General features: G+C 35.1%; 3 protein-coding genes across 4 annotated transcripts; 2 read left to right on the top strand and 1 right to left on the bottom strand.

Annotated features, from left to right (window-relative positions):
- The first annotated feature begins 100,102 nt into the window (after positions 1-100,102).
- Positions 100,103-425,216, top strand: MGAT4C (MGAT4 family member C). Of its 2 annotated transcripts, XM_036401628.2 has the most exons (8): positions 100,103-100,352; positions 182,623-182,716; positions 221,953-222,043; positions 276,489-276,537; positions 394,667-394,797; positions 413,343-413,496; positions 417,718-417,865; positions 419,602-425,216. In XM_036401628.2, the coding sequence occupies exons 6-8, from the start codon at positions 413,356-413,358 to the stop codon at positions 420,756-420,758; spliced, it is 1,446 nt and encodes a 481-aa protein (XP_036257521.1). In that variant the 5' UTR covers positions 100,103-100,352; positions 182,623-182,716; positions 221,953-222,043; positions 276,489-276,537; positions 394,667-394,797; positions 413,343-413,355; the 3' UTR covers positions 420,759-425,216. The 2 variants fall into 2 exon arrangements, with proteins under 2 accessions (XP_036257521.1, XP_054370921.1); XM_054514946.1 differs by lacking the exons at positions 221,953-222,043; positions 276,489-276,537; positions 394,667-394,797.
- Positions 425,217-450,972: 25,756 nt separating this feature from the next.
- Positions 450,973-463,524, bottom strand: NTS (neurotensin). The gene is made up of 4 exons (XM_036400364.2): positions 463,295-463,524; positions 459,158-459,219; positions 452,811-453,035; positions 450,973-451,341 (listed from the first exon to the last, which is right to left on the bottom strand). The coding sequence occupies exons 1-4, from the start codon at positions 463,353-463,355 to the stop codon at positions 451,195-451,197; spliced, it is 495 nt and encodes a 164-aa protein (XP_036256257.1). The 5' UTR covers positions 463,356-463,524; the 3' UTR covers positions 450,973-451,194.
- An 18,213-nt stretch (positions 463,525-481,737) lies between these two features.
- Positions 481,738-508,223, top strand: RASSF9 (Ras association domain family member 9). Its single transcript, XM_036401660.1, has 2 exons — positions 481,738-481,973; positions 504,525-508,223. The coding sequence occupies exons 1-2, from the start codon at positions 481,927-481,929 to the stop codon at positions 505,798-505,800; spliced, it is 1,323 nt and encodes a 440-aa protein (XP_036257553.1). The 5' UTR covers positions 481,738-481,926; the 3' UTR covers positions 505,801-508,223.
- The last annotated feature ends 68,493 nt before the right edge of the window (positions 508,224-576,716 follow it).

Raw genomic sequence — 576,716 nt, 5'->3', positions numbered from 1 at the left:
TTTGCAGTTCAAATTGAGGGAGGAGAAAATCACTCTTCAGAACCTTCCCTTCACATTTTATATCACCACCAAAGTATAAAAAAAGATGGAGTAAAAGAGTTTCCACTCTCTCAGAAGGACCAAACTGCAGAAGAAAGCTATATGTATAATTCTCCATTCAGTGTGTTAATTTTATATGAATATACTTCCCTGTGCATTCTGCTGATGGTTTGAGCATGATGAGCATCTTATTTATATAGACCTTGTTTACATTAAGAGTAGAATGAGCTGAAGACTGAATTGTTTTTAAAATATTTTGGTTCTCATTAGTAATAAAATTAGAAAACAAACTTTTATGCAATAGTTTTGCAATAAAAGATTAAAAAAACTATAATTGTTTTTTTCAAATTACCAATGATAATGGTAATTTAATAAACCCTTAATTTCTTCTGGTATCTCATCACAGACTTGTTCCAGAGACATTAGATAACTTTCATTTCAGTGAATTCCAATTAGAGATGCACAAAGGCATTTAGAAGAGAAACAAGATTCTAGTGAATAAAAGTATCCTCGTTGTTCAAAACAATGTCCCCCGGCCATCTCTTTGTCCCCTTCTCAGAATTGTAGAGGCTAGATAAGAATATAAAATGTTTTTCCTGAAACTTCCTCTATTTTTGAAGGACTTTTTATAGAGAATTTTGATATGTTTGTCAAAATAGGAAGCTCTAATTTTTGATTTATTTGTAAGTAAGTTACCTAGAATTAGAGTGACCAGAAAGGGAAAAACATTAGTGTGGTGTTAGATAGCTCCAAGTTTCATAAGACATGTTTACACTGAGAGTGCAAGGGGAGAGGAAGGGATGACACTGGTCTCCTTTCTGTGGTGACCAGGGACAGTGAGGCAATGGCCTGAGGCTGCGTCAGGGAGGTTTAGGTTGGATATCGGGAAAATGTTTTTCTCCCAGCGGGTGGTTGGGCACTGGCACAGGCTCTCCAGGGATGTTGTCACAGCACCAGCCCTGCTAGAGTTCAAGAAGTGTTTGAACAATATTCTCAGGCATACTGAGCTATTCTTGGAGATTCCTATGCGTGCCCCAAAGTTGGAGTTGATGATCCTGTGGGTCCCTTCCAAATCAACTGATTCTGTGATCCTGTGATTCAGTGTAGGGAAAAGCTTGTAATTTCTAAGTGCAGGAAAGCTGTGATTATATGTATGGTAAAATCATCTCACATACAGCTAATTTATACTGCGGGGTAAAAAAGGGGGGGAGTTACCTGTCACATAGGGACAGATTTTTTTTTTTTTAAGTTTATCTTTATTTTTGACATTTTAAACTGTACCTCTGCTGGGGGACTTCATTCATTTACTGAGAATGCCTTCATGGTATTGGTCTAAACCATCACTGAAAGAGATTGCTCTCTTGTAAAACTGGAAAAACTGCAGGAAAAAAAATGTGCTCTTGGAAGGTCTTAGAAATTACAAGGATGAGCTAGCTTTCATGAATTTAAATTAGTGATGGGGAGATACTCATCCAGCAATAGCCTGTTAATAAAATTGGTGCTAGAACATGCAGCATTAATTAAACACAGTGTCTGAAATGAGAGGTTTCAAGGCTACCAACAACAAATGCAGTTGCCCAGAGCTTTGTGAGAAAGTGTCAGCTACTTTAATAACAGTTCCTGAAGATGTGTCTGACTCAGTTGTTAGCTACACTTAGTGCTGCAGCATGCAGCCCTTTGTAATTTCTATAATTTCAGTTTTATCTTTTGTATTTTATATTCTCTAAACTCCAAATAATGTACAGATACTAGATAAGTGTTTTAATTACTTTTTAATTTAAAATCAGAGACAGAAGTCCCTACAGAAATCAGATTATAGAAAAAAACTTAAAGTCAATTTAAGGAACACAAGCTCTGAACTCCTGTATAATGCCATTTTACTGCTTGTAATTAGACTTACTTTTGTTCTTCTGTTATCAAAATTAATTTGTAAGTCCTTAAGGATATTGATATGTCCCATTTCTGAAAAAAATAGTATATCTGACTGCCAAATTAATTACTTGAACAGAATAGTAATATATTAGTAACATGGGTTAAAATACAGATATTTCAGAAAAGTTTGTTTGCAATATTCTTCTTGTAAGAACATACATTTGTAATGGACACAAAATTAATCACATAGTGTGATTTTTTTCAGTGGATCAACATAAATCAAAATCTTTCAGACTTTAAACAAAACTTCATCTTCACAGATTACATTTTCCCGTAAGATTTAGGAATACCAGCCTATAGCTCATGCTGATTAGCCAAGGGCCGGAGATAATATTTATATAGTCCATGACAGAGTGTAACACAGAACAGTCCTTCACCTTCATGTATTGAAAACACCAATTTGGACTGTGCTTTGACAATTTGTCATTAGAGGTAATGGCAGGGTAGCATCTGTGATCCAAAACCACTGGAATGACTTGGGCAGTTTTTACAGCTACGCTAGCTTGCAGTTCAGCGAGCATGATAAATAGTTTATCTTGAGCTACCCAAAAAAAAATTCTTTTATAATTGTCTCACATGGTACATATGAAAAATGGCATTTTGACTAATTTATGACGTAATTCATTGTTAAAGGAATTGCATGTACTCAAGTGGCCGTTTTGGTAAATAGTGAAACTCTCTACATAAAGTGTGGCAGTGGTCCAGAAAGGTGAGTTTAAGCCTATGAAACATTTTCCTTATCCATCTAAACTGTGAACACTAGAAATAAGCTCTCCTACACAAGTGTCACTGGAAATTTTTCCAGGAAGAAACAGAGGCTCTAATTGATAGTTGAAAAGTGCAACAAAAAAAATCTATCAGTGCCAGTAATTAGAAAAGTTGTTACAAGCTTTCAGGTGCTATAGATTACAGAGTCAGTTTTTTAGATATCTTCACTATTGCATTGATGTTTGCTAGCCACAAAAGTTTATCACTCTATAAATGTATGTCAAAATTAGCACTGATTTTTCTCTCCAATCTCAAACTAAAGCAGCACACTGAGAAATATCATGTGTTTTTATAAATTTGGCTGTTAAGAGCAGATGTTCTTACAATATTATTTAAAAAGAAAGAACTGAGTATGATGAAAAGTGAATATCTGGATGAATATTATAATCTTAAGAAAAATAAGCCTAAATTATAATTTAATCAAGGATTTTTAAAAATAAAATAACTACAGCAGTATAATAAAAAGAAATTTATAATGTATTTGCATGTGTGATCTTGTCAACAGCTGCTCTGCTGCTGAAATTTAGATTATAAGGCACTGAACAGCCTAAAAAACTACAAAGAGAGCAATATTAATCTAGAAGGTATTTACAGATTGCTGGTGATCCTAGAAGCAATTTTTATTTGTTTTGTTTTGGGACTGGAGTTTGGGGTTTTTCTCATCTAATGTCCAGTTTTACTGTAGAAGTTAACTTGTGCGTTAATCATCCATTCCTGGACAGCCTTTTGTTCAGGTCAAATCATGAATTTGGGATCTGTATACTCATGCTTAGAATAAAAGGCAAGTCTGAACAAAAAATATCAATTGCAACCCATTTGAAATAGAAAATGTCAAGTCCAACCCTCACAATCTAGATTCATAACCCACGGCTGTGAAAAGCTGTGTATTTTTTTTTGCTTGTACTGTCCTGACGCCCTGTCTATATGAGGTCTTCTACTGAGCATTAAGGAAAAGCTGCAGTAGAAAGATGAATGCAGCATCACTCAGTGGGCAGGGTAACAAGATATCACATGGTACACAACTTCAAAGGGTCTTATAGTACAGGATCTTGAAAGCAGGTTGGCTTCTGAGAATAATAATGGGAAAAAAATCAAAGCTGATGCTGAGACGTTTATATACCGGTACAGAAATTTTAAGCCGTGTACATGGAAATTCTAATTAAAGTGAAACCTATAGATGCATGCCAAATTAGCTGCACTTATGAAATTTAAACGTAAGCAAGAAGACCTAGTTTGTATAAATATACAACACTGTGGAGCAAATGTAATGCCATTTTTAAGTACCTGTCACTAGACATCTTAAACCACACTTCCAAAAACCCCTGCTCTCTTCACTTGTACTAACTTTAATAAGAGCTAACGTTGTCATTTTTTTGTATGTACATACACCAGAGAGGTAACGTAACGTGGTAATTATCAGGATGAATTTTCTAGAGCCACATGCTATAAGGAAGACCATGCTTCAGCTGGGAGGTTGGATCAGACAACCCCACCAGTGCTCCCATCCAACCTTAACCATTCTGTGATTTTGTGTTTCTACATCTTGCCAGCTAAAACAGCCACTCAGAAGATGCAGATGTCCACTGACTGTGGGCTTATAGAGATAAACATTGATTTCTGAGTGGAGAACACAGGCAGTGTGTTCTCAACACTAAAATGTCTAAAGAACATTCCATGTTTACTTTTCTTCAGCAGACTCACATTTCAACTTGTCTAAGCCAACAAGGGCCAAAAAGTTCAGTATGTCTGAAACCTCTGTTCACCAAATACTTCCCGTGGGTTCTGAAACCTCTACAAACTTTAGAGTTTTCTATCTTCACTTTTGGTATGTAGAGGCAAGTGTTGAAAGATTGAACACAATACTGAAGGCAGTTTTTGTAGAATTCATAAAAATTGAAGCAATAAAGCTTTTCCTTTAACTTTCATATGTATTTTTATATGAATAGGAAATTAAACCTTTTATCTTAAATTATAGAGAGCTAAATTATGTATTTAAGCTTTCAAAAACTAGCATGAATGGTTAAGAATTCAAAGAATCTCTTTCTAAACATTTGATTCCTATTATTAATATGATCACCAAATAATTGTACTAATTGTCATGCCCACAAAGTATTTCAAATATTCTCATTTCAAACTCTGGTTTTTGTAGGCCTCTGCATACCTCCTGAAAACTAACAGCTCAATTTTCCCTCTTTTCAAACAAAGTAATTAAGAAGGGCACCAAATAAATGTGTGATCTGCAGACATTCTAATGCCTTTAACTCCTGTAATGTTCTTTTTGCAACAAGACCTTAAATAATTCTTCAAAAATTAGTGTATTTTTCAAGGGTCTTCTGTTGTCGCATAAAATAGGAGTGCACAGTTCTTTTCAGAGAGGACCTGCAGAGACAACCTGTTTTTTTCTAAACTAAAGCATTTGTTTCTACTCAGAATTCATAGATCCAATATTCATCACTACCCAGAAAATAGTTTTTGCCTTCCATCGAATGACAACCAGAGATATGGAGTATGGACTTTGTTCTTATATCACAGTTCAGGGGAAACTACAATTCCACAACATGCAGTTTTCCCACTGCATATTTTAAAACTGATATAAACCTTCATCTTTTATCTATAAGGATTATGACTACTAGGTCAACACAGAGACAGCTGAATATATTTTATTTGTATAATTATTCGCAAAATTGTTTTAAAGAGGGAAAGAAAGCATAAGAGAGAAGCTATTAAGAGACGGTATATAGCATGAGAAAAAACCAAAATAACTTCTGCTAGTATTCTTCTTCAATTTCTGTTTTGTTTTTGTGAACAATTGCTAGTTAATATAGAAACTAAAATACTGCTTGGCTTAGGCATAAGAACAGCCTGGGTAAGCACCCTGATCACTGGGATGGAGAGCTGTGGTAATTTATATGATGGTTTTAGCTCTGTTCAACTCTATTTGTGTAAGAAGAGTCTGAAATTTTTACTGCCAATCCCTGCTCCTAGCAATATCCTCTTGCAGAACACATTATTTTGGAGTGCTAAGAGAGTTACTAGAGAAGAGCAGGAAGCCTGCATCATTTCAGGCAAAGAAAATAATTGAGCCCTCATTTGCTACCTCTAAAAACCCTTGTGGTCTGTTTTAACAGGAAACCTGATCTTCTACATCTGTTCAGAACACACCAGATTGCCTCAAGCTACTCTGGTTGATGAATAACTATTCCATCCATTTTAACTGGATTTATAGAAGAAACAGGTGCAACACTAAGGAATGTCTGTGCATGCTCAGAATAGCAATGTCTTAGGCATCTGGGAATCTCTGGACATTACATGTGTCTGTAAACAGATAAAACAGTGTGCACAACGAGAATGGATTCATTTTATGCTGTGCAAACTCTTATGGAAGTTTGCAGCCAACTACTCAGTGTTTGAGCAGCAGGAACCACCCAGGACGCACTGTTCTTTAGTAAATGGGTGGCTGAGCCCCTTTCATTCCTGATTAACTGAAATGCAGCCACAGGGGCTATATGTGAGGAGGTGGATCTGGAGCTGAAGCAGAACTTTAGCAGCTCCAGAAATTCCAGTAGAAAGTCTTAGATTCAGCAAATCTGATGTGCTTCCCACGTAAAGGCACTTAGAAATCTCAAGAACATTAGACACAAAAAATTAGCTAGGTAGTGCCTTTTTGCCTTTTATTCTGGAGGAATGACTTACCTTTTAATGGAACAGTGGATGTATGTCAGTCCAAAATTAGTTTAATAACCAGTTATATGGAGGGAATGACTGTGCACTGATTAAGATTTAATGCCAATAATTCAAATGCATATGTCTGGATTAGTAATTTTTTAGAACTATTTGATGTTGAAGACTTGCCAGACTCCTTGTTAGACTGGACATATATCATATAATATGACAGAGATAATTACAAAAATATGAATAGATGTGAAATAGAAACAGTTGTCTGTAGTTGGTTGGTTGGGGCTTTTTTTGTTGTTTTTGTGGTTTTCTAGTACAAACACATTTTAAAAGTTATAAAAGACTAGTCTACCATTTTATGCAGATGATGCAGAAATCTTTGAACTATAACAAATAACTATAATTAGATGTTATAGAAGTACTTTGTGTCTGTGATGCTCAATGCTCTAGTGATAGGGAATGGTGGGGTTTGTTTATTCGTGGCTTTGTTCATTTTGTTTTTAAGGATATTTTCTAGTTTTATTAGCCCCATTGAAGTATCTGTAACCCCCCCCCCACTTCTCCCAGGTTCTTACAGGTTTCCTGGAAAGGGATGTTTGGGTTAATTAAAAATCAAAGAAGAGGCTATGATCTTTTTCAAGTTAGTTTTAACCAATGAAAGTATTTCAGTAACAGGAGCCAGAAACTATTTGGGAGTGTCTATATCTGACTTAGAGGCTTAGTTCTTTCAAGTGGTTGGTTTTTCTCCCCTATGATATTGCAAAGCATACATAATGAAATTATCCTTTCTTTTAGGTGTCTAATATCAAAGAAGATTGTTGGAGCTTTTTAATGCAAATTATAGTAATTACTGCACTTTGATACACATCCAAGCCAGGAGATAAACTTAATTAATGTGTTTTTCCTTTATTCTACACTGTGAACAAATGTGGTTCCTATATTTTTCACTCCTAAAGTAAACATTTTCCATCCAATCTTGGTGGTTTTTTTTTCTTTGTTAAAGTGTCTTAAATAATCTTAATAAATTATTTGTTAGAGATTCATTTTCTATTTTTCAAAAGGCTAATGAGCATCTGAATGATATGGTTAGAACTAGTAGATTTACTTGTATAGCATTTGAAACTTTTTAAGATAAGTACCAATATTAACCAAATATTCTAACTAATATGTAAAGATTAAAAGCATCAGTTTGATTAGATTGTCAATTATTATCTATAAGTAATCAAAGCTAACAGATAATATAGGGATAAAAATGAGTTGGGAAAACAATAAAAAATACAGTAATCATATATTTGAAACCTTTGAATGTTATCAAAGTTATTTTATTATTCCAAAATTTATTTAGCTAAATTCAGGAAAAAATCAGTTTGTGTAAATTGCTCCTTTGTTCAGAAATATTAAAGGAATGAGCACAACTGAGAACTTCTACTTCACAGTATTTCATGGAGCTTTTGGACGAAAGTAGCAGATCAAGAGTAATGACCCTATGTGAAATATAAGTGAGCATGCAAAGATCATGACATATTATTGAAGGAAAAGCTTGGATCTCTTTGTAGTCTGCAAAATAATCTGTATTTTACTGTGTTATTGCCATTTTTCTTCAGACTGTGACTGAGCTCTTCTTAGGCTGACTGATGCAAATAGACTCTTCTATCTCATTGTCATCCAAATCAGTTGGATGAATTCATGGAAAAATTGTATTTGAAGAAACAATAAATTGTAGGGAGGAAGACCCATACAGTTATACTTTTTCATTTATTGCTCTTAAATGACATGAGCCATACATACATATATTTTCATCATACACAGCACCATGGGGCCAGGATGTAGACCTGAATATTAATCCCAAATATCTCATTGTATCAGAACAGTTTATAAATATTCCTTCCTCTAAAACATGAATATAATGTCCCAGTAATTACAAATGAATTGAATTCTCAAACAGATCAGCCGTTTCTCTTTTCACTACAGTCTTTTGCTTTTCCTTCAGCCAAGAAGTTCCAAAACTCTGATCCCAAGAGATGGAATAAAGTAATCAATCAATTCTTATCATAAATTTTACATTTAAATTATGGATAAGCTTTTAACTCTTCTTAATTTACTTATTATTCACCATCAAAATAAATGGCTGCCTATGTAGCAGCTGTCAGATTTTAAGTATTTTTTCACTGTATAAAAACTCCATAATTTACTTTTGCTATGTTATGAGTAAAGAGAAAAAGAAGAAGCTGGAAACTTTTCTGTCTCTGACTTCTCAGGAAGGCTGTTCCTAAAACAATATGAATAAATTTTGCAACTTTTAACCTTAGTCAGTCACTTCTGTTCTTAATATCAAGGGCAATGAAAAAACAAACAACAACAACAACAAAACCCCAGAATTCTCAAACTAAAAACAATCAAACAAACAAAACCCCCTTAAATAAATAAATGAGATAGTAATGAAGTTTTCCTTTTCAGAAGACTTAATAAGTAAAATTGCCTCAAATATCTGGTTCTTTAAGACCCTGATGTTGTTTTTAATAACTGACTGCTATTCACATCATGGCTAAAAGCATATGTAACTGTAAATGAGGACTTATTTAAAACAGTTATATAGGAATAAGTTTATCTGAAGTGGACTTGTTACATGAAAGGAAAATAGGAGTTGTTCTTTATATTCTATTTCTTAGATACTGAACTGTTTCTCCATTTGTTGGGTTTTCTCTTTTCTCCTTTGGACAGAATGAATTATTAGGTCGAGATCTCTGCTATTTGCCTTTATCTCCTGGAAAGTTGCATCCAGCTCTCTTTGTTGAGGTCCAGTAATGCTAGAACCTATTCTCTTGAGGCTTGGTCTGTCCTGAAAATTGTATTGTGTTCTATATTTTATTTAGTCATAAGCAGAAGCTGAGATACTCTCTCAGTTGTTTTGAATTTATTATTTTTAATAAATCACTCTATTAAAAAAAAATTGAGATCATGGTTACTAAATTTAGAAATTAATAGACTGTGGTTTATGTAAATGTACATACATGAACAAATTGTTTTATTTTTGTCATGAACTCTATTAATTATGAGGCCTGCATATGATGGCATATAATTTTTAACAGTCACCATTGAGACTCCACATTTGTAGTTTATCTCTTCATTTGATAATTCATTGTTCCTTTTGGAAGCTTCAAAAATATGTATCAAAGTCCCTGAATAATAATTTAAAAATCAGGGGGAAAAAAAGCCACAGAAATACCTCTCATTCAACTAAACAAAAACTCCAAATCTGTAATTTTTCTAGTCTTCTTAGCGTTCTAATTAGATAATATATAGCTAGGGAACACATTTAATTATCTTCACCTGAATTTTTTTGTTCCTCTTTATTTCTTCACTAGTGAAAGAAATCAGTTGGAGCAGAGCTGGTGACTGGAACATCTACAGAGGAACAGATCATTTACAATTCCAGCTTCTACCAGAATGGAATAATTACTTAAAATACTACAGCAGGTTTTGGAACAGAAAATGGATTTTCTTTCTCATATGAATGTTCCAACAAGTATCTGAAAAACAGTTCCTATTCTCAAACTTTGGCTTAATAAATGTGTAATTATTTTCTCATTAATGATATGGTTTCAGCAAGCCAGAGTGAGTGTGTCTAACAGAATGATACATCAGTTACTGTGCTTAATATGGGTTTAATTCCTCTCAGGTCAAGTGGAGGAACTGAACTGGATAATTACATATCCTGGGCCATTGTGTGAATGTGGCTGCCCAGAGATTTAGGGAGGGCTTTCCCTATGAGGGCTAAGAATAATGCTAAATTGTCACAGGCATGAACAGGATGCTTGGATTTTCTTATGCTGAGAACTAAATGCTTGCAAGGAATTTCAAAGAGAATTGTGGGCTGCAGGGAAACTGTAATGTCAAGAATTTAGTCAAAGATAAAAGTTGAGATTTTGAATTGGCACTAAGGAAATATTTAATAAGAACATATGCAGACAGGAAAAAGATACCAACATCTTTTGATGGCCTTGATACCTGGTTTTACTTGAACAAACGTTCTTTTCTCTTATTTTAATTTTTTTAATTTTAATGAAGTTTTATTTTTTTGTCTTTTCTGCTACTTCTCCATATCCTTTGTTTATTCTTTTATCATTTTTTATCTAGTCTGTTTATTAGGGTTACCAAAAGTGACAGGATATTAAGAAGTCATGATTTAAAAAAACTACAAAAGGTTTACAACAGGCATGACTGACTGTTACTAAGCCATCCTTTATGTGCTAAATGGACTCTGCTCTACTAAGGACTGAAAATACAAGTTTAGACACATCACAGAAACAGACCTACATTTCAGCATCTTACCACTGCAATTAGTTCTTGTGCTGAGCAAAGGACATTTTTGTTGAAAACATCTTGTGAGAGAAAAGGGGGGATAGGAGGTAAAAGTTTCAAGATGACTACAGCATTTAAGAATTCAAAGCCAGAGAGATGTCATGACTGCTTAAATGCCTTTTCTAAGTCAGATCATCTCTTTATGTCTGGGGCAAATTCATTCCTCAAACAGAGTCAGAAGGAGTAGATGAACTTGATTCTTTTGTACTCACCCAGTCAACCCAGATGAGCAACCCTATTTTTTTAAAACATTCTTTTGATGTAAACTGGCTTTGTTTTAGTGGATATTATTAAGTAAAGCAAAGTTCTCCTATAAAAAGTTGTAATACAAATATGAGATAAAACATGTTGAAAGGTTACCATTGAAATATAGAAAGCTCTCACAGATTTCCATTTTTAATTCACGACAATTACATATTTTTTCTTTCATCAGCAAAGTTTGTTTTGCTCTGTAAAGCCCATTAAATGGTGTCTCCTCAGTTTCTACAGCACTATATACTCTCATATTTCAATCTACAAGTCTCAAAAGTATAGCACAAAAAAGATCATGAAGATTAGAACAACATTAGGAGTAAGCACTTGACTCTGGAACATGCAATTGTATCAAACAACAAGAATAACTAGAAGTAAACTATCCTGTAACATAAGAATGTGAAATGTCAAAGAAAAAAAGGATAAAATTGACTGTCAGTAGTGTATAATTTTTTTAAAGATTTATAGAAGATTGTACTCAGAAGTCACTGAAATCAGTAGGAAGCCAGTATTAAATACTTCAATCTAGTATTTCAATAAGTCATTGGCAAAATAGGATTTTTCATTTTTAGGGCTTCTTACACCTGCTGCTCTCTCTTGAATGCTAGTGATGCTATGAGTGGTTACTAAGGAAACAGACATCCTTGGATTTAATTAAGACTTGTCAGGTAAAGCTCTTTAGGTTGTTTGACTGGGGTTTTTTTTCAGGAAAAAAACCAAGTTTGAAAATAATATAATTCAAAATCAATCTGCACAGATCTTTCTACTGATAAAAGCTCCCAAACAGATTTAAAATAGCCTGCAGCACTTCTCTCTTATTCGTTTACTTAGCAATGAAAATGGCCACTTCTAATTTACACCACATTTTGCACTATCCTTTTAAAATGAAAATAAACTATACATAAAATAGCATTTGAGGTACATTTAAAGTCCATGTGTGTTGCAGCTTCTATCACAGTATGAAATAATATCTGCTTATAGCTCACCTTGATAGCACTACTTCACATTTCACTGATAGCTCAGGTTCCATGATTTCATGTAGAATGAGTTTGTTATATTGAATAAACTTTCCAAGGGGACAATTATATGGCAGCAGAATTATTATCTGTCAGAGGTATCCATTTCCTCCTCTCCATGGTAGGTAAGGGTTTATATGATGAAATAAATGTAGCCTGAATGAGGTCTCAGTAACAGTGGAGCTATTGAAAACTGCTTAGGCTGTAAAGTTGACTGAAAATTCACAGACAATGAATTCTAGGCAGGCATCTGTCCTACAGAAAATCATCAATAACATGCTGAAAAATGTGGAGAGAACAATTCTTCAAGGGAAGATTTTTAAATTAATAGGTTTTTTCATTTGAATGTAATACACATTTCTTATATGTGTATTATAAGATAAGCTGGAAAATTAGTCAATTTTCCTGTTATTTCACTTTTTAGTCTTTCTTTTTGACACTGATCTTCTTCTTAGTTGTTAAAATTAACTTTCCTGACAATACCAAAAAATGTAGCCAGAAAAAGGAAGGAAGTGTTTTATTTGTTTGTTTGTGATTTGAGGGTGTGTATGGGTGCGTGTATACTTTTTTTTTTCCCCTGGTCATTTTGTCTTGTTATTCTTCTTTTGTTATATGCTCCTGAGGCTTGTTCCCAGGCTTATACAGTTCTCTGAATTGTTTCTTAGCTAATCTTATGCTTCTTTAACCAGATGCTGTTTTTTTCAATGCCTTGTCTCCCTCTATTTCTACCTTCCTTGGCATTTACTGCAAAACTAACTTTGACCTCAACATCCTCTTCACTCTGATGTCTTAATTTTATAACAGGCAATAATGAGGCACTGATAGTGGGCATTAATATCTTGGGAAAACCCAGAAATTCAGAAACAGGAGTAGTTCTCTCCAAGAAACAGATAGGGACCCTAACATACTAGCATGTTAAGCATTTGCATAGTCCTGTTTTGTGCTTCTCTCTTTCTTAGAATTTTTTCTTTGATTTTTCTTTGAGTTTTGCCAAGTAAACAAGCAACAAATGCAAATAGAAGAAATTTCTTGGGGAAGAAGAGAATACAATAATACTGTTCATTTAGGCCATCCTTTTTTTGCAGATTGAGATGGATTTGGATATTTATTTTCATTATCCATAGATCCATAGATTCTACCATGTCTACATATTGGAATGCAATTTACCTTGTTACTTGGATTAATGCACTGCTAGAGTTAGACTGTATGAGACATCAGAAGCTTACATAGATGTTATTTCCAGTGGCATTCATTCCCATTTCTCAAGGTATTTTGAAAGAGTTGCTTTAGGATTTGATTTCATCACTATGTGATAAGATATTGCTCAGAATTTCACAAGGAACTTCACATCAGTTCAAATAAATTTGATCTTAAATAAAACAGGATATTGGAAAGTAAAGAGAATGTAGATACATAAAGTACAGCATGATTTATGTCTTTAGTTTTACCTAAGTATTTAATTTTGGATGAGGTTTCTAAGGTAAGTGCAATTGAGAAAATTTAGCTATGCATTAACTTAGAGCTCTGCTGTCACACTGAAACCTACAATCATTCAGGTTGGGAAAAACCTCGCAGATCATTCCATCCAACCTAACAGTGCCAAGTCCACCATTAAATCATGTCCCATCTAATGGCATATGCTGGTTTTTTTAGTGATTTTATAACACCAGTCTTCCAGCATGCTGATCCACTACTAATACTGAGGAATAAGTTGTCCACAATAGTCACTGTTAATGTTATACTGTGCATCAAAATATTTCTTTCTGACTCTATCCTGTCCAAGTTCCATCAAAACCATTATAAACCAATATTTGAATGGTACCTCAACACTATGAAATGTGCAATAGGAATATGTTGTTACTTAGACATATTGACATCCCTGGTGGTGCAACAGTTCTGAAATATACATTAATTTTGAGACCATTTTAGAATAGATAGCAGTTAGAAACAAATCTTTCTATTATTTTTTTTTCTCGGAGGCTAGCTGGATTGTCTGATACTGATAGTTTCAAAACTGTAATTCTACTAGAAATTGTAATACAGCTTCACATACTCTTATTAAAATTGTTATTAGAGCATTATTTAAAGAGACTGAAATGTCAAAATATCCTGGTTAGATAGACACATCAAAATTGCTACTAGAAATCTGCCATTTTTATTAAATTATTAGCACCTTTGATATGGTTTGCTATGATTTGTCATGACTTTTTGTGATGGAATATACTTAGTCTCCCATGCACAATTTCTGAGGTGATGAATGGATACTTTGGTGATTCCAAATACAGAAACCTTAAAAACCACAAAAGGCACATATATAAATTTTAATTTTTAATTTAGTTTAGATTGCTTTTATTTATAACACAGTGATATTCATTTTCTCTTCACATCCAACTCTCAAAAATGTTTCCCAAACAACCAGAAATCTGATTCACTTGTAAATGTTTTCTTGAAGGCATCTATGATCACACGTAATTTAAATACTCCTCCCTTTGAGCAGTAAAATGCTGAAGATAAACAAAGAACAAAACAAAACAAAACTCAACAAAAATTTAAAATAAGTTGCAGGAGCTTTGCTTATAAGTTGAAGGATAAAATAATTTCCCTCATGTATCTATAGGCTTGGCATAATGAAATATGAAACTTCTTATGCAGTATAGTTTCACAAATACTTGTACAACTTTTAAATGCTGCTTCAAGGATCTTAGTATGGAATTTATATTCTGTTTAGTGACTGCACTGCAATGCAATTGGAAAGAAATTTATCTGCACTTAATACATAATGGCTTGTCATACATATTTCAATCCTGGCTACTCTTTATCAAAGATGGACTGGTCCATCTATCTTGCAAAAGGAAAGTCTGAGAGATTCTTTAATAACTTCTCAAGTAGGACAAGACCTTATCATGTAAATAATCCTGTAACACTCCATTCCAGATGCACAGCATAATTCAGTTTGCTGCGTAATGAAAGTCTATACAAGATACAGGTCGAATAATCTAATTGCTATCTTAATTGTAAGCACAGTAATTACCTGGGTTGTAACCTTAATCCTTGCTATTTGTTGCTCTTTGAAAATGACTCTGACTGAGCAGCATTTCTCTTGCAATTAAAGGTAACCTATAGTTTCATAATCTTTCCTGTTGTCAAACAACAAATACTGCAGAAATTTTTAATGTTCTACAAGTCAGGGTCATAGAACTGATCTAAAATATTCCAGAGGTTGGTGATAAATATCCCCTTTTCAAAGTGGCAACCTGTCACACTTGGGATCCTCCAGGGATTGATATTGAGCCCAATGCTGTTCAATATCTTCATAAGTGATCTGTACAGCAGGATTGAGCGTACCCTGGTAAACTTTACTGATGATGCCAAGTGAGTGGACACTTCGGAAGGGAGAACTACTCTGCATAAAGACCTGGACAGGCTGAAAGCATGTCATGAAGGACCAAGTGTAAAGTCTCGAGCCTGGGAAACGTAACCCAGGAGTGCAGAACAGTCTGGGATTTGCCCAAATGGGGATCTGGGGGTGCTGGTGGACAAGCTCAATGTGAGTGAGCAGTGCTCCTGCAGCACAGAAAGCCAGCAGGATGCTACATCAACAAGGGCATCACCAGCAGTGATAAAGTCATTATCCCACTCTATTCAGTGCTCTTAGTCCACACTTGAAAAACTGTGTTATTTTTTGGTCCCTGCTATTCAAAATAGCTGTGGACATGCCAGAGAAAGTCTAGAGGAGAGCCATAGATATGAACAGGGGGCTGGGAAGCCTGCCATGTGAGGAAAGGCTAAGAGAACTGGGTTAACTGGGTTTGTTCAACCTTGAGAAAAGAAGACTGAGGGGACACCTTATCAACATTTTGCAGTATTTAAAGGAAGGCTACAAAGAAGATGGAGACTCCATTTTTCTGAGAAGTCACATGGAAAAGAAGAGGGATAATAGGTGCAATTAACTCATGGAGAGATTCTGACTGGACAGAAAAGGAAAATTTTTTGCAATGAGAACAATCATCAGTTGGAATAATCTGCCCAGGGAAGAAGTGGATTCCCAATATGGGACACTTTTAAGAGTGTCTGGACAGGATGCTAGGCCCCCATCTCTAGATTGTGCTTTTGCCAAGAAAGGCTGTACCAGATGATCCTTGATGTCTCTTCCAACCTAGTATTCTATGATTTTCTGATTCTGTGATTCAAATAAAATCACATTACAAATTATCTTCCTTTCTAATCTCACTCAGATAATCTCACAATAATAAACTTCTAAAATATAATTACCATACTTATTTTTGGTATTCACAGTTCATATTTTAGGGGTATTAATAATATTTTATACTATTGTATTACATTTCTGCGTATACATGTGGACAATGACAGCTTACTTTCCCATGTGCCAAATAGTAAGGTAGATCAAAATGTCATGTATTTATCTTAGATTTTTTAGATCAGTCCATGTGGTCATTAATGTATTTATTATTTATGTGGGAAAGTAGTATTATAAATAAAAGATACTAATCAACCTGTAAGAGAACTGCTGTTTTCACATTTTTCTTTCTCTCTCATAAAATGAAATCTCAGGGAGTCAGCTTTTGTTTGTACTGACATAATATACTACTGGCCTTAGTGCATGCATGCAGTCAATGAATTGGAACTCAGGTTTTAAAAAGAGGAAAATAAACCAGGAAGTGAGGCAGACAAGATGAGAAAAACAGCACCATGTGAGACCACCAATGGGCACAATTGACAAGTGAATGTCAAATACTGTTTGCTCGCTTCACAGAGGTACTGCAGCATTGTAAAATTAAAAAATACTTGGAGTAATAATTTCTCATGTAAGAATGAATAAATCAATAGCTAAAATGAAATCTACATTGCCAAACAGAAATGTCTGTTTTAATGTAATGGAAGAAATCACAATATTTTAGAGAAATATATTTTATAGATTATTATCTCATTTGGTTAGTTTTCAGGTGATACTTCAGTAAGTTTGTCATCAAAACTATTCATGGAACTATTCTAGTTTCAATTGCATTTTAATCAGTAAAGACTTTTATATTAGTTGAGCTCATATCAATCAGAACAAATTTCAAAATGATTGGTATGACAATTAGGACATGTGAAACGTTATTGTGTGTCCTGTTCCTTATTAAGTAAAAGAAAAACTTAGTACATAGGTAGCCTGAGTTTCTCCCTTTACTCAATTTGAATTGGACTGGGCACCTGAAAATTATTATCAGCTTCCCTCTTTTTCTATGAGAACTTTGAGAAGTGTTTTACTTGTAGCAAAGTGTGACTGCTTGCAAAAAATGAAAACTAAGTTGTTTGGAAAAACACTCCCCAACGTTATTCCCTTCGTATCATATTTAGGAATACTTTTGAATAATTATAGCCTAAAATGTCTAAGTTATGGATGTGGCATCCATCTAGGGACAGTGGAAATGGCATGCTTTATTGATGTTCAAATACAATACTCCTATCATAGTTTTGAAGGTGGAGATGTTGTTTACGTGTCTAAATATGCAAAGGAACCACCCCCACTCCACCTGACTGTCCCCCCCGAACCACCATTCATATTTAGTCATATCCTTTATTTCTTTGCTTTGGCCAATATTTTTTTATTCCCATGACAAAACAAGTAATCAGATTGTCTAGCACATCTTTTTTATCTAGAAAGGAATGCATTGAAACATCAATATGTATATTGTTCTTTGGATATAAAAACTTTTGTATTGCTAAAAGATTTCAATTTCTGTTTTCAGTCTGTTTTTCTACTTGAAAGCTGTCACCTCCACATCCTGGCACTGTTCTGGGGCAGCTGATAATCCTTGGCTAGGAATTTCAAATGGTCCTATTGCTTTGGCTTTGTGAGTCATTGTTATGATTAACCCAAGGAAAGGAATACTTTCAGTCTCTAAGACTTCCTGTCTGCCCACAGTCTTCCTTCTGCCTTGCTTTATAGTTTCAGATTCTCACAGTGCTCCCATCTTCTCCTTCACCATTCTATCTGTAGACTTCTAAGTTGTTGTTCCATACTACAAATATAAAATAGATAATAAGAAAAAATATCAATTTTAATATACAATATATATTAAACAATAATAAACACATTTAAGACAACCAGGGCATACATAACAATTGTACCTAGTTAAACATCAGTCCCAGCTGTGCCATGAAACAAAGATCAATAGAAACGTTGAGTGTCAGTAGAAGGTAATATTGTATAGAGGAAAAAGTGCCAGGGTATTTCTTGTTTGGATTGGATGCTATTTCAATTCCAATTCTCTTGCTGCAGAAAAGAGGAACCCCAGGAGAAGCTTCATATTGGAAGGCCTTTGCTGCTTCCCATATGATCTCTTCTCATCCCTATTGTTTTTCAAGATGACCTTGAATTGGATATATCCTACTAACAGAGAACTGGGAATACAGCTTTGTGCATATCCACTTTCCTTAATCAACAAGATTATTGGTATAATGATCTATATAAGGGGAAATGAAATTCATGAAGTAGAAATATGAACCTGTGTTACTTTCGTAAAGCCTGGTGGAGCAGAAATAATAGAACTGGCTCTTCTCTTATTTTGACAATAACATTTACTCTTTTCTAAATGAGCTCAGAAGACTGTGTTATTTAAATTCATGTCAAAGAAATCATGGTACTAAGGTTTTTAACCATCAGTGGAGTGAAATGATCAGTCAAATTGATATTGTTCTGAGAATGTATATTCCAAGCAATATGTTTTGAAAATATTTTAGGTGAATAATATTGTTCCTTTGTGAGGTGAATAAAAACTTTTTACTAGATAAGTATGTAACTAATTTTTTTTATATATATTTCATAATGCAGGAGAAAATTATCGCTCTCTATATATAGGCAATTATATATAACTTTTTATTTCCACAGAGGTTTGTAAAATCTATATTATTTCTATCTTAATGTTTATATTGTGAATGAGTATTTTTCTTCAGAGCCTGAATGGGGTTTTAAGCCACAGAATCCATGAAGAGATCTAGAGCCATAAGTTTTTGCGTGATTCTGGTACATGAATGAATTTTGTAGAAAGAGTATGGGATTTTATTTATACAGCTCTCACAACAGTAAATTTTTGTTTTGCTCTTAAATTTTTGGTGTATGAAAGTCCCCAGACTTAAAGAGTAATTTCCTAACATCTAATACACATTTATAGTTTTTTGTTTGTAAAGTCTTTATCAGGATTCATTTTATTTTTCTCATGATTTTAGATCCTGCACACCAACACTGAACTCTGTATATAGACTTCACCATTATGCTCAAAATAAGCAGCACTGTATGTTTGAGTGTTTAAAACCTTAGGTACATAAATTTTATTTTAAATAGTAGGTGTTCTCTATTTAAATGTAATCTTAGTTAGTTCCTCAGATTTTTCTTTTCATTTGATATCAAATTCATTGTTGAGACTGTATATAAAGGGAAGCCTTGGGAGTGATCATGAGTGTGCTGGCTACCTGGATCAGTTTCCTAATCAGTTTATGCCTGAAACTGTCTGTTGAACCCAGGATAAGGTTACAGTTAACCTCAGAGTTATTGCTTCCTCCAAATTTACATTTTAACTCACAAAAAGTATCAAAATGATTAGGCAACTTCTCACATTGCTGTAGTCTCTGGTAATGTCGTGTCCAAAAGATGTGGAACAACTTCAGAAAATTTGTAACACAATCTGTGAAGAGAAGAATTAGTTCTGAGTTTCATTATATCTGTACACAGAGTGTGCGGATATCTTCTAATAATGTTGTCCATGTAAGACTTCTACTAAAGAAAAGATCATTTGGAATTAGTTGTGGTAGCAGCTATCTCAGCACATGTGTTCTGATAACAACACTGAGAATTATTTAGTAAGGGAAGCCTTTTGGTGCAAAGATGCCTCAGTTTCAGCTCTTTGCATTTGGCCCTGGTTCAGCTTTCTAAAATTTTCTGGTAAAATTTGGAATTTAGATTTTAATGCAGAGCTATTTTAGGTGGAGTCCTGCTATTTAATCCTTTCAGCTTTCTTCAGATAGCATGTAATTGTCTATGGACAAAAAATATCATTGTGCTCTTTGTTCTTGATTTTTATGCATGAAGTTTACAGAAAAAGGCCATATCTCGCACATCTTATTCTATCAGTATATATATATATATGGAATTTTTTCCCATAAAAATCCCATTAATTGCCTTGTTTTCTTCATTCAGCCATATACATACAATTCAGACCAAAATTGCTTCTGTACTAAGGTAGTATTTAAATATTTCAAGCATATGAACAAAAAAATTTCTGGAAAAGTTAAAAAATACATCTATTGTACACTTTTCCTTGTCGATGAAGTGAACAAGGTTGAAACAAACAATTAAACTTTTTTTATACTTTTTAGTACAACAAGAACAAAATATAAAATGTATTTTAAAGAAAAAAGTAGAAAATCAATCTTGCATTGGGTTTTCCAAAGATAATTATGTAGACTTAATCCTTTTTTCCCTTAGCCATCTCATTCCAGTGGGAATAAAAACTCTTTCCATATAAAGTTTTATGTAAAATACCTTCATTTCCTCTACTTTGCAAATCAAATTTTTGCATTCAAAGTCATTACTAGATATAATGTATGCAACACAAAAAACATCTATTTCTCTCTGAAATGATTTAATATTTCCTACACTTTTTTTCCTGTTTTAGACACAAAAAACCAGCTATTAATTGAACAGGCTGTGAAAAGTTTTTCATGGGTTTGGAAATTTTCTATGGAATTAAATCACCATGACTATGAGTCATGACCATGTTTATGCCACCTCTTGCTCTCTGCTACAATGAAATAGGAAGTATTTTTCCTGAAGAGATGAATTCAAAACTAAGGACTCAAGTAGAGTAATCTGTTTTCTTATGTTAATAGAATTCATATTTGAACTCTGTACAGCAGATACTAGGTATTGAATGGGGGAAAGGGAAGAGAGGTAAACACCAGGTGGTTATGTCTTGTTGAATGCTTAAGTTTAAAGGACTGTATATCAAGCTGGCATCTTTTTGCTATGTTAAGTGAGGCAAATTTACTCTAGAAGGGCGAACCCACAAATGAACCTGATGGAGTAATTTGTCACATCAAAAGAGTTCTTAGTTGATACAGCAAGGACCTTAGATGTGTACTGTGAAGATTTGATCATAAGGGCAACTAATTCTCTATTTCTTGCTGTTATCCTAAAAGAGCATAGAAAAATCCTGTTACACTGATGCAGGGATCTAGCAGAATAGTTATACAGTAAATGAGTTCTGAATGGAAAATTTTGCTTAAGCAATTTATATTTTCATTGTTTACTTTATATAGAGTCTTATCCTTTGGATAAAATATTTCAATATTAAAATATTTACTGCTTGATGGTGAAATCACTGACATTACATATTTATATACCTGATCTACACTTTTGTTTCATTTCTTTTGGGGTTTTTTGGTTTCTTTTTTTTTTGTTGGTTTTTTTTGCTGTTTTTTTGGGGGGGGGTTGTTGTTTGTTTGGTTTTTTTTTTGTTTGGTTTGGTTTGGTTTGGTTTTCGTTTTTTTGTTTTTTTTTTTTTTTTTTTTTTTTATCTGAAGCATTATATCACTTGGGATAAAATATTTCTCCTAAATTCTGTTAAATAAATCTATGATACCTGTAGCACAAGTTGTATGTGAAGCCTGTCCTAAAGCACAGCACTTGTGCTGATTTTTTTCACAGGAACAAACAGGTAAGGATTGCTACTTCTTCTCCTAAAGGCATTTGTTTGGGCTGAAACATTCTTTCACCCTGCAATTCAAATGTAGATTGGAGTATAATTAGCCATGAGATTTATTTTAAACTAGAAAACAGGCAGTTAATTTGTGTAGCCAACTCTGAACAGAACTAAATACAAACAAAATGTTCTAGTGCCTAGGTTGAATTTTCAGCCCACACTAATCCTTATCTCATCATAGATAAGCTATCATTAGTCCCTAGGGTAACTCAGATATGTCTACAGAAGGGGTAATCAAAGATCTGAACTGTTAGATCAACATGTCATTAGTCACATTGACCTGTAATAGATGTAATTACTGTGAAGCTAAAATTATGATCGGCTTATGAGTAAGTTTTTCTTGGAACATGGAAAAGTATAATATAGCTTATGCTAGTGGTGTACTGCATGCATGTGTAAACATAAAGTTACTTGATGAATTTCTAAAGGAGCTAAAACTAATATACTATGGATTGAAAATGGATGAAGAAGTTGCTACATGACAATAAAACCAAAACTATTGCTGTGTACAGGTATTACTTGTCAATGTCTTGCTGTACTGATAAACAAAGTTTATAACTGATGATTGGTTGTGTTCAGATAAGGAGTGAAAGAGGTTGGTACCATTCATAAATATTTTGATGTGCTGCAATATGGAATTTGCACTCGAATTGCATAAATCAGGATAGAACATGCAGGAATTAGCACACCTCCCCAATGTGTTTGACAGTGATGCAGAGCTATGAAAATAAAAAGAGGTTATAGCAGAGCAAGGTAAACTCGTTAAAAAGTGAAAAAAATGTTTGAATTCAGGGTCATTTTTTGGAAATTATGAGAAAAACTGCTTCTCAGGACTGCTCCTCTCAAAAATTTTATTGTTTTTCTTGAACATGGCTGAACACTAGCTTTCATTTCTAATACCAAGGTACAAAAAGTGTAAGTGTGGAGAAAATATGATTATTGCATTTTGATTAAAATATCATAGTTATGGTCAAGATGAAGATAAGAACCTGTGCTCCAGTTTCTCTGATCAGTTTATTATATATGCTTTTTCTTCCAAAACCTTTCATTTATTTCAAAGGCAGAACAATTTTTGTGAAATGATGTGGTATTTAGATGCTGTATAAAAAAGTGCCAGTCAATTACTAGCCAATATTTTAATATACTCTTTGCAATACTGTTGCTGTTTATTTAATTAGTACATTTACATTTCATTGGCATTTGAGTGTTTCCTTGATTTATCTAATGAAGTCATCTGACTCTTCCCCATCTCCTGAGACAATGGAAATTTCACTGAGTCTTGAAAAGGAACAAAAATTTTTCTCTTCAAATTTGTCTTTAAAATCACCAAGGAGTTTTCAGCAATTCTGCTCTAATCCTGTTGCAGCTGTCATGTACAGATCTTCAAAAATATTTACAGCCTTTTTGTATTTCTGTAAGAAACAAAAAGAGCAGCTATGTTCTGAGCTAATTTGTCATGATTCCTCTAACAGCAGAGAAGAAAAGCATTTAAATGTTCAAAACAACCATTTCCTTCTCTCTTACTGCTTTCTGCTCTTTTTTCCTTCTCCTCTCCCTCATTAAAATCCAACATTGTCAACCTTTTTAGCTGGAGGTTAGAGGCTATGTGTTAGCCACAGGTGAAATATGATCCAAAGCAAATCTTGCAGTCTAGGTTTACATCCTTTCACGACTATCAGTCATGATGAATGGGGCTAGAATAATTTGTTTCAAAATATAGTCATGCTTGTACAGAGTTGATACTATTTTCAATTGCTGGGAAAATCTTTGTTGTGATAACAGGCTTATGACATTTCACATTTGCTGCGATGACTGTCAAAACTGTTATTTAGTCCTTGAAAGATAATAGTAAACAGAATTACCTTTGATTTTGTTAGCTTTTTGAAATCTCATTTGCTAGTGACGATTTTTCATGATTACTGCTTTAGTAATCTGTAAGCAAATACAGAAAAAAACTGTTCACAAAAGGCAGAATATTGAAAAGGGTAAAGTAATTAATGCAGATTTCAGATACCATAGTCTCCCTACAATTTTAAAATTTCTGTTCCCATGACTGAGGCTACACTCCAGTGAATGTTCTATCTTTATCTAACACCATTATCAGGATACCTCATCTGAGAAAAATATTTTTTTGTGTGTATCTTGATGCCCTTTCCTTTGCTTTCTTTCCAATGCATATTTTGAGAAGCAACAATAAATGATAAATTCCTAGTCTGGATATAGAGACATTCAACAGAGCCAGAGGGGACTTAATGAATTCCTTTTAGGCCTTTTTGCATCCAACGTACACTCACATATGAGTGATAATTTCAATTTTTCAGGGCTGCAATACAGAAAACTTTGTCCATCCATCCTGTAAAGAATAATTATGACTTCAATGAATTCTTAGGATATGACTGAGTCCAATATCAAATGAAAAATGTATTGTAACATTTTTATGATCTTCATACTGATCTGTTGAGGCCATGACTGTCCTTTTTTTACAATATTAAATCACCACTGTTTCTGTATATTTCTTTCATTTTCTCTTTTTTATTTTCCTTATATGTCAAGATTTCTTTCTGTTATGCTGCAAGATCTAGTAAAATAGTCAGAGCTCTAGAATTTTAGGTCACTATGTATATCATTAATGGAATTATAGCCCACTAAGTTGATATTGGTCATAATTTTCCATGCTTGCATAGCATCAGACCTTCATGTCTGATACTTGCTGGCACAGTGCTTGACAGTAGGGACCCAGGGAATTCAGAACAGAATTTAGCTCATCACTTATCATTCTTTAAGTGAGATTTTAGTTATCGGTGTGAAATGAGGTCTGCTTTAGTAAATGGCAGCAGTGCTCTGCTGAAGACATAATTAATGTCTGTGCTAAAATCCCTAGGGGATGAGTATCATTATCTGGGCACTAGATGCTGGCTTGTTCATGATATTTATTAGTCTTCTGCCTTTCATTTGCTTTTGGTAACAAGGATTTCTATTGTGCGGCTGCGAGATACTTTGGAGAGTTGTTGATTTACCTTGGTCTTTAGTAACAAATTTATTGTGAGCCATTTTATAGCTTTTGCTTGTTCAAGTGGAATACAGATATTGCAATCTTGTAAAGCACCTGGTTTCAATTCCTAATCTTTGTCATAAGTCACTAGAAGTATGAAGCTTTGTGGGGTTTTTATTGGTTGGAGGTTTTTTAAGGATTTGTTCAGCCTTCTATATTACAAACATAATGTCATGCAAATATATAGTTTTGGTGATAGTGTTGATATATGATAAAGGTTTAATGGGAGTGAAGGTGGGAAAAATATAGTATTCAATGTGGAATCTTGCAAATCCATTGTCTGTGGTGTCCCCAGTTATGTTGCCAGGATAAATTTTCTGTTTTCTATTGCTGAGTGTTTTAGTGATGAAAGAAAAAGGGAATGATTGTGATTTCAGACACAGATAAGAAATCAAGAAATATATTTCTTATCTTTTTACTTCTCTTGGTTTGTAGTTATCAATGCCACTATGTAATCACATGAACAGCAACAGGATTTAAATCAAGTTTGCAGAACTGGACATCATCCTGAAAGACTGAATTAAATTACATGGGAAAAAGAAAGAATCAAAATGAAACAGAAGGAAAAAGAAAAGAAAAGAAAAGAAAAGAAAAGAAAAGAAAAAAGAAAAGAAAAGAAAAGAAAAGAAAAGAAAAGAAAAGAAAAGAAAAGAAAAGAAAAGAAAAGAAAAGAAAAGAAAAGAAAAGAAAAGAAAAGAAAAGATTTCTCAGACTTTATAATTTGTCCTTAAAATCAGTATTCAGTTTTCTTTGGGCAAGCCTAGGGATATTAGTCAATTACTTGCTATTCTTCCTATTAAAGCAATACTGCATTTTCAATTGATCAACAGTGGGAATATTTCCCTAAAAAGTAAATAGATATTGAAATAATTTACTTTGTGTTGGCTTTCCAAAAGCTTGACAAATTGAATGCTGTTAAGTTAGTGGAAATAGATAAGTACCCAGTGCCTGTGTGAATGATGTTCCTAATGATTTTCAGATATCAGATTTTACTAAATGTGCAAACTATTGTGCATTATAAAAGGTTCTTACCTACATTGCTACTTTGGGTAGTCCAGTTTTATTCTACAATGCAAAATAGATATTAGGCATATAGTAAACTGTCCTGAATACAAAAGTATGTACTTATTGTTAGCATAAAAAATTATATTCATTTGTACCTGAAATTAAGTATTCTTGTAGATATTGACAGAATTTTAATCCAAAATTATGTTTGGGATGTGGAAGAACTTCACGATCCATTTCTTATTTGGGGTAAAACTACATGGCTTCATAGCTTCACTGGAGCTGTGTTGGATAGTCTGATGATATCTACTTCAGCAGGAAACTTATTGTGTCTTATCATGAATTCTTCTGAGAGGCTGTTAGGCCTGTGACACTCCTTACATTCCTTACAACAGCAAGTCTCAAAGCATTAAAAAAATAACTTTGTTAGGGACACTATCTCTGTGATGGATGACACCACCTTGTTCTTGATGCCCATAAAATTTCAAGAAAAGCATTTTGAGTTGCAAGATTTATCGGTTAACTCACAAGATTTATCATTTGTCTGTGTATAGAAAAAAAGATGTGGGCATAAAAATTACCTCTTTAAGGTCATAGTCCACCAAAGCTGATAAACAGACATTAACTTTAAGCAGCTGGGTAGGTCTACTGATGTTAATTGGGCTTCCTTACATAATCAGGTGTTTAACTATTTACTTAGGTGAAGGATTAACTGCACTGCTATATCTTTTATGTATTCCTCTCGTTCAATTTCTGCATTGGAATGAGAATTTAATTAGGATGAAAGTCAGTCATGTTCTTGTAAATTAAAAATTCAAATGAGCTAGAGTCATAGGAATTCAGGAAGTGGTCCTTGATACACCAGCTCTTTCAGTTTCACACACAAAATGCTCACCACAGAGCTTGACCCAACCCAACCTCAGCCATGCTCCTCAACCAGAAGGAACCCTTTCTCCCTGGAAGAGATCCCTCCCTTCCTTGCTCCCCTCCCATCCCCAGCAAGTGACATGAGGTGGCATGGAATAATCTCTGGGTCCTGGCTATGCCTTCTTCTGGATACTGCAAAAATTAACAGAACCAAGTCTCTTGTGTCTGGCTAGAACCAAGAGAGTCACATCACTGTTCACAGTCATTGAATAAATAAAATTTCCCTGTATCTATTCTGCATAATTTTGGACAGAGACATAAATTAATAAGAAAGGTATAAATCTTTATTACTAGCTGCAAAGATTATTCTTTGCTTTCATTGTGTTCACGTTTCTTATGATGATTTAGTTGGAGGTTGGAATACTTTGATGGCTGTTACCTGGTAAGAGCAAGAGGCTTTTTTACTTCAGTGCACATGAATTGTCTCACAGCTTTATCTTTTTACATAGTTTTTACTCTTAACGTACTTGTATTCTTTCCAAGATTGTGAGACTAATAAGGAAAAAAACCCTCATTTCTAATTATTTCAATTAATATCTTAGTCCCTTTTGTATGCAATCTCTCTGAAAACTCATAAATAATTCTCCTGCAGTTTAATAGGACTTAACTTTAATAGGACTTAACTTTAAAGGACTTTAATAGGACTTAGTTGTGGATACTAATACAGTTATTACTCAGACTTTAATTTTATCCATCTCTATAAATCTTTATGGAAAATAATGAGTCAAAATTGCTAGCTGTTAACCCATGGATTCATCTTATGCCAGTTTTAGAGTTTTGTTTGTTTTAAAATAAATTAAACAGTACTACAATACAAAGAACTGCACTACTTTAAACTGTTTTAAGAAGAAATCAAGATTTGGATTTGGCATTATTATGGCTGAGGACTGTGATTTCTGTATTCTTATTAGCATCCTTTTCCTCCAGATTCTCTGCCCATGGAGGAGGCTACAGCAGGCAGCAGATTCTGTAACACCATGATGGTCTCCTATTCTTCTGAGGTGGAACAGCCTCCCTTGCCCTCACTGGCCACCCCAGTAAGCATTGCCTCCAAGACTGGCTTCTGTACTTGGCCAAAGGAGAGGCAGGACTACTGCCAACAAAGGGAGCCCAAGGAGCAAGTGGCCCCCAGACACTGCATTCCCATCCCCACTCTGGTCGTGTTGGACCAGGTTGGGATGGCAGCACGTGGGAGGGAAAAGGGAGAAAGGCAGTGCTGCAGTGCTAGACTGAAGTAGCAGCAGGAGTGCAGAAAAAGCCATAACTGATCAGAAATATGGAAATACATTTATATGAAAAAGATCCTTCCCCACCTCTCCCTCCCCAACTGGCCCAGAATTCCTGAGAAGGGATGCAGGAAATATTAAAGCCATGTTTTGTACATGCATCCCAAATAGGAAACACATTTTTAAGTATGTCTTAACTAGTACATTGGAAATTTCAGCAACATCCTTTCAGGTTTACAGATTCCTTAACAAAACAGTATAAAATTTGAAAATAAATAATGAGAGTATTGAATATACAGAAATCTTTCTGTGCTGTCTATAAGAAGCTACTGGAAAGCAAACTGGAATAAAAAAGAGCCTTCTTTTGTTTTCCAGCCTTTCCTTTGAAGTATCATTATTGATTATTTGCTACTTTATTCAGGGCAGTGCTCTTTATTATCATTTGGGTATACACATGTTTAATTGTTTCAATTACACTTATAAAATATCATTTAGAATTTTTTCCAGGATTCACTCCTCTTTTTTCAGATGCTTCTCTCGCATACCTCTGATGACATAATTGTTTTCTTTGAACTGTTCCTGCCTCCAATAAACCAAAGTTATTTTTTGTCTATTAAAAGTCAATAGTAAAAATATTAACATAAAAATGCTAATAAAGAATTTAGCTCTCAGTTCACCCTTTACTTTATCTGGAATCCTTAGTGCTTTAATGCACATTTCTCTGAACAATTGCTCTTCTATGACCTATCTTTGCTCAAAGCAAGTGTTTTTGGTTGCTGAAAAGTCGTTTTATTAGTGCTGAGACTGCCCTTTCCTAAGTAGTCAGTAAAATGACATGAGCTGGTAAAGTACCTCTCAGCAGCAGATTTCCTGAAATCTTCTATTTAAATTAATCCCAGTGCAACTTTCAACGTTCTTGATCATTCTGTCTTTTAGGGCAAGTCTATTCTACAGTTAGGATAGTTCTGCTAATTAATGACGCAAATTTAAAGAGCATTAAATTCTTGCATGGAAGTCTCTTCCCTTCACTCAAAGTGATGAAGCTAAAGCAGATTAACACTACCTGTCCTTTGAATGAGATAATCAAGGAGGTATTTAGTACATTTCATATTCACATCTTTACTTACCACAGATAAATTTTCTTTAGAACAAAAAACAATGTACTTGTAAATTCTGAACTTTTAATCACATTATGACTTCATAACGAACCATTTTTCTATTACTTTCAATTAGAAAATGTTCCTAAACTACATTCTCTATTTTTTCAGTTTTGTTCCAAAGGGATATCAAGATGCTACCAGCAACCTTACTTGATGTGAACAATGAACCATTCTATTATTCTTTCCTGAACTCATTTGCTTGTTCCTAAAATTTTTCATATCAAAAAGAAATAAAATTCAGACAGTGATTGGATTAGAGAAGGGCAAATGAAGAGTGTAGTATAATGGCAAAAAAATTGCAGCAATCCAAAGGGTGAATACAACAAGTATTACAAATAAAAGGAAAAAAAATGAGGCAATTTTAATTAAAATCAAAAGTATAGACAATCTCAAGACAAAGATTATATTCAATATCACTTTTATTATGATATCCTTGTAATGTAGGATTTTAATATAGAATGAGGCATTTAACATATGATGTATATTATGTCACATTGGTCTGAAAGCAAACTAACAGAAAATATTAAAGTGATACATTATATTAAAAAAAAACCCCTTATTTATTTACAAAATGTTGTGTCTCTGTCTCGGACATATTTCTCACTGGTGACAGGAGATTTTTTACAGAGGTGTGCACAGACCTGAAAAGTATAACAAAATCAAAGAGTAAATGGAAATGCAAGCACGTTTTCCAATGAAAATGAAAAAATGGAAGCAGGCACTAGGATAGGATGAAGACAAAAAGAAAGCCACAGTACCAACATAATTTTTCTGAGGCATTTGTTATTGGATACAAAGTTCTAGAGATATGTTGACACATATTAGCTTTGGAAATAGGTTTCTTTCTTTGGAAAGAATAAATTATTATGCATTGGAACTGATACTGACACTTCTATGTTTCTTCTTTTTTTGTTTTTTTTCTCTCTTTTTCATTCCTTAATCATTCATGAAAGGAATTACTTAATGTAAACCTTCTCGCTCTTTAAAAAATAGATTACTAAATTTTGTATTTATTTTAGAAGCTAAAACAGCTTTAGGAGAAGAGATAAAACATTATTAAAATTGCTGTTTTGATCAGATTCCTAAGTAAAGAGAATACTTAAATTAATGAATACATTGGAAGTTTTTCTCATAATAATTTCATGGACCCCTTTAAAAGGTGAATGATGATGGATAGATATGGTATCAGAGTAGTTTCAGAAGTTTCCACTGCAATGGCTTTCCTGCAAGGGTAGGACCATGTTTTATGAGTTGTTCACATACTGCTGTCTCTGTGGGTTTTTTTGTGCTCTCTCTCTCCTTGTTCTTCCTTTCTAGATGAGACCAGCATTGCTTTCTCTAAATTCTCAATAGGATTTTGTAATTTAGAGCTGTACATTTATAGAGAGAACTGGTATAATAAGAAGAATCTTCTTATTACACCAGTTGGGATTCGTTTAAGTTAAATTGGGATTCTTTTAAGAATCCCAACTTTCTCGATCTGGTCAAGCATGGAAAATATAAGTTTCATTGAAATTCAAGGGGCAAGGAGAAGTAACAAGGTACTACAGAATCAGTTTCCAGGGACAAGAGCAGTGTTTTGCACAACTAATAATTTGCATAACCAGTTTCCTTTTTTGGCTATAATAATAATTATAAGCTATAATTTTTCATTTGGTGGCAATAATAATAATTATATATATATATTTAGTTAATTTAATTAAATTGAAGTAATACAACATTGTATGGAACCAATGCCATTTGGTGAAAATAAGTTATCCAGTACTTATTGCTTATTTCTACATTGGTAGTAAATTTAGAATGTGCTTATTGTGAAAGCTTTAAAGCTGAATAGAATCAAAGAAACTAATTTTATTCCAAAACTCTTCTATAATTGTTCAAAGTGAAATCTCTTTTGTTCCCTGCCTATGTATGATTCATGAAGGCCTAAAACTGGCCTTCTGTGACCATGAAGACTATTCTTTTTAAATTCTAATGTAGTCCTATTCTTATGTATTGAGTTATGGTCCCATCAGATCAGCACCCAGGGAGTGAAGAATTTAAGATGATTAGAATTCTGAATGATTAGCTCCACAGTGCAAGTTCTACTTTGGCTCATTGGGATGGAAAAATACTTCTGATACTCAGCAAATACCCTAGTGTTTTATTTTAATGAACTGAATTTTAACTTCATATAGTTTTAAAAATCTGCCATGCCTCCCCTCCAGAATTTTTAATAGAAAAAGGAAGGAATGAGGATTAAAATTTTAGCGTTCTTGTTTGAATTCAAGAAAAATTGCTTCACTAAGGGGGCTAAATATTAAGGCCACATGTCACTTGTTTAGACTTGGTAAAAAGGGTACATTCCTAAGTTTTAAACACTTCCACCAAGCTAGTTTTCTATCATAAAATGCACATTGGTGGCCTGTTTTATTTAAAAAATATTGATTTTAAAGCATTTGATATTTCTCCTTTTCAAAAAAAAAAAAAGCAAAGTAATGCTTAATTGGAGGAGAAAAATAGATATTTATCAATTGTTTTTCCATTTGTGTGTATAAAAAGTATAAAAATGTTGATTATATATATGTACATGAGGTTTTCTACATATAATATATATCCAAGTAATAGATTTAATTTAAAATTTAATGTGTCTCTTATGTAATTATCATATATAATATTCAAAGTAGACTAAATGGCATAAAATTGTCTTTTTTTCATCCACTTCAGTTTTCCTATATTAATTAAATTATTTCTTTCTCTAGGTTTAAGTTTGTACTAAAAAAAATAAATCAAAAATAAGTTTTCCTTTAAAGAAAGGTCATTCTCTGAATATCTGAATCTACTTGCCCTCATTTATGTCATTGCAATCCTAGAGTTAGCTGATTTGCATCAATGAATAGAATAATTGACTAAAGCAATTGAGAACAAAATTTCTTACCCTAACCTTCCTAGAAGTCAGTTCAATTTTCCAGTGTTAGTAATTTTATGCCCCACATATACTTTAACAGTTAGAAATATTCAATTAAGTGTATTTCAGTGACTGTGATTTTACTTCTTAGTTTCATTAAATTATCTTTCCCTTCACAGTTTCTCCCCCCGCCCACTCCACTTCAAGATTTAATCTATCCAGAAAGTACTGCTGCACCTATTGACTCACAGATCATGCAGGCTGTCAAATGCTGGGTTCATAATCAAGTTAGGTGTTCAATGCTTGTGGGGGAAGCAATCGTTTGCTGATATAAATAAATGCTGAATTAGGCATTCCTTTCTGCCCATGAGACTTATGCTTTTGTCCAGCCTATACACAGTTTCCAGTGATGAGATCATGCAATAACAGCATTAGGACTGTGTAAAAATAAATGTGATGTGTTTTGTGTAACTTGATTTTTGCTGTTCAGCACTATAAAGCGGTTGGGAAGCTAAATATTCAAGAGGAAGAAGTGCACTAGCAATGCTAAAAAGTGAAATAGGGGAAAATTACAACCTTCAGATAATCCACTGAGCCTTTGGAGTTCTTGAATTAACTGTTTCAAAACTGAATAAGGAAATAGTTTCTATACAGAAAGTCCCGTATGACTCCTGATAGTAAAGAATATTATATGAAACATTGGTATATCTTTGTGTAGGTGCTTTTATATAAACAAAGGTCTCTATTCAGTTTTTTATTTGGGGTGGGTTGACCCCAGCCAGCACTTATGCAACCACCCAGACACTCCCCACCTGTGCCCCAGCGAGATGGAGGGGAGGATCAGAAGGAGAAAAGCTGAAAACTTGTGGGTTGCAATAAAGACAATTCAAGAGATGAAGCAAAGCTCTGAATGCAAGCCAAACAAAAGAGGAATTTCCTTCCTGCCCACCAGCTGGCAGATGTTTAGACATTTTTGGGAAGTCATGGCCTTAGTGTGGGCCACTGTTACTTGGAAGAATAGTGGCCTGATTACTAATAAGCCCTTCATTGGGTTTTGTTGAAAGGCCTACTTATAAATGCACCTACTGCAACATGAGGCTAAAGAGTTGATTCAAACACAGCTAAAGTACGGACACCTAAATTTTCTATTTTTAACCTAGATGTGAGTCCTCCTAAAGAAGATTGATATCTGCTTTTAGAAACTGTATCAGTGAGAAATTATATTGACTATAAAAAAATATTTCACTGCATAATTTACAGAAGAAAGGAGCAGAAATAAGAAAAAGAGAAGATTGTATTTTAACAAACTAAATATTTGAAAAGTTTAAGTATGTAAACAAAAAGATTAGACATGCATTTTCCTGATTTTATTTGCAAGATCTAAAATGTATCTCAGAAACGTTATGGGGTTTTCTTTCTCCACATTCTCAAATCTTTTCCTACTACTTGACCAATGGAGAAAAAAAAACTTATACTGAAATTGCCATCCATTAGTGGGATATTTTTTAAAAAGTTGCTTATGTTTTAGAGCAATGGGCTATGTAAGCTACACAACTGAAAATTTAGGTGTCCTTATGCAGAAAAAAACCCTAAAATAATAACCTCAACTTTTTACTAATCTATATTTTAATAAAAATTATTCCACTACTTTGAATTTTATTTAACCTTTTTTGTACTGTCTTCTTTTTTTATTCACATAATTTCTTGTCTTCTGTTTCCTAAACACGTCTCATTATAAATTACTTGTCGTCTCTATTTGTTTATTTTTTATTATTTTTTGTTTCTGTTAAGTGTATATTAGTTTCTTGGATCTCTTTTTGTTTCCATGTTTAAGAAAATTGTTTCTTTTTTTTCCAATTTCAATGGTCTCTAGCTATTTTTCCTTTTAATCTCTTCTCTCCCCAATATCTTTGGTTGTGTTTCTTCATTTCTCTGCTTTCAGTCTTCTTTCCACATGCAGTTCACATACATATTTATACAGATAATATCTCCTTTTTTTCCCCCTTGGGTACTGTCTCTATTTTTCTCATTTTGTTTTACTTCTGATGTGTTTTCCTGTGATTGCTCTTTCCACTAATGGAGAGATCATGAGATTGTATGTTGAAAGTATTTAAATTCCAGTGACCCTTTTTCAGTCTTGTACCTACTGAATACTAAATTGATTCAGGTCTTGCTCTCAAATTCAAGTTCCAGTGGGATTCATAAGCTGCAAAATAAAGAACAGAACCTGATGGAACACCTAGCTGAGTTCTGACATATAAGGAGGTAACCTTTGTAGATAGCCTATTTTAAAAGATATTTTGAAATATTTTTCTGTGATTTTTTAAAGGAATGGCATGCTCATCACAGTTCTACAGCTTAATATCTTGATGCAGTAAGAGAAAAAGAGACCCAGGATATCCAGCTATCTATTACTTTGTCAAAGGGAACTTTTCAAAAAGATGAAATGTCTGAACTCTGTGGAAGTCTACTTTCAGCTTTACTTTTAAAAGATAGGATCAAGCATCTGCCAAAATACATTATTCACAGTGAAAAATTTCCCTGGTTCTGTACTGGAGATACCTTGAGGCCGATATCTTCTGGCAGTGTTACTGCAGCAGCAGAACTGACAAGAGGGAAGGGTTATTTACAGTCATTGGGAACAGCTCTTCCCTGACGATGGGCAAGCTTTTGAAACTGAACTTGTATATTGGAAAATTGAGAGAATTTCCTATGCATGTTTTATCTCAAAGGACAGCAGGGAGATGCAGTGAATTTTTTTCTTTCTCCAATTTTGTTATCTGTTGACATGACCTATTTAGTTTATTTTTCTTTCTTAAAAAGGAAAAGACCATTCAAAAATCCCATCTAAAAACAAAAGCAAATTTCCACCTGAATTAAAAAAATAAAATAATTAAAAAATTAAATCTACATATCTTCTACATATCTTGTAATATCTGCATAAATTTACCTTTTTGCTTTTCAGTGCAGAAAAAATTCAGTGAGATGGAATAGACCTCCAGCTGTGTCTAAAGCTGAATTTAACTCTTGGCTATGGTGGATTTTCAAAATTTAAGAAACAGGCAATATCTATACATACTATTAAAACATAAGTTTCCTCCTGCTCTTATCACCTGTGTGAGGTGTCATCTAAGACCCTAAACTCTTCAGGAATTTGTAGAGAAACCTAGAGATTGAAAAGAAATAACTACCCCAAACCCTTAAGCATCTGGGGAAGAGCTAGTCATTGAATCCTTCTCTGGTTCTTCTTGGTGGGTGTGGCACTTCTAGAATGGGCAGTCCTAGGCTGGTCAGGCAGCTGAGATTATGCCACTTAAATTTTAATGCTCTGAAATTGGTTTTCTGGTACTTTGTTCTCACTGGCTATCATCAGATTTTGTTTTTTCAAGAAGCATTGCTTGAATATTATTTTTATGTTGAATAGACATTAATTGCAGTGTTGAATTTGCTCAGGTAATCTCTATATGTTGATTATACTTGGGGACAAAATCAACTTTTGTGCCACTTCCTATACCAAGATTCTTCACAATATTGACGATTTTTATCCTAATATTTTTATCTGAAATGGAGTAGAAGATGAAACAAACTCTCACAGAGCAAGCACAGTTAACATTCTAATAGAGCCACCCTGTGAATGCATAAAGCTGGGTAAGATGAAAAATTCATCCAATAAGTAGCCATAATATTACTGAAAAATACACATATAAGCTTTTTGCCACACAATGATGCACTTTAACAAAATAATCTCTTTCTTTAAGATAGCAACATTTATCATTGCTTAAAAAAATCCCCAAACACCATGGCATAGATCTTGGAATAAGAACTCAGTGTTAATTATGGACTTGTGTGTGTTTTCCCTAGTGACTAATGATGTGATTCTTTACATTTTTTCACATTAATTAGTATTTATATAGCTTGTATTTTTTTTGGTGAACAAATAATACTCTTATTAAGAATTAAAATTTACAGCCCTGTGTGTTATAGAATGCAGTGTTCATTTTCCAGAAGCAATGTTGTAGCTTTAAACATTTTATAGGTATCCTACAATCATATATTACAGTGTAAATTGTGCTCAGGAATATAATTCTCCTCACATGAAGGTTGCTAGGCAACAGCACTCACAATATTTTTGTTGACCACAAACTTAGCTCTGTGTGTTCTCTGAAAGAAGAATGCATTTTCATTTTTCTCTTTAAGACAAGGGAAATATTAACTTTAATCCCCTTGGAAAGAGATATAATGAGACAAAACTAACAGATATTTATAAAAATTTGTTCACTTAAGATACACTGCCTTTACTCCATAACAATGCTACAAGACCATTATTAGTGCAGGAAGGGCATGCTATCAGAAAAATGCACCTCAAGTTTATGAGCAAAAATTTATTATATGTTTGACTGTTTGTACAAGTCAATCTTTCTAAAATTCTTTGGTCATCCAGTGTGGTGGGAGAGAAAAAACAACTTTGGATTAGAGTATGGCTAGCTGTTATGGAAAAGCACATTGAAAAATGTGTAGGTAAAATCACCCAGGCACACATAGCTTTTAGAATTACCTCGACCCAGTCCTCCTGAACTTGGAAGCTTTGTGGATCACCAAATCCAGAGCTGACCCCAAACTTTACCCTGGTTCTGCGTTTGATCTTTGACAAGAGTGAGATCTGCCCTCCATGTGGAACTGATCTTTGCCTTCATCAGCCTCTGACTGCTCCTTGCAGATACCCTTATAATACCATATTACAGGACAGGATATTTAGAGACTAGCTGACACTATAGCTACATTTTAAGGTGCATCATTTAATGTGTAAGAGGTAATCTTTTTAGTAGATCAAACGATTTTGAGTAAGGTTTTTACTTAGCAATAGGAGTAACTTCATATAATAGCTGATTTTTGTGTTTTGGGGTTTTTTAAGTATACCTTGAAAACACTGCAGTTTAGGGATTTTGAAACATAATTTTGTATGATACTTTCTGGATATATAGTTTCAGGCTAATACATGTGGGAGTATTATGATATTTTTGTCTGTAGATGATTTACAAGTAGATATGCTAATGTACTGCTAATACCCTGAAATATTCATATAGTGAAACTAAAAGTAGTATAATGGAATAAAATATACTAAAATACATTAATATTATAGATAAATACAAACAATACTTCCTAGGTTATAAGAAACTACTAATTTAAGCAAATAGAATGAATTCTTTATGTATTGTTTTCTAAGTACAGCATGAAAACATTTTTTACCAGTTTAGTTCTACAATAACTAAAACGTTTTCCATTTTTTGGGGGTTTCTGTTTTGTATATGGAATATTAGATACCTGTGTCTACCTAGTTTAATACTTCTTCAATAAAGCATTCATGTTTAATGTACATGCAATGAAAATACTTTATAATTTTAGAATGTTTACTGGCATGCCATATAACATTAGTTTTATGGCATGAGTGAAGCCATGCAAAAAATCGTATGCAGAATCCTATGGGAAATGTAGAATGAAACAAGCATATTCTGCTTTATTGAAATTTCCAGAAAAACAGTTATGTTTTGTAAATGCTCACACTTGGTATCTCATGAGTGAGAAGTATTCCAAATTACTTTGAAAAGATTAGCTTGAATGAGACATAGGAATAAAGCAGGAAACTGAGGCAAATTTACAATGGTTACAACTAAGAAATTAATACTAATATTTTTTGGAAATACACAGATATTATATTTAAGGTACTGCTTGTTGTTGGAGATGAAGATAAAACAAATAGGATAAATATAAAGCAAACTTTAGCATCTGGTTAGATAAAAATAATTTTCACTGCATTAGAGCCACAGATGACTTGCAAGAGTAAATTTTACATTTGTGTATGGGTATTTCAAAGGTTGCGTGAAATGAAGTTTCTCTTCTGATCCATATCAATTTGTAAAGGTAGGCAATTCAGCTTGCTTTACGAAATATATTCTTATGAAGCATGACAAAATCCAATTTACCAGTAAAATCCATTTAAATTAAAATCAAAGTGTAATCTTCATCCAATTCACTACTTGTACCATAACGATGAAATGAGATCAGATACCTATACTCTACAATTTTGTACATTAATTTTTTTCAGCCATATTCAGCAGAAATTATCCTCAATGCAAAAATGAAGAGAAGGTCACAGTATTTGATTTTTTACTCTGCCAAATTGTTCAAGCACAAAGCTATATTAGTGGTCATTTGATAGATTTGCCTGGAAACTGCTGGTGTTTGTGTATCTGACCAGTGATATAACTATACATACATTCCTCAGAGAGGGAATTCACCTTTCTTCCTTCTCTCAAATTTCACTCTAAAATAATTTGAGAAAAAGTGCACATTACTATAAGAAGATATTCTGGTATGCTTTAAAATACTCTTATATTTTTTAAAAAACATCATCTTCTAGATTCATGGAATGATTGGAAGAGACCTTAAAGATCATCTAGTCCTAACCCCATGCCACGGGTAGATACACATTACACAGGTTGCTCAGAGTCCCATCCAAGTTGGACTTGAACGCTGCCAGGGATGTGCCACCCACAGCTTCTCTGGACAACCTGTTCCAGTGACTCCTTACCCTCACAGTAAAGGATTTCTTCCTTATATCTAATCTAAACCTGCTGTCTTGAAGTCTAAAGGCATTTCCCCTTGTCCTGTCACTACATGGCCTTGTAAAAAGCCCCTCTCCAGCTCTCTTGTAAGTCCCCTTTATGTACCAGAAGGTGCTATAAGGATTTCCCAGAGCCTCCACTTCTCCAGTCAGAGCAATGCCAACTCTCGCAGTTTTGCTTCATGGGAGAAGAGCTCCAGCCCCCTGATTATCTTCATGGCCCTTCTCTGGACTCACTCCAGCAGGTCCATATGTTTCTTATGCTGGGGATCCTAGAGCTGGACACAGTACTCCAGATGGGATGTCGTGAGATTGGAGTAGGGGTAGGGAGTTGCCTCCAAAAGCACCTGCTGGCTGCTTTTTGCGCAGCACAGGATGCAATTGGCTTTCTGGGCTGCAGAGCACATGGCCATGCCACACTGAACTTCTTGTCAGCCGACACCACCAAGTCCTTCTTGGCAGGGCTGCTCTCAATCCATTGTTTTCCCAGCCTGCATTTGTGCTTCAGGTTTCCTCAAACCACTTGCTAGACCTTGTTGAAACTCCTGAGGTTAGGTTCATAAAGGTCCAGATCTCAAGGCTGTGATGGTCCCTCTGGACGTCCTCCCTTCCCTCCAGTGTGTCAGCTGCAGCGCACAGCTTGGTGTCATCAACAGTTTGCTGAGGGTGTACTCAAACACACTGTCCATGCTGCCAGCAAACAAGTTAAACAGTGTTGGTCCCAGTCTTGGCCTCTGAAAAATACCTTTCTATTAAGTATTTGATGCAGTATTATCCGGCAGAAACAATGTCATCCCCTATTACGACCTGATTTTTCAGAGGATTTGGGGACATGTAATTTCAATTAAAGTAAGAGAAGCTGAAAATCAACACCGGTCCACCATGCATCTGGTCAGTTTTTTGGTTTATGATGCAATATTTTCTGCAAAAGTTCATACTTATATTAAAGTTTTGACAAAAATTCAGTTCTGATTCACCAAAATGTTTAACTTAGTATTGAAATTTGTAGTCAAGGAAAACATTCAAGTTTGGCCTACTTAAGTTTATTTTATATGTGTACTTAAGTTTTTTGTAAGAAATTCAAACTAGTGTTTGAAATTATCATCATTTGCCTACTCAAAATGAAGCAAAAAAAGACTAAATTGCTTTCATTTAAGTAGAATATTTCTAGACTACCAAGAACATATTGAAATACAAAACTGTTCATGTTTAGAATGGACCCTTGAAACTTCTACCTAAAACAAATTCAGTGTTGGAGATTTCAAAAGGTTTTCAAAACCACTAATTCCCATCAGACACTCATTAATGAATTCCTATGTGCAACTTTAATAATTTGCTCTGATTATGGTCAATCAAAAAGAGGGATTTTCAGTAATTACCTGCAGTAAGAACATAGTTACTTAAGACATAAAATTTTTTCCAAATAAAGCTGTTAGTACATATTAGATTTAAGAGTGTAAATTTTTTTTAAGGAGACAGAAGTGCTCATTCTGCTTTATAACAAGACAGTAAAAGCAGTATAAAGGACTTGGTAGTCTAATACTTTCCATTGTAAAATATTGAGGTTTGTTAGATGAAAAATGGGGGTGTGGGTGTTTCCCCAAAATAAAATGTCTTCATTAAATTTTAAAACTCTTACGTTGTTTAAGAAAGGATTTAAAAAGAAGGAAAAAAAAAGCAATCTGGAGTTTCCGTATTTATTCTGGTGTAAATTATAAAGAGCAGTGATGTTTTCTTCTCTAAATTTCAATATTTTTATAAAATTGCAAAGGGAAGAAAAATAATTGCAGTTGTCAAAAACATAGTATGCCACTGCAAATGCATTAGTATAATAATTCCCCAATAATTCATTTTTGGGAAATGCTAAGCAGTTTAAAATTTGAATCTGCATGTCAACTAGATTCAGGAGGATTAAGTAGCTAAGAAAGGAACTCAGATTGATTTTCATATGTCTGCCCTTTGATATAGATTTCTTGTTGGGTACATCACTGAAAAAGATTTTAATTGCTTATTGATTTAATTTAGGAGGTCAATTACCTGTTTTGATAGAATCAAATTAAGGAGTTCAATCAACAACTGGCCTAGATCTAGTTATTCAGTTAGATCATCATGTAGGTAGGAGAGGGTTTCTGACGAGGGTTAATCCATCATGAGATAACTTTCCAGTATTAAATGTCCTCTTGAAACTGAAAGTTTAAAGAAAACTATCTTTTCATCTGGGAGTCTAAATAAATTCTTAAGAGATTGGACTGAATTGGTATCACTTCTTATGGAAGTACTTGCTTAATATTGTTCTCTAAATCATCTCACTGATTTCAATACTAGGAAAAAAAGCAGAATTTAGATCTTGAAAAGTCACATAAATGGAATGAAAAAAATTAAATAATTGTTGTGTGAATTTTCAGAATAAACTCGCATTGAATTTTCACTGATTTTTTTTTAACGTAAATTGTGAAAGTTCTTAGCTCTGCATTAACTAATATGCTGTTTGCAGCACAATCCTGGCTGAGTTAACCCTTTTGGAAGGTTACTCATTGGTTGAGGAACTTGTTTTTAAACATTGTTTTTGGTGGAGAAATTAGTTGTACATCTCCAAAAAGTGTCTTTTTTCTTAGGGTTTGCCTACTCTCACAGTGTTGGGAAATAAATTCTTTGTATCTACAATTATCAATTTGAGTGTCATTGGAGTCATAACTGAAAGTAATAAGACTAGAGATGCAAATTTACTCCAACTCAGATCATGATTAGCAAAGTAATAGCTGGTTTGGTGATTAAATTATGTTTTTTTGTAGGCAGAGACTTCATTTTTAATGACCATATAGTGCTCAAGCACGTGATTAGCCAGCCACTACCTGAGGAGAAGCAGAGCTGGCAGGGACACCAAGGTCAGCCACAGCCTGATGTGAGCCGGATGAGAGCACAGCTGCAGCAGACAGCATCCAAAGTCAGGCCAGTTCACATCGGCCAGGCCAGGGATAGGGGTGGCCTTGGCATGCCTGCAACACAGCCCCAGCCAGGGCAAAGTGCTGGGTGCCCAAGGCACAGGACAAAGGCGCCCAACTCAGCTTCCTCACAGGGATTTCTGCCAGTGGTCTGACCATGGTGGCTCTGCTGCGCTGTGAGCAAAGCTGGCCTTGAGCAGAGCCATAGCCCACGTGGGTAAAAGCTGCAGAGACATGCTCTGCTCAAGGCCCTGAAAATAACAGTGTTTCAAGTCCTTTTCTTCATTGACATGACTTTCTTTCTTTGCTTATGAATATATTACTCAAAAAATGGAAAATATGTTTTGTTGATTGACATGCAGTGTGTGGAGTGCCTCACTGGTTGTTCCACTGATATTCTGTGTACACTGAGGGGCAGATTATGTACATTTCTCTTACCAAAAAAAAACCACCAAAACCAAAAACCTGCACTGGAGAAAATTGTATTAATTTAGATTTGAAAACTCAAGGAGAAAATCAATTCTGTTAGCTGTGTTTTGTCTGAATGTGCTTAAATAACCCCAGTTGTTAAGTAGTCAGATATAAGTTTAACAAAGGAACTTGTAATTACTTCTTAAATGCATGCTGAATTGCATTTTGGAGATTATAAACCAGACTAATTTATATCACCTCTCAGCAGTTTGTATCAGAAGAATAACAAACTATGTATCTTCAATGAATGATAAAGGATCTGGTAAGGCCTTTCATTTAATGTCCCGTCCAATACTTGTTTCCATCAGTCAATGCAGAATAAATCCTCTTTTTCAATTTACTAGCACTTAAAATCTATTACTTTTCCTAGCAAGGAATGTTAACCTGCAAAAATGGAATCCACAGTTTATTCTTAGTTTTTGTTTTTTTTTTTTTAACTTTGTTTTATTTCGTGGGTGTTAAATTACCCAAAAAGCATGAGAAACAAGAACATGATTGTTTATTCTGCTTAACACTTCTCACTGTGATAGCATAAATACAATCTCACCTGTTTTAATGACAAGATTAGTTTATTTTGAAATGTATTTAGGAAGGGGGGAAAAATTACTAAGACTTAAGATGAGTAAATGAGTAAAATGCATGTTTATATGCATTTTCCTTGTGTACCTGTGGAAGAGATTCATTTGACTAAAGATATAATCTTAGATAGGAAGAATTACAGTTTTTGTTCTCCCTCTAGAGGTAACTTCAATGTAAAATTTAATGCTAGTTCTAGAAATAGTACTGTCAGACTATGTTGTATTTTGAAAGACTGTTTATGAATTTTACAGTAAATGCAAGAGATCTTTACCTCACTTTTCAGGTTCACATTGCCAACCTATTTCCTTTTGTAGATTATTTAGATTTGAAAATTGTTTAATTTTGATAAATTCTGATTAAAGAGCAAAAGTTATCTTGTCATCAGTATAACGTTTCAACCAGGGAGAAGGTCAAAAAATTATGTATTATATTGTCAATGTAATTCAATGAATTATAAAAATTAGCACAATGACTGATTATGTGTTGTGGTTTAGCACCAGCCAGCAACCAAACCTCACACAACTTCTTACCCACTCCCCCACCAGAATGATCAAGGAGAGAACCAGAAGGGTTAAAGGATGGAAAAGTCCTGGGTTGAGATAAAGACAATTTATTACACATGTAAGTAAAGCAAGACAAGGAATTCCTTCATCTCTTGCTATGGGCAGGCATGTGTTCAGCCATGTCCAGGAGAGCAGGGCCCCAACACACCCAACTGTTTCTTGGGAAGACAAATGTCATCACTCCTATTGTATGCCTTTCTTTGTTCTTTCCCCCACTTTATATGCTGAGCATGATGTCCCACGGTCTGGAATACCTCTTTGGTCTGTTGGGGCCACCTGCTCCAACTGTGTCCCCTCCCAACTCCTTGTGCACACCTAGCCTCCTCTCTGGTAAGGAGGAGTAAGGGGCAGATCATCAACATATATATTAAAGAGGGCTGACCCAAATACTGAGCCTTCAGGAATCCCACCAGTGATTCTGCACTAACTGGATGCACAACAATTCACTGCCACTCTCTGGGCTTAGTCATCCTGTCATCTTTAATCCAGCAAGGGTTTCACCTTTCCAAGCCATGGGCTGCCAGCTTCTCCAGAAGAATTCTGTGGGATAATCTGTCAAAGGCTTTACTGTCCTGGAAGGCAGCATGCACAGGCTTTTCCTCATCCACCAGGTGGGTCACCTGGTCATAGGAGAATAGGTTGGTCAAGCAGGACCTGCCTTTTCTGAACACATGCTGTCTGGGCCCTATCCCTTCTTTGTTCTGCACTTGCAGTGCAATTGCTCTCAAGAAGATCTATTCATAATATTCCTTGGCCCTGCAGTCAGACTGGCAGGCCTGTATTTCTCCAGATCCCCCCTGTGACCCTCATGGTGGATGGATGTCACATTGGCCAGCCTCCAGTCATCTGGGACTTCCCCAGTTAATCAGGACTGATGATAAGTGATAGAGGGTGGCTTGGTGAGCTATTCCTCCAGCTCATTTGGTACCCTCACTGAATTCCATCTCACTCCTTATGTTTGTGAGTGTATAGGTGGCTGAGGAGGTCAGTAACTATTTCCTCCTGGATTACAAGGGAAGTTCCTGTCTACAGGCTCAGGGGCTGCTTGCCCTAAAGATGATCATTCTTTAAAGATTGATATAAAGAAGGCATTAAGGTGTTGATACAAGAAAGGCTGTATGGATGTTTTAAAAACTATAATATGATATTTTTTTTCCCATAGAGAATATTTTTACGATTCTTACAATTCTACAGTTCTTAAAGAACAGATTTTACATTTTTTTTATTTCTAGTGTATTCTTATATATTAAGTGTTTATAGCTCTTAATTAGAGGCAGTGAGAGAGATGAGATACCTGAAGGTTTTATAAGAGCTTTGGGAAACATGAGTCATTCAAAGGGACAAAAAACTTGGCACATCCCAATCCCCCAAAGTCCCTGCAGATGTACCCAGAATTGTAGGTTCACTACCACCTCTTAACAACGAAAGATTGTACACCACATGATGAGATAAGAAGCTTAAATAACTTGAATAAAAAGGACATGAAAAACCTTAGATAACAGAAAAATGTGAAAGAAATAGGGATGTAAATATTTTGGAAACTGAAACAGGAGACTTCATTTTTTCAGAGAAGAAATGTTTCCAAGAAAAAGAAACTGACACCCTGCCTCAAGGGAAGAGTACTGGAGTCAAGAGATTTTATATAAAGAAGCCTGAGAATAGAGTAGTTGTTGATGAGGTAAGATAAAAACTAGATTTACCTAGCTGTGTCTTTAAATCACTGAACACACATTCTTAGTCAGGCAAGAAAATCAGCATCTAAAGCACGCTGTCTGAAATGAATTAAGTTAATCTAACCAGCAGGAAATAATTCTGGAGTTAACCTAATTCTCTCATCCTTCTTACAAAAACTAAATTGCTGACTTTAGAAATGTAAGAAAAGAAATACATGCAGAGAATTTTAAAATATTTACTCATTATAGAAGCATGATAATCTACAGTGCTGTTGCAGACATGGAATTTGTCAGTTTCTAAACACCTCTTTCCTCCGTAGGCTCACCAGGGTGACATTGGCTTTTCAACATTTTTATTATTTCAAGAGTAGATTGTAGTTGAAGTAGAAAAACCTCTAACTGTCCTGTTTCATTTAAACACTGCCATACATCTGTCCATCTGTGAGTTGTATCAAGTATGCTTACACAAGTTTCAGCCAAAATTTCACTGATGTGTGAAAGTAGGTGTAGTGAAATAAAATGCTTTAAAGCTTTGAAGGCTTTACATATTCCAGGAAAAATAGTCATCTTGGGGAAAGAAGAAACATTGAAGCTACTACCCCCTTTGGGATTTATTCTTTATCATATTCTAAAATGACAAAATAATCTAAGTTAGAATGGATGTCTGGTGACAGACATCCTCTCTGTCTTTGACAATCTAAAGAATTCTAGCTTACTTTTTTCATTGTCAGAAGCCTTTTCACACCTTTCATCATTTGCAGTGATGCCATCTAGGTCTTTTTGAATGCCATTTTAGCCTTTTTGAAATAAAGGGACCAGAACTGCACACAACGCTTAACGGTATGGGTAAACCATAGATTGGTACAGTTATTTCCTGTATTTATTTTATTCTTCATTCCTTTCCTGCTAACTCATTACACTTGTTTCGTTATAAATGGTCCCCACTGAATGCTAAAATGATGTAATCCCATAGATTACAACCAACTCTAGGTAGTGGTAAATTAGCAAAGACTATTAGAAGACTGTAGATCTATAGAAATGAAGGATTCATTAGTTCTGCTGTTTTGTGAACTAGATGTCTAGAGCTAGGCAGAATTTCCATGAGCATGTAATATAAACTATCCATGAAAATAGACTAAGCTGACTAATTAGAGGAGAAATTCCCATTTTCAAAGGACCAACATTTGAGAGACAGTTAACAGCGGATTGCCTGTGTCTTTGTTTCTATCTCTATAGTGTAGGATTCAATTTGTGAACTCTAATTCATACAGAAAAAACCAAAAGCAGCAAAGCCTGCAGATGTTTTACTTATGTAAAGGGGCAGCAAGTAACAATTTCTGTTACTTTCTTTAAAACTTTCTGGAAGGAAAAAATTGACCCACTATTTTATATTTTAAATATATTGAAAAATAATTTGGAATCACATTTTTTGCGCAACCACAGGAGTGGAAGATCAATATTTGAAAAAACATCCTTTGAAGGCTTAGGAGTAAGGTAGCACTTCATAGGCAGTTCCAGTATGCTTCTATGCACACATTTTCATCATCAACCAAAAAATCCCAAATGAATTATGTCAGGCGAATCCTGCTGTTCAAACTGCTTTTCATTAATCCTAACCTGCAGATAAATATACAAGGAGGCTGAGATTTAGAGACTGCATAAAAGATTACCTTTGAAAGTCGCCCTTCTCTTTTGAGGTTTTTGCATAGGCTGGAAGGGGCTTTTCACTCTGCTCTTAAACAGACACCTTTCCTGAGAATTCATTTCTCAAGCACCTAGATTCTATCAGAAGTAAAATATCTTGTAGACAAATAAGTGTATGCAACTTCTAGAATACGTTTAAAGCAAATAACAGAAAATGAGACAGAGGGGAATAGAGGGATATTATAGAATTTTGCAATGAAACAAAGATTAGTAAGAATCATAAATGTAGATTTTTTCCAATTAAAGAAAAACATTAGCTTGAGAAAAACAGTTTATGAAATTGGCATTTCCAAAAGACATCTATCTCCACAGTCTTCAGCATCTCATCTGCTCAAGCTTGGGACTGAAAATGAACTATAGTGACTCATAACTTTCTTCTGCACGTCAGCACAGCAGACAAATTTCTGTAATTTAGTTTTATGCAGAGTTACTCAGGACAAATGAAAATGTTCTCAGTAGGCTCCCTAACCAAGTGAACTGCCTATTTCCTGAGTAATGATAAAGACCTGCAAATTGCAGTCCTATCCTAGAATGTGTTCCTCCTTCAGCTAGGTACCAACTGCAAACTGATTTTCACAAATGTGTCTTCTTTGAGTTTGATGCTAGATCTGATTTTTTCCACGCGCAAGAAACCTAAAGAAGGTAGAAAGGAAATGTTTGGATCATGAAACATGTGATTTTGAATAACTTTTCACTTGAAGAAAGCTGAGTTGTTTTTTAATACCGCATAAGTTTCTTTTTCTCCCCCTGACTTTCTGTGCTTTATTATTACTTGCTTATAGCAAATTTGCAACTGGAATTTAAAGAATAATTAGGGGTACTTTTAGTCAATAATCATAGATATTTTTATTGATGTTTCCAGTAAGTTTTCTACATTTGTTTACTTCACATATAACATTTTTCATCTCTTCATAGAAGATTATGGCTATAATTGAGGGATGGAGCCTACATTTAAGAGTATTTTATGTCCTTTCAGCTACTTATATGAAGTCTGAGTTTACATTTCTCTTACTTTTTGTGGAACTAACCATATGAGCTCCTAGCTCCTGGCCAATGCCCTATATATTATCATATATAGAGACAAAAGAGAAAAATAAATTCAATATAATTAACAGATTGTGTAAACATAGCTTAGCTTTAAATGTTCTTGCATGAAGAATCCATGGGTGGTAAGTTGAACAAATAGTTTTACTTTAATATTTCCTAGTTTGAATGCTCTTACTTAAAATATTTAATAACTTTTATATTTAATAATGGAAATCACTGAAGTGGTACCAGCATTTGGGAGGCAATGTCTCTCTTGGAGTTTAAAATTCTGATCATTTGTATTGAAGAATGAAATGCCTGCATTTTCTTTTGAAATTAATCCAATTGAAAATATGTATTAATATAGGACCAGTACATTGACTTGACAACATGAGTTAAAAATTACCTTGATATATAAATATACTTGAAAACACATACTTGAAAACCTAGTAGAATGATGGAACATTTATTATAGAAATCAATAGAATGTATAAAAACCGAGCAAAGAATGGGCCAAAATTACTATCTCAACAATGTGACATTTGTTTCGGCAGCAATATGTATGGAAATTAGTATTTGCAAGGGGGAAAAAACCTCTTCTTTTGCTATCAGTAATCAAAACCTGAAAAGTCTGACATTTCCATGACTGCAATTACTGTATATTCAGTATCTTCTCCATTAATGTGAGATAACAGAAGAGCATAAAGTGTATTGCAAAAATTATCTGTAGATTTATTTTAAACTAAATTAAACTAAACTAAATTATTTTCTGAACAAAATTGCTGTGTGATTTATTTTGGTTTCTTCTTTCACCTAAGATAAGCATGTGACCATGTAAAATAATATTTTACCACTTTGAAGAGATCAACATGAACAGCTCACAATAAACTCACTTATTTGTGTAGAACTATATTTTTATGATGTTTAATACTATTTAGCAAGCATTTCTTTATTTTAGTTGCAGATATAAACCTTATCAGCTATCACAATATAATGGTTATTTTTGATAGATTCTTGCTGAGCTCTGTGTTTGTGTGTGTTTTGTACACAGGAAGTTTCAGGGCTTCCTGAAGATGTGAGGAGCGCTGCTTAATTCTAGTGAAACCCGTAAAACAGTCTGTATAGGCCTTCAACATTGATATCTATGCTTCATAAGAGGCCAAATTTTGAAGATCTTTTTCCTCCTATTTTTGTCTTTGACAGGCTGATATTTCTGACATTTTTGTCTTCCAGCAAAACTCTGGAAAATAAGAATTGTCACAACTGTCCCCCTTCGCCCCTCCCATTTTACTCTTGGTATTCTTACTCTGGTTTTTCACACCATATATTGCATAATATAAGATTAACATATAATATAACATTTTTTCTTATTCACCTAGGATGTGAATTCCAGCCCATGGTTGTGTGGAATACTATTCTAAAATGTTACAATCCAACAGCAGGAGGAAGATGATAACTTTTGGTAACAGATCAGAACAGGATGGCAGATTTCCAGAAAGAAGATACAGGTTTGACTGCATTTCAACTGTATGTCATGGCCTTGGACTTGGAAAGATAGAAAATCACCTCAACTGAACCAGTTTCCCATTCTGGAAGAGGAGTTCTGACATTATCCATGTGCTAGCCATCAGAGAGTTAGCTAGGCTGCCAAATGGTAATTAAATGCAAATATAATCATTCAAATCCTTTTGCCTGTTTTTATCCAGTGTCTCTGACTATGTTGGAAAGCAGTTTTATTGACCCTGGTCCTTACTTTACCCTTACAGAAAATAAATTGGATTTTCATTGTGACTATGGTTGGAGGACATGAAAAGCTTAGAGCTGGAAAAAATCTGAACACATGGTTTATTCTGGTACATTCAATTCTGGTGAAACAAATTTTAAACTGCTTATATATAATTTTGGAAGCAGTTCCATTCCATCCCAGGAAAACAGGGTAGGAGAATCTTCTTTAATTACATGATAAGATCAATATTGATAAAGTATTAAAAGAAGCTTATAAAATAATAATCCTTTTATATAGCTTTAGAGATGTCTGGGAGATTAAAACCAATATATTTTGCCATGCTTACTCAGGAATTTTTCTATGTTAGGCAGCCTTAAATAGATAACAGCCCCTGAGGATACAACCAAATGATGTTTCTCTTTTGCTTTGCCGTGTCAGTACTGGGAGGAAAGCTTTCAATTAAATAAAGTTTTCTGAGGGATATACAGTTCTTCCAACAAAAAATTCAAATACATATATAGATTTAGATATGTATCTCCGCTTGTGGTTGTGCACATATATATATATATATGTATAGTTAAAGGTAGTAGTAATTTGGAGATTTCATAAGAAAAAGTGTAAAATATAGTATCCCCTTTTATAAAACCATCATAAGCTGTTTACAGAACTATAAGTGGACATTTTCTCAAATGCCATGATTTAGGATCAGCTTCCATACATATTTAAGCAATATTACAATAGACTTACAGTAGAAAAACAAATGGTACAAAACGTACGATAGAAAAATCCTGTGAGGTAACACTGATTATTTTATAGATTTCAGAGGTGTTATGTAATTGAGATATAATTCAAGAATTCAAAATTTCTTATAAATAGTTCCTAAATTCTTGTCAAGCATACTCTCTCCTATTTTACTCCAAAAGTAGTAGACTAAAAGAATAGTATAATCCAAGGACCCATAAAATGAAATCCACATATACAAAGTTTGATACTGGAGCAGGGTTTTGACCCTATTGACTATGAAAGTTTATGCAAAATCTGATAGCTCTTACATGCCTAATTCAGCTACAGTTATTTGAAAGTCTTTAAAATATTTCATTTTATTTATAATTTGACCCAGATTCTAGTCATATTACTGAACAAGTTACTGATACAGGGCATAGAAATACCCTTATGGGAGCAACCCTCCTAATTATGAAACAAACAGCAGTAAAGCAGTTTAAATATAGGCCACAATAAAAAATCACTATAAATATTTCATTTTAATAAAATCAGTATTTTATCTCTGAAAAACCTGACACATTCAATAATCTTGGGGTTTCTTGGTAGTCTTTTGAGAAAAGTTTAACATTAGGAAACTTATTTGGATTTAGAATTTAATATTTCATAAATTCCAGCTCTATGTATATTATTTCTCCATGGAGTGAGCATCACCTTCTTATCAATATTAAAGAATATTCTAAGTGCTGAAATTCCTTGGGTATTCATCATATTCTTTGATGAATGCTACTCAAGCTGTGCAGATTTATGTTTGCAATCATTTCTCATTTAAAAGACAGTTGCACATGTAAGTGAAACACAGAAATGGTGAATAGAACATTGAATTCAAGAGCAGCTGAATTTGGTTTATAAGAATGTTCTCTCATCATTCATAGCAAGGTTATATTCATTTACTAAAACATGAAAGCAATCCCCTTCTCTCCTTTGGTCTGTGCTTTTTAATAGTCCTGTGTTCTTACATCGCTTACTCATACTTGGAGGAATGCAGCAAGTTTATAGATCTTTTTATACAACAGACGAAATGGCATGGTCAAGATATATGGATACTAGTCACAGAACTCATCACATTCAGTAACTTAATTCTTTCTGGCCAATTAATTTTTTACTTCTCAAGTTTTCAATGAGGTGCACATGGAGATAGAAGTAACATGGTAGTTTTCTTCAAAATTTTCCCTTTCACGTCACAAGCCATTTCAAATGTTTCATATTTAAATTATTTTCTTTTAAAAATCCCTTCATGATCATGAATTAAAACTTCTTACAAATTTTCCAAGAAATCTGCAGCTGAAAACTACACAGAGCAGAGAAAACAGGTGAGGATCTATAATCAAAGTAGTAACATTTAGGACAGCTGAATAGAAGTGAGTTTTTGCTATATTAAATTAGTGCTCTTCCATGAGAAAACACTCTCAGAGAGCAGTAGGAATTTTTTCACTAAAAAGAAAGGAAAATGAAGACAAATTATGAATTAATATCAATGTCTGTATGAAAAAAAGTACAAAATGGATGCATATTTAAGCAAACAATATGTTTTTAGGATGCTTGTGTTAGTATTCCTGAAAAGGAGAGAGTTTAAGTGTATCTGGGTTTTTTGCAAGTTAAGTAGTCTGCTTATTTTACATACCCAGAATTTAGTGGAATGTAAATTCCTAAGGAATGTAGTAGTTTATTGGTAGAATAATTTTATTTGTGGCATCTTTCCCAGATTTAGAAATAAAACAGAATTTTTATGATAATTTGGTTTGACCTATTGCATAATGTGACAAAGAATTCCAATTGAAGAAAAAATTATATAAGGCTGTGTTCTCTATGAAAAATGACCATGTTCTTTCAAATAACATTTAATTTCTCTCAAGAACTGCAGCAACAGAAAATTCATAAATTCCTTTGTAAATGATTCCACTTCTATGATTAGTCCCACTCTTTATAAGTTGGCACATTATTGTTAACCAAGTTTTACCAGTGTAATTTTAAACGTTCTTTAATGTGATGCTCCTTTCCCTAGGTTAAAAATCTGCATAGTCTCATAAACAAAGATCATAAATTACCTCTACATTTTAACTTCTCTACTGGGAGGGAAGATTTGACAATTTTGTTCCATTTTCACCCTGATCCGAGAAGATTGAGACAGTACATTCCAGGTAATACATGCAAAGAAGAAAATGGTATTTGCCTTTCACTTTAAGATTTTTAGATGTGTCTAATTTTTCAGGTTAATTCCTAATGGAAAAAAGTAAAGAAATTTAAAAAAAAGGCAATATGACATATATAAGTGTCAATTCCATTGAGGAAAAGAGTCTAATTGCTTTTAGTCTCCTACAGAGTTACACTGGCCTAGGTCTGTGTTTGGTTTCATTGCCATTTACACACCAAAATTTTGCTGTACTATATTCTAAGCACAGACTTAAACACCTGGTTGTTTTTAAAGGAAGTGGGGAAAATTAAACAAAACGAGGCTTAGGTATTTGCTGTGAAATCAGATACATGATAGCAATGGCCAAAATCAGACAATTTAGAGAAATAAAGAAAAGATTCATAGACTTTATGTACTTGTGTGTTACATATATTTGCATGGAAAGAGGAAGTTAGGAAGGAAAAGGAAACAAACAAAAAAAATATTTAACATTTATGGATCTGGTAAGAAACCAAATGTGGGGAGATCATTCCACCAGAAGAAAGAGGAATCATTTATGCTGGAAGTGTATTTTGTGGTGTGTACTGGGGTGGAGTGAAAACTTTTCCCATTGACTCTTATGGCAAAATTCCTCTTACCTTTAGTCTGTGTAAATAGGGTTCAAATATTTTATAAACTATAAAGAGCAGAGTTAAGAAACATTACTCACCTTCCCCAAGGTAACTTTACTCTGCATTAATAACTGCAGAGTAACCTGGAAACAGGTGGTACAATGCAGTATCTCATAGTTAATAGACGTTTTTATAGAACATATGTCCAGCTGTAGCTCTGCATAGTTGTCATGAGCCATGAATTCCACAAGAAGAGATCAGTGCTGGCAGTTTTCAAAATATGACAAAGATGGACTTCCTTTCCTTAGCTACACATAAGTATGAAAATACAGGGATATGAATGACAATTAAGAATGGCAAATGAAGAAAAGAGAAATACAGAAAGAATATAAAATGGAACAGGAAAAAATATACATTTCTTAATCATTTTCTTCTTCTTGTCTGCTGATATCAAATTGTTTTTCTTTAAGTAACATCTTGCAACTTCTAGTCTGACCATCCAATTTCTCCAATAGCCATCTCTTAGATATCACATTATTCTTTTCTTTTATGAAACCTATATTTAATGAAATAGCTGAGCTTGATAGTCAGTATACAAACCAAAGCTTAATCTGAAGTGAGTCCAAGAGGTGCAGAATATTTGTTAAAGAGTTTGGGTTAAACTCACTAGTTTTGGGGAAGAGGTGAAACACCATGGCTCCACTAAGACCAACAAAATCAAATTTGTAGAGCAATCTCTTCTGTCCCAAGAGCATCTCTTCACTCACAACTTTGAAATGCTGGCATTTTTCATAATTGTTTAGTTTCCTTTACATTATTTTTTCTGCTCCACCAGAAGCTTTGGATTATGTGATGCTAATTGTTAGTCACAGTGGCAAACCTCCCCGACTGTGTGAGTTTCACTCCTCTCTCTTAGTTGTGACTCTCTACAGTTCATAGCTTTTTTTCAGAATATATTGTGCTTGAACTGTGCTGAATGGCCTTCGAAGTTATGATAAAATATAGAAATATTCTCAGCAATCAAATACCGGATTTTTTCTTTTTTAGACATAATTTAGAAAAGAGTCAAACATATCTTTAAGGTGTTAAGAGAGACATCATTGTGTACAGATGAGAATTTCATACCTGAAATTATATCCCTCTTTAAATAAAGATTTAGTGATTTCAGCTTACAATATATTGTCAAAATGAAAGTTTGAGAGAGTGTTTCATTATAATAATTTTTGGGCTTTAATTTTTATCAATTTGAATGAGCTCAGGCTATTACTATTTTTGTTGTTTTAAGGTAAGAGATAGATTCCATTTACGGTCAGAGCAAAGTTTTTAAAGAAAAATCTCCTTTCACTGCAGCTAACCATGTATGAAAGAGCAGTGTTAACAGACAGGCTGCACATAAACTGGGTTCAGGCCACATTAGGAAGCTCCTTTTGAGCTGTGACACTTCATATTCCATGGACATGGATGGGCATGGACAGGCAGAACTGAATTATCTCCCTATCTAATCTTTCAGCAGAAGTGTAGTAAAATAGGGACAGCTAGGAAAGTAAATTTACCCCTACCCAGTTCCACCCAAGATATCAGAAATCTTTTTCTTCTAAGCATAGGTAACTGGGCTACATAAAATATATCCAAATACACAGTACAGAGTCTTACCATCTGGTCAGTTAAAATTGAAAAAAATTTACATTTCTTATCAGTGTAAGGATAAGAGTACATAAAGCTAAATAATATTTTCTTTTATAATGTGGCCTCTCTTTAGCAAGCGAAATTTATTTATTCATCCACAACTAAACTATGCCAACAGATGGAGAAGAGAAAATCTGTTAAGTCTGTAGACTTTTATAAACTTTTATCTAGTAAGAGAATACCTTCTTCTGGCATTATCTTTCTTTGATTGAAAAAATTGAGACCATGATTGCCAAATAAAGTTAGAAGCATGAAAATATAGATTTTTACAATTAAAAAACTAGTTAAAATAATCCAAAATTCTAAATTTACTTCTCTTTTCTTTATAATACATCTCCCTAAAGAAAAAGTATTTAAGAAGATGTATGAAACAGTGTAAATATATTACTATAAAATTTGTTTTAAATAGTTCACACAGTTCTTTGAGGGTGTTTTTTGCTGGTCTTTGTAGCCCCCTGAGAAGCATGTATTTCTTTCAATTTGGATGATATGTTCAAAGAAGCCAACTAGCTTAATAAAATGCTAGCTAGCAGACTTTTAGTCCCAGGGTGATCATCTGTGTCATGTGCAATAAAATGAGTGAAGTTTATTAGATTGGAAATTATATACTTTACATGATTTTTTTTCCTTCCTTAGCTTTTCTCCTTTTAAAAATTCGTGGCAAGCATTAACAAATGCTTGCATTTTCTTTTTCACTTATGTAGCCAAATATATTGCATGAGTACATTAGGAATATGCTTTGCCAAGAAAGGGTGTAAAACTGATGACATTAAAGGAAAAGTACAGTTCTTTAAATTAGTAACATATTCTTTTTTAAATTATTTTTTGATATATTCATAAAGTACTGCATAGAATTATAATGCAATTTGATTTTTTCCAGTTTGTCTTTACTGATCAGGAGCCAACTTCTCCACCGAAGATTCTTTGTAAGGCAATGGACCTGTGATGTACAAAAGTAGGAAGCAAAAGCATTCTGGTAAGACAATTGAGTATATATTTAAATTCCAGAAAAGCCTGAAAAAACCTTGTACTTAGACCTTCTCTGTTCTCTGTGACTTAATAAAATAATGAATTGATGTGAAATAGTTTTTCTATTGCTATAAGATATGAAGTGCCAATTAAAAAAAAAAAATTAGGCAATTCCTGGGAATCTTGCAAAACTAACAAAAAATATTCACTGAGTTCCAACGAATTTCTATGTGTGCTATGGAAAACGTATGAAACAAATTGTCTCTCTGTACTAAAGTGCTACTTTAGAAAGCCTAATTTGTTGCAAATCAGAGTAAATTGCAGCTCAAAATGAGAACATTGCTACCTTGCACTTCACGTTACAATGCTGCATCCTAACAGCGTGTAAGCCATCACAAGATTTAGAGCTCTGCTCAATCAGGGACAACAAAATTAGAAATAAATGGAGAGGGATCAATACCAAGTGTTGTCTGGCATAATGAAACAGCCCCTAGGTAGAAAATCTATTTTATTTCTCTCTCAGCAGCTGTACTCTTTGACAATCTCTGAACCAGTCCAGTAAACAGTCAGGTTATTTATTTTATTGAGTAAAAACATGGAGTTACATGCCTTATATTACACAAATACAATTATGTTGATCAATAAAGCGGTTAAACAATTTACCTTTTATTGCTAAAGATACTTGTGTTAACACTGCTTTTATTTAATACAAGATTAAGAATTACCTTGTATTTTATGCTGTTATGGCAATCAATGCTTAGCAGGTAATACCATCCACTGTGCCTTTATGCAACATCTGACTTTGTGGCAGATGTTGTTGAGTAATGACAGAAATAAAAATATTCCTTATATGACTGAACACTCAGTATGCAGTGTGGATTGCTCAGAGCCTACTTCTTTCTTTTCTTTTATATTAATATCATGGTCTAGGAAAGACTTGCCTATATGCATTGAGATTTCTAATACATAACATTATGGCACTCATGCCTCTGTTTCTTTTTTTTCAAAGCTTCCCTGGATGCGGAAAATACCGCTTCTGCACATGCTCATGGGTAGTTCAGTCAATAGGGATACAGATCACAATTTCAAATCTATTTTTATGGGAATTAAGATGTTCTTAACACTTTCATCTATTCTTAAGTGGATGACCTTGGCAGTCTCTCCAGATTGCTATTGACTGGCCCTGTTACTGCACTATCAACACCAAAAGCAAAACCACACAAAAAAGGATGTGAGCTATAGAAGTGTCTGAGTACACAAAAGCGCTCTGTGTTTATAATGAAGGCATAATGACGCTGAGTTTGGAGTTTGAAATCTGTTCCATCTCCTTTTGACAAGCTCAAGAATCTTCACAGTATATTCCATATCTTGTTCCAAGTGTGAACTAATTTAGATTCTGTTCAAAGCTGCTGCAACACCAGAGATTTCATTGCTCATTTATGCAGGTAATACTAAGTAAATAATAAGGTTTTAAATGAAATGCCAAGGGCAGGATAAAAAAGGAGAAAAAAGTAGGATCTTGCTACCACATTGATACATTTCACTACCACACATATGCTTTTTTTTTATAATTACTACGTAGAGCTTAAATAAATCATTAAATTCTTGACATTTAGAGCTCAGAGCTGCCATAACATCCATATTATGAAATCTGCTTACACAGGGAAAAAGCTTTCTTTATTTTTAATTCTTTGCTCCATTAAAGTTAATAATGTCTTGAGCCATTCATAACAAACATCAGTTAACCAAAATCCCATTACTACCACTAATATCTGAAACAAAAGCAAGGAACCACGTATTTTGTAAAATTTTGTAAGGTTTTGATAGCAAACTGTGACGGTGTTCACAGGGGTTCTTGGATGAGGGAAGAGACGAGAATGTTGACTCCATGTTTCAGAAGGCTTGATTTATTATTTTATCATATATATTACAGTAAAACTATACTAAAAGAATAGAAGAAAAGGTTTCATCAGAAGGCTAGGCTAAGCTAAGCATAGAAAGGAATCATCACAAAAGTTTGTGGCTTGGACAGAGAGGCTGAGCCAGCTGGACTGTGATTGGCCATTAATTACAAACAACTCTATGAGATCAATCACGGATCCACCTGTTGCATTCCACAGCAGCAGATAACCATTGTTTACATTTTGTTCCTGCCTCTCAGCTTCTCAGGAGGAAAAATCCTAAGGAAAGGATTTTTCATGAAAAGATGTCTGCGACAGTAAACAATCTTTCTGCTTATAGAAGAGTTTGAATAATTTATTGCTGCAACTGTGTCTATTTCTATATTCAGGCTGCTATTATTTGGAAGTCTAGAATATGGTGGAGTTACGTGTATATGCTAGATTAGCAACATTAAAGAGTCTATCTAGCAAATCAGAACATGTGAAGTTTCTTAAAGAGAGCTGAGGCTGAACTTTGTGAGTATGAACTTGTAAAACTACCAAAACAGATGATAAATTTCCATCTAAGAGTAGAAAGGACAGTTTTCATATGCTTGTTCTAACTCTTTAAATTGTGTTTCAATAACAGTGCTTGGTTTACATAGTTCCTATTCAATAACAACTAAACAATTTGATTTTAGAAAATGGAGGTGCCAAAAAAAAATCACAATCATATTCAGTTAAAGATCTGATTTGGTCTAACAGATGAATTTTTTTTTTTTTTTTTACTTCTCTATAAATTCTATATCTTTCACTAAGCAATCTTATGTAGGGAACCAGAGGCTGAAGAGCAGCATTGTGGAGAGAGACCTGGGTATCCTGGTGAACAGAAAGTTGAATGTGAATCAGCAGTGCCCTGGCAGCCAGGAGGGCCAATTTGGGGTGTCCTGGGGGCATCAGATCAGGCACAGCATCACCAATCAGGCAAGGGAGGGGATTTTCCCCTCTGCTCTGTGCTGGGGCAGCCTCACCTCGAGTGCTGGGGCTGTTTTGGATTCCACAATATAAAAGAGATATTAAACTATTAGAGAATGTCCAAAGGAAGGCAACAAACATGGTGAAGGGCCTTGAGGAGAAGCTGTACAAGGAGTGTCTGAGGTCACTGTCTGTCTAGCCTGGAGGAGACTGAGGGGAGACCTGACTGCAATCTGCAACTTCCTTGTGAGTCGAAGACGAGGGGCAGACAGTGATCTCTTCATTCTCATGAACAGTGACAGAACTCAAAGAAAGGTCATGAAGCTGAGTTGGAGGAGGTTTAGATTGAATATTAGGAAACAGTTTTTTATCCAGGTGGTGTTTGGGCACTGTAACAGGCTCCGCAGGGCCGTGGTCACATCACCAAATATGACAGAGTTCAAGAAGTGTTTGGACAGCACTCTCAAGCACAGAGTGTGACTTGGGGCGTCCTGTGCAGGGCCAGGAGTTGGACTCAATGACCCTTGTGGGTCTTTTTTGACTCAGCATAGTCTATGATTATAACAAATCTGGATGAATTTTAATACTTACTGCAAATATGAAGATTAGAAAGCAACAATATCTGATACTTCTAATATCAAATATTCAGAGCAAAAGGTAATATGACCAGAGACATTGAATTTATTTTATTCTGCTCTTCACAGAATCACTAAAGGAGTAGAAAAGGTGCATAAGTACTGTTTCAGCTATAAATTTGTGATGACATAATATTACTGTAACACCTCAGCTCTGGGTGAAAATGGACACCATCTGTCTAGTTTTAATTCTCTTAAAAGAAGCCCCCTGAGCTATCATCTCTTCCTCTACTGTTTAGAAACAGGTCATTACTTTATCTGACATCTCAGCCACCATCTGCTAAGAAATTTTATCTCTTCGTCTGCCTGATTCTTTATATCTCTTCATTCCATAGAAATGGAAATGCAGGACAAAACAGTAAAAAATATCTATCAGAGGTATCTCAAAAATCTTGTATCAGAAATTAGAAATCTAAATTGCTAAGACCATGCATTTTTTCATTTTATGGCTCAAAAATTTGTCTCGGGATTTACTATTAAGTTTGCATGGTTAAAATTTATTATCAAAACAGTATATTTCTACCATATTACATTCGATTACCTTATTGTTCACATTCATTGATCACGTTAATCTCTCCCATCTTAAGAATTTGAGTTTTCTGTTCTATAACATTGGCAATGTTTTGGGTAAACTTGGAGTTCTCTTCTATTTAATATTAGGAAGTTTTAACATACAGTTTTGTTTTTTTTTATTTTTGAACATTTATTCACTTTGATTTTTGTATAATTTAATTTTTTTTTTAATGTAAGTATTTTATAGGAATGGAGTCCTGTACTGCCTACTTGAATCAGAATTTATATCAATTTTGGTTGAGGAATGTGACTTAGTATGCTCTGGCTGTGAAATTTTAAGGTTTTTCCTGCCAGTATATTTATTTTCACATGAAATGTTTTTTAGAAATGGAATAATTGAAGAAGTTCATGAAGTGTGTTTCGAATATGCAGAGCCATTTGGGAGAAACAAAACAAAACAAAACAAACCCCAAACTTAAAGCCAATACCAGGACTGAAAATATTAGGAATTATTTTGAAAAGCTACATGGTAAATTACAGTTCTGTCATCAAGAGCTAGTTTGCATTCTTTTATCTCAAGTTGAAGAGAATACCAACCAAACTGAAAGATTGCTGTCAAAAGAAAACAATAAATACTTAATTGAGTAAGCACCAGAACTTGCTTATGAAACCAAAACTTTTCACTGGTACGTTCCTAAATATCTTTGAAAGTTGACTTCACAAAGGGATTGGTAATACATGCGCACATAGACATAATCCGGAGTACTTAAAAACACAGCACCCAACTAAACAGACATTAAAAAAAATATTTGGAATTAGTATGAATTCTGCTTGTTCTAAAAACTAGTGACCTTTAAATGAATGGAAGCCTTCTTTAGAAGAGACCTTTTATAAGCATTTTCCAGGATATTTTTCACACAATCTCCTAATAAAGCTGGCACAGGCTCTTGATGGAGACAAATAACTGGACTAGACAGATGGGTAACCTGGCCCTGCATTACTAATTATACATTTCTCACCAGGACAATTTTCTATATTAGTACACATTTTTCAAAACATTTTTTTTCCCTTCTGAATTTTTATTTGCCCCTTCATTCAATACAAAATGACAATGCTAAACATAGAACAGTTCTCTAAATGTCTTGGGCTATTTTTTTTCTTTTAATGATAAAATAACTAAGTTATCTACAGACATTATTTTGTACTTTTTCTTCTTGATCCTTAATATTAACAGAAGAAAAATTTTAGTCTATAAAAAAGATAATACTAATATGTACAGATTAATCTCTCAGATTCATTTTACCACATATTTTCACCATAATCTGTGGAAATTTTTTTTTTGTAGAGTGCAGAATCATGCTTAATGAAGATATGCACACTTTGTAGTGACCTGCAGTCTTAATGTCTTTATGGACATTTTTGCCCTATCCTTCAAAATTCAAACTATCTTGGAACTTCTTTTGGGTTTTTTAATTCTCAAATGAATTACATTTGTATATCTTTTCTTTCTGAAGAACAGGACCTTCCTAAGATAGTAATTAATAAGAAAGTTCATAGAAATTTAATAACAATCATCTTCATAACTTTCTTCTTTTGTTCCTTTGATGAAATTTGTGTTATGTCACATTCTAAAATACAGATTTTGCATAGTCCTGACCCTCCCTAAGTCTCTTAAAATCTCATAGTTTTCTTTTTCAATACGACTCAACACTCTTAATTGTGAGATATTTTTCTTATTTTAAATAAAATACTTCTGTTATTGAGAGATTTCTAGAGCTCTATTGACCCAGAAGTTCACTTTCTTTCTGGTTTTTGTGCAAATTTCATCTGCATTTCATAACTTGCAGATGAGTCCTATGAATGCTTTTATTATTTTTTTTTAATTTGCTTGGTTTGAAATTTTGATATTTTATATCTTCTAATTTTTTGACCTTCAATATGTCATAAGTATTTTCATAAATTAATACGGTTTACAAAAACTGCAATTCTATTGCTTTCTTATTTTTTTTTCAAGGTGAACATATATATGTCTTAGCAAAGTGCTTGAATTAGATATTTAAAATACACTCTCAGTGACATCATTGAGACCATCATGTTTTTTTCAGCTGGCTCGCTAGAGTGAAGAAGCCCTAGAGCAGATTTGTTTTCAAGATAGTGTGAAGTTAATTTCTTCAGCATTCTGTGATAATTTTGATTAAAAGCTTATGCCAGGAAATTCATAAGCCAGGTGTGAATATTTGTAGAGAGGCAACATGTTGTTTATCACCTATCTTTCCATCAAGGACAGATTATTTTGTACAGATTAAAAATGAGGCTATAGATTAATGCATAAATTGTTATGAAAGGTTTTTACTTTTGATACCAATTAGGATTGGCAGGAAAAAAACCAAACCCATCTTGCTGAAGAGATTCTGGCTTTAAAATCCATTGAATATAATAATGAAAGTAGGATTCTGGACAAGACAGCTAAGCCATAGGACTTTACATAGCCAAAAGATATGTCATCCTATGGGAATCTAATCCAATTCTGTAAAGGCAAGGTTGTGCTTGGTGTTGGGAAACTGAAAGCAGCTTTAGAGTATACATTCTTTGATGTACAATGTTTTCATTGTGGATTTGGGCAACTTGGTTTGTTCTTATGAATAAAACAGGAAATTACCTTTTTTTTTTTTTTTGCAATTTGAATGCCATATAGAGATAGCAAAATAGTAGTTAAAAATTGGGTACTGTCCACTCACCTTTCAACATTGTCACAGTAGACTGCATTTGCAAGTTCTGTAACTATAATAATGTTGTATCTATCTGACCACAACTAAATACCTGTACCCATACCTTTGGATACTTGACAGTTACAAAAAATACTTGTCCTTCACATTTCAAATGTACTTGATGAAAAATTGCTTTATTTTTTTCTTTCTGAATGAATATATTACATTTTTGCTCATTGCTCACATTTATAGGTGTCCCAATGAAGGACAGAACAATGGAAGCTATCAAATTAATGATGTGTTATCACCTGGTAACATAGGGAAGGTGTAACATTTTTAATAGGAGAGACTAGATTAATGTCATTTCAGCCACCAGGAGCTGGGAATCAATTTCAATGCTAATCAGTGGTTTAAAGAATAGATTAGCAATGCAGTAACTGCCATTAACCTTTCAAGCACTGCCTCTACATGAAGCTTCCTGCAGAGGCATAAAGCAGTGTGCAGCTGTGACACAATCAGAGCAAATACAATACAAAAAGGTATTGAAGATTTTCTTAGTCTATTTTATGATGAACAAGTCTTGCTTACAAAATAGAAAAGCCTTACCTTGTAGAAAATAAACCCAACCCAACCTAAACAAACAAAAAAAACCCCCAAAAAACCCCAAAAAAACCAACAAAAAAAAACCCTAACCCAAACTCCAACCATTTTAAAACAAAATACTTATTTTAGCTGGAGCTTCCTGAAATATAAAGCAACACACATGTGAGATGATATATGCAGGTAACAACAAGACTGCCACAAACCATAGCTGAAGTGTGAATAAAATATTTATTCCACTACTTCACTGGCAGACAGGCACATTACACTACTAAGTTAACTCAAACTTTACAGGCCCATTCCCTGCTTGGACGTTACATTGGGCCTGGCACATGTATATTCCTTTGCAAGGCTCTGATTTTACAGCCCCTGAGTTTCTAACCTCTCTCTTCCCCTCCTCTCATACAAGGAGGCCTAGGCCTATGGAGAGTGCTTTTTACTTCTTTTGCAGCATTCTATTATCTTTTACAGAAATTCTACTTCTCAAGTCAGAAAGAAAACAATGAGAAATTTTCCAGACTGGATATTCTTAGTATTTCCCACCTGCAAAGTCATCTGGAGTGAAAAGAATTCTAAAAAACCTCTTTCTCCTCACTAGTCTCCCATTTTTAACCCTTTAATCCCAGGAAAGGTTTTTTGCACATTATATAATATTCACTAGTAGGAAGCTTGATTTCCAACACATTATGTGTTTTTTACAACTTCAAATTTAAATTGTGTACAAGAAAATTCATATGTGGCTTTTTAAACAGCTGCACAAGCATGATAATTGAGAGATATTATATATTATTTACAAATTTTCTCATCTGTTTTAATGAAGATCCTGAAGTCAGTACTGAGAGGTACCATGATCACAGTGTTCCCCTCAACAACCTCAGCAAGAAGGAAAACCACATTATTTAACTCTGTAATGGTGAAGAAAAAATATACTCTTGCATGAGAACCACAAACTCCACTGGTACTGGAATAATTTGATTTCTATTTGTAGTGAACTCCAAGAGTGATGTGAATGATATCTTGAACTTGGTAGTACAATAAAAGATAACTCATGAGATATTTTTCTGTTATGCTCATTAAATGTTGTACTCTAAGTAGTTGAAGTGTTATACTGGTAGCAACATATTAACTCAACTATCATCTTATTTCTAATCTCCAAGGGTTAAAATTACAAAGGTATTTCACAACAACACACATTCTATATGTAAGAAAGTTCTGTGACCTTGTAGAATAAAATAGAAACTAATTCCCCTTGTATATGAGTAAAGACCTTGGAAATCTAAGCTTTAATTTCTGATATTCTCTTGTTCACTTTTTAATGTTCAATCAGAATGGTGAAATGATGATGCATGTTCCCCAAGTGTTCTAGTACTGGTATTCCATCATTTTGAAAGCAATGTTGATACAATCAATGATGATAAATGATTCATCTCACTTAATTAGGCTGAGAAAAAAGTGAGATACTTCAAACAAAACTATTTTTAAAAGATTTAGCTCCTAGAAATTCCTAGCCTCCTTCATTTTTATATAGGCTAGCATCTTTTCTATCCCCATTAAGATAGACATAACAATATTTCATATATCACAGATTAAGACAAAATCAAATTAATTTCTCAAGTTGCAGATTGTTTCCAACCACAGTAGGACTTTTTTTGGTTGGGATTTTCTTTGTGCATTTTTTTTCCCTGTGATGTGACTAAGAAAATTTTATTTGGTTGATTTGTTTTATTGTTCCTAACAAATGGTTATGATAAATACCAACTTCAACAAGCAGTCTCTATATTTGTTTGGGGAGGATTACAAGTCAGCACTATTAAACAACAAAACAAATGGCTAATGATGCACTGACAACTAGAGTTAAGTTTATAAAATGTAGGTAGCACCTTTGGAAAACAAAGGCTACCTTGTATGAATTATTAGTCTTTAAAAGATAGGAGTAAAAATCAGTCATAAAAAACTATATGACTTATCTCAAAAAACAACTCTTTTGAAAAAAAAAGGCTAGAAATTGGAATGGAAAACATACTCTAAGCCACTGCTAAAACCTTGCCTATAACCATTTCCAACATTAAAAGAGGTTATGTTTAGTCAAGAAAAGCTGGAAAACATTGAATTGTGAAAGAATAGTAATGAAAAAGAGAAAGAAGAATAAAACCCTAGAGGAAAAAAAAATTGTGCACAGTACTATTGCTGGCTGGCCACTGACAGATGGAATGATCATATCTTCCTGGCCAACTCTCCCAGTTTATACACTGAGCATGCCATATTTTGATATGGAATATCCCTTTGGACAGTTTGGGTCAGCTGTCCTGGCCATGCTCCCTCCCAGCTTTTTGTGCATCTCCTCACTGACACAATGGCTGGTGATGCTATTTATATTACATGAGGTTCTCCCAGTGAATAGTAGATACTGCAAAGAGGAGTTCCGTGGATTTGAGATGTCAGTACGAGATGAGGTCTCCTCTTAATGGATGGATGATGATTAACTTCTGAACAGCCTTCATTGTTGCAATGCAATACATTTCATTCACTTCCCATGTTCATCAACCGAAAAAATGAATTTTAATGTTGAAATTAAATTAAGGGGCACTGGTATAAAATATACTTGAATGTTTCGGGGATGTCTCAAAAAGATGACTTAAGAGTTGATGCATATTAATGAAAATACAGCTCACCCAAGCGCTCTCATCTTCCTATCTCCCTGTAAACTGAGTCTGAGCTTGTGGGGTCTTGAATCATTTGAACTAAATATGTGAAATATGTGAATCAAAAACTAACCATAAATAGAGTCCAGGAGAAAGCAATATATTCCATACTCTTAAAAGATGCTGTGTTTTACATCACATATTTCATCATACTTCATCAAATACAGCAAGGATTTCAGTCAAAGTCTGTCTACATCACTTAGCAGCATTAGTGAATTTTGGATTATATTCTAGGATATTGTTTTACCAGGAGCAGCACCAAGGGAAGCTCCTCACTGAAATCTCAGATATAAATTTAAATAAAACAGGAGGATATTTTAATGTTGGCAAAAAAACTACTGGATTTTAAACTCCATTGATATAAAAATGTGAGGTGCAAAATATAGATGAACACTTCGTATACCAATGGTAGGAGTGACTGAAAGTGAATGGCAATTTGCACCAGCTGAGGGCTCTGTCCCTTTTCACTATTAAAGGTGAGTACCAGACAGTGAGATTTGTGTAACACTGGTACACACATTTCAAGTTTAATATTAGTTTTCAATGAGAACCTTGTAATAATTCTGCTAAACTAAGAGTAGAACACAAAAACATTTTTATTCCAGTATTCTCCTATGCAGTGTCTGTAGTCTGTTCATGAGTCTGACCATTTTTACACTATTAATGCACTTTAAATCAAGAACATTGAAATTATTATTGTAATTTCTATTGATGAAAACCAGTTTCTCAGAAAATATTCCACCACAAAAAATTGTGAGCAATTGATTTTAAGCACTACTTTTCAAACTTTTACAGTTTGACTCAATAGCTGTAGGAAGGAAAAGCTTTATTAAACATGCTGCCAATGATCCTACTGTTATGTATAGTCAGTGTTGTACACTACTTAAGTTCTGCAAGTATAGGCATATCATATCATATCATATCATATCATATCATATCATATCATATCATATCATATCATATCATATCATATCCTGAACCTTTATGAAAAGCTGTTTCATACAAAAAATTCTGTACTTCATGGTTCCCAGATATACCTGTTACCTATTTCTTCTCTTTATATTCATAAAAGTGTGACAATCTGTCTGGAAAGAGAAAACAAACAAAGCTACCATAAGTTCAGATAATTCCTCAACTGGGGAAAATTTTACAAAAGACTAAAAATGTTCTGCTTCACCTTCACCTGATCTGCATACTCTTTTCTTCCTATCCAGCTTTTCCTTGAAAAAAATAACAAGAAATATTTTGTAATAATCTAAGTTGTCAGGAAAAAAAAAGAAGGAAAAGTTAATTTTATATTAATTCAAATGGATGTACATGATCTTCATATTTATGGATAGTGATACATATTTCAGTAAAAGAGACTTTTCCATAGAACAGACCACTCATTAGTCTCCATTTTGTCGCAGTGATACTTGCTGAGGTTCTTCTAATAAAACCCAACCAAATCCCAGATAGAGATCTTTTTAAACTGTAACAAAAGCTTCTAATCAGTTGCTACCTCCATCAAAATCATCAGCTTGATTCTTGTATAAGTGACTCTGACATACCTCTCAGGATTTTTACATTTCCCTCATTCTTTATGGTAGCTATTCATTATTTCTAGAAGACTGGAAAAACATTAACAATGAGAGAAGAGCCACAAAAAGAACATTTTGTTCACATCCAAAATATCCCTTACCTCTGGTAATATTTTCTGCTTCTGAACAGAGATTCCTTTCATGAGCGCTTATTTCAACAGTATTTTGGATCCTATTAGCATTCATAGTATTAGAAAAAAAGATCTTGTATGGTTTCAGAAGAAAGGATTTAACTCCTGACACTTTGATCCCACAGAAACTGTGTCATGGGCTTTCAATGTGAGATCTCAGAAAATCAAATTCTTTCATTTTTCCAGTGCTAAGTTTATAAAATGGTTCTATTTCTTCCTTACATTTTTCAAAAGGAAAGGCGCAGAATAAGGAAAGTATGAAGATAATTCTCCACGTACACTGAAAAATATGTAAAACTGCATTTACAATACAGAAAGTTCACATGGCTCACAGCTTCCATTCATGAGTGTCTGATCAAATCAGCGTTATGCCTCAGAAAACTGCACTGTCTTGTACTCAGCAGGTGTGCCTGCTGTTTCTTCCTCAGGGGATGAGGCTGATGGCTCTCCACAACGGAGGTGACACAGGGCTGGAAGGGGGTTGATGTCATAATGGGTAGCTGCAAATGGCACTAAATCCTCCTTCACTTTCAAACCTAGGTAAATGCAGCACACTATGGGTTTGTTCTACATTCAGGTCAAAGGTTTTATAAGTGAACATGAAGGCTATCACCGCTGTATTTGTTAACAAAATAAAAGAATTCAAGATCTATCCACAGTAGATGAACAGGTAATTTGTCTGTGGAACTGATAACAGTGGTCAGATAAGTTTTAAATAAGATAGTTCCTGTAGTTCTGTTTCATCAAGCAGCCCCAGACATAACAACAAGACATCACAGTTGTATAACAGCAATCCAGCATTTTTGAATGCACAGCCCCCTCTGTGTCTGCCTTTTATGTCATTGTCCATACTCTAGTCTGCAGTCATTTGGAATCACTTCCATATGTTGCTAGCATATAAGGTAACTACGGCTTATAAATTATTTAAATTATTAAATTATATTCTGTCAAATTATCAGCATATACCATATTGTCAGAAAATCATGCTGTCTTCCTTAATAAACAAAATCTTTTCTTTCTACTGGTTGATATACCCTAACCTTAGCCAAACGACTTCTGTTTTTCTTCCATAATCTACAGGAAAAAATCATCACAGCCTCTGATTCAGTAAAATCTATCTTACATAGGACAATACTTAAAAGCAATTTTCTAATGCTAAGCTGAGGTGTTAGACCTAATTTTTGTCTTCATTTTTTTTCTAATGGTTAAACAAGGAAAGAAGCATAAAAGTTTCTCACGCGTGGTACTGATGCAGATGCATGTCAACATTTGCTTTCAAAATGTATTCCCAGGCTAGATTCCATAGATAATTCTCTCAAATCTAGAAGGTTCTATAAGATGATAAGAGGAGCATTAAACTGAATTGGTAGACCAATTTTATTTTTTCACTACAGAATAAGAAACAGAATGTTCTTTTTAAAAAAGATAAAATCTGCATTATTTTTCATAAAATTTTTCAATTTCGTGGTTTTACACTTTATTTCATCCCATTTTCTTAATCTCCTTATAATTTACTGTTTTAAAGAATACTAAGCAAAAAAAAGTCAAGAATAATTCTAAAATTAAATAGTTGGAAGTCTTAAAAAAAGTCTTTTTTTCCTCTACTTGAATGTTCAGACTTTGTTATTTCTTCCCCAGATCCTCCCACAGTTAAAATATACAGAAAAAAAACCTGATTATTAAGCAGATTAAGTTTAGAGAAAATTTTTTTCACATGCTTGGTGACTTTGTTCATGTCACAAAGTAGACCACAGTTTTGAATTTCCAGTAGGGTGCAAAGAAGATATTTCTTTTCTGTGGTTGTCTCTATAGTTTCAAAACTTAAACTCCCAGTTTAGTAGAAGTTGATATTTTTATTAATTTATTAAGTTAAATACATATCCACTTGACTCTTAGTACATTTCCTCTCTGGCTATGAGCAGAAAGCATAAATAATTTTCTAAATAGATTTAGAAGAAACATTTTACAAGACAGCAACTACACTGTTAGGAGTTCTGGCAAGGAGATTCTCCTTTCAAAGCAAAATAAGGTCTCTGATTTATGAAAGTAATTACTTCAGTTGACCAAGATGGTTATTTACTGGTCATTATGACAGAAACTTTTGGGTTACGTTTTTGTCTTTCTTTTACAATGATAAACCTCTTTAGAATTGCTGCACTTAATCCAGCTAGTAAATTGCGCTCAATCTGATGAGTTGCAACAAAGTGTCCACATTTGAATGTTCCAAGCATGCAAGTTCCATGTGAATGGCTATGACATTCAAGTCCTTTCTGATAGTTCTGTAAGGAATGTGGTTTTAGATTATGTATTTACTGACTTAAACACAAAGCTTTGTGTTGGGAATCATATATTCAGATACCTCCCCTAGACTATTATTTTGGCTAAGATGCATTACAAGATTTTTACTAGATTCAAATGATTTTCCTTCACTTTTGAATGCTACTTGAAAATAATGAAGAGGAAAGCAAATTCCCAATTTCTAGAAGAATTATTTTTTTCCAAAAATATATGTTCTATAGACTTTGTCTAAATTCTTTCTATTAATAAAAATGTTAGTGTATTAGTATTTGGGGGTTTTGTTTCTTTTTATTCTGATTTTTTTCACTTCATAGGGATTGAGAATTTAAATATTGATATACAACAAAGTGAAAAGAATGATGCAGTGAAACAAATTATTCTCTCTTCAACACTCTGGTTTTATAGTATTCATATGGATAATACACGTTGAAGACTTTCAGTTACAGTTTAGTTAGTATCACTTATCCCCAGCCTAATTCCTGAACACAGCAGTCAGCAGAAAAACTTGAAGCATCATGCATTTTAGAAGTAATAAAAAATCTTCTGCGGTGCGCTTTGAATTCATCTTTGACATACACCTACTACAGATTTGCAATAATTTATCTTGGTGCTGAATAAGCCTCTTATTTTTCACACCTCACCACACCACTATTGTGAGGCTTAATTACAATGCTGTCTCTTTTCCATTTAAAAGTGTCAGAATTTATATTATAACTTTCATACTTAAACCAGTTAGCACTAAATAGTCATGCCATCCAAAACCAAGTTCCACTGAAGCTGAAAAAATTAATTTTTGTTGCAGTTAAGTCCAATCTCCTCCTGGTTTCTCTTTCCCCCAGGAAGAATATGTCACTATAACTTAACAACCAAATTATTGCTAAAATGTGTAGCTCTGAAGAATTGAGATAAATGTATTTTAGGTTTTTTTGCCAATTAATAAACAGTACCTTCATCTTGAAAACACATTCTGAACAGTTTGGTGTAAGCTGACTGGTATTTAGGAATTTTGCAGAACAAATCAAATGGTTTCCTTGTAATGTGAAATTTTTAATGATATTTTTGTTAAATTGTGAATTCATAAACTTTTGCTTCACAGTAATTTTAATGTGATGTACTCAAATCAAATGGGTGCTTAATCAGAATCAAAAAGTTGTTCTATATTTAAGAACTACATATCAACCATATTAATGTCTGTACTGTATGCTTTATTTCTTCAGAGAATATCAAGTTCGTGAATTCCAGCACCCACACGGGTCCCTGAAGACATTGCGGTTTAGAATGTATTTCTTCATTTTAATTAATTACAGAAAAATTCTCCAAGAAAACAGATCAAAACAACATTCTTATCAGCTCAAAAAAATCTGTCTTTAGTGGAATAAACCCACACATTTTTAAAGGAAATTTATATAACTTTAAGTAACCTTTTTATGGCACTTGTGATTTTGTGCAATTTTCTTCATCATGGAATATGTTACAATTTCATTGAAATATACCTAGTTATCAAAGAGTTGCTTTTTTCTGATTCTTCCTAGAGAAAAGCATTCCTGCTCATAAATATTTTCTTGATAATACTACAGATTGCATCAGCTGAGTTTCTGGCACACATCACAGCCCAAGATGCTTTTCCCTGTCACTCCTGTGACAATCCTGTGCTACACACTAAAGCTATTATCTCCTAGGGATCAGAAAAGGAGGTTACAGATACTTGGTTTGCTTACCCACTCTAGTCTAGCCACTCAGAACCAAATGTGCTGATTGTTTCATATTTATTTGGCAGTGTGCACTTTCATTCAAATAATTCTGGATTCTTCTCAGGAAATTTTGTTGTATGGAGTTCACTTGTATGAAGTAAGGAAAACATGCACTGGGAAAGCACGGGCAGACTTTGCATTTGTTTAATTTAACCTTTAAAACAGACATCAGTGGCATTAAACAACATTTCATTTTCTAAACTCTATTTCCAGTTCAGTCAACAACCTCAGATTTACAATATCTCAAAATCCTGCCCGAAGGATTTCACTATGGACATAAAGAATGTTGCATGCCATATAAGGTGAACCTCCTAGTGTCTGTATGAGGAAACGCCAAGGAACGAAGGTGACAGGGACAGGAAGTGTAGCTGTGAACTCTGGCCTGCCCCAGACCTGCTGTAGACCCCCTGTACAGCCAGCACACAGCTGAAATACCTGTACTGTTCAAACCCACCCAAAACCTACAAGCATTCCACAGAGGTTTTCTTCTTTTTTGTTGTAGCATGATATAATCCAATGGATTCTCTGGTCAATGATAAGATTTAAGTTAGGCCACTTTGCTTTCCACCCCACCACAGATGATGTTAAAGGTGATCTCTGTATTTTAAGAGATTTGGAAAAGGAAGCTTTATATAAATAAAAAATCCGAAGTGTTTCCTTACAGTATGAAGTACACATTTAAAGTAGTATCAGAGACAAACACTTCTATCTGAAATGGTCTGACATTACAACTCTTTGAGCATTTCATTAGCCTTCTCAGGTGCATCTGCCAAATTCAACTGACTTAGTAGTGACGGGTATGTCCTAAGTCTCAAGAAGTCTTTGATTGTAAATATAGAATTTTAACTACAACAACAAGATGAGAAATAGACCAATAAATCTTTGAACACTTCAACAGTTCAGAAGGTCTTAATTTTTCTGTAAAATGTGGTTTACAAATAGAAAGAAATAATGTGCTTTGTTCTAAATTCTAAATGGTTTTATTTTGGTTTCTATGTATACAGATTTTTTTTTAAGGTTGATATATCAGAAAAAGAGAATCCAGCTGAGCACTTGAAGATGCCCTGCTGTTTGTCTTTGCAAATGTGCAGTTGCCTCTTTCCTTGCAAATAGATTTGAAATTCACAGAATAGATAGTCTTGGTGATCATAAATACAAATTCAGTGAATAAGATGGAAGGTTTATTTTATTTTCTCTTGCCTCCTGTCCAAAACATGAACACATCAACTACCTGGAAGACAATGTGGTATATATCACAATATTGTGGTTCCAAATGAACCCACTCACTGAAGGGTGTGAGAGAAAAGGTACCAATTCAGAAAGAGGGAAAATTGATTTAAAATATGCAAATACAGAAACGTGCTTCTATTTTATAATATATCTATGATAGATTATTATATTTTCCATACTAAAAGCCGGAGTTGTAGTCTCTAATGTGTTATATTGTGTTTCTTTGACTATCCACTGAACATAACTGGCTAAGTAATAAGTTGCTTAAAAACCTGATACCTTTTGTTAAAGAATAAGCTGTGCTTATTAAAAATTCTGAATAAGTTCTTCCTTGATTTTCTTAATTTTCTTTTTAAAATATAAATTACTAACTCAACTATAACGTGTGTTTGACAGAAATAATTTGAAAGTAATTATACAGAGCCAAGCATTTAAACTCATGGGTAATTTGAATGCAGCTTCTTTCACCCTTTATAATTATGTACTTCTGGTGTTGTGCTATTGAGTGAACATTACCCTTTAAAAAATGCAGAGAGAGATGTAAGTGTTCAAAATTCACTCTGCAGTATGAGACTTCAAGATATGGTACAGTAAAAGAATGTAGAACAAAGAAAGCCTTTCAGTGAAGTAGAGATGTATTTCCAGCAGGGACTTAGAACTCTCAAAACAGGTATGAGAGATTTTTTTCCTGTTATAAAAACAAATTCACTACTTTGAAAAAAAGAGCTGTACAGATTGTGTGTCTATAGACAGAGACCTGTCATCTACAACCCTAAGATAAATAATCTTATTTAGTCTTATTCTGATTTTGTCTCTGGTTGCTCATTGGTATATTGAGTCAGATGGCTAATACTTTAATTTATTTTAAACTTACATATATTATTTAAAATGCAGAGATGATGTTTTACAATCAGTAGAATTGTTTTTGACTTAGTTAGATGAGAACACAATTTTATAGTAATAGCTCTTCTCAAGTGTGTTTGAATTCTAAATTATAAAGGTCATGTCTCCTTCCTGAACTTGTTAAGTGGGACAACATAGCATCCTCTGGTACTGTTCATTTTTCAGTGATCATCCACTGAAGTAATGGAAAAATCATAAATACCAACGTTTTAAGAATGACATGACTATTGACCTTTGAGCTCCACAAAATATTGGAAGTTATTATAATACAGTGAGATTTCCTCATTACCAGTCTGTAGTGTTGACAGACACAGCAGAGGCTACATATAAGTTTTTTATTTGATTCTGAAGTATTAATATTAAATATTTAAATACTGTGGGTTATTTATTTGAAAAAAGTACTATATGTTCATTTCATATTAGTAATCTTCTGTGTTGTCCCATCAGAAAAATTTTTAGGCAATAGGGAATTCCTAAAGTTTAAAGTTGCCTAGGGATTATGTTCATTTTTTCAGAATGCAAATAATGACTCTCTCATTTTGGAGAATTTATACTACACTTATTATTTTACATTGTTTTTCTAAGTCATAGTACTTTCTTAGTCCATACTTTTGCAAATTCCATTGAGTTTTATGCAGTACCTGTAAAGGCCTCAGAATTGTATCATCATAATGTGTTTTGTAGCAAGTAATTTCTGAGAAAACCTTGTTTAAAGTTAGATACTGCAGAACATTAGGGAAACTACTAGAATCCTTATGGTTAGTAATGCTCTCTAATAGTGAAGGAAAAGCTGGACCATTGGAAGTTGATGGGAAAACAAACCCTACTCTCTCAGAGACACTGAACAAACAGAATATATTGGAGACTGGCATAATGCACTAAAAAATCATGTGAGCAAAATATTCTAAGTTGCTAATAAAATTGGATGTTAATTGCAAGGAGATAATTACATTCATCCACCTTAGGAATAAAATGATACAATCTAGTAAACAGATGTAATTTTGAAGTCAAAAATGGCTAGCGTTTCCATCTCTTGCATGGGGTATGGCACAGGTCATCCCTCTGCCCATTCAAGTCTATGTTACAATGCTACACCATACTGCTTATGCTGTTGAACGAGTGTGCTGTCATAGTTACTGTCATAGGGAGTAGAAGGCATTTTTGGACTTAGTTGACAGCTTTCTACAGTAAATATGGAATGGCTTAGGTATTTAAATGTTTGGAAAAAAAACAGAGACATGTAATATATCTCAATTTTTTTCTGGAGTGTTTTGGCAATACATTTATCAATCGCCTATATATAAATTAATATGCTTATCATTGCTGTTTCTGAAGCTGACAGATGTTCATGGTAAGGTAAAAGTTTAAATTATGCTTGGTTTTCTTTTACTGTTGTTTTTTCAATGATTTGAAAGCATTCTACCAGTTTAAAATGTAGAATTAATTGCCCATAAGGCACATGATGAATTGAATCAATTTTAATAATGGTGCCTATGACTAAGTAGCAACCAGAATCAAGTGGTTTGATGATGATTCCTCTGTCAGTGAAGATATGCAGAACAGATTGTCAGACTCCTACTGTCATTTTTTTTCAAAGGAGAAATACTGTTACTTCCCAGGAGTTTGTTATTTTTAGTGACTACTTACAAACTGATGGTTTCTTCTTTTTTTTTTTTTTTTGATGCTTCATTTCAAATTGTACTTGGGAGGTGGAGTGACTGCTACACGGAAGGCCTAGAAGAGGAGCATGCATTGCCGATAGATCTGTCATATCTTTTGGCTTCAAATGAAAACATAATAGGCAATCTCCCAGTTCAGTTCGCTCTGTAGGCTCCCAAGTACACCAAACATCTATTTACTTCACAGTAATTTTGTCTTTGATCTCATTTAAGAGAGTATTAAGGTCTTACTCAGTGATATGTTCTGAAAATGAGTAATAGGCGAATGTAAAATACTTAATTCCACTGTCAATCAATTTTAAGTTGTTTTTTGAGGTTTACAAAAATGTTATGTTATTAACAACTATGTCCTGGTATTTGTTTAACAAACAGTCCCCAAAACTCTGGGGAATTAATACACCAAAACTCCTTGGTCTGTGGTGCCCTTGGCAGACATGGCATAACTATACTGGTAAAAGCATTAAACACCAAAACATTGCCATTATCATTTAAGATAGAATCAGAGCTTTATGTAGAATCAATTAGATTGGAAAAGTTATTTAAGATAATGGAGTCTAATAGTAAACCTAACATTGCCTAGCTCATCACTCAACAGTTGCATATAGGTAAAACCTTAGAATAGAAAGGCCTTGTAAAACATAATTCAGCTCTTGCAATTTTGGCTAAGCTAACCTGTTAAATTCCCATGAGAAAAGAATTATAAAAATGAGAATCAGTTCATACAAAAATCTATTCTTCTAAAAAAAAAACAAAACAGTTCACATCTGTGAAGATGATTGTATCCATGAGAATCCACAAGGAAAAAATGTAAACATCTGGGTAAAGAGAGAGCCTTAGCACGTACACACAAGCACCTTCTAACCAATGCATTGAGTGGCAAAAACATTACTAACCAAGTAGAATTAAACATGATAATTTTGAAACTGTATAAAAATAGGCTGTAACATTGAAGCAGAGGCTTTTTGCCACTTTGAAAGTGTCTTACCTGTCATACAGTGTCTTTGTCGCTCTATTGCAGCACTCAAGCATGCTGCTAAGTGCCTCATCTACCTCCAGGGATGCTGATTCCTCGGCTTCCCTGGTGAGCCTGTTCCAGTGCTTGAGAATTCTTTTGGTGAAGAATTTTTTCCTCATATCCAATTTAAACCTCCCCTCGAACAATTTGAGGCCATTTCCTCTTGTCTGATAATTCTGAAAAGAGACAAACTCCACCTGGCTACAACCTTCTTTCAGGTAGTTGTAGAGAGGGATAAGGTCTTCTTTCATTAACTCTGTATAAGACTTGTGCTCCAGATGCTTCACCAGCATTGCTGCCCTTTGCTGGACTCTCTCCATCAAATCAGTGTCTTTCTTGAAGTGAGGGGCCCAAAACTGAACACAGGATTTGAGGTGTTGCCTCACTAATGCTGAGTACAGGGAGAAAATAATTTTCCTAGTCCTGCTGGCCACACTATTCTGATGGGGTCAGTGATCCCACTAACTTCTGCATACACTGCTAGCTCATGTTCAGTTACATTTATATATAACACAGTGACAGTTTTTGCATATTCCTTCAACTTTTTTCTCTTTTCTCTCAATTATTTTCTACAGAAAGCTACCACATACGAATGCCATAGAAATTGGAATTTTGCTCTCTGAAACTGGTAATTTGTGATCATGCATAACAATCTACTTACAGTTATTTTCTGACTTCTTTTGTACAGAGCACTAATGATAATTTCAGAAGTTTTCGAAGGGCAACTCTCAACCCTGTGGGTGGTGATTGTTTCCTCCTTGTGTTGCATGATCCCTCGTCCCTTCAGCAAGAGTTGTACATTCTGCTTGCAGAGACACCTTTATGCAGTATGAGCAGTTTAAACATACAATCTGTCTCTGTCTCAGATACCACACTGCTTCTTCCCTTCACTTAGCAGGCAAATCAAACTGATCGGAATGCAATGTTCCATTCTGTCTTCAGCATTTTGCCACATTTGGGGAGTTATGTTTTTTTTCCACTAGGAGGCAAAAGTAAACATGGTATTTCTTTATTGCAATCCTGTTTACAAAGATATAAGATATAAGATATATATATATATCTTATATATATATATCTTATATATATATAAGATATAGCACAAAATGCTATTTCTCCAAACACAATGGGAAGCAAAGGAAAAACAGATGAAATGTCTAGCACCAGAGCATTTTTCGGAGCACTTAGTTCACATCTTCTTTTAGATGTTGCCATTCCCTGAGCTAATGGTGCCTGTGGCTTGTTTCACTACTTCTCTTCTTTAAGAGTGTGCATCTTTTTTTCCTTCCCCTTTGCATGAAATAAGCAACATGCACAAATCAGCACCCAATGAGAATCTTTCTATCAGCATTACTATTCTTAAAAAAATAATGCAGTATAAAGATAAGGAATTTAAAATGGACTGAAAATATAATCTGAATCCTTCAGATTTTTAATCAAATCTGTAATGAATTCTTTCTTAGTAATGAAAATTTCTTTCACCTTGTAAGATGAACTTTAATGAAGATGACATTTTGGAACTTTGTAAAAGAAACTACACCTTTATAAAAATTAATGGCAATTAAATTTATTTTCAAATTACAATCTAATTAAAGTCACATAATCTTGTACTGCTGACAGTTTTAGTTAGGTTCCTTTTCAATAGAAGCAGTATAATTTCACAGCTTAAAGACTACTTGTACAGTAACATTTAGACTGAGGCTACAAAAGCCTTTATTCGATTGGTATGTAAATTAATTAAGAGGATTAATGTGTGACTTTATGCCACCAGACATACAATATGACCTTATACTTTGCCATTAATGACCTTAGAATTTGCAAGTAAAAAGAATGCTAATGTAATGATCGCGTTGGCAAAGTAACACTGATTAAAATGAAAGCACATATCAGATTTCAATTTTTATTTTAAGTTTTCAGGAAAAATATTTTTCTATAAAAGAATACTGGATGTTTTATACTAACATCTTAAGACACAGAGTCTTTAAGAAAGTTAATTTTTTTAAACTCCTTTGGACTCACTCCAACAGGTTGATTATTTCAAGGCCATATTTTCTTATCTGACAAAAGAGAATATTGTGGGACATAGTGTCAGAAGACCAGGAGAGGTCAAACTATAGACCTTTCAGCCCTCTGCTTTATCCACATGGCCAGTCTTGGTGAAAAAACAATCAGTTCATCCAACATAATTTGCCATTGTTAAATCTATGTTGAGTATTCCTGATTACTCACTTGCCTGCACATGCCTGGATATATATTCCAAAGTGACATGCTCTCCTCCAAGGAGAAAGAAGAGCTTGTGCAACCCACAGTTATTGAGGCACTCCTTCTGGCATGTCTTAATGAAGGGAATAACATGAAGTTTTTTTCCCAGTCATGGATCCCTCCTCCAGCTGTCATTCTTTTTCACTGAAGACATACAGGCACATTACAATCACAATCCACCAACACTTTCAGCACTTTCACGCTGAAATAGTTGATGAAATGTTCCTGCTGTTCAAGCTGGTGAATTTAAATATATCCAGTTTCTCTAGGTACTTCTAAGGTGTTACTCCCAGATGATAGCTGTCTCACTCCTCAGACTAAGCTGTTACACACAGAGGTGTGAAAGCAGGCAATGCCTATGAAGATCAAGATATAAAGGCATTGAGTTCTTTAGCCTGCCCCATGCCATCTCTCATTTGTTAGTTCCCCTACCCATCAGCAAACCACCTTTTCCCTGAACTTCCTTTTGCAATTAGTTTAACTGCAAGAGCCTTTTTTTTCTTATCTCTAATATTCCTTGCTAGGTTTATCTCCAGCTGGGCTCTGTTTTTGAATTTTTCCCTAAGTATCTGAGAAATGCTATGTTACTCTTTTGCTGTCTGTCATTTTCATCTCTTATATACTGCTTTTTACATCTTAGTTCAAAAGTTATTAATATATGTGCAAAAAAGTAGGTCATACTCAGGATGAATAAGTATTAGACCAGGATAAAAACTTGCCAAGTTTAAAGTTTCAGGGATGTGATTATTCTGGTGAGGTAGAAATTCTAGACTACAGAGGAGATATTTTGAAAAGGAAAAATATTACAGATACATCGATGTGTTTTACCGCCCTGTATTTTTTGGCAGCTTTTAATTAACACAACAACAAAACAAACCAACCAACCAGAAAAAAACAACCCAAATGACAGTCTACAGAAAGATGTGGTGAAAATGGAAACTCTGCACACAGATAACTTAAAAAGCCCAGATTAAACTACTACATCTTCATCAACATGTTACTTGAACATAATATTAGGTATTGATACCATTATTTTAAACTAATTCCTTGTAGTTGGAAAGCATGTCAGACTCCTACATTAAGGTAGGGAGCAGCAGGGATCAAACAAGTTGTTACGTGTCAATTCATGCAGAGGAAATGTGCCAACAGAAAAGTGGCAAGGTCTGTTTCGAGATATTATTGAGGGTCATAACTCAATATATGTATTTATTCTGTACCTGTATCTCAGGGCACAGAAAGGACACAGCTTTTTATTTTTGCCTGTGATTTCTCTTACATTAGTGTGCTGTTCTGTATAGGCTGTATTATGTCTGTTGGGAAAACATAAAAAATAGATTACCACACCATACACCTGAAAAAGTTGGCAGAGCACATACTAATAGAGGTGACAGAAGCCGTAGCAGCAGGTGATGCAGAAACTTCATCTTGAGCCATGTTGTACTTTAAACTTTAGCCAGTTTACCCAGATTAATTTCAAAGTTTTGGGACAACAAATGCACCCTTGAAGAAAAGAGTTTTTAAAAAAAAAAATCACATTAATAGGCCATTGATGTAATAGCTGGCAGGCTGGCTGTCTTTACAGAGAAAAGAAACTGAAGTGGGTAAAGGATTTGAGGATGGGTCTGGAAAGAATTTGCTATCAGGCAAAATCGAGGCCACAGAATCAAAATAAAATTAATCATCTCACATGACTGAAAACTATTTCAATAATGCTTTTTCTTTTCTTTCTTTTCTTTTCTTTTCTTTTCTTTTCTTTTCTTTTCTTTTCTTTTCTTTTCTTTTCTTTTCTTTTCTTTCCTTTTCTTTCCTTTTCTTTTCTTTCCTTTTCTTTATAAATATCCAAAAAAGTAAAATGTGGGCTAGTAAATTTAACATATTATTCTTTAAGTAATTCTTTATATTTTATTTAAATGTAAAAGAAAAGCAAGTTTTACTTTCTTTATTTTCTCTCAAAATGACTAATTTATAGAACTAAATTTTAAAAAGAGAGCATATTACTGGGCAAAAAAGCAAAAGTAAAACAAAATAAAAGCAAACAAACAAAAAAGTCCAAAAAAAAATCCCAATGGTTCTTAAAAACTCAAATTAGTTTTGATAAACTTATTTTGTGTCACTAAATATCTAAAATACAAAACCCCTTTCAGAGGTTTATTCTTTATCCTCTGCTGAGTGGTCTTATACTAGAAATACTCTACTTTTGTAAGGGTTTAACTCCCCTGAATTGGACATCATGTGGACATCAGTTCTTAAACAATGACATGCGTAATTCTATAGATAAACAATTTTAATGTACTGCTTACCTGTTACAAAACAAATGCCACACAGAATAACAATGTCCTTCATGCTCAGTTCACCCCATCACTCAGTCTTTCTGATTACAGAGGCTTTTCCCTGTGGTGGGCAGAATCTATTTGCTTCCTTTAGGTAAGCTGGCTGTTTTTCACTCTCTCTTCTGTGACCCTTGGGGGTGAAGTCTGGACAGATTGATTGATTAGTGAAAATTAGTGCAGAATGATGAGGATATTTTATGTATTATGTGTTTGTGTCTGGTTTGCTTTTCTCTTTGCAAGTCCACAGTCTAGATTCACCAGAAGTATCTCTGGTTTTTTGTCAGTCTGATACAGATATTGATGATGAATTCTGATTAAAGAAATGGCAGTTAATTAAACTTCTGTGACTTCATATAATTTATACAATTCCAAGACTACACAAGGCTCTTATAATCCAAGACTACACAAGGCTCTTGTAATTCTTCTGTGAAAATCCATAGCAGAATAATAAAATTTTTAGTTCTGGTCTGAGAATATTGTTGTTGGTAGAAGGAAGCATAATCTTTTTTAATTAGGACAAAACTTGTTGAATCTGTCCGTTGATTAATCTGTCCAATGCCTAAGTGGCACTGTTATTTAATAACTGTTCTAGTTTTGCTAAGATCTATCCTGTAGAAGTTTCTAGAGGGAGAATTGGAAGAACAACTCCTTTATTTCTTACTCACCAATTACTCACTCAAAGTCTTCTTAATTAATTATCTCTCTTTTATATCTCCTATGGCCTTGCTCTTCCTGCTGGCAGCTGGCAAAGTCTGCAATACTTAGAAATATTAACACTGAAATTAACGTAAAATACTGGCTTGTAGAGTACCACATTATGTCGTCATGCTACTAGACAAAGATTTTAGTCTCAGTTGTTGGTGTCAGCAAAACATGGGAAATCAGAAAGGCAAGATATTAGAAATAAATATGTAAAACTCCATATGTTTATTCCATTGTGACTTTTCAAATGACTCACTGTGGAGTTTATGTAGAGGTAGAATACTTTGTGTCAGATCAAGTTCTATGTGTAGCTATCTTGTACAGCCAGCTGGAGAACAGGGAAGAAACTCTCATACCAACTTTCCCTGTTTGGGAGTAATGTTAATAACTTTTTGCTTATAAAATTATACAAATGATATTATAAATAGAAAGAAAAAATTGTAGCAGCTCAACTCACTTTTACATCACCCCAGGTACAAATTATTGCTAATCAGAGCAGCTCCCAGCTGCATTTCTTCAACATTATCTGAACTGCATGAAGTCCAAAATCAAAATATATTGAATAGCAACAGCTGGGCTTTATTGCTGAGCCAGATTTCCCCAGAGTTTTAGTAGCACAAACAAATTATTTTTAGTGGTACATTATAGCCTAAATAGTTTAGCACCCTCAAAGTGGGCTTTTGTGGCTACCCTTCTCAGGTTTTTCACAGTATAAGACATCATTCAGTGTAATAGTACTCCCCCAAGACTGATGTTCCTTCCTCTTGGCTGAAATCTCCAGAGCTCTGGTCAGTTTTTTCTTGCAGACCACCAGACAGGATTAAAACTTTCCTGCCTACATGAAAAATCAAGTGTGGTGTGTGAGATGCCAGCCACAGAATGCCACAACTATTCCCTACTCCCTTTCCCTTCCCCATACACCAATTTTAATTGTTAGTGGAGGAAGAAATGAAAGTGTAAATTCCTTGTGAGAAACAAGTAGTATCTCAAAACCTTGGCTAATTCCAGCCTACAAACACAAGCCTTTAAGGTATGCTTACTGTTCTAGCAGCTGATCTTCCAGTCTCTGATAAATGGTAGCTCACTTCACAAAAATAAACGGAATATATGATATTGATTTTACCATGGCTAGCTGAAAGGTCTGTTGTATAGGTAATATTGTGGAATTGCAATATGATAAAGTGACTACTGGGCAGGAACATTCTATCTCCTTGGTTTTCTCCCACTTTATCTCTGCTTCATGGGAATATGCAATCCCCTAGAAACAATATATATGTACTATATAATATTTTTTTTGCAATCAGGTGGAAAAAAGTTGAATCAGCTTTATACTTGAATCAGCTTTTTTATATTTATTATATAGTAATAAATATGTTCAGTTTATATAATTTCTTGATGTTCCTAGAGCTCCTTGTATATGTTAATTTAATCATCAACCTAAATATTTCCGTGTCCAAGTCTTGAATTTCCATGACAGCTGAACATCTTATTTTGAAATGCATTTCAAAAACTTGCATTTCACAGCTGCCTTTAGTATCTTAGTATAATACAGATGTGGATGCATGCCCTGGCATAATTTCAGAGCTTTGACAAATATAAGGTTTGTCATACAGATACAGGTATATGCCTAGCCGGGTTTAGTGTTGAGAGGAGCTAAAGAAAATGAAGAATGAGTACTTAATTGCCATTATTTTCTTTCATTACTATTATTCTTTTTCTTCTTATGCATAAATTGCAAGGATGAAGCAGTATAATAATAAACCAGAAGTGGTCAGAGCTACTAAGGAGCACTGAGTTTAACTGACATGCTTTGTAGCAACTGTTGAATAATTCAACAAAACTTGTGGTGAACCTTTATTTGCTTTTGCTCCTGTCCTGGTTTAGGGCAGATTTGGGAGGAAACTTCCAAAGGGGTCCCTCCAGAAAGCAGATTCAAGCGGCCCCTCCCCCAGCCGGTTCAGGAAAATATTTCCTTGGAGAAAAGTGGAAAAAACTGTTTAACAGGCAAAGTATTCACAAGAATTTTAAAAAAGAGTAATATTAAACAGTGGTACCTCTAGCTATTCTGAAGACATGGCAAATTCAGAAAGTACTTTTCATGGGGTATAGCTCAGCTCACTCAGTCTCTTATCAGTCCTCTTGGTGCTGGAAAATGCCACATCCAGGTGCACCCACAGGTGTGAGCTGCTGCTGCTGTTTTTCTGGGTTTTAAGTCCAGAGCAGGGCCAATCAGTTCCAAGAAAAAGAAAATTCACAACCGGGGGAACTTCTCTGCCTCAGCTAGATTAAAAAAATTACTAAAAGCAAAGGCGAGCTCTCTTGTGCTGTCTGTGCTGCAGACAACATGCATGGAGAGAGAGATGAAGCTCTTATGTTTTTAACTACATCCACCTCAGACATTCCACTTCTCTCTTCTCCCTCTCCTTCACTCTCAGATCTAGTTCTAAAGTTGCAAAACTTAATTCTAGGCTAAACAGACGAATGGGGATACAGATCAGCATCATAAAGTCACACCAGGACAGCTCCCAGTAGAAAGTGCATAGTTATGGGTGACATTTCTAAAACAAAATTACTCTACCAACAGTAATTTCCTGTTGACAGCAATAGGGAGCCTGCTGTAAATAGAGGATTTTATAATGCCAAAGTCTTGCCAAACACTACCTGAAGCACGTTATCTTCCCCATCTCGGAGTGAGTACAAAATAATTTGTGGTGTATAGTTTGTGATTAATTGGATCCAACTTTTACTTAGCATCAGTCTTCTTGTTATAGAAGATATAATAGAGCTGTGGTAGCTATGAGGAATAATGAGAAGAGGAAATTAATATAAAATAAAAATGTCAGAGTAATGGATCATGTGTGTTGAGAGGAAAAATGGAAAAAAGAGAACAAATCATTCATAACAGTGTGTGTTGCCACATGATGATTGAGCCCTAAGATAATCTCTTGTTTTTATTCACCGTGCTATATGCATTGTTTACATTTTCAAGCAGAATTTTGAGTGACATCCCAAGTGAAATGTATACAAGTGCTGGTGTAAATAGTTTTACTTCTGTTACCTTCTGAGGCACTAAAGCTAACTTCAGTTAGAACTACACATGTGGGGAATTACTAAAATAGATGTAGATGTAACAAGTAACTCATAAGTCCTTCTGAACTTGTGCATTTCTAGTACTGCTCTTTTCCTTCAGTCTTGCTTTTCATACAGCAACCTTCACTGATTTTTGTGGTTGCAGGAAATTCTATGCAGGTACCTCTGGGTGTCCAAGAAAAGTCTTTTCAACCTCCCTGAAGTCTGGCTGTGTATCTATTCACTACTCTACTCAGGATCACCTGTTCTCTTTTCCCACCCATATAATTTCTCATTATTTTTGTCATCACTTTTTGTGATCAGGAACCATCCTCAAACTGAGTGACCTTCCCTTGAGGATTGTATGATCATCAAGTTGCATCTTTTTGCATAACATTCCTTTTTCTTCTCTCTTTCTTAAGACTGCTTCATAAAAATATCTAATGGTTTATGTTTAACAAAAGGATCAGCTTGAAGTATTTTTTTGTTGCTGCTGCTGTGAATTCCATTATTTTTACATTCAGAAATTGGTTTGAGGGAAAGAATGTGTATGTGGGTTCACAGACTTAAATCAAAATGCCAAAGAAGATTACATATGGAAAAAAATTGTCAGCCTCAGAAATCTCAGCAAATGATGCAAGTACCAAAGTTATTCTTATGGTCATTGTATGCTCAGTGTCATCTGCAACTTGAGTGGGTGGATGGAACCTTTCTTTTCTACTTCTGCCTTCATGGGTTTGGGCTTCCAGAGAGCACAGAAATAGTAACAAAGTTAAATGATTCATTTTCATTCTATGTACACATTATTTTGGGGATAATTAATTAGGAACGTTTAACTACCTAAGAAATTAGCCACAAGCAAGATCTCTACCTGGAAGTGTCAGATAGTCATGAAATACTTTTTGAATCTGAAAATTCTGGAAGAAGTCATGAAATACTTTTTGAATCTGAAAATTCTGGAAGACATGTTTTTGAATGAAAATTTTTATACCAGTTTTAGGAACTGTCAAAATTGTCCTCAGTGCATCTGACACCATAGTGGAACACAGGATTTAAATAAACATCTGTGCTTTGCTATAGACAATGAAGATCTGGCTGGATGTTGCACAACATAAAATAATCTTAAAGTAATTCCAAATGCATTAATTAACAATATTTTCCAAAGAACTTATAAGTTAGGTGAGGATACAGTCATTCAGAAAGTGACCTTGCTGCATAGCCCCAAAGCAAGCCTGATGAGATAAAAAGAGTAAAATCACACATTGATCAGTCAGGTGATTATTTTCTTATTCTAGAATTATTTTTTACTTTTAAGTGAGGTACTCCCAGCATAACAAATTCTAAGTTTAGATAATGCACTGGTATATAATCTGTGATGTGCAATACAAGGGAAATGTAGTGTTCCAACTTGCAATATGTTTTTTTAATATTTTTCAATAGTACATACCTAACTAAAATACTTTCAGAAACAATGTAGTTCTTTTTGTTTATTATACTGAAAGCCTTATACTGACTATAATCTACAGTAAATATTTCTAATTGCTGTTAATCAAATGCTATACAGCATATACCACAGCTTAAATACATTGTATTAATACTCTTCCCCTGAATCATAGTAAAAGGTAACATATGGACTGAGAAAAAGAAAATTGAAATTCAGTACCAGCTGAAAAATTATTTCATATTTTTTTTCTTCAAAAGATGCATTTCTAAATTTAATGACTTATATGTATGTGTTAGTAATGGAATGTCAAATATTTTGTGGCATAAGTTACAGCCAAAAATATATGCTCCATTCTTACCCCTAGAAATTTTTGCTGACTAAATGAGTAGGAGTAAATATTAGTAAAGCAAAAAGGAAGAATAAAGAAATCTTCATTGGTCATTGGTATAAATTCTGTTGTCCACTGTGTTTCGTGTTGAAATGAACCACCCAAAAAAGGTTAATTACATGGAGTACTGTATTTTCCATTTCAATCTCAATGCACTGTACCTGATTTAGAAGTTAACTCCAAGATACCACTGCATTGTAGATTTCCTTCTGCTGAAAAGTATGTGAGCAACAAGAGACATTTTCAAATGAATATTACCTAGTTTTAAAAATCTGCATATGCAGATATTTTTAAGCAAGAATGTGGAATGGGGAAAGCATCAGTAGAATTCTTTTTGTTTGTGATTACATATGATCCAGTTAGATGCATTTACATGTAAGTAAAAAATTAATAAATTATTCAATGTCATGTACTTATTTTAGTCCTTTATTGCCCAAAGAACTCAATTGCAAAGCATTCAAGAACACTAAGATATGTTTACATCTACCTATAAAAAATGTCTGGTTTAAATTTTTTACATTTATATTTCTTTTGGGGACATAATCTCTGATATTATCTGGAAATGAATAGATTTGGTTAAGAAATACCATGTGGGCTGGAATATGATTAGCAGCTTTAATGACATTTGATTTATCAGATACATTAGCACTCAGGTGAAAAAAGAAGATCTCCCACACAAAGCATGCTGCATTAACTGTAACTAAATGGGGGAGGGGGGAAGTTGCTTTGAAATAGTAATAATCTAAGCTATTAAATGCATCAAGAATATAACTTGCTGTGGCCTTATTGTATAAAATGTACTGCATGAAAGGTTTCAGAATAATGAAAGCTAATAAAATGAAAATGATCACACATGTAACTTCATTGAATTTATGGTAAATACAGTATATTTGCTCTTAAATATTTAAAATAGACTATCATAATAAATGTAGCATTAAAAGCTTAGGGCCTATTGGGGTTGTTTTGGTTTTCTGTTTCTTTTTTTTCTTTAATAATACCGATAAGAAGGTACTCCAGAGATGAAAAAGAAGGAAAATTTCTTTTTTGTTTCAAAGGGAATGGTTGGATGTCTTCAGATAAGGTTGCTTAATATTAGTTGCTTTCATTTATGCATTTTGTGCAGGCATTCCAAATTATACTAGAAATTGTCCAGAGGAACAAGACAGGGAAAAGGGAGGTGCCAGAAAGAAAAGAAAGAAAGAGAAAATAGACATGAAAGAATAGATTTACCTGTAATGTTGTAGCTATTAGCTTAGTGCTAAATAAAGCAGCTGCCTCCAGGACACAGAAGATGGGTGCTGAAGAGAAAAAAAACCACAACTTACACAGAACTTTTATTCAGTTTTGCTTTCTACACTGTTGATGGATGTTAGTGTTGTGTTTGATTCAGAAAGGTGAAAGCTGTTTGGCTGGAAGTTGGAGCCCAGAGGAGATGTACTTTGGGAAATGTGAAAGTGAGCACACTGCTAAGCCTATCACTTGTCTGGACCTTTGGATGCTGGGGTCTGAGAATGCTGTGTGCTGGAGTTTGTAAGAGACCATAGTCTCTGGCACTGCTTTGGGATCCACACCCTGGGCTTTGAAAAAAGCCCTTGAAAGGTGGTATATCCACCAGGAAGACCTTTGTCCTGTTCTCATCATCTTTGTGCCCCACAGACAACAGCCAGCATGAACATGCTTCTAAAGAGAAGTTGCTGCCAAACTGCTTACAGCTGCTTGCCTAAAAACCAATTTGTTTATAAGAAATTTTTTCTAAAAATATGTCAAGACCATGATTCTAAAAATAGCCCAGTAATCTGTAGGGTGGGGAAGGGCAGGGCAGTGAGCAATAAGACCTGTGGAGTAGTTATGGTGGGGAAGTATTTTAAAAAATCTGTGCAAGTACAAACAAAATCTTTGTCTAAGGAATTAGTTCCTTTTTACGTATGAGAACTATTTATGAAAGAACCAATATTGTTTTCACCACTGAGAAGGAAACTGCCACATTAATTATTTCACAGTAGAAAAGACACTGTGAGAGTAAAATAAGCTTTGCTCTATGTTGGATTTAAATGAATATATGTTCATGTTTCTTTGGAGTATGTATATATTTTGTTGTTATTTTTCTTCTCTCCTGTCCCCCCAAATTTCTCAAAGAGAGTTCCATTAAGGCTAAAATTGGTACATAAAAATGTACTTGGTACAGGGGAAAAAGTTATATAGTCAAGCTGACATTTGTGGGGGAATTAATTACAATGAAGGTTGAAAATCAATGATTATGTAGAAATTTTTCATTTTACCTCCCAAAGAGGGAGGGAGATTCTGACCAATGAACTCTTCTTATAGTGAGGTAAAGATATGTATTGTAAATTATTTTAAGTTCACTCACTAGATTCTTTGGAGAGTGCATCAGTGTCTACAAAACCATAACCAGTATACATCAAATCTGCAGTTCAGTGTACAGGAGGCTTTTTGAGACTGAGTTGTGTAAGTACTGCCCTTCTCAGATGATGACATACTGCAGCAGAACAATTAAAATATGCCTGAATTAGACATCTGGGAGACTTTTTGGTGGTACTATGATGGTGAGAGGTCTGCTTTTTATGCAAAACAATGCATCAAAATGAAAAGGATGTAAGTGCAACAGTTGTCACACCATCAGCCATCAGGATGAGTAAAGGAAGCCTTAGCAGCTGTTTAAGCAGAGACATGCCAGTCTCAGAGGGAGACTGACCTGTAAGTAATTAATTGGCTGCTTTCTAAAATCCATAAAATACAACTGGACTGATCAAGCTAATTTCCTGCATAAACATGTACAACAGGCCTGCTTAAATTCTTATTGATAGAAATCCTAAATACTTTAGGCAAACATTAAAGGACTTGACCATCTCATTCACTTAAAAGATGTAGCCTGTCACCACAAAAAAGGACTTTGCTATGAATTGGCAACAAGACATAAATCACTAAGATTTATTTTAGGTCTGCTCAGTTTTTCTGAGACCCATTTTAGGTCTCATTGCATGTTACAATTCTTAGGGGAAAGAAAACGTAATCAGATTACATTTAATTTCTATTAAAGAAAAAATTTATGCTGCCCACTGCATGCATCACGTTGACTCACATGCACTGGGGTTCCATTTTTTCAGAAATATCTTGAAACAGACAAGCTCATTTTAAGGAAAACTTTTTTTTATTTGTTTGTTTGGTGAGTTTGGTTTTCCCTTATCAAAAACTTGTGTGCCATTGTACGAAAAAAACCACAGTCCAGGAGTCAAAGTCTGAGTTCCAGCTGGTTGCTACTCCAACATAGAGACCATTTTAGAAATCACATTTATCAGATTTCAGACTAAAACCTCCATTTAGTACAATAGAAGTTTGAACCTTCTTTGAAGCCTAAATTGATCTCCTAGAAACCAAAAATGTTATTTTGTGCAAATTTTGAAAAGTGAGAATTGGGACCCATATAGTCAATTTCAATGGCTTTGCTTTCTTGAGGATTTTTTGCTTTTGGGTCTTTTTATCGATTTCTTTGGACTGAAATTCTTGTGCAACATACCATTTACATATATTCTATAGCTGATTACTCTTATCTATAGAGTCATATAAGAGGGTTATTTGATGTTTCGGTTTTTTGATTTTTTTTATTTGATTAAAAATAAATTCATTGCATTCAAAATTTATTTCATTTTCCAAACATGCATGTATTCTTCATGCTTGGAGCATATCTATCACTGGAATTTTGTGCAACAGAGTTAGTTGTGCTCATAGAGCTCTCCAATATGAGAATGCATTAGTGCATTAAATAAGATTTACTAAGGCACCTTCATATCCATTACTGGAACAAATGATAATTTCTTTTTGGCATGACAAATGCATAGAAAGCTGTGCTTTTGTGACTCTATAAAGGTGTTTTTCTAATGAAGACAAAGACAAGGAAACTGAAATGAAGCTTGTTTTGATTTTTTTTTTCATTTATTCTGATTTGTCTTAAATTATAGGTCTATTGAGAATTCACATGTGTTCTGTTTAAACTCAGCCTGGCACTTTGCATTTGAAATGCAAGTCTCTGAAACATGTTTCAGAATCAAATCCAGGTACACAGAACATGGAGAACTGTGTTCAATGATAGCAAAAATGGTTTATTTGGAAAGATTTCTTTGAAATCCAGCCACCTTCATTCAATTTCCTTTTTATAATGTAATCCTCTGAAAAATGTGTATAATAGGAGATAATTTATATAAGAAATTAGGTTTTATATCCTGAATTCTTGTCCATGAAAGAATTATTAGACAGTTCTCAGTAATGGATACATCCAGGGATATCTCATCACCTCTCCAATATTTTCATTAGACCAGTTTCTTATGTCACAGTATTGCTATTTCACAGAATCACAGAATTTCTAGGTTGGAAAAGACCTTTAAGATCATCGAGTCCAACCCATGTTCTAACACCTCAGCTAGATCATGGTACCAAGTGCCACATCCAGTCTTTTTTTAAACACATCGAGGGATGGTGACTCCACCACCTCCCTGGGTAGATGATTCCAGTATTTGACCACTCTTTCTGTGAAAAACTTCCTCCTTAATTCCAGCCTGTATCTCCCTTGGCACAGCTTGAGACTGTGTCCTCTTGTTCTGTCTGTGGTTGCCCAGAGAAAGAGACCAACCCCCAGCTCACCACAGTCACCCTTCAGGAAGTTGTAGAGAGTGATAAGGTCACCCCTGAGTCTCCTTTTCTCCAGGCTGAACAACCCCAGCTCCCTCAGTCATTCTTCATACGACTTGTGTTCCAAGCCCCTCACCAGCCTCGTTGCTCTCCTTTGGACACACTCAAGCATCTCAACGTCCCTCCTAAACTGAGGGGCCAGAACTGGACCCAATACTCAAGGTGAGGCCTCACCAGTGCTGAGTACAGGGGAAGAATGACCTCCCTGCTACTGCTGGCCACACTATTCCTGATACTAGCCAGGATGCCTTTGGCCTTCTTGGCTCTCAGGACACACTGGTGGCTCATGTTCAGCCGACTGTCAACCAGCACGCCCCAGGTCCCTTTCCTCCTGAGCACTGTCCAGCCACACCATCCCCAGCCTGTAACGCTGCAGGGGGTTATTGTGGCCAAAGTGCAGGACTCGGCACTTGGACTTAGTGAACTTCATCCCATTGGATTCTGCCCATCCATCCAACCATTCCAAGTCCCTCTGCAAAGCCCTCCATCCCTCTAACAGATCAACACACGCTCCCAGCTTAGTGTCATCTGCAAATTTGCTAATGAAAGACTCTAAACCCTCATCCATGGCATCAATAAAAATATTGAACAGAACTGGCCCCAGCACAGACCCCTGAGGGACACCACTGGTGACTGGCCACCAGCTGGATGCAGCACCATTCACCACCACTCTCTGGGCCTGGCCATACAGCCAGTTCCTAACCCAGCAAAGAGTGCTCCTGTCCAAGCCATGGGCTGCCAGCTTGTCTAGGAGTGTGCTGTGGGAGACAGTGTCAAAGGCCTTGCTGAAATCCAAATAAAAAACATCTACAGCCTTCCCTGCATCCACTAGGTGGGTTACCTGGTCATAAAAGGTGACCAGGTTGGTTAAACATGACCTACCCCTCCTAAACCCATGCTGACTGGGTCTGATACCCTGGCCATCCTGTTAATTCTGTGTGATGGCACTTAATATAAACTGTTCCATTATCTTGCCAGGTACTGAAGTAAGACTGACTGGTCTATAATTACCAGGATCCTCCTTTGCACCCTTTTTGTGAATGGGTATCACATTGGCCAGCTTCCAGTCATCCGGAACCTCACCAGTGAGCCAGGACTGCTGGTAAATGATGGAGAGTGGCTTTGCAAGCTCATTTGCCAGCTCTCTCATTACGCTGGGGTGGATTCCGTCTGGTCCCATAGATTTATGAGTATCCAAGCATTTCAGTAGTTCTTTGACTGCCTCCTCTTGGATAATGGGGGAACCATTCTGCTCCAAAACACCATCAACCATTCCAGGCGGGCAGGTGTCTTGAGGGCAAGTCATCTTCCCACTAAAAACTGAGGCAAAGTAGGCATTAAGCACTTCTGCCTTCTCCTCATCTGTAGATGCTAAGTTCCCTCCCTTGTCCAATAAAGAACAAAGGTTGGTCTTACCCTTCCTTCTAGAAATAATGTACTTGTAAAAACATTTTTTATTATCCTTTACAGAAGTCACCATTCTAAGTTCAAAATCAGCTTTGGCCTCTTAATTTTTTTTCTGCATGCTTCAGCAGCCTTCTTGAATACTTCCTTAGAGACCTGACCCTCCTTCCAATGCTGATACATCCTCTTTTTATTCCTAAATTCCTCCAAAACCTCCTTGCCCAGCCAGGCTGGATGTTTACCCCCGTTGACTGATCTTTCGGCACACAGGGACAGTCTGTTCCTGTGCCCTCAAGATCTCTGTTTTGAGGCATGCCCACCTTTCCTGAACTCCTTTGTTCTTAAGGGCTGTTTCCCAAGGGACGCTCTGAATAAGTCTCCTAAACAGGCCAAAGTCTGTCCTCCGGAAGTTCAATGTAAGAGTCTTACTGGTGCTCCTCCTGACTTCACCAAATATTGAGAACTCTATTATTTCATGATCACTCTGCCCCAAGCAACCTCCAACCACCACATCTCCCACAAGCCCATCTCTATTGGCAAACAGCAGATCTAACATAGCCCCTCCCCTGGTGGGTTCACCCACCAGCTGCAACAGAAAGTTGTCCTCCATACATTCTAAGAATTTCCTGGACTGCCTCTTTACTGCTGTGTTAAGTTCCCAGCAGATGTCTGGTAGGTTGAAGTCACACGCAAGAACAAGGGCTGATGATCTTGAAACATTACCTAGCTGCTTATAGAATAAGTCATCTACCTCTTCTTCCTGGTTGGGTGGACGATAACAGACTCCCAGTAGGATGTCAGCCTTGTTGGCCTTCCCCTTAATTCTTGTCTATAGACATTCAACTCCATTTTCCTTAGTTTCAATTTCTACGGCATCGAAAGTCTTCTTAATATAAAGGGCCACCCCTCCTCCTCTTCCTTTCCTGTCTCTTCTGAGGAGCTTGTATCCATCCAGTGCAGTACTCCAGCTATGTGAGTCATCCCACCATGTTTCCGTGATAGCTCTGCAGTTGCACCATGCACTACAACATCTTCTTGTTTGTTGCCCAAGCTGTGCATTGGTATACACGCACCTCAGCTGGGCTACTGACTTCGCCCTTGACTTAGCTTTGCAACCCTTGGGCCTGCTTCCAGATAGCTCAGCTGCTCCCCCTTCCCCCTTCAAACCTAGTTTAAAGCCCTCTCAATGAGGTCTGCCAGCTCATGAGCTAAAAAACTTTTGCCATTAACAGAGAGATGTACCCCATCTGGTTCTAGCAGAGCAGATGCTGTAAAAGTTTCCCCATGATCAAAGAATCCAAAATTTTGCCGATGACACCAACCCTTAAGCCACTTGTTGATGATGCGGATTCTCCTGTTTCTTTCTTCATTTTCCTCCACCACCAAAGGGACTGAGCAGAACACTACCTGTGCTCCTGCCCTATCAACTACCCGACCCAGTACCCTGAAGTCCTTTCTAATTTCCTTGACACTCCTCTTTTCAATCCCATCACTGCCAGCCTGGAGTATCAGCAGTGGGTAATAATCAGAGGGCTGAATCAGCCCAGGAAGTCTCTCAGTGATATTTTGTACCCGGGCCCCAGGAAGGCAACAGACCTCCCTGTAGGATGGGTCTGGTCAACATATGGGGCCCTCAGTTCCCTTCAGAAGGGAATCACCTACTACGATTACCCTTCTTTTCTTCTTGATGCTAGAGGTAGTGATCCATCTTACAGATGAATCATAACTGGGGGGTTCATGGGCAGACAATTTTCTCCTAAATCATCTACTTGGGTTTCTAGATCCAGGACCTCATACCTATTCTGAAGTGGTACCTGTCTGGATGATGGGGATGGGAAGGAGTTTTTGTTATTACCTCCCTGAATAGGGACCCATTTCCACTCCTCTTCATCTACCAGGTGCCCTTCTATTGCCTGAGAGAGGGAGGCATATAAGTCCTCAGTCTCTTGGTCAGAGGCCTTCCTCAAAGATGGAAGGGTCAAGCTCCACCAGTCTATTTCCCTTTCACTTTCCCTGATACTCCTTAACCTTTCAACTTCCTCCCTAAGCTCAGCCACCAGTGAAAGGAAGTCGTTCACTTGTTCACACCACAGGCAGGTCCCCTCCACAACACTCCCTGAAGCCACCGATAAGCTCAAACACTCTGGGCACGGATGGGTCTGTACAGACACATCCTTTTTGGAGGGCTCGACTTGGTCACTTACACTTGTACCAGCCACAGTTTTTGACCATGTAGAAACCATTACTAACAGACACCTCAAACACAACCAAATTTTCTACAAATTTGCTATAAATTCAAAATGTAAGCTTTTAATCAAGATGGACTCTACTTTTTCTTAGTTTTTATGATTCATATCTGTCTATGTTCTATATGTAAAACAAAACATGAAGAATAATGCCTTGAAGTTTTGAATAAAAGCCTGAAATAGTCATTTTTTATGTATAATATATAATCTTTTTTTCATTCTTCTGTTTTGATGAGGGTACTGGAAAAAAGATTTGAACTCTCCCATTATTTTCCCTACGTTATCCTTAAACAATCTGCTTGTGATTATGAATATGAAATTATAAAACAAGATAAATGAGGGGGTTTTACTCCTTACACCTTATTTTTACTCCTTACACCTTGTTTTTACTCCTTACATGTTTTTCATAAGGTAATCTTAAGATTAAAGACAATTATTCCATTTCAATAAAACAAGTAGCAACCTACGGCCCTTTTAATCTTTATTATTAATATATATATTTATTATTTATATTTTTATTGGTAATCAGGATGTTCAGGGAAGGTTTATCTAGATTTATCACCATAAAACCACTCAACAGTACCCCAGAGCTAAGGAAAAAGCTTTCTGAACAAACTAAAAGGCTTGGACATGCTTGAACGTGCTCTGAATTCTGCAGTGTACTCCCACAGGGTACATGGTGTTTATATTATGGGTTTTTTTTCCATCTTGTTTTTTAAGACATTATTTTTCTCGTTAACTGTTTAATTATATTATAGTAGTTTCTAAATGCCCTCCCCCATTTGTCTTCTGTAACAGGGCTTTTGTTTTGCTTTATTTTCCTTTAGTACCTTAATTTTTTGCTCTCTGTTCACACAGAGTTGCTGAGACTCTTTGAGCTGCATTAACACAAGTTCTGTGGGTTTCAAGAGAGAAGTAATAAACTAGCCCTGAGTTTTTGAGATGAAAGTTGATGTATAATTCAAAGTAGAACCCCATTCACTATAATGCAAATAACGGCTGAAGGGAACAAATATTTAGCTAAAAGATTGATTCCAGGAAATTTGAAGAACCTTTCATCGAATGTTGAAATTTTAGAAGTACATATGTCTCCTTACTGTTTAACAGTACATGTTTCTGCATGTTATTATTGATTTTCTTTCTATTGTCTTTAAAATGCAAAATGAGGAAGGAAAGAAAACAGGAAGTTTACAGTAATCAAGAAGGAGAATAAACATCAGCATGTTAAGGTCATCTATTTTCATCCTTCTTTCCCTCACTAAGTCTCAATTTCTTCTGGAAACCACATGGAAGACAACTTTGAAGAGAGGCTTGAGTAAATTCTCCCACAGAATTTGGCAAGTGGAACCCAAATAGCACATCTAGGACTCAATTTTCTCTTCAAATTTGCATACTTCTATCTGGAATCTCATTTCCCCTATTAGAAGTGGTTACTGTATGAAAACCACTGGGAGAAGGGCATTAAGGTGCACTCATAATAGAACCCAACACTTTCAACTATTAACTCTTAAGATTAGGCAAAATATTTTTATGTTTTATTTATTTTCATCCAGGCATATTCCTCTACTAATCTAAGAGAGAAAAAATAGCAGCAAGCTATGGCCCAAAAACATGCAAACACTGACCACAGGTATTCCAAGAACAAACAGTGAAGAAACATATGACACATCTAAAACTAAGCCAGGGTTCATTTCACAACAATGAAAGAGAGACTTCAAAAGGTTAACTGTTTATATGCATCCACATTGCATATGTTTTTTCAGTTTTTTCAGTTATTACATATGTATGCAAAATACAATATACAGTAGCAACAAAGTCTCACTTTCTGTCACTGAAGTTTTCATCTTTGAATTTCATATCTCTAATCCCACTGGAGTTCCCCATTAGAAGTTTTTCTCTCTTATGAAATTCAATGCAAGACAGTCAGGGTAAAGCTAGGAGAATATATTCTGAATTTATGAACCAGTATTTTGTCTGCAGTGAAGAATGACAGAGAAACAGGTAATACAAACATTTAAGTAGATTGAGTTCCTTTACTTAGTAAGAATCACCAATTGCAGGAGACTAGTCATTTTAAAGATTTAGCCAAATATATATATTTTGGTGCGTCCTATTATATAGAAGAGGTTTCAATATTCTATAGAAATCTGCCTTGTAACTGTGGAAGTCATGCTACTATGTAAGTTTAAAAATTAAATAGGCACAGTATATAACTGTGGTTTATAGAAATCAACTTTCCTAAAATTTTGAGGTACCCAGGTTAAAGTACTCTTACCACAATTACAAATTCTGTCGCAGTGTTACAATATGTACCACTCCACCATCACCTTTTTCACCCACTGCTCATTGGGATCTTGCTGTCTTTTGAGGTATTGAAACAAGTTTTCATAACTGCATTACAGCACACCAAAAATATCTAGCATGCTAAGCCAACAATGTCACCTCTGCTTCCATCTGGGTCTCTCTGATTGATTCCAAAAATATATTAAACTAGATAACTTCCAGTAGATGACTTGGAAAGGAAAAAAACCCAAACAACAAGCAAGCAAACAAAAATAAACCCCATCAAAACTAAACCAATCCAAAATAATTAACCAAATAATAAACCAAGTCCTATAAATTTTTGTCCTGGAAATGTCTGAGAAATTCTTGTGAATCTATGTCTTGTTCTAATACTCTGCAAACCAAGTGAGTATGCTTTGCTGGGTGTCTTGGACCAAATCCCTAAACATCCTCAAGGATTATTAAGCCTTTTTTCCTGGGAAAAAAAAAATTGTTACATTCTCCCTTTCTTCATCTGATGCTAAAAAAAAAGGAAGCTGAGAAGAATATGTAGTCAAAGGTCAGAATTTTACTGAGGCGTTTTGGATTACTGTGTTTTGCTGCTAATTTGGTTTTCTATTTCCTTCCATGTCACTCCCCAAAATTCATCAGAAACCTCCTAGAAGCTGACATGCCAATGTTAATTATTCAAACCAGTGAATATGAATGAATCATACCTTCTAAAATAACAATACCACTAGAAATAGTGAATGACAATTATTATATATTTTTAATTTGTTCAAGATAGTAGATTTTTATGAATAAAAACTTGAGACATTGGTATTGCTGTTTGACCCAAGTTGCTGAGGCTCCAAGAAATGAGGCAGATTGGCACTGATGGCGCTGGCTGAAGCAGTAGACGCTGAGAGCAGGGAGACATGAGTTATTCTAAAATTAATAAATAGCACACAAACCAGCACTGTCTTTAAGGCTAGCAGGTGGCTTTCAGCTTTTTCTTTATTGTGATGAGAAATTGGGAAATTTAGGGCTGGGCTGCTGCACAATGAGGTCTCAGCAGTTTTATTAGTTTCAGCAGCAGATGCTGTAATTGTATGAGCAGGAGAAAAGAGGAATCTAACAATCTAAAATAATTAAGGGAAGATGTTTTGAAAAATAAAGGCTAACAAAATTAGGAAACATTTAAACAGAACATCACTGGAACTGTGAACTGAGGATTTTGGTGGTTCCTAAACAATAGTGAAAATTGCAGAATTATTGAGGTTGGAAGGGATTTCTGGAGGTCACGTAGACAAAATTCCCTGCTCAAACAGGGCCACCTAGAGCTGAGGGGTTTGGACTAGAGGATCTTGAAAGTCTCTTCCAACCAAAACCATTCTGTGATTCTGTGGTATTATTCTGTGGTATATCTATGACTTGTGGTATTATCTGTTTATGTGTAAAATGTACAAATATTAATGACAGGAACTGTAACACAGCCACTGTCACCTAGAAGTGTGAGTGTTACAAAACCCTAAATAATCTTAGAGCAAGGCAGCATGGGGAAATTCTTAATCCCTTTGGATTATATGTTACTTTGGGGTATATTTAGGTGCATTGTATGTACTGAACAATTGGATCTTGTCAAGTGCTTGCATATGCTTCAAGGCGTGGTAATTAGGACACAGGCCAAAGGAGCTTCTGTTAAAAAAAAAAAAACATAGGCTGGGCATAATGCCTTCAGTGTAAAACACAGAGGCTCTGTGGGGCTGTGGCTTTAGTAACTTAAGCTCCAAGGAAATTTGTAGGTGTTGATCATGCCTTTTCACTTCACCTGGTAGAGTTCTGTTAATGTGAGTGAATGTTTTACCCCAGGGCATGGGGAAAAAAATGAGGCGTCTGCAGTCATGTCCTATGGATTTACAGTCTCTTCATGCCTGTTTGAAGGAAGCAGGGTTAATATCTTTTACTTGGCAGTATATTTATCTATCATTCTCAAAATGCTCTGACACTAATTCATATGTATTCAGCTGCATCTCTGTTTATTTAGAGCTTAGGGTGGGGGCCTGAATTTCCATGATATTGAGAAATCAAGTCTGAGAAAGTTGTTAGTGGTATATATCTAGGGCTTCAGAAAACTAGATCAGTTGAAACTAGAGAGAGGATTTGCAGAAATTTCTGCTTACTAGGGAGCACGACTCTTTGAAATTAAATCTTTTTTTATTCATTGTATCCAGTGTTTTAGAGGATAAAAATCTTCATTTGATATGTTCAATGAAAAACCCCTGACCTAGTGTTTTCAATGTAAAAACTTTTTACATAACAGCAGATATTAGTTACTTTGTCAAATAGCTTTGGCACAAAAGTGATATTCAGAAAACTTCAATTCTATCTCTTTTTGTGAAATAGGGTGAGAAGTGGCTCATAATTAAAAAAATGTTACACAATGTTTTTTAGAGGTATGGCAAAATATCAATCACTTTTATTTGGAGGATTATCTAGGATTAACTACTAAGGCTAAAGATGGTGATTGTTCAGAATTTTAGCTGTCCCTTCATTTTTTGCCAACAAGGGGAAAATACTGCTCTTTCCTTTCTTAGAACATTGAAAATGAAGAAAATTGCAACAACATGATACGTATTAAAAACAAAATAGAAAGAAGAGATAGTGGAAGAATGAACTGAGTACAAACAGATAAAGTTTTTGAAATGGTGATAATTCCCAACACTTGTATTTTTGGGCATAGTTATGAAATGTGTTGCCTTTTATCAACTTTTAAAAGTTTGAGGGTTTTTTTTTCACATAGAAAAATCTAGGGTGGTGCTTTTATGGTTTATTGTGGGTTTTTTTTGTTGGGTTTTTTTTCTTTTCCTTTCTCTTTTTTAACCTGTGGCTTGAAAGAAAGCAGCAGTGAGAATAATTTCATGCTAGTAGACACTTTTAAGACTAGATTTAGCTGCAGTCACATTAGCTTAGATAATGGGAGAATTTTTCTTCATTGAAAATGCTCCCTGTCGCTTAAGAAGAACTCACTGAGGCAGCCTGCCATCTAGCTTTTTCACAGCAAAATAGGCTTGCAGACTGCAGATGAGAGACTCGGGAGCAGAGACAATTTTAACTTAGCCATCCCTAATTTATCTCAAGCTTTTTCAATTCATCTTCACTGCTCTATGCACACTGGAACACCAGATTGTCAACCCCTGGGAAAAGAAAGCAGCCAGGGATCTAGAGAGCTGTCACATCCTGAGAAATATTTAAATTGTGCTGATTTTCTTCTGGAGTGCTGAGCAGAGGGAATGAAACTCTCCATCAAGTCATAGCTTTGCGGGCAATAGATCAGAGGATACTGCCAGTTTTCCTAATGGATTATTGTTATCGGGCAGGTTCTTCCTGAAGGTATGTAGTTACTCTCTCAATTCATTACCCACACTATTTATCAGGTAATGATCTAATGAACTGGTAATCCAGATACATTAAGAAAAATGTTAACTAAGTAGTCTGTATTGATTGAATGATGGCACTTTATTGCAGCATGTTTGCAGGTAAAATACTCTGATCTACTTACTGTAGATGTGTTGTACCTGCTGCCAAGTGCTTTGTCAGCAATCCCCCCAAGCAAAACCAATCCCTAACCTTTAAACAAAAAAGCAAAAATCCATTGTGCTGCATGTAATATTGCCACAAGTTTATGCTGACTGTCCAGAGAATGCTGTTTTCTGAAACAATAAATAATCAATAGCAAAATCATATGTCTGATTTTAGATTTGTTATAGATGAGTATTAATTTTGCAAAATATTTTCCAACCTGGATATATGCAGAACTCCCCTTAAAGTACTACAGATTAATTCTGGAGTTAGATATTTGCTTGTTTACTATGATGTTCCAACCTTTCACATGGGGAGTTACAATATTTAATTCTGAAAATCTCTGACAGATATGTGACACAAGTCTGTTGTTTCATCTGTACTGCCACACTCCAGGTGCTTCTTAAAAAAGCATAAGGACTATATACCAGAACTGGAGATTTAAAAATAAAATCTGTAAAGAATTTCTTGCTTTTTAAACTTCTGTGTTTATATGAATTCCAGCCTGTTCCTCTTAATCTGAATTGCTTACTGCATGTCTGTAGCTTGTGAGGCAGCCTGACCTGAAAATGAAAGATCTCTAAATTGCAGAAGCAGTCAGACATTTTTGAACTCTTCCAAGCGCGGGAGTTGCTGCAGAGATGGAAAAAGCACTGCCACGTTTAAGTTAAAGTCCTGGCCTTGTTTTCTTTCCAAGTTGGCACTCTACCTGAGTGCAAGCTCTGAGACTTAAGTACAAATTGGCAGGTGCAGGGCTAAGCAGGAGTTAAGCCCTGAGAAAATAAAAATGCTTATCTGTAGCTTCTTGTCCAGTGCACTGGCTGGGCTGCTGTCATGCTACCAAGAGTAAATGATGTATGAGCTTGTCTGTGGTGTACTTGATAGTGCAGTGGATATGCTGAACTGGATTTTTAGTCACAAGACAGATGTTTGTCATATTTTTGAACATTCTGCTGAATGAAAGCAATAAGGTAGAAATAAATACAAAGCTGGGGTATGAAGGAGGTATCAAAAGCCCATATTGGTTAAAAGAAGTAAATGTGAGACAAGAGCATTTTCTAGTATGTTTATCTTCCTCTGTTTAAGGAATATAGTATGTTCAAGGCATTAATAAAAATTACAGTAGTACATGTTGCTTCTGTATGTAACACCTGAAAGTTCCTTTCTGCTAGTGCCTTGGAAAGGCTGAAGAAAAAAGTGGAGAGATTGATTCTATTGCATTTCCAATGAACTCCCTTAAAGTACTTCCTTTCCTATGGACCTCAGAAAGACTCAGGAAAAGAGGCTTCCATTGAGCTCTCCCTAGAGGGTCCTACCATCAGTAAGATATTTTTTAGAGGAAATGTGTGCAATAGCTGTCTTTTCCCCAGTCTCTCAAACTTTTCACTTAAACATACAGAGGCATCATAATATGTTTTTGGATATCCATGGATATTTTAGCATTTTGTGCAATCACTTCTGAATGTCACAATGTAGAGGGTAATACAGGCTATTCTTATTATATATTGCTCATATGAAAAACTAGCTTTTCCAGATCACATTCCATTTTGTCTTCTTTGGGTTCTATTATATGTTTAAATGTTTGGCTACTTTAACCACTAGCTTTTTAAATATAATTGTTTCTGATATATGTGACTGGGGAGTAACCAAGAGCAACAAAAAAGTATCTTGATCTTTTCTCTAAAGCAAGATGAAACATACTAAAACTAGATTTAAATGGGAGGGTGATATTAAAGAATAGAAAATAAATGAAGATTAATAGCTTTATGTTCCATTTTTACCTTTGCATTTTGGTTTCTTTTCCTTTTTCCTATCATGATGTGCAGTAATAGTTCTCCCCCATTCTCTTGATAGAGAATTCTGATGTACCCACATATTATGGCATTCTCATGGTGGATATTTCTACTGCCTTCTGATATCATTTTAGACTATTTTTGTAAAGAACTGTATTACAAACTGTGGAATAGCATAAATGGATGAAAATAGTCTGGGAAGAAAGCTGAAGCCCAAATTGTTTGTTATAGTGTTAAATTTATAGTCTGTAGTCTTCTGCCCCTCCTGGTTCCACTAGTATTCCTGTTCCACCTTTACTGTTCTTTCTTCTTTCCTACATTAAGTTCATTAAAAAAATAATAGTTATGCATAAGAATTTACAGCAATGTAACAAATACACCTATTTTATTTACATTCTTCGACAATCCTTAGCCAACACTGGCTATCTCCTGTGCCAAATTTTGCTGAAGTAAGCTTATATGTTGACTCTATTCCTTCCTTGATACCATAGCTTCTACTGCTTCCTGTTCTGCTGTGTTCTACACAGATCATAAAAACAAAAGGAAAAATTTTGACCATTTTATGCAATGCTTCTGGTTTTCCCTTGTGCTTATATACCATCTGTTTGAGGTTAGTATTTGTTCTTCTCCCAGAGTGAGCCTCTAGAATGTAAGGATATTATACTGAACTGATACAAAAAAGGCAGCTTCTTATTTGTGTCATTCTTCTTCCTTCTTCCTTATTTTAGATTTGGCACTATGTTTGTGATAACACATAATTCTATGCAGTGGATAAAAATAATATTTCTAGGAACATTTTTTGGAAAAAAGCAATTCATGGCTCTTTAAAATCATCTGTTCTTTGAACTCTAGCAGGTAACTTGTGGGAAAAGTGCTTAGAAGAAGAAAGACCTAGGGGCATGGATAATGACAAAATGAATGTTCTCAGGCAAAACCTGGGTATTTGCAAGATTAGGATGTGCTATGACCTGATTTATTTCTTCCCTTTGTATGTCTTTCTAGGTTTCAGGACTGATTCGCTGCTGTTTAAGCATTTATTAAATCAAGTATTTTCTTTCATATGTATCATTTACACAGGCCATTAACTAGAGAACATATTCAATTATATGTTAATTCTGCTAAGATTTAAGTAGCCTGATGACCTACAGAAAATCTGTGTTTTCACACACACAATTTCATAATTTTGAGTGAACAAGAGTGAAAAGATGGTTTTCCCTGAGAATCATGTTTGATTATTGTCAAGAAATTCAAGAAACAGTGATGGAAAGAAGATACAAAGCTAGTTCACATTTGACAAGTTGTCTTATTTTGATTGAAATGCTTCAGCATGCTCTCAAAGTGTGATCCAGCTCCTTAAATTGTGGGTTACCTTGCCTAGCTACAGGGACAAGTCCAAGGCCTCACACAAGTTTTGTGTTGTATCTTTTAGCCCATTATTTTTGTTATGCAAAATATATTAAATTTTAGTAAACATTAATATTTGACCTGAGTAGATATATACGTTCATACCCTAATAATTTTTTAAAGATAAATAGGCACCAGAATTCACTTCTGCTTATTTACTTTGTCTCCATCTCTTAAGAGAATTCAGATCAAATAATAGCACAATTTTCATGACTTATATTGTCCTAATAGATAAAGTGTAAAGCAGCTGGTACTCCGGTTGAAAGGGACATGCCTCACAAAAATATTGACAAGTCTGTGATTAAATGAATTAATTTTGACTTACAGGTAATATCTTTCAGATTATGTATTTTTAAGTTAATTTTAAAGTGTACACTAATTCTCTTGTTCTATGATTACCTTAGTTTAACATATTTTAAGTAAAGCATTTTGTTTTGAAACACTTGCAAAGATTTGGGGTTTTCTGTTTGTGTGCCCCACCCACTCTGCACCAATGAAATGCTATGAAACACATTTGAAAATCTGTAATAACTATCCCTATTACCTTTCTGGAAAACCCAAATTTTAGAGCAAGAAAATCTATAAGTATACGGTTCAAAGGTCATTTAAAAGAAACTTTTTACTGTAAATTTGAATCTTGTTCCATCTTTCTATGCAGTAGAAAGTAAATATGACTAAAAAAGTAAGAATATATTTAATCTTTTCTTGCACTTTTTCTTTCTTTTATGTATTGATGAGCATAGAAGTTATTCTAAAATATCTTGGGCTGGTCTCTTCTTCTTGTCAATAAATATGCAAAACTTTCTGCAGTATGTATTTTCAGGTGCAATTAAAATTTGGTTTGTTCAGGGGGATTCAATATTGCTTTTCTTACTTAATGCTGTCGCTACAATTACTGTATGACATAGAGAGATAAATAACATTACTGAAGAGATTATAGTGATAGATCTTGTTCTGAGTGTCATTTAATATCCAATTTTCCTCTTTCTTACACTTCTGCAAGTCACTTCATTGAAGGCAATGGAATAAATGACAGTGGATTCAGATTCCATATGTTTAAGTATTCCAGTTGCCCCATAATATCCACCAGCGTGAAGTTTCTATCTTAAATTGTGTCTGTGAGTAAGGCTTTGAAAGGTACATTATTTGTTTGAACATAAAACTGCTTATGCTTTGCTTTTCCAGCTGCTGCTGAAGACTGGCAATACTTTTCAACAGTCCATAGCTTCTCAAATTTTGAAAACTACTTAATCAGAAGTTAAGGCAGATGAAAAAATTGTATTTCAAAAACTGTGAAGAGTTCCTTGATTACTTCTTATTGCCCTTGATGCCCAAAACTTTCATTATTTGGGTAAAATGTGTATTTCATATGGATAGTTTGAAGGACACTTCTGAGGTGTGTTGCGATCACAAAAATTTGTATTGAAACACTTTTAATGTTCTTATTTGGCTATTTTAGAGCAGCAATTAACTTTAAAAGAGATTGGTAAGCATGCAAATTTTTGTGTGAAACAAAAAGCATTTCTAGTTTGTGTTTTTAAATGTGTCAAACATTATATGGAAGAATAGAAGAATTCTCTGTAAAATGAAATTACACTATTAAAAAAAGGAAGAGTTGCTAACTGTCTTTAGTGAAGATTTACCTCCTTTCTCCCCCTCTAATCCTGTTTCATCAACTTTCATTTTTCAGGTTGAAATTTTCTGATATTATATGACAAAAGTTAGAGAAACTCAAATTTAAGAGGTTTTACTTTTTATGACTACTATTTTTGAAGAAATAGAGGGACCAGTAGGCTTTCCCTACCTGTTTGTTCATATACAGTGTAGGAATTAAAGAGGTTCATATTTTATCTATTCTCTGCTTGCAGTCATAAAGAATAGAGAATAGATAAAATGGGCAAAATAAAAAACAAACAAACAACCAAACAACAATAAGAAAAAACAGATTCACAAAATATTTTAAGACACTAGGAAAAATATTTTGTTCTGTTTTCTGTGTTCTGTATTCTCAAGGATATTAATAAACTGTTGCGAATAATGTAGCACAGTCTCTGGAATTTAGGGATGATTTTTAGCACTTTGAAATTACTGAAATATTACTCCCATAAATGGCCTTTCCCACTCAGCAGTTGATTCCCACCCTCCTATGATAAAATCTATGTTAATCATCATATGGTATGCTTTACTATTGTTTATTGTAATATTATGACTTTGTGCATGAGTATGAGGCAACAGCAGCCACTTCAGCATCTTGCCAACATCAAAAGAAATATCATGCTAGGCCTTTCCTCTTCTGGAATGGCTTTGACTCTGAAGCTCTGGCCTCCAGCCAGTAAGAATAACTCTGATAAAAAAATAGCTTTGTAGAAAAAAACTGAATAGTTTTTCAATAGTTTAGTAATGTGAATCATAAGGATCTGATGAATCTGAGACCTGAATCACAGCATCAAAATACCAGGGAGACTGAGGCTGTCAGAGTAATGAGGTGGAAGGAGGAATTCCCTATTTTTTTGCAGCAGTAAACTGTTAAATTACAACAACCATGACATTTAACCTCACCTTAAAAGTGCCTTTCACTCTTTGCTTGTCTCCCCTACAATAAAATGGACTCCTGTGCTAAACAATGAAGAAACTTGTCTCATCTGGTTCTCCTGCCTTAGGCTATGGCCTCCTTGGACACAATCTCATCTTTGTAGCCACACGCTGCTACACCCTACCTCCGGTCAAAAAGTGTCAGTGAAGGAAAAATGAGGAAAAACTCACTTTCAAAAAAGAACTTATTTCTCTGGTGTGTTCCTCTCGGGGGAAAAGCAGACTGGTAGCCAGACAGGCCAGTTGAAATCACCTAGAGCTCTGATACTTCCCTTGCCGCCAAAACACCTGCTGCAATATTAGTCAAACTACTGAGTCAATAAGGATCTTTAAGAGTTGTAAAGATCTGTACAGTTTACCTGATCTAGTGGAGCAAACCCCAGATCTGATCAGTTTTATAAAAGTACTTCACTCCATACTTGATAGTGAAGTAGTTTGTTCTTGGTTTTTGTTGTGTTTTTGTTGTTCTTGTTGTTTTGTTTTGTTTGTTTTGGTTTTGTTTCTTGTGTTGTTTTTTTTAAGCAAGTTTTTCTAAAAACTTCTTTGCTTGTTTTTTGTAATTTGGATCTGTCAGCCCTCTGTGAGAACTTCAGAGTCTGGTGATTTGATTGGTTATTTGGTTTGTTGGTTTTTTAATGTTTTTTTTTTCTTCTTTGTTTGTGGCTTCCACAATGCTGGAGATCAAAGGCACTGGGCACACTAAACTAAACCTGTTCTTACAGTGTGTGTTGCTGCATCTTAATCTTTAGCTTGATCATGACCATCTTTCTTTCCATGCATCTAGACTAAAGGTCTTGAGTGGAATTCCTAATACACTAAAACAGAATTACAGAATCAGAAAATGAGTGAGGTGAGAAGGCACTTTTGGAGGTAAACTGGTCCAGTCTCTCTGGGGTGACCTAGAACTGAAGTCCAACACCATGTGCTGTCAGCTTCTGAATACCTGCAAGGGTAGAGACTCTACATCAACATTGTGTGAGTGCTCGTGTCACACTCACAATAAGCAAGTGACTCCCAGTGCTCAGAGGATACCTCCTGTGCTTTAACTTGTGCCCATTGCCTCTGGTCCTGTTGGTAGACACCACTGAAAAGAGCCTGGCTCCATCTTATTTATACCATCTCTTTGAGCATTTGTACACATTAGTAAAATCTGCCTTGAGGCTTCTCTACTCCAAGCTGAACAGTCCCATTTCTCTCAGAATTTTCTCACAGAAGAAATGGTCCAGTCCCTTCATCATCTTTGCAGATCTTCACTGAACTGTCTCCAACTTGTCAGTATCTCTTTTGTACTGGGGAGCCTGGAACTGGATACAGTATTCCAGGCATGGCCTCATCAGTGCCGAGTAGAGCACAGGCATTACCTATCTCCATGTACTGACAGTGCTTTGCCTCATGCAAGCTGGGAGCCTCCTTACGGCAAAGGCACATTACTGCTTCATGATTAATTCAGTATCCATCAAGACCCCTGGTATTTCTCTACCAAGCTTCTTTCCTGCTGTGTGTGTCCTGTCATATATTGTTGCATGGGTTGCTCTTCCCCAGATACATGACTTTGTACTTCCCTTGATGAAATAAAATAATACATTGCTTAAAAAGACTATAAAATTTTCTTTCTTTATATATAGATCTAAAACTGTTTTGAGGACCCCAGGCCTCATTATTTAATTCATTTTCCTAAATAAATTTTAAAAATTAAGACACTAAGAACTATGATTTCAATCAGAAAATCAAGCTGTTTGTTCCCTTTCGTCTTATGTTAATGATTCCTAGGTCCTCTGCAGAAATATGATGTCACGAGTGATCACCAGCAGTGTTCCTCAGGGTTCAGTTCTAGTGATGGTTCTATTTGATATATTTTTCAACAATATACAAGCTGAAGTTTAATATACTATTAGCAAGTTTTCTGATAATACCAAACAAGGAGATGCTGAAGAATTTGCCTTGCGAAGGAATCTAGATAGATTAGAGCACTCAGCTATGAATATTGGCATGAATATTAACAAGTCTAAAATGACTAATTCTGTAATTCTGCACCTGGGACAGAGTATTGCCTGGCTCTAGTATAAATTGCAAGAGGAGCGGCTGGACAGCAGCCCTGCAGGAAGGGATATGAGGATGCTGTTCAGCAGCAGGTTCTACACTGGTCAGCAGTGGTCCTTCACAGCCCAGAGGACAAAATGCATTCTAGGGTTCACCAAACAATGCATGACAGCTGAGAAAAAGAGGTGATTATCTCACTGCACTCAGTGCAGCCTGACTTTGAGCACTGTGTGCAGCTCTGGGCCCCACGATTTGAGGAGTGAGAGTCCTTTAATGCCTCTGGAGGACATGGATGAAAGGGCTGGAGGGAATGTATTGTGAGCAGCAGATAAGGACTTTGGCTTTGTCTGCTTTGCAATAAGGGAGTCTGAGGGGTAAAGATAAAGACATTAAACAGGACTGACCCTAAACTGAGCCATGTGAAACCTCACTAGTGACCATCTCCCAGCCTGATGTAGCCATTCACCTCTATGACGATACCAAAGCAGAATTTTATCACATATAAGTACATATAATTATCTTAGTTGCTTCATTTAGTTTATTATTAAAGAAAATTTAAAAAAAATTTAAAAAATAAAAAACATAAATGAAAGAAAAAATCTTATTTAAAATTAAAATTACCTGGATATATAAACATAACACTGACATACTTTCTCACACTGATTTTGTCTAAATATTGATAAACATTTACATTAACTGAAAGAGTTCAAATTCCATACTGGAAGTATCTCTACATATGAAATGAAGGAGTGCAGAAAAAGAAATGGATAGGAACCCCAGAAAAACATGTGAGCAGAAATACTGAACACATGGCAACATTCACTATAGAGCATTGTTTCACAATGATCTTGGTAGAGAAAAATGCCAGGGTGTATGGATTGAAAGAGCAAGCAATTACATTTTGAGACAATAAAGATCACTTACTGCATGTGGTGCATTTATTCAAAATAAAAGTACTGCAAACAGTATCTCTAATAGTATACGAATGGCAGACTTCCAGGTCATTTTGGAGAAATTCTTGGTCTCTCTATGCAACAGCAGTCTTGTAAGTACATGCAGATGAAACCTATTAACTCTTTCCTAGAAATTATTATGAAAAAGAAGTTCTGTATTGCTAAATCAGTAGACAAACTCAGTCAGGACTCAAACTCAGGAAAAAATTTAAAAAATGCTCAAAAACTTAATCCACAATTCCATGCAGGTAAGTGACTATTCTCCTGAACAAAATCTGTAGGTTATCTTTTCCAATCCAGTATTTTTATGAACACATAAGGGCAATTTATTTATTTGTAATAGCTTGAAACTTCCCAACCTCAGGCATACTTAACTGAGGGAGTGAATCTTTTCTTGTGAGTGTCCCAAAAAGATGTTCAATAGCACTAGATCTTCTTTATGTTAAGTTTGTTCCATACCCAGAAATTTCTGTTTGAGATTTCCTGTAGGTTCTCTACCTGCTCTGTAATGGGTAGTTAGATTTTCCAGTATTGTCAAATGGTGTAGCAGAATCTCCAGAATGCACAGGCCATTCCCAGGCACAGATACAAGATCTGCAAGTAAACACCCTTGGTTCAGTGCCAGTACTGTGTGTCAAAATTCTCAGCTTCAAATTAAACCCATCTTACCCAAGTAAAACATACACAAGGGCTCATGCAGATGTTTGAAAAGCCTTAAAAAGGATTTTAGTTTTCAATTGTGTAGATTTTTTTGTTGTTTGTTTGTTTGTTTTTAATTTAGATTTAGTTATACCTAATACAAAACACTACTTCATCATAAAGAGAAAATCTGTTTGGCAAAGAAATTGAAAAGCATAATTGCTGAAATTTACCAGTACATCGTGCCAAATTGAAGTAACGTAACAACCTGAAATTTTATTCCTTGTCATTGAACTATTAATCCAAAAAAATTGTTACACTTTTTAGAGAACATATTACAAATTTACCATATAGAATTGGTGTGTTCAGTACTATGTCTCTAACTTTATTTTAAAGTGCATTATTTTCAGTGTCTATGACAAAGGATTATGCATCTTTTATGAGCTGTTAGTTTGTGTCCTCTGCCTTCTTACTTCAACTAAGGCTCCATCCTTATTTAAAAGGGAAACAAACAAAAATGGGTGACCAAAATAGACTTGCTTCTAATGTTAGATGGCAAGAATTTTTTGTGTGTATGCTTGTGATAGATAGATAGATAGATAGATAGATAGATAGATAGATAGATAGATAGATAGATAGTAATATGGTAATGAAAAATAATATCTTGTGACTTTGAAATGTAAATGGAACATTTTAATTTCTTTTGAAAATTAGTTTCAAGATTCACAACAATCTTAAATATAAAACTATGCAACCCTCTTGTTTCTGTAAACTTTACATATAAACATTAAACAACCTATCTGAAACATAAGATGCTCTACTTAGCAATTAAAAGACTGGTTAGCTGTGTTCTGATTAGTATTCTTAGATTGAGAGATAACTGTTTTATATAATAGACTGTTAAAAGACTTACTTTTCAGAGATTTCTGGTATGATTTACAAAAATCTTAAACAGACTATTTTGTAAAACACAAATTATACTTATTTGCCTAAATAATGTTTTTTCTGAAAAGTGGAAATATATTTCAATGTACATTTTTGGGAGTCAAGAATAAGATCCAAAAATAATTTTATGGATAAAAAAGTTTTCATTTTCCCTAGAAGCCTTTTTTTGCAAAGGATAGGATGAAATAATTTCTTACATATAGAAGCATTTATACCTTCTAGCGCAAAATTGCTGAAATTCTAACTGGTCTGTTTCATGCAACACTTGTCTGTTGTCCTTTCTCCTCCATATACCCCCATTTCTTCATTGAATCATAATTCAGCCACCAACATAATTTCTAAGATGCTGGGTTAGGCAGCCTTCTGTCTCTCAAGATTTTCCCCTGACATTGCTTCTCCTATCAATATGGCAAAAAGGGATGTACAGATGGCTATATGGCTAACTAAACTGAAAATATCAAAGAAAAAGTGCCTTTCAGAAATATTTTTCCTTTCTATTTAAGCCATCTAATTGGAGAAACTTGTGGGATAATGGCTTTGAAAATAGTCTGCTTTATTAGCATTCTGTCTGTTCTTCACTCTTTCCTTTCACTATAGCAGATGCTTAAAGGGGCAGTGACTAAAAGCCCTTTGACCTTTGTAAGGGTTTCTCCTGTTGAGTGGTTCATTGACAGAAACATCTTCTCTTTTTAATGTAGTACAGTGCAACCAGGAGAAACTCCATTTTGTAGCATGGAGGTTTGGTCGCTCTCCAGAAATTGAGTAGGTTACCATTCAAATTCATACGGAGTCCCACATCACAGCTCAAATTCCTCCCTGTTACCAAACCAAGTTAAAAGTACCTGTGTTTCACATGGCAATCTTAATGTAAACATATATCACACCTCCTTAATGATGTAATGTTGTTACTGGACCCTTGCTGTCCAGGTGAATCCTGAGAACATGAGAGGTGAGGTAATGTAAATGTGATCAGCATCTTGCTTAGTGTTTGCGGTATTGGGAGACAGGGACAAGTAGTCTGGTCACTCCTGCCAGATATTTTATACAGATTTCTACAACAATTGACTGGCATATCTTTACTGAGAAAATTTATTTTAAATTTTTAGCCCTGAAAACACTTTGCTCATACCACAATCTTGCATGAGTATTTAACATTTAACAGAAGTTTTATTACTGAAATACCAGCTTCACTCATGGTTTCAATGAAGACCTGTGCTGCTCAAAACTCAAGCTCTATGTTTCAATAGCACATGATTTATCAAATGAAATATGTACTGTTCCCAGAGTGTTGACATGTAGAGTGAGTGTTTTAATGAAATTAGTTTTTACAGTATGGACAGAATGCTCACACAGCACTGTTTAATCAATTAGCAGAGAAAACAACAGAAATATATCCTTTCAGTAGATCCAATTGCTCCACACGCTGTTGTGGAAGCAGATGATGGATATTTAATACTAAATAGGTACCCTGGTCTGTTTGCTGAAATGTTATCTCATTACTTAAAGAATGTGCTTATAGAACTGATATATTGCATTACTTGGTCATACTGTGTCAAGTTGAATTGACTTTTAATGTAAACTATGTAACATGATATGACATCCTGTAATTTGCCATAATTTGATATGGCATAATTGAACAGGTCAGAAATGTAAAAGAAACAAAAATTTGTCCATGAGGAAATTCATGCTGCTCATTTAGGCAAGTTTTTGCCAGAAAATTAAATGGAAACATATTTCATATGATGAAATTCCCTAGAATTATTCCCTATACAAAAGGGTAGAATTTTTTCACCAAAAAAGATTTTGGAGATGATAAATATTTATTTTTACTGAGTGTAGGTCTAAGTAATGTCTTGAACTGTTACCATTTTCCTCAAAAGCCATCAGAATACAGGATCTGGCTTTCTAGTAATAATATAGTGCAGTGAATGACAACTTCTCTTCCCAAGTCATTAGCATAGACATGTTAACAATCATACTGAAGCAGAAAAAATATTTTTGTGTGTAGGAGTTGATGGACTCATCGCTTTGTATCTGATCATTGAGTCAAGGGATTTATGTTAACATGAAATCCATGTCAACCAGAGCTGATGGTGTCAGGCAGGTGTCACCCACAGTATCAAACAGTGATTGACAGAAAATTCATAACTTGATTTGGGGCTTAATTGTTTTGCTTACTTGAGGCAACTTATCAGCTTCAGGCACTCAGCAGGGCATAAAGCTCTGGGGCTATAGAGAAAGAACAAAAACAAGGTGAATAACACAGAAAAAAAAAGACAAAGCTATTCCATTTGTCAGGAGCAATTTATATTTCTTAGGCTGTCCATATACATGGGAGAAAAACAGTGCTTGAAATAAAGCAGAAGACAATCCTATGTGTTATTTCAAGTCATCTTTGGCAAAATTACTTCAGTAAGCTACAGCTATGTGAAATAATCTACAATTGAAATTCATGCTGAGCTTTGAGATGCAGCAACATTCTAGCCTTGCTTTCACCCAAATCTTTATAATGGCCAATCAAAGAGTAATATATGAAAAATACTAAATACTATCAATCCATGGCAAGATTGTGCTTTTAAAGCTGTATTGTAAAATTTGCTTTTTATTTAAGATGTAAAAATGAAAAAAAAATCTAACTTTATTTTATAAATATTTTATATTATACATTGTTAAAAGGTACCAAGGCTCTTGATACCCATTTCTTTAGTTAAATATCACTGTATTTTGGATGAGAGATTTTCTGGAAGAAGTAAAATATTTCAGAAACTTTCTTTTTCAAATATCAAATATGCTTTGATTCTTTTATCTGTTCAGTTTAGTAGTTTCTTATAACTCAATGACTTAAGATAAAGGACAGAGTAAACAAAATTTCTTATCTTTATCATCCCACATACTTATTTGGAATGAGCTAAAGTGATGCTGGACAAGAACTAACAGAACCACTTCTTTTCTTAAGAATATCTCTATCCAGGAAGCCAATAATTTGGAAACTTCATACTTGTATGAAGTATTGTGTTTTTTATAAAACTGAATCAGCCACATAATATTTTACAACACATTCTAACTAATGATATGAAGGAGTACCTGAGGGAAATGGGCACCTTGATAAATAACTGTGTTTTCTTCCAGACCCTTTTGAAGAACTGGTGGCACAATCACTTTAGTTTAGCCATATAACCTCCCCTGCTCTGACTGGGGAGGTTAAGTCAAATGTCATTTGTGTATCCTTCCTCCCTAAATTAATCTATAAGCCTCTGAGTCTATGTAATAAAATTATTTGAGCATGTATACAGCTTTAAAAGAGTGTAAACACAAAGAACAAAGAACCAATGTTGCAGAACTGCAGAATGACTGAGGTTGGCAAAGATATCTGCAGATCATCTGCTCCTACTCGTGTTCTCAAAGCATGGCCAGCTAGTGTAGGTTAAGGAGGTCTGTGTCCAGTTGGGTTTTGATCATCTCTAGGGATGGGGATGCCACAAAATAAATGACAAATCTTCTGTGTTTGATCACCCTCATAGTGAAAATATCTTTATTATGTTTTAGAGGAATGTCTTGTATTTGCCTCTTGTCCAGTCACTAAATAACAGCAAAAAAGAGCCTGGCTCTGCTTTCTTCACAGCTCTCTTGAACATGGATAAGGTGGCCTCTCTTTTCCAAGCTGAAAAGACCCAGGCCTCAGACTCTCTTTATATGAAAGATTCTTCAAAGCCTTAATTATCTTAGTTATCTTTCTGGTATGTTGATGGGCTTGCTCTAGTAGGTCCACGTCTCTCCTAGACTGGGGAATCCAGAACAGGATGCTCCAGGTGTGTCTCCTCAGGGCTGCGAAGGGGGAAAGGATCACCTAACCTGGTGGCAGTACTCTTAATAATGCATTCCAGGGTGCTCTGGGACTCCTTTGCTGCAAGGCCACATTGGTATTTCATGGTCAGCTTGTTCACCAGTACTTCCAGGACCTTCTCTGAAAAGCTGATTCTTAGCCAGCTGACCACCAGTGTGTATTAGAGCCTGATGTTGTTCTTCCCTGCACACAGGTCATTGGTGTTTTCCTTTGTGGAACTTCATGATCCAATGTGCACATTTCTCCCAGCTTTGAGGTCCCTCTGTGGTCCCTTTGTAAGGCAGTGCACCCATCTCATGCGTTCTTGACACTCTGCACAGTTTTTAAAAATCCTCCATGTCATTAATGAAGAAGTAAAAAACCTTTGCCTCTATTATTGGCCAGTGATCACTGAAGGCATATATAACCAGCAAGGACAAAAGTGAAAAAGGCATATGATACCTCAACATTTCCCATGTTCTTTGTCACCAGTTCTTCTTCTCTAATCAGCAGAGATGATCGTGGGCCTTCATTTTTCCTCACCTTCCTTTTGCTGATGATACATTTGGAGGAGTCCCTCTTTCCCTGCATGTACCTCAGCAGGTTCACAAGTCCAGGTGGACTTTTTCTTTCTTTGCACGATCCCTTTCATTTTTGGACAAGTGCCTTTTATATTCCTTCTGGTGACCAGGCCCTGATTTCACTTCTTGTATGCTTTCCATTTATGTTTAAATTTTGTTAGGTTCTCCTTACTCACCTGCAAATGTCTGTCGCCTTTTCTTGGCTGTCATTTTTGGCTTGATATATTTTTGGAGTCTGAAGAAGCTTGATCTTTGAGAATCACTGACTGTGTGATTTAGATTCATTCTCTGCATAAGCTGTTAGATAATAGACAGCTTTGTCAAAATTATTTTTTCAGAACAGTGATAGTTTGCCTTGACTTAGAATATACATAGAATAATATTAAAGTGTCACTAGGTAGGGAAAGCGACTATTTGAAAAGATGTTGACTTTCTTGCAAGAAATGATGAATTATAATCAGCCCATACCACATACAGAATGGTTACTTTTTTAGCTAAATAAAAAACTTTCTCTAACGGCTTCCTTTGTCAATGTTAGACATATCCTAAAAGAAATATCTTATTCTGGTAAACAGCTGAAAAATTATGTGTAACAGAATCAGAACTGTAAAAGATCCTTGATACATTTTCTGACAATAGAAAATATAATTGTTCAATTTTAGGGGTGTGATGTTACATTTTTCTGGAAATATCTATATTAGAAGGGAAAAAAAAAAAGAGCCACAACAATGTAGAGCATTTTTTCAAGCACAGATAATTTTATTATCTTGTCATAAGTGTTTACCTATACAAATAGAATGTATGTGTAGTATATGTGTTATGTGTCGTATAAAATACTTATGTAGAATTGTCAGTCTTTACTACCACTTGCTTTATCAAGCAACGAAATAATTTTTATGTAGCCTAGTTCATTAATATCTCATCTTCCTTTTAGTTATCTTTATCCAAATTCCTACCAAAATCTTCAGTGTTTTCAAAGTAAATATGAAAACAGATACTAAATTAGGTGCCGTTGCAAAGAGTATCACTGTGGAGTTTGGCAGAGCTTTGTTCTTTAATGCCCACCTGTCTTGTTGCTAGGTGCTCAGACACAGGAATCCTTTCTGAGTTATTCAGGCATTCCTGGTAAGAGGAGAGCCAGAATCTTCTCAGTAGTAAAAAATGTGCACATGTACAATGAGGTTTTTCCTCAGACAGTCCCCAAATAGCAAGGGTCACGTCAATGAGTGTCTCTCTCTCCCTGGCAGCAGCTGACAAGACTACAGTTGGGGATTTATGCGCTGATTACACACCTTTAGCAGCTAGTTCTTAGGCAGATCACATTCCAGTCAAATCCTAGCAGTCTCTCTTCTAGAGAGCAAATTTCCAAGTTGCTTGTTTAAATTCATTAATATACTTATGTATCAGCCCATAAAGATAGGGGTGGATAATTTTCACACTTAACAAAAAGGACCCTTGGTTGTTTGGGGTATTTTTATCCTTAGCATGATAAAATATTTCTGTGTAGTATTTCAACTTATACAGAAGGAAAAAAATACTTTCCATTTATAGTTATATTCATGGTAGAGCAGCTTTTAAACTCTATTGTTAGAAATGTACCAGATAAGTACATTTTTTCAGTCTTATTGTACTGCTATGCTGCTAGTATCTATAAAAATTAGAAGAGATTTTCTTCCTCAAATGACTTCTATTAATTTGGATACACTTCAATCATCTGAATTTAAATTCTTATTTGCTCCTCATTTCACAATAGTTTTTTTTATTATCATTACTGAGATTTTTGAGAAAATGAGAATCCAATATTAACACTATGCCTAAATTGATATTACTTGCACAGCATTTTTCCTAGTTGGTGCAATAATAGAATTTCATTATTTTAAGCAATTCCTAAGATTTTAAGGGACAGTGTGTCAGTAAACCTATTAGTTTTGGTAATAGATAAATTTTAGACTCCTCCAGAGCTTTTAAGTGCTAACATTATCCACAAATTTAGTTTTCATTAATTAACTGCATGTTACAGTATAAGAGTCAATGATGAATCCAGGGCCTGATCAAAGTAAAAGAAAAATTATAGCATTCCTTCAGCCAACAATAATTCTACCAGTGTTACACAGATCTGTTGCATTTTTATGCTTCAGTTAAGTCTATAGCCAAGTCTACAACATGGAATTTTACATAAGGGCTCTGCTCTTATTTAGCAGACTGACAATGATAGTAGCACTTAAGGTTTGAAGCATTTTGAATTATTTCTGCTCATTCAATGTCCCAAAATGTAAATACTTAATTAGAGAAAGCAAAATGGCATGTAATCAATTATTCTGTGGTGCTAACAGATGGTCTAACTGCCTAGCTTGCTCATTCAGTTTCTTGTATACGTGCTTTTTTGGTTAAAAGGATGTAGCCAAGTAGCAGAGAGGAATGTTCCCTGACTGTGGTATTTTCACTGATTCCAATTTAAACAGGAGCAATTTTTCATAGAGGAGAAAGTTCTCCTTCCCTGAGAATACACAACATTGACTTCAGGAGAACTTCTAGAGTATTATGTGAAACATGTACAGAACATGAAGAAAGTCTGAAAAATTGGAATAGGTGGGAGATTGCTGAAAGGAGCAGAGTAGTTTTTCAGATAGAAAGTCACACGCACAAGAAACTTTATTTGAGATTTGCAGGAGGGACATGGAAATTATTCCTCTGTAAATCAAAAAATGTTTCTGAAATGGAAGAAAGAATCAAGAGGACGACATTTCCTCCAACAAACCATTGGAATGGTTACAATTGCTTATAAGATACTTAATTTAATTTATTTTCTTCAATATCTTATTTTCTGTGCTTTGGTAAAACCTAATTTAAACACCTTTTACTACCTATTGTCAAACCTACATGAAGAAAAAACAGGTAGTAGGATGAAAATGCCCATCTCAAACTTATGACTGACTCACAAATGTTTGAAAAATTTCATTTGTAGACATTTTTCCAGTACTTCTCAGGAAAGATGAAACTGTGAATGCATCTTTACAAGGAATTTTAGACAGAGTGTTCATGGGAAAAATTCTCTTGTTCTGTAATGATATCTGAAAAATGAAGTAATTGTTTGCTTCTACACATGAATAAAATTAAGATCTTGATTATGGTAAGAAGACTCCTTCATTGCCTTTGAGTTGATGTGTCTGTAATCCAAACCATACAAAGGATGTTCAAACCCTTATAAGTTAGGAACTTTCCTTAGTATTTCCAGGATTCACACAGTACTGTGGACATTGGCATTGAGAATAAAGTGACTCTGGTTCAAAGTAAAGAAAAATCCTGTTTGTTCTAAATTTATTGTCACTGAAAAAACTAATGGAAGGAGCAGGGAACAAAACATGAGTGCTTTAAGGAGATTTTTGTGGTTCTATTAATTTAAAAGGTAACATAGATGGATAAAGGAATGCTAAAATTATTTTGTTGCAAGTGTGTGCACATGCTTCAACAAACAGCAGTGACAAAACCTATGTCAGTGAAAGAAAATGAGAGTTTTTTTAGGACAAAAACAGTATAAAATCAGTTGGTTTTTGTTTTTTTTTCTTCAAAATGGTAATATTTTTCCTGTATTTCTTCCAAAATAAAACTACCAGGAGAAGTGCGTGCTTATACTGCCGTATATGATTCATTCGCAAGAGATGAAAGGGTCAAAGACAGCTATTATATTGATTTTTATTTCTTCTTTATAATTTTGATTTTTAACCATTGTTGCACAAGTTTTCAATGCAGAAAAGTGCCTATTTAGTGAAGGTGATTTAGCCCATGGATTATGGGTGTAGAATTTCAGAAACTTAAAAGTGAGACTTGAAAATTCAGTCAAAATAGCAATGGTCAAGATTCAGTGAAGACAGCTTATTTCAGTGACTCAATATGACAAATGCAGTAAGTTGTTTGGTGTGACTGTGCAACCACTACTCCCCTAAGAGATGAAGTTTAATCTGCAGAACTACTTCAATTTCAAAATATTTAGCTGTTAAGATAAGAAAAGTTTTTATAGGTAATATAAATTGGAAGTGTTAACTTCAACAAAGTGTTGGTCAAAAATAAGGTATTAATTTCCAGAAAGAGCTATAGTTCTTCAACATGGCTTTCTAAAGTGTGATTTCTTATCTGAAATTGCTTCCTATTAAGATTATATCCAAGTACAGGACTGAATCCTTTTTAAAAGATTTAAACAATTTGCATTTTACATGGATGCATACAGCAAATATTTCTGATACATTTTGAAGATCTTGAGAAATATCATTATGACTTCAGAGAAGAATGATGACTTGCTGTGTTTTCAGAACTTTTTGAGACTAACTGAACTGACAGGTAAAAGCTTTTGCTCTATACAAGAAAATGCAGGTTAAATTTATGTTTCTTTAATCTATTGCTTGAATGACAAGTAGTTTGCATCTAGATTAATGTCTTGTATCTAAAGTAGTCTTTTTTTCAGTTTTTCTCTTGATACTAGAATGGAGAAAATTAGCTCAAAGAATAATCATAACAGGAAGTAATTTAAGCACTTTCTAATGCATTTGTATTCATTTTCTCAGCAAATGATTCAATTATGTGTTTTGAGATTTTTTTAAATTTTATCTCCTGTTATTAATACCTCTTACTTTATTGTTGCAACTAATTTAAACAAGAAATTTAATAAATTTCCTTGAGATATGTTTGTGTTGAGTGCTCTGAAACAGATACATGGTTGTTTCACTGTAAGATTTTTCCAGTGTTATTGTTTCTAAAGAATGATACCACTTCTTGTTTACTAAGTAAATTATTTTTTCATTCAGTAATACATTATTTTGTCATTTTCAAAATATGTAATTGCCTAATTCCCTTTGTGAATAGAAAGTAATATTATGTAGAACTGCTGAAATAAACATCTGAAAAAAACCCAATCTTTTCGCATTTTTCTCAATAGACCCTACATTAATGGGTAGATTTTGCAGTATTACTTTGTGATGTTATCTCTTTCTAATGTACTCTGCCAGTAGAAAAGTGCTGAAAATTTAAGTTTCAAGCTTTGAAGTATCTGGAATATGTTAACAACTAGAAGTGCTGAAGAGAATCCTCCAAACCCAGAATTTCATAGTTTTCCTGACACTCAAAAAGATTATTTTAAATATTGGTTCTGGCAGGGGAAATTTGGCAGTGTGAATTTAATTTTAAAACCAGCAAACATAACTGCCCCAGATTTGCAATAACTAAAGTTCAAGGGTTGTTTTTTTTTAATAACTGCAAATCAGTGAAGTTATTGTATGTTATGTTAGAATTCTCTGTAATTTCTCATTTGAATGATATGCTTCTTAATATTTCTTTTACAAAAGAAAATTCTATTCTGCCATAGAATACCAAGGTGTATCCCTGTTAAAGAGAAAGATTATCAGACAGAGGCATATTTTATTTCTTTAATAGCATAACAAAGAAGTCGTAGTACCTTTTTAGGTTTTCTTTATCATATTACATTGAGGCTTTTGTGGTTAAAAAAAATCAAGATTGTAATTGCATTTGACAAAACATACTGATTTCATTTCTTCATTGCTTTATTTATTAATAATTTCTTTTGATAAGATAAAGAAAAGTATCCAGACTTGGTTTATCTTTATTTTTAAAATTTTTTTGTTTATATTGGCACCTATCATATGCAGTCCTCAAACAAAAAACAGTAGTAAAGATACCTTCTTTTTTTCTTTTAGGTGAATTTCACACAATCTCATTTAAGATATCTTAAATGTTCTGAATTGTCCCCTTGCACAGTTCTGTTTTCTTCCACTTTTTCTCTTCTCCTCCGAGTCCCACCATACCTAGCTGAGCTATACAAGGACACAGGCTCCAGGCTCTGACCTTCTGACTCTTCAGTTTGGTCCTTGTTGCCCCCTGAAGCCATCACGGGTGAGGCTATGCACAGGCACTGGAGGTGGCTGGGCTCTGCACTCCGTGCCTGGGCAAAGGTTGAACATCCTGTTAGAACCAAAGCCGGGCCTTCCTTAGCACTGAGATGTGAGGAGCAATGCAAAATTAAATCTTCTCCTGTCATGGAGCTCAGGCCAGAATGAGGGATAAGGCCACATACAAGACTTGTAAAGTGCTTCCATTTCCCACACAAGCTAACCATACATCTTTGAAACTGGTACACTACTAAAGAAATACAGTCAATAATGTTTTCCTAGTTCCTTTTCTCCTGCATTTTAACTTCTGAAGAAATAGCTATCATTGATTGTTCTTCTTGGAATGCTGCATAAAAAGAATGTATGAAGCAGAGTATTAATTTGGGCCAGATACTAGTATTTATCATTAGAAAGTCAATAGAACTATCAGTATTTGCAAGAGATGTAGGGTGTTTCTGCTACAGTTTGCTGCTTTCCTGTACCTGAATGCAATTCATGCTGGAAATGATTGTATAGGTTGCATATCCACCAGTTCTCCCTGGCAAAAGCTGATCTTTCATTTTTAAGAAAATGTGAGTGGGAAAGTGGTTTTCCAAAAAGGAACACTTAAGAGCAAATAAGATTCTGGCAATAAGTTTCATATTTTTTTAAAATATGAAACAGGTGCTGTGTAATAATTTATCACTACAAAATTAAAAAAATAAAACAATTGGTATTGATACCATAATTAAAAATGTTGCAGGCACCAGAAACCTTCTTTAATAATTTAATATTTTAAATCGGACCGTGGAGAAGTAACCAAGATTGATAAGTACCAGTGAGGGATATTTTCTCTTATCCACATTAAACCTTGTTTGTACAGAAATGGCAGTGACAGATTTAGGTAAAAAAGAGACTGGACACTTCAGAAGAGATAAACAAGCAGAGGAACAGGAATGAGTATATTGGAGAAATATCTGAGTTACAGATTTTATTTGTTTTTGATAATCCTAAATCAGTAACAATATTAAAATTAATTATTCTATGACTATTATGATGCTGACTAGCTAACTTACATCAGAAAATAGAATTAGGAAGTCAAAATTGCTTTTATTGTAAGAGAAAATATCTGCTTTTAGCAAGTGACTTAGGACTAGATTCTAAATCCTTGAGAAAAAAAAAATCATGCTAATGTTATATTCTTTACAGTAAGACACTGGAACAGGTTTCCCAGAGAAGTTTTGGATGCCCTATCCCTGGATGTGTTCAAGGCCAGGATGGATGGGGCTCTGAGCAGCCTGGTTTAGTGGAAGGTTTCGCTGTCCACAGTAAGGTAGTGAAAATTACATGATTTTTAAGGTCTCTTCAACTTAAAACATTCTAAATGTTTTTATGATTCCTTGAAAAATAATTTTCAAAAAGTGCGTCTGTGGTTCTTTTTGGTTATTACTAAGGATTTATCCAGAGATGGGTATAAATTCAGAGCAGGAATGTTCAGTTTGTGTAATTTGGTGGGCTTCTAAAAGCATTTATCAAAATCATGCCGCACCTCATACCTGCATTATCTTGCAGTCTTTATATTTCCTCCTGCCCACTATAATACCACAAAATTCCCTACTTTCCATTGTCTTATTTTTGGCTTTGACAGGATAGTGACATTCAACACTGCTTAAGAGACCAAAAGTAATTTGATTTACTAATGACAAGTACTGAAGTTTCTGTTATCTAAAAATTTCTGTGTTCATATGCCTTTGTTTTTACACCTATCTCTCCTTCTTCTGATTGATCCTTCTTTGAAAATTTGAATATGAGTGGCAATTAATGAGATTGATGGTAGGATGATTGGGTGATAACCCTATAAATATATGGAATTATACTTTTTGATCTAGGAATAGATTCAGACTTACCATTTAGGAATTTAACATTACAGGATTTAAAATGCAGATACCTGGAACTGACTCTCCTGGAACTGATACCTGGAACTCACTCTCCTCTACATGGTCAATATAGTAAAGAACAATCTGTGACAGTAAGCAAAGAGAGGCTGTGAAAGACGATGACAAGAGAAACCAATTTTGTTAGAAATGGGTGTGTAGACAGCTAAGTAGGGATGAAAACTGACACATTGTAGAAAATTTCAGTGAAAGATTTTGAAGGAGGGAGAGGTGGTTTTTATATTTTAAAGCAAAACTGATTTCACTTATGCACATTTTCACAGTCAAATGCACAAACTCACAAGCACCAAAATGTGTGTGTATGTAGCAGGCAGACCGGTAAATTTTCAACTGCTCCAAAATGCAAAAAAGCCCATGACAACTGGTAATAGGAAGATAAATAAGTCTGTTTTTGAAGAATAAGAGGACAGAAAGCTGATAATATTCAAAATAATAACCAGTTGATACTTTTATACTTAAGCTCTAACATTATCAGAATTTCTCTTAAAAAGGAGAAAACCCAAAGAAACTATGAGATGAACATAATTATAAACCTCAAAGAGTCCAGAAATGGCTCTATTGCAAGATAGATAATTTTTTCAAGCAAAATAAGAAATCTTCCCTCATTACCCTGTTCAATGTTATGGATATACAGCACTAAAGTGTATCATTTAAGTAAAAATCTGTTGCAGGCAAATTGACAAAGTAATTTAGGAGCTGTCTTTGTAATTATCTCAGCCATGGTAAGCAGAAATTACACCACAGAGAAGTTAGGGGATATGAACACTGTATTAGACCCTTAATAATCTATATTATAATGAGTGTTATTGATTTCAATGAACGTCTACAAAAAAATTGAAAATATTGGATTATCTGTCTCAAAAGATTCGGCCAAAACTTTCAGACAATCACCTGTTTTGGGAATCTTCTAAAATTGCCACATTAGGAATCTTGTAAATAGGTGGGGGAAAGAAGCTACCTTCAGTTTTTATAGTATTCAAAATCTAGATACCTAGAACTATCAGCTCACAATGCCGGTGAAAAGGACACCTTGGAGGTCCACTCTTTCCTCGTCATGGGAGTACTCCTGTACTTTGCCTCAGATGGTACTCAGTTCTTGGAGTTAATTTTATTTGAGTGAGCGGGAGTCCTCTTGCTGTGATCCAGCACACCATGTTCTTGGCATGGGTTGGGTATGATCAGACTCCTGCTTGCAATTGTAAAATACAACATGTGGTAGTGTTCAAAATTTATTTCACTGAAACAATAAGAAAAATGCATTGTTTTAAACAGGTGGATAGGAAGTTGCAGCTGTGGAGCTGGTCCTTTCCTGTACTTGGTAGATGTGATTCATGGCAAATGTTTGATGGACTCTGTGCTACAACAGCATGCAAACAGCTATTGTGCAGGCAGTAGGATTTTTTTCTCTGTGTGCTGCTTGCAGACTTTTCCAAGGGCTCCTGCTGCAAAGATGGACATGCTTTGTAATGTATGAGGCTGCATGGTAGCCCTGTACCACTTAAGGAAAATCCTTATTAAACAGGCCTTCAGTAAAAAGATCCACAGACATAAATACTTTATGTCTAATACTCAGAGCAGAACTGGGACTTCATCTCACATTATGCAATGTAATTCTTCTATAGGCAAATGTCTAAGTTGTAATTTACTATATGATGGAATGTATGAAATTGAGACTTTTGAATACGCTCATGCTCATGTTGTTGATTGTCTTTTAAAGAACCATAATTGTCAGAAAGTATATAGAAAATTGCTTTACTATTCATCTCTCTAAGTGATCAACTGACCTTTTGCTTTTTACATTTATAAGCATCAGCCTCTGAATATGAGAATACTTGGTAAGTTTTAGCTTTTATCCAATTAATGAAAAAGATATTCTCCTCAGCAGAATGGGCTCTGTGTTAACTGTTTTTTTTCCTTTCTTTCTTCCTTCACCTTTTTTCTGTCAGTCCTTAATTTTTAATTGAGTAATTAGTATTAAGTAAAACTTGTCTTTCACCACCTCTGTTCAGTAATTTATAATAGAGGGAAAGAAAAAATTTGTAACAGTCACAACATCTTAGAAAATTAGATTACAGAAGGCTAACCTTACCTTGTTCTATACCAGCAATTTTTAAGATGCTTCTGCTTGTAATTGTCATGAAGGCAGTGAATGCCTTCTCTGTTGAGTAGAGAAGGTATCTGCTAAGATCTTTAGAGTATATGACTAAGTGCCTGAAGTTATATGATGTGCACTCATCCTTCACCTGGATGACATATCAAGCAGTACTCAAAAGTTAAAACACCATTTGTGTAGTTTCCAGGTAAGGCTTTCTCAAACAATTTCCTTTGAGGCATTCAGAGAAAAGAGGTAAAAACCACCACTCTCAGGACTATGTTTGGAGAAGACACCTGCATCCTGTTTGACTGTCCCCACATTAATCCAACCTCTCTCAGCAATCTCAATCTCTCCTCCATAGCATTAAGTCACAAACTTGGACATTCAACACGTACATTCCGTGCAAACCTCATATGAAGTTCAACAAAGCCAAGTGCAAGGTTCTGCACCTGGGTCAGGGCAATTACCAATTTCTATGTAATCTGGGGGATGAATTGATTGAGAACAGCCCTGCAGATAAGGATTGAAGAGTAAAAATGGATGAAAAATGGGTATGAGCCAGCACTGTATACTCTTTCAGCCCTTCAAAAGAAGTGTGCCTTGCAGGTCGAGTTTATTCTCCTCTGCTCATGTGAGACCCCATCTGGAATACTGCATCCAGCTCTGGGTTTTCCAGTACGACAAAGATATGGACTGGTTAAAGGGAATACAGATGAGTTCTATGAAAACAGTCAAAGGGATGGAGCACCATTCCTATGGAGAAAAGCTGAGGGAGTTGGGGTTGTTTAGTCTGCAGAAGAAAAGGCTCTAGGTGGATCTTATTGTGGCCTTCCAATACATAAAGATGACTTATAAGGAAGATAGAAAAAGGTTATCAACCAAAGCTTGTAGTGATAGGAAAAGGGGAAATGGTTTTAAACTGAAAGAGGGTAGATTTAAAGTGGACATAAGGAAGAAATTTTTTATGATGAGGGTGATGGGGCACTGGAACAGGTTTTGCAAAGACTCGGTTGGGTGAGACTTTGAGCAACTTGATCCAATGGAATGTATCCCTTCCCACAGAGGTAAGGCTGGGGTAGATGATCTTTAAAAGCCCCTTCCAACCCAAACCATTCTGAGGTTTTCTGATTCTGTGATCACACTGAGCTCAGATGAGCTCTCAGAGCAAATACTGAATAGGGAGGATATGAACAGGCCATATCATTTGCAGAGGAGCCAGAGAACAGTTTATCAGTACAAATGCGGGAGGAAAGTCTTCTTCCTTCCTTCCTTCCTTCAAAGATTTGTTTTCAAATATAATTTAAGTAAGTTGAGGTTTAAGGGAATCAATTTCCACAGAAAATTTTAGTACTACTGTTCACATATTAGACAAACTTTTGCAGCAGCAACCTGCAAGCTTTCTGCAAGAAAACTTTCAGAGATAAATCTCTGCTTAGGGTATAGGTATACCCTATGCTCCAGAGCCATCTTGGGCTAGCTCTGTCTTCTGCTTTTACCTATATTTAGTATCAAAATTAACTAAGAATGAGCCTTTCAGTAATTGTATCTATGTGTTTTATAAGTAGCACTTTTTCTTTCACTGAAACTGTTTTGTGAAATACTGATTTTTTTTTTACCAAATATTTTAATGTGTTTAAGAAGTAACGATTTTTTTCCTGATAACCACAAAAAATAGAAATGAAAAAATAATTTCAGCATTCTCTAAGCTTTTTTTTTCCTTAGTAGAAAATTCCATCACGGGGATTATTGAACTGTAGAGGAATAAAAGGAATTCATGAAGATTGGAATGACACTTGGTATATGTAAAACAGAATAGAAAATAGGACCATGCTATTGTCTTATAGTACAACAGTTGGTAGATTCCTTATATTCATTTCTTAGAAAAATGACTCCATTCTGGCAGAATAATAGAACCTAGTTTTTGTAGCTAAAACATATTGAACTGATATCAGAATATAATTGTTTTAGAATTGAAAACTTATCCCATGTATAGAAAATTTTATGGATATAAGAATCAGCTGAGAATATTTCATATTTGGACAAGGAGATTCTCAGAGTGAAAAGTTTTCCAGAGAGAGACTCCTTCCAAGGTTTGACTGTAGCTAGGATTTTTCATTTTGAAGGACAACTTAATTATCATGCTATGGAAAATATTGCTATAGATGGTGTGTAAATACATTATTGTTTTAGTGTGGAAAAAAGAGAAAAATATAAATTTATTTACACAAATAAGCCATTATAGTAATATTAAAGGGGTGGATGAGACTCTACATAATTTAAAAAAATTAAATAAGGATCAGGATAAGATAATACTTTATTTCCTTCACTCTATTTTTTCTAGTGGTTAAAGCAGATTGCCCTGGAGTTTTACTCTGTCTGGATAATTTTTTTTAACTTGACACATACCACCTACTTATTTTCACATAGACTAACAGTGGCCAGTGAGGTTTAACACCATTGCTATCATGATTTATTTCCTGCCAGTCTTGTTCTGTATAAATGGCTCTGTTTAAAAACAACAACAAAACCAACAAAGCCAGGAAAATACATGCTAAGCTTTATGTTTCAGAAATTATCCTTATGAACATTTTCATTGATTTCCTGGATTTAGGACTCTGCAGTTAATACAGCAGTTATTGCAGGAGTCTATCACCATTGACTATTTGAAAAAATAGGAAAGAACAATTAATGGAAAAAGGATATACTGATAAACCTGACCTGAAAGGGTGGAAAACACGTGAAAGTACCAAATGTGAAAGATTTGTGCATTATAAGCATCTCTATTTAACTAAAGATAGACTGATATAAATCAAGGCTTAGGAAAGAAAAAAAAGAAGACAAACTATAGGAAGAAAAAATAATCTCTTTTGATCTGCAAATAAATGAGGAATTTATGCTTGAGTACAATTCACTTTTTTGTGTTTGTGGATTGAAGTTCTAAGCAAGGTAAAAAATATAATCTTACAATTTTTATGGTATCAGGTGAGTTTTTTATTCTCCTTTTCTATTGCAATTTTTCTCTCTATGTATAGAACAGATTTATAAACCAAAGAAAGTAATTATTTTTTCTATGTATACTTAAAAATCTCATTGAAAATAGGAATCCAGCCATTTCCCACAACAGTAGGCCAGTAAAATTTTGTCATTACTTTAGAGAACTGGATACATGGCATTTAAGCAACACATACAGCTTGTATTATGAGTTCCTCAAGTTTTCTAACAACTATATACAATATTTCTTCTTCACTTTCAGGGGCAGATGATAATTCTTCTTAGCTTAAACACTGCATATGCTGTATCTTTGATATACAGTGGCAGAGTTTATCTTGCTGTTTTCCACTCTGGGTATCTGCTACTGCATGAGTGGTCACTCCTGACTGACTCGTGTTCCTTCTGAAGAGATTTTCTTCCTGACAGCATTTTCTCCCTGCCTAATATTCCACTCTGTTACCTATTAAATGATATATTTTTGTTAGTATATTCTTGCTTAGTTCTCCCTTCCTATTTTTTTCCCAATAATTTGTAACTCATTTTAATTTTGGATTAGAAATTTATGCATGTTCTAACATTAAAAAAATATATTTTCTTATATTGGCTTGAGCAGTATCAAAAGAATCCTTTATTTATCTAGGAATGGAATGTCAATTCTAAATATCTCTGCTTACACCAGCAGAAATTTTATCTAATATCTTTTGCTTTAAGAGCAAAAATACATGAAATAGCTTCTAAATGGATTAAAAGATGTTTAACTATTTTTACTAAAAAGATTGATGAATAATTTAAGGATGCCTGGGGGAAGGTCCAATTTGTTTTTGGTAATTTGCTCGTGTTTTCCTGACTTTTTGAATCACAAAGTGAATTATTGAATTAAATATGAGCCTCTTCAATGTTACAGGGGTTTTTATGTTTATACATCCACTAGTGAGATGTGAAATTTGGCTGATATCCTTGAATGGCTTCTTTGCCTGATATCCTAAAATGTGGCATTGTAATCAAAGTTCAGCAAACATTCTACAAGAGGGAACACACTGTAGATACTTTGATACTTGATAGCATAAAACAAACAAAAGTACTTTCTATGTGTACATGAGCTTGCTTTAGAGGGCTTAGAAAAACCTCCCTAGAGAGTCCAAAGCTGGTTAAAACTGTAGGAAGGGTCTTGTTGCTTGCCAGACACTTTACTTCAGCATCCTGCATTCAGGTCACAGCAGGTGAAAGCAAGTACTGTATCTATGCATAACAATCACCTATTCTAGCAGTCTAAAATGAAAAGAAATCTGTAACTACTAAAGCTACTTTGAACAGTTAGTGGTGTTGCAGCATAATTTTTTTATGATACAAAATTCATTATTAACATTTCATTTTGGTATTGTTGGAATTATATCTTTATTAAACATCCATTATCTAGTATATTTTTTAGGATCCTGAATTTCAAAAGATATTGAGTGTTTCCTTTCTGGCACACATGAAAGTTTTCCATTATCTCTTTAAGAATTGCCTATGCTTCCACACAGAGTAAATAATACCACACAATCTCTCATTTGGAGCTCTGATAATACACTCTTGAAGTGCATTGACTCTTACAAGCCTATCTATCACTACAAGGAAGAAATATCCTTAAATAAAGGATAACATTTCCCCCACACTGTAGTTGTTTTGCCTTGATGAATTGACCACTGTGCTTATTCAGACTAAGAAAAAGTTCAAAGGGAGAGACTATTACATTTAGCTAGGAATTAAAATTACATTCTAAATGGGGACAATTTTATTTCATCTAACTTAGAAAAAAGAAGAAAAATAATTAAGAAAGAAATTGTTAAATTTGCTGATTTTAAAGATTAAAAAATAATATTTTGGGTCATAGAATTAAATATTTTCTGAAAACACCTCTCTTGTAATTTATTCTTTACTATTGCCCTCCAGCAATATTCTGTTCACTTTTTCCCCCCTCCATGCTTTTTAACTAGAAATTAAGTCAAAATAAATCTCTGCTGGGCATTGGCTTTTTTACTTTTTTTCTTCTATTTCAGTCTGATTTTCTACAAATTCTAGATTTTAAAGAAAATCCTCTTGTTTTTGGATATTTGAATCTCAGCTATCTTCTTTTTTTTCAGCTATGGCTGATTTGCTAGATTCTAAACTTAAGAAAGCACAAGGATGACTGTATTTGTGCTTACATGCACATAGAGCATTTGTTCAAAAAGACATATCTGCTAAGTCAGCCCCAAGCCTCATAAGAACACTACCATTTCAACTGAAATACTGTTTCTAAACAATATTTCCAAAAGGATTTACTCAATATGAGTTTTTTCTTAAAAGATAATGTGAATACCTATTGTAGTGTTTACAAGGCACATTCAAGGTCTTTCTATAGAATTGATTTTTTTTTTAATAGGAGTATATGTGTGTACCAGATTTAGGACAATGATAGCTTGTCTTGTTTTCTGGGGTTTTTTTTTTGCTTGTTTGTTTGGTTCTTTGCTTTTTTTTTTTTGTTTTAATTTTTGTATGTGTGTGTATGTTTGTATGTCTATCTGAGTTATTGTTTTATAAGTTTTTATAAGTTATAGAAACATAAAATTTACTTTTTATTTCTGTCCCATTTATTAAAAAAACATTTCATGTTATTAAAATCAGATATGCATGTGTTACCTGATTTCATTCTCTCTTTCAAGTTTCATTGATAAAAGAAGCAATGTTTTAAAAAAACCTCAAACCTTTCTAAATTCAACATAGCAATATGGAGCTGTAATAAATGTTGGCTCTCGGTACAATATGCAACAAAGATGTATATGTATATTTCAATGAAATAAAAGTCCTAAAAGTCACAAAATCTCACTGTCATCAGTATGATAGTGCAGCACCACAATTAAGTTTTCAAACACTGTTCTCCAGCACCAAGATTCTGTGGCTGACAGGGCTCTGCAGTTGCAAAGCAATAAGTAGCTAATCAGTCTCTTGTGTGCAGGTAGGTGGAAATTTGCTACTGATGGTTTTGTGCATTTTGGGTTTAAATTAACTCCAGAAAGGTGTCTGTTGGTGGTAGCATAGACTCAGTATGTCTTATTTTAATAAATATCTAGCTGATTTCTCACTGGAATGTTAAATATATCTGGGAAGTACGTACGGAGATGCTGTACAACAGAACATACGGATCACTTCCTCAAGCATGCTAAGAAAGGCAACCTGGTGAATGAGAGCCTCAAGTGTTCCCTTTCTCAGTTCCTATTGAAAAACAGCATCTCTTTTTCCTTTGTAACTATCACATGATTCACAGAGCAAAATAAGGATTTCAGAAATGCTTATTTCAGAAAACTAAGTGTTTCAGTTTCGGGGTGTCTCTAGGAGAAACAGGGAGACATTTTATTTGGCAAGTTAATTCTTTGTGTATTCTTCTGTGACTCATATCTCTGACCTCTGAAGTGGGGAAAAAAAAAGAAAAATATTATTTTCCTTCCATTTATTTTGAATTTTTCAACTTATCTTACCAGTTTGGATGCTGGCTGGGGTGTGTGATACTTGCTGATGGCCACATATGTCCATTCATTATTAAATTTTTCCACAAGTCTTGGCTAGCCTTCTGTTAGTCTGTGTGATATCCACACAGTATTTCTCACTGATTTTGAGCCAGAACACACTGAGGAGCATGGGATTCCTTCAGAAAAGGACAGTGCATGATTTTATGTTTGATTTAAACATCAAGACCTCTTTAGGTTTCACTATCTTTCTGAAAAAGAAAAGTCACAGTGGAAATTTACCCAGTTTTCTTTCTAATTGTTAGACCCCTCTGTTGCTAAGGAACAACCTAAAATTCTGCAGCCTGGCACCTAAACCAGGTGACTGCTCTGTAAGTCCCATACAACACACCATTTTAATTTTACTAATTGAAAAAGTAATAGACAATGCAGAAGATGAATGGATTTATGATAGATATCCTCAGAAAGAAAACAATTAATTGGAATTATGTCATACAAGAATGAGATTAGTGCTTCGCCTATTTCATCTACTATGAGTCGGAAAATTATCCACAAACAGCAAGAGGGCTTCTGTATCAAGGGCATCACAAAATAATTGGTAAAGTATTGAGGAACATTTGTCTCTATTCTGTCTTTGAACTAGAATACCCAAAAGACCTAGGCATATATATTATGGAAATCCACGATTTTAGTGACTCCTTTAGAGTAGTTATCTCTTAATTTTCCAGTGTTTATTTGATGTCTCCCTAAAGAAAGGGATGGTTAAGGGCATCACTCTTTCAGCAGGGACAAAATTATTCTGTACTGTTGGATTTTGTAAATGGTCAGAGGAAAATACCCAGTTCAGGTCTCGCTCTGCATATGAAATTTTCCATTTCCACTTGTGATCAGAGCTTCTTGACTTTTTAACATGACTCATATTCCACTTAATTTAAAAATTGCTTGTTTTTTTTTAAGCACCTGATGTATTAATTATATAACAATATACAAAATTCCTTTAAAAATGGAATCTCTGCATATGAAGTTAAATGAAAAAAAAAATCCCTATGAGAAGTGTAACTTGTACAGTGGTTGCTTCGGTATTTTAACTGTTCTTTAATGATAATGACATTAAATATACTGTAAATCTTTCTATTAATTGTAGCATTATGATCTACCAAGCCCATTAGTTTATGTTTCCATTTACATCTGGAAAGAAACATGGTTTTAGGGTCATGAACCCTCTCTGAGTCCTCTAACTTGTGACCTACATCTGTGATCTCTTAAATTGAATGTATTACTCATTTATTATCAGCTCTTTTTGAATTTCCTCTCCAACTAACTCTGCAAATAAAGGGCTTCTAGCTGTTTTAATTTTCTCTTCTGACAGCAAAAGACATATCTGCATGATTAAAATGCCAGATATCTTTATAACTGTTATGAATTACATTAATTAATTGAAAATAGCAGTAGAATTTGCATGGGTAAAGAGTATTACTCTAAATCTTAGTTAATTCACAGTTGTCTGCAAGATGCCATTTCTCCCACACCCCTCTTATTTTTTACCCTTATGTGTATTCATTGTTAATAAATACTTCCCTAACAAGGATGATGTATAGTTGTTGTTTGTATCAATATGAAGTATGGTCCTATAGTGGTTATATTTCTCAAGTTGAGAAGAAAAGGAAATTTCTTTCATAAAACAGAAAGGCCTTATTAAGAGCCTAAATTATATAACAACAAGCAGTCTGTATGACAATTACATATTTTTTAATTAACTGAGACTATAGGCTGTGGGTTTGTAGAGTAATATATTTTTTCAGTCAGAACTTTCCCTAAAATTAGTTTCTCCTCTATTCATAGCTTCTACGTGGAAGTTCAGGTCTTATATTAAATGTGCTATTCTCAAAGTGAGCTCTTTTTGTGCGAGGTGCAGAAGCAACATGTAATGGTTTCACAGCTAGACAGCCTGACTTGGAATGGAGTAGAAAAGCAGGTCTCAGTGATGACAGGACAAAATGTTTCAGGACTTAGTATTTGGCTGAGGTTTCAAGTGTATCTTTTAAACTTTCTGTTGTGGGCAGGTAGCTGCATTTACGTTAGTGAAGCTTCTTCCCCCCAGAGAATTGCCCTGTGAACACATTAATGTTAGGAAAACGTCATGTGCCTTGCTGGAAAGCATGGTATGGATTTATTGGTTATGGATTCAAAAAGCATCCCTGTAGGAACAGAGGCTTTGCCTAAGAGGGGACCTAAGGATATTTTACATCAGTTCTGAGAATGCAGGTTTCTATTTACTTATATGATTTTTATAACTACAACCTTCCTCTGGCTCTAGAACTCAGTTGTTTCGGTACCTTTGGCCTCTTATCACAGACCTCAGCCAAATGATCTTCTGGTCTGCAGCCTGGAGATCTCCAAGAGCCCTTGAGATCTTCCTGTGTTTGTCATTTTCTCCATACATGGAAGGATAGGCACAAATCTTGCAGAGATTTTTGAACTGTACTGTAAAATGTATCTTCTCATTTGTTGAATTCTGCACCATATGAGCTTGAACATATCTGCATAAATCATGACTTATAATTTTGTAGAAACTGAACTAACCCTTTTATTTTATTTATTTGTTTGTTTCAATTTGTCCTGATGGAATTTGGAGTTTGGTTTACCAACTATTTTAGGTGTACTGTAATAGGCAGTTTAAGAGGAACACAGTGATTTTTTAAATTTCTTAATTAAAAATTCGGGTCTTTATAAGAATCCTCAAATAAATTTTGGCATACGTCTTTTATTTTATAGCCTCACATTGTAGGAAACCTCCAAAGTGCTTCAGAGAAAGGGACCTGAAGGAAAAAAAATCCAAAACAATCTATCTCTCCAAAGCATTCTGTAGCTAGAAGTGGAGCTTTTCTCATCTTTTATTCCTCTACAATTCACAGAATAGCTGTTTGTTGCAGATCAAAGACAGAAATTGACAAGGATCAGAAAGAAAACCAAGGACTCTAGCAGGGCTTCTTTCTTTTTGTTTCCATACTGCTGCTGCAATAGGTTACAATAAACATCTCTTCTCCTTTTTTCTTGCAGAGGAGAGTGCATGATAATGCTGCTGTACTTTCCCTGTTTACCTGTACTTAGGAGAGAAATCAGAGCCTTTCTGACAGTACCAAAGAAGAGAAATGCTATAAACAGCTCACCACTGAGACAGTTCTAATTTTCAAAGGAAGTTGATACTTTTAAAAGAAATTTTGAAGTAGATAGTAATTTCTTAAATTTTAAATATATCAAATGTCTTTTATACTTAGAATTCAAGAAGAAAAAGGTTCACAAAAATCTTTCATTTTGTAAAAAACAAACCAGGAATTGTCATGTTATTGTATTTATACAACACTTTATGATAACTGTATTTACCTTAAAGAGATAATCTGTCATTTGGAACAGATGGTCTCTTTAGCAGATTTGGAATATTAAGGAGATATTTTTTATAGGATTGTATATATATCTCAAAGAAACAAAATAAATATCAGAAAGTTTTAAAGGGGGATAAAGTCAGGATCCCCAGCTGTTTATATTGGCTTATTGTCTGAGTAGATTACAGTGCCCATTCAGTCAAGGAGAACATTGCTTTTAGGAAAGTGTTCCATAAGTAGTTTTTTGTTTCTTTTCTTCCCTTAATTCTAGTTAAATAAAAGTATGTGTTACCTTCCCAAATATTAGCTGGTATTTAAAAAAATAATTTAGTTTTTTTTTTCATTAATAATTTTAAAATATTTTAAATTGAAAATTAATAGAATAATGCAAAAAGTAGTTGCAAAACAATCTATGGCCATCAAACAACATTCTGGCCATCTTTTGAAAATAAGTCAGTCAAGAAATCAGTTCCCTAGTCTGGGTCACTGTTTTAGTAACAGGGTATTCTTTTCTATTTTTAAATAATGAAGGCATAACTTTATTCATGTGTGTACAATTCCAGAATGTGAGTGATCTTCCAAATACAATTTTGGTCAAATTAATTTTCTATCAAAGTTTATGTTCTATATTTTTAAATCCATGAAAAAAAGATGAAGAAGGTCTTTGGAGGAAAGTCCTCTCTTGTGTACCAAGAAATGCTTCTATCTTCTGTGAAAGTACATAAACGGTCTGCCTGACTGAAAATCAGTCTATATTTTTATTAAATTTAACTGAAAGTCTGATTTTAGCTACATTCTAAAATACCTGCCTATGTAGCTGGTGGATTTTTATTTTGTTTTGGTTTTACTGCTAAAATATTTTCTGAGAGAGGTTTGTAATAAATAGCAAAGGGAGCAAAATTCTGTGCTTTTATTTTGCAATTGGTACTTCTAATTAATTTCAGTTAAGCAACCTTGATATGACTTAGAATCACACACTCAAATGGTTTCTAGTAATATTTCCAACAGAAAGAGAAAAACTCTAAAAACATCAGCATTCTGCTTTGGGTTCTTTCTTCTTACTAAGATTAGGGACATCAACTACACTTTTTAGAAAGGAGTTTTGTTTGATATCTCTGTTGTCACATGCATTATCTGGGCCAGCTGAACCCATTATAAAAGTCCTGAGTGGGACCAAAGAACAGTATTTGAAATTAATAAGTTCAGAGCTATTATAAACTGGAAGAAAAGTTAATTCAATGCCAATTAAGGGTGATTATTCAATGATTAATCTGTAATGAAGAAAGCATTATTCTTAACCTTGTGTTTGACTCATTTCATAGCAGTGCAGCTAATAAGTGACTTTGTAAATGTGAGAATCTTTGGCAAGAATTATCAGTCTATTTCTTGGAAGACTGTAAATATAATTTTGGCTTTATTGAAGTTAATTTAAAAAATCATGGTGGAACTTACTAGGATGAATGTTTCATATGCAGCACTTAAAGGATTCAGAGACATTAAAGTTGTTACAGGAAATGGATGACATACATCCTGGAAATTGCATTAGAATCAAAAATCTTTTGAACTTCTACCAAATGAGCAGCCATTTACAGACACCTCTTGACACATAACTTAAAAGTCCTGACATAAGCTTTGTTCATCACTGAGGTAACAGTGAAAGAACAATGAAAAAAAATAGCTATTTTCCTTTCTTAGGATAAGGAATAGTAGTCTGATGGGAGAAATGGCTGTCACTGCTGCTAGTAAAAGGAACTCTCAATTTAAATGCATTTATGCTCCCTATTCCATCTCTAGAAAAGGAACCAAGGAATTCCAAGAATTCAAAGCAGCTCACCAGTGCTGCTAATCATCATTTGCACAGTAAATTGCTTTGACTTTAATAGACATTGTTGCCAGAATACCCATCATGTCCACTAATCATATGGCTGCTATAGCTGAGAAGACAGAACAAAAAAGTACAATTTTAGACATGGCAGCTTAGTAATTATTTTACATACTTGTCTTTCTTGTGTCAGGTACCTTTTTTCATTTGGAAACACCTTCACCATATAGCATATAGATGGGTCTATTGATTATGCTCTGATGTATTTTCAATATGAGCATAATCCTTGACAGATTACTTATTAATTCTTATGTCCCATGTAATTTTCAGTATTCATTTTATATCTTCCTCCTAACCTATCTTTGTGTCTTTAGCTCTTAAATTTTACCTACTGAAAAATCAGCTTGGAATTTTCCAAGATTTTTTTCTTCCTTTGTGAATGTTTTGTACAAGAATATTCTTATTGGTGATAGAAAAAAAAAAATATTGCTTTCTACTGTGCAGTACCATGTCAATACAACATCTTTGTAGCTCTTAGATGAAGGATCTCTGTATACTGTCCCACCAAGTGTTACACTTTTTTTTTTTCCTTAAGATATAAAAATAGTTAGTGCTGTTCCACCAAGGTTATTCTAGTACTTGCTGAGAATATGATGGTTCTCTGGACTGTTTCAGTTAAGACACCTGACTGTCTGAATACTCTCAAATCATAGCATCAATTTGTTTAATTGATCTGTTTATAGTGGAGAAAAAGTCCTTCACTTTTAATGAATTTACTTATTAAATAATTCAATACTTTAATGTCCTTCATGAAAGCTACTTTTTATTTTCCTTTCCTCCTGAAGCTTTAAATCACTGTTTTTCTTTTCTTTCATAACTGCTAACAACCATCAGTTAATCACAAACAGATCAGCAATGATGAATTAAGCATGAAGCTTCTTTCTTTGCCTCTGGCCATCCCTCAAGTATCAACCTTTTGAGGACTTGCAGCTTCACATCCTCATGTTTCTTGAATTGAGTCTTGGAACTGTATGCTTTCAGTCAGTTTGCATAAGTCATGTATTTCAATTTGGGACCCTCAGCATGGCAACAAAACTTATTTTTAACCTGGCATAGCTTAATAAAATTATTTTCTGAAAAGATTATTTTAGTGGCATGAGAGTTGCTCATCAGAGAGCTCACCAATATTTCGCATTGAGCAGAAAAACTTCTACTTTTTAAGACCTTCCCTGCTTTAAGTTTGTCTACAAGAAAGGCAATTAATTTTATTAGCAACAACCTCATTTAGATATTGACTAACTTAATGACAAATCTCCGTTTTGGTTCTTGATATATAGAAAACTTGAATTTAAGGATCCACTTAAGGATCCACTTAAGGATCCAGACTTTTTTTTCTGTTGTTATTTTTCTGAAGTGAGTGTAAATATGACTGTTTAATTCTAATTAAAATGTTATTGCTTCTTGAATATTTATTTCAAAAGTACTTAAGTGGTGTACAGTAGGTGTGCTCTTTGCCTTGACAAGTTTTTTCTGAAGTATCTTCTGTAGTTTGGTTAAGGGACTTTATAATTACTTTGATCTTTGGCTAATATGAATATAAACTAAATAACAAATGAAAAATTAATATTATCAAAAATGTTGCACATTGTCTTTTTCTTTTTAACTGGCCTTGTTTTAGTAGCAGCACTTCTTTTCCCTCACATTTAAATTGGAACAGAAAAATAATGCAGAGAAAAATGCAGAAAAATGCAGAGAAAAAAGCCATGAAGCACAGTTTATTTTTTCCCATATTTCTAGGGTTGTCTCTGGATTGAATACAACAAGGATACTGATGGTAAATATGTGATACATGGCATTCACCTGCCTTTTATTTTTTTTTTTTAATTTCAGTGAATTTGCTATATTCACCTACATTGAAACACAGTACCTTGGATTTTTTTCCTAATTAGGTAAAAAAGAAAAGTATAAAGTGAGTATACAGTTTTAAAATATCAAATGACTTTGCAAGATGTGGGAAAAATTGATTTTGTATTATTGTGCATGGAGTCTAACTCCCTAAGGGGAGACAGAAATGAATACTTCTATACTTATGAACAGTATAACAGTGAGTAGACATGACTTTCATCTCAACTCTACATATTTGCCTTATTCTTAACCTGTCATTAAGAAGTCAAAAAAATTTAGAAAATCTGATTAAAGGAAAGGTAAAAAAAAAGAAAACTTCACATCAAAGAATGAATTTTTCAATAGTTTTACACAGTACTATGTGGTGACAAAATAATAATAGGATGTTTCTTTTCTGCCAAGATTTGTTAATCGTAGTCCACTGTAATCACACTAATGAGGCACTCCTCTCAGCTGGAATGAAATTATCCTTTTGCATTAAAAAAGAGTTGCTCTGATGTACATTAAAAAATCATTTTTATGTTTATTTGGAGTATTGAATCCACATTAAGTTGTCTCAGGACCATAACATGCTATAGTGAGGGTATAAACATTACACAGCCTACTTTCTACAAGGTTTATGTAAAAAAGACTTGTTAGTTTTTTTAATTGTTATTTCTGTCATGGGCAAACAAAAAGACACAGGAAGTCATGCAGATATGCAGATTTTGTGGTGGTGGTTTTTATGGGTACATTGACTATAAGCCTCTCCGTGATCCTTCAGGTGATTAAAAAAAAAAATAAAATCAAAATCAAACCACTGGATAAAGTGAAGAAAAAACCCCAAAAATCTGCCCCCATGTATTTCAGTCAAGTAATTGTTGTAGATGTTTCATACATATATACAATCTATCAATGGAACTTACTTTATCACTTATCAACCTTTCGGATAGATTTCCTTCAGTTACTTCTATAATTTTTTTTATTTTTATTTTTTATCTACCAAACAAATGAGTAGCAAGTCAAGAGTAAAATCCAGCCTGATGCAAGGATCTAGAGATTTGTGTACAGAAAATATTATGTATTTTTACTTTTTTTTCTGTTGTTGTAGATAATAACCTTTTAAGAAGTGTGAATTAAGTTTTCAGAAAGCTTTTGTGGCTTAGAAATATTTTTTACAAGCTTCCAAAGTTCAGAAGCCTGTGAGCAAATGCTGAGTCATTGCATGAGTTGTTGATTTAATGTTATGATTATATTCTATGTTTTGAAAATAAAAATTCTCTGTAAGTGGGAAAGTTTGCTGGAGATATTTTGAGTTACTGTTGATGCTTGCCTTTATGCTTGTTCACTGACATAATTTTTGAGACATTCCATCTGAAAATGTTGAAGAGTTATAAATTTAAGTCATCATTATATTAGAAAATATGAGATGTAAGTATTATTTTTCTTACTATGCTTTTAACACCTCTGAGACATGATTTCCAGTTTTTCCCCTTGTTATGATAATATAATTTTGATTCCTACTTCTTATTGCCTGTGAGGAGGTAAACCACATATAAATGCAGTATTTATTAATAGAAGAAAAACTAATCCAAACTGCACTTCAGTGATGCATTGTTCATTCTTTTACAAGATCTAAAAATATGTCAAATAACATAAAATAAGTTTTTTTAATCTCAAAAAACCCCAGTCTAAATATGACTTTAATACTGCACTTCTGCACCAGTCCTATATCCTCTAGGATCATAAAAGTGCTGAAAGATAATAATATCAAGAACAAATTCTGATGTGCACCATCTCTTATTCTACGTTCATGAAATAACTGGAAAATATAGAAAAATGTGGAAATAAAAAGAAAAAATTCTGTACAATTTTGAGATAGAACTCAGCAGACCAAACAACCCATAAGACCTCTTTCTCTGGCAGTTGTCAAGAATCTTATGTGAAATGTATTTTTTATGATTATGGGATCTTTTATTTAGGAGTTCTAAGTGACTTGCCCAGTCTTGATAGGAGTTTTGCCATTTATTTCACTGAAAGGTGGATTCAACTCTAGATCTGTTTTGGACCTTAGAGGCTTTCAAGCCTGTTGGTGAAGGACAGATAAGATTTAACAAATCATATTCTTTTGGTACTCCAGAGAAAAAAATGTACTGTTTCTAGCTTGTTTTGACACTTGCTGTTTCAATGTGATGAATTTCTTTCCTTAAATACTCAATTGAAGTACACTGCACCAATTCTGAGAGTATTAAGAACTATATTATAATGGTTTTTTTGGGAGGATGAGTAATGTGTATCATAGGAGAGGTAGTAAATGCACAAACTGTAAGTGTCAGTTATTTTAACAGTGTTTCTCCTCTGTTATGTAAGATAAAGGTAAAACTTGCTGTGAGGACCACACTTATACGTAAAAAATTCTCACTATTCCAATGAAGACGCTTTGGTTAAGAGATATGAAACACAAATAATGCAGATCTGTATTTCACTAACAGCACCAACATTAAAAACATCATTCTCTTACCCTCCTTGCTCCCCTTTCCACCATCCCCATACACCCCCATCCAGCCCTCCACTTCCCCCCAAAATACTTTTCATTTTCTCCTAGTGTGCTTATGGAAGCTTCAATTTTACTCTTATTTCTGTTCAGAAACTTTCATTTGGAAAATGTATTTTATGGAGCACTGTACATAGAGCATGGATCCACTTAATTTTCAGTATCAGATGGTGAAGTTGGTTTGAGTTTGGTCCATCTCCTTCTCTGCATTTGCTCTTTTCAATATTATTGCACACAACACTTGCTCTCCCAGTCTTTACAATGAAACATCTAGGCTTTCAGTAATAATAGGTGATACTCAAGATTATGTTCATTAGTTCAATTCCACATTGTAAATGCTTTCCACATGCAACTGTTCAGCTGATTTAGAGTGAAATGTTCCTCATTTACAAATATTTTTTAAAAATAGAAAAATCCTAAATCAGTAAATTGGATATTAACTACTATCTCATTTTATTACTGTTTAATAAGTATCTTTCTAATATCTTTCTAATATCTTTCTATCTTATTCTTTGAAAAATTAACTCAGTTGCATTGGGAGATATTAGCACACTTCTCATGTCATGTTATATCAGCCCATACTGTATTTTTCTGATATGATGGCATAAAGCTTGAAATTACCTTATCTAAGGATTTTTTGCCTCTGAATTTTTTTCAAAATTGTCTTCATATTCACTTACATGTAAGAAACCTCAAAACATAAAACCAAATAAAATATTTCAATGCAGTGTTAGGTGTAAAAAGACAACAAGTTAATTTTCTTGCAGTGGAAGATTAGAAATATTTGTATTTGCAATTTCATTTCCTGTCCTGCCTTGATTTCTTCCGTCCTAAAGTAAATATTTTTTTCTTTTCTCTATTTGACGGTACTGAACACACACACACACACACACATTTAGATGTAAATTAGAAAAAATATTACATTAATCTGATTACTTATTTTGATTTTTTTCCAAAATACTACCTTTGGCAAGAGTATATTCTTTGGCTTCTAATGTGAAAAAAGACATTAGAGTGGAGGTTGCTAGGCAAAGATGAAACACCAAGCTTATGAATCAGAAGGAAATTCCTAACAATTTCCAATGAAATAGGAATTTTATCAAGTTCCAAAAAATTTTTGTGAGTTTTTCTGTGTCTTTTATGTTTTGCTAAATGTAGCATAGTTGCCTTATCTGGATTATATTTAGAATATCTCTATTAAAATTATACCTAGATATTTTTATATATCTATATCTATTAAAAAATTATACCCAGATATTTTTAACTTTAAATGTAGTAGAAATGATGTATGAGTTTGTTTTCTTGATTCATCCTGTCCGTTTCACGAATTCTGAGTGCAGCAGTGATTTGTAATAAACACTGTGTAGTGGCATGAGCAGATATCATTTGTATGCATTGTCAGTCAAGTGGCAAAGGACCCTGGATTTCTGCAGTGAGCAGCTTTATGTGCTTCCTCCTCCTTGAATTTATTTTCATAGGTTCTCTTGAGAGTAATCATTTCATAAAGTAACTTTCCCACCCTTGAGTCCTAGTAGGGGGCAAAATTGCTGCTAATTATTATAATTGCATGTTTCAATCCATTCTGGGGCACCAGGAATTAATCTTATATGAAATGTGATCCGCAGACAGGTCCCCTAGCTTGTTAATTTGCTGTTAAACTAAATCAGTATTTTGTTTTACTCTTGATGCTTGAATAGATTCATTCCATTCTTGGCCTCAATTAGAGTTTGTTTGAACTGTGTCCTACTAATCTGTCAGATTGAAAAATCAATTGTATAATTCCATTTCGTAGTGATAGTAGTTGAAAAGGTATTTACCTGCTCTGATTTATATAAGAATTGCCATTAATTTAATGCAGATACAGTTTTAACAGAACATGATTAATTGCAAAACAAATTGTATCTCCTCTAGAGACTGAATTCATCAATACAAACATGAAAATTCTGAGGATTTTCAGAGAATGTATGAATTCAAATGTCAGAGAAAGCCGTTCAAAACTGAGAATTCTTACTTGGTGTAAAAGTAATACTACCTAAAAATGGCTATAATAAAACAGCAATTCTTGTGCTTTGAGCACCAGGATCAATACATGGTACTGTCAGATGTACAGTAGAATTAAAAAGATTTCAAAAATATCAAAGGCTGTTAAACCAATGAATATGTTGTCTGAAAATGTTCCTTCCAAGAATATGAATTTGTTACCTGCTTTGATATTGATGAAGATGTACATTCTGTGTACATTATATGTTTCCGATTTAAATGTTGGAATTAACATAATAAACTTCAGTACAAAAAAACCCTTAAATTTTCTCCCTAAATTTGTAAACCAGTGATCCAATTTTTCAGGGCACTGTCAAACATCCTAAAACACCATGCTAGACAAATCCACTCATCATCTATTCTTATTTTTTAATTGCTTCAGGTTCAGAAGACCAGATATTTTCAAATACCAGTCCCTCAGTTTGGAATAAGCTTCTTTAGTCAATAAATTTATTTTCTTAATCCTAACATTTCTAATTGTAAATTTCAGGTGACATGCAGGTGCTGAACATGGTTCAGTGCAACTCTGAATTCAAATGCAGCTTTGGGGATGAAAGGATCGAGAGTACTCCCACTGAGAAGGATATAAAATTGAACATGACCTGCCAAAGTGCACTCACAGCCCAGAAAGCCAGCTGTATGCTGAGCTGCATCCAAAGAGGCATGATCAAGTTGAGGGAGGGGATTTTGCCTCTCTGGCCTTGTGAGACCCCCATCTAGAACACTACATGCAGCCTTAGGGTCCTCAGTACAGGAAAGACATGGGTCTGTTGGAGCAGGTCCAAAAGGGGGTCATGAGGATGATAAGAGGGATGAAACACATGTGCCTCAAGGAAAGGCTGAAAAATTTGGGGTTGTTCAACTTGGAGAAGAAAAGGCGTGGGTTGGCCTTAATGCAGCCTTTCAGTACTTCAAGGAGGCTGATAAGAAAAAGAGCCTGTAATGACAGGAAAAGGGATAATGGTTTTAAACTAATAGAGTGTAGCCTAAGACTAGATATAAGGAAGAAATTTTTTACAGAGAGGGTGGTGAAACACTGGCACAGATTGCCCAGAGAGGTGGTAGATGTACCATCCCTGGAAACATTCAAATTCAGGTTGGTCAGGGCTCTGAGCAACCTAATCTAGTTGAAGATGTCCCTGTGCATTGCAGAGGGAGTGGAATAGATGATCTTTAAAGGTTTCTTCCAACCAAAACTATCCTGTGACTCTATGGCACATGATCCATAAAGACCTTGTCTTTCTTCACAACAATTATTTTAACACTTATATGTTTCCATCCACAGGAATTGAGCTAGTCAATTAGTCAAACATTTTTAGTGCACATAGTTGATACTATTTGAAGGCAAGTGGACAGAATAAATTACTAGTGTTTTTTTTAGAATTTGTAGATAAACATTATATATGCTCACTTAAATTACTAATTAAAAAAAAAAATTAAATACCTTGAAAAACAAAAGCTAACATTTGGTGTAACGATTATCAGAGTTTTAGATGCAGGCCTTTGTGGATCAACATTCCAAAAATCTAGCTAAATATTGCATTAGATTTTATAAATCTTTACTGTATATTTTTTTATAAGTAGAAATAATAAATAGTTTCCCTGTTAAAAACCCCAAAGCAAACCCAACAGTTCTGACATCTTTGAATAGGCATAAAAATACAAAAGCTACAAGAATCATATCTATTCTCTAAGATAAAAACTAGTGGTGTGGAAAATAATTCCATAGGATGTTGCTGAAGAAGGAGTTCATATGTACTGTGCGTGTGAATAAGGTGCATGAGTATATAGGATTATTTGCTAGAAAGGTCTTTTTCAGGAATGATGTGATATGGATGTACCAGTCTTGCTTTTTCACAAGTTCATTAACTCCTGTGACAAGAATACCATGCAGTTAAGCAAAATCACAGAGGTATAAAATAAGAAATAATTTATTTAGTGGTATGACTTGGGGAAGAAGAGAACTAAACCTTCTACTAAAATATTGCATTACAGTTTGCAAATTTTTACTGCATATTACTGAATTTAAAAGTATAAATAAGACATGGATTTGATGGATGGACCACTCAGTGGAGAAAGAACTGGCTGGATGGCCACACACAAAGAGTGGTGTTCAATGGCTCATTGTCCACGTGGAGAGCAGTGACCAGCAGAGCCCTCAGGGGTCAGTACTGGGGCCAGAATTGTCCAACATCTTTGTTGGCAATGGGCACTGGGATGAAGCAGACCTTCAGCAAGTTCACTGATAACACCAAGCCATGTGGTGCAGTTGAGAGGCTGCAGGGAAGAAATGCCATCCAGGGGGACCTTGTCTGCCTTAAGACGTGGGCCCATGTGAACCTCATGAAGCTCAACAAGGCCAAGTGCCATATCCTACACTGGGTCATGGCAGTCTCAGGCACACCACAGGCTGAGTGGAGAAGTGATTGAAAGCTGCCCTGCAGAGAAAGACTTGAGGGCGATGGTTGATGAAAAAACTCCATGAGCTATCAGTGTGTGCTCACAGCCCAGAAAGCCAGCAGAATCCTGGGCTGTGTCAAAAGCAGAGCAGCCAGCAAGTCGAAGGAGCTGATTCTACCTCTCTACTCTGCTCCTGTGAGACCCCACCTGCAGTACTACCTACAGTTCTGGTGTTCCCAAGATAGTAAGGACATGAAACTTTTGGAGCAAGTCCAGAGGAGGACCAAGAAGTTGATCAGAGGACTAGAGCAGGTCCCTTTTGAAGACAGGCTGAGAAAGCTGGGGCTGGTCAGCCTGGAGAAGAGGAGGTTTAGTGAAGACCTCACTTCTTCACTAAAAGTGTTATTGAGCACTGGAACAGGCTGCCCAGAGGAGGGTGGAATTTTCCTCCCTAGAAGTGTTAAAAATCATCTGGATGTGTCACTTGAGGACATGGTTTAATGGTGAGCAGGAGAGTGCTGTGATAATGGTTGTAATGGTTTATGTGATCTTAGATGTCTTTACATTTCTATAATTCTTAACGACGCTATGATTCTATACTTCTCTGATGCCTTTAGTTAAGGCATTTGGCATCTTAAGATGAGCTCCAGATAAAATACTGGTTTTGTCTACAGATCCTGTAGCTTCTGTTTCTGTCCCTATAGTTGTTTTCATTTACCAGTGAATTTTTTTCCAGAGAGAATGCATGAGTCAGTCATGACTCAATTCATTACACATGCTTTGAAGTGAAAAAAAGGAAATAAAAGGAAAAAGAACAATTTATTTTCTGATTACGGTTGTCAATGACACTGCAGGTACCCTATTTTCAAGTGATGATCACCTCTCATTGAGAAGAGCTGCAGATGTGCCCTCATGATAATTTTATCACAATTAATAGGGGACTTGTTGCATATGTTTATAAGTGTGGCTGCGAAGGTGCAGAGGACTAGTGTGAAGAGAAAAAGAGTTAGCTCTATGGTTTGATTTAGCAATAGGTGAAGAATATACAAGGTAGAACATTAGTATGATTAGCAACTAAAGTCATAACTAGTATCATATAAAAATATGTATGCCATGGTATTCTACAAAATGATGGATTAAAGACTGAAAATGGAGGCAATACACGCTGTGAAAAAGATGAGTCTTGGAAGTGTGTTAATGAGTTCTTATTATTCAAGATTTATTTTTTTACATGATCGTTGAAAAAACTCAACCTCTGAGGTAAGTAACTCATGAACTGAAAGATTTTTTTTCTTTCTACTTAACTACCTGCTCCATTCCACTAGTCTATTGTAATAAGCATAGTCTTGCAATTGTAGCCGTATTTGGTGGTTTTTGTAAAAACATGTTTTATAAAATCAGTTATTTCTATTACTTTGTGTGTTTTTCCAATAGTAATAAATATTAAAAAGAAATATAAACAGAAAAAAATAATCCCAGACATGCTAAAAAGAACTTTTCAAAGAGAAGATGATACTAATCCTAAGTACAGTCTATTTTCCAGCAATGTTTTACTGATTTTGCCTATTCCTGATATCATTTCAAATAGATTAACCTACCTGAGTAATTGCACAGAATTCCTTTGTTTTTGATTTTGTTTTGGTATACGTAAATATATGTTTAAGCAATTAGAAATAAGCTTTTTATTTACGAAAAAGGAATCATTCTTTGCAAACTGAAAGGCTACTACTTTTGGGGATTTCAAAGATTATTCCCCACATTGTGTAAGAAGATAAATTAATATTTTGACTGTGATCTGCTATTAATAAATTCTTATTCTGTATTTACTATACTGCATAAGATTTTCTGTTTGCAAGTTTTAGATGAAAATTTAGTCAAATAGTGCGGTTGTGGTAATCAAAATTTAGATAAATTTTAACTGCTTTTATGTTATTTTATACTTGATTTATGTCAGAGGTACAGTTGAGAACTATAAAGTAAAATAGAAAAATGTCAGGTTAGTCCATATACATCCTTTCATTTTAAAAAAAGTTGTTTTAATAAAATAAATAATTGTAGAAGTTGTGGAAGCTTTCCTGAGACTGAATGTCTTGTCGTATCTGCATGCAGACAATGACAAGGAATCTTTTCTGTCTGTAGGGGTTCTAGACAAAAATACTGCTCTCTCTGTTTCCCTCCTCCCTCTTCCAATTTTTGGAATGAGTTCACCTTGGTTCACTTTTGTGATATTCCAATCCAAAATAAAAAAGATTTGTGATTTTTTTCTAGCTTTTCTATCACCTTTGGAATATTTGATAACATAAAGAAAATAACATCAAAAAGAAGAAGTAGATACCTTTGCAACATGAGAGGTAGATACCTTTACAGCAACTGAGTCTCTCTCTTAATAGGATGAGAGAGATCTTGAACTTTCATTTATCCAGAAGAAATCAGCCTGTTCAGTACAACATTACAGGAATTGTTATTTTCATTTTCCTTTCCCACAAAAAATTATCCACTTTGTTTATTTACACAGAAATGGTGGATAAAAACGTATGTCAAAATTTTGGAAATTTTTTGTTTCTCAGCCAGTCATAAGAAAGAGAAATACCAAAAGGTTACAAAATATATGATGGAAACTGTTAGTTTCCACGAGCAGTCTAAAAGTATAAGAGGGAAAAATATAGGCTGATTTACTGTACACAGAAATTTACTATTTAAGTCCAACAAGATCACAAGGATAGAATGCATCTGAGGAAAGATATATTTCCAGCAGACCTGGGAGCAGATTGGAAATACTTGTAATCTCTGGGAGGTGGTTCCAAGTCTAAACATAGGACTATAAAGGACCATAAAGTTATATGTAATTCAAAAGATGGAAAGAGAGTGGATTAAAAATAGTGAAGGAAGATATCAAATACAGAAAATATAACCTAGCGAAGGCTTTAAAAAAGAGGCAAGTGTATTCAGTCAATCTAAAATCTATTAATATGTCCTGAGATATATTAATTAGTAATAACTTTAAAATAACCCCTTGTTTTCCCACCCAATCATTTCAGTTGAAGTAGATTTTTCTCTTTAAAATGCTGTAGTGAAGACTAAGAGTTTAATTTTATAATATGGTTTTAAAAGCAAGCTAAGATTCCTGGCTTTGATGATTGTATTTCAGATGTTTGCCATAGGCATTAGGTGCTTAGGACTTTACTCTCTATCAGGAGAGAGTAGTTTTGATTACATGCATGGGAAGCACATTTTTCCAACACACTGATGTCTTTTTAATATTCTGGGTCTATTTATTTTTCAAACACCACTATTAGCCAAACTCAGTTATTTTTTTAGGAGCGAATCATGCACAAGATGTGGACCATCTCATATGAAATGAGCTTCCTTTGCTCTTTTTTTCCTAATTTCTTTTTCTTCTTTTGTCAGTAACCTATCTACAACTACTTACCTGTCACTATTAATTCATAATTTTTAACTTATAAAGGTTCATTAGTGAACTTTCCTATGCAAGCATTATTTTCTCTTATTAGTGTTCCTTCTAACATTTTGCCAGGCTTCTGTTCACTGTTCCTTATCTTTTGCTTCAAGACTTAAATTAAAAGGTGTCCTGTTCAATTGCCTTCTACTTTAAATGACATTATTATTTAATCATAATTCATTGGTTAATTAATAATTTCAATTAATGTCTCTTGATTATTTTATTTCTCTATATTGTTGATGTTGTTTGCCTCCAATCCTTAGCTTTGTAAGGGCTAAAATTTAAGATTAATTTTAAACATATACATACCCATGGCCATTACTCACAGGGTAGTTGCTTGAATTGAAAAGTTGTGGGTTTGTACATTTATTGTTAATCCAAATTCTCATCTATTTTGACAAAGAAGAAGAAAAAGTAGTCTAATCAAATGTCTTCTTCAAAACATAGAAATGTAGGCTTAAGAATTTAAGAAATTATCCCTTAGATTATAGATACAGATTGCAGTAAAAATGTGCGTAAGACTCATGGATGACAAGGTGCCAAATGACTGAAAATATTTATTAGGAGAAACATAACTTCTCAAAATCTTGCAATACCAAAATATTTTAGATGTGAAGAACACAGAAATTTCATCCAGGAAATGTAGAAGACTTACAGATGACTATGTATTTTCTTGTTTTAATTTTCCACCCTCTTTGAAGTCAGCATAGAGCTTCTATATCACAAGATGAATTATTGGATTGCTCTTAGTTTTAGTTATATATATATAAATATATATATTTAGTTATATAAACACACAGATATAGATATAGATAGATATAGATATAGATATAGATATAGATATAGATATAGATATAGATATAGATATAAAACAGTCCAAATCTACTTTAAAAGTGGATCTGATCCTAATCTTTATTTCTGTAAAACATGTGATTTATGAAGAATTGCATTCTTGTGCAGGATAGATTTCTCATCAACACTTTTCTGACATGACTCATGTAATTTGCAAGTGGCAAAATCTGCAAATTGCTTATGCTTACCTCCCCTTTTTAGATCTATAGAATATTTTCACATGCCTACATAGTCATGCAGCTTTTACTCATTTATAAGAAATTATTTTATACTTCTTCACATCCCTACTACTGCCATTCTATCTCAATAACACACTCTTTGTTTTCCTCCCCCTACTTTTCCACATATATGCCACTCCCCTCTTTATCGCATTTCTTCCTATGCTTGTTCCACTTTATATCTGACTTCTCATACATCCTGCCCAGTTGTCCCATATTTATCAAAATTCCAGGCTACTTTGCAAAAAGAACTTGCTTTTAAATTTTTTTTATTTCAAATTTATTTTCTGTATTCATTTCTTGAATTTGAGTTGTTCCAGTCTGCTATGTAACTAAGTACTGTCCATCACAAGTGTATATTCAAAAGAGAAATAATTCTGTGGCATTTAGCTGCAAGGTCAAGGCAATGTCTTATTCATTTGAGCCTGCAGTGTATGCTTGCATTGAAACTAGCCACAATAAAGTTCTTCCAGATCATGAACATGACCTTATAGTTATAACAGAGACAGAGTAAACCCCTTGCTTTGAACATTCATATGTGGCTTCAAAATCATGACCTAGACCCTAATTGTAAAAACTAAATGGAGGTTTACAGATCATAAAGCAATATTTAAGTAGAACTCAGCATCTGTATGATTGGCAAGTATAACAGCCTCAGTAACAAAATAAGAGAAAGGATATAAAACCCATGGATTCAAACTGCAGTCTCTATTCTTACAATGTACTTTTTTCTCCTCACTCTAATCTCTGGAAGTGCTTGAAATGTAATATGTAATTAATAGGCGTATCAAAGGATGCTTTAATTAGAGACAAGATTTAGTATTCCAGTAGGCTTTCAGCTAAATATGTAGGTTTTAACTATGTTTTTATAAAGCTAATTTAACCAACCACATTTCTAATAGAGATTGAAAAGTATATATCCATATAAAAAAGCACCTTTAAGCAGAATAACACATTACCCGAGTCTGTCAGTATGTTTATTTCTTTTGGAAATGGACAGATTATTTGAGATATTAAGCATTTAAGTAAATATATTAACAGCACTAAAGGCATTAGCTAAACTGCCAATGAAAATGAAAGCAGAGAAATGTAATTCACATGTTCCAAAAGTGCCCTGGAAAGAGTGCTAAACAAGGCTGCTCCTCCTGGCAGGAAATATTCACCAACAGGTGAGTTCAGTAGGCAGTTGCTTTTGCCACTAATGGTATGTGTGAGTCTGGGCTCATTTCTTCCATTCCTCCATAGAGGCAGTTTGGCACTATCCATGATTTATAATATCCATATTTTAAAATAACTCATGAGAGAGGAATACTGTACACAATGTCATGACTTTACACAGTCCTGTTTCTGCAGTCATTAAGATTTGCATTAATAATCAATTTTAATTTAAATTTATGACCCATCATGTTCATTTGGAATTCTTTGTGCAGGCGGTAACAGATGTGCTAATGAATTTTGTGCGATACTTTATGAATAAATAATTTTCCTTGCTAGTCTTGCTGAAAGAATTAGCCCTATATTACTGACATTTGTTTAAGAGTATATCAAACTAAAAAACAGTTTTTCACAGTATTTAAAAAAGCTGCAGTACTATGTAAGATTGGTGTAAATGAAATACAAAGGAAGTAGTACTATATATGAGTGATATAAATGGCATATAGGTCCAAGAGTACATTATAGAGCAAAGAGATGAAGTATCAAACAAATATTAAAATATTGAATCTACATGCAGATTCAAACAAATATTCATAGCAAAAAAACATTCTACAAAACAATACAGAAGTGATTCACAACATGATGGCATTTTGTCTTGATATGTATTTTGCATAAGAATAGGAGAAGGTTTAGAAATACTTTTGTTGCTTATTTGGATAGAAGGTGAACCAATTTTTTGCTGCCTAGATAATCTAGAAAGCCCTTGAGGATGTGCCTGTAGGATTTCTGCATCCTAGACAAATTGAACAGAAATTTCAATATCCTTTTTAGTGAAGCCTCTCTATTTCTATGGTCTAGTATATTTGAAACTTTTGAAACTATTTTGAAACTATTTTGAAACTATTTTGAAACTTTGAATATGGGAAGCTTGAAAAGTCATTTTTATATTTTGTTGACTGGTGGTAACTGAGTTTTTATTTTGTTGGGGATTTTTTAAATAAAGGCATTGTGTATTGCTGTTGATCTGAGATAATGATGTAGTGTTTTTTTCTTCAGTTAAATAGAAATAGTCTTTCTTTTCTTTTTCCTGATAATACATTAATACATTATTGTATCAAATGAAGATCAAGTTTTAGAATAATTATTTAAGAAAAGTCTCATTGGAATACTATTTTCTGAGTTACATCAGCATGAATCTGTAATACCAGTACAGCTCAAATCTTACAATGAAAGCAGAAATTGATTCACATTTCAATACCTACTGAAATAGAGTAGGAGTCATTGCAGTTAAGCAGAAAAATAAGATTAATTCTTTTATAGAAATATTTATTAAATTATTTGATACATCTAAAGTTCCATATGTTTAATGAAAATTGCTTTTTAAACATTTTTGCCATGAATGTTAGCTGGATTATTTTACTAAGTATTAGTTCTTCACAAATACTATTGAAAATAACACTATATCTGATGTGTTAAATCTTGTAAAAATGAACTGCATTTTTGTTTCTCCTGGGTAACAGACTGAACTTCTTCAATATTTGAGAAAATTCCAAGGAAGATCATCAGATGCAAAATTCTGGATTAGGAATTAAAAATTTAGAGAACTTTACTACTATCATACTACAGTTTTCATGGATTTCAGAAATGTGGTTGTGTATAAGCAGGTACTGAAAATATAGTAAAACAATTCTGAAAAAAAATTTGTAAATTAAGTCTGTAGTTGAAATAATAATATTCAAAGCGCTCTTCATTTTTTACTTGTGTTATTGTTAAATACCAAAAAAATCAAGTAGTAAGTGTACTCACTTTATTAAATTTTAAATCAGAAACTTAAAATTTTATTGGATTTTAGCAAGATATATACATCTAATTATCAACATATTCAGGCCAAGGCAGTCAGTGTTTATGTAGATATTCTGGCTGGCATTTCAAAGGCTGCAGACAATATAATGTAGTTATACAAACAGAAACCATGTTATTCTCAAGAACATAAATTTACAGATTTTATCTTGGACTTATACCTGGGAGAACAAATGGCACTTCTGAAGTAATTTTATAACACAATTAATATTTCCAAACTGTAGAGAAGGTAATATAAGTGCATTAAAGTTTGTTTGGAATGCTAATGCAAGAGGTTAGTTTTCAGTGTCCTCGTGATGTGGCTTCAAATGTTCTTCTTTTTGCCTTAATGAACCCAAGTGGTTTATTGATAACATATTTTTTATTAGTTTACTAACAGCATAATGGTTAGAAAGAGGTTGGGTTTGCTTGTTTACTAATTGATTTACTTTACTTAATTCCACTTGTTTTACATGGTTGGTAGTTTTGGAGAAAACTAATACAATAAGCAAGTTATACTTCTCACCTGTGACGCTCTTTCCTTATCTCTGTAAAAGAGAGTTAATGCTAGAAATAAATCTGGAAATAGGTGTACTGTGCTTAATCCCAAGAATACTGAAAAACCTTTGAATACTTTCAGCAATTTGCAAATGAGGATGCTATTGATTTCCCTACTGCAGTACCTATAATTAAAGTTTTTAGATCAGTCCTTTCTGCTATGCTAAAATGGATCAATGCAGTCCCAGTCTCTGCTTTTAGGATATATTAGAAACTGCTTATGTGGTGCTTGACTTGCTAACAGTTTTCTCCTGAAAAAAGCATCAGATATTTTAGGATATCTAAAGTGAAAACTTTTTAAAGTGTGGCCTTCATGCTAAGAAATTAGTGAGAGAAGTTTTTAATAGTAGTTCATCTAAGTTATTAATGATTACCTTAATGATAAGTGATTACCTTAATACCCCTGATTGAAATATCTAAAGAAATGAAGATTTGCAAAACTACAAGAGAAAAATGTGGTGTTTCCCGTATATTCAATAGTTCAGGACCATAGGTTTCAATTAGGGGAAATTTTACTTTCCTTTACCTACAGGAATCTGGATCTGTGCCTCACAAATAAAAGCTATAATGAACATTCTGGGAATAAAAAAGGAAGGAAGGAAGGAAGGAAGGAAGGAAGGAAGGAAGGAAGGAAGGAAGGAAGGAAGGAAGGAAGGAAGGAAGGAAGGAAGGAAGGAAGGAAGGAAGGAAGGAAGGAAGGAAGGAAGGAAGGAAGGAAGGAAGGAAGGAAGGAAGGAAGGAAGGAAGGAAGGAAGGAAGGAAGGAAGGAAGGAAGGAAGGAAGGAAGGAAGGAAGGAAGGAAGGAAGGAAGGAAGGAAGGAAGGAAGGAAGGAAGGAGCTACATAGAATTAGCTGATAAGAGCAAGATATTTCAAGTAACTGAATTGACTCAGAAAATTCTTTATATGAGGAAATGTAAAAAAAGAATGAGTGGGGTTTTTTTCACATTTTAATAAATTAATTTGCAGTCTTGGTAGGGGATGTCTAAGCTTTTGGCTTTTAATGGACTTCTGGAAGTTCAGTCCATTCATTGTAGCTCTGCTGGAAAATATTCTTTCCATCAGGTTATAGGGAAGCAAGAAATAGAGTCACTTTTCTGAATGTGAGTCATGATCTGAGCAGGCTAGGGAGAGAATAAAATATAAATGTCTTGTATCTGCATTAATCTGTGAAGGCTTCCTCTGAGAATGGAATTCTTTGATTCTTGTGTGCGTACACTTCTGTCCTCTAACTGTGGCTTGAAAAACAGTCTGTCCTTGAATGCAAGAAAAGAAATGAGGCTTTCGTGATGCAAAAGGACTCCCCTGCCTATTAGATATTAAGAAAAACATAGATCCTGTGTCAAGCTTGAAAACCCCATAGCTCCAAATTCCTGCTGCTGGGATGAATATGATAGTTAACTGCCCTAAACAAGTTTGCATCAGAAGCTCTAATTACTACAGGAATAATTAGGAATAAATATTCCATGTTTTCTGAAACAAAACCTGAGGTTCCTCTGAGAACTACAGATATCAGTTTCTCAGTGTTCCCAAGATTTAGTGATCTAGGGTAAAAAAGAATCTTCCTTATTTGTGCGAGAATCTTCACCTGTTTTTATTTGAAGCTTTGTAAGCTTCTAACTAGGGAATCTCACCCATGAATTTACTTCCCCTTCTACTCATGTCCTTCACCTACCTTCTCAAAATCTGAAAATTCCAGAGTATTTATGCTATATTCCTTCTGTTCAATAGTAATGAAGATTTCTAGATATCTAGTATAATTGCACTGTTCCCAAATTTCAATATGAAAATGAAATAGCTTTTAAGAAAATAGTTAATAAACACTATTGTCACAGTATATACATAACTTAGAATTTTGAATCCAAAGAAAGATGCATGCAAACCTTTAGTCTTGAAGTAACTTAGGCCTTTCCAACTCTGCTTCTGTCATTCATGATGGTTGGTGTGTAAATGAGTCTTACTTGGAATATAATCAGAAACATGAAAAATATTCACCTTCACATAAGTTTCAATACTCATATTCTTCACAATGAAAATATTCTTGTTGTCATGGGTTGGATTTTCAACAATCTATGTTTTTAGATAGAGCAACTAAACATGTCTTCAATGCTGGGCTGTCAGAAATACATAACTTAATGAGAATAAGAATGAATGGGAGGTATCTTAGCACTGTGTGTTTATCTGCTTACTAACAGCTAATTTTTCATTAAAAGTATCTTTTAAATGGATTAAGATACCTTTAAATAGGAAAAAAACCCTACCTCTTCATATTAATTTTTACTTTAAATATGAAATATTATTCAAGTCAAAAGCAGAAAATATAACTTAGTTATATTTAGTTTATCAGTTTATTAGTTTATTTAGTTTAACTTATGTCCAGAGTGTTTCATGCTTAATGCCATCATACTCAGTAACTACAAGCACACTTTCCCCCATCCCCTCCCTCCCCCTACTTGTTTTTCTAATCAAGGACATGCCTTTGCCCCTGAGGCATGTGGGAGTTTAACAATTACTTGCAGCTCTAACACCAAGCAATTTCTTCAGGGACTGCAATCTGTTAGAGTTCAATTTTCTCAGCCATAGATGAAATGATCAGAATGAATTTGTTCCTTCAGACTGAAACAGAATGAATAAACTAAATGTGATTGAAATGAACTTCTGTAGCACTCATATGAGTGCAGACTTCTTTTGCACGTAACCGTACTGTCACGTACAAATACAAGTGCTGGAGTTTCAAATAGCTGCTTTCCTTCTTTCCTTCTGCTGCTTTTTATTGCAGATGTGGCTTTTAAACACATAATTTTTACCTCCAGAGATCATTAAGAAAACAATTAGGGATATTAGAAACAAAGTCATTATAGAAACAAGGGGGACATTTTTGTGAAGAGGCAAAACAATATATTTAACAAGAAATTGATCTACAGAAGAAAGCCTAAAACAACTCAACAGCAATTCAAAACAAAGACATGTACAAACCCCCATCAGAATTATATCTCTGCATTTACTTACTAAATAACCATAGCCCCGAACACACTTTCAACAGAACTTCTTTTTATTTCATCAAGGTTTACAAAACATGCAAGAATCTGTTTATCCTAGGAAAATCCAGTCAGCTTTCTGAGCAGACTTAGAGTTGAGACTATGATTGATATTTAGATTTTTGATTGAATTTGATTTTATTTAAATTAGTTTAGTGAGTTTAACAAGTTTCATTTGGAAATTATATGATATAAAGGAGATATTCACTCCTGCATTAGTGCGCAGTTTCCTTCCATTCTTTCCAGAACCACATGAGGAAATAAAACTACTTGTGAAGATTTAAACAAACCAAACTACATCTTTAGTTTACTACTTGCTTCTTACTCCTGCTTTGTGCTCAAATGTCACAATTTTCTTGTCTCAGACTTCCTTGCGATTCACAACTGTGGCTGATGTTGAAGCATTGTAAACAAATCGAAATGGTGTCACTGTAGGGGATTCTCTTTATTCTTGAAGAAGCTGAAGAGTAACAATTCAATTGTTTGTATTTAATCATGTATTGGTTTTTCTCACAAAACAGGCACAAATTTAGATAATGAAGTGTTCAGAGACTTCCTCACTTGCCATTATAAGCTGTAAAAAGCCCTGAAATTATTGCTCTTTTGCAACAGGTCTTGAGATTTAAGTCCTGTGAACTATTGAGTTTTCTACACTAGTTCTTTGCAGGATAAAAACCCAGAGAGATAAACAATAATCTAAAGCTTTCTTGTGTGGTTTCCCATATTTCATCTGTGTCAATGTGGAGTGTGTAGGGAGCCAATGAGGCACCCATTGTCTCACTGTAGCAGCCCTTTGCAAAGGGGCCTTGGTCCCAGTTCAGGTGGTGCAAGGGAGTCTGTCAGGGTGGCTCCTGGATGGTCAGACAGTAAAGTTTCCTCAACACAAGGCTGGATGATACTGCAGGAAAAGGGGCATATGCACTGAATAAATAAGTATGAGCATAAAAATATGCAAATTCTTCTTGCAAACAATGAACAAATGTTCTAATTGGACATTATTTTTAATCTTCTTTATAGTATTGTGCAACATTTGTGGTAGGTGATGAGTTATATCTTAGATAGTTTTTCTATCTTAGGACCTGAGGTGACATGCACATAATTCAGTCTGCATCAAAATTCTAATAAAATATAGGGGTTTAAATACTATAGGAAAAGATAATATAAAAAATTAGCTACTTTTCATTTTGTGTTATTAAATATGAATTAATTTTAAAGTGATTGGTGTTCAGAGGCTCCCTTTTGTAGCACAGCTGAGCAGAGTGGAACATGTGAACTAGACTAGTGCTAATAATTCTCTCCTATATGTGAAAAATAGACTGACTGACTTTTAAAATGGCTGTGGTAATCAACTGTAGTAGGACTTCATAAATTCTATTAAGCACTCCTTCCTTAGTAAAATATATAAGGAATAAGTCCAAATCCCTGAAATTTTTAAAATAAACATATTGGGAATGCAGAAAACCAACATGAATTTAAATGGCAAAAATGACAGATCTGTCACTATATGTTTGTCACTTAAAATTGAAGCACTGCTGGTGTTAATAGATTTGTGAAAATATCTGTTCATAACTCAGGACCCTATCTTCTAGATGCTGCCAATATGCTTTGAGGTAGCTGAGCAGCTATGATACTTTGTTAATGGAGTGTGCTCATATTTTGGTTTCTAGGTCTGCTTTTAAATAATACTCTGAGGGTGATATTTCTGATATTTATGTATGTGTATATGATGGGTTTCCCTTTAAGATGGCCGTGTAGACAACACACAACAGAGCTTTCCTGCTCTCCCTCTCCTCCTCTCTGTTCTGCTAGAATAAAGTTGTCTTCTTACAGGTCCTTAAAATGTGTCTCTGTAACCCACAAGAAGTCACATATTGTGGCAAGGAAAATAACATTCAGAAGAGCTACAAAAAGGAAAGAGGGAAAGGCTAAGCTACAAGCTCAGAGCTTTTTCTTCTTTGAAAACTACCCACACACACAGAGAGTAAAAAAGTATGATTTTCAGACTCATTCAAATTAGTAACTGAATTCCTGGAATGTTTGCATGGATTAGCAATGAATTAGGACCTTTATACTACAAAGTATATTTTATTTTTTTAAAACCAAAATTTCTGCTGTTGATCCTTGCAAGTTTCTCATGTCATGCAGTGTTCAACAGCAATAACCCCAGAATTTTGGAGGTGATCATAAAACTGCATGCCTTATGTATTTTAAAAAAGGATTACTTCCTGCTTGGTATTTATATTTTATGTTTCTACATTGAAAAAAAAAAAAGTAAGACAAAACACAACTCAAGTATTTTGAAATGTTTGGATCAACTGCAGACACTTATAGACCACCTGCTCCACTGTTCACAGTGACCTAACATGCTGACTGCTAAAACAATTCAGTATACTGACACAAAATGCAAGGGTTAAAAAAAAAAAAAGAGGAAGGGAACATAAAACTAAGCCAAAAGTCAAAGAACTGAAGTGTTAGCAGAAAACCAGGTTATGAATAATAAAAATTAATAAATACAACTGGAAATGAAAAGGGATTCTTAATTGCATATGTACATGTTCAGGGAGTCTGAAGAATATAAGAATAATAATTATTTATTTTATTTGTGAATGTGGAATTTAAAATTAATTCGTATTCCTAAAATCTTCTTGAAAAACTGCATGACTAGAAAGTTAAATTAATGGATTTCAACTAAAGTAGTGAGAAGGTGATGTATGCAAGTTAGAAGATGGGAACTGGGTTTACAGTATATTCTTTTCAATAAAGTAAAAAAGTCAAGGTGATTCCTATGACTATAAAACCTCACCTGTGTAGAAATGTTCCTATTTCATGCTCTTTTTCATTATACACAGCAAAATCTTGTGTGTTAAGTGACACTGGGTTTAGACATTTAGATAAGACTGTGAATGGAAATAGACAGTACCCAAGAGTTTGAGACTCCCAAGTCTGTCCTGTGTTAGTGTCCATAAGTTTTAGAATAGCAGAGAAAATCAACAGAAATGAAGCAAAAATAAACTAACTTTTTAAAGAGGGAGAGAAATAACATGCTTGATATCAAAGTTGAGTAATATACTTATGTGAACAAGCAAATATTAGCAGGTTAAAGAAGGGGGAACAATGAACAGATGTTTAAAATAATTCATTCTGATTAATACAGATCTGAGAATTATAATTTCATTAACTTTCATTTTTTTATTAATAAAAACTTGCTACAATTTTGATTATAGAAATTTATTTAAGCTGCTTTGATACGCTGGAATTCACATGGTAAAGCATCTAAAAAGCAAAATCATATTTAACCCACAATTTGGAGACCATCTGATACATCTTAAAATGTTTTCCTGGGTAGCAAGTGGCTGATGTTTTTCTATATTATTTCTATAGAAATCACTGATAGCTTTTGTGGTATTAATCTAGTTTTTATTTCTTTGTTGATAAGGAACACAGAAGTGTCACTGACAAAATTTGAATGTGAGATGAAGACTGGTATAAGTGTAGGCAATTAAACATGACAGTTATCTGAATTGCCAAGCAGACAGAATTAATACAGGCAACAAATGCATCACTGCATCCTAGTGTCAGCTGACTGGTGTAGAAATTAAGAAATCTAAGGAAGCACAAAATGCAGGCATCTTCATCTTAGGAAGCAGTGACCGGGAAAAAACTTAGACCATGGGAGATAAGCAACAGACTACAAAAGGACTTCATTACATAAATAACATTGGATTCCCAGTGAAGAATATGGCCAAAACCAAGAGTTGCACTAGGTATTTATATAATTTCAGGTGTATTTCTTTGTCTAGCTCTGGCACCCAGAATTCAAAAAGAGGATTAAAAGATTGAGGGTGCTCAGAAGAGCCACAGAAAAGATGAAGGTTTAGAAAGTGTACTGCAGTATAAGATAGCCAAGAGATTTTTTAAAAAAAGTTTTATATGCACTATTACCCTTCAGAAGTCATACCAAAAAAAAGAGAGGAATTTTCTCATAAAGCAATGACTGACAAAGCTATCTTAAGCTAGTGATAGGTAATTTAGAATTAAGAACTGGGCCTAGATTGAAAAAATAATATTTTAAAATAAAATTAATTAATTAAACCTTTCACAACTAAATTCTGAATTATTTTCTGTAGATTTAGCCAGAGCATATCCAGTTTTCACAGAAGCACATTCATTTTCTGCTTAGGAAGCCCATGACCAAAGAAAACAAATTTGATTAATGGAATCTCTTCACTTTTTTCCCATATGAAATTTTTTAGGGATAGTTAAAAAGATTTTGAAAGCAAAATATTACTTATATGTGAGATATTTTCAAATTTATTCCTTTGTTTTCAGCTGCCAAATATAAGTGAGGAATAGTTGCATTTAAGCAGGAAGTGCAGAATGAAGTTTCTTCCTAAAGTTGAGACAATAATTTTTTTCAGACTGTGGAATTCTGTGATTTTTTAGTTAATTTGATTGGTCTTTCATACCCATATCAATGTTATCTAGTTATTGGCCTGCCTTATGCATGGTTTCATTTGTACATTGAAAAGCTTCAATTTGAAAAGCAAAAAAAAAATCTTACGCACAGTTAGATTTTTTGGATCAGTAAGCATTGGCTTGAAATTGAATTTTATTCTAAATACTTTTTTTCAATAATCTATTAGAAATTCAAAGGATTTTTTTTCAGACACCTATGTTTCATTGTTGCATTGGTGTGAAGGTAAAAAAAAATATTGAGCAGAAGATACTGAAAAAAAATTTCCAAATCTGTTACATGAAAATGATCATTTCAGAGAAAAACACAGTATGAAAAGATGACACTCATGCCTATTCATTGCAAGCAATATAAAATTAATATTATCTGTTCATAAGTAGGATTAATTATCAGTTAGGTGTTTTGTCCATTTAAGTGGCAATGAAAAAGCAGGAGGCAATGGTCAGAGTTTCACTGGACTCGTGGAAGTGGAGCTGATGGCCAGTCAGTACAAGGAAAAGGAGCCCAGCCAGGGATTGGTTTGATAGCAAAAAATTTGTTATACTGTCATAGTAGTTCATGTATTTGTAAAATACAGGTAAGAAGAAAGGGATCAAGACAAAACCTCTGGATTATTTGCATAATTCTGAAGGTAAAGAAGGAAGGTGAGGAGAGAGATTAGAGAGAAGAGGATTAGTGAGGGGATGACCAAGTCATAAAGTCAAGGAAAGTTTGTTCTGTGAAGAAGTCAATTGTATTGCAATTGAGGACATCTCAAGAAGGAGGAGGCTGAACTCAGCTTTAAGGGAGTGCATTGTTGCTTTTAACAATGTGCTTACAAACACAGGAGCGCTTCATCAAAAGATGTTTACTGCCTCTGAATTAATTTCTTTTTTGAAAATTGAACATCTTTCATTTATACAAGTATGGTTTGTATATTTTCTCTTAATATATCTAACACTAACTTGGTAAGATCAGTTGGTCTCTTCCTTTGCTACCTATCTGAGGAGAACAAGATGACAAGCTATGAGCAATGTCTACCAATGGTCTGGCCTTATACTTGAATTCTCACCTTCAGGTAATTTATTTTTAAAATCATGTCACAAGCATAATTTGTGTGCACTTTATGGTGATTACAAAACATAATGATTTTTTCTTCTTATGTACTTGAAGTGAGGCTTTTCTCACTCTATTTCTGATCTATAATATTTTTTGTTATTTTGGTCTTGATTTTTTTCCACTACTTGTTTCTATTCTTTCCCTTCTCAGCCTGCCATCACTGTGTGTACAAATGATTTTTTACTTACTGATGCAGAAGAGAAGTGGCATTGTGCCACATTTAAACACATTGTAGAGCTTTTCTTCAAAATACAGGACTCAGAGTATTTATTCCAAAATTGTCTTTTATGAAAGAAATTTACCATTTTCTATAAAGCAAAAGCTTTTCTATTGATTGGTGTGTTAACCAAATAAATTAATTTCACCCTGTACTTCTTAAATTCAGTTATAAATGAAATAATGAAACTTATTTTTATTTAGCTCTACCCTAAAAATGTTTAGTTTTTAATAGCAACTTTTCTTTATGAATTATCAGGCTTAAACTTAGCCTAAAAAACAATGAAGAAAAACCTTGGTGGAGATAGAAAATCTTCAGTGGAACCTCTTGGTTTGCTAAGGATTTATTTTTAATTTGAAGTCTATAACTTTTATTTCAATAGTGGGAAAAGGAAGAATGTAAGCGGTCCAATTTAGATTTCATGTCGAGCATTTAGTTAATCAACAAACACATATAGAAGTGCTAAGCTCACAAGCCAAAAAGTGGAGAGAAAATTGATTAATAACAGATAAGTTTAGAATTACTATCAGATTAAAAGCAATTTTTTAAAATTAAATTAAAAATGGATACATGAGTTATTCAGACTTAATATTTGTTTATCAGAAACTCAGTGTCTTACTTCAAATTGCAAAGAGCATTGCAGTGTTGAGAAATGCAAAGTTATCTATGATTTGGGGGGTAGGAAACCCAATGAAAAATGTTCTTTTGACCCTAAAATCCAAAAACTTTCCATCATTTTGGCTATATGGTGTAAATTGGTAGATTGTAAGAAGCCATTTACAGAGCGGCCAGTTTTTCCATGAAGAAGGTTTTCTCTCTTAGGGCACTCCCCTGCCCAGGGTGCCATGAGGAATATTTTTGCACAGAGGCAAGAGCTCCTGTGGGCCTGAGCCATAATACACTTGAGGAGTGTGGAAGGCAATCTCATTGCCAGTTTCACCTGGTTTGAGTCAGGCATTACTAAAATTGAAAGCAGTAAATAGGCATTTCCTACACTATAGATCAGTAAATTGTTCTTCAGCTTCTCTTAATAAAATGATCATGGGCAAACACTTTCTATTGTTAATACAATTTGCTGGCATGTATAAGGCATGAAGTATAGCTACATAAGAATTTATTGTTTCTTCTTTCTTTGAACTTGTAAAACATAATAATACTTCTCGGAAGGATTGCATTGCCAGAAATCACTATCTTATTGGACATGTTTGGTTTGAATACCAGGAGTCTCTCTTAACCAGATGTCTCAATAAATGAAAATGTGTGATTTTTGCTCATTGAAGTCTTTTGAAAAGTCTGGGTTATTTTACTTAGAAATGCAAGATATATTCTTTAAATTTAAAGGAATCAGACTGTAAAATTTGTTATTATTATTGTCTTTATCATTCATAAAATTATTTTAATAAGACTAGTTTCATCCCTAACTTTTGAAGAAAGAGGTGCAATAATTTCAGATTTCTTATGGGATGAAAGAATTTGAATGATCAGTTATTCATGTCTAATATTCTGTAACAAAAGCTAAGTGAAAACTTACGAAAGCTAAATAAATTCTGGCTTTATCTAATCAGTATAAATGTCTTATATTTATTAACTCATTTTAATAAAGTAAGTATTCTAAAGTTTAGTTATAGATTCCCTTTAAGTGGAAAAAAATACAAGAATATATCTCTGCCCTAGAAAAATGCCTCTTTATAAGTTTAAATTAAATGTACCTTCCTTAATCAAATCCAATGACAAATCACTATTAATCCACTAGTGTTATTAATATGACTTGCTATTGTTAAATTGCAAATATCACTTCTGTTGTCAGATATTCTAAAGAAACAAAGATATCAATTAATAATACAACACCCTTGTCGCTCTTGCAAGAGGCAGAACATATCTGATGTTTCTGGTAGGGACTTTAGACAGAGCTATGCTTTCTGCAATTAATCCTGGTTTCTTACATTCCATGTTTTTCTTATACTGGCAGACATTTTTTAATGAAAAAGAAAAGGTAAACAGAAGTATGTGCTTTGGCAGCAGAGCAACTGTCAGGCTGAGATTCCAAAGTACCCTGAATTTTCATGCAAATTAAGTGTTAATGTGAGTTGCCTGAATTTTTTCAGCTGCTTAACCAAATAATGTAATGATCTCCTATAACTTTTTTTCTTAATCCTCTCTAGACAAATCTCTAATGTCAGTAAAGTATTCTGTAACTAGAACTGCTTTCAGAAAACAAAATTATTTAGAATCTTTGACAAATGGCAGGAGAAAAAAGAGTCAACATTCTTACCTCTGTTCACACAGACACAGTCTAGAGATTATTTCAGCTTTGGAGCTCATGGAATGCCAGCATTATGGAAAGATAATCAGAATTATATCTAAAAGTTTCATTAAACATTTTATATAATTATGTTAGTTGTCATTTCAAGGAAATTAATTTTGATGTTACCAAAATAAGCCTGTCCAGTAATCAGCTTTCTCTGTTTTGAAAAGATCACAGCAATGAAAGTCCTGTAGATCCTGAGGGAGGATTACAAGCTTCTTCAGACATCATCTTTTCTTGGATATGCATCTTTTCATTTGGAATTGAAGACGGCCACGAAATCCTATTAATAGATTAAGAGGAAACTTCTTTAAAACTCCAATTGTAGCTTCATAGCACCTTAGAATTCAGATGTGTGATCTGTTGGGTTTTGTCTGGGTTTTTTTCCTTCGTGTTCAGGATTTTTTTGTTTGTTTTATTTCAGATGAAATAGTTTCATCTTCAGTCCCATTTGCCTGTTTTCCTCTGAAGCAGTCATTCCCAGGAGATATAATTTAATTTTCCCCTATAATCAGGACTTTCAGAACTTCTTGGCTGGAGTCTCAATGTGATTATATGAATAGTATTTCATCTGACTGAAGATCTGCCAGCATGAGATGAACAACCATTGTTTATCCAATGATTGCTTCACAAACCTTTTCGATATTTTCTCTCTATATATACATGAAGAAAAAGGGATAGCAGAGAGGAAAACAAAGTAGAACTTTTAACTAGATTTACATTCTGGATGTGCAAGTGTTGCTAAAAGTGAGAAAAAAAAGTTAGGTGCAAACCGTGATTTTTCCAACACATCATAAGCAGCAATTAAATATTGATTTTAATTATTCAATATGCACTTGAAATGTGTGAAGGTTTAATTCCAGATCATTTTATTAATGAACATATGACTGAAAATGAATTAGATGATTGCCTTTAAGCTAAATTTGAAATTATGCTTTTTAGTGTTGCCTGGAGGGTAAAATTATACTAATAAAAATTATAGGTATACCTATATAGTTATATTATGCTAATAATTACTAGCTTATATCTACTTCTGAGATATAGTGGGAGAGGACAGTCTTGATTTCTACCAAGTGAAAATACATATTTCTAACATCAAATGGGATGAAAAATATCTCATCTAATTATGCATTTGATATATAATTTAAACAGCAGTAAAATCTGAATGAAATTCTATTGTTACATACTGTGCTTGTATAAAGTGATATTAAACATTTCTGGCATTTATTATATATGCCACTAACATTTCTGTAGTGTTTAGGGTCTGTCTATAGGATGATATTGCTATTGTTCCATGGTTATTAGTTTTGTTTTTTAGAAGAAGTTTAGAAATGAGAGAAAATGAAACTTCTGAAGGAAACTTAGAATTCAGGCAGAGACTGATTGAGATATTCCCAGAGTGCGTTTATGTATATGATGGACAGCAGTAAAAATGGCAGAAAAAAAGGTGGGTGTGTAGAAATTGACATGTCAAAATCTTAGCTAAAGTAAGGAGGACTGCTATGGAACTTGAGGGAAGAGGTGAAAGTTTTTTGTTTTAAAAAAATAACAGTCAAAGAGGCTCCAAAGCTACCCTTATATGTTGGGTTTATATCTAAATATAAGCAGTGGTGAAAGTTGCTGACCAGGCAGAACACTTTTCTAAATGTAAACAAAATTTAAATAAATTCAGTATTATGTAGCAACTCCCCAGTGAGTTTTTGCTTATGAGCATTTCCATTTTTGTGGAAAAAGGAGTTTATTAAGCTAAGGCCTAACAGCTGTAAAACGACTAGCAAAGTGTTTATAGAACATAGAACATTTTCATTGCTTTTGGCACAGCTGTAAAAATTCACCTCTTCTAAAATATAAGGAGTATAGATAGCAAGCAATGCTTTTTTCCACTTCCACCTAAAGGCTGCAAAATAAAATACTAGTATGGGTAACATCATTTTTTCTTTCTGTTTTCCCTGCTCTCCTATAAAATAGTTGGAGCTGAAAGGGCATTGATGAGAACAAACTAGAATTTAACATATAGGAGGGAGAACCTTTCAGAACTGCATTGGACTGTTTCTTCAGTAGCCTTGTATTTTAAGTCACCTCTCCTACTACATATAAAATTAAATCACATGAAAGTCAAGATTTTAGCAATTTTTTTTCTCTAATTGGCTAGAAAAAGAATTATTTTTATAGTAAACCACCACAGAACTAAATCCCTGAGATTAGCTCAGTTGATTACAGCATGGTGCTGAAAACAGCAGGGTTATGGGTTCAATCCCTGTACAGGCTGCTCACTTTAGGGTTGGACACAATGATTGTTTAAGGGCCCTTCCAACTGATAACATCCTGTCTGTGCATTGTTTAGGTCCTGATACAACAGTTTTGGTTGCATTTAGCGTAATTCCTATGACAAGATTTTCCTGTTTTCATTTACTGGAAGGTTCACCCAATGCACACATACATATATCTCATATTTTCTAATTAATTATCTTTAAAAATACATCATAAAAATAAAAAAAGAAAGGTAAGCATTATGTTAAAGATGAGATATTATGAAAAAATTACCATGGAGTCTGCATTTGTTAATGCTGAATTGATGAATTTTTGTCTATTTTTAGAATTTTTTTTTTCTCAGTGGCTTCATGGAGTCATAAAACTTCATGCTTATCATGTAACCTTATTTCTTGCATAATGAGACAAAGACCATATTATTGTTATATGTTTCATACTGCTTTTGAATAATCTAAAAAAATCTTGATCCAAAAAATTCCCATTGTGAAGAATTTAGCTCAGCCTTACTTAATTGTTCTGAAGAAAAATGACCTTCTATTGTCTATAAAAACTCTTTTTATTTGCAGTATTTGTAGTTTACTCCAGCTTGATGCTTTATCATAACTTTATATGATAGATTGGGAGCTCCCTATTGGGAAATTTCTCTTTCCTAGAGAGGTATTTAAAGACTGCATGAAATTGCTCCTGATACACCGAGTTGACTGAGTTCCTTGAAACTGGACTTGAATAGTAAACAAACTTAAATAGTAAACAAAATATATATATATATATATATATATTCAATTTTTAATGCTACTTATACATGTGTTTGAATACTCCTCAGTATTTTGCAGTTTTTTGCAATTTTTTTGCAGTCTGGACAGACACACTCTGTGCAATAATCATGTCACTGGTTGTCCTAGGGTGACGTTATGATGCTTGTATCCCCATTCATGTGTTCTGTTAATGTTGGATATTATCTTCTGTACCTTTAAGACCGGCTCTGAAGAGGGAAAGTTTTGTTTGGGTTTTCTTATCAGCCTGGCGGGACACAGAGACTGCAGCTTTTGCTTTTTGCTTTTGCTCTCTCGCTCTTGCTTGCTTCGCTTCTGCTTGCTTTTGCTCTTTAGCTAGTTTAGCTAAACTGTCCAATTTCTTCCTGGACGGTTTCTCCTTTCCTTTTTCTGACCATTTCGAACCTGCTCCGGACTGGGACCTGAGAAACACCAAGATCCTGCACCTTGCGGCCTGCAGCAGCAGCCCCAGCGCCGGAGGGACTGAGAACAGAGTGACCACCCTCCAAGAGAGACTTTCTGAATTTGTCACCTTTTTTCAGAGCGGTGTCATCTGGTATTGTTCATTTTGTGTGCTGGGGGGTGCTGTGCCTGTTAAATAAACAGGTTCTTTCCACTCCTCTCCGAGAAACCCTTCCCGAACCGGTTGGGGGGAGGGGCTGTGTGGGTTTGCTTACTGGAGGAGCCCTAATTTGGAAATTCTCCTCCAAATTTGCCCTAAACCACGACACTGGTGAAGAAAGTAACTTCATGGTTGACCATGGCTGGACATCAGGTGCTCACCAAATCTGTCACTCCCCTCCTCTGCTGCGAGGTGAGAGAAGATACAGCCAAAGGTCCCTGGGGCACAGCTGCCCCTCCACAGTCTTCAGGGCTGCAGGGGAATCCCTTGCTCCAGCTCCCAGACCACATTCTGCCCCTCCTTCTTCACCCATCTTGGTGTCTGCAGGGTGTGTCTCCCACATGTTCTCACTCACCTCTCCGCTTCCTAATGCCTTAGGATTTTTTAACTCTTTCTAAAATCTATTATCACTGAGGCACTGCCACTATCACTCATGGGCTTGGCCAGTGGTGAGTCCATAAATAGTAATTTTAAAGTAATATTCATTACATCTCATGAACTTAATACAAATTGGACGGGATCCCTTGTGGGTAAGAAATTACTGATTGTAATCTAGCAGTCAGTTTTTGTCTTTCAACTGGAATGAAGTTATTCTGAAGAAATGTATTCTGTTGCAGGCTAGCAAATATTTATATGTTTCTGTTTATATCATTATTATATTACTACACATTACTATAATATTACATTATAGTAATATGTAGTAATATACTATATTACTATAATATTATATTATATTACTAATTATTGAAAGCATTCAGAGGGTTTTTTAGTGCTGGAGGCATCTTGTCTATCATTTCACCCTTCACTCACTCTGAAGTCCTACAAACCATCTCACGTTTTTTCTTATCCTATATAGAAGCACCTGAAGTGTTCAATCACATGTTCTTTGCTGTGCTTACGGGTTTGTAGCTCATAGTACAAACAAATAATGAATAGGTTATTTTATGTAGATTTTTTTCACTAAGGAAGATAAACTGCCTTCTTTGAACTGTAGCATGTATTCAATACACCAGATATAAAAGATAATTTAGTTGTCATACTTAATGGCTGATGATTATTCTACAGCATTGCATACACATAACTTTTTAAAGAAGTGGTAGAAGTCCAAAGCTGAAACATGTGAATATGTTCCTGCTTAGAGTGACACCAGGAGCCATTGTAGTCCAGTAACTTATGCTGAAAGTTAAAAGCTAAATAACTAGTTGCCTCATTTTCTTTTAATCAATTCACCCCAAACAAATGAGCATCTAACCCAATTCTGAAGTGGTTACATGTAGCCAGAAATAGCACTCATGTCTCTGCTCCAGGTAAGTTACTTCTCCCATTTTTACCCTGCATAATTAGGTTGCGTATGAAAAATAGCAATTTGTAAGGATTTGGGTTTTTTTTAAAAATAGATTATACTCAGTGAAAATTTTACTTTTGATGGCTTGATGGCTTGACTCTCCAAAGGAAGTATTTGCCATAAGTAGGAATTCCATGGGCTGTGCAGGAGCATTAGATGAACTGATATGACTCTTTTCCAGTAAACCACTTTTTTCTTTGTCTCATCCAGCACTCTGTTACCACTGATATCTTGTCTGATTGGATGTTAGCTACCTCAGCAGCTGTGTATCCTTGAATTGAGGAAAACATCCACAGTAAGCTCAAAGGAAATACAGGTGTCTGTTCTAATGAAGATCAATTTACCTCAGGATTAAGACTTTGAAAAACAACACCAAGTTCACCTTCCTCCAGTCAAGACCTTTGGAAATATAATAGACCTTTTATCTGACAGGAAGAGGGTTGAGGAAAACAAAAGATTTGCTTTGCACACAGAAAGCGTTGTGTCTGTACATGCTGAACCTCGCATTACACACTACACAAGCCTTGTACATCATGACAGCTTTATTTTAAACACAAAGGTTTAAAAAAAAATATAGGCAAGCTTTTCTCTTGGGAAGGTAATGCACTTGCTGCTACTTGTCTGGAAATCAAAACTAAAAAACCATGAACAAACAAGCAATAAATTAACTCATTTTTTCTTCTATTTGATAAAAAAAGGTTTCCTAGGACAAAAGTAAAGAGGGCTTTATACAATTCAGCTTCAGAAATTTATGATAGATTTAAATCACTTTGGTACTGGAGACTTTTATTGTAGATGTAAAACTTTTTATAAAAGCAAGTAGATCTTTTAATATTTCCCTTTACAAGGTTTTGTAAAATCCAAGCTGGTCAGACTGTGTAATATATTAGTACTGGTTGCCTTTATAGGCTTTATGTTTTCATTGTATTGAAGAAAGAATTACTTGCCTAAAATGTAACTCTTCTCACTTTTCACTCAATGTGGTCTCTTAACTGAGTTTTAGTTTTCTGACCCTTAAACCCACAAACTAAATGGAAAATGTGCCTAATCTACTTAAAGGAAAACATCAAAAGCTGATTCAGTTGCTAATATTACACTTCTCAAAATCCCCTAAATGCCCAGTGCTTCTTATTACCCCCTTAGCAAAATACCAGCAATCACTGAAAATAATTTTAAGAGTTCTCTCATAGATGGTAGAAACTTAAAGTGATATTAAATCAGGCTTGTTATTTCAAGTGTCAATAAAGTCTGCAGGCTTTGCTGGCATTTAAACTTTTTTTGGAATCAAGTCTAACAGGGATTTGGTATGAGCTAAAAGGGAAGTCTCAGAAGAGTGTCTGGTATTAGAAATTCATTCAGTTGCAAGGTTTTCAGGCACTAAGAGCCAGGCCATAATTCCATGGAAGTATCAATTTGTATTTGTGAATGTATCTGTCTTTTTGTGAGTGGTGTTACACAGCCTGGTAGGCTTTAGTCTTGTCTTACGGATACTTGTAGGTTTTTTTTCTCCAGAGCTGACAAAGATTGTTACCAATTTAAAAATAACTTGAAATATCGCAAAACATATTAATGAAAGTCCTACAAATACAGTTATGCTACCTTTCCTGTTTCGGTAAATCCCTTTTGCTACCAAAATGCATCTTGTCTGGGATTACTAAAAAGTCAATCTCTGTCTCTTTTTTCCTAAATGTAAAGTGTAGTCACTTAGTATTTGCTACAGTGTTAGTTTTGGTGTTGGGAAATCCTTGCCTTTATCATTGTTGAGAAGGTAACTCAAAAATCTGATTTTCATCACATCTGTGTACAGAATTTTAAAATACAAAACACAGGAAGCATATTTTAAAGTTTAAAGCTCAAAAGCATAGTTTAATTAAAATTTTGTCCTCAGATATAGCTCTTATCAGAGACTGCCTTTTTCAATTTTCCAGTCTGATGACTAAGGAGCAGATGGGCAAATCTTGTGACACTGACTTAAAACATTTTTGGTTTTTAATGTATTTCAAGTTTGTGTGCTTTGTTCTCTTTTAATGTCTTGGAGATCTTCCTCTATAAATCCTGATGAATCTATGAAAGACACTGGGGTTTGAATTTTGTGACTTGAGTACTTTTACCATCATTAAAAGTCCAAAGAATTGCTCAGCTTCTTGCAGAAACTTTTGAATAATGTGGAAGAGAAGTTAAGTAAATAAAATAAAACCCAAATACACTCAGGGATACTTATTTTTTCAGTGGTGATTTTCAGTAATTCTGTGGCAATATGAACATAGATTTTCTTGGTACCCTTCAGACTTCATAATTTACACCCAATGAAGTTCTAGAGAGGAAAAGTATAGGAAAAGAAACTAAATTATTTCTTTTAGCTTCTCCATTAAACTTTCCTTGCTATGATTGTTCCATGGTATCTACATGACAAGGTGCTGAGGGATCTATGGGATCTATGATGAAGACACCTTAAAGTAGGGTTTGTTGGATGTTGAGTTTTTCCCCCCTAATTTTCAGGAAATAGACCAATTTTCTTTTCTTGAAGATTTCACTTTTGGGACTGGTGTCAATCACTGAATGATGGAGGGTTCAAAAACCTGTCAGTCTGAGGGGTGACTGACCACTACTCCATTCCCCAAGTCACAGAGAAACATAGTTGATGATGAATCAAATTTCTTATTTTCTTTTTACTTTGTTTTTTCACCACATAGTGTACTCTGAGAACACAGATGCTCAAATAATCCCAAAATCATTCCCAGGACTGCTGTGATTTTTTTCTAAATCATTCTAGTACATCTGGACTGTTGTTTCAATAGTTTCATGCATCAAAAACAATTTTAAAGAAATCTAAGGCAGTTTAAGACTACATTTTAGGCAATTCCGTAATAAGGGGAGTGTTTGTGTATGTGTGTCTATTTTTAAATGCTTTTGAGAAACTACAGGGTGCACTGTTTATCCAAATCCTGCTGTGGCATGTGTTGATGAGTGAACATGTGAGCCCAACCAGGAGAAAATTCTTGATGTAAAGTTTCAAAACTTTGGAACTGTGTTTCTGGTTTTGGTTTTATGAATTACTTGTACACCCTCAATTTAGGAGCGTTAAGATTTTTTACAGAAATACAGGGTTTCATGAACTGTGAGAACTACTGAAATTTTGATATGGATTTTACCAAAGCTTTAAGGATCAATTCATTCAAGCTTCAGATATGATATGACTCACTTTCTTCAGAGTGAATTCATGACTGACTTTCATTAAAACACCAAAGAGACACAGCATCTAGAAAGTAAACATACAAAAGAGAAATATCCATAAAAGTTGTCACCTACCGTTACTGTCAGTAACTTTGGGTTTATGAAACTTCACAGCTTTGAAATTATTCTAAACATGTCAAAAGGAAGTTTCCATTATTAGGACTTATGTCAGAAAGAAGTTGCATATAGATAACAAGAATTTGATGAAAAATTAATTTTTTTTTCTTGTTTCCCCTATCTTTTCAAACACAAATCTCTTTATATAGTGTTTTTATATGTATATTCTTTTACATATAAAAGTTTAAGATGAATATATAAAATTACACTTTGATAAAACTTGTAATTGTTTTGTATTTTGTTGCTTAACTACCCCTACATAGGTTAATGTGTTGAAGAGCCTATTTTTTTATTTTATTATTTTTTCTGCCTTACTTATTCTTAGAGTAGTTTACAATGTGAAATGTTTCCAGCAACATGAAAACCTGAAACATGCACGGGAGCTAGGTCTTGATTTTGAAAAAAAAAACCCTGTAAAAATAATGTTATTACCTTATATATCTATGGGGATTTAACAGACAAGAATTTATCCTTGTCTAGTATATATAATTTGTAGTAAAACTAGGAAGACTTGTGATATCATTGAGAGCATGAAATTGAATGTTCTTCCAAAGACTTTCAGATTTGTTCATATTTCTAATAAACAGAAAATTTTGCTTCTCATATAATTTATGACATGAAGACACGAGTAAACAAATGTGCCATGTAATGAAAACTTTGTTAGTATCGAAATAATTACTGCAGCTTATCTAAGAATTAAGATACAAACCCTCTGTCTTTTAACAACTTGATATTCTTTTTTGTTTTCCCAGAAATGTCACCAAACCTGGTTTTGTTTTAGTGTCATTGTTTTTCGTCATGTCCCATTTTCTCTAATTTCACATCTCACAGCCTGTGTAGCACAGTGAATGTCTTTCCTTTTTAGTGATTATTTTGTTAAATAGTCTGTGATCTATAATTGATGTTTACAAAAATAATTGCTTTAGGTTTTGTTTATTTGTTTCATTACACTGCAATATAGATTTCTAGGATAATGGAAATTTTTCAGCATGCTATTTCAGCAATGTATTTTCATTATATGCCAATGTTTATGCATAAAGCATCCTGTTTACTTGTTGTTGGATGACAAGCAGCTTGTCAAGTATGCATGACTGACTTTCTTCTAAGAATATTTAAAATTCTTTGTATGAACATCTTTTTATGACTAGATCTCCTCAACTAACTCAGTGAAGGGAAAAGAAAATTTATTGTTTTGATGGCCTAAGTACTTCTTTATGGAATTTTGTTTTCCTTTTTTTTTTCTTTTTTCCTGGTCTTTAAGTATGTAGGTAATTTTTATATATTAATAGTGTATTGCTAATATTAAGCCTTTATTTAACTCTTGGAAAAGAGGATTTAGACCTTGGAGAGATAATGAATCAGAGATCAATAAACCTGAAGCATCTAACTCAAGGTGTTTCCCAGGACCTAATATTAGTCAAATTATTTTGATGCAAAAAAGTGTTGTATTAGTGCAACACTTGAATGTAATGTATTCAAACATGTGTCAGGTTATTGTAGTTATTTCTCTGTTGCTTTCTTTGCCTTGATCTGTGCTGCATTAGGGATAGGACCATGAAATGTCTAAAACCACCATCACTAACTGTAGATCTTTATGAAAAGATATCTGACACTCTGAACATGCAATTGTAACAAAGCTTACTGCAGATTTACTAAGCTCAGCTCCTCAGCAATTGTAGGGCACAAAGGAAGCCTGATTTAGCTGACTAAACTAACTCTGTGCGATGCTTTGTTTATACTCCTCTGCTGGCACCTTTAAGTACCTTTTTTGGTCTGGTCATATAGCTCTCTTTGTGTTAAATGTACTGGCATCAAAGCAAAAATTAAAGTATTGAAGTTGATTATGAGTATAACCGTAATATTTTAATAATGATCACTGTATCAAATGCAAATAATTTAAAACCAGGAAACTCACACTATGTTGCCAGGCATCAGGATTGTCTTTCTTCAGCAAGCCCTTGGCAAGGAAGGGATCTTGGCTTTGTTTTTCTGTTGCAGTGAAGAGTCAGAATGTAAAAACCTTTTGAATCTTATGGCCAGTTCTAAGACCCTTACAGAGTTATCAGAGTTTTAGAATGTAAGAGCTCATCTTTTGCTGGTGAGGATCTGCTTACAAAACAGGTTATGTTGTATAGTAGATGTTGGAACACTAATGCACTGAAGGATTCTTATTTATTATCAAATTAATTCCTTTACTGTTGTGGGCAATTTTTTCCTAAATATGCTAAACCCTATTTTACTATTTCTTTAATAAATTTAGTATTCCTTTTCACTAAAAGACTTTCACATGTCCTTCCAAGGTAAATTTTTAAAATTTCAAAACACTTCATGTATACCAAAAGAAAATATTTTCTATGAGCATAATTTTTGTTTCCTATCTTGATTTGCATCTTTATATGATATTTTAACACAAGGTATTCATCTATACCTATCTCTAGCTAATCAACAGTGTGGATCCAGATGAATGTTTCACTTTTGCTGACTGGCACTTAGTGTGGTGAAAGATATGTAAACATTTCTAATGCAAAATAGACAACAAATGAACAAAGAGGTGACCTTTTTCTTTCATTATACAATTGTCATTCAGTAGTGCATTTAATGAGCATCCAGAATTCCTGAGAGCCCCTACTAGAAATGTATTGTCATCTCTGATGAACATGCAGGTGGCTAAAGTAGAATTTTTGATAAATGTGTATCTTTATCAGCCTTGCTCTCTGGGACCCATTAGGAAATCTTTAACATTGTGAATCATCTAGGCACCCTCAGATGTAGAAATACAATGAAATAAAAATGGCACTGAGCTCCAAACTTAAATTAGGGCCATACTTTTGCATATAAAAGAAATAAGATATAAAGGTCATTTAGGCACTCTAATGTGTTATAACTACAGCACTTTTATTTGAGGGTTTCAGAGACCTCTTATTTTTATGAACCATGTTGACATTTTCATACACTTGGCATGATCCATGTGAAGAATAGACAGGTTGGTGTTTTGATGCACAAATATCTATCCACCAGTTTTTTTGGGCTACAGTGTGATAGGAAGAGCATAGTCTGTAAAGAATTCAAAGGAAGATTTTTGCCAGTTTTTGTTTGCATCAAAACTGAATGCATTCTCTCAGGATCAGAGAGAACATCATGTAGGAGGGGGCTGATGCTCAAAATCTTATGACAGTTGCAGCAAAAAAAGTGACATAACTTTCACAATGGGGAAGATACGGGTTGATTAGAAATATTTAGCAGAAGTTAAATATCTTGTATAAAAACTTTTCATGAAACAAAAGAATATCTCCAAGATAAGTGAAGGATAGAAGATAAAGCTGACCTGTAACAGAGCTGGGAAAGCAAGAGTCTAAAAAGTAAGATGGTAGGGGTCAGTGGACAGGCAGCAAATGAATAAAGTGCTCATGCAGTCTCTCACCCTAACAAAAGAGTTTTGAGGTAGAATAAGAAAGAAACTGAAAGGAGAATGATAAAAGACAAGTGATACACATCTTTCCTTAGAGGCCTGACATTAATGAGTCTGTAATAGGCTTATTAGACTAAGTTATCTTTGCTGAAATATGTAAAGTTAAGCAGTTATGCTAATAAGAAAAGGAGTAGCAGGACAGATTAAAAAGAGAAGAGTGAAAAGTAAAATACGGAATTCTGCATTGCTAGTCAGTTTACATGCAGTTTGGCTATTAAAAAGGTATAATTTAGGATTATAGGACCTTGATATGTTTCAGCTGTGTAGTTTGAAAACTAAATTATCTCCTACAAGATGATGTATTTCTTCCATAAACATTACCCCCAAAAATACTGGTTATAAATGAGCACACACATTCACATTAACTCATGTGAAATATTTATAATTTTTTGTACTGAATATAAAAGGTTAAGATGCTGTTTTCTTTTTAAAACAGGTTGTCTGTTGATTACCTGTTAATGTACTTGAGAAACTCGTATGCAGGACATACGAGTTTTGTTTTGGCTCTTGAGAAAAGCATGATAGCATAAATCAAATCACGTCACTGATCTATATTGTGGAATACATTTTATTAAATAATAAAGTACTCTTTAAAGGGCAGTGCAGATGGTTGGAGGAAAAGTGTTTTGGGTTTTCCAAAATATTTTTCAGTTTGATTAGTTTTATGAAACGTATGGTCTGTCTTTATTCCTACATAGTTGCTATTTGCAAAACAACATACCAGCTTCATTAACTGAAGTTTAAACTAAAGTGTAGCAGTTTAGGATGTGGTTTAATTTGGTTTGGTTTCATCTTTGAAGAGTTTCACCCAAAATGATTTGCAGAGTACTTAAATTCAGAATAACATTTAGACAGGCCACTCTTCCTGGACCACCGGATGCCTTGCCAGAAATTGAGGACCCTCCCTGTAGAGAATGGAATCCTGGCCATGGTGTGCAATAACTGCCTCCTAGCATAACTCTCAGGATTACAAGGGCCACAGTTTGGGTGCACTGACCATGTTATAGGACTTCTAGGTCTGTTCCATGAAATCACAGAACAGCAGGGAATGGCACTGATCTCTGGGCATCTTCTAGTCCAGCCCCACTGCTCATATCAGAGTCAGTAAGAACAGGTTCCTCAGGGCTTCAGATAACAGGCTTCCAATATCTCCAAGGACAGACACACACAGGCTAAGCTCTCTCAGTAACCTGGTCCAGTGCCTGACCATTCTTACAGTTAAGTCACTTCTCATACTTAAATGGAATTCAGTTTGTGTCTAATGCTTCTTGTCCTGCTGCTGGGCACCACTGAGGAGAGTATGACTCTCTGTTCCATATTCTCCCATCATGTGTTCATATTGGAGCACCTGCTTTTGCAACTTGGGCTGGCACCAATATATGCAGAAGGAAAAATGATAACAATTTTAGTGGTTCTTGATGAAGAGCTATACACTTTAACCTGGAAAATCTGTTGGTTTGGGCAAAAATCTAGAAGAAAGAGCAACTGGAAAAACCTAAGATATTTTTCATCATGCGAAGTTTGAGAGAAACATTCTTCCTTTCATTTGAACCAAAATCAAATACCTGAAAAGAAAGAACTTAATACCTGCATGTGGCTCATAATCCTTACTGGTACTTTATGCGCCCTGCCCAGACCAATCCCATTTATTTATTTTCCCACCTTTGATGCATAATTCTGCCTGTAATTTTATTAAAATAGTTAACTGTATAATTTAAGCACAGCTGAAAATTGTACAAGCATTTCAATAAAATGATTTGTTTCGGGAAACTCTTATTGAAAAAATGCACTCATGCACAGAATGGAAAATATGGAATGAGATTTAAATGGAATAAGCATAAGAGACAACTGAGTTGTTTTTCTAACTGTTATTTAGTTCTGGGTTTTCCTTTTCTGATCAGTAGGATTGCAATCTCTACCATTTTTTTCCTAATACATTCATTCATTAATTTTGGCTTGTTGCTTAAGACCACGATAAGATTTATAGCTGTATTTGCAAATCAGCTATGCTAATTCACATCTTAGCCACATTTTGCATTTGAATGCTGATCAGCATGTTGTTATATTTTTATTTTACTGCTCTCCTTAAGACTTAATTTTATTGGATATCCAAAAACTATTGTGAACTCCTAGCATTTAGGAGATATTTATTTGGCACTGAAAGCATGTGTGTTTATAGAATAGAATTTATAATAGAATACATTTATTTACATATTTAAATGAATATTTATCAGGGTTTTTTTTTCAAACTTGGAATATGCTCACTGGAATAACTTTGGGTCAGTATTAATAACTGTACCATATGTCTCTAAATTTCTGAACCAGGTGGCTGGCAATCATGTCTCCAGATGAGCAGCGGTTCAGTGACAGCAACAAAAAACCCTCTTGTTCTGTGCAGACATTGCCATGAACAATCCCTGTTTTCTACTTAAGTTTTTGTTATTTCTGAGTGCTATTTTAGTATCAAAAATTCTGTTCTTTGATGATAATTCAGTATTGGATAGCTAGAACTTCTTTCATATGTGATTGAAGGACAAATGTTGCTAAACAAACACCTATATTAGCATTAGCTTCTTTGCAGTGTTGGTTAAGTTACTAGTATGGTACATCTCTTGCAAGAGTACCTGGCCTAGTAGGTGCTATATTATATATTTTCTAAATGTATAGGTTTCTCCATAGTCAGAATAAACCTATTTCTATAAACCCTATTTCCTACCTATTTTGTAGAAAGAAAGATTTTTCATGTTAATTTATCAGTCTGTACTTCATATATATGATTTCTTTCATTCCAACTTATATTTTCTTTCCTTACAGTCATAGAAATTATTACAGCCAGTAGATAGAGTTGGTCTAATATTTTCAAAGATTTTCTTCAGTGTATTTTCTGACTTTATATATACTAATACTTCCCTCACAGTATTCCACTGCAAAGAAAGTGGTAAGGCAGTTTTCAGTGTTTTTTAGTTTGTGTGCCTTTTTTTATTTTTGGAAATCTAGTAAGTATTGTGTATAATGTGAATTTTTAATGCATATGTTTTCTTAAGTGTCTTAACAAAAAAAGCTTAAATCCTTTCACTGGAAGTTCCATGCTAAAACCAGCACACTGCTATAAATTATAGTATGTGGAGTTGTTTATATCCCTCAAAACTTGAGAAGTTCAAGTGACACAGAGACACTTTACCTAAGTTGGCCTGTTGCTATTTTTTGTATAGACATACATACAGAGAGAGATGTTTTGAAGAATATGGAGAGTTCTGGCTTTAATGCAGCTTCATCCAGAAAAAGATCATAGTTTTGTTTTGCTCACAAATCTTGAACTTGAACATAATATCTTGTTTCAGAGGGGAAATTTTTCCTTTGTAGATAAACTTGTATTAGGACTGGTACAAGTATAGGCTGTTTCTTTGAGAGACTCCCATACTGTTTTTGTTTTGAATTTGTCTTCACTTTGACCATGTCCCTTTTCTTTCCTGTACTTTAACCAAAAAAAAGACAAAACTCCAACACCATGATTGCCTTAGTACTACATAGCGTTTGTCATATTACCTGGTGATCCTTCTCTGTGCTGTATACTTTGATAAGAAATGTGTAGCAGCTTATATTATTTGATACTGTCACATGAGCAGATGTCTGTTATTTCCAAGGATATTTTCTACACAAAATGTTATGTTCAGAACTAATGGGTGAGTGAATGCTGGACAAATTTGACCTGTTCTATTTTTGTGGAGACAAAAATAGTAAGGTACTATTCAAAAAAATTTCAGCTGAGCAGGTCAAGAGGAACACCTTATGTAACTTTTGTCACAGCAGAAGTAAAAGTCTGAAGTTCTTTGTCTCTTCCACAAGTTCAGGAAGCTGTAGGACAGAGAAAGTGTCAGGGATTTTATGCATGTTTAAACATGAAACAAACAATTGAATTATGCACACATTCCACTAGTGTGTTGCAGTAATAAATGCTTGGTTTTGATACACATCATCTTCACAATCAGTTATTTTGCCTTGTTTTCTGGTAACAGTTCCTATATTAGGTAAGTGACTTTATATTCCCCACAATCTGAGAGAGTATAAGAAGCGGCTAAGCGCAGGCATACTCAAACAATAATGGTTCCTGTTAATTTATCAGGTATTCAGGAGTGTTTACTACATCTCTTCTCTGAAACAGAATATCAAATACACAAGCTGAACAAAGGACATAACAGAAGAACTGAAAGCTAACAAATCATCCATGTTGTTTTATTACAGATATATGGTGGAACTGCTGAAAGTGCTTCTGTCTATTGTGCGCATTCTATCAATTGTTAGCTCCAACAGGGAATAAGAGCTTTAAGTTCTCCACCAAAATTCTCCCTCTTACCTTCTAAGAGAATTTGTGAGAAACCCAAATTCAAAGTACCTCAGAAACTGTGAATTGATGAATTATCTCTAACTTGTCTTTTACAAGCTTTGAGACATTTTTCCTACAAGTTTCTCTTGTTATGCATAACAAAAATTTTAACTAGACTTTAAATACCAACCTAGAGCACTCTGTCACAGAGAATAGGATAGATTGATTATAGTACTAAAACCTTCAGTCAATTTTGTTATATCACTTATCTATATTTTAGTGTCTGTTTATTTTAGATTTTTTTCATTGCTGGATGGTGAATTTTCATCTCATAAAAAGACATATCTAAGTGCAATATAAAGGGATATTTCCTCTAAAAATTATATTTACAGAAATTATTTTGTTATACATTTAGAAGTACACTTTTATAGCTAAATCAAAGTTATTCAGTTAAGAGTTCCCAAAAGGAAAAATAGAACTAGATGTGTCCAATCACTGGAGGTAGTAGGCTGAACTATAATATTTTAGCTAAATATTTTTGCTGAATTTTCTGATAGAAAATAAAAGCATTTCTCCCTGAATTGCATGCCATCTTATGGAATGAAGTTTCTGTGCATTACACCCCCAACTTTCAATACAGTTTCCAAACTCTGTAATTTAGAAAACATTTATAAAAGAGAAGATGGTGATGCTCCATGGCTTCTGTATGGCATTATTTATGGTATGCTTGCATGATATATTTAACTTAAGCAATCTTGTTTCAGTAGACATACAACTACTGATATATGAGAAGCGCTTAAGAGCAGCTTAATTCATAACTTTCTGTGACAACTTTTTGACTCCAGAATCCAAGTCCTTCTCTACAATACAACAGAAGTATTTTTTGTCCACAAAACCCATCTCAAATGTCATTTCTAATTCTAAAAGCAAACTAAAATTTGGCAATTTGCCAAGAAATAACCAGAAGGTTTTTGAAGGTCTCTTCTAACCCAAACTATTCATAATTCAGAATCCTAATTCTGTCATTCTAAATGGACTGTGTGCAACTGCTTTTCCACTACACTACTGAAATACTTCATCACACAGATGAGAAACTGTTGTTCTTCTCTATTCTAGCTTGAAAAAAGGCTCATTCAAATTTTGCCTTGCACTTTTGCATATGGAAATGTCTATGAGACTATGTGTATGAATTCTCCCAGAACAGTCACTACATGTAAGGAATGCAAATTCTGTGGTTCTGTCCTTAGAATATCCATTTATCTCTGGAAAGTTTTTCCCCTCAAGAATTACACAGTCAGTGTGTGGACCAACCCATAAAAAGTAAGGAATGTCACCCTAAGAAAGTTTAGCTATTTTGTACGCAATAGGATGATTTTATAAAGTAAACCACTGTGTAAAAAAGAAAAACAAAGAAAAGATATTCCGAAATATTTACATGGATTTCTTTTTTCTCTACAGATTATTTTAAGTGAAGCAGCCATAGATTGGATTTCATTGTGTGACCTTACACCTTAGTGTCAAGCTCTTCAGATAGCTACTATATTTGGCAAAGGTAAGTGAAATATTTAATGCTAAATATTTATTATTAAAGTGAATCACTATAAGAAAACAGAAGCCCCAGTATTTAGTAGGCATTGTTATTAATATTAGGCATTAACATGAATGACATCCATACTGTAAGGGGCTCTTTGCAGTCTCTTTCAAAATTTATTGCTTTTTTAAAATTTCTCATGGTAGTTTTTAAGTTATAAGTTTAAAATAAAACACCTACATGAAGGAAATAAGGAAGTGAAATTGCAAACATATTGTCTTCTATTTAACTTGGTATCATTAAAACAAAAATTCAGGTTTTCAAATCAAGGTGTGACATGAGGGCAAGTGTAAAAAGGGTATAAAAACTGTCATGTACATATTAGACAAATGTAATTAACTGTTGATGTTTTTGTTTGTTTGGGGATTTTAGTGTTTTTCTTTTTTCTTCTTCTAAAGCAGAAAAAAAAACAACTGGCCAAGTGTAACTGAAATAATCAAGTGGAATGGAAAGAGTTAATTAAGCACACAGGAAACAAAGCTGACTTGTCAAGTCTTGGTCATTTACATGATGCTGAATGTCTTTTGTGAAATAAGATTCAGTAAAAGCAGTGTCATCAAGAATACCTATTTTGCTATTTTACTAGACAGAGTAGAGAAAGCATATCTATTTAATCAGTTCTTTACATTAAACATAATATGTAAAATGCTCACTTAAAACATTAATTTAAATCAAGGGGAATTAAATGAATGCTATATAAATCAGCATTTCTTTTATCTCTAAGAGAGACATTTTTCATCCCTTACATATTTGTGGGTCAGATATTGCCTGAAGGAGAAAGGAGGTTATGAATAATTTACGAATCACCATTTTTGCTTCTGATGAGAGCAGTAAGACCTGCTTTCAAGGCTAGTTACATGCAACATATTCCAGGGAATATTGCTTATTAAAAGAAGGCTTTTCTCTTGTATTTGGGAAGGACATGGATCTTTTCGAGAGTGTGCAGAAGAGGGTCACAAAAATAATGCAGGTCAGGGAACACCTGACCTGTGAAGACAGGCTAAGAGAGTTGCAGTTGTTCAGTCTGTAGAAGAAAAGACTTAAGGGGCACCTTATCACAGTCTTTTAATATATATATATAGAGGAACAGTTCTAAGAAAGATGGAGAGAGGTTTTTAACCAGCTCTTGCACAGAAAGGACAAGAGGCAATGACTTTCATTGAAAGAGTGTAGGTTTACATTGGACATACTGAAAAAAATTTTTATATTGAGGGTTGTGGGACATTGAAGCAGATTGCCCAGAGGAGTTGTAGATGCCCCATCCCTGGAAATATTCAGGGTCAAGAAGGAGGAGCTTCAAGCAATGTGACCTAGTGAAAGATATCTCTGCTCATGGCAGGTAGGTTTACTAGAAGGTCTCGTAAGGTCCCTTCCAACAAAAAACACTCTATAATTCTCTTGTGTGTCTGGAAAGAGAGTTTATACTTGGAATTTTAGGGAATATAATCAAACAAGTTTTTTGTCTGAATCTCATAAGCAGAGTAAAAATCATCATAATGACATACTAAAGCCTAGAATAATAAAAGGACTAATTGTACGTTAATATTATTGTCGATAAATTCTGGGGAAAAGTCTCTAAAGAAAAATATTATTCCTACTGTATCAAAATATTAGGAAATTCTAATGGAAGATCTAATACAATGATGCTTGTTTTTCCATCCAGACTACTGTAAATTAATTATTGCACTTACCTTCATATCTTTTTTGAAGTACATGTTAAAAACTCCTGTCAGAACTGAGCCCAGAAGCTAATAAGACTTTTATATCATTATATTTATGGTCCAGAAAAATAAAACAAGCTAATAAGTGGAAAATAATTTGCTAGATTAAGAAAAGGTAAGGATCACTTAGGAACCAAGCATACATTAGGGATTAATGGGTATCATCAGTGATTCCACCTCTAGTGCCTGTGGCCACCAATACAGGTAATTTTTTAATGAGGTGATGGCAACAAGTTTTTACTCTGTATTACTTCTCAAAAAAAAGCTTCATTTCTATTATTAGTAGCACATTCTTCAGATAATATTGTTAGAAAATACATTCTTAATATTGATAAAATTTTTTCTTCAATACTTGAATTAAATATCACTATTAGCAATATGCTGACACGCAGTTTATGTAGTTCATTGAATTTCACTGGAATTTGACTTACTATTTTTTATTAATTAAAAAAGTTATAATTTAATAGAGAAAACTATTTTCTTTAAATAATTGTCAGTATAAGAATATTTTAGCAATATCTGTTTGGTACTTATTTGTCAAGAATGTGAGATAAACTTATTCAGATGATGAATTTTGCAGTTCAGTCCTTGTACCTGACAAAACTAATTGCAATTTATGCTTCCTCTGGTCACAAGAAGAAACATGACAAGTCTATATTCTCTATACCTTCAAACCAAACAGTGTTCCTAATGTCTAACTACCGTGGTCTGCTTTATCTGTCTCATGGTATTGCATTGCACTGCATTTTGCAGAAAATAAAATGTTTCTAATGCAACCGTAAATTAATCTTTTTTTGTTGAGCTCAGAAGTCAAATCCTTAACAAAGAGGATTTGACATATGAAGTCACTTCTTGGTTTCTATTTTGATGAGCTTATATATAGTTGCTAATAAAATCATTGAAACCTACATGCATGTAATACTGTATACCTAAGAGAAGAAGATATAGAAAGTAAAAATGCACAAGATATTTTCCTTGATTGACTATAAACTCTCTGATGTATTTCAGGAGGTGAAAATAGTGTTTCTTGATGTATGTCAGGAGTAAATCTTTTATATCTGATTAAAATGCAGATGAGCAGCACAAAGTATTGTAATTTGTAAGGGTTGATCTCCTGATGCAATCTTCTTCCATCTGCTTCAGGTGTAGAGTTTGCAGAGAATTTGCTACAACTACTGAATGCAATTTGTGTGCAGATGGAATCCCCAACCTAAAACTCCCTATGCAAATGTAAACTCCTTTATACTATTTTGGATGATATCTGCTATTTAAAAAAACAATCTGCAACTTTATAATAAAAGAATTGATAGAGATGAGAAATTATAGAAGTGCTATGGAAAAATTGCATGAGAACACATGGAAATTCTGAGATCAGGATCTAATCTCATATTTCAAATCTTACAGTACTAGTAATGCTAATTTGTTTTTTTTTAGTTCTTCGGTTGTTTACTTAGTATTCAAGGAGACAAACAAGACAGAAGTCAATTTAATTGTCTTAAATACTTTTATGTCTGTGTTTTGCAGATTCGATTTTTATTAACTGTTTACTAGGGCTTTTTATTAAAGAATTGCATTGCAAGAATTATTTAGGGAAGGGAAATTACCCCAAAATCTCTTATCTCTTAACATGGTTCTTTGGCTGTAAGATCTCAGAGTAAGTTTTAGACATTTTATCACATACAAAACAAGCAATAAATGTGAACTTTACCACACCTACACTTATTAATTAGTAGAAGGACATAAATTTCTTGGAGTAATGGTCACTAGATACAGCAGACTAGGAAGTGAAGAATTGTGTTCTTAAAATGTGTCAGAGAGAAAGGGAAATGTTACCAAAAGATAATTTTCTATTTAACAGATGTTGCATAAAGAGATGTTGCATTATTACTTTAAAAATATTTTAATTTTTTGAATTTGGTAGAAAGAATAACAAACCTGCCGTTTCAGTAAAATATTGTACACAGCTTCTGCAAAACAAATAGTCTGCTTTGAAAGCTTGCAAGGAATGCAGGATCAGCAATGATTTGACATTGAGAAATTAAGCTGAGATATTTAGTGGCAGGAAAATGCATTCAATGAGCAGAGAAAAATATGTATAATACTTTTCTTGCAAAGAACAGTAATACTCTGCAAAATGGTTGCCTGTCTACAGGAGCTTTCTTTATAACTTTTTTTAAATTGAAAAAGTAATTGAATATTCAGTTCAGTCTCAGTTGATTTTTTGATATGCTGTGTGTCATCATATGGCAAAGTAACTTTTAAAAATGCTATCTTTAAAAATGCTATTTTTAAAGTAAAAATGCTATCTTGCATAAGTAAAAATCAGCAAGATTTTTTTTTCCTCTATGATACCTGGAGTTATATGGCCATGCTTATGTCCTGAGCAAGAACTCTCCTTGCTAGAGGACTACACCCTTGAAACCTAGAATGGCATATCTTGGTCTGCTGGAGTGAAGAGATAAGTAACATGGAACAAGTTGACAGTAGATGAAGACAGTAACAGAAACATTCTTAAGGGTGAAAGAAATTAAAGACTAAGTGATCATAAAACGTGGGGTTTAGAGTGTATTTCTTAGCGGGTACGTGTATTTTTATTACAGATAATATAAAAAAGCTATCTCTCCAAGAGGAGAGAACAACATCTATGTGAAAGAAAAAACAACCAAAGATCTAGAAAGTAGATTGTGATAATTCAAAAATGAAGGGAATGGCATAACTTTATTAATTTCTATGACTATGTAGAAAGAGCCTGACCTTCCTGGCCTGTAACTATTACATATGAATGAAAATTGGCAGTGATTGTACAATTAGGTTAATTGCTGATACTATGATGGAAATTGCAAAGAAAGGGTGAAATGTAATGGGTAAATTGCAACTGCATAATTTCTGATATATTAGAAAGGCTTTGACCTAAATCAGGCTAAGTTTACCAAACTCTGAATATGGTAGAACAACTGCCAGCATAATTGTCTAATGGCAATTTTTTCAGCTTCCTAATCTGAGCAAGAAATATTCTCTCTGCAGTTTGCATCTTCATAACTGTCATAAATTTGGTGTCCAGTTCTGGCTTTTAATATCTTTGTCACTTTTTATTTTTAATATTCTGTGGCTCTTACTGTTGGCTTTGTGCTCTCAGATTCTATAAAAAGAATTGGAACTCTGGGGAGCTTTCTGTTTCCAAAATAATTGTGTGGAACTGTAGAAATAAGGAAGAAATGAAGAAGTTAAAGCTCCTCTTAGAAAAAAGACACCTTGTAATCGTAAGGTTCTTTTTGCCTACTGAGGAGATGAGCACTTTCCTGGTGGTGCATTGGAGGGTTTTCAAAATATACAAGAATAAAATATTATTTTTTTCTTTCTTTAGAAAGAAAAAAAATCTCTTAAAAAGGATTTAAATATTTTTGAAAGTTCTCTTGTTGTTTTTCTATTCTCTTTATCACAGACAGCCAATATAGATTAAATACCTCTAAAAGCAATAACAAAAGCAATAACTAATGGCTTTAAAATGCTTATTGTCCCTCTTTGATGTCATATACAACCTCCATTAATATCAAGCATAAAATCAAGCTATGCATATATATATACACACACATATATACACACATATATATACACACACACACAGATAAGACCCCCCAAAATTACCTGATTGCATAGTGGTGATATAACTGAGGAAATCTCAACATATCAGTCCCTTTTCCTTACTTCCTTTTCTATTCTCAGCTGAATATTACTTCTAGCTCTGTTGCTCCATAATGTGCACATATTATCCCTTCACAAATTAATTCTGCCTAGTAAGCCTAGATCATACCATAGGGGGAAAAAGAAATAAAAATTTCCTGCATATTCAGATCTCAGAGGGGTCACTCTAATGACAGAATTGAGGAGGCAACACTATGGCAGGAGTGGGGAGGAAGAGGAATGGGAAAGATGTGAGAATTGCTTGTTTTGCAACAACCATTAGGACTAAACATATTTAACACTGGAATGCACCACCAATTCATTTTTTATGAGGGAGTTTGTTTGGGGTTTTTTGATTGTTTCATTTTTTGGATGGTTTTTGTTGGGTTTTTTGACGATTTTTTTCCTCAACTCTGTCAAACGAATATATTTTGTTTCAATGCTAGATTAAGCAGCCTTTGGCTTTCCTGAAATTCCAGTCGTTCTAATATACTAAGAACAGCCTACATTTTCAGAGTTTCATAACATGACTATTGTTTAATCATGATTTTTTTAGCAACAACAACAAAATGTAATAATGTATTTCATTTTTTCCTAGTAATTATTACATCTATTCATATGCTATGGAAATGTGCTACTAGTGCAAAATAGCAAATATTCACTAAGTCACTAAACATATACACTACTAGAATTTTCTGCCTCAGACAATACTGTACTACTGTTTTGTTGACTTGAATACTTACTGAAGATCTAAAAAATTTCATTTTATAATTTTATTATTTCTATCAATTGCCTTCATGATGATTTCTATTTCATCAATATATATTAATGAAAATGGAATCTGAGAAGTGGAAGAGATATTAATTGCGAACTAATCTGGGAAGTGGAAGAGATATTAATCAATAATCAATTGTGCAAGTAAATAAGAATTTCAGCTGTTACCATGCCTGTAGATGTATGTTTCCCTAAATAATAAAGACAAAGATCACCACCACACCATCATCATTATCACCCCTTGCCTACAATTATTTCAAAATTCTTGAAAGTTTGTCCCTGGGGAAGTTCTCATTAATATTTTAATTTAAATGGAAATTACTTATTCAGTAAAGTATTACTATCTCTAATTTGATCTTTAAAATGTATTTTGTTTATATTATGCTTTCTCATTTCAATTTTCCAAAGTTCTTCCTCGATTGTTCTAATTTCTGAAGTGCATTTATGCCTAGCTGTGAAAGGACTTTTATTAAAAGAAATAGATCACTAAGATCTGCATATATTTTCAATAGTTGATAAAACGAACAACTATTCTCACTTAAGTAGTGAGTTTTAATTAATAAATGTTATAGCACTAGTTAGAACTCCAGCAGAAAAGCAGCATTAGGTTTTTCAGAGTTTTTGTACTAATATATGCATAGGACTTTGAGTCTACCTTCCTTGCTGGGAGAAATTTTCTTTTGAAATCATTGAACTTAATTTAGAAATGTTATCTTGTATTTTAAACAATAAGGCTTAGTAAAGTGACATGAAAATGGGGCTTCCAAGTGACCTGGCAAAAATTTAATTTTGATTAGAGCATGGAATAAAACTTGCAAATCAGGAAGAAATACAAAGAAACTCAACCAACCAACCAAACCAAAACACCACCAAAACAGAGTAAAAAAGTGTAAAAACTTGAGCTCCAGAACCCAGAATACCTGTACACTGACCAAAGTGTAACGACTGACTGGGTTTGGTGCATTGGGATTAACAAATTGTCTTTAAGATAAAGGTGGCAATTTTCAGATGTATTGTACTGGTTACTAACTAGTAACTGTTGAAGATCTGGCTAGTACCATCAAACTATAAAGGAGAACATACATTTAATAATTAGTGAATCGTTCTAAGATTACATGAAGATTTTGTCTGCCAACTATTGTACCTCTCTGTTACAGTTTTAAAGAGTAGACCTCCTTTGAGTGGATTTTTTTTAAATAAGAAGAATCTCACATTTTGAAACTTTTTAATCCACATATTAGTTCTTTTTCTATTAATCTCAGTTACAAAGAAGGCTATTTTTTAATTTTTCCTTATTGGCCTATAACATATTTGAAAACTATTTTGTCTCCTCACATGCCCTAAAACATGCTTCATTGTTTTAAATTGTCTGTAAATAGGATATTTCTTCTTACATTATACAAGTATTTTATTAAAATATTGAACAGATCTAGAACCATCACAAATTCTGCTTGACGCATCATCCACCTCCAAAGGGTTCTCACCAATGTGGGTTATGCCTGCAAACTATACCCAACTACAGTATTCTTATACTAGTAACATGTCCAGAGAACTTGCTCCATTCCTGGAAGTTTTCAAGGCCAGGCTGGATGGGCTTTGAGCAACCTGCTCTAGTGGTTGGCACCTCTGCCCATTGCAGGGGCTCTGGAAGTAGATGAAAGTTCCAGTATTGGAACCAGACCATTCTATGGTTATATAAATATCCCTATGTTTAATTTAATTATGTTATTTTCTACCTCCTTCTTACCGATGGGTTTTCTGTGAATGAGATTTGTATTGTAGAATTAGAGCCCTGGAGCCTATGGTGCAACAGTCTTCATGTGGCTGCTTGGAGAAGCAAGGAAAATTATCTTGCTTGGCTGTTAGGCTAGTCATAAAGTCTTAAAAATAAATGTGTAAGTTCTGTTGTAAATTTAAAAAGTGTTCCATCAATTTAGAATAAGCATGACACTTACTAGTTCTGTATTGCTAATTACCAGTGAAGTACAGAAACTTTGGGATGGGAAAACTCAAGTATTTGTTTCTTTTGATTTTTTTTTACTGTTATTTTTACACTTCTAATTCAACCTTGTCCCACAGAAATTGAAAGGTTAACCCAGTTAATGAAGTTATTCATTGGTAATTTGGTTAAAAGTTGTTAACCAAGTTAATTACTTCTTCTGAAATAATCTGAGTCTGAATCTGATAATTCTTAGTCATAAAACATACAAAGAGCATCAAGGTTTTTCCATGATAAATAGACTGACATTGTAAATAAAAGCAAATATTTGATGAAGGGAGAAATTACTGTGTTTTCAGATATTGAGAGTGTAAAAAATTATGCATTTCTCAATTATATATGATAATTATTTTAAAATAATGCCTCTTTCTCCAAAACTTATTCTCATTTTCAATGGAAAAGTTTTTATTCCATTGTTTTAAGATGAAACAGTATTATTGTTTCTGCTTCCATGTAGTTGTGTATATTACCAAAAATAATAATGCTGGTATTCAATATGCTGAAGAAATCTGATTTTCAAAAGGCACTATATGAGACTTGTTTAAGTGAAAGCCCATTTTCAAATAATCTTTAAGAGTGCATTATAAAGAGTTTGTCTTTCTGAGGTTGTAGGACAATATAAAAATATGGAATTATGATGACTAATCTTTTATCATTCAGAGTACTAAATAATGAACATTTTATGCTCCATTACCTTACAATTTAGAGCACTCTTTCTTTCTTCTCCCTTCTTCACATGAAAGAAGACCATTTACTAAGGCTTCAACTGCAGCCAGCCTTAACAGAGAACACAATTTAATATTTTAACAGACTAAATACAGCACTCTAAATTGAGGAATAACTTAAAAAATTCCAAAACTTTTAAACTTGTGTGAGCTTAGAAACCAGCAAAAGCAAAATGGTTGGATTACACACTGAAAAGGAGAAGCTCATTTCAGATTCTTACACTTTCACAGATAAGGTCAACTATTATTCAATGGCTGTATATTCATATAAGATCTACAAATAAGTGCAGTCAGTGGGGAAAAAAAAGCTAACTTTATAATGTTTCTGTAATCAAGTGGTGATTATCATTTTTGTTAAAGGAATATTATTGTCTAGTAGGCACAGAGACATATTTTTCTAACTTCTTTAACGTCATAAAAGGCAGGTTTAGTGCTTTGAACAATTATGTCTTTAATATATATTTGTTCTGCAATATGAAGTAATATTACATGTTTACTCATGACTGAGGGTGGTCTGCTAAATAATATAAGAATACCTCTGATAACTTCTCTTTCTATTTTATGTTGAATGTTTAAAATTAATCCAGTTTAGATTTTGTGCTCCAGGTGTGGTTGAATTAGATTTTAGTTGGGGGTAAAGTTTATGCATTTGAGAGAGACAACTCAGTCTGTTGATTTCCCAGAGGCAATCTGGTTGGCACATTTTCTGTAATGGTGACTTGTTTGCATGCAAATGCTGCAGGTGACCCCTCCTGATCTCTGGCTGATTTTTCATTCCCTTCCATTCACATCATTTCAGACCCTCTGCTCAGCAATCCTGTCTGCCTCTCTCGCACAGCGCTGTTCTCAACTGTCTTCCTCTCCCATCATCACGAGGTTAAAATCCTCCTTACCTTAAAACATTAAACAGTTTCTAAAGACTTTATCACAATATACTGAATTATATGAGAAGATGGAAAACAGCCATCAAAACCAGGTGAGGGTCTGCAGGTTACTGAACTTTGTTAGTGAGACTGTTGGTGAGTTCTGGAGATATTAATACAGGGGCTCCAGCTGTAAACTGAAAACATATGCATCAAGACTTCCACTGCTTCCATGATTATTGATTTTAAACCAACATCCGTTATCAAAGAAGATTTCAAAACTTGATGCAAAAAATATAAAATTAAACTTGATCAATGCAAACAAGGATGTCTCAGCTGCACAAATTCAGGATCAATCTATAAAAACTTATCCATATGCCAATATTTTCTTATCTTTTTATTTTATATATATATTTCTTTGAAGTTTCTTTTTCCATGTTTCATTCCCTAAAGACCTTATTTATTTCCAGATGTTATCAAGTAGTGCAGAATAGTCCATTTAGAACACAAGTATATATATAGCACTTGAAAATATCTGAAATACTCTTTCAGCACTTAAGTACAAATTTTTCAAGCTTGACAGCAGGGAATAAACAAGAAAAAATACCCAATTTGTGCTCATTAAAACTGGCTAGTGTTTGAAGAGCAGTCACAAATAATTCAGCAAAAGTCATCTAATTGAAGAAAAAAGTGATGTACAGACAAATGTATTTGTTCTTTAGCACATCATCTCACTCTACTTAAAATCAGAGGTTTGAGAAATCTAAGGACTTTGATTCAATTATCTAAAAGATAAGATTATTAATTTGAGCTTTGCCAATTAAATTTTTTTATAAGGCTGTTTAAAAAATGCTTTATCAAATTGAAAAAATACTTCTAAGCCAAAAAAACCCAGTGTAATAGGTTTAAATTCAGCCTGAAGATTCACATCACCTTCAAAAGAGAAAAAGAGAGAGCACTTTAACTTTTATATTAACAAGTACTAAAATTTCTCTTCCCCAACAATGAAATACCTTTTTTTTTGCTTGATATTAAAATAAAATAAATACTTGTAAAATATTGTTGTCTTTTAGATTTTGAGTTAATCTACTATTCCTTTAAATTCTATTTGACTGCCAAAAGACAAATACCAAAAATTTGCACAGCATAAATAAAGTCTGTGAAGTTTTTAGAATTCTCTTTCCGTTAAACAGTCTAAATAATAGCATCATTCACTTGATAAACCCTTCTTAAAAGCCACTCTTTTCCCACAAATGTATGTAATTTTCTCCAATTTAATTAAATATCTATGAAAAGATATTATGTATGTTTTTATATTCTCATAAGGCATGTGTTTAATAAGATATGTTATATCAAGAGGTTTATAATTGCTGTCATATTCTTTTACTCCTAACTATATGAACACCATGGGTTGCAGTTTATGGCAGGATGGGTAGTGTACAACATTTGTAAATTAATTCACTCATAACTTCTCACATGCTTTAGTCACAATTTATTGCATTTCTTACCCTTTCAATTATCTGTTCTGAGGCTAAGGGTTACTTTATAATAAGCTTAACACAGGCACAAACAATACCAATCTATTTTTAAAAATGTAATTTTTTTATACAAAATCGTTTTATAGTCTCTGTAAATGTTAGTACATGAAAGAAGGGAGAAATATTGTAAAAGTATAGAGCGTCAACATCACATATAATTGCCAGATTGGATGAAAGCCATTCAACCCACACTGACAACATACTTAGATATAAGAATGTATTATTATAGTACTAAATAATCTTTAGAAAATTACCATATGTGTCAAGGATTTGCTCTATACTTAAAGCTACAATGTGAAATCTTTACTTGATACATTCATATTCTATCTTTATTTCAGAGTATCTTGAAGTATAAATGCAATATCAACACAAGCACAAAAATATTTGTGCAGGCTTGTAAAAAGGAATAGTAGAGTTATCATTGACTTCAGAATTATTTTTAAAATAAAATTAAAATTGAAATACCAACTTCTATCCATGTGACAGTAAAAGAATGTAACTAAGACATATGTTCGTAATGGAACCATGGCAAATTTTCATTCATATATACATGATTAATTAGATATTTTCTCAAAGATGTAATATTTTATATTCTTTTATACCCGCCCATATTACAAAGATAACATGTGCTTTTAAATTGGGATAAAATCTAGTTATCTAACTCATATAAATGGAATAATTAGAGCAACAAAAATATGATTCAAGATATATTTTTTTATGTGCATCAAACCCCATTCTAGATTCATTGGAAGGCTTCTTCTACAGTAGAGTTTACAAATTATGTTTAATGAAGAACTGCAAATGATACCAGAATTAGTCACAAAGTACTGATATTGTTCCTACTCACTTATCAAATGGCAGTAATTGTATGATATGGGTGTAGATACAACTCCACCCATAGTGACACCACTGTGACTTATCTTTTCCAACTTAATGAGCCCTGGAAAGAGAAAATGTAATCGGTGGCATAATTTCTTAAAATAGAGGTAGTCTGCCATCCAATTGTTTTTCCATCTTAAATCCCTTAAATTCAGTCATGGTCAAGGTCCCTTGGCTTTCAGGAATGGTTACTGAAGGACAATAAAAGCCCCCAGGCCTTTCCATCTGGAATCTGGAAACTGTGCATGTATTTGGAATCTTTCCCCACTTAGAGAGTTTGTCAGACCATAAAGTCTAGAGTTATTTGCAAGATGAGGCACAACTTAAATGCACAAATATTTGGACTAGTTGATATACATGGGGAATTTTATAATTTCTTAACTTCATATACAGCATTAGAGCATGGTAAGCCTTGAACACATTTGAAAACAGAAAACAGAAAGTACAAGTATGCCACTAGATATTTGGGTTTAATTTTATTTAATTTTTATTCTCCAAAAGCAACAAAACTGAAAAAGAATTTAAGTTAAGGTATCATGGACTTGGCACAGTAGATGGACTGTCTCAAAAAGGTTAAGCATGGCACAAGTTAGGAACATGCTTTAGTCCTATTACTGCTCTTTTTTCATCCAAATAATTTCTCTCTCACACATAGCTAATACAATTACTGACAATACATAATTTTTTAAGTTAAATCTCTGGTAGAAACCTATGAGTGTCTCTAAGCACTGCAGAAGGGCCGGAACTCCTTAATCTCATCTTCTGTCAAGAGAGAATTGTGCAATTTCTCATGAACTAGAAATTTTACCTTTTTTTTCTTTCTTTTTCTCCTTTCATTTAACATGCAATTGAGACTGAAAATGACTAAACAATCCAAAACACCCATTAGTGTGGTTTTTTTGTTTGTCCTTTCATGTAACAGGGAAGGAATCTCCACACAAAAACAACCCTATAAAATGCTTCTGATTGTAAAACAAAATACTTTGAAAAATTAATGTATAAATAGTTCACTAGAAGAAATTAATAACTAGAAGATAAAGGGAAAAACGTGATAGAAAAATAAGATGCATCTGGTTATATACAGACGTGTAATTAATAAAAGCTTTTTATTAGTGAAAAGCCTTTTGTCAATGAAATAAATGAAAAATTTATTATCCATTAATCAAAAAAAGTATAATTTCTTTTTAAGCTACGAGTGTGTTTAGTGAAACGTCAAAAACCCCCAAAAGACCAAAAAAAGCATCTGCTATTTGCAAGAAATTGTCTCCTGTATGGGTTTTAGCTAGGACAAAATTTGTGGCTTTGGAAGTAAATTAATCTGCATATGAAGAATTGTCCAGATAGCAATTTAACACTATGCATTGTTTTCTGTGCTAATTGCACTGCAATCTGCAAGCTCTGGATCTCCCTAAGAAAAATGTTAGGTAGATCAAGTAATGAAGAAAGAAAAGCAAAATGAGTGCACTACTTTCAGAGACTGGTTTTCAGGGAAATCCAGATGACACTCAAAATTATCCTAAGAGACACTTCTACATATCCTTTCAGCCTCGTACTTGCATTTTGACATCATACATTTAGGAAGCATTGAAGTGAAGAACTGAGGGATATCTAAGATCTTTCTTATTATAGATTCTCAGTGTATTTAATAGTAATTTTCTGTGTATTTTATTCTCATGCTGTCCAGTATGTTTGTCTTCACATAATTATCTAAATTCCTGAAGAAACTATAAGTCTAAATGATAGTTTGCTCTTAGAAGATCCTTGATTTCCATAACTGTATTTGTAGGAAAATTCTCAGATAGGGCTAGCATCTCCTCCCTGACATAAAAGTAACATTAAAATTGACACTGATTTCACTCAGCTGAGACAAAAAATGTAAATTAGTTCAGCCTCCACCAGACAGAATTTCTGGAAGCATGTACTATTGTAAACTTATCCTCAAGGTTATACATTGGAATGAAAAGGTAATGATTATATTTTGAGTGTAAGTTTGCAAAAATTAAATTAAATGAATACCCTCATGCATTCAAAGAAATATTTCAATAAAATGACAATGAAAAGGAATCATGGACCTTCTTGGAAAATTCATCCAGAAAGATTAGAACTATCTAAACAGATTGAACCCTGTAAAGTAAAATGCACATTTTCACCCACATTGTGTGGATATGTATTGTATGTAGACCATTATCCGTGCAAATGTAGGGTGTTTGCTTGTAGAAAATGCAAATTTAGAGATAAAAAGCATTAATATACACTAATGTCTTATGGAAAATGTACATCAAAGGTCCAGAGAATCAAATGTTAAATCACTTCCCCAGTAGAAATGGAAAGTAGAAAACATCTATGTGATTAGGAGGAGTTTCTGTTTACCTTTCAAATGACTCTTCTTGGTTTATTCTTCGAGAAAAAAAGAACAAGTCAAAATGGTGGTGAGCTGGGATCAGAGAGGGATAGTGGACTCCTATTTAAAGAAAAAATCCGTGTCTTTACTATTCAATATAATCAGGAAACACAAGTCTTCTAAGACTTATCACAAAGTCAGCATCAAGATCAGCATCTTTTTCCCCTTCCAGAGACAATGTTAATAACTGGAATCTTATTTTTGGAAACACCAGTCAGGCATCCTAGGTTTATCATAGTTTTTCAGAGTTTATAATAATGAATGAGGATGTGCAACAATCACAGTAAAACTTTTTCTATTTTTTTCAAAGTGATAAATGTTGTGATATGTGGCCCTAAAGGTAAACCATGTCTCTTATTTCTGCCAAGCAGATTGAATTTCTGTTGCAATCCCCAGCAGATCATCCTTGCCAAAATGAGTCAACCCCTCTAGGTTATTTCTGATATATGAAAACAATTGACTGGCTGCTTTTTTTTTTGAGCCCCAAACATGGAATTCCTCACAATAGCCCAAGATGAGTAGTTATCTCACAGACATAATAAAAACTTGAAAGACAGAGTGTCTAAATCAATCCCCACTGAGGGTAAAACTTTCCAGTCTGTAGTCCTTTCTCAGCTGAAGTACTTGTATTGGGAGAATACATTTGTCATTTGACCAGGTGTTAAAACAGTTGTTTGAGAAAGAAAATACTCCCAATAAATCTGCCTATAGACTGTTAGACTGTGAAGAAAAATATTACTTCTTGGCAGAAAAAAGAGTGGTTAAAATAGTCTTGTACAGAAGCATGATGGCTGCTAAGTACTTTTCTGCATTTACTGTGGAAAGAGGGTAGAAAGGCTAGTCATTACTCCATGCACCAAAAAAGAAAAAAAAGGACAAGGATGACATAGCTTTACTTCCACACTTTTTTTTTTAATGTGAATCTCCCTCAGCCTCCTTTTACCAATAAAATTTACTGAATTTAGAGTCAGAGCAAAAATATTTCTCCCCTTCAAATTTAAACACTTTTATTTCCACTGTTTCGATCCCCCCCACCTTGACACAGCATAGTATATATCTTTCCCAGTAGATTCTGCACACACTCATCCCCTCTTGACACAGCATGGTATATTTTTTTCACAGTAGATTCTGCAGGCACTCAGATTTTATGCTTGTGGCTATGTAGTACAGAACATGATGAGATGTCTTCTTTTTGCTTTTGTTCTATTTAAGCCATTACTCTTAAATGCAAACTAGCATAATATATTAAGACAGATTTAAGCACAACAGTACAGCTCCCTGGTTAGAAATGGTTTAATATTATTTACAATTTTAGTGTGTTAGGAATTTAATTTTGTATGTATCAGTCTGTGTAAGAGATGTGTCAGGAAGATTGGTCTCTTAATAAAAACAAAGAGAATAAATATTGACTTTATTAATCATTTGGATAATTAAATGTGTATTAACAGATATTTCATTGAGTGAATACATTATGATACTCTCCACTTAGTGACTTTCCTTCTTCTAGTCTAGCTACACTAAATGAATAATATTTACAGAAAATAACAGCTACCTTATAATGGTTTCCATCTAGGCAGACAGAGGTCATGTATTTCACAATGGCACTTAGTTGACCCACATCTTACTATATAGCAGCATCTCAGTCACCACAAGATACCAATAGAAAGCAGTGTTAAAATAGCAATAAATATCTTACATTTGATAACTAAAAAGAGGAAGAAGATGACCCATAAATCCTAGTGTCACTAAATTTGTCAGAAGCCAGTAATACTTATTTTCCACAAAGGAGGCTAACATTAGCTTGGACTGCATAATATTTTTGGGAGTCCTGCCAGCAGGTTGAGGGAGGGGATCCATCCACTGTACTAAGCACTGGATCTGAAGAGATATCTGGAGTACTGTATCCAGTATTGAATTCCCCAGTACAAAAGAGACTGACAAAGTGAAGCAAGAAAGTCACAAAGATGATTAAGGGACTGGAGCATCTCTCCTATAAGATGAGGCTTAAGAAGCTGGAATGATTTGATCTGGAGAAGAGAAGGCTCAAGAGAGATCTTAGCCTGAAATGTCTGAATCCCAGAATCACAGAATAAGCTGATGGGACCCAGAAGGATCATTAAGTCTTGCTCCCAGCTCTGCACAGCACCATCCCCAAGAGTCACACCATGTACCAGGGAGCATTGTCCAAACATTTTTTGAACTCTGTGAATAATGGGATCACTTCCCTGGGGAGCCTATTCCAACCAACCCTGGGTGAAGAATCTTTTCTAATATCCAACATAAACCTCCCCTGACATAACTTCAGGCCATTCCTTCCAGTCTGGTCACCAGAGAAAAGAGATCAGTGTCTTCTCCTTCTCTTCCACTCTTGAGAAAGTTGCAGACTGCATTGAGGTCTCCCCTCAGTCTCCTTTTCTCCATGCTGAACAGACCAAGTGACCTCAGACACTTCTCATGCCTCATCCCCTCTAGTCCCTTCACCATCTTTTTTTCCCTCTGTTGGATGCTCTAGAATACTTTAATATTCTTTCTCATATTGTGGTGCCCAAAACTGCCCCCAGCACTCGAGGTGAGGCTGCCCAGTGTAGAGCAGAGTGGGACAATCCCCTTCCTTGCCCGGCTGGCAAAGCTGTGCCTGATGTCCCCCAGGACCTGTGTGGCCCTCCTGGATGGGATGGTTCTGTTGATTCATGTTCAGCTTTCCACTGAATATTTAAAAGAATTCAAAGAAGACAGAGTGAGAAGGCAGGAGGCAAAAGACAAAGAAAAACACTTAAGGGTCACCATGAATATCAGGAAAATTTTGCTGCGAAGGTAACTGAACACTGGCAAGGGCTGACCAGAGTGGAGTCTTATTTGTCAAAAGCTGCCTGGACATGGTCCTGAGAAACTGGCTCTGGATGGCCATGCTTGAGCCAGGGGGGTTAGACTAAATGACCTCCAGAGGTGTCTTCCAACTTCAACCAGTCTGCAATATGATGATTTTTTGAGTCAGTGTTTTCAGGAATTTTCACTGTTATTTTTTTCTGCTACACAATTGCATTCTTTAGAGAAAAATAATTATTCAATGTCCATATTCTCCATTATCAGTCTTTACAGATAAGAGGAAATCTCCAATGGTCATGATCAATGTCCTCTTCTAAGTACTTTTATTATGGTTTTGCTACAACTCCTGCTGCAATATAATAGAACTGACCAATTTATCTATTTTGTTCTTACTGTTCTTTATTTAATTTGGAAAAAACACCAGGTTTAGCATTTCTCTTTATTTGAAAGGTATCTTGTAAATGAAGAAAATAGTCTTAAACTGCAAACAGTCAATGACAGGCTACTGATACAATCCATTCCTGAAAAAGTGTTTACATTTTAACTTAAAATTACATTTGTTAGAATAAGCTTACAGTTTATTTTGGTAAAAAAGCAAACACACAAAAAAAACAAACAAAAAACCCAAACAAACAAAAACAAACAAACAAAAAAAAAGCCCCACTCCTCTCTGTCTGATATCCATATCTCTCTTAGGCTAGACATAGCAAAAATCCTCCATAGTTCATTGTGATACATCTGTTTTGTTTTTTTTTTAATTTTAAGGGATTTATACTGAAACCAAACATACAAAGGATTTTCCACATATTTAATAATAAGATGGAATCTGAACAGTTCTGTGTTTACAGAGTAAAAAATTGCTAAACCATTCTTTACTTTCTTTTATGCTTCTAGCCAGAGCTCATAATATGAATAGGGAATAATTTGGTGGACCTAGGAAAAAAAAATACTGAGAACACCAATGTACACCATCCTCTCATGCACTGAGACATTGATCTACTTAGTTGCCTGCATCCTGAGAAACTGCTTTACAAGATTGTAATTTGAAATAGTGTTTACTGGGAGGATTTCTCCATAACCTTTTGACACTTCACATTTTTTACAAGCTGCAGAATAAATTTGCGCTTACCATTCCCCTTTATTTCCAATGCATTATTAATGCCAGAATATTGCAGTCTGCTCTGTCCCTGTAGAAAACTAAAAAATACCCTTGTTTCACAAGTAAATAAATCAATATTGTTTCTCTGAAAATAAAATGCAATGTCTCTGAACATTTAAAATTCTTACATCTTGTGATGTATTTTTTAACTGATTCTTCCCACTATGAATGGCAGTTGATCATTCCTTTATTAAAATAAAGACAATATTTTAGTGAATAAGAAATTCTATTGAAGAAGTTAACTACAGATGGGTTTGCAAGAAAATGCACTAACCTAAAGTGGAATATTCCCACAGGATTTGTTTATGTAATGTGCTTGCATTACTTGATGCCTTAATAGCAACTTCAATAGAAAGCTTCCAAAGGATTAATTGCTTGGTTTTGCACAAGTTCTTTATTTATCATCATTAACAGGCTTGTTTGAAAGAGTTTTTTCACGGTGTAATGTATCATTTACTGAAATTCTCTTTCTGGCCAGCTGACAAAAGGAGTATATTAGATGTTATGCTGTCTAATTACATGGCTTGATTTTAGCAATCATTTCCAATTTGTTGGTCTCAAGACACAGGAAGATAGAGGAGTAGAATATTGTAGCTCAAAGCTTACAACTCTTCCCATCAGAGCTGTATCTTAGATAGAATAAAGATGTTGGGAGAATGTATTTAGGACAAATCTTGTGCCAAAAATAATTAAATTATTGGAGAGATTTTCTAGGTTGACCAGAGTGGGGGATGAAATCATTTAAGAAATGAACATACCATAGAATCCTTGCTTTGAATGATGGTAGAACTATGTCAAAAATTCTATTCTAGTCAAAACTGGTATTCAAGGCAATTGAACTTTTCAAAAGTAGATAATTATATTCAGATTATTTTACAGAGTTAAGATTATTTTTACAACTTTTGCATAAAGATATCCCTGTAAGTAGTAACAGCAATATGTTACTGTAAGATAATTAGATGCATAATTAGTATACAAAACACAATCATTACACTGAATTTTTCTTATAAATGCTATTACTTTCCTTTATATATGGTGGAAATATTGACTTCCTACATTAATTAAGCATCTGTCATTTTAATAGACTTCTTATGTTGCAATTTATCTAAGTTGCTACTTCACTTAAACCACTTAAACCTTTTTGAGAATATTGCTACAGCAAAAACAAGGCAAATTTTTCAGTTAATGAGCTTTTCTGTAGAGGTAATTATTTCTAAATACCAGTTTTTTAGTGTGTGGCCATTACCAAATTAAATTAAAATAATGAACAAATGCAGTGCATTTAAATAATACACAAATGTGCGTAATTTGCATTACTGCCACTTTAATCTGAAAAAAATATATGGTTACCTATTTTCATAAAAATTTACATAGAATGCAGTGAGGAAATTAAGAGAGTTAGTTTTTGTTAAACAAAGGGCAGGAGACTGGCTTTCTCTTTACTATATTTTATTTTTTTTACTTCTAGCCTCCAGAAAAAAAGTATTTCAGTTAAACTAATTGCAAATTAGCTCACCTTCTCAATATTGCAAGCACTCTGTTCAAACAGATCATGTGTGCACAATTTATGTTGGCCCTACTTGTTTCCAAAAGTCTGTTTGTGATTAATCTCTCCAATTTACTTCTGAGTGGGTTTATTGGAATTTTTAATTTTCTTGTCTTGTCTTGAATCATGGCTGCTCTATATAAAACAGCAGGGTGGAGTTTTGATATCTGAAAACACGATTTGAGGAGATAAAAAGGATATTTAAACTAAAGGGCAGAAATCCTATTATAGGAAAGATGGCTACTTATTTAGAAGAAAATAGCAAATTCCTTACAGATACGGAATTCTCAAAAATCTTTCCAAAATCAACACTTAAGGCAGCCTTTTCCCTGAGGTTATCAAGTCAGCAACTGTATGATAATATCAAAACATAGGTATAGTAGGTCAAAACAATCTCATTCTCTCCTCTTCACATTTTTGTATAGTGAGAAGATTAGAAAACATTATAGATATGCAGTGATACTTATGCAGAGTCCTTATAAAGCAGCACAGAATGATCTGGTTTGAAAAGGAGCTTCCAAATTATCAAGTCCAACCCACCTGCCCATGGGCAGGGACACCTTCCACTAGAAAACATGTCCCTGTAGACATTGTCAACAATTTTTATTAGGCTGTAATTGACTTTTAACTTCAGCTAATTAAGATTACAGACATGTAAGAGCACTTATCAAAATATGCGTAAGCTGATATATTTATAAAATACATAAAAACATAGGAGGAAAAGCACTCCATCTATTTACATTTGATTTAAAACTGTAAAGTCTTATTCTGTTAAAACCAACTAATTAATGATAAATTATTCTCTGACAAACACCTCACCATGGATCCTCTCTGTACATATATCCCACATATCAGATGATATCAGATACACTTTTCTTCTACAGGAGGAAGTCTGTTTGCACAGCTCACATACTTTTTGGAGTCCTCTAAAAAACCACAGAAATATATTTCACACTTTTCTGCCAATCCAGTGTATTTTTTTCTCCCCCAAGCACATCTGCATCTATACTTTTTCAAAGAAAGAACCAAGTTAAGTCTTGTTTCATGCTTTTAGGTATACATATAAAAATACTCCTTTGTCAGAGGAGATTACAGCTTCTGATCTTGACTTTAGCATAACAATTTCTAGACTCGACAAGTGGTCCTTCATAAGCAACTCAAGCAGTACTTTTCAGTATAACTTGACTACATTGACAGTATTTTATATCAGTCCATACATTAAGTACATTTTAAAAAGTTTTTAAATGGGCTTCATACAAGTAGCTTCTTAAGACACAGCACATAATAAAATCAATACTTGGGACATTGGCTATCCTTATCCATATCTCTGTATTTAAGAGTTTAATTAGAAAACTAACTAAGTTCCTGGAAAAAAAGGGGTTAAAAACAGGTGTTTTAGAAGATATCTAGTCATTGTCAGTGTTGTAGGTGATAGTTTTTACTTTCCATCCCTTTCATGGTATAACTGTTGTCTGTTAATGTCTGATTTTGACAAAATCAAGACACACAAAGAGAATCTAAAACTAAGGGATCTTTCCTTTGGATATTTTAGAATGTCAAAATATATACCTAGACAAAATTTAAGGAAAAAGATTCTTCTAAACATCAAATTTGGTATTAAACTTTTTAAAAATTATTATTTTAGGTAAAAAAAACCTGATTGGTCTTTAAAATTTTAAAGACACAAGTATATAAAATGGACTTTAAATAAGTCTTGCATTCCAAGTTCCTGTTGGAAAAGGGAATGCTTATTCATATTCCTTGGGTCAGCACCAATGTTTCCTTTAAAGATATTTCTACTTGAACATATGGAAAAATACTTTGATTTTCCATTTTTATACTTTGTTATTTCTACTTTCTGGAATGAATAAATTCATGTTCTGTTGTAGAACTACTCTGTCAAAAATGAATGGCTGAAACATAATGGATATTGTCTATCTAGGTTTTGCAGACTTCTGTGGAATAGATGATATTTAGAATTTCTGTGAGTTACTCAGACCTATTTGACACCAGTATTGTATCACTGAGGATTTTAGAATGGCACAGACTAGCCTGGATATTGCACAGTTTTAAATGTATTATCACAGTCCAAAACACTTAAATCACATGCATCCCTAAAATGCTACTACTTCTTTTATATAACATTGCAGTGCATTCTTTGCAAGGATAATCTTATTCCAAAAAGAATAGTGCAGGTGAGATGGACTGTGCATACCGAGCCCTCTGACAACCAGCTGCAATGTATCATATATCCTCCTAACTTTGCATAATCCTTCATTCTTCTATCTCTGATATTTTTTAGGTCATATTTGAAATCATTCACCACAAATGGTGGCAACACTACACACAGACTAATATTTTATTTTTTTTTTTCATGGAAAGATAAATAACCTCATCAACCTTGTATGTTGAGGGGGGTAAATTACAAGATAGGCTGTCTGTTTCTCTATGAATTTATAGAGAAATATCTTTGAGAAATGACACATTTAATAAAAATGTAAATAAAATATCATTGTGTTTCTGAGATAAATTTCTGAGTGTTCTCACAGATAACTTAGTGAACGAGTGAAGGGCAATTTAACAAACTGAAGGTATCATTTTATTTAAATTTTTACATGTACTTTCATTCCAAAGACTGTTTAAAATATCAGACTTCTTTTATATATTCAGATAGCAAAATGTTTTGGTTTATTCTCCTTTTTTTCTAAAATACATAGAATGCTACAGTATGCAGCAATAAATTCTTTCTTAGGTCGTTTCATCATAGTAAATCTCATGGGTAGAGATCAGACAGGCTTGAGCACCCAGCACTGTCTCCTGTGTACCTTAGTATTTTGTGAACTCATCTGTTTTTCCCAGGCCTTCAAAAACAAGATCTGGACATGAGCATTAAAAAATCATTCAAGCTGGCAAGAAAATGAATTTGCAAGGTTTTTCTCAGGAAAATAAAAAGATTTTGCCAGGCAATGTCAATTTTTCCCTCTCTTTCCTCATTTATAATCTAATCTCCTTAGCTTTATTGTGACCATTCTGAAAAGAAAGATTAATGCACTGTTTTCTTAAATACATAGTGGAGACCAACATGAGATGAGCTGAAAAATAGTCAGATTAAATCTCAAAAAGAAAACCAGAGGTATTTGAAGTTTGATACATTTAACCTTTCTTTTCCTCCTTTAAAATAAAATCCAAACAGGGGTTTTTACCACTATTGTATAATCAGAAATAGACATGCTCTAACCCTAATCTACAGACCAATCACAAACGAGAACAGCTAACTAGGTTAGATGAACAGGGAAACAAAGGCAGCTACTTCATAAGAGTCTCGCGAAGTTTAACAAGTCCAATTACAAGGTGCTTCACCTGCTTCTGGGCAATACCAGACATGCACACAGAATGGGAAAATTCACTGAGAGCAGCCCTGTAAAGAAGGACTTGGGTGTTCTGGTAGATGAACAGCTGAACAAAAGCCAACAGTGTGCACTCACAGCCCAGGAAGCCAGGCACATCCTGGGCTGTAGCCAAAGAGTGGCCGGCAGGTTGAGAGGGGATTCTGCCCCTCTGCTCTGCCCTTGTGAGACCCTGTTTGGGGTACTGCATCCTCAGCAGGAGAAAGACATGAATCTGTTAAAGCAGGTCAAGGAGAAGGTTGTGAAGGTGTTCAGAGGGATGGAGCACCTCTCCTATGACAACAGGCCGTGAGAATTTGGGTTGTTCAGCCTGGAAAAGAAAAAAGGCTTCAAGGTCACCTAGTTGGCAGTCTTCAACTACCTAAAGGAAACCTACAAGAAAGGTAGAGAGAGACTTTTTCAAGGGTATGTAGTGACAGGACAAGGGGAAATGGCTTCAAATTGAAAGCAAGTAGGCTTAGATTATATATTAGGAAGAAATTCTTTACTGTGAGGTTGATGAGGCAGTCAAACAAGTTGCCCAGAGAAGGTGTGGGTGCCCCATTGCTGGGAGTGTTCAAGACCAGGTTGGATGGGGCTCTGAGCAACCTGGTCTGGTGGGTGGCATCCCTGTCCACAGAAGAAGGATTCGAAGTAGATAATCTTTATGTTCCCTAACACCCCAAATCATTCACTGCTCCTGTGATGTAGGGACAAACTGTTGTTCTTTCATTGGATATCTCTATGCCTTAGAATGTTTGCATTAGAACTAGATTTCATAAAAATACCTTTAAAGTTTATTCCCCAACCTTTTTTCCACCACTATTGCAACTGGAATTTAAAGGATCTCTGCCCAATTTCATTATATAAGATAGATAAGTAATGGGAAAACTATTGTTTCAGTTAAAGAATATTTTTTAAAGTATGAAGTATTAACACATGAAGTAATGCAGAAAAAAGTGAAATTTTGCTTATGTAGAAGTAAACAATAATTATTTTTCATCTAGAAAGACCACAAATCTTTTCAAGTCATGCACAAATTTTACTTTCCCACTGTGAATAAATAATTGACCCCAGCAGAAAAAAACCCCAAAAAACAGCAAAACAAAACAAACCAGAAAACAACACTTGACATAAAACAAAAATAATCAATTACTTTCTTAATGTGATTTATACCTAAAGGGTAATTACTATTACTCAGTGCAAGGCGGGGTTTTTTTGTACTTCAGACATGATATTTAGACTGCCTTGTGCACTTTAAATAAATTTTAGTTCGTCTGCTTGTGTCACTAAAAGGAAAGACTACTATATAAGTTTTTTTAAACGTACTTTCTTTCAAGGCAAGACTTTTTTTGAAGTTATGTAAATTTAGTGTTCATAACAAATCAAGCTGTTGAAAATTGCATTTACTAATTGTATGCTATATGAGTTCTCTCTCAGCTAGTGTTACTAACTCAAATAATTTCATTGCTTGAATATATTCCTCATCTAGCACTTTAGCTCAGACTTAAGATAAGCATCCTTGGTCTCAAAAGTGAATGAGTATCTGTTGCCACAAGTGTGTAAGTCAGACCAATTTTAGGGCATCTTAATTATTTGTGTTAGAAAGTAAAGTTGCCAATATTTCATAAACTTATTTCTCCATTTAGATTTTAAAAGACCAGTTACTTCAATGAATTTCATGTGTAAAAAATGTGCCATTTGACTTTTTCTATATTTTGCTATATGTCATTTACTCCTATGTAAATATTTTCCTGATATGTAAAATTTCTAGCAGTTATTGTGCTTGGTGTCAATGCATTTCCAGAGTAGTATGCTTTTGTAGTGGACCCATTTTCATATCCACTTTCTGGGTTGTGGGTGGGCTTTGTGCAGGTGAGCAGATTCCCCTGACTGAAAACAGAGGATGAGAGCTAATCAGGAGTTTCTTTAATGGGGGAAAAAATGGATCAATGATTGGGCACAATTTTCCAGAATGCACTAGCTCATATGTGCTGACAGAAAGTTTTGAACAAATTAGGATCTCAGCCCACACTTTGGAGTTCATCTTATGTGATATAAAACACATGTCATACATTTTTATATTTGCTGTTGCACTCAATTTCCTTAGTAACTCCTCTTGTTCTTTCCTCATCGATCCCATCTTCCTCTTGTCTCAGTATTCTTTTTTGTCTTTACATGCCCTATGTTCAGTTGCCCCTTCTTGAAAGGATTGTTTGTCCCTGATCTCCCCTTTTGATGTTTTCAAAAAGACATTCTACTGTGATGTCACAGGACTCCAAGGAAATGGAACATGTTGCTCATCAATCTTTATCGAAAGAAAAAAAATCCAAAGACATTGATGTACAGCTACATTACTTTCATCCTATTTAATCTCCTTAACACACAGATTATTTCTTGTTTTGAAAGCACACTTAATGGAGTGCTATTCTAGGCACCCTGACTCCTTGCAGATTATGTGGATATCTGACCATATAGCTCCTGAGAAAACTGGGTCCTTACACTTCTGGTCTGAATAGAAAATTTCACCAGAGACTGTGCACGAAACATCTGGCACCCATAATTAGAAAACACTGAAAATGCTGGTGTCTGATCTGTTATGTGAAGTCACTTTGCACTCGGGCAATCAAAATCATGTTTTACAGCCGTGTGACATGCAAATAAATGTCACAATATGTTCTATCATCATCTGTTCTATCATCAGTGCTGCTGGAGTATAGTATCTCCCCTAAACAAGTTGATACTGGGGATGAAAATGTTTGTGAGAAAGGTGTCATCATCTCCTTTGATTCTGGGGCAAAGTAACAGAACTCAGCTGTTTTGCATTCTTTCTGGGAAGCCTTTCAAAAACTGTGCTTTATGCAATCATTGATATCCTGGAGTGGGCTCATCACTGAAATTTGGAGCTTGTCAACACCACCCCCACACCAGGAAAGCACAGAGAAGAAAAGAGATGAGCAATGAGAGGAGATATGCTTTCCATATTTGGATGGTGTCATCAATATCTCTCAAATACTTTATCAAGGAGGAAATCTGTAAGGTGTCCTCTCTAACTGATCATTCATTAATTGATAGCTAGTGGGGGATTAAAAGCTCCACCTAGTCATTTTTTTCCTCTACATTTAAAGATCCTTAAAGACTCCTATTTAAAATAAAGCTGCGCAAAATTGCATAAAATAATTATATCAGAAGGCTTCAACCACGCCCTTCTGCATTTGAAGGTTCAAGAGCTGGTAGAGGCTGTCTCTTTCCAAAGAGAAGGAAATTAAACCAATCTGTTGATGAAGTTGTTTCCAGGGATCATACTCTGGTCATAGAAAGTCCAAATCTAATGAGGCAAAGACTCAGAAAATTACTATCTGTATCCTTCTATTGACATAAAAGTACAATCAGCAAGTTCAGGCCAAATCATCCAGGGGGACCACATGTAGTAACTGCCATAACCACAAAAGCAAAGTCTCTGTTTCATGCCCAGCACACAGAAATTCATGAACAGACAATGAACCTTTTATGACCATTTGCTTTGTCAGTGGTGATTCTCAGAGGCAGGGGTATCTTCAGGTAGCAGGATCAGTGACATAACTTGTGTGCATGTTCAGCTGGTTGCTAGCTTTCCAGTTACACATTCTGGCTTCACATTTCCATCCTTGCCCTCTCTTCTTCTCTAGTTCAGTTTCATCTTCTTCCTCATGACTAACTGGCTGGGAAATGGGCGTGTGAAGGAGCATGTGCCTTCATGCACATGGATAAGGGAGGAAGTAGGTTGAGGTGAGATAAACTGCAGCAAGAAATCCTTTTCACTGATTTATAATGTGTTTTATAAGCACAACAGAAAGAAGGAAGCAAAAATATATACACATTTTTCTTTCTTTTTTTTTTAAATAAAGGTAATTAAAGGGCAGGAATGCAATTGACTTAACTGACAATAGCATGGGAACAATTTTCTATTCGGGGTTAAGAAAAGGTACAACAACTATGGTGGAGAAAGAGCCAAGTGTATGCTGTTAGTCTTGCCGAAATACTTCAATGTAATGATAAAATCTGACTAATTTCTTCATAAGAAACTTCTGTCAGTACACAAAGACCTAAACAGAATGAGGTGCTAATGCCTAATTCTAGTGTCACTTGAGTGCTTCAGAAAAAACTGAGGAGCATAATGAGGAAATGAAAGAAAAAATATGCCTATCTAGAGGACATTTCTGATGCTGTTGTTTCTCTAATTTGTTTGGTTTTAATTGCTTAAATGCTCTTTCTGGCTTTTACTTAAACTGTGGTCTTCTCCTGTTGCCTAGATCAATGGATGACAGTCTCCATCACACAAAAAGCCACACTGGCAATTTTTCAGGGACTACAGGGCTACAGGTAATTTGCATAATAATTTACATGAAAATACTTGAAGTTTGCATCAGTTCATCTTCTGCCTTACTCCCCAGTGGGAATAAATAAGGTTTGATTAAATCAACAGTAGCTTAACTTCTCACACTTTCTGATTTTTGTTGTTGTTAACTTAATTTTATTTTATTTTTAATTTCTTCAAGATTGGACATAGTGTTTGAGCTTCGCCTTGGATCTTAACCATCATATTTCAAATCTCTGTACATCCATATCTTGATCTGATTGACTCAAAAGGAAATTATTTAATACTTCAGAAAATCCATCATGACTGCAGTTTATCAAGTATTATTATTATTATAAGTCTTCAGTTTAAACACTGTGCTTCCAATATGTATTGCTCTTTTATTTCATTATCATACTGAAAGTTTTCTTTTCTCTTAGATTTAATCCAGTCCATTCAGCGAAAATAATGTGAATAATTTAAATGCAGTAAATTAATCTCCCTTACACTAATGTCTTATAGTCAAGGATATTTGAAAAGAAAGAATTTGATGTTCTTATGATACCTTTTTATTACTAATGTATTTTGCACTTAAATATGAAAAGTTTACAAATAAGAAAATCCCTTAACTTCAGCTTGTGGCACTTTTACTGGAAGGTTAAAAAATTATATTGCAAAGTCCTTCCATTTATGTATGAAGGAATTTTATTTTTCTTTTCAAAATGAAGTCAGCTTAAAGAAATGAGACTATAGCTGTGAATTTTGTATTTTTTTTTCAATAGAAATGAAAAAAGAAAAACAAACAAAAAACCAAACAACCGCTCTTAAATTTTGAAAATTAAGTTTTAAGGGATACCAGACTTCACTGTATGGCCAAGAACATGATTTTATTTGCAAAAATAATTTGGACATTTTGTGTGTGTATGTGTGGTTGGATTGCCTACTGCTCTTCCTGTTGCTCTTTGGCTTTTTTTCCCAGTTTCTTTCTTCTGATGTGAGTTCATTTTTGTGTTGAGAAATGCTCATATCACAATAGCTTTAGAATACTATACAATAAAAATAAAAATAGAAGAATAAAAAAAATCCCCTGAGAATACCAACAGAATACTGATATAGGGGCATATGTGACCAGTTACCTTTAAGCAAGATCTAGCCCTCAAGATGTAAACAGCTGAAAGGACAGTCTACAAAATTTTAGAAATATATGTAATCTATTTGCAGCTTGATCAAGAGAAATAAGGATAACATGTTCTTAAGAACATGACTGTGGTACAAAATCCTTCTTAGTTCTAGTCCATTAAAGTTTTTGTTCTTTTCAATCATCTAGGTTGCAGTGGGCAGCAAAGTGCACGTTACATTTTGATGAAGTAATCTTTCGCATTAAGTACAGCCACGGTGCTTCTATAAATGTATTTGAATAAGCTTTATGATCAGAAAAGGATTAATAGAAAAAGCAGATTTATAAATACCCGACAAAAATATCTACTATCTCGATTGATACATGATTAAAACACATATTGTACATCTTTTTTCTGTTTATTTCATTACATTTGGATTACCTGAAGAGACCTAATAAAATCTTGGAACATAATTTCTCTGAGAGAGAGGGTGGGGAAAGTAAGGAAGGCAGGGTCGAAATGCATATTTTTAATATTGTGACAGGCAGGCTGAAGCTTTCTCCTTTCATTTTTTAGTCACCCTACACAGGTACGAATCATAGTGGTTGCATTGCTGACAGAACAGCTGTACTGGATTATGTCAATTAATGTGGGTCAATGACATTTTATTTTATTGTTGCTGTCAGGCATTACATTGAAGTAGAATGCTAAATGTTTTAAGGTAAACTGAAGTGCTGAAACAAAATAAATGCCTACTTTTCTTTCAGCTCTATTTCATACTTGCTATTGTTTATTTCTACCTCTTTTAGCATTGTTGTTCACCCATCTTTCCTATAGATCCACTTCTTTGACATAGTTTCTGACTTTCTTTTTTTTCTAATTCTGACCTTTCCTTCACTGTTATCTTCTAGTACTTCACAATTTCTATTGGTAAAATTGTTCATTTTCCTCTGTTTTTCAAATGCTTTCATTCCATTGAACTAGTGTTGCATCAATAACCGGCTATGCCAGTCAATGACAATGATTTGTGATTCACTACATATCTCTCTCTTTTTCTCCTCTCAATATGTCTAGAACTGTGTTCTGGTTTCTCTTCTTTAGAATTTTTCTCACCACTCCAATTGAAAGAAAAATTTCCTCTACTGTCTTATTCAAAACCAACATAATAGGAAGGATATAATATTCTTCTACTCCTCATTATTAAAGAAAAAAAAGTATCTTGAGATATTTTGATCAATAAAATCTATGTTTTCACTGCAATTTTATCCTAATGAAGTTTCCTTTATTCCTGTGGGGTTAAGTTTCTAAAAATAAAATAGAATAATTGTGGGATCTCAGCACATCGTTCCCGATGTCCAGAGATGCCAGGAGAACACTTGGGGGTCTCTAAAATCCTGGAATGTTGCCAGAAGTGTTTGGTGGCTTGATTTTGATCCATCCACATAAATAACAAGAGTTTGAGGACAAGAGAATCACTTTAGAGTGAAGGGTGTAAAAGGGACACATTTATAGGGTGAAATATAGACTTCAAGGTTTTTGGTACAGGGGGGTTATGGAGACAAGATGGAGGGATCAGGGCGTGTCTTGTCCTTCTTCTTCCTTCTTCTTGTCCTCCATCTCCTGTGGTGATGTTGGCACTTGGGGATTGGTTTATGGTGAAGGTGCACTTGCTAACATGGGTGAAAAGCATTGGGAAATAAAGGTAAATATTATGTACGTAGATATTAGTATAAAAAGACATGACCGCCCCGTGGGTGGGCAGAGAGTGCCTGTGACTGCTTGCAGGTCAGACCTCTGTTGGGCAGACAGAAAATTTTGTAGATAAGAAATAATAAACAATCTGAAGATCGAAAAGCTGAAGAGTCCAGACTCATCCTTTGAAACGCGTGCCACCCAAGAACCACACTACCCGTGTCGGGGCAGAGACAGACAGCCAAACCCGACAAATAATAGCAGAGCAGCCTACAATACTATTACTATGGAAGGCCGAAGCAATATCTAACTCAGATCAATACGCGTGCTTCAAGAAGTTAGTGAAATTTAGAAATTGTTTGCAGCATTCAAGAAATTCTTATTCCTGTGCTCTGATCCAGCAACCATATAAGGCAATATATAATGTCTTTATTATGGATAGATTATTACATCAAACTCTAATGCAGTATGTTTATATGGAATGATATGCCATGATTTACATACCACCAAGGTCTGAGTCCTCTTCCTCTTTGGGTGTAACCAACCACATTGTACCCATGTTGTTTGTGTATATTGTACATGACCATAAATATAATGCTACCACATGTACAATTTTCTACAATATTTGAAACCTAAGTCCTCATTCTGCCTGGGTACATTTGAGAAATTGTTTTATGTCAATGTATTTTCATTTCTGCAAATAAAAAAGACTCAATACAAGGAATAAGTTCTTCCTGATCCTGAGCTATTTTTTGACAATCTTGACATCTTCCCTACAATATGGTATTTCTAAACCTGTTCAGCAAGGCCTCTCTTTTAGACCCTGGCATATTTGTTACACTGAATAACTTATAGAATATCCTGTGTTAAAAGGGACCCACAATGATAATTGAGTCCAGTTCCTGGCCCTGCACAGGACGCCCCAAGGGCCACACCCTGTGCCTGACAGCATTGTCCAAACACTTCTTGAACTCGGTCAGGATGGGGCAGTAACAATTTCTCTGTAGACCCTGTGCCAGTGTCCAGCCACCCTGTGGGTGAAGAACCATTTTCTGATTTATGTTGACATCTAACCTAAACCTCTCCTGGCACAGATTCTTGCCATTCCCTCAGGTCCTATAACTGGAGATGTGTCAAACCTGTCATAAGGATGCTGTTGCTGTGCTTAAGGGATAAATCGGATAACCTAAAAGGAGGTACTTATTTAGTGTAAAAGGATTGATAAGTTAACAGGACTTGTAAACTCTTAGAGTGTACATCACCTGTGTGGAAAAGCTAGATCTAGGTGATTCTTGTTTTTCAATAGATGTGGTAGCAATATAACTTATTTGTGTAGCTTAATTGTGTCTGATTTTTTTTTATTATTATTATTTGTAGGCAAGACATTTTCTCTCCTGACTCTTGATGGAAATATATTTCACCCTTTATTTGATACAAAGCATCCATAATATCCTGTAAATTAGTTAAACCTTCCTCTCTGATATCTTCCAATAAACCTTGAACACCTCTGGTGTGGCTTGAGTACTGCGTTACTTCAACAATATATAATTTTTTAGCTTTGGTCCATGAATATGAAGTTACTTATCACAGGCTGAAGATAAAATTGTCTTATGCTTCACACATTGCTCTTGCTATATATTTCCTATAGATTTTTTTCTTTGTCTAGCCAATTTTCTTTCTGTAATATCAGAAATCAATTTTAAAAGTTTGAACATTAAAAATTTAGATTGTATTTCATACTTTTAAAATTCCTTCACCTTTGAAAATTTCATGATCTCAATTAAAAATGCTTACTTTTAATTTTCATATGCCATCTCAGTTGTGCAGGCAAAGTTAAATAATTTTGGCAATATCTCAGTAGATCCATTTTCTTTATAAGATGCATAGAAACGATAAAGTTTTGGTTTTTTCCAAAATTTCTGACCTACAGATTCCTCATATCTAGCTCTGATTTTACTTGGTTGCAGTTTCCTATTGACAAGGGACAATTTTTACTTTCTTGAAATCTTACTCTGGTTTTCTTTCTCCTGAAATTTCTCCCCTTTTGTCCAAAATGTAGACATAAAACTGAACAGGCTGGAGCCTTAGCAGTTCCATGTCTTCCTTCTATTATACCTACAGCCAAGGTCACTTCTGTTACCTTAATGACATGGCTCTCGTGAAGAGATTGCTGTCATGTCACTTATATATTCATTTCCTGTATAAATGGCTTTTCTTTTACCTCCAGATTTCAAGCTACAGATCTTTTGTATGATGTCAGCAGATATATCAGAGGTTGGCCCCTTTCTGGGGACACATTCTATTCCAATTCTCTAATTTAACCTTCATGAGCAGTTACCTGTAAGTATCACACATTTTAAATTGCTCTCCTTGCAATTCAGAATAAGAAAGAATTTGAAATACTAGTACTACTTAATATGCTGCCAATTTTGATGCTCAATAACAACAGCACCCCCACATTTTCTGGAATAGCTTGCATTTTGCACAAGGTATGTTTTATATCTTTTGGATTGAGTAGCTGCTCAGATGATTGAGGTTATATCTTAGTCTGATGCTTGTAATGGAGCATCACTCCAGTGCTTTATCATTTCAGGAGCAATAGCACCACATGATCTACTCTGTCTTGGCTGCAATGTGTTCACATACATGCACCTGCTAATGCTTTCCTGCTGCTATTTGAAAGGTTGATTTATAATCAGCAATGCTTATGCCTTAGCTCACTAGCCTAGTGAGACTAGCAAACCCACTTACCTAAGACTGTTCATTTAAAGCACTTTGTGCTATTTAAAGTAAAGAATACTTCTGGCATAATTATTACAGAAGTGAAAAAAAACCCAAGTACCCCATAAGGCATATATTGAGTTTCAGATTTCTTACCAGGAATAGGAAGTGATTTAAAGAGTAAGCAGTGTCCAGATCTCAGATGAACTGCCTCATCCATCTTTACCTAGTACAACACTTAAATGATGAGGGAGAGTAGAATTCTGTGTGTGGACAAGCGCTAGACACAGATCAATAGCTATTGAAGGTTAAATTACTATCCTGTAGTTTACCCGATGCAAAGACTTACAAGCTAATGTTCAAAACCATTACTTTATTCTAAGTGCCATTCTTTGAATTGTGTGGGTGTGAGAATAACTTTCCAAAACCTAAATAGAGCATTGTATGTTTTCTCCTGGGTGAAAAAGTATTAAGAGCTTCTTTTACAAAGTAGGATGCTCTCTGCCAAAACTACTGTTACTGAAGGGTTTTACCCCTCATTTTTCATATAAGACAATTCAGTACTCCTCTTCATCATTTGTGTCTGTGAATACCTACATTATTAATTATATCTGTGGAGCTCTGGGAACAATTCTTGTTAATTAACTTCCTTTCCCTTTGGTGACTAGCTGCCTGTGCAAAATATAGATTACTGAAGAAATTAAACCCTGATTGGTTAAAAAACCAATCATGCTCAAGTGATCATGCTTATTTTAAAGTTTGTAAGTGGATTTTAGATAAAGTAAAACTGAGAGTTATATCTATGCTGTTTGACATAATTTGATAATTTATTCCACAACTTGAAACCATCCAATATGTGAACTGAGAATTGTGTCTCTGATCATCTTAAAATAATAAGGTGTAAAATAATGCTTTTCTTTATATTCCAGTATGTTACATATGTTATGGAAATATATTTTTAACTGAAGGGACATACTGCTTTTGCCATAAATCATTCCACAATATCACTTCAACCAGGACAGTTTTTTAATTAAAATTCAGTCTGAAATTATTCCTTCTCATCAAAGTACTTGCAAGGTGCTCTACTTCAGCCCAATAAAATGGCTCTTTTGGGAGATGGAGGTGAGGTCACTACTACATACATTTTGCGTGGTTTTAGTTTATATTGTATTTTGTTTACTCCTCTTGACTAAATGAGAGTTTTGACATCATTAGCTGTGCTTTTAGAAAACATAATCTGGTTCTGCATTATCAAAACCAAACTCAAAATCCAGGCTTTATATCCACATCTGAAATTTGAACCAATATACACTAAGTGGGTATGACTACTGCAATACCTCACTCCTGGTATGAACTAAAACACTAATCTACATTTTGCATGGCAGGCAAAGCAATCATGATGATCTCCTGTCTAGCTTTCTTTCTGACTGTTTGGGAAGGCTGACAGAGTACAGAGATTTCAGATAGAAAGGTTTCAAAAGGTTTTAATATTTTGAAAGGTCTTACTCTAATGAGTACATCCCAAACACCTTAGAATGCACACAGCACTCATTATCCTAGTAGAAAATACAAGTCAGAAAGGTAAGATGAAGGATGACAGAAGAGAGAACTGGCTCAGAAATTTCTGTGATGCAAGGAGCACTGCAATTCTGCTTTAGTTCTATGGACCATTTAATCTCTTTCTGAAACTCTTGTCAAAAATTTTTCAGCTGATTTTATATCATCTTTATTCTGCAATCAGTTTTATATTAAGGAGACAATTTCCCCTGCACCTTATGAAAGCTCTCAATGGAACACCAGAAAGGCAATGGTGCAGTGCTGCCAACAAGAGAGGCAATGCAAGTCTAGATGGAGCCATATGATGATGGATCAACATGCTGTGATTTATAGATCTAGACCTCTGAATAGTTATGAATAATAAAAGAATTATGAATCTCTGAATTCATAGAGCAGGGGATTGCTTAGCATATGGGGAAAACCTAAATTTATAAACCAGAATATTGCATGTCTCATTTTCCATTCATCTAGGAGAATGATTGAATTATAAACCTGAGTGCTTTTTAAGTTTAGAAAAACTACAGTGGTATGTGCTTCCTATTGCAAAATAGCTGGAATAAAGTTTTCATTTCACTTACTTCAATAATTTTCTCAGTAAACAGGTTCTCTGCATCATTTGGACATGAATGAGAGACAAAGTGCAATCACTGATAAATTCAAACCTCAAGCACTGACATTCTTGGTAATTATACAGTTTGGAAGACAGATTACCTTTGTTTATGTTGCTGTTTTCATTGTCTCTGCATTAGATGATCCAATTATTGTTTTGTATACACTAACATGGATGTTTTAGATTAAGCAGTGATTTTTAAAAGTTTTCATCATAGAGAGGACTGCAAGTCAACCATCTTTGGTTTATACACTTTTCCCTGAAGTTCAGAGTACCTAATTGTCTGCAAACAGTCTCATTTGTAATTACTAAAAGCTAATCCATTTTAAATTTAATATTCTCCATTGCTAGCCTTTCCAAATTCTCAAGTACTTTTATAAACATTTAAAAAACACTGTTAATATAAGATTAATCTACATATCTAAAACTATATTCCCTCTAATGATCTGGTTTATAAAAATGCATGTCACACAGTTGTTCAAAGAATGTAATAAGTAATTTTGCATTTTCATTTGCAGAGAATCTAGTGCTGGTCCAGGTTAAATAATTGGTTATTCAGTAAAAATAAAATGGTTATTCAGTGCTTTATCCAGCACAAAAAACATTGGTTATTTTGTTACTGTTTGGAAAAAAAAAATGGTACTCTTCATATTCTTCTTTTATTGTAGGATCTATCTTGTACATTGGTTACATATTGGTCATTTTTGTAAAGCTCATTAGTACCTTTCTTTCTCATATTTTTTTTTTTTGTGGGCAAATTTAGGTGTCCCAACTGACATTCTCTGAATGTTACCCATAATGCTGTAGAAAGCAGGCTGAGCTGTGTCTTTAGTACCTCCTAAAATAACTAGAAAGAAAAATCTTCTGTCACAGAAGAAAATTCTTATGTCATAGAAGGAGGGTTGTGAATATTTTTTAATTAGAAGAATCATAATAGAATACATTTTTTAAATGAAAAATTCTCTGGAAATGTTTTGAAAACTTTATAATGTAGAAATAATACTACTACAGAACAGTCTATATGGGTAGTTCTTCAGTTAAACATCATCACTGGATCATTGTATCCTGAAATCTAAGTAAAAATCTCATTGAAACTGACAGTTCTATATCTTTATTATTATCATCACAAAACCTAATAACATTGAAAAGGAAGAAGACCATTTGCACTGTTTTCAATTGCAATCACTCTTCAATTCAATGAAATTGAATGCAAATTAGATATTTAGATTAAAACTTTTAGAGGACAACTAAAATACCATAGAAAGAACAAATCATATGAAAGAGGCTGGTGAGAATTGAGAATTTCATAAAAGACCAAATATATCTATGATATTTTCCTATAAGAATAAAGTGTCATACTTTTTTCCTTTTATCTAGATAATTTACATATAGTTTTCTAAATAATATTAATTTTTTAGTACATATTATTCTAATAAGAATCTTCATTCTTTCTTTGTAACAAACCCTTTTCTTATTCTACTTCCATTTTGGATATCTTGAATATTTTTACAAGTTGTCAATATACATTGTTGTATAAAATTGTACGCATAAAGTTTTGATTGATCTGTAAGTCCATTTTAATTCAGTACTTGTCTTCTTTTCTCCATTTCACAGAAGTGGTGTTTGATGTGTTATATTCCATTTCCCTTTCCATGTTTGTACTGAATATATTGTTAAGGATACAGAAATATTAATTGCTCTCTTGCAAAACATATGTGGACTGCAAACATAAGTTCCATTGTACATTGTAAACTAGAAGGTAGCCTACATGTTGAAAAAAAAAAAAAAACAAAAATACAGCACCAACAAAAATATTACTCCAGATCAAATATGAGAGAAAAGGAAGTAAAGGAATTATTACAGAAATCCTTTAATAATAAGGGTTTTTTATACACACTCAACCCCTTATTTTCTGGTGTTAGACTTATATTTTTGCTGCCTTTTTTATTCCCAAGGTCAATAACTATCATATGAAACCATAAAACAGTCCATTTTAAAAGGTGTTCTTCCAGTTCCAAAGCTCTATATTCTATATAGGAATGCTATCCTGCATCAAAAAACCTTTACTTTATGTGAGTTTGCCTAAAATTTTCAATTGATTATGCAGGTTGCAAACAAGAATAGGTAACATGATAATATTTTAGCTAGTCCATGATTGTCTTTTTTAAGAATAAATTTTTGTGTCTTTTATTAAAAAATAAGGGATTATTTTGGATTTGGGTTTATAATTTTTAAGACAGTGACTGGTGAACAATCCATGCTGAAATGATATATGAAGAAGGCTGTTGAATTTTGATAATGTCATAAAGGAAAGCAAAATTAGATCTATTTTTGATCCAAAATAAACTTTTATGTGTCTTTTCTTCTCCCAGTAGAAATTCCTGGAACATTTCTTTTTCTTAGCATACCCTTTGATTTTGAATCACATATTCATTCAAGGAATCCCTCCTTTTCCTATGTTTTCCTTTACCTTTCTTAATTCTTTATTTCTTTTTTATTAAATTTGATACTAAAGCAGAACAAATCAAAACAAGAAGCTGCATATTAATATTCTGTCCTTTCTCTTAAATAGTAGCTTTGTGCCAGGGTAATTACAACTTTATTTCTTTTAAGACATGTAGTTGAGAAAAAATATGAAACCTATTATGACAGGAGGCATAATAAAATAAGATCCATAGTTGTGTAACCACAATTTACTTGTTTCAGGACAGTGTACCCATCTATTTTCTCTCATAATTAGATTGTAAATTTCAACAGGGAAGGCTCTTTGTCATAAATCTATCGAATACCTAGCAGCATATAGTCCAATTCTGCCTGGAATGTCTTAGAACATCTACCATAAAATAAAATAAAAATAAGCATTGAGGAATTATTTATAAATATTGTGTTCTATTTGTCTCTCAGCATTTCCCTAACACAAACCAGCAAGAGACATTACAGTACATAATGATTTTCTTCACTGTTCTTTCTCCATGAATGATATAAATTCTCAAATGATGCATGTCTACCTTCCTGTTTGTGACAGAGAGAGAGACACACTGTACACACACATTTTTACTAAGAATTAAGAAGTAGGGCATTCTGCATGCTGCTTAATCAGAAGACTCTCTTTAACACAGGAACATGGTCCTATGAAGTAACTTTACTGTTATGATAACAGTTTAAGCATTTGCATTTTTCCTAGGTGTTCTTAACTTGAGCTTTCAGACATGAGCAAATGTGAGCAACTGCATTCTCTGAACTAAGATAGAGAACTTTTGTCTTTCATGTGACTTGGAGATCAACATAAATCTCCCCAGAGAAATGTCTGCATATCTATAACTTGGATACTTAATTAATTCTATCCAAGAGGGAAATGCCTTTCTCTCTGTGTCCTGTCCTGTTTACCAAAGAAACATATCTAATTTCAGTCTGCCCTAAAGTGAAGCAATATGTGTTAGTAGCTGGGAGGGGCTTTGCCACTTCTTCAGTCAAAAACACAATTTAAAAAAGGAGGAAGTAATGATATTATTTACAGCATTAAGGAAAAAAATGTGTTCTTCCCATTGTGATTCTGTCAATCTTCCACAAGTTAATTTTTTTTAATAGTTTCCTATCTCAGAAATACTCACCAATTGAAATTGAAAGTACTAGCATTTTGTTTCTTTTGTTCTTGTGTATTTCAGATCTGTCTTTAATTAAGATGACTTTTTTCAATTCACTGTCTACCTGAAAAACCAGTAAGATAAGGCAGTTTAATTCTGCTGCTTCTATAAGGTAACATGAGCTATTCTGTAACTTTCATTCATTTGATGGGATATTAATATATATTAAATATATCTATATATTTCTTTATTTTATATTTATTTTATATTTATATCCTTATATATTTATATAATATGTTTATTTTATATATTTATATTTATATTATTTAAATATATGAAATATATTAATATGTCTATAGTATATTTAAATTTATTTTTATATGTTTGAATTATATAATTTATATATTTAATATATTAATATATATTAAAATTAAGTCAGTAAAATAGTTAACATCTCAATAATCAAGCCAGAAACTACTAAAGTCACTTTAATCTGATGAGAATCTCAACAGAGAGGTGCAGCAGATTTTATATTTCAGTTAAAGCTTTGTGTTTCAGTGTTGTGGTGACAGGCTTGGTGCCAATATCTGCTTTAGCTATTCTTAATAGAGGTATAAAATAAGATTTATACTTGAAGATCTAGTGGGTAGGGACCCTACTATTCTCAAATTAAAAGCCACCACTCCCTGAAAGTATCATTTTGTTAAAATAAGGTCACTCTGAAATTACTGATGCAATATTCATTCACTTAGAAACCAATTTTTTGTTTCTATTCTTTTTCTTGTGGTGTCTAACAAAAAATGCCGAAATAATCTTGGAACCGACCTTAGGAAGGAACACAAAACCTTCTATCTCCTTCACCTCCACTTGATCCTGTCTCCACATTGCAATCATAAATATGTCTAGTATTTTTGCACAGTATTGTTTTTCTTCCTTTCAGCCTCTTTATTTGCTTTCCTGGCTAGATAGCATTGTTGAGAGGTGAATAGCAAGCATCCTTGTTTGGGAAAACAATGAATTAAGAGTACTTGGGCTTCAGTATGTCTGGTTTGGGGCTTTTCTTTTTCCCTAGAGAAATATGCTAGTACTATCTGTGGAATGTCACGTTTCCAGGGTTTTTCAAGCAAGTACACAACTAAAAGGCAGACTGAAAAAAAACCTATGGAGGCAAGTGCTTCTCAGACAGCAGTCTCATAACAGAGACTGAGAGTAGCAAGAATGCATTAAGCTGGAACTTTGGTCAATCATTTCATAATGTGGAGCCATGCTTCAGGCAAGAGAATACATTAGTGCCTTTTTCTGAATCACTCCCATTAATTTAAATAGCTGAAATCCTCAAAATTTTTACTTAAAGGAAAAAAAAACCTACTGAAAATTTTATCTATTGAGAACAGAAATACGTATATTTAGCAATTAATTTGAATGCATCATAAATTCACTTCCTAGTAAACTAAACTGCTATTATACTGAGGTCATTTAAAAGCCAAAATAAAATAAATCTAAGTGTTTCACCATCTGTTCTATTCAGTCTGAATGAAAAGGAGCCCCATCACCCAGCAGCCTTAAGGAATAAGGTATAAATACATAAATACTGCTGTATATTAGACAACTTTGGAATGCAACTAAGAATCTCGAGTTACATGAGTTAGTAACAGGAAAATATGCTTACACCCAAAGAAAGAAATGATTGAAAGACAGCTCAGTGTGATCACAAAAGATTCAGTTCCCTGCTCTTTTGATTAAAAATAAAAATACCTCTCCATCTCAATAATTTTCATTTTAACACGGAAATATTTGAAATTCATTTTAAAGGTTTAACTGCAGTATTTTTTGCTGCTTTACTATCTGTTTGGTTGTTTCTTTGGCTGACTGATTGCCACGCAGCTGTATTTCTGATTCCTTCATGAATCACCTATATCCCATCTTCAGTCTGAGACTTCTAGTCAACAGTTTTCCAACAGGGGGCTGGTGACAAAACTTAAAAGTGTAAACCCGTGACAGTTCACTTCAATGACATTATCATTTCTGAAATTAAGTTAATATTGCAGAATTTGGTTTTTTTCTGAGTAGATGGGTGTTAATCACAAAGTTTACTAATGTAGCATTTTTCACAAAGCATTTCATTTGAGATAGTAACATTATTGAGAAAGTGTAGATGATAAAGTAATAAAAGTTTTCAACCAGGAAAGGTACTGTCTGTGACATAATTTACATGTGAGACTATAATTTGGCTAACCTCAAGTCCTCAATGTTTTTTTTTTTCATTTGCTATTGTTGTGATACTTTCCTGTAAGTTAAAATTGTGTCTTTGCCTCTTGAGAAAGGCATAAATAGCATGCACTGTCCTATTACTCCAAATGTGCATAAAACTCCTTCCTAATTTCATGCACACCTTGAAGTCATATTTCTGAAGATGCACAGTTTATGCTACTCATTTACAGTAACTATCATCCGGGAAATTAATTTTCGTCAGGAAATTCACCATACAACCCCATATTCATAATAGTCATCATTTATCATCTTTGAAATCCTCATTCTTCCAAAGGACTGTCTGTAAAAAAATGTGCAAACCTGACATTTTACTTTTATCAGTCTTTCTAAAACTTCTGATTTACATACATGGATTTTTAATGAAAAGAATAGACAGACTTTGAATGCCATTACTGAAGATATTTTTTTAATATCCCTGCTATTTCCAGTAGATCAACAACAGCCATAGAACATATACACTGCCTTTAAGATTTTTGAACACCCTCCTAGATGTATTATATAAGTCAGTAACTTCAGAATATGCTGAGGACAGTCTGCTTCTGAAACCCATAAATTACAGTCAGAATCATTCAGACCAAAACCACTATTTCCCTGGACAACTGCTGAAGTCAAGTATATACTATTAATAATTCAAACCGACTCCTGTGAAATTTCTTAACTTTACAGTGACTTTGACAAACTGCATAATTCATGCTTTAAGCAACTTCATTTAATCCTAACTTCACCATTTCTTTTAGATTAGCATTTTAATGACATGTGCCTAACAAGGCTGCTTAAGCTTTGCAAATTTTCTTCATACACTTATATATTTATGTTTGATTATAGAGTTTTGGTTTTCCTCTGGTGTATTCAAAAAAGTGAAGGACACAGTATTTGTAATTATAGGGAATATTAACCAATGGTTTAGGGGCAGCACAGTAAAAAAGGAAGCAAATTAGAATCAGCATTGGAAAACAAAAGAGTAGAAAAAGGTTTTTGCATTGTTACATACACTTTTTACATGTATATGTTGTACTATTACTAATGTTAATAACCTTTTACAGCCTGAGAAAGATGCCAGCAAACCTATGATATTTATCTAAATATTGGTTGCATTCTAATTTCTAAACAGAATGAGTAGTTGTGTGATGTGTGCACGTACAAAACCATAGCTTGTTGTGCAAAACAGAGAGTTCATGTCTTCTTATTGTCAGAGGCATGACCAAAGAATCAGGTTTTGGTTTTGTTATTGTTCTTTTCATCTGGGTTTTTTATGTCTTGTAGTTATTCAGGATTTTGGGGGGTTTATTTCTTTTTTTTCTCTTCAGCCGGAGTTATGACAGAATTGTGCTGCTTCCCAGATTTTATAAGTCAAATAAAAGCTAAGAAATAGTTCTGGTACTGAGTTAATTCTTTGGTTAGAAGTTCAGAGCCAGGTAAGTGCTGGAAAAAAATTTTTCTTAGATGAAAAGCAGCCACTGTTGACTTTTGTACTGTATTTTTAACGAACTTGAAGACAGTGATTGACAGACCTACTTTGCTATTTCCAAGTTTTCAAAGCTGGATTTCTTTTTCATATCCAATTTGGACTTTCTTTCAATTATTTTGGGACCTAATAAATATTCAAACAAATAATTGCATACCTCTTCACAAAGAATGATGAGATGGAAATTTGAAAAAACACCAACATTTCTTCTTCCTTAACAAAGTTTATACAGTACAAATATGTTTTGATTTTATCAGACATCTTCATTCCTTTAGGAGTGAAGAAACTCTAGCAAGGTTTTGACAGCTTCATCACCAGGAAGAACCTCTAGAGTCTGAAACCTCTGTCCAGTATGTCTGTGATGGAATAAATTAACATATCATTTTCTTTCTCTTTGAAGTTATGGCTGTATTTGACTAGATATGATTGAAAAGAAATTGTGACAAAATAAGATGCCTATATTCTCCAGAGCTTGACCTTAAAGTGGAGGTGCAGCAATTAGTCTGGAAGATTTTTCTACTTCTGTCTAGGACATTTTCAAATTCAATTTATAAAAACAGCAGACAAGTAAGATAAAACTTTTTCTTAAATAGGATTTTAGTCAAACTAACTATAGCATTCAATAACTTTTTTATTGCTTTTGGGTAGTGCAGTTATCTTCATGGAAGATTAATAAATGTATTCAACAATGTGCTTTATCTCTGGTAGAATTTAGTTTCATGTTAGTCCTATACAGCTGCTAATAAGCTTCTGGGTATATCCATGACATTTATGAATCTTAAACTGGAGATCTGTAGTAATTGAAGAATTTCCTCTGTATTGGACAAAGATGTGTAGAATTCTCTTTTTTCAGAGAAATATCTCAGTTCAGCAGAATCACATTTTGGAATGGGAATAGTAGTTGCATTAAATTATTGCCTGAAGGTCCTCGGCATGTTCTCATCTTCAGAGCTTAAGACAATCCATCCTTGATTAGTACGTACAACTCCAAACTCCATGAATTTATAGAAGCACTCTAATTCAAATATCAACTTCCAAAAAATGGAGAAAGGCAGTGTTAGGAGTGAACATTGCCTGATTCCAAGAAGAAAAGGACTCTAAAAGTGATGACTTAAATTTATGTTAATTTGAAACTTTTACTGGGAATTTTTGCATAAGAAAATTGCTTACTTTGCATCCAAATTTGACATTTATCAGGTTTAGTATCTTTAGTATTGGATTTGAATTGAGTTCATTACCTACTTTTACCTATTTTCTTTCTTCAGTTCATCTTTGCAGGAAAAACCACTGAATTTTTACCCTCAAAACTCAAAACTGTAAGTCAGAACCAATTCCACATTTATAAAAAATATTTTAAAGATAATATTAATTTCCCATGTCTTCTCCTTTTTTACTTTGAAAAGATTTTAAAAGACCCTACTCTCAGAGCAATTGCAGGCAAACCATGCTTGAATTTCTCAGACAACAGAAATTCATAAAACTGAATTCTGTCCCCTGGGACTGTTTTAGATGGCTTGAAAGGGGGTATTTCTTATTCAACAATAATTTTAAAAGACATTTTACAAAGTATCTTGGAGTTTGAGTGCTGAAGATATAATTTTGAATGTCCACAAAATGTAGAGGTTTTTTTATCTTTTCTTCTTTTTAGTCCAATTTCATTAAGAAGAGTTTGTGCAACCACTTATCCATCTGTCTTTCCCTTTTCTCTAATAACCCTTTACCTGCTGGTCAGTTTAAACTAAATTTGACACAGAACTACAGAGCTCAAAACAAATATATGGTTCTGAGTTTTTAAAATTCACAAATAAGTAGAAAGAAAAATATATACCATATTGAAAGAAAAGCTTCTTCAGAAGCTCAGGAATTATTTATTCTTTCTGAATTCTAGGATGACTTTGGTTGACTTGAACCCTGGCAATTCCTGTTCACTCCTGCCAAGGTGATAGGTGGGAAAAGGGCATAGAAAGAACCAGAATTACACACAAGGTAGGCAAGAAGCAAAGTGGTAAACTGAAGACGCCACAAAGCAGATGTGTCGTAGGTAGAAACACAAATCCCTGGGAAAATAGTTCAATTTGCTTCATTGTTCACTAAAAGAGAAGTGACAAATCAAAGCTATTTTTTAACTTTCCACTCTCCTAAATGCTTTTGAGAAAATACTGAAAAAAAAAATAAAGTGAACTGCTTAGAACTTGACAGGGAGGAAGAGCTGATAAATTCAAGAGTGATGTGATTATATAAGGTGTCCAGGTACAACGTGCTGTGATCCAGGGCCATAATCAAACTTTGATGTATGTTAGCAAGAGGTCACTTATGAGCTGAAATTAGCATCTCTATTTCAGCACTGCATTTAAAACCTTGACTCACACTAGATTTTGTGATTTTAAAGTTGCCTTAAATTCTTACATGTGTGCAGATTTTTCCTACTTGAAAGATGTGTCTAAATTTTGTACTACACTTTTCATCTCTGAGATCATGCCTGGTTCTGGATGGGGAAATGAATGAATAATTAATGCAGTCTTTAGGGCTCTAATTTTTACACCAAATTTTTAAGATTGTAGGCCTTTTGCATCCTATACACACATGACTGTCTGTCTCTTTCTTCAGCACATGAAGCATTGTTGAAATCTTTGGAAAAAATCTGGATTTGCAAGCTGCTGAAAAAGCACTTTGTTGTATAGCAGGTGCAGGTGAACTGAAGGTCGAAATCTGTTTGATGTGCACTGCACTTTGTTATGATTTTATGTAGATACAAACAAATACATTTGAGCAGAATCTAGTATATGATCAAAGTCAAATGCACATGGGCTTACAGTTTCTGAACCTCATATAATCTCTTTGGAGTTCATAAAATCTTAAACTTTTTTCTCCTTCTGAGAATTTGGTGTTTTCATAGTGTTTATTTGTTCTTCTGAACCCATCTTTTTGATTCCAGTTTTGTTATTCCCAAAAACAACATCAATAAATCATTGCAACAAGTTATTTTTTTTCCAATCTGTCTGACAAATGCATGAGTTACAGCTTTGTTTGGATCTCTTTTAGGTTAGGTGCAATTTGATTAAAATCAGCTTTTCTGAAACAGACAATAGCTTTACATTTTGAATAAAAAATATTACTGAGATAGGATTAACCTCACCATTTTAGGTCTAGAACCATAAAAATACTATGGCAGGCAGATACATCTTGCTGTTGTATTTGGGGGATCATCTAGGCCAACCTTTTGCCCAAAGAAGGGCTGAATTCAGAGCTAGAGCCAGATTTCCCTTGGTCTTTTTCGGCTGAACTTTCAGTTTTTTAAGGGCAAGATTTCACTCCATCTCTGGAGAGGCCGGTCCATATTTAATGACTCATGGTGTAAAGAGGTTTTTCTTTACAGAATCACAGCATGAAAGGTTGGAAAAGACCTTTGAGATCATAAAGTCCAACCTACAATCTCAGATCTCCTCATCAACTAAACCATGACACTCAGTGCCACATCCAGTCTTTTTTTATATTTAATTGAAATTTTTACTCTGCCTCCTAGTTCCTATTGCATTGTCTTCTGCATGTCTGTGAGAAAACTGGCATCTAATACTTGATTTTCAAGTTTTAACAGCTCATTCTAATTCCTTCCATTTCTCGGACTGCTGCTGAAATTCAGCTTAGTTTTAAATAACTTTCTGGTAGCACAGCTTTAAATTAAGATGAATACTAATGTTTCACTGGGTTTGGAAAAATATCCACATTTATTTCTATTTTTATATCTTTTTACATATTTATGCCTTTTAGAATTTAATCATTCATGTTATATTAGGATAATGAGTAACACATTTTTTATTTGCATATAGATTCTTTTACATATTTTATTGATTTTCTCTTTTTTGAAAGTGAGTGTTCTGATTCTTTTTAAATATGGTCTGTGAGTGTCTTGTCAACTTTGTGTGAGGGGTCAACTTTTAATCAAACTTAATGATTAAAAACTCAGAAGCTTAGAGGGGGAGTCTTGCCATAAGACTTACAAAATCTTTAACAAGGCTACAAAGTAAATAAAAATATGTCAGTCTTCCATTTTTGAGTATTAGAAGACTGTAATGCTTCAATAAAGGGCCTTCACTTAGAGGCAAAAAGAAATTTGGAATGGATCTGCTTTAGTTGGGAGAACCTAAAAAGACCTGTTTTGATGATGAAGAAGTAGCCATCGAATTCTCATGTCTTCAGTTAGCAAACTGGATTGTCACAGTTATTGTGCCATAGATAAATTATCAGTGATGCATTGGTAGTCAGTGAGTGCATTTATGGGTGAAAGGTGATTCTATTCATTAAGCACAGAAAGTATCTCTTATTAGCCATAATAAGAAAAAGTACTAGTTTATATTAATTTGATTTTTTTCTATTCTCCTATATGTTTTCTTTAAAACTTCTTCTGAAAATGAAGAGCATATTACAGGGCAGGAAATACAAAATATCTGAACCAAATGAAGAATATTAAAAGTGACTTTTGATGGTTCTTGTCAGAGTATAGATTCAATTTTCAAATACTTTTATTCAGTATGTCCTAAATATGTCAGATCCAGACAGTTTACTCAAGTTATGGTATTTTTGGTCTGCTGTTTTCTAGTCTTACTAGTATATTGGCCAAGATGAACCTAAAATAGGTTAGAGGAAAAATCTGAACTATTTTATAGGAATACATCTTCAAAACCACTGTGGTTCTCATACTAAACAAAGTAATGGAAGATTCTTTGTCACAGTAAACTAATTGGTCTCTCAAAACATATTGTATTTCTAGGAAACACCAGTAATTTATTTGCTTTCACTTCAAGTTATAATTTTTTGGAAAAAAACCTCTGTATTGCCATACATCCATGAAAGGTGCTGCCTCTGTTGATAACTTCTGTAAAGATGTTTCATGGTCACAATACATAATATACGCCCCTGCTTTTGCAAAAGGAATTTTATAAGGGTTCTTTTTTTTTCTTTTTTTTCTTTTTTTTTTATGAAAGACATAGAATATGGGACATATAATGCTTTAAGTGCGCTAGCAAAAGATTTTATCTATCCAAAGAAAATTTTTCTTAGTAAATTATTCATTCAAGGTAAATGATGGGAAACGAAAGTTAACATTTTTATAGGGTTTACAAACAGAGGTGTCATGCAAAAGATATATGATACTTTACAGAATCTGAGTTTAAAACAGTGTGAAAATATCTACATGCACTCAGACTATAAGTTTGTATTTTTATGTGTGTAATAGTGAAATAATTTTTTTAAAGAATACAAGATATGGGTTTCAGCATTTCATTTTAGTTGAACTTTTACATTTTTCTATATTATTTTTAAATCCTCTCTTGAGTTTGCATACAAAAAAAAGAGTGGAAGATTTTGCTTTTGATTAAAAGAGAGTCAAATAAATATATCTAGGTTTATTTTTTCCCCTGTTTTCCTGTAGGTTTAGTGGAATATCCAAAGTAAAACAATAGAGGAAATGAAAAATAGAAGAATGACTAGAACTGCAATCATTGCCTTTGTCACCTTCCTTAAAACTTAGGCATCTAGCATGGGGAAAAACCTGGCTTAAGTTTTCTCTTCCACCATAGGAAATATGAGTGTTTCATATCTTTAACATACATTCTCCTGACTGATCTCACATTTTCCTCCTCATTTTTCAGTTCAATAATTATTGCGCTTGTAGCCCCTTGGAAAAATGAAATTGATTCCAAGAAAACTATCTGGAGAAAATTATTTGAAACTGTCAGTGATTTTGATGATACTTAAGCTGCAGTGTTACAGAGCTAAATTTTCTTCAAAACTTATTTCAGGCTGCTATGCTGGAGCTTTTGAGAAAAAATCAAGCTTTAAAAAAAATCCTAGCAATGCAATAAAGTTCAGGAAACTTAGAAGTGATTGATTTTCCAGATTCTGCTGTCAACATGATATTCTTCCTCAGAATTCTCTCTATGTCCTGAATTCAGGTTTGGTAACTGATATAAGAACAGGGGAAAAACTACACTAAATATCCAGTTTTGGCTGTGGTTTCATATTTTTTTTCTGTCTTTGTCTGAAGATTTATTTAAAATATAATAAACCTAGATGAAGCATTAACAATGCAGAAGAAAATTAATATAGGCTAGAATATGAGTCGATAAGAACGTCAGACTAGAGAAGAGTATCAGATTAGAGAAGCACTTAATTCTACTAAAGTAATTGAGGCAGTGTTTTTGTTTCTATTTTCAATCTAACTTGGATGATATTTTGTAATTTCCAAGAACAGGTTTACTGAAAGTAGTCTCAATCAATCTGCCTGAAGTTATGTCATGGGAGGTTTATGTTGGATATTAGAAAAAGGCTTTTCACCAGAGGCTTGTTAGGCAATGGAACTTGCTCTTGGACTGCCTGGAGTCCTTGTGGGTCCCATCCAACTCAGCATATCCTGAGATTCTCTTGAATTCTCTGCTGTGCTACAGCTATCCAAGTAAATGTTACATTTCTGGATGCATTTTCTAAATAATGGAATTGTCATGGCTGTAATTGTGTTTAAAATTTATACAAAATTCAATTGGAAACTCCTAATTCAGAATAAAAATAGGAACTTTAAATTGGAAAAATTTGCTTTGTTTACTGATTAAATTTCAAAGTAATGAATTAAAAAACAGATTCAAATTCAGTTGAAAACTGTTTCTATAATTCTGTGAAAGGTAATTCCTAGATTCTACACCACATAAACACTTTGAAAGCACAGAAAACCAGTGTTCAGTTACCTAATTAATTTTGTATGCTGGGAAAGCACAAACAATGGGATTGTCTATCTCTGTTGCTGCTTTTGTGGGGCTTGTGGGAGAAGCCTTTGTAAATATTTCAAAATTGCCCTGTTATAAATGATCAATGTTTAAAATATAAATTTTTAAACTGCTTAAATGTTAGTTAGGTCCACAGATAATATCTTTAGAACAGATTGGACCTAAGTTAGCACAAGCAATAAAAACTTGAAAAAAAGACATTGGAAAACAATTAGAAATTCAGATGGATACGTGATACGCGATTGTATTTCTTTTGAAGTTAGTTTCTAGATTACTTTCCATAAACAGAGCTCGGGATGGACTTGTTGCAGTAGACATAATACAGTTGGTTATTAAGTTAAAGCTTAATAGATATGATTTGTGAAAGTCAACACTTCTGCTAATCTTCCCATACAATGTCAAAGCCCAAAATGCAAACATCTATTACTCATTGAAGTAAATGAAAAAAGATGTGGCTTTATGCATTAGAAATTAGGTCCATAAATAATTTCTTTAGTACAGAATGAGCTTTAGTTAGTAACAAAACTAGCAAAGAGATTGTTCAGGAATCCTTAAGTACTGAGATACTGCAACTGGATTCTTAGCAGATGTCATTATTGCATTGAACAATTCACAATCATGCACTATTAATATCTTCCTTTCCATTGAATAACTAGAAAAACAATGGAAAGAGCAATATATGCAATTGTGTATTTTTGGCCTGTTAATAAGGATGTTCTTTGAACACATTAATTAAATTAAATGTTCTTTATGTTGATAGGATCAACTCTGATTTTACATATGCAATATATTTTATATTGTCCCTTTATACTTGTCAATGATAGACAATAACCATGGAAATCCAAATCATAATTTTTTTAAGAACATGTGACAATTTAAAAGAAAGCTACCTAACAAATTTTGTTAGTACTCATTTGCTCCAAGTTATCAGACCCACACTTCTGCAGTGTTTTTATGCCATGTATACCAGCTGTTGCTATTGTTGTGGTCATGGGTCTTCATTATTAAAACGTTTGCAATAGTTAAAGTTGCTCCTTCTTAAAAATCACCTTTAGCTTTCATGCCATTTCCCAATACTTGAATGCAGAAATTTTTCAGAATGTTTTCTTTCATCATTGAAGATGGCCTGATTCCATGGAAACTGTTAGAGTTTTTATATATTTGTGAAAATTATTTCGTATCCACCCTCTTGCCAGCCATTCAGGTGATATGGGGATGGTCAGAGGGTCATTTAGAGGTGATTTAAAGGAGCTGATCGAGCAGCACTTGCCCTCTTGGGATATGAGATCTTACCAGGACACTCCCTGAACTAATTCATCCTCTGATTATTACCCACTGCTGGTTGTCCAGGTTGGCCGTGATGAGATTGACAAGAAGGGTACAAGAGTACCCTTATTAAAAGGACTTCAAGGCCCTGTGTTGATTGGCACAGGAGCACAGGTGCTATTCTGCTCAGCTTCTTTGGCAGCAGGGATGAATCATGAAAGGACCAGGAAAACAAACCCACATTATCAGTAAGTGACTTAAGGGCTGGTGCCACCAGTGAAATTTTGGTTTCTTTCATCATGGGGCAATTTTTTACAGCACTAGGCCTGCTAGGGTTGGATGGGCTTCATCTGTCTAGGAAGGACAAAAGTATTCTAGCCTGTGTGTTGAAGAGCTGATTGAGAAGGTTTTTAACTAAGTTTGAAAGGGGAAGGGAATGAAACCAGATTCTCCAGAAATAAGTTGAAAATCAAGCTTTATATAGCCATCATCATGTGATTTATTTATTTCTCAAAAGTCTCTATGTGGTCTAAACTGGTATCACACTAGGCAAGTCCATAAATATTGATTTAAAGACAACTAAAAATTTTGCCTCTAGTGCAAGCATTTAATTTTCTTTTAATTGTTTTGGTTTAAACTGTTAACTTTTAACTTGTTTTGGTATACTGTATTTACAAAATATGACAGAATTAAATACATACAGGTTAAAATGAATAAAATATCAGAGAAGCAGTACAAACAAATGATATTTGGAATGTTGTATAGAAACAGACATAGAATATAATAGAAAAAATATTATTTATAAACCAAGCAGAATTTTACAGAATTCTTAAGGTGATATTTTTTACAATAGCTGTAAGAATAATTTTTGTGGCTGATTCAATTAGTTACTGATGACACAACCTTTTTCTATTTCTTGTTATCATCACAGTGAAGAATAGGCCTTTGCATCTCTTACAAAGCCATCAGTCGAGCATGCATTTCACTTGTGAGCCATACAGTAGTTTTTGAATTGTTAATGTCTTATGAAATGTCAGTATGATGAATTGCCGTTTGAAAGATGTAGTGATGTCAACTTTAGACAAACAAAGCTGTAATGTATATTGCACAATGGTATTTGCATAGTGTTTTGCCATCAAGCAATACTTTAAATTCAAGCATTAAAATCATGGAGCAAAACAAATTTAAGGTTTATTAAAGCTGGAATAGATTCTGTAAGAATATCTGAAATATTGTAATTAGTTTTACATAGTTATTGCAAACACATAAGCTATATGTTTCAGATTATTCTTGACTCTGCAATATCTCCTATGGCTGAAAGTTTAAATATTAATTACTGGCCTGTTCATTAATTGTATATATAGGATCTCTTAGTGACCGACAAAATTCATTCTCATAATTCTTTAACTAGGAATGAACCTGCAGTGAAAAAGGTTGGAGTTTCAGCAGCAGAAATCATGCCTAGTCCAGCCAATTGCATCAGGAAGACATTATGTTCAGTGGTCACAATGGAGGAAAAGAAAATTCTTGGGTTTTTCTATGCTCAAGGATCTGTGATTACTGGGCAGCTGGAAGAGTTCTAATACGTCTAAGTTTGCTTACTGGAAATCTCTCTGACAACACAGATTTCTACACCCTCAACAAAGCAGGGAACCTTAACCCTGGAGCAATTTTAAGGAAAATGTGGACAATTACATGACGGGATTCAACAACAGACTCCAAATAGATTGTTTTAACATTATACAGATATAAGCTGTAGAATTTATCTGTAAAGCATGCCTCAGTGAAGGATTTCTGGCACATAAGCTTTGATGAAGGGAAGACAAATTCTATTAACACAAGCAGAAGAAATATTGAGTAAACTAAAAGGATATTTAGCTTGCTTATTTTAGTCTATGATCATCAAGTTACAAGCATCCCCTTGGCAATATAGATTTTCCCACAAAGAATCCAGCTGAAGACCCTCCATATGTTTTATTCCCTTGTAATTGTTGAAGACTGGGTCTTGTGCTCAAAGTGATGTTTTTGAATCCTCCAATGGGACAGTTCATATAATATTTAAGGCTACATAGCCCCCATTAAGAAACAGCATACCAATAGAGAAGGAACGTCACATTTTTTTCAAGTAGAAGTTTTATGAATTACTTGAGATTAAGCCTTCTCTTCCAATTAAAACAAACAAACATACAAGCAAGCAAAGTCTAATAAAAGGAAGGTAGTTTCAAATATTTGAACTTAGGATACATAGTGTGAGACCAAGGCTTTCCCCCCAGACTCAAAATCATTCTTCAAACTTGCTGAATAATTTAGGATACACTGCACACTGCAGTGTTAATGACATCAGCATCTACATATCTTTGGTTGTAACTGAATAGCAAATTATTGTCATACTTGTTGATCTGAATTCTCTTTTCAGTAAAATTCATGGAATGGCTTATCTTCTTTTGTGTCCTAATTGGTTCATGTGCCTGCCTCTAAAAATAATTTTTTTGTCAACAATTAGGCAATTGCAATTGCCAATGTGAAACTGTGCTACAAGGCATTTTATTTTCTTGTAGTTCCAGTTGAACTGGTTTTGGAGCATTAAAGCAGCATATTTAGAAAACATGTTTTCCCGTGTCAGAAACACTGATCCCTCTTAAAATACAGTTCAAGAGATTTTTTCACTTTAATTTTTTCCTCCTAGAAATAGTTCTTGGAAGACTTAAAGAGAAAAATGTGTGATTTCAATGCATGGGGGTGAGAGGATATGTTTACAGAAAAGGGAATGAGTATAGGGTATAATATAAACTTTCCATTTCAACTTTCTACAAGAAAATTGTTAAAACCTTCAGTGGCTAAATATCTGTTAAGACCTTACAGATGTTCTAAAGACTGTTTTATTAAAAATTATTATAAAAATATGCCTAACAGTCCAAGCCTCTTTATGATACCACCATATTATTTTCTTTACCATTTCTGAAAATACCTGATATTTTAAATTTTTAAAAATTAAAGAATTAAATAATAGTGCAATGGTAATAATATACTTAACATACTGATGATCTATTTTTTATTTTGGAATATTTATAGCTACTTTATAAGATAACTTTTAGCAAATTACATGTTAGGCAGAAGACAAAAGAAAAAAATATTTTAAAAAAATATTTAGTTATGAATTACATTGCTTCACCACAATACCAATACAATAAATTAAACCTAGGTTTTATGAAAGTCTTTCATATGGGAAATATTTTATTAAAGTTGTACTTTTGACTATATATCTACCTTGTTATGAATTTATATGTGCCAAATCTTTTGTTGCCTGTAAGGCTGCAGCCTCCAGAGGGCCATTATCATACGTGGGCACAGAAATGAAGCAGTTTTTCACAAAGTCTTTTCTCCACAGTACTGTTACATTGTTTAACATAACTATGTCACCTACTTGCCTCAGCAATAAAAATGTTAAAAATATCTTACTCCTGTATAATTACTCTTGCTATCTCCTACTACAGAAAGAATAAGCTTTTTCTGAAGGTACAGCTGAAATCCACCTAAAACCACAAAGCCTAGCTCTAAATTCAAAGATACAGAAGTTTCAGGTTTTCTGCATTCTTTCTTCTGTGCCATTCTTCAGTGTATAAATTCCATTGTATTGGTGTGCCGTAGTTCATGTCAATATTATAAAGCAGAAATATATGTGACTATTCCTTTAATATCTGAACATTCTTGATATATTTAATTAAGCATGAAAATATTTAAAAGACACTCTAATCACTTCACTTCTAAGTATTTCTTCTTAATTCCTGTTTTATTGTTAAGTTAGCCAGCAAAAGAAAGCAGATAGAGCCATTGGTAAATTCTTGAATTACTTGTAATACAACATAATTCAAAACTCCCGATCTTTAATCTTAGTGGTACCCAGTACTGGAACCTAGTGGTTCCAGTAATAATTGTGAATTTTAACTTTAAATAATCTCATTGATTATAAATGCATATTAGAAATAAAAGTTTATCATATGATGAAGCCTGTACTGCACTATGCAAAATTTTCAACAAATTTCATCAGCATATGTTATAAGGATAAAATCAAAAGCTAAGGAATTTTTAAAGAAATTAATAGCACTGAATATTTTGAGGAAAAGGCATTACTTGTAGGATACTCTGTTTGTATTGTATCCAGTGACCACTTCATACTAGGACTAAGTCCAGGATGATGGGACCTTTTTTTACAGTTGAAAGTAATCTTTACTGGATTAAAGTGTGTTAACCTCTTTGCTCTTCAGCTTTGCCCATCTTGCCTTTCTGCTACATTGAGATATATTCTCTGGTATGAAAACTGAGATATTGGAAAAGCACTAAGTATTCCTCATGTTGTCCTCAGCAAAAGGCAGCAGAGAATCCTGTCAAAATGTATTTCTTTCCATTGTGTAAAACTGAGTAAAACAAAAGAACTCATGCCTTCACAAAGGCCCTGTTCCACCAAAGTAAAGGGGCATAGATTTCCTGCCTTCACTGGCATAGGGGGAACCAACTCCACCTCCATTGCCTTAACTCTCTGAAATGCACTAACTAAGAAAAAAATTGACCCTCTGAATCTTCTTTGTGACAGATATTGTATACCTGACTCAATCTGAGTTTAGTGTCCAAAGCCGAAATATATTTTACAGAAAAATGGAATCAGACAACTGAAAAAAAATATCATTTCCATTTTGAGCCCTGGGTAACTCCTAAGCAGGGCAGTAAGAGCTCCACTTGAAAGCAGCAGAGAAACGAAAGAAATACGTACAGCTTTCAGCTTGGAAGAGTCAATGCAATACACCATGTTTTCCCCATATTTTCCTTTAGTTCTGATGCAGAACCTATGGCTTTAGTGGATAAACTTTAGTGGATAAACTTTTTTATGGCATTTCAATGCAATATGTGTGTTATTTGAATAGTTCCAGATGGGAGGGACCTACAAGGATAATTTATTCTACTTCTCTGATCACTACAGCACTGCTATAAAGCATGCTATAAAGGGCATTGTGCATTGCAGCAAAATGTAGCATAAGTTATAGTTACATTATTAAACACAGTTCCAAGCCAGATGCAAAAGAGGGGAAAAAATCACAGAAAAAAACATAGAGAATGTTATATTTTTCATATTAAAAGTGGAAAAAAATTAGTTATCTTAGAGAGCCATATCACAATGTATAGCCTTGAGACTTAAGTTACAGCAGGTTCTACATATTCTCCTGTTCAGTGTTGGATACGGCATTAAATCAAACTTTGATCAGTATTTTATTTTTAAAGTGATTATAAAATTTTAATTGTTCAGTCACCTAAATGATGACAAACAATGAATGTAAAAATGAATCAAAAAATAATAATTCTTTGAATGCTTGATCTCAGTTTTAGGTTTAAGATTCTTGAAAATATAACTGCATGTGGGTGGTATCATTGCTTGATCTGGAGGCTACTAAATTAGGATTTTCCCAATTACCTATCCCAGCATTAGCTGTGAGGAAAACCGAGTCTGAGTCTGGTTTATGTAAAAATAAGAAACATTCCTCCTGCATCTTAAAAATGTTGAATATTTATTGTAGCTGCCATAGAAGACTCTCTAGAAGACAGTCAGGGCCAGTATCAAAGAACATGCAGCTTTGTATCAAGTACACTGCTGAACTAATTTTAAATTCACTGTATTTGTTACACTATAGTAAGCGTGCTGATATCTTTCTATAGCTTTATTCTTGTCACCAAGTAGCTATGTGAGAATGCAGGAGCAAAGTACATTAAAGTGGTTTCTAAAACAAAGAATCAAAGTGGAATGAATTGCAAAATGACATTTTCTTTTACTGTAAACAATCTTCATTCTACTTCTGCATTAATCGGCCACAGAGAAAATCTTAGAGAGCAGGTTCTTAGAGAAATGATTGTCATGGGATAGGTTTCTGAGCTTTACTAGAATATAATTTAGCTCTGGACACTTCTCCTAATGGTAATTCAATTTTGCTTTTTTGGAAACAAATCTCAATTATGAAGCTTATGCAGTACTTGTATAGCACTTAGAAAACCTCTGTGTAACAAGAACAATCAAAGACCTCTTCTATAAGAGGAGAAAGAGGGTAAAACAGAATACAAAAATCTGTCATAAATTGGCTGCATACAGAATAAATGGTGATAAAGCTGAATCCTTTATTCTTACTGTTTGAACTGAGACAAATTGCAATTTCATCCAACTACAGAAAATCATTGGCGCTGTATCAAGTAAATTGCTACCAACAAAAATTGTTAAAGAGAGCATCATTATTCAATTAAAAATGTACAATATAACTTTTTAAAACTAATAAGCAGTGACTGTGCTTTCTTATCCTGTTTTATATACAAAAGCCATAAAAAGGAATTAATGTCTTATATTTAAGAACACAGTAAAACTAGTGAATATATTTTTTCTTCTGATATTTGACTGTGCAGTAGTAATTCAGTGAAAGAGGATACTAGTGTATCCCCTGCCCTCCATCCCCATCTTTTTCTGGCTACATATACAGTAAAATCATAGGAAATGTATGTTTTACATGGGGAGATAAGTTGATGAGTTGCCTAGCAACAACATCTGTGTCATTTTCCCTTCAGTATGTAGTATGTATTTGTGTCTAGAATGCTATTTATCTTCATTAGAACTAAGCAATTTAGGTTGTCAAGTCTCTGGTGACCATTAGGTATCTGATAACCATATATTTTGGGGTCAATCAGATGCACTTACAAGCAAAATAGAACCAGCATAAATCCTCTATCCTGTATTTGCAAATTATGGCATCATTAACATTGGAGTATTGCCTCCCACTTCATTGGTCCCTATTCTTATTGGTATCCATTTAGTAAGCTGTGAGAACAGAAAGTTAAGACCAAGCCTTTATTATCAATTTTCTTTATAACAGTCACATTGTCCTGACTGTGACTGTCTTATCATAGCAGCCTCTCTTGCATTTCAGAAAAAATTCTTAAGGTCCTTTTTTTAATTGTATCACCCAGTAAATCTGACAACCTCATTAAAGTCACTAAATGCAGCTCTGGATCACTATGTACACAATTTCACTTATTTGAAAAAGAAGCCAATTAACAATATAAAAACCCCACAAATTCCCCCCATCCCCCCAAAAAAACCCAAACCGAACTGCCACACATGAAAACATCTGAAGACTTCAAAATCCCTAAAACAAAAACAAAACCCTATACATGTCTCTATATTTCTATATTGAAACATGTGTACATATACCAAGATATCTATAGGTATGTATACATGCACATACATATCTGCATATCTGCATAAAGCCCATTGACATTTCTGCCTCAAAACTGTGCTGCAACCTCAGTACAGATATTACCAACTATGCCACAGTCATCTTAAAACATTTTTTTCCTCTCCAGAAAAAACTCCAAACCATTGATAAGGTTTCTGAGGTGATGTAGAGTACAGTAACTCTCATATTTATAAGATTTAATAAAATCCTTACATAAATGCTTATATTTTGAGGTGTTTCTTCTGCTTTCACCACTTATATCTACCTTACAAACCCTTAGTGCATCAGATTCTTAAGAAGCAGTCCTTCTAAATAGGATATATATCAAAGGATATAGAGAAATATTAAGACTTAGACCTTCTTGGATGGGGAGGGAAAAAACAGTTTATTCTAATTTAACCTGACCCTTTTATCCCTATTGAATATAATTCTGACAAAAGAGAAAATCTGAAGAAAAATTTCAATGCTAACCATTTAAATTCTACTGGCATATGTGTGAAAATGAGTAATTTTTCCTTATCTCTTCAAAGTGTTATGTGAAGTGTCACAACAGGTGAAATGGAAACTGTAAGTTCCATTCTTTGAAGTAACCTCATCTTACTTATAAATACTATGCTTATTCCTTTATTCTAGTGATTCATATTTTCTGTCATGACTAGCAAGAATCATTATGCTGATGTGGTAATACAGCACTCAGACCAAATGCTGAACTTTTATTATTATTACCCAGTTGGTATCTTAGACAAGCAACTGATGGATTTTATTAACAATGCCAGGATTGTAGAAGGATTAGCCAAATGGATTTTTACTGCATCTTTCATTGCTGTGATTGTTTTTTCATGGATTATTTGGAAATAAAGATCAGAGTATTCTTCCAAATCCTAAAAATGAAAACTTTAAAAAACCCCAACAAACAAACAGAAGCTAATCAGATTACATAGTAACTGTTGTTCTTAAGAAGATTATGACTCAAATTCCTGATTGAATATGCAAATAAAATATGGAATTTTGGTTCTATAACTTTATATTTTCCTGAATATTAAGAGACCATTTCTTGACATTAAAATTGATAGTCTTTAGAAGTTCCTTGGTATTGACCTATGACAGGGCAAGGAAAGCTTTAACAAGTACACATTTTGTAGTGTGAAAATGTCAAATCTGAGTTTTGCATTACTATGACTTCTGACTTTGATTTGAAAGCATATTCAAGTTTCAAAGCAGAGAGAGATTTGCAGTTTTCATTTGGAAATGGGATTACAGAAAATTTAAAGAGCTATATAAAAAATCTATACTATTTATAATAAAGTGTGCAACACAGTTTAGAAAGCTAGAGTAGTTGATCAAGTAATGGTTGGCATAATTTTAGTAGAGAAATAAGTAATATTAGCAAAACAGCACATTAATTTTGTCTTGATGTCTCTAGTTCACAATTTTGTCAAAATTTTAGGCAATAACTGTGAATCATATCTATGATTATTGACTGCAGTACTGCTGAATGTAGTATATTCAGTGACTTGAGTAACATGTTTTATTGATAAGAATATTTAATTGTGCATGCTCAGGAATATTTGTGCACATAAGAATGATCAGAGTGTTTCCTTAGTTTTACTCCTTTGCCTCAAAAAATAATAAATAAAAACCATTTTTTTTCTTAAACTCCATGCTTGTTTTTTTTTTTTTCTTAAGCTCCAATTTTATAGGAACACTTGTGTTCTCAACCATGTGTGACTATGACATCTGATCCATGAGACACTGAGTGCAATATCCTTGACTGTATGGACGTATCTAGCAACATTATAAATGCTCGCCTGGTCTGAAATCCATATGTTATTACTGATAAAATAAAAACTTCTCTGGATGTCATATGTCCAGCCCAACATGAATATCTATAAAACAGTATCAAAAATATTACATTTGACTCCGTCAATTTTTTGTTAACAAATGTTTTATAATCTTTTTGTGTTCATAAAATTTTAATGTTAAGGAGGAAAATATTATTTATTATATCTTTTCAGCTAAGGAATTTGAGAAGTAAAACTCTAAAACTACAGTTAGCTGCAGGATTTAGGATTATTTCTGACTTTCACTTCACATGAGCTAAGTGAATAAAGGTTGGCTGCCATTCTTACTCTGCAACAAGTAAGCTGTACCCATGGTATCCTACTTTTTTATATGTGAGGTGCCATAGAAAGAGAATTTCAGTATGCTACCCAGATGGATGTTGTGTTTGATTAACAGAGGTCTGATGGGATGAATAAAACCAAGATTGGAAGAAATAACAGAAAGGATCCAGATGCATAAATATCCTTTCCTTCTCCCAGACCTAGAAATGAGTGAACATGGTTAGCTGAACTATCATTCTTATGGTAGCTGTTGATGTTAAAAAGAAGTAAAACAAAGCAAGCCCTGGAGCTCTTCCTAAGCAAAGATATGAAACTGGGGCATGTCAACAAGAGAAATCATTCTACACTAACTTAAGATATGAATTTCAGAATGCCTTACTCAGGGCATTCCTAATTTTGCAATTCCTAATACAAAATTACTTTCATATTAGCTATACAGTTACCTCCTTATACAAACAGTGTTTCAGTGATTTTACTTTTTTTTTTACTATCGTTCAACGTGTTGCTTCTACTGTGTTATTGCATAAAGACACTTTAGGTTTTTTTCTTTCAAACAGAGTAATTAAAAACATTGTTTCAAGACTGATTTGTCAAATCAATGAGGGAAATGGCTTTCCTGTAAAATCAGTAGAGTAAAAAAGACAGCATTAATAAAACAGACAATAGTCTACTGAAAGATAACTAAATCAAAATACCTCTTCTGCAAAGTGTATTTTGTTGCATTAATTCATAGATTATATGTGGTATTCTCTAAACATCCTTCCTGTTGGAAAGAAAAAAATTAAGGGTAAGGTAATTTGAGAAAGTATTAGATAAAAATATTTCAAAAAGTGAAGGAAATTTCAAGCAGAAGTCTTGGATTCAGAAAGGCGATACAAAGTCTGGATGACATAAGGTAAAGAAGGGGTTCGTTAAGTGAGCCGATGGTTGACACATGTGAAGGGAAAAGGCACAAAGGAACTCTAGGCAGAAAACTGAAATTGTTAAGTCTGATCCTTAGGCATCCAGAAGGAATTAGCTTGTTAACGGGATATAAGAAAGTATCTATAGAAATAGAGAAAAATGGTGCTTTCTTTGTTTTTCAAGTAAGTTAGCCAATGATAAATGTCAGTGTTTGCATAACAGATTGAAAGCCTAACAGACTATATGTCTGTTGGGTATGAGTATTGAGAAAGCAATAATGAACTGTGGAGAGGTAGTAAAACAGGAACAATAACTGGGTGGATGGTCATGGGGTCATAAGTTTTTCATGAAGAGACAGAAGCAATTGTCTCCTCCGCTGAACAAAAAATTATTTTCCTTTTGTGGCTTTGTGTTGAGCTTTTTTTTAATAGGTGGAAGTCAAAAGGGCAGATGGGTAATCTGGAATTCAGTAAAAAAGGCTGTAAAATAATGTTATAGGTGCTTCATTGAGGTTGTCTGATACTGATGAGCTTTTTTAATGCAAAAGGGAGTAATAAGTAAATAGGGGAGTGTTAAATGAGAACACAGGGAGACATAAACATATTAGACAGCAGGGGAAAACAGAAATAATGGCAGAGTCCAAAAGTCCACAGTTAGTTAGTGATAGATCTTTACAAAATCCCAGGCAGAGCTTTAGAGAAGGCCATGTGGTTTTTAACCCTCACAATCTAAGCCTGTTAAAACCTGGGGGCTGCCAGCTCTGTGTCTCTGAGTGTCCGGTCACCTGACTTTTTCTATCATTTGCCATCTTCCACCTGAGGATTGTTTTCAATGATTGGAAGACTTTCCAAAGTTGTTGCTATGTGTTATTTCTCTAAGATGTGTGCAATAATTCTATGCCATATTGTAATAATGACCTACACTGAGTTTTTTAGAAGTGATTGAAAAATAAATCTCTCAGGAGGCTAGAAGTATGCCAACTTTAGCCTTATGCTTGACAGAACTCTTGATGCAATTGTTAATGAATCAATAAGGCACAGTCTCATGTGTCTTGATTCCAATTAAAATGTTGGAAGTATGTGAGATGAAGCTGATGTCTAGATAGATAAATATATTTAATCATCTGTGTCTACTTGCATAAATACATCCACATCATTCTAGTTGGTTGTGTGAGATGTGCTATTTTCTCTTCATGTCCAGTAAGCTTTGAGATTTAAGAATTTCTTCCGTTCCATCTGGGATTTGAATACAGAATACAAAAAGCTTCTTCTACAGAAATAAAACTAACAAAATGAGTCTTTAATTAATTTAGAACATTAACGGTTTATAAGAAAATGTGCTAGTGATGTACAGAAATACAGCCGTCATCTCTGAATTATCTGCACATATTTTTTGTTAATACCTGTAATTCTTGTTTAGATAATTTTTGAGGATTTTGAAAAATTGTCTGCAATATAGACAAATCTGTATATTCCATCAGCTGGGCTGAAACCCTACAAGTATATTTGACTGGGATTGGATGTTCATAAATCTTTTCTGTATACACTAATATTGCAGAATAAATTTGATGAGTGGGAAAAGATTTTTGATGTTTCTGAAAAGTACAGGCAATTCAATATGAAAATGTTAAATTTTCTCAATTTTCAGCAGTATAAAGGAAGCCATATTCTATTTTAGGTTTCAAAAGTTTGACATTAGGGAACTGTATACTCTGTTAGAAAGCAGATGTTCTTTGTAGGCAGGCAATAATCTTGCTCTGGGAAGAGAAGTAGCCTCCTTTGCAAAACAGTTTGAAGACCAAATACTCTACCCTCACTCTGTTGACTAATGAGAGTCTAGGTACCTAATATTCCCACAGGGTATGCCTGGAGTTAATTAATGAGCAACATTAAGCACAAGAGTCTGTTTAAAGTCGTAGTTAACCCCAGGATGAAAAGCAGACATTTCCTTAGGCAAAAGTCATTCTCAAAAAAGTGAGTATCTCATAAAATTATTTCAAAGCACCTGTTCTGTAGTAGTTTTTCTTGAATTTCTGTGGCTAGTTCTGCTTCCATCTATCAATTTGCTGGCAGTTTTGGAGAACAGAAAAAATATTATATTTTTGTTTATTTTTGATCTAAATATAACTAATGTGCTTTAGATATTAAAATAATTTTAAAATGAAAAATGATTCCAAATATAAGGACAGACGTCTAGTTTATTAATGGAAAAAGTAAAATACTTAGAATCAGAATGTTTGTACTGTCTCTAAATAGATATATTTAAAGATGAACATTTTTTACTTAATTTACAATCTTTCTTGGTATCTACACAAGTATTATTGTTATTGACATTTTTCACTCCCCCTCCCTCATGCAACTGGCTAAAATTATTTGCTCAGTAGAATTTTTAAAATTACATCTTTCTTTGTCCATTGGAAATCTGAACAGAAAAGATAGTACTGTAAATAGACAGGTAAAACAAATACCTGCATATGATCCCTCTATTATAAAAATTCCCTGCATTTTTCAGCTAGGCAACAAAGAAATTTTTTTTTAGATTCAGAAAAATAATATTTTGGTTCAAATTTTACCACAGTATGGGCAACTCATTTTCTAACATTTAAACTAGGAATATTGTTATTATTTAATTTAAGTAATACAAAAAGAGTTTTTCAAGAAGCCATTAACTGAAATTACAATTATAAGACTTTTTAAAGATTCTCAGAGATGACTCAGAAAGCACAGAGCTTTGAACTACTATTGTTCCTTCAGAACACCAAGATTTTGCAAACATTTTGTTCCATGTAAAAATAGATTTATACACCTATTGGTGGTGAAGTAAGACACCTGTGGATCCATCTTTGATCAATGTGACATTTTTAAATTACATTTTCTGTTAGATGTCATAACAAAAGAGGGGATCATTAGAAATAATAAGGGACAGTGGAGACAGTGATAAAAAGCCATGTTCTTCTTTCTGTTTCTGATTAGGAAATACATAACACCGTGCCTGATACTGTTGTCTTCTAAAACTCATTAGGCAATCACCTGTGTATTATTTCACATGTTGAAAACATTTTTCATTACAAAATATTTTTCAAATATACATAAAGTGGAATGCTGATTATTGTGTAATCCAGTTCTAACAAGCCACAATCTTTGTAAAAAATATAAAATATACTGTGTGATCCAAATATCTGCAGGTAACAAAGAAAGGCAAAATCCACACCTGAAGTGTAAAAAGTAGGTTTATTCCATCACTACACTGGCAGAATGGGGACACATGAACTGCTAAGTTAACTCAAACTTAGCAAGGGCCAAAAGTGCGAGCACTCTGCCCAACCTCACGTTAAAATAAAGGTCTGACACAAGCACAATCCTTCACAAGTCTGTGTTTTACAATCTCCAAACTTCTCATCTCTTTTCCTTCCTTACAAGGAGGGCCAAGTCTATGGGAAAATGCTTGTAAGTCTCTAACAGCATCCTGCTATCTGATTTGAGAGACTTCCATTTATTTTCAGCAGACAGAAAAAAACCCAAAAGCAAACACACATATGTGAAATTTTCCACAGTGAGTATTTTTAGCTTCTCCCAGATGCAGGGTATCTATTTCAGCACAAAAAATTCTAAAACCAGCTTAATTCTCTTTCTTCTCACCAATTTTCCATTTCCAACCACTGTCTCCCCACATATACTTAACTATTGGGCAGAGGAGCAGAAGAGAAAGTTTTCAGAGAGAAACTGAAGTAAAGTAACCTCAAACATTTAAATAGCCAATGTATGAATTTTCAAGATATAATTTCTCTGATGGAACTATGGGAATGACATTCAAAAAGCCACACTGTCTTTATTATTTATGAGATTTCTCCTAATTTTTAATAAGTACATATATATATATATCTGCTTGTGCTTTACTGTCAAGGAGTGGTAGGTCTGTACTTCCTTAGATAACTACCTCATGTTTTTCAGGGAAAGGAAAGTGTCTCATATTCAGCTAAATACATATTTTTCAGAAATGATATAAAGCATACAGAAGTGGGCCTTTTTCATACTCAATCACTAAAAAAAACCCCTGTGTGTAGTTCTATAAGTGCTAGGTTTATAGATCTGTGCTTCTGTTTTTTTTTAAAAAAGACCTGCTATTTTTTAAAATTACTATCCTGGTAGATGTCTTGCTCTGTTATCAGAAAGTGGAAAGAAAAAAGGTAGAGAAAGAGAAACAGTAATTTTTCTTCATATGTATGCTACTCATAATGCAAATTCATAAATAAATATGCTGCTGATATAAAACTGAATAGTAGCAAAAGAATAGGAAGAATAGGAAATACATCTCATTGTGTGGATAAGATAGTTTTTTTTAAAGTTACTGCATTTTTTGGTCTCAATTTTGCAACTTTCCTATCTGGGTAATCACTTATTTCTTCTTTAATATATTTGAGATCATTTATGTCCCTTTGCATTCATCTCATTCTGAACTTAAATGATCTAGTTCTATGGTATCTGATAAGACATTAAGGTCTCCTGATTTTGAATATTCTTTGTTTGTGCTCTCCAAGTTTCATGAGTTTGAGACAGTATCTGTTGCTACTACTTGAATACAGCATGGAAGTTCCATGCTCTTAGAAGATGATCAGAGTCCACAGTTTCTCTAGGGACAGCCCTACAAGAAATGCAGGGAAAAGTCATGTTGATGAGGATGTTTGTCTAGCACTTGTTCTAGTTTTCCCCACATTTATACTTGACACAAGATCAATCTTCATTAGCATTTTGGTTTAGAGCAGTAGTGCAATTCTGAAACAACCCCTCTGAACTTCCTCATTTATTGTGTTTGGTTGTGACTGCCAAGTCAAAGCAAGACTACTTTCAGAGTAAAATTAACTGGAAAACCCACTCCAGCAGAACACTATTTTTTCATGTAGTGCAGAGAGGGGAACCCGAAATACTGGGATTGTGCGGCTTACATCAGTGTTTACAAAGCACTCATACAAAAATAAAGCTTTCAAACCACTGAGAAACATCATCATATTTGAAATGCTCTATATGAAGCCAAAACTAATTTGTCAGTCAGATAGTTCAAGAAAGAACTGTGATAAGTATAGTTAGCCTGATCACCCACTTTGAGATCTTCAGAAGTAATTTCTCTTGTCATTTTAACACTATCAAGTTTCTTGTAATTTGCTTAGACTGACTAGACCAATCTATCTTTGAACAATGATTTTTGTAAAAATGACAGTCCATTGTTCTGCTTTACGTCTTCCAAATTTTAGCAATGAAATCAGGGGAGGAAGGCCTATATTTCTTCTACTTTCCTGTGTGAGAAATGCTACTCTTCAGTCATTCTTCTCAAACTTTTATTCAGATGTGTAAGAATAAAAAAGTGATGTGACAATTAGTTGACTTTACAACTTTATCTGAAGACAAAATAAATTTCTCATAATATATCAGCAGAATATAGTGCCTGGGAGAGAGTAAAAGATATGCATTTTACCTCTTTGCTGCTTTTTGTTTAGATTTCTTGAAATAGCCTCATTTATTTTTTGAACTTTGAAACTGAGATGTTTTAAATTTATATTAGATTCACGTAAGTGAGAAATCTAGTTATGCTTCTTCATACCCTCAAGACCTCTTTCTGAACTCTTTTAGCACTATCAAGAATTTACAAGATACAAGGGTATGAAAGATAGAGAACAGTAATACTTCTTAATGTGCACAAATTTGTGCTGTTGTTCTTGTTCCCTGAGACACATCATCATAAAGCTTAAATTTCATCTGTTATCACAACCTTCTAGTATGCTTTTTGATAAGATTCAGACCTTTGAAACCAAAGTATCAGCAGCTCTTTAGTTGATATTAAGAAAAGTTTCACATCCTCTTGCAGATGGATACCTCATGTATCATAACAAGAGTGTTCACCAACATGAAGCCATGGATTATTATTCTGTGAAGTTTAATTAACATGATGTCCTTGGCATCTCCCATATTTATCCATAAAAAAAATTTAATCCAGCACATTGGCTTTTTTTCCCCAAATTAAATACTTCTACTACCATATTTTTCCAACAATACAGAATCTAGTTCAGTTCCTTTTTACCCTAGAATTATGTTTTCAGGGATATGTTGGTTCCAGTTTTAGTTTTTATCTATGTTTTTCAAATATAAAATTAGGTTTTTATTTTTGAGAAATAGAAAAAATCTTATTCCTAGTTAAGGAATGACGTCCTGTTAGGCAGAGACTTATGTGACTTCCTGCAACACCTTAAATGCATCAAAATTAGATTTCATCTTGGTTTATGTACTGTTATACATGTTTCTTACAACCTTTATCCAAAATTAATTTTTAACAGCTAGCAGAAAATGGAAAATAATTGTGATAACAGGTCCTATTCATGTGTAAATATACCAAACTGAATCTTTATGATTGATGGTATTGCCAGAAATATAAATAAAGATTTGACAATTATAAAAAATTGTGGCTCTTCCAACAAATTGCCAGAGCTTATGTATTTTATGACTCTGTCATCTTTAATTTTTTCTAAAAATTGTACTAAAGCATCTTCAAATAGGCTCAAAGTTTCCCTACAAATAGCAGTTCTTCTCATAATTGAGTCTTATTTTTAGTTGCAGTGTATTATTGGACATGTTAAAATCACTGGAGAATTACCTCACTATATCATACAATTTGTTGTCACTTTAATGATGATTTATTCTTTAAGTCTTAATTTTGATCTAAATAATATTTCCTAAATGTCTTTTAAGTTTGAATTAATCCTTTTTTTGAGTACGTATTACAGTTAGCCATGCTTTCAGCATTAGTCATGAAAGCATAATATTGTAAATACTTAGACTATGTTTGTTTTATTTTAATAAAATAAACACTTTCTGTCCTTGAAATGACACTTCTCTACAAACTGTAAATGCTTCTGTCTGGTGTAGGACTGCTCAAATAGAAGTTAAGTTTTAGAGGTTTAGGTGTATTTTCCCTTCACTGGGACTGAGGATGTTTACAGGCATTTATTTTGTTATTTTTGTAATTTTACTTTTTCCTTTGGTGGATATGTTAGAAGGATAGTTCATTGCATCACTAATATAAGATATCAGAAATTGTTATCTTCGAGATGTGAAGACCAGTTCTCCTTGCATTTATGCTGGAGGTAGTCAGGGGATCAGGTTCCCTGCCAGCTCTCCTCTCTGCTGCCGTTTCCTTCATGTTCTCTTTCCAGGAGAAACCTTCTTGATTCTCAGTTTTTTGCTTGCCATTTTTTCCATTTTGCTGATTACCTTTGAAAAAAACTGTCTTGTCTATTGTTTTCTTGTCTTCTGGTAACCCAAGATTTAGGGGGAAATATTCAAATTCTTGAGTCAGTGACAGTGTAGGCTATCTGCTCTCCGTTGGCCACATAAAAGAGTGATTTAGGGCATGTTAGCTTAACCCACATAAGTATGTAGTGATGCCCAAAGAAATCAGCTTCAGGCATCTCCAAAGCTGGTAATAGTACCTTCAGTGAGTGGAGTGAGTGTGCATAGAGTGCACATCAGGAAACTGTGTGCCATTCTGAGCCATGTTAATGATGACAGGAAAAGGACCTACTCCCTTGCTTTTTGCACATCCTGTTGAAATTAGGTACATACATACCTATGTTTCTACATGCACAAATATAAAGATAGAAAAACAGAGGTAGAACAATTCACAGATACAGAAATGCACGTAATATACAATATCTGCTGGAAAATATCCTGCATTTATTAGTGTGGAATACTCCCAAAATATTTCTTGGCATAAAACTAAGGATCTCACTTATATAATGTAAGAAGGTGTGTTATGTGACACATATGGCAAAATAAAATCTGTTTAAGGGATATATAAATATCTGTATTATATGTACAAATGCTAACAAATATAAACATTTATACTTTGTCCTTTAAACACATTTTAGTCTATTCAGCATAAAATGTGTACTGTGAAAATAGATTAATGAAACTCAAGGGCAAGCAAGGTACATCATGAATTTTTTAATTTTAGAATATTGAAATATCTGAAGTACATTTCCAGGAATTTCTGAACATGTATTACAGTTGTGTTTTATTCAAGTATTTCATAGAAAGGATCAGCTCCACAAAAAAATTAAAGTGGTGAAAAAATTTTTGTAAGATATTTCAGATGAGATAAATGCACTGAAAGCAACATGCATTTGTAAGTTTTACAACTAGATAGGCCTAATCAATCTGCACAGTGCCATCAGTGATGGTAAAGTCTAAGGTAACAAATTTTTGATAAGCATTTTTTCAGCAAATTCTAACAGTAATAGTATCTCTGCTGCTCTCCAAGAGTTTCGTTTAGATTGTACAGATATTGAAGCATTACATATCAAATTAAGGTAACAAATTTTGCAGACAATGCAGTAGAAATCAATTCTTGCTAATAAATTTCAAGATAAATAATTCCGTTTCTCTCTGCAAAATCAGCTATTTTGCCTGAAATAGCTTATGACAATATTTCAAACTTTAGAATCATTGTTAATAGTTAAAAAACCATTATTATTATTATTATTATAATTATTATTATTATTATTATTATTACTGTGCTCTGAATGTAGACTAGATAAAGATGGAATAATGGGATATACTCCATAGATGGTCTCCTTAATATCAGTCATAACAATACAGAACAATACAGATGTATGTTTAAAAAAACATACATCATTTTTCATCCAAGCTTCCCAATTTAAACATTTCACCTGGACTAGAATACCTGTATGAAATCCAAAAATGAAGATCAGAAGAATCCCAGGTCTCTAAATGTGATGTTATTTATCTCATCCAGCAGTATATTTGGTAGGTATCTATATGTGTGGGGATTAATTGGAAAAATGAATCATATAAAACCAGTTTAAAAATAAAGACTATTTATCTCTCTGAGGTCAGTTCATTCTTGCTTGAATCACACATTTTATTATACAATCTGGAGAATGGAAGATGTTGGTATAACTACACCTCTACCTAAAACCATTGGTGTTTGTGCCTAACAATTTTTACTGGGTGCGTTGCTTTCAAGTATGTTTTTATTTGAGGTGTGCATTTTAATAGGAACCAGGTACTGATGATAGACACTTTGGTCCATTGTCAAATTCATATCTGAATGAATGTACATACGAAAACTATTTCATACTTGTTAAATTCCTTTATTCCTTGCACACACTGAATATGTGGATGTTTAAAAATTAATGTTTGATAGAATAGGAAGTTAAGATTCTCTTTTGTCTTTGTGGCTTTTTTAAACAGATAGTCAACCTGCTCCTTGACCTGATAAGAGTACAACTGGACATTGTGACATGTAATTCAAATTCACCTCATTGCTACCCCTGATGATAAATAATTAAAGACATAGCAAACTTCTTAGCTTTAAACTCAACCACTATAACATTGCAAATTACTTTAATACACATTTTCAGGTTCTTATTTAATTAAGCAGCATGCTGAAGTAAATTAGTCTTCAGTAAAACACACAATTGTATATGAATTAAGTGATCATGGTATAAGGAATACATTATTTTATTAATATTTTAAATTAATAGTTTGCAAGTGTCGGGTTTTTTTCTAAACTCAGACTACTTATTATTTATGCATGTTTACAATTGTTCCCAACACATGAGGCTTTCCAATATTTATGTTATAATGGATAATTTCATATTCCTTACTTGTATTAGGTTTCAGAGAGTATGTAAGAACTCTAAATAATTTTGTAATATTCCTAATGGGTTTTCAGAAGTAATGGTAACTAATTAGATATTTTTTTGAGATGTGAGCTTTCATCTCATTGTCTTGTGCTCAATAACCTTGTTTGCGTATGGCAGCTGCTCCCCCTGAAAGAATCTTTTTACAGTCCTGCTGTTATGTTCTTGACCTTTGCCATGACCACAACCCTGAGGCGTTTGAGCTGTCAGATAAAAGAGTGGAAAGAGGCTGGTGAAAGTTGTAGAAGGCAAAAAGCTTTGTAATGCACGGATGAATTTCCTGCCAAACCTTCAGCTCCACTGTTGTCACATTTCCTTAAATAATAGGGGGATTTTTCCTCTAATGGACAATGGAGGCCGTTTGCCTAATGAGAGCTTGCAGAGGCAGCCTGCCATGTTTCTCTAACTGAGGTGAAACAATCTTGCCTGGCTACAGACAAGTGGCTAAGAAGCAGTCACATTCAAATGTACCTGTCAGTAATTAATCTGTTTGGGCTTTCCCCCAACCCCCCAGTATTCGTATATACTGTTCTGTGTGCAGTAGAGCATTAAATTGCTTTCCACTGGGAGTAGGTCATATTCAGGGGTCATCAGAACCATGTTCCTGGGTGGAACATGCTTGATTCAGACAGGCTGTTTCTATCAAGAACTTGGTATCTGAAATCTCCAGCTATTCAGGAGATTTTATACCAGATTATCTTTTCTAATATTATTCTGGAAAAGCTGATCTTTATTTAATATCATGTAGATAGATAAAAGTCATTCAATGGATAGTTTAATTCTACCTCTGATGCAGCCACTGAATACCCAGTAATTATTCCGTCAAGACTCCTAATGAGTTTTTTTGTATCCGCTAGCAAAGCTTTTTTGTAGCAATTACTATATATTAAAGATAGACTCAATTTCTTGCTTTGTCACTAGGCCCTCTTTTTGGGGTCAGGGGGATGTGCTACAGAGCCGCAGAGATAAATCTACTCCTTTTGGTGTAGACTTATTCAAGCTGAAATCTGTTCTAAAAACTTCCTGAAGTCCTGATCCCTGGAAGTGAATAATCTTTTAATTTGAAAATAATTCATTTTTTTCCTATAAGTTAATCAGCATGCTCTCAATGGATAAAGGTTACATTGACTCAAAATATATTTTTTGTTGCAAATTACTTTTTTTCTCCTAGTGGGGGTATTAGAAAATGCTTTATTTTGCTTCTATTTCCCAACTTATGATATGAAATTAATGCAATAAAGGACAAGTAAAATATATTATAAGATCAATATTTCTGGGGGTTTTTTTGTTTGTTTGGGGGTTTTTATTATGATTTTTTATTACAGTCTTTATAGCTGCAAAATATGTCCAGAAATTAATTGGTTTTTTCAGTCAAGAAGTTCATGCTCTATACAGGGATGAAGCACAAACCAAATGGAAGTAGTTTCTTTCCACTTTAAAATAACAGTATATTGTAGACCAAATGAAAAACCTTACACTGCATGGATTAAGAATTATTCCTTCCCCATCACTTCCACAGTTAAATTATAATATTTTTATATATCAGTACTTATCAAAGCCTTATGAAAGATAGATTATTAAATCAATAATTTAGAATTCACAGTATTTAAATGAAAAATCTGTAAGTTAAACTAGAACTTCAACCTTCTGTTTCTATCTAATAAGTACTGGTGACAAATTTAAAAGCATTTATAGAGACATAATTATTTTTAAATTGTTAAATTCATAATTCTTTTTCAAGAACACAAAACTGAAACGTCTCCAGTTAGAGATTTGCAAGTCAAACATGAACAGGAAATTGCATCACATGAAAAGCCAACATTTTTTCTCCTTTAGAGATATTATACATTCTGTCTTAGTTGACTTTTGAGCATGTATTGCTAAAGATTATAAACTTCCTGAATACTAAAAAATCTATACACAGTAATTCATAATGTTTTTCCTTCTAAGATGAAAACATTTTTGGCTAACATTTTTACTTCCATTTTTAATCTGGGGCATGTCACCTAAATATCACAGATATTATTTCAATGCTTCTCTCTTTCATTGATGGTTTGTTGTTTTTTTTATTCCAGCTGTGTTAATTTTCATGTAATACATGAAAAGTAAAGCAAACTGGGCACAAGGCAAAGGGAGTTAATCTGTTCTAACTACATTACTACTTAAGCTAAAACATGTACATGATTTTCTGAGCACTTTAGAACATCAGCAGTAGATTTGGAAATTACAATTTCAGTCCTAGTTGTAGAAATTAATGTTTCACTGACTAATTTCATTTTTCTTCTTGTGCTCCATAAGCTTTTAGAAAGATGGGCTGTCTGGTAATTTCACAGCAATATCTCAATTTTCTAATTTCTTCAAGCCTGATTTTTTTTTTTTAAAGAAAGGAAACACATGAAGATATTAACCTCCTGCTGAATGAAGTAAAATGCCTACTCCATAATTCATAATTCTATAGTTAAAAACAGCTATATTTTTTTTTCTTCTTTACATCTTCTTTTGTTGGCCTCTGTTGAAAAGAACATTTATATCCTGCTGTAAATCTTCTTTGATATTAATTAATATGCCTGGCTATGTTTTCTGAACGCTTAAAAAATGCAGCTTTTTTAAATGTGAATCTGGAATAGTCATCCAGTTAAAACAGTATCAGATATCTAAAAAGGGAAAAGTTGCCACTGCTCTCTAGTAGCAGAAATTGTCATATAAATATGTTGATATTTTGATAAAAGTCTAAAGTTCCTCATCACGATAAGAGAGCAACAATATAAATATCCAAATGATATACAGATTTGGACTGAAAATGTTCTCCACACTGACTGCGAAAGAGGAGCTCGTAGTCAGGATCTGTGTGAATTTTTTTTCCATTCATACTTACAGATACTGAGATTGCTTACAGGGATGCAGCAATATGAAGAGCTTTGCAACTCCCTAGAAAAGTCATGTAGTCACAGGACAAATATTTACATGTGACAGTTTCCTAGACATTTTATTTAGTTTTCTAATTTTTGAAACTCACTTGCTATTGTAAAAATGTACCAATATTATGACTTCATTTTAGTAGATCTTGAAAGAATTGGTGGTTTTCTGAGAATCCAGTAGCATTTATATTCATTTATTTGAATGATAGATGTGCTTCACAAAGATTCATCATGCCTCTAAAAGTTTATACATATCTTAGCTACCTGCAAATCTACAAGAATCTGAAGAAAAAGTTTTCTGGGAGTTAGAACTCTGTGATAAATTTAAAGCAGTAAATTCACTTGCCTTCAAATCCTTCATTACTCTTTCAATCTTCTTTCTTTTCCATTTTCCTACCTTTTTCTGTGATATTCCTCAATGAGTTGTCTTTCAAACAAAAAGACAAAAAAAACCCAATAAACATAACCCCAAAAAAACCCCTAAACCCCCCCCAAAAACCAACTAAACCAAATCAAATCAAAACAAAAGAACTCACAAAAAAACCCCAAAAAAACCAAAAATCAAAAAACAAAACCCCAAATAACAACAGTAAAAAAAAAACCCACCAAAAAATACATGCCATGCTTACAAGCATTCAACAGATATGAAAAACCTTCTTGCTACTCTCAGTGCATTGCTGCTTTAATTCAATTGCTTGAAAAACTTATTGTGTTATCTCATTTCTTGCATTCTATTTACCTCAATGGATTAATTAACTGAAGGACTTATGTTGTAATGATATTTGTCTTTAATTTTACTAGCTTTTTTCCAGCTTTGGTTTTTCCAGAACTGTGACCATTGTTTCTAATGGTAAAAAAAAATTGATTTGTGAAATGGTAGCTACACCATCCTACATTAATTATGTATAATCTAAGTGCCTTAGACTGAGAGATTTTGAGTGCCTTAGACTAAATAAGATTTATTTCTTAGCACTGCAAAAGACTAACCCTTCAAGTGTAAGAATATTGTCTCAGTAATACACAGGTCATTATAAATATTAGAAAGTCAGAGGTATTTTGCCAGATCCATTTTTTTCTCTGAGTATACCCTGACATTATTATACTGGCTAATTAGTTTGTGCAGCATTATTCCAGCATGAAATAACAGACATAAAACTTCTGTGAAATGTGACTTTTGTGTCATCCTGTTAGTTGAAAATAAGAATGCAGACTATAAAAGGCCTTTTCTTTAATGAGTATCACTGCTGTATCCTATAAGATTTAATTACAAATTGACTAGTTCAGCTTTATACAAGGCCTTGGAGATGAGGGTTTTGGCATGGCAATAAAGGCAGCTTAAAAAATTTTCTCCCTTCTGTTTGATCTGAAAATCAGTATTTGTATAGACAAAGATATGCTGTGCAAACTATATAGCATTTTAAGAATTCTCTGAAGAATTCTGCATGCCCAGAATTTGTATGTTGAATTTTTAGGTGTGGAATAAATAAGACTCCAATAAGTAAATAAAATCTGGATTTTTCACAGGCCATTGATGAACATATTTATTTATTCCATATATCTCTCTAAATATGCATTAATGAATTCAGCATCTTACACCATATTGATTTTTTTTTTTTTTTTTTTTTTTTTTTTGGTGTATGAACTTTTTTAAAACTGGCAGAAAACTGAATAGTCTGGGCATAAGGTGAAAACTGCAGAAAATGTTTGTGCCTGAACCCATTAATTATTAACTCTTGAAGACAGTCTTAATGCAAGCAGCACAGTGCAATGCACATCTCTAGGTGACAGCCTATGGATGTGTTGAAGAGAGATCATTAATAAAAAGCACAATACTTACACTGTCTCTTAACAAGGAATTTAGATCCAGAAGAAAATTTATCCAGATCTCATGGGCTATTGGGAATGCCAGAATTAATGTTCAATAATCATAAGGATTGGAAGTAATCTTATAATTATTAAGATTAGAAAAAACCTCCAAGATCATTGAATCCAACCATTATGTACATATATCTCAATTCAGTGCTATCTTTTGCATGGCTTACAACCATGAAGTTGTCTTCAAATTATATTATTCTGTGACCCTCTTTGATCTTTCAAGGACAGTAGTTAAGAGCATTTTTTAATTTGAAGTTCCATTATAAAACTATTCCAAATTGTTGTATGTGTAACAATTCTGAATTTTTGTATGTATAACTATTCTATAATATATTGGAAAATAATTGATCTATAACTATATGCCACTGTAAAAAGTACTTTGCTCTATTGCTGCTCTATGCAAACTGAAACACAGATATCTTCCTATGGAAGACTTAAAGGTTTTTTGAAAAGTACTTTTCTTGTCTGAGGCACTGGCTGCATCTCAAAATCCACATGTACCAAAGGAAATCTGCAGAAAATGTATTAAACCAAAATGAAGTTTAACATATTTCTACTGAGGGAAATTTTCATATTTGTGTTACAAAGGAAGATGTGAAAATAATAATAATTTGAAAATCCACAAAATTTTTTAAACTACAACCTTTGATAAAATTTAACTTTACAGATCTGATGTCAAACCCAGAAATCATATGAAAGATCTGTTCACTGAACACACCATTGCTTATGAAAAGACCATGACTATTATTGTCTTCCATGCTGCTGGAGGAAATACTGGTTTATTGATTTGTCTCATCTAGATCAGGTCCTTGGGAATCAGGAGTTCTATTATTCTGGATGATTGATTTTTTTAAATTAAATTCTGTCTTGGGCTGTTTATAGGAAAAGAGACCCACAAAAGATTGACTTTATTATATATGAAGCCTACTTTCTCTTATCAGATCAGCATGTGAAGAAGAGCAAGGTGCAATAGGCTAGAACCAGTTGGTGTTCATCAATCTGGGGAAGATATAGCAATCAGATTGGCACATATAAATTTAATAACATAAGCATCATTTCTTGTTCTTTAGCTTAAAAAAAAAAAGCAAAACATTATACTCCTGTACCTCTTCAACCAGATTTAATAACTGTAAGATAAATACTAAGAGAACTTAACTTAAAATTCAATTTCATAATCCCTTATGCACAAGGAGTGAAAAGGAAGATAATGTGTTAAAACTCCTCCTAAAAGGTTAGAGTTGAGAAGTATATAAAGATACAGGAAACATTTAATTTTTTTTAAAATATCTGTTGCTGTTCTTTTCCTCCAGAATAGCAATCTGTATGGTTTTGATGAACATGCAAGGAGGGATTTCCAAGAGAAATGTGACTGAAATGGTACTGTAAATTAGGGTAATGGTTTTAAACCATAAAATAGTATTTGCTGTAATAAGCAGCACATCAACTTATTGCTCAGTCTTTCAAGGCAAACTAGTCCAATGCCTGAAATACGCATCAGGCAACAATTCTGCACTGCTGGAATAAATGCCATAGCAATCTTATAGGTCTTTTACTTCTCCCTTTTCTTACAGAATACCTGAGTCTATACTAGTTTATCTTTCTCAGCTACACAGGCTGAAACCTTTCAAACATGCAGGAATTCTTTGAATAGAGTCACAGGAAACTCTGAAGCTGTACTTTGTCATTCTTCTGCAAGTTTTGGGAAGAAAAAAAAATCTACCACTTCTAGAAATTTGAATTTCTCCTAGCTCAATAGCTTTGTGATATTCTTAAAATGTAAACCAGAATACAGTACTTACCACAACAATATATGCAATTTTTGAATGGCATATATTAAGAAAATCAAGATTTTGCACTCAGATTGTTACTAAAGGGAAGGATTTTGCTAATCGTTTATGTGGCCTTGTCTTTCATTCTTATCTCTATTTATCACTGTCTACAGCACTATGACTATTTAGGATTCTCATCCAATTAACAATAGCCAAAACAAGATACAAGTTCTTTGCATGTCTTCAGATAGAGCCATCCAAATTTACTGGGTTTCAGTTCATTAATTTTACTCATGCACAGGACCATATCAAAAATGCACAAGTCAAATACTTAACTTTCTTACTTCAAGAAACTGATCAGACTGTGAAATGGTCATAAAAGCAACGATAATGGGCAAGATGAAAGACTTCTACTTCAAGATCTTGTGTTAGACAGTGGTCAATTGTGGATGCAAGAATAAATTAATGCTTCACTCTGTTTAACCTCACATCTACTGACATCCTGTAGTTTAATATCTTCTAAACTGGAATTTGTCTCTACATCCTTCTGTTTGATATCACTTAATAACTGCAACAGCAGTTATATTGGCACAGCATGTTGCCAATAAAGTTTCACAAGTCATTTACACATTGAGTAAAAAAAAAAAACCAAAACAAATTTCAGTTAGTTCAAGACTAGTTCTTGAATACTTCTTTTGATTATTTTTTTAGTTTAATATTGTGGGAAATGATGAATAACACTTATTTCTCTCGGCTGCAATCTTATATTCTTCTCCAATAAATTTTTTTTCCAGAATCCCAGTTGATTTAGTATCTCTTCATACACAAGTCTTTTCATACTTCTTTTTTACTTATACTTTTTTCTTTTAGTTAGGGAGACCTGAAAGATCTTCAGCATTTAAGATACACAGGAATTACACAATTGTGAAACATTGCAGTAATGCTTTATAATTTTCTTGTATATTTTTTCTTGTCACAATTTTGATTGCTGCTAGGAACTGTTTTCATAACATTAACCTTAATAACCTTAATGCGTTTTCTAAGACATGAGTTCAGGACCCATTTTCAAATATATGCACAAAAAACTTTCCCCATATTTTTTCTTTACACTGATTACACTGAATTTCTTCTGCCATTTTATAGTTCAGTTACTTAGTATCATAAACCAATTCTGCAATTCTTTGCTGTCAACTTTAACCTTTCTAAATAATTTTAATATAATCATGTATACATCATTGTTTAATACCTTTTCCAGATCATACACCTAGGATTATATTAAAAAGCACAGATTCCCTGAAAGGTCACCAAGGAATGTTAAAACAACTATTTATTCCAGTTCTTGGTTTATTCTTCTTCAGTCAGGTGCTAACTGTTCAATGTGGTAGCACATACTGCCTGATTTAGAAGATCTCTATTTCAACTGGGCAAGTGTACATCTTACTAGAAGAGCACCTCATAAATTAGGTCAGAATGTACTTCCAAAAATACACCTTAACTTAAAGAGATATTAACACTTTTGCTTATCAAAATTAATACATTGCTATATTTAGGCATTTCAATATTTTTGGAAGCTATAATGAGATAAATTTTAGCTGTCTTGATGGGCAAACAGCGAGTTAATGAATGTGCTGTTGACTTCAAATTTCATGGTCATTCAAAAAAGGCTTCTTGTAAGGATGAATATATCCTGAAATGTATTGATTATATAGTTCTCTAATCCCAAAATATATTTTAAGATTTTAAGTTTGCAAGTGCCTAGAAATCAATGTCCAATAGAAATTAATCTTTTTTCTTGTAATTACATTTTAAATTACCAAAATGAAGTATTTTGCTTTCTACCTATGTGATTCAGTAAATTTACAGTCAGTAGACACCCTCATATAAAACCAATAATTATAGATTCAAGCTAGAAGGTTTTTTCAATTTAAATGTAGGTTGTAATATTTTTCAATGTACTTTGGGGAGAATTGTGATTATTTTATTTATTAAAACAATACTATAGAGAGAGATAGATATATTAATATAAATATGATTTTTACACATGGGGGAAACCTCATTGATTTGTATCATGTGGATGCATTGGCTTAGTGACTCATACTTACAGGTCACTAAGTTGCATATATAAAAATATATATATATGTACAGTTCAGAGAGGTAATAACAAGGATGATATATAAAAACATTCATTTAAAATTGTTGAAACTGTAGAAGAAAACTTAGGGAAAAAAAACAATTCCAATGCATGTATTAATTTGATAACACACAAGCCCTGCATGAATGATAAGCAAATATTGAAAATCATTGATATGCAAATTCTATACTATGCTTATTGCCAAACTAGTGAAATATATAGTGTTGTCACATCTTTCATCATCACTGATAAACACTATCTTCTCCAGGGAGTAATTTTCAATACAGGCTCTTCAGATATCTATTTAGATTACTAAAATTGACAACAGTGTTTTGGGCATAGAACATACTGCTTGACAATGCAAAATGCCAGAAGGAATAGTCCAAATAATACAGGGAGGAAGCATTACATTAATGTGTCAATGATGTGAACTACTAATACATTTTAATGTGAGTATTAATTCTCTTTGTGATGAACATTTTTTATAAAGTGCTAATTCTGTGTTATTTTGCCAATCCATCCTGTATAACAGCTACCTGTTAATATAGGTTAATAAGCAAATATACTGAAGAGAGTGATTTGGAGAATTTCTAGTGATTTGGATAACACTTGGTAGAGTTCTGTATCATTCTGCTACATAGAATAACTGGTCTGATGTGATTAACTCCATATTTCTGGTCAGTAAAAGCCAATAATCCATTGTCGTGCTGGTATGATTATGGATGCAGACAGAGATTTCTGTGCAACTTCTTCCCAGGCTGCTGCAGGCATCTTCCAGAAGTCACTGTGTTTGGCCACTATGTGTGAGCAAAGCACTCACACTTCAGCATTGAGCCCAGTGTGCCTGAAGTCTCACTGGCTGTGGCCTGAGTGACTAAATGAACATTATAACAGGAAACATGCAAGTTTGCTGTGATTGTTTTGATTTTGTGTCAAAGCTCTTGTAAGCTAATAGGTAGATTCCCTAAGTAGTTGTTTTTCCCTACTTATCATCTATTGTGTACTTTCCAATTTCCTAATTCTCATTACTGATGCCAATCAAATTCTCATCCATCTCTAGGCTATTGTAATATTGATATGCTTCTAACACACAGTACTACTGGCTATAATTCTTTAAATTAATGCAATCCTGGAAATTTTTTTTCAAGAGGTTGGCTTCTTACTATAAAACAAATTATGGTAATGCTGGCAGGACTTGAAGAAGTCCTAGATTGCAATGAAAATGTCTGTTTCTTCTGCCTAAAATAATTCAGAGAACTACTCACTAAGCATTGATGTCATATTAAGAGTTTATTCCTTTTTGAAATGACTAGGTGACACAACAATTTTTGAGTTGCATGGCCTCATCTAGTTAAGTTATATGTCAAACTGCTAAAGAATTTAGAAAAAATATAAATGTATGTGATTAATGCCCATTCAAGAAATTTATTTTCTAGATCTTTTGCTTATCATGAGACTTGCAGAAATTTTACAAAGCTAACATGAGATAGAAAAGGAAAATTTTTAGCTGAAGCCAGTAAGAGTAATGGATATGTAAGAGGGTATAAGAAAATAATAAAGACCCTCTCAATCCTTTCTATCCATCCAAAGGTTTAATTCAATGTTCTTATAATAAAATTCTCTTTTCTATTATAGTTATAGAAACCATTGCCCTCAGCCAAACCCTCACTCTCAGCAACGCATCCATAAATCAAGACACTTTAGTCTAAAAAATGGCATAACTCAGCCTAGTTCACATCTCTGCTGACACAACTTTCCATTTATTTTTCCTCTCTCCCTCCTTGTTGCACCACATACATATTGAAGACGAATTCAAAGGAGAATCACAGAGCAAAGGTGTCTGGTGGTAGATAAGCAATTGCCTGAATCTACACTCTAATCTATTGGAAACAGGAACATGGAACAATTTAAGAGCCAAGCATTGCTACCCAACCCATAGGCAGTTTAGTGAGAAGGAGACCCAAAGCAGTCTGTTTATGTAGCCCTACAATCAGTGCTATGTGACCATGTTCACAGGGGTTCTTGGATGAGGGAAGAGACGAGAATGTTGACTCCATGTTCAGAAGGCTTGATTTATTATTTTATGATATAGATATATTACATTACAACTATACTAAAAAGAAAATGAAGGACAGGTTTTCTCAGAAGCTAAGAATAGAAAAGCAGAGAATGATAACAAAGGCAGCTCTCTCAGACTCTGTCCGAGATAGCCCGGTCCTTGATTGGCCATTAACTATAAACATCCAAGATGGGCCAGTCACAGGTGGACCTGTTGCATTCCACAGCAGCAGGTAACCATTGTTTACATTCTGTCTCTGAGGCCTCTTAGCTTCTCAGAAGGAAAAATCCTAAAGAAAGGATTTTTAGTGAAAAGATGTCTGCGACAGGGCTATTGCACTAAGTTCCATAAGTAGACTGGTCATCAGCTGAAAGGGATTGAACGAAAATGTTTGGACTCACTGGTATTCCCATCAGTTACATTCCAATTTTCTTAAGACAATGAAGAAGGTTGGTAAGACAAGTAATGATAATGATAGTGTCTTGAAGAAATTCCCAGTTGCTATTTGCTTGGCAGGAGCTGCGCTTTACTAGAGTGCAGTATGTTTCAGTATAGAGCCACATGTACTATATTTTAATGGCACTTGATAGATTTTGGTTCAACTCAGAGATCATAGCTGACATTCAGTGAGTAGAAGACAAGATGCTGTTGTGAGTATTTGTAGCTTCTTCCTTAACAGTGTCTACTTAAACCATCTGATGTAACATTTAGCATACCTAAAAGATTCTTCACAATTTTTTGGATACCTGTTCATGAAAAAGGTGAACAGAAATGACCTGATGGACATTAGTACTATCACAAAGACTTTGTACAAATACTATCCACTTCTGTAAAATGCTTTTGCTCTTGAAGTACTGAAGTTTTTGAATTATCATAAACAAGATGATCATAAACACTAGAAGACCCAAGGTCTAATTTACGCATGAGAAACAAAAATTTTCTCATTATTTGCTGTGAAATCTCTTGCACTGAAACTTACAGTGTGCATGTAACTTACAGCTGACAGTACTGCAGAGTGAACCTGATCAACACTATTAAATTTGACAATAATTTTGATTAATGGAGATATTTAAGTTTATACCTCCTGACAGGACGGTAAGGGTATGTTGCACATGCTGTCCAATGGAGTGAAGGAAAATTACCTGTTTATTATAGCTACATAATTTGTGGCACATGTGACATGGTTGGAAGGAACATGAATTAAAGAGGATGTGTGCATGTGTGTTTTTGATTTTTTCCAACCTCTTTTGTATGAATTCATACTATTCCATAGTTGTTTTGAAGTTGTAGAAATAAATGGGATTCTATGTGCATCTATTATTCATTATTGAGGTGTGTTCATGTCTGAAGTTACATTTAGCAATGCAATTTGTGCCACCCCTCTTAGTATTTATTTTCTCATGACACGTGAATTTTTTCAAACAGGGATAATTCTAACCTCACTTAAGTCCACAGTATTTTAGCTTTGCATAAAGGAGTATATTTTTGTAGTATTCTAAGTCTGATCATGCCTCTCTCTACTTATTAAAAGTAGCCTTCACCTCCTATCCTCTTTACAAAAACATACAGCAAGAGAATAATATAGTACAGAAAAAAAAAAAAGGTGAAGAAATATTTTATAGATAGGCATTAGGAAGCACAAATGAAAATGGACTTCTAAACATTAAAAGTTCCTCCTCAGCTGATGATTAAATTTAACTGTAACAAAAATTCAGGGCAAATCAACCCTAATTTCATTAAAGAAAACTGTCTCAATAAACAAATCCTCAGAGAGGAAGAGCTACTGAACCTGACTTTTATGATAATTTTTCAGTTACTTCTCAGGTCTTCCAAATCATTTCTTTATGCATGTCAACATTTACATGTATATTCAGTCGACAATTAAGAATGGTGACTCTTATTACCTTTACCTTGGGATTTAAAAATCATTAGGTAAAATTACTTTTTCCCTTGGTTATTAGCCTCGCATTTAAAACTTTTTTTAAACCATGTTATAATTGTAAAAAATGAGAGAGTAAGGTTTGTCTTTTTCTCTAGGTTAAGTTCCTTGGCAAAGAAGACAACTCTGGGGAGCCAGAGTTTGTCTCTGTTAGTTAAATCAAGGATATTGATCATGACCTGAACATAAATGTCTTAAATTTTCCCTGGTGATAACTTCCAAGTAGGATTAGTGTTCTTTAGACCTAGCTCACAAGAAATTAATAACTTTTCTTTTTGGCAACTGTAACTTTTAAGTGAGTTGCTCGATATAATCATAGATACCATATAAAAGTTCTTACCAACTTGACTTAATAGAATAGAATAATCTTTATTTTAGCCGTACTTTATCAAAATAATACACTTAAATTCTGTGGCTATACTGTATATAATGTAGTTTCAAATATGAAATTAACATTTAACAATATATTAGCAAGTAATAAAGGATGTTTCTCTTAATGTTATTTTAAAATCTCACTATCAGCGCCTGTGCTTGACCTCCATGACATAACCACCTGAGTACATTATACTGTGCCAGATAATCCATATGTTCTTTTAGATTACTTATTCCTTTCCAAAGTGTTAAGTAGCCCTGGACAGTCAGTTTGGCATTCTGATACCACATTCTGAAAAGACAGTCATAATTCCTTACAGATATGACTGAAGGCCCAAGTTCCCATGTCCTTTCAGCTCTCATTACCAGCTCTCCCTGCGATGCTACTGCCCCAGTCCTGGAAGAATTTGTTGAAATTCTTTATTGGAAACTCTAAATTTCACAATATTTTTTTTTCACACTCACAATGATTTTTATTCTATGAGAACCTCCTACTTTACATATTTGGTCATATAACATCACACAGTTTTTCTGTGAGGAAAAACTGAAGGTTTTTTTTTCTTTCTTTTGTGTCATTATAGCTTTGTCTTGCCCTGATTTTGTCTTCCCATTTTGTATATAAAGAATCAAAATGATTAATCTTCTTTTATCTCCCTAAATTCTCAAACTCTACTCTTATACTCAGAATAAACTCTTCATATGCAAGGAACCAGATCCTGTTGTCCAACTTCTTTTACATATTATACATTACAGGTTTATGTAGTACTGAATTAAAAACATGAAAAATCATGTGCTTTTACGTTGTTTGTGTTTTAACTCTGTTTATACTACCCATAGTAAAACATTGAATTAGATCACTATTCAAAGGCTTCTCCATGCATTTTTCCATGTTTCCATGTATTCTCTGTAACCCTGAAGCAATCAGCTGTTCTCATACAAAATGTAGTGTTTGATAAATGACTGAGTATGGCAGGTATGACAATCCTAGCTCTATCATAACAGCAGGTGCTAGAAGTATCTTATTTTTAGTAATAGATCCAAACCTGAAGCAAACATTCATCTTTCTTCAAAGCTACATGAAAACACTTTAAAACTTTTACTCTTCACGTTAGTTACCCCATTCTTAAATAGCATATCACGGCACCACTGATCTGACTTTGATTCAAAATCAAGTGGGTTTCAAATGGCCCATAACTTTCATTCAGGTTCCCACAGTCAAATATATCTATTCATAATCTGTAATACTAAAAATGCTTGATTTCTTTTTCACATTTTTACTGCATTTTATACCATTGAGATATCAAAAAATCTTTCAACTATAGACTTGAATTTGCACTTTTCTGCACTTGTCTGCTTATCTACCTTTCAGGTACTCTGGTAATATTTCACACATTATATTATGTGAAATATAAATGCAAAGTTCGATTAGATGACCAATCATTTCCCCTTTCATTTTTCTACATTAGAAAAAAATTGTTATGATATAAATAACATTTTGTGAGTATAATCACCAAGGAGTAAAATCTATTTTTTTCATCTTTCTGCATGAACTCATTAAAAATAATAAAAATGGAAGGCTTCTACTTTAAGAAGTTGTATTATTTAATCAGAATAAAGCTGGTATATTAAAATCTAAAAAAAATATGACATTTAGTTTTGTGTATTACACCATTCTGTACATTGCTACGTTTGACTGGGAAGTGGATTGTTCGAGAAAAATTGTAAGAATTGTTTTTCTAAGCCGCTCTTTGAAATGACGTCTAACTTTTGAGCATAATATTGAGCAATTTGTCACTTTTGGAAAGCACTAGTGATACCTATATGTCAGTGTCTTCTCAATGAACTGTATAATTTCTTTATTTTATTGAGGGTTTGGTTTTGGTTTTGTTTTCTTCTTTTATTTTGTGTGTGTGTATATATACACCTACACACCAGTATTATTTAATATGTTTATTGATTACATAGATGAAGGGACTGAGTGCATCGTCAGCAAGTTTGTAGATGACACCAAGCTGAGTAATGTTGACACACCTGAAGGACTGAATACCATTCAAAGACCTGGACAGGCTTGAAAAATGTGTCCATGGGAACCTTTTGAGATTTAATAAGACCAAGTGCAATGAGCTTCACCTGGGTCAGGGCAACTGCCATTAAAATCCAAACCAGGGGATGGACAGATGGAGAGCAGCCCTGCTGAGAAGGACTTGGGGGTGCAGGTGGATGAGAGGCTGGACATGACCTAGCAATGGCACTCACAGCCCAGAAAGCCAAAGGTGTCCTGGGCTGCATCCAAAGCAGCGTGGGCAGCAGAGGAGGGAGGGGATTCTGCCCCTCTGCTCTGCTCCTGTGAGACCCCACCTGCAGGGCTGCATCCAGCTCTGGGGTCCCGGCAAAGGAAGGGCATGGCGCTGTTGGAGAGAGTCCACACAGTCCAGAAGACACCAAGATGATTAGAGGGATGGAGCACTCCTCCTGTTAGGAAAGCCTGAGAGGTTTGGGATTGTTCAGTCTGGAAAAGAGGAGGATTCTGGGGGATCTAATGGTTACCTTCCAGTAGCTGAAGGGTTTGTGCTGACAGGACAAGGGGGAATGGCTTCCAACTAAAAGAGACTAATTTTAGATTGAATATTGGGAAGAAACTCTTTACTGTGAGATTGGTGAGGCACTGGAAAAGGTTGCCCAGAGAAGTTGTTGGTGCCTCATCCCTGGAAGTATTCAGGTCAAACTGGATGGAATTCTGAGCAACCTGGTGTAGTGAATGCCATCCCTGCATATGTCAGGGGCCTAGAACTAGATGCTTTTTGCTGTCCCTACCAACTCAAACCATTCTATGATTGTATAAGATATATATTTAAATAAATTATAGTATTATACATACAGGTAATATATATTATACAGTTATGTATATGCAGGTAATATATAAGTTAATAAAAATAAGGTATATTTCAGCATATTAAGATATGTATACACTGTAAACAAACTGTTTGTATATATAACATTGAATTGTACACATTTTACAATTGTACATCATAAATTTTACACAAAAAGGAGGTTTAAAAAGTATACAGTTAGAGTTACTCCAATAACCCCCCATCTTCATGTATACATTATATTTATAACTTTAAAAAATGAATAAATTTAACTGGGTGAGTGTACACATATGAAGGGTGAAGTGATGAACAAATTTTGCATCAGAGGAATACACCATCACCACAGACGTGCATATTTACCTGAGATACTGTTCGTTTTTTTCCCTTTTGCTTTCCTTTATTTATAATTTATTCAATTAGATAATATAAAAGTGAGTTGCATACTTTTTATTTTAATATAATCAAAGTCAAATAAGTAGTTTTGTGGAGGGACTACAGAATTCAAACCCATTTTAGTTCTAATTCTGGTAGATATTTTGCTTTGATCCTCTATCCAAAAAGAATATTTTAAAATTATTTGAGATTTAGAAGTGATGATTTTCCCATGCATTTCTTTGAAAGTTAAAAAAGAGAACTAAAACTTTAATAAATGAGAGACGGGGTGGGGGGGGGGGGGGGGGGGGGGGAGGGCGAGGAAGAGAAAGAAATAGAAAAGAGATGAGGGGAAAGAAAAATAGTGACAGGACAGACTAAGGAAAATATCACCATTCAGTGCATCCCAGTGATGTCCTGTGGATCCTCTCTGTCTGGTCTTCTTGGCAGTGAGGGTAAAAAAAAAACCCCACAGAGGCCAATGGATTAATATACATATTAATAAGCCGGGGGGAATGCCCAGATACCTTTCCTGAGGGGGAGTAATTTTGACACAGTCTCCTGCAGCAGACTTCTGAAGCAGATCTGTTTTTTCACTTTGTATCATGCACAGTCCTGTGCTGCAAGGTCTCTGGAATCTAGAAGCACATTGAGGGGTCTCTGATGGGTTATGACACCTCCTCTGCTGCCTCTGTTGTGAATGTCCCATGGATGTGGCCTTCCTGGGGAGGAGCGAGGTATACAGCTCAGACAGTTTGTGTGAGGGAGGATGAGTGTTCACTGCCTCTGATCAGTGGTTACGACACACATCCAAAATTCTCCTCTCCCCGCCTTGGTTGGTGGGAGTGCGTGCAAACCTGGCCTCAGCAGATGAGTCTGTAGGCTATGGCCTCCCCCACTCTGAACTCAGCTAGACCTGATTTTCAGAGCAGCTGCAGGTTTGGCTTTCTTGTGGATACATTTTTCTCCCTCAGCCTTGTCTGCTTTTTCTTAGACCTGAAATGATTGAATAGTGTCACCTTTACCCTAAGTTCCCTTAGATGTCTTAACTCACAGTCCAAAGTTTCACTCAGGAGGCATCTTTAGGTTCCAGGTGGGCTTCAGTGGTCACAGCTTCTTTATAAAGATTTCAAAAGTTCTTCACACCAATGTTTAAGCCATGAACCATAACATTTCAGTCTCTCAGACATCTACTCTGTGGATATTCTCTACAGGCAATCACTATAAAAATATTCTGACTGTGAATTTTTAACATTATGGAGAACCAGAAGATTTAATTTCCAGTGCATACTTAAATTTTCAGAAACCTTCCTCCAATTTTGGGCTAACAACATGCAAACACTAAATACTTATATTTTAAGGAACAGTGTGAGTCTTTCTAACTTGGTTTAACTTGTTCTAAAATTTCCAAAGAAGTCTTTATGTGCAAAAGGTCATTCAAACTAAAGCTAAAATTAGATATGAAGTTCATTATTTCTTAATTATTTTCTACACATTAATTCAACTAATTCTAGAATCAAGTTTTGTCTTTTCCAACACTGAATTATGCATAATGCAAATTAATTTAAGAATACTTTCAGCAAGTAGAGCTGTCGGTTTGGATGCCATTGTTTTTGTTAAATGGCATTGAGATTAGTAGTCTAAAAGATATGGAGAGTAGGATCTGTATCATGGGGCAGTTTTTCCAGTTGTTTTAAGAACTGACAGGACTTGGTTCCTGGATAAAATGTTTAGCAAGGTCCCAAGACACCCATAGTCAAAGCAATTCAATCTGCATTCTTGTTGTGCTGTGAGCGGTCATTTCCCCAGTGCTATCAGGCAAGTGTCAGCGGTGACAGCTTTACAAACCATGAACTCCAGTGGAAAAGCGCAGTTACTTATCTGGCTTCATCATACACAGAAAACAAGGCTGAGTCAGACATTTCCAAACTCTATATCAAAGTACTCATGGAAAACCTTAGTAGCTTTTTTTCCTCTCTTGCACCCCAAATATTTTTTGTTCTGTTCACAATATCAAATGTTGTCTGCTGTAATTACTTGGTCCGAAGTATCCAGTAATCCTGGTTTAAGATGCTCCCACTTTTTCTTTCCATTCCACACCACTGTTGTTTGCTGTTCCATCCATATGGCTTGTGGCTCCTTAACCAGCCACAATTTGTTGGCAGCAGCTACTGGTGGAGTCATTTGGTGAGTGGGAACAGCAAACTGATTCAGGTTTTAAAATGAGTAATCCCACCTTCTGTCCTCATTACAAAAAGGACATGGAATAGTTTCAGTTGGTATTTCCACCAAACACTTCTTATCATGAAATCACCTCTTGATGCTCACAATGTTTTGGTTTCATTAAAAAGTCAAATTTATTTGGAGAATATGAAGAGGCAATGTTTATTTATTTTTAGCAAGGAAGCTGATGAAACAAAAATAAATGCTTCATTGTATAAAATTGTTTCAAAAACATCGAGCATCTTGAATGAGTAAGTAAAGAAACAAGTCAGAGGGAAAGGTGCAGAACTAAAGATCCAGTGACACATTTCTGACTCACATACACTAAAGCAGCTGTCTTCTACACATGACATGTTTTGTTGAGTTTTCTTGTAGCTGGCGTCAATTTCTGAATTTGCAGCTAATTATTCGATTGCATACAAATTGTGAATAATGGATGGTACTATAAACACAAAATGTTTTGATTTTTGCTCTTAGGAATAAGTGCTGCAAACAATGGAAATCAGATATTTGTGAAAAAAACCCAAAACATTTAAGGAAGATGAAAATATATCTGTGAATATGACCATGTTTCTATGTTGCATGGCATATACATCTTTGGTTTTGCTTACTAATTGTATAAATAATTGTGCATAACAGAAAAAGAAAAAAATCCAACAAAATATCACTTTTTTAACAAATGAAAGCCAAAGAGAAAAGGGCGTAAGTATATATAAGTATTCCCATCCTACGAGATATTCTTCATTTTACCTATGACATACAAGCTCTAAGAAATTTCTGTGTTTATCAATAACTACATTACAAAGTAGCTACCTTTACAGGCAAGATATCTACAAATATCTCCAATAGCATTATAAATACAAGAGGGTTTTACACACATGCTGGTAATGGAAACCATATTTAATATTCTCAGGGTGTTTGGATATTAAAATGAAAATATTCCCAGTAATGTTCACAAAATCAAAACATTAAAGAATGAAATATTTTTTATAAATGACCTTTATGATTGATCATAAATGGAGGGTTAATGCTGTGGAATCAATCTTAATCTGAATTCTATTCTAATTTTATTCTATTACATGTGTATTTATAAATATTTTTTTTACATTCCTGCCATTTTACTAAACTAAGAAGTTTAGTAAAGTTACTTAAAAAGTTGTTGTACAGAACAGGAGACAATCTTCTGTCATTAAAAAGCAGAAGAAATTGCATTCAAATGAAAAAATAAATCTGAATTTTTAGGTCAATCTATTAAATCAGGTATAAAAGAAAAAGGAGCTAAATAAGAACAATTGAAAGTCTGTGCTGAGTACCTCAGCCTGGGAAATTGTTCTTAATTGAAACAATTTCCTTTTCAATAGCAAAATCATTTACTTCCTGGAACTGAACAAAGTCATAATTTTTGCTCTAAGGAATTTGCGAAGATCAAATCATACCATGAATCACTTACTGAAATTACAAAGTAATTAATAATATGACTTAGGCTTCATTTTAATATCTGTTCTCTTGAGGGAGTTGTCAGAGTGCTGGACATCTCTCATCTGTTTTTTGTGTTGGGGGTTTCTTCTCCAGCAATTTTTAATGACATAATATTTTCATGAAAGGCAGATACTGATATTCATGAACATAGTTTGCCTTGAAATGTAATTGAAGTCCTGCCTTTTATCCTGTTTGACCACTTTTCTGGTACTTCTATCTGTATATAATGAAAGCAAATTTCACCTGGAATATGCCTACAATGTCTACCAATGATTTTTACTCAAAAATCTAATAGATCTAATAGTACTTGAAGTTGTCATTCAGGTGTAAGACCATCTTTTTCTCCTTGTATCCATTTTCACAAATGTGGATTGGTAGAAAAATTCAATAAATTTAATTATGATGTTTTATATTAATTGAAGAAAATACTATGGAGAGAAGAACAATGCAGTGGAAGGACTTTAGATCATAAATGTGGATATATGTTGTTTACATTGCTGGTCCCCAAATATGGAATATATTATTAAGCTGCATGGTTATCTAGTTTTTGCAGTGACTAGAAATAGTTGTCAACATAACAGCGTAGACTGGAATGATTTTTAGACTAAGATATGATAGGAAAGGGTTGGAAAAGGTAAATGGAGTTCATCTGGGCTCTTGAAGCTTTCTAGTTATTTATGTTTCACAAAATTACTATTAAAAAAAACAGTGATCATTCCAAGACCATTGTTAGATTTGAGGTTTTATAATGCAGCTCTCTGGTTACTCTTGATTCATAAATTCACCAATTTTGGTGGACACAGAACACATACCATGCTACTGTTGATGTAAGGGTAACAACATTTTGCATCTTTTCTACTGCCCTGCTCTTCTGGTATACCACTAGGTATTTGTAGCTACTTATTTCTTTATATAGTCTATTCAATACACGTGTATAAAAGATACATTCAAGACATGTAGGATTATTTCCATTTACAATAAAAGTAATTTAAATGATTTCATATAATATTTTAAATGAGATCATGTAATTTGTAATTGAACATGTATATAAGGAAGTTTGTTTATTTCTTTTATCTATACCAAAAAACTAAAATAATATCTAGGTAGTCTATGCCCTCCTTAGGGCAAGGATTATTCAAAAGAGAATATATTTCTCTCAACTCTATATAACTTAAACTTACATTTATGTTTTTTTACCTTTGTAATTTATAACGGAAGCTGAAATCTTGAAAGCTTTATATCCCTAATATTCAATATACTTTATATTCTACATATCTTTGTGATTGGAGGAAGAAATAGTAGAATAAAATATACAACCCAGGCAGACAGCCCTTAGATGTATTGGAGAAAAAAACTAAAATTAACTGTAGAATGGAAATGTATAGCTCCAAAAATGCACCATTTACTGAAAACATCTATTGTAAAAGTTTTATATCAGCCTATTTCTGTATATTTCTAAATTTATGTTCAGATGGGTTATTTTCAATAAGCTAGGCTAGCTTTGGCAGACTCATCTATCAGTTTTGTTTCTTTCCTTGGCCACAGGTGTAATCTAAGGCTAGTGGTTTTCTGTATAGGTGCATGATGATATCTTGATTACTTTCTCTGTCAGAAGTTAAAATAAAGCCTTAATCTATATATGGAAAACTTCATAGTGTTTGAATAGAAATCTTGTTAAAATATTTACATGTGAAGTTAAGTAATCAGTTCTAATTTCATCTTTTGTTGTTTTGCTGTTTCATTGCCTTTTGAAATATTACTGTCTAAAATATATAGCTATAGAAGAGTTTCTGGTATGTGGCATGTTGATAGTATTGCAGAAGTAATACAGGTCAACTTCAGGCTTCATTTGTGCAGGCAAACTGTCAGTGCTGACTAACAATCAGTTAAGGTTGGTACATGTGCAGGTTCTCAATGACAATTTTTACCTACCAAGAAAGATGTGATTAGAAATAACTGGCAAATTAAACTGTAACTCAGACAGTTATGCCTGTTTCCTCTGATGCTTTCTTGCAAATGCATACATGCAAATAGCAAAATTAGATCTCAAATTAGAATTCATGTTGCTGTCATGCCAGATCTTAAGAGTAATTTTTTGGCTGTTGGTTTTTTGGATTTTTTTGTTTGGGTTTTTTTCAGTCCTCTTTTAGACATAGAAGAGTTTGCTGCAGTGGTATTCACTTGTGGTTTGTCTCTCTGTTTTTAAGTACTCAGTCATTAACTCACTGTAATATAAGTAGATTGTCTGTCCTCTGTCCATGCACAATGTTTAACCAACTGTGCTTAAAAAATTCAGCCCTGTTTACCTTCAGAAATTTGAAAAAACACTGCTGTACCTTTTTTTTCTTTGCAATCTATCCTGTTTGGCTTACAGTTCTAACAAACACAGTTCTTTACTGTTAATGTTGCTCTGTGAATGACTGAATGCAACTGATATATAAATATTTTGTCCTTTAAAAATATTACCCTGAATCTCCAGCCTAACACTGACAGGATGGCCTGTATGGGGACATGGTTCAAATAGTTTAAGAGCAAACACATTCGTTTGAATGTGACCCATAAGTGTTCAGCAGGCTCAAAGGGCTCCCATAGCAGGAGGAAAGTACTCAATTTTCAGAAGCTCAGTACACCAGATATATCTGTAAGTAGCAGAAATGCCTGTCTAGGGGAGAAGTTACCTGAAGTCACCACTCGGACAGGGGAGGGTTAGATTACATCTGCTCAGTTGTAACTGACAAAATTTATCCTCTTTTATGTGCTGAAAAACAAAGAATCAAGAGTTGAACTTTGTAGTACAACTAATGCAATGCAGTCTATATTTTTCAGCAGCTCCCCACGGCTAGATTCAGATATGCAGTGGAAAACCACAGGAGGACTGGTGAGCAGTTAAAGATTTTACTTCCTTTTAGCACCTTTGTGGCAGGAGGCTAGAAGGTGATATTTGTATTATACATGAGGAAAGTTAGAGAGATTGGCCTGGTCATTACTGATGAGTCTAGCTTGAAAAGCAAGCTGAAGGAAATGCAGGCAGTAGCGAGGGACAGTTTGCTTCACAGTAGAAAGAATGGATTACAATTTGTTGCTTGTTGTGTGCTTCTACATTTGTAAAAGTCTGTTAATCACTATAAAAACAATTTCTGAAATACCAGTGAAGTACAGTAGTGGTTTCACTGATAATGCAAAAGCGTTCATGTGTTTCTAAAGGTAGATGCTTAGGCGTGACAGCAGATATTTCAGATCTGTGAGTCTTGAAACACAGACGCAAGCATTATTTCATTAAGAACATTCAGAGGACCTAAAATCTATAGTTATATCCCAATATGAATAACATGAGAAAGTTTAAACCAAACTAAAGAGAAAGAGAAAGTTTTGTCTTGTGGTTCATAGCTCACGTACAAAAGCCATCTATTTTTACAGGCACCCAAATGCTGTTTTAAAGACACTCCAGCAGTTGTTTAATGCAGTTTCCTAGTATGAAATAATCTAATTTACATATAGATTAAGAATCTATTTATGGCATCTGTGATACAACAAACAAATTTGGGGGTCACAAAATCTTTATTGTATCTATTCAGTGCTGTTTGATTTCTGTTTGCATTATAGTCCCATTAATGTTACTACTTTAACATACAGCATACGTCAAACATTTCTTACCAAAATGGCCTGAATTCATGAAAACCTTATCAATAGTCAAGTGTTAGCTTTAATTACTTAATCTAAATATACTTTGAGACTTAAACAAATTGGGGCATCACATATTGCAATTCTACTGCCTACTGGAGAAATATCAGACATATGTTCTCTATTATAAAAGCAGTCACAGTGTCACAATATTGAAACTAATATATAAACATAGTTATATGCAAACTACAAGTGCATTTAAATGGTAGGATTTTTTTAAATATAAAGCAGAAAAGACAAAGAAGGTTTCAGCTTTGAGTTGCTACATTTTCCAAACTTTATGATCAACACTGAAAACTAAAGTTTTCAGCTGTTAGGATAATTGCCTTTGTATCCTGAAGCCATTCTTTTAAGTAAAATGTTTCTGAAGAATCTGAGGAGTCCATAAGAATGATGTATATGTGGTCACATATTCCCATTGCTAGAGAATGAAAAGAAATTTCCTGCAGAATTTGTTGATAATACTAATTTTATTTTAGTTGATGTTTCTTCTTTAACTTCAACAGTTTAGTACATTTTTAAAATTTTATTTTATTGTTTCAAAGCGATATAATTGCTCTTTCATATAGTTACTTTTTTTATTTGATTTCTCTACCTTATTATGCCACGTGTTCCATATATTCTCTGTTGGAGATTCTATTCTGCGTGCTTCATTTTTTTAATTCAATTTTCTATTAAATATATTCTGTTAATGCTATTGATGCGTGAAACTCTTCACCTTTGAACTGGTTGACTTTGAGATTTAATGGTGCATGCTTAATATAGAATTAACATAGGTTTTTGCATTTAATATAAAATTTCTAGGTAATCCATCAGTTGTGGGATCTCTTCTTGCTTCAACGGTGTGTATGGAAATATTTGTCCTCCTTTGTCAAGTTTTTGGGTTTTGTTTTTTTTTTTTTAAGAGAAGCCCGTTTTTGCTATGTCTCTAAATTAAGAGAAGAAATTATTTTGAATGTGAACATAAGTTTCTGAAATTTAGGAGAGTTTTCTATTCTCAGCAGGGAGAATGAGTCTGATTTATAGAGTCAGCCTATATGATAGGGCATGGGCAAGTATGCAGCAGTAACTAGGAGAGAGGCAAGTTTGGAAACTAAACTGATTGAAAACTTCATCAGAAGGCAACAACTAAGACATTGGATCTGAAGATGCTAAAGCTATAATAAGACTGCAGTCATGTAGCTAAGGGTCACATTACAAAGCATCTACCAAAGACTACTGAAATAATACTGTGCAAGGGTCTTTGAATTGTCTGAACTTCAAACAAGTGAAATGTTGTTTCTATGATGGTTTATTTATTTATGTAGTAAACAGCATACTTTATAAGACTAAACTCTATTCTTAATTTTTTTTCTTTTTTTAATAAAATCTAGAAATGTATAGTTTTTCCAAGTCTTTTTGCTAAGAGATACCATTTGCCTATCTTCTTTCTTCAATTTACTAGGAAATGCAATGACTTTGTGATGTTTTTCTGCCTGCTTGGAATCAAAAGTAAAACCTGTTTCATGAATTCAATAGAGCACTTAATTAACTCTCTACTAACATCCAGACTAAAGAAAGCATGGAGGATCTAACAAATGATACCAGTTTTTCAATTCCACAAGGGAGGACCAAGCAGGTTCAAACGGAAGAAAAGTTAGGGAAAATCATCCATCTATCCCTAACATATTTAGACAGGGAGATCTAGAGCATGAAGAATATGTAAGTTCCTTAGAAGGATGACTAGCTGTCATCATAGTGATGTGAAAAGAAGCAGAAGAGTGTTTTAGAAGATTTATGTGGCAATTTAGTTTAAACTCTGATAATCTGGATTGAGCAGACTCCATTTCCTGAGAGAAACTACAAGTGTATAGGAGAGAGAAAAACAAAAAGGAAATTAAAGGGGAAACTCCCCACCCCTCCACTCCCCTGCCAAACTCTGAAAAAAACATGCCCAAAACACATTCCTCTTGTAAAATCACCAGCTGGACTTTTTTCATAGAAAGAGGGGTAAAGGTACTTTTTGTCTTTCAAAGACCTCTGATTATGATACCTACTAGGTGATGTATTGCTCCCCACAATAGTTTTCAGCAGTAGTCACTGTAAGTCTCTGAAATCAAGGAGGTACTTTGTCTGATGTTCATGCCTATGAGGTACTTCAAAACAAAGCTGTTACAAACACAAGGTCTAATATCGTTATACACTAGTCCCAAGGAAAAATGCTCTGCTCTTGCTAATGTACACACACATGCCATGTCTTTTTCATAACATGTGCCCTATCACATTTCCTCTAGAAATATGCTCACTGGAGAATAAGAGGAATGTTTAGTGATTTATGATTAAAATCAGAAATACCAAAATGGAATCTTGATGCTTTGCAAAAAACCTGTTCTTTAAGAAGGGGAAGAAGACTGGTTTGCGATATGAAAGGGTTAAAAGAAACAGCTACACAAAATGCAGACAATGCTGAGAACTGGATTGCTTCTTAACACCACAATGCAGCAGTTTGGACCTGGCTTGTTTAATATTTCACATGAAGAATCCTCAGAGACTGACTTGACAGTCACAGCATTTTTGGAGTAAACCAACAACTTCAAAAGCAGAAAGTCACCACTCCAGATGGTATCTACACAGAAGTGTAAAAAAACCTAACTGTGCAGTGACTGAACTGACAATAGAAAGATACAGTCCCTTACTCTAAGCAGCCAAATGGCTCAAATGTTTGCTAAGCTAAAATTGTAGCTGTGCACTGATTTCACTGAATCATGCAGAATTGTTGAGTTTGGAAGGGACCTCTGCAGGCCACCTGATCCCACCCTGCTGCTCAAGCAGGGCCACATAAGGTCAGTTGCTCAGGACCATGTCCAGATGGTTTGTGAAGATCTCCAAGGATGAAGACTCCACAAATGCTCTGAGCAGTGTGTGCCAGTGTAGAATCACTACACAGTGATACAAGTAGGTTTTCCATCTGATTCCATCCATGTTAAGATGGAGTGGAGTCTCCTGTGTTTATGTCCATTTGCCTCTTGTTCTCTTTTAATTATGAGTTTAGCTACATATTTTACCATTAAATGTTATAAATGTTCTCTGGGACATTTTAAACCAGTCAAGTCTTTACATCAAAATGTGACAACTTGCTGTTCAGAAAATAATTAAAACATGGGACTTAGAATATCATGAAATAATGAAACATAGCCAACATAGACAACATATGTTGTCTACAAAAAAAAAAACCAAAACTAAACAACTTTCACTCAGTTCTTCATTTAAATTGTAGATGTCAAAAATGTAATGAATAAAAGAAATTTAGGAACATGCTGTATTCAGACTTGCAAAAGTTTGTTCATTTGGTTTCATATGGAAGAGCCTGTAAAGAAAGTAAAATACTGATGGAAAGAGAGGCAAGGAAGATATAGACATAACTCTCTCTCTATATATAAAATACATATAAAAGTATGTAAAAATACTTTTTTTGGTCTATGCTGCTAACTACATCTCTTAACATGCCCAGCTCCAAATGTGGAATCTTTATCTAACAATCAGGGTGAAGGGGTTTTCGACAGCAGTGAGTGTCTATAACTCCTTCTATCGATTGTTCAGTTAAAAGAGATAATGAGAGAATTTTTAAACATGTTGAATCATTGGGTGGATCCAAATCTCTGTTTCTGGGAAAATGTGTTATTCAGATGGCTAATATTGTGTGTACCAGACAAAATAATTTGGAGTGGATTTTTTTATTTTTGAAGGCAATACTTTTACACTTGGCCAAGCACCAGAAACTCTTAATTTCTGGTTTACTGCTGTTATAACTTGTATCATAAAATATCACTTACAGACTGCAATTTTCTACTTCCCTTTTTCTTTTATTAGAAGAAACTGGGTTTTTCTTTGGCCAAATATGATCATTATATTTAGATTCCTAGTGTGAAGCAGTTGTCAATTTCTTATCCTCAATAACAAAGTCAGTGATGTATATCTATACAGATATATAGATATATAGTATAGTAAAGTGTCTTGGTTTGAATAGATAGGTGTCTACTAAGTAAGGCAAGAGTCTCTCTTGAAAATGTAAACCCTTCCCTCTGAATTATTATAATTTTGAAATTAAGGGTCTCTCAGGCAAAGATATGGGAGTAGGAATAGCAGTTCTTTATTAGGAAAAAAAAAAAACAATGCAGTAATACAAAACAACACTGACAGAGTCAGAATGTGACCTGACACCCTGTGGGTCAGAGTGCTGGTAGTAGTCCAATTGAATGGTGGCTGCAGTCCTCCTGGCGTGGCAAATGTTGTTCTGTTGAAGCAGTGATCTGAAGAAGGGTGTAATTTTACTCTGAAGGTCCAGTGGTGGTGCAGATGGGCCTTATCTTCCTCTGGGAATCCAGTGGGAAAAGGCTGGCTGTGGTGTTCCAAATCTCAGATTATAGTCAGGAAAATGCTTGGCTCCTCCCCCTGGGCAGAGCATCCCACAACGGGATGATGTAATTTTATCAGTCGTGCAGCGGGACTCAAGGGCCATGAACAGGAGATATTTCCCAGAGGGAGGATGGGTTGTGGAAGAGATAAAGAAAACTGCCCCACCTGATTTTAACAGGTGGCCCATTAACAGAAGATAACTGCCCCACCTCTAACAGATGGCAGTGGTGGAAGAATACATACCCCCGGCCACATCTCGCTTTTGCAACCTGAGACATAAAATTAGAAGTTTTTTACATGTAAGATGGAAAAAAATGTCATTTCTTTATTACTATGTAAATATGAGGGGTTTTTACAAATCACTTAACGTTTGATAAAAATGGAGTCAGGCCAGAAAGTAAAAAAGAAAGAAAGATGTCCAAACTGTTTGTTCAGTAAATTGAAATTGAAGATTGAAAATGGAAAACTTTGATTTTATTCTATGTCAAAGGGTGTATTTTAGCTTTTTTTTTTTAACACAAGTTATATGAAATATTTATCTTAGAAACGGATTATTTGCTTACTCTGCTTCTTGTTCACCCCAATCTTCTGATGTAATTACTGCTTAAGAAGGCTAAGTTAAGAACGTAGTATTATATATTTGAGAGTATTTATCCTCATATATTACACTCAGAAAAGGCTGAAATACATTTTCAGGAACAGCCACTTGATGTACTGTGCAAACAAATACTTCATGTGACCTTTCAGAGAAAAAATATTTCATGATTACTATAGACAGCCAATTAAAACAAATAAACAAACAAACAAAAAAAAACAATAAAAAATTCAAATTCTTTACATAACTTTCACTTTCTCAATGACAAGCTAAAATCCTGTTCATGTTGCCCTGTAAGTTGATACGTCAGTCTCAGACAACCCCAGCTTGCCACAGTATGAGGTGTTGTAAAAAAATACCACTGTTGCAATAAATGTCCTCATATATGAAAGATGAAATATGAATTGACCTATTTTATACTCACAAGCTAAAAATCTTGTGTTTCTAAGCTTTAGTTAATTCAGTCACCAAGATGTTCTGAAAACCCAAAGGAGCTTAAGTCCAGGATTTACATGTCTAAAGTGGCTCATGATTATTTCAGGATAAAATAGCAAATACCCTGCCACAATCATTTTTTCAAGTCCCTACAAGATAATTCCATCCTTAACCAGAAGGAGAAAGTAGAGTAAATTAGGGAGTTTGTGGGTGAGTTTACAAACCTGTTCATGCTAAGCAGATTTTGTTGCACAGTTCAATTTATGATTCAATACACAGAGTAGTCAAGAACATAACAGCATAACTATCCATGAGGATACTCACACTGTCTCATTCAGAGAAACATTTACAGATGATGGTTAAGTATTATATAGATAAAAATGCTTGGGGATTTGTGATGGTTCTGGTTTTATTGATTGGAGGATGATACTGATGTTGCTACAATTCCCCCAGTAAATTAAATCACCTAGACCAAAATGAGGCTTTGAATCAAAAAAAGAGGTTTCCATTTTTTCAGAGAGTGAATGCTATGCTTTTCACTGATTAATAAGTAGAGTTGAATACCTAGAAGAAACTCAGAAAATAAATTTTAGGTAAATCTCTGAAGTTTTAATTTGTACTTGGACTGTGAGCAGTGTATAAGACAAAGGAAGAATCAAAAATGATAATTATTTTTCATGATTTATATAATTGTGAAGGGAAAACCATAATGAAATCAAGGTGCTGTGCCTCATCAGAGCTGTGACCTGATTTCAAATATCACCTCTTATTCTCTTGTACATTGTCCTTTTATTGAAAGGTTTCACTTTCTGAAGTGCATAGTGGCTACAGCTAAAGGACTCGAGTTAAAACAGAGGAGAAGATATAGAAAGCAAATAATGTTTGCATGTTTAGTAATTAAGTAGTGCAAGACTAAATATGCACAGTTAAAATTTTTGGAAAAGTCATCTAATACTGCATCCATTTCATAAAACTATGTAAAAAAAGCAATTGTTGTGCATATTTTTTCATATCAAAGGTAGAATCCTTTGTCTAACCTTGAGTTCATTGTTTTCTGGATCTAATTGACCCTTAAGTATTAATACCAATATTAAAATATGTCATAACAATATACACAGAAAAAGAGAGTGCCTCCTTCTTTGCACTGATTGATCTAAAAAAAGAACTTTGTCCATCATGTAGCCACAATATACCCTTAGCTGGAACAACAACAGAGTTAACAACAGGGTGAATGTTTTTCACTTTTCCTAGATAATGAAAGTTTTAAAATCCCTATTATCAAAGTTCATTTTGTTGTTTAAGAATACAGGACAGCAAAAACACAAGGGAAAAAAAAATAAGACAATCATTCTGCAAGACTAGAAAAAAAGCCGGATGAGAATTTATTTTACAAATCTTTAGAAATATTTTTCTTTCTTACATCTGGGTGTTCACATGTCTGTAAGAATGAGTGTGTTTGTATATAAATTCCATCATGACAGAAACTTCAAAAATATTTTATCAATAACGTAGTCATTACCTCACTTCAGATGTTTTTGCTTGGTCTTTGAAATCGGTATGATTCTGCTGAAGTTATAAGAGCTATGTTTTGTTATTTATTTTCATGAGCAAGCTAGTCTTCCTAAAGTGAACTAAGTTCTTTGCTAGTTACATGTACAGTTACAAACTAGTACATGTCCCCAGAGTCTTTCATTTTCCATTCAGCCATCTTTTGCCATATTTTTTGATTAACTCTGTGTTCATGTTTTTCTTTTTATTTTAAAGAAATAAAAATAATTGTTAGAATAAAAAATATAGTAAGCCTCTGTGAATGAAGTCATTATATACTGTAACTTTTTGTATAAGTACTGTGCCAAACTGTAGTGCCAGAGAGGAATTTAGTGGAATACAGATTTAGATACAATTGGCAGTTAGCTCGACATGCTTGCTTCTTCTTGCAGTATAATATGCACTAAGTACCACTGGTAGAGGTTTATTTTGTTTTATGCTGCTTTTTTTAACCATATCTGTGAGAAAGAGAGAGTAGAACAAGTTTTCTTTCCTTGTAAAGCCTCCAAGCTTCAGAAACTGAGTGTCATTAACAGTGATAGGAGAAACCTTCAAGAAAAAATTGCCACTTGAAGCTAATGAATGCACCTACTCATTTAGAATGCTTTGCTCACAACTTAGAAGCTCTCATTCATTGTCTTTTTTTTCATTATACCCTGGTCTTATTTTAAATCCATCCCAAAGTAATTTTTGATTGTCCTGTTGTTCTCTCTAACCTTGTGACCAGATTTAACACTGCATGTTTTCCCAAGAAAACTTTTAAGCACTCTCTCTGACACAGTCTGAGCCCCAAATGCACAGGCCCAGGTAATTCCATTCATACATGCATGTATACACATGGTTTGTATTCACAAGCTTTGGCATTTTTACTGCTCTATCTGTGTACTCTTGTAGCCATGTGATTTCCTAATGATATAAAATTTCTAACTCATATTGATCCTACCTCCTAATGCCCTTCATTACATCCTTGGGGGTCAGTGTGCTCCTCTTAGAATACATTAGTCATTCATTACTAACACCATAAAAGCCCTGCAGTCCTACAAGAGAAGAGTCTTTCCTTTTACCTTTCTGCTCTCTCACTAATAATAGATAACTCCCAGCTGCTATTTCATTTTTCTTCTGTCATGAAAGCTGTAACTACATTATTAAAATGGCATGCAGCTCTAAAACTACTATCAATTACACTAATTAAGGTCAAATAGAATTGAATAGCACTCATTCTGGAGAACAATGAAAGCAATGTAAACCTCTATTAATTTATTTTAAATCATATGTATATATGACAGTTTCTACACATCTTCTTATTAATTATTTTTAGGTAGTCTCTTACAATGACTTCTCTAGATGCATTTTGCTCTTTTCCATCTGAGAACAAAAGACCCAGATGAAATTTTTATTTTTATTTTAACTGTGTGAGTAGAAATTACATCTTTTTTTTTAAAAACTGTTTTCTTGGGTGTTGTTTGTGTAAAGAAAGAACATCATGAATTTTCAACATTTGCTATCCCTGAAGCTACAAGGAGGATAACAAGTCAAGGAGGACTTAACACATCTGTAAGAAATATGTTCTAACTAGGTCTAAAATCCAGTTTTACAATGGAAAATGCATGTTTCCTCTCAGCAGCTGTCCCTCACTACTGTCAATCTGAAAGACACACTGTAGGAAATTACATGTAGTGGAAAATAATATATATATTCTAAGAGACTTTTTGAAGGAAATGAATGTTCTGATTTCTGTTTTCTATCATGCAAATTATTTTCATTCTGAATGAGAAGCTGTTGAAATTTTACTAAAGGAATTAAAAAAAACCAAACCAAAACAAAACAAACAATCTGACTTTAAATATTTCAAATTACTTATTAAAAAATGATGGCATTTTCATCTCTACTGAGAGATCATATCTAAACCATGATATCTCTCCTCATCTGCATGCAGTCATCTTTGAGTAAACAGTCATTCTGCTTAACCAGCAGGGGACTGCAAGGAAGATATTTTTCATTTTAAAGGATACTGGAACATGTTTCCTCTCTTGGTATCAGCAGTACTCACTCCTGGCCATCACAGGGAATTACTGTTTTCCTGCATGTCTGTGAGTGGGGTTCTTGAACGCAGCTGAAATAAATTATTTATCATTGAAAGTTACTGTGCACAAAAAATATCATCCTTGAACACAATAATCTTGATGAACAGTTCTTTAAATACAAAGCAAGGCTACTTCCAAGTACAAAACAGTGTTTCACAATGGAAAATAAGAAATACCAAGAAGAACTCCCTTCTTTTTAAGCTTTTGAAGCACAATCATTGCCTCTTTATGAGTGTTTCTAACTAGTGCTTCAAGGTGTTGAATAATGCAAACAGAAGGAGAATGAGAGTGAGGGGTCTAAAAGAGCTGCTTGAGAGAATGAAGGATCACAGGCTGCAGCAATGACTCATTGTAACACAAAATGCTCTGTGGTTAAATTATTCAGACTAGACAGGGTGTTATAATTAAAAGTAGTTATCATTCCTCCCTGATAACATCCCAAAGAACTTTTCTTAATGAACAGGATCATTTCATTAACATATTTTTTGTGATTAAGAATTTAGAAATATCTTCCTTTAAATTTCTTCTAAATGACCCCAAAGTAACCCACAGAGACATTTCACTCATAAGAGATGTTTTGGTACACAGTGAAAGTTTCAAATGAAATTTTGGCACAGCCTCATTTAATCTACAGACGCAACTGAATTTCAACAATTAAATGTTGCACTAGTTTAAATAAATCTGCTGGATCTTCAGCCTCACCTAACTTGAAGGCAATAACTAACATTTTGTTATTGATTATGTGTTCCCTATCACATTGAGGTAAAGCTAAATAAAAAGGTTGAGAATTTCTATATTAGTATACTAGTGTATTTTATACTAGTTTTATAGATTTAGAAGCAGGCCTTCATTTGGTAGACCTTCTTTCTAACTTTTTTTTCACCAGCATCCCACTCTGCTGTGCACTGGTGCAGCTTCACCTTGAGTCCTGTGTGCAGTTTTGGGTACCACAGTGCAAAAATGATGTTAAGGCATTAGAGAACTTCTAAAGAGCTGTGACGATGGTGAAGGGTCTAGAAGGAAAGCCACATGAGGAGTGTCTGAGGTCACTTGGTCTGTTCAGCCTGGACGAATCTGAGGGGAGACTTCATCACAGTCTAAACTTCCTTGTGAGGGGAAGAGGGGCAGGCACTGATCTCTTCTCTGTGGTGGCAGTGACAGGGACTGAGAGAATGGCGTGAAGTTGTGTTTAGGTTGGATATTAGAAAAAGGTTCTTCACCCAGAGGGTGGTTGGGCATGGGAACAGGCTCCCCAGGGAAGTGGTCACAGCACCAGCCCTGACAGAGTTTGAAGATCTGGAGAATCCTCTCAAGTGCATGGTGTGATTCTTGTGGTCACTCTGTACAGGGTCAGGAGTTGGACATTGATGATTAGGATATTATATGATTCCATGATTCTCATGTAGTACTTGCTATTTTTGAGGTTGGACTAGATGACCCACTGTGGTCCTTTCCAACCTTACTCATTTGTGATCCTATTAGTCTGTGATTCTCTGATTCTTAACTATTTAGGAAACATCTAGGTAATGTAGTTTTAAAATTATTTTTATGTAAAATGTGATTTTAAAAATGTAAACTTCAATCACAGCTTAGGGATCACATGGCAACAGAAATAATGACTGATGAAAGATCCTAAGCATGGAAGGTTAACCAAAGGTGTGAAATGATATCTTGGAGTTTTGAATATGAAGTAAGTAAACATTTCAACCAGCCTACAAAACAGACTTAGAACTCACCTTCAGTTTTTGGTGAGTCCACAAAGGACATTTATTTCAGCTGTCGAGTTCTGTTCATGTTAATAATTCCAAGCCAATTGAATACATAAAGGGAAAAAACCCTCAAACATCCATCTTGTCAATAAGAATGCTGATAATGTGAAAATTAATTTTTTTATAAGAGATATCATTTATATCAACTTTGAAAGTTCATAAAAGTCATGGTTTTGATTGGTTTATGTTCAGATTGCTGGTTTTCATTGTTTTGGTTTTTTTTCCCCCAGGGGGCTTCTTTTGGGCTGTACATATCTAATAGTAGCAAACAAATTGACAGAGGAAACTCTAATCACAAGTCTCATTTGTATGCACAGTGATAATATACAGTCTATTTAAAGGCTGCCGTTGGACTTAGACAATTCATGGACTTTGTTGCTACCTTTTGCCACATGGATGAATTACAGCCAGACTGCGAATTTGATTGTGCAGAGAGAGCATGTGGGAGGAAAGCTGTGCTGCAAGAGGCTCAGAGTGCACCTTACTGAGACAAAACAGAAACAAAGTTTAAGAAATACAAATAAAACATAAAATTGGTAAAAACTAAAAAAAACACATAGGGGATGGGAAGAGGATACAGAGGTGAAAGAAACTCTGTACTAAAATAATAGATTAATTGTTTAAAATAATATTTCTTGATATGTTATTTTTTTATACCTTTCATGGAAATGAAGAAATTATGGCAAGGAAATTGTAATAAAGGATCCTCTCATCTAAATAAAAATTAAGATCAACTGATTAAAGGAAAAAATTTTATTGAATGAAACAAAACTGGATTCATCAATTCAAGACACAAAAAGCAAAAATAGATATGAAGATTTAATATTAAGTCAAAGAAAGGTTGCAAAGGTCATACAGATTATTAATTTCAGAAAAGAAAAGATAAAATAGGATTCAAACTTTATTAAGCAGATGAAGTGAAATATATGAGTCATTAACTTCAGTAAGAAAACTCAGAACAGATAATATTTATATAATTTTGTAACTTAAAGTAAGGCAGAAAATAATCAAAAAAGGGACTAATTATTAATTGAATCCAAAGCAAGCTTATGTCACAAGGTATACTTTCGAATAAATTTTGGGAATTTTTTAGATTAAAATAAGGTTACTGTGGAAAACATGAGTCTTTGTTTTGGTTTAGCAGGGGTGGTGGGGGAAAGCCTCTACCCATGAAGTCAGCACAGTCAAATAGTGGTCTGTTTTGGTATCATTTGAAGCAACTCCTCTGTCATGCACTTTAAATAGGAAGAAAACTTGTCATTGTGACATAGTTATCATATCCTCTAAAAGCGGAAGATTCACTGACCCAGCAGTATATAGAGAGGACTGTAAAAAATGTTTATATCTAAGAAAGAAATGCTTTACAGAGTTTATTGGCTTTGTGTGGCGGAAATTCTTTATTTGGGTAGTGGCAGAAGGGAGCTGCAGGGATGGCTTCTCTGAGAAGCTGCCAGAACCTTCCTCCATGTCATGCTGAGCCTCAGTGGCTCCAAGATGGACCTGCTGCTGGCCAAGGCTGGGACAATCAACAATGATGGGAATGTGATGACACATTTAGGAAGGCAAAAAAACAAAAGCTATTACTCAGATATAACTGTGGCCAGAGAAGAGCAGGTGCGAATACGTGAGAGGACCAGCTCCGCAGACACCAAGGTCAGTGGAGAAGGAGGGGGAGGGGGTGCTCCAGGTGGCAGAGGTGATATTCCACCGTGGTCCATGCTGCCACGGTGAAGCAGCTGTGGCCCTGCAGCCCATGGATGTCCACGGCGGGGCAGAGACCCACCTGCAGCCCATGGGGAACACCCACGCCAGAGCAGCTGAATGCATGAAACGAGGCTCTGAAACCCATGCTGGAACAGGATTCTGTCAAGGACCTGCAGACCTCTGGAGAGAGGAGCCCACGCTGGAGCAGATTTCCTGGTAGGACTTGTGCCCCCATGGGTAATGAACACATTGCAGCAGTTTGTGAAGAACTGTTTCCCTTGGGATGGACTTACACTGGTCATGTCTCCCACAGGAGGGATCCCACGCTGAGGCCGGGGAAAGTCTCCTCTGCCTGAGCAGTGGAAACAACAACCTGTGATGAACTGACCATAATTCCCATTTTCTGTCTCCCTGTGCTGCTGGGAGAGGAGGTAGAGCCCAAGAAGGAGGAACAGGTTGGGGGAAGGTGTTTTTAAGATTTATTTTACTTCTCATTACCCTGCACTGATTTTGTTAGTGATAAATTCATTTAATATCCCCAAGCTGAGACTGTTTTGCGAAGGAAAGCAATTGGTGAGTGATCTCTCCCTGTCCTTACCTTGACCCATGAGCCATTTGTTATATTTTTTCTCCCCTGTCAGTTTCTGGAGGGGAGTAATAGAATGGTCTTTTTGGGTGCCTGGCATACAGATAGGGTCAATTCACTAGACACAAACAAACGAAAAAATCTACTTCCTGAAATTAATTACAAGCAAGAGAAACACAATAGAATTAATATAGAAGCAGTGGATTATATAATTTCATTTAACCAAAGAAAGTGTTACAAATTTGCAAATGCAGTGAGATATTGTGCTAACAGGTGCAAGTGTACACATATAATTCCTTGATGTAACTTTCAGAACTAAGCAACAAGAGAAAAAACTTACAGCAAAGGTCTAGCATAGGATGCAACTCCTACATTTTCATGTTCGTATTGCTCAGATTTTTCTTTTGAGAACATTGAATGTCAGTTTTATGCAGAATGATTCAACAAACACTCTCCTCTAGATATCCTAATGTCTACTTCAGAAAAAAAAAATCACAAAAATAAATCTATTAAAATCTCAGCCTCACAATTGAAAAGCAAACACATAATGGAGAAGTCCTACCTCAGAGAGCACATGTACTCTCACAATCCTGCTGATGAAAATAGCCATATACTTTTGGTTTTCCTTCTTGGTGTATTTTAGGTAATATTGAGACAATAAAACATAATATTGATCACCATTCTTCCTGTGCTTCATCTAAAAGTGCAAGATGTATATGCAATTTATGCTCACACTCCATAGAATTACAATAAATGGGTTTATTTTACCTCACAGTTTAGTTTTTTCAAGTACACATCAAAAGGAAAAACAAGTAAAACATACATTCTTTGCAAAACTGGTTTTTGGTTTTTTGCAAATTGCTGTTTAGTTGCCTGGCCTGGAGACCTTGGATGAGGAGGGTGCGGGTTTCCTGTAACTCCTGTGTCTACCCTTCACTTTTCAGAACGGAGAATTCAGCTACACTGGCATGTAGTGGCTGAATTAGCTGATGTGAGCTAGGTTGCTTGTGATCGCCTTGTGACCAGCTGAAGTACTGCAGCATGTTGATGATTCAGATACCCTTGGCCATCTCAAAAAATATTAAACATTATTTAGAACAACTGTTGTGTTTAGGCAACTGTATCTGTCCAAAGATACCTAGTTTAAAGCAAAATGAAATTATTTCTAGGCTCCAATGCTTGCATTGATTAGCTCTGCATGGTTATAAAGTGAGATAAGATACATAACCCACGTGTAGATACCTGAACTTGTGAGTTTTAAATTAAAACTGAACTCCATATATAGCAGAGATTTCCTAATTTAAATAATGCAGACAGATTTAAACCAAGAAAGATTTAATCTAGCAGGCTAATTGAACATTCCCCCCAAAATTCAGCTATTTTGTGCAGAATGGTTTGACCAGCTTTAATTACTAAAGCTGTTCTAAAACCTAAGATGTTATCATTTTAATAGATTGTGCTTAATAAAGTAGTGGTTAGTATTGTATCTTGTATGTGCTTTTCAATCTACAGGAAACTGCATATGTGCTTTACTGAATAATAATTCAAATTGCATCTCAGTGTTGTAACATTCAAAACACTATCTGTGATGGCAGATAATTATGATTTTGTCAAAAAGTCATGGAATCATAGAATGTTTTGGTTTGGAAGGGACTTCAGAGATCACCTAGCCATGGGTAGGGACAACTTTCAACAGGTCACATTAATCAAACTATCCAAGCTGACTTTGAATACTTCCAATAATTGGGCATTCACAGCATCTCAGGGCAATGTGCTTCAGTGTCTCACCACAATCATTTCTTCCTTAAACACAATCCAAGTCTACCATATTTTAGTTCAAAAATATTTTTCTTCTCCTATCACTACTACTGTCCCCTGGAATTAGTTTTATTAAGCAAATTTTATTGAAAACTTGTATTATTAATATTTTTTTCTTATTTTCTTTTATTACCTTCAGAAACTCTACTTTAAAATATGCCTAAATGCATTTCATGACATGCCACATACACCATATATAACTTTGTATATTAATATGAATATAACAGCAATTTTTAAATGCATCTCACCAGTCACCAGCAGAGACCTCTGACAGCAAGCTGTCTTTTTCACTTTTGTTTCTCAAACCAATGTCAGGATGAAGATAATGTCTTCAAGACTAAATCACTTCATATGTCAATGTCCTCAAGATCTTCATCTTGTATTTAGTATTCCCTTAACAATCAACACTGAAGATTAATACCTTGTTTAGTATCCTCTTTAATTTTTTTCTCTGTATTTTTATGTATTTTTAATGCTTATTTTAATAAAGTAATGACTGTATTAGATATTGCTATAAATGTTTTTGAAAATAACCTTTTTTGTGTATAAATAACAAAAATGTAGTTATTTGTCAGTTTAAATTTATCTCAACATTTAGCACATCAGAAAGGTTGTTTGGTCAGTCAGCAGAACACTGTACCTCAATCACTCACCTCTGCCTTTTTAGTGTGACATGGTTTTGTACACTGTCATGCTAGCTGCAGAAACAAGCTCTTCATTTCATACTGGTTCAAAATCTCCTGGTAAAACACCAAACACTGACATATTTATTCTGAATAATTTCCTCTTTGATAAGCTTTCAACTGAACAGCTGAAAAAGTTGTCATGTGAGAATGAAACTCAGGAACAAGTTGAATCCCAGTGTGAAGGAGAAAGGGTTGTACAGCTAGTAAATTATTATCTCATGTGATGAATTTATGACATAATTTATGTCTTTTGTAGACTGTCATTAATATTGAGTACCTTTAGTATCCCTTGCAAACTGGAATTTGGCATGCCCAATGTTGGAAAACTTCAAGAAGTGGATGCCTGTATCATATTTTGTAGTGATCATGAGAGGTGCTCTCAAAGACCAGCATTTCAGACTTGGGTCTACAAAAATTGCCTTTGTCTGATGATTTAAATGTTAACAGAGCTTCCCTCGCTACAGTAGTGTCAGAAAATTCTGCTCCAAAATGGTCAACTATCTTACAGGTCAAGATGTTGAAATGAACATTAGTATTCAAACAACAATTTTCAGGAAGTTCTACTCATTATTTTACCCCTGTGACCCTTAATTTGGGTAAACTATATTACAAAGCAATCACAGCTTCCAGCAGTACTTTTGATCTTTCTATTTGGGGTTACACTCACAGGTAATGTTATCAAAAGGGAAATTTAAATTTAAAAAAAAATCTGTGAAGTTTGTATTTTATAACTCAGGTTATATTCTTGTGTATGAAGTAATTATGAGTTTCTTCTCTACTGTTTGCCCTTAACAAATAATATTTCAACTTTGATACTTTAAATGCCTTATTTAGCCATCAATAATGAAGTAATTAATTATCAAAATATAATAGACTAATATTCAAAACATTTCCAAAGCAATTATGGAAACTAGGTGCTAAGCGGGTGGTTTACAAAATTATCCTATTTTATGTAGAAAATTTGTGCAACTGTGTTCTCATCAGTTTTGTCTTAGAATTTTTTCCCAGAGATCCAATAGTTCTGAGATCTGAAAATTCATCAGAGTTTTTGTATAAATACCATTCAGCTCTAGAATCAGATTTGTAAAATGTTTCTCTGAAAGTTCCAGTTGGAGAAAAATTGTAGCCAGTTAACAAGGAGATGCTTGTGACCACCTTGTGACCAGCTGAAGTATTGCAGTGATGTGATCATCAGAGAAGTAGAAAATATTTCCACATTTCAGTAGCTTTTTTTCTGAAAATTTATCTATTCAGTGTAAAAATTCAAACTTCACATTCATGTTTTCTTATTGAGAATGCTGCTCAGGTAGCTTTATTACATCAATCTAATCCATATAAAATTATTTGGTTTTGGGTTTTTTTAAACGTGTATTAAAATAGACCCTCACACCGTAGACCCAAAATAACAGCCGACTTATGCTGACATAGAACATCACCTCCACATATGCATGCACAGAAAAGTTGAAAGTCTTTTCTCCTGACACTTTTTGCAGTTGAGTATATAGAATGAACAGGTAACTTTGTGACATAAATGTATTTTGACATTCTCTGATGAAAGACTGGCACTTCTGTTGTGACAATACTCTGACAAGTAGTGTGCTGTTACAGTTGGCTATATGAACCACTCACTCTGGGGTTGTAATTTGTACTGAATCATCTGCTCTGACATAACTGAGTTCAGGCTCATGTTGTGCATTGGGCAGCTTGCCTTACCTTCACAGCAGTCTAAACGATCTCCAATGGCCTTTTTCCTTCTATCAGATCACCTTTTCTCTTTAGACTCTTTTAATCTGCTTCTCTTCTGCTGCTCACCTCGACCCAGGCAATGCTGATGTGAGCTAGGTTGCCAAACATGATTGTGTCCTCTGGAATTTCACATCTCAGAGTTGTGTTTTTTCCATTGTGTAAAACACTGAGAGAGCAGGTATGTGCCTTTAAGCCATGGATCTTGGCCTTGCTGCCTTGTTAACAAGTTACTGCCCATTAGCTGATCCATCGAAACCATTCATGCATGTACTGCTGCCCCACTCTACTGAAAAAGAGTTCATCTCTTTTTCATTAAGATGGAAGCTACATCAATCAATTCTGCATTTTCTACAAGCTGTAAGCTCCTGCGCACTGATTTATAATTGTATGCGTAAAGGGTCTTGGGCAATGATAAATTTTAGGAAACTCAAAATTCCTTACTCCTGTCTGAGGGATCAGTGATTCCACTCCAGAAGTGCCATCAAAGACTGCATGCAGACAGGAAGCTAGGCCAAATAATTTCCTTTGAAATGGCTATCCCATGGGCAAACTGTTTCCATGTTAAATTATGCATTGTTTCAGTAAAGCTTCATTTTAATTTACTGGGTCTCATTGATGGAGAAAATGCTTTCACATCTATTCTTGCTAATAATTTCAGCTGTGAGTGAACCCCCTGGAAAGAGCTAGACCCTGTTATTTATGTTTTTCTGTACTTTATCCATTTCACAAGGCACACATGGTTATTAAATGTCTGTGGTTGATCCATACATAAATATCTCAGCATTTCTTAACATAGAAATAAAGATATCTATTTGATTTTAGTAACATGAATAAGTATTCTTGATGAGTTTAGGTATAAAGCAAACTAAAATAGATCATTATCTATTGGTATATACTTCACACCACAACAATTACCCAGAGAGGAAACCTATTAACCTATGTTTCCTTTAGGCAAACAAGAACTTCCTTTTCTATCAGTAAAAACTTTCATACTATTTAAATTTAATCTGTTAAAGGTAATGCTGAGTTTGATGGCCTGGAAATTAAAGCATGAAAAACATGGGTCTTAATGGAGATTCTTAAAAAACTCTAAAACTAAAGATTGCACTGTTGAATGTTCTTCTTATTCTTAACTTAGCAAATTTTACCTTGATATTTGGGTAATCAATGTATATCTATTGTGGGATATTTTTAAAATTCCTATGGGGAGAGAAAATCATCTCTGCTATAAAATTAAAAAAAAATACCACGATTTTCAAGTTGAACATTGCTAAAAGGAGTGACCACACAAACAGAGCTGCCATCTTGTGGATAAAAATCTCCTAAGAGCTGGTAGCTCTTGTTGTCTGAATGCGGAGGAAAAAAAATGTTTATAATAGTCATCAGGTCTACCTGACTTGATATTCATCTCATGTACAGGATTATGAGAGATGTAATTTTGACTTTACACAATCAATCTCTAAAAACTCATCATCTGACTGATTCTAATTTCCCCAAAAATGTTTAAACCTAGCCCTTCCAATATTTGTAATGTATAGGTTAAGCAACACTGAAAACCCATTTGTGTTTTTCAATTAGAATTTGGTGCAGAACTATGTTTTGTAATATAAATAATTGGTTTAACCATTAAATTGATGTGACAGAAATAATTGTCAAGCAATTAAATGCAATAATGATTTCAGCTCATGGGAAATATATACTAATAAACCTGAGTTTCACTTTGCACAAGGACTAAAATATCCCCTCTAGTTAGATTTTTCAACATTATTCATACATCAATTAATATTAGGTTATAGAAAGAAAAACAGATTGATATTGAAAATCATTAGTCACTTCTCCTTTATTTTCTTGTTCTTTTCTTTCTTTTTCTGAGTGATTTGAACTTGCAACTAAAAAATGCCAAGAAATAACACTGCCAACGGCACCTTTATTGTCTGTGCTAGGTGGGACAAGCCAATATTTTCAGATATGGAACTCATGGCACAGTGATAGAAGTGTATGAATTCTGTGTTCCTGGGTTTCATACACAGTCTGCTTTGAGCTCTTGTAACCTATGTTTATTTCATTGAAGAGATTTTTCTTTTAAAGAAATGGCCGTACAGCTTATTCTTTTTTTTTCCTGAAGTGACTTGCTACTATTGCATATTTAAAGGGTTTGATTTAAATACTATCATATATTTTCATTATTTCTATTTCAAACTGGTTATAACCCATGTGTGACAGCATATCAAAGGGTGTAAAATGCTGTGTGACTTGATTAGGATCATGAACTGCTCTGTTATCTACAACTCTTAACTTTGTTTAGCCTGGATCTCCAAATTCTTCCATGGTTTTAAATATATGGGTAATAGACAATTTTTGAAACAAGGAGCATGGAAAAATTGGTAATTTATCAATAAATTCATAAATAGTTCAATTTCAAGACATTCATAATTATATATTACTGTAGAAAAAAGATTTTTGTAAAGAAAATGTCAAATTTTGCAGGTCATTTACTAAAAAAGTATTCTACACTAATATTTCAAATTAGCATTGATACTTCACTAAGTAAATTTTCTAAGTTACTGCTTAGCTCATAAAGCATAGGTTCTCCATTATCACTGGAGAATAACAAACTTTGTGAACAGTGAGAACTTTGTAAAAGTATGGCACTCTCCCATTAAAGATGGTCTAGCAGGTAGTCTGTGAGTGATACACTCTTTAAAGGTATAAAGTGTACTCTACACAAGAATAAGAAATGCATAGAACTTTAATTCATCATTTTAAGATTAACTAGATATGGGAAATCCAGGTGTTTTTCATGCTGAATCAACCAGTGTAGTAACATTTTGGCAACAATGTGTCAGTTTGGTCTAGACTATATGTACCATTAAATATTCAGGAGAATATAACTTTTGCATATGATACATTTAAGCATAATTTATCTCATCAATAGTTCTTTTCCTTATAACTCATGATACTACGTCTTACCTTTATCATTAATCCTACAAAAGCAAAGCTGACATTCCCATTGTCCAAATTAGTCTTTTCTGACCTGGAATTCAGTTTTGTCACTTTGCATAGCAATGAATCTTTTTTATAGTTATTTCCATCTGAACTACCATGTTTTCTGAGCAGAAATAAGTGAACAAAGGCTTTCATTTTGGACTAAAGAGTGTTTTGACTAATAGGTTAACCTCCAGATCCCCACACAAAACTGGTGTTATTAAGTCCCCAGAATTTAATCTCCTGAGTCTCTAAAACTCGTGAAAGAACCACAAGAAAATGACAGAGCTCTTTATCAAGTTTATTCTTGAAATCTTACCTTACATATCTTTTAGATTAAGTTAGATTGTGTTTGATTATATTTCATTTTTCCTGGGTTTTTTTGGCTTGGTGTAGTTGGTTCTTTGGTCTTGTTTTTCCCCCCAGAGAAAAAAACTGAGCAACAATATTTTCTTTTTTTTTGAGGGATAGCAGACCAAAAATAGACTGGTGTGTTATATCAGTTACTGTAAATACATTTGGGATCGGGTTCCTATCCATTTCAAGAAAGTATGAGTTTCCCAAGATTAAAAAAAGTTGACATAGAACAAAAAATACAAATACAATATGTGGTAGATCAGGTTTTTTTTTTTTCATTTTTCTATAGAGTAAAAGGATTTTTTGCCACTCAAAGATGAGACATCAAAATACTCATTTATGGAAAAAGCAATTATTTAAGCACTGATTTGGACTCATTTTAGAGTTCTCATGATTTATGATATTGCCATTAACATAGCTAAATACTTAGTGCCACTATATTTAGGACATCATACATTGGGCAATGTGTTTCATGCCTCATTTACTACAGAATATCTGGACTGCTACTTAGCATTCAAGGAATAACTCTGCATGTACATTTTTGCATCCCTATACTTTTTTCTGTTAGTTTTAAATACCTAAAAAGACACAAGAATCAACCTAACATTGCAATAGTCAAATATTCTTGAGTTTACACCCTTTTTCCAGCATGTGCCTTTATTAATCTCATGCCTGAAGAGGATGCAATGCAAAATCATTAAAAATATGAGTTTTCCAGGTGCTGCATGCATTAACCTTTCCTTTAATACCTTTTCTGTACAATATTTTGATGATTACTGTCATTTAGCAAACAGATGATGAAAATGCAGTTACCTGAGGGTCTTGTTTAATAATTTAGGCAAATTAGTTTTTAGAATTTATTTAATTGCTACATTCAATAGCTAAACCACAACAAGCACCTGGTCCCCAAAGCAGGAGCTTCTTGTGCAATTTCATTTCCTCCAAGGGAAAAAAAAAAAAAAAGGGAAGAGAGGGGGGGAAAGGTAAAAAAAAAAAAAAAAAGAAGAAAGAGAATAAATGAAAGGTGAAAAAAATGGGAGGAAAAAAAAAAAAAAAAGAGGAAAACCAGAAAGCCCCCACCTGTGCGTATGTCTGCAAGGATTAGAGCCACCTTTCAGTGGGCGGCCGGCAGTTTAGGGTTAAGGGCCGGTCCAGGTGAGGGAAGCCAATGAGCGCCCGCCCGGGGCTGTGCCTGACATCATCCCGCCGGGGAGCGCCCAGCCCGGCCGGCCGGGGCAGCGCCCGCCGCCGCCCAGCCCCAGCCCCAGCCCCAGCTCCCGTGATGGATGTTTACAGCTCCTCCGCCAAAGCCAATTATCTCGCTTTTGTGTGAGGCCCAGGGATCGCTCAGGCTGCCTGCTCGCACACGGCGCCGCTGGATCCAGCTGAAGCAATTGTTTTCCCTGTGTCTGGTAAGAGCCTGGTGTGCTTTGCCTTCTCTTTCAGAATAAAGGTGATGCGCCTAACCTGGGAGGGGAATTGCTTTCATAGTTCAGAGGCTTATATGCCTATAATATGTAAAAAGCAGATTTTTTTAGTGGCGAAAAGGAGATCCTTTAGAAAGGGAATGGTTTTAAAGGAAAAAGAAGTCTGTGTCAGGCAAACTCTACTTTGCAATATGGAAATAAATAGCCTGCATGTTTGTGCTGCTCTTCAGGTGAACTAAAGAGTTACTAGGCTGACAAGAACATCGGGCAGATCAGTTATTTAATACTTGTATTTTTCCTTTCTTTTCCTTCACCACCTGTGTTTTTCCTTTGAAATCTAGCTTTTGTTGATGAACAGAGAATCCGGGAGATTTAAGAAGAGGGAATTTAATTTTTTAACAGGTTTAAAAATGCTCTGGAATACTTTTGCAGATATCAATCAGAACCTGTGAAGAGTATTACCAAGGTTTTAAAGTTCCCAGTTCTGGAATTAGCTATAGTTACTTTGTTCTGCTAATTTCTGTAATCTAAAGTGATAAGAAATTGAGTCAAAGATAAAAGTGTTCAATATATAACATGCTGGTATCAAAACACCCAATAGAGTTTTTTGTTTATATGTTTTTCCTGTTTATGCTCTGTAGCTCATCTTAAAAAGCAGCTCATTCTGTAGCTACATAAGTGTGTATGTACAAGTGTTTATATCTTTTGTACTGTTGGCAGGTTCATGGCTTGCACAGAGAGAGGAGGGAGAGGGGAAGGATTCTGTCTGTGTAACTTTCTAGTTTTGCAACTGAATAAGTACATTTTAAGGCTTCTGAACCAATGTGGATTTAAGAGATTAGAAGTGACACTGACATTGACAAATCAGATTCAATAAAGAATTTAATTGACTGAAGGAGTTCAGGGGCTACTGTAAGAAGAATCCAATAACCAGTTTAACTAGTCAAATAGTGTACCTAATAGGAAATAATAAATAGCAGGTTCCAGTTAATTTAAAAGCTTGATGATAATTACTTTATAGTGATTAGAATTCACTAGGTCACTTAAGAACTCTATCTTTTCAGTAATCCATGATTATACAATCCATGATTCTACAATACAAAGTTTAAAATAATGACATACGTAGTGAGTATTACAAGTGCTTGCAAAATTGAGATATATTGTCATTCAATTTAGCTATGACTATCTCTGCTCTAGTCACTGTCAGAATAGTTATTTTCATCTCAAACACCACTTAAGACAGTAGGGCTTCTCAGCTGTATTACACTTTTGTGCTCTTTACTAGTTCAGTCCTGTCTGTGCTGTTCCTGGTACTTACCATTGTTAATTCAGCTCTGGATAATAATGCGACAAACAATCCCAGGCTTTTATTAAATGACATGTCTATAATATGGGTGCTGTTAGAAGAACATATTTTTGTTAAGATGAAGCCTTTATTATTCTTTCTTGTCTTTTTACTAGCAAATTTTCCTAGGTGAGATGACCATGGCCTATAAGGGAGAGCAGTATTTAGCATTTTACTACTCTGCCCTTATTGCTTAGATGATTATTCAACTTGAATTTATCTTATGCTAATCTTGCAGCTATGCTTTTAATACTTTTTAATTTAAAGAAAAAGTGTTTTCACCTGTCCCTCAGTTACATACCTACCCATTGCACAGGTCCATGTAATTTATCAATGCATCATTACCAGGCTTAATATCAGATCTCCCAATATTTCTGTTCCTACTCAGTTTAGTATGAAATATAAACAAATTATCAGTTATTCCTGCTAAAATAAAGTGTGATGCATATAACATAGATGTAAGCCTGACTTGTTACACACTCACAATGTTCTGATCCAAAGCATTCAAAGACTGTTTTTAATAAGTGTGTTCTTTTATGTATCAATGCACATTGTTTTATTAGATAGTAATCATGGAACTAAGCAAGCCAAGGAAACTTAATGATATGATAATCCAAACAGATAGCAATCAGCTTCTTTTAGGAAATGAGACTTTCTTCTTTAGCTTAACCTTTCAAAAGGAAGAGAAATAATTTCTGGTACACCATTTTATGGAAAAAATATAAAGTTTTTTTCTTCTTTTTAATCAGAATCTAAATTTATTAGAAAAAAATTGTAGAAAAACTTTTTTTTTGGGGATAAAATAGTGTTGTGATTTTTTTTTTTCCCTTAAAATAATAAAGATAAGAGTGGTAATGCTAGCCCAAGGACTGCCTAGCAGATTGACCATGACTCTTTGGAAAAGAATCCCTCTAGTCTTCTCCTTGGTTTTACTCCCTAAAGTCCATATTATATCAATGGCCTGCTGTATTAAAAGAAGAATTAGCATGAGGTTGCTTGATTGTATGCATAGGCCATTTTTTTTGCTTGATTCTCTGTGAATGAGTCAACTCGAACATTTTGACAATGAAATCAGGTAATAGCCCTCACAATGAAGATTTGAGTCATTGCTCCTACACAAGATACTCTCTTCTCTTGTCAGGTAATTTTGAGAAAAATTGACAAAAGGAGTTTTTGGGTTTTTTTGCAAAAATTCAATGCATTTAGTATTTCTTAGAGATAATAAAGGTGCCAGCTAAGCAGAAATATGATAATAACATCAATTTCTCAAAAACTATCCACACCTCTAGTAGTAAAAATACAAATTGAGAAGAATCCTTCTCCCTCTATAACTGGGAAAGCATTATCCCTAGAAAAATACAAATTAAAGTAGTATTGAAATAGCACATTCTTTTTCTATCCATTTTCAATAAGTACAGGAGACAGAGGAGTTCTTTCGTACTCCAAACTTTGGTACATGGGTTAGAATTTTGGTCTAAGACAGAGTACAAGGACACTTCTCTAGGATCTTCCAAATTATAAAAACTGTCTTAAAACCTTGTGCTGCGGCCATCCTCCTTGTTCATCAGTGAGGTCCTTTATGTGTAAGTGTGCCAAAAGAGACCTGAAAGTCTATTTTGTTCACTTAGATTTTTATCCTTATATTCCACTACCCAAGATAAAAAAAGAAAAAAAAAATCCTTTTCATCTAGGTAGTGATGAGGAGATTTTTTTTTTTCTTCTTTTAGATTTTTCTCTTAATAAATTCAAAAGCAACAGAGATTACACAGAGTATTTCTGAAGAGGAAAAAGTGAGATGCAGATTTGTATCTCTTCCTCCAAGTCATTGTTTTCCTTTGGAAAGAAATCCAGATGGACAGATGGGGAGAACACACCTTGGATATCCTCCAACAGGACACCTGTCTGGATGATGAAAGGAGCAGTAATGTACATCACACGCTTGTCACACAGTACAGACACAACTTTTTCCTTTTCACTTTTGTTTTGAATCTTAAATTAAGACCAGTGGATGCCCCGATACCTAATAAAGATTGTGCTAAAATATGATTATGATCAAGGACTTAAAACTCAGATTTTAAAGTAGTTGTGCAACTTTAGTCTTGATCTTTTGCTTACATATAGCATGGTGCTTTTTTTTTTTTCCATAATTTGTGTATTTCCACACAAGTATGACATTGTGAATGCATTGAGTCAATCCTACATGGTTTAGTGATAACAGTTTTGGCTAATTTTATCCAGGAAGTTTCCTCTTCTAATCTGTGGAGAGAAGGAGGCATCTCCAAAATCAAATCTATCTCATAATTAAGATATTTATTTCAGATATATGAGCTGAATCACTCTCTGGAGGGGAAAATTCACTGCATATAGACAACTTACTCAAACTTTCAATTATTTGTTGAACTTTCTGATTTTTAAATATTGACTAATTAAGGTCTCCTAGATTTGAGTAATATTCAATTCCACAAATAACATAAATCATAAATGAACAAATAACTATACTTGTTATTTGTGGCACATAGGAGTCACAGTTACTGATTTCTGCAATAGATGGACTCTGGACTTAATCTCTGCAGTGGCAGGGTGCTGACCAGAGCACTCGGTGCAAGACTTTAAGGTTCTACAGGTATTTGCTGGTGGTCTTGTCCATTGGTATTTGCAAGAAATGTAGAGGTTTGGGAAATGCACATCTATGGCTAACAACAGGGGGAGCATGCTCCATTCTTACATTCATTCAAGCATTGTCTCCCATGCTTAGAATTTATAATTCCTCTCCCTGATCAATTCCTTACTTTCTGTCAAAATAACTGGAGACTCTAGCTATTTCTCACATGCACTGCACATTTTTGAAGTATTACAACTTGATAATTTTTTTCCCTCTTCCTAAAAGAAGGCGCACACAAGTTTTTTCTGCTGAAAATCTTCAATTCCCTAATTGAATAATTCAATACTAACATTAGGACTCCTCAGACATTCACAGTATTGAGCATAGACAAAAAAAATGTCACTTGTCTAGCCTTATTTTTGACAACACCATCAGGTGTCTAGAATCTAATAATTTCAGAACAAATGGTCACAAGTTTATCCTTTCAGTTGTCAGTCCATCCTTTTTGGTTCAGCCTCTAAGCAGGGGTTCTTAAGAATCTTCTGAACAGTGTAACAATTTACTCTGCTCTGATGCAAAAAAAACCAACACAATGTATTTAATAATCATTCGTTGGGCCCATGATTTTGGTTGAAATACGTTGTTGCAATTTAAAAAATACAGGCATGCAAAATAATAAGATTTCAAACAAACTTGTGCCATGGCTTTTAAATTCAGACATGTATCTGGGAATTATTGGATACAGCTTTAAATCTTTTCTTAACTACCACAATCAATCTTTTAATAAACCTTGTATTTTAGGATCTTGAATTTCTTAGAATGTTAACTAATTGAGAAGTAAAGGATTATAATGCAAAACCAGAAGGTGAAGAGTACTTTTTTACTTGGGAAAGAAAACAATGTAAAACATCTTCTCTCTTCCTATTCCTTATAAACTTAACAATTTAACAAAATAATTTGGCCAAAATTTCAAAGATTCAGAAGAGTGTTACCTGAATGAAACATAATCTATTACAATCTATCCTCATAGAATAATATTACATTATCACTTTCAAATGAGAAGTGCAGCTTTCATAGTTGCCAAGCTGTACTTAACCACGTCTGATGGTCCCCATTAATTTGTAACAATTGTCCTGTCACCAGTCCAGTGAGCTGTAGAAAATACTGTGGAGATGTCACATTCCTTGATGATTGCAGTTAGTGCTGCTGCCCCTCTGAATCAGCATGAAATGTAGACACTTTTATGACTGAATCTGCAATTTGGGATTTGATCATGCTATTTATAGTATTGCTAATGGTCTGTAGCACTGACAAGAGGTGTGTGGAAGTCATTCTCTCAGTTACTCTTGTTTTCTGTTATAAGGCAGAACAGACATCTCGATCTTATCTTTCAGTGACTAGACAGAAAATAATAGCACAAAGAGGTCATGATTTTCAGTGGTGGAAGATTTTAATAGGATTGGGGGTTTTGTTGTGGGTTTTTTTTAATATCTGTGGATGTTTTTTGATCTACGGGAAAGTAGCATTTTATTTTGATCTAGTTTCTAGAAGGTCAATTTGAATCACATGGTAAAGTGAAAGCAGGCTTAGCAACATCTCAAGAAAGCAAAGTTTAACTTAACAAAACCAGTTGTACATGGGATTAAAACTTGCCATGAATTACTGTATTAGCAAAATGCAGTTTTCAATTTTTATCTAAATGCTTTAGAAATGCTGCATCACTTCTGAAAAGACTGGTTTACTTCCAAGTCCTCATTTTGTTTACAAATCCAGATTCTAAAATGTGTAGTGTCTAGTTTGTTTTAATTTTGAACCTAAAAAAACCCCATTATGTACTATTAAAAATATAAAATATCTAAGAAGATTCCTTCTCAAGGTAATAACATTAGACTATTTAGGAGATTGCCTAAATTTTATTCATCTCTGAAAGTATATCTGAATATTAGCATAGCTCCAAAAGTATCAAGAAATCTATTTAATGCCACAGTTCTCATGGTTGCTGTAACCAATGTGTAAAGAACAGTAGGAATTAAAGCATTTTGCTTCATTATTTCATCTTTTAATTCTCATAGAACCATGGGGAGGAAAAAAACAACAGCAACAGCTAAGTACATTAATGATCCCTGGAAAGAGTGCTTGATTTCCTATGGGTTTGTGTCCCTTAATTAATTAACTACTTAAGTGATTTATACTAAGATTTCTTTTTATCTCTCCGTATGCTTGTAAAAATTAAGCCATTCTTCTCCCTGCAGGACAAGCAAGTACTGACTTGTGCCAACTTGATAGAATCAAACACTGCCTCTAGCATGCCAGGAGAGCTGTTTTCTCACTGTCTTTTGGTTTTCCTCAACACAGAGCACGGGGACTAAGAGATGGCTTAATCTGAACTGCTTTAATTGGCACTACAGAATTGCCCCCCAGATGTCTACTTTTGGTGTCTGCTACTACATTCAAAGTTCTGTGGGGGGAAGAGTAGGCCTATTTTCTCAAGAAAACACTAGGTTTCTTAAATGTATGGACATTAACACTGTGTTACTAAAGCTCTGACCACTTTTATCAGTTGAGGATGTCATGGGAAAATGGATCTGCCCTCTTCCACAGGGGTGTTGGGAAGCAACTGGAAATTTGTAGGTTTTAGAAAAGCCATGTAGGATGAACCATAGAAGCATTACTTTTCATTGACATTGTGTTATGGGGACACAGCCTGTAAAGCATGTCCAGACGCATGCTAAACATTTCATCTGCGCTGTAGTATATCTTTTGAATTTTTACAGTTACTCTTTCCTATGTACTAATTTAGCTTGTGGGAGTATGATTTAGTAAGACATTGAAGTAGGCTATCTATCAAATCCTCTTCTACAGGTTCTCAGAAGTACTAGTAATTCATTGAAATCATTCCAGAGCAATAAAACTTCTGAAGGTTGTGGTTCTCTAAAAAGGTGAATTTCTATGTTTGGTTTAGCCAAAAAATTCTAAAACTTAAGTCTGTCATTCCCAGCTGCATAATTATTTCTCCCTAATATCTGATAGAGACCTCTAAGTTGATTCTGTTAGAAGTAGAGAACAGAATAAACAGACCAAAATCCTCTTAAGACTTGTTAACTTCCTTCCTGTGACAGACACAGAAAGGAGGGATCTGTTTCTTGCACACCTGCAGTGAATTTTTTTCTGAGCCTTCCAGTGTTCCACCCTGGCACTGCAGTAGATTCTCAGAGCTCCAGGAGAGCTACACTAAAAGAAATAGCTACAGTGACTTTGCTAAGAGTTTCAGAAATTCAAGAGTCACAAATAATTGTGACAGACAACTGTATCGTCATTTATATGAACAACCATACTCTAATCACACTGATAAGAGGAGCTAATTGACTAGGTTCCACTTGCTCCATTTCTCCAGAGGGATTCAGAGACTAAAACTCCATGCATTTGTACTGGAATCAATCCTCTTCTTGGCACAGCCTTACTTATTTTCAGTTATTTGGTTGCACTAGAAAGTGCATTACTTTTAATGTCTTGGATTTTTTTTTTAATTAAGCATCCCATAAATGAATAAATATTTCTTTTTTTCTTTTTTCTTTTCTTTTTCACATTCTTATATAATGTGCTCTATGGTATATCCCAGGGACAGTATGCATTTGAAGTTAAAGCTTTTTAAGCAGTTGTGTTCTTTTACTCAAACATGATGACAGGAATCCTGAAATTAAATCACATGTTAAACACCTGAGTTCTAGGCAAACTTCAGTCTGAAGGAGCTGAAATCTATGTAGTTGCATTTGTGGGATCATATCACAAGCACTCACCAGCAGACACAAACCTCTTCTCACCCAGCCAGTTGAATCTGGGACACTGTGCAACCACAGCAATCCATGAAATTAGGTATGCTGGTTATGTAGGAAGTCAAGTAGCTTTACAGCTGTAGTACTGTGATTAATGACAAATTCTGGATTATTTTCGAGTTTTATTCAGGGGCTGCTTAGTACAAAACATACAGACAATTCAGAGTTGGCTGCAGAACCAGGGCAATTATGTTCCAAAGAACACACTGCATTACGGATGCATTGCCTGGTGCACAGCATAGGTTTTGTGTGCACATCATGGCTATGTCCTCTGTCCACATTGGGATGAGAGACCTCTGCATCCTTCATTCCCCACTGGAGGAAAGACTGTGTTCCACTGTGTGCTACAATAGTTATTTGGATCTGGGTAACTGGGAGCTAGGACAGTGATGCAAAACACAGACTGCCCCATGGGTAGTGTTTGCAGAAAGCCTGATGTGGACCTGTGTTCAGCACACAGCCTTCCTTAACAATCACTCAAAGACACTTAACTCGTATAGACAGAGCATCTAAGATAGGTAAGCATTATTGCTCACAAACCACCTATGTTTTATGTGGTCTAATACTTTATTTTTCTGGCTAAAATAGACTGCCTGATTTTGACCTTATGAACTATAAGAAATGTTACTCAGAGAACATACTACTCATCCTCATTTTTCAATGTTTTGATGTCACTTTTAAAGTCTTTGCTTAAATTACAAAAAGATAGTTTTAGTAGTTTATTTGGTGTAAGTTCTCCTATGGTGGTCTGTTTTCCTTGCCTATAGGTCTACTTCAATACTCTTTAAATCTTAAAATAACTTAGTAAAATTATTCTATGAAGGACAGAGTAAACTAAGACTGTTTGAAGATATCTGATTTGGTGTCTTTCCCTGAATAAGGATTTGTGGTTACACTATTCAGACTGGAACAGGGAAGAGCCTTTGGCACACATTAGGAACCACCATTAGTTCTCATACATTTTCTTAAGCGACTATTGTCAGAGAAAAACCTGTAAGTTCTAGCTAAGTGTAAAGATGTCCTAAAATATATTGGTCTCTTCAGAGAGAAATTGGCTGGGGATATACTAATGGGAATGCTTTCTAAAGTGGTCATATTTCTCTGTAGTCAGGTTTTTAGGTACAAACAAATTGGTGCTGGGTTATGAGGGAAAAAAAAATTCTTTTTGCTTCACCTGATTTCACCTTTTTTGAAGATATAGACTACAAAAAGCAACATCCTCTTTCTGCAATATGAAACCACTTTTGCCCTCTGACCAATGCTTCTCTGACAAAAGTCAATGTATGTATTTCCTTAATATCTATATCTTTGCGCTGCCGTGGGCAAAATTTGTCAGTATAGAAACTCAGATTCTTGAGAATTATAGAGTTCAAATTGACTTTTTAAACTCCCTGTTGATTTCTGTATAGGTTTTGTATTGACTAAAAGTTTATTTCCAGCCTAGAAAACCAATTGAATCCTACATAAAAAGAAGTATGGCAGATAGGTCAAGGGATGTTACTTTGGTTTTTCCTCCCTCTACTCTGCTCTTATGAGAATCCTGCCTGGAGTGCTGCATCCAGCTCTGGGGTGCCAGAACATGGAAAGATATGGACCTATTTGAATGGGTACAGAAGACGACTGAAGGGCTAGAGCACTTCCTGTATGAAGAGAGGCTGGGAGCACTGGGGTATTGAGCCTGGAGAGAATAAGACTTTGGGGAGAACTCATTGCAGCCTTCCAGTACATAAAGAGAGCTTATGAGAAGGATAGCAAGAATTTTTAGCAAGGTCTGTAGTGATGAAACATGGGGCAACATTTGTAAATGGAGAGAGAATAGATTTAGACTGAACATAAGGAAGTTCTTTACATTAACTGTGGTAAAACACTGGAAGAGATTGATCAAAGCACAATCCAACTTGGCTCTGAATGCTTTTAGGACTGTGGAGCATCCAGAAGTTCTCTGGAACTTCTCTGGGCAATCTGATCTATTGAACAATGTCTCTTCCTGTGACAGGAGGTTTGGACTAAGTGATCTTCAAAGGGTCCTTTCAGCCCAAACCATTGCATGTTTTCATAAGTCTACTGAATGTTTCTGCCTTCCTCAATGAAAGTCCATTGGATTAAGGGCATAAACCGAAATGAACAGCTTTAAAATCACATATTTTAGTGCACCACCACCAACACGTGTGTAAGTGTTTTTTGGGTTTTTCAGGATTTTTAAAAATAATTGTGTGTTCCACTCATTCCACAATATTAACAAAATGTTGCAAGTATTTCTGCAAGATGTTAAATCAATTGCAAAATCATGATTAGAATGTTTACCTACTGGCATAGCCACAGCAGGAGGTGCTATGAGGGGATTCTCAGGCACTGGTACGGCCATGCCTGAAATACTGTGTCCAGTTCTGGGCTCTCAGATATGAGAGACATGAACATACTGGACAGAGTCTGATGAGGGGCCACAAGGGTGATTAATGTAATGGAACATCTCTCCTGTGAGGAAAGACTGAAGAGCTGGGACTGTTCAGCCTGGGAAAGAGAAGGCTTGGGGTGATCTCATCAGTATATATAAGTACCAGAAGGAAAGGTATAAAGAGAACAGAGAAAAGGTCTTTTATTCAGTGGTGTCCAGTGACAGGACCAGAGGCAACAGGCACAAATCAAAATGTGGGAGGTTCCCTTTGAACATCAGGAGACCCTTTTTACTGTGAAAGGGACTGAGCGTTAGTACTTCCCAGAGCATTTGTGACTCTCCCTTTTTGGAGATATTCAAATGCCATTTGGACATGATCCTGAGAAATCAGTTTCAAATGGCTCTGCGTAAACAGGGTGGTTGAACATCCAGGTGTCTCTTCCAACCCGAATTCTTATGTCGTTTTGTGGTCCTTAATCTTTTGAGGACCCATCAGTACCAGTGTTACTTTTTGCTCAGGCCAAACAAACTAGAAATATAATAAAAATTATTGAGCGTGAAAAATTGAGATGGGACCAGACAACCCAGTGTGGTGGGTTACCTTACCCATTCTGTAATACCTTAGACTGGTAGAATTTCAGGCCAGTGTCTATCAAAGCTACACTGCTTCAAGCTCTATGGTTTGCCTCCGGCAGCTGTATAAAGCACATTGATTCTGTAGGCTTAGAGATCAGGAATTAATATTGGCTAGATGGATCAGTGTCAACATGCAAGAGGTGATCCCCTTTCCCTGACCATTTAGAACAGGGGAATGACAAACACACCTGGTGTTTCTTTCATGGCATGGCTTTCCCTTTGTCTAGGTTTCATCAGGGATGCATCCATATGCAGCCTGGAAGTGCTACTCATTACTTAGAGTCAATATAATTTTAGATTCACTGATACAGAACTGTCACTCAGAGCCAAGAACTCGACAGACACTTGCTTCATGTAGTACTTGTGCTCTCAGCAGCACTGTGTGAGCCAAACTTTTGTCTTGTACACTGACTGACTGCAAATATACAAATTCTTCCTAAATTCACGGTTCGCCTACATTTTTCTCATTTTGTTCACATTTGCTAAAACTTTGTGGTTTTCTTTATGATTAAAAAAATCTGTTAACATGCAGAATACAATAAAAAAGGGAAGGACAATGACTGGTAAATATAATTTAGTTTCTTTAAAGCAATTTGATTTAAGCATTAATGAGACTATAACATCATATAGACTATTGTATGTTTTATAATATAGAGATGTTATGGCTATGAAAACTTGTGTAGTGGTTCTGGTAAAGATTAGTGAGGTAATTCAGGCAGTCTTGAAAGAGTTTTGTTGATGTTGCTTTCCAGTTCAGTGCCAGATTGCAGATGTGAAAGCACTCTGATGGCCCAGTAAGGACCAACTTCTGTAATATGGTTATGTATTTCTGAAGCACTGCACTGTCGACTTTTGCAGCAGCAAGTTTTGATAGAATTTATAAGGTATAAGATATTCCAATCTCATCACATGTATCATTGCAATATAGCTTCAGGTTTACAAAAATAATTTGGTCACCTGAAAATATTGCCTATGTAATGCCAACTTTTGTACAAATGTGAATTTCCAACTGTGTAAAGTAGAAGTGTGGGTAAATTCAATTTAACATGCCCAGAGGCACAGACTTGCATACTCCTTTCTGAAATTAATCAGTTATTCATTCATGAATCTCACTTCCCTCAGTCATATCTACATACTTTTAATTTCAACCTTACATTGTCTTAACTTTCAAAATTCAGTATTCAGCTACAAACAATGAAAAACATTTAATTGATGTCTAAGGTACTCCAAGTAAGCTATTTGTAATTCATCTCCTTCCTCAAAGAGAACAAGTATTACTTGGCTTCTTTTTATGACAAATGCCCACTCTCTTCCCCACCTCCTCATAATTTTGAACTTTTTACCTAGCATGATAGAGAAAGCCAAAGTTTAGATAAGAACATTTAAAGTTCTGTTAAAAGAAATTACAGAATGCAGAGGTTCTGAAAGGCAGAAGAATCTCATTGTACGTGGACTGGCAGAAGCCAGATGCACAATTGGCACATGCAGATTGGCTGGTGACGTGGGGTTCCTAAAGCTTCCGTCTGCCTCGTGGCTAGCAATGATGTCACAAGTGTCCACTTCATGTGGAGATGGCTTAGGAAAAAAAAAAGATACACATCTATAAGAAAGTTTTTCATCTGTTCTGAAAACAAGTTTTTCCTGCTAAGTATTCCTACTAATCTGTGGTTATTTTAAGCTTATTTCTTTTCATTTGCACTTCTTTTTCAAATGCACTTCCCTTCTCTTTTTCTCATTTTCAAATGCACTTCTCTTCTCTTACTCCTTCTCTATTGACTTTTAACTCTATTAACTTTTTTTTCTATTAACTTAGTCTTACTTGTCTCTATTCCTTCTGTTCTGTCTCATGATCAGGTCTTCAGATTATTCTAGTGTTTGTCATCTTGCAGCGTGTGGACCACAGGTGTTTCAAGATAGGGGAAAATGGTAAATGAGGTGCTGAGTTGTTTTCTTTAGTCAGACACATTTACACAAAGAAGCAAAGCAGAGACTGTCATAAACATGGTTGTCAGTGTGCTTTGTATGTAATTTCCTGGGGTTTTTTTTATCCTTGTACAATTTTTATTGAGGATTCTGTCTGACCTGCAATTACAGATACCATTTTTTAATCTCATGTGTTAGCAGTCTTCCAGGGCACTAGATAAATAGTTTGCACTCATCCTGTTATAAGTTACAGTGTTCTGGATGAATTTCTAATATCCCCTCTATGTTCCATCTATCAAAGAATATGTAATACAAGACAGAATCACATGTGGATCCTCTTCCTGTGTTTTAAACTACTAGGGCTCAGGTTTTAATATTTTGATTGAAAATTTTAAATGAGATCTGCTCCATCTGATTTTTCATTATTATTTTTTATTATTTAATGCCTCAGTTACATTATGGTTTTGCAGGCTAAGAGAAATTTGACATGTCCCTGCAGGACTCATTATATTATGCTATAAACTAAGCAAAAGACATGTGGCTTTCTTGGTGCTGGGTAATAATTTCTATCACAAGGTTTCTATTACAACAGGCAAGATATAGCCATCCCAACGTGGTGATTTGGTTTTGGCGTTCAGCTGGTTCTCATCCTGCTTTCCTGCAATGTTGCAAGAAGACTGAACTTGCATCTTCCTGCAGTGCAACTTACTAGTGTTGAAAGTAAAAAACAGTAGATAAGAGTAATAGCTTCAAGCTTATGTGGTTTTCAGATTATATACTCTTTAATTTTATTCTCAATTAATCTGTTTTGTTGTTGTGGTTTAAGTCCCTCTGGAAATTAAACACCACACAGCCTCTCACTCAAGCCCCCTTTCTCTCTGCTCCCCACCCCAGTGAAATGGGGAGGAGAATCAAAGTAAAACTTCTACGTTAAGATAATCAAACTTTAATAACTGAAAGTAAAATACAGTAATAGTTGTGGATGATAATATGATCTTTCAAGGAGGAGTGGTGGTGTGAGGTGTTGGATTGTTGCATGCTGCACATTTGAGTTAGTTCCAACTTCAGTACTGCTGCACTTCTTCAGTTTTACCACAGTTCATTCTTTGTTAGTGAGAGTGTGATTGTCAAATGAAAGTCAGGCTCAGACCCGCCGAACCCTTGAGGTTAAGATCAATGCTGTGAGATGATGGACATATAGCCATCAGAAGCAGTAATACACAGTATGGAGTAGTTATTAACTATAGCTATTAATTACAGTTTAATTCATTGGCTATTTTCCCCCAAAATCAAAACCCATTGAGGCACACCTTGGACTTTCCCTTTTTCCTGCATTTCCCACGAAGTGCACCCAAGTCCTTGAGCAAAAGTAATCCTATGGATGGGTTTACCTTTGCCTGAGGCAGGAATAATCCTTTTTACCAAACCTTTTTGCCCAGCATAATTTTAATGTGCCCTATGGGAACTTTATCTGTTTCTATGGTATGTAGTATTTTGATTAGGCAGGGTCAGCCTGACTGGCAGATCCTCTGGTGTTGACTACCCAGGTGGCCTCTGCTAAAAATGTATTCTGGAGTTTGAAGGTGCCACCACCCATTGCTCTTGGTGTAGTCTCCAACAGCTTGACAGACATGAGGCTGCTGGTGCTCCATATGCTATATCTCAGTCTAGTAAAAATTTTCTCTGAAAAACTAAAGTTTATTCAGCTGCACTGCACTAAACTAATCCTTGGATCTCATACAGCTGAGCCATTGCAAAGTGGATTACAGATTTTTACTTGATACAAGGCCAGGTGGATACAATAATACTTACAAATTGAGAAATTATTAAATTTAAAATTAATTTTTAATGAATACATTTGGTTTTGTAGTAGATTAAAAAGGTGATGAGGAATAGTGGAAATGCAGCAGCATAAAATCAGTGCAGGAAACCAGATTCCTGGCAGCACACCTAAGATCCTGATCAAAACAGTGAACTCAATGCTTAGCATGTGACATGGCAGTGCACTGCTCAAAGACAGGAACATGTTCAGCTAAGGGCAGGTTTACTTTTTTTAATCTTCTAAAAGAAAGACATATTTGTATAGCTGCTGCTCAAGGGATCAGGAAATTTCTATGGCATGGTTTTGAACCCATAGAAATACTTTAGGTTGCATTTAAGCACTATAAATACTTTATACAGTATTATTATTTGCTATATACTGACATTTTAGTCCAATAACTATAAAGAGTCAATAAAGAGTGAATGTCCAGGTCCACAGGATTTGGGTTTTTTCCTGTAGTGATTGCAAACCTTGAAGTCTAGAACAGCAATTCAAAACTTTTTGCCAGTTTTAATTATAGTAATATCGCAGATTGAAAATGCAGCTACAAACTGAAAAATAGAAAGCTTAACATAGAATTTGTGGATATTTTAAGCATATGGTAGACCTTGGGAGTTAAGTTAGCAGCTATTGTACCTGAGTTCAGGGTGACAAGATTAGTTGTGTAGCTGTATGTGTGAGAAAAGACTATTTTGAAAGATGGGGAGTGCCAACTAGATTCAAGGAAAAAAAATCATCCCTCTACCTCAATATATATTTTTATTCTAACATTTAGTGGTAATCAGTTACTTGCAGCAAATTTTTATAATCAGAAAAGGTAAAACAAATTTTTTTTTAATCTAGAATATACATAAGGTTATTGTAATATGATATAGCTATATTTTTCTTTTAATATACTATTTATATTACTGCTATTCTGACCAGTTTAGTCTCCTAGTCCTACACAAGATCCTATCCTAAGCAGTGATAAAGCAAAATATTTTTAAAACAAGTGTCAAATTTTGTCTAGATTAAATAACCACAAATAATTTCACAGGATAGTGGCAAAATTTAATATTACATTAGCATACCTTGAGACAGAAATGAAATAAAGTATTTTATACTAATTTTATAAATTTTGTGCATTTTATACAATTTAGACTAGATTCACATTATGTACCGAAGGGACTTTTTTTTCCATTCATCAGGTAAGATGAAAATCCTTGCTTTCTTAAGCCCTAACCTTTGTACCATAACTAGTAGTATTCAGCTGCACTGATTTGATAACAGAACTTTAAACTCATCTCTAATTCACTAGTGATTGAAAAACCTGTTTCAGGAAAACTCAAACTTTTCAAAATTCACTTCTATCACATTTCACAACCAGACTGAACTTTTAGACATTTGTAACACATTGCAAATAGTGAAGGGAAATCTGATCCTCTGCCATCCAGAGTGACTCTTAAAATTATATGAAGCTGAAAATTTTGTAAGAGTATAATTTTTCAAAGTGTCCCAATGAATATGAACATTTTTTATCTTGAAGGTTTAAGAACTGAGATATTACTAAACCATGCGCTAAAAAATAAATTAATGCATTTCCATTTTTTGAACATAATATTGAACTGAGTTCTTTTCTGACTCCTGAATATTAGATTCATTATGCCAGCCAAATGAAAGCAGAATATGTATTCCATTAATGTTGAAATATGAATTAGAGGCCATAAACTCTATTTGAATGGGAAGATTTCATCTCCTTATCAGCACAAGATGAAAATAAAATTGAATTCTGTTTCCATTGGAAATGAACTTCAGCGCAGGATTGTTGGTTTTTTGGGTTTTTTTCTGTAGAAGGCATTTTTCTATATAGCAGAGAAGTTCAAGAACATATTTCTCTGACCTTCTTCACAGATTAAATGCAGTGAAATAAATTGTGGTATACAGGGTATTGACTGCAAGTTGAAGTTCTTGCATCAATGAATTTTCTATTTAGTAGTATAGTTTGCTTTCTTACTAGAGTTGTAAGTTGTGTATTTTTGTTATATTTCTGACTCTGAGTCCTGCAAACATTATTTTATTTAGTCTAATAATTAAATGTTTAGGGGCTGTAGGATATTCTAGCACAAATATTATAGATTATGTGGATAATAAGGACATGCTTCTAAGGAACTTTTAGTTTAGAATGTCATTTTGCAAGAAAATTAATTTTGGATATATCAGTTAGACGTTGTCTTTGAAAGAGAGATCTAGAAATGAACCTATAATGCTTATGTAGTCAGTATCTCATTAGCTAACACATTTCCATTGATTTAACCTCAATTTAGGAGTTGGGTTATTCAATTTCACATTACTAATGAAGCTATTTAAACAAGAATTGAGTTTGAATGTAGGAATTCTTTCTATTCTTCTCCTCTGCTGAGTGTGGATCACTTCATTATCTGTTTTGGTTTCCATAATTTTTATTGTCAAAAACATCATACAAGAAAAAAGAATACCTCAGAAATGCCTAATGGTCCTTTATGCTCTTTCACTATCTACAAATACATGTAGAGGAACAGTTTCTTTCTGTCTAACTCAATACAAACACTTTAAAATAATTTTTTGTTCTGCTACTAGGTAACAAAAAATAGACATTAGCTGTTTTTCAAACATGGATATATTCATCTAATAGCTGACAAAAAGCAGAGAGTGAATTTCTGCCATGGAGGCTTAATCCCATGCAGAACTGACATTTCAAATTGTAATGGCTTCTGTAACATCACATTGTTTTCCTTTTAAAACATAAATATATAGCTGACAAATAAAACCAGCACAATAATTATTACTTAAAAGAACTTTACAGTACAACAAAATTTTTTTAATACTTTGAAATCCAAAAGATATGCCTTAATGAATTCATTAAGTCTAAAATGAACATGGAAAAGTGAAACCCAAACAAACATTCAAGGCATGAACATGTGACCTGCTGTAGTAAAAGCACAACTGATATTGCTGGAATAAATGATAGCTTGGATGAGAATATGATTGGGTTTTGCCTTAAAATTTTCTGCTGATGTGTTTCTAAATCTTTTCACATAATCAAAGAAAAGAGTTAATTGAATGGATCAAAAGAGACCATAGTTTTCTTACCTCACTATTCTGTGTAGTATTCACATTAATGAAAACTTTGGTGGGGGTAATAGAGGAAGAAGGAATCTTCATTCTGTCTTTTGAAACAGAAAAATAGCATAGTTATTTGTCCTGAGAATTTTGTAAACTGATTTTCTGAGTGTCATATTTACAGACCCATTTTGTACTACAATGATATAGAAATACACTGTTCTTTATTAATTAAATCAATTATGTCTTTCATGGGTGCCAACACGAACTTCCACTAGGCCTTATTCAGGAGAGCTTGGGTTTTTGTTCTAGTCCTTATCAGTCCAAAAAATCAATTATATCACTTGGTAGTTGACTAAACTTGGTGTGTGACCTACTGATGTTTTTTGAATAAAGTGGAGATAATACTCTTGATTTATGTGGATATTTTAAGGACTAAAAAATGTCTGAGAAATGTTCTGAGAAACCCAAAAAGAAGGTTCTCTGTAATAAAAAATGGTGTTTCTCTTTGGCCATATTACATCACAAAATAGAGAAGTAAGGATTAAAGTCTGTCTCTGAAATTCTAGCTAAATTACTTTTGGTTACTTGCTTTGCTGAATGTCCAGAAGGTTGGCAATTTTCTGAAGGACACACCAAGCCCAGGTTTTCAAACTTTTACTTCAGTTGTGTGATATTTGTGAATTTAAGATTTACCTAATATTTGTTAGCAAATAGATTATGAAGTAATTTTCTTTGTAAAACACAAATTAAAACCCCCAACAAAAATCAATGGTGGGAAAAAAAGATTTGAATTACCAACCTAATGGGAAATGTTTTAAATTGTACTTCCAAATGGTTAAACACTGGAGAGATTATATATATATATATTTTAACTGATCTGATTTGTTGCTTGAACTTGTGTGAGGGGAATGCACCAATGTATGTATCACCAGAGTTTTGGTGAAAGCCTTATGCAACTGATGTGGTGGTGATGCAGAGACTTTCCCTTTACTCTAAAAAGATCAATCAGATACAGAGGGACCACTTATTGCCAGGGAAAAGTAGAAATGCAACCTCTTAGTCCTTGTTTTCATTGCCATTTCTTTGTATTTTGTGACTCTGAGTATCATCTATGTCATCTGAGTTCTTGCCTGAGTCTTCCAGGGACCAGAGTGAAGAACAACTTGCATTCTGATAATACCAAGAAGCAGAGCTCCACTTCAGTGTGATTGCTGTCTTAACTAGCAGACCATGTTGCTGTTTTGTTATAACCAGAAAACCTCAGTCATTCAGATGACTGAGAAACCCACTGGGAGTTCCTGAAATACTGCAACACTCTTCCTCTCCACCCCTAACCAAATACACTTGACTCATTGATTTGTATCAATGGTTTTAAACTGATTTTACAAACTTCAGAAAATGAAATAGGATTGAAACAAACTGATAATGATTTTTTTTTTTAATCACAAGAGGGAAAGAAACATTGTAAACAGGATGAGTACATGGGCATAAGACTGTGTGAGAATATTTGTTATGAGCAGTGCAGCAGGCTCACACACATCATTAAAAATTACAACACAGACTTGTAGCTGTAGAATTTGCATTCCTCTACTGTTATAATTTATTTGTTGTGTTTTGATAGAGCCCAGGAGTCCCATGATAGACTCCAAATGAGTTTCGTTCTCTGCTATGCAGAACAAAAAGAGACTTTCTGTCCTCATTTATCTCACTATGAATCGATTAACAGGTTTCTATGTATTTATGAAAGTTTTAATGTAAAAGTAATTTTAATTATTTCTGATTATTAAAGTATGATGATAAGCTAGGGGTGAAATATTTTGTTAGAATTAATGAAAATTAACTGTCATGGTATTGCAAAACCTCATGGGAACTAGAAACCAGCAGATTTTTTTCAATACTGAATAGAAATCAATCTTCCTTTCCAGTCGTAGAGTGAACCACAGATATTTTGTCAGTAGCTCATTTAGAACAGAACCAAAAAGAGATATTTGTCAGTTCTCTCATTATTGCATGACTGCTCCTCCTATACTCCAGCATCTGGAAAAAACAAAACAAAAACTAGGCAGAGCTGCAGAGAATGTTGCAAACTACATCCAACACTTTTGTTTAACATACTTTTTTTTTTCCACAGAACTAAAATAGGTGAATTCCTTCCCAGCTACGGAAAAAGTCTAATGTCTCCAAGTACCTTGAGGTCTTTCCATCATTCATGTTGGATGTAAACAGTATGTTATTCATAAACAGCCCTCAAAACAATCTCTAATCAAAAGCTGTGGTATTTTGATTTTTTTCCTAATAGTTTTCCCATGCTCTATTTTTTCTTCCAGTAAATGAAGAAATTAACCTGTGTAAAAGACACTTAGTAGGGACCAATCATTTCCAGGCTGAAAATATATGCATTAAACTTGAACAAAGTTTTAATCTCCTGGATATTCATCAAAATTGAATTAATCTTTTTTTTTCTCTACAAATTATTCTTTAGTGTGTGCACTTGTACACACCTACCAACAAACAGCCAAACATAACCTTATACAGAAGAATCACCTATTCCTAAAGCAACTCTTATACTTCAGTAAATATGCATGTATACATATATTTATGCATAAATTATATGTAAAGTTTATCTTTGTTCAACAAAAAGCCTCCTGCAGTATTCAAGAAAACACTAGTTCATCACAGGGAGTCACAGGGATTCAGGGAAATTTTATTAAGTACAGTAGAAATTCAGAGAAATGGGTTATGTATTTTTAAAAATTTGTTTCATCCTTGGTTACTATCCTTTGTACTTAATTTCCTCTGTTGTTTGAATACTGTCTTATTAATCCATTATGTCAGAAGCATAATTCCTTCCTGGTTCCTGAACAAATTATTCACAAAGAGAATAAATTAAAATGCTTCTGGGGGAATGATCTGCTTTATAAGCAACCCAGATACCTAATGTATTAGACCTAATTAATATGGCTATCTGAAGCACTAAAAACTTTAAGTTAGATCATTAGATATTCTTTTGTTTCTTCAGAGGTATTCAGTATAACAGAGATGCTGGTGCTCTTTACCCATAATGACACTGCTTACTGTGCAAACACATTCAAGAGAGAAAATAATCTCCCTCATAGTCTAATACATTCTCCTCACTTCACACACTAATTAAGGAAGGAAAATCAGAGTAGAAAGGCAATTATTTGATACAGGTATACTTTCCAGTGATGTCCTTTACTACAAAAGTAGTACAAATGTAGCAGGAGTGATGGCCCTACTCCTTTTTGCTTCATCTCGCAAGCTGCCCAGAGTGTGTCTGCTTGGTCCAATTTCTGCTAGTGGAGATTCTAAGGCTCTAAGGTGTCAAAGAGAGAGAGATAACGTAGTAGGTTGATTTATGCTTAATGCTTTTATTATGGGTAAAAAAAATCTGATCAGGAAGGCAAGATTGTTTTGATAAGAAGCATTTCCCTGATGCAATCAGGAATTTATTGATTTTACTTTAAAGAGTTTAAGATCTGCTTTCAAGAGCATTCTAAGACAGCTGTAGATATCTGTCACTTGAAATGGGATTGATGTATCTTTCTGACCTGCCATTTCCAAAATGGAAGAGTTCTCTCCCAAATCTTAAGGTAAAAATATTCATGCAGTAGTGCTTCCTGTGACTTTTTCTTTAATACATATCTCTGTTTGGTAGGATAACTTCTCTGAGATTCTGAAATTCACATCAACTTCAAACCTAAACCATGTCAATGTTTGAAATCTTATAATCCAACTCTAAGAAGTATTAGAATCCAGCTGTATCTTGACAATACTGAAACTAATGATTTTTAACTTTCCTGTTTAGTATATGAATAAAAAAAAAATATAACACAATACTATATAATAAAAATGGTTTTGCTTTACTGGAATATTTTAGTTTGATAGATCATACTTTATAAATAAAATTTTATTATAAAAAAGTTTATTCATACCCTATTTAATAGACAAGAAATCAATTCAACCTTAAGAAGAAAAAATTATTTTAGTTTATCAACATTGCTTGTAGAAAAAAGAAACAATGATCTCTCAGAATGTTTTTAAAAAGCTTGTGTAAAATGCAATTGTTGAAAACAGGGCTGTATTCTTTTTCCAGCATGCTCCTCAAATGTTACTGTACAAAGTTTACAATTACCTTGTGCTGCCCGTGTTTCTGGGTTTTACTTGTCAAATGACAAAGGAGAGGACCATTGTTTGTTTTTATGATACCTAAAAATCACAGAATTCAATTGTACTTTAATTCTTTATCAAAAATATATTGTTTGGTTCTGAACAAACAGTAGTAAACCTTGACTTTGGTCAGTGTATATAAAACCATGAAATATAAACTTCAAACCTGTGTTCTACCACTGTGCATGTGCATATTATCAAAAACTATTTCAGCAACAATCTGCCTTTGGTGTTACAATGTACATTTATTTGGTCCTTATAGGAAGAACTGAGAACAATCATGGTGTACTTGATGGAGTACGCTACAGTGATAATGTTGGAATTCCATAGTCTTGTCAAACACAGGTTTTAAGGTACACATACTGTGGGAACAACTTTGACTTCTCCAAATAGTTCAAAAATTTAGAGTTCTGTATAGAGTTTTGGTTTGTTTTTTTCTCAAACTGAAGTGTAGCTGAGGTATGTATTCAGCCTGTGCTAAAAGAATCTGCCCTTCTCCATTTTTCCCAACCTCACAGCTCTGCAAACATGAGTCCTAATCATTTGTGTGCCCTCAAAACAGGACATTATATTGCCCAAAACCAAAGGATAAGAAGTTTGGTAGTCCCTCTCTGTAAAGATATTAAGGCATCAGTGCTTGGATTGAAGTAAAGGGCAAGTTGGCAAAAAAGTGAATTAATAGAACAGTACAAGGATTTACAAGCACAGTTGTAAGCAATGTTTGTTTTCATAAGCAGCACAGAAAGCAAATGTAGAAAGAACTTCTCTCTGTTAAGGGAAAAGGCTGAACAAACCCCTCAGCAAAACAAAAAAGCTTGAAAAATGTCTAGCAGCAGTTTAACAGTGTAGATTTCTTAGTATGGAGCAGGGTTCAATGAGCCAAAAGGTCCCTTCAAATATTACATTATATGAAAACAATTGATTTAAATTCCTTTTTTATCCATAATTATATATTCAGTCAATACTGGAATATATGATTCTTCTGAAGCATATTCTACAGGAAGCCTTTGAAATACTTCCCAAATTATATGATTTTAAATAATGCACATCAGCATTCCATTGCTAAAAGACCAGGAAGGTCACAGAGATGTTTATTCTTCCATGTCAATGTTTTTCTATAAATGACTTAATTTTACATTTTTTAAAATTGATGATCAGACAAACACTTGTCACACTAATGTTGAAAGAAAGCATGTAAACTTATACTACACATTCTTATTTATGTTTTTGAGAAAGGAAAACTTTTTATTTCAAAAAATGAAAATTAGGATTTTCTAACCTCAAAATATATTAATTTTCTAAAGTCCCTTTTTTTAAAGACATAAGAGTCTTTTATTTTACATTTTATTGTGAAATTATACTTCTTAAATGTAAAAATAGTGGATATTAAATTTTTATGCAAATTTTTCCAAGTAGTACTGTAGCAATGTAGCACAATTGACATCTTCTGCCCAATTATCTCCATAAATGTAAAATACTAATACTTTGAATATTATTTTAAAATGCATAAAACCGTGATTTTAAAAGTGCATAGTCATTTATTTATCTAGCATGTCCAAATGCATCTCATGATCACTCCAGCCATAAGAAGGCACAGTTCATATTTCCTTGACAACATCTTTGAAAATTGCAGATAGCATTCTCATGCTGGCTGGAGACAGCTCCTTGGGGACTCAGTCCACAGAATCTGTTTGTCTAGCTTGACTTTGCTGATCCTAACAAGAATGAATTCCCTTAAGACCAGTGAATTTATAAATACTGAGACATGTCTAATCTGATCTTGTATGCAAACATGAAGTAGGATAATTTTTGTACAGAACAATTATGTGTCTTAAAAAGAAATTATATTCTGTTACATAATTCTTTCAGTGAAGTCTCATGAGTAAATTCTCCAGTCTTCTCATCACAGCAGTCTAAACAAGGTAAAATTGTATCTTGTTACTCAGTTGTGTCTGATAAAATCTGCAGTTGAATTTTTTAGGAATGTAAGTTTCAGTGGTCTGCTAGAACAGTAAAAGGTTCAGCAAAAAATTTAAGGTATTTGTTTTCTTTTGCTAAGTGATTGTGAGTCATAGTTACAAATCATTGACTCACAGAAGCAAAGAATAGTTAAGTTGTAAAAGATGTCTAAGATCAGCAAGTCCAGCCATTAACCCAGAATGACTGTTCTCACCACAAACCCATATCCTCAAGTGCCAAATCTGCACACCTTTTGACCTCTTCCAGGGATGGTGACTCTACCACTTTCCTGGGCAGAAGGTATAAATTTTTGTCTGTCTGGAGCAGGTGATGATGTTTATAAAAATGTAATTGTAGATCTCTTGAATGCTGCAGATCTTCATGTACTGCAGATTCTTATCTGAGTATGGGCTGATAAGGCATTAGAGAAAAAGAGCTATTAGGGTTGTCACTGAAATTGAATGGCTTGAAGGGTTTACATTTGACAGCTACATATATATCAATACTTACTTTTTTTTTGTCATAAATATTTTGTGTAGTCAGGACAAGAAATATGCTGATTCTGAAATAAATATAAATAATGTACTTGGATAATGAGATGTACTGCCATTTTCTGAGACAGAAGCAAGAACAGTAAACATCACTGCACAATGGAAAGATATTCTCATTTTAGGTATTATTGTAGTGTCTTCTTAGAACTGGAGTTAGCTGAATCAAATCAACGGTGAAAATTCACTACTACTGTTGAATGGCCAACAAAATACATAGACAAGAGATTCCACCTTAGATAAAGAGGAAATAATGTGAAATAAAAATCTTTTCATTTAACCATGTCAGTTTCTTGTGTATTATATATATGTATAAATCATATTATATATATGTATAAATCATATTATATATATGTATAAATCATATTATATATGTATAAATCATATTATAATGTTTTTATTATATGTAGAGTCTCAGTTATTCTTTTTTCTCCACTTTTGATGGAGAAACGTCTAAAATTAGATGATTTGCTCTATCCCCTCTCCTCATTCCAGAGGGGCTCTCTGCAAATTGAAAATCACATTAGGAATTAAGAAGTGTCAATTTACTGCAGTGAATCTCAAAACATCTTTAATATAAACCCAAAATATTAATGTGCACAGAGTTCTAAAGTCAGCTAGAGTCAAATTACAATGAAAGAAAAGCTGAAAGCTGGGAGCAATCTGCTCTGGATTGTGCACAAATATTGAAAATTAAACTGAAATGCACTATTAATACATAACCTAGACCAGAAAGTACTTCAGAATATTTGAGGAAACTATTTAGATTATTTATTTGTAATTCAGAAAATTAAGTAAAATTTAGCAATAAAATTTTATAAGTAGTCTGATAACACCAGCCATTCCATTTCTTGTTTCACCTTTAATATCTTTGGATGAAAGAGAGCATATATACCATATATGCCATACATATTCACATATTTATATATAGATACATACTATACATATATATATATACACATACCTGGTATCATGCACCCCCATACCATTCCAGCTTCTTCTTTACTGGGACTATCCAAATAATTGTTAATAGAATCATAGACTCATTGAATAACAGGTTGGAAGTTACTTAAGGATCATGTGGCTCACTTTCTTAGAAAAAAGCATGGTCTAGACAAGATGAGCCTGCACCTTCTCCAGGTTAAAAGTGTCCAATGTTGAGAAATCCACTACTTTCCTGGGGACATTATTTCAATATCTGATTGTCCTCATTGTGAAAAATCATAATCTCCTCAGGAGTAACTTGTACCCATTTTCCATCACCTTCCTATGTGATTCCATCTAAAAAGGGAGTCTCCATCTTTTTTCTAGAGACCCTTTAAATACTAGAACATAGTGATCAGCCTTCTTTTCTCAAGGCTGAGCTAATGCTGTTCTCTAGCCTTTCCTACCATGGCAGGCTTCCCAGATCATCTTTGTGGCCTTTATCTGGATCCCTTCTGGCATGACCACAATTATTTTGAATAGCAGGGATCAAAACCTGAACACATTGTTGCAGGTGTCACCTGACAAGCGCTGAATAGAGTGGGATCATCCGATCTGATGGGGATTTGATGATCTCTGCTGGTGATGCCTTTGTTGATGCAGCCCAGCACCTTGCTGGATTTCTGTACCGCATCTCTCCCACTGAGCTTGTCCACCAGCACTCCCAGCTCCCCTTCCATGGAGCTGTTTCCCAGGTGGGTAGATGCTCTATTCCTTGATTATGTTTTTCAGTTGCAGGACCTTTCATTTCTCCTTGTTGGGCTTCATAAGGGTCTTGTTAGCCTGCTCTTCCAGAGACTATTCATGTCTTAGTGCTGAGTGACTCTCTCTTTCCGCGTGGCCGCTGCCCTGCACAGTTTACTGACATTAGCGAACTTCATCAGGATCCATTAAATCCCATTCCAGATCACTTCTTAAGATATGGAACAGCACTGGGTCCTATACTGGTGGTCTCCACTAGTGGCAGAATGCCATTTAAAAAGGAACTGTTTACAACTACCCTTCTGGATGCCCCAGGACAGACAGATCCCCACCTACCTGGACCATAATGCATCTGGTTTTTTTGGGAGGAGTCTGTGGGAAACAATTGAAAACCTTGGAGAAATTTAGGTAGGTGGTGTCTACCCAAAAGGCAGGAACTCTACCCAAAAGGCAGGAACTGCTAAGCCTCATCTTCAGGCCCAGCAAGGTATCCCATGGGGGGCAGCAGGCAGGTTACACAGAGGTGCTGCATGGCCTCAGCTCACTGCAGGCCAGAGCAATGTGACCACACATTTCTGTAACCTGACTGATCTGTCAGTTTGGATTAGTAAAGTTGAATACTAGAGGAACAAGGCTATCAGAAAATCTCAAGCAAATGCCAAAGATGTCCTTCAGCTGCAAATTTCTCTTTCGATCTAGTGCAAAGAACAGATAGACTGAAGGCCTAGCAGTTGAGAAAGAAAACAGGTGCCACATCATCCTGATAGACATCCCTGTCTGTAGGAAGCATTTCTAACCCATTCAGAAATTAAACAGTCTTTCCCTGTTTTGCCAGACATATGCATCTTCAGATAGGAGGCTGAATGGGGAATTCTCCCTTTTCTAAGTGACACGCTTCAGCAATATTAAAAGAAAAAAATTTTCCTAATATCTGAAGATGAAGGGTTGGTCTTTCAAATCTGTACAACACTGACAGTGGAAGACATTTTGTCTCTTACGTCTCAAAGCCCTTCTGAATATTTTACAAATTGACTATTATTATAGTTTTATTTCAGTTTTGTATGGTGAATATTTCACTTTTAAAAAACATAAAAATCAGGACATCAAGAAATATTTGCAAAGCAGAATTTTGTAGCTAGCAATGCTTTTTGTTTCTCCCAAAAGTAACATGATATTTAAGCTCTTCACTTGAAGATTGATTTATATTAATTGTGTTTTGTTTTACCTTACTTAAACAGGGAATTCATTAAATACAGACAATTTCAAAAGTAATCTATTTACTTATCATCTTGGATGAGGTATTTAGTTTTATCCAGATCTCAGAATAGCTAAGGGAACACATATTTATTTAACCTTGTCACTACACTGGGGATACATGCTTTTTATAAATGTATCTCAGCTTGGAAGTCTTAATAGCTCTGGTCCCCATGCTACTTTCCAACAGATATAGTAGCTATTTACTTACTAAACAGAGGTAAATGCTGAAAATTTCTAATTTGTGACTGATGCCAAAAATACTGTGTGCTGCTGTTTTACACTGGTTGCATGGTATATTCACATACACAAAAACTTATCCCTCCCTTTTAAGTTCTATCCCATATTTATCTATATCTATCCCTATTTATTGCTCTTTTTCCATTTGAGGAGATCCTTGAAATAATTATTATCCTATCTTTAGAAACCTTGTAGTAGAGACATATCATGTAATCTCAGTCTATCAATGAATGTTAATTGGTCACACTCACATAACCTTTATAGGATCCAAATCTGTTAATTCTGCTCAAGATATATTAGTCATGTTTGAGGCTTAAACATATTCCATTACAGTTCCTATACCCATTCTGTCTCAGATGGGCTTAGGATGTGCACTGGTCTTATTTTTAAATAGGAAGAGTATACCTTATGGATTGAGTGCACCTAGGTGTACAGGCAGAATTTACAAACACATTTGCAAATGGCAATAGGTTCCTGAATCTGAGGCAACTCAGAGTATAAATATCTGAGGAGATTTGCGACCAAAATTTGTGATACCAAGAGGTTTTATGAGCATGTGCTTCTTACAAGGTGATGGTCAGAGTAGTCATAATTCTTTGGCATCTCATATAAACTGTTCTCTGAACACACTAGCATATTTATTTTCTGAAATATTATAGGATCTGTAATTACCACTTAAATAACTGTCAGGTACTCTTTCTCATTTTCTTGCAAGTCTAAATAAAAACTGTGCAACCTTAAATTTGGATTGTATCAAGATTATTGCTGTTTCTGTTAATTTGGTAAAACTGGGAATTTTGCTATGCTTAGACTATTATCCTGCCCTACCAGTCCCCTGCTATGAACTTATTCATTTGGTTTGCCATCTCAGTAACTTAGTCATAAATAATATAGGCTTAGTATACGTAGTGGAATATGCATAAGGATTAGAATTTTCTCTTGTGAGCATTCTTAGATAACTTGTTTTTTTGCTGCTTTGCTTCTGAGAGATGTGAGATACATTATGTATGAGCTCCTTTAGAAACTAATGTATGAGCTCCATATTTACTCTTCCTTCCTGTGAATGCAAACGTCTGCTTTATGGTCTATTTTGCCACTAACAATGCATATGAATTGCTACTTGCTATAAAGCTATTTGTATTTGTCATTTATGCATACCTTGCAGTAAGTACTGATGGTCATGTTGATTGAACACAACAATAATATTCATAATTATAATTTAGTCAAGATATTACTGCTGCTATAATCAGACAGCCATCTTAATTCTTAAGTTTAAAAAAAGATATAATTTTTCCTTCAAATTAAAGTACTTTATTTAGGGAAGGTTATTTTCTAATAAAAAAATGAATAATATTTCCTATAGCAAGTAATTCTTCATGGAAAGCTAACAATATTTTTCGTAAGTAACTAATATGATGGACTTCTGTGTTTGTACTGTACCTAGCAGTTAACAGAACAGGACCTCAATCTTGATAGGGACATAGGCTGTGACAGCAGTATAAATATTTAATCAAGTTAATTAAGTGTAAAAGGAGGGTGATGGGAGTAAACTCAGTGTCTAAGGAGTATGTTCAATTGAGTGAAACAGTACACGGCTGAAAATATATCAAAGACTCATAAAATTTGAAGTTAAGAAATAAAAATAGAAATAGCTATTTGAGGTCACTGTTATACTTTCACATACTTAAATTTAAGTAATGTCCCCACAGTATAGTGAGGTATTAAACAGTTACAGCTGTTTAATATGGTAGGTAGCTCATTAAAACAGTCCAAATTCTGCAATATTTCACAGTGGGGAAGAACACTTGCAAAATGTGAAAACTAAAAGGACCTCTGAGAGACTGAAGGAGAGAGGAAAGGGAATATTACAGGGATTGAAAAGTAGGCTATTGACAAGCATATGCATCAATTATTTTCCAGACAAATAAGAGTATGACTTAAAAATAAACATAAAAGTTTCTTATGACTGTTCAATGGTAAAATTAGTATTAGAGAAAACATAATAAAATAGATTAAATTAACAGCATAGAATTAGTAAGGGACTCTTACAATGACTTTCACCTTCACAATTCAGAAAAAAGTTTGAATATCTCACAAAAATAAAACCTTTATGCTGAGGTTTTTTAGAGGGTGGTAGTGAATTATAATGCTATGCGTACCCTTGGACAAGAACTACTAGGTAATTTCAAATGTCACTATAGAGTTATGTTTAGACAAAATTATAAGCCCTCATTCAATTAAGCTTAGGAAACTATTCAAGTGAGAAGACACCAGGTGTCTACAACAGTCTGAGCAGATTCTCTGTTCAGAAAGATGCATTGCTTTTCCTAAGTACAAATCAGTTGGGCACCCAAGGATACCTGAGATATCCTGAGCCATCTCTGAGGAGCTGGCCTTTACCTGCCAGTCCAGAGGAACATAAAAGAAGAATTTATCCTGGTTTGTAGCCCTTTGAAGACTTCTCAGATACCCTAGAATACCTCAGGGTAACCTCAAAAGGCACTAGCTTCCTCTGTGGGAATCATATAATGCCATAGATCACCTCTGACTATGACGAAGCCTACAAAAGAGCTCACATGCACACCGTGAACCTACACTGAGAGCTGATAATCTTGAACTGCATCCCACTCCAGGTAGCCATACATGGAGCTACTTTGAGCTGCTTTATTGGATCACAGCACAAATTGTGAAATTGTGACAGCACAAAAGCACGTGAGTTACCCTAAGATATCTGGGACAGGCCTGAAATATTGGATGCTGAACCTGGGGTCTTCTGGAGGGAGGCAAAGTGGGGTACTTGAGAGTACCTCCATGGCATTGGCTATCTGTGTGCTGAACAGAGTACTGAACATCTGAACTCCCTTTAAATCTAAAGTGGACAAAATAGGCACTCCTTTAAAAGTGATTTATGTGCCATCTTCCCCAATAACACTAAAAAAATTCGGAGCACCAGGGCCAATGTAAATATCTACTCTGTGAAGTGTTTGGTGAAATGATTCTCAATTTTTTTAATAGAAAACTTAATTTCAGAAAGCTTATTTCTCTTCCACTCCTGTGAAGTCAAAACTAGCTGTAGGACAGCAGAAAAAAAGAAAAACATTGCAATGTATTAAAATGACAGAAAGCATTTCATATAGTACAAAAACAAATTACTTGTTGGGCTGTTCTTTTAAACCTTCAGTATAGGTTTAGGAGAAATGCGTAACAGGGTAATGAACCCTGCAAATGTTACTTCATTAGGAAGAACAACCAATTTCAGGATTGATTTGAAACCTTCCATCTTTGACACACAAGTGATATAAAATAATTATCCCTCAAGAGGCAAGCTAAAGATAATTCATGGCAACTTTCTGTTGTGAAAGCTTAGTTTAGCTTCTGTTAACGTTACAAAAGATAAAGTGACAGAACTCCAAAATTGTGACTGAAAAGATTTTATTTAGTTTTCATACACTGTTCTCATTCAAACAGTGGTTTTCTCTGACATGGTTTCTCAATTTGCAATGAATAGTCAGCATTTTAAATTGCATATTGAATCATTTTTCAAACTACTCCAATAGGATGTGGTGATTTCACTGTCATATAAGATGACAGAGTCAGAACAGAATAATAAAATTTGAATCAGTGGAAAGAAGCTTCACTGAAAGTTTTCAAACAAATAAACTAGGTTAAATTTAAACTACTACATCACATCTAAATTATCAAAAGTATGGTGTTTGGGGGAAAAGGATAGATTTCTTTCTTGAGAAATGTGTAAGCATAAAGAATACCTACCATCTGCTATCTTATCTATCATCTGCTCTTAGGCTATGGATTGAAACAAATGTTCTAGATATCAGGAAAAAAAGAAAGATCTGAAAAAAAGGTATGTCTTTAGCTGAAGATTAACCCCAAAAAGAAGGGGGTTTTCCTAACTCCTGAAGAGTTTTTTTTATGCTTACATATATGTCTGTATATACACTCATACCAAAATAGAGTGGAGAATCATATCTCTACTTCAGAAGGAGATTGAAGAACTTGAATGCTTTCCCAATGAAAATAATTTCATGTATTGATGTCAGGTTTGGGGCAATAATGATCTAAACAGTGGTGTTTTGGATATTTATAGTATATTGCTAATATCAGAAGCACTGAAAGGGGGATTTTAGGTTACAAATTTATGCAAGTCACCTTTTTTTTTTTCATTTTTATATAATAAATCGTATAATCATAGAGTAGTTTGGGTTGGAAAGGGTCCTTAAAGATGATCCAGTTCCAACCTCTCTGCCATGGCCAGGGACACTTTCCAATATTTCAGGTTGCTTAAAGCCTCATCCAACACGGACTTGAACACTTCCACAGATGGGACATACACAACTCCTCTGGGCAACCAATTCCAGTGCCTCACCAGCCTCACAGTAAAGAATTTCTCCTAATATCTTGTCTAAACTTACTCTTTCAGTTTGAAACCATTCCCCCTTATCCTTGCTATGCTCTTGTAAATTGTTTCTCTCCATATTCCTATAGGGTCCCTTCAGGTTCTGGAAGGCTCTAGTTAGGTCACATCAATGCCTTCTCTTTTCCAGACTGAATAATCCTAATTCTCTCAGCCTCTCCTGGTAGGAGAGGTGCTCCATCCCTCTAATCATCTTGATGTCCTCCTCTGGACTCTCTCCAACAGCTCCTCTGCTGGCACGCCAGAGCTGGATGCAGCCCTGCAGGTGGGGTCTCACAGGAGCAGAGGGGCAGAATCCCCTCCCTCCTCTGCTGCCCACACTGCTTTGGATGCAGCCCAGGACACCTTTGGCTTTCTGGGCTGGGAGTGCCATTGCTGGGTCATGTCCAGCCTCTCATCCACCTGCACCCCCAAGTCCTTCTCAGCAGGGCTGCTGTCCATCTGTCCATCCCCCAACCTGTACTGGTAATGAGGGTTGCCCTGACTCAGGTAGAGGACCTTCTGCTTGCTCTTGTTAGACTGAATGAAGTTCCCATTGACTTCCTTCTTGTCTTTGTCCGGCTTCCTCTGGATGACATCCTATCCTTCAGGTGTGTCAACAGCACCACTCAGTTTGGTGCTCTCAATCCCTTTGCCTATGTCATTAATAAAGATTAATATCTCAATATGGACCCTGGAGGGACACCACTTGTTACTGCCACCCACGGGGACTCTCAGCTGTTTACCATTACTCTCTGGATGTGACCATCCCACCAGTTCCTGATTCACATAACAGTCTGCCATTTGAATCCATCTTTCTTCAATTGAAAGTGGAGGATGATATGGATGACTGTGTCAAAGAGTTTACAAAAGTCCAGATAAATGACATGTGTAGCCCTTCCCTTGTTCCCTGATTTAGTTAGTGACTCCATATTAGAATGCATATAAATTGGTCAGGCAGGACCAATAAGTGTCTATTTTATTTGTAAAAAGGTAATTTTTCAATTAAATTAATAGATTTATTCCTAATCTCCTATTTTTTCTTTTTCATTTCTTGTTACCCAGATTAACAATATACCCCAGAAATATTTTGCGTAATCTCAGACTGAATCAAAAGTGCACATTAGTACTGGTGTATAAATGTTTTGACACTTTTACGGAATCATCATGACTCCATATTTGCTATGTCCACTCATGCTCAAAGTATTAATAAAAAGCACCCCTATTTTATGAACTCAATATTGCCCATATCCAGGCTCCACATCAAGATTTCCACAAAGCAATTATTCCATTCAAACAGATAGCAATAAGCCATGTTCAGTGACCTTTACAATTTCCAATTACAAAACTGCCCATTCTTGCAGTGTTTTCATTTACTTTTTTTTTTCTGTTCATTTGTCAATCAATTAAAACTGCTGCTGTTTCAGGCAATAAACTAATGTTCACTATCCTCTTGGCACATGTTTTTTTGTTGAGCAGAGGCTGAATATTTAAGCTGACAAAGTCAAGCTCCTCCATGACTTTATCTGAGATGCTGATAACAGTTTACTGTCTTGATCCTGCTTCTTTTCAATTAAATCAAACCCAGCTACATTAACAATTCTTTAAACCTCTGTTTGATCTGTAGCCCATGACTAATGCCACTTGAATCAGCTCTGAATTCTTCCATGTGTGGCTATCCCCAAATTATCCCAAACTATATAGCTTTTATATATTAAATGCTTGAGCCTTATTATTTGAAGGGAACAAAATGACAACTGATTACCAAATTTCACCAGAACTAATCTGATTTTTCCGCCCTGTTGTAAAGTGTACTTCAGTGTTTCTATCACTGATTTCAGGCTCATATAAGAGATCAAAGGTCTGACTTAATTGTTTGTTGCAATAACCTAAAAGTGGTGATATAAAATCCCACTCTTCATAACAGGATGTAATTAACAGCTACATTTAGGAAGGAGTGGGTGCCCTAGCTGGTAAATATAACAAAGGTTATTCTTTGGCCACTTACTGCATGATCATGATAGAATCAGCAGAAGAGGCAATGGATAACTCTGCCTGTACGGCCACATTAGTTTGTCATTCAAGAACAGATCTTCAGCCATTACTTTAACTATATTCTCTCTAGAGGGAATATGAGACCTTCTAATTCTTAAAGACTAAATCATCTTAATGTTCTGATTATTTCATCTATAAAACTGTTTAATTTTGCATACATATGTTTCAAGAAAATATTTTTAAATATTTCCTATGGAGGAAGACAATTGTTTCTCTTCATTTATAGATATTCTGGTGGCTTAAGCAAGTTGAGTATTTTAGTCCATCTGATAGAATTTATGTAATAGTGAATTTGTATTTATAGCATCAGGTTTATGCCTTTTTGTTTATAAAAATCATGTAGTTTTTAAATAGATCTGAAAACAGTGGCTTCAGTCATCCGAAGTGTAATAACTCAAGCAAGGAAGTTTACAGAAAAAAATACTGAATCATTGTCATTGGGTTTTGTCTTAGTGCTTCCTTCTTAGCTTCACTTTTTAATCTTTCTTTGCTATCTTTGTATATTTTTTGTCCTGAAACTGTCTTCCCCATAAGTTTTTTTTTTTTTTTTTACTCATTCTGAAAAATTTTTTCCAGTCATGTAGCCACTGGAAATGCATTATTACTATTGTGTGGCTGAGCTTCTCTGTTCCTAGAAAAAATTTCATTCCTTGAAAATTGTAGGAATGCTGCTGAGAGAGAGAGAGAGAGAGAGAGAGAGAGAGAATTCAAGACTTACTAAGACAATGAAATATTTTTATCTGCCCTCATTTCTGCCCTTGCTCTTTCTACTTCTCTCCCTTTGCTTCTTCTTTCCACAACTGCCACAATAACTGTTGTCATCTTATTGCAAAAGTCCCATACCTTCTCATGTGCAGCTCCTCACAACACTGACTCCTTCACAGCACAGCCAACAAACTCCAACTATGTTCCCACCCACCTAACCCACTCTTTTGTAGCACTTGTCCTCTTATTGGACACAGCTATGGCCTATTAAGGGCAGGCCTGGTCCTTATCTTTGGTGATTAGTACAGCTGTAACTCCTCAGTGGTGAGATTGCCTTCTGCACTATTCTTTTACATTCTATCCCTCCACAAATAACTATTTATTCCTAAAATGTTGGCATCATACTGTGGAATTTTTTATATAGACAAAATTAATCTACACAGAACTGAACCTGGAATATATGTGTATGGGCCCTTTTTGTTTATAAATCCACATATACAACTTAAATATTATTCAGGTAGCTTATTTTCACTTAATCAGTAATCTTATTTCATATGTTTTTGAATTAACTCATGTTTTGAAAGGTCACCTATGCTACTGCATGTTTAGAGTGATCTCCAAATTATTTACACAGTAAGGATTTCCCATGTGTTTTGCCTTTCACTACAAAGGCAGTGAAGAAGTAGTGTTTTCCAACATTAGGAGATTTAAAATCTGTGGTAAACATTTTCTTTTGTATTTTGCCCTTATATATCAAATATATCACAACATATCCAATTTTTACTCCTGTTTTTCTCCCTCCAGAGAGTTATTGCTATGCTTGAATAAATAGCATATACTCCAGTCACTGCCCATCATCATTTTGCTAAATGGATTTAGTCTAGATGATGTGTGTTTCTCTTCAGGAAGTCCTCTTCTTCTACATTTTTTGATGCAACAGAAAACCAAAACCACATATCTGGTGTATTAAGAAAACTATAAATGTTTTAGAAGTGTGTGTTTATAGAGATGCTTCAGATAAAAAAACCAGAAATGTGTTGTCAGGTGTGACAGTTGCCTCTTATTCTGTTATCACAGTGTGCCAGGAAATTATTTCTAAATCACAGAGCCTCACTTTTGATCAAATTTCCACCAGCTAGATTTCCACTGTATTATATAATAAGCAAACTTTGGTATGTTTATAATGCTCCAAAGTCATATGGCTTCTATAGCAAGATTATTCCAGAATCTTCCACTCTTCATACTGTTTTTTTCTGAAACTCCTCTATATTTTTTATCTTAAACACATTGAAATTGAGAGAATTGAGCATTAACTTTTACTGCATCAATACTCAAAACCAAGGAGACCACGTAATTCCAGGGTTTTGCAATGCGCAAATATTTTAAGTACCATAAGCAACACGGCTGCTCACAGGATCCCAAAAAATTGTAGATGAACAGTAATACTCTGTATTTCCAGTATTCTTTCATCACCAGTTGGAAAAAAAAAATCAAACATTTCACCTTTTTTTTCAGTGTTCAACTTACCTTGTATCAAAATCATACACCTCCTATGCCAAAGAGTACTGTTCTGGTAGTGAAATTTAGGGACCAAAAGTTATAAATGTCACCTTGTAATAATTCTGTAGCTTTAATTCTTGATTTGTTGTAAGAGGACATCAAGCTATTCACACAGCAATCCAGCAGCATGTTTACGTTTTTTGCCCTAGCAATGTGATTGAAAAGGAGCCTTCAAATATATATATATATATATATATATATATATATATATCTACTGGGATTAAGATTTGTGAAATAGATTTCCTGACATTACATTTATTCCCAAGCTAGAGAGGAGTAAGGAAATTCAGGTGAGAATCTCTGGAGGAAAATTTGAGAAATAAATTGGAAAACAAATTCATTGTTTGCAGCAAAGTGTCATCTGCACTTTGGCTGCTGGCATTTTACTTGCTCCTCAACTTGGAAATGAAATACTTTACAACGACATTTTTCCCTCTGGTTCCTTTTGGGAAGATAACTTTCAGGTTGACAAGGAAAATGGGTTTTGGGAATACCCTGATAACAATTAAAAATAAAAAAAAAAGGATAAAATGTCACGGGGGAAAAACCCACAAAATATGGAACTTATTCAGTTTAACTCCTATCAATGTTTCTATTTTTCATCTTTAAGTTATAAAACAAACAAGGAAATTGCCAATAAAACTCATGGCTGCTACAGCATAGAAGCAGATGTCTAACATCTAAACTTTTCTTGATGACCCCATATTCCTGACTCTGCATGAACCCAGTTTCCTAAGAGTTTTCAGAATGTTCCTGTGGGAGGATTTTCCGTTTACTTTTACTTTGAATTATTAAAATAATAATGAAAACTCTTGTATTCAACTTAAATGCAAAACAAAACAAATACCACCTAAACAAAATATCTTATTCCTGACCACAAAGCATTTCTAGTGCTTACCTAATTCTGATGCTTGGGCTATGAGTATCAGTGAGCATTTGCATTTTGCTTTTGCTCGGTTGCACAGGTATATCAACATCTAGTAAATTGAGGGAAAAAAGAAAAAAAAATATAGACTTTGCAATATTGGAACAATTCACAATTAGTTAAAATTAATCCAGTGCTCAGATGATAAATTGAAATCTGCATGTGGCAGCACAAGGTGACTGAAGGCAAACATATCTCACTTCTGGAGTATATGATAACTGATTCACCCCTCTCCCCCATAATAGTCATTATTTCTTCACAACATTCTATAAACTTAAAGTAAAAATTAAATATCTGAAGGAAAAGGGGGAAATCAATGCAATTCACAAGTGGCTACCAGTCCTGCGATAAAATATTGGTATCATATACTTTAATATGGTTGATATATGATGAAATACACAATGAATATGTAATAATTAAATAATTTTTTTGAAATGCCGTGCAGCACATCTTATTTTTTGTGCAGTACAAATGTAGTATATATTCTCTCCAGGTGAGTTTTCCTGAAACTTTTCTGCTGAGCCACTCCTTTTTTTTAAGTCTGAAGAGAAAGCTGCGTGGGAAAAACAAAACATTTTGGAAATTTGGGGTGAAAATAAAATTAATGTATTTAATACTTATGTAGTTAAAAAAATAGGTAAGTCATATGGGTAAAAAACACATTGCTTATCTCTGTTGATTGAAAGAAGCAAGGGAATATTTTTTTTTTCAGAAAGTGAAAGAAAGCTTCTTATGTACATTTAATGGTAAAGTTCTACATACAAGGCTGAATAGAAAGTGCCTTTTCACTCTGGGTGATCTTCAGCAACCTGTATGAACCTATCCATCTTGCAGATTTTTGTTAGGCCTTTGCTTGTGTATTTTTGATCCAGTTTTGGCTGGTTTATATACCTCTGCTTAAGGCTACCTGCTCTATCACATTTCACATAGCAATGTGGTGCATTTATTCAGTGACAAGAATAGATACACAGTGTCTCTAGCATACTCTGAAAATATAATAAAGGAAGAACTGTTTAGAACAGCGTGAATCTCTTTCATAAAATGTAAATCATGAATATCAATCCAATGGGCTAATCACAATGCATTACACATATTTTCTGATAAGCAGGAAAATTGCAGAGAGCGATTCAAATAGATACAATTAACAGAATGTAGAAAACTGTGGAGGAAAGAGGTATTTCTAAAGAGGCTCTAATCACAGGGTTTAAAAAGAAATCCTTTTTACAGATTATTAATTACACTGCAAAATACACTTTCCTGATCATCAAAATAATAGTTTGTTTAATGTATGGTCTTTTATTATCCTAAATAGCAGAGTTTGGAACCTCTCAGGATAGAGATGGTATTTTATTATGCTTCTGGAAATAAGTAATATATAAACCACATTTTGTAGGTGAAGCCTTAGTAAGTAAAACTATTTTCCAAAATAATTATAGCTTGTATTAAATTTGCCTTAGAGTTTGATTCTCTGAGGTTCGTTCATCCTCATATTTTTTAAAGTATATTTTCTTTTGTGTCTGCACCGTTTGAGCTCTTTCACAATTATATATAACACAGCTTACCAGTTGATTATTGAAAACACTGTTCAGGTATTTCACTAATAACACAAATTACACTGGTACAATTATAGCAGGAAATATATCTGACAAAGAGACTGAGGAACTTTTTCATATAGAAATTTTAGGAAGCAGGGGAGGAGTGATGCGACAGAACTTCTGTTGATGTATCCAAAGCTTCCTAAGCTCATAAAGAAATGTTTATGGGTGTTCCTGCAAGCAGGAATCATTTTCCTCTCTGAGCTGTTAGAAGATATCATGCTATAGTTCTTATTGAGACTTCCCCCATCAAAATTTGTTGACATGTAAGTAATTATGACTCCTGAGGACAGTACAGTATTCCTTTCTTGAAGACTTCAATTTCCACTAGTGTTGAGAGGCAGCTGTAAAACTCAAAAGCAAGCTTTCTTGGAAGAAAAGGTATACATGTTCTGTTAAGTCACATGAAACCTTGAATAATGGACTACTATGAAAATTTACCCAGTATCCAAGACATATAATTTTTTCTTCTCAGTGACCTCTAGAAATTAGGGAAGAAGTATGGGAGCATTGTCTGATTATGGTGTTACATGTGCAATATAAAAGTTTTTTACTTTCTTTATATCAAGCAATTAATTAATAAAATGCATAAGCAGCTACTGGAATCCAGGAACTTCTCTCCAAGTTCAGTCTATAATATACTTTGTTCTCTGCTGCATAATGGACATGTCTGTGACAGTATTTTAGTATAGTTCTGGGGTGAGCTTTTGAAATTAGTTGCATCATTTTCTCAGTTTCCTGGAAATTACCAGTGGCACAGCTATTGCATGAAAAATCAAACTATGTGTTTTGCATGCTTTTCAGACTTTCCTTTGTAAAAACAAAACATAGATTTGGATGTGAAAATCGTTTGATAGAGGAGGGCTTAAATCTAGGCCTACTGCTTCCCAGGTACTCTTCTGCAGAAGACCAATTTTACAATAAATATGTAACCTTTAGAAGGGACATGAGAGAGGGAGAAAGCAGAGGGGGAGGTTCATGTGCAGTGACCACCCTACACACCCCAGAAGTGTTGTGCACCTTTGAAATTAGGTTCTATCAGGCTACAAGTTATGTCAAGATATTTTTAGTTAAAGGAGAGGAGACATTGAGTTAAAAGCCAGCGTTCTGTACTCTGTTGTCATCTGCCTACTGTGCTCTTGAAATGAGCATCCTTTAACCCAGATTTCTTCCTTGGACCAGAATCTTTTCGATGGTTGTGTAAATTGTGAAAAGTTTGGCATGAACCTTTCCAGGTGCCTGCAAACAGTTTTTCAAACTTGCAGGACACGTAGATCTCTCCTTAAGCTTCTCAGGAGCCCCTCAGCCCCTCAGTGGTATAGTTTCCCAGGTCACCACCACGCCACTCAGTCATATCTGCTTTCACTCTGCCTCTGTGGCCCAGGAAGACCCACAGATCAAGTGTCAGGAAAAGGCAAATAAATCATCTTTCCCTCTGCAATAATAAATCCTAGTAAAGAAAAATATCATACAATAAACATGTGCAAAAGCAGACAATACATCCCATGTCTCCTGTGATGGTGTTCACAGGGGTTCTTGGATGGGGCAAGAGACAAGGATCTGACTCCATGTTTCAGAAGGCTTGATTTATTATTTTATAATATATATTACATTAAAACTATACTAAAAGAATAGCAGAAAAGGTTTCATCAGGAGGCTAGCTAAGAATAGAATAGGAACGAGTGATAACAAAGGTTTGTGGCTCGGGCTCTCTGTCCGAGCCAGCTGGGCTGTGATTGGTCATTAATCACAAACACCCAACATGGGCCAATCAAAGATCCACCTGTTGCATTCCACAGCAGCAGATAATCAATGTCTACATTCTATTCCTGAGGCCTCTCAGCTTCTCAGGAGAAAAAATCCCAAGGAAAGGATTTTTCATAAAAGATGTCTGCAACAGTCTCCACAGCACTTTCATGAACGAGGCATCTCAAAATAAAACCATAGTTATGGCATTTTGACTTTGGCTTTTTTACACGACTGGTCTCCTCTAAGTGACACAGTTTCTTCTTTCCTTTTTTTGACACGTCTCTGAATTTCAGGAAATAAATTAATGAACAGATTAGTTTGTTTGAACCTATTATACCTCTTCATCTGCAGGTTTTAGTTAACTACATATGTTTTAGATTCCTAAATTCTTCTCTGACTGCCATCCTTCATGTAATCTGATGTCATATACTAATAGCTTCCCCAAAGGGCAAAACTTAAGCAGTCCAAAGCAAGTTGTTTCAATTCTGACATAACCGTGACTACTAGATATCAAGATAAATACAAAGGAACAATAGTTAGAAAAACACCCTTTTAAAAAATCGTGTTGAATACTGCACACTACCTTATCTATTAAATGTCTTTATTTATGGTGCTTTATATTCCAGATTTTGTTGTTTCATGTTGCAGTCCAAAGCTGATTAAGCTTAATTTATTTTGGCAGAGATGTAGTAATTCCAGGAGTAGAAAATAATTATATTACTGATCAAATACTGAAATCTCAAAGTTGTAAGATGATGATGAGAATTACAAACATTAAGGGGAGTAATATTTAGTCAACTAAGTATTAAGGTTTTCAACCATATTACTGATCTGCCTTGTGCTGGGTGTCAGAGTCAAATTCAGATTGCCATGCTGAACCAGAGGGTGAGCAAATTGAAATGTGTTTTCCTCTTCCTCAGTTTCTGTCTTTACAACATCAACTATTTTCTTGCCCTTATATATATCATATCAGTAGTCTGAATTTGCCACAAAGAAATATGGCACAGCAGGACTACACTTATAGAACAAGATTTTGAGAAAAGGTGTAGGAGAAATAGGTACATTACATACTGTGGAGAAATGTATATTGCCAATACCCCATTTGACTATATTTCTCAGTAATATTTGTGTCATTCTGGTAAAAAGTAGAACTACTCTTCAGAAAAAAAACCCTTATATTTCATGAATATTCAGTCTGGAGTTTAGTAGTCCATGGGGAAGTTACATCTCTTTTTCATGCAGAGAATTTAATTACATAAATCTTGTTTACGCAGTAAAATAACTCAGAGTGTGGAATAACTGCCATGTAAACTTTTAACATTGTGGTTCTCTCCACCTTTCTTTCCTTCTACAATCAAATGTATTAGTTGTTTTTTTTAATTCTCCTCTGCAACAGGTTAATTTTTAGTTTCTCATTTTGGAGTTTATTCCTCACTTCAGGGTTAGCATTTCTTTTCTGGAAGGGTGCAGTAAAAAAAGGAGTTTTGATGACTTTAAATGTCAGAAAAATCAGGATTTCTTTAAAATTTATTTTTCTGCTAGTGTTTGTTTGTTTCTTTTAGGTTCTTGTTTGTTTGTTTGGGGTTTTTGGTTTTTTTTTTTGTGGTTTTTTGGGGGCGTTGTTTGTTTTAATATGATCTAGAGATACTTTTTAGTCTGAAGTGTATGGAAAGTTTCAGTAAATTCAGTACCAAAGTCATGGCTTCATACTGTCATGTATTGCTCTACCTTCTGAATAGCATATGCTGAAAATATCATAAGAGACATGTGGTATGTGGTACAAGTGAGCTATTTTTATATTTTTAGATTATTGTTATAATGTAATCCCTTGAAATTGATTGCCAGAAGAGAGTGTAATTAGAACTAAACTGGAAGAGAGGCTTAGTGATCCATCAGCTGAAGATCTATGGACCTGCCAAGGTTGTGGGTTAATATACTAATAAAGATATATCTATGTTTTGTTTTTCCCCAATTTTAAACACTTCTTGCTAGTTGCCAACTGCACTTAAGTTCACAAAGGAGTAGAATTCTTCTGCTAGGGTTATTTGTATTATTTTTATGGAGAGCATTAAGTGAGATTTTCAGACATATAGTGGAACATAAAGCTCAAACATTATAGGTTTTAACTAGGCAGAAGAATTCTTCTGATGTGTGTATGGAATCAAGGTCTAACATTGTACGTTTTAACTGCTGCTAATTTTCTTTTCTGCAGCAAGATGACAATGATACCTTTTGACTTAAAAATCGAAGCTTTTGAATTATGAGTAGAATATTGAAAGCAAGAATGTGTTACACTTTCCCAGGGGAGAGATGTTTTATTATAATACATTATTTTGTAGTTGTCTGATTTCTGACCCTGGGATTTCAAACCACAGGTAAAATTATTACCTTGTTTTAGGCTTTTCTCTTTGAGAACTACCCTTGATGTTTTGAGCAGTTCAATAAGAATTTTCTGGGAATACATTTCTAAAAGGGGGAAGTGACTTTAAACAAAATAAGTTAGAAATTTAAATAACGAGATGCCATGAATATGCATATGGACTTGCTTACCATGGGCTGTAAATAACTGGGCACACGTAAAATACATATCCATTACCTGGATCACTGATTTCACACCACTTAGTCTTATGTTGAGCTTGTTTGCATCTACTTGCTCCGCTGTTTGGATAATCAAATTCATTTGACATAATGTTGGAAGTTTATTGTGAAACTGTGGCTAATTTATACCATAGCAACCCATTCTTGCAGTGCTAATATTCAGGATTTGGTCATCTTCCATATTAATGTAATTACAGAAATTATGCATACAAAATATTTAATGTCTATGCGAATTAATAGAGTAATGACCTCTGATTTTCCATACTACAAAGATTTATGTACTGTGGACTTTCATTTATGATGAAATTTCGTCAGAATGACAACATTGTCCTCTAATACCTGTCTTTTCTGTGACAAGGCAAGATTGAAACCTTTTCCACTGCAGTTTTGTTATTTTTTTGAAAGTAGGCAGTCGATCGAGTGTCATGCATGCCTGGAATAAGAAACACGCAGTCTGAAGATATCCATAGACTCTAAAATTATATCTCTATATACATGTGAAAGCCTGAAAAAAAAGAACAACCTTTTAAAAAGGCTCACTGGATAGACATCTAAAGATAAATGCAGTTAAATCTCATTCATCCATTTACCCATGGGGCTTAAATTCACATGGAACCCTCTCAACCAATTAGTGAGAAAGGTGATTTACTGTAGCTGCTTTTATTGGCATAGGAAATAGTTTGAATAACTGAAAAAAACAACCAAACAAAACACCCAACACCTAAAAAACTCACAAAAAAACACATCCAGAGTTATGTAAATATTAAATCAGAGTGAAATTCTAATTCCTAGTAATTTTTACTGTAATTTACAGTAATTTTTACTGTAAGAAAAAACTGCAAGTTTTTTTCTTCTAAAAATGAAAAGAAGCAATTGCAGTCTGACATAATATATTGTAATAATAAGAGGGTCATATTTGAGCATATAATGTATTCTTCCCCTTTTTTCTGCACACCTCTGAGAGTAAGCAGCATCTGTTCTCCCCAGATTCAATGAGTAGTTGAAGAATGTGCTCAATTACTTTACTTTATGCAAATCTTATCGTGTGTTCTTGTTTGTAGAATAAAACAATATTAAGATATTACCTCTTTTATCTCTAAAAATAAATGAAGAACATTGTTTTTATAAGAAAATCCTTGTAGTTATATTGGCAATAGAAATAGTTTTGGAAGCAGGCATTGTATTTTATAATCATTTATTTTAGTAATAATAAAATAATTAGAATATAGAAAATTCGTAGTATATATTGTAATACAGAAAATTTTTATGGTGTCAACTCTAAGTGTTAACATGTATTTGTTATAATACCAATAACATTCTAAACAACATATATAGAAAGGGTTTAAGTATATTAATTTCAATAAGGGGAAATAGAATTGTGTTATGTATGGAAGAAACGAGATTTTGTGACCTTTGTTCTATCTCCAGAAGACATGGGTCATTTGATTCCAATTTGATGAAGAATAGATGCTGTTGGAAACTCTATCATTAAAAAAAATGGTAGTCTCTTAACTGGAAGGGTATCTGACTGCATGCTATCAAAAATTTTGGACCAAGGGTTACATCATACTGTCAGCACAAATGTTCCTAGATTTAGTCTTCACCTTAGATTTTAGGTAATTCCTAGAAAGAGCTCCTATGTTGGCAATTCTATAACACTTTATTACTTTGTAGTTTTCACATTTCCAGGCCAAATTACATGATGCAGGGCAAAAATCCCGATATCACAAAAATTTTGAAATTCTTTCTTCATTTATGCATTTTTGTTGCTAAATGTGAAGTTATTCAGTTGGTTTATGTTTCCTTTAATCTAATTCACAGGGAAGGATTTTCCAGGGCTCTGTGGTGAAAGCCCATCAGAGACATCAAGGGAAATCTGTGCTGAAAGGACAGGTAGATCTAGAGTTTCTTAAGGAAGAGTCACAGAACTGAGTTTATGTAGAGAAAAAAGGCACTGGTTTAGCAACATGGAGAGGAATGAGCCTCAGTGGCCTGATATAACAGCATCTCTTCCACATGCACACTGTTAGACACTACCCCCATGATCAGCAGCTCCTGCATTGAAGCATACCTGGTAGCCCTGTTGATCAATTGTATAAATGTCATTTTCTGTGTTGCAATAGATTTCTGTGAACAGCATGGATTCTCCATGTATGCTTTTTATTTTCAGGTTCTACAATAAACCTGAAATAGCTTTTTTTTTTTCTTCCACAAAAATTAAAATCTAGTGATCTTTATAAAATTTCTTCTTTATTCTCTGTTAAATTAATTTACTAAGACCAAAAGTTGTAGTAGAAAGAAATCATAAGGTAACAAAGATCATTGGAACATGCCAGCTTTTCATAAATTTTTCTCTCACAAATTCTTATGAGAGAAAAAATGTGATATAATCCTCCTAACTCATGCTGAGTATTTATTGTGATCTTTTTTGTTGTTGTTCTTGAGTGAGTGGATTTTTGGTTTGGGTTTATATTCACTTTGGTTTTCTTCTTTATTTTTTTCTAGTGGGACATCAGAAGAAAAGTACTTGTAAACACCTGAGCAGTGAAATAACAAAATCTAACCATTATTGTAGAATAACTTTTCATAGTTGTACCTTGATTCATTCAGTCCTCATGGCTGTATCACAAGACCTAGCACAAGTCTACATTTTCCAGGGTGCTAAGAAGAGAAATGGCCCCTTAGGTCTTTAAGAGTTACCCACACCATTATCCAAACAATAATCAAGAAACAGGAATTTAAGTTTGTCTTCTACAAAACTCAGTAACTCAAAATCAGGTCACTCCTCAAAAATTTGCCTTAAACTTTTTCAGTTAGCCAGAATGACAATACTTTTTGCAGGTACCTTTTTGCTTCTTTATTTTGTCTTATAATGTCCCATTAAGACCAATTTTTTTCCAGTTGTCTGATGTCTTTCAGCACTATGCAACTTGATGAATCTCAAAGTAGATTTCTACCACCGTCCTGGAGAGGATTTCTGCTTAAGCCCTACTCCATAAATCCTGAAATAATTCCCACATCTGTCTTTTTCTGTATCTACCAATAGAATTCCAAACAGTGCAAAAGCAGAAAAGTGAACATAAAAGCTGAAAGGAAAATATACAACTAATTGTACATACAACTGAAAAATAAAATAGGCAACTTCCTTGAAGTGTTCCACTAGTCAGCTCTAATTTTTTCTTTCTATGACATGTTTCCTACATATTGCATTTACATACTGCTTCAACAGGGTAAAAAGATAAAGATGTAAAACTTTGCTTTGTTCCACCTATATGCTACTATAGAAGGTTTTGACCCTGATCTTATAAAAAATTTAGTAGAAATAATATGAATTTTTTTTTCTCATGTCTTAGTAATTGGATGACACAAGAATACAAACATCATTTTGTTGATATTTTGTGTAAGCCAATGATAATTAGCTCTGGAAATCAAAAGCGTATTCATTGATTCTTACTACAGGCCAAAAAATGCTAAAACATAACTTCTGCAGAAAGCATCAGAAATCTTTCATCACACCTATGCAAACAGGAAGGCAAGGAGATAATCTTCTCAATTTCCAGGGCAAGATGGTGAAGTAGCATCTTTAACCATTGATTAGAGTTTAGATTTCTGGTTTGACATTTTGGATATTTAGAGTTGAGATGATTCTGCCTTATAATTACAAGTTGTCCTATGTAATAGAACTCCTTCTCATAGCTGGCTAGTAACAAGTGAAGATGGTGGGGTTTTTTATTAATATTTCCTATTTTGTAGAATCATTTAATTCACATATTTAACTTCACCTTCAATCATCTTAAGATGGTAGAAGAGTTAAATCATCAGCATCTTGCTCACTTTTTTCTTTTAGAACACAGTCCTTTAAGAACTGCAATTAATGCACAGTTTTATGTTGGTTTTTTTTGGTTTTTTTTGTTTTCTTCTCAAGGGTTAAATGAAAGCTATCTCACAATTTTTAAATTATAGACTTCCTAATTTCCTTTCCTCCTTATAACTTGTTGGTCTCTTAAAATGATTTTCATTCCCTACAATAATTCCAGCAAGGTCATTTCCTTTTTTCCACCTTTTTATTAAGCTAATTCACAGGATTTCCATACTGAGCTTGGGGAGAAAATCTGGAAGTACTAGAATGTCAATTTAATATCTTCTTGGCCTTACTACTTGCATTTCACAGATACTGTTGTTATCTTCTGCAAAGAGAAAACCCTGCTGCTATGGCACCACACAAACAAGAGACTTAATGGATAGCCCTTGTTTTCTCTAGTGTTTAGAGCCTGCACAACACCTGGCACTTATTCCTTTAAATATGGGAGAATGACATCTCATATCTGATGGAATAAAGAAAATGCTTTTCCTGTGTTCTTATATTAGATTTAAGAAACAACTGCACAGAAAGCAAATACATTAAATACTCTTCATCTCTTCTGAAGAGGTGAAGTACCATTTGCAGAAATATTAAGCTCAATGTTTAGAAACCAAATGTAGATGAAGACAGGCACAACTTCAGCTTCTTTATTTCTTTATAATGGAATACAAAAAGCTAAGTAAAATGCAAAGAGATTCTCTTAATATGGAAAAAAATTATAGTTACTGGTGTCTAATCCCTCTGAATGTGAAGTCTGTCAACTCCCTATCCTTTTGACATGTCAATATTTCAAATCAAATATGCATTTAAATATTTTAAACTGCATTAAAATTGCTAATAAGATAAATAATTTCATATGTCTTTGATGGACTTTAGTAGAAGTTTTCACTTAGAAACAAGCATTTATAAGCTGATGTGTTGGCAGAGTACAAGATGCACTTTACCCTTCCAATTATCAATTTTTTTCTTATTTCTAAGAAAATTCAAGAAAGCAAGGATAGAACAATAGGAACAGCATTACTGTCAGAATAGCATTGAAACACAAACAATTTCATTCAGATTAGGTAATTTGCATGCAAACATTTTCTCTCATTACTGTCTCAAGCCTGTAACATCTCTCCCTTTTACAGGTGCCATTACATTTACTAAGGTAACTCCCTTCATTGTATATGAAATGTGTGACCAGTACATAGTTTGTGTATGATATTGAATTGTTAATAACTATTTGTCTTGTTGTGCTCTAACACAGTCCTTTTTATTTGTCCTGCTTGAAATAGGATATGTTGCAACAAGTCCCATACCAGGATTTTTTTCCAATTCCTTGTGAATATATTCCTCCATTCCTTGTCAGGGCTTTTTTGTCAAACTGGATGTTTTCTTAGTGATCAGTAGTCCTTTTTTTCTGCAATATTCAATTGACTTAAATATTTTAAACACAGATATTCTTTCATTCAGATGGATTATATGGATTTTTTTATAGTCCATAATCTCCTCTTCAATATATCAGATGGAGAATTTTTTTCCACTTCCCCATATCAAAGCCATCAGGGCCTGCACAAATTTCTAGTGTGATTACTGGATGTAAATACCTTGCAGGTGACCCCTAAACTTTAGACTGTGGAATCACTCAGAAGCCAAGATATGCTGGAACAGAGACTTTGTGGTGGCTGCGAGCTAACAGAAAAACTGGACCCTAAGAGGAAATCCGAGCCCCAACAATTTTGTCATGCAGTCATGGCATGGATAGTGAAAGAAAATAGAATCTAGGGAGAGGGGAGACAAACAGTCCTGATATACAAGTTTTTCAGCCTCTCAGAACTCTCCCAAGCCCTGTCCAGTCTGCCACAGAGCAGAAGGGAGAGGGTGAAGGCAGCAGATATTAGGTCATCAACAAAAAAGTGAAAACATCTTGAAAGTCTGTGAGACTGTGATTTCTTCAGTCTGTCACTAGTATAAAAATTTCCCTGTGGAATGGTACGCAGCTGTTAAGGCAGAGTGTGTGTCAGTAAAAACAGAGTGGGAAGAGTGTTCACATGCCTTCAGCATGTGTCCCCCAAGCCCTAGGAAATGCTGAGTTTTGTTTGATTGCTGGCAGTTGATGAGGAGTAAAATGGAAGAAAATGGGTACAGAACATTTCAGTTGTGGAAATTATTTACTCAGAGCTCTGGATGAATGGGGAAGAAAAGGACACATCTTCCCCTGTCTCTCTGTTTATAGTGGCAGGTGCCTCTTTGTGTTAACTTTCTTTTGATGACTGGAAGGGTTCTTTGTCAGAGCTGCTACAGTGCAAGGTAATTGTTTATTGAATCTGCCCTCCATGCTGAGGGCAACAATGCTTAAATCACTAGAGGCATTTAATCTTTCAGATAGAATAAGACAACAATTCCAAGGAACATTGAAGAAAAGTGGGTAATTTTTTTGGCATTCCTAGGAGATGTTTGAGATAGATTATTGATATAGGAGAAGCACTTAGCTGTTAGGTCGTACCTATTAATGTTTTATATCCTGCCATTGAAAATATTTTAAAATTTTTAGAGACCAAAAGTAGGCCAAGCTAATTTTTTAAACTTACTTCTACAGCAATCAAAATATGAATGATTATAAGGAAAGCAAAGCAATAACAGATGTCACAGTCACCATTCATCCAAGGAAGCAGATTAATTTGAACCAGATACAGAAAAATAGATCCAAGGACAGAATTTCTGATTCACACGTATAGATAGAACAACATATAACAATTTATCCCTAGAGGATTTGCTGTTCAGTATTTTTTTGTTATCATTGAAATATTTTCTGCTCAGAGTTTTCCCTGGGAGAGCATCCTGTCTATGTTCTGAGTTAGTAAGAAAAGAAGGATCCTTCCATGATGTGAGTTATTTTTTAGGATTTGGCCTATATGCCTTCATCAGTCCATTTTCTTACTTTTTTTTTATGTGAATTTGTATAGCTTCCATGTGCATCAACCCATTTTTGAAAAGAAATAGTTAGACTTCTAAGAGTACTCTGAGGCTAGTAATATGAAATATATTTATATTTACATAAATAAATATTCAAGTATCCATATTAACAAAATAAGAATAAATTTGTAGTTGCTTGCACATACACAATGTTATAGTGTGTATGTGCAATAATAGTAATGTAATAATAGTAATATTATTAAAAAAAATGTAATAATAGTCATATTAGTATTTGCATAAATATTGTTATTGTGTAATTATTTATAAATGGATGTATTTATATATTGACTATTAATATTTTTCACTGTGAATATAACACCTTATTTATATAAAATACTAAATATATGAAAAAACATGTACTAAAAAGCATATGTTTGTCATCTGATTGTCCATAATTAACTACTTGTCTGTGGAGATTTACAACATGATTGCAAAGAAGAACAGCTAATATCCATTTCTGATTTTCTTATGAAGATTCTCTTCTGCTTTGCAGTTTACAAGAGGAATGGTTTCAAATAAATTGTCAATTTTGCTAATGAAGTCACATCTTAATAAGGTGGTGAGTGGAATGATGTTATTATTAACTTAAATACATTCTTCTGTTAGATTTTTATTCATTATGACCTGCTTTAACATACTTGTTAATAGCATAAGAGAATCCATTTCTAAAACTAGAATGTAATGCAAATTTTTTATCTTAATGAGTTAAATTCACATTAAGTCAGACAAAAAATATAAATGAAAATTATTTTTTCATGCAAATAATTTCTAATTGGATGCACCATGATAAATTTCAATGTAATGTATACCTGAAATGCTAAAAACCACTAAAACCAGAAAATGTAATAATCTAACATAACAGTTTTAGGATCATCCCCTGAAGCTTATAATTAACTGTGATTATATCATCAAATGGCACTCTGTATCAGCTCCTAATGAATATTTTTACTAAAAATATAATCAGTTTTTTAGCTGGCTTCTTCTTTGTTCTGTTAGATACTGCTTCTGAATTCCCCCTGAATGCCAAATTCAAAGACTTCCTTCAACTTTCCCTGCATAAAGAAAAATGTTCCCTTAGGCTTATTAAATTAAAAATACTCCATTAACTTGAAATCACCTACTTTCCACAGTGATTATGAAGTGATACTATTACTATTTTTAAAAATTTCTTGAATTTCTGAATCTGATTTTTTAATTCCTGATGTATGCTTTTTTCTGTCTCTTATTGAATAGGTTGCATTTATTTTTCAGGCCATATCTATGTGGAACTCCTGCCATGGAGTAATGCTGGTATCTCTTCCCAACATTTCAGAAAAGAAATATTTCTTTCACTTATTGCAGAATTATACATTCACAATTATTTCTGTTGTATGAGTGACAATGTTTTCTTCATTTGCTCCCTTTCCCAGATTCTGTTAAGTGTTCCTGCACATCCTTTAATACTTTTTGTGTAAAATCATGATTTAAAATTTACTAATTCAAAATATAAATTTGTAAGAGGTGAGAGATAAGGCCTTGATAGAGGCACAGAAAAATACTCTGAGTTGGAAGGGACCCATCAGGATCATCAAGTCCAACTCCTCGCCCTGCACAGGACACCCCAAGAGTCACACCATGTGCCTGAGAGCATTGTCCAAATATTTCCTGAGCTCTGTCAGGCTTGGCACTGTGACCACTTCTCTGTGGAGCCTTTTGCAGTGTCCAGCCACCGTCTGTGTGAGAAATCTTTTTCTAGTATCCAATCTAAACCTCCCCTGACACAATGTCATGGCTCTCCCTTGAGTCCTGTCACCGGTCACACGAGTGAAGAGATCTGTGCCTGCTTTGTGAGGATGTTGAAGACCACAATAAGTTCTCCCCTCAGTATCCTCCAGGCTGAACAAACCAAGTGTCTTAGTTGCTTCTCTTGTGGCTTCCCCTCCAGACCCTTCACCATCCTCATGGCCCTCCTTTGGACACTCTCTAATAGTCTTGGTTACATTGTGGCCCCCAAAACTGCCCTGCAGCACTCGAGATGAGGTCACCCCAGTGCAGAGCAGAGTGGGACAATCCCCTCCCTTTCCCAGCTGGTGATGCTGGGCCTGATGCACTCCAGGACCGGGCTGGCCTTCCAGGCTGCCAGGGCACTGCTGGAACGTGTTCAACTTGACATATACCAGGACCCCCGGGTCTCTTTCAACAGTGCTGCTCTCCATTCCCCAGTTTACGCATACAACAAGAATTGCCCCATTCCAGGTGCAGTATCTGGCACTTGCTTTCATTAAACTACACATGATGGGTGACTGCCTGCTTCTCTAAGTCATTGAAGTCTCTCTGCAGGGCCTCTCTGCCCTTGAGGGAGTTGACAGCTCCTCCCAGTTCAGTGTTGTTATCAAACTTAGTTCATATTCCTTTGAGTCCCACATTCAGGGTGTTAATGAAGATGTTAAAGTGCACAGAGCTGAGGATGGACACCTCTGGAACCCCACTAGTGCCCAGGTAGGAACCTGGTGTCATCCCTTGCACTATAATTGTGTTTGACCTGCGAGCCAGCTGCTCACCCATCATGTAACCTGGTTATCCAGCTGGGCATTGGATATTTTGTCCAGAAGGATACTGTGAGAGGCACTATCAAAATCTTTGCTGAAGTTCCAAAAGGATTACATCTATTGACTTTCCTAGACCAGCAGCCTAGGATACCCTGTCACAGGAAGGAACCAGGTTTGACACGCAGGACTTCCCCCTCATGGAGCTGTGCTGGCTGTGACCAATGACTGCATTGTCCTCCAAGTGTTTTTAATACCTCCCAGAATGATCTTAAGCATAATTTTACTGGGCACTGAAGTGAGATTCACAAGCCTGTCGTTTCTGAGGTCCTCCTTCTTGCCCTTCTTTAAAATTAAGACAACATTCACCAGCTTCCAGTCAGCTGGGACCTCTTCAGGTTCCCAAGACCACTCAAAAAGAGCTGATTAAGAGCAGCTTTGTGATGACAACAGCTAGATTTTTGAGGATTCTTGGATGAATCCCAGCAAGCCCCATAAATTTGTAGGGATCCAGCTGTTATGTATTTTGTCAAAATATTATTTCAGAGCCACAAAACAAAAGCCTGTGTTTTTCTTTTATTTGGTTTGGATGTTTAAGTGTACCCATTATACTTATTTTTATCCTATTACTCTGGTTATGCATTCAGGCATTTTTTCCCTGCTAACCTAAATGATGCATATTTTTGAGTTTATGATATTTCTTATTATCAGGAATAAATTTACCTATCATTTAAAGGTAATGTTCTAACTTTTTGAGGCCAATGTATATTCAGCTTAGAGATGTTTTGCCTTCAAAATTAGGAAATATCATCAAAGATTGCCTCATTTATCATTCTCAGGTATTTCAGTACCATTACTAAAACGTATCTTTTCCTGACATTTCAGTCAGGAATCTGACTGAAAGCTAACTGAAATCTTACAGTTTATAGTCTTCAAGAAATGTGCACACAGCCTAAAGTGGCTGCGGTTCTGCAGTGACCAAGTGGCTTGAGATGCAGCTACTGTTGGCAGAATATTTCATTTGTTTGCTGACCTGCATCAACAGCCTGTCTTCTGGCCTGTGACTATGAATTAGCTCTGTGCTGAGCATTTTCTTAAACATTATTTTAAGAGATACAAATTCCTTACATCCAGCAATAATCATTCCAATGTAAGAAAGCCGAATATCTCTGGCAGAACAATGGTCAGATACCAAGTATCTGTTCTGGTGTGAATCACAATCACTTCATAGCAAGAGTTTATTCCTTTCCTTAAATATCCCAAGCAAGCCTTCTAAAAATCTCAACTTTGAACTCAAAAGTAAACAGGTGGATAGAATTAGAAGACATAGAAAAAGGACAGGGAACTGGAACATGGAATATTTAGAGCATAAATAGAACTTTGACCCTGCCATTTGCTTTCAAAGCATTGCATACACGTCACACCCTCACAAGATACCTGGGATGTGAATCTTTTGAGTTAGTGAATGCACATTGTTTTATAGGAGAGAAAGGACTGTCAGGCATGAAATAGGACTAGGCTTCATGATAAATGATACCCTATTACCAGCAGTTATTGGTTCTGACAATATCAGGGAAGAAATTCTTTATCAAAGGATAAAAAGAAAATGGTAAAGTAGAGATCTTAAAGGCTCCTTCTTGAAGAACAGAAAATGAAGTGTAGGATATTTTGTGAAAAGAAGTTGAAATACAAAGTATTTTATGAAGAGCAGTAACAAATAACAAATTCAGTGAGGTAGTATGCCTCACTGAAACATTGAAATGACTGGTGGTGACTGAAAAAGTGGTTCCACATAAAGCAAATTATAATTAACGAGTGTTGTTATAACATAATGAAAGGAAGAATAAGGAGAATAATTAAGCATATATAAAGTTATGGCTGTAAAGGGAAATGTATTTCATAAACTTGTTGCTATCAAGCAGTTTAATCATGCATTTACTGGTTTCTGACATTAGAGTAATATCAGGAACAAGATGAACCTCAGGGGAAGTTTATGCTTAGACCACTGCCTTAGAAGGGTGTTAAAAAACTCTCTGTGACTGAGAGCTAAGGGAAACAGATGAGCTACAGGTAAAACTCAGAACCTTTGGAAAGCTAAAATACAGAAAGGAATATTAGGCTGAAAGTAAGGGTTTAGAAGGCTACAGTGGAGATTTCAGATGTTGCTGATATGTGACATGTTCAGGCGTATACTGAAAAGAGACACCAGAGACCATGAAAATGAAGAGTTGGATTATTTGAGGATACAATTCTACAGCTTCCTGTCTGTAAAATGAATTGCAAGCTACATGTTTATAGAATCAGTCATGTCTTGAGGAATGTGAAAATAAAAAAGAGATCAAAAATGAGAGACTAGTAAGATATCTCAAAAGGAAATATTTTATGGTTTGGTGAAGAAAAAGAATACAGAATGAAATACTAATTATTTGGGAGGGATTTGTAGGAGTCTCAATATAAATAAGAGTGACTATCAAATATGAATGAATTTCCCAAAGAAAAAAATTACAAATCTTTAAGTCACAGAAACTGCAATTCCAGAAACAGGAATTATACAAATATAAGCTTTGAAATAATGCTTTCAGATGCTGATCTGATTTGTGAACAGGATTAAAAAAATTGAAGAATTTTAAAAGTAATGAGAACAGAAAGCTTAATATTTTACAGCATTCTTGATAAATTATTCAAGGCAAGAAAGGATAAACCAGAAAATGCTTTGCATTGTAGTTTAGTATTTTGAAATACTGAAAAAAACCATAAAAAACTAAAAGTTAAAAAAATGATGCAAAAAGCACTGTAAAGCATCTTACCTCAGTGCAATCAATAGAATTATATTTATACATATTTATATCATAAAAAATTACTATAGGACAGAATAAGATTTGCAACTCTCAGTAATCTGTTCTATTCTGTCTACAGGAATTATCTACAGTAGATGGCAACAATTTGGAAAATTTAAATATCTTTGAGTAGATTTATTACTAACAACCTAATAAGAAAGCATGATTATAGTGGAAATTTACTTTATTGTCCTGCAGACAATTTTTAGGTTAAAAAGACTATACACTATAACTCTACTGACACTTTAAATGCTACGATGTCAGTATCTGTAGGAAATGAGAACTCATCACTTAATAAATAGAAAGACAGACAACTATATTTAAAAATATTAAGAATACTGAAGCAAGTTTTTTGAAACAGAGAAAAATGACAAATGAGAAAGATCTAAGGAAGACTTCAGAGCTCTGTAAAAAAATAGTGCAAAACAATGAAATGCATTCAATATGATTTGGCAGGGTGTGTAGTCAAGAGTGACAAAAGCTAGACTAGCTAATTATTTAATTGAAGAGCATTCCTCCAGTTTTTCCCTCAGGGGAAGGGAGGCCAGAACATTGAACAGGAGTAGAAAACTCTTGCTCTGAATTAGCAGAAGGGAGGGCACCGCTGCGACAGAACCTGAGTTCCTCCTGAGCTTGATACCACCTAATATAAAGAAGTTTTCAGACAGAAGGAGCAGGTTGGATGTGTGGAGCACCTTTGTAGGACAGATGACAACTGCTTGAGAGCTTGTGTGGTAGAGTAAAAGAAGAGAAAAATGGCAAATCTCTGCCTGGAGGAAGGAATAACAGCTTCCAGTGGCAGACAAAAGGACTAGATGGCAAGAAACTCTGCTGAAAAGTCCCTGGGGCTTGTGGCAGACAGAAAGCTGTATATGAGCCAGATGTGTGTCCTGATAGCAGAAAAGACCAATGGCATCCTAGACTGCCTTAATTATTCTCTTTTAATAGGTATTTTTTATGTAATAATAATAATAATAATAATAATAATAATAATAACAATGTCCAGATTTCAGGCCTCCTCATTACAGGAAAGGTATTGACAGACTGAATGAGTTCTGTGAAGCCACCAAAACTACCAAGCAGGGGCACCTGACCTGAGAGTTGGGGCACCCTAAGCTGAGGGACCGAGGTTGGTTTTTTCTGGAGAACAAAAGGTTATGAAAGAATTTATCGGTGGTTTTCCATGAGGTGTATGAGGAAAAAGAGCTTCCACAGTGCATGGTGGAAGGACAAGAGACAATGGGTATAAAAGAATTGAGGGGTGCTCTTACCAGAAGTGAAGAGAAAGTCTTCCTGTCAAACAAGGAAACAGATTCCACAGAGAGGTGAGCAGTCAACACCCAGCTGGATACAGCCCTAAGCAGCCTGGTCTGACCTCAGAGCTGACCCTTCTTTGAGCAGTAGATTGGATTAGGGACTTTGTGAGGCCCTCATGCCTGAATTATCCTGGGAATAGGCTCTACATATAAACTTTATTCTGCTTCTGTTTTGCTTCCCATATTTTTAAGGAAGAATCCTAGGAAGAAAGTAGTAGCATTTCCAAAAAATCACTTAGTGTAATTGTGAAGGTGATGCCTAGAGATTTTTTGGTTTTATACATTTTTCATATGCTTTTAACTTTGCAGACTGCTCATATATAGTTATAACTTATAGTATTTTTCCTGCCTTCTCCATAGTTTACCAAACTCTTACCAATACACACTTAAATCCTGTTTAGTCTTGCCTTGAGTCTAGCAAGGCAATTTGGTTTGCACCACACATCATACACACAATAGAGTGTACAGCTAAAAGATCAGGGTGGGAAGGGCCTCCAATGGAGAAGAACCTTGGCGGAAATTTCCTAACCAGCTGCTCTTCTGCTTGGACAATATTTGCTAGATATATTAATTACCTAACCTTATAAAAGTCTTGAAATATCACTGCATATTGCCATATTGTGGACCTGAAAGCTTTCATTTAAAGACTTGTTTCTATATTATCATTTTAACAATGTTTGGAAAGGTTTGTGTTTTATTCCAGGCAACAACGGAGGAGTGATTTGAGTTTAATTGCTGCATTTCTTGTTGTCAGGCCATGACTCGAGCTAGGGAAATAAAAGTGTGGATTGTGATAGTGTTTTAGCTGATTTCTTCTGGTTCTGGTTGTTTAGTTATGGGGGCATTTTCTACATTGTCTTAGTTTGGGGGTGGGGTTTTTTAATGATTTTTGGCACTTGCTCATTTTCTTTTGGGTTGAAACCACTATTTACTTGGCAGGTCGTTAAATACTAGGGACAGGTCTGAATAGTGAAACTTAATTTTGAAGTTGGTGGAGTTGAAAAGACCTAAAGAAAAAGAGCAGTTGGAAATATAAAAGGGAAGATAAGTGAAATAATTGAGAAAGGACATAATTAAGAAAGGGCAACTAATTAAGTGCAACACTGATACTTGATAACCCAGGGTATTGGAGGGAGACTCCAGGTATGGAAAACTGTTTTTCCAAAGTCATAGAAACATATGATCAATAAAATTCAAAGCAAGAATATGGTTAGAGATTTTGGCTATGTTAAAGGTATTAAATTTGGCATCAGGCTTTTAATAAATAAGAACAATGTGCATATCCTAAAAACAGAAAACTCTCTGATTACAGTAGCACATGCTTATGCACACACACACTCTTGCATATATAGGATAAATAATTCTCTAGAACATTTCAGAATGATTGGTCTGTTCATGTATTTTGTATTTACAGCCATGCTGTTGAAGTATTTTAGCACAAATTCTGTTGCTATGATGAAATATTTAGCTGGAGTGATGGCACTTGGTATACATCATTGGAGTAGCAGCTATTAGTGTTATGTAGTACATCATCAATGTGACAACTTTGAGAGGACATGTAATATATAACCAGAAAAGTCCCATTTGGACATCAATATGTGGCATTTACTGGTATTAATAATGCAGTGGTTTTAGTTTCAAACAGCAAATAGACATAATTCTGATTCTAAACAGCAGTGAAATTCCTGTAAACAATGCCACAGCAGCTTCTACCATGCAGTGACCTTTGTGATAAGAAATTATTCTCAGCCTAGAGTCTATGTATACAGATTACCACCACTTACACTGCTATATGGGTAAAAAAAACCACCATAACCAAAAGAAAAAAAAAGATCAAAAGCAAATAAGACAAAATATTATAAAATGAAAGCAAATACAGATAGAACTGGTCAGCCATTCCATCAGCAAAACAGTTTGGTACATGCTATGAATTATTCTGTGAGTAAAAAGGATCAGTGAGAGAAAAATGAAGAGTCCTGAAAAATAAAAAAACCTCTTGATGGTTGTGGAAATAGATGTACAACTTAGCTGATATACCTTCATCATTTAAACATAAAGTCATGAAAACAGGAGATTCCAACATATATTTAAAGTGTTAAGGAAACTTCCCAGTCAGAGCATTCATGAGATTCTCTGTCAGTCACACTCCCAGCACCAGAGACTTTCACTGCTGGGACCAAAGCCCCTCCACAGCTCCAGTGAACCACAGGTGCCCCACACACCCTACTCACAGTCACACCAGGTTTCCTGAGCAGTTTAACCCCGGGTTTTCCATATCAAAGTCTGAGATGTGTCATTTATTCAGACTACAGTAACACAAAAACAGCCTGGGCTGGTGCCTCCAAGGAGAAACCTCCAAAAAAGGAACCAAAGTGCTTTTAGTAGATTTGTGTCATTCTCTAAAGACCTGTATTTCTTGATTGGAGCTTTAATTTTTTTAAATCAAAAATTTTTTTTATTTAAAAAGTTTTTCAGCATTAAATCTAAATTTCTTGCTTCCTATTGAAAATGTTTACTAGTGAAGATGGCTTCAGCATTTGTCCCTTACATTTGGGCATTCTTGAACTACACAGGACAGGGGGCCATTTGAACCCTTTACAGAATGTTCTGGATTGTAATTCCTTCCTTGACTAATAAACTGGTGATTTCATTAAGTAACACATTACACAATGCATATGTTGCACTCTGTACTGACAATAAAGTTTTCTGATAGCCAGAAAAGTTCCATATCTAATTTTACCCCCAGAGACTGCCTAACAGATTACTTGTTTACAAATTTGTGCCTCCACCTTTAAACATTACTTTCTGATAAACTATCAGTTAAATGTGTTGGAAAAAACAGGCTTAAAAAAAGAATGAAAGATGAATGAAGAAAATACATCTAAACATTCACACTAATAACATTAGATGGTTTTACATAATGTTTATTAAAATATTCTCATGTCTTTCATATACATTTTTTTCACATTCAGTATTATCTAGCTGGAAAGTGTCCTTTTGAAAGACATGCAAGAATATTTCTTCCTTGTGTAAATATGAATTTGACAAAATGTTCCAACTTTAGCATTATGTATATTTGTAATAGCCTTTCTTGTCCTTTGACAGTATGCTAAGGGAATATTTTATTGTTTCTAATAAAAAATGTTTTTTATTTTTTTAAATAAAATATAACAAAGATAATTCTTATTAATCAGAAAAAGAAGTTCACTCTAGACTATGGTCTTTACATATTCTTCATATTATCAGTTTGACCTTATGAAAATCATAATGATACAAATAGATTCCAAATACCTAAATACACGGATTACTTTACATGAGTTTAGATTAAGAACTAAATTAAAAAATGCAAGAATGGCTATTTAATGTAACTAAGTGTGACTTTTAATCCTATATATTTTTAGGAAATGAAGGTTGAAAGAAAATGTGTTATTTTTTCTTTTATTTAATTTTTAGGGCTTGTTTGATTGATTTTGTTTTTTACTTTATAATCTAAAATGATTTATAATAGAAACTATGTCTCATCTCATCTGATAGCATAAGGAAGAGAAGCAATCACTGGCACACAATTAGGTGCTCATTTCAACATAATTTCCCAGCTATTTCACAGTAGTGAATGGAGACTGTGATTTTTGGAACATATTTGGTGATTTATGAAGTAATTAAACAAACACAGTTCAACAATTGTCTAGCTAATAAATCATGAAACACCCCTTTTTACCTTTTTCTCTTATGCTTGAATTATTGATGCTTATGTCTTCTGTTGTAATATCCTTCTAAAACACTGTTAAATATGGTGTGAAATAATGTGATATTATTGTGAGCTTAAATAGTAAGTACCATCAATATAGCTCAAAATATAAGAATGCTTTTATGTTACTTTGCTTTTTCCAAATGCTAGTCTGGTCTGTTATTTTCTGGTCTATTTCTACTTTTCTCTCCTGTTCCAATCCCTCACCCTCAGATACTTAAACTACTATACAGGTTTGACCTTTCTCTCTTTCCAAATGATGTGCTACTCCTAATATTCATGAAAAATAATTAATTTTCACTATTGTACAACTCATATATAGCAGCCCTGTTATTTGAGTCACATGAAAAATTCCTTTTCTTTCACCCTTTTTTCCTGCTGCTCATCATTGCTACCTTGGATATCAGAGCTACTATCCTCTGAATGCACTAGGCACTCATGAATAATGACATAAAAGCCTGGCAGTGCTTTAGAAGAAGAGACCTTTATTACACTTTTCTAACAACCATTAATATTTCTAATACTCAGCAGTTTTCTGATTTTCTTTTGTGAAAGGATGAATCATGACTACATGGCAAAATGGCATGGGGTCGGCAACTATTACTGCTTTCATTAATGCAGCTGAAATGCAAAGAAGCAGAATAATACATTTCTTCTGTGTCTGCCAGGAAATTTCTAGGTTTTCAACACCTCTTATCTGCTTTCATTGAGTTCATAAACCCTAATTAAAGCAAAAGTCCAGCATGATGGTTCACATCATTTTTCCTGATCCATGTGCCTGAAAAACAGCAAGGCTGGATATACATCAAATAATTTCCTTCTTCATGGGAAATATCATCATAATTATTTTTTTCCCCATAATAATAATAAAAAAACTATTAGAAAAAGAAAAAAAGGAGTTATGACCCTAGTTCTTCTTCATAAGGTTGTAACCCTCTGGGGTCATGCCTGTAAAGTATGGTCCATAAATGCTGAAACTCATGGTGGGAGGCAGCAAAGGAGGAGAGGAGGAAGGCAAGGAAAGCAAGGTTAGTATTTCATTGCAATCCAATGGATCATTCAAAATACAAATGCATATTCCCAAAGTGACTTGCTGATTTTTCTCTAAGGACACATAGCGCAAGTAGGAAGAGAAGGCAGTGACCCGAATGTACTGTCTTAGCAAACACCTTGGTACACTTTATGTACTACATGTACTCATTGACTGCACTCTGATTAATTCCCTGAAAACTTGTATTTAGTGTTTTCTCATTAAATTTTAAGGGAATCTTAAAGTTTTACTATTCTTGGGAAGCAGTCAGTCAAACTTTCTACCATGAAGGATCAATTCAGACCTGCTGGGGAGAACTCTGAAGCTACATACAAGGAAATGTAATTTGACTCTGAAAAAGCCTCCCAGAGAAGTTAATACAGAGGTACTTAGCAGACAGCTTAAGCCTTCAGGCACATAACCAGAGCAGCTTGTCCATGAACGATATGAAAGTTCCTACTTTGCTGTTCCCAGCAGCAGTAGTCAATATGACTGCCTTCGAGGCAAAAGATTGTACTAACATGCCTGAAGGCAGGTCAATGCAGACAGACATCTGTCTATAAAAGTCTAAACTCAAAGTATTCATGTTCTAGCAAGAAACTACTTCAGAAAGCATCAAGACCGAGAATATATCTAAAGCAAATTTATAAGCATGTAACTTCTCTGAGGCTTAATAGATCAATTGACAGTTTTCTACTGTCATTTATAATGTGTATAAGGACATCAAACACATACATCCATAAAATGGTTAGTAATTTAAAACTAAATTTAAATTCCTTTTTAAGCCTCAAAAATTGGAAAAATGGCAAAGTAGATCAATAACAAAACCCGACACTACACTTTTATAAAGTGTTCACACATATGGTATATGCTCTACAAACCAATTCTTTAAAAACAGTGTTCTAAACTATCAAGATTATTGTTATCATTATTCTTGCAATTATCCTTTCTCCCTTTCTCCACCATGCTCTGGGCAGGGTGTGTGGAAAGAAAAAGGAAGTAAATAAAAAGGGCTTTTGTATTCGACTTCCACTGCCCATAAAGATGGTTGTCCACATTTAAGGTAATTCACCTTGTAAAAACCATATTTCTAGAAGCCATTATGTAAAAGATAAATGAATATTTTTAATAGAGGAGCCAAATAACCAGTATACTTTTCATTTACAGCTAGTAGTAACTGAACTGGGTTTAAAAATTACTATTTTTCAAACAGCAGTCCCTCATTTTGTAAACATTTTTTCCATACTAATAAATGATATATATTTATATCCCCTGTCAGGCATCTTGTCTTGAAAAATAAAATGTAATTTAAGGTATGTCACTTCAGGAAAAGCCTCATGGGAGGCACTCAAAAAAAACAACTTATATTTTTCTCAAGTAGTAAAAATAGAGAGATTTTTTAGTATTTCAGTTTCCCATAGCAACACACTTGTTGACCCACTTTAAACTATTCTGTCCATTTTTACCTGATTTTTGATTTTCAAAACTAAGCAAGAAAAAAAAAATCATTAGTGAGACCTTACTGAAACTTGGTTCCTAAAAGGAGTCACTGAACACAAAAGTTCATGGGGTTGAGGGGAGATGGGGTGTAAAACCTATTTTATTTTCATGTTTTTTCAGGAGCAAGTTTTGTATATGTATGCATATATAAAAATGAAATGACCATATCAATGCCTTAATCTTTCTTTTGGCTTTTGTTTAAGTAATTATCATACATGCCTTATATAATCATGTACAGTTTTATCAGTACTAAAAACCCCAGAAAGTAATGATTAAACAGGTAGCTATAAATAAATGTCACTATGTCACTAAATATTACAAAGTGCAGCAATGAAAAAAGCTCATTTGGTCTCATCAACTCTTTCATTGTAAAAGACAATTGAGTCAACATTCACTTGCTCTTTTTTCTCTCCAATAAAATGAACTGGGTTCTAACACATCAGTTGAAAATGTATTTCTGGGCAACCAGGAGAAATTTTCAACTCTCACTGAACTGAAAACTGAAAAACAAAATGAACACATGAGAGGTTTTGTAATGGTATTGTCCCTTTCTGACTTCCCTTGTGAGCCTGTCTTCAGAGAGAAATGTAACACAGAGTTGAGCTTTGACTCCAGCCTGTTCCTACTCTCAGCTGTGAAACACAGGGCACTGGATGTACATTTGTAAGACACAGGCTGGTCCTTAGTGACCAGTGCTGCACTGAACTTCAACCACATCCTGGAGGCTGTGCAAGAAATAGATTTCTTTGTTTGTCTGGTGTTTGTGGTCTCAATGATCCCTGACAGCAACAAAGAGTGACAAAAAGTGAACCAAACTTTAATAAAACTCAGTACTTGTTCTTCAGGGTGCTTGGTGTGTCTCAAGGTCTTCACCTATCTTCACTAGTTATAGCTGCATGTAGTGTTGGCAGAAAAAGGTCACATCAACCTTAGAGATATTTGAATGAAAATACTGAATATCAGAATTCAGTGACCAGACACCCAGATTTCATGCTGTGACATATGATATTGAAGGGGTCCCTGTTTTCACATGGTACATCTATTTATAGTCTGCATATGCTGATAATTATTAACAGTGTTTGAAAAGCCACCATTTTTCCATTTTATCTCAAACAACTTCCCTCCCTCCCTTGATATTTTTCCTACTTTTCTACTGTTAATTCACAATTTATATACTGAGCTTACACTCTGAACTCTTTACTGATATTTATCTAAATAAGCAATTATAAGTTTGGGTTACATTTTGGTTGTATTTGGCAAACAGTACTTTAAATTCTACATAATTTAGATTGCTGAAGAAGCATAGATATTTTCAAATTATTTAGACAATAATGGCACAAATATATACTTCAGAAATTATCCAGACTGGCAATTAAAAAATTTTAATGAGTTTCTGTCTACAAAACTGTTTTTCAAAAGTTAACCTCAAGGCTCTTATGTTATTAAGTAGCCAGAGACACTCAGAAGCAGTATTTTTTAAGTCTTATAAATATACTAATAGATTATAAAGTTATTTTTGCTCTGCAGTGGTGTTGCAGACATGGCCATAAATGTAATGGAAATACACATTTGCATACCTAATCCATACTGCTTTATATTGGATTAAGATTTTTCCATCAATATAGCTGTGAAGCTAAAATAAAAATTTTAATTTGCCATTCGTTAAAGAACTGTGTTCCCATTTGGTTTATCATAGTGTTTGGGGTTTTTTTCCCCATAATATTCTTCATTGATTTTTTTTTTCATTGTAACTGCAGTTTGATTTTTCAAGCAGACTCTAATATTTATGCGCTGGAACTAAACTTTATGTCTAGGAAATTAATTCTTTGATAGTTAAATTGTGAGTAGACCTGATAGTGCCATGATAGCTCTTGAAAAGGCACATTACAGATGTCAAAAGCAACTGTTTCTTACAAAGAAAAGGCCAATCCTCAGTGAAAACCTAAGAAATATTCTGCTTCCTTTATTCATCTGCAACAAAACCTCAGTCATTACACTTGCAGCACACTTTGCCCAAATAGACACATATCCTTTCCACTGGAACTGATTTATTTTTACCTGTCCTATTAATAATAGTACTGTCAGGTATTCTGTTTCTTAACAAAAAACTTAGGCTCTGGTAGTAAGGAAACTGGTAAGAAATTTACAGTACTGTAACATCACATGGTTTAAATGCAGCTTGGTAAAGATGAAGTTCATAAAAACGTTATAGATTATGGATGGAAAATTGAAAACACTTAGGAAGAAGGGAAACTATTTTTAAAAAATGCTATATCTGCAAAAGAATTTTAGGATGCACTTTCCTGTTTTTCTGTGATATTCATTAAAGTTAACTTTAGTAAGGATGATGTATAATACAAATGACTAAACTTTATAATGCAAAAATAATGCCAAAACATTTCAGTAGCTTCTGCGTGTCGCACAGCAAATTACGACTTTCCAATCAATAGGCATTTTAAGCTACGATTGATATTCTGGAGCTGTAATACACAATTTTTGCTATGGATATTATATATTCAAATCATAGATATGAGCTCTAGAGAAACAATTACAATATATGCTGCAAATGCATATTAAAAGGCAAATCACATTAAGAACCATGCTTTAAAAGGAGACATAACCCAGGCTTCAATTTTGCACCTGCAGTCATTTCCAGAATCAACAGGATAGCCACATAATTGCAAAGCATAAGATTGTATTCATTGCAACTGTTGAGATAGTTAATTTTCAGGTTCAGTCATCCAGCTACATATTTAAATGCTGTAATTTGTGTCAACAACTGTTAATGCATACAAGATTGCCAATATAAAATTTATTTTGCTTTTGACAACTGGGCCTTTATATCTATGCACTATGTTGTCTTCAGGTACATTGTTGGTTAAAAGAAAGGGGGATACTTGTAATGATATAAAAAAAGGACATTTGGTATTTTCTTCTGTATTTAAAGACAAACATGCATTTCTGGTTAAATTTCACATTATTCTTTATTGCATTTATTTCAGCTGAAAAACAGGGGGTTTGATATATAAGAAATACTTGGGGATGCAGAGGGTCCAAAGTGGGTTAAAGCTACATACAAGTATTTTTCTTCCAGATTTCCAAAGTTGGAATTTTCTTAGACCATTTTGACTAATTTCATTTCATCCCAGCAACTGGCTAGCTGCTGTTAGCCAATTGACTGTAAATTGTTGTTTCCACATACAAGCTGTGGTGTGTTGAAGGTGCTCACTTTTGTGCTGGATACAAAAAACCCTGTGCTATTAACAGACATCCTCCAGAATCCCCTACTCTGAGACAGTTCCGTACATAGCCTACACAAAATCTCAAAATGCTGCCTTAAATTCAGCAGAAGGTTTAGACAAAATGTTCTGGAGTTTAATGAAACACTATTTTTTTAGTGAAACTTGGCTTTGTCAGAAGAATTCCTGTGAGAAAAATTTTCATTTCGTGTTATCTGACCTTTGAGTTGCCTCTTGCAATATTTCTTCAATAGTTGTAAAGATCATAACTATGAAGATGAAAGACTGCCCTGTGATTCCCCACACTCACGCTTTTTAACAACAGATAAATGGATTACCTGCATTTGCAAACAGATGGGTTATTCTGAATACAGTTTTGTGTTGGTCTTCCACATAACCAAACCACAGCTCACTTACTTAAATGAAACATGTTAACAAGAATACTTGACTTTGTGTTTGCCAGTTATTTGCAGCTACCAAGCCATAGCTCATCTGTAGAAAGATGAACACCTCTTTAGGAGAAACACTGAATGCAGTGATTCTGCAGAACAGAGGGATGGTAGCTTGCCACACCTCAATGGCACACTTTCTAAAACATATTTCTAAGAAATCTTTATGCCTCACATCCCTTTTTGCACAGATGTTTCTGTTTTGAACCATGGAAATAGCTGATTTTCTGGATATTCAAAATATTTTCTTATTGTCACATGAAAAAGATCACATGAACTGCCTACTCAGGAATCCCTGGCCTTCAGTTAAGACCTGAGGTTGAAAATAAGCAGAGTACTGCCAGTGCAGATTAGCTGAGGTCCCATACATGTTTAGAGATCATGTCCCTCACAAATAAAAAGTGCAATAGTCAGAGAACTGTGAATGGCTATGGAGTTTGCCTATTATCCAGAATAAAAATATTTTAAAGCAGTCAAAAGTGTTTTGAAAAAATGATGGCTAAATTACTATCATCACTCAGGTAGGATTTGCACACAGATTGGGACACAAATGGATATCTACTTATCTAGTCAATATTGTCAATGTTGCAAGCAGAATCTCAAAAGCTGTTTAGCTGATCAGCCACTCAAACACAGGACTGAATTTCCCAGAGGCATCTGCTGTCATTGTAAGCACTATGAGGCATGCTCTTGGGCCCCAATTAACTCTTCATTTCAAAAAGATGAGAGTCTGTAGGTTTAACATTGAATCTTTTAGCCACATAAGCATGATTCACATTTCTCAAAGGGTCAAAGATGGAACCAAATTGTAATACCTGGAATATCATAAATTGATTTTTACTGAACTGAACTGCTGAACTGTTGCTGGCTGAACTGCTCCTTAACCATCACTGATTATGTTGAATATCATGTGGACATCTTCCCTTCAAGAAGGCACCTTGTGTCATTTTAGGTGCTCTAAGTTATCTGCAATGTCTTCCTGGATGCAAACACAGTGCAGAACCTGTAGAAGAGCAAAACCCCAACAGCATGGCAGATGGAAAGATTCTTGAGTGATTTTCAGTTGACAGTATTTAGCTAATGTACAAAGGAGCTGATCTCTTATTCCCATGTGAATACATCCACACAGACATCTTCATCTGTAAGAAAAATCTCAGTGTCATGAGCTTTTTGGAGTAGACTTTTTTTTAATATGTGAATTTGTATGGAATTCCTTTACCTGAGGTGAAGGCAGCTGTGCTTAGAAAACGGGACAGACATCCTGGTGAGTAAAAAGATGTGATCTTTAGCAGATGTAAATACACGTAGCTTTAGTGTTTTTGATACTGATTTAGATCATATGGGAGCTGACTGAGCTGTGACAAAAGCACTCAGTGTTGTCAGAATCTGTATTCTGTGACACTAAAAAATGTAATCTGTCATATGGCAGAATCAATTATCCTTAAAATTCAAGAGAAAAAAATTGAATTGTCTTTCACTTAACTCTTTTAACACCTTTTGCATACAAAAACATAGTTTTTTAATCTTTCAGGAGTGCAAAATCTTTCTTGGAAAGACCTGCCTCAGAATTGTTTTAAACTAGTTAATTCTTCAAAATGTAGAAAGCAAAAGATAGTAATTTCAATTATGAAATAATATTTTTTAGAAAGCAAGATATTTACATTTTACTATTTAAGAGAGAAAGAAATAGCTAATTTTGCAATTAGGTGTTGTTGATTTTCTAATAATTGTAGAAATACCTCGATAACTCTCCACTCATAATAATGGCATTTACTCTTAATAATATAGCTCTATGTGTTCAGCTGTAGAACCTCAGTAAAAATTAATTCATAAAAGATTTGTAGTGAATTCTTCTTTTTTATGATGTTTTCTTCATATTCCCCTGAGTGCATTATTTGCTTGTTTCTTTTATAGAACATTTATGAGTACAAATAAAAAAAGCAGTTTTGAATTGATTATTGTAGGTTTATTTTGTTTTGATATAGGCCTGTGCAGGTATGAAAAATAAGTGCATGAGATGGATTCCTATTTTCCTTCAAAAGAAATAGCCTACATTTTTATACTCTCTTTGAAGCAAGGTTTTGTGTACTTGATAAAGCTACTGAGTATGGCACAGACTAGTGACCTGAATCATTAAACACTGTCAAAAAGGAGCAATGTTTTTCTAGCAACATCAATCAAATGGTAATGCCCTCTGACATTATTCCTAAAGGACTTTGGAAACCATAGCAGGCAGCTATGGGATGTTTTATTATTGTACATGAAATGATGAGCAGAATTTTTGAGTGGGCAAAGGGATTACATGGTACAGCATAAACACAAATCTTATTTTAATAATATCATATGTATATATATATATATATATATATATATATATATATATATATATATAATTATTGTGGACTAGAATTTCATTATTTTCATGTAGGAGCTGGATAGTACATGTAGCAAAATCTTACCCTTTTTGTCCAGTCTCTGGGATCAGAAAACACCAAACAATCAGACTGCAGTTTAACTCTCAGAGTAAAGGTCGGTACTTGATAGCATTAATGATTTCTAACCCAAAGTGCTATGGCCAGGATAGAAATGCTTAAACTTACTAATTAATAAAAGTATTAAGTAACCTCTGAAGACATGCCCCAACATTTTCTCGATGCTAAAGACTTTCTTGGTGCCACTTAAATAAACACAAAGTCAGAGATAGCAGTAAAGAAAACTTTCAACTTTTCTGACTTTTCCAACTCTTCAGCTTGATCCAGTGCTGAGATGGTTTCTAATTTATACCAGCTGAAGGGCTACTGAGACCTTGCCTTTCTTCACCTCTAGCATTTGTTCCAGAAACAACTAGAACTGACATGTCATGAAAAATTTTCAATATCATCTTTACAGCCCCAGAGAGATCCCTCTGCATTCTAGGATGCCCAAGCACTCCCTAAGGGCATTTTCCTGCACTTAATTTAAGCAAGTGGACTAAGAGCTAAACCCAGTATATTTTTCTTACACCAGAAAAACTTCAAGTTATGAAGAAGTTTGATCAATACTATAATAAATATTTTAGGCCTCCAAATACAATTTTTGCCTATGATTAGCCATCTTTTTTTTTTCTGTTAGATGAGATATAACTTATTTTTATGACACCTATCTATATCGTAATTGGAAACCTGGCTGCCACAGGAAATGATGTGTCATGAGACAGTTAATTTTACATTCTATTTTAAGTGGAATAAAAATTCTCTTTCCTTTATGTGGTCAGAGAAGATCCAAAAGTACTCTGGTTTTCCTATACTGGACTTCCATTGTTAGTGGAATAGTGAAAAGAGGCTGACACCTGAAGACTGCTGGGAAAAGAAAAATATAGTCTGGGATCACAAAATGTTTATGAAAGTATGTAATATATGTAACCAATATTTTAATGAATTTTACACAATCTTGATAAAATCTATTAACTGCTGATTAATTCTACTAAGTTTGTCCAGCTGAGGTATTTTAGGAATGACTTAGTTAGGCAGGATTTGAATAAAAAGAACAAAAATTAGTGCTGAACAATGTTTTAGAATTAAGCATGACTTGATTTTAGTAAATTTTTATAACAAATTTGCAATAAATTCATGAATTAAAACAACTATACAATAATTTTTTAAGTGGTCTCAAATATCTGTATATAAATTTTCTCTGAAACTGGAGATGGTTACCATTCAAACTAAAAAGCAACAGTTTTTAAACAAGACACTTTATCATGATCAAAATATCTACCTATATACTTTCCAGAAAATCCTTTTTTCCTTCACTACACCTGAAGCCATGGGGCACTGCTATAAAATGAAGGGAAATGCAACTACCTGTAAAAGTTGAAAAAAAAAGTACAATGCCTAAAATATACTTTTTTCTTTATATTAAAATGGTCTTTTATTCAAAGAGTAATGTATATTCTGAGACATGACTAAAAATCTCAATAGGAAGTTACAGCTCCTCTGTGTTTGAAATTTTTATAGCAATGATTATTTTAAAAATTTAATAACAGCACACAAAATGAATGGCAAAATCTACAGTTAGCTCCAGGTACCTAGCATTGCCATTCAGTGGCAATTATGTAACTATTCAATAGATATATTTTTTTCATTTATTTGTGCTTTTTTTTTTTTTTTGGCATGCTAGTAGGTTATTAGTGTGAGCATGGTAGCTCTGGGAAGGTTCAAAGAGTCATCTTTTAAAAAAAGGTTGCAAGAGTCAAGTCTTTTTTATGTACTTCCATAAAAGAAGGCTAAAATGCTTTAGGGAATATTCTTCTTGGTATGAACATGAATAATTCCCATTAGCCATTCTGGCAGTGCAGTATATGCACAAAAGAGGGAATGGATCTTTTATGATGACTTTTTAAAAAATAAATCAAGCTGGTCATTTTTTGTCTGCTCCTTGGAAAATTTACTACTTAAAGAATTCTGAATCAATTCTGATACAGATTGATAAAGTAACATTGGTAAATAGATTAAAAACAGGAAGAATTTTGTATATTTTTAATACAAGCTTTAAGAAGCTCAGTCCTTTAAAAGAATTATACAATTATATACTACTCTGATTTTAAAAATAACATATTGATAAATCATTTAATAATGATTTACTAAATATATACATATATGATGATATTTTGCAAGTAAAATTGAATAAAGGTTTTACTGAATGTTGTCAGAGAATGTTTAAATTGAGAGGAGAGGATTCAAAGTTATTGAACAGGAGAGCCCTTTTCCTACTCTCACACCAAGCTGATCCTTGCCTGAAACATATCTTGTGTATTCTTTGGTAAAATATTGCTTTAATACAGTGTAAAGAATGTCATGTTTTCATTCTTGCTGTCTTGAAGTTTACCATTTGAAAATAATTACTATATCCTATTTTATTTGCATTTATAGAAAATAATTTTTTCATGTTACCAAATGGTTGGACTAAAAGCAGTATCAGCTCCCTTCATGTGAAAATTTGTGTTAAATGAAGACCTCTACCTTTAAAAACTTGCTTATGGTTTCCAGTTCAATTGTAATGAGTTAAATCTCTGACTTCAATTTATATGCTTGATTTCGATTTTAGTCTCGCCTGGGCTGTCTTGATACTAAGTCTGTATGTGCAGGAATAAATTTGCTTATTTATTCCTAAAGTCATCCTGGATCTGCTATACAATGCAAAGGTAAAAAATTGTGAATAGTCATAACCTGCTACAACTCTGCAGATTTTTTTTCTGGTGGTAGTACATTAGCAATGTACTGGTGGTAGCATTAACAATCTAGGAAGGGTTATAAAAGAAAGAATGTGCCTTACAGGTGTGTTTCCAAATAAGTATCAATCAGATTCTTCTGTGACTGTTGCAATTTTCCGTTCAATTGTTTTATGGTAGTCTGTAAAAATAAAGGTAACATTTACTGAAGTACAATATTCACAATGGCAGAAAGAACCCTATTAAAAATTCACTTGTATAATCTTAGGATAATAATATTAAAAAGTGTGTCTGAAATGAGCACATTGACTTAATTAGTTTATTTCTTTACTTGCTATTTGAAAGTATTCAGAATACTTTTTTTTTTTTTATGTTTCTGTCTGTGCCCTGGGGGTTTCCTAATAAAAAATGGGAAGTCTGGTTGATCATGAGTTGTATCCAAAAGACTGTGGAGAAATAGCTGTCATCCACTTCCAGGAATGTCATGAAATGTTGCCACTGGTTGTGTAGCTAACTTCCAGTTATGTCACTGATGGTAATGATAATCTGACAGGGAAGAAGCCTCTTTTTTTTTTCCACTGATTTTACTTTTATATGAAGAAAAAACAAGGAAGAGGAGGATATGTTATCATCAAGAAAAAAAACAATGAGAAATTTTTCTTAATGCAGATGTAGAAATTTATTTGATTACTTCATTTTTAATGTTGCAATAGGGTAGTGTGCAATTGTACAGGAATTATGAAGAAAAGGTAAAACTGAGTAATGGGAAGAAACTATTAAAGTTAACTAGGAATAGGTCAAGATTAGCATATTTTGTATCTGGGGAAAGGCAAGTTAACAGCATGGCATTTCAGAAGCAGTCAGAAATTGACAGATAGTAAACTATAGACTAAACTCTGAAAGAAAAGAATATCCTATTTAGAATTGTATGCTTTACAATGAAAATTTATTATGGATCACCTATTAAGCTTCATCATTTGAAAACCCATATAAAAAAAATTATTTTAAGAACATAATCCCATTCGCCTTTTTCAGATAAAACTTCCCTTGATCTCAATGTCTGGTAATATATTAAATTAAAATTTCCACTGTCTGACCTATTTATGTTGCTGTATGCTAGCAAAGCATGCTATTGAACTGGACTTCACATCTTCCTCCCCATTAGAATCACAGAACAATTTGGTGCAAATATATTAGCAGATAGTTATTTCAAAAAATAATAGACTATGGACTATAAAACTATCCTATGGACTTGTGAATATCAATGGGAAAATAACTATATATTTAGAGGCTGTCTCCAAACAGATCCTAAAACGGTTTAGTGTTATTTCTACATAAAAACTTAAATACATTTCCCTGAGGAGCTTCCACCTCAGTTTTCTCCTCACAAAGGCCCCCACAGCTTCCAGTGCCAGTGCCATGCACCCAGGACAATACATAGCAAAACTTGAACAGCTATAAAAATGGTGGGACTGAGAAAGATGTAGTGATGAAGCTCACAGGCAGCCTAGGAACAAAAAACAAGTTCTCTTTTTATGATTAGTATATTAAAAAGGAAAACAGCAATAAAATATTTACATAGGAATCAACCAAAATAACTGAAGGCAAATAAGTGGTGGTTGCTTTTAAATCAATTAAAAATGCATCTGTATGTGCTAGGAAATGAATGTGCTTCTTCATGACCCCACATGGAAGCAAATGTCTCAAACACAATGAAGACAAAATAAAGGAGAAAGAAAACATACAAAACTTCTGGCAAAGAAGATCTATGAACCTTAGTGTTTGTTCTTCCAAAACTCTCTTGGCTTCCAAACTGACTTGCTCTGTACTTTTTTGTTCTTTAATAGAATTGTATTTTAGAACGTCTTCCCTGGTATACTTTGTAATTATAATACCCATGAGGATGAGAGAAATAGAAGGAAAGCCCCTTTTTTTTGGAAAACGAATAGGAATATTTAGTTTTCATGCTTGTTGGGAAAAAAAATTAAAGCCAGGAATATTAGGATAAATAATATGAATGTGAAAAAATAAGCTAAGATTTGAAATGGTTTCATTTTTCCTGCAGAAAAATAACTATTGATGGACTTGTCAGAACTTTCTCTGTCTGTCAGAGAGAAAAGACTGGTCAGGATGTGTTCAGAGTCAGACACTTTTTGACAGATACCTTCTTATGTTTTATGCTGGATAATTTTTTATATTCATCCAATCCCTTTGTTGTTAATCAGACACAGCTCTATTCTTATTTTATATGTTTATCTAAATAGCAATATTATTGATTGTTCTGAATCCTTAATTTTTTTTATCAAATTACATTCCATAAAATTACCTATAATTTCTGAATGAAATGCATAGTGACAGATTATCTAACATATGACAAGTGCCCCCTTTCTCCAGCAAAATTCTGGGAATAAATTGTTTCATTTAATAAGTTTTTCAAATAACTAAATATAAAGTCTATTTTTTATTGTTTCTAGATAAATAGGCAGTTGCTGTCTGAGTCTGCCATTTCAAATTTTTCTTGAGCTGTAGTTTGCCATAAATTGTATGTTGAGAATGATGAAATATAACAACAATAACAACTGCAACCAAAAAAATCTTTTGGCAATTCTACACTATGAAATCAATATAAATTATATTATGAGGCCTACCATAGTATAGAATATAGAGATATCCAATGCTATCTCTGGAGGAAAAAGCTTCAGAAAAGTAACAGACTTATGTTTATTGTGAATATTCCAACTAAACAAGAAAAAGACTATTCCTATTTTAAATCTGATAGGAATTGCGCAAGGTATAACTTTAGAGTTTACATCCCTTTGGTTTGGCAATTTCCATTCACAAAGCCTATGTTTCTGGGGAAAAAAAAGTTAAGTTTGTCACAGGAATAGATTTTTGTTCGGATCAGCAGTGGTTCATTCCTGTGGCATGGCTTCTCTCCCATCTCTTATATCCCTCAGGATTCTGTCAGAATCAAATAGTTTTAACCCCACAGAAGATGTTGACTAAGAGGTGGTGGAAGAAGAATGGCTTCTCTATATATATCCTCAAACATTTTATTGTGATTTCTGGTTCTGCATTTAAATTATTTTAGGTATTTAAAATGTCAAAAAATATGGCATATAACTAAAAAGATATTCTAAGAACATTGATCTTTATAATTACAGTGTTTAGTTGCCATCTTCTCAATATACTTGGAAGACCATCAAACACATGTTCCAGCCTGGCTTTAGATCAGCTTCAACTCATCGTCATTTTTATCTCTCTCTCTGCCTTTTTCCCATGTGTAAAGGAAAATAGATGCCCAAGTGATGCTTTCTTTTGCTTTGTTTTAAAGCCTGACAGAAAATCAAGCCTCCAATGGGCAAATAAGCTTCTTTTGCCAAGGGCTTAGCAAGCAGTTACTGAGAAAGACATGGACAGCAGCCATCACCAGGAGGGCATTTCTCAGCACATGGGGGAATGATAATTGAGGAAAGTGTCCTGAATCAAAATTGAGGACATAGATTAACTATTTAGAGGTGACATTCCTATGTGAAGTCTATGCAGACCCTCTAGAACCTATTTCTTAAATACTGAGGGTTTTCATATTCTTTATTCTAAGAGCTTATATTTTCTACCTAGACACAAATACTAATGTTTCCCTAGCATTGCAATATGCTTAAATTGATAGCTAAATGTGCATGTCTTTTGATTGTGCCATTCTCTTCTTAGATAGTATGTAGATAATCTAAGGTCTGTAACTAATTCAATGTACCAGATTGCTTTATCTAATTAAATTCTACAATATTTAGGTATCATTGTGCATGCAGACTGATTGTTTGTATAGAGGAGATGCATGGATAAATAAATTTGTGACTAATATTCTATTCAAAATTAGTAGCTTTCACTCTACAATGTGTTAACATGAATCCAACTAAATTAATTAGCAAAATTTTAGTGCAATAAAAGGGAAACATGTTACAGTATCACAAGAAATAATATTATCTCTCTCTGAAGCTGAGTTTATATGAAAACAGAAAAGATCTTTAATAAATTTAAGATTTATCCAGCAGTAATCATAGAGTAAGACAAGAATGACATTCATTCTACTGCAAATATTTGTCAAAGCTGTCTGATCCATTCTCCATGGACAACAAATGCTTTTGAGAATTCTCTGTGATCCATGTGTAAACTACCAGCTTCCCACTTCCCATTGCTATTAGTCAGATTCTTCTACATCTCAGAATCAAGCTCAATGGCAGTAACTTCACACCTTTTATTTTGTCAAGAAAAAAATAAGATATGTTTAGCTAATTTAGAATACACTTTCATGAAATGAACCCGATTAACCTTCTTGTAATACATTTCATATTAAATTACAAGATTTTTCAGTGAAGCCTGTTGCTAGTTTAAAATTCTGTATTCATTTGGGAAGTATTAAAAAGTGCTTAGGTTTGCTTCATAATAAGTCCTACATTCACATTAAATTGCTGTTTTAAGTCTCCTTGAGCTATTTCTTACAGTAAAATAAATCTGAATTAAGTGTATGAGAAAATAAAAGATTGTAGTTTTTTTCTTAATAATTTTCTGTTCTTCATTATCCATGGACATTAATGGAGTTTTAATTTGTTTTAACACCAAAGTTTTACACTTCATTAAATCTACATGCCGATAATTACGGGCCTTATTGATTTCCTGTCTTTTTAGGTATTCAAGAGCTCTTCAGGGTTTGTCTCACCCTGAATTGTTTTTCTCACATGGAGATGTGATTGCTAATCTTTCAAAAGAGAGGTTGAAAACGTTTAGGCTTTCTGTAACACATTCTCATCTTCTTACCCATGTTACAGTTAATTAGATGAACTCACATGACTTTCTCCCATGCATAGAATAATTCAGAATTATCTGTGATAATTCTTCTATAGCAAAAGATTAAAAAATCCTCCCAGTGGTCTCACAATATGCAACAGGGTACATTTGCAGCACAACAATTTAGTTTTTCCATTAATTCAGAGAAAAATAACCCAGTTAGACAGATAAGGATTGCACAGATAAGGATTAATATTCAAAACTGAGGAAAGGATTTAAACTGCTAAAACAGAATGCAGGCAGATAACAGTTGCCTAAATACAAAGCACTGATCTCTTTTAGCTTATTGATGACCTGATCATGTAAGTGTCTAAACTCAGTAGGCGGGTCTCATTTGACCTACAAGCTCCATGGAAGTGCAATTCCATCTGCATGTAAGTCTGGAGCAAACCAAACCCAAGCATGCTGGAAGCTAAACTAGTCAGCAGTGTGTGAGATCCAAAACCTTGACAGAGGTATTTCTTTAGGAGAATTTAGAACATATTGACAAAACAAGAGATGTAACAGAGCTGTTGCAAGTAATATTTTTTATTACTTGCTACAGCAAGTATTAAAAGTATTATTTTTTAATCCAGAAATAGTTCCTCAAATTTCTTATTGTTAGATTATAGTTTAAAGTGTATTGAATAATTTTCCATCTTTCCTAATTGATCTGGAAAGCTGTAATAAACAATGCAACATATATAGGCTAGAAGAAATAATAAATAAAAGAACAAAGAAAACAAACACACAAGGAGCCTCATCTCTGGACAGACAGTCAGGAATGTCATCTGTTACAAAGGAGTCAAGTGTTTGGATATGGATTCTGTCTGAAGTGATTTTATTGTCTCATTTCTGTTACTGGGTGTCCTGGTTCTGTCCAGAGCTTGTCCTTACATTATTTTCAGTAACCCAGAGGGGGCATGGCTAGGACCTGGAGATTATTCCATACCACCTCACATAATTTTCTGGGGTAGCAGGAAGTCCCTCCATAGAGACTATATTTTGGTACATAACAAAACCATTGATTTCTCTATGAGATGAAATCACAGCACATAACAGCAGGGTTAGATATGTCAGTATTCAGGAATAGAAAACATTATTTAATATTGTGACACACACAACTTTAAGGAATCATTTGGCATTGCATTGCTCAGGACCATGACAATTATGTCTGATGTCATTTATCCAAGGCTGCCTGTCAATGTTCAGAAGTATTAGAATATCAGCAGTTTATAAATAGCCCCATGCAGTCCAATATTCAGTTCTTGTCAGTCACAGTTGCCTCCCCCATGGACAGATATACAGAGCATAACTGGCAATTTTAGTGGCAAATCTAAAGAGGCTGAAGACTGAGCAACAAGGGAAGAAAAAAATTTTGGACTCTTCAGATTAGTACATTTATCAACTTTATTCCTACAACCATTCAAAAGAAATTCTCATTCTAGAGCAATTAGAAATTATATAAATAAGAATACATATCATTCTGAATGTTAGTAGTAAGAACTAACCAAGACCAAATGATTATTTGATCTTCAAACAAAGTGTGTGTTGAGTCCTACATAATATAGTGTTAAAAGAGTCAAGAATTTTTTTATGCAACACAATTATTGCTCTTTTTTTCTCTATGAATCATAAGAAAAATTAAGGTATGGATTCCTTCTGAATGATTTTTTCAGATGGGAAAAAAGAATTTTATTTTTTTTTTACAAATAGAATATGTGCTTAACTTGCTGACACAAAAAGTCTACTAGATTTCCTCAATTATCAGAAATTAAAGGACACAAAAAAGTCTACTAGGGAATCCAGGTAGCCAGACAAGACTCCAATAATGCCATATTTATAATTAAGCTCAAAACAGTGACAGGTGCTCTTCAAGAAAATATTTTTTAGGGGGTTATTATAAAGCTATTAATTCTTAACTGTTTGCTTACAAAAAGACAATATTACAAGATTATGAAAAGTCAATGGATTGTAGCACTTGTTATTCCTTTTCTACCTATAAAGATAACTATCCTCACAAAGTTGGGAATAAGATTTTTCCAAAATCTCTGTTTATAAAGAAATATATATTCCATATTTAGAGTTCTATTATCCCATAAGTAAATATATAAATAATGTCTAAACCCTTTTCCTAGCATATTCTCAAAAATCAGAACTAGATTGTTTTAGCTATAATTGTCCAGGTGCTGGTTTTCCTCCCTTTATTGAGAGATACTGTCTTTTCTTTACCTTATCTCAGTGTTTTCTTTCTTTCAAGGATCTTTCTAATCTCCATAAGGCCTTAGAATAAAAATTCAAAGATAATTTGGGTCTTTTTTTTCTCCAGGATTTATGGGCAAAATAGGACCCTTATCTTAAAATAATTGATTGGAATTGGATTAAATCTATTTTTTAAATTATTTCTATTCTTTCAACTATGTTTCTCTTTTTTTTTTTTAATTTGTGAATTTGATGACTATCTGGTCATAACATTTTCTGTAGAAAATTATGGGAAAAGTGTTCCTGTAATTTTTTTGCTCTTCAGAGTAGTCTGCTTGAATGCTGTTCCTCCCTGATAGGCAATAGAGCTAGACTTCATTTTTCTCTTCTTCTTAGCATGCACTCTATTATCATTTCTAACCTCTATGGCTTTAATGTTTTCAGAGAACTGTAGCTCTTTTCTCTCCTTAACCTTTCTGACTTTATCCTTACATGACTACTTGCCCTATATCTTCATACTTCTCTTCAGTAATATATGATTACTTCTATTTTGTGAATGACCTTTTTGATTTCAGTGCCATCAAATTACTACTGAAACAGTCAAATATACTTAATCTTATGGTTTACTCTTTTCTGTGGGCTGAATTCATTAGCTTTTGTAGTCATAAAACTTTTTAGTGAGTGTCAGCTAACTGTATTCCGTTTTTGCTGCAAATTTTTTCCTAAGAGAAATTAAATATTTGACTTACTGAGGTCAGCTTTTCAAAGTGCATTATTTTCCTTTTCAACACTTTTTCTAACTAAGTCCTTTCATAAAAATAACTTTCAGTCTTCAGGTTCTTATATTCATCCATTTTTAAATCAGAAGAAAACCAATTTAGCTGATATTATCTCGTTATAATTGGCTTTACTCACTGAACTGAAATGTTAAATTACAAAGAATTTCCCATGTCAGTGAATTCAGTATATTTCACTTGACAAGCCTTACAACTACTGATCTAAACTGGTCCATCTCAATCTTGAACGGCTTCATATGAGAAATTTGTTTTAAACCTTACCTTTTTGTAATTTATAACCCAGCTGTGCTTACTGTATGCATTAAATTCTTGTGCCAGTTTCATTCTTCTTTCTATTTGTTTTTGTCCTTCATGTTGCTTCCTTATTCCCTTAAAAAATTATTATCAACGCATTTTAACAATATACTGAGCTGTTTATTCTACTGCATTTTTCAAAAAACATTTAAATATTGGTTCCAGCTAGGCTCCCAAGATTTGTATTTGTATCATCTTGTATCTCTAGAAGTAGGCTTGAATCAACAAGAAGATGGAATTCAAGTCTGAAGTTACATTCCCATTTTTAAAGGAGTTTAAGATCAGGGGTTTGGTAGTACTTGAATCTTTTGCTGCAGTCAGGGTCATCTTCTTGTCATTAAATTCATTAGCCCCCTTGCATCTGTTCCACATTTGCATGGGTGTTTCTGTGATCAAATGTCTCATAGAATTTATCCACTAATGAGTGGAGGGACTTTTAGGGTCATTTCAGATAAAGATTTTCCAATTCTCCAACAATCATGATGGAAAATGCTAGTACATTAATTTCTTGCATTTAATATATATGACTGGGGTGACTAGAGAATAAAATTTGATTTATTAGCTTACATAACTGCAGTAACTACAGGGATAAAAATCCCTGTATGACATTAGGTACTAAATGAAAAAAGGAAAGTATTTAGCATTAAATTAAAAATACAAATAGCAGTGTTTTTACTTACATTTTAATTCAACTGTCTAAGTTTTCACTCAAGTTGCACCTGTGAGAAGATTACATTAGCATCTCTTTCACACCAGCTGAAAAAGACCTCAACAACCAAGTTATTTTTTCTGTCAAGCAGCCTAGCACAAAACAAACAAACACATAAATATTGGACAATATTTTATCTCCTAGAATCTGAAAATGACTCTATACTGCTCAAGAATAAGCACTTAACATGCATCCTCAGTTTAAACTTCTAAATAGCAATTACTATTTTGCATTTTGGAAAACTGCCTTTAGTGGAGTCAGAATCAAACATATGTTTTCCAGACAAAACTTTCACCTTTAATAATGGTTCATAATTATTGTCTTTCTCTGAGCAATTTCTAGAAAATGGTGGGTTGTCTAAAATGTATATGGTTTGCTCACAAGATAGTATTCCTGGGAAATCCAGGGGAAAAATTGGGAAGAAAATTTAGACTGTTTTTTCAGCCCATGGGACTTCAACTTTCCTTGCTGAGACCACATAACAACACAAGAATATCTTCTCTTTATCAGTTCAGTGTTGGTCCGCACTGCCTTGTGTTCTGAGCTCCAGACCACTTCAGAGTGAGGAAAAACTGTCAGGACCTTAATGCCAGCTCCAGTATTCTTTCAGGAGCACTGCATGGAACAGGCCTAAGTAAAGGCAGCTGCAGCCCAGTACACAGCAGAGACTTTTAAAGTCTTGTAGTGGGCACAAATGGCAGGGTCAGAGGAGTTTGAAGGGACTGAGCACAATGTGGGGCAAGAAGAAGGGGACTTAAGACAACTTATGCCTTTGTTTCTCAATACATGAGTCAGTAATTAAAAGCTAGTTACAAATTAAATTAAGGAAAATTTCCCAAGACCTTTCTTACCAGCAGTAAAACTGTGAGTTCACACTATGTTTAGGCCAAATCAAAAAGGTGAATAGACAAAAGTATGATCATGAGACTTAGCATGCTTGAGCCTGACTGTACCATCCTCTGGCAGTGTAATTGGAGGTTTAGTGTTCTAAAGCTGTGCCACATAAGTAATCAGAGACAACCATTGTTAACCATTGATTAGTAGTCATGCTTATATTCACTGGTGCTTGTTTTCATGAGTGGCTATCAAAGATAAAATGGTAAATTTTAGAAGAATTGCGTTTTACAGTAGCATTTGGGGAAAGCACAGCATGAAGTGTCACACTAAACCACACAGCAGTGGTGATGAATACTTTTTGTATCCTGCTTCCATGAGAAGCCATGGTGCTGCTCATTAGCTCTAATATGGCATTAATATCAGCTTGTGACAGTAATGCTAGCATTGGTAGGTTTGCAGATGCTAAGATGTGACTATAGATGTAAAACCTAATATTTTTCTTTCTTCACTCTGGGCGCTCAATACTTTTTCAAGTAACATTGAAACACCCATCTCCGTGTCTCTTCCGATGTGATGGGATTTTAATGGTCAATTACATGGGATTGTAGAGATGAAAAACGTTATTATTTCAGTTGAATTTATTCCAAGTACCTTTAGAATGATAAAAATAAGTTGAACACAATTTTCAAGACTGAGATATCTCTAGACCACTAACTACATCACTTGAAAAATTGCCTGATTTTCTTTTTTCATTTCAGTGTTCATCTAACGTTAAGTTGTTTCAAAACTAAGCAAAAATATGAAGGTAACTCAATAATTTGCATCTATCAGCAATTGTATGTGCTCAGCATCAAGAATTAAATGAAGGGTGTTGATTATCTTCATGTAGTTTGTTTTGAATAAGTGTAGAGTTAAAACTAAACCATACTATGTTTATTGATTCAGGAAGTGAGTGGTCTGGGCTAAAGTCCTAGAGACTCTTTTGAGGTTTTTCTGTTGCTAGTTCTACTTAAAGTTATATGGTTAAACAGCATTTCTAACCAATAAATGGTTTTTTTTTAACGAAATTAAATTAAATTCTGGTCCTACCCAAACTCTTAGTAAGACTTGGTAAGTACTCAAATGTGGCACTATCAAAACAGAAGCAAGGACTGAGCAGATGGAGCAATCACACTACTTCACTAATCCTATAGTATGCTCCTGTTTCATGACTGAAACTAATGTGCAGTATACTTTAGGTGATCATGTTCATTTTTCCTCATGGGAAATACTTAGTCTTCCTATCTGCAGCAGAACATGATGGCATCTTGTTCAACAATTATGGAATTAAAGAGTGACTTGCTGTTTCTTCAGGATAAATGGAAACAAAATAACTTGTGCCTTTATTGCTATTGTATGAGTTCTATCCCAGGGGCCAGGCTGCGGGCGAACACAAAGTCGTAAAGAGAGTGAAGAGACAGTTGAGGTATTTCCTAATATTTGACTGCTTGGCTTTCAGCACTAGTACTGACCTTTAATGCAATTTTGTTAATAATATTTAGAAATTGGACTATTTAACTTGCCTATGGGACTATTAGCTATCCTTTAGAGGCTGAGAATCAAATCAGAACCAAACTCCTTTTATTTGTTTTTCCTCTTTTATCTCTAGAGTGCTGTAGCATTCCTATTTCTTTTATATGTCAGCTATTTCCTTCAGTAAGGAAGGAACTTGTTTAACTTACTTCTGGCATTTGAATTCTGATGGCTTAAAATTTCAGAGCCTTTTTTCTCATCATCATTTGCTAAGTAGTTCTCAGCTTCAAGTGTAGCTAACTATTACACTGTATATGAGCTTTCATTTCTTTACCTGAGTAGGGAGTGTTAAGTCTTTGATCATACCAGAATTGTTGCACATGCCAAGGTTGTATTCCAGTTTTAATTTAAGTATTCTTTTCATTTACAACAAGTGTTTTCGTGAAATGTATTTTTGTCACTTTTTAAAGTTTTCTAAGGATAAATCTCCCTTCTTTTACAGCTATTGCTATGTAGAATGAATAATACTGAAAAAGATGGAAGTGCTACAACATATATATTTAATACACGTTTCTGTGGACAAAAGAATAATATGTTTCTAAAAGGGAATTGCTGCATATACATATACATACATACATACATACATATATATTTAGGGCCCACTGCTACATGGAATATAATAATCCTGTGATTCAAAGCTAGCTAAACCTTGTTTTCATAACTGTAAATCACATCTAAATTTCATCACATTTAAAAAAACATACACTTATATTTAACAGGTCAAGTGTTTTCTGTTACAGATTATTATTACAAAATTTCCTCTGTACAATTAGAAAAATGTTATGATTTATCAAGTGACTTTTCTTCTAGAAGCAGTGATTTTAGTGTCTCTTGTGAGAGTCTGCTCAGATTTAGTGAAGTGTATATAACATTAAATATGTTTTTTTACCCTTTCTCACCAATATTCCTTCAAGAATTCCTGCCGAAATCACTGAATGTTCCCAGTGGAGCTAGACTCTTGACAGACCATGGAGACACAGTGTGGGTTCACTGAGCAGAAAAGTTTGTTGTCACAAGGCCTCTGTGTGCAGAGGAGGTAGAAACAAACCTTTCTTCCACTAGACAGCTCTATGGAGCTGAATTCCTCCCAGCCCATGAGACACTGACAGAGACAGGCATTCTTGATTTCTTTCTTTCAAAACAACTTTCATACAGGCAAGATGCTATCAGAATTTAGTGGTGAGAATGAAGGGGAAAAGGACAGATTCATCAGGAAATACTAGATCAATACATGACTCCAAAACTTCTTGTCATGTAGAAATTAGATAGGCAACACAGCCTAGGTTTAGGTAAACACAACAATGGCATTACCTAGAGGGAAAAAAGAAAAATCTTTCACAATGGGAAAACTTAGTTTCCAATTCTATGCCGGGATTCAATAGGCTAGCTAGAATATCCCAGGGAAACAACACCAGTACAAACAGATTAAAAGACAGTCCCTGTGCACATCTTAGCAGAATTTGTTTTTGTATTCTCCTGTCATAAATACAGTAACTGTTTCTGTGAGACATATTGATATTTTTTACAATTAGATTATTCAGTGCAATGCTCCGGTATCTTAATCACAGATGGTGGCAGTTTTGAATTATGTAAGATTCTTCTGCTCTATTGGTAATTTCTCTCTGAGATTTCACAAAACTTTTTATTTGGATGCTTTTTGTTGAATTACATTAGTATTCCATAAGAAAGATAAAGTATACAGAGAAGTCTGATATTCTCTAAAATGACTGAAAAAATCACAGTCTATTTCAGCATTCTTTGTAAGAAACTTGGACAATTATGTACTATGGCTTTGAATAATGGATAATTTACTCAAATTTTCTAACATGGCAGTTATAATAGACTGCATCCTGAAATGCTTTCACTAAAAATTTGTGAAAAATCCAACAGAGAATATTTCTAATTAAAGATTAACTTTGAAAGCACTGAAAAACAAGGGCTTTTTATCTTGAATTCTGTCTCCTATTTTTCTAATAAGTGCATGTGCATATACATAACTCACATATGATGCATATGTATATGCATAATTTAATGCATATGCACATATTTAACTGCACCAGAATAAATTTTAAAATAAACTAAAACCTAAAACTCTCTTTAAACAAAGTGAAAGTTAAATAGAAAACTCTTGGGTTTGCTTTAAAAAACCCACCTAGTCATTCTATTGTATGTTAGTTTGACCATGACCTAGTAAGTCCCCCAGCAACTCTAAGGAATAGTGATTCTTTCTTTTTCTGTAGAAATAGAAATTTCTATAAACTTGAAAATTCAATATTTTGTTCTGCTTCATAAGGGGTCTTAAGGGTTTAATTTCACAAAATGTTGGCACCTAACTACTTTTGAGGGTGATGTTATGCTCAGAAATGGTGTTGAAGGTCTAAAGGTTACAATAAGAGCCTGCATGCCTTCTAACTGCCATGACCCTTCAAATTCCACGAATATTTCCCCTGTGAGGCTTAGAGCTTCTGATTGCTTGCAGAGCTCTGACCCCTGATCAACATAAGTTTCCAACAAAAGGATTTAACAGAGACAAAAAGGTCAAGTTTGCAAGGTGGTAATAGGTGAAGAAGGATTTTTCTCCTTACAGTTATATCTGGCAGCTTTATTTGTTTAAGTTAGTTGCGTCTGTAATTTGAGGTACAGCTGGTAGTATCTGAGAATAAATCAATCCATCCAGAGTTGCAGCATGCTGACCAGTGCCTTTGATCTCCCCCCACTTCCTCTTAAGGAAGTCTATATTGTCATTCTGTGAAGTTTATATTCCCATTCTGCCCTATAAATCTAAGTTTTCTAAGATGGGAGAAGTGCTTTCTGATGCACAGAGAATGTGAAGCTGCTTGTGGATTCTTTTGGATCTCATGCCTGCTGTATGGTTGTAAAGCATTAGGTCAACAACCCAGAGGATTCCTTTAAAACCTTGGTTACCCTGGAACTGGGAAGCAGAGTAAAGTGTCTTGACCCAGCTGACACTGATTATTTGTAGACAATAACTGTTGAAACCAGTTTTCCCAAGATGGGTATCAGCTCTGATAGTTTGCTGTCTTGTTATTAAAAGAATGCCTATCTAATAAAAATACTCGGGTTTAGGACTCATATATATTTTATTTAATGTAAACACATGGGAGATTTTCAGTTTATATATAGAAATAACATCTCTTTTTCCTTAGAGAAACTCATCAAGAAGCCTTCAATTTTTTACTGTAAATACTACCAAATTTTTGATTATATTAACATCATTTCCTATCAATTATTTAGCTCTTGCCTTTAAATATTTGACTAAAATGGATAATAGTCCACTGTAGACTCCTAACATGAAGCTCTGTGATGCACATAAAAGGACTTATAAAAAAAATATATATTTCAGTGATCTTTACCTAACAACTAAATAACTTTTCACTTACAATTTCCATCAATCATAGCATTGCTTTCATTATTTTTTCTGAATTTAATGCAATTGTAAAGCTATCTCACAATGGTAGTGAGATCTATCTTCAAGCAGTAAGCATTTAGCATTTTGACTTTCTAAATAGATAATTAATCATACTTAGAAATTAGTGGAAAGTTGTTAGATCATTATGCTGTTCACTGAGAGTCATTTGGGAACTGCAAGACTCTACCTGATCCTCATTAAGTGAAATATCTGCAATGATAATATATTATTGTGTCATCTACTTAAGAAATTGGTATAAATTAGCACTATAATATCTGACCTAATATTAATCAGTACAATATAAACTATGTGCAAATCATGTATATCAGGATTAATGGATTTTCTGGTTTTGTCTGAGATTAAGTTTGAAAGTAGTCCGAAATAATAATTTAGTCAAAACTCTTCATAACACAGATCTGCATTGTGGTATCCAGTCCTAGCCACAGGACCCAGCTGGATGTTGACACACAGGAATACCATCTCTCTGGGCCTCTGGGACTTATAGGGGACTTCCCTACATATTTGTTGGCCAGAAATAAAAGCATACCACGTCTACTGGCTCCCCACATCTGGGCAAGAAAGGCAATATGGCAGTGGGTCAAGAAATATGGCAGTGGCTTACTTGCCTGTTGTCTATATAAATGGAGTAAATTACTGACTGTTGGGACCAGACATATTCCCAACCTTGAGAAATCACTTCAGTCCTATTTGTGTCTTAAAGTAAGAAAGAAAATAAAAGTAATAAAGGTAGGAAAAATAATTGTATCTGGAGTATCAACATATTTGCTATTTAGAAATATCTATGCTAGCTATTGGATCACTAACTAAACTATTGATTCCATTGTTAAAGGTGCATTCAGAAATTTGAAACACCTACAAAAAGTTTTATACTGATATACTTAATTTTGGATACCACAATAATTATTTTTTCTAACTCCAGTATGAAGCACATATTTATATTGAAAAGACAGTTTAGCACAAATACTCTGTGAACTGCAGGATGAATCAGAATATGCCACCTCTTGTGCATGTTAATAGCCCTTATTCAGGAGTCTGTCTGACAGACTGAATGTTTAATGACATTCATGATGCACTTATGTATCAGTGATGTCAGAAGGACTAATCTGAAGGCGTTTCTGGAGCAGCAGTTAGCTCTGCTGTTTGTCCTAGCGGCGCTATTTCTAATGAGCCTGCAGGCTTGAAGTCCTTTTCAGCTTTAATTGTGGTCCTGCTTTTTTTGACATTGAGACATCAGTGGCACTGGATTGAGAGCCTTTGTGTTGGTCTCTGCAGCAATGACCTCAGTAATCATGTCCACTAGGCAGTGATAGGAGTCTCAGGAATAAAAACTTCCCTACTACTGTCCTGCCTGAGACAGTAAAAGAGGCTTTTTATAAGAAGGTGAGGATTTGGTGCCCATTATGTAGAAAGAGCTCAGAAACTGTTTTCTTCTCTGCCCTGGGCTTTCTTGTCTGTTTTCTTCTCTGTCCTATGCCTGTTTGGCTGCATGTAGCTCTCTAATCTCCAGGTTCATGGCTCTGCACAGCAGGACCTGGCTGATGTTTGCCTGTTCCTTCACATCCCACCAGCTCTTGTCCTGCCTGATGCTCAGGCACTCTTCCTGAGGGACAGAGGTAACCTGCCAGTCCCAAGTGGCATCCTATCATTCTCATTTATGTGTCTGAGCACATTAAGAATAGATCTTTTCTATTCATTGCAGTGCATGATGTGCCTGAAGGTATAAAGATCAAGTTAATAATCTCTCTCATTTTACAGAGGAGTCTTCTGTCCCCTAGGTTCCAGCATGCAGCTACAGGGTACAGTGCCCCAACTCAAGAGAGTGTTTACACAATATCTCCATTGGACACAGATTCAGCTCTGAGGTTCCAGTGCTTTAACTCCAGATCCTACCATCTATCCACTGAGCACTAAAGAGGACACCACTCAGAGACAAGGAAGGGCCATGCTGCCTAACATCTGGAGATTTATCATCCATTACATCTCTAGCATCTGTAGATACCAGACACCTATTTGTTGTGTCTTTTTGGACACGAGAGAGAAATGCAAACTCCTGGACTCTCTTTCGTGGTTCAGTTGCTAGGCCCACTAAAAAGACTATGCATCAGCAGACTGTGATCTGCTACTGAGTGAACTCTGTTTCCTCTCGGAGCTGCTGGGTTCACAAAGGAGTAAAGGTGACTCAGGATGATGCCTGATATGCCAGGGTTCTCCACCCTAAGAAGTTTAGATTGGAGAGAGACTTTTCCTGGGCTGAGAGAGAGACAGAAAGTTCATGAAGATGGTGAACATTTTAATTTTGCTAATGCTTGAAGGTAGACTCCCCAGTGTGCTTTCTTCTTGCTGTGTGCTGGTGCAGGGCAGTGTGAGGTGTTGGATGTGCAGGGTTCTGAAGGCAAGAAAAGACCATACTGAACTTTCCATAAAGGAAATGTGGAATTTGTGCTCCTGGCCTGCTAATGGTAATTAGTGTCCACAGGTATAGTTTCTTTCATTAACATATCTTTTGGAAAAGAGAAAGGTAAGAGATACAGGGCTGCCAAGTATTTTTCCCAGAGAAAAGATAACACTAAAGTTTCTTATACTCAATGTTTCTTAATACTCAATCAAAATCTCCCCTGGAGCAACCTGATACTCTTTCCTCTTTTTCTGTTTCTTATTACTTGGAAGAAGAGACTGGCACCCACCTGGTTACACCCTCCTTTCAGGCAATTGTAGAGAGCAATAATAGGCTCTTCTGAGCCTATTTTCTTCAGGCTAAACAACCTCAGCTCCATCAGCACCTCCTCATTGGACTTGTGCTAGAGACACTTTGCCAGCATCATTGTCCTTTGATGGACAGGCTCTTCCACCTCAATGCCTTTGTTGTAGTGAGAAGCCCAAACTGGAGGTGAAAGAAGAACCCCAGTCTGTGCCTGTAGAGACCGACAAATCTAAGTGACTGCCCTCTGTGGATACATGTTGTGCAAACCCCACAGGGCATTCAGCATGCGTGGTGTTTGCCAGCTCCTCATCTTCCCTGCATTTCTCCTTCTTTCCTATTCTGCACAGTATATACTGTGCTTTGCCCTCCAAGCCCTTCCACCTTTGCTGTGCTAGGAGAGCAGCTTTGCAGCATGAGGACAGGAATGAGCAACTCATCATGAAACGTGGGCTGCAAGCCCATCTCACAGAGCAAGCTGGCAGTGTGGGATGGGCCTGGTGCTAAGCCTCCCAAAGAACCAGTCCTCTCAATGGAGTGGGATTTTGCAGAGCAGTATCGTTCAGCAGGTCTCCTTGCTGGGGACAGGGATGCCCCTCCATCTTCTCTCTTATATGAAGAGCCTCAGAGGGAAAATTCACTGAGAGAATGTCAGTGCTGTTTTAAGTGTCTGATATTCCATGGGGATATAGAAAATGAGCAAAGACCACTTTTCCAAAGCTTTCCTGGAGAGGGAATAGTCAAGGTTGTGAGGAAGGGGGCATAGTGGAAAAAAGAATGTCAGGTGTCAGTTGCTTAAATTCTTCTAGACGTATGACACTGCAGAGCACTATAGCTGTTCACTTGGCTCTAAGTATTGACTTCAAAAAAAAAAATTAAAGAAAGTTTTTGGTGCAAATGTCTCAACGATGGTGTCCTGTACAAGAGATCCAATCATAGCTACCTTTGAGCTAAAATCTTTGTGCTACTATCTGGGGACTGCACAGTGCGGAGAAGTCTTTAAAAGTGAAATGAACTGCCTACAAATAGAAAAATGACAAGAACTTTTATCTGAAGCCTAACCAACCATTCAAAGGTGGCTCATTAGTAGACAGTAAAAATTTATATTTTGCTCAATATACTCTTTTGTCAAGGGATGCATTAAATGTCCAGCTGGTTCAGGCAACAAAAAAATACTTAGTTTTGAATATATTCCTACTGCAAGAGTTTAACAGAAAGCCACATAAGAGAATACAAAGAAAATATTCCTTACCAAGCTGCTTCACTTTTCTTCTGAAGTGATAATGTAAAAATGATGCACTGGTCATTTTTTTGAGAACCTAGTGTTTATATGTGAAAGAATTTTAGTCAAAAATGTCAAAATATTATAAGAAACACTTTCTTTTATGAGATTCTGAAAACCAAGATTGCTTTAAAACTATTATAAACTTTTTTTTGGCTCTCTTTCAATGAAAATTACAACCTGTAAGCTTTCAACACATTTTCTAGAGATTGATAAAATATTAAAAAGCAAGTCATTAATCTTTTATATGAGTTGTACTTTATTCTTAGCATGTCCTCCCATGGTTATAGGTTTCTTTCAATCTACTAAAGTCAATACATTGAAAGAACATTTTCAATTTCTAGAAGTTCAGTTCAAAAGTCTTTATGCACTAGTACTGAAAAGCTTTTTGCCTATTTAAACTGTACATCATAATTATACCACAAATATATCACTAAGTAAATCATCAAATTAAATTATTTTTATAATGCTACAATTTAGCTATATCAATAGCTCTAAAATTCTAACACACATGAAAACTCTCCTATTCTGTCAATGGTACTTCTAAATTTAATCTGCCTGTCTTTATTCTCACAAAATTATTTTCACTTTTATTTTTATAAGGACTATGAAAATAAAACATAAAATAATTTATAAACAAAGGAAGCTGAACTTTAAGTGCTATCATTCAGTAAAAGAATTTTCAGTGACATTTTGTCAATGTAAATATGTTTACTACTTTAATTGATGTGACTGAGAGCTTTTAAGAATCAAATGGAAAATATTACAACTTTAAAGTTACACTGTAAAATGTGAAATTGTGAAAAACCATTTCAGATATTCAGTAACACTAATTTCTCTCCAGATATAATAAGTACTGAGAAGTGTCTGAATTGTCTTGTAATATGTGCTTTCATATTTAATTGTTTTTAAAATTAATTACTACCATATCTGAATAGATACTGTAATACTATAGTATGCAACTTTGTAAGGGAAGAATATGAAGCTATTCCACTCTGCCATTAAACATTTTAAAACCTCATAATTATATGCAGAGCATATACTTCTTCCATGCTTGATATAAATTTGCTTTTATATTTTATGATGGTAAGCTAGCACCCAAAGGCTTATTTTTGCACTTTGCTTACCATGAATTCAAAACTGTGAATTATAAATTCTTGGTTTTGTTTCTTTTCTACTCCCAGCCTTAGTGGAGCATTATTAGTTGTCCCAGTGTAAATGGATCCCAGCATAAATGGAATTAAGTAAAACCTGAGTACAATTCTATCATTCTCTGAACTTTAAATGTTCTTTCCCTCTTCCTTCCCTCTGCCATTCTTTTCTGTATGTACAAATGTTTAGGAAACAAACAAAAATCAAAAGAGTTAGATGTTATATTTATCCATTCGATGGTAGGCTTCCATTACTGTGGACTATGTTTATGAAGATTTCCCTTTTTACAGGATGCATGAAAAAAATTGTTATATCTCATTGGCTGTTTAATAATTGCTAACTGCAATTGTGTAGTACTGTTACATTTGTATTTTTTATACAGTTCCATTTAAATAATTTTAAAATTAGGGGAAAGCAATACATCCATGAGGTGAGTGAGAATTAAAAGTCTCATTTAGGACCAACCTATTTTTACACGGTGTTTCTGGCACTTTTCCCAGCACAATATGTCAAGATGAGAGTTGCTTAAACATGTGTAGATGCATGGCACTGCAGAACACTACGGCTCTTCACTTGGCTCTACCTATTGACTTTGAAAAAAAACAATTGGGTTTGTAGTGGTTTCTGATTTTCTCAGACAGCCCACTTCCCAGGAAGGTACTTCTGACATTTACACAAGACTAACACTGAAATAACATTACCAGTCTTCAGGAAGCAATCATTTCTCCCACCCCAGTAAATAAGAAAGAGCAGCTCGTTCTATAAACATAGCTACTGAATGATTAGATAGAAAGATATAGATAGATAGATAGATAGATAGATAGATAGACAGACAGATAATCTTGTTTGTATTTCTGCTGAAATGGAGAAAGCTTATATAAATTCCTGTAACAGTTGTAATTGATCCCTCTGGAAAATATCCCCTTCTTTACACATCAGAAACTGCCTTTGCTAGAAGAGATGAGTCTATGTAAAAACAGCCCTTTTCCATCCCCTGCTTTTCTTCCTTAAATCCTTAGGCAGCCCTCGAGGTTCCCACTGGGCACAAGAGCAGTGATGCCTGTACAAAGACGGGCTGACGTGGCACAGTGTCCCTCACGTCTAGCACAGCTTTGCTCTGGGAATGGTGCAGGTTCAATCAATGGCCTTCAGAGCAGCTGCCAGGAGTCGTTCCTGGCACACAACAAAAGGAGATGTGTGCCATGAAAACAGCCTTTTGATAGTTTCAAGGGATTAAAGAATAAGGACTGGAAGAATGTGGCACAGGGACGGGCTTGCCTATCATCCATGAGGACTACTAGAAAGAGGAAAATCTCCTTTATGATTATTTAATAGGTTAGAAAGAACATTGGTGTGACTTCCCTTCCAGTACTGTTCTAGAGTGCCATAATATGTCAATCATAAAATCCTGCCCTTAGCACAAAGAAATATAGGGACAATATATTATGGATATGCAACATATGAAAATTGAAGCCATTTGAAAAAATATTTAAGAATAATTTCCAGGCATGATTCTGAGTAAGTATTTTCAGTAGCTTATACACATCAAAAAAAGAATCAGCAACAGCTTTTGATCTCTAACTGGAGAGAAATTAAGAAACAGCATTCATGGTTTACCTTCCTTTTCTTTGTCTATTGATATGAAAAATAACTCTAGGGGAGAGAAACTTAAACTGAAGAAAAATTTCTGAGAGGGCAGAAAAAGGTGATTTCAATTTCAGTAGACCTGTGGCAATTTGCATAAACCAGGGATCATTCTTTCAGCCTTCTCAATAAAAGAATTTAAAAAAAAAAGGAGGAGGCAGAATAATTTTTATCTATTCACTTTTTGATCAGTTTTGTTTGTGTCGCTCCTACTCCTCTATCACAAGCAGAAACTCTTCAGTAAGAAATCACTTCTTTCTAAGACATGAGCAGGAGCTAGAATTGTTATTATCTGAGGAGACTATTACTGTAATATAATAGAAGCAATACAATATAAAAATGTCAAACATTAAAACGAAATTATATATTAATTATTTTTCAGTGATTAGGATGAGGCTTCTCTAGATTTGGACTTTTTTGAGCTTTTTTTCCCTTTTTTTTCCAGTGTGCACACGCACAGCCTCATGATAAACGGCCAGACATGAGGCTATTACTAGCTGACACTGTAAGAATCTTTACTCCCAACAATGCTTAGTGCTGAGATGATTTTCATTGTTGGAAGCCTGAGGATGCATACCATTTAGACATGAGTTCTGCTTTTCCAAGTTATGCTCTGATATTTTTTTTCTTTTGGCAGTTTGACATGCTCTCTTTGTTGTAGCATTATTATTATTATTATTATTATTATCATCATCATCATCATCTATATTTTAACAGCTCTCGTTTTATAGCTGTGTTAAATTCCCCACAGTCTAAGCAAATACACCATTGACCATCATTTATGTCTACAGTAATAAAAGAATTTATCATTTCAGCAGTTTTCTTGGCTATTTGTAAAGGGAGTTTTATTCTATCTACTCAGGTTTCATTTTGTTCTGAAGACCATGGTGTGCTTTAGTATGTGTAGGAGTCACATAAGCAATCGATCTGTCTACTCAAATTTTGTATTTAACAGGTAACATCACTAAGGATTTAATGGCAAAGGACAAGCTGAATCATTTATCTTGGTACTGCATCCCTATGCTGTTTTCATTCTAACACAGGGAAGTTATAAAACTAAAATTATAAGTGAGACTGTAATTTCTCATTTCAGCACAGGATAAAAACTTCTTGTTTCATTTCATTTTAGCAGCAGAACTATAGTGGTCTTAATGAGTAGGAAACTGTATGTTGTAACATTGTCCAAGGTTAAGGGATTAACAGTTTGTCAAATGTACTGTGTTCTTTACTCACCTGTAGCTAGATCTGTAGTCTCCTGAACCAATGTCCTTCCCTTCCTTTCCCTTCCCTTCCCTTCCCTTCCCTTCCCTTCCCTTCCCTTCCCTTCCCTTCCCTTCCCTTCCCTTCCCTTCCCTTCCCTTCCCTTCCCTTCCCTTCCCTTCCCTTCCCTTCCCTTCCCTAGACATCCTTTTAAAAGCGTTTTCTTCTGCAGATTGTAGAACAACTTCTGGGACAATCAGAAATATGTTCTCATATTCCTAATATGCCACTTATTGTAGCACTCTCTCCTTCTTACAGTCGTTCAATAATGCTTTAGGAATTAGGACAATCTGATTTACTTTTGATGAAAACATTACTGGTTCATTGGAGATTCACAGGAAGATTTTCAGCTGGCTATATTCATTTAGATAAGGCATTTTAAGAGATAACACACTTCAAGCTGTGATTTGCCTTCCTTCTAGCTTCCCCTTTGCACTTCTTATTTCTTCCTGGATATGAATTTTGAACTACTGTTGAGGGTGTGCTATGAGGATGTGGGTTTAGTTGAAAATTGGTTATATTAACTGTCAGATTCTGAAGTACAGATGACTGAATATCATCTGCATTTTAATTGTTGTATAGATAATAGAATAACTTTCCCATTGATCTACACTGGTAGTAATTACCATAGCTGTTCCTAATAAAGTTGGTGAGATTTGAAAAATGTATTTTCATTTCTTGTCTTTCAGTTTCTCACTTGGATCTCCAAATGGTAAGGCATTCTACTAGGAGAGTTTTCATGTCTTTCTTATGAGCTGTTGTGAGATGACTTTGCACTGAAGTTTTCAGTTCCTGCATCTGGTGGCACAAATGAAATGTTGTAAGTGCTTTTTGACTTTTTTTTTATCTTTAATTTTCACATTTAATACTAGGTAGTGGAACTGTACCTTTAGTTCCCTACCAATGTCAGAGGTTACATCCTGAGAGTTTCAAATTAGACACTGGGCAAGAAAAATCTACTGGAAGGGCAGGGCAGCACTGCAACAGGGTACCAAGAAGGTTGTTAAATGTCCTTGGAGATTTTCAAGTTTTGGCTAGACAAAGCCAGAGCTGGCCTTTTCTAGTGTTGGTTATAGCCCGACTCCATGTAGGAATTGACCTGTATGAACTCCATTGACCACCCCCTCAACCAGCACTTCTGTCTTGGAAGTGGAAATGCTGTGACTCCTTAAAACAGCCACTGTCACAAGGGCTGTATATAAGGATAACCTTCCTGGAGAATTAGTGTCCTTGGACTTGTCAATTTTCAGGAACTGCTCAATATCACACCAACATCCTATGATTAGAAGGGATGATGATGAAGCTGGTCACTACTCTTATGTAGTTGACACAGTACAGAGAAGTGTATCACAAACCAGAGCCGCATTTTCATAGCTTATGTTAGTCTGACAAGGAGTTGCACCAACACTTACTCTGGATTGTTTGCAAATTACATAGCTGTGTCCTCCTGACCTGAGTCACACAGCACAGTCTAGGCAGGACAAACAAGGAACTTAACCTAGGAATTTTTCAGCCAGTCTTTAAACCTCATACATAACTACATTATCATCAAATGGTGATTCATGGACAGCCTTTTGTAACTGGCAGGTATTAATTGAATTATAACCAGTATCTTTATCTATGTAAATTCATTGTTTCCTCTTTGCTATAGCCAAATGTGTTATTCCTGCTACACCTCAGCATAACTCATAAAGTTATTACAGAGAACAGTACAGTCCTTCTGTTCTCACATTTCACTATTTCACATTTCACTAAGGCAAACTGACTCACTAACAAAATTATTTGAATTGTGTGGTCTCCTCAAAAGTCTTTACCGCAGTCGGTGGTCCATGATGTCTTATTGAGGTTCATCAGTGAATGCAGAAAAAGAATAACTTCCTTTTTATATTTTTCCTAATGCTGATAAATCAAAAATGTTGATAGGCTAAATTTTAAATACTTCTTACAGAAATCTGCAGCAAAGGGTACAGTTGTAACTTTATAGAATGACTGTATAAAATGAAATGCTTAGGTAGAGTTAAAAAAGCCCCTTAAAATAGCATTTATGATATTTTTCTCTTAGTGGGTATGCCATCATGCTTGTGTATGCTAATGTTGTTTCTGCTGCTCAAATAAAGCACTCCATGCAGTGTTTCAGCTAACAGTGAGCAAACTCAATACTTTACTATGACATCTCTATTGTACTTTGCATTTTACCTCCTGTTTGATATAGATAAATTCTTTAGCTGTGCCACATTTTTCCTCAAGATTGGGCAGATCAGTGAGGGCCATAAAATATTAATCATGAAAGCTTAGAGAATTAGATGTCTGTGACTGTAGGTTTGTCTTGTTGGCAAATCTTTCTCAGTCTAAACTATTTCTCTTTTTTAACTCCAACAGAAATGATGTACTGTAAAAGGTATTATGTCAGTTCAGATTAAAATACATGTGGTTTTTCAGACCAGAAAAAAGGTTTGATTTTTTTATTCAATGCTCCAAGTTTATTTAAGATTTTTACACGTGCTTTAGAGTTTTGTTGTCAAAAGCAGACCTGATTGCCAGTATGCCATTTGCTTTGATTTTTCAATTATGACACTATCTTGCAGATCACATGGAGCTAGAAAAAAGGACAGAAGTATGGAGAAAGAAAATTATAGCTTCCTTTGTAAACTTATGCCACTATAGGGAAAAGGTACTTAACCAGGTAGTTGCCATGGTGGGTACAATGTGTGTTACAGAAGCTGTTGAGAGACCTCTAGTTTTTGACTAGGCCCTGTTATTTGGGGATTGATAGGAAGTGATCACTCCCTCTTCCTTTCCAATACTCTTTTTAACCTATGTGTTTGGGGCTTGCTTACATTAAACTAAAAGCTATCAAAACTTCTGTCCCAAACAGGGAGGATTGAGTGGACCTTTTCTTTGGTTGAGACACGTTTTATCTTCCTTGTTACACTGCTTGTATTTCTTGGTTTAGTTCTTCTTCATTTAACTCCTATTAACATGGGTTAGTTAAATAGAAATAACTCTAAGTCTGAAGAGGCGACCATTTTTTTTCAAATTAATATTAGCCTGTGCTGGGTAGATTTTAATGAATTATCCATAAAGCAACATAAATGGAAATGGGTATCCTGACTCTGCAATGAACAATAAAGTCATTACACAAGAACAGGTCATGTTAAAAGTCCTTGAATGACAATAAGCTGTCTCTAATTATTAGTCTGTGACAATGTGGATTTTTACATCCTTGAAAATTAATTGTATAGCACTAGGAAGAATTTGCATTTTTCCTCCTACTTGACTCATGCGCTTGTCATGCATTTGTTATTTCTCCTTTACTCACTACTGTGATGGGATTCTACCACTCTGCTTCAAATAAAATTTGGAGAAAATGCCTCTACATTTCTAGACTTCTCAAAATCTACAGCAATATCTTAAGACAGGAGTCATCTTACCTAACTTTACTCTTGAAAAAGTGGAGTAAATGGAAAGAGTTTACCTATTCAGAGCACCTTTCTGAAACAGCTATCTCAGCATACATTTGATTACTTTAAAATGAGTACCTGTGTAAGCAGCATGGATTATGACTAATGCGTAGGTGACTAAAACCAGAGGATGAATTCTTTTGTAATGGTTGAAAGTGTTGCTGTTTCTGCTCACAGTACTATCAACCAGCTTGAAGGTACTGCCTTCACAGCACAAAGTGTGGGAGACAGTGTCACAATAATTAATTCTTGGGTTTATGCCTTGTCTAGGCCTGGTACTACAATAGTAACCCCAGTCTGTCTTTTTGATTATCCTATAAAAAATTTTCCCACAAATTTCCTTGTTAAATGTATATATCCACCAACAACAGGGACTCAAATCTCGTGATGTCTGTCCCAGACTCCCTCAAATTTACTATCCAATATTGTGTCCAATCTATCCATTTCTATAGTTCCTTGTAAATCAGGAATTCGACAGTCCTTCAGTCCCTGAGGCACACCCAGGAGATGCCAAATTTGATTACATTTCTGGGCTCCCCATACATTTTGCTTATTGTCAGTACCTTCACATGTGTGCTGCTGATGGTTTGCTTAGAGTATTTCCAAAAGTCATAAGGAGTCAGGAGCTTCTGGTGAGACATAAGCAGGACAGTCTGGCACTCTACTGGGAGTTCCATTGTTGTGGAACACTTTTAGCAGTATACTTTCCATTCTTATGAGAAGACTTTTCTCAAAATGTTAGAAAAGGAATGTGAGTTTCAAGACTTGCTGCTTTCTGGAAGACACCCTAATATTCCTCTTGAGATGACCAGAAACCCTGTTGTACAAAACAGTTCTGTTCCGTGTCCAATGTGCTTCACAGATCAGAGCTAAGGTGGCAGTGGTGGGTAAGAACACTAATCCATGGTATATAATTGGTGTCATCCCTACCAAAGTCTCATTTTTTTAACCTTGTCTTTCATCTATTAAAATAAAGAAAAAAGGAAAAGCAGCTTTCTTTTAGTCTAGAGTAGAATGAAACACCAAGTTATATGTTTCACAAACACAAGAAGAATCAAGAAGTTTACTATGCCATGTTGGCCTTTTGCATAGTGTTAAATTAAATCACACATTGCTCAGACTTTCTAATTAACGGTATGTTATGTGGAGGAAGTCTTTCAGTAATTAACCTTTCAGTTAATCAAAGAACATTTTCTGCTTCCCTCCATCTTAAATCTATTTCATGTTTTTTTTTCCCTTTACTTCTTATCATTTACTTTGTGGTCTAGATCTTGCCTTTGAAATACTAAGATCAAATCCCTCATTCACAGCTATCAAAATTTTAAGCTACACTGTAAGATAGCAGAGAAGTGTAAAGCCTATTTTAATTCTAATATTTCTGAATTAAAACAGCAGTTCTAGTATGATAGAAAAATAACTCCCATGAGACATTTTTCTTGGTTGAAATCATATGCACTAATAAAGATGTTCTGCTTTTCATTCAAAATCAACAGTTATTCATTGTAGGAATGTCTTTTTGTAAAGGAGACATAATTGCTGCTTAAGTATACAATAGAACTTCATCAAACTGAAAACTGAGTTCACTTATCACCTGCAGATTTTCTCTTCATTGTCCACAATGTTTCAAATTCTTAAGCATTTCTTAGGTTGTAATATTTGTCATTGTCTCCTATAAAAATAGGGAGTCATTTATAAAGAAAGTACTGTTCAAAGAGGAGGCTTACAAGCCAACATATACAGATCTCAAAGCAAAAAGAGATCAGGTAAAAATCTCTGAAAGAATTGTCTGTTTAATAAAGTAATTTTAAAAAGTGCAAATTCTTTGAAAAATATAGTTTTCTCCAGCAGAGCAATTTTTTTCTCTCTTGTATCCACTTAAGGAAGTAGAATAATGTATTTCAACTTAACTACATGGAAGAGAGTAATTGCCAAATAGTCAGCCTAAGTGATCTGCTGGCTGATTTTTTATCAATATTTTTGCTGAATTAATTAATTATTACCTCATGCATGTGTGTTTCCATATTTTTAACTTACATAAACTTAGAAAAGCCTACAAATAATCTAAAGAGAGAACATGTAGTGACAGAACTAGGGGAAATGGACTCAAACTGAAATAGGGCAGGTTTAGGTTAGATTAGGAAGAAATTATTTACTATGAGGTTGGTGAGGCACTGAAACAAGTTGCCAGAGAAGCTTTGGATGCCTCATTCCTGGAAATATTCAAGGCCAGGTTGGATAGAACTCTGAGTAGCCTGGTCTAGTGAAAGGTGTGCCTTCCCATGGCAGTAATTTCATCTAATTATTAAAATATTTTATATTTTTGCACTTCTTTACAAGTCGTTGCGCACTCTAAGCCAGTATAAAAACACAAACTGCATTGTCATGTAGTTTAACAGAAACAAGCAATAGAAAATCACTGTGTACTTACCAAGCTACAGAACATGAAATATTCATGCAAAATAAGCAGAAAAATTCAGGTAATGTATAATATGCAATTTATTTCTGATCATCTTCTTTTCTGTAGATAGACTAAAAAAAATAACTAGGCTCTTTACTGCACACAAACTTGCTGGAATACCCTTTTTTAGGCAACAAAAAATAAGTATCATGTTAAAGTAATGTATTGACATAGCTCAGTGGAATCACAGAAAGATGTCATTTCACCTAATGATGCTACAAGGTTATATCACGTTGATGTTATGGGATTTGTACAGTCAGAGGTCAAAAGAACATTAAAAGCCTAGGCTGATAGCTACAGTCCAGATGTATTAGAAACTGATGCAGAAAATGTTAGTTTTATAGTACAGTCTCAATGGTCATTAGAGCTGAAGCATTCACTGGTATAAAAATTTTAATAATATTGAAATTCTTCTACTTCTCCTCCTAAACCCAAGTTTAAAAAATACACTGCATACATCCTGAGTAGCTATTAGATACTATGTCATACTGACAGCTGATGGCCCCTGAAAACATAGCTGCATTCTGGCTTTTGACTTCATGCTCTGGAAGTCACCAGGAAGAGCGGGAAGCAATCACATAATTTTCCTTGTAACTTCACAGCTCTTCTTGAAGTGTCTACTTCCAAAACTCATGGTGAAGCATTAAAATTACCCCAAGCACAAACATGCAGAAATTTTGCCAGCAAAGAATTCTAAATACTTTCTAGTACATGACCCTCTCTTACTACCATATTTATTTTAATCAAAGATTGGCAACTAAGCCAGAATTTTTGGTTTTTCCCCTTCATTTTTCTTCCTGTGCTTATTATCTGCATTAAGGCTTCATATAAAATTAACAACTGTAAACTTAAAACAAAAGAAGCAAAATATCTGTCTGATTTTCCACTCGCAGTCAATTCAGTCATTTTCCTTTAATTTACTATAGTTATATGTCTGAGTCACATATTTCCAATATACAAATCAGCAAGTCACTCTGTGCTTGCTTGGCTGCATTTGCAGATAGTTTAGTCCCACTTCCCTAATCCACACACAGAAGATCCTGTCATAAAACTTAGTTGCTAAATATTTACAGTTGAAAAATATTGATCATCAGCAATACTGAGAATAATTTCTTTCCCAAGGACATTGTGCCTGCAGTTGATGAAGATGCATCCATGGTCTCTAGAGCTTCCATCAAAAAGCATATTCTCACACAGCTTGCAGCCAGAAAGCAGGGCTTCAGCATGCAGGAACATATCACTTGTTCCAGAAGGCAAACATTGTAAATAATGAATGTTCCTCCTCTTCCTCCTTCCCTTACCTTTTATATCTGAGCTGACATCACATGGTACAGAATATCCCTTTGATCCGTTTGGGTCAGTTGGCCTAGTTGTGTCCTTTCCCAGGATTTTGCCCCCCCCCCCCCCCCCCCCCCCATCCTACTGAATGTTGAGAGACAGCCTTGGTGCTGTGCCAGTGCTGCTCAGCAGTAGCCAAAAAACACTGGTGTGTTATCAGCACCTTTCTAGCTAGCAATGCAAAGAACAGCACCGTGAGGGCTGCTGTGGGAAGATGAACTCCATCTCAGCCAGAACCAGTACGTGGGTTGAATACCCCATAATGCACTGAAATGAAAAAGCTCTCTGACTTACTGTCCTTCCATTCAGAAAACTTATTCCACCTCAAATAAGTTCCCCCATTAACACAAATTAAGGGCATGGGTTCACTGTTGCTGTTAAGCCCTTCAATGGGTATCTCTTTCAAGTTTCATATACCTGCAGTAAAGCTATTAGGTACCTAATAGCATACAGCTGATAGTCATACAGCTAATAGTCTGTGTACTGTGTGCTGCACTGTGATTAATCTAGTCAATGGAAACTCTAGAAGCAGCAAAAACATGTTCTGGGTAGAGCCATGGGGGGAAGCTGCAGAGTCTGATACCTGAAGTCAGAGAACTGGTTTGTGAAATACACAAAGGGAACTATCTTGGGATAGACAACTACACTTGAGATTTTTACTGGAGGGAAACTTGTAGCAGTCTGCTGCAGACAAGCTGTGCCAGCTATAGTGCCACAGATGGGGATGATGGAGAATGTGGCCTTGTGTTATTGCAGAATTCAGACATTTCTGAGGATAGGTGTAAGTCTGTGCTGTAGTTTCATGTTTTGGAGATAGAGACAGTGGCTTATTGATTATGTGCTCTGCTTAAAAAGGAAGCAAAAGAAATTTCTAAGGGAACATGAAAGGTATTCCTCCCTTTGTGAATCTATAACTGAGTATGACATCTCAGACTGTTTTTGTTGCCAATGAATAGAAATGGGCATTTTGGGGGCACAACTCATCTGATGTATTTTAGAAAATAATCTTTTAGTGAGATGCATCACGGTTTAGAAATACTTTTCTTCGTTGGCTACAAACAGAGACAAAGTGTGACTAGCTTAGGTGTATGTGTTTGGCCAAGCAAATGTCATTTTAAAAAAACAATGAAGCACAACTCCAATGAGCTCTCAAACAATGGGGCATACATCCAATAGACATATCACCCAACAATCAGTAGTGGAGCAGTGGCCTAAAAGTATCACCTCAGGATCATTGTGCATCTGTCAATAAGGTTATTATATGTTCTGTTGTCATTCCTGAAAGCCTTACTTGAAAAGATGCCATCTCTCTTTTCCTTGAGGCTCACTAAATCTATTTACATTGTAACTCATTAGAAAAACATAGGGTACTGAGATTTTATGAGCGTTTACAACAGTGTTTCTTGCCAATGCTGAGTTAGACTTTTGTTTTCCCTGAGCTCTCCATTTTCCCTCAGCTCTGACTGGTGGTGAGAAGCCTCTACAAAAGGTGATTCAGAAGGATATTGCAAGGTTGGTGTTCTAAAGGAACCAGTTTGAGCAAAGTGGAACAGGTCATTACATAAGACTCACCATTAAACTAATTTCTGCATTTCAGGAGCTATTCAAAAACAAGAGAGCTAGTGTACCTACAAGGGGCAAATCTAAGAAGTGATGTAAAATATAGAATAAAAAGAAATTATTTTTTAACTGCCCATGGAGATTTTATTTCTGTTCTTTTTTATTTTTTTTAAGATACTGTGGATATTCTTGTTGCTTTTGTTCTCTAAAAATGCTACACTTTGCTCCTAGTACACAGGTCCAAATAAAAGTTTAACTTACCAGTTGGTCTTGTTTGAACTTTACTTGCAAAGAAATGTAATTTCTTTTAGTGAGAAACTCTTTTATAGTACTTTCGTTTCTTCAAACTAAAATTCTCTTTTCTTTCCAAATGACACTGTAGCTGCTGGCATTGGAAAATGAAATAAAACAGATGTTGAAAGTGCACATTTAGATTTATTGATGTTATTTTTGACCATATAGTGAGAAATCCCTTCCTGTCCATTTATTGAATTTAATTGAAATAACTAGTTTATTTATTAATCTTATTTTTATATATTGATATGGTTTAAGACACATGAAAGGGTCTTCAGTCACTAATGTGGGAAAATATTTAATAGCTTCTTCAGAGGAAAAGTGGATTGGAAGTTTACCTTAAAACACTCAAGAAAAAAACTTTAAATATTTTTGTTAAAGATTTATTCAGCCTCTGCTACTAGGCTTTGATTATTTAACAAATTATTTGGAAAAATAAGGAATTAAAAATATTTTTTGTAATAGAAACCTCAGTAACTAACAGTATTTTATTGCCATGGCTTGAGTTTATTTATAATAACTGAAATATAGAATAGTAGGAAAAGTAATTTAAACCTTTATTGATCATCAGGTTTGACATGGGGTAAGGATAAAAAACCTATTTGGCTCACCTGACAGGTTGGCTTTATCATCCAGCTATTTTGTTGATTTTTTTTTTCTTCAGTTTTGCTTTGTTTTGTTTTCAAGAAAGGAAAGAGAGAAAGTTTTTTAATTAGGTTAGAAAATTATCCCTGGCACAACCTAATAGATACCACCAAACATAATGCTACTAAAACATAAATTGAAGCTAGAAGTAAAATGAATTAAACATCTTCTAGAAAAATGGGAAACTAATCTGCTGCAAGAGAGAGGTAGTAACGCCCTCTCCCTCTCTGCCATTCCTTTGAATAATGGTGCATCAGTTCAATGAAATCAGGCTTCAGCGGCTCACTGAATAGCAGAGATTTCCACAGGCACAGGATTTGGAGAGATGTTCCTTCTCAAACGGAACTAGTTTTACTTGACAGGTCACAGAGATAAAGGGTAGCATGGCCATGCTCACTGAAAGCAGCTTTAGATAAGTTGGTGTGCTTGCAGAGATCCCATGCTACTCAGCTTCATGGATCTGAAATGCCTGTTAGCTTGGCATGAAGCTATTCATCCAAGGGCTCTTTTCACTCTGCCTAGAGCCACTTTTATGAAGTCTGTGGGAAATCTGATGATTAAGTTGAATTCATCATCATTGCAATTGGAAGCTGCTAGTGCACCTGGTCTGCCCCTTTTCTTTGAAGGATTTATTCACAAGGTCTCTAAACTAATATTAACTTAGAAGGCAAAAGCAGTGCTGATAATGGTAACAGAGATATTTACCCCTCCCACTAGAGATCCTGCTTAGCTTCCATAATCAAATTGCCTTAGACTACAAGATAACATCGCAGATTTTAGGTACCTCTAAAACCATCTTCTGTCACTGTCATATTTTCTGGAAAAATCCCTTTGCCAGGATTTCTTCTCCTGGGAAGCAGAAAAGCCTCAGAGAAAAAGGAAAAACAATATTATCTCATTTGCTTCTCCAGTGTTTGCTGCTTTGGAATGTGGTTTGGAGATTGTTTATCCAACAAGTGGTTGTTTGATTGGTTTAATGTGAATTGTTTTTACTTAATGACCAATCACAGTCCAGCTGTGTTGGGACTCTGGCGAGTCACAAGTTGTTCATTAGTATCTTGTTAAGCATTCTGTAAGTATCTTTTCTTTATTCTTTAGTATAGTTTTAGTATAGCATTCTTTAATATAATATGATATCATAAAATAATAAATTAGCCTTCTAAGAACATGGAGTCAGATTCATCATTTCCTTCCTGCCATGGGGGACCCTGAAAATACCACAATCTTCCTTCCTTACACAGTCAACATCAATTAATGTAATTGATCAAGACCAGACTATTCCATAAATAACAGCACTCAACAGCAAAAATAATTTTAGTTCTTTCTTGCTAAAAACCAAACTAATGCAATCAAGACTACTGGGTTTTGAACTCATGAACAGTTTCAGAGATCTAAGTTGGGTTTCTGCTAGTTATTCTAGCTGCAGAATCAAAGGAGAAGATGAGAAATTTTGGATGTATTTTGTCCACAAACTGGATTGCTTCTGTTGAAAATAAACTATAAAAAAAATATGTTTTTGGATGTGACAATAGATGAAGACACAAAACATTAAAAGAAAAGACAATGATAGCATTATGTAAAGAATTTGTTTCATCTTATATATGGTTATTCATCAAAATTTACTGAAGAACTGTTGATCACACACCTATCCATAGTTTTCTAAGTTTTATATAAAATGAGTTATTTTATTGACCTTTTATATAAAATAAGTTATTTTATTGACCAGGAAGTTGATGCTCATTCTTACAAGCCACAAACACTGTGAAACAGGAAAAGGATGGAGAATTATTGTCAGAATTCAGTGCCTAGGTCCCCCTTTAGGGTTAAGGTTACATTAAATGATAGATTGAATTTAGTCACACATATATGCAAATGCATGGAGGCTCTTTGGGTTTTTTTAATTGAGGGGTTTTGCTCCACATCATGTTTACAAGTAACTAAATGATTGTAGGTGACACAAAACTAGGAGGAGTGGCTGATATGCCACAGAGTTGTACTACAACTGAAATGCTGGAGAATTGGGCTGACAGAAACCTTGAGCGTCAACAAGGAAAAGTTCAAACTCCTGCACCAATACCAACCCCTTACACCAATATATGCTGGGCACCACCCAGCTGGAAAGCAGCTTAGCAGAAGAGGACCTGGCAACCACAGCTGACATGAATTTGAAGAAGAGCCAGTAATATGCCCTTGCAGCAAAGACTGTGGGGAAATAACAGAAAATTGGCAAGGAGTATTGTAAACACACACTCAAGTGACTTACAGCTGGGGTGTCAAAAAACACATATATCATATTAATTGTTGCTTAGCCTTGTGTGTTTGACAAGCAGAACATCTGTGTTTAGATAATATAGGCCTGTGATAGGCTTAGAGACACCCTATCAAACATTCTGGAGATTTATTCTCTGCTGCAAGAAAGATCAAGCACAGTGGTAAACTATGCCTGAGCAAACCCCTGATACACAGGCAAAACCAGCAGGATCAGTGACCCTCTAGCATGGACCAAGCTCTACAGTGCCTGCAGCTCTGTTTGTTTGCCTGGGTCCTGTTTTGAGGACCCCCAGATGGTGGAACAACAAAAATAAATGTACTCTTTGCATTTTGTTAAGATTTTGTTTGTTCCTGCATCCTGCCTGTGCTGACTCACACAAAGGGAAAAGGTATCCTGGGCTCCTCACACAAAGCACTGCCAGCAGGTCAAGGGTTGTGCTGCACTTGGCTCTGGTACCCAGTTCCAGGCTCCTCACTAAAGTAGAGACCTGGACATGCCAAACAGAGTCCAAGGAAGGCCCCCAAGGATGTTTAAGGGACTGGAGCATCTTTGCTGTAGGAAAAGACTGAGCCAGCTGGGACAGTTAAGTCTGGAGAAGATGAGGCTCAGAGGGAACCTTACCCTGTATGTGAATACCTGAATAGATAATAGAAAAAAGAGCCAGCAGTGACAGGACAGAGTTAATGGACACAAATTGAAACACAGGAAGTTCCCTCTGAACATCATGAGCACTGGCACATGCTGCCCAGAGAATGTGTGGATCTCACTCCTTGCCTATCTTCAGAAGCTGTCTGGACACCGCCGAGGCCACCTGGTTCCAGGTGGCACTTCACAGACAAGGAAAGTGGAACACATGACTTCTAAAAGTCCTTTCAGCCTGAACCGTTCTGTGATTTTGCAGTTCTCTGAAAAAGCACTCACGTCTCTAGTATGTGAGGCTACAAAGTGCGCTGATGAGAAAACCATGAACTGATTTCATCAGAATCTCTTTTCATCAGGTGAAACTCTTTCCATCAAGATTAGTCAGCTTTGGTCAAACATTTCTGTTATTTTTTTGTCCCCAAAAGATGTTTGTCTCTGTCTCAGTGCAATTCTGTTAAAACAGGGTTGTCCATGGCACTTTACAAGCTCTCAACTCTAAACTTTGAAGGCTGTGGGACACTGAGGCATGAGTTAACACATGGAGGAAGTGTTGCTGACACATCAGCTCATGGAGTCTGTGCTTTGGTGAAGGACCTAGAGTTGAAGTATCTTCCCACCAGGAGGAGGGTGTGTAGATACTGTCCCTCTAGTTTATTCTTGCTGGTCCCTAATAGACTCAAGGAATTTAGTTTATCTGATAGCCTGTAGCTTCTCATAATCCCAGTACTCTCATACTGTACAAATGTACTGTGTGAGAGCTATTCATTAAAATTTTATCTTCTGTTGAATCTATCAATACTTGCATCCATGTACTCCTTTCATTAATTGATGAGGCAATGGATAAAATCTATTGGCTATATTTGTAACAATGTCTATCCTCACCTTTCTAAAAATTCTCTCCTCTGAATTATGCCCAGTGCTATTTTCAATGCACAGCATTTCTCCCTGTATTTCTGATGCAGACTTATACCCCACTCCTGTATCTCTAAAAGCTTCTAATCTCACTCTCCCTGGATGTCACAGTTACCTGCTCCTTCTCTCTTCATACCAATGCTGTTTTATTTGACTCTTTGCTTTGTCTCTGTGGAGCAGAAATTCAGGGTTATTTCAGATTTCTTTGTTATGTTTTTCTTATCTTCCAGGCTTTTTCCACATGCCATTAACTCACTGTCTATATAGTTTTTCTAAAACTCATATTTTACACTACAAGTACTTGATAAAATAAATCCAGTGGTATACAGCCATCCATCCAATGATAGATTAGATAATGCTTTACCACGTAAGTCAATGCAACTTCATACTTCTTAGTCATCTCTTCCCCTTGATTAGACTTGACTATTCCATGCCAGAAGAAATGAATTGCATTTTGCTCAGAATGTTACAGCCAGAGTTTTTTTACTCCATTTTATATCATTCTGAAGCTGTCAGACAGGAAAGACACTTCATCCACCAACACCTGCTTTGAATTTAAGCTTTTTGCTTTTCTTCATTGTTCGGTAACTTGACTCAGCTGAATCATCTGTCTCCTCCTAAACTCTGATCCCTTTTCCAAAACTGTTGGGGTCTGTATATATCTATACGCTACATTAGTGTTTGAAATAATGTTTCCCTTTCTGTGGATCAAGGATAATTATGCCTTTCAAATTCTCTTCTAAAACCTACTTCTTTAGCCCATCCTTTCTTCAGTGCCACTTTTGAGTAATCTGCCTACTAATATAGCTCCACTTTTTAACCTCCTGTATCTAGAACACAGATTTCAGACGATATAATCATCTTTAAACCATTTATTTAAGCATGTGTACCCACACAATCTATTTATGATTAGTTTAGAACCTGAACTCCTCTGGATTTGTTAGCCTCATTCTGAGTTAAACTTTCCTTTCCTTCAAACTAGTTTTTATTACCCTGCTGCCAGTGGCAGCGAACATCCTGCCTGTCAGCCTTAAACATTTTTATGTGTACATTCAGGCTTTCAGTAAGGCAGTGAATCTGCCTGGGAGTCTATCTAAGCCCTATGGAATAACCTATCATTGCAATGCTCTAGTAAACTATCCTCTGCAGCTCAATTCTACATCACAATTTAGGGTTCATTTTTGTTATTCTTGCATAAGAAAATCACGGTACATGCAAAATTTAATAATAACCATGTAAAAAATCTGATTTGTTTTGGGGCTTTTCCCTTTCTTTTTTTTAGAAGTGTTTCCTTTGTGACTTTATAAAGATAACTGAATGTAATTCTTGAGGTATTGTGTGCAGCCTTCCAAAAAGAAAAAATGAAAAACACATTGGACAAGCATTAAGAACTGCAAGTAAAGCAGTTCAGTAAGTGATAGAATGTTATATCACAAAACCGAGGAATAAAGCTCCGGCTTCTGTGTGTCTGTCAAATCAGGGATTGCAATAAAGTTCACAAGGGTTTTAATAATCCAAAGATATTTTTGTATTATCTAATAAAATACATGTGGCAGTAGATCAGCTCCACCTCCTGGAAAATGGACTCTACAGTGACAGGTAAATCTACTGTCTCATTTTAAAATGTTAAAATATTAAAATAATTCAGTTGCCATTTCTCACAGCCACCAGTGCCTCTCTAAATAAGCAACTTGTTTTGAGCTGCTGGGGCACAGCACTCAAGCAGACCAGAGTATAATACAAAGATGACCTTGTTGCTCTACAGCCTGTACAGCTGTAGATACAAGCAGATTAACTGTACTGGTTAGGGGTAAGGCTAAGTCCTTAACTTGTGTAGGTATCCTTAAGGGTAAAGTAACATCACAGAGCCTTTTTTTGTATCTGTTTATGGAGGAAATATATAAGGAAAGTAAGTGATAATCTCTAAAAGCAGGACAAAGCACAAATCCTTAGTATTACCAGAAAGTGATGAAGAATTAGAGTGGATCAAATACAAAATTTTTTACCAGAGTGAATGTATATGAATTAGTGAAATTATTCTATGAATGGCAAAAAGTCTTTTTCTCTGAAGAAAGGAAAATAAGGAGAAAAAAAACTCGCTTTATGTAATTTTTTCCTCTTGGGAATAGCCATATTAAAATCCAAATTAAAATTTATCTTAAAATTTTAATAGACATAAATTTAAATATTTTCATTTCAATATTTGGTTTCAATGACTTGCCTTATTAAAAACAGTCCTTCTGGATGGTCATTTGGGATTTACTTTTTTTAAAAAAAAGTTAAAATTATTCTGAGTGTCACAAATTCTGCAAGAGAAAACCTCACGGTGTCATGTGAAAATCAATTCTTGACCTTTTACACAGATTTCACACCTTTGTAGATCCTATAAAGAACAGCATCTACCCACTGTAAAAGTATGTCATTGCATTTTTTGGCTTACCACCTCTTCACTGTGTGTTTTTTTAGAAAGTCAAAGGAATTATAATTTCACATTACCATGTAAAACTGCATATGTGTGTCTGATAGCAGCTCATACATGTACATAGAGATCTGTGATCTTAAAAGTTCCCTCTCTAGAGACTGAGAAAAGCCACATATCTCATCTAGAAAGGAAAAGATTTATAATTTATGCATGTTTATTAATTATTTTGTTTAACTGCTTCATGCCAGCTTTATGAAACAAATTGCATTTATACCATTCTGATAGCTATTTAATTATGCATGAATAATGAAGGCATAAAATCTTCAAGCAAAGCTGTGCCTTCAGAATTGAATTATGAATTGGAACCTTTTTTCAATTTCAAAGATTTTTAGTAATGGTGAACGTTCTGCTCAAATGCTCTTAAAGAAAATCAGAGGTCTCACTGCAGGAAATTCTGAGACTATTTTTGAAAAGGTGAATGACATTACCTGAAAAAAAAAAAAAAAAAAAAGAAAAAAAGAAGAAATGCGACGCACAGACCGGATACAGAGATGCTAGAGGAAGATGTAAGGAATCCTGCATGTACAGATGGACGATCCTGGGCGCGTTCTTAGCCAAGGGCTGACGGTGCAAGGACGTGAAGCAGCACCCGCAGCCCAGCCCCGGCTGGGCACAGCGACGAGCAGCAGGCTGGGCTGGCGCGGGCGAGCCTGCGCTGCCACCTGGTGTTGTCACCAGCGGTGCCACAGCCTCCCCCTGACGGCACCCGCCCTCCCTGGGGCCTCCTGCCTTCCCTGCCTTTACCTGGCGTGGACCTACCCAGAGATCGGATGAACAAAGATCCCCCCTGGCACGATGTTGTGCTTCCAGATGTTTCCACGTGCAAACAGAGATGTGAAGGCTTCGTGTGCCACCAGCACTAGCAATGGGGGTGTGCTCTGAGCGCTGACTGTACTGTGCCCTCCTCTCTCTGCACATCCCCTCTAGTCACGACACTTCCTCTAGCCTCACCTATGTAATTCCCTCTATATTTATTCCCAACCCAACATTGGAATGATCTCATACAGTATGACCAGGAAATATAGTTCTAAGCCCCTTCCACACCCTTGGGGACTTCAGACAGGTGGCTCAGGGCACCTGAGGGGGTGCCTGTGTAACACCACAGTCCAGAGAGCAAATATGCCACATATATTCATCCCCTGACTGAAAAAAAACACACATTTATTTATTTATTTCCAAGTTTTGTTGGGTTTTTTTTGTTTGGTTTGGTTTTTTTAACCCAAGGGAAATGTAATATGCTGACAGCAACTGCAAGCACTCTAACCCAGACTAACTGCATTTTCAATAGTCAGAACAGTTAATGCCACTAATATGAGAAGTGTCAGTATTTAAACCATCCAGTGATCCTCTGACCGGTTTTTAAAAGAGTGTAGTGGTTTGAAAATCAGTCATTGTATTGTGAGAAGAAGGGAGGGGGCAAGGGAGAAGGAAACAAAAAAAAAAAAACCCAAAACTAATGAAATAAAAATGAAAACCAAATCATATGTGTAACACAGTCTTTTCTAAAACGGGGGCAACCTTTGATTTCCACAACAGCCTGCTGGATCCACAGACAACTTGCAACAACTGTGCTGTCACAGGGAGTTGCAGGGGTACAGGGAGGCTAAGCGTTTAGAAATTTATGTCCTCAGCACCTCCTTCCTGAGGTTTATTTTCAATGTCCTTAGATATTAAGAAAAATGAAATCTTTGCTGTAGCTTTAAAAAATATCTGCGCTGGGGTTTTCAGCTTCAGAATAATCAGGGTTTTTTAATTCATCTCACCCTAAACAAAGACCCAAAATATATATTGTTACTGAATTCTTTTCTTCATGCAGCCTGTAAACTGGTTTTACTCTCAACATAGTGAATATAAAAGCATTCTGTGTACAACCAGCCTCCATTTACTGCAGTTCATTTCAAATCTATAGATTCCTTGCAATTACCAATTGCATTACAAATATTTTATATATTTACCTCCTGGTTCTCTGGAGTATAATGGACTCATATTTTATACTGTTAAATGTGTTTATTCAGTTTGGCAAAACAAATATACATTGGATTTTGTGCTTGCTAGATTTTTTGTTATTAGGACAGAAAATTTTCTATATGACATGACAAATCATTTATGGAACTCCTAATATCTCCTATTTTGTATCAGCGTAGATGTTCAACACTTTCAAAAATGAAGGTATTTAAGTGCAGATTTTAACCATTGCACGTGTCGTGTTTTTTACGACTTCACATAGCCTAGCTTTAAAGTCTTCATTTGTATATAATTTCTATACATTAAATTCAGTTGAAAAATCATGAATTGCTGTGGAAAATAATCAAATTATGAGTAAGAACATAATAGATAAATAATAAGTTTGTAGTCTGCTGTTTTGTTAATAGTCCCTCAGAGTTTGGGCAGTGAGATCTTTAATTTAGGGCCGAATCTTGTTCAAACACATACAGTCCTACACAGGTTAGTGCTACAATTTGGTGGACAAGAACAGCATTTATCTTGTTTTCCAGAGTAAAATAACTAAAATGAATATGCAACATTAGAATATGACTAGACAGTCCTCTTTCTTGATCTTTACCAGAAATATTGAGGGGCTTCATGATCTCTGTGCCACCCTTATTTGATTTATCTAATTGGGTTGGAAAGGATTTCTCAATACTCTGCTTAGATGTGTCTCATGGAGGTGGAGACCCACTTTTCTTCTGAAGATGGAAATAATACCTCCACTTAACCTTGGGCCTCTGTACTTTGATGGAAAAATTCTAAGAGATATTGTACAGTCTTACTAGTACTTTTTCACTTCAGGGAAAGTACCTTTTTTGTGCCTGGAAGCTCTGGCATACAGAATTCTTCTACTGGTAACAACACTGAGTCATGCAATAATTTCCTCCTTGCCGGTTGACCTGGCCTGTTGTTGGGAGGAGACACAAGTACATGGGGGAACAATGTGCAGCATCATCTCTAGCCACCAAGCTGGGATCTGACAGTTAAGCATAGCAAACTAAACTGTTGATGCACTCCTGCCACAGTGACATCCATCATAAGACTACTTTAAAATGGGTATGACAGTGGGTATGTGTTCTTTCTTTACTGACACCAATTAAAAAAAAAAAAAAAGAAAAAGGGAAGCTTAGTTCATTTAAGCATTGTCAACCTTAGCATGACAATGCTTAAATGAAGTTGATTCTGCCTGAAAGTGCAGTCTATGTAAGTTTGAAGGGATTTGATTTATCTGAAGGTAAGTTTAGTTTTTGTCATGCTTATCAGGTTGCTTATCAGGTGGACCATTCTTGTAATACTGTGGTTTTATTTATAGGTGACACTACCGTATGCAGTTCTTCACGAGACACAACTTGAAATATTTTGATAAAATGAGATGCTTGCGGAAACGATCAGCAGTGTCGTTCTTAGGAATCCTTGTTGTTTGCTTGCTCTTCATGAACTTGTACATTGAGGATAGCTATGTTTTGGTAAGTTGCAAAGAAGTGATCCTGAAAAAACAAAACAGTAAAACACCGCTAGTAAAACAGTAAATTGTTGAGGATAAACTACATCTGAACTATTTGTGTGAGCTGTTTTTCAACATGTTTTGTATACGCTGCAAATCTTACCTCTGAACACTGCATTAAATGCTATTATAGAAATAAAATTATAAAAGAAAATTTACACCCATTTTATCTACTTTAAGCTCTTTGCATAAATAATTTCATTTTAGTGAGTTTATTTTTTGTGTTTCCTACTTTTTGTAACTCAGATTTTAGTCTGATGGGTTCAGTACTACAACATTAAAAATTAGACAAATGAAACCTAATGTAAGTTTATGATTTTGGAAAAAATTCTGGAAATATTTATGTTAGGAATTTCAACAAATAAGCTACTGGCAACATAGCGCAACTCTATGGTTTATGTGTAACCTAGGGGTGTTTCAGTGCTGAATGCCAAGTGAGCCCTGGAGACTCAATTAATGGATTGAATTTCCAGTTCTTTGGAGATTGGACTGGGCCCAGTAAAACATCATAGTGGTGGAAAACTGAATCTTGCAAGTAGTAAAATGGCTAAACAGAATTTGTTATATTGTGATATGACTAGATAGTGCTGTCTTTATCTTGAATTGAATGGGGACAGTATGGATTTTCCAATATTTTGAAGTGTGAATTCTGATCTCATTTGCATCTGAAAAGAAACATAATAGTATGTCAAAAAGTGTAATACACAAGCAGTAAAATCCTTATGTTATTATCAGAACCATATATACAGTCATCATTACTTTAATTTAAAATATTCTAATTATAAAATTAGTTATAACAGTACTGTAAATAATTACAATATGAATATTATGCTAGTACTTTTTTAGGCCATTGAAAAGATAGCCCATTCTTGTAGCATGTTACTCCATTACAGATGTATTTCTTTGTGTACCACAAAGGTATTTCACTTTTTTATTTATTTAACTTTTCTTGGTTATGATAAAATTTGACCTGACTTATCACTTTTTTTTCCTAGTGGCATTTTCCCTAATGTTTCTTCTCTGTTCACTAATTGCTTCAAAGTCTCCCAGATGTTTCTGAAAGTATTTTTATTATCATTGCTAATGGTGTTCCTCTTGGCTTGTTTTTGAAATCTTCCTGCCTATTTGCCAGCTCCCCAGATGGCTCCATGTCTTTTTCTTAATTTCTCTTTCCCCCTCCCTGCCACCTTTTATAAATTCACTCTCTTTCATTGCTTCTCTCATCACAGTTCTGGCATGTTTGCATTCATGTAGCTCTCAGCCAAGTCTCTTGCCAAGTCTCCTGAGAGTTCTTCCAGGTCTCTTGATACCTTTATGGTCCATCAAGTGTTTTTCAAGTGTGTTAGGATGTTGACTTTTCAACTTATTTATTTAGTTTTATTCCCAAGCTTCCTGACCCTGTCTGACAGCTCCAAACACACCCTGTCTGGTGTGTTTTCTCTGCTGAGGTAAAAGATGAGCAATTTCACTGTTTGTGGTGAAGAGAAATATACTTGGGAAAAGCTTTTGAGCACAGCAGGCTAACCAGTTTCCCTCAGGGAACGAAAATCTGAAAGTCCTCAGAGCCCTAAACTGCAGCCAATCTCCTGCTGGACGAAGGTAACTGTTAGAGGGAAGACAACTGACCCAGAGTTCCTCCTCACAGTCTCAGGCTGTGCAAGGGCTTGTGGTGCTGGTGTCTCTGGCACCAGATGTACCACAAGTGTCTTTTTCAAAGAGTTAGAGTATTAAAATGACATTCATTTTGGTAAACCCTAAGAAGGGAGAAGAGAAACTTTCTGGTTTTCCTCAAAGGGTCTCACATATCCAGAGAATCCCTTCACTGTTTTCTGCAGGGCATTTGCTGCAGAAATGGAAAGTAAGGGCCCATGTGGCAAAATAACTGAAGTATTTTGGGTGGAGGACATGCAGTTATGCAGTGCTGATACATGTGTATTAGAAAAGCAGTTTAAGGTGTTTCATCTGCAATGTATTAACTGCATTTGATCAAGCATTTTGAAGACATATTAAGCTAAAATATACCAGATATCACCATATTCACAAGGGAGTCTTCTACCTACTCAGAGTTGTAAGTGGATTGTAAGTGAAGCATGTGTTCTGTGCTCTTCTATGAATACTAATCACTGTTTTGGGCAATATGCAAAGAATTACACTATTGTAATTGACACAGCATCCTTAGCAGAGCAGGGCATCTTCATAAAGGGTGGAGAACTGTGGCACTTCATCCTTTGGCACCCACATGAATCTCCCAGCAAACACTGGAATGCAAGTAAGAGTTTAGTTAACAGAAGAAAGCCAAAACCATTCTAGAAAAAGCTAGAGAAGAAAACCAAGAAGAGTTAATCAAGCTACTCAGCTTCACTGACCTCTACATAATCAGAGAAAGAAGAAACAGATTTTAATCTTTTGAAAAAAATCCAGATATCTGTTTTGCCCATCATTCAACAAAAGAATGAAAGAGCAGCTATTAAAAGGAAATGTTAGCCACAAAAGCCATTTATTAAAGAGGGGGCAAAAAAGGAAAATTTTTGTGGTCAGTTCAGATATTTTGCTTGTTAAAATCAAAACATTTTCTTCTGACATTGTCTATTTCTAAAAATTTTATGTAGCAAAACCTCAGCCAGCAGAATAAGCTTCCATTCCAAGACCTTATGAAACAAGGAATTTCGGTGCTCCATTCTGGAACCCATGACACAATGTTTTGTTTGCTTCTCAGATATTAAAGAAAGGTTTTGAAAAAAGAAAGTTTTTGGACCAGCCTTTTTTCTTTTCCACCTGACATTTTTAATGGAAAATCTCCTCAAGTTTTGGTGTATTTTCTTTCAAGATCATCGAGTTACATTTTAATCTTGAACTTGATCATCAAATTTCCTCTCATAATTTATGAGCAAATGCAAAGTGGTACATAAGCACTTGAGAGAAATTACTTAAGAGACACTGAAGATCAAGAGAGCATAACGGTGCAGGTAGATGCCCCTGGATGTCTGCCAAAGATCTTTACTAAGCTCAGAAGTGGATTTTTTTACTACTTCTGTGCAAGAAAAACAATGAACTATAAATGAATGTAAGATCAGTTTACAGAAAGATTTATTTGTGCTATAAAATATAGCTTTGACACATTTTTTAATATTTATGCCATTAAATATGAGCACTGTTTACTGTTTCTGTGGTTGTTTCAGTTAGCAGCAGTACTATTACTGCACAATGCTCTCATTTAATGACAGATCCCAAAGTTTTAGTGCATTAACATATTGCATACATCAGAAGAAACAAACTCATTCATTCACGTGCCTGTCATCAGACTAAAATCAAACCACATAAATTAAATAAGCATTCCTACATTTAAATACAGTCTTCAGGAGCTGTTAGATATTTTCTCTTTTCTTAAGGACTGAGGAGCAGACTTTCCCTGAGGCCCAAGTGACATTATGGGTAGGGCACTACTGATGAAGCCACTCTTTCCCTTCTGTGCCTTTACCATCACTAGGGAAGCCTCTTGGAAGAGGACTGAAGAAGGAGGAATGAAGAGGAGGTGTGGTGATAAATGTACATTTTGACTATGCCATCAAAAATGTTCTCCAAATTCAAAGAAACTTTTACTGTCTGCATGATCACATGCCTTTCTTCTTATCGCAAATCTGAGTCAAAGCTTCTCAGAAAAATGAGAAAAATTCTCAAAATGAGCCAGATACCAGGATCTAGATTTGTCTTTCCTTTGCAGCAGTTTTGGTATATTTTTTAATCACAGAAACATTTTTTAAAAATCTTCTTTTTTTTTACATCTGTGAAAGTTATCCTATCTGTTGCTGAGTGATATTTTCTTATCCTTCTTTTGAATACCACAGCATTTTTTGGCCAGTAATTTAATATTTGCTACCTTTCCAGAGTTTTATGCAAAGTATTTTTTTTTCTTTTTCTTTTATTGTAATCTGAAGGTTTATGGTAGATTTTCTGTAGTCAAAATGTATGATATTCAGCAATGTCTGTTCGTTTGCGGGGTTTTTGTTTGCTTGTTTGTTTTTGTTTTAAATGAGGTGACATCTACATGCTTTCATGAAAGCTGAAACTGAAAAATGTTATTCTTGGAAACCTTCCTGTCCATGTTTCCTCTCTAACTGACATTCACAAATGTGTTTCTCTCTCTCTCTCCCTTTTTTTGTTATTTTTGTTTTCCTGCTAATAGGAAGGGGACAAGCAATTAATCAGAGAGACAGCCACACACCAGCTCAACCCAGAGCGTTATGTTCACAGTTTTAAAGATTTGTCTAATTTCTCAGGATCTATAAACATTTCCTATCGCTACCTAGCTGGAACACCTTTGCCAAGGAAAAGTAAGTAACTGCAATTTGAATATTGTAAAATGAGGCAATCTAAAAAGGTGTGAAATCCATATAGTCCCTGTGGTATTTCTATGCAAGAGGGGCTGAGTTAAGCAGTGACAGTCTCAAGAGAGTTAGTGGCCATTCTTGTGTGGCCTCTAGTCCAGACCTAGCAGCCTGATTACCTTCTGCCTGACTTGTAGATGCCCTGCAGGCAGCCTCCGGATGGTCTGTGGGAGCATAATTCCATGGATCTCCTCTTGGGCAAGAGGAAGGTGATTTAGGAAGCAGAAGCAAGGCACATGCTGGTGGTGTTCTGCAACCACCCTCTGAGACCATCTCTGTATAATTGGTAAACCCAATCTTAAGTATGCTTGGCATAACACAGATGCACCCCTCAGGTCCATTACCCTGCCAGCCCAGTAGCTGCAAATGGACCTCCTTGCTCCTTTAGCTGGGCTAAAAAGGAGAATTGTGCTCTTATCAGGACAGTAAAGGAGGATTCCTCTCACAGCCATCTGCAGATGGACTATTTAGTTATTCTTCACACATGGTTCAAGACTTTCCTCTAAAAGTGAAATATGGCCATACCTAGGTGTCCTTTGGATTCCAAATCAACCATTTCACATACATAAACAAAACCCTGAAGTCCAAGCCCAGAAGGTAAAATAAAATAGTACGTGAGTTGCAGAAAGCTATAAGTCTGTTCAAATTAGATTTGAAATATCTAATGGCTCTGTATGCAGTGTAAATTACTTCTGGGGGTTGTGCTTCACTGTACCACTTCATTTGAGCAGACTTAAGCCTCAAGGGAAACCCTGAATCACTATCAGAGCAGTCTTTTACAAATGACTACATTTTAAGAAAGTTGGGGTAGGTTCAACTTAGGTACACATTGTCAATTACACAGTCTTAACATTTTTTCATCAGAAGCTACAAAAATAGAGGTATATGAGCAAACATCTGAAAAAAATTCTGATTTGGAATGCTGGTAAGAATACAATGACAGTGACTACAAAACAGCAGAAATGAAATTTCATGTTTTATAAGATATATCTCTGTCTAGAAAGAACATAACAGCATTAAAAAATATTTGTACAAGCAAGGAGAGAAGTTCTACTTTAAAATAATGTCTAAATTGAACGGTGTTCCCTTTAAAATGCTTGATGACTCCTGAAAAAGGGTTAGAAGAAAAACTACCAGCAAGGAAAAACTAGACAAATTCACCTAAAAATGAACACACTGAGAAATCACTACCCATGCAAAATTCATAAAACTGTAAAGTTATGCAGAGACGTAACTAGACTTTTAGAGGGCTTAAAATGATAGAAATGCTGCATTTGGTAGTTCCTTGCTTTCCAAATATGGTGTGAATAATCCCCTCACAATCCCCTTTCTTTTGGCAGATTTACAGCCTTATCATTGCATATGTGGTTTTGTCTACAAGACATAAACATACACACTGCTTTGGCATTTGTCCCCAGAGTGCTACTCCTGGCTGTAAACAAGTGAATGTTTAACACAATAGTCTCCATATGTCCATTATGCTCGCAATATCACACCTCCTAATGAAAAGGCAATAAATGTCCTTTGTCGCATGCAGCTCCATAAACTCACATACCAAATTTCTCAGTCTTCACCATTCACAAGGTTTATTTAATATAAACACAGCTCTGGAGAATATCTTTGTGATAAAATTGCTTCCAATATCAGATTCTCAGTTTCTGTTTGAACTGTCTTTTGTACAGGGTATCTTACAATTGGACTATCCTCTGTAAAACGGAGAAAGGGAAACTACTTGCTTGAGACCATCAAGTCCATATTTGAGCAGTCAAGCTATGAGGAACTCAAAGAAATTGCAGTGGTAGTACAGCTGGCAGATTTTGACTCAGCCTGGTGTGAAGGCATGGTCCAGGATATTTCACAGAAATTTGCGCATCACATAATTGCGGGCAGATTAATAGTTATTCACGTCCCTGAGGATTACTATCCTGTACTGGATGGCCTTAAGAGAAATTACAATGACCCCGAGGACCGCGTGAAGTTCCGATCAAAACAAAATGTAGATTATGCTTTCCTTCTAAACTTTTGTGCTAATCTTTCTGACTATTATGTGATGCTGGAGGATGATGTTCGCTGCTCAAAGAATTTTTTGACTGCTGTTAAGAAAGTAATTACCTCACGAGAAGGATCCTACTGGGTGACATTGGAATTCTCCAAGCTGGGGTACATTGGAAAGCTTTACCATTCCCATGACCTACCACGCCTGGCCCATTTTCTATTGATGTTTTACCAAGAAATGCCTTGCGATTGGTTGCTCATCCACTTTCGTGGGCTGTTAGCTCAAAAGGAAGTGATACGTTTTAAGCCATCTCTCTTCCAGCACATGGGATACTACTCATCTTACAAAGGAGCTGAAAATAAGTTAAAGGATGATGATTTTGAAGAGGAATCCTTTGATATCCCAGACAACCCACCTGCAAACTTGCACACCAATATGAATGTATTTGAAAACTATGAGGCAAGCAAGGCTTACAGCAGCATTGATGAGTACTTCTGGGGCAAAGCTCCTTCTACTGGAGACTTCTATGGGATTGTATTTGAAAAGCCCATTAAAATCAGTAAAATTAAAGTTGTCACTGGAACTGAAGATCGGCAAAATGACATTTTACATCACGGGGCCCTGGAAGTAGGTGAAAAGATTGTAGGCAGTAAAAAAGGAAGACAATGTACAACTTACTTGAGACTAGGGGAGTTCAAAAATGGGAATTTTGAAATAACAGATGTAGAGCACAAAGTTCTGTTTGATATTAACTGCATGAGAATACTTGTTACTAAAAGTCAAAAAGAATGGCTGATCATTAGGAGCATTAGCGTCTGGACTTCTCAAACACCAAATCAATAGAGTGAGCGACCTGAGAAGGTACAGGGTGCATACAATCAACTGGGTCACAACTGGTGCCACTCCCCAGAAAAACAAACACTTCAGCTCTGCACTAGAGACACAGAATATCTGGGGAAATCACAAAACAAGTAAAGCAATTTATTTTTTACCAGTTTGGTCAGGCAATATACAAACATTTATTTGTTGAAAATTTCGAATTTTATAGAAAACAAAAGGTTCTCAAACCTCTCTTGAGATCTTTAAACCCTTTTTTTATTATTATTTCTCTGTAAGAGAGATCTTGTGGACTATACAGAACAAAAAAAAAATCTGTCTTAGAACTGCCAAAAGGTTTAAATCTATGCCCATTATGTTGTGAAAAGAAATTGGGTTGCACCTTATGCACATAAAAATTTTAAATCCTATGGTAGTATGCATTTGTACTGTAGTTGGTAATGTGTTTCTTTTCCAGGCAGTTGTGACAAGATCTGTCCTGAAACTGGCAGCTTACTTCTGAGCACTGTAAGAAAATAATGTGGCTAGTCATTGCAACTTCTTGTCAAAAGGGAATGTATAAAATTATAAATCTGACATGACAATTATGTAAAAAATAGATAATTGCATCTGTTTTTCTGTCTCAACAAATATCCTTTGTTCTTTTTCCTGGCTCCTTTCACTGAAATGAGCACTACTTGGATTCTATATTACGTAAGGGACCAATTTATTCTCCTTACTTGTTCAAATTGCCTCACACCAAGCAAGCCTTCTGCTTGACTACCAATGTCAGTATCAAACCCAGGTACCTCAAGAGCAGCATATGTCTCTTAGAGAGGCATCTCAACAGATCTCAGCTTCAACATGTTTTGTTCCTTCACGATATGGAGAACTCCCTCTGAGAAATTTGCAGACAGCTGAATACTACAGCATGGTTTCCAAGGGTTGTCATACCTTCCATATCTACCTGCCCATGCATGATACAAATGCAAAATGTGCTGGGTTAATCAGTTGGGGGTGAATGTAATCTCCAGTCTGTCCTGGATGATCTGTAGTCAACAGAAGAGAAACAAAATTAAGAATCCTAATACAATGAGAAATTAATATGTTTCTTAATTAGGAGGGTTTTGGGTGTTTGGGGTTTTTTTTAAATTTTTTAATTCTGATTGTATTAGTATCGTAGACATCTTCCCACTGCCTCTGGTTATTTCCTATAAATATATTTTGCCTGGCTTTAGACAATAAGCAGAAAGGTTCCTCCAGTCCATATGACTTCAGTGTTAGCTCTGGGCTTCCAGTGGATCACACAGGGAATCTATATAGCATATGATTTACACTATATGCATAGATTTAGATTTAGAGAATCTATGGGGTTTTATTCCTCTAAGAAATTCCCTAGATTGTCTCAGTAGACACACTAAGAAATACATGAGTTGCAAGTGTGACAGAGATGAACATTCTACTGTCAATCTCATGAAAGCTGTGCTTATCATCTGATTGCATTTAGGGGGTTTAGTTAAACCTGGAAGGCAAGAATTAAATTTCAAGAATTTCATGCTTGCACTGACAAAGACTGAACTAGCTACTGGATGAGTACATACAAACCTAAGATGTCTATTTCAGAAGGATAAATTATTTTTAAAATCTACACAAAACATCAATGCAATTGATTTTCCTGGTTCATAAATCTGGAGTCTAGCTTTGGCAAATCGTCCAATACAGAGGTAAGGTATATTGTCAAATAAATCTTCTGATATATGCTTCTATCTAATTCAGAAAAAGATCTTTTTCTCAAAGAAAGTCTTTGCTTCTTTGTTCCATAATGTATACCTAAATCTCTAGTTTTTTACATACATATCTTCAATAAAATAAATTTAAAGTGTCATACGTGTTCAACTGGAAAAGGAAAATTAAAGCTCTCTTTAAAAAAAGGGAAATACATACTAATTTTAAATTATTATAAATACTTATGAAGGACTTTTTAATATTGATATTCCACATTTCAAAAATAATTAGCTGGTAATTAGTTATTAGTCAATCCCCATTTTTTTTTAAGTAAGCTGTCAGTCTTCTATAGAATCACAGAATGGTTTGGGTTTAAAAGGACCTTAAAGATCATCTAGTTCCAACCCCCCTGCCATGGACAGAGATTTCTTCCACTGGATCAGGTCACACAGAGCCACATCCAGACCAGTATTGAATACCTCCAGGGATGGGGCATTCACAACTCCTCTGGACAACCTGTTCCAGTGCCTTGCTGTTACCACAATAAAGAATTTCTTCCCAATATCTATTCTAAACCTACTTCCAGCTTCAAGCCATTCCCCCTTGTCCTGCCACTACATGCCGTGGTAAAAAGTCCTTTTCCAGCTCTCTTGTGGGGTCTCTTTAGGTGCTATAAGATCTCCACAGAGCCTTCTGTTCTGCAGCTGAACAACCCCAACTCTGAGCCTTTACTCATAGTAGAAGTGCTCCAGCCCTCCAATCATTTTCGTAGCTCTCCTCTGTATCCACTTGATCATTAACATGTAATTCATTAATTTTCCTTGATCCCTAACTATTAGGGCCAAAACAAACATTACTAGGTTAAGCAGGAATCTTTACTTTTATTCAGAAATGCAATATGTCTGAAGCAGTTTTCTAAATTAGAAAATACACTCAATCCCAAGATTTCAAATATTCTTGCAATCAAAACCATAGACAATGTGAATGGCTAGTACAAATTAAATGTTCTCAACATAAGCCTAAGCAATCTAAATGGTATTTTTTAATTACAAGCTGAACAAAACTGCTCTTCTTTTCAAAATAACACTTGTAATGGATCTCATCTTTGGCACAATGGCTTAGCAGCAAGATCTCTCATCTGGTTTTTACCACTTTTAGGAGATCACACCCAAAAATGCCCTCAGAGAAAGCTTTCCTTGGCTTTGAATACTAGTAAGTGCTAGGAATGAGAGGCATGCACCATTCTTACTGTTGAATTTGACCTGGCTTTGAAGAAATAATTAATACATTTATTCCAGCAAATCCTAGAATTCAGTTATAAAAGCTAACGTTTTGAGCACTCACTGTAGGGCATCCAGCTTCTCCTTCACTGAACACATATCTTATCCATCATATTCACAAAAAAATGGTTACCAGATTCTGGAAGGGAAAAAAAAAAAAAGAAGCCATAAAATATCTTTTTGTGGCACCCAAAACTGGCCCAGCACTCAAGGTGAGGCAGCCCCAGCGCAGAGCAGAGTGGGACCCACTCCCTTGCCCAGCTGGTGATGATGTCCCTGATATCCCCCAGGGCAGGGTTGGCCCTTCTGGCTGTCAGGGCACTGCTGACTTGTGTTCAACTTGCTATCAACTGTAAACCCCAGGTCCCTTTCCACAGCTCTTCTTTGCAGCATCTCATTCTCCAGTCTGTCCATATATCCAGGGCTGCCCCATCCCAGGTGCAGAATCCTGCACTTGCCCTTGTTGAACCCCATTTGGTCAGTCACTGCCCACCTCTCTAACTTTTTGAGATCTCTCTGCAGGGCCGTTCTGGGAGTTAACACATCCTCCCAGTTCTGCATCAATTGCAAACTCACTTGGTATCCCTTCCAGTCCTGCATTTTGAGTCGTTTCTGAAGATGTTGAAGAACACAAGATTGAGAACGGAGCCCTGTGGAACCCCACTAAACGACAGGACCCGAGTCCAATGTCACCCGAGTCCAATGTCACCCCTTTCATTATAACTCTTTGTGAGCCAGTTGCTATCCCATCACATCACATGATGTGTTTATCCAGCTGTGTGTTGGATTATTTTCCAGAAGAATCCTGTGAGAGACACTATCAAAACTTAGCTGAAATCCAAGATCACATCAACCACCTTCCCTTGATGAACTAGATGGGTTACCTTGTCATAAAGGGAAATCAGGTTTGTTAACCTGGACTTCCCTCTCATGAAGCTGTAGTGGCTGTGTCCAATGACTGAGTCATCTTTTGGGTGTTTTTCACCTGAATAATCATCATAACATTACCAGGCACTGAAGTGAGACTGACACTTCCCACAAATACTGAAAATATTGCACTGTGGTCCGGACAGTGATGCATCTGTTCTGAACTTAACTACATGTATTGTTCCTACTAACACCTTTTGGGATTGCTGATTGTATAACATAGGGAATTCTTGGGAAGTAAAATATTTTTCACTTCAAATTAAAAGAAGAAATGAGCCCTTACTGGAGAATAAACAAATCCAGACATGGCAATTTTCAGGACCACCAGTTTTAGAATATTTAAGATAACTACTATGATATGGGTAATTCACTAAGATTCTATACAAATGTAATATTTTTTAGATCAATCTGATATGGTGCTCTGGTGCTCTGTTTTACTGTCTGGTCAGTATTCTCCTATGTAAGACACTAATGTTTTCGCTTTTATAAAAGGACATTGGAAACCTGTTCATTATTGAATTTCTACAAGTTAAATAAAGAGGAAACTATGACACCTTAGAGAAGATTTCATTCTGGAAACTTATTAAAGCAACAAACCCAATATCTAACTATCTTAAAAACTGCAGATGACATCAGTTTTCATTGTGAAGCATTTCAGGCAATCTGATGGAAATGATAGTTCTTACTGCTCTCTAGTTAAATTTGCAATTCTGTTAGACTACATTTAAATAAGTATTAAATTATGAGCTGTAATGCAGATCATGTGTCATGAGCTCTAGCAGTGTCATACCCTCAAATGGTAAAGTATAACATTTTGTAAAAACAAGTGGAAAATACACATGTATCATAATGAAAACAGATGATTTTTATGTCATATGCTATATACAAAGACAAATTAATTAGAGCATCTCCACCACTCCATAAGCTTTTCAGATAAAGCAAAATAAGGGGCTTAATTTTTGTTTTTCAATCCTTAGTCCTTGAAGACAAAAATTATTAAATTTATACTCCCTTTAATCAAAACTGTGTTGACCTATATATCATAGAAAACTGAAAGGGTGGTTTTGCAAAATAATTATATATGTACACATACAGAAATATTTGTCTTATCGTCTTTATTTTAGTTTTAGCCACCCTGGAAGACTGAAATGAAGATATTCTCCATATGGGTGTATTTTGGTATCTTCAGATGGCATTTTCCAATATCTTGCCTCTTTTACTAGTTTTGCCACAGCAAATACATACTGTGTCACTTAGGTATGCTTGCCCTTTGGCAGAACAGTCAGGCATGTAAAGGAAGGCTACATTGCTGTTTTTGCTGTAAAAGAAGAGAAATGGGACCATGTCCAGAGTCTGTACGACACTTGTCTAAGATCTGAGTCCTTCTGCTCGAGTCCTTCATGATGATGGGAGGCCATGCAAGAGGTTTGTCCTGCACATTCATCTCCTAGATAATTAAAGATATAGATCTATTTTTGTATGAATACATATAATACGCATAAATCTATATAAAACTACATGATTTATAGTAACTTTTACGGGTAATTTCCTATCAGCAACACCATTCTTCCCAGAAGGGATGTTCAGTGTCTTCCTCATAAATACTATCTTGCAATGAGAATAATTTTTTGAGCTTCAAAAAATGGAATATATATCTCCACCTCAATCCAAAGAATTATTTATTGCATGTAAGTTTAACAATGAAATTAAATACATAGAAAGAATAATTTCAATACCATATCCATAATAGTAGTCTGCTGTTAAATTGCCATGAAATGGAATTGGCAGCTGGGCAGATATTCAACTATTTTTCAGCCACATTTATAGATGTTTTTTAACTGTCATGCTACCTAATACGGTTCTCAAATAAAATTCCACTTTGCTCTGATAGTTGTAAAAAGGTTCTTAAAATTCCACGTAGAACTTGAAAGTACTTTAAGTAGGATTATATTGCTGATTAAACCCTTTGTCAACCCTTGGCTGGGCTTAGGTAAGAATTTCACATTTAACAAGTAAAGCTGAACATCAAAAGCTGATGTTCATTTCCTCTGTTCAGACTATGAAATAGCTGCCTTTCTTCTTTATTGCTATTTACCCGTTAATGTTGGTTTTACTGTTGCCAGACTGAATTCTGGAGCAAAAATTTAAAGTATTCTGGCTTTTTTTTCTTTAGTATATCATGCGCCACTAAGAGCAGAGATATAAAGGTGTAAGTTAAACCCTTACACCAGCCTTTGCTGCTGCCGAATGTCTCTTGCAGTGCGCTCGTGCCACCTGGGTTCAGTTCATTTGCAACTTTAGAATCTATTCTATTTTCATGTTACATTTTCACCAGCACACACAGCCACTCCTTTCTTCTCTTTTTAATTTCAATACTGCATAAATGAACATCATCTTGTGTGAATATTGCCAAACCACTTTCACCTCCGTTCAGGAAACTGGGATGGTTACTGCCATTTATTTCTCAGAATTACTTCCTGCTTTTGGCCATTGCTCACTACATTTAAATGCCACATCTGCTGAGAAGACAATTAGCATGCTCTAATGAGACACCCTTTTAAAAGAGACCTACTAATTCTTTTTCTTTTTTTTTTGCCATCTAATTCTAAGAGTGCATTATCTGATTGTGTCAAAATTATATGCATACCGTTTTACCTCCATGGAAATCCCATAAAGCAAACAGTTTTTGTTAATCACTCCTGCAAATGGTTCCTGGCAGAAACCTGGCTTTGCATTTGCAAAATGAGCCAGGTTTCTCTCTTCCAAATAGCTGAATAGCAACTTTCAAGGCAGGAAAAAAGAAAAAAAAAATCCCAAACAGGTCTTCTCTCTAGTGGTTGTCTGCTACCTTTCAAATATACAGTTTCTTCTGTATGTTTCCTCTCTTCTCTCACTCAAAATTGCATATTAAAATCATCAAGAGGTCCTACTCAACTCACTCCCATCTGTACACTCATAGTATTCTTTTGGAAAGGGGTAGTTGTAGTTTTAGTTTTTACAGAAATTCTTAAAATTTGGGGAAAAAATGACACAACATGGCCAACAAATTTTTTCAAAGGTCCATGTCCATGATGGGTTTCACTTTGGTGAAGATATTTTTGGTACTTTCTGCTGTTTTTGCAACAGTTGTGAGGTTACTTTTGGCAAGTTTTGATTTTTTGCACTGCACCTGATGTAATCCCTGTCCATTTTCCTGTAGTCACTAAATTTTCCAATTTTTTTTCCTTGAATTGCTTTTCCTTTGATGGTATCTACTTTCTAGAGTGTTTGTAAGTCCTTCTTTTCTGATGCTCAGTATTTTAATGGGGATCAGTTCTGGCAAGCTTTGGTCCATGTCCCTGCACTTGATGGCATGCCATGCCTTTTGATGGCTTTGACTTTGGGAAGGATTTTTTTCTCATTTTTTGTTGGTTTTTTTTTGGTTTTTTTTTTAAGTATACATGCCATGTCCCTGATGTCTTCCCCTGCAAGTTGTGTCTTCCTCCTTGACTTTTTCCCCTGCTTTTGCAACAGTTGTGAGGTTACTTTTGGCATGTTTTGGTGCTTTGCTCTGCACCTGATTTCCTCCCAGACCATTTTCTTGCAGTCACTAAATCTCCCGATTTTCTGGTTTTTTGGGTTTTTTTCAATTGCATTTCATTTGATCATGTCTCCTTTCCAGAGTGTTTGTAAGCCTTTCTTTTCTGATGCGCAGGATTTTAATAGGGATCAATTTTGGCAAGTTTTGGTCCATGTCCCTGCACTTGATGGCATGCCATGCCTTTTGATGGCCTTCATTTTGGTGATTTTTTGTTTGTTTGTTTGTTTGTTTTAAGTATCCATGCCATGTCCCTGATATCTTCCCCTCCAAGTTGTGTCTTCCTCCTTGACTTTTTCCCGTGCTTTTGCAACAGTTGTGAGGTTACTTTTGGCATGTTTTGGTCCTTTGCGCTGCACCTAATTTCCTCCCAGCCCATTTTCTTGTTGTCACTAAATCTCCTTTTTTTCTGGGTTTTTTTGGGATTTTTTCAATTGCATTTCATTCGATCATATTTGATTGGAGTGTTTGTAAGCCTTTCTTTTCTGTTGCGCAAGATTTTGTTTTGTTCAACATATTGCATTCATAGTTTGATATGCAATATATTTATTCAAAGTAGAAAATATGTTTACTCAAGCATATTTGTGATAACTGCTCCTCACAGAAAAACAAACAAATAAACAAGTCAGGAAAGGAGTTTTAGGTAAGTAAGTGTGGCATTTGCATACATAAATTCATTAATAAAAATATTGCAATCCCCCACATCTACTGTCTTCTGTACCAAAGACTTTAAACGTTCTCGCTTAGGAGAGAAACCACTGTTTTAGATATAATTTGGATATTAACTTTTATATTGTTAATCACTCTTTCTTCTGATCTAAAGCCAATTTCATAGCATATAATCTCTTGGGTTATATCACTTGCCAAGTTGTTTTGTAAACAGATGCTTCTTTTCTTGAGTATTGATTATAATTAATATATTTACCCTGGCCACAAACTATTGATTACATTTATTGTTTTGGTATTTGAAAGCTCATTTTTTTCTGTTTTAAACTGAAGAAATATATTTGGTTTTTTTCAATGGCTTTAGCATAAAAATTATAGATCAAGGGAATAGGAGTCATATGTTTAATCTGGTATGAAACTGAAATAAACTGTTTTCTTAATATCATATTTGATAAAAGGTATCTAAGCCATAAAAGTATATTTAAGCATTTATCTGTTCCAAAGAAACATAGAATATCATTTTTTCAGAAACCTGTGATAAAAAATTTCCCATTTAAGACCATATGACTGGAAAAAATTCCCTTTCCCAAACATTCCTTTCTTCTGCCAGCATCAAGGCATTGCATTTCTTTAGTTCTGATTTATGGTCAGATCCCCACTAGGATTGTATGCAATTAGTTAATCAACATTTATCTATTTATACTTATTAAATATTGAGCATTTATCTTACTTTCCTAAAGCAAAAATATTGTAAAATTCTGGTTAATGTTTCTCTTTGTTTTGATAATTTTTGGATAATATTTGCTTTTATTTATTTATCTTCATAGACATACCTTTCTTCAAGAGTGAAAATGATTGCATTTCTGCATCACCTTCACATCCCCATTTCACTACTCACTTGCTCATTGAAGGCACATGCTCATGAGCACTGTGCTCACTGAAGGCACAGTGAAAACACAAATAAATGGAAAGGCATTGTAAGCAATAGGTTTCTGGTAGAGAGGGGAGCATCAGAGAGAGTTAGAAGCTGACTGAGCTATTTAAAGTTCACTACAAGAACAAGAAAGAACATTTGCCTCTGCTGCCCTGCCTTTTGACTGGGACATTTCTTCTGTTTCATGTGTCTCTGTGGATATGGAATCTGAAGTTCACTGCACTTAGTTGGAAATTTTCTAATAACTTTGCACTTCTTTGCTATTCCACTTCAGCTATAAATCTTTTTCCGTGTAAGCCAGCTTGCTTTCTCCTTGAGCTACACCGTGTGGTGTCAAATGCACCCTCTAGCTGTCTATGTGGTTTTAAATCTGGGACAAATTATTAACCCAGCAAACATTTTTGCAGCTGTTTAAGTTAGAGAGGTCTGTGTTCCTGCTGAGACTGGGTGCTGGAGCCAAACCTGGCACGCTACATCACCTAGAGGACTGCTTGGGCATGCATTATTGCACCATGGGCCTGTGCCTCGCATCCAGCCAGCCGACAGCTGGAGCGGTTTAAACCCTACCGCCAGCCAGCTCTTGTGGTATTCCCCTCTCCTCGCTTTGCTTCAAGTTCCACACCCACAGTGCAGCCAGAAGAAATGCTCAATGCAGTGTCTTTGCTATTAGTATTTTAACCATTCCAAGAGGATGAGAACCTGGCATGCCAGAGGCAGTGCCCCACGCTGCCCTCTGCTCCTGCCCAGTAGGCAAGGAGCTGATTGAATTAAACCTTCAGCTGGCCCTTAAAAACAGACTTTTTGGGGTTTATTTCTCCCACATATCCTTCCCTATAAAAACTATTTTGCTTTACATTTTTAGTGGAGCTACTACATTTTGGAGCAGCAAGGGTTTTTTTTGGTTGTTGGTTTTTTGGTTTTTCTAATAGCAAAGTAATAAAGAAGTTAAGGAAATAAAAGAAAAAAAATTAAAAGAAAGATGTCAGCCCTAAAGTTTCTGAAATTAGTCATTAAAGATAGCTCATATACAGTAAAAATTACAAGATACTGATCATTTTTTTCCACTCAAATTAGCTTTGTTTTGCAGTTTGAGGTTTTTTTTTTCTCTTGTGTTTATGAGTTGCAGAGGCAGCTAAAACTGAAAAACAAGATCAAACTTTTCCCACCCTTGTTTCACAGTTTGCATAGATTTAGAACTTTTTTAATATTTACCCACATGGAAACATCTACCATCTGGTGAGCATACTTTGGTCAGACGTTCTGCTCCCAGTAGTCAGGACATCTTGGAAAAATTCCTAGTTCTGAAAAAAGAAAACAAACCTTTGTCTGTGCCAGCATAGTTTGTGAGCCAGATGCTTATCTGAATTACACTGCTGTGAATAAGCACTTTCAATACTAATGAAAAAGCAAAAGTTTGGTTGGGTTTTTTCCTTCTTTATTTTCTCTCCTTCAATTTAATATAGTAATTAAATAGACCAAGATTATTAAAATAGCCTCAAAAGTCTTTTAAGGGTAAAAGGATCTTTAATTAAACTTTGAGTAAGAAGTCAGCAGTTTAAGGTTCCTTCTCTCTCACAAAAGGGAGTGCTACAGCAGATTCCCCAAGAATTTGAGCTTTTGAATCTCAGGAACTTGGAACAGAGGGCCTCTTTCCTCTTTCCTTACCTCAGCATGAGCTATAGAAAAGTACCTTTCTTCCAAAACACTGTAAAATCCAAAGGATAAAATTAATAATTTCATAAATGGGGTGTGCATGTATTAGAACTCTTGTGGGAGCTTCTCCTGCTTGTCCCACTGTTCTAAAATACTGCATTCACAGTAGCTTAAGTGTTTCATGCAATTGCATTAGCAGACTCAGTTTGCAGGTTTCAGTCTTTAATGACATAAAATTTGAAAATCAGGAATTATTTCTACTCTTACTGTTTTCTTCAGTTCACTGCAGTTTTCAGACAAAAATGTGAGAGACACAAAGAAACAGAAAAATATTTATAGCCTTCAGAAAAATTGTTTCTTTTCAATCTCTTTTGTTGGAAAACAGATATTTTTCCCCATATAGCACCTCAGAACAGAGCTAATATGTATTCCTAAATGCTAATTCAGCTGCTTTTTTTAGTTTTCTCTAGTGTCTAAGCAATCATTTTCTGTTATGAACCCAAGGTGATATTTTGTGTTTGGCTTTTTTTTTTCGTTTTTCAACTGTACTGGAATTCAAATGAGGACATCCTAATAGCTTCTTTTTGAGGTTTTTTTTTTTAATTTTAATTTTATTTTTAGACAGGATGGGTACTATTTGTAAGAAACAATTCATCAGGTAAATTTAACTTTTTTTTTTTTCTCTCTTTTTTACTACTATAAAAGAAAGGATACAACAAGAAGTGGGACTAAATTTCTGAGCCCTGCAACACTTTCTTTTGGAATGCCCTACCATGCTTTGGCAGTGAGAGTCCAGGGTGGCACCCTGCATACCATCTAATCAGATAAAGCAGGGAAATTGTCTTAGCTAAAAGTATTTATTGAGGCTGAAGATAGAAATTCCATAGTAACTGGAAAGGAATCAGATGTCCCAAGTGGACAAGCTGGTACCAAAGCAAAGGATGACTCGGATGTTTCTAGTGTTCCCATCCCAAAATATTCTGTAACTAAAAATATTCCAAAAAATCCAAAGACCACTGAAATCAAAAGGATTGCACATCTTCATTTCAAGAAGTTTGATCACATCCTAATTTAGAAATTATTTCTGATAATTCAACTAGTCTTAGTAAAGGCATTTTGAGTCAATTGCCATGAAAACCAAGCACTATTGGTATTGAAGTTTCTAAAGAAATTGTGTTCAGAGTTCTGCAGAATTTAATTAAAATTTATTCACCATTATATCCCCTGCACTGAAAATAGGGGTTTAGTGGTGCTGCTCCTCTTCTGTCCTGCCTTTCCACCCACTCCATGAACTATGCTGTTACAAGTACCCAGTGAATCAGATAGTGAATCAAATAGAGAAATATAATACGGATTATAATCAAGAAGGAAACAAAAACTGTGATGTTAGTTCAGTCACCATTGGGCCATATTTGCATTTGTACTGGCATAGTTGAGGGACTGGAGCTAACACAATTCAGTTAGATGGAAAGAAGACACTGTGTAGTTAATGACTGAGCAGCTGTTTGCAGACACAGAGATATTTCTAAACCCTTTTCTTTAGTGTCTGTATTAGCACATACAATAATCTTCTTATTGTCTCAGATCTAAAGACTTTGAAAGGACAAATTAAGGGAGAGAAATAAAAATTAATTAATCCAAGAAGATGAAATAAAGGAGAAAAATACTGAGTAACCAAGACCATAAATTAAAATTATTTCAGAGCCACAAGCTGGGCCCAGACCTCAATGTGTTCTCATTGTTTGGCTGCAAATCTGTTGTTCTGATTTTAGTTCTTTGGCTTAATTTTATGTAAAATATAATCTCATGGCCATAAGACAAGCCCTCTCAATATAATCATTGCCTATTAGATTATCTAACTTAAAAATCAATTCCTGTAAATAAATTCTCTGAAATTTATTTAATAATTCCTTTTACATTTTTGCTGAGTATTGTAAAATATATAAAGATTTTCAACACTGTAAAGTCATACTGATTTAACTTCTGCTTAAAATCCATAAATAAGACTTATTTGAATAACAGATATGTATTTTAAGTCTTCGTAGCCAAAGAGGTGAATGCTCTTGCTAGCAGACTGGTAAAGGCAACTGAATATAAACCAGGAGCATAATGAGTAATAAAGAAATTAAAAGAAAGCTAAAACCAGAAAACCTAGGAATAATCTTCTGGTTGTATTAAAAAAGTCTCCAAATTAGAGCTGATATGTCCGTCAATTCTTTTCCAAAATTCCTAAGCTTATGCATATTTTCAATACATGATAACAGCATAAATGTAATTAAATGTGCATGGCATGTCATTGATAAATGTCAATAAAATGCATGAGGTTGTGGGGAACAGGCACTGGCAGTACTGCAGGACCTCAGAGTTATCCCAGTGTTTAGATGTCTACCTTCAGCATATCTCACAGTTTCCACTGCTGTGTGAAGGCTCCTGCTTCACCCAAGGCACCAAAGGGTTCAATCAGGAGACAACTGTGGAGGCAGACTTCATTGCCAGTAAACAAGTTTCACAGCAAGAGCATGCAAATTCAGGGCACTGTGGAAGGAATGTTGTGGGAATGAAAAAAGAGGAGTGTTTTTTTAGAATAGTTTTAAACCGAGGGATAGAAAACAGAATTCTATTGGAATTGTCTTGTATAATTTTCTAATGTAATTTCCACAATCACTGATTTTTTTTTTTTTTTTTTAAGATTGCAAAGGACATTTGGAGCTGCATGGTTTTGTAAAATAACAAAACCATTTGTTATTTTTTGTTTGCAAGATGAAAAGGAGCTTTCAGCTTTTGAAATAATGGTATTGGAAAAATTTTGTTATAGTATGAGAGGAATTCGAAGGCTGGAAAGGATAAAACTACATCAATTCCTTTCCATTTTATACAGGGTTGGACACATAACTTATGACCTTTAGTAAAGCATTTAAAAAAGAAATTACAAGGGTGGGAAAAAAGGCTTCTAGTGCAGCCAAGCCCATTGGGAGGTGAGAAGAGACAGAGATATCAGAGTATGATAGCATAGACCAATATTGGATGGATATTGGAGGGAGATACAGGAGGGCAGGTGAAAATACAGAAAATAGAGATGAAGAATGAGGACCAATAAAATTTGTGCTCACATGAATAATTTTCCCAGAGCTGTCATTTTAAAAAGCCAACAATTCAGAAAAAAATATATTTCCTGGGTTGTTTTTTTTTTTTCTGTTTTGGTGTTTGGTTTGGTTTAGTGCTAGAATAGAAAATAATGAAGCTAGATTTGGAGATGCCAAATCTCTACTAGTATTAATTGTAGATTTTCAGTGTGAAGGCTGAATTCTGAGTTTTGTGCATCATCAAAGGCCTAAAGTTGAGTTTGGGCCAGAAGATATTCTCTATTGAAGCTGGTCTCTTTGGGTGTTATGAGCCTACTGTCCCTTTTTTAAATTAAGATTTCTTATATGTCTGTTTCATATTAGTGTAAACATTTCAGAGGGTTTTGGACTCCCAATATCTAATATTTGCAATGCTTCTGGTTTAAATCAAAAGTTAAGAAAATTAAGAGAAGGTACTGGAAAAAAGAAATGAAAAGGTAACATTTCATCATTTTCAAATGAATTCAACTTGGTTGTAGTTGTATAACTGGGAATAAGAGACAGTAAATGTTGTAATTGTTTGCAATTGCTATCTTCAGGTGTATTGATGTTCAGTACCATTTCAGGCATTATTAGGTATTATTTGGTATTGGAGATATCTGAAATCCAGAATTAATCTATAGGGTAAGGAATCTTAGGTAATAAAGCCTTCCAAAGTGACAACTGGTGGCCAAATATTTCTCAAAATAAAAATCAATAATAGAAATCAGTGTTGGAGCAACCAAAGGCAGAGGTATCTGGCTTAAGGTAGTCAGTGTAGGTGCACCTATAGTCAGGGCAGAGACAGGGGGTCTCCAGAGGGCAGTTCATTGCATTCTAGGTTAAGTGCCAAAAGTAGGTGGTACCTCTCAGGGTACTCCTGTCACAGGAGGATGTAATGGGAAGAGGATGATCAAAATGCTCAGACAAGACTTTCAGTGTTAAGTGCACTGATGGAGAGACATGTATCCTACAGCTTTGTCTGTTAGCTCAATTTCCTCCCACACCTCCTCCCCAAAGGGTATTCAGCCTGATATTTCAAACTGAAGATGGTTGTGTCTGTACTTTAAAAAAAAAAAGAGCATGTTCCTAAATGCTGCACCTACACATCTTAAATATCTGCACAGGTGGTGACTTGACTACTTCCCTGGGAAACTTCTTCCAGCTTCACAGACCTTTAAATAAAGAAATATTTCCTATGTTATTTAGTAAGATAATTTTGTTCATAACATCCTTCCACGGTCTAAGAATTGCTTAAACTGGTAAACAAACTTGCTTCAGGAAAAAAAAAAAAAAGTTGCAATGTTCTCACGAACTAAACAAAAAGTTTAAGACATATTTTAGCATTATTGAGTTAATTATATTAATCAGTGGTATAACCTGCAGGTCAGAGGTTTATGTACTAATTGTGACTATCAAGTTCATAAATGCATAAGAGCTTGATTACAATGTGGTTAAAGTATTCTGTGTGGAAAACTACAGTGTCTAATTCCAGCAATACAAGACCATTGATGACAGAATCTGACCCTTTCACAGTTCACATACAGGTACCTTGCCCAAACTCTCATTAGGCTTGCCCAGTGATCTTTACAGAGTGTATGATGGCATCTGAAGTGGCTAATAGGGGAGGAAAATATTCACAGCACTGAGCAAAATATCATCTTTTTGGTTCTAGCCTCTCCCCCCCACCCCCCTGCTCTGTTTGTTATCTGGAATAAGGGTACCACCTACTGGCCATCAGGTTTTTGTGAAATTACCTGAACATATCTTTGTCTTCTGCTCAGTGGCGCTTATTCCTACCCTGTTCATTAAAACAGCCTAATTTCCCATCATTTTCTACCATTCTGGCCATGTGGATTTAATCAAATTGTCTTTTTGTTTTATATACATATATCAATAAATATAAAAAAAATTGTATGCAGGAGGCCAACTGTTCTTGCTTTAGTGTATAGTTTTATTAATGCAGGCAAACAGTCATATATAAAGGAACAGCTGGATTTCTTTAGTATGAGGCATAACAGTCTCCAGAATCACATGCTTTCCTACAAAGAAATGTAAAAAAAATATGTTCTTATCTCTCTGTCTCTTTTAAGGATATAGGAGGTAATAAAATCTTCTTACTCATGATTTTCAGCCCGGGGGTCTGACCCCACTAGGCACATTTTCTGCCTCTGAAGACTTCATTCCCTGCCAGCATGTGAAGCAGAAAAGAGAGGAGAAAGAGGTGGAGCTCCATTTAGGAGCAGCAAGGGTCCACAGATAGATGATGAAATCCTGAGAATGTCAAGAGCAGGGTGATCTAGGCTGGGTCAGGAGAAACTCTGCAGTCACTCTTCTCATTCAGCACATTCACACTACTGATGAAAAACCACTGATCTTTTCCAGTCTCACATCTGAGGCCAAATTGCTGAAAGCTCCCTTTTACATGCTTAGTCTGAGCCGCCCAGAGTCTGGGGCATTGTGCTGGTGTTTGTAGGGTTTTATTTTCAATAAAACTCATGGACTGCTAGGTATTTTCAATAAAAATCATGGACTGCTAGGTATGTTTATTAATTTTGTGACCTTAAGCAGGGGAAACTAAACCTTTGCTTCAAAATAAGACAAATGAAATCAGCTTTGTAGCAGTGACAAAGGAGTTTGCAGACTAATTGTGCACTCCCTTCAGGTGAAGAACAGAATGGAAGGTGTCCTGTCTTTTCTCAAATAAATTTTTATTGTGGTGAAGGCTGTGTATGAAACTGCTTTTGATGCTGTACATAGTACAGAACTTTTGGGGAGTATCAGTCATATCCAACACTAATGGCCTGATAGGATAGACTTAACTTTCCTCATAACAGCCCAATCAGTGCTACAGTTTATATTTGTGATCAAAACAATACTGATGACACACTGATGTCACAGGCATTGATGAACAGTGTCTGCACAGCACCAAGACCACCTCTACTTCTCACTCTACCCCAAGTCGGATTAGGTTGGAGGTGTGAAATAGTTCAAGAAGGAAAGGAAGACAACCCAAACTAACCAAAGAGATCGTCCATGCCATATAGCACCATGGTCAGCCAAAAAAAAAGGGAAAAGAGGAATTGGTTTGACATTGGTCTATTTGAGGAAAGCAGTGAGTGATAGCCTTTGCATCACTTGTTTTCTTTTCTTTCTCTCTTCTTCGATTTATCCTTCGTTTATTATTTTTTTAAATTAATGTTTAAACACCCAGGGTTTTTTTTTTTGTTTTATTTTTTGTTTTGTTTTAATGTTGTTTTTTTGTTCCCCCATCCCACTTCACTGTGGACTGAATGAGGCTGTTTGGTGTTTACCTGGACAGAACTGAAAAAGCCAGGAGATAATTTTAGAAGTATTGTGGGCTGCAGGAATCTCTTAGAGAAAGAAAGCATTTCTCTGGCATAACAGAGCTTAAGGTAATGGAGCAATAATACAGCCATGTTATGATAGTTTTAGAAAGAAAAGAGGACTTGTTGAAATGTAGAATATTTGTAAAAAAGGACACTCACTTAAACAATGATGCTGTTTTTCACTCCCTAGAAGCTAACATAGGTTAAAAACAAAAATTAAATCTACCCTGCTGAAAAATATCAAGAATGGATTTGTGTTTCAAGACACAATTAATTTGTGACACTCATCATCTAGTGATTGAAAAAGAATGAACAGCTCCTTACAAAACTGGCAATATCAATCATAAAAAAAGCCATTCAAAATTACTATAAGTATGATCGATCTCATGTTGTGTTCATAAATAACTGTGGCATTAAAATTGTATGTTCTTCTGAGTCATTTTAACTTCACTTTCCTCTGGACCTAGGTTTCCCATTTTTTCTTCAGCAATATGGCTTAAACATGAACTTCTGTTCCCAGAAAATTGGAGTCCTTGTCCCACATGGTTAATTGCAATACAAAAGGGATATCTGTTTGATATAGTACAATTAAATTATTCTAGTTGTGTCCTTCAAAATTAAATTGAAATTACAAAAAATAAATTCTTAAAAATTCCCACTTATAATCTATCCAAAATAAAGGTTTTTACAAAAACACAGTCCCAACTTTTTAAAAGTTATGTCTGACTCCATCTAGAATGTCTCAGGTAGGAGAAGAGCTGTGGATATTGAACCATGTTTAGCAGGTAGCCCCTATTCATGCAAGGGGCAGCAGCCAGGTACCTGCAAGCACTGGGTCATCCTGAGCACAACCTCACTGGAAACAGCAGGCAAGACAAAGAGATCCTCTCCCACCATGTGGCAATCACTGACAGCATATGCCACATTCAACATTTTCCTGATACAACTGTTGAGATCTCTTTCTCCCTGGCATGCTGGAAGGGTTCAGCAGCTCTGCACCATCAGAGATCTTCCCCTGCCAGCTGCATTCCCTCTAGCTTTCTAGAGATCAGAGAGAATCCTTCTATCAAGTACATGAAAGGCAGCTGTTACAATGCCAGTGACGCAGCTGTGTCCACAGTGTGCTATTAGGGCTGGTTAAAATATGATAGGAAAACATTTTCCCATTTAAAAAAAATGGCAGTTGTCTGGCCTGGCACACTCCTGGCTGATCTTACCAAAACTCCAGCAGAAGCTGGCAGACAGGCTGACCCTTGGCTGTGATCGTGTCACTGAGCTCAGCAAGACTTAATTCCCTGGAAAGCTTTTGCTGACTTGCCGGTGGCCAAGACTGTGTAAGACGCCTCTCTTTAAGTCTGCTTAGGTCCTTCTGCTGCAAATTCCCCAACATCTGGTGGCAGGTAACATACCTCAATTCCCCAAATAACTGCCCAGTGGATATTTGGGATGCCTGAGTATTTAGGTTGTGAGCCTAGCAGGTGACAAAAAAAAAAAAAAATAGGGGAGACACTGAAGATCCTGGCAAACATTTCTAGAGCAGAATATTTAATTCTAATGTAATGTAAAACAACTATCAACATAGTTGATTGGTGCTTTTTTATGCCTATATTTTTCTAGATATGTATTTTACTTCCCATCTTATTGTGCCCACAATATTTAGCAACATTTATTAGTGACATCACAGAAAGAATATGGTGACCACAGGGAGAACAGATATTATCAGCATATATTGCAAACTCTGCTAACCTGTGAATTTTCATTGCAGTATAAAATGAAATTTAGCTTCCAAAGTACATAGACAGTAAGATTAGAACTTTTCTCCTAAGATTTTAATCAAAAATTTGTGGGGAAAAAAAGCCCTAATAGAACAAAGAAGGTAATCATGCTAACAATTTTTTTGAAAGCGAACAAATTATATTTTACCAATACCTAAAATATACAGCAGTAGTGTATAGTTTATATGATAAATCTAGCTTGATATTTAGAAAATTTTTTGAAGCATTTTATGTCACCATATGGAAAATTCTGTCTTGAATTACAGATCAGATGTATTAAGAAATAATGAAGTGTGTATTTAGTTTTAAGAATATCCTCGGGGGCCCTTAAAAATAAATAATTGAAGGAAATAAATTGAATAGAGAAATGTGAAAATTACATGGTTTAAAGTGATTTGGTGCTCTAAATCCTCAAGAGCCCATTGAAGACAATTAGTACTAAGAAACTAAAGCCTCTCAATTATGAAGACAGGTTAACTTTCCTAATCTTTGTCTTTCTCTTTACTTCCACCAGATGGTGGTGTATTGCAAAAAAAACCCCAACTCCTGAAGACTTTTTCCTTACAAAGCCTAAAAAGAAAAAGTCATCATCAGGTAAAAAGAACATATCGAATCCCTATGAGACAATACAGATTTTACAGAAACAAAGTCCTAATTTTTTTAAAGTTATACCTGACCCCATCCAGATTTCTGTAGGTAGGAGGAATATGACTTTTCTTCTAGTCTCTTCTTTATTATTTAAGCTGCTAGACTGCTTTATTTTCAATAGATGGAGTAGGAGAGATAGTTATTCACAGTTATTATGTTTTAATCAAGTCTTGTAATGTTTTTCCATTCCATTTCAGCAGTGATTCCTCACTACACTCTTTTCATCAATTTTTTTCTTAGAAGAATTTGCTAATTGTATTTTGCTCTCTGTCTCACCTGCAATACCCGTGCATCTTTCTGGAGGGTAAAGTGCAAGGCCCTGGGCACTCCAAGGCAAATATTTAAACCTTAGTAAGGTATCGTGATGCAACTCTTGAATGTTCCACACACTTTGACATCAGGTCAAGGAAGACTTAACTTTGGCTTAAAGATTGTCCTTGGCTTCAACACAAGAAGACTCCCACTGATTCTGAAACCACTGCTTCAGCTAACAGACAGGTGTGTGCATAAAGCCACATCAGCGTTCCTGCTGCCCCCTCCAACTGAGTAACTCTGTAGAAACACTGGATTTTGAAGTCCTTACAGGGTATGAATGCTTTTGCCATGCACATGCCATGGATATTGGTGGCAGGGAGTGATGTGAGCTGTGATGTTTCAAGATTTATTTTAGGTAATTAATACTCTTACACTTCTTCTCCAAGTATTGTGGTATTGTATTAGAATCTGTATATGTAGACATATAGGCACTTACAAGCAAAAAAAAAAATTGCTAAAGGTCACCTCATTAAAATTTTTTTATTTGCTTCTGAGAATAGAGAAATGTTTTCTTCCACTGAGAAACTGTTATTTCAGCATCTGAACTGAATGGAGGCTCTGTGTTACTGGTTTTAACAAAGGGAAAACTTAAAAGGCAAAATATAATGCTGTTGTCTGTACTTTATTCACTGTGTCTCTCGAGGCAGTGCCTTGATATTCACTCATGAGCAAAAGGGTTCAATTTGCTAATCCTTAAGTTCCAGAGGCTGAGCTTGGGGCCCCTGGGAATATGATGTTCAACACAAGTCCTGACACTCCACCCTAAGCTGCGTGGATTTGAAAAACAGGCTTCAAGCCTGAAGCAGGACTGTTTTCTAATTATCATCTCTTCATGTGAAAGTCAAAGTCTCAGAAGCTAAATGTAATTAAAACAGTTATTCTACCCCGTGGTACCAAACATGAAGCAGCCCAAATTCCCAGGTCTGTCATCTGTACTCTGCCAAATTATTCTTTGCTGTGTTGACTGCTGCCTCCTCATCTATGTGCTCACCAATAATGCAGAAACCCATAAGAGTACTGGTTATGAGCAACAGCTATTCATTTGGTCTCCTTACTTTGGATTACAAATTGTCTGCTATGTGCCATGGTCTGGCTGAACTCGTAGCATTCTCTACGACACTTCTTCTATTGCCACTCCTCTCCTCAAGTCTACTGTAGAAACTAATCTACCCCACCCAAAAAGAAGATGAAGGGAAAATACATGAGTTTTTTCTTTTAAAATCAAGTGTTCCTCACAGCTTGGGTCATAGAATTTTTTTTTAAATTAACTCATAGCTTCATTTACATCTGAAATGGGGCCTAAAACCTTACTAAAGCAGGGAATTTAATTAAAAAAAAATGAAAAATTTTCAAGTGGGAATTTACAGTTTATGCACTGCCTTGATTTGTAACTGGAACACTTGAAATTGTTTGAGTAAATAGCAGCATGCAGAAAGTACAATGATCTAAAAGGCAGTCTTAATTGACAAAGTACAAACCAGACATGCAGCCCAATTAGTAACTAGAGAAAAATGGATTCCCTACTTTACAACAGGTCAAGCTGTGTCTTGCAACAATAAGGTCTAAGACTTACTTAGAGCTGCTTACAAAGTTGCTGTAAAAGAAGAAAAAGGGCACTACTCTGACAGTCTGTCTATTCACTTTCTTTCTTTCTTGTCTTCTCCTTCTCTCCAGGCTGTTCTCTGCCTCACCATTGGGCCCTTTCTTATGTTAAAGATTTAAAGGAGGACTACACATCTCATAAACAGTACATTATAAATTTCAGTCCCCAGTTCCAGAATTAAATCAAATCCTAAATTTTCTATTGATAGTGTATAAAATCTGATCCAAAAAATCAGTAGTAGTCACAAACCTTATTAGAAGGAATATTGTGACTGCCCGCCCAAATGTTATATGGGGGAAAACATGGCATCTTTCTCTCTGTTCTGGTTTTCTTCATGTAGTAGTGACCAAACAGTGACCATTTATTTGTTTCTTATGCTATTTTTCCCAACCATCATTTCCAGCTTACAGAAGGGTTCCCTCCTATCACATTTTGCAATATCTGAGGGTTATAATATGTCTTCTGCTCCCTTAGAAGACTGAAGCTTCTCCATCACCAAATCATTTCCTCTTCTCTCACTTCAAATTGTGTGTGTTCAGTTCAGGACCAGTGTAACTGTACAGGACACAGAATTAATTTTCTGAATGTTGGAAGGTGACCATCAGGCATCCAGTTGTGCAGCTCACCCCAAACCAGACAAGATAAGCAATGGATCATTGTTTTGGCCAGATCTGATAACACAAGCAAGAATTATGAAATAGTAACTTTTTAAAGTTATTTTTTTACTCAAAACAAGCAAAAAATTCATTTTTCTGGCCATGAAAATCAAGTAACACCCCTGCAAAACTCTTCTTTTAATGAGATGCATCCTAGGAGAGATAAGGCAAGAGAGCAGTGTCTCCATATACAAATGTGTGCTTGTGTGTATCAAAAGAATGAATTTCTTAAAATGGTTTGTGTTAGAAGGGCCCTAGTTGCAAAGAGCATCTAGTTGCAACTACTCCTGCCATGGACAGGGACACCTTCCATTAGACCTCAATGCTCAGAGCCCCAACCAGCCTGGCCTTGAGCCCTTACAAGGATGGGGCACACACAGCTTCTCTGGGTCATCTGTTCCAGTGTCTCCCCATCCTCCCAGTAAGGAATTTATTCCTGTGTGTATGTGTACCTATATATAAGCAGGAGAAATACTGTCCATTTATTTGACTTTTTCCCTGTTTTCCCAAACTATTTCAACTGGTTGCACAAAGCTAGACCGTTTAAATAGCATTTAGCCTTATATATTATTAATCTCTAGGACTATCTATAATGGTGAATTTGAGCAATCCTTTCTTATACACACCTGTTGCCAAAGAGGCAGATGCACTCCTAGCAGAAAAGCACTGAAGTGTTTAAGTGAACAGAAATCAGGTTTTTAAGCACCGTGCTACAGATATTTTAACACTCTCTATCTAAATAAAGACTTATCACAGTACACGTCAGTTCCTTTCACATCAAGATATGCCTTGGAAAGTGTTGCAAATAGTACATTATGTTTCTTCACACACTACTGAAAGCTGCTAATAAGGCATCAAAAATCTTTTAGCACAGCATTACTTCTTATGCCTTCTGCCTTGCTGAATGTTCAGAAGAGATCTTACTTATAATCTACATCCATCCATTTCACAGAAACCTGGATTTCAGGTGGAGGTCAGTGTACCATGCATTGAAGTAGAATGTTTGATTTGCCACAACTATGCTAGACACATGAAGGAAATCTAATTTTTTTAAGACCAGTTCCAGATTACTTTCTTTCTGACAATATGAATTTCTGGAGTTTATCTCTGAACTTTTATCTGAGAAAACAATCTAAAAAAGCTACCTACAAATGTAGGTTTCTTATTACCTTTCAAGACTGAAATGAACTCCTGCTTTACAAATAAGGCATTCACTTTGGCTCTAAGCTTTCCTTGGTTCTTTTTTCATCTCCCCTAAAAAGGTGGTCCTATTGTCTGCACAATGGGATGTCTCCTAACTCTGAGACCAGTGTGATGAAATAGTGTTAACTTGCTTGAGACATGGGTTCAAACAGCAAGGTTTCTCAAACCTGTACAGATTGGTGTTGATTATCCCAAGCTATGAACAGCAATCTGTATTTCTGTCTTGTACTGACAGTCCAGGCTTACTGAATGATCCAACTGACTCTGATTTGTGTATGTCTTGACCCTTGCCACGCACTCCCTCCTTTTCCTGATAAGCTTTCTTTAGTTGTTTCAGTTTCTCCCTAAAAACTTTCAATTTGAAATATCTCAGCTCAAATCTGTTTTTCTTGATTCAAAGGAAGTGCTGGGAATGCCAGCCAGATGATTGCCCTTCCCATACACTGATGGGGACTCACCTCCTTTTTTCAGAATATTCTGCATCTTAGTTTATACTAAGCTACCTACACTTTAGTTCTTAACTAACACTACAAAAGCAAAACACAACTCAGTATTATATTCCCTTTGCTCTTTTTCCCTGACTTTTCCCTCACTTTTCTCCTCCCTACATATACATAAACCCATGCCTCAGCCAGCTCTGGCAATCTTTGGTTGGAGCCAGACAGAAGGAATATCCAGTTAACATCTTAGCACCTTTTTTCATTAAGTCCCTTACCTATCCTCATTTTGCTTCCCATTTGCTGTTCCCTTACAGCTCCTTTCAGTTCAGCACTAACACAGGAACCTAAAACCACAGAGGTAAAGCCGAGGGGCATGGGATATTTATAAAAAAACCCCAAATTTTAACTTTCACAACTCCCTCGCTCTAATAGTAACTCTTAACTTCACTATCAAAAAAAAAAAATTGAAAAATCTACCATCAGCAAATGAACTTTTGAGGAGAACAGAAGTATTTGCCAAGGATTTCATCTTCAAAACAGCTGCGGTTTCAGCACTTCAGTGCCTTTCCATATTAAAAACAATACTTTAGAAATTTGTGTTATTGTTGTCTATTTTTGGAACAAGCAGATGTAGAATACTATAATAACGTGGTACTATAATATTCTGCAGTTACATATCCCTCAAAGTTATACTTTAAATGCAGCAAAATTCAGAATGATTTGAATAAACCCTTCATTTGTGGGTATATACTCATGTAACTTTGCTCTGTGTGGTGTTATTTTTTTGATCCCTTCTTTTAAGCAGAACAAAAGGCAAGTTGTCTTTTCCAAACAGCTCTTTATTGTAAAGATCATTAAATAAGATACCAAAACACAACAACTTCTACAGTATATGATTATACAACTACTTTAAGGATTTGGTAGTACACAAAAATAATCAAGAGATTTCATTCATGAAAGAGCTATTGAGTAAACTATTTCTAAGATCTCTATATCTGTCAAAAAGTAGGATTTTTTTTTCCTAGGACAAGAATGATTGTGTTTTAAGCATAGAGTTTATTCATTCAAAAAAATTGTCTTTTTGCATCCCAATAAAAGTATTTAAAATACTATATTAGAGGAACAGTTGTTTTTAAATACATATAAACAATAGATTTGAAAAAGAAAATTGGAGGAACAATGCCATTCATTCCAGATAAAATTATTCCCAGGTCATATTGCTTTGTAAAAACTTTAAGAAAATAATGCACAATAGAGCACATATTAATAAGGTTCTTTCTTTCTTTCTTTCTTTCTTTCTTTCTTTCTTTCTTTCTTTCTTTCTTTCTTTCTTTCTTTCTTTCTCTCTTTCTCTCTTTCTCTCTTTCTCTCTTTCTCTCTTTCTTTCTCTCTCTCTTTCTCTCTTTCTTTCTCTCTTTCTTTCTTTCTTTCTTTCTTTCTTTCTTTCTTTCTTTCTTTCTTTCTTTCTTTCTTTCTTTCTTTCTTTCTTTCTTTCTTTCTTTCTTTCTTTCTTTCTTTCTTTCTTTCTTTCTTTTCTCACATTTTCTAGACCTTGAGATAAATGCCTATACAAGATAAAATAATCTTAAATTCTAGAATACTGCATTACAAAATCTGTTATACAGCTTGGACTTTTAAATCCAAAAAAGCTACAATAATGATTTCAAGATTGTCATTTAGGATGTTTCCAGTCTATTAGTTTCACTGGTGCACAAATCCACTCTTAATAATATTAACACTTTATTAAGCAGCTGGGACACTTCACCTGGATGAGGTCTTTGTGTTGCTGCCAGTCATTTAAAAATTAATGTATAGACCACCTGAGTAGCCCTTAATCTATCCATAAGAGAAATATATCCTGCAAAAGCTTCCTACAACTGATTTGCAAAAGCAAAATAGAAAATGTTTCCAGACTAACAGTGCACTGTAACTTCTGTGACAAAACAGACTGGTACTTAACCCGTTAGGAGCTCAAACAGAAAAATGCTAGTCCTTGGTAATTCAAGTCCAGTTTTGTATAGTCCCTCTTTTCCTTCTGTACAATGGAATGTGATGCAATTCCTGAGATATGAGCTGTACACTCTCGTCTGCTTGGAAAAAGCAAGTGACCATTGGGCAACCAAGAGTTCCTGAAGGCTTTGTTTCTTAATAGCTGACAGCCTCCAAAAATTACTGGGTGGCTCCCATGTCATTTCCCCATATTGCTACCTCAGAGGAATCATTCAGTCAGACAAAGCTTGCCTGCTAATGAGGTACCACAGGGTTCTTTTATTCCACTGTCTGATTGACTGGTCTGGCAGACCCATCCAAGTATCCTGGATTTAGATGATTTTGAAATCTGGTCATGAGTATTGTGCTTTCGTGTGTGCTGTAATATGACACCCGCTGGATTCAAGAGGCTGGATGAGAATGTCAGTAAAAATTAATATTAACAAGCAAATATGTTTAAGCTCTTCTTTTTACAAAGCTTAGATATATGATTCTAATGCTCTCTGGAAATCTGGTAAGCGGAAAGAAATTGAAATCATTTGACATATATTTATTACTTCATTTAGGCCAGGGATATTTACTCTATCTATCTATCTATCTATCTATCTATCTATCTATCTATCTATCTATCTATCTATCTATCTATTTTCAGGGTTTTGCAGCCTCACTCTTGAATTCTGAATGCTTGCATTTGGCAGCAATTAAAATCTCATTCTCCAGGTTCCTTGCAGAGGTCAGCCCCTCTCTTCCACTTTTTTTTGCTTCATGGGGAGTGAGATCCAGGTGCTGACTTGTCATACAACAGAAGTCAGCACAGTTTATTTTGCAGATTATCTGAAACTCTTGTTTTCTCACTGCTTGCAGTCAGACCAGGATTTTGGATGTGGAGGACATCAATGATCAATCTAGAACCTTAGGCAATTTAATAAAAACCTGCTCTTCTTTCTGCCCTCCAACATGAAATTATTGTAGTGGTAGCTTGTATCTTCAATTTGAAACTCTACAGTGCAAATTGATAACTAATCTTGGGGGAAAAGAATAAAGTTCAAGACCATTTTTTTCTACGTTTTGTGTTCACTAATAGTTGGGTATGATACATAGCCAATATCATACATTTCAAAATTAAATCTCTCTTAATCTGAAAAGTCAACATTTCATTCACATTTCATCCTGTGGTTTACAGCACATCCGTTAAACCCCTACCTAAAACATAAAACAAAATTTTAATTTCTAATAGAAAATACAGAAAATATTAAAACTTATACCACAAGCAAGATTTAAGAACTAAAGACTTATTTTATCAGCACTGCCTTTAACCTGTTAATTGATAACAGCAACTATTATATTATAATGTTTCTTTTAAAGACAAAGTAACAAATATATGCTTCAGAGACGATAAAATTATTCATATATCTGTGTTTTACTTTTTCTGCATAGGCCATTTGAAATATTATGGATGATAACTTAAAAATATATAAAATCAAAGTAAATCTAGTTCCATTTAATTCTTCATTAGAAAGTACTGACAGGTTTCTGCAATAACTGTATGACTATATCCAATATTTTAGGATTCTAAGAAATAGTTAAGTATGACGTTTCTGAATAATTGGTGTAATTATTAATCTATGAACTTAATTTAAAAGTCAGTAATGTAATTTATAAGAAAAATGTGGTCCTCTTGAAGACATAGAAAGAGACAGAGCATCTCCTAATATTTGCTTTTATAAAACAAAATTGCCTATATGAAAGGGAGTTCTTTAAGAAAAGGTAGCAGTCTAAATTAACGGTCTTCAAAATAGTATTTTTAAATGGGAAGGGAAGGGAAGGGAAGGGAAGGGAAGGGAAGGGAAGGGAAGGGAAGGGAAGGGAAGGGAAGGGAAGGGAAGGGAAGGGAAGGGAAGGGAAGGGAAGGGAAGGGAAGGGAAGGGAAGGGAAGGGAAGGGAAGGGAAGGGAAGGGAAGGGAAGGGAAGGGAACTGTCTAAGTTTCTGAATTAGTAAGTTCACATATTGTGATAGCTTTCTCTGACCTGAACTTCATCCAGCACTCATTCCTGCTGCAAATATAGCAGCATGAATATTAAAGGCAATGCACAGTTACGGGTGAGGGAGGTACCCTGCGGCTCTCACTGAAAGAATGTGCAAAATAGAGACAAATACACCTAAGCCTATAAGATTTCTGCCGTCATCCAAAAATGAAGGCTAAATAGAGGCTGCCATTCCACAGCAGTGAGGCCATCAGGAGGTAGCAACAGTTAGAAGAGAGAAGAGATTTCAAGCAAGGAAGTCTCCCAGACTTCAATATTTCCTTTAACAGCTCTGAGCACCTGGCTTAATTTTATGGTTTGTGTTTTCTAGTATTTTAATACTGCTATGCTCGCTTTTCATGAATGACTAATAAAATAAAAAGCCAGCACTGGCTTTTTTAACTTAACTGACCATATTGCAATTACAGTTTTTGTTTCCTCATCTAGTTCAGACTATCACACTGAATGACATTCCTCTGACGCCTCCATCAGAGGCTAGGGACAACTGACAAGCAGCACTTTCCAGCCATACTTTAAACTGTCTCCACCAGTGACACAAAGTAGCTGTCTGTGTGTGGATTCACAGTCTGCTGAAAGGAAATGGGTTATTTAATGCCATTTCCAGCCAGTCTGACTAATCTGTTAGCTCTGCACTGCAAAGAGCAAGTACATGGTCACAAGGTAGTGTGGAACACTAGATGGGGATGGAACAGGGAGTATCATCATTTGAGGTCATATGCCATTACCATGACTGTCTAAATTACCTCAAAAATGAGACAGGGAAGGGTGTTTGTTTCTGAAAAAATTACGTTCTCTATCAGATGACAACCACATTACCTTATCCTTTTTTTTTTTAGCTTTTATATTGTTAAACTTAACATAAGAGAAATATAATGATTTTTTTTTTTATTTGGTTTTCCCATGAAAAAGTGAAGTTTCTTTTTTTTTTTTCCCTCAGGTTCTGCAAGCAGCGAATTTTGGAACAAACTGCTCTGTTTTGTTATTTAAGAGCAAAAGACATTTTAGAATGCAAATATCGATAACAGGACTAGGGATCTTACAGGTTTGTTGGAAAGAAGGTATTTCTTAATCACTTGAGAGCATGCTGGGTCTACAGTCTAATTCAATGTGTTTTGTAAAAAAAGCAAGGGGTGTGAGTTTACTTATTTAAGCAAAGCCCTTAAGCACATTAAGCATTTAAAACATTGAGACTGAATGTACTTAATTGCTTTGCTGTATTTGAGTCATGATTATTGTAATAATTAGTTTGTGCTCAGTTATTTCTTGTCAGTGCACGCATTTAAGGGTTATTGAATGAATAAACTGATTAATAATATTTGCAGTGAGAAAAGGAAATATAATTAGCTTTAATATAGTTAAAATACATTTTGCTTTAAAAACTCCATCCCTCCCCATGAAACAAAGTGTAACAAACTTGTGAGAGGATTTGAAAATTCTCCAAGTGTTTGGGTTTTCTGTTGGGTTCTTGGTTGTTTGGGGGCAGTTTTTTTTTTGGGGGGGGGGGTGATGGTGTGGCTATTTGTTGGAGGAGAATTGCTTTGAGGAAATACATCAAACAGGAAACAGGTAAGTTTTCAAAAACAATGTCTGTCCCACTTTTGCCTTCTGGTCTGAGCATCCAGGCTTCACAGGTCTTGGACTACCCCTCAACTTTTATGGTTGTTGTGGGCCCCAGCCCATTCAGACTTTTCCTCCAAACTGGAACCCAGAATCATTGAGATCCCAAATCTCATGCAGACATCACAAAACACTGAACTGGAAAATGTGTAACTTTCAGGCAACAGTTGATTCCTCATGGCTTGAAAACATTTTTTCCCATGCTGTGACCCTCCCTCTCTGTTAGCTTCCAAGACTGTTTTCAACTCTGAAACTTCCTGTTTTATACAAATTTGTGGAAGGAGGGAAAGGAAATGCCTTTTAATAGTAATTTTAAGATGTTCTACTTTCAATTAATCTTTCAAACACTTCACCAAGTTTCTTGTTTTGTTTTTGTTTTGTTTTTCCTGAGCATTCATTGACTAGAAATCAAAAATTCAGAATTCACTTACAAGCAAACTATTTAAAATATTCATTTTGAAATTGCCATTTAATAGTTAATCCTTCTCTTCCTTAGACCTATTCCTAATAAATTAAACTAGTCAAAACATAAAATACTGTGGCACTTCTTACTATTATTCAAGAAATTTGTAAACATTTACATGTTTGAGGTGTTGCATTAAGAAGCTGTATGATTCTCAGTAGGATTTATGGACAATATCAATTTACTTGGTGTTATGTTGGTGTGCTTTATAAAACTGCAAAAGACTACAAGACTGTTTGAAAGCATGTCGAAATCTCAGTTTTGTACAATGCATCATGCTTAAAAACTAATTTTATTCACAAATGTATTAGTCCAATTATCTCAAGTAGGAAAAATCCACAATCAAGAAACAGCAATTGCAAAAAAGACACAGCTATGTTATCATCTTGATTTTCCAGAGTATATTTTCACACAAGTATGATTTTAGATTTAGATAAGATAACCATAATGCACAGTTACCTATGAACTAAATATACATTGTTTTCTTCTGCTGCATCAGTAATATGAACTTCTCTTGAGTATGTATGGTCTTCTAGCTTTGTTCACATGTAGCTGCCGTTTCAGAATATAGGGATTTTTTCTCTTCATGATTTCTTTTTCTTGGCTTGAGTTCTCCAGATCAAAAGCATCTTGCTGTAGTAACTGTAGGATGCAAGAAGAGACACACTGTTATCTACTTTTTTTGGTAATGAAGATTATAATCTCCTCCAAATTTTAATAAAATATTAACATTTTTTTTTGCCACCAATAAAATCTGTAGCTGCAGCATTAATTAAAAAAATATATGAAACTCAAGACGCAAAACTAAAATCAGGCTAAAGATGAGCTGAGCCTTAGAGAAGTGATTTTTAAATTCCACTTCAACAGATTAGATAACTGGTTTTGACTAGAGAGGAAAGCTGGTTTATTCTCCTTAGACCAAAACTCAAATAGACTGAAAGTTTTCTAATGACTATCACTCTGTTATCACACGTTTAGGTTAAACACCTACATGCACTGCTTGCTGGTTTCAGTTGTTGAGAAATATTTTATTCTATAATTTCCTGCAAAGCAGGGAACTGTGATTAAGACATATGGGTTTTTGCATATTTGGTTCTAGGGTAGTTCCTTTCCAGCAATAAATGCACTGAAGAAGAGCATCTTCAGAAAACTCTGGTTCTCAAAGAGGTTGCAGTCCTTTGCATGGACCACCCCAGCTAACATGAGGATTGGGAATATAAAGAGCTATGACAGCAAAGCAAAACAAAACAAACAAAACCCCAAACAAACAAAACCAAAAAACAACCAAAAAATATCTGGATTCATCTAGATTGTACATGAACCTGAGATAGATGAAGAAATTTGCTTTACTGGAAAGTGGGAAGTGACACTGGGTTATCTTTTTTCACTACACAAAGCAGCTTTTAGTGTAATATCTAACAATGTAAGTGGATTGTGGCTAGTGTGCTTCTGTGTAGTCACTGTAATCATTGTACTAAACTAAATATCAGAAATGGCCTATAAACAATCACTGTTTAAGAGCAGCAATCTTCGTACAATCACAATGTCAACTTCCAGGGCCCTCTTTAGGCGTAGGGAAACCAAAGCAGGAGTTACCTTGTTGCCAGTTTCCTAGCAATGATAAGAAAACCAGAATACCTAGTAAAATGGTATGTACACCTGGGCATGTATCCCTGCATTTTGAATCCAGTTTGCCTTAGGGTCTTCAAACAGAAACACTGGGTATATTTATTTATGCTTCAATAGATCTATAATAACCTCATGTCTGTTAGGCAGATATTAATTATATTTTGTGGCATAGTGATGACTTTCATATGTTTGCTTGGTTACCTGAAATGGCTACAAAGAGTGAAGAAAGTATGTAGTTAAGAAAAGTTCTCATTTATCCATGGGTTTTTGTAAGAAACATACACTCAGGTCATCAGAAACTGCACTAATTCACTGCTCATACTGAAGAGGCATATTAGAGGTACTAGAGAATATAAAAAATGGAAGGAAAGCTCAGACAATGTGATAGAGGTCACATGGATATGGATTTTAAAACATCACTAAAAACAGAGCCTGAGAGTTTAATAGCAGTAGAAATATGCATTTGTGATCGTTTGTGTTACCTCCCAATGCTGAAAAGCTCTGCTGTGGCAAACTTTTTGGAGTTGATATACTGTCAGCATTGCTTCCAAGCTGAAGCCATCCAGAGCGGCAGGGAACTGTCTTCCTGGAACCAGATCCTCCTCATCTACCTCTACTGTTTCCCCCATTTGGTTGTTTATGTTGTTGACAAGATTGCAGACATTTAGCAGGGTCACTTTCCAGTAAGGAAGTTTTGCTCTGTTAATCTGAAAATAAAGACACCCACCATTTAATGTATTTTGGGTTTTTTGTATCCATGTGCTACATTCAAACGTTTGTTAGAAACAAGTTTATGTTTCTGAAGTGCTTTTCATCTGGTCAACTTTTAGACAATAATTAGAGTGCAGAACTTAGGGCAACTCATTTATTACACACGCCAAGTCGGCTTCCTTGCAGCCTTGCCCCCCAGGTAGATATAAATGATGAAAAAGCTCAGCTGCTACCAAACCAGAATGGCAGCATTTCATAGTCATTCTGCACAGGTGCAAACAAAAACACAGATGGAAATTAATATAATATAAATTCACAGGTGTAAATAAGGACAATGAATCAAACCCACTGGATAAATTCCCAGCTCAGGAATCCAAGCTGGATGCCTTGGTTGACTAGACACTCCTCCCTAGTTCAGCACAAATACCAGTCATCCCAAAATTCCCTGAGAAAAGGAATCCCTTTTTTAGGGCAAGCCATCTGATGAGTCTGGGTCTGAAGTTACAGAATCTGTAAGCCCCAGGAGTTTTGGATGCTGGAAAGTGAAGAGCCTGGGAGATGTTAATTGAAGATCTACAGGCTTAGGGAGATGGAGCAAAGACAAAACATAGCTGTGAAAACAAAGTACTCCTGATTTGGTAACTGGACTGAAAAACTGAGACCAACTGTATTTATGTGGCCCATCATAACCTGTTATAGAAAGATAGAAAAAAGGAAATTTCACCATGGTTTGTCTCAAATTTTGCTTTTTCCAATATATTGCATTATGAATGAGTTCTTAAACCATTTTAAAGAAGTGCTGATAAGCATGATTTTTACTTTTCTACTGGTATTGTTTTTTCCAAGCAGTTGCAGCAGCAGTCTTCCATTTTGATTATCAATTGCAAAAATGTAAGTTTAAAACTTAATTCCTATCTCATCTACTGCTTTTCATTATTTTGCCATTTTCTTCATTCTCCCACTACTAATTATTTCTTCCCCACTGTATTCCTTTCAGTGCTGAGTATAGAATTGAGTTTCCTTCAACTAGAACTGGTGACATAGCAATCTCCAACCGAAAGCCAAATAGCAAATTCCTAGGTATTCCTTGCAAGAATTTCCTTGCTATGCACATTAGGATTAGACCCTACCTATGAACTGAAATGTAGTTGCTTCTTTTCCTGTATGCATGAAGTTAAATACAGGTATGACACTAACACAGACATTGCCTTTCACACATACTTGGAAGCACTGATTGAGTGTGGATGTAGTGTTTACTTGGCTGAACACCAGGTAATCACATAACCTGTTTCTTTAGGGCTCCTTCCTAACAAAGGGGCTTTTCGTGCAAGATTTATGTATATTCATCACACTTGACTATTTTTTGAGGGAAAAAAAAGTTCAGAGAAATGAGGAAGAAACAAGAAAATTTGGCATCACTTTTAGCATTAGTTACAAAAAGTTTTCTTTTGTCCATGATCATTACTCCAACATAGATCTGATAAATAGGTGCCCTTCAAAATAAGAATGATTTAGCCTTTTAATAAAACTGCTGTGCATTCTCAGATTCCTGACAATGCTAAACAAAAAAAAAGATTGTTTTGAGGCTAAGAAATCAAATCTGAAATCGTATTTGGAAGCTTGTAATTGGTTCTGCACTCTTTACTTTGAGCTCATCTGTTTTCTCATTGAAGTACCCTAGTTAGTCTATCAAATTACTTAAAAAGATGTGACAGTTTCAAGATAAAATTATTCTCTTTGCAGAATATCTAATTTTATCAACAGAAGTTAAACTAGGGAAAAGATCAAATACCCAAGGCAATTTCAAAATATTCTTTGGTCTGTTTTAATATATTTTTGAAATATAAAAATATGTAGCTTTCCATGAAAAATGAGGAGGCTTCTCCAGTTCACTGCTCTCTCCTGGGTATGCAAAAGAAATGTGAGCTGGCACTGCAACAGCTAAATTGCAATGGAGCATAGAATCTAGAGGTAGTGCTATGTGAGCAAGTGAGATTTCTGAGTTGAGAACCAAAAATATTCCAGTGGATAGAAACAGAAGAGTAAAGGATAGGGTAATTTTTCATGCCTTCTTGCATAATTTATAGAAACTTTTTGATCTAAAGTTACTGCTTCACGTCATTCTGCACATCTATGTATAAAGGAACTTTCCTCTGTGTATTAGTAAAGTACTTAAATAGCAGATTTGTTTAGGTGAAAATTTTCTTAGCTCCTACTTATGAGATGAGGAGAAAACAAATTTGCACTGCTGACTGCAAGCTTCTAATTAATATTTCATTTGTTAAGGGAGTCTCATTCCTATTAATGCCATGAATATATCACCTCACAGTATTTTTACTTGGATACTGCTTCTGACTTACTGCTACCATTAACAATTCAGTCAGAGTGAATTTTTGGTTATTTTAATTGAATGAGGAGTTTTCCAGGTCATGTCCAGTCACTAAACAAGGCAGTAATGTTATTTTTCTGCTCGGCTATCACATCAAGCATTAAAATCAAACCACTTTGCTTTTCTGAGTTATGGAAAATATCTGAGGCAGTTATCCTAAAGGTATATGTAAAAAAACAGTCTAAGATGATGATAATCCAAATTTTAAGATTAATTTATAATGTGGGATATATTTATATGTATTTTCCACACAGATCTAATCAATATCAAGTACAGTAGCTCACATGGTTTGGAAAACACCTACACAATAAAACAAGTAACCCTTATCTGCCAAGGTAGAACAAATTTTTTTAAGAGTAACTTGAAAAATATCTGGGAATAATCTGAAGAGAAAAAGGAGATTGAAGTATGAACTAGAATTAAAAAGGTATATGAATACTGAAGTGAATATAATGTATGTATTTCCACCATTGAACATGCTTATAAATAAGAATCAGATATATAATTTCTCCCACTTCATGGATCTTGAAAGAGAATTTAAGATCATCTAAGAAACTGAAATAAGTGTATTTTCTTCTTTGACAAGAGGCTTGTCCTATGCAAGACAAAAGAGATTTCCAAGTTACAATTTATATGGTATTTTATTTCCATATCTGGTTGAATGATACCCCTGATAGTTTGCCTAAGATACTTCTTTTGTTACAATCCATCCATACATCCCAAATGCTATTTTTCATTAGGGAAAATTATATCTGCTTTTTACATTCTTGTCTTTATCTAGTAAAAGCAGATAAAAAGCAAATTCATCACAAAGTAAAAATCCCTAGTTAGTGTAGGATCTCTATGGTTCTTCTCCATGATAGCAGTTGAATTTTGTTCAGATTGTAACCATAGAAATAATATAGTTAATCAGATATACCAGTGAATTCTGTTAAAGAAGAATTTCTTCCATGGTGCATATTAATGCCTGTATACCTAATTAATTTTTATGCAATGACTGAGTCAGGAAGTCACTAGCTCCTAGATAGCTGTAGGTTCCTCCTACTTCTAGACAGCTCCTCAGACAAGGAGGCTAGACTCTCTGGGAAAATGCACTCATAAATAGGCATCCCACAACAATGAAAACTCCATGGGTCCATGGCTTCAGAAAATTGATGTTGGGTGGGATCCCAAAGGTGGAGTATATTCTAGGGTTGATATATTCTCCAAGGAATACTTTCATTTTACTTTTTTTCCCCCTCTAAACAACATAGTGTCAATCTTTTTGAGTTCAAAAAATATTCTTCGTGCAACTAGTGGTTTCAGGCAAGCGTTTAGGAAGCTAGAAACAGTTATCTCTTTGCTATAAATAGAGTTTTTTATTAAAACAAGAGAGATGGGAGATAACTGTCCACATATTTTGACAAGTCAGGTTTTGTTCTTTTACCTGACCTTCAAAATGGCTTTTTGGATTTTATCTTAGGAAAAAGACAGAGTGTTTTAAGGACTCGTTTGATCCTTGTATCTTGGTTCAGATGTAACAGCAGGGAAGGGTGACAAACTGTATTAAGTGTTGAAGACAGATTGCAATAAGCATGAACTAATTCTTTAAGGATTGAGAGTGATTTAGCATATAGGTGACTTTAAGAGCAACTTGAAAAGGGGCAGCAGGCACTGGACAACAGTCTGTGAAGTTAAAGGCATAAGGCAATTCTTCCCATAATACTGGATAGACTACTGAATATTGCAAAAGGTGTGTTTAAGCCCTGGTTGTAGTCTTGATACTGTAGTCCACAAGTGCCTACTTAGGCAGATTTTTGTTCTATCAAATACTAAACCCACAAGTGATAATCCATTTTGCTGCACTTTCAGATCTCAGCTTTCATAAACAGTAATTATTTTCCCATCTTAATGCTGTTTAAATTGTTAGGATTTCCTTTGCTGATTACCAAGTAAGTGTCAAATACAGTCTGTGCAGTTTAGCAGTAATTGCCCACAAATGGAACCAGATCTCAGGCACAACACAAGACAGGTATTACACATACTGTCTTCAAATTTGTCTATCACACCAGAACCATAATTTGTTGTAATGAGGGTTAAAATCTGGTAGTGGACAACAGAAAAAAAGTAATCTCAGTAATTAATGGGATTGTGATATTACTCTTGTAGAAGACTTGATACACAGTTTTTAATGTTTCTACCATGTCTTGCTTTGATGTCAAGAGACAACATAAATTCAACTAATGAACTTTAGATGGTGATTTAAGGCAGTATAATGCAGAATTAAAGCAATGAAAGCAATGTCTCCAACATGAATCTACTGCTTCTGTCAACTTCAAGTGTCAGTTGACTGTGGTAAATACCCTAAGGGAGCTAAACAGCAAGCTACATAACATCAAAAAACGTATTATGGCAAACATTATGTGACACTATTAACTGGTGCAATATATTTGTGCTTTTGGAGTTACCTGAGCTTGTGTTCTGTGGTGAGAGGGAGGAAAAGATGGAAATTATGTTCACAGATCCACTAAACTCAGTAGCAGAAATACCAATAGCTGAAGGGTTTTATTCCAGGGCATCATATGCCTTGCCACAGAGCAAAAAATCTATTTTTGTCAGCCTCTTACATTAAATACATTTCAGAAAAGGAGAAGTTATTAAATCTTTCTGAACCTTAGAAAAGTGAGTGGCCAATGGGTTTATTTGTAATCTGAGGTTAATTTATCATGCCAGTAAAGAATGAGATCTAAGAACTGCCAGACCAGTTAAAGAAAATGCATTTTCTGGCTTCATACTTCTAGTCTATCAAATAATCCTGTGAAAAAGGCCACATATACTTAAATGCAATAGATGCAGAAGTCATCCTGGCAGGTTTTGTCTTTAACCTTCAACTAGTCATTGGCTTATGTAAATTTCTTTTTTGGGGGAGAAATTTTTCATTTCCCATTTTATTTTTCATTACATTTAAATAACGACTTAAACTTTATTGGACTAACAAATTAAAATATTCACCTTAAACCCATAGCATTTGTTTCAGAGTTAGTTCTTTGTATGTTGTTGAAGATATATCAGACACATGTGTTTCTTAGATCATTTATGGAAATTAATTGTGTTGAGAAAGTGTCTATCAGCCTGTCCAATACATACGTGCAACACTATCTGCTTCACCCTGTCAATATGAGGTTTTCACTGAATTTTTATATATTCATATTAAATAACATAAACATTATTCACAGTCTGGAAACCTGTCACGGAAATGCCATTTACAAAGTTAGTATTTTCACAGTCATGACCCCATGTTCCTGTACTGGCACTATGATCAAAATCCTAAACCAAAATTGGCATATGTATTGACTGGTTTTGCTTTATGATTGTCTTAATTTTATATGCATATAGGAAGGGTTCTGCATAAAAATAGCACTTACAGATTTGACTCAAGGTTAATTTAGCTTTCATCGGGCATAATCTTATTGGAAACACATTTCCTCACATAAATTTACATCTCTGTACATAACACAGTTTTGACAGTTTAATGAAAGTACCAGTGTTACAGCAGAGGAACATGTTTAGTGTGTCACATCAACACCTTTATATTCCCTTTGAACTGGAGAAAATCTTGCACCAAAGTAAAACCTAACACTGAACTTTTATGTCTAGACCATAGGTTATTACTTTGTGCAAAGACTTTTGGGTTTGTAATGAGAATTCATTTGCTCCCTCCCTGTCAGGTAAAGGAAGAAAAATAATTACCTTTGATGTGTACATATTGGTCAATAAATCTGCTTCTAATGCTTTCATTTCCTCTTCTGAATCTGGGAATAAACCAGAAACATATGTTTATTATTTGATCATAAATCATGGACATTTCAATTCAGTATACAGAACTTAGATATTTAAATGGTTTTTAAAAATAAACAACAAACACAAACACCAGTGACCTAGAGGGACTGTCGCGAGTCTTCAGTTAACAGCAACATTATATAAAAATAAATACTCAACACATTTTTAAAGCATATCAAGCTTATTGAACTGAATGGAACTGTTCATTAATCTCAGCTTCATGGCAGAAAGGCTCATTAACCTGCAATTCCTTCGGTATTAAAAACCTTCAATATTCTTCATTATTTTCATAATAAATATTTGTAACCTTTACTTACCTTGAAAAAAAATTGAATATTTTTTCAAATAATATTTATTTAAGCAGTAATTATTTATGTAAATTGCAGTTATGATTGCTTGACTAATAATCAATATTCTTTATTATTAATAAAGAATACTTAATTAAATTAATGGTATTTTTACTGATATGAGGGAACTGAGCTTGACCAGTTTAGGATACAAGCTCTTGACAATGTATATACAAAAAGAAAGTATTCTGACTGGAAGTCTATGGATTTTCTTTACTGATTTAATCGACCTTTGATAGCTCAGTAGACTTGCAAGACTTATGATTTGATAAATAGGGTAAAAATTGCTGTGGAAAGAGAAAAAACACAGACACATTTCTACACACAGCATCACAAGATGAAGATGAGAATTGCAATGAAGATCTGGTGCCTTGGTTGCAGCAATCACAGCTCAAAGAGAAAAAATGTAAGGAATCAGTTAAGCCTTTAGGTGAAATACAGTTCCACATAGCTTTTACCTTTCCTGGAATACCAACAGTCCAAAACCAAACAATGCACTAACATTTCAAACCATACTAAACCAAAATATATTCCATATTCATATAGGTAATATCTCACTTTCAATAATCAATGCTGTTGGCATGTAAGACCCTACCACTGAATATGGGGATAGATTCGGCCCATGCCTTCTTTTCAGGGATCATCACCATGTTGTGTCACTACCTTTCACAGAACATGTAAGGGACCACAAGAATGTGCTAATGTGCCACAGGTTTCTATCAGCACAGAAGCCACTCATTACAATGTTCTTAAAAATCAGTCATATTCAATCTCAATGAATATCACAATTACTATCACTTTGTTTCTTCTTTAGGAAGCTCTCCTAAATATCAGTGCTTATTCACTTGCTTCTGATTTCAAGTCTAATTTATTTCTAATTACAAATGTATCCATGGTTTGCAATAAATTCCTACACTATAAATAATACCTTTCTATTTGCAATATTTACCCATCAAGTATTTATTGAGAGGAATCATTGCTCTTCCAAGCTTAGTGCTTTTGTGTGTCCTTACAAGATTAGGAAACAAGTGCAAGATCACTGTGTCCTTTTGGTCAAAAACCATCACTCTGGAAATCCCACAAATGCTTCATTGAAAGGCTATTCCCAGATTTATTGAACTCTCACCTATTCTCCTTCCTTGCAAAAGCCTTGTATTCCCCAACTCATCAGAGCAGCTCTCTTCTGTCCCTGATGTGTTCTCAAGGGAGAACAGCATAGCACAGTTTGGTCCAGCAGCCTCAATACTTAATCACCTTAATGCTTAGCATTAGCTTCAGAGGGCAGCTGTCTTACATGTCTTTTGGTTTTGTTTGTCTTTGTGGCTGAAAAACCCCAAAAACCAGGTTAGATAACAAGATAGTCTTTTATTCCTCAGATTTCCAACAGTTGCGCTTTTCTTAAAAAGGATCTTCTAAGAGGAATTTCTATTATTTCCTAAGCCACTGCATTTTGTATTGTTGCACTGCTTCTTATTCCTATTATTTAGGTCATCAAAAACTTCCATGTGTCACAAATATCCCCTTCCTCTGTAGGGATGCTCCTGTTCACCTTTGCATTACCAACACAATAGATTCATTCATTATTTTTAGCATCAAAGCAATGGCATTTAAGTGACTTGCTGTAATGCTGATCTACAACCAGTCTCATTCAATGTTTAAAATTTTCAAAATAAATAGGACTAGTTGTAGACCAGTCAGCAAGTCTCTAACCACTGATTTCCAACCTAATGCCTTTCAGCCCCTTGAGCAGGAATAGTAGTCAGTTTTGCCAGCTTTACCATTAGCCAAAGTTCTGCTAGCAGCACAAGATCACCTCAGTTGAATTTCTGTCAATGATAGCATCTCCTGTGAGCAGGTGAGCACACACAATGACAGCATCATGATTTGTGGGCTCCTGGATCACACCAGCTGAGAACAATAAAAGCACTCGTGCCTGGTTAGCACCTTTGTTTCTCTAAAGGATGGAAGGTAGCTTCCACATATCAAGTCTGGAAGATAGCTGCAGGCATAAAAGATGGGAAGGAAGGTATTAAGAAGCATTTGGATTGGTAAAAAAGAAATCTAGAGGACATTATTTAGGAGTCAAGATTCCCTGAGTGAAGAATAAAGCAAGGCTTGGAGGGAGAGAAGGAAGCATGTTCACGTAATTCCAGAGTCAAAAGAGATGGATGAGGAGCAAAAGCATAAAAAGAACAGACTCTCAGAGAGCAATGTATAAAAAGGCTGGTTACACATTATTGTTAAAATCAGAGAGAAATTCACACCGTTTGATGTATTCTTGACTCCACTGACAAGAAAAAAAGTTTCTACTCATATATTCACATTTTAAAGGAATAATTACCTTCTACAGGTACATACTTACACCTGAGGGCAAACATTTTCAAAAAAATTATTTTTTTTAAATAGTATAACTGTCCATATTAATTACAGATTATTTGAACCCCATCACACAAGCTTTTCTGTGTCGTTTCTCATTTACAAATAATTTCAAATTTTCAAGCAAATAAACCATTGTGTCAGTTCCCCACACAGTTTGGCTTCTGGGGCATTTTTTATGAACCTGTTTTAGTTCCCACTTAATTTATTTTTACTTTAGTAGTCTTTCATTAAGGCTCTATAACGAGTTGAATTTGAAACTGCTTCACTGAAAATACTAGTGAGGAACTTGTTTAAAAAGCTTAGAAATATATGGGGAGAAAAAAAATGTTAAGCTTTGTCACTGAGATCATGCATTCTCTATAATATACAGAACAGTTATATTTAAACTCTAATAAAATGCAGGTATCAGATGGTTTACTTTTTTTTTTCTGCAGGGGAATACAAACTGTAAACTTCCATCTAGAGTGAGAATTAGGAATTCTGAGTCCCTCTGAACACTAAAGTTGAAAAATAAAGTTACCTGTAAATTTACCCCGCAATTTAGAGGAGTTAAAAATCAATTTTCAAGTTAATTAAGATTGGATTTTGCAGGCTATTCTGCTGCATATCTACGTGCATACATCTTTTTAACTATCGCTATTTGGTCCTAAACTTTAGACATAAATGGCAGATGCTTAAGATGTGTCATTTTTCAAAGAAGCAAGAAATGCATTTTAATATATTGTCCTCCTTTTGATCTTTTTAAAGCAGTTTCTTTGGAGAAGAGATGCATTTACATCAACCTCTTACTGTGTGATCTGCCTGTGCTTCAGCGTTTTTTTTTTTTTTGTAATAATTTCAGATTTGTTTTTCAACTTTTTCTCTAGATAATAAAATTGTATTTCTCTTTCTAAAAAGCAACTGAAGGGCATACATATTCATGTTGATTTGGATTACAGCAGCTATTCATGAGTTGCAGAAATTGCAATTTGTATCTTAATTTGGAAATACATGACATTCAATGACAATACATGACAATGAAAATACATGACAACCAAGCAGATGGTCTGCACTGATTCGTATTTCCAATGACTAGTCTACACTATTTGCCGTGGTATAGATGCTGAGAGGAGGAATGGAGAAAGTTAGAGGAGTGGTATAAAAAAAACAGTGATGCTGGCCAGAGCCCGTTATCAGAGGCGGCTCCCGGGCGCCTAATGGGGACAGCCGGCGGACGCGAAGCGGCTTCACCTCGCGGCTGTAGGTCCCGCTCACGGCTGCGGGAGCGGCTCCGCGCCGAGCGCTCAGAGGGGCCGCGGGGCCGGGCGGAGCGGGCACTTACCTGAGCAGAGGCTGCAGGAGGCCAGGGCCAGCAGCACCACGCACACCAGCTGGACTCTCATCCTTGCCGCGCCGCCCTCTAGAAAGTAAAGTCCATAAATCCTAGGGAGAGACGGAGAGAGAGAAAGAGACAGAGACAGAGAGACAGAGACAGACAGAGCCCCGCCGCTCCTCGCCCTCCGCACGCGTGCTGACGGGCGGCTGCAGGCACCAGACGGGGGACCCAGACCCTTCCCCAGCTATATAAGCCGCGGGGTGATGTCACGGCGGTACCGCCATCGCCTCCTGACGAAGCTCCCTCCCTCCCTCCCTCTCTCTTTCCCCCCCCCCGTCCCGCTGCCCCCTCCCCGCCGCTCCGCGCCCGCTGACGCCACTCGCCGCCTGACGCACTCGGAGCCCCGCGGGGCGCGCAGCGAACCCCCGCACCCACGGCCGCGGGGCGCGCCCGGCACGGCTTTTCCCGAAAGGGGACTATCCCGGCATTTTATTATTATTGCCATTATTATTTCTAAAAAAAGTTTCCGCAGGTGCTCCGTCCCCCGGCGCGGGGCCAGGGGTGGGGAGCGACCGCGCCGCCGTCCTCGTGCGGTTGACGCCCTTTTTCTTTCATCTGTATAAACCTTTCCCTACAGCAAGGGAAAGAACCGCGCACCGGTGACGGCAGGGATGTTAAACCGGGGATGGGCAGGAATGCCTGACATGAGGCACGGCAGGGATATAACCCTGGCCGTGGGTAGGAGCGTTGCATCGGGCACGGGTAGCAGAAGAAAGAGGGGAAGAAACAAAAAGGGAAGTCTGAATGTGTGAGAGATGGAGCAAGATAACAGGAAAAGCCACTTGACAGAGTGCTTCATAGATGCGCAAAAAATTGAGACCCGACCAGGCGAGACTCCCTATTACTTCTGAAGAGCGCTTGCCACAGCCACCCGCTGCGGTTTCAAGAGAGCGAGCGTTCCTCAGAGACATATCTCTCGGGATGTACTTTTCCCTGTTGATTTTTCCACTAGGTATCCTTCCTCAACGACTAGCACGGACCAGGCTCCGTGCCAGCGCCGCAAGGTCGGAAGGGAGCAGGACACGCCGGGACCCCGGGCGGCGGCGGGACGGGCGCGCTCTGCCCCCGGCGGGGCGCGGGGTCCCCGTCCCCGTCTCTGCCCCGCATGCCCTGCCCTCCGTGGCTGCCCGGGAGCCCGCATCTGCTCCGGGCCTCTCTGCCTCCCACCTCTCACAGCTCCTGAGCCGTAAAGCCCAGAAAAATGACCCGAAGGTGAGGGCAGGGTAACCTCCAACGTGTGAGTATAAAAACGCAAAGCTGAAGACTGGCGTCAGCCCCCATCGCGCTACTGCTTTTGTTGTGAGGGGCTTTTTTTTTTTTTTTTGTTTTTCTCTACTCAGATACAGACAAATGCTCCATATGTTGAATACAGATAGAGATACAATGCAGAACATTTCTGTCTCTCTGAATACATTTAAGGACAGATCCACGTGTCACACTTAGCAGGAACACACGCTGCGAGCAGATTCTTCTGTCGTGGATGTTCCCCTCACCGCAGAAATGTTCCTCTAAAATGCAAAGAGCAGAGATGGATGTTGTTTTCCTCCCATACCCTCTGTGATTGAATAGGTGTCGCAGAAACAAGCAAAATTTTCGAAATCCTGCCATAACGAACACCTGGTGAGAAAAGTTTAATTAACTGAATTCTTTCCTCCCTGAAACAACTTTTGCTGTGCAACAGAATTTAAATTCAAATGCTGCATTGGTTTATGCTGAAATAAATGCACACAAAAATGAAATAGAGTGCACTGTGGTGGTATTAGATGTTTTAAGAACACGGATTTTTGCATATAGTTGGGAACACATCCTTCTGTACTACTGAGAGAGAAAATAAAAATAAACAAAACCCCCAAATCCCCCAAACATGTTTATCAACTTTTATGGGCTGTGCTAGTCTACCAGAAAGTTTCAGCTCTCATTCATATGCCTGAGAACCCAGGTTACATGAGGTAGACACTTGCACTTCCCTCTAGTCCTATTTTCTATTATTTCCATGATATAGAAAACCCAGTCTGGAGCTAATTTTGCTCTGTGGGTGTTCAATAGTTCAGAAAGCTCTATGAATGAGAATCATATTTCATAGATATTTTCTAGTGCCCACTTTCTGTCACAGAGTTCTTCAGTAGTCTAATTACCCATATTCTTATGTAACTGGAATTTAAAGGACTGATATTTTTTTTTCCTCAGGAAGAGACTAATTGCCATTTTTCCTGCCATTAAAATCTGCGATCACCTAATTGCTGCCTTTTTTGTTTTCTTTTTTTTTTTTTTTCCCCAGAGGTAATATGAAAGGGACAAATATATGGTATGTTTTGAACCATATTTTTTTGCCATTTGTCTGTTTCCATTTTCTTTTTCTTGGAAACTGACAAGGCAGAAACTTCAGTGTTGAAAATCTTCTTTGCTTTCTTACCATGTTTTATGTTCCTGATGTATTATCTTCAAGTTCCCTGGATCAGGCTCAACTGAGCTTGGATAATTATATTTTTTTTCAGTAGAACTCAGCTGTCATCTGTTTCTCAGATACTCCTTTACTTACTTTTTCTACCTCTTTCCTACATGTGTACCTTGTACTGCTTCACAAAGAATTGTATTATAGGAATTTTAACCCTTTCAACAGTTAATTTCCTAAATCATCTCAACTTCAAGTCATCTTCATATCACATTTCCCCCAATGCAGAAGAGAAGCTGCTATAAGGAGAAAAGCCAACCTCTTTGCAGATCTGTCTCTCTCTCCCTTTTATTTTTAAACATTCTTAGCTAAAGAAAATATTTATAACTATTCATTAGTGCAAGTCAATTTCGGAAGCTCAGTTTATCTTTACTTGCTCTCAGCATGTGATTTAGATGGCCTGTCCAGGCCTATAAATCAGGTCATTCACAACTGTGAGGCACTGGAGATAACAAAACAATCAGGTAAATGGCAGATTCATGGAAGAACAGATACATAAACCTCTATTTACTTTGTCATAAAACTACCATCATAGCATATGGATAACACCGAACACAAAAGCTGTAATCACCAAACAGAAGGAGAGAACAATTCTGCTAATGTTCCTGCAGTACAAGGTACTGGGGAGTATAATAAGGAACTCTCAGTATTACAGTTATCAGTCTTATGTCTTTGGAATAGAAATAAACACAAAATGAATTTAAGAAAATTCAAGATGCTCAATCTTGCCATTAAATATATTTATGTCTCAGAATTTTTTATGTTTTTTTAAATTTTTTTTAGCTAAACCTAGCAGTAGTTATACAAGGATGAAAACTCCAAGAGGAATAATTCTGGGGGTGGTCATCCAGAAAATGTTTCATATAGCAAACTGGCTAAAGATACTCAAAATCTTAAATTTGATTTTAGATATGGTGATTAATCTGCTTTATCCCTACAACAGTTTGGCCATCAGCAGTTTAGGTTAACATGCTGGGCAGAAAACTGATAACTCAATTTCTATCATGTCAGGTTAAGGGACAAGCTCAAGCAAAGCAGAAGGACAGACAGGCAAGGGAATTCAAAGCACATTTAAATCATGAATGTAGTCAGACACTGCAGCAGAATTTCCCAGGCATTGTGAATTCTCATCATCTCTTTTCCTGAGATTAAAAATAAGTCAAGGGGGTTTATTGTGTTTGGTCAGCACAGTGATGCTCAAAACCTGATGGTGTATTCAACTGTTCAAAGTCCTGGAGACCACCTCTGCTGCAAAGGATATCAGAAAAGAATTCAAAAATAAAAGGCAGATGGTGCTTTACCCATTAGATCATTTTGAGCATCCTCTCTACTTCAAAGCTAATCTCCTTTAGTCATTCAAGGACTCAATTTTTTAGATTTGTGAGGTTTGTGCACTTTAAGAAATCCTTGAGAAGTTGACTGAGTAGTACCAAAGAGCTTACTGATACAGAAAGAAACCCAAACACAGCAGCAACTACATTATTGTCTGAATCAGAAGAATTTCTTAATATGCAACAAATTTCTGACACATTTTAAGGAGCCAGAAATCTGTTGAAACTTCCTGGATGTCCAATGAGCTCACCCTTTGTGCTTTAAAGTTCTGGGGTCTAAAACTGTGAAAGTGGCATTCTGTGCATCTTCTCCATATGAGGTATACATGTATGGCAGAGATTTTTTTTTGATGCTTTGGAGTTCAAAATAGCAACACCATCTCAGTACCCTGGGGAATCATGATCCTCAAATCACAGAAAGCTTTAAAGTAGCATTTTAACAGAATAATCTGAAGTATCATTTCTCTTTTTATTTTTTTTTCCCATTAAAGCACCACCGTTATATTTCCAGAACTTTGGAATTCTCTTAACTCTTCTCATGAAAAAAATAGATTCTATATTTACATTACTATAAAGTAAACACAACATGTATGCATCAATACACCAACAGTTAAAACAACTGAAAATACAAAATTTTAGGACACAAACACACATATCTATAACTATTTGGAAATTGTTTAATAGAAAATAGTCCATAAGAAAACAATCTTAACTCCTACTCCAAATTTCCATTTCCTTTTATTTGTTTCCCCTTTTACTAAAATCCTTTTATATGAGAAAGCAAACAGTGCAGTTAGTAGTGCCACCACAGTGTGTCATGGGAGTTATGCTTCGGGCACCTCCTCCTTACTCTCACTTCTCAGCAATTCATTCCCAGGTTAGGCTGAATCTTTCTCATTTCTCTGATTACACATTTTCCCCAAATACCTAAGTTAATCAATTTTTAATTTCTCTCCAGTGAGCTATGAATATTTTAATTTAGGTTCCAGGTTATAATATATACAGAGACATGGGTGAAAAGCCTGATATAACTTTGTTGAGTATTGAATATTCATGTAATCCACTGTTCATCAGACTAAACATGCTTTGAAATTTTGTGTTAAATTGATGAAATAGTTAAAAGTTGCAAAATTATTGTCTTAATACTGTTACTGTTGGACTGATAACAATGACTACTGACAATTCCTGAAGGAGTAAAATTAAATTGATTTCAGAGGGTTGACTCTCTTTGTCCCACGATATTCAGTTTTTGTCAGCAATTATTCTTCAGCATTCTGTGGAACGTGTAACCAAAGACATAAATATGCACTGTTATATTACACTGGTTCAATTATGCCATATAAATAGGAATTGGACTCCACACTCTGAAACTTTTGAAATCGTCTCTCCTGCCTCCTATACAAATTTCTCGAAGAATTGTGCTTTTCCCTTGTACCCAAAAGAGAATTTACTTTAAGTATTTATTTAAAATCATTCAGCCATTAAGAGATTTTGAATTAAAAATACTGAGGAATATTTTCTCTGTGCACAGTAAAGAGGCAATATATGATTAGTACTCTAAATCACTGAGAATATGGGGAGACCTTCAACTTGATCAGATAAGAGCTCTTCCCCAGAGTCCTTAAGAGATTTCCTAACAACCAGCAGCCTTTCCTTTTTATTCTCTTTTTTATTCTTTTTCTTCTTTTTTTTTTTTAATAAAGATAGCCTCAAAGAGTCATGGACATCCTTCCACAGTTCTTCCACTGCAACATAAGAAACTACAAAGAATCACTTAGAAGTGTTTTTTCCTTTTTCAGTTTGTTAGGTAATTTTCTTCTTCAGAAAATTTCATTAAGCAGGGCCAAAGCACCAGTTTTAAATTAATTCTTAATATACAAAGTTTTTTGCTTGACCATTTATGAGTAAATAATTTAGAAATCATTAAACCTAATTGTTCTGGATTTAGGAGTGATAGTCAGAAACAAAATATGGATTCAAAGAACTGTGGTTTCAGGACTGTGCCAGCACGCACATACCAAGTATATACCACTTCTGCAACTTCCAGCTTTTTTACCTAAGAGGGATGGAAAGCGTTTATGTGATTTGCACATCTGTGAACTGAAATTTGCATGCATAGTATTTAAGAAATTCCTTGGAGATTGAGAAGCAGACATCCCAATAAAGACAAACAAAGTGGTAATAAGAATACATGTTACAACAGCAAACACAGGCAACCAATCATTTACAACATAAGCAAAAACATCACTGACAAATAAAGAAAACACCCTTTCTAAAAAATAAAAAGAGGCTTTGCATCTGAAGAATATTTTGCATTTGCATAACACCTTTCAATTTCAGTGCTTCATAAACATGAATTAACTATAGCCATGTCTAAACTAGAATGCAGCTTATAAATACACACTGCTCTAGAAAGAAAAGTTTGTCATCTGTGGCAGCCAACAGCAGCCTAGATTGTACTGTTAAGGCTTATCTCAGGCAATGCTGAAGAGCTGCAGTGTTTATCCCTTATCAAAGCCATCCAGAGCAGTGCATCCTCCTGGGTATAAGTCCTGACAGCAGTTCCACATCTATGATCACCATCCATATCATAACGGCATCAAGCCTTGGTGCACTCACTCCTCTCTCCCTCTCTGCCCTGCCCCCCTCCCAGCAGAAATATGTTGTACTGGCAAGAGAACAGTTGCACTGTTGTAACTGCAGGTAAGCAGAGGGATTCAGAGAGCACAGAATGCTCACACCCCAGATTAGCACGCTGATGTCAGCCATGCCTTGTGCTGTAGACATGATCTCAGCTTCAAATCACTATCCCAGTGCATTGATTTGTGCTGCTGGAGCCATGTTTAATTGAGACCCAGAGGGGACTGTTTTCTAATCACTCGATGATGTAGCCCCGATCCTGAAAACACCTCCATACATGCCTAATTTTAAGAAGATGAGCAGCATGACTCAAATGCTAAAACTTAAGCTTGTCTGTATCTGTAAATTTCATGTACCCATACGAAGGGGAACATGGATTGTTGATTTAAACAGTGAGGCCTGAATTCTAACTCTTGATTTTAGTCAAGATACCTATGGAATACTTTGGGCTTAGACTGAAAATATTTAGCAATCAAAGATTACAAGCGGGTTTGAAGAGCATTATACTGACCTGAAGGTACCCTGTAGCATTTCATATTGTTGATTTAGGTAAAACTAAATTTTTTCAAAATCAGGAATAAATACTTAGTGCAGAAACAAACTTCAGTTTCTTCCAGCTTTTCTCCTCATTGTCACCAGTCTCCCTTGGATGAACAAGTGGTCCAGCTGTATTCATTGTAACTGATGAGACAGTTTGACATCCACTGTTAGGGCTAAGAAGTAAATGGTACCTTTGTGTTCATATAGCTACAACGGTCTCTCTCCATAGGGCTATACCTTTAGGAGTAAGGTGAAACATGGGAAGTGAACATCTCTGACCCTATTTCAGTGAATATCACAGAAAGAAAAAGGTTTATTTACATAGATGAGACCCCTTTGCTGTGTGAATAACCAGCTGAGGTCTCGATGCAGAAAGAATAATGTTAGAGACCACCTGTATGTACCTAAGGGGATTTAGAAGGTGAGAAGGAGTTAAAAAAATAAGCAGATATGGTATATGGCCTCTGGCAGGCCTACACAGATCCATCAGAGAGCAGTAACTCCCTACAGTCTAAAGCTTCAGAAGGGGGCTGCCCACCACAACAATGCCTCCCTTCAGAGATTCAACTCTTACTGGAATCCTGGAATCTTTTAGGTTGGAAAAGTCAAGTCAAGACAATATCAAGTCCAAACATCAGCTTGGCACTGCTATGTCAGCCACTAAGCCATGTCCCATATCCACACATCTTTTAAATACCCCTAGGGATGGTGACTCCATCACTTCCTTGGGTAACATGTGTCAATGCTTGACAAACTTTCCATGAAGAAATTTTTGCTAATATCCACCCTAAACCTTCCGTGGCACAACTTAAAGCTGTTTCCTCTCACCCTGATTCTTGTTACCTGAGAGAGGAGGCTGACACTCACCTATAATAAAGCTTTTATTCTGGCCTTATTATCAAGCAGTGCAAGATAGCCCGGGAGCCCAGTCCTCCGGGAGACAGGGTGCCCGAAAGCTCGGCTAGCTCGAGGCCGATGCCGTGGGCCAACCCCCTTAGCAAGCTTGGTGATTATCAGCTCTTTAGTGATTGCAAGCTCTCTTAGGATCTCAGCTCTTGCTTGCTAGGTAGGGTGCCCTCGGCTGACTGCAGCAGATGCAAGAGAGGAGAAGGAGAGGTCCTGGCGTTCCACAGCGATGTTTATTGGGGGAGTCTGTGAAGGGTCCCATGGACAGCTCTTCTTCTGTCGAATGGGCTAAAGTATGCCTCTTTTATAGGGTTAAGTGGCATCCAAACTTGACCAATAGTAAGGGTTAGGTAACACAGCCTATAGGGTTACAGAGATAAGCTTTGGGGTGGGGGTCAGAGAGATAGGAACTTATGTTGCTGTCTCAGCAGTTCCTACTATTCAATTCTCCCTGGGGCCTTACCCAGGTCCATGGGGTTTACTACACTCACCTGGCTACAACCTCCTTTTGGGTGGTTGTAGAGAGCAATGAGTCTCATTTTCTCAAGGCTAAACAGCCTCAGCTCCCTCAGCTGCTTCTTGTAAGACTTGTGCTCCAGACCTTCATCAGCTTTGTTGCCCTTCTCTCAACATGCTCCAGCACCTCAATGTCCTTTGGTAGTGAGGGGCCCAAAACTAAACGCATTACTTGAGGTGTGTTAAGTACAGGACAAAGCTGACAGAGTTTACCACTCAACAAAGTTTCTCAGGAATCTGGTGTCATGGTTTAAACCCAGCCAGCAGCCAAGCCTCATCCAGCCCTTCACTCACTCCTCGTTTGGGGAGTTGGGACCGGGGAGAGAATCAGAAAGGAAAATGCTGGGAAACTCATGGATTGAGATAAAGACAGATTAATAGGGAAAGCAAACACTACACATGCAAGCAAAGCAAAACAAGAAATTAATTCACTGCTTCCCATGGGCAGGCAGGTGTTCAGCCATTCTCAGGAGAGCAGGGCCCCATCACATATAACAGTGACTTGAGAAGACAAAGACCATCACTCCAAATGTCCCCCTCCTTCCCCCACTTTATATACCTTAATATGTGGTCTGGAATAACCCTTTGATTAATTGGGGTCACCTGTCCTGGCTGTGTCTCCTCCCAGCCTCCCATGCATCCCCAACTTCCTCCCTAACATGACAGTACAGAAAGCAGAAAAGGCCTTCGTTCTATGTAAGCCCTGCTCAGCAGTAACAACATGTCTATATTATCAACCCTATTTAACACAAATCCAAAACAGCCCCATACCAGCCTGTGAAGAAAATTCTTCTTTCTGTGAGGAAAATTAACCCTATCCCAGTGAACACCAGCACATACTGACCTGAGAGATACTGACCAGAGATAAGGAATTGGCTATTATTTACACATTTGTTTATAACATCTAGTTTTGATATAATTCTGATTTCATCTGATAGCTTGTGCTGGGTGATCCTGGTCACCATCTTTTCATGTGATAGGACAGCTGTGTTTTGAAATTCTTACAGTGTGCAGACACCAGCATCATTAACAAGACAGCCTACAGCCCTGGCACCAGGGTAAGACTGTGTGTGTTTCTAACAGCAACTGAGGCAAGAGGAGAACATGACATTCCTCTGTCATGCATAGCAACCATTCCATTTCTCCCTTCCACAACACTTTACTGCTAGGTATCATCCAAATTTGCTATGCAGAATATGTCCTTTTGCATATAAAATTCAATAGCAGCAGTTTCTTGCCAGATCATAATCTTTGTGATTATTTAGCTGATTTTATAGTGGTTCTAGTCATAGGTTTATGCTCCCAGCCAACTAGGTCCTTTTGGAGTAAGGCCTTGAAGCCACCACACAAGCCTGCACAATAAGCCACAGTCACAGTCAGGGACTGCCTGGCTCCTATCCAGTGCTACATCTTTTAGCACAGATAGTAAGTCATAGTACCCATACATATTAAAATCAGTGGGAGGTAATTATCTAAACAACTTTGTGGATTTGGACTGAGTCAATACTAAGTCAAAAGTCTTTATGCCTTTTACTAAATAACTGTTTCCTTTATACTGCTTCAGGAATGAGGATACTATCAGCTAGCAGAACAGAGAAGAAGCCAGTGGAGTACATTCCTTTTATTCTCTAGAGTTTAGGTGCCTGGGCCTCAGGGAATTATCTTGCTGAAGTCATAATTAACAATTTAGCAGTGAAAAAACATGTACTTGACCAAGAGGCACAGAAGAGTTTCACAGGAGCAAGTATCCTTCACTGTGAGGTATTATATCCCAGTCCAACACAGAAGAATATCTTCAAGAGAAGATATATGCCTTGGCATGTGTACCTCTGCTGTGTAAACCATCCCATTCTCCTGCTTTGTGTTGGTGTCAGATGCAAACATGCAGCCCACATGGTTTTCTGCCCTTTGAAAATATTGCTGATTATAGTTGGTCTGAAATGCCAACTCTGACATCTGTGTCAGAAATATTAAGGCATCTGAAATCCAACTAAAACTTTCATTAGAGACCTAGGTTTCCTTACTGGAGCTAAAAGTTAAATCTGTGAAAGAGCATATTTCGGAAGGACTCAGTTTGATTGTATCACTGGACTTGAAATAGACAAAGATGTTAGAAAATGCTATATAAAATATTTTCCCTGTCTGGTGAGTAAGCACAATATACTTTTTGTTTGGTTGGGTTTTTTTTGGTTTTTGTTTGTTTTTTTGTTTTTTGGTTGCTTTTTTTTTCATTTCTGTGTCTCGATTTGTTTTTATTTTAATTGTTTCATTCTGAAGTTAAAACCACGTTTATTCTTAAGTTATTGTTCCATGCAATAAATCTGCTTTCTGGTTAGAAAAAAAGTAAGAAATTCATTTGGATAGGAATTAAAAAACCATCTCAAGAAATTATGGTTGGTTTTTCTTTTATTTACTTCTAAGGATGACAAACCATTTGTGATTCACTGCCCCAGATATCAGTTTTTCCTAGCGCATTTGCAGTTGTTCATTTGTGCAAGAAGACATTGATCAGGCAAAACCCTCATTGGTTTCAATGAAAAAGCTTCAACTAAAGCACAAAAAATATTAATTTAATTGTCTCCAGGTATTACATAATGTGCAGATTTCTACCGTACTGGTTTTAGGATTTTATTATTAGAAATGGAGTGAGAGATATGATTTAGAGGCTGCTTCAGCCTAGAATTTATCATATGTTGTGTATTAGATGATTCCTTATTCTTCATTATGCCCTTATCACCTTTAAAAGTAATTAATGAACCGTTATAGAGCCAGTATGAGATTAGGAAACAGCAGCATTTTGCCACTGTGGAATTTTCAATGATGTTTCCACACTTTCCTAGATGAGAAAAAATGAGTGCAAAAAACAGAAACAAAAATCTGTTTCTGTTCCTCTGAAAAACAGGCTGGAGGGATGGATTAATTCTACCATTTAAGTAGGGTTTGAGTATTTTGCATGCATGGCTGGAGTCTAGCAAAGGAAGGGGGCTGGTGTGTTAATGTGTGTCTGGCCCTTTTGAGAGACGACATGGGGAGATCTCTGTCTCTCTGTGCAGGAAGACGAGAACAGGCATGCTGGAAGCTTACACAGGAAAACATTATCAAGGATTTTGGTGTAAAGTTGCAAAGTGATAGGCTTAATGGGTGCAGGTACTGACAGGATCCAAGGGACCGGCATTAAATAAGAACATGAGTACTCCCTCTGTAATGACTGGAATAGTGTACACCTCCAGGGGACATTTGTTTCAGATGTTTGCCTCTAAAAGATGTTCTCTTTTAACAGATGAGCACACTCAGAGTCTTGTTTCTTTCTGAAAATCATTTTCAATTGAAAAGGTCAGTTCCTCTAAATACTGTAAAATCTACTTATATTATCTAAAAATTAGTTCCTCTTGTGAAAGATTAAATAATGACCCAAAGTTAAATAATGAATCAATGGATCCAGCTCAATTGAACAAAAGCTTCTGCAAAACAGCCACAAGAAAAATGTTCCCTCTTTATATGTGTATATTTAAGGAATTGTATCTGACCGTGAGTGTGTCAACAGTTTATCTTTAATTCCAGTGACAATGATAAGAAGCAATTTAAAAATATATCTTTCAAGAAGAGAAGTAAATTCTATACATGGTTTGTGAAGGCTCTTATCTTGGAGGCTGTCTGGTTGATAGGGGGTCCTAGTCCTTCTTAAAGCTTGCTTATCTACAAGTCCTGTGATCATATTTCCTCTAGTGCTGCAAGAACTCACACTGATTATCTTTGGATGTAGGTAGCATAAGTGGCTTTTTTTTCAGTAGGTTATAGCACATTATGCAAACTTAGTATACGACTTTTGAAAGAAAAATATTTTTATATAGAAAAAACTTTATTAAAGATATTCAAAACCCTACACTATATTTGTATCAGGAAAGTATTTTTGTCACAATTCTGAAAAAAGAAAAATATTTTGTGTCTCTTCAACTTCTAAAACCTTCCAGGCATAGAAAGTTTCTTTGATGTAGCCAGTATGTTTTCAATGTGTCTTTCTCAATGGATGCAGTTTGAGCTAGGGCTGTTGGAAGTGTACTCAGATCAGTTTTAGGTTTGGTGATAAAACCAAATCTTGGTCACCAAGCATTGCTGACCCAGTAGCTTGGAACACAGAAGTTCATATAAACTGCTCTATTTGACTTAGATGCCACAAGTCAGGCAGTTAGAACCAAAGAATACAGCCACAAAATACTATTGCAACATGCAGCAAAAACTATTATGACAAGTAATAGTATTATGTACTTCACAGGAGGATTAAAAAAAAAAAAAAAGTAAAATACGGTATAGGTAAATCATTTAACCCTGACTGCTGTTTCCAAGATAAACATGCAAATATGTAGGAGCTGAGAATTTAGTTAATGTATCTTAACTCACTTTTATCAAAATGACAGTCAGGAAAAAAGGATCTGCTGGAGAGCTGGAGAAAGGACAAAAGTAAAAATAATTTCATGTTAATTTTCACGTTACATCCAATCTTTAACAGAAAAGCTGCTGTAGGAGATCATCTCAAGTACCTTGCTGGCATCATGTCCTGTCTCTGACAGGTGAGCATTAGCAGAGAAGAGTGTTTGATGTTTAGAGAAGAGTGCAAAAGCAAGGCAAATATCAGGTAGGCTTTTTCACTCCTAGCATCAGGTAATCAGCAATTCAAAGATTTAGAGCTGAAAGCTTATTTGGACTATTATATTTAACAAACCCCACTACAGACAGAGGGATATTCTGCTCACTTAATTTCCTTCAGCCTTTTATTGCAGACTCTTCAAGTACCTAACTGACAAAAATTTACACCACTACAGAAAAAGTAGGAATACATAAGGGAGGAGAGTTTTGGAAATAAAAAAATGGTAAATCCAGTCACAGGACATTGTCCCAGCACCTAATGAACACAGGGAGAGAAAGAGATTTGGGGCTGGATAAATAATGGGCCCACTGTGGTTGTGCAGAGAAAGAACTTGACTCCCTCATATCTGAGGGTTTTCTCCTTGCCTGTGCTTAGGAGTACTTAGGGCTTGTGGAATATAAAAAACTAGTCTTGTATCTGCAACACTGGATGAAAACCTGCTTACAGGGGATCAAGATGACAGTTTTGTTCACTGTTTTATTCAAGCACAGGAAAACCTTTACATGGAAGTCCTCTACAAGAGGACAGAGCTGCCAAGAGGGCAGAGCAGCCCAGGTGATGCTTCATGTGGATCCAATCTGCAAGTCAAAAGTAACCTGTGAGGTTTACTGTATTTAGGCCATGCCAGTAGCTAGTGTGCTGTAGGAAAAGGAAGGGAAAAGAAAAAGAAGTTTGAGATACAGCTGGACTGAGGTGATAAAGACACAGAATACAGCAATTTTTCTGAATTCTTTTGGTCATAGGATCAATGGTTTTGCTAATCTCTCTTTTTAACTATTCCTACTTTCTTCCTTTCCAAAATTTGCAGTCAGATGGCAGTTCTGTCATTATTTGTAGTCAGATAGCACTTCTATCTTCAAGCCATTTACTTAAAAGTACAATCTTTTTATGTGTATTTATTTTAACTTTGCTTTATGATTGTTTCTTTCAGCAGGTCCTTATATTTACACTGTGAGAAATAATTGTTTCATGTTTATTTTCTTCATGACGATGATTATCATAGAGCTCTTTTAAATTAATCAGATATTCACATTCCTTCTGAGCCAAGAGTCTTATCTCGGTACTTTCACATATGAAACTATTCTGTATGTCAAGACTCCTCCTGCCATGCACTCAATGTCTTCCTTCAGATGGGCTCTGTTATTCAAAATGTAGATTCAGAGTGAAAGTTTGCAGTGGCATAACAACCTTTTCCAACTCATTCTGCATTCCTTTCTCATTAATTGTTAACTCTCTCTTTTTTGTTTGTTTTGGTTTAGCTTTGCTTTTAACAGTATAGAACATTAACCTAAGGCTTTTAATGAATTGTTCCAAATAAATTACATTTCCAAGATGTGACAGTTAATTTAAAGGTTTGTTTAGATTTCCTTCTGAGTAGATTGCTCCAAACTCATCAACATGACCCTTATCTGCTATTTTATTATCAACCACTAGTCCTCTTGAGTTCCTTATGGAAATCTTCTCAAGTAAATTGAGCAGGGCAAATATTAAACCTCTCTGAATACTGATCACCAACTTTTCTGACTTTCAGTGGATTATAATCCCAATATTGACCTTTCCCTCTTACACTACTGGACCATCTGGTCTAGTGTCTTTCATTCATACATTTGGCTGATTCAAGCAGACACAATATTTATGAGGTTTAAAACGAGGAAGCCAAGGTACCCAAATCACCCTATGCACGGAGCAAGGAATGGGCAATTGTCCTATTCCTAAGGTACCTTTTGCTGTCTCCATTGCTCACTGCTGCAGCCAGAATGAAGTTACACAATGTGGCTGAGCCAATCCAGCCGCTTGGGGCTGCTCAGACAAGACATCTTCCTCCCACATCTCTCTTCCCACATTCTTGGCCTCATCGTCCTGTTTCTGTCTTCACATACCAGATCTGCCAACTGTCTGATACCTCAAAAAGCCAATTTAACTACCTAGCCCACAAAAAGCTGTTTATTCGTTTCCTGTGTCAAGTCCGTTTTCCATCCATTTAAAAAGCTGAATGGTGTGAGCACAAAGCCTGTTGAAAACCTGATTTGGCACAAGGAAAGGGTCAGGAGTCTGTAGCTGGAGAAAGTAGTAAGACCTCCTCAGTTTTAAAGACAGTGAGCCATTAGACGAGAAGAAGTCCTTTCTTGTTAACCCCCTCTTAGAACAGGCTAAGCTGCCAAGCTACATAACCATTCAGCCAAAGGAAGTCTTCCTTCTTCCCCCTATTTCCAAGTTCTCCTTTGTTTTCTCTCTTTTTTGTCTTAGTATTCCTTCCTTGCATCAGCTCTGGAAATCACACTGCCTGACTGAACTTTTCAGATCCTGGGGTAAGTCAACTCATCTCAGCAATCAGCCAAAGCAAAATAAACAAATTTTTTTTGCTGCGTTCCAATTTGCATAGATTGCATCAGCTTACAAGGAGATCAGATGAGATCCTGGAGACTGTTTAAGATAAACACTGGAGCTGAGTGGTGGGTAAGAGAGGTGAGAAAGGGCAAGAGGGAGCACTAGAACTCCCATTCCTCGTTGCCTTTAAGATGTTAATTTGAAACTATACCCATGGACTGGTATGGTTAAAGCTGGGTTCTAAATCTGAATTAAAGGTGGGGTTTAAAGCACTTACGTGCTGCAGTATTTTCGCAGAGAAGAATAAAATACTCAGAGTGACTTGCTTTGGAAGATGGCGGGTAATACACTAGTGCTCATAATTCCCTTTCCTTCTACTTTAAATACAAGAATGAATTGTTGGCATGACTTTCTGAAGATCTCAAGATTCATATATATGTATTTTTTTCAGAGAACAATTTGGTGAGCTTGCGGGTAAAAAATGTGATGTTACCAGCTAGTCACCTTTTAGCTCTTTGCATGCAGAAAGTATGATTAGAAGGTGATCATACCCAAAACTTGAGTGGTTGCTGCTTTTTAAGTCAACGTGGCATGCTGGGAAGTGCCAGGGCCCTGGTCTGGAATGTTAGTACAATATTCCTGGAAGATCAGAGCTGCAGTTTAAAGAAAACTAAGGACATGTACATACAGATACAGATAATTTGAGGCACTTTGGAAGGTTAAGGACAAGCTAACTGAAGTGTTGTGTCAACACTGCCTACAAAATTAACCTGTCTCTCTGCAAAGTTTTGCTATTATTTCTACTCTATCCAGAAACTAGCTTAGGTGCTGGGGAAAGGAAATTCAAGTCCCTTCTTTTAGTAAGAGCAATATCCATGCATTTTCATGTGGTTTTGTATGTTTTTCTATAAACTAAGTAGGTCTTTTTGCCCCCTATGTTACTTCTCTTTGCGTTCTACAGATTAATTGAATATTGGAAGAAAGTGCATGTAGATACATACTCCTTCATGGTGTACTAAACATCCTTTGCTCTTGTTTTTTCAGGAAAGGGCTATGTTCCTCATTCTTAAGATTCTCTCCTTTATTACTCTGTAAGACTTTATCATGCACTCATGTACTTTTTCCTGGTTTTGGCTAGCCTAATTTTGAAAGCGCATAGACTGAAAGGCCTCTTTCTCCCTCAGTTGTGGAAAATGTTTACTTATTCTGCTGGAGTCCTTTCTACAATGCTTTGCATAACTACATGAATGTAACAAACATTTTGATTTACTTGTGTAGAGGGACCCACATTGCATATATTTGGTTGAAATTGATTTTGCATTTGCTAGAGGAAGAGGAGCAATTTACATGGTATTTTAATTTTTGAATAAATTAAAATTGTGAGATGATTCTTCATAAGTAATAAAACCAGCTACAGATATCTTTGAATTCCCATTTATTTTCATAATTAAAGTGAATATTATTTTGTAGATAAAGCTATTTCATTTTAACTTCCCAATAGAAATAATTACTTGAATACTAATTATTCCCTTGCAAGTTCTACATTGATTTGATTTTTATGCCAAATATGCCTAAACCTCTCTTAGGTACTGAAAAATTTTCCCAGGCCTTTGGATATAGGAAAATTCCCTCTTTGTGCCATATATAACCTGATTCAAAGAAAAAAAGAAAGACTTCTATGGACTTAATGTGTGCTTATGTTCATAACACTGAAATCAGACTATTTCAAGCCTACTCTGACAGCAGGATAAGAAAGCTGAAAGTTATTTTATTTCAGGTTCCCTATTTTTTGTCTTATTTGAATGAATACACAAACAAGGCTTTTAAGAGGCTCCGGTACTTCTCTTTGTAGTTACAGTTCAGAGAATTCAGAGGCGTGGGACTGAACTGAAAATATGTGGGGTATTCCTAGAGCTGCCAGTAATAGGTAAACCATGAAACGGGCCTTTGCTTTGTTTTCTTCAGCAAAATTGAATTTTCGAACAAGGGAGGAAGGGGGAAATTTAGAAAAATACTTTTTTCAGATAAGCTCTTACTCTGGTAGGCTCCTATTTAATCATTGCCACTGGCTGATAAAACAATTCCTTATTGTGCTGTACCTTTGGGCAGCCACACAAAGAATCTGCCCTGTGAGAGGAAAAAAAAAAAAAGAAAAAGGAATTACTTACATCTAATATGTACCTGTTAAATTACTCCAGAAAGGAGAGGGCTACGGTGTGCTAGGACTGTGCACAGGACTTCCCACCTGCCCTGGGATCTCCACCCGCTGGCATCAGCCTTTTGGGCACAATGGCTCCTCTTTCCCCTGCTCTGCTCCAAATTGGTGGGCTGGGCGGGAGGGGAATAAAAGATTTTTCCTTCTGAAGCTCTACTCCAAATCTCTCATTCCCAGAGGGTTGCTGTGAACAGGAACCATGGCGTGTGTTCACTTCCCTTCTGGCAAAGCCAGTTTAAAATAATAACAAAAAAGGTCGTGGAACAGCTTAGTCCGAATCCAGTCTTTCGTGTTGCTGCCTCACTTGTTCTCTGCTAGGCCACATTTTCGAAGGTGCATTTAATCTGTAAAGGCTTCCATGCAAATAGCTCGTTTACTTAAAAGTCCAGGAAGAACAGAGGGGCCACAGCGGTCTTTTTCCCTTCATTTTCCCCGTACTCGTTCAACACCTTGTGAAGAAGTACTGAGGTACTGAGAAGGCAGGTTATTATGCACTGAGAACTGGTGTGGCAACTGTAGCTTGCCCTTCATTAACGTGCGTTTAAGCTGAGCGACTTGACCTGAAGTGGCTGGAGCCTCCCGGGGAAAGTTTTCAGAGCTTTTGTGCGTGTGTGTGTGTGTGTGTGTGCGCCTTTACGGAGTTCCACACGGGAGCAAAGCCCCCTCTTTCCCATTTGCTGCCTGCTGCCCTGAGGGTGACAAGGCTGAAAGTTTAGCAAGTTCTGTGCATAACTCCACATCACAGGAGCAAGTGCGTATTCCCCCCCTCCCCTTTCTTTTTCCTGCTTCTAAACACCTCCTTCAAGTTCGCAGTTGGGCAGGACTCCAAAGGTGCAGCAGCAGCAACAAGCTGGAGTTCAAAGTTAGCAGTAAATTGCACAACTTCCAGCTCATCGCTACGCTTGGTGACTATTAACAAGCTGGAAGGCGCTCAGGCAAAAAAATAGGGGAGAAGGGAACACCCTCGAATTGTTTTGGGATCGCTGATGTTATGCCGTTGGGATCATGGCTCCTTTTGGAAGGAATTTATTAAAAACCCGGCATAAAAACAGGTAAAGTGCGTGGGTATGCGAAGGAAAAGGTAGGGCGCTATGGATGAATTATTTTTTACACTTTTTGTTTGGTTCTGGGGGCAGGATGTGTTATCCGGACCGTGCCGTTCCGGGCAGCTGAACTCCGGGGCTCACCTGCGAGCGGCAGCCGGCCCGGGGGAGCGGAGGGGAGCGGCAGCCGGCGTGTGCCGAGGCAAGGGGCTTTTCCCTGGCCCCCTTCCCCCGGACCTGCCATGCCCCTCTTCGCTCTGGCTCTTTTGACTCCTGGGCAGTATTTTCCCTGAGCGGGAGGTAGCTCTTCCGGACGGGGAGCCCTCCCCGGCTGCAGCGAGGCGAGCAGCGGCGGTGCCCCGCGCTGGGAAGGTGAGGCTCGCCGGGGCCGGGAGAACCGGCTGCAGCCCCGCGTCCGCGTCCCGCCGGCGGCCGGGGGAGCCCGGAGCTCTTCCCCCGCCCCGGGACAAAACTCCCCGAGTTTCTCACGGGAGGGCCGGGCTGTCGGCCCCGCGCCTTAGCCCCGTTGACCTGGGAGGTTGACCGGCAGCCTGCAATCCCTTCGAATCAAACCCGTGCCTTATCTTGTCCGCTCGCTGTCAGCCTGGGAGGTAGGAGAGCATCGAGCTCTCAGCGTGGGGAGGCGGGGGGGATGATGATTTTTTGGGGGTTTTTTGTTTGTTTGTGTGTTTTGTTTTGTTTTGTTTAGCCTTTAGTCCAGTATAGACTTGTACTGTATATATATAATTTTTTTTTTTTTGCTGAGAAAATTCTTCAGAGGGACTGCTGTGGTCCTTTGGTCTGCTACTGTGAAGTTTCTTTATGGGGACTTTGCCCCTTACGCCGTACATGCTTCCACATGCCCCACACGCGGGCTGCAAAAAGAAGGAAGGTTATGTAATCATGTTAGGTGCTAGGGTGGTACTAGATTTTTAAGGAGGGAATTTGCTTAGACCCTTATGGAATATACAGTGGTTGAGCCCATCTAGCTACAGTTGAACAGAAACAGGTCACTGGAATTTTGCCTTGTAGCAGATTGGAATTCAAGCTGCTACACTGACTCAATGAGAAACTCTTAAAATCACTTGTAATCTCATCCCCATTTTGCCTAGTGCTTCTCACCAAGATTTACTTTGTATTTAAAGGAATGCAAAGGATGAACTTTTCTATGGGGAATATAATTGAACTCTAAATAGTCTTGTAAAAACGTCCCATTTCCATGTTTGGCTTTTGGTTTTCACATTTGATATATTGAAAATTATTGGGGGGGGGGGGGGGGCTTGTATTTGCTGGGATTGTGTAAAAATATTAGTTAGTGTATTATATTGAATATAAATTAGAAAGATTGTAATAGTCAATGTTTAAAAATTGGATACTATTTTAGAATTATTAATATTGCAGTTCACTGATTAAACAGCTTATTTTGGTAATGTGCCTGAAAACAGTAAAACTTTGATATAATTCTCATGTGGCCATTTTTTGTGTAGAAGATCTAGAAAGGTGGACATTAACTTTTCTATGAAATTGCTTTCCCATAGAGCTGGAAATATATTAGTCTTAAAGTAGAAGTTTTGTTTCTGTAATCACTTACGTGAATAAGGATTAAATCACAAAGCACAGTTCCACTGTGTTCAACGGTGAAATTGTTTCTCTTTTGGGTATTTACAATATCTTCACACTAATTGCATCAATCTCATTATGTTTGCTGATGTGACATTTTATTCCTCAGGAAAAGAAAGTCATAATCCAAAGCTTTAAATAGGCAATAAAAATTAAAATACCAAAAGAACCTTTACTGGTTCATCTAGGACTTTCTATTCATTTTATCCTCACATCCCCAGAAATAAATAAATACCTCTAATGGCTGAGAGGCTTTGTGGCAATAAGAAGGGGCCTGTGTGACCAGAGGAGTGTAGGGGGAGGGGGTCAAGAACAAAGCAAACTACATACTTCTTAAGATGTGTCGTTATCTATTCAGATATTTAAATTTCTGCATATTTAATGTTAGCTTTGATACTGACTTTTGAGAATGAAACTTTGTTTATGCAGTTAGTAAAATGGTTTTGCAGTATGACTGAAGAGCTATGTAATAATTATTTCTTATTTTAATTGTATCTTGGTCAACTCATTTGAAACCTTGAGAAGGGAGTTTAAAATCCTTCACTGTGTTTAGGCCAGTAGTTGGAGAGTCAAAACTTGTGGCTCACTACTTTGTCTAACTACCTGTAAAGAAGGACCAAAAAGGGACATACAGAAATGTATATCTTTATGCAGCTGCTTTGTAAAATAGGCCTAGTGCTCATTCACATTTCTGGGAAACTCAGCTTTTTTCTTTTTCTCTGGAAGTTCTCAACAACCATTTGCTACATGCAAATATAACTCCTGAAAGTTGTAAGATAAGCAAACGGGGAATAAAATCTCTGTTTACATGAGGACATAAAGCTAAGTTGAGGTAACAAAGGTAGGTGGAAGGAGAGCCAGAAGGAAAATGAAGGCGTTACAGTCATTTGCTCAGATAACAAGATGACACCACTGTAATTAGTGCTTGTCTTGCAGCATTGCCCAGAGGTTCCAGATCAGGTCCCTGTTTAATAGTAGGCTCTTCACATCTAGATTGTAAATTGTCAGTCTCTGCCCCTAAGACCTTAGAGTTTAAACAAAGAGGTTACACTACTGAGTCTTTGTCTGAGCAAGAGACAAGGGACATTGTCCATTATGCCACCAGTCTTTAGAGAACGAAACTGAGATTAAACCTCAGAAAGACAAAGCCTGTGCTGAACTACTGTTAGTATTTGAAAGATCTTCAGTCAGTATTACTCTCTTGGGCTTCTGAAATGTCACTAACACAGAGACAGCACAAAGCCCATGTAGCCAGTAGACCACTTAAGCCCTTGTTTGATTTCAGGGGAGTGACCTCTAGGATTGTGACTCCAGCATATGTTTCTTGGCAAGAAAGACAATAGTGATATTTTGATATCTTTTTAAAAAGCTATAAGTAGTTTTTACAGTATTCTTTGTCCTTCTGTGACGACCAGAAGTAATCACAGTCCCCAGAATGTGTATGTGCTTGTCACTATGTCCCCAGGAGAACAATACTTCCAAGACACCCCACCCACTTACAAACCCAAATGTGCGCAGCAGGGACAGGTTGTACCCTCTAAGGCAACAAAGGAAAAGTGAAAGTTTCCTGCAGGACTAAGGCTCTGCAACATGAATAAACTCAAGGAGATTTATTTTTATGCAGATCTCTTAAAGATGCTTACTTTGAGAGTGAGAGGAATGCTCAGCTCACATCACACTTCAGAAGTGCAGTGAGGGCAGGAAGTGCTTAGCTGAGGGTGGAGGAAGAGAAAAGGCTCTGAGTTCTTTGCTCATAAGGTCTAGTATTGATCTAACACATTTCTCTGCACAGAGACAAAACAGCTCCCTATCCAAATTTGAGAAATACAGAACACAGATGCTTGCAGTGTTTAGATACCAGGGTTTCACATTGTATTCGATTTCCTGGTTCCTAAGCAGAACAGGAATTTATACTGCACTGATTTTCAGTAGGATTAAGACTTCTCTGCTCTTGGTGCTAGATTTGATCACTTTTGAAAATGGGTCATTAGGTTTATTTAAATACTTCAAGGATCTATGCCATAGTGCAAAAACTGACCTCATTGCTATTTCTTTCATCGCACCCACTTCCTTGGGTTTTGCACATAAGCCTCAGACAAAATTGTTGAATCTCTACTGTTTCATTTGTGTTGTAGCTGGGATCCTGAAAGGTAGAGGGTACACATAGTCCATCTTGATGCTGTAGGGCTGTCCTGTCATGTTCAACAGCTTGGGAAATACATTTTGCCAGTGTACTTCATGCTGGTCCTACGTTTACTACAAAAGTTTGTACGCTCTGTTGGCATGCAACAATTCTGAACCTGGAGTAGTGTTTCATGATTAAACAACTGTGTTACAAATCTGTTAATATCTAAATGTGTTTACTGGTTTTGCTTTTCCTTCCTGTATTTTTTTCTACCTTTTATTGTTTACTATTGTCACCGTTTTCCATTTTTACTCACTGCCACAGAAGTTAGTATTTCTCTGTAGGAGGGAAAGACTTACCTTGCCTAGTCTTTAATTCTGCTTTTCTTTAATCAGCTCATCTCTGGTTCAGAGGTAGAAAGAAAGACCATGTATCCCCATCCCATGTTATGGATAGAAGAGGGAGTTCTTCCTGTCCTGACAGTCCGAGGCCCCTCCCCAGTGAGAGACACATTCAATTATTCTCTCAGTTTATATATTACAGTGTGGGGTAATGAATTAGATTAGAGACTTCATCTATCTGATACTGACTTAGCATTTCCATGATCCCTCCCTTTCTCCTCCCTCCCTCCCTCCAGTAGTTTCTCATTGCATCTAGTTAGCCTGGTGATTTGTGTATTGCTCTGAACATCTCTTCTGCTCTACCTACGGTTGAGTACGCTGCTGAACATTTTAAACCTTGATGAAGTAAAACTGAAAATGCTCAGCATTGAGGTTTGGACTGGTAAAGCTCTTGGAGATCAGCTGCTTGTCTGAATGAACTGTGTATGACCCACACTGTAAGTCTCATGGGATCATGTGAGATGTCTAATACTTCTCTTGGATGAGCACACCTGGATAAAAGTCTATATGAAGCTCTAAAGGTGCTTTTTGATACAAAACTACAAGGTATTTGGTATGTATGTTGGAGAGGGTAGATAAAAGTTTTGGAATCAGTGGTGCTACCTGTGTTAAATTTTTAGACTGAAAATATGGTGCTTGTTTTGTAATGGTAGAATGCATTCTTTTTTACCTATTTTTTAACTTTTCTCTTAGTATGAGATGTATTAGTGAACTATCAAATAATTCTAAAAGTTGTTCTTTTTTGAGCCAGATTTCATACATTATAATTTATTTTCTGGTCTTCCTTAGAACCTTTGTCTCAGGGGTCAAAATGGTTGCACACATTTTCTAATAATCTTTGTACATATTTGTTCATTTCACTTTCAGGAAGAGCTTTTCGTCTAGCAAAACACTAACCTTATTTCTAAAGAGTTAATTATCTACTATTCCAGGAGGGCAGACAGCAATTTCATCCTGAAGGAGTAAATAAAACGAGTAATAGAAGTGTAATACTACACCACCTAAGAGCATGACTTCAGTTAAGTTGAAGCTAATCTGAAACACTAATATAGTGTAGAGTCAGGCTGAGAGATACATTTCGGACGAAACTCCCATGTTTTTTTAGTGAAAGATTAAAAATAGGAAAAATCTTGCTGATGAGTGGTCATTTCCTGTTTTACTGTTGAAAAACTGGTATTGTGCATGAAGAAAGACACATTGCTAAATATGTCATTAATTCAGTAGACAGAAGTAAATTCTCAGAGTTGGGCATTTTTTAAAATTCTATTAACTTTAATGAAAGTCAGTGATAATCACAGAGTAGTACCTTCTGATTTACCTATGCTCAGAAAAAAGTTTTTTGTTTGTTTTATATGAGTAATAATAACAATTTAAAACTCTGGTCTGAAACACTATTATTTGAAAACATTAACATCTCATATTCTGTACAAGCCTTAATTAGTCCATCCAGCTTCTATATTTAGTATGTTGGTAAATCCTTATTAATAGTGGCAGAAAGGATGATGCAATATAAAAATGTTAAGACCACACATTAGGTAAAGCCTAGGACTGAATGTTGGACATGCTGGGACCCAGTTGTGTGCATAGGTAACTGGGCTATTATTGTTACTTCTGTTATTTCTCTTACATGTTATGGTACTCTCGAGATGATGACTTTCTGTCTTCTTCTGTACAGTGTTTCCATGCTACCAATTCCTCAGGTATCACACAGGACAAAACAGATAAGAGAGTTTCAGGAAGCCTTGTCCAAAAGAATACTTTTTTGAGCACGTTTTTGGAACTTGATTCAAATAGGCTCTGAGATTAACCACATTGCCTTTTCCTGGTTTAACCTAGCCAGAAATACACTTACGGTGCAGGTGTTGCAATAGTGATAATACCAATTTTTTTGTGACCTCAAACACCCGATAAGCTTACATAGTTTTCCTTAGCAGTAATTTGGGTGTTAATATTTACATGCCTCAGGAAAATAAATAGGACATGACTAGACAGTGTAAAATGTGTAGAAGTGGAGACTGTGAAAGCCAGTTAGTGGGAGAAGTAAGAATAGAATCTATGAGTTCTTTTATTCTAGTCCTTCCGCAGTCCACTAAACATAGATGCCATGCAGGAAAGTGAGAATACACTGTGGGTTGTTTAGGTTTGCTTTTATGTGATCTTTCTGAGGAATTTTTCAATGGTTTAAAATTTTCCATAATGTTAAAAATGTCTTGTAAGGAGGCTTTTAATGTCCCAGAAAGAGAAAGAAATAAATAAAGAAATGCCATGGGCATCTTAATATATTTTGAGGTGGTTTTGTGAAGTGAACAAAAGAAAAGAAAATTACCTGCAGAAACAACAACAAAAAAAAAAAAAACCAGAAAGGAAGGTTCTTGATGGTAATGATAATAAATTGTCATGTAATTGTATGTAATAATATGATAATAATATGTCATGTAATGTGTTAATGAGCAAAAGACATCAAACTTGAAAGAAAAAAATTTAGTATATGTTTGGTACATCTCTTATGCACTTTATTTATACCCTTTATTTGAAGATGTGTTTCTCTTTCACCAACTTTCTTGTTTCGTTCCCACTCCTGTATGCCTGAGTGCAAGTGCATTTTTTCCAATGTCAGTTTGAGACATTTAAATTGTAGTTTAGATGGTTCCTAGACATGCATTTTTGAGCACCAGCATTAGAAGAAGCCAGGCTATGTTGTAATCTTGGAGGTGATGTAAACCTCTGTTTTTCTGGGTTGTGGTTGCTTTTTTATGACTTTTTTCCACATTAATTAGTAAGTTGCAGAATAATCATAGGAGAAAAACGTGTTTATGGAGACAGTGTTTGCTGTGGATATAATATATAATTTCTTTATATCGAAGGTCAAAATCATGAATCTGATTAAGTTGCTTTCTTTATTCTTCACCCTTATTTGCTCTCTTTCATTGATGTAAAGACTTCTGAGTTACAGATTTTCCATCATAATGGTAAATAGAATCATCTCTATTAAAAAGCAGAAGATTTTATTTTTTCCTCCTTTTAATAACACAAAAATATTGAGCTTAAAATAAATATGCAAAAGCATAATATTCTCATGTTCAAGGAAAAAATCAGGTTTATGAAAATTTAATATTCTAATAGACCTTTTTTTTTTGGTCAGATATAAATGTGCTTACTTTACTTTAGCTTGTAAGGGTGTATGACCTCACTGGAATAATGCAGTTGAGTGAAGACTACTAATTTTTAAGAGAGTCTGCCCTTGGGTCTTGAACGTGCAATTTGCTTTGTGTTAATAGGTTCCATCATCCATGTAGAACATCTTACATTGCTTTCCCCAACCTCCTTCAATTCAAAGGAATTCTTTCTACAGAGGGTATTTTCCACTGTGAAAGCACTTTAAAGCTACAACATTTTTCAGAGTAACAGCTGGGACACCATTTTGATGACCTAAAGTATACCTCATCTGCCATAGGAAGTTACCAGATCTTGCTCACTGATCAAAGAGTGGTTTAGTGATATTTATAAATGTGAGATCTTGTGTTGATCTTGTTCATCTGCTGCTGTTTTGGTTGGTAAACTGATGTTCTGAACTGCTGTTTTGTTTGGACATTAGCTGTTGACAGACTTCCTCTGGACTGATTGCTAAGGCACTGGGTATACTTTTTTTACCTGATTATTGCCTGTATCTCTTGGGGCCACTTTGTTGTTAACATCCCACTTTACTGAAAAGCCCTGCACAAATTCAGTTTCCTAACGACAGTCTAGGATTGGTATTGACTTTACTGCACTTTCCCAGACTCCTGGTACTTTAAGGATTAGGTAGATAACTAATAGTGTTTGTTTACCCATGGAAGTCCCTACAGGTGTCTGACAAAGATCTAAGATATTTTTGGAACTGCAGTTGTGGATGGTCATAGTACTTTTGCTGACACTCCTACTGCTCCTGAGATTCAAGTACACAGAGAAACACAAATGTCAGGCTCCATCTTACTCTACTTAAGCCTACTGAAAATTTAGGTATCTTGTCATCTAGGTACTCTTTGTAGTTAATGGATACATCTAAACACTTCTGGAGGGCAATTCATTTACTCTTAGACAGGCTGTCAGTATGGGATTAGTCACCCTTTTGGAGGTGCCTATTTTATGCCACTGATTACAGAGGAAGGTCAGAAAATTATCTTGCTGCACATCTACATTTTTAAATAGCTTAAGGTAGATGATATGAGCACCACCCAATCACTTCATGGAGCATGCTCAGACTTGTAGAGCAGGTTATTAACCATCTTTTGCACCACTTATTTTAGAAATTAAAAAGGGAAACATGAACGGAGAGGTGAATTATAGGTAGATATCTATGATTAAGGGAGAACCATCCTAATAGCATGGATGTCTTCCCTGACCCTGCCACAAAATTCCTACCTAGTTTTGGGCAAGACATATAAACCAGAGTTTTCAGAACTGGTTATATTCACTGTGTGCTCGTCATTTGCTAGTTCAGTGTCCTGTAAACCCTTTTTACATAAGGGCTGAGCAAAGGAAGTTTATGGATATCTTGCTTTGCACATCTGTGGATATCAATTCAGTTAGAATGAGAACTTAAATGAGTGGATAGCTTTGGTTTGTAAAAGGGAGTTCTTTCCCTACCAGAGTATGTGGAGATAAATTCTGTAATGTCAGCCTGAAAAGCAATTGAATACAAGATGGTAAAGGACATATATCAAAAGTTTGAATTTTGAAAAGTGTCCTCTAAAAGTCTTGTACCATACCTAGGAGAAAAGATACAAATAAAAAATGTGCACATATTGAACAAATGCAAGTAATAAGGACTAGTTTTAAGAAGGTGCCTAAATGAAATTCCAGTCACCTAAGACAATTTTTAAGAACTTTGGATTTGTTAATTCTGACTGGTAACATTCCTCAGACCCCTGTTCTTCTATCATGTCTTACACTGGTCTTGAACACCGTGCAGTTTGTGCTTCCCTCATTATGCATTATTCAGGAAAGTCTTGTGAAGTTATTCTAAATGGAAATTCTCTCAGTATTTCATCTTGAAACTACTTCATTTTTCTACTGGCTTAAGTTACAGTAACACAAGGACAAGGATTAGTGTTGAAAGCTTCAGGGAGAGAAGGGAATCAGGTTTTGGGTTGCTGTACTAATTAATATTTCTGGTTTTTTATGCAGCGAACATTTGGAAATGATCTAACAGCATCTAAGTCCTGCCCTTTTGTTCATGTTTCTGACTGCTTTAGATCAGTTCCTGATGAACTTGCTGGTGTCAGCAAACCCCATTGTTAGGAGTTCAACTCTTTTGTAGTACTTTCTGTGGAAGTCAAGATGTCCAAGTGAGCATTATGAATTACAGCAGCAAAGGAGATACTTGAAAGTTATAATATTTGATGTCTGCAATGCCTTAGTACCTTCTGTGTCTTGACAAAACTGAGTACTGTCTCTTATATGGATTTAAGTGAGGCAAGTGACCAGTGTAGCAGAGAATGAATCTTTCTATGGATACACTGAATCAAATTAATTTTTGTTGAACTTAAGTAGCAGTATCTGAAATTTTTCAGTACTTGGATGCATGCTAAACATATTTCTTTGTGCTAAAGCATTTGTGCCTGGTAGGCATATATTCAGCATAAAATGAATTTATGACAGCTTGTGTTAGATGTGATCACAGAATGCATGTGTATAGCTCATGTACTGTCACATACATACAGTAAAATATATTAGAAGCCCCAAATTATTGTATTTATAATCAATAAATGTAAAAATAGCCACTTCCGTAGATGGTATATTTATGCATCTACATATTACAAACCTGAGTACACACCAGCCTGTCAGAAGTGACAAACAGAATGTGCACGTGTCACAAAAGAAAGCTAAAAATGTGTATTTCTCCCAACATGACAGAGCTGTTCACATGGCAGAGGAAAGCATGCCTTCATCCACCTGTCACTGTGGTAACCACTCAGCTTATGAAGTACCTTGTTAAAAGGCTTTTTTATCCTCCTTGTACTGTGAAGCCATCTGAGTTACTCATATGTTGACAGGATCCCCACCTGCAAAGACATTTGGATATGTGAAATAAGGAAACATAGGATTAATTTGAACGTTGACTCACTGTGACTTTCTGTGAACTAATGACAACAAGTAGTTTGTAGTGTCTTCCTGGTGTCACAGCCTGCTTGGGGTAATCACTATGCTGCCATAGATGTGTCTTACAAGACTGGCACCATTATTTCTCAGTCCTGCCTTGGTCTTTGGTCACAGTCATGTAGCCGTGCTTAGCTTCACTGTGCCCACTGCAGATTTTGGGCCTGCATCTACTCTCTCTGTTCATCACAGTTCTCTCACCAGAAGCTAGCACCTTTTCAGCTGCATTAAATTTTTGAAGTTTCTTCCTAAACTGTTCACTCACGTTTGGATGGCTATCTTAGATGGTTTAACAAGGCTTTTATCTTTATGGCTTAATTCATCATGACTCATTGGAGATCAGACAAGAAGCTCAGCTCCAGTGGGAGGGTTGTGATGGACGACTGACATGGTTATGAGCCTCTTCATATGGACCCAGGTGGAAACACATCATCTGAACCCATTATGTCTGTCATAGAACAGGTTTTAGGCTTAAGTCACAATTTTTCAAATATTTTAGGATTCACATAGCTTTTTATCTGAATCACATGGAATGTCTTTCCTCTGCACTCATCTTCCTTCATCTTCTTACAGCTAAAAATTGGGATGGGGTGGAGGGGCTACTAGACATCATTCTCTGTATGTCTCTCTTGTCTACACCTTTCTTCTTTGCATTAATTTAATAAATTTCTCATTACTCTTGGTAATCATTATGCTCCAGCTTTAAACTTGCTTCCAGGTAGCAATTCATCCCTTTTTGCCTTTCCTACCTGTATTGCTCAGCTGGCTAGAGCTAGTTTTGCAATCTCCTATGCCCTCATTTTGCATATCCATTGCTTGGGAAGAGCACAGTTGGTGAGGTTAACAATTTATTTCATTTGTTCAGTAGCTTCTTTAGAGACGATGTGGTTATATTTCAGAGACCCTATCAGCCTGTGCCTGACTAACTACATATTGAAGCATTCATTGATAGGCAATTTTAGAAAATTACTTGAAAGCATGAGCTGCACAAATCTCTCAGTCTGACAATGGACATCAAAAATGCTTCAGGTTTCTTTTAAAAAAAATTATGTCCACTCTTCTCGTTAGCATAATTATTTATCTAGTACTCAATTTAGCTCTTTAGAATGAACATTTATATAAGAGTCCACTTCATTATCTCATCTTTTTTTCCTTTCAGCTCTTCAAATACTGTAAGGAATGGAACACATTTGTCACTGAATTGTTTTTCAGAAAGTTTGAGGCAGAAATTTAAAAGAAAAAAAAAAGAAAAGAAAGAATTTATTGTAAATTAAGTCTTGATAGAACATCCTTTGAGGTGATGTTTTTTCAAAATTATTTATTGCAAGCAAATGAAATGAGAAAGATCATGCAATGTAGTTTCAGAGTGAGGTGGTTCACTCTGTAAAATTGATTGTGGTACATATAGAAGAATATTAAAGGCCATCCTGTCTTTCTTCCTCTGAGCAAATTTAGAGAGATGCTTATACTGGTTCTTATGATATACAAAAAAGCCGTGTTGACAAATCATTAGATTTTGAGAAGTTAGGAAAGGGTAATGATTGATGAAGTTGCTGAACAGCTCTAAAGGCTTGCGGTAGCACAAAGAGCAATCCTAAGTCCCCTTTCCAGGCTCCTGGCCATTCTCTGCCATTTCCTTTGCATTGCTGCTATTCTTGCTTGACACCATAAAACCCAAATGAGTATTTTTCTTATTTTGTTGCCCGAACCTGAATTTAACCTTAGGATTGGCAAAAAGAAACCAAGGACATTGCATTCGCAATGAATGCCACCAGAAGCAGAGAAGAGGTGCAAAACATGCACGGCGTATAAGGATTCATAAGAAGGTAACTATCCCAGCCTCCTTCAGATCAGGGAGTATTGGAAAAATAGCATGAAGTCTTATTATTTCCTTGTCTGTATCTCATTCCATTATTTAACTTGCCTTGTTATCATCTGTCTACATATAGTATGCTTTGTTCATGTTTTGGCAGCTCAGACCCAACCTCTGAATATTTTGTGTTTGTTTTTCACTGAGGAAAATGTCAACAAAGGCAGGGGAGGGAAGCAGTACACTCTTGCCTTTCAACAAAACCTGAACTAAATTTCATGGAACCACAAAAAAAAAAGAAAAAAAAAAACAACAAACCCAACCAAAAACCAAACCAAACAAAAAACCCCTTCATACTCTCAATGCTTGGAATTCCCCTAACTTCTTTGATCTCAAAAGCTCATAAACAAGCAGGGTGCTTCTAAAAGGCTGTTATAAAAAATCTAATGGGAGAAGTTAGATAACACAAATTTCTATTAACTTAACAGCAACTCTATCGTTTAGAAGCCTGTGTTCCAAATGAGCTGTAAATTATTCTGCTTCCTCTAAACTACTGAAATTGATGGAGTTTTAAACACATTCTGTACATTATTAATAGGAGCTCCATGAAGTTTGTATAGTGTAGCCAATGCTTAAATATGCATAGGCACTTAAATTAAACACAGGAACAATTTAAAGGAATGTGTTTTTGCAATGTAGCAAAGTTCTTGTGGTAGATGAAAAGTACCAGTGACATTTTCATGTGTTCACTAGTGAGAACTACCCACTGCTCAAAATTAAAATGTAGCATTTGCTGTATTGATATTTCTAAACTTCTCATGTTGTTCATTGACACTGAGGAATTTGAAAATGCCTGTCTTCCCATCCCCCTCATCATGATCTAAAGAATTACTATCACTAAATATGTCAGTGTTTTTTTTGGCTCTGGAGTTTTTCCTGGATCTTCCATTCCTGTATAACAGCTGCTTCCTCAGTAGCAGTTGAACCATACACATCAAAGCATGTTTTCCCAGTAAAGTAAATTGTTGATGTTATTGTTACTCATCTCGGAAAATATTTTGGTGCCCAGCTTGTTCTCCTCTTCGTTTCTCAAACCACCCCCTCCACTATGTTATGCTACTCCAAATACAGGCCTGGTATGATAAACGTGTTACCTGTCATGACATTTTGTGCACACACCACGCTTGTTGGAATTCCAAACATTTTTTTGACTAATATCCACTCACCAACCTTATGACTTTGACTATACAATGGAGAAATGATTATTAGTCTGACAGGAAGGCAGATTTAAAGCAGGTGTAATTTATAGAGAATGCGCACCCTTAGGGGCAGAGGAAAATTTCAGAGGTAAGACAGGAGGAAAGGGCAAGAGCAAATGCAGTGTCCACTGCAGCCTTTGCACTTGCCTGTGATTGGAAGTGTAAACATGGTACGGGGCAGAGCTAATAAGTGAAGGGGAGGACCTAGTAAAATTTTGGTCAGTTTTGCTGAACATCTGCACTCAGCCCTTGCAAATGAGGTTTTGCAAAATAATATTGGCCATTGTAGCAAAGACACAGAGTCCTGTCATTATTCAAAAGAGCAGCAGGGAGTGTTCAGGTTAATCCATCATAACTACCGCTCTTATCTAGTGAACTAAGTGTATAATTCCTCTTACAGTGTCTCTTACTGCTGTCTTCTGTTAGTGCAGTATCCTGAGTTGGTGCAATTTCTTGGCTTATTTTCTATGTAGTACAAACTCTGCTATCCATCCACTTAGCAGATGATAGAATTATTGCTGTCAGCCCTTGTTGGTCCTTCTTCTTGGCTGCTTATTTTCCTTTTTATCTGTTTAAAGTACTATCAGGGCTTTTTTCCTTTTTTTTATTTTTCTTAACAGTTGGTCCTTGTTCAGACCCCTGTTTCCAAGCAGTACAGTTATTAGAATGAAGCACATGATTTCCCATGGGATTTTTACCAAAGTCTGACATCTCAAGTCAGCAGCAGTCTGGTGTGAATGAGTTATTTGCAGTAAAATAATTATCAGAATTATTTTCTTTAAACTGTCATACCTTTCATGTTTTCATTCTATAAAAAATAATACTATCCCATTGCAATTCCAAGTTATTCCACTGAAATTTGACATAGAGCATCAATGTAGTATAAAGTGTTTAGGTGAACAGGAGTTTCAACCACAGATCGTTGCTGAATTGTAATGTTATGCAATTTTGTACAGTAGCTAAGATGATGGCATTTCTATGCAGAAGAGATGAAGGACCTACTTGTAGTTTTAAGTACATTTTACATACAATTTATATGAATAAATTTTAATTCATGTTGGACATAATTTGCAACAGCTGTTGCTAATTAAAATGCTTCATAGAACCTTCCAGACAGTATGTGTATTTTGCTGAATTAAAAATTTATGCCTTTAAAAAAGAACAGAAAAATTAACATTAAATTTATACCAGGAAAAAAGTGTTATAACTAGCTAGTTATGAAAATAGTCTTTCTTTATTTTTTTTTCTTTTTTCAAATACCTGAAGTATTTCAATTAGAGCATCCAAACTACCATGTATATGTGTATGTTTGAAAAATATCACTGGCTCACAAGATGCCTAATTTTCTGTTATTTTTAGTAAATGCCTATGTACAGTTCTGTAAAGGAGGAAGTTTTATCATAGAGCAAGATTAAATGGATACAGAAGCAGATGGCAAAGAGAAGTTTATTTCTCTCTATAAATAATAATTACTTTGTTTTCAGAAGTTCTGTGGTGTTCTTTCCAAGTCTTCCTGTGGCATTGGGACTACACTGATTATCTGTATTGAGAGCTTTATTCTCACAGTTAAAGTACTGGTTCTGTCTTGCCATGATACCCTTCAGGTGACCTTTTCCCTGACTTTCACATGATGCAAAAGGGAAGAAGAAGCAAGTTTCTGACACGTCATGTATGGAATTTCTGTGTCCTAAATGACATGGATATTAACTGTGCCTCCATTAATATTGTTTTTAGGGACTTGTGAAGGGGAATGGTAATGCAGTTGGTTAATAGGCTCATTTGAATCCCTAAGGCTTTGGAGTAATTCCAGCTTCAATGGGTAGTGAGAGAGTAGCTACTTCCTTGTTGCTGCCCTTAGGAAACTCACAAGTGTGTAATGTACTTAGGCAGGAGGCATACCAAGTATAAGATTTGGCCTTTATTGCCTTTTGAATAACTTTACAGAAGGGGGCAGAAAGTTAAGAGAAAAGGTGTTTAAATGTAGGTGGTCTGAATAAACATAATATGTACTTCCAACATGAGCCATTTATTCCTGAAAGGTTGATATACTTCTGACCCTAGCTTTCATATGGACTGTGTATTCTCTATACCTTTAATGTTCAAATTCACCTCCAAAAATCTCTTTGGATCAAGTTAGTTTCTTCCACACAAGAGCTGCAACACAGCCCCAACAGCTTTACATTTTTGCAAATTTCACAGATAAAAATCACAAAAAGCCAAAATATATTTTGATCTTTTCTCTCATAATTCTCATCTATTATCTCATATTCTAATATGAATACACATATATATGATAACATGCTGAGATTTTGGAAAAGAAACAATAGAAGCAATGCAATAAAAGCAATACATACAATAAAAACAATAAAAGCAGTGTTATCTAAATGGTATGTGATATTGTATGTATTTTCTATGCTTTGACTTCATATTTGGTTATTGACTTCATATTAGGTCAGAGGTTTGGTAGAAAGAGCATTACCACACCATTTCCACAAAATCATTGGACATTAGGAAAAGTTTCTTCACTGAGGGTGGGGTTGGGTACGAGGACAGTCTCTCCAAGGATTCTTTCATGGCACCAAGCCTGTCAGAGCTCAAGGAGCTTCTGGATGATGCTCTTAGTTACATGGTTTAATCTTAGGTAGTTCTGTGAGGAGCAGAGTGTTGGAGTCAATGATCCCTTTGAGTCTCTTTCAATTTGAGATATTCTGTGATTCTGTGGCTGAGTTTGCCCTTATATACCCTGACACATAGGAGTCACTGGTATCAGAAGCTCTCAAATTACATGTAACATGTGCCCTATGCTACAAATATAGGCCGTTTGTGTGAAGTAGGTAATATTGTAATATTGGCTTATTATTTCCAGCAAGTAGATATATAATTAAGAACCATTACATTTTTGATTGATACCTTATCTTTGATGATAGTTATAGCTCAGATCTAAGAGATAACAGAGATTAATAATCTTGGCACTGAGATAACAAGGTTTTTAGAAATTGCAGGAAAACAAGACAAGTTTTTTTCTGAGCCCTTCACATGGAAGAAGCATCTGTGGATGTTGAACAAAGACCATAGCACAGACACATACTTCCCAGTAGGCATATGTATGTGCCCCAGCAGCATGCTCAAAGACCATCTCCTTGAAAACACTAGGTTATTAAATACTTAGTGTGTCTTGTTTTCTCAGGATGAGATGTGCCATTGTGTCACAACATTTTCAAAGGAGAGCAAGTATCTCAGGCACTGAGCAGGCCTGGCTGGGAGGCCCTGGCCGGGAGGCCCTGCGCAGTGTGGCAGGTGGGAGATGCAGCACAAACCTCTTGCTGAGGAGCTGGGAGCGTGCGGCTCAGGGAAGAACAGAGGGACTGCTGAACAATACGGGGAGCAGAGCCCTGCCTCGGTCTACCTGAAAGTGTTACATTTCTTAGTGGACTCCAGGAAAGCACCTAGATGGCAGATCCTGAATCTCTTGGCAAGGGCTCCACTGCAAGAACACAGCAGGCAGCAGCAAGATTGTCTCTTAGAGCATTTTTGTGTTCTCCAGTTCTTGGTGGTATCTTGGCATAATGTAGGGTTTGCTTAAAGTTTAGAAGCATTTTGATCTCACTCTGGGAAGGTCACAGCAGCAGCATACCTACATATTCTGGTCAGCTCAGGACCCCACCACAGCAGTCTGTCAGTTATAAAACACAATTATCATCTGATTTGTTGCAGATTAGACTGTATGTGCTGTTCGAGAGGGCTTAGGCTGTCATACAATAAAACATGATTTTCCCAAAAAATCAGTGAAAGAATGACTAAGATATTTTACACAAATTACTTTCTAGCATGAGCTCTTTGATGGAAAATTTATAAATGATTAGGAGTTCTAAGCATTTTCAAGGAAAAGGTTAATATATTGCTTGGTGAGCGATCTATTTTCACCAACTGACATTTATTCCATATAAATTATTTCAATGACTGGGAGGAGACAACTAGTAAAAGTTTTGGTCATAAACATAATCTCATGTTTGAATTTGTTTCCAAAGTATTTTAAAATCAGTTAATCAGTTTGATTTATTTTCACAGAAAGTATGTCAAGAAATATGGTAGTATAGAAAAAGGAATTAATTTTTTTTTTGGGCGGGGAAGTCTAGAAATAATTTATTACAGTGAGGGGAGTCAAGGTTATCTATGCTTTTTTTTCAACAAAGGGAAAATATTCTTTTAGTGTCCATTATATTTCAGAAACACTGCATTAAGTTGCTAACCATATGATATGGAAGTGATCTAGTTCCAATAGAATGTTTGCAGAAATTTGACTAGAAAAAAAAGCATCTTGTACACATGAAGGTGAAACTATAAAAAGTAGGGGGATCCCTTTATTTGATTGGTATGATTGGTTGTAAAACTGATATATTACATATTTAGGGAGACAGTTTCAGGAAGGCAAACAATTATGTTTGATATTTATATTTTTGGACCAGACATACCTTAAAGTCAGTGAATATCAAAAGTGCCCCTTCCAGCATTTAAGCTATCTCATATTTTGACTTTGTGTGACATAAGTAAATGTTTTTGTTTTGTCTATACGTTGCTGGAATGTATTACCTTCCCCTAGGCCTGAAGAATAAATTAACAAATTATATATCTGACACATAACACTCAGGTTGTGCTGATGTAATTAAGACTGTGTGAGGTCTAGAGCGTGATTTGGGATGGGGCTTTGGGTCATCTTGAAGAGAAACAAGGAGCAGAAGGCATGAAAATAGTAATCAAACCAAGCAAACAAAAACATGGGAAATGTAGTTTTGACCATTATTAAGTTTAAATTCCCATCGGGTCCTAAGTAATTAGTGGCTTTGTAAAAAAAAATATAGACTTGCATGTTGTTATCATTAAGACTTTATAATCTTAGATGTATAAGCAGAACGCTTCAGTGATCAATTCAAAGAAACAGACTTCAAAACAGAGCTGAAAGCTACGAAGCCTGTTTACTGCAGCATTATATTTTTGGAAAAATATAAGTTGCCTAGCTAGTTTTGAAGAAATTGTTATTGTGGTCGTCAGGAAAGCCAAACATTTAAACTGGAAAAACACTTTGGCTGTTACATTCCTATTAACTGCTAGGTTATTAAAAATGCTAGTTCTTTTGTGTCCTTTACAAAACTGCAGGACAGGAAATTCAAGGAACCTGTAAATATGAGGAGGTTGCCTCTCTGTTAAAATGACTGTTTAAAAGCAGATCTTGTTCCTGAAGATTAAAACTTTTAGTATTGAATCTCAGAAAAAAAAAAAAAAAGAATTCCTGTCAATGACCAAAATTTATTCAAGATCTCTTTCTTAGTATTGAAATGAATTAATGGATTTCTTATATATTACTGGCTAAATTGAACAGTGAAGGTCTAAACTAAGTTGTGAAATTATGATGTGTAGGTCCCACATTTAGTTGTCTGTACTAAATCAACTGCTGCTGTAACCATTTTTGTAACATTTCTCTCAGATAAACCAGAATCTGAATTAATCTCACCTGAATGAATCTGATTGGGTTGATCTCACCTGATTTCAACTACCTGAAAGTGAGCTATTTGATTGAAGGTGGCCACATAAGTCTCTTGTAGTTAATGAAAGAGAGAAATAGTTTCCTCTGATGATCGTCCCCAATGATCAAAGATGGGCTAGGCAGTAGGGATTCTTCTTGGAAGTCTTCTCTCTTCTCTTAATGAAGAGGAATTTCGATGTTGAATTTATACTGAAATATTAACTTTCAGATGAATTCCACTTCATAAATGCAGAATCTGCTCTTCACTTTCTATGAGGAATGTGCAGTTTAACAAAAGATATTTCCTGATACTGGCATCTTCTTGCATACTGAAAGCAAGTTTTTGGTAATCGGTATTCTCTGACTGACACAACAACTCTTCATTTTTGTTTGGAACTACCTGAATTAACTATGAAAAAAGAATTATACAATACATTTTACTTGAAAGGTCCATGGGAAGATTCCAGTTTACCATTTTTGGTGGAAGATAATAAAGAACCACTTTTGATATTTTAGAATATATTAGAATTCCATGGCAATGTAAGATTATAAATGTCTGGCTAATTATTTTTGCTTAGAAGTAAAGATCAAAAATTCAGTGGAGTGACTGAATAAAAATTAAGATAATATCTATTGAGACAAACACATAGAAGAATTAAGGAAAGAATTTATATTTTACCATGTTGCTTTGATCCAAGAATTACAGAAATGTTCAGAAATTCTTTTAATTTCTTCTCTCCTTTTCTGTGGGAAATGGACCACATAATTAAAAGATGTAGGTATATATATTATATACTTATATATTTGTAAGTACTTATTTTCATGTATAAGCTACTTGATTTCTTTGTGTACCTGCATGTGCATACATTATCCAATTGTGCAACTAAGTTACATTTTATAGGCAAAAAAGAACAATCCTTCCCAAGAAAGCTGAATGTAGACTCTGGGCATCATAACTGAAAAAATTACAGGGGGCGATAAACAGCTAGAAAAGTGTTGAAAACAGTAATTTAAAGATCTTATTTCTACATCCATATTGTTTTCAGGGATCCTGTGGAGATTGCTTTACAATATACAGTGTTTCCATCAGAAGTTTGTTTAACTCCCGCTGAACTCTCTGGGAATTCTGTATAAGAAAGTATAGTGGAAGAATTTCTCAGTACAGTAATGATGGGATGTCTAGGGGGTCTGCAGATTTATCTGAATATTTGCTAATAGCACAGAGAGAAACTGGCTTCATAAGAAAACTTTAAAGGAGCCAGAAGAGACAGTAGGCTTCTGCTTAATCCACATAATCAGTTACATACTGAAAATACTGAGTAGGAGAAAATATGCCAATCAAACAAAAACAAGAAAAAAAAAATAGAATAGTTTTGATTTGAAAATAAATTGCCTACGAGACTCAGAAGAATGTTAGAAGAGACAACATTCATTTCCTGAAATGTATTTCCTAATTGCAAAAGAAATCAGGAAAGATACAGACTGAATTTACTGCCTCAGAGTCCCCAGTATGGTGGTTTCTATATTTTTATGCCTCTTTTCTTTTTATTTTCAGTCCTTCTGTAAATTTAAATTCAATGACTAGTAATACAGTTGAATTTGTAAATCAATTATTTAGGCATCAGTAGTGAACGTGGTTTGAGGCACTGTAGTTTTCATGATTAATTTTGCATAATTTTATGCATAATAAATTATTTGTTGCTTTTTTCCTTTTCATATCTGTAGCGTAAAGCAAATAATGAGTTATTTTTAGTCACAGCTGACTTACGTTGCAACTGGCCATATACCTGAATTTTGCTTAACTGCCAATCTGTTAACAGAAAAAATATAGCATCCTGCAAATTGTAAATCTCAGAGGACTTACAGATATTGATTTTTTAGTGTGTGACATACTTCACAGTAATGCCATTTAATCTAATATCATTCTCCATTCCTTCCCCCCCCTCTTAGACTTGAATATTACTCTTTCTTAGTGCCACTTTGCCATTTTCTGTGCCTGTGATATGTGCTTTCATATCTTTAAAAGTAGCCTATGAAAACATTATTAACTTTTTGAGCACCAGTTTCAAAAAATAATTATTGTAAAATGCTGATCTGTGAGGGGGAGCTATTGGAGAGGGAAAATGATGCTATTACTCAGAGTCATCTACCAAAACACACATTTTCAGAGAATGTTCCAAGACCTGAAGCAATGTACTTGGACAGAGCTCTCCTGTGCAATAATACTAATAAACTTACACTTGTCAGTTTTATTAGTATTCATTTGCAGTTTCCTTTCTTTTAAGGATTTTTGCCTCCTGGTCAGAGTGGCACCTAGAGCTGAGTTCAATTTATTGGATTGCAGTGTGTCTGTCATGTTGTGTAATAATTAGGAAAAACGAACAAGCTGGATTGCTTTACTAATCATAGGGTGTAGCTGTAATTAAGGCAAATAAAACTCCATGCTTACTACAAGGAGGACTAAAAAAAGTTCTGTGATAAGTAGTCCTAGATGGAAACATGCTCTATTGCACCCTTTGAATAGGGTCTGAATAGTTATTTTCCTTTTCAGGCTTTCTCTGTCAGACTAGGTGAAACCTCATTCATTCAAATTAACTGCAAGGCACGCTAGAAAATCCAAAGACATGTTTTCCTCAGGGAATTTACTGTTTTATCATTTTATGCAAGAGGTGAAATCATCAGGTCTGGGCAAGAAGAAAACTATTCAAGTGGAGTCTTGAGGTCAGGAATATCCAGGCAACTCTGCCAACACTGGCCCACAGCAGTCCAGGACCAGATGGGGGTAAACCGAAGAATTAGCTGTGAAGTGAACTTCAGCCTTTGGTCAACTGAATTGCTGTCTAGGCACTGGAGCTACAGAAACCATAATGGGATCTCAGACACCTGGAGTTAGATATCTCAGTGTATAAGGAAGTACCAGGTTAATAACACATTCATTGTAATTCATAAACAAGTAAATAAACAACTAAATAAAATAACTTTTTTCCTTTTCTTGCATTTCTGTATAATTTCAAATATCAAAATAAAATGCAGACCAATATATGTATTCTTTTGCAGCTGATATTCTCTCACAATTCACTGGAATTCAGGCTATTTGGTACTTCAGGAAGAGCAACAAATTTCTTGACGCTTATTAGTGAAAAAAAAGGAAAACAATTTTTTTTATGCTTGTGTAGGTGCAAGTGTGGCAGAAGAGCTATAGATTTATCCTGTTGTCAGATTCATTGGTGGTGTTCAGTCGTCTTTCCTCAGTCCATCTATGTTGAATGCATTCTTCCCTTCAGAAGCCATTTCTAATAGCTTAGAAATGTCTGGGCAGTCTTTGTAATGAGAACAAATATGAAGGTCTGAAAGCTATGCTGTCCCAGGTCAGTCTGAAAGTGTAATGCAGTTTGCATTTTAATGCACTTTAATGCACTCTTACTAGGTATACAAAACCAAGATTTGATAAAAGACATTTTGTGAGATTCTCATTCAGCTGGACTAGTAATAATATTAAAGCAGTAGTCAATTAAAGATATTACTTAATCCAAAGACATTTCTTCATGCAATTTAAGCAAGTATATTGCCTTGTACAACAATACAGGAGTTTTACAATGTGTTAGTCATATCAAAATTATAGTAATTATTCATACTGTCTCTGCCACTGATATGTAATTTATACTTGGTCTCTTCTTGCTTTCCAGATCTCCCAGCAAGGACATGGCATCAAATGAAAGAGAGATTGTGGTTTGGGTTTGCCAGGAGGAGAAGATTGTATGTGGCCTGACAAAGCGCACAACTTGCTCAGAGGTGATTCAAGCACTGCTTGAGGAACATCAGACAACATTTGGAGAGAAAAAGGTCCTTTTTGGAAAACCTAGTGATTACTGCATTGTAGAAAAATGGAGAGGCTCGGAGCGAGTACTGCCTCCCTTGACAAAGATTCTGAGACTTTGGAAGGCCTGGGGGGAAGAGCAGGCTAATTTGAATTTTGTATTGGTAAAGTCAGATGCTTTCCTCTCGTTTCCATTGTGGAAGACAGCTGAAGCCAAGGTAGTACAAAATGTAGAAAAGCAGTGGGACCTCAGTCCAGCAAACTACATGAAGATGTTGCCAATAGACAAGCAAAAGAAAATTGTGAGGAAGACTTTCCGGAAACTGGCCAAGCTTAAGCAGGACAGTGTTCAGCAAGAGAGAGATAATATGGAGACACTGATTCATCTGATCATTTCTCAAGATCATACCATTCATCAACAAGTCCTTAGAATGAAGGAACTAGATATGGAAATTGAAAAATGTGAAGCAAAATTCCATCTAGATCGTGTGGCAAATGATGGAGAAAATTATGTGCAGGACTCATATTTAATGATCAATACAAGTGAGACTGAGCAGCAGGGGAGTAGGCCAGATGATCAAAAAGAGATGCATGACTATTTGAGCAAAAGTGAGGGAATTTTACAGGTTGAAGAGAGACTGAAACACCACAAACAATTAATAGAGAACCTGTGTGCTGAAATTGAAAGAGAAGTACATGGTATATGCATGGAAAAAAATGGAGAGTCTGTTCGCACAGAAGGAGCAGCTAATGCTGAACTGGAAACCTCAGATTTGGAAAGTGTAAAATACGAGCTGGAAAAAAGTATGAAAGATGGTCTGAGAATCAACTCATACCTGAGCTGCATTCAGAAAGAACTTACATACAGGGACTCACTGCTTCAAAAGAAGGAAAAAGAATATGAACTTCTTACAGAAGAATTTAATTTACTACATGTTAAGGACAACGTTGAAACTAGGCTTCATTTAAATGAAGAGCCATCCAAGGGCAGTGGCATCTCCAGTAACAGCATTGCTGTTCCTGACTTTGTTCATAGACTGACTAATCTGGACATAAACGATACAGACTCTGACACTGGAATCAGCTCCACACACAGTCAGGACTCTGAAATAACTGCAGGGGACATGGTACTGTTGTCAACATAGTTGAAAACAGTTACGCATTTTTTAAAATTTTATTTTGGAGGATATTTATAAGAATTAGTAAACCTGTTGTCTTGAAAGTTAAGCTCTTCAAGGTATTAAAGCTGTGGCACTGCTTTAGCAAAGTAAAGGGTGTCTATTTATGTCCTTAATAGTGTACTTGTGCTAGAATGCTATGTGCTAGAATGGGTTAACTGGTAAAAGGTGCAAAGTTGTTGACTTTGCTACATCAAGACAGACTGTTTAGACTTTGTAATGTTGATACTCGGTGAAATGGGAGCATTCTGACTTTCTTGGACCAAAAGTTTGGAGATTTCGTATCCTTTGGTCTTTGGGTCTGTTCCTACATCTCCCTAACTTTTTAGGAACGTGAAGTAGAGACTAGAGAAAACTAGACCAAGAGCTTGATTTTCTGCTCTGTTACATTAGCTTTATACAGATGGAGTTCCTTGCTATGAAGCTGCTGTAAAAGATGTTATACTTGAGCATTTAATTTGTTAAAAATAGTTTTTATGATAATGTAGAACAGAAGAAATATAATTGCATTTATGCTGTATTTTTAAATTTAGTTTATATATAATATCAGGAAGATATTTTTAAAAACACCTAAGTCCCATTTTAAAAGTTACCTTCCACATATGGGTTTTTAATTTTGATTCTCTTTCAGCAGCCTTTATCTGCTTTTAAGAGTCTTAAACCCCCTACTTATCTGTTGTTACCCTGTAGTTGCCCCAGTGATGTTTAAGTCCACAGAGTTCCTGCCAGCAGGCATGTCAGGACTGCTTATGTCCTGCTTATGCGAGACGCTGAAATCCCAGGCTCACACCTAACCCTAGGGGCATTTTCAGCAAGACTTTCTCCTGCCTATCTCACCGGTTGGATCCAGTGTCTTAAGCCTCCTGAAATCATGACTACCAAAAAAAAGTATAGCAGAAGCAACAGGTAGGAACCAGACATTTTAGTCTCTGGCTAGACATTGTTTCCCAATAGCTAGCTAGCAACTATTTTCATATAGCAAGTAGGTTTTCAAATCCCATCTTGTACTGTTTTGGTGCAGGAACCTGTAAATCCTGCTTCCTCAGTGGGGACTTTGGGATACAACTAAAACTGATCCCCTTCATATAGTTAATAAAATATTGGGCTCCAGGTAAAATAAAAAAAAAAAAGGAATGCAAAATATAAGAATTTTAAATCTATGTGGTTAAATCAATTTTTTTCCTTTAAGATATAGTAGTTTATCTCAAACCCTTCTCCAGCATATTGCTATAAGTCCAAAACAAAGCTGTAGAATTTAATTGTCTCAGTTACTAAATAAGATTTCTAACTCTCTGCTAGAGGCTATGCTAATGGAGACCACATGCATAATATCTGGGTTGTCATGTTCATATTTTGCAGATCAATCTGTTTAATACTTTTGATTAAAAGAATTGAATGGAGAAATAATTACAGTATTTCTGAATAAAGTTCAGTTCTGCAAAATTCAAAGCAATAATGGAATTAACAGCCTGCAAAGTAAGAAAATAGACAGTACCTAGAAGGTGTAAAATTCTTTCAGATACACTGCTTTCTTTTCCTTTAATTTTCTTCTCCTGTTTGTAAACCATGTGTTTTCTAAAATGACCAAAGTGCTAGGACTGCTGATTAGCACATATTTAATGCAGAGAAAAAAAAAAAAAGAAAAAGAGAAAATTTTTGTGGTTTATTTGTTGTGGGTTTTTTTCCTAATCCTGGCTCTTATAAATAGTTTCTCTTTCAGCAAAGCATGCTAGTTGTCTTAATATATTTTGTTTTGTATTTTTTTCAAGCAATGTTATTTGAATGCTTCAATAATAATGTGTAATATTTAGACTCATCAGCTTCTGATGGAAACATGATGTATGAAATATATTATCTTATCTTTGTAATAATTTATTAACGCAACTCTGCATCTGTTGACCTCTGTGGTATCACTCTTAAAAGTAGTTAAGCCCAGAGCTCTGAATGCTGAGAGTAGACTAATGTATTCTATGAGTTCTTATGAGTTTAGTTACCAATAGCTACAATTTCTATTGAGTCATTTTTTATATATATAATTACTTAGAGGATAGAGAATTGAAACAGAGTAATATACACAGCTGTGCAGGCTAGTACAAGACCCGTGGGGCAAAAAATTAATTTCCACTCATACTCTACTAGATTTATTTTGCTCATAGGAACTTGTGCAGATTCTCTCAACTGATCTTTATCCACACTTGGTGGTTGATTGTACCTTCCCTGCAACTTCTAGGTCTTAAGAGTATCACTGTGTTTTAAGAAGAAAATAGGTAAAATAGGTTGAGAGAGAGTATTTCTTAAAAAAATAAAACAATATTAAAAATCCAGTGTTTTGAAGCATTTATTTAAAGTTTGTACTTTGATATCTCAAATAAACTTTTTTTCTTTCACAATTTAGAATGTTCAAGATGATTAAAGACTGTGTGCACTCTTTGCTGTTTATCTGCTTCTACACTTTCCATATATTTGTTTGACCTGGTTTTAGGATGCTAAAAGTATTCTTTATGAACGTTTATGCTCCTTACTTCCTCCTTTGTCACAGCTAATATTTTATTTTAGTTTAAAATTCCCACAATTTAAAATACTCAATAAAAATCTTTGGATCATTTCCTGGCATTCCATTAAGCCAGTTGGCATATCCATCTTCAAATTTGGTTTTAATTTATAAAATTTTATATGGACTATGTAACACTTACTGACAAAAGGCAGCTCAAGTAAATCCTGCATAAGAGGAGAGACAAATTCTACCCAGGAAGCTGAAATGTGAAATTTCAAAGTAAAATGAAACAAAAATCAGAAGGGCGGTTATTTCATAGAATCATAACATTGTTTGGGTTGGAAGGGACGTTAAAGATCATCTTGTTTAACCCTCTGCCATGAGTAGGGATGCCTTTCATTGCACCAGGTAGCACAAAGGTTGCATCCAGCTTGGCCTTGAACATTTCCAGGGATGGGGTATCCACAGATTCTCTGGGCAACTTATTCCAGTGTCTCACCACTTTCACAGTAAAGAACTTCTTCCTAATATCTAATGGAAACCTACCTTCTTACAGTTTGAATCCATACCTCCTTATCCTGTCACTCCATGCCCTTGTAAAAAGTGCCTCTGCAGTTCTCTGTAGGCTCCCATAAGGTTCTGGAAGGTGCTATAGGGTCTCCCCAGAGCCTTCTCGTCCCCAGGATGAACAGCCCCAACTCAGCCTGTGTTCAGCCCTGATCTGGATGCAGCACGCTAAGTGGGATCTCACAAGAGCAAAGGAGAAAAATCCCCTCCCTTTACCTGCTGGTCACCTCTTTGTGATGCAGCCCATGATGTGGTGGGCTTTCTGGGCTGTGATTGCACGTTGCCAGGTCAATTTGAGCTTCTCATCCACCACTCCCACCAAGTCCTTCTTTCCATGGCTACTCTTGATCCATTCTTTGCCCAGCCTGTATTTGTGCATGGGATTGACCCAGCTTGGATGCAGGACCATGCACACTTGGCCTTGTTCAGCTTGATGAGATTCACATGGGCCCAGCTGTCCAGTCTGTCAAGGCTCCTCTGGATGTCATTCCTTCCCTCCAGCATGTGCACTGCACCAGAGCTTGGTATCTCTTGGTCAACTTCTCATCTGTCCAAGGGCAATCAGAGCTCTATGAATTCCAGCTGGTCACTGACATAGAGCACGACGTCCCCTCCTTGTTTCCCCTGCCAGACCTTCCTAAAGAGCCTGTATCTTTCCATTCCAATGGTCCAGCCATAAGAGCCATCCCATCACATCTTTGTGATGCCAATAAGGTCATAGCACAGATCTCTAGTTACTCTTATTTCCCACACTACATGCACTTGCATACAGGCATATAAGTTGAGCTCTAGATGAAGACTATTTTCTGACTGAAGAGGCAGAAATTCCTTTGTGCTGCTCTCCTGCCCAACCTGTGATCCCTTTCCAAGCTCTGGGCATCTCTTGCTGGCACTGACATCAAACTGATGTTGATGGGGTGGGTTGAGGTTCCTCTCCTGCCACAACTTTACTTTAAAGCCCTCTTCACCAGCTTGGCAAGCCTACAACCAAAGGTGATCTTCCACTTCTCTGACTAATGTTCCCCATCAGCCCTCAGCAGCCCAGTTTTCTCAAAGCTGGTGCCGTGGTATAAGTGGCTGAGCCCTGGCTATGGCACCAGTCCTCTAGCACTGTTGGTTCCCCACATTTGATTGTCCCTTTCACACCCTTGGGAGAATGGAGGAGAAAAGTGCCTGTACTCCAGATTACTTTAGCACCATTCCCAGAGCTCTGTAATCCATCATTGATACTCAGAGCACTCCAGGCTGTATCCCTGGTGAAACCACAGTCCCCCAGCCTGCGCACAACTTTTGCAGGCAGGTCTGCTGTCAGTCCCCAACCCAGCAGAAGCATCTTTTTCCTAGAGTCTGAGATCTGCAAGGCACCCTCTCCTTTCAGCAGCTCCATCTGAGGGCAGGCATTGGCCACCACTGGGTAGGCAGTGCAGCCCTTCCAGCTAGAGCAGAGCCTTAAGGGCCAGGTAGTGCCCTTGGCCTGTGCAGTTGGTTACAGAAGGGTGCCCATTTGCTGGGTTATGTGGACTTCAAAAGTCTCTCCACCCAGTCAGTGGAATGCTTCCTCTTCAAAGAAATGTCCTTCCACACACATGCCACTGTGCTATGCCCCGTTTGTCTGCCCTGGTCACAGCATTCCTGCTTTTCCAGCATTAGAGGAATATTGTGGTGAAAGGTGCCAGACTCCGCCTGTAGTATGACTGGTTTGGGGTGGCATAGGCTAGTTCATCATATAAACCTAGGCAGAGACCTTCAACGACTGTCATCTGGGCCAACATTGCTGAAATGAATGGACTTGCCTAACACAAAGTTCTCTGGATTCTGCCAGCATGAATTGTCTCACATATATTTATAAACAATATCATTTCAGCAATTTCCAGGGAACAGTGTATACCCCAAATTCATGTTTCTGACTGACTTTATTATGTACTTTTACAAATTTGATGAAAGCAGATGAGTCAATTTAATTACCTGCTTCAGTTCCTTGATGACTATTTCAAATATAAAACATAATTATCACTTGGTCATGTAGAAATTTGCAGTATTTACTATCCATTTATGTTCATAAAAATCACTGTATAATTAGAAAATTATTGCCTTTCTTTTCCTGCAGAAGTGAGGGCTCCCTAAGAGCTTTTATCGCTTCAAATTCTTAGACTATATATTTGTCTTCAGATTGTGCATTCAGCAGTTGTTCTTCTGGCTGACATGTTTTCTATACATGCATACATACATACACACATACATACATACATACATACATACATATTACTAACACAGATTCAGTCATATGATACATTGAAATTCATAGTTTAGAGCTTCAACTTGCAACTTTAGACTGCTAAGATCGGCTTTACATTCCTCTGCATGTTCAGAATCATTATTTTCTGCATATTTCAACTGTTTAAGGATATAAATAAATGAAATTTAACAAATCAGTATTTCAAAGTGATGTAATTTCTATTTCTGATTGCCTAATCTTTACTTTGGAGAAAGATTCAGATCCATGCACCTAATCCAGCAAAGTACTGCTATATCTAGTGTTAAGCAAATAGTAATTTGAATAATTTGGTGTGATTGCATTAAGTTTGCTTTGCAAAAGTTTGGCAGTGATGGGAGTACAAGGGTGGCTTCAGTGACAAACTGCAAGAAGCTTCCACCATGTTCAACAAAGCCTATTCCAGCTGTTTCCAGGATTGCTACAAGGCATGGCTCCCAAGGCCTCTGGGATAACATTTAAGAAGGGGGAAAAAACTGCTAGGCAACAGCAGCTGGAGAGAGGAATGAGAATATCTGAGAGAAACAGCCCTGCAGATGCCAAGGTCAGGGGAGAAAGAGGGGAGGAGGTGCTCCATGTGCTGGAGCACAGATTCCCCTGCAGCCCGTGGGAGGGTCCATAGTGGAGCAGATACTCCCCTGCAGCCCATGCAGGACCTCACTAGAGAGTAAGTGGATGCATCCGAAGAAGGCAGTGTCTCCCTGGAGGGTCTGGATCAGGCATCTGGCAGGACCTGTGGCCCTGTGCTGGTAGGGCTTGGGAACATTGGGGGACCCATGCTGCAGCAGGCTCTTTCTGAGTGACTGCAACCTGTGGAAGGTTGTGACCAAACTGGAGAAGTCTCCCATGTGGAGGAGTCTTCCTAAGGGAGAGACCCCATGCTGAAGCAGGGGAAGAATGAGAGAAGGACAAGCAGAAACAACATGTGATAAACTGCCTGCAACCCCCATTCCCTGACCCCTTGCACTGCTGGGACAGGAGGCAGAGCCAAATCAGGAGTAACGCTGGGCCTGGGAACAAGTGAGGGTGGGAGGCAGGTGTTTTAAGGTGTAGGTTTTACTTCTCATTACCCTACAAGGATTTGATTAATATTTTACTTAATAAATTAAATTAATTTCCATGAGTTGACTCTGTTTTGTCCACAACAGAAAGCTCTTGTCTTTCTTCCAAGCCAAGAGCCTTTGGCTGTGTTTTCACTCCCCAGCTCAGCTGAGAGGAGGGATAGAGAAACTTTGGGCAGCTAGTGTCCAGCCAAGATCAATGCAACACAGTGTGGCATATATTTTCTTTAATCCTATCTGAGTATTCTTTGTTAAACTTCTAATATTCTTGTGACTGTTCATTCTGTTAAAAACAAACAAACTAACAAACAAAAACCAACAAAAAATCCAAAATTTATTAATTGCATTTTTCATCCCATGAAACTCTGGTTTTGTAAAAAAAAAGATCTTTGGTAATGATAAGCATTTTCATTTACAGTGCAAGTCAAACATGCATTTTAGAACAGAAATCTCTAATCCAAAGGACTTTTTCTCTAAACTTGCCTTAGACTATCGCTTCCTGTCTCACCAGTTTAATTACCTTGAACATAAATGACTGTATTTTTTCAACAGTGGCATGCTCAAAATTATTACACACAGAATATTTTTCTTTTCCTACAGTTGTGCTGTTTATCCTTCTGGGTATTTTACTATGTCATTTAAAAGACATCTACACTATTTTGCCCTTTATAACTTCCAAAAATAAATTGCTACTTGCTATCTTTCTCAGGGCTCTATCTGACAACATAAACACAGTTCAAAAAAAAATACTACTAAATTTTCAATGTCTATAATAGAATGATCTTTCCATATATTAAACCCATTAATTTTTTCCTGAAAGGATTTGAAATGAGTATAAGGGTTAGATTCTACTGCCTTTGTGATATAATATTTTGTAAAATGTAATAGTCTCATTCCGAAGTTTGCTACTGATGTTTGTTTCTTTTTATTTAAATTTAATAAGCAACGCAGAATATATTATACTGTGTCAAAATCTCAAACAAAACTGTCCATGACTGAAGTCATTATCTTCCAAAGAGAGGACTGCCAGTGTTTAAAGTACAAACATCAAGATTTTCTTCCTAATACTTAAGCGATTCTAATATATAGTTAATATGCCTTACATCAAATATAGCGTTTCAGACAGATGATTACAGACTGATTTTCTGACATTAGATTTGTTGCTGCCTTGCACTGCTGGCAGAACAAGTCCAACTGGAATCCAGTCACTAATTTTAATGGGAGCTGTGCATATGTTTTACAAACCTCCAGATTTAGTTCAAGAAACCTTCACAAGAACCTCTAGCTACTTATGTCTGGGTGGTGTATTGCTTTTTTAAATTATGAATGGTATGCTTACATTTTTTGCTGAATATATTTTTCAGGTTGAAAAAATCCCACTAGTATTCCAGTCAGTTTTCTATGATTCATCTAGAATTTAAGGGGATTTGCATCAATTTTTTGTTAACAACAAAGTATATAGTTAAATTTTCAAAAATATTTACAGCAAGAATTTGGAATTTGCTGTTCTTGTCAGTTGAATCCACATAAGAGTGGGAAAATGTAATCTTTGTGCATGCAAATGCAGGGTTTTGCTTATGCAATTACTATATGCATGTTTTGCTCTACTAGCTTGTTGGTTGAAATTTTAAAATATTTGAAAACTCATGATGTTCAATTCATTCCCCAACACCCATTTTTCAGGAGGTAACAATTCTGGGTACGGGGGAATTATTTTGTCAAGAACAACACAGTGATTGTCTTGCTAGGATGCACTTAAAATAAAGTGGTATTAGCTGGTACAAGAAGTTCAGTTTAATCTATAAATACAGTGTAATCCCAAGTATTGAGGCTGGATAAATCATATATTAACTATGGAGAAAGTCATGCAGTCACTTGTTCGATGATTGTTCCACAATGTAAAACTGTTCCACAAGGCAAAAAGTTGGAGTATACAAGATCCAAAAGTAACTGAGCCCTTTACCAGTGCATTCTTAGGAATAATACCTGCCAGCAACTCTGTCACAGATTATAGGGGGAGAGAGTTACTTAGGAAGTTGTTTACTCTAAGGAAGTAGTTGTTAATACCTTTCTCTCTGTATTCAGAAGTTTTGCTAGGCACAGAGAGGGACCTTCTGATGTAGAGAGCTTTTGTCATTCATGACCTAGAAGTAATGGGGACTCCTTTTGTATTAGACTATAGTGCCAGAAAAATACACATGGTAATTTTAATTCTTTTGCAAATTGCCACTGATTGCATGAACATAAACCTTATTTGCCCATTTTTCCCATTCTGATTTGATTTTTCTCCATAAATTATGTTAAATAATTGCCTATCTTATGTATTTTCAACTCCACACATTTCATTATGTTCATATCTGCAATTTTTTGAGTTATTCAGTGGTCAGATCAGATTTTATTAATAATGTTTTCCAGTATCAAATATCATGCTTTTTATATTACGTCAATTCTTATTTTGCTTCAGAACAGCTATATTTCAAGTTCTTGCTTCTGAGTTCATGCATTTTTTAAACTGTTGATTAAATGGCTTCATATTTTATTTTGCTCAAATGGTCACAAAATAGATGTACATACTATCTTGAAGAAGGAGGTTGCTACTTAAATCTCAGTTCACCAAGGTGATTAACCTTTTAGTAGTTTGTATATAGTAAATTGCCCTAACTTTTGCTCATCTTTATGTATGAAAAAAGTAATGTGAATCAGAATATGATTTTATGTAACATAAGAATGTCTTCATTAAAATATTTCCAACATTATCTATATTTATGTAATAATGAATTCTGAAAGCAGAGGAGTTCTATGGAAAAAAAAATAAACTGCTATTTCTTTTCTGGTATTTTCATGTCAAACAGGGCCAGGTCAATCATAAACCCAGGACTGTATTGCAGTCACACATTTCTAGAATAATAGATTAGAAATGCAGTTTGGCCAAAGTTCACTAAACTGTTTTGGTATCCTCACAGCTGAGAGCTTGTAAGAGTTGTTATGAAACTGTTACTGATGATAACCTCAAGAAACATAGCCTGCATCTTAACATTCACTATTTTCAGGGTGGGTTGTTTTTGCCATCTGGATGATTATTTTACTATGCAAAAAATTCGGTTCCCCTTTTCTTTGGGAAGGACTTAGCATTACAAGCAGACCTTGAGTTGTTTTCCATTTCTCTTTTTTCTGAAAAAGCAAAATTATAGAAATGAATTTTAGCTCCAGTGTTCTTTAAAAATACTATTATTCCTTGCTGTACAGAGTAGTCACTTATGTACTATTGCTGTCTTCAGTATTCTTTTCCAAGACATATTTCATATATTTGGTTTTGATGTCTAAAATTACACTCTGAGGGTGTTTATAGTTAAGTCAATATTTGAGCTATGCAACATAGGCATTTAGAGAAAGGCCAAGTCCTGTGCTTGAGTAACTGTTTCAGTGCTGTAAATTCCTCAGTAAGTGTTGCACTCCTTCATATATTGAAAGAGTGATGCAGTAGTTCACATTTCTGCTATAAGCAAACTCAGTGGACAAAGAAGGAAAGAATATTTTCATCTGTTTTGTAAGAGTAGATTAATATCTTGATATTTCTCCATAAAAGCACAACACTTAGTTGTGATTTCCTCTTCATTTTCCAGAATTTAATAGCATTAGCTACCTTACTTCCATTTTCTTTTTTTAAACATAATATAGTGGTTTATACACTATATATTGACCAATATTTATGTTGGTAAGTAATAATCTTACCATTTTTTTCAATATGTGCTTTTTTAATTAACATTTCGTTTTTCTTCTGTTTAGACTTTGACTCTCCCAAAATACTATTTTGACTCTCATCAATACACACAGATTTAGACACATTGATTTGTTAATGCAGCTACTACACTGTTGATACAGACTTTGTAGCTGTACTTTCAAGCATCTATTTCTGAGGCAAGTACATGATTTTGACAATTACAGATAGATTAACAATGAAAATGGAAAATCACCAACTCATAAAGAGAATAAAGGAACCCTATCTGTAGGATTTCATGGTGGGAGAGGTTAGGGGATTTGTTCCTTTCCTTAAGAATCAAGAGTATGGAAACAGACACATTGGGAAAGGACTTGTTGTGACTGTTGCATTTGGATGTATCTTTTTCAATTTAAAGTTTCACTATTGCAACACTAATATTTCTGGAATCCAGCCTGTTGAGACAGTGCTGCTCTTTGATCCCCTAAATCTGATTCAGTCAGGCAGGCTCAGAAATGACAATTTGTGCCTGGAAATTGAAGTCCCAGTGTACTTTATGCAGAAGTCAGTAAGTTTATGTTTGGCAGATGCTTGGCTCAAAAGGCAGATAGCTGCCTTGTGCTGCCATGGTTTTTCTCCTAAAACATAATCTTCTATGAGTAAAAAGGACCTTCATCACACAGTGCACTGTCTGCTGCATCCCATAACATACCAGATAATTCCTGCCTTCTCTTTTCTGTGATCTGGGACCACTTTTGTGAGGCCTGAGAAAGGAGTAAATTTAAGTGTGGTTTAGCATTAAATAGGGTAAAAGTAAAGTAAGGGTTGAACTGGAGCCAACCACAGCATAAAACCCATATAACATAGTTACAAAAGGCCAGCAGACAAAGGACATATGCAGAGATAGAAAGCAGAATATTCTGTTCCTCTGTTCCTCGTTGTGGGTGTGACAAACTCTCAGGCCATGCTCAACAGTATCATATGGCAGCCCTGTATTTGGTTTTGGTTCAGAACAATAATTAGAAACAAATGGTTTGCAGTGACAGTAATCATGCATTGCCAAGGAAGAAGGAAATTCATCATCTCCAGAATTCCTTAAATTGAGACAGGATGTTTTTATGCTCTAGTAAACCACAAGTTATTGGGCTTGACAGTATTCACTTACAATTTAAGGGAAGATGGTATGTTCCACTACAGGAATTATTGGTGAAATTTTATGACCTATGTTGGGCAAAGATCAAACCAAATGATCCTTATGTCTTAAAATCTTATGTCCTTAAAATTTACAGCTGCTCAAAATACCCCTTCTAAGCAAAATAATGAAGAGATAGAGGAGGACTGAAACACCAATCTGAAATGTTTTCCTTATAATAAAGCACCATTGTTTCCAAGAACATAGGGCATTTCTGTCTGTTTGGAGCTTTTACATCCCCAGACTTGTTCATGGACAGGGCCTAACTGAAAATTTCATCAACACAAAAAAAGCAATCTGTGAATTCTCTACTACTTTCTCTTCTGGCAGTTGAAAGAAATATTGCCTACACCTCCGCAGTGTGCATCACTCATGTCAAGCCATGTAGAGATTTACCTGCCTGTGCAATGACTGTCTGTGCAGACAAAGAAATAGTGTCTTCTCACATATAAGAAACTACTTTCAGGACGATTGAGTCACTCAAAGCTGTGAAGTTTCTGGCAGAGCCAGGGAATAAATAGAACTAGGCATGAATCTATCATGCTACTAGTGTTAAGGCACTCCCTCCTATCCAGTTTTTGCCATTCTGTCTCACAGAAATGCTCATCATGAAGCATTTTAAGAGAGGAAGAGAAGAAAAAAGGTCCTAGGGAACTAGACTGTCAAAGTCCTGGCACACAGTAAATCTTTTCTGCTTCCTCTTACTGGAACTGTGATACTACACAGGGCTCAGAGAGTAGGAGTATTCACTTTAAAACAGCCAAATAGAAGATGGGGGAATGGACGAATGCAAAGGGAAAATAATTTACCATATGAAATAAGAGAAGGGAAGCAATTTCTGCCTCTTTTCGGAACCAGTGCAAAAGATAGAGAAAGCAAATACCAAAGCCAAAAGCTATTCATTCTATCTTCTGCTTTAGCTTTTAGCTGTACACCTCATCGTCTTTACAATGAATTGTAAATTTTCCAACTAGTGCAATTTTAATTTTTAATTCTCCATTCACTATTTCTGTTTAGGTTTGGGACAGATCTGCTGCTTGGTTTTATTTGATTAGGGTTGAAATCTGATTCAATCTATATAAATTTTCTTTCATGTAATCATAGTGAAGTTGCTTTAACTTATTTCTTAAAACTGTAGCTGCAAAGAGGACTTTGCATTTTTTCCTTTATGCATTCACTTTAAGTCATGAAGCACAGGAAGAGAAATGGTGCACTGATGTTTGACTTGAACTTCCAGTTACACAGCTTGGTAAATCCTCAGAAGTTGTTTGTAAGGTTATGGAATAAGAGGTACATTACGTGTACTTGGAACAAATGTCAAAAACATGAGAACACGCTGTCACAGCATTGACATATACCTTTTTATACCCTTTTATATCACAAAGTATTGATCTGCTCTCTTGCGTTTGCACAGAAAAAAAGAAACTTTTTGTCGGCAAGGGAAAATGAGTTCTTCATCTTTTTCATAATGTTTCCAGAAGTTTATATACAGTGGATCCTTCAGATCACCCCACCCCAGAAAACTGTAGGAAAAACATCTTTCTGTCCCTTGTTCCTTTCAGCTCTCTCTACATCACACACTGGTCATGGCTGGAAAAGACCTAGGGTATTTCTCAGAAGAATAGCATGTGAAGACTTATCCCTGAATAAGAAAAGTGATAGATCAGAAAAAATAAAAAAATATATCTGACCTAATACTACCTGGGTATGGTAAAATATTTGAAAAAGCAATATAAGATGAGAAATCTGGGGTGTTTGATTATCTCTAGTCACCAAAGCATGAAATTTTAACAACCCCAAAATCATGCTTTAAGATGCTTGACGGGACTGTGGACAATGCATGTTAGCCAGGAAAAGGAAAAGATTAAGGATTGATCTCTCAATTTATTTTAACAGAAATATTCCCTCCTTCATGGTATTCCTCACTCATGGTTTGCAAAGCATTTTGGGAGAATTATTTCACCAGCAGTTACTTAACTGCAACTCATTTAGCATCAATATCTGATCTCGCTTTCTTTGTCTTATTTACTGATACTTCTAATATCTGTACTGGAAGAAAAGAGAATTTAGTTTAAAGAGTCAAAGTGAAGCAAAAGAAAACAAAAGCTTTTCCATAAAAGTATAACTTTTTTGACCTCAAAAAACAGGTGTTACCAGAGCCTATCCATCTTTAAATTTTCTACAGAACTTCATTGGGATGGCAGGTTCTGGTGCACTGAACTGCAATTCATCATGGATTATTCAGGTTTTAACACATGAAGGACTCAATACAATGACAGTTCAGTCTCAGAAAGTTCAGTATAATTGTGTTTACTCAGATTGACAAAAGTAAGATGAAGGATCTCATTTAAGGTGTGAGGTCACAATAAGTAAGAATGCTCCTGTGAATTTTTCTGCTTTAGTTTCAGCAAAGATAACAGCTAATAAAATTCATATCATCCCATATGAGACATCCTCTAATTGCTGTACTCCATCAGTTGTAATGGAAATTGGATAATTTACTATACAACAAAATTGTTCGATTATTGGTGCAAGTGTGCTTTTTTGATAGCACCCTCTGGAAAGTAATTTTTCAAATAGCCTTTTATTAAATAAACTCTATTGGAAACAGCCTGCTTTCCTGCAGAACTGTGGATCTCTGAATATACACACCCATGCTGAGAAGCAAATTAAATGTGAAAGCAGAACATCTGCAATTTAAGCTCAATTTATTACTTACAGAATAGCTATTTTATACAGATTTTTATGACTTTTCTCACTATTTAAATACACCTTTCCTTACCCAACTTGGTAAATGATACAATATTCTTGGGAAAAGACAAGTAAAGACCAAAAGAAGAACTGGGATTGCTGCTTTGATAGTCTGCCAAAGCCTAGATGTACTTAGAAACTGTACCATGAAGCCTGCAAAAGCCATGAGATATTGAAAAAATGAAAGGTTTGCTCAGGGGTTGTCAGTATGGAAACATGATTTAACTTCATGTAACTGGCAGGGAACTTGGTACACTTAGTTCTAAAATAGGCAGGACTGACATTTCAGCAAAGATTATATTGAATCTTCAAGAAATTTCAAGTTTGATGCAGCAAATATGGTAATGATTAAATGCTATATGATGCTACAAACACCAAGAAGCAATTTCTCTGCTATTCTGTGTGAAAGTATCATGTGTTTATACAGGATGCAGCATAATGCTCTCCCAGTTGAGGATGCAAGTAGTCCAGAGCAAGTAATTTATGAAATTGTGTAATTTGCAGGCCTATGCTATGGACCTTTTACTAAAAATGGAAAAATTCTGGTAGCTTCCCCCAAACACTTTTTTTTTTTATTTTAATAATGAGCTCCTTCTCTTTGCATAGGCTGCTGGGGTTTTTTTTTAATAAATTTCAGAAAATTTGCATGTGACTTAGAAGTGTAAAATTTTGCAGGAACATTGACAGTGAAGTAATTTGTAGCAAACTATTTCTGTCAGGGGAAAGAATTAAGGAGCATAAGGTATTTTATAAATACCTCAAAGGATGAAAGTGCTAGAGAGAAAACTGATCTGGGAATAACTATCCAAAACTAGTTATGGCAATGCAGATTTCTAAGAAAACAACATTTTACAAGGGTGAGAAGAAAAAATGCTACGATACTGAAAAATACTCAGTCTTAAAATCTGCCTAATCTCCTCAGCTGCTAGTCACTTTAGACATATCAATCTCAACCCACAGAAGGAAATTTTTTTAATAAGAAGGTACTGTGCAAAGTTTTACATTACAAAATCTGTTGCAATCCGGGCATCCAACAGAGCAGGTCTCCTTTGAACTCTTTGAGAATGGATTTTGTACCACAAAGAAATGAGTAGAAATTAAGGTGCACCAGTACTGAAATTCCCTCCATACTCTCATGCTATCACTAGGACTGGGAGGGGAAGGGAGAAAAGGGCTCTCTCAGCTCACAAGAGGGTGAAAAATTGTGTAATGTGGCTGGCAATCCAATGACCAGGAGGAATATCACTCCCTGGTCTGGTTTCCTTTTAGAGCTCAAGCTGGCATTTCTCCATCTGTGGAGACTTGTACTTGCTCTGTGACTGGTCAGGGACCCCAGGTAACCTGACCACTGAGAATTGATTACATGTGGAATAAAACAACCCTCAGATTTACAGCCGGTTGTTGCTTCCTCATGCAGAAGTCTCTGTTGCACAAAAATTCCCAGTGTTTACCAACTGTTGTTTTTCAAACACAATAGCAGAGGTTTTGCCAAGAGCACAGAGGTTATGCAACAGCCTCTCTACTACATTTGTAGTTCTGTTTAGTTGTGTACTGAAATGAGCTGTGAGTATTGAGGTAGGAAGAGCATATAGCATTTACTTTAAATTTTCTGCCTTATGATGCATTATCTGGGGCATGGTCAGATAATGCATGGCTGTGGCAACAAATTAAGGAGAATCTGCCATTACTTTCAAATATAATAGGTGCTCATGGCATTTGTTATCAACATAGGATCACATCATGAAACATTTTCAAATCAAAAGCAAGAGAGAAAGGTACTAATGTCAGAGCCATTGACACTTGTGACCATGACTTGGGTCTTTTAAGCAGTGACTAGGGGTATGTTCTGAAAACTTCCCTTCTTATATGCTAGCTGAACAGAAAATCCATGTTCAAGTGCCTGCTGAGAGGGCTGAGATCTTTTGCAGGTACACACTGGGACCCATATTGGACCCACAGGAATGTGGGATAGATTCATAAGAATGGTTTTAGACACAGAAAAATAATGTGTGGGTGTGTACTGGGGAGGATGAATAAGGAAAAAAAAAAGTAAAAATGTGAATGTCTGAATTTCATAACATGCAGCAGCATTTTAATTGCATCTAACCATTTGAGTGACAGTTTTTAGGAAAGCATAGCTCTTCTAATGGCTTTCATCTTGAGGCCTTACAATACTGTATGGAACATGTTAGTATTACTGTTTCCTAGGTAAAGCTAGGCAGAAGAAGAAAATGGAGTTGGCTAGGATCACTTAGTCATTCAGTCAGTGAGAGAATTGGAATTTTTAAAGGGAACACATAGTTCTAGAGGAGTCTTCTTTTCATTATTCTCTGTCCATTCCCATTTAGATGAATGAAAAGATCCTCAGTAATAGTTATTGCTGGGACCAGCTGTTTTTAACTCTGCCTTCTTTCAGGAAGATTTTCTTCCATCTAATCCAGGCAACACAGTAAATGGCAAATAGAACAACACCTTTTGGAGATTTCTGGGATTGTATAAAGTAGCAAACAATTACTTGTACAGAAACCCAGCCTTTCAAAGCTAAAACTTCCTTTTTTTAATAGTAAAATTATTTTATCCATTTTTAGCATCAAACCTATGTTAAATGATAATTTATAACATTTATATGGAAAAAAATACAGTGCTGTCTTTCCATTTTATCCGTATGCAGACACTATATATGAAAGAAGATTTATGAATTTTCAAGTAAGATAAAAAAAATACTTTTTCAATGATTAACATTTGGTAAATTAAAATAGTTTCCTATTTTTTCATATTTTTGTTATATCTGCATGGGGATTATGGAGGCATAATTTTTATTTTAAAATAAACTATTCAAGAAACGTCCTTCAAACCATGTAATTTTGCTGAAAAATTAAGCATGCCAGGGTTAGTTTCCTTTCACAAAATGAATTCACTTCCTTTGACTTCTTCCATTATAATATGCAGGCATCAATCACATTAACATAATATTTTTCAGCAGGACCTTCCTTTACGGAGTGCAGGTAAAGTTCTTACCATATAATGTACTTCTGTTTTAGGTATTATTCTCTAGTCTTCCCTCTCTAGCTGCCTGCTCTATGCATTGCACACTATGCAGACAATTACAAAATTTATTCATTCCCCTTCCTTTCATTGTGGGAAGCATCCATGGAATCAAAGACACATAAGATTCACAAGAAATTACAAATTTGTTCTTAAAGTCACTCTTGGAAGAGGGGAAGCTGAAGCAGAAGGAGTTTAAGGTCAAATATTTCTATTAGTATGGCACGTTAAACATGAGTTCAGCACTTAACTCATAGCAGTAATGTACAGCCCTCATTGATACAAAGTCAATGAAACAAGGTACATGTTCAAAATCCTGACCTCCAGTGATTTAATTTACATTTCAATGAGTCTCAGGCATTAGGTTGTCAGGAGCAAAAATGGTCCATCTGGGGGGGGAGGGAAGGAATGCAGCTTCAGCAGTGCAACCACACGTGATGCACAGCACAGGGATGACATGGGATGGCCCTGTTTGTCAGAAAGACAGAAGACGTGTCAAGCTGCCACCTACAGAATCTCTATCTGTCTGGGAGTCAAGGAATGCAAGATCACTCATTTCCCCTGAAACATCTATTTCATCATCATATCAGAACTCCAGATTTTCTTATCCTTCATCCAATGGCTTAGATCATTTGCTTATGGTGAGCAACCCAAGGTTTTTAAAGTGAAAAAAAAAAAAATGAAATCTAACCAATCAAATCTATCAAAGCAACCCTATCAGATCTGTAGCTAATTTTGGACTAGGCATTACAATGCAGTTAAAAAGAATTAGAAAAAGAATACTAACGAAAAAAGTCACATTTACTTGTCCACTGTGTCCCTAAAGACAGGTCCTCCTGTCTGTCTGCCAGTCAGTCATGCCGTAAATGACCTCTCCCTGCTGGTCCCTAGGTATTTTCTCTTTCCGTTATCTTAGTGACATCCATTCTCTGATCTTTACTAGTGGTTTATGCTCCCAGCTCCTTGCTGGTTTTCCTCTTTCTTATTCTGCTTTTCTCTGCCGTCTCCCTCACCCTCTATGATAGGGAAGAAGGCATGCAAGTTGAGAGCAAATAAATAATACACACTTTCTTCAGTCTTGTCAGAACTTCTAGGAATAATCTGGGTTGCTCTCTGAAATTTCAGTTCTCTGTAATTTTCCTGAGTTTTCCTGCTTGGTTTGCAAAAAGTCTCTTGTATTGTTTTTTTACTGTTGGTCTCTGATTAGTATACAATTCCTATTCCTCACCAGAAAAAGTTTAGGTGGCAGCAGGAATTGCATGGTCAAGAGGGAACAGTTTCCAATATCTGCCACTGAATCTGATATTTCACAGGCAAAATAATGTTCTTTTTATCAAAGGAGTCAGGAGGACAGTGAAAATTTTTTGAACAAGAAATTGGGGGAAATGAGTTTTGTGGTGTGGTTTCCTATGGATATGTGTGTGGGTCACTCAAGTTAAAATATTTAAATCCTTTATTTTAACCAATGGAATAAGAAACAGGTCTTAAGCTTACCAAAGCTGATGAAATATCTTCATGGGCAAATCATAGAGAGGAATGAGAAATTTTGCTAGTGTCTTTTATGGCCATTTGCCCACAAGAGAAATGAACTATGAGTTTATGGAGCTCAGGGCTCTGCTCCAAGCTCCAGAGAAGGTGATGCCGTGAAACCACAGGCTATTCCAGCATTATTGTCCATCCTTATGTCCCAGGTTCTCTCTTTCCCAGTTCTGCATCTTTTCCACTCATGGTTTCTTGTACCAGTCATATTGTCCTGTCCGTAATATTTTATCTCCAGCTCCTCAGGCTTGTCCTTTTTTAAAGACATCAATTTCTTGATTCTCTCTCTCAGCTTTTCTTTGTAGTCCAAGATTATTTTGGCCACTGCCAGTCTGAGTTTTCACTTCCATACATTCCCAGTCCCACTCACATTCCCTGGCTTACCTGTCCCAGTCTTCTTGCCAAGTCAGTCTTCAATCTTGAAAAGAGCTAAATAGTTTTGTTTGGATTTTTCCAGAAGAATTCAGCCTGAGGCAGCTATGAAGCATACGGAATTTCAGCCTAAATGGTTAAAATCTGGCAAACTTTTATGCAACATGAAAGAAGGGTTTTAATAACAAGCAGCACTACTAGCCAAATCTGTATAAATCCTAATCTGTTTCCCTTTGAAGTCAATGTTAAAAAACCCCAATGAGACCATTAATTTTAAAACTTTAATACAGTAATCAAGTAGGCACATGCTGAAAATGTTTTTGTGGATTGAACAGCAATTAAAAATGAGAATGTACTTCAAGTTACTATGAACATGAATACATTATTTTCATTTACTACTTTCACTTCCGTTTTATGAATGTATCCAATGAAATCTGTAAACTTTCTCCTTGAAATTATTTGTTGAGCAATGTGGTCACAGGGGCTGGACTTTGAAGCTCATGGAAAATGAAGAAAATTGATAAACTGATGTTTCTGCATCATTTCTGTAAATGTTCCACTACAGCTCTTTGTTGTGGCTCCTTTGGGCAGCAGTATTTCATTTTGTAAGCATTTTGAGCATGTGTTCAAAGTAGCACAGGAGAGAAGAGCATGATCTTTTCCTTTGTTTTCGTTTATTATTCCAAAGAACATGAAGGACTCTTTCATGTTCTCCTATGGAGTACAATGCTTTGAAATTCTTATGCAGGGCATGTTACAGTCTAGTAGCCTTTGGCAATATGGCCAGGATACAAGATCTCACAGAAAAAAAACAAATGTGAAGAAAATAACTGATGAGGCTGGGGGAAATAAAAAAGGCATTGGCAACACGTCATAAAGTTGTGACATCCAGACTTTTTCAGAGTTCAAAACAATGAAGGAAGAGCTGTGTGTGTCTCATGTATTATGAAGATGCAGTCTCCTTTTGATGATAAATCACTCAAAACCCTACAATCTCCTCTACATATCATATTTCCCAAACTAACTCACAGGCCATGTTTAATATAGTGAAAATTTCCCTCTTTTTAATAGAGTTATGAGTTCTCCAGCTGTGCTATCTATGCAGTTTGGCTATATTACCTAGAAAATCATCCTGAGCCACATCACTTCAGGCTGTTTTGGATCTTTCCAGTTTAAAAAAAAAAAGAAGAAAAAAAAAAGAGTAAAACAAACACCATCTTAATTTTTATTCTATCACATTTACCTCAGGTATAATTATTTTATTTATGAAAGTTAAGATGTCATAATCAAGGTATCCATGAGAAATATATTGCGTGAGCATGGAAACAGTGCAAATAGTATCTAATCCTTTTTAAAATTTTAATTTAAATTTTAATTTGCTAGGAAACTCAGTTTCTCTGCTGCCCTATGGAAATAATGAACTGTCTTCATTCTTTATTATAAATTCCATAGTGATTCTTCTAAGTAGTATAATTTGTGAGTGTAAGTAATTTTCTTTACTGTTCACTGTTGACTTCTTCCAGGTAGATCTTGAAGGTTGAATGACTTGTTTGTGATGTGACTTTCTCTCTGGAAAATGCATTAGAAAGATTAGTCTTATTCCTATTGGTGTAATTAAAATCATAACTAGATCCAAAGCCTTTGCTGCTTGTTGAGTGTCTCAGTTTCTCATTAATCAGAACCCAATTCTCTCCAGAGCTCTCAATAAAATATTAGTTCATTCTTTCCTGCCAAAAGAAATTGTTTCCAGGTTAAGTTGACCGAACTATAATGGACAAATTGTAAATTCATTTTCTTATTCCGGTTTCACAAGTATCAGAGTACAAATTGGATTACAAGCTACCTTCTCCAAACTGACCAAGTGATTTCTGTAATTTGCACATATTTTTTTAATATATGTAAATTTCCTTCTTGTTTTTTTAAAGGACTGTTTCCTCTGTTCTGTTTTGAGGGTTTTTTTTATTATTGCCAGTACTTTCATATTCCCACAAACAATTGCTTTCTTGTTCTGTAATAGGCTTCAAATTATTTTCCTAGCCATGTAATAGCTCCACTCAGAAGGTATCTGGTCCAAAGTTGCACAATGTTCTTTTCTTCTTTGGAAAGGCCCTATTGGGATTCAAAAGTGCTCACTTTTAGCATTGTTCCCAACAGTGTTTAGACAGCCACAGATTTTTGGCAAGACTTTTCAGTCATCATTTGCCTCTGTGGTAGAATTAAATGAAGTAGTTTAAAAAAACCCAAACCAAAACCCTAGACCCCTCCCAGTTCATTTCTTTGCTCCCTCCTCTCTCCACCCATTTTTTTTGCCCTGAAGATTTTTCCCAGGCACTATGATCTTCTCATATTACTGTGATTCTGCATATATCTTATTCTGAATAGGAAGAGGCCTGCCTTCCTTACATTTTTATCTTGCAGGGATAATGCTGCCTTCTGATCACATGAGGGAAACATAAGTGCTTCTTACACCTTTTAAGGAAAGTTTGTCTAAGCAACAGATAAAAACAATCAATTCATTCTCATGGCAATTTTAAATGAAAATCTTTACTCATATTATATTATACAATAACTCAATAAGGAAATATAAATATCAAAATATAGCAACAAAAATGCAGGCAAATATATAGAAATTTATTTCATATGTAGTGTCCCATAAATCTGCGGGACATTTATTGCAGTGCCAATAGGCAGAGAATACATGCTTTGGGATAGATATTGGGGAGGCACCTTCCCTTTGGCCTGCTGTGCATACGCATTAGTTCTAGCATCAAATGAAGCCAACCAGGGTTCTTAAATTCACATCTCTAGAAGCAAAAGGCCAACATGGCACACATAGATCACTCAAAAGCTGTATTTAATATTAGAATTTTAGAAAGGTAGAAAATAATGTAAATCCTCTAGTAAGTTACTCTATTAAAAGTATTTATTGCTTGGAAGGACAGAAAACTTGACCTCAGAGTAGTACACAACTGAGATTCTTAAGAAAGTAAGGAAGCAAAACAAATTTGAAGTCTTCAAAGCCTAGATCCTTCAAAGTCCAGAAAGATATTTAGAGAGTTAAACTGATGGAGATAAGGCCCTAAAATACTGTTTAGGCTAACTACTATGTGCTTACATACGCAGCTGCCTCCAGTTTCAATGCATAAACCTCTAGGAAGCACGGACTATGAGTTTGTATGACACATATCCTACATTTCCAAACAGTTTCAGCCATCTATACATAATCAGGTACATGCAGACTTGTCAGACAGGCAGAGCTAGGAAGCGCAGGCCAGAGAGAGAGCATATCCTTTAAGAAACTCCCAGTTTTAGCAGGATAGCACTGCAAAGATGAGTGCGGAAAACATCAAAGTAATGTCATTCAGGTGAAAACAGAAACATCTGCATAATTTTTCTCTCAATGGGAATTTGAAATACATTCAGATTTTAATATCTGTTTTAGCATGATCCTTATTAGAGATATTTTCTGGTGAGGAAAAATAAAATACTCCAGAAAAAACAAACAAGGAAATAAACAAAAAAAAAAATAACCCCACATCTTTTCTATTAGCTTTCTAAAGCTTTAAAAATATTTTTTAACTTTAAATTTGTAAATTAGGAAGACTCTTAATGATATAATGAAAATTTGCTATATAGAGAGGATACAAATTTGGGTCTGGACCTTGTTTGATCTTGGTTATATGTCAGGACTAAAAACAAATAAAGACTGAAAAATAAATATATAACTAACCTAGAATCATTGTATGAGGTACCATGGGCAGAAAACCAAGGGAAGAAAAACAGAAGAAAGTTTAAAATTCTTCAGTGAGAAAAGGTGATGTGTTTATATGTGTATTCTCTCGTCAAAGAATGAACCCTTTCCTACCTATAGAGCCCCCACACTTCCGTCAATTGCAGCCTCTGTTCAGCTCATTTACCTGGCAGGTCTGAGGTTTTTTTTACATGTTCTACAAGCCAGTCATGTTGTTTAAAAAAAAATATATATATACATATACACACACACTCGCATATATATATATATGTTTATTAGTCTCTCGTTAAATTAAAAAAAAAGTTGGCAATAAAGGGCTTTATAATAAAGCTCTTTATTTTGTGTCAATAAACACAGCATATCACCAGTCCTTGGTGTTGTATTCTGATGTTATACTGCATTGTCTGAAGTTGAAACAGTTGAAAGGGAGAGGAATATATTAAATGAAAGTGTCACGAATGTGAATATATTAAGAGAGAAGAGAAAACTGCAAAAAAAGAAGAGAAAGATGAAGAAATGAGAAATCTATATCTCAAGAAAAATGGGCTTCCAAATGAAATTTATTTTAGCAAGTTATTTAAAGTAAAACAGGAATTGGCAATATGCATTTAAATGATTCAATAATGATTTCAATTATTGGCCAAGTGAATTCATAGTCTGACAGTTATTTTTCTTTATATATACCTAAAAATCACCCATACAGTTCACTATTTCACAATAAAATTTAACTGATGTTAAACATCATCCTAACTTTACAGTTTGATATGAATATTTATACTGTTTGCATAGAGTATTTCTTATATATGTAAGTAAGTGTTTTGTGGTACTGGTATGCGGTCTCAAGAACAGCATCATGTAATTCTACTTTTCTTGAGTTATCATTTTAACGTTATAAATGTAAGTTCTGACTGCAGTAACTAAAACAAAAAGAATAAAATCCTGGTTTAGAATTGTTTTCAGCTCTGTTACAGCTGAAGAATTCCTGGAAAGTCAGTAGATTAAATTCAGACCACTCTGGCATTGTTTTGCCCTTCCTGTGACATTCATGTATAAAAGAGTGAGAAGTAGCACATGCAATTTCCTGATGTTGGGTTACAAGATACTTATTGTCTGTACAAATATGGAGAAAAACAGTCAATACTTCCTCTTCTAGAAAAGTTAGTGTAAATATATATATTAATATACAATATATAGAATATACAATATATATTATATATGTACATTTCTTAATATATTCATAAATTGTTGTTGTTTTTATGATGAATTGTTAATGTTGATGAGGTGTTGGTATATGTGGCCTTTTCCATGGGACAAAGCAGCCTGGGTGCAGCCCCCTTGGTGCTTTCTGGCTTTCCTGAATGAGCTGTAAGCTGATGGACTCGGGGGAGCTGCTCAGAGCTGGGGAACTGCAGCACTCTGAGTGAGCTGGGAGCTCTCCAGCCTTTGCAAACTCTCCTCCTTGAAGATTAATATTTTTCAGGAGCCTTTGAGGAAATCTGCCAAAAATTACTGTCGTTAAAACTCTGTCCAACCTTTCTAACTCTCTGGAATATTTCAATCAGATCTCAATCCAGATATCAGGGAAAGGAGCTTCCTTTGATTAACAATGGTTGGACTTTACATGATCTACAGCAGGAAACTCCATCCTTTATTTCAACGCACAAGTAAACAGAGCAGCAGCTGCTGTTATCGGCAGCTCATGGGGCTAACTTCTCAACAGTCTTTTAACCCAAAATTTTCCAAACAAATCTTCAGTCACACAGCAATGTTAAGGAAAATAGTACTGCAATAAAAAGTTTAATGCCACCAGGGGGAAAATCAATACAACTACTCGTTTCTGCTCTGTTTTAAATTTTTTTTAAACGCTACAACATGGATGGTTAGAAGTTATACGCTGTGGACTAGCTTGTGTTCATTAATTGCATTTTGAGAAGTATGTGTGTTTTAGGATGTTTTCTGATTATAAATTCTGGCTCTTCTAAACAACCTGATTATTGGATAAGGTTCTTCAAGCCATAGAGCTCTAATATCCTGCAATGAGTCGCATTTCACCAATAAGCTTTATTGTCCTTACAAGTTCTTTTTCAAGTTTCAATGTAATAATTTTCTTCTCTTAGTTCTACACTTTTAGTAGTAGAATCATCTATAACAGTACTTAAACCATGAGTAGCCCTATTAAATTTGATAGAATTACTCATGTGCTTAAAATTAAACATGTGCTTAAGTGCTTTGATGGATTAGAGCCAAAGTTGTCAGCACCTTGCTTTGTTGTGTGCTGTGTTACACCTGCCTCTTCATGCCCCAGCCCGGGTCTTCAAGGGACACCTTTTCAGATTTGTTCATTCCAATATTTAGCTGTTCTATGTCTTAAAATTGCAGTTTATGTGCACAGCCATAGTAAATTCATACAAACACAAGCAAACACTTTTAGTAACTGTTCTTTCAAGAGATATTTTATTAGTAATGTGCTGTATCAAAATTATCTCTAAGTGAAATAACCAGGTTAAAGGACGAGAATACTTAGTGTTTTTGTACATTTAACTATTGCAAAGCCCATTTAGTTGTAGGTATAACATGTGATATTTATTTTTAATAGTTAATACTGAAGCACTTCTAAGTTCCACACTAGCGTGAAGTCGTACTCAGAAGCTGCCGACACAGTCAAAGATGAAAATCAGTAGGAACTAGACATGCTAAGGCCAGTTGAAATAGAATGCCAGTTGAAATGGAAGCCAGACAAAATGTGTGTTAGAGAGAAGGTGTTTGGAGTCACTGGACAAGAAAACCTACATGTAACACTGCAAAATAACTCTCAGGTAAAGAGCAATGGACAGTGTAAATTATCATTATTTCTGCACTTAGTAAGCAAAATGTACAAGTTTTATTCTGCAATCTTTTGATTTCCAGAAAAACAAAGAGAGGAAAAAGAAGTAGCATGGCTGTCTGCCTCTAATTTCAAAATTTAATGCAAGCTGGTTATAGATGGAAAGATTCAAATCACAGAGCACTGGAGAGCAACCACAGGAAAAATGCATGCCATTAGCAAAAAGGTTTCAGTTTGGGTTCCAGCTGCAAACTGTTTTCATGGAAAAATGTCCACATACATTTTAAGAAGCAGCCATGCAGAAACTTAAAAGCCTTTGTAGGTCCTACTAATTATTACTAATTATTTTAAAGGGAAAGGCCTTGCTAATTCTCTAACAGAAACACCGAAAAGGTACCTTAATGTCCAAGAATAGAGAAATTCTTCAGTTACTGCTGAGGAGAATGGGATTAATGAGACTAATGGTCCATGCACGGATGCTAATTTCTTGCTGCCAGAAGCCAAACTGATTTCAGCTGTAGCATTCCTTCACTGGGGGATCCTGGCCCAAAGCCCAGCAAGCAGCCAGGGACCAGCTCCACTGGCCTCTCACACCCACAAGAGCCTTCAGATCAAATCCTCTCTGCTATGGCCCAGGGGTGTGCTAGAGAAAGCCAAGAGTTGTTAATATTCTCCAGCCTGGCCTTAGTGAGGTGTGGAAGGTAAATGGGTTATGGACAGTCAGTCAGTTTGACTTCAGACCTGACAGTGAAGACACAGTGACTTCATCCTACTCCCAGTCATTCCTGAATAGCTTTCGTGCGTCCTTACTCACAGTTCAGGTGCAGGAATGAAATATCACAAGAGCCCCGAGGCTCTTCTGTGAAACTTTTCCAGGAGTGAATTTGTTCTGGTATCTCAGAATTTGTTCCTGCCACAGAGGAGAGGCTGATTTAGGATTTAAATGAAGCCAGCAAGATAGCAGCAGCGGCTTTGCCCTTTGGCTTCTCTGTTCAAGAAAAAATTCACAAGATGTACAAAGTCTGGCACAATGCTGAATTTTTTCTGCCTGTTGTTGCTTTCCATGTCAATTTCATTTTCGAAAAATAGCTTCCTATACAGAAAGAAAAAAAAGCAGAAAGAATATTTTAAAATCTCATTCATAATTGTGTGTAAAAAAGAATACAATAGATGTTGCATCACATAAATTGGCAATGATTGCTCTTTTTACAATGGATTATGAGAAAAATTAATCTTAATATTCTATATTTTCATTTTTCTCTATTTATCATAGTTCAGAGATAGCAGACATTATTTTATCAAGGCATAATATTCTAAATTACCTACCAATTAATGACTACTTTTATTCTACTAAATCTGCTGGGTTTATGGTTTTGGGGCATTTTTTGACCCTACCTGTCCAGCCCCCTTTGGATGATGAGTTGCTCACCTGTCAGTTTTGCTGAAGACAGGACATGCTCAACCTGCTATTATACAGCATTAATGATCTGTCTGTCCATTCCAGGCAGAATGGAAAGTAATGCAGTTTTATTTTGAGATGGCAATCTACATTCTGTGTGACAGCAAAATAGTAATGGAAGAAGAGAAAAAAAACCGCCAATCCTCTTGGAAGTCCATGGGGATTAACTAGGAGAATGCAGGGTTTTTGTTTTTTTTTTAAATCACCTCTTTTATTGGATCTCCCAAGAGTTGTAGCACTATTCATCTTTGAGGCTAATGAAGTTCCCTTGTGAATCATGCTGTTTGAACTATGTGGGGCATATCTTGATTAGCATATGTTTCTTCTAAAAATACATTTTGAAACCCCTGGAACTTGCCATTTGTTTGAAAGTCATACTACACTTTCAACCTTGCATCACTGATTATAGGAAAAAAACTTTACTTTTAATCTTTATGGAAGGACATCTGGCTTTGTCTGCAATTCCTCTCCCCAGTGAAAATGTAGCCCAATAATTCTCTCCAGAGCACAGTAAAAAAACCCCAAGCTTTCTCAAGTGAAAGTGAAATAGAAAACTTTGAGCTAATACTTTCTTTAATACAGTCTAATTCAGAAATTCCTAGGAGCTAAAATTTTAACTAGAATTCTCAGTTTATGATTTTGGTTTTATTTTTTTATATTATTCAAGTCTCTTTCTTAGGGTGTCTATGGTCCTGTCTTTAAGGACATAGGGGTTACAATTTTAGCCCTGGGATAAAAAGACTATCATCAGGGAACACTGCCAGATCTTGTTCTTACAGATTTACTGTGTGTGTTGTCTATACCCCATCCCCATTTGAACACCAGACTCAAATGGACAGCTAGGCATGTGTTGTGCCTAACACCACATTCTCACTTTAGGATTTCAATGTATAAAGAACAGTCCTGATTTGTGAGCTCCATTCCTAATTATCATTAAATCTATAGAGCCAGTGAAAGTGTGGCTACCTATACTTCATCCCATAAAGATCTTCCGGGTGATTTCCACTGGTTCAGAGCAACTATGTTCTGGTCACTGGTCATCCCTAGCAGAGGGGGCCTTCCCAGGAAAGCACACAGTGGTTACCCTGGAAGTGGCTCAGTGAGGGCAGCTCCCAGGGTTGCTGCCAGTGAAAGATGTGTATGTCACAACTGAACATGTTCTATCTCCCTTTAGCAACCTGACCTGCCTTTATTCATCAGCCAAGGTGAGGCAAGAACATAGACTCAGAAGGCATTGTCTCTTGACGTGACTAATCTTCCTTTTGTCCTGATCTACACAGCTTTTCACCCTACCTGATGCATCTTTTCCATGCCCTGAAAAAGGAAAAATTTCATTTTCTTACACTGCATGTAGATTAGCACTTTGGGAACTTGACTAAAATGATACTGCAACAATGTCTAAGAATATTTGAAGATGGTTTTGTTGCAACTGTATTTTTGAACAGTTTATATACATATATATAAATAAAATATATTGTGAAACATAATTCTCTTTGACCTGTATATACTAACAAATTTGAATGTAAAACAATACACAGGAGAGGATTATACAAGATAAGCAATATATTAAATCATGGCCTTAATCTTGTAGCAAAACAAGACATGAGTCTTCTTTTTCCTTAATGAGATATAAAGCATATACTGCAGTTTCATCATCTCTGTCTTTCAAAGAGGTGAACTGTAATGGAAGATGAAAGTCTAGCCTGCTAATACTGTTTCTAAGAATTATTTAATTATCACCCTTCAGAGATTTGGTTTATGTATGAAGCTTCTCATATATTCTATTGTTTCTTTTAATCAAAAATTCTCCTTTTTTTTTTTAATTAAATCACCTTCCAAGGTAATCATAGATACCAAAAATCCCTCTCCTCTCTACAATGTCTGATTTTCTTCCAGCATTTTCTGATTATATGGGCTAGGGTTGCAGTCAGCAGTTTCTTGATACCAGTCATTGAGAAATGGCCATATTTAGCTGTCTAGGACATGTTATGTAATGTTTATACACCTCACTTTCCTTCAAAGCATCTAGTTTTCCTTCACATGTGTAAAGCACATCAGCACTCTCTTATGACTGTTCATGCCTGCCAGATGCTTCAGGATCATAGTTTGTTTTCCTATGCTGAGGCATGAGGGAGATTATTCATCTCTCAAGACTGCATATATAATTACATTGCAGTATTTTCTTGCTGAACAGTTACAAAAAGATACTTTTTGTCAGACGAATTTGACACAATCCTCTGTAAAAATTTTTTCTAATTTTCAAAATAGGTATTCCATGTAAAGCATTTGCAAAAATTAAAAATTGAAACTAACATGGAATTATGTGTGCAAACAGAGGATCACTGCTAGCTGTTGTGCTGCTGGCAACCCTCCTTCAGGCAGGAAAACCTCTTCTCCATGAGCTGACTTTTGTTTCAAAGGTAGTTCCTCCTATCTCCTGCTGGTAAATTTTATTTGGCATTGCTGAATAAAACTCCTGTTCAAAGTTACATTTCTGTGCTCTGCCTGTCAGTGCTCCTCTAACTCTTAGTTTTCATGGAGATTAACCTTTAATCAATTAACATACTAATTCCAAATACAAATCAGACTCAAAGAGCTATTTCCCAGAGGATGCAAGCTTTTTATCTACATATTCAGAGCTGAGAGTGCCTGAGATATAAGCAGCAATGATCCAAATCCATTTATTAGTCTGGGAAGAACAGACTTGCTATCACTCAATGCCTTTGTGCACCAGCTCATGAGTACTTTGTTTAGTGAGGCATTAAAATTTTTGAGATATTCTCCCAGAAGACTGTCAAATCCAGGAAGTCTTGCACACCACAGTGGACTAATATGTCTGTGGTAAGGGACAAATACAGCGTTGTAATATTGCAAATGGAAGTGATTAGATAACCTAAGGCTCTTATATCCTGCACAAGATAAGTGCAGTAGTAAATGTGCACCCTGAAAACCCCATGGTTTCCTTTTGCAAAGAAGAGTAGAAACTTTCAGCTGACTGAAATAATTTTCTACCATCACACAAAGAAAATCAGAAGGCCTCTTGAAAAAAAGATTTGGTGTTTCCAAGAAACCATCCTTCTAACTCTCCTTATGAATCCTTTCCTCTTCCATGTCATAAGACATGAGTGTAAGTGTAAATACATGTGTTTCAAAAAATGCTTTCAGAAATGAAATGTAACTTGATACAAAGAATGTTAACTGATGCCAGTATGTCACACAAAAAGTCATAAAAATAATGGTGGCATCATTTCATGCTTATGGTTTTTGCTAGAACTTTGCACCTTTGCTTAGTTGTAGCATATGGACATAGTAGATAGAGATTTTACTGTTTGTGGAAAACTTTAACTAGAAAAAAAGCTGTGTTCAAGGCAGTGGAAGTTCCATGTGCTGAGTTTGTCTCTCTTGCTGAGCCTTTTGCCTTCTGGATGACTGAAGTAGCCTGGGTAGTGTTAAAAGCAATCTGATCTAAAGTTTTATTGATCCGTGTTTGTAATATTCATAAAACAGATTGTTTTCAAAATCAGTATTCTGACCATTTCCTAGTTAGTGTTTCCTCTGAGAAATACTACATTCTATACTTGTAGTTAAAATTGCAGAAGGAATCAAGCATTAGCAGAGAAAATCCAGCAAAGAAATATACCTTTAAAAAAACTTTTGAAAGATTTTATGTTTCTTGAATAATTAATTTCCATTTTCTTTTGTAATCAAACAGAACACTTTTCATTATCAGTACATTATTCCTAAAACCAAGATGAAATAATAATCTTAATTCTTAAATATTTTTGTTAGTTTCAGTTAAAATAAAGGTGACTTCTACCTAAAAGTCTGATTTTCAGTCTTAGTTAATTAGTTTAATAGGAGTTAAATTGTGACTCTGTGATAAAAAGAATTTCAAATTTGAATTTAATTTACCTAAAGCAGAAGATCATTGAAGCACTTCAGATAATAAACTTTTCTTAGAAGATGTGATAGAACTTCCTGGAACTGTTTATATGCATGATGAATTATAAGAATTATTAAAAAGAGGACTTTATCTGAGTGCCAATTATTATGAGAAATTAATGTGTCTGAAATTAATATCCAAAATACCGAAAAATATTATATTACATATAATATATGATGCTACTTTTGCATCATACTCTTCTAAAACTCTCAAGAGGCCTAATTTTCAGACTTCAGTTATGCAAATGCAACCGCTTGTCTAGGCAAGAGAGGATTCCTGTAGCATTATATACAAGAGAAACAATAATGGATTGTTGTATTGCTGTTGATGAAGTGAAACATAAAATCTGAAAAATGTTTTTCAAAATTAATTGCTTAACTTTATCCAATTCTGTGTCGCCTGTCAAGATAAATGACACAAACTAGGTCCACAAAGGTGTGGAAATCACCAACGTCTGGAATCTTGTGAGGAGCAATATTCTAACACATGGGGCATGAAAATGAGTTTTATTCCCCATATAGCAACAACCAAAAAATTTTAATCTGTGCAGTGGTCCTGAAAGTGATGTGGATAAATACTGCAATAAGTGATTCTCTTCTTACCTTGCTCAAGGAAGTCATCTTAACCTCTCCAACCCAACTAAGCCCCAGATAACCTCACCTTTTACTGGAACTGCTATAAAGTTCCCAGTCTCATTTTCCAAAGTATTTCTTTTATAATTCCTCTTAGTTTTACTGTTCCTACCTATCATGAAGTGAAAGAAATTGTAGATACAGATAGATGACCATGGGAGCAGAAGGTTCCATATTTCCAAACAGGCTACGCTAGGAGAGAAAAGAGTGTTTTGCTTCTTGAAGAGCTTCACACCACTGGGTCAGAACTTTGGTGAGCAGAGTGCCACTACCAGATAAAATGGGACCTAAGGAAACCTGAGTTTGTAATAAAGGCCCCCTGTATGAAGGCTGTGAGCCAGTCAGTTCACTCAGTGTGTTGACACAACGTTTAGATGAATCAGTGTTTCTGACAGTGTTTCTGATCTAGATATTCTGTTAGTACTAAGTATGTACCTGTTAATATCATGTAAACGTGTGCTTTTATTCTAACACAGGAATCCTGGCAGGAAAAGATAAAAATTATGATTCTTCTTCCGCATTGTTTTCTGAAGCTGAGATTGATAAAACACTTGACAGACTATCCTCCAATGCTTCTTCCTGGCCGCAGCTTCCAGCAAATCCTGGTGTGTGTCACCCAATGGGAGCTTTGGTGAGTGTCTAGTGACATTGATGACATTTTCATCACCAAAGGACAGATTTTCAGGAGGAGACAAGGGCTGTGCTTTAAGAAAAAGGCTCTGTGAGGCAGCACCCTTTGGCACCCCCTGCTCTGGCAGATGTCCAGCCCTGCTTCTCCCTGCCAGTGCTATCTGCAGTCAGCATGAGGAAAAGGCCCTTTACTTGGCAGGTCTCCAAGGTTATTCCCTGAAAGCTCAGCTCCAGCCAGGCAACTCTCCCACACAGCCACAACAATGTCACTGCTTGACTTCCTTCCAGCCAAGGCCAGTAGTCACAGTCATGGTGCACTTTTGCTGCAGCCATCCTCACTGCCAAGGAAAACTGGGTCTAACAAACCCCTGCCATTTTCCCTGCAGAAAAAAGATCACATGTAAAAGTGAAGTGTCTTCCTCGTGTCCAGAACAGCTGCAATTTGAAGGAATGCTATTTGTCTGCCATTATGTTGGTTAAAAACAAATAAATCCCCCAACTCCCCTTCTGCATGTCTCACACATCACAGCGTTTATATTTACGTGCTAGACCAAGTCACTTCACCTCACCAAGTCAGGAGGAACAGCAGAATAACAGCAGCTCTCACACATCTCATTTACAAAAGCACTATAAACATAGCAACATCCTTAATTACCTTTTCAAGGTGGTTACAAAGACAGAGAAAAGATGACTCTGTCTTTTACCTCTTTATCCCTACTTGCCAAACAGCTTCTGCTGAATCTAAAGTGCTGATTGTTGTAAAGTTACAGGTAAAATCTCATCTTCTCTTGAAGGTAGAAATAGACTTCCAGGTTACAGATGGGATGATTTATCTAAAATAATTTTACTAGAAATCCTACTTTTACATCATCCACAAAGGAGTTCTTCTAGCCTACAGATGCTGTTTTGCAGTGGAAAATCTAGGTCCACATATCTAAGATGTTCAGGCAGGAGGAGTAATGAGGAAAGAGGAAAAGAGGACACTCACAGTTTTCACTCCATTAGATGCTTCTTGTCCAAACCTATCAATCCAAACTAAGTAGAACAACTTCAAGGAGTTGGTTATGAAAAAGATGATAGTTATATACTGAAGTTTTACTGCTATGTATATATAGACTGATAGTTATACTGAAGTTTTTAATTCATATGTTTTTATTTCATAGATTTTATATATTTGTTACAGCAGAATGTAATGTAGTCTTTTTACTATTATGTTGAGGTTGTACTGTAAAACTAATTGCTCCTCTATTTCTCTTCTGTCACACTCATTTTCAGATACTACTTCACCACGGCCTCTATGCAGAAGACAATTTACTTTCTCCCCCATCTTCCTTCAGCCTTTCTCTAGGCAACGGTTCTGAATTTTTTCCTATCTTTTTTTATTCTTTCAGTTAATTACAATATACCATATATTTACATTCAAAACTTTTAAATGGGGGGCTGTGGTTGGGTGTGTGTGATGAGGGTGTTTTCTAACATGTCTCTTAGTCTATAAAAATTCCAAGGAAGCTACTGTATTCCTCCGATTTGCAAAATGATTTGGCCATTTTCTGAGCTAAATCAGTAATTTGTGATAATGTACTAACACGGAGATCCACGACTCATTTTCCATTCCTACCTGTCAGTATTACATGTTTTATCTAGCTGGTGAGTTTGCTGCTGACTCATTAATGTATGCAGCTCATATCATGTTTAACTAGATCCCTGCCAAGCTTTTCCCACCCTGATGCTATCTTCGTGGTCCCTTAGATTAACTGGAATTTTGGATTAAGTGAAAGCCTGAGGCATTTGACTAAGAAAATGAGATTAACATAGATTAAGTGTGTTACAGAGGACTGCTAAACTAAAACCTCAGGTGTGTAGATTACTCATTACTTTCTTAGCATATAGATTTGCTGACTATTTAAAAATAATTAGCTTTACCTGCTACCATATCTGGCAAAACTTCATCGCTCCCTGATCCCTTTTACTGCTGGATATCTCATTTGTACATGCTGCTTCCTCATAGGTTCTCTCTCTCTTCCATAAATTATATGTTTGTTCCACTAATTATGTGTTCTCTTTTCTGTCTCATCCAATCAAAACTGTTTCAAAGCATTATTGTTGAACTAAAACTTGCATTCAAAGCAGACACAGACTAAACATCTTTCTTGGTTCTTTTCCAAATACTTGCAATATTCAGTCTAGAAGTGGAACCCCCATCCAGAAGTCCCTATTGCTTAATTTATACAATCTCTTCAGCAATCAGTGGTGGGCATAACTACACTTCTCACCTTTAATTATAACTCTGATACAAATATTTAATTACTTGGCTTTCCAGACTTAAAAAAAAAAATTAAATTTGTTGCACAATGATCATATACGTTGCACAATATTAAAGCTTGCTCTCTGATTGTGGAAACAAAAAAGACCACAATTATTCAATAAAGATTACTGGCAGATGCAAATATATTTTCAGTCTTCACATGGATTTTTCAGGTTTAGGTTAGTGAACATAATGACTGCTGTAGAATTTTGAGGAAGACGTTGCAATTCTGTTTTAGCTTTGTCATCCATGTCTTCCCTTTAAACCAGAAAAACCAATGTACTGGCAAATAATGTAGACAAGAAAGATTAATGTAATGAAAGATTGCTATAAAATCAATGTCTTGAAACAAATAAAGTGGAATGTACTGCCTGCTCTCAAAATCTTATTTCACCCTGAAGTAGCAGTTGACATTTACCATAAATTATCTCTGAAGATCACTGCACACAGAATGAGTTTGGGATTCATTCATGTACACCCTACATCAGAGCAGTACACTGGCTAGGTATGTGATTATTTCAAGTATGGATTTTAGACCAAACAAAAGGCACAATTCAATATTTAGATTAGCAGATTACATTACTGAATTATGGTGAATATCCACATTAGGAATATTGACACCAATCTGATTTATGTGTGATTTTCCCATCAAAATGTGATACCAGAATAGCTGTACTATGTTGGAGTTTTGTTATTAGGCTTTTGGGGTTTTTTTTGAAACATTGCTAATTGCAAGGAAATATGTCATAGATAAAATGAGAGGAAGGCACCAGCTGTTATAGTTTAATAGTATAGCATTTTCTAAGGTGCCTTATCCAAAGGCTTTCATATTCCTATTGCATATGTATGCATATAAGTCTAACTTTGCAGAGCCAAGGTAGTTAGGAGTGGCATACTCCAGAAAGGGACCTGGGGTTTTTTTCATCTGCAAAGGCCCTGTATTATCCTTTTGGCACTGTAACAACCTTAAAAACCCAAAGTTCTTACTTCAACAATTGTCTTATGTCAGTGTGATTTCCCTGCGCATATCTCAGGATTTGGATATTTATGATCTCAATCCTTTATATGTCTGTCAAACTTTTAGATGTTGTGGAAGCCAGTATCATAGTATCACACACCTTTGGGCATAAACACAGGTCTTTATCTGAGCCTATAGCTATTACTGAAAAGAACAGGGGTGGAAAAGCATACTTAAAATTAATACTCTTAATATCCACGTTGTTCCTCAGCCTTGCCAAAAAGTAGTGTGATAGATAGAAGTCTGAATTCCAGAATCCTATAAGCATATCCCAAGGCAAATCATATAGAAGCATACAATTTTGCTTTCATCATTTTCATTTGCAAGTATATTTTACTTTGTAGTTGCTGATGATATGTATCAATGCTCTACAAAAATATTTTTTGTGGGCATGTCATATTTCTGAGGAAATTAAAAAGATAAAGACTAGGGCAAACACCATATAAAAATCTCAGGCCCTGCTTAAGATGTCTTGTAAGCCCATGCTTAATTTCCAGATCTGCCTGTGTCGAAGTGTATTTGAAACAGTTTTCCTTTGAATTTAACCATGTCATCATCTCCAGAATAAAATTCCTCATCAATGTCTAGAACATGTATGTTTTACCAGCTACAGTAGTAAGATAATGCTATATAATAACTACACATATTTCTTCACCTTAGAGACATTTGTACTCCTACTGATGGCTAAAATAATTTTAACCAAACTTTGAAAGCAAAATATCGAACTTTATCAAAACACATTTTGTACTCTTTTAGCTTCTCATATAAAAAAATTAAATATTTGGAAAGAAAAATACAGTGAAGCAGGAATTATTAGTTTCTACCTTTTTCCCCAGGGAAAAATATTTTTTCAGCCTCATCCTATTATAAATTTGAAATTTGTAGATTCTTACTGAAACATTACAAATCCAAAAGCTGTCATTTCTGCCCTAGCTGTAGTAATAATTAAAAGAAGCTTAATTCAGAGCTCCTCCAGTCATATTTTGGTTACTTTTGATAAAACTATTGTATTCATAAAAAGCTGTAAGAAATCCACTTTTGCCTATAGATTTTAGCCTTAACACTCATGACTAGATATTGTCATACAAGTCATAGATAAGCCTGAAAGTTTAAGAAATTTAGATAGAAATGTAAATACCAGGTTTTTTCTTAAGCAGTTTTCTATTCAAAACAATAAAAAACAAAAATTTCAGAATAGGAATAATAATTCATGGTATAAATGAGTGATTCTGAAGAATCACATTCAAAGTTTTTGAACAGTAAGGATTATAAAAACTATTTGAGAAATATTGTTGTACAATTTCATTAATAAATTGAATTAAAATTAATTACCAAATTGCTAAAAGAAAGAAGAAAATTATAATAACTGTGATTCACAAAAAATTATTGGCCTTTTTTTGGTCAATACTCAGATTCCTATTTCTTGGAACAAAACAAAATCTGTAAATTCTACAAACATTTTTAAAAGGAAGCTGGGGGAAGGCAAAATAATAAGCAGGAATTTTTCAGGGTGCTATGAAGGAAAGTATTCTCAACCTTTCTAAGGCTGCTGGACAATTTAAAATAGCTCATAAACCCAAACTGAAGTCAGGTTTAGACTTTAGGTTATGGTAAATAATGCAGAAGGTCGCTGCACTCTGTCCTATGCCACTTCTCACATATCTAAAGTATCCTCAGAAAACATATTTTAAGATATTACAAATTTTCAGCCAAGTGTACAGTTCATGTGCTGACACGAATTCAACAGCCCATGCTCGAACTTTAAAAACCAACAGGCCCCTTGTATCTCAGAATCTCTTATTTCCAGACTGTTTTATGGAGTTGGTTATAAGAAAGGATTAATTGTATAGAATGAGAAGCAGAGGTGAGTATTAGCATTTCTGTATTCACACTAAGCTCTTAATTTTCAAACTTGGGCCACAATCTCAGACTAATTTCTTTAGTTTCATCTTCTTCATGTGTTGTATTTTAGTACTTCCACTCTAGCCCTCATCAGAGACAAGAGATCTTAATCTCAGGATGTATCTAAATGACAATTCTTTAAAAAAATTGTTACTTTTATTTTGAAGCTTCTCACTATCCATTTGAAACTTTTCTCTATATTAATAATCACTTCCCCATTTTCTCTACATGTATTTCTATGATTGTGTGTGTTTGTGGGTGGTCTTTGCAAGTCCTTTAAATGTGGCTGAGTGGCTGTGGCACTGTGATCCCTTGGATAAAAGATTCAGCTTATAATGGTTCTGCAGCTGGGTGCATGTTTCTAATGCTTGCTATTCCCTGCTTTAAATAAAACAGCATATCAAGTAGCTTGAAGTCCTGCAGATGTTGGGATGTACACTAATGATTCTTCGGCTGTAGCTGAAGGTCTTGTCAGAATTCTGACATTCACTTCTTGGCATGGCTTCTTCTGTACAGAAAATCAGTAAAAACTTTTCAGTTGTCTCTGCATCACAATGAAAGCAAAGGTTTGACCTTGTCTAGGTATGCTCTGTGCAGGGCTGTTCTCAGCTGTGCTCATTGCAATCTCACTACGCCTCGGTGGAACTCGGTTGCACTTCAGAGAGGAGACACAGAACGCAGCACTGCAGCTGCCCCTTGCTGCAGAGATTCAGACTGACAAGGAGTGGTAGTCCAGTGCTGGTGTAAGAACACATGCATGCTGAAATGCAGAGTCGCATGCTTTCACCAGAAACCTGGTTCAAGGGACAAATGAAGCATTTGTTTAGCACAAGAAGTAAAAGGATTATTTGATCTAAGCCAGCAATCATATGTACTATGAAAATATTTATTGAAGATATACAATCAAGGGGTGATCTATCAAGAAAAATATTGTGTGTGGGGGAAAGACTTATTGTGGTCATCTTGTAAATACCCATAGCTAAAGATTCTTGAATTGTTTATTGAAAATTCTGTATATTTTGGTCAGAACTATTATTCCTCAATGCCCTTCCAGTTGCATTGAGAATTCTCTAATGCTCTTTTGATTTTGTTTAATTTACTCCTTATCAAAATCCTGTTTATGTTCCAGGACTATTCTTTGATATTAATTTAAATTTTGGGGGGTTTTATAGCTTAACTCCCTACTTACTCAAATTTAAATATATTTCTTTAGGTGTTACCTTACATTAAAATGAGATATGTAACTTCTAAGTATGCAGCCATCTTTTATAACATCAAATTTTTCTAGGGATTAAAATGATATATGAAGCTAAAACATAGAATCATAGAAACATGAAGCTTGAAAAAGACCTCTAAGATCACTGAGGTGTCCAATCATTAACCCAGCACCACCATGTTCACTGCTAAACCATATTCCCCAGTGCCACATCCACATGCCTTTTGAACACTCACAGGGGTGATGATTCCACTATTTCCCAGGGCAGCTTATTTCAATGTCTGACCACTGTTTCAGTGAAAAAATACTACTTAATATCCAATTTAAACTTTCCCTTTCACACCTTGAGCCAGTTTCCAGTTTGTCTTGTCACTGGTAACCTGGGAGCAGAGACCAACCCCACTTGGTTGCAGCCCCCTTTCAGGCAGTTGTAGAGAGCAATAAGGTCTCCCCTCAGCCTCCTTTTCTCCAGGCTGAACAGCCCCACCCTTTCAGCTGCTCTTCATGAGACTTGTGCTCCAGGCCATTCACCAGCATCACTGCCCTTCTTTGGACATGCTACATGGAACTTTTGCAAGAATACGTGGGGTTAAAATATAAAAAGTGCTGTCAAAAAAGGAGTTAAAAGGTGGCACACAGTTTTCCCCTGTTGCTTCAGTCAGTGAAATATTTCAGTTGAACAAATTTTTTTGACAGTATATGCATATGCAAGCAGGAATGCCACACCTTGGTTTAGGGTTTTTTTTTGTTACACTCATTGTTGGACCTTAAATTGGGGCAGAAGGAAGAACTCTTCATCAAGTTAAGCTAAGACCGGGTAAGACCAAACTGAGGATATAGAAGATGGAAACCATTATAATGTTCCAAACTACTGCAATTCTGTATATCATTGCATTGGAAGTTACTTTTTCTGTGGCATTTTTAAAAGAAGAAAATTTCCTTAAGGTGTCCATGATCTTCTTTGTCCTTATTTTCAGCTATCCTACTGTTTGTACAGATGCTCCTGAAACCAATTTCGTTCTTGTCTATAAGCCTTTACCTTGTGCTAAACTGAAATGCATTGAGTCTTATTCCTTTTGGACTTTCATTGCAATCCTCCAGTCTTTTCAATTTTCTTTTTTTTTGTAGATCATATTTAATGATAACTCACAAGTGAAGAGTTCTATTCATAGAGGTAGCATACATCCTGTCCTAGAGAAAAAATTTCTTGAGTAAAAAAGTAATCCAGGAACAAGTCAGTTTGATCCTCTCTAAATACTGTGTGATGTGGAAAATTGTTCACCTGGAACAAGTGGACAAAGAAAAGTAAATTTATTAATTTATTTCAATTTTGATATTGTAATGATTTTTTTGCTTGTAATTAGAAACAGAGATCTGGAGGTGAAAAGTCTGCTAAAATTACCTAATATATTCACCCCTTTTACTTGAAGTTTTCCCTTTAAATGCTGTTTTGAGACAGAAAACTCAATACATTTTCATTTCTAACACTATACAAACTATTTTTTTTAAATATTCATTTTCATTAATAAGTGTCACAGGGCTCTGCCCATGCCATAATATAAAAAAGGGATTTTCTTGTTATACTCTAAATTATCCTGTATTTTTCTTGTTTACACTAATCCTCTTATGAAATCATATTTTAGGTTTCTACTTCAGTTGCTTCTTTTGCTGACGCCTTTACAAAGATATTCTTCTGACATCTATCTTTTGCTTCATTGTTACCATGTCTATTTCACCACATCTTCAAGCTTTGTGGAAAATAACCCTCCAAAATCTCTGAAGTATTTAATTAATTTTATAGTTAATATATAATTAAGGACTAGTCTCTGCTCTTTCCACTGAAGCTATTAAATTTATGAAGTTATTCAATTTATTCTTTAGTTTATGTTTATTTTTCCAAAAAAAAACCTGATGGGAAGTGACTTCACCAGAGAGAAAGTGAGATTATGATTGATGTAAAATGTATTTTTAAAATTCTCATTAAATAAATCAGTAACCCATTGATAGTTTATTCAGTTCCAGACTCACTGTGCCATGTGGACTGCTCACAGGGGTACAGATGCTTACAGACAGCATTGCACAAGTGTGGGTACAACATTTTGATGACTGATTGGGCTCTGAAGAAATATAGATGCTGCCATGTGGGTCTCTAGCTAACAAGTCTACACAAGCCAGTTCAGGCCTTTTTCCATAGTGTTTCAGTTACTGTGGCCCTGGAAGAACAACACAGAGACAACTGAATCACTCTCCATGTAACCATCTCCAGTGTGACATAGCTGGATATGAGCCCCAGCCAGCAAGCCCAGAAGACCCAGGCCGACTCTCCCCAGTCATGCAAGTGCCCTGTTGCAGTTTCAGTGGCAAAGGACTCCCCCAGCTGAAGATACTTCAGGCACTGAGAACATATCCTACCTGTATTCTGTTAAATTTTCCACTAGGTTCACTGCAAAACCTAACAGGGATTTTTAGTCTGAAATACAGCACCTTGTATCCAATAGTTACATTCTATCGAAATGGTGCACACTGTGTTTAGTGCAGGTGCGTGATTGTGAGCGTACTTGAGTGAGGCTGATTTTTTATGACTTAATACATCATGTGCTGCAATATTAAAATTTGTCAAGAATTCTCAGTAGCATACAGGCAGACATTCTCAACTAATATTTTACAGCTGGCACAAAAGAAACATATGTTCTGTGATGTTCCAGGAAAATTCACTTTCATCTCTCCCTTGTCTAAAACTATAATTTTAGATTGAGAAGGTGTGGTTACACAGAAAAACAACTTTTTAGAAAACATTTTTCTTTTCAATTATTTGAGACAAGAAAGAAAAAATATATAAACTTTTTATTTATTTATAAAGATCCAGAATATATTGGAAAAAAAAATAGCCAAGCACAAAAATCTAACAATTACACCATTCTAAGGATGTCTTAGTCTAGATAATTTCTGATGGCAGAAGGAGTGACAACATCTGTAGTCTGACTAAAATAAAACTGAACAATTAGAAAGTGATTTCTGATGTGGTAAATGAGGCTTCAGCTATTGCAGGCACACATTCCCTTATTTTCTTTATCAGCAGATGCTGATGTTACAAAACCATAACTAGCAATTGAGCACAGATGGTTATCTCTGTTCATCACAAAAGCTCAGAAGGGAATAGGCACTTAAATAGAGAGACCTCAGTCACCCCCCTCAGTAAGTTTCTTGCTCTGACTTTCAAACAATGTCTCTTAACAGTTTCCCAATCACATGCAATCTGCACATCCAGAGGGGTAACCTCAATTGCACCCAGCGCAGACCAGGCAGCAAATGAAAGCTGACCTCACCTGGCTGAAGCCCAGATTTATGTTCTCCCACGACTGGATGTGCCTTGGGTTTGAGTTTTAATGATCCCTAGCACTCTGGGCACATCTTGCTCCCTCCTGTCTAAAAATCAGACCACAGATAGACAACTACAGGAGATGTTCAATCACAGCAATATTTTATTTTTTTTCGCACTGTCCTCAACAATTTCCCAGGTATGTACTGCAGTTCAGGCTGGCTGAAATAAAGAAATATTTCTAATGAAAATTAAAATTCCTCAGCTTGAGATAAATTAAAAATATTTTGTTGTTCTGTGGTTGAATTTGCTGAACATGAAGCAAGGTGCACAATGGTTGTGTGGTGGTTGGGTAAAGTTATCTTTCTGGTATTCCAGGAAAGACAATGAGATGTAGAGTAAATGTTGCCCAAATTAAACATGGATTAACTCCATATACATTTAATTATAGCACTAAACAAGTTTCCTCTGATGCTCTCCTTTAATGATAAAATTAAAGTAGTTGGAGCTAAAGAAGAAAGTTCAAAAAAGTTGTAAGATTCCCAGAAAACTTTTGTGACCCTATGACTTCTCTTTGCAGAGCCATATGCTGTAACTTTAGCTGGAATCAGAGCATGGCCAATCCCTTGTCCTGTTGTGCAGAGCAACTTGTCTGTCATACAAATCTCTCCAAGTCATAGCACAACTCCTGCTCCAAAGAAGGGTGTCTATAACTGGTGAATGCAATTTCTCTGTCACGGTGCTTAATTGCAAAAAATGTGCTCTGATGAGCTTCATGAAGGCTGAGTGCTTATTCACTTTATAAAAAAAATGTATCTAAATATATTATACATATATATTTATATAATCTACATAAATTTTGGTATATTATGTATCATGTGACATATATCATTAAAATTACATGGAAAAAAATCAGTTTATCCTAAATTAGATGGAATCGAATATATTGGTTTATGGTACAGAAGTTGAGGGCTCTTAAAATTGGTACAGTCAGCAACTGCACAACTGTGTGAACATGAAAAGTGTCTACACCTTTTTTGAATAAATATTTGAATAGCTCTGAACAGAAGTAATTTGGTCTCAGTACATTTGGTTAATGGTATTTTGTCCAGCTTGTTTGGTTTTTTTTTTACTGACAGTCATTTTCCTTACATTATCTCTTTAAAATTCTTGGTTACAATGACTTAAGAAAAATCCCTGTATGTGAACAGATTGGTGAGTGTAAAGTACATATTATGCAAAAAGGTAGTGGGCGTGTTGTTGGTGTGGCGTCTCTCTCTCTCTCTCTCTGCTCGTTTGAGAGCATTAGTCATGCAGAAAAACTGGTACAGTTCTATATGATTGCTATGCATGAAGTCAAACTAATACCAGAAACTGGAATAGGCTGATATGCTGTGGAAGATATTCAAATTGAGAACTAAAGAGGAATTTTCTCCAAAATAATAATTTCTAGTGTCCATGAGACTGTTGGCAGAATTATCTAAGTATGAAAGAAGACCATATGCTAATGTTGCTTGATTGACATTTAAATCAGAAAGTGTTGCTTGTTTCTGGAACAAGATCCTTGTAAACTAGTCATGAGGTAGGTAGTGCTGGGTGTTGGCATATATTAATGAAGGGCCTTTGTAGTATCTCTTATGATTAGCATATTAAATACACTGTTGCCCTAATGTTTTCCCCTTATTTAAATAGGTCATTGTTTGGTGAAAACTAGAACAGAGAACTATGCAAATCAAAAGGAGCTTTGTGATCCACATCTGAGTGTCCGATTACTGGACCCAGGTTGCTTGCATCTTTCCTACTCACAGATTCTGTTAGGCCTTATACAGTATGGTTTTAGACTGTATAAGGGAAAAAAAATGGCCTAGATTATCCACATTAGCCAGAGGATATTATGTTATATGTAATAACATTGGAGCATCCGTAGAGCACTGGAGGATAAAGACTAGTGCTGAAGGTATCCACCAGCTACATTCAACATCTTCCTCGGGCTGAGGTGTTTTAAATATCTCTACCTTTTCAAGAAGTTTAACCATCAGGCTCTATGTTTTTTTCTCCTGGGGATATTCTAGGAAGTCTGTGATCATTTTATGTAGCATTATTTTCTTTCTGCCACAAACATTCATAAGACAAATACATGCTGAATTTGTATGCCCCACTACTTCAATACGCCATGCCTTGAACAGTGTGCTGTGGTGCCTTGAAAAAAAAGAAGGAATGATCAGTGTCATTTTTCAAAGACAGTAATAAAGGACTATGTTCTCAAAGACAAACTTTCAGCCTGAGGTATCCAAGAACAGAGATATCTCAAATACCTCTAACTCTCTTGAACACAGTGCTGGATTTAAGGCACTTTTAGTGATTTAGTAATCCCAGATGAAATGCGCTAACCTGTATTGCCGTGCTTTTTGTGCTTATTTCTTCAAAATTTATTCTAAAACACTTGTTTTTCCACTTACTGTATGTAAATTTGCAAATTCATGCTTTTTCTTTAGCCTTTGCATGCTTAGAGTGTAAGTAGCAAAAAGCTCAGTTAGTATTCCAAGAAAATTCTTTAAATGGTGTCTCAGTAGCTAAGAGTACCTACAGGAGTTTCCAAATCTATCAAGTAAAATTTTGTTTTTAATTCAGTAGGAATAATGTTCAAGGTATTAAATGTCATCGGAGCCACAGTATCTGACTATGTGTATCCTTTTAGCCTGTGGCAAAGGATAAGGCAATTTGGTTGAACTTTCCCTTTTTTTATGTCTTAAGAACATGTATGCAGACAGGTAGAATATGTCAGCCCAAACTTCAAAATCTAATAGAAGTTTTTGAACTGCAGCTCATACCAACATAAACTTAAGAGAAAGAAAACCATAATAGTTCCAAAAGGTAAGAAATGTGAAGTGTCATTTTATGGGGGGGGAGGGGGTGGAAAGTGAAAAAAAAAAAATTCAGTTCTGTGTGAAATAAATTAAATGGCCAAAAAAACCTCTAAACTTTAGCTTACAATCTAATGGATGCTACTGATTTTTTATGTCTTAGATTTTTTTTTGGCTTTTTTTTTATATCCCCTTCTCATATGTAGAATTTATCTTGTTAATAGCTACTTTTCCATTTTGTTGCCTCCAGACCTCATCACATTGAACTTTTCAACAGCATTTGGAGCTTTTTTTATCCTACCATGCCGTGGCTACTGATCTTTCATTGATTTTTCATTCTGAATTTCTTTAAGGGGGATTTTTATAATATGATATTAGTAGGAATACCTGAAACACTTAATTGAGGTAAAGAAAGCAATTTTACTTGACTTCATTGGTCAAAATGGAAAAAAATAGTACACTATAAGCTCCCTTTGCTGGATATAGCTCGAGAAGGTTTTCATTATTTGCAGATAAACAGAAACAGACGTCTGCAATAAATTGCGGCCAATTTTAAAACTTCTCAAATGGGCAAAAAATATTAAATTAACAGCTGAAAAAAATGATTTTGAGTTGTAAAATATTAAAGTAAGAGTTGACAAAATGTTAAATATTTTTACTGGTGTTGACTTTATTGGTCACCAGATATTGCAATGCAGCTATGCAATTTTAAAGAATACTGCTGACCTCAGCTCCTCAGACATGTAATGAAAGGTTTCAGTAGTGTCTCAAGGATATTAAATGAACTCTCTAAATTACAAGGTGAGCTGAAATATGCTAGAGAAGACTAACATTGCTTCACTGTCTCAGGGAATGCAACATGCTCTACTCTGATAAGATTTGCTCATGGATAGGAAGAAGAATCAAGCAAAGAATATTTTGTTTTGACTGGATGAAAGGGCTGAGACGGTATCTCAGTGTAGGGAAGGGCTGTACCATGTATGCTTCACCTCTTTTCAAATTAGTGGAGTAGTGCTGCTTTGATAATCTAACGAGAACTTTAACACACAGTAACACTATATATGTGTTTGTTATGACACTATTTAGGAATTGATGTTATAAAAGGCTCACCATAAAAACAAAGTCTTCAGATTTCTTTTATTTGATAAATGGAAATTATAAGTATAGAATCATAGAATCAAAGACCTTTAAGATCATTGAGTCCATCTGTTAAAGTGTCACAAGTTGCTAGGGTCTTCAGGCTGGACAACACAGGCTTAATTTCCTGCTTTCTTGAAAGCTCTTAGCAAGATTGTTTTCCCCATTCTTCCTCTTAAATAAAACTGTTGCAAAGTCAAGTACAGTAATGAAGACAAGCAGAATGTGTCTGGAAAAAAAAATATTACTTAAAATACAAAAACGTAAAAATATGGAATATATGCTGTTAACTGGAGTCTGACATCTACAGTTACTACGTTCCTAAATTTTTTGAGTAATGAAAGCACCTCTCCTAAAGAGAAGTCATCTTGATCATTACTTTCCTGAACTGGCTATGACAATGGGAACAAAGAGTATATTGAAAAAACAATGGTTAAAATAATAGAGTGTGCAAGAAGAGAGAACAGAAAGAACAAAACACAGAATTTGGGGCAATTGCAAGAACTGACTCATTCTCCAAAAATACGTGCATGCTATGTGACAAAACCCAATACATACATCACCACCTAGAACGAGTATAAACAAAGCAATACTTCATATGTAGAATTTTTTAGACAACTGAAATCAGATGTTCATGAGTATTACTCCATCAAAAGTTAAATACAACAATTAATTACTAGACTGATGGCCTGCCATGCTTTATAAATAACTAAAAGAAAATAACTGTAGTACAAATACAGTGAGTACAGCACTAAGATTTTTGTTTTGTTTTGCACTCATCTTCCTTTCTCCACTTATATCTCATTGTCTCCAATCTTACCCAGAAAACTGCATTTCTCCATTACTGAATTTATACTTTGAACTTATAGTGCTGCAGATGACAGTACTATTGATCAAAGCACTGCTCAAGCCTGAAATTATGTCTAGGGGAAAATAAATAAGATTGGCTTTAAGTGTAGACATAAAAGCACAGAGAACAGCAATGAACAATCATATTAAGCAGCATCATCCAAGCTTAAGAATGTTTCTTACTTAACACTGGGGACAAATCAGCAAACCATTTCTGGAGAATTAAGAAAGCAAGGAAATAAATTCCACACCTTAAATACTTGAGATATTATGACTTGAGGTTACCAATGAACTGACCAGAACTCACAAACTGGAAAACTCTGCTTTATATTTATATCAGAACCAGGTTCCTATCATGGTGTTTTCTAAATGAAGTTTTGAATTTCAATTCCTGTAATTAAGATGAAAAAAAGGTTTTTCTTGGTTTATTTAGTGGTGGTGCTTAATTGTATCATTAAAGTTTATGAGGTATACTTTTTTTGGTTCTTATTTTAATGTTTTTAACTTCTGAGATGTGAACTAAGCACTCAAAATGAAAACACACTTTTGATGGACATATTAAGAAATATTCTTATATCATATTTGACCAACTTGATGACTTCCTATAATAAAATTACTCCCTTGATAGATGAAGGGAAAGCAAAGGATATTATCTCCCTTGACTTCAGTAACGTTTTCAACACTGTCTTTCAGAAGATCCTCACAGAGGGGTTGATGAAGTATGGGCTAAATGCACAGGCAGTGAGATGAACTTAAAACTGGCTGAATGACTACATCCAGGGGGTGGTGATGAGTAATATAAAGTCTAGCTAGAGGGGAGTAGCTGGAAGTGTGCACCAACAAACAATGTGGGGTCTGGTCCTGTGCAGTTTTTTTTAGTGGCCTGAATGCTGGGACTGAGAGTACTCTTGGAAACTGAGCAAGTGACACAAAACTGAGCAGAGCAGCTGATACACCAGAAGACTGTGCTGCCATTCAAAGGCACCTTGAGAAGCTGGAGAAATGGGCTGAAAGGAGCCTCATGATGTTCAACAAAGTGCAAAGCCCTTTGTCTGGGCAGGAAAAAGACTGTGCACCAGCAGATGCTGGGGTCACCCCATTGGAAAGCAAGACATGGGAATGGAAAAGGACTCTGGAGTTACAGTACAGCCAGGAATGCAAAAAAAGGCTAGTGGTATTCCAGGCTGAATTGGGGAAGCATTGTCAGCAAGTCTGAGGAGGTGATCCTTCTCCCTTATTTCAGTACTGTTGAGTCCATACCTGTAATACTGTGTCCTATTCTGGTGTCCCCAGCAAAAGGGACATGGATTCACTAGTAAGAGTCCTGTGAAAAGCTACTAAAAATATTAGGGAAGCAATTCACCCTTCCTGTGTGGAAAGGTTAAGAGATCTGGGACTGTTCAGCCTGGAGAAGAGAAGGCTTTGAGAAATCTCATCTATGTGTACAAATTCCTGAGGGGAGGGTGCAAAGGAGACCAAGTCAGGCTCTTTTCAGTGGTGCCCACTAACAGGAGCAGAGGCAACAGGCACAAATTGAAACACAGAGTGTTCTGTCTGAACATCACAAAACACTTTTTTACTGTGAGGTTGATGGTACACTGGCACAGGCTGCCCAGGGGGGTCGTGGAATCTCCCTCTTTGGAGACATTCAAATGCCTGAGCAGTTTTCTATAAGTAGCACTGCTTGAGCAGGGAGGTTGGACCAGACGTCCTCCAGAGGCTTCTTCCAATCTCAACCATTCTGTGGTTGATCCTTATCTGATAGATATGGGGTTTTAAACTGGCCTTCAAAAGTACCCTCATTTTTATTTTTTTTTTTAATGAGATCTTCAACTCGCACTCTCAGCAATGCTGCTAGAATATCCATGTTTCTTTTCCAACTCTTTGTCTTTATTAGGTTTTTAAAACCAATGTGTACTGCCTGGGTTGATGTCTAATCAATATTTCTACTACTTATTATAAGTAACATGCTTAGAAAAAGTTAGTGTCTAAAAGCCAGTGTGGAAAATTGAGTAGCATAGATGGCCCATACTCACTCACAGTTCTTTGTGCCACAGAATTGGTCAGCCTATGATTTATTTTTCTTACAAGAAAAATGACACAAATGGAAACAATAAATCACTCAATAATCAGAGTGTAATAAAACTGTGAGATGGAAAAACTATTAACTGCTGGTGGATAAAATACTGTGCACTGAGTCAGAGTACCAAGTGTCTTTCTTTCATGAAGAGTCAATTTAAAAATACACGATAGAAAAATAGACAGGATAGATAGATCTTAAAACCTCATTATTTTTCAACAGAAGAGCACAGCTTTCCCCTTTTCTTATTTTGTGCTCTTATGTGAACAAATCTCACAATTCTCTTGAAGCCAATTACCCGTACTGTCAGGTCACATCTCACTTATGTGCCATTCCTGGAGTGTGTTCGAACTCTTCTCTCTTTCAAAAGCTTGTATGAGCCTGCTCGTGTTAGCACAATGCAAATATATTGAAAAACACTACAGATGAATCTGATATTATAAGTCTTGATCACAATGTACAAAGGGAATTGGTTGCTGGTGTCATGTATTTGTTACATCTATAAGTTTCAACTTAGCATAGGTTAAGACCAACTCCTTTATCAAGACTGTCCTGATGGATTTTATTAAATATGTCATGGTTTAGGAATGGTATTCTCCAATTTAGTAACCCTGCTAAAATCATGCCACTGCTTGCTCCCTCTGCACCTTCAATTGGAAGCACAAAAGGGAAAGATCACAGGTTGAGATAAGAACAATTTACTGGAAATAACAATGAGATAAGAAAATGAACAGTAACAGCTACAGTATTAATAACAATAAGCATAAGACAAAGAAATTATATACATGGAAAGTCCAAGAAAATGTGACCAGCTCATCCCACCACGTTTTCGCCCCACCGAAGGAACGCCCTTCTCCTCCGAAGGGAGAGCCCTTCACTCCCATCCCTGGCAATTACTTGTGGTGGTACAGAATGACTTCCATGGCCACTGGACTAGTTTGGTACTAGCACACTATTTCTATGTACTTGGATGTTTTCTCTCAGAATATGAAACTGCTGTTCTTCATTTCTTATTTGTTCTTTGATCCACCTCTAGTCCTCTGAAGGACCTGTTCGTACAGATCTTACTTCCATGCTCTGCTCTTCTCTGTCATGGACTGGCTTATTCATATCCCAGATATCAGGAAGGGGATTCTTCAGGGGTTTGATCAAATGCCCTTTCCAAAAGAATGCCTATGAATTACAGGCAAGCATATTTCTTCATCTGAGAAGGGGAAATGAACATGTGCTTAGATCACTGTTGCTTAAATATTTTACATGAATCTGGGCAATACTAGAATCAGTAATATTATCCTTCATATAAAGGAAGAGACAGCCAGACATGGAACATGTTCATGTGCTAGTAATTGCATTGATTTTCATGAATGTATGTGTGTGAAACACAATCATATTTATGAAAACGTGCTTTCTGATTCATAAATTTAATATTGCAGTCATCTTTCAGACCAGATATATGTTCACTTATATGTGAACATGTATGTTCACTTATATTACTCACTGGCAACTTTACTGCGTTGTTACCTGTTAGATTTCATTTCATTACAAATTGCAAAGATGGAGTGTATAACTGAGGTGATATACTGAACACAGTGGGTCCCAAACTCACACTGAATTTAAAAGATTCAAAATTAATTTAATGCTGAAATTTATAAAAAGAAAAGAAGCTGTGACCACTTAATGTAAGTGCCATGTCACTGTGAAAAGAGTTTGAAGTCCTCTACACACAGGAATACTGGCAGTGCTCAAGAACTATTTAGTCCTCTGTCTCTTCAGAGAGCAGCCATAATACACATCAGTCACTTCTTCTAAAAGGTTCAGGCTGGGCAGACAATGAACATACTTTTAGTGGTGCCATTCAGCTTCATCATCAATCCTTATTTTCCTTCTTGTGTTCAGGAGCCTGACACTTAAAAAGTACATGCAAATTTTTTTTTTTAAATTGCAATATCTTCTGCAGAAACATTTGTTTGGGTGATATTAGTCACAGTTTGCTACTAGCTGTAGCATTTAGCACAATTAAACACCTAATGTGTGTAATTATCTATTCTTTTATGCTAATAAACTTGCCAGACTTGGTGATGACAGTGAAGAGAGGGAAATCATATAATGGATAGCAAAATGTCAAATTGTACGTAATTTTACAATTTCTGTTATCCCACTTGGCAATTATAAGCATAAAGCATGGAAATAAACAATATATTAAGTTTTTTCCTAAGAAATTGAACATTTCTGCTTTTTAAATTAGAAAACATGTATGTTAAACAAAAATACCAGACTGACCAAACTTGTCAGAAGTGTACTTCTTAATGAAAAGTTGATTTTGAAGCTTCCTTAGTTTTATATATTGGAACTAATTTATTTTAACTATTTAGCATTACCAATTAAACTGTCCTTAAAATAACAAAATCAGAAGTACTAATACAAACCCATTGACAAAATATTGTCGCTTTTAAACTTAATGCATCCAAGTTTTCTTTTGAGTCTTTATTTCTTCCTTGGACTGGAGTTGTTTTTTTTTAATTTCCAACTTGCAAAAGACCCTCGGTTTTTGCCTGCCAGTAAGTATTTTATTTTAATATTTTAGTAGTGCTCAGTAATTCACTTGATAGCTAAACTAGAGAATTTTGAAAAGCAAAATAGATATAAAAAATCAGCTCTGGTTCCTTCCTGTGATAGTTTCCAAGACAACTAGACAAGATGGGAAAGTTGAATACAATTTTAAATGCTTCAAATGTGCCAAACTGCAGAAAGAAATTGAATTATTTGTTCACAGTGAAAGGAATGGAATATAACAGAAACAATACTTAATCTCCAGAATCTCCAGTGCTTCCAAGAAAGCTAAAGCAGTAAAATTATTCCACTCTGTTCAGCTCAAGACATATGAACATAGTTTTCCATGAGAACACTAGTTTTGGAACAAGCAATTATCTTTCAGCATAATTAAAAAATACCTTGTAGTGTGCTTAAACTAAATGGAAAATAAGAAAGAAGCTTTTCACCTTTATATCACTTTAAAAATTTATCCACTGATTTCAGACATTAACTGAATATTAATGGAAGGACCCAGGTGCACAAATTGAAACTAAAGCAGGCAAAATGGTTTTTTATTATAAATACATAAAAACATGCTTGGATATAATGGAAATCTAAGTATTGAATGTAATACAAATTTTTAAAACTATAATTTATTTCCTTTCTGTAATTTCAATTACTGATCTGCAGCATAGAAAGATTAGCCCACCCATACAAAAATACCCTGCAATAACTGATGATTTAGTTTGTGAACAGCTTTCAAAGTTTAATTTTCTTTTTTCTGATTTCATACTGTAACAATAAAAAAATCGTTATTTGCTTATTTCTTTTTCTTGTCTGTATAAACTTTTGGCAATTTGGAATTTGCTTTATATGCAAAAATACTGAGACCAAGCATCACTTCTTTGCTTTCTGGATGAGTTTCAAACCTAGACTTTTCTTATTCAGAACCTCACTGGATCAGATGTATAACTGTAAGTTTTTCAGCTCTGATATAATCCTGTTTCAACAAAGTTTTCTTCCAGAAAATGTTCCAAACAGATTTAATCATGTATTACATTTGGTTTCCGGTAGAAGATCACCAGGGTTTTTTTTTTGTTTGTTTGTTATTTTGGGTTTTTTTCTGTATGTTTGTTTTTTTGGGTTTTTTTCTGTGGGGCAATTTAATTGACCTGAAAATGTGAGCTGAGCAATGCAGTATCACCTGTAGGTAACAAGTCTAACAAGTGTTAGCAGTTGCCAAAAATCTATTCTAATCGGAAGAAAGTAGGTGTCTCTTGCATTTGGGAAAATGCCCATTTTTTATTTAAATATTCTTAGCTTTTGAAATATGATCTTAAAAGCCTCCAAAGCAAGGTCTGAAGCAAAACAACCAGCCAACCAGCCTCACAAACTATCTTCAAAAATTTTGGAGACCAGTCAAGTATTCTTGAGTATAATTTTATTTACTTTTCATTTTAAATGAAGTGATAAGATTCAGCAGACAAACATATATCTTTTAAACTTTTTTTTAAGGGGTAAATATTGATCTACTTTCCTTGGTGTAGACTTGGAAGCAATAAGGGATAAACTGCAGTGGCTGAAACTTTACAAACTATTAATTGTATGCTAGTAATCCAACCAGTCATACTCTAATTTGCCTAAATCTGTTACCTAAATCCCTTTGTGGATAGGAAACAAAGAATCCTCCAAGTTCATGTTATATATTTCAGGTTCTTTAAAATCCTCCCCAGACTGGCCCAGGCCCAAATCCAGCAATTAAGGTAAAAGGAGGGTGTGAACTATGTGAAAGATGTTAGAAATTTTAAATCTGTTTGTTCTTGGTCCATTGTGTGTGTGTCGTTTCCTGTATGCTTTGTTTAAGAAGGTGTGGCTGGGTGGTGGGAAGAAGGGCTGCCAGGTTGTGTGTTCCTGCTGTGGGTGGGCACAGCAGAGTCTCCTGGAGACAGGGAAAAAATACCCTGGGAACAAGTGAATGTGCTCAGCTAGGAGCAATTTCTGCAGTGCAGACAAAAACAACTAAGAGACATAGCAAGGAAAGGATTCTCTACCTTGAGAGAAGCCTTCAAAAAGGAGATACAACAAATAACAGAAGCAATTAAAAGATTAACTGCAAAAGGGATAAAGACACAGTAGCTCTAGAGGGAGGGGAAGAAAGAAGGAAGGAAGTTGGGGGTGAATCCTTTCATGTCTTTAATCTTGTCCCATTCACTTCTTGATTTCTTTTTCTATTTATGTGATATAGCTTAATTTGTGTTATTTTCTACATAAAAACAATCATACAAGTAGGAAACCTTTTGCGTGTTAACATCATGGAAACTGAGGGGAAAAGAGAATTCCATCTCAAAGCAATGGCTGGCTCTGGAGCTAACACAGGGGCTTTGTTGGTAGACCATGTACTGTATAATTAGACCCTCATATGGTACCTATTTCGAAAAATCAACAGTAACAGGTCAAGCAAGGCCTAGAATCCAAGCTCATGTCCTAAAAAACATCCAATCTCTTAATTTGCAGCTTTCAGAAAGCATCAATAAAGTTCTGGAAAGTACAGAGCAACCAAAGCAGTCTAAAGGACAAAAGTGAAAGCTTATGCAAAGTTACCTGAAGTGATCCCTGCTGGGTTTTTCTCTGCTTCCCGCTGGTCTCACTGGCTCTGTGAATGCTTTATCCACCTTGGAATGAGGCATAAGTGTTCTGAGAAAAATGACATTATTCTTTACCCGATCAGTTTGAGGGCATTTCAGAGAATCTCACTGTGAAAGCATTCGCATGGCAGTAAGACATTTTTCTCCTGGAATAAGCCTATTAAAAAAACTCAGAAATTGTGGTAAGGCTGAAATACGCAGTTTATTCTTGTCATGATGTTCTCAAACTTCAATGGCAAGGTCTCACAAGTAAATAGGTGGCTATCATGCAAAATATTTTTCATGGAGGTATAGGAGGGTAGTTGAGGCTCTAAAGCATTGAATATGTGGCTAATACACACTTTCTGCTAAATAAGAATGCTCAGGAACTACATTTGTAAAGGGCTACAAATATAGTTACACTCCACTGATTCTAATTCTTTGCTTCCTGTTCAGTATTGCATTGCTTATCTGATGAATATTTCAAAGGGACAAACCTTCATTTTAATTTCCATTCGTCAAAAGATGAATGAGGTTAGAAAAATGGTTAGCTCTTTAATATTGTTTACTCAAATATTGCATTATTGAAATAAAATTAATAAAGAGACAGTTTGAGTTCTACTTTTACACTTTATTACTAATTCATTTTTATTTGTTCAGATTTCTCCAACAGATATTTTATGAAAACTGTGTTAATGGACAGTATAGTGAAAAAACTAATTTCTGTGTCATCAGTCCAAACTGCAGTTATTGCTACTATTTTTTCACTGAATTTAAAAATGAAAATAGGTATGAACATTTCAGGTATCTTCATGCTTTGCTAAATCCAGGTGTAGTCTGATCCTGGAAAATTGCTGTACATGTATCAATATCCATATGATAAGGATTAATCAGTAAATCTAAAATAATTGTGGAATAATATCTGAGAAATTAAAATAATATGAAAGAGGTCAGCCATAGATGAAAAACTGTAACTAAACCATTAGTAATCCTCTAATTCAGGAGATGTTCTGAGGAAGATGAGTCAAGGGCTTTAAAATTAAAGTAAATAAGGCTTAGCCTTTAAAGCAATAATTTCTTCATCATTTTTAAGTATTGTTATCAAGCCATAGAATGAAAGAGTGGAAAAATATATCAGAGAGCACCTAGAAATTGTGACAGAAATCTATTGATTCTGAATTTTTAAATTCCACAGAAGTATGCAAATGAGAATGTACTTTATTTCACTCCAACATACCAAGCATCTGTTACTGCTACTTGAAGAAATTACTTATCAAATCTATTTTAACTGAGAGAACATTTGGTATTTCTGATTGTCAGTGAGTCCAAAAGCTTTCAAAATCACAGTCATGACCCTGAGAGTAACTCAGTTAGTTAGAGCCTGGTGCTAATGATACCAGGGTTGTGGGTTTGGCCCCTTTATAGACCCTTCAGTTAAGAGCTCGACTTGATGATCCTTGTGGGTACCTTTGAATTCAGAATATTCTATGATTCTGTGATGGCTTCTTCATCCTTGTTTTTGTCATGTGAAGAGAATAGTTTAGAAAATAACTTCGCTTTTTCTGTAACTTTCCAAAGTTCTAGGTACACCAAACCAGATCTGTAAGTTTGCATAAACTTTGATTGCTCAGGTTCTGAAAATATAATTCTTCTCTGCTGTTGGATAATACTTTTTGGAAAGTAATGTAATACAGACTGATTATACAAAGTAAAATTTTACAGCAAAAAGCTTAAAGAATATGAGAAAAAATAGCATTAATTATGTCTGTGATTATCAATCTGACATTTTCTTGGAGAAGAAAACAAAATTTGAATATTGCAAACACATCTAACAAGCCAGTTCACATGTTTTTCATCTTCCTTTTCAAAGTCTTTTTTTTTTGGGGTTGTTTGTTTGAATTGTTTACAGTTTAGAGAAGCAGCTGTAGGATATCATGGCTCTTTTCTCAGTTACAGGGATTTACCTGAGAGTTTCCATTGGCTAGACTTTGAAATACTGGTACACAAGGAGAGAGGGAAACATGGAGGTCTTTTTTAAGAATTGCAAGTGATTATGTTGAGCCTTGAGATCTAACTGAGGAAAGTGAAGTTCCTGAGATGAACCTGCAATGCAGAAAACTCTGCAATGCAGAGTCCTGTCTCTTAAACACCAGCTTTCTGTAATACATCTCAGCTACTCTGGAAAAGGAATTGTTTCACCATGAATTTTCAGTGCATCTTTTGATCTGTGTACCATTTTTTGACAATGAAAAGATTATTTATGAAATCTTCAGACAATGTTTTTGTTATCCTCCAAAACATAACCAAAGCAGAATCTTAGAAGCTCTGTGCTGTTCCAAAGTATTGGATTCTCAGTGTGGGTTTAAATGTCTTAAAAATGAAAAATAAAAAAAAATTCTGAATGTTCCCTGATTTGTGTGCAGATATTTGGGATACTAACTTTCATTACAGATTATTTTAATAAAAAGAATCCATATGTAATATTACCATTTTAAAATGAAAAGTAGAGAAGTGTTTAATGCAACTTAAGTAATATTCTTATTTATTACAGTGATATAGTTCAGTATAAATATTCTCTGTTATATTATATCAAGACAATATTAAAGCCTGCATAAATAATTAGCAGATTCCTTTTACCCTTTGAGCAATACTCACATCAGGTTTCTCTTCATCTAGGATTATGGCTCTATTAAAAACTGTCTGCCTGAGCAGTTCTATAAAAATGCTGCAGAGATGAATCTGTAACATTATATAATATCAACTACATTATCATAAAGAAGCAGTAAGAAGTAAATAGATAGAATGATAGTCTACCATGTGAACCACACAATCAGCTTAGAAAGGACTCTAAGAAACCAATACTCATCTGGGTCATTCTTTTCCAGGAGCTGGATTTTTCATGGAAATGAATTTCCAAGTTCTAAATCACTCAAATGAAAGTGGTTTATCCTCTCCAACTGGCACTTCTAGTTATTTCCTCACCATTCATTTGTGATGCTCAGCCTTAATTTACTTTTTCTTAGTTTCGTACCATTATTCTCAGTTACTCTGACAGTTTATAGCAGTGAACTTTATGAAACAGTTCCAAGATTCATTTAAGAAAAAGAATAAACTTTTTTATATGCCTGTGCTAAAAATGCCGATCTACAGAAGTTCCCACTATGGCCATACAAAAGATCTCTGAAATTCTCTTCTTAAATATGTTAAATTTCTCAATAACAAGATATCGGCTTGCAGCTTGACACACAAAATGCATATGCTTACATACCTCTATGTAATTTTATGTAAGTCCAAGTATCCTTACTGCTTCATAACTTTCTTCAAAGAGCTTCTGAAACTACACAACTACAGATAGAAAAGAATGAACCAAAGTAATTATATTTTTCTTTGCAATGCAACAAAAGATATGAAATCCTAGTCCTCCCTTGCTCATATCTAAGCTCATTTGGTGAAATGGATGTGAATGTTGTTTACTGTCTCTTTGTGATGCTTAAGCAGAATACAGAAGTCAGGGAGAATTGTATAGAATATGCGAGAAAGATCACTAGTATAGAAAAACACAGACAGTTATTGAATGTTTGCTCAGTTCCGAAGATACCTGGGACAATTTTGTCATGCTGTGTCTAGAAATAAAGACAAAGCCAGTTTACTGCTGTTATTTAAAGCCTGGTCTTAAAAAAACATGGAATGTGATTTGTATTTCCATGGGCCTAATGTGCTTTATTTTTCCTTTTAAGTATCTGTTTACTAAAAGCTGTTGATATTTATGTTATGCACAGTGATTTATTTCTCTTGCACTCTTTCCTGTTGTACATACGATTTCAGTTTGGGTGGAACTCTTTAGTGGAATCCCAAACTTTATATTAGCTAAGACAAACTTCCTATTAATTTGCAAAAACCCAAAGTTTGTTGCATGAAAACACATTTAATCAATTATGCAGTTCTATGTCGTTAATACAATAACATTATAATTGTATAACTAAACTTTGGACAATTAGAGTATTGCATATTTGAAAAAGGAATTTTGATGTTCAAGTTTAAATTGAAAGAATATTTTTTTAATCCAAGAGAGCTAAATGTACTTTGTGAGTGACATACATACTGTTTGAAAAGAGACAGGGTAGACTAAAGTATTTTACATAACTGCCTTTTATTTTTGTGGTAATCTTGTAACATGAAGACAAGTCATACTTTCTCAAAACTATGTTGAAGTTAATAAACAACAAATAATAAAAAGTGTTGTATTCTTTGGAATGAAACAAAAAGTAAAGTTTGCAAAAAATGAATCTCTAAAATAATGAATAAATTAAGAGAATGTGTCAACATAATACATGCTTAACTATAAACTTCAGCATAAATTTGTAATTTTGTAGAGGCTTAGTGTTCAGTCACCACTGTATCTAGATTCCTTTTAAATTGCCATCAAGAATGGCACAAAGATGACATTAGTCCCCACTAGCTTCTCTCTTTTGACAGAGTGCAATATCTTACAAAGCATTTCAGGTCTGCACAAATGTGCATAACCTTGGACAAGATTTAAAAGCTATGAAAAATCTGAACAGAATATGGGTATAAACCTGCTAATGCCTGGTTTATATATTCACTCCTTGAATAATGCTAAAGAAAAATTTAAAGAGCAGCAAGTGCTTAGAAGAACACAAGGACACAAAACCACAAAGACCACACACACTGCTTCCTGCCCCCTCTCATCCCCCTGAAAAAACTCCAACAAATAGCAGCCATTTCTAGTTTCCCCCTGGTAGGCTTGCAATTTAGGAACAGAAAATGTTGACTGCTCATCTTGTGTAATCTTCAGTGTGTCAGAATCAATATAGCTTGCAGAATTCTTTACTGAAAAAAATAGTTCAGATCAGCTGCCATTGTCTCTTGAGCATTCAGTTAATCAAGTTACTTCTATCTTGATACACCTTTTTTCTAAATTAACCATTCAGGTCCTGGACTCAAGAATGGGTCAGTTTGATCTTTCATCAGAAGAAAAATTTTGAAAATTCTGTTAACTACTTTTCCTCCTATTTCTTGCAGACTACATCTCATTACAACAATAGCAAAAATTGCCGTAACAGGTAGAGTTTTGCCCTCACTCATCTTTAATACATCAGCTAGGTTAGATGCTTCTACATTTCTGGGGCTTTTTTTGATCACAGGCATGATCATTTCTTACAATGTCAGAATTTCTGTAAGAGCACAGCTCTTTTAGGGCACAAAAAGTTTTAAAGAGCAAGCTATTTTCACTTCAGTTGAGCAAGAAATCTTTTTGCCCTCAGCAGCAAAGGTGAATCATCAAGCTATCTATTAGATGTTAACATATATGCCTCTACAGGTAAAGCAAATTAAAAATAATGCATGCCACAAATCACTCAAGGGCTCTTTTCCCTTACAGCTTTGCTCTGAAAAATGGGTGAGGGATGAAACAAAAACAGGTTGATTAAATTACAGTTCAACAGTGGTGGTTTGCTTGATGTTTAGGGAAGTGTGGGACTGTGCAGGCTAACAGAGAAGGGGCAGCTAGGTCTGTTCTGGAGCTACAGTACAATTCAATCCACAGACCTCTGGTGGCCCTCACAGCACACAAGTTAGGCACTGGGACTTTTTCTTCTTCTACCCCTTCTTTAGGCAAGGCAAATATTTCTACATTATGCTGTTTCTGCTGCAACACTGTCAAAAGCTCAGAGCCTGGAAATGGTTCATGTAGCCAGAGATCAGGACAGCAGGCTAAGACAGTCATAGAATCAATTTAGTATGTTGACTAGTATGAGCAAGAGAGAAGAGCTTTCAAAAAACATAATAGAAGAGATATATTATGACCTGGATGTTCCTGTACATGGGCACACACTTATGTTAGAGTGGCTGATTGACTTAATTCTTCATTTACTTTTATGCTGAACATAAGATTAATTGCCAGTAGGACGAAAGAATTTAGTATTGTTCTGAATGAATCTGTACTGTTATAATCACAGAGTTCAAGGCTGGAAGGGATTTCTGAATGTGATATAGTCCCATAGCAATCAGACCAGGTCATTCTGGGTATTGCCTCGTTCAACCCTATTTATATTACCATCTCAGTGGACATGGGGCAAAAATCAAATAAACTTTATACAATCTCCTGTTTAAAGGATTCTTCTGACTATGAATTACCCTTGCCTTAGAAGCAAAGTATGCTAACAGCAAGTGGGTGTACTAAAATACAACAAAACTAATGTTACTGCTTCTGATGTTGGTATTTATGTAGGTGCAGTGCAGATGGTGTAGGCAATGAGATTGTTTTTCAAATACATTCACGTTATATTCTAATGTTTTTATCGTACCAAAATACTTGTTTACTTAACATGTACCAGATTCAAAATTCACAGGAAGTGACTCTACTGCTTTAAATATACTATTTTACTGATATTTTAGATACCCTATGCAGGGACATCTAAACCCATATATAGGGTTATTCTCCCTGTCTTTCACTACAGGTCATATTCCTGTCTGGACTTCCCAAATATCCTACAGTCTCTAGGATAACCCTGAGTATTTCTGCATAGGAAGCTGAATGGCTGTATTCTTTTTTAAGGATTAACCCCCAGCAGACAGTCAAGACCCTCACTCATTCCGCACAACTGAAATGGGAGAAAGAATTGTCAGGGTAAAGTATGAAAATTTCGGGTTTGAGATAAAAACACCCTATGGAAAACAAAAGCTGTGTACAAGACAAAGGAATAAATTTACTGCTTCCCATGGTCATACAGGTGTTCAGCCATTTCTGGGAAAGCAGGGTTCCATCACACGCAGCCATTACTTGGGAAGACAAACACCATTGACCCTATGTCCCCTCCATATTTCCCCCACCAGATATTCCATATATTCCATACCATATGATGTTGTGCTTTTTTTTTTTTTGAGCACATCATCATATGGTAAGGAATATCCTTACCGTTAGCTGGGGTCAGCAACCTTAGCTGTGTCCTCTTCCAGATCCTTGTGCATCCCCAGCCCCCTCGCTGGTGGAGCAGTGTGAGGGGCAGAAAAACCTTGACTCTCTGTGAGCACTCCTCAGCAATAGCTAAAACATCCCTGTGACATCAACACTGTTTTGGTCACAAACCCAAAACAAGCACCATACAAGCTACTGTGAAGAAAATTAACTCTACCCCAGCCAAAATCAGCAACACTTAATAAAAGTTATAACTTATGGCTGAGTAGCCAACTTATCCATAATTCACAAAAGAGTTAAAAGATTCAGATTGGGATTCTTGAGAGACAACAGACAGACAGGGTTGTCCTAAATACAATTATTCCCTCTTTATGGTCCTGTATGTAGTACAATCCTCCTGGGTTGTCAGAAGTGCATAGGACACTGACATATTCTTCTCAAGGAGGTAAAACAGATACCAAAATCCTTTTACAGATACCTGTTTTCTGTGTGAATTTTGAAATTTTGTGGCTTCCTTTTTGTGCCATGCTTTGTGCTTTCAGAGAAAAGGCAAACACCATCTTTGCTTCATGTACTTGGTGAAATCTGCAAGACCCAAATGTTTTGACTATTTTTTCCTATATGGAATCATTAGTTGAATTGGAAAAGTTTTTATATGATGTTTTTTTCTTATCCATCACATAATAGGTGGAGTTTTATTTGTTGGGCTTGGTTTCATTCATTTTATTGCTTGAAATTTGAGCTGCCGAAAAGAGATTATTAGCTAAGAAACCTCAGCCTTCATTTATAATCAAAAATGTTTCAAGCCTTCCAGACTGAATATTAATTGCAAGATAAGCATTCCCAGTGGGGCACAAAACCAAACAAACTCATTAACCCTGACATATGCTATGTTCCAAATCTCATCTTTTGGGTGGGGTGGGCTCAAGGTGTGGTACTAAAATAACTTGAGTGCCTGTGGCTGGCAATGCTGAATTGAAACCTCACAAGAAGAGTTAACCCACATCATGCATTAAACTTACTTGTGAACAAAAATATTTTATATTAGCATATATACTTTACAGTAATTATCCCTACTAAGCTGCAGCATGCACTTTGTTAGTCATCTTTTTAGACAGATCTCTAGCTTCTCTTTTTCTACCTGGCTCATATAGCAAATTCTGAATTTTGCTAATAGGATCATCAGGGACCTCATTCCCACCTTACACTTCACTAATATGACAAGTATTCTGTTCGTACTAGAATGAATGAATAAAAAAAATGTACAAGCCATTCACAACATTTGTATAACTTTGAATAATTATTCTGCTTTCTGAAAATTTAGTCCCAGCTCTTGGAAAGTCAAATAAGGCTTCTGGGATGTCGCATTGTGTTTCATTACATGCTGCCTTCTCTGAGGTAACTTCCTTCCTGTGGGATAGTTATCAGCACTGTGCACACTGTTCCTGAAGGGACATTATCATCATTTTAGTACTGTGATACTACTGTTGTTTGTTTTAAAAAGCTATTCCCCTGTAATGAAGGTTTTAATACCATGCTTGGTTACTTGTTCACTGTTAAGATTAGAAACTAGATGGTAATATCAGCTTTATCATAAAATTATAAGTATCAACTCAATACTTGAAATGACCAATATAGGATGAGAAGAGAAAATGAAATCCTAATGAAAATTCCTACATTGAAACTGAAGTGGATATACATAACATACTGAACACAATAATACATGTTTCTCGAATTTTTTTTTTTAATTTTAAAGTATCCTCAGAATTAGCTGCTTAAATTGTAATGTCATTTTCTGAGGATTATCCAGTCATTCTTGAGCTTCAGAAAGCATATTAAACATACAGATTTTTCTTTTATTCACTCAATGAAATTAATTAAACCATACCACACAAATGATGAAGAAATAGTAATCATCTCTCTCAACATTAAGATATGCAGTGAGTTTTCTTTGGCATTGTCTCAATTGCTAAACACTTTTTCTCTGATTAAAAGAAAAAGTTCAAGAAAACTAGTAAAAGAGATTTGTTACTATGGATGAACCTGCATTCAGGTTGCATTCAGAAATCTGTTAGATATCTTTGGTTTGCAGTAAAGATCACAGAATTTCCAAAGATTTTTTAGTCGCCAACTAAGAATGTTTGATTCTCAAAATGGACCTTAATTACGTTCAATAAAGCTTCATAAAATATATGTAAAATTTTCTTATAGACAAGTGATATTTAAACACAAGGAGAAGATAGGAGTTTAAGATGAGATCAATTTGATCAAAATGAAAAGCTGAATCACAAGTTCTTCATGTCTCGAACAGTGAAGACAAATATAAAATAATACAAACAGAAGGAAAAAATCAGTAAAGAGGTAATGGGGAGTAGATAATGCTGAGGATGTCAAAGAGTTTTATGTGTCTGACTAATGCCATTAAGGACAAATCAAAAGGATAAAATTCTCACCCAGAATTTTGTTTCCCAGAACAGGAGAAAATAAAAAAGGCTGCAGAATTCTTTATGATCAAGAACCTAGATAAAATTAATATCAGAATTATGTCTGAAGCAAGCTCAGAGTTAATAATTATTTTTTTTGAGGAACAAAGGAGTGAGCAACGCTTTTTGGAGGTTGTAGACTTGACATACTTCCCTCCCTTTAAAAAGTGGAACAAGGGAGGAGAAGAAAACTGTAAGAAAAATATGGAAAAATACTGAAAAATTGTCAAGCTGTAAACTCCTCAAAAAATGTAGGCAAAATAAGAGCCTGCACTGGTTTGGCCCATCTTGTTGCTGAATAGCTGTCACATGGCATCTTCTGTGGCCAGTGGACAAAGAGTAGCAGAACTATATCTAAATTCTTACAAAGAATTCTTACAAAGACATTGACATAAAAATCAAACCAACAAACACAAATACCCCAAACTGACACCCAAAGATCTTCTAATGGTAAGAATAGTCTAAATAAATTGTTTAGTGATGGGTCCATAATTAGCTGGATGATCACATCCAGAAGTACTATAAATGGTTCAAGATAGAATAATATTTGCAATGAATCGACCTTACACAGGCATTAGTCCAGGAGGTATACTGGCTGATATTTATTTAATGAGAACTTATTTTATTATTAAAATAAATTACTTACTTATTGGGAGCAAACTTACTCATTGGGAGCAAATTTACATATAAACACATGGAAACCAAGCTATACTTATTACAGACAAGTGGTCTCCATTTAGGTGGTAATGCAGACAGGTAGTCAGCATTTAGGTGGTAGTTCAGAGAAAAAGTAGTTTGGGAAGGATGCTAATAGCCTGTAAAAATTGTTTTTTTCTTTAAATTTACATGTTACATGTGAATGACCGCTTTCATCCATTAGTAAAAAAGGCATTAAATACTTAAGGCATTCGTATAGTATATTTTCACTGTCATATGTAATATATAATTTGTAATCTCTGTACTGTAACCTTTGTACTTCAAGCATAATGGAAAAAGTGGAAAAAGTGGAAAAAGTGGAAAGAATAGTCAAGAATGGCTGAGGGTTTAAAAGCCACGATTTTTTTAAAAGTACTGGACTTCTTGGGTTCTTAGAGTCTTCAAACAAAGACAGAACAGAAAGAGGGTAATGGCATTCAAGTACATAAAAACTGCCTTAAAGAGGAAGGGAAGAATCCCTTTCTTATGTTCATGATCAATAGAAAAAAATGAAGAGCTTAAATTGCAGCAGGAGAGATTAACATTACTCATTGAAAATTTTAATACTAGACAACTTTCAAGCTAGCCCCAGACATAATTGCTTGAGAGGAAAGGAAGAATCACTAAGCAATGCCTTGAAGTCCCTTCCAGCATTCTTTGTATAGTTTTATGTTCCTCCTCTGTGGAGCAGAATCTCTGGGGCTTAAAAGGCCTTTTTGTTCTGAGTTATTTTATCCTATCCCTAGGTGCTATGCACAAAATGGGGCTGTGATGAAATAGTGAAGTAGCACCTTTGAGAAATGCTATAGTGCAAGTTACATTCTGCATAACAATTCAAAGAATCAGTAGTTGTATGGAAATTCTGATTTGTGTGATGAAGAAAAATACAGAAATCTATCTTTAAAAAGTGGTAATTTTGCCTGATGTATTTTATTACCTTTCTCATGAAAAATAATTCTACAAGTCACTGGTTTAAATGTGAGCAGATGGACAACAGATAGTATAATGACAACAGGGTAGCTTTCAACAAATTTAGGAATAAATCTTGTAGAAAACAAATAATTAACATCTTCATGTGGAATTTGATAGCATTTCTCAGCTTTATCAGATAGCTCCAAAAAATATACATTATTACTATGGGGCAGACAACATTAATAATTTTATGTGCAGAAAACATAAGCATGAAGGGAGTGAGGACAGGCATTAAATACCACTTTGTGTGTGCCCACAATGTATACAGCAAAATTTTGATGAGGTACTGACATCTGTCTTATTAGTACCTGCAAATGGAGAGGTAGATTTATAATTTGGAAAGTCCCATCAGGAACCAAGACATGGGGGTTTTTTGTGTTAAATGATTTAAGTGCATGAAACTCTACAGAAACAAAGGCTAAAAAAAAAGGAAAAAGGGTATTGGTTAAAATGATTGAAATATCTTGCTAAAGTTTTCAGTGATAACATTTAATAATAATGAGATTAAATTACTCTCGTCTATGATTTAAATTAATTAACAGTTTTTTCTCTCTCTGGCTTGTGTTTTAAAAATGATGAAGAAATGAAATTTATCAAATATTTCTGGACTGTAGTGGCTGTTTTGGGAATTTCAAGAGTTGAGGTACCCTTAAGACTCATTTTTGGAGGATGGATTCTGAAGATCTGGACCCCTTGCTGGAATTGGAACATCTGATAACTGAGAAATCCAAACTCACAATCACTCTTCGAAATTCTGAATTATTGAGCTATGTCCTAGAGACCTCATAAATATGATCAAATGATCAGATGCTAAGCGGTCAACAGAGAATGGAAAGATGAATTTAAAATGGTACAAGACAGATAGGAAGAACTGTTAACACAAGTAATGTGCCTAAGAATATCTCTTTCTCCCATAGGCAGGCCATGAAGGATTATTCATAAATTCAGTTTTGTATACCCATGCAAAATTTCTAAATACCTAATGCATATTAACTATACAATTGTAAATGTCTAATTATAAAAAATGGAAAGAAGAATGGTTTTCAAAGCTACAAATCTTACAGCACTTTTCAAAACAACCCATATCAAGTTATTTTATCCATAGAAGTGAAGATATTGCAAATAGTTAATCCAAAGCATGAAAAAAATTTAGGATTATATTTTCATTTGAAAAAAATATAGGATTAGATATCTGTTGTGTTCTCAAAATGGATAGTCCTACATTTAACACTGGCCTAGCCTCCCACAGAATCCTCACTAAAGTGAAGGTTGTTGGCCTGCAATAGGAAAACAAAGAACCACTACAGTCATCTCAGTAGATCTGCACACCATTTAAAGGGAAATGTCATTCACATAGTATGTTTGTACTTGCCTCAAAAGGCTTTTTTCATACTACTATATGTTTTAAGAACAGATAAATTCCCATTTTTCTCAAAAATAATTTATAGGCTGAAACTATATGACCATACTGAAATAAATCTTTGCAAATAATTGAAAAATTCAGATTTAATAACTCATAGAATGATGACAGATAATAAACAGAATAACCAAAAATTACTCAGAGTAATTGGATTTTACCCTAGGAATGAAAATCTGTACCATGGAGGCAGTAGTTTCTCTGCAGGGATCAATTAGGAGCTATTCCATTAAACCCAGAGAACTAAAACCAGCCTGATATAAATTAGCACACTATAGAATAAGGGGGTTGTTGCAGATAGAGAACACTGCAGGAGATGCTTAGTCTGGATTTTGATCATGTGATATTTTTTGTCTGAGTGTAATTTTTCAACATATCCCTTTTTTCTTTGCCTCGAAGGTAAATGTTTCAGAAGTAGGATCTGGTTTCTTATGTGGCTTGACTCCATGATTGTTTACTCTCTCGGGCAGAAATCATATATAAAGAAACAGCTGAGATCTTATTTATGGTTAAGGAATACTTAAACATAGTCACAGGTACAGAGAAGGAGGAAAGCTCACCTTTTCAAGTGTTCTGCTCTCAAAATGCTGTCTGAGCTGTTCAGGCCTGTTTAAGAAAATACTGCACTAATTTAGTCAAGTTACATAGGTCCTCCAGAGCTGAAACAGCAGCTGGCAACAGCTTTGTATTGGTCAGTGCTCTCTGGATTTGCACTGGTCCCTCCTTTCACCTTGGCAGCTATAAATGTAATGTGAAGATTATCTCAGGCATTAGAGAATATATTCATGCTGGCTGCCCAATCAGGCTGTGGTCAGAAAGGCAACAGTATATGCACAACCCATCTGCAGCCTCTGAAATCAGTGGGATGATCTCTACTTCCATAATGCACTGTTGTGCTGATTCCCTGCACAGTATCTCCTTACAGGAAAAGTTTTCAAAACAAATTGTCAGTATTTCTCAAAAGGAAAGCATTATTGTTGTCAAGTAACTGTCTAAAAAGACAAGACCATAAGGAGCGAATAATGAAAGCTCATCATTGGCATATGTGAAATTCAAGTTCATGTTGGAAATTATTCCTGCATTACTAATCAACTAATAACATAATGTTTTCCAAGTATGTGAGTTAATAAAGACCCTGGGGAGGTAAACAAAAGAATTATGCCTTTTCTTTTGCCCAAGAGAGCCAGGCTTACAGCAGAACATATGTAATTCTGATGCACTACAGTGGAAGAGGGAAAAGATCCTCAGTGACTGTGTTTTGTATCTTCAGACTATCTGCTTTTACTCTTGGCAACTGCAGTATTCAACAACACCAGAATCTCAGGCATTTAAATACAGGGCAATGAAGGTTGCACTTCAGTGTATTTCAGTTGATGTAGCTCTCTGGTATTTGCTAAACAAGAGGTCAAGCAGTAGGATTCATAAGGGTCCTTCATACCTCTCTTAATTTAAGAGTTTTTGAAATCACAACTTATTATTTCTCCTAGAACTGGGGTCATTCAGTTTTCTTAGAACTAAACAGAATAAATCACTCTAGAAGGATCTTCAGTCAAGTCTTGTTTGAAACCTGTTGAGCAAGAGAGCATGTTCGACTTCTAAAACCCAAAGCTGAGACCATATTCTGTTCAATAAACTCCCTCTGCTAGAAGTTAAACAGCAGTTAATTGAAATCTCCTGAATTGGTAAAACCACCCTGGGTTATATCAGCTGAGCTCCTCTTCCACGTTTATTTAGATTCTGTTTATGTGTCCTTCCCTCAGTCAGAGCCTCTGCTTAAAATGGTTATTTATTTTTTTCCAGCTTAGTTTATTTAATAGGTATTAAAAATAGAACTCCAGTAAGGAATGCTAGAAGGCTTAAAATAACTATTATTAGGGAAATTCTTAATCCTCTTTAACACTGTTGATTTTACAGCTTGTCTTTATTACATAGATAGTTTTTAATAAAATGGCTTTCAACAACTTTTTTTATCCCATATTTTCATTCAGTTGTGCTGAACACCTTCTCTAGGGGAGATAGTCACCAAAGATGTAACCTGCTAATGTCAACCATCATATATAATCTACTCCATTGCCTATAGAGATTTTCCATCTCTAGAAATATTGCACTTCATTTAAACTGTGCCCATTGAAAACACAAATTTCAGCTCAAGGACCAAAGGTGTTATTTTTAATTCCTAAACGTGGATCGCTCCAGTCCTTATAATACAAATATTACAAATACAATACAAAATTCCATGCTTGGAATTTCAGCAACATTATTTCTGCAGAGATTCAATTTCAAGCTGTCCAAGCTGGAGCAGTGCTGTCCAAGATGTGCCACGAATATTTCAATAACTATTGAAAGAAATGGGCTAGTCAAAATGGACGAAGTCCATAATTAGTTAAATTATTTATGGGTTTTCTAGTATTAAAAATCACTAACAATTTTCAATGGTGCATATAACTATGTATCTCAGTTTTTGAATCAGAAAATCATGGACTCAACTTCATTTTAGGGGAAAGTGTTATAAAAAAGTAAAAAATATCTTTGCTTTTGTTTTGGATATTAGATTAGAATCTTTCAGGGCAAGTAATAGAAGCACTTGGATACACTAAGATTTGATTTTCCTTCATCAGGATGATATTGGAAATAGGCTATTGCAGAGAGCTGTCTGAAATACTTGATGTTCTGTGGCAAACCTAATGGAAGGTAGGAAATAGGAAAGATTAGGGAAGAAATGGAATTCAAATCAAATTTCTTTTTATAGTATATAAGTACATAGTTCCTGCCCTTTGAATCATGTATACAAGAATAGCAATCACATCCTAACTTTATGTAAAAAGACTGGGAAAGATGACAGAAAAGTGAATCCAATGAGTTACAGATCATGTAGTTTATATCTGAAGATTGAACAATCAACACAAACTTAATTTACTGTATCCATTTTAACATATGTTAGGTGTGTAATTAATTTATTTGTGATTAATTACAAATCTAAAGGCATTGTTTCTTCAGTTATCATTTAATTTATTATGCTTTGTTCAAAACAGTGCAAATAGAGTTTCCTAATATGACGTTTTGCCTGCTTCTGAGGGAGAAGGGGAAGAAACAGCAACAAAAATTCAGAGCAAGGTTTAGACAACTGTTAAGATTTTATAAAGTCAGCCTCTGTCATGAGCTAAATGTATAAACATGTATTTAAAATGTAGTCCAGTAATATATTTCTTTTGAATGTAATGATAGTAAATCATCAGAGGAATAGGCACAGTTTCTTTATTCTGTCTAATTGTTTTATTTTAAAAATGACAACAAAAAAATCAAGACAGTTTGGATAGCAGGTCAAGATGTGTCTCAGATCACTTGCATAAATTTGGGCATTTGAGTTGTGCCTCATAGCCTGTCTATTATATTAAGCATACAGTATAAAAATGGTACTTTTCCTTATTAATTAGATCCAAAAGGTCTCAATCCCTGTAGAAATCCCAGGATGTACCAAAATGCCTGCTTCCTTATGTCTGTCCCTGAAGATGAGCCTGAAACCTTACACCAAGTCTTTATACTGGACTCAGGAAAAGTTAAGCACGTAGATACAGTGCCCAAAGTCTTCATCTGAGCTAGTTAGTATGGAATACTGGGGGTAAAAATGTGCCTTCAGCCTTGGAAGTCATTCAGTCAAATAGTGGGACTCTGTAGCACAGTGTTAGAAAGTATGAGATCAGTCTCTGATTCCTGCTTTGACTTGCCCTACACTTCAGTGTCACTGAAACTAGGTTTCTACCAGAATTGCAAGTTATCATTTTCTCATCTGTATGTGAGAGCTTCTGTCTCTATTTTCCTTTCTTTTTTTCTGGCTTAATGTTTCTTCCCTGTTTCTTTATGGTGGCTAGGTTTCAGCAGGAGCAGACCTCCAAAGGTAAGGAGCAGTCCAGACTGGGATACTTGTAAGGTATTAATGGGAAATTTGCCCTGTCTCTTGAACTCTAAAAAAACCAGAGCATTTCCGGGCACTTAGAGAAGCAAAACTTCAGGAGCCTGAGAAATTTTCAGACAAAAATCTGCATCTTCTAAAGACTTGAGTTTCCTCCAGGGCTCAGTGTCAGAATAACAGGGATTTTCAGGATGTTAGTTTCAACTGTGACTATTTAAACTGTGTCCAAACTATAAATTTTTATTGATTTAGTTAAAGAAAGTTGAATCACATCCTTCAAAGAGCAAAAGACCCACTCCACAGATATTTTCTTGGTATTAGCTCTTCTTTCCTTCCTCTGAATTAAAAAAGTAAAATGTTTCTATAAACCAA

The sequence above is a fragment of the Molothrus ater genome, chromosome 5 (genome assembly GCF_012460135.2).
Source record: "Molothrus ater isolate BHLD 08-10-18 breed brown headed cowbird chromosome 5, BPBGC_Mater_1.1, whole genome shotgun sequence".
Taxonomy (NCBI): Eukaryota; Metazoa; Chordata; class Aves; order Passeriformes; family Icteridae; genus Molothrus; species Molothrus ater.
This window is presented reverse-complemented; position numbering and strand designations above follow the sequence as displayed.

Coding starts and splice junctions, on each gene's coding strand:
- NTS (XM_036400364.2), bottom strand. CDS start 463,355: ATGAGAGTCCAGCTGGTGTGCGTGGTGCTGCTGGCCCTGGCCTCCTGC. Junction 453,036..459,157: donor CCAATATGTACACATCAAAG/GTAATTATTTTT, acceptor CTTTATTTTCAG/ATTAACAGAGCAAAACTTCC. Junction 451,342..452,810: donor GAGCTTTTCAGCATTGGGAG/GTAACACAAACG, acceptor TGCATCCTACAG/TTACTACAGCAAGATGCTTT.
- RASSF9 (XM_036401660.1), top strand. CDS start 481,927: ATGGCTCCTTTTGGAAGGAATTTATTAAAAACCCGGCATAAAAACAG. Junction 481,974..504,524: donor AAAACCCGGCATAAAAACAG/GTAAAGTGCGTG, acceptor CTTGCTTTCCAG/ATCTCCCAGCAAGGACATGG.
- MGAT4C (XM_054514946.1), top strand. CDS start 413,356: ATGCAGTTCTTCACGAGACACAACTTGAAATATTTTGATAAAATGAGA. Junction 413,497..417,717: donor TTGAGGATAGCTATGTTTTG/GTAAGTTGCAAA, acceptor TCCTGCTAATAG/GAAGGGGACAAGCAATTAAT. Junction 417,866..419,601: donor AACACCTTTGCCAAGGAAAA/GTAAGTAACTGC, acceptor TCTTTTGTACAG/GGTATCTTACAATTGGACTA.